Source organism: Manis pentadactyla, chromosome 3, assembly GCF_030020395.1.
Source record: "Manis pentadactyla isolate mManPen7 chromosome 3, mManPen7.hap1, whole genome shotgun sequence".
NCBI lineage: Eukaryota > Metazoa > Chordata > Mammalia > Pholidota > Manidae > Manis > Manis pentadactyla.
This window is the reverse complement of record NC_080021.1, coordinates 178,644,628-179,221,343: the sequence shown is the minus strand read 5'-3', so window position 1 is coordinate 179,221,343 and position 576,716 is coordinate 178,644,628. Positions and strand designations below refer to the sequence as shown.

General features: G+C 39.5%; 4 protein-coding genes and 1 long non-coding RNA gene across 13 annotated transcripts; 3 read left to right on the top strand and 2 right to left on the bottom strand.

The window, feature by feature from the left end:
* Window positions 1-174,990: 174,990 nt before the first annotated feature.
* LOC130683000 (uncharacterized) lies at window positions 174,991-292,213 on the bottom strand. Its single transcript, XR_008996540.1, has 3 exons — window positions 292,140-292,213; window positions 270,034-270,204; window positions 174,991-175,132 (listed from the first exon to the last, which is right to left on the bottom strand). It is a non-coding gene; the product is annotated as an uncharacterized LOC130683000 (long non-coding RNA).
* A 73-nt stretch (window positions 292,214-292,286) lies between these two features.
* Window positions 292,287-315,181, top strand: C9orf72 (C9orf72-SMCR8 complex subunit). Of its 4 annotated transcripts, none has more exons than XM_036898068.2 (11): window positions 292,287-292,378; window positions 297,099-297,586; window positions 298,706-298,765; window positions 302,045-302,140; window positions 302,855-302,919; window positions 305,338-305,410; window positions 306,830-306,946; window positions 309,199-309,434; window positions 312,077-312,134; window positions 313,226-313,335; window positions 313,508-315,181. In XM_036898068.2, the coding sequence occupies exons 2-11, from the start codon at window positions 297,143-297,145 to the stop codon at window positions 313,692-313,694; spliced, it is 1,446 nt and encodes a 481-aa protein (XP_036753963.1). In that variant the 5' UTR covers window positions 292,287-292,378; window positions 297,099-297,142; the 3' UTR covers window positions 313,695-315,181. The 4 variants fall into 4 exon arrangements, with proteins under 4 accessions (XP_036753963.1, XP_036753961.1, XP_036753964.1 ...); XM_036898066.2 differs by lacking the exon at window positions 292,287-292,378 and adding an exon at window positions 292,436-292,674; XM_036898069.2 differs by lacking the exon at window positions 292,287-292,378 and adding an exon at window positions 292,436-292,674 and having other exon boundaries at window positions 313,512-313,692.
* A 16,141-nt stretch (window positions 315,182-331,322) lies between these two features.
* On the top strand, window positions 331,323-520,740 carry MOB3B (MOB kinase activator 3B). Of its 6 annotated transcripts, XR_008996539.1 has the most exons (5): window positions 331,339-331,959; window positions 401,760-402,382; window positions 489,017-489,219; window positions 515,664-518,371; window positions 518,793-520,740. XR_008996539.1 is itself a non-coding variant. In XM_036898076.2 (4 exons), the coding sequence occupies exons 2-4, from the start codon at window positions 401,965-401,967 to the stop codon at window positions 506,093-506,095; spliced, it is 690 nt and encodes a 229-aa protein (XP_036753971.1). In that variant the 5' UTR covers window positions 331,332-331,959; window positions 401,760-401,964; the 3' UTR covers window positions 506,096-506,118. The 6 variants fall into 6 exon arrangements, 5 of the variants coding, with proteins under 5 accessions (XP_057354726.1, XP_036753971.1, XP_057354725.1 ...); XM_036898076.2 differs by lacking the exons at window positions 515,664-518,371; window positions 518,793-520,740 and adding an exon at window positions 506,027-506,118 and having other exon boundaries at window positions 331,332-331,959; XM_057498742.1 differs by lacking the exons at window positions 515,664-518,371; window positions 518,793-520,740 and adding an exon at window positions 492,946-494,048 and having other exon boundaries at window positions 331,332-331,959.
* Window positions 331,966-343,427, bottom strand: IFNK (interferon kappa). Its single transcript, XM_057498745.1, has one exon. The coding sequence runs from the start codon at window positions 337,292-337,294 to the stop codon at window positions 336,668-336,670; it is 627 nt and encodes a 208-aa protein (XP_057354728.1). The 5' UTR covers window positions 337,295-343,427; the 3' UTR covers window positions 331,966-336,667.
* A 9,811-nt stretch (window positions 520,741-530,551) lies between the features above and the next one.
* Window positions 530,552-551,710, top strand: EQTN (equatorin). The gene is made up of 6 exons (XM_057499404.1): window positions 530,552-530,706; window positions 535,229-535,356; window positions 544,638-544,724; window positions 545,807-545,884; window positions 550,838-550,988; window positions 551,452-551,710. The coding sequence occupies exons 1-6, from the start codon at window positions 530,552-530,554 to the stop codon at window positions 551,708-551,710; spliced, it is 858 nt and encodes a 285-aa protein (XP_057355387.1).
* Window positions 551,711-576,716: the final 25,006 nt, after the last annotated feature.

Sequence of the window (576,716 nt, the reverse complement as noted above, 5' to 3'; positions counted from 1 at the left end):
CTCTCCTTACCCACCCTCTCACAACTAAATATTTTTTTATTTTGATATTGTTAATGTACAATTACTTGAACATTATGGTTACCAGACTCCCCCTATTATCAAGCCCCCCCCCCACATATCCCATTACAGTCACTGTCCATCAGCATAGTAAGATGCTATAGAATCACTACTTGTCTTCTCTGTATATACTGCCTTCCCCATCACAACTAAATATTTTTATCTTTTACCATCTGATGGGTAAGAGGGGGAATGGTATCTCATTGCCGTTTTGATTTGCATTTCCTTAATTAAGAATGAAGTTGAGCATCATTAAATATTTATTATTGTTTGCATCTGTTTTTTTCTATAAATTGCGTTTTATGTGCTTTGCCTTATTTCTTTAAGTTTGCCATCTTTTAATTACTGATTTATATGAGCACTTAGTGGACTAAAGGAGTTAATCACTTGTCTTACATGCTGAAAATGTTTTCCTAAATTGTTATTCTCTTTTGACTTTGTTTTGGTCATTACACAATTTAAATTTTTTATGTAGGCAAATTTATCAATCTTTTCTGTTTCTAGAAATATAATGCTTATTTTTTAATAGCTCATCCAGGTAAGTGAACATAGAACGGTGTAGATTTAACTGGATATCTTCCCCAACCTTGATGAAAACCAGTCTTTAGTATCCCTTTAGACTGTTCATGGCTTCCAGAGGGTAGGAAGTAGGCCTCTCAGTCATTTACCTGCTTTTACAGAGCAGGTCAGATTTTATCTGTCCTACTAACAGTCTTGTGTATAAAATTTCATTTTTTTTTAAATGTGTGAATGCTGCTAAGTTAGTGGGGGGAAGAACCTGAAACTCATTTTCTCTGCTGTGATTTAGAAAACGAGACAATGACACCCCAGCCAAACCAGCAGAGAAGAGCTGCACGCTGGAGGCTGTTCTCCATGCACCTGCTCCTTGTCCCGACCCCGGTTCCCATTCCAGGCCCAGCTGATGCTGACTCCTCTGATGGAGGAGGGCACACTAGCCCCAGCTTGTGCTGATCACATTCATACACATACTATGTTTTACCATTTGTTTGATGACGTGGTAGAGACTGTGTGGAATAGGACTAGAATCGAGAAAGAGCCAAATGGTCACCTTTTAGCACCTGCCATTGGAGACTCTCCCTTTGCTGGCAAAAATGGCTGCAGACACTCATGGAAGCCAGACCCCTGGACTGCAAATCCCTCACGGCAGGAACATCCAATGGCTGAGGGCACAAGTCCTAACATCCTGAGGTGGCTGTGTCCCGGGTACCTCTAAGAAGAACTACATGTTTTATTCATTTGTTTGGTGCTTGCCAGTGAACACAACACTCACATACCCAGAATTTCACCATGGAAGAGCAGCAAAAGCCCTGGACATATAATGAGAAAATGTGGCTTCTGCTCTAACATGTAAGCGCCACTTGGAGATAGGCAATCGCTTCTTCAACAGGACACAGGAAACAATAATCACAAAAGAGAAAAATGATACATTGGATTTCATTCAATTTAGAAACTTCAAATTGAAAGAAAGTAATTTCCCCCTGCTTTCTTTAAAATATATATGACTGTTTCAAGGGAAAATTATAGCATAGTATCATAGGGGTAAAGTGGGCTTCCTATGTAATATAGCTGAGTCTTTGCTTTTTAGTCTGACAATCTCTTTTAATTGGAATATTTTGACTGTATTTATTTAGTATAAGAATATCATTGGGCTTAAGACAACTTATCTTGCTATTTGTTTTCTATTTAACCCTTCTGGTTTTAGGTTTCTTTTTTCCTATTTTACTGCCTTCTCTTGGTGTGAGTATTTCATATGAGCCTGTTTTTCTCCACTAATGGTTAACTGGCTTTATGTTTCAACAACTAAGCTATGTTTTACAATTATTTATGTCTTTGATATATTCAAATTGTATTATGTCATGTAAAATCTATGACCTCCACAAGAGTATAATTCTATCTATACTCTTATCTTTGAGCTATTGTATTTTACTTATACATATATCATAAACCTTATCACACATTGTTAGTATTTTTCTTTAACCATTCAGTTATTTTTAAAGGAGTTTTTAAAATAAGAAAAAATAATTTATGTTTGTGGACACAAAAATCTTCAATAAAATATTTGCAAATTAACTCTAGACATCTCTAGACATATATAAAAATGGTATTGTACCATTACCAAGGAGGATTGGCTCTAAAAATACTTGGTAGGCTTCTCATTCAGAAATCAGTCATATAATTCACCATATGAATAAAATAAGTGTGAAAATTCATACCTTCATCTCAAAAGATGTAGGGAAAACACTTGACAAAATTTAATATCCATTGATAACAGAACATCTCAACAACTAGAAATAAAAGAGAACTTTCTAAATCTCATAAAAGTCACCTCTGAAAAACCTGAAGATAAAATTTTACTTCAAGATGAAATATTTAAGGTTTTCTTCTGGAAACTTAGAAAAAGGCAAGGATGTCCACTCTTGATATGTTTATTCAACATTTTACTTGATGACCTGGTGGTATAATAAGGCAAGGAAAAGATAAAGACCATAAAAGAAGAGGTTAACTATCTCTCTTCACAGATTACATGATTGCTTAGGTGGAAAATTCTAAGGAAGCTACAACTACTAGAATTAATACCTAAACTCAGCAAGGTTGCAGAATATAAGGTAAATACTAAAGTCAAGTATATTTTTTCATATACTATTGGCATCAACTGGAAAATTAAAAGAACAATTTCATTTATATGGCATAAAAAAATACACCATGCATACCAAGAAATAATTTTAACAAAAGATCTGTAAAAATTCTGCAATAAATATTGCAAAACTTTGCTGAGAATGACAAAAGAAGACCTTAATAGAGATACACATTTATGGATTAGAATATTCGATGTTGCTTAAATGCCAGTTCTCCCCCAAATGATCTATAAAATCAGTGCAACCCTAATAATAATTCCACTAAGCTTTCTCTAGAAACTGACAAACCAACTTTTAAATTTCTGTGGAAATGGCAACGACCTAGAATAACAAAAGCAACCTTGAAAATAAGAATAAAGCTGGAAGACAAACACTGGCTGATGCTAACTTATGGTGAAGGTACAGGACAGTACAATATTGGTATAAGGATGACAAAATGGTCAACAAAACAAGCTAGAGTGTCTAACAGTAAACTCGCACTTACAGTCATTTGACTTTTTACAAAGGCACCAAAGAAATCCATAAGGAAATCAAAGTTTTTACTACAAATGATGTTAGAATAACTGGTTATTAATATGGAATAAATAAACTTTGACCACCCTACCTCACAACATACACAAAAATCTATTTGAGATGGATTAGACCTCAATGTGAATGCCAAAATTAGAAAGCTTCTATAAGGAAATAGAACCACCATTTTTCAAGAGGACACAGAAAACAGTAATTTTGTTTTAACACTAAAGACAATAAAGAAAAAATGATGATAAAAACAATAAAGGAAAAAATGATATATTAGACTTCACCAATTATAAGCTTGTGCTCATCAACATATACTATTAGGTAAATAAGCAGGCAAGGGACAGACTGAGAGAAAACAGGCACAAAAAATATATCTGACAAAGAATTACTATACATGAAGAATTTCTTTACCTCGAAAAATGAAAGATAAATGACACAATTCAAAAAATGGACAAAAGTTCCTAAAACAGATACTTTGGAAAAAATATATATAAAGTGGCCAATAAATACACATAAAGTACTCAATATAGTCATTCTTCATAGAAATGCAAAATGAAACCACGAGATACTACTATGTATTCACCAGATGGCTAAAATTAAAAAGACCAGTTAACTCTAATTGTTCAAGAGAAAGTGCAACAACTTTAACTCATAAAATATAGGTATTTACCAAAGAGACATGAACGCCTATGTCCGCAAAAGTCTTGTAGAAGAAATTTCATATATTTATTCATACTAGCCCAAAGCTGGAAACAACCCAAATGTTTATCAGCAGGAGACTGTATTCAAAAAAAAAGAAAGTGGTATATTCATATGCAATGAAATGTTACTCAGTGATAACAAAGAATAAATTTTTTAAATATTGTGCTGAATTAAAAGATCATTACACAAATGAGTACATTCTCTAGGCTTCCACTGATATGATATTCTAGAATTGGCAGAACTAAAATATGATGAACAAAACATCAGCATAAGGATTGTGGGGTCAAGAGGGGAGGGGCGGGAATTCCATGCCTGAGAAGTGGCATGAGGGAACTTTCTAGGGCAATGGACATGTTCTGTATCATGACTGGTATACACAGGTATATCTGTCAAAAATTACAGAAAAGTATACTTAGATTTCATTAAATGTAAATTATCTGAATAAAAACACTATAAACAAATATTGAACTATAGTTAATGATATGCATATTGACATATTGAGGGATAATATATACTAATATGTGTAACTTACTTTAGAACACATCAAAAATTGATAGATGAAGAGACAGATATGTGACATAGCAAGTGAAGTAAAATGTTGATGGCAGAATATGGGTGTTCACTGTACAGTTCTTTCAAATTGTTCCTGTGTTTGAAAAACTGGGGGAATAAAATGTTAGAAAAAACAACACATGTGAGGACACTATTCTGTTAACTCTGAAGTGCTAGATGAATAAATCACATTCTTACTGTCTCACCTAATTTTTGACACCTTCTGACTGAGGGTTTAGGTGGCTAACTGTTACAAAAAAAATCCTGATTAACCAAGTAATGGCATTGTACTATCACAGGTTTTAGAAGAAATTTTTGAAACAGGATGATGAAAGTAAATGCCAGAAAGATCATTCTTTCCTAAAAGAATAGCAGAACATCACCGTGGGATAAACACTTTAAGCCACATAAACCAGACACTTTCTACAATAATAGGTGGTCCTAACAATTGCAGTTTAAGTTCCAACTATGTGTCATTTTCTAAGGAACTTCGTTTACTTTGTTTTATGTAATACTCAAAATCACCTTGTCACGGGCCCTGTTTCACAAATGACACAGTTGAGTTTTGTGAAGTGCGTGTTTTGCCCAAGTCAGACAGCTGTCATAGGGTTTTAAGTCAGGGCAGTGTGTCTCCAAGATCCACATTGCCAACAGCTATGCTTCACTTACTCGGCACTTCCAGCACTGAAACATCTACGAAATACATAGTCACCACTTTTGCCAAGGTGCCCCTGTCAAAATTAAGTAAAATTTGTCCTTCCAAAGCCCTCGTTCTATATAGACTTCCTAAAAGAAAATTTGCAAAAATAAAAGAAGACAGAGAAGAGATGGAGACAGACAGACATGCTGCACACACACGCACACACACAGAAAGGGAGGGAAAGGTGTGATCCTAATGCTGGGAGAAAGCAGGTGTCTAACTATTAGCCAAAATGTTAAATTACTAGAGCAATTCAGCCTCCCAATTTGCCATGATGCCAGTTACCCAGAATTAACAAATACCTGCGCCTATCAGCAAACAGCTGAAGATAATTTTCAGCAACACTGTGCCCAAAGCAAAGAAAGGCATTGTAAAGATCTCATCAAACCTCTAGATTCTGAATGATCAACTGATTTCATTGTGAGCCACAGACTTTGCCTTCTGTGCTCACCAAAGTATCTTTCCGATCAACATTTTTCTGACAAAACGATGTGTCACAGTGAGCGAGCCTGCTTGTCAGGTCTTGCAAAATCAGTCTGTACAATCCCTGTCTCAGAGACTTGGGAAACAATTCCTTTCGTTTGTCCTGTTTGTGGGTTGATGTTGTGTGTTTTAGGGTCTGCCCTTCCCAACAGGGCCAAAATATGAAAGATAGTTCTTAGGATTTTATTTGCTGCCTGCCATCTCTGAAATGCGTGAAACTTCAGATACGGCTTATCTGCCAAGGCAACCAGTGAAAAAGAAGGGGCCCATCCTTTCTGTTCATCAGCTTCCCACCTCTTTAATTAGGAATATCAGTATCTTTTCAGAGAGTCTTAAGGTTTTAGAGAACCAGATTGAACTTCATAGAGAAATAAGAAATAAATTGTTCACAGTGTTCAGGCTGGCTGGATACCATTCATTAAAGGGCACCTTTGAATCCGTGTTTTAAGAGGCGGGGTAGCCTCAAAATTCCATCACTGCATATCGTAGAACACAAATACACACATACATACACACACACTATAACAATTCTTAATCCCTAACAAAGTAACTGGGGTCAGTGACGTGAATATTCCCTCGAATGCCACCCCTCCTACTGAGTGAGCTCTGAGAAAGCTGTGACTGCAGCCCGAAGGGCGCTTGTCTACGTAACTCCCCAGACTCTAAAACTGGTGGAACCATGCTTTTCTTCCTCACTCTTAATAGTTCAAATGAACCTACAACAATCTCAAGGCTACTGCACTTCTATTCCAAATGTCACATGGAAGTGTCAAGAACCTTCATTTGGGGAGTAAATTCTGTCTGTGATCTGAAAGTACACTTCTGTCTCCTAAACGTGGCCCTTGGTTCAACACACCAGCACCTGTGCAGAGCAGCAGGTCTGTATCAGCCCAGCCAGCGACGCACCTCTCAGTAACCAGAGGGACTTACCCTGTTAGCTGTTATCAGCCAAGTGCCAACTCTCAACGGTCACATCCACTTCAGAAGGCCGGATTTATACATTAGCTCAGAAAGAAAGAAACCATGGCTATAAAAACCAAATTCTATCAAACAGAAAACCCTCACTCTGTTTTAAAAACAGTGATTAGTAAACCAATCAATCTCTAAAAGAATTTAAATGGCACTTGAAATAAACAGCAGAAGCTTTATTCACAGATGTATAAGGGAAATTCTTATAATGAAAACCATTTCTTGCTTCCCACCAACCTTACATGTGGGATGGGAAGTAGAAGTTTTTAATTAAAATCAGAAGTTTTGTATGTCCATTTGTTTTTTTGTTGCTTGCTTTTTTATTTTGTATTCCTCTTTTATGCTTGGAGCATTCCTACTGAATTCACAGGTGGCTGACTCCTTTGGTAACATCTTGATGCCACCTCGAAGTCTATGATGTTATTAACTGCAAAGGCAAAAGGAGACGCCACAACTGCATTTGGCTGAGCAAACTGCATTTACAAGCAGTGTCAAAGATAAATTCACTTTTGTATTCGGAGGGCTCACCCCCCAGGTATTCTGACCTATTAGAAATGCAGCAACAAGGACCCTCGGCAATACTTATCTCTAAGTCAGGACCAACTTTTTCAAGTACCACAGACTGAATGCTTTTCCTCTTGAGTTGACCTGATGGCATACTGAAACTACTCAATCAATATTTATATAAAAATATGGCCAATGGGGAAACCAAAGATTTGTTTGAATTATGCCTCACATGCCTTAACCTAGAGAATAATATCTTCCGTTTTCCTAAATTGAGAGTTAGACCATTAAATGTAGTGGTCAGATTCTCATCAAAAAAAGTCATATGGAATTCCCTTGCTTTGGAATTTCTAAGGGAGAATTTCAAAAGTCTTTATATTAGAAAAAGAGTAAGCATTCTATTTTTAAAATTCATTTAGGTTGGAGAAAGCACTCCCTCTCAATTTATAACAGCTGCCATGGACTTGGCAAAATGAGTGTTCTATATATTCCATCTAAGAATTGTTTACAAGGAATCCTATCAAAGCTCAACCTTATTTATTTCTGACAAGACAAACATACAGAAATAAAGGACATCTTTTTTATTCCTTCTGAGTCTGCCAATCTATTGCCTTCTGTGCCAGGAGCATGAACAATTGGGTATTTCATTCTGTGTGTGACACAAGGAAGTTGACAGAGTTAGAGAGTGCAAAATGGACATATACCAAGATGGAAAATGGTCAGCTCCCCCCAGTGAGAGTGTGACAGTCCTCTTCTAATGAGGAAGGGTCTGAAATGCAAAGAGCTCTGGATTAGAAGGATTCACTTTTGGATTCAGACCCAGGGTTGTGAACCAGGAGCAAGTCACATTACTTTTTTGGGCCCTAGCTTCTTAGTATAAATAATAAAGCATGTAAATTAGGCCTATTTTGCTTGCAGGTGATAGAAACTCAATTCAAAATACTTGCAATGAAGAAACAATTGAATTTGTTATCTCACATAATTAAACTTCCAGGTAGCAGATCTCAGGAAAGGCTGAATCTAGGTGCTTAAGGGGCATCATAGGCACTGCCTCTTCACCTCTTCACCTCTACACTCCCTGTTCCTATCCACTGGCTCCAGTCTTGGAGAGGTCTCCCTCAAGGGGAGACAAAGGAGGCCTTGAAAACTTCAGGCGTATGTTCTATCCACTGGGTCAACAAGAGAAGAAAGCAAGAATATGTTTCCCAACAATATCAGCAAAAGCCCTGGGATGGTATTTATAAGCTTTAATTGACCTGACAAGCTCACACCAACTCCTAAACCGACATGACCGAGATGACACATACCCACTTTGGCTTGAGACTGAATCACATGCTCTACCAGACAGTTCGGAGAGTCCATGGTGCTGTCAGATACAAAAATGCACATATATTGGTACAAGGAAACAAGGGATAATAACATGAAGAGGAAGGATGAGACGATATCAAGGCTCCCCAACACTCTAATAATCTAAGAATCACTCATTGTAGAATCCTCCTAGTTTTGAATTACTCAAAAACAACAGAGAGGCAAAAAGTTGAACTTCATTACTTGTCCAAGTCAGTTTTAATCTCTTCAATAAGTACCATAAATTATTCTAAAGAAAATAATTAAACAAAATATTGCCCCCCTGATGAAGTGGTTGTGAGTTGCAGGACTGGAGGGGAAAAAAAGCAAAGATTTGGTAGAATTTGTCGGAAATTTTTCCCATAAATCCCTCCCTAGAGAAACATACAGTCACCAGTAAAGGTCACTTGTTTGCCTAAAGAGTAGTTCATTGGATTCATAACGGTAAGCAGTTAGAAATAAAATTGAAGATAATAGTATATAAAAATCATTCATTCTTAAATGGATTAAGTAAAATTTAGGAATATTCCAGGAATGATAGGCATATTCTTAGTAAGTGTGGAAAAATTCACTGGATTCTGACTAGAAGGCGTGTGAACCAAATTCTTTGATGGAAAGCATAATGAGAAGAGTTTACTGAGATAACAACCTCTGGGTCGTAGGAGACAATGGTAGAGACACTAATGTTGATACACAAAGAAAAAATGGCAGCCTCATAAAATGGATCTGATAACTGGGATTTTAAAGAATGGTATTTGTGAAGGTTAATTCTATGGGCCACCGAAGGGATGCCCACATAGCTGGCAAAACATTATTTCCAGAGCTTTGCAAGAGTGATTCTGGTAGAGATTAGCATTTGAGCCTGTAGACTAAGTAAAGAAGATCCACCCTCACCAGGTGGACATGCATCATCCAATCTACTGAAGACCCAAATGGAATAAAAGGTAGAGGAAGGCCAAGTTCTCATTCTTCTTGGGCTAGAACACCTATCTTCTCCTGCCTGTTGGCATCAGGTCTCCTGGTTTGGGGGCCCTGGGACTTTGCAACTTACACCAGCAGCCTGCCCCACCCCTTCTCAGGCCATTAGCCTTCTACCAAGAGTTACATCATCAGCTCCCCTGTTCATCAGACCTTTGGACTGAATTCTACCGGTGGCTTTCCTAGTTCTCCAGCTGGCAAAAGCTGAGGAAGCTCATGCTTGTCTCGGCCTCCAGAATCATGTAGCCAATTCGCATAATAGATATCCTCTTCTATATCTATCTTATTGCTTCTATGTCTCCAGAAAACTGACTGATACAGTGTTCACATTTCATTTTCAGTTCGTGGTTACATAAATAAAAAATGTCTTTGGAGACTTCAAACTATTAAAAACCATTCCATGAAACTATGTGTAGTCAGCATTAGCTTTTTCCCTCTTTTTACTAGACTTAGTCCCTTTTCCTCAATTTACTGTAATGATTCCTAACCCCTTGAACTATTCACTGTACCCTTAGCTTTTCTCTATCAAAGTCAAATTTTCTAAAATCATTAGCTCTGTGGAATGCACAGCTTTTTCTGCCCAACAGAGGCAACCACCCCAGCACCTTAGTGATGTCACCATTACATTGCCACAGACACATATGATGATTTTCCAGTGTTTTGGGAATATCTAAAGAAATAGCAGAGACAACTGCTAGATTTTACAGAGGCAAAGAAGATTGGATAGTCTTGAAATTCCTTTCAATGTTGTTCATGTTATGTTATGTATGTATTTAATCCAGTTTTTTGTTGTTACAATAGCTGCAACCAGTGGCTACAGCCAAGGTTCATTTATTACTGTGATAGTAACAGTAGATGAAAGATTTTCTGAGGAATGGGGGAATCTTCTGGAAATATTTCACCCATAAACTTTTCATTTATTACTTACATATCATCAAGGCCTATAAAATATGCAGTCAAGACTGTGGGATTTGGGAAAGAGCATTATATTAGAGAGCAACATGTGGTCTCATACGGCTAGCATGTGTACATATGTATACATTTGTGCAGTGATATATACTAAAATCCTAGAACAATAAAATTCATATAGTAGGTTGCTATGTGGTATGAGAAAACTTTGTGTACTTAAACTTGAAACAAGAGAAGTAGAGCCTGACAACACTTCATATTAGTGTGTGTGTGCATAAATATATATATATATGACCTTGTCTAATAAGAAAGTGTCTAGCAGTGTGAAATGTAACAATGCATGCATATTAGTTCAGAAAGGCTGGATTATGCCCCAGTAACAATCTTCATTAAAAAACAAACATTTATTTCTTACTCATACTGCATATTCATCATGAGGATGCAAGAGGGCCCTTTCAACACAGAGAGACTCAGTTTGATGGAGAGGTTACCACCTTGAGTGTTGCCAACCGAACAACTATCCTAAAGGGAAAAGAATGCTGTAGTCCGCACAGATAGTCAGAAACTCCTGCTGGAAGTGGCACGTGTCACTTCTGCTCAAACTTCATCAGATTTGGCCGCATCACCCATAGCAAAGTCATAAATAAGGTCCTATCAACCACAAGGAAGCCAAACAGTACCATTCTATCCTATGTCGGGAAGGTGGAAAGTTGGATATAGTCTGTGAGAAACATTGATGACTACTACAGAATTAAAATGCAATTGAATAAAACCAATGAAAACCTGGATCAAAATAGTGACTCTACTGTAGTTTACATAAAATAGGTCACTTGAATTCTAGTCAGAGGGAATTGGAAGTGAATAGACCATACAACTGTACATTCTAAAATATTTATTAACTGTTTAATATGCACTGTTCAGTTCATTCTGTGGGTAACTATTCCCTCCACATTATTTTTCTATCTTTATAAAATCTTAAAGAAAAAAAGATTCCTTTGGGTACTATTAAGGAAATGCATCTGAATTCCTGAACTAGCCTTATCCTTTTGCACAATAACATCTCCTACCTAATGATACTGAATAACATATATTCCTCAAATCTATAGGGAAGGATGAATAATGAATATAAAATGATGTGATAGCCCTTTCTACTTCCTGATTCCCTCCTTGAGTTGGGATATCTCATATCTCTGGATCTTAGAAAGGGATTTAGACTATTGGCTACCTTATTTCTCAGGACTTTGGACTCAGACTAAATTATACCACCAGATTTACTGGGTCTCCTGCCTGCAAGTGGCAGATCCTTAACACCTTCCTTTATGATTGAAGGTCATGTTGGTATATTCCCTGTCTGCAGAGCCGTTCTTAGCTGATGTCTTGTGAAATGTAAAGGAGTTAACTCTGAAATGCTTCTAAAAGAGCCTAGTAGGGACTCTGGACCAAGATGGTGACATAGAAGGTTCCTGAATTTCCCTCCTCCCATGAATGCATCAAATATACAACTACACATGGAGCGACTCCCTCTGAGAGAAATCCAGAAACCTGTTAAGTGACTTCTACACCCTGGGGACTGACACTGAGAAAATACCCCTATCAAAACTGGTAGAAAAGGCTCAGATGCACTCTCACAATAAACCCCACTCCCTGGCACAGTGCCATGTAGTTGAGATGGAATTCTCAACTCCCAGCTTCTCCCTGAGAAGCAAAGGGTTTGGGCCACACATCAAGTATCCCAGCTTTTAAGGCTGCCACCTGAGGGATGGGATTCCAAATCACCTGCCTCTGAAAACCAGTGGGGTTTACAGTCACAAGTCCCACATGACCTTAGCAAACACAGAAGCAGTTGTTAGCAGGTGCAAGGGCCCTTGCTACAGTTATTCCCAGGGCTCAGAATGGAGGGAACAGGCAAAAAATGCCCATCTCGCATTCTTTCCCAAGAAGGAGTTGACTTCATAGTTTAGAAGCTGTTGCCTGAGGGTCCAACTTCTAAATTAGCATGCTGACTGCATCCTCCCTGAACCTGTTCTTTGTTGAGTTTTAGGAATTCTCTATGTATTCGGGATGTTAATACCTTATTGGATATATAATTTGCAAATATTTTCCCCCATTTTGTCTGTTGCTTTCTTATTCTGTTAATTGAGTCTTTTGATGCACAAAAGTTCTTAAATTTTCATGAAGTTTGATTTGTCTACTTTTTTCTTTTATTGTCGGTGTCTTGGGTGTAATATCCAAGAAATCATTGCCAAATCAACTATTGTCAAGTTTTTGTCCTATGTTTTATTCTAAGCATTTTATAGTTTTAGCTCTTATGTGTAAATCTTTGATCTATTTTGAGTTAATTTTTGTATATGGTATTATGTAAAGGTCTGCATTCATTCTTTTGCATGTGGATGTCCAGTTTTCCTAGAACCATTTGTTAAAAAGACTATCTTTTAAGACCATATCATTTTCAAGCAGATAATTTTACTTCTTCCTTTCCAATTTGTATGCTTTATTTCTTTTTCTTGACTAATTGCTCTGGCTAGAACTTCCTATACTGTGTTGAATAGAATTGGGAAAAGTGGGCATCCTTGCTTTGTTCCTGATTTTAGAGGAAAATCTTTCAGTCTTTCACCATTGTATGATGTTTGCTGTTGGTTTTTCATATATGGTTGTATTATGTTGAGGTTGTTTCCTTCTATTCCTAGTTTGTTGAGTGTTATTATCATCAAAGGGTATTGAATCTTGCCAAATGCTTTTCTATATCAATTGAGATTATCATTTTTTTATTGAAATGTAGTTGACATACAATATTATATTAGTTTCTGTGTACCACATAGTGATTCAATATTTATACACATTGCAAAGTGATCACTATAAATCTGTCATCATACAAAGTCATTACATATTATTAACTATATTCCCTATGCCATTCATTGTATCCCCATGTCATATTTATTTTATAACTGGAAGTTTGTACCTTGAGCTGTGCAGGGGGGCCAAGAAGAGCAGAAACAGCATGAGAAGCAGAAGCAGTTTGACTTCTGTACCACATCTACATGCCAGACGGTCAAGCTTGAGAAATGTCACAGGCCGTGCAACTGATGCAGACCAGCTGCTGGCTCCCACTTTCAGCTGATCCTAATAATTTGAGGGTTTTTTTTCTTAGTACACCTAAGATAAGTATTTATCAAATTTGTTGATCTTTTTGAAGCACCTCTTTGGTTTCATTGATTTTCTCTATTGTTTTTCTATTCTAGACTTCATACTTCATTTATACCTGCTTAATTTTTGGTATTTCCTTCTTTCTTCTAGCTTTGGATTTACTTTGCTCTATTTCTACTTTATTAAGCTATAAAGTTAGGTTGTTGAATTTGAGGTCTTTCTTCTTCTTTAAGGTAAGGATTTATAGCTATAAATATCCCTCTTAGCACTGTTTTCACTACATCCCATAAGTTTTGGTATGTGATGTTCTGCTTTTATTTGCCTCAAGATAGTTCCTAATTTCTCTTGTGGTTTTCTTTGATCCATTGGCTTTTTACCAACATAGTGTTCAATTTCCACAATTTAAAATTTTTCCAATTTTCCTTTGTTATTGATTTTTAACTTTACCCTATTGTGGTCAGAGAAAATACTTTGTATTCTATCTATCCTTTAAAATCTACTGAGACTTCATTTGTGACCTAACATACTGTCTAACCCGGAGGATGCCCCATGCCCACTTGAGAAGCATGTGTATTTTGTTTTGGGGATGGCTAGAACACTCCATATAAGTTAGACAATTGTTTATTGTGTTTTTCAGGTCCTTTATTTCCTAACTTATCTTCTGTCTGGTTGGTCTACACATTATTGAGTATAGGGTATTGAAATCTCCCACTGTTATTCTAGAACTATTTCTCCTTTCAATTCTGCCAATTTTTCTTTCAAATGTTTTGATAGTCATTAGTAGGTACATAAATGTTTATAACTAGTAAATCTTCTTGCAGAATTCAAGCTTTTATTAAAACATAATATCCTTTTTGTCCCTTACAAATTTGTGATTTATAGGCTTCTGATATAAAGTCCATTTTGTGATAATAGTATAGTCATTCCTGCTCTCTTTTGGTTACTATTTGCATAAAATATCTTTTTCCACTTCTCACTTTCAACCTATTTGTCTCTGGATCTAAAGTGAGTCTCTCGTAGACAGCAAATAGTCAGACCATGTTATTGTATCCATTTTGTCAAACTTTTTCAGTTTATTTACATTTGAAAATAATTACTGATAAGGAGAGACTTCTGTCACTTTACAGGCATAACCTGGAGATACTGCAGGCTTGGTTAAAGACAGCCACAATAAAGCGAATATTGCAATAAATTAAGTCAAACGGATTTTTGGAGATTTCAAAACAAGTTTTGTTTACACTATACTGTAGTCAATTAATTATGCAATAGCATTATGTATAAAAAACAATGTACACATCTTAATTTAAAAGTGCTTCATTGTTAAAAATTGCAAACCATCAAGGTGGAGCCAAGATGGCGGCATGAGTAGAGCAGCGGAAATCTCCTCCCAAAACCACATATATCTATGAAAATATAACAAAGACAACTCTTCCTAGAATAAAGACCAGAGGACACAGGACAACATCCAAACCACATCCACACCTGTGAGAACCCAGTGCCTCATGAAGGGGGTAAGATAGAATCCCCAGCCCGGCGGGACCTGACCACCCCTCCCCCCAGCTCCCGGCGGGAGAAGAGCAGGCAGAGCGGGAGGGAGACGGAGCCCAGGACTGCCGAACACCCAGCCCCAGCCATCCGGGCCAGAGCGCAGACACAGTGCGTGCGCAGAGGGACCTGGATATTAGGGAAACAGGGCAGCAAGAATGGTGAGAGGGTACCGGAGGCCTGGCACTGGAGGACATAAGAAAAGAAAACGGCCATTTCTTTTTTTTGCTGTTTTGTTTTGGCGAGCACTTTTTGGAAGTCTTAAAGGGATAGGGACCCCAATACTAGGGAAACAGGGCAGCAAGACCGGAGAGCAGATGCCTGAGCCTGGTGCCGGAGAATAAAGAAAAACGAGTGGCCATTTTTTATTAATCTATTTATTATTTTAATTAAAAAAAAATTTTTTTTTTTTTTGGTCATTGTTTTGTTTTGGCAGGTGCTTTTTGGAAGTCTTAAAGGGACAGGGTGGGACACTTAATCCAGAGGTAGGGAATCCGGGGATCTCTGGGCACCCTAATCCCCTGGGCTGCAGGGAGCACGGAGGCCCTTACGGAGATAAATAGCCTCCCGGCTGCTCCCCCTCCAACGCGACTCCGCAACATTGGAGCAGCTGCCCGAGCCAGGCCACGACCACAGCAACCGCGGAAATAAACTCCATAGCAGCTGGGCAGGAAGCAGAAGCCCGGTCTGCACGGAGCTACCCAGCAAAAGCCACTAGAGGTCGCTGTTCTCCCAGGAGAGGAAGGCCACAAACCAACAAGAAGGGAAGTTCTTCCAGCCGTCACTCGTCCCAGTTCTGCAGACTATTCCTATCACCATGAAAAGGCAAAGCTACAGGCAGACAAAGATCACAGAGACAACACCTGAGAAGGAGACAGACCTAACCAGTCTTCCTGAAAAAGAATTCAAAATAAAAATCATAAACATGCTGACAGAGATGCAGAGAAATACGCAAGAGATATGGGATGAAGTCTGGAGGGAGATCACAGATGCCAGAAAGGAGGTTACAGAAATGAAACAAACTCTGGAAGGGTTTATAAGCAGAATGGATAGGATGCAAGAGGCCATTGATGGAATAGAAACCAGAGAACAGGAACGCATAGAAGCTGACATAGAGAGAGATAAAAGGATCTCCAGGAATGAAACAATATTAAGAGAACTGTGTGACCAATCCAAAAGGAACAATATCCGTATTATAGGGGTACCAGAAGAAGAAGAGAGAGGAAAAGGGATGGAAAGTATCTTGGAAGAAATAATTGCTGAAAACTTCCCCAAACTGGGGGAGGAAATAATCGAACAGACCACGGAAATACACAGAACTCCCAACAGAAAGGACCCAAGGAGGACAACACCAAGACACATAATAATTAAAATGGCAAAGATCAAGGACAAGGAAAGAGTTTTTAAGGCAGCTAGAGAGAAAAAGGTCACCTATAAAGGAAAACAGATCAGGCTAACATCAGACTTCTCGACAGAAACCCTACAGGCCAGAAGAGAATGGCATGATATATTTAATGCAATGAAACAAAAGGGCCTTGAACCAAGGATACTGTATCCAGCATGACTATCATTTAAATATGATGGTGGGATTAAACAATTCCCAGATAAACAAAAGCTGAGGGAATTTGCTTCACACAAACCACCTCTACAGGACATCTTACAGGGACTGCTCTAGATGGGAGCATTCCTAGAAAGAGCACAGCACAAAACACCCAACATATGAAGAATCGAGAAGGAGGAATAAGAAGGGAGAGAAGAAAAGAATCTCCAGACAGTGTATATAACAGCTCAATAAGTGAGCTAAGTTAGGCAGTAAGATACTAAAGAGGCTAAACTTGAACCTTTGGTAACCACGAATTTAAAGCCTGCAATGGCAATAAGTACATATCTTTCAATAGTCACCCTAAATGTAAATGGACTGAATGAACCAATCAAAAGACATAGAGTAATAGAATGGATAAAAAAGCAAGACCCATCTATATGCTGCTTACAAGAAACTCACCTCAAACCCAAAGACATGTACAGACTAAAAGTCAAGGGATGGAAAAACATATTTCAGGCAAACAACAGAGAGAAGAAAGCAGGGGTTGCAGTACTAATATCAGACAAAATAGACTTCAAAACAAAGAAAGTAGCAAGAGATAAAGAAGGACACTACATAATGATAAAGGGCTCAGTCCAACATGAGGATATAACCATTCTAAATATATATGCACCCAACACAGGAGCACCAGCATATGTGAAACAAATACTAACAGAACTAAAGGGGGAAATCGACTGCAACGCATTCATTCTAGGAGACTTCAACACACCACTCACCCCAAAGGATAGATCCACCGGGCAGAAAATAAATAAGGACACGGAAGCACTGAACAATGCAGTAGAGCAGATGGACCTAATAGACATCTATAGAACTCTACATCCAAAAGCAACAGGATATACATTCTTCTCAAGTGCACATGGAACATTCTCCAGAATAGACCACATACTAGGCCACAAAAAGAGCTTCAGCAAAATCCAAAATATTGAAATTCTTCCAACCAACTTTTCAAACCAAAAAGGTATAAAACTAGAAATAAATTCTACAAAGAAAACAAAAAGGCTCACAAACACATGGAGGCTTAAAAACATGCTCGTAAATAATCAATGGATCAACGAACAAATTAAAATAGAGATAGAGGAATATATAGAAACAAATGACAACAATAACACAAAGCCCCAACTTCTGTGGGATGCAGCAAAAGCAGTCTTAAGAGGAAAGTATATAGCGATCCAGGCACACTTGAAGAAGCAAGAACAATCCCAAATGAATAGTCTAACATCACAATTATCGAAATTGGAAAAACAAGAACAAATGAGGCCTAAAGTCAGCAGAAGGAGGGACATAATAAAGATCAGAGAAAAAATAAACAAAATTGAGAAGAATAAAACAATAGCAAAAATCAATGAAACCAAGAGCTTGTTCTTTAAGAAAATAAACAAAATAGATAAGCCTCTAGCCAAACTTATTAAGAGAAAAAGAGAATCAACACAAATAACAGAATCACAAATGAGAATGGAAAAATCATGACAGACTCCACAGAAATACAAAGAATTATTAAAGACTACTATGAAAATCTATATGCCAACAAGCTGGAAAACCTAGAAGAAATGAACAACTTCCTAGAAAAATACAACCTTCCAAGACTGACCAAGGAAGAAACACAAAAGTTAAACAAACCAATTACGAGCAAAGAAATTGAAGCGGTAATCAAAAAACTACCCAAGAACAAAACACCTGGGCCGGACGGATTTACCACAGAATTTTATCAGACACACAGAGAAGACATAATACCCATTCTCCTTAAAGTTTTCCAAAAATAGAAGAGGAGGGAATACTCCCAAAATCATACTATGAAGCTAACATCTCCCTAATACAAAAACCAGGCAAAGACCCCACCAAAAAAGAAAACTACAGACCAACATCCCTGATGAATGTAGATGCAAAAATATTTAATAAAATATTAGCAAACCGAATACAAAAGTATATCAAAAGGATCATACACCATGACCAAGTGGGATTCATCCCAGGGATGCATGGATGCTACAACATTCGAAAATCCATCAACATCATCCACCACATCAACAAAAAGAAAGACAAAAACCACATGATCATCTCCATAGATACTGAAAAAGCATTTGACAAAATTCAGCATCCATTCATGATAAAAACTCTCAGCAAAATGGGAATAGAGGGCAAGTACCTCAACATAATAAAGGCCATCTATGATAAACCCACAGCCAACATTATACTGAACAGCGAGAAGCTGAAAGCTTTTCCTCTGAGATCGGGAACTAGACAGGGATGCCCACTCTCCCCACTGCTATTTAACATAGTACTGGAGGTCCTAGCCACGGCAATCAGACAAAACAAGGAAATACAGGGAATCCAGATTGGTAAAGAAGAAGTTAAATTGTCACTATTTGCAGATGACATGATACTGTACATAAAAAACCCTAAAGACTCCACCCCAAAACTACTAGAACTGATATCGGAATACAGCAAAGTTGCAGGATACAAAATCAACACACAGAAATCTGTACCTTTCCTATATACTAACAACGAACCGATAGAAAGAGAAATCAGGAAAACAATTCCATTCACAATTGCATCAAAAAAAATAAAATACCTAGGAATAAATCTAACCAAAGAAGTGAATGACCTATACTCTGAAAACTACAAGTCACTCTTAAGAGAAATTAAAGGGGACACTAACAAATGGAAACTCATCCCATGCTCGTGACTAGGAAGAATTAATATTGTCAAAATGGCCATCCTGCCAAAAGCAATATACAGATTTGATGCAATCCCTATGAAACTACCAGCAACATTCTTCAATGAACTGGAACAAATAACTCAAAAATTCATATGGAAACACCAAAGACCCCGAATAGCCAAAGCAATCCTGAGAAAGAAGAATAAAGTACGGGGGATCTCACTCCCCAATTTCAAGCTCTACCATAAAGCCATAGTAATCAAGACAATTTGGTACTGGCACAAGAACAGAGCCACAGACCAGTGGAACAGACTAGAGACTCCAGACATTAACCCAGACATATATGGTCAATTAATATTTGATAAAGGAGCCATGGACATACAATGGCGAAATGACAGTCTCTTCAACAGATGGTGCTGGCAAAACTGGACAGCTACATGTAGGAGAATGAAACTGGACCATTGTCTGACCCCAAATACAAAAGTAAATTCAAAATGGATCAAAGACCTGAATGTAAGTCATGAAACCATTAAACTCTTGGAAGAAAACATAGGCAAAAACCTCTTAGACATAAACATGAGCGACCTCTTCTTGAACATATCTCCCCGGGCAAGGAAAACAACAGCAAAAATGAATAAGTGGGACTATATTAAGCTGAAAAGCTTCTGTACAGCAAAAGACACCACCAATAGAACAAAAAGGAACCCTACAGTATGGGAGAATATATTTGTAAATGACACATCCGATAAAGGCTTGACGTCCAATATATATAAAGAGCTCACATGCCTCAACAAACAAAAAACAAATAATCCAATTAAAAAATTGGCAGAGGAACTGAACAGACAGTTCTCCAAAACAGAAATACAGATGGCCAACAGACGCATGAAAAGATGCTCCACATCGCTAATTATCAGAGAAATGCAAATTAAAACTACAATGAGATATCACCTCACACCAGTAAGGATGGCTGCCATCCAAAAGACAAACAACGACAAATGTTGGCGAGGCTGTGGAGAAAGGTGAGCCCTCCTACACTGCTGGTGGGAATGTAAATTAGTTCAGCCATTGTGGAAAGCAGTATGGAGGTTCATCAAAATGCTCAAAACAGACATACCATTTGACCCAGCATTTCCACTACTAGGAATTTACCCTAAGAATGCAGCAATCAAGTTTGAGAAAGACCAATGCACCCCTATGTTTATCACAGCACTATTTACAAAAGCCAAGAATTGGAAACAACCTAAATGTCCATCGGTAGATGACTGGATAAAGCAGATGTGGTACATATACACAATGGAATACTACTCAGCCATAAGAAGAGGCCAAATCCTACCATTTGCAGCAACATGGATGGAGCTGGAGGGTATTATGTTCAGTGAAATAAGCCAAGCGGAGAAAGAAAAATACCAAATGATTTCACTCATCTGTGGAATATAAGAACAAAGGAAAAACTGAAGGAACAAAACAGCAGCGGAATCTCAGAACCCAAGAATGGACTAACAGGTACCAAAGGGAAAGGGACTGGGGAGGATGCGTGGGTAGGGAGGGATAAGGTGGGGGGAGAAGTAGGGGGGTATTATGATTAGCATGCATGGGGGGGTGGGAGAAAGGGGAGGGCTGTACAACACAGAGAAGACAAGTAGTGATTCTACAACATTTAGCTATGCTGATGGACAGTGACTGTAAAGGGGTTTATAGCGGTGACGTGGTATAGGGGAGAGCCTAGTAAACATAATATTCATCATGTAAGTGTAGATTAAAGATAACAAAAAAAAAAAAAGAAAGGAAGAAAAGAGGGATTACTCCATGATAGGGTAAAACTAACTGTAAATCAACGATTAATGCATGCTTTAAATATCCTTAACTTTGATCACTTAAAGGGTGTCAGATGATCAGCTATGGAGGTACACTTTTCTGATAATATTCTTTTCTCTTAAAAAAAAAAAAAGCAGTTCCTGTGTGGTGACCTCCAATGAGTTCTACACAATGGTATAAAGGGCAGATTAAAGTGTGGGCAAAGGGTCTGTTTGTATTTATACAGAGTATCAAAGCCTAATTTGGCTACCTAGAAAATGAACTAAGATACGATATGAAGAAGAACTTCCAACATCAGCACTCTCTGGAAGACTCATGCCAGAAGATGATCATCAAAAAACCTCAACAAAGATCCAGGCGATGCTGCAGTTGTAGCTGCATTCATCCCACCAGTTCCTGGACTTGCCATTGGAATGAAGAAGGAGATATCTAAGCTGGCCTGTGCATACAGTAAAACAACAAATTTGACTGGATCTATACTGTTGGAACTCAAGCAAGAATTAGGAGAAGTGCAAGTTGCAGCGCTCCAAAATCTTGTGACTATAGACTATCTACTGTTAAAAGAACATATCGGATGTGAACAATTCCAGGAATGGGCTGTTTAAATTTGTCTGATTTCTCTCAGACTGTTCAAGTACAGTTGGACAATATCCATCATATCATAGACAAATTTTCACAAATGTCTAGGATGCCTAACTGGTTTTCTTGGCCTCACTGGAGATGGCTGGTAATTATAGATCTGCTTTGTTTATGTAACTGTATTCCTATTATGTTAATGTGTGTGTGCAATTTAATTAGTAGTTTAAAACCTATACATGCTTAAATTACTCTACAAGAAGATATGTCAAAGAAATAATCAATCTCCCCATGTTTTCTTCTGTCTGCTATCTCTATAGCTTTTCTTCTTCCTTCCTAATTACAACCCTTAAATAGAATTCGTGCCTCATATCGAATTTACTGAGTATCATAATTCCTCCAAGTGGTAAAGATACCTCAAGACAAATGCTGGGCATAGAAGCCACAGGGCATAAATCTGCATAGAAGTAAAAAGCTAACCTTTTCAAACAATATTGCTTCTCTCTCACTTACCAACTTTACATCTCCCTGTATGGCCCCAGAAGATGACTGGTTAGCCAGAGACGGGTAAGATTCCTCAAGGGAGGAACAACCTAAGACAGGCACAGTCGCAGGGGGGCCATCAGGTGAGAAATTGGGGATCAACAGAGGTGAGGCTTAGAACCTCACCCCCCCTGTTCTGAGAGAAATCTTCTGCATCCGTGGATGTTTTATTGCCCTTGTCTAGTTTGGATTAACACATAGTCTACAGGCACACAGCTGATCATCTACATTTGCTCTCTTACAACACTTAACTATGTTTTCTACCTTTATCTTGTATCTACCTACCACTTCAGCATTTTATTAAAAATAATAATAATAATAGAGAAATGTGGTATCCACATATAAATCAAGTATAAAAATCAAATGCATATTCATATTTGAACTGATTGTTTATAGTTCATAATGCATGAGCAAAACCGAAAGTTTCTGTGATGACTGTCCTTGTACTGTTCACCATGTAACTTATTCACTATGTAAGAATTTGTTCTCCATATAAGAACTTGTTCATTATGCTTCAGAAGATTGGAGACTGATGAAAATAAGGCTTGGGGTGGATTAATGATTGTGCATTGAGTCCCCTATACAGAATTTTATTGTTGTTAATAACCATTTGATCAATAAATATAAGATATGCCCTCTCAAAACAAAAAAATTGCTAACCATCATCTGAACTTGGAGTCATAATCATTGATCATAGATCAGCACAGCAAATTTAGTAATGATTTAAAAGTTTGAAATATTGAAAGAATTACCAAAATATGACAGAGACACAAAGTATAGTATGCAAATACTACTGGAAAAATGGTGCTGACAGATTCCTTAATGCAGGGTTGCCACCAACCTTCAATTCATAAAAAAAAAACCACAGATCTGCAAAGTGTAACAATAAAAACACAATACATCTGCAAAGTGCAACACAAAAGGTAAAACACAATAAAACAAGGTATGCCTATCCTGTTTTCTATATGATTTACAGCTTTTGTCCCTCATTTCCTGCATCACAGTCTTCTTTCATGTTCAGTTGATTTTTTTATTTTGCAGTGAAAATTTTTCCTCTCATTTCCTTTTGTGTTTATTCTATAGCTATTTTCTTTGTGGTTATCATGAGGATTATATTTAATATCCTAAAGTTAGAACACCCTCATTTGAAATTATAGCAGTTTAACTTTAATAACATACAGAAACCCTTATCCTACATGGCTCTGTCCTTACCCTCCTTCAGTTATTCATATCAGAAAATTACACCTCTACAGTGCCTAAAAACATAGATTAATAATTGATTTTTATGCATGAATCCCTAAAATATGTAGAAAACAAAGTGTGGAGTCATAAGCCAAAGGCATAATATTATCTTTTAGACTAATTTTTTAAACTTACTAGTCTCTTAAATCATGTAGAAAACAGCATTACAAACCATAGTTACAATAATACTAGCATTTATAAGTAAATGCTTGTGTATTTACCTCCATTGAGCACTGTCATTTCTTCATAGGGCTTTGAGTTATCATATAGTCTTTTCATTTCAACCTGAAGGCCTTCTTTAGTATTTCCTGCAGAACAGGTCTAGTGGGAACAAACTCCACCACCATCTCTTTATGTGAGGATGTCTTAATTTTCCCCTCACTTTTGAAGGGCAATTTTGCCAAATCCAGTACTCTTGCTTGACGGATTTTTCTTTCAACACTTTAAACAGATTAGCCTACTGCTTTCTGGCTTCCCAAGATTCTGATGAGAAATCTGATTTACTTACTGAGATATCTTGCATATGAGACTCACTGCTCTCAAGATTCTCTCTTTATCTTAGGTCTTCAACAGATTGATTATAATGAGCCTCAGTGTGGGTCTCTTGCAGTTCATCCAACTTGGAAGTCATTTAGCTTCTTGGATGTTGATATTCGTGTCTTCACCATTGTGAATTTTACACACAGTTTTAGAGGCCACTTAAAAATATTTTTATGTAAATATGTATCCCTGTAAGAAAATGTTGGGTTGCTTTTGTATGTGATATTGAAAATTAATAAGGTATCTTCATACATAGTATGATTTTCTGCAATCTATTACTTTTACCTTATTATTTTTTGAAATCTATCTGCATTGATGGTTTTCTGTCCTTGTAATTTCCGTACACTATTTCCTCATATGAATTTAACACATATCATTCTTCATTCCATTTTAGCATTTAGGTTATTGTTATCTTCCTGTTAAAAACATTGCTTTATTTAAAACAGTGAGTCTATGATCCCTTGTGTATATGTATGAGGGTTTCATTTGAGTTTATTCCTATAAGTAGAATTGCTGAGTCACAATATATGAACATTTCCAAGTTTATGTTATATCCAATCTTGAATCACAACCAAAAATACAAATTTTTTAAATTAGAACATGTACGACAATGTTTTTGGAAAGGCTTAATTAAACAAGGTGTGAAAAACCACATATACTAAAGGAAAAAAAGACTTCTAAATTTAACTATATTAAAGCTAAAACCTTTTGCCCTAAGAAAAGGACCATAATCAAAATTAAAAGGCAAGCAACAAACTGAGAGATATCTATAACATGTTTAAAAGATAAAGGATTATAATCAAAAATAAAGTAATACTTAAAAACAAATTTTTTTAAAACATCAGGTTATGCAAGCCAAAACACAGAAAAAAAACCAGAATTTACAATAAGCAGATAAAAAGATTTTCAGCCTCACTAGTAATAGAGGACATTCCAATTAAAATAACGAATGTCATTTTTTTCACCCATCAAGTAGACATTAACCAAAAAACTCTCTTAATTTCAATTTCTGAAGAAAATATAGAGAAACAGGAATTTTCACAACCAACTGTAGAAGTATAAACTGACACAACCCTTTTGAAAGGATGTATTTGGATGTATTTATATTTTAAAATGTACATATTATAAAACCACAATATTTTAAACAATGCATTTCTAGTTTAAGAATAGGCACACAGATTAATGAAAATTAATTAAAGGCCAGACATGCATGTTTGTTTCTAAAAATATATATTAATATAAAAGTGACATTCTGAGTAAGTGAGGAAAAGATGAGCAGATTTATCCTGGTCAATGTGAAGTATTTTTAACAAGATGTACCCCTGCTATCCTCCCAAGTACTTCTGGGCAAGAGAAGTTACTAGCAATAATCCTTCACTGCAGGGCTGACCCTGCTCAAGTAGCACAGCGCAGTATTGTGGTAGTTCTACGGCGAGGAGAGGAGTAGCTTTGGCACCACAACTTCGCTCTGACATATGTGACACAAGATGGCTGAAGAAGAGGCAAGCCCGGTGCTGACCATCCCAGAGGAAGGATTCTCACAGCAGAAGGGGAGCACTGTCAACTTCACTGGGCTACTCCTGCCGATGAAAGGTTCTACTATGAAAGCAACCATTTATACAAGAATGGAAAATCACATTAGGCTTTAATCCATGTAGGATCAAGACACACTGTGGACATGGGGCTATTCAGTCAATGTTCCTCGCTACAGTTACTGATTTTTCTTACATTTAAATGGATGAACTGGAGCAGACTCACAGACACTGAGGAGGTACTGGTGGTTACCATGGGGCAGAGGTTGCGGCGAGTGGGAGGGATGGGTGAGGGGGATAAAAGGGCACAAAAATTTTCACTCGTAATATAAATTGGTCATGAGGATAGTAATACAGCATGGAGAATATAGTCAATGATTCTGCAACGTCTTCCTAGGTTGAGAGTAACCCCACTAGTGGGGATGAGGACTTAATAAGACGGGTAACTGTTGAACCACTGTGTTGTATACTTGAAATCAATATGATTGCATACCAACAATACTTCAATAAAAAATAAATACAAATAAATAAATGGATGAGCTGTCTCGTACTTTTTGTCCTGTGTACCTTTGAGGCATGGAGTTAGTGTGGGTTTATTAGACTTTGTTAAAAGATTTTTCTCAGATGGCAATTTGAATCAGGAAAAGTATGGCAACTCTACAAAAAGATCCTAGCCATTCAGCGTACTAGCGCTCCCATGCATAGGTCATACCTCAACTTGGCTGCTAAAGCAAATGGATTCAAAGAGCTGAGTTGCAGTTCCCTTAAGAATATGTCTAATTTATAACTAAATTAAGGCCTAATATTTCTTCTAGTAGCAGCTTAAAACTGAAAGCTCTTTTCTTTCTCTATTATAATGAGTAAAATAATAAACTTTGCTAGGCTTACATCTTCCACTCACTGTGAATGTGAAATGCTTCCTTAGGACATTTTTCTTACCTATCATTACATCTCCCAGTCTAGGTACAGTTCTCGTCCTCTACTCAATAGACATACCCTGCACGTCCCTAGTCATTGCAATTTTAACACCATACCATAATTGTCCACTTAGTGCACCCTCTCACTAGATCATAAATCCCTTGAATGGTCTTTGTTCAGAGTATGACTCTAGCCTCTGGACTTAGGAGAGTGCCTGTCATAGTGTTTAACCATTAGATATTTACTGAATGCCAACTAGCTAATACAATCAGCACTTATACACATTCTGTAGTCTTGCATATGGTTGTCTGTGCTGTTATTCATCTAAAGGACAGAGACCTATGCTGATAAGGGTACATGGTAAAAGGACTAAGCAGTGGACTATGCTCATTTTCTCTTGGTTTCTGTCTGTTTGGTGCCTAGAGCAGGGGGCAGTGTATGAGGATCAGTGGAAGGCAGGAGGAGAGAAAGGGAAGCAATAGGAGGGATTAGAAGGTAACTTCTGTACCGATTCTGTCAAATATTGAACTGTCTACACAAATTTGAGGTTCAAGTCATTGAATATGTGCTAATGACCCTTTGCATGAACCTCTCTTCTGGGAAGCTATTTGTCTGTCCCTAGCAGAGGCTTTTTCTCTTAAGTCATTTTTCAATGTCTGCAGTGGTCATACTAGCAATCTGTCAGCCCTCACAACCTTTACTAAGCACACGGAATAAAAAGCTGTGGAAATTTATATAGCCAACCATGGAAACTTAACTCACTGCAGTTACAACCCAGTTTGACCCTACACCATCTTATATCAATATTCTTTCAAAAATGAAATTATATATATATATATTTCAGTGTGGTTTATTTTCCCCCATGGGTGTTTAATACTTCCAAAGAACTATAAATATATATATATATATATTTTTTTTTAGAATTTCAAAGAAGTTCAGTTTATTTTCACCAACACGCAGTTCAATATGCAAGGATATTGCAAGGATCATGTACATATTCTGTAGAGTTATTTGCAACTACAGTATGTAGAAGAGCAGTATAAAGTTTCAGTAACACTTAGGGAATTCTAGGTCCTAAGCACACTTACAGTCTCAAATGCAAGCCCAAAAACTAGGTATTGACAATAGCAACAAAAGGTTTAGTATACCTATGAATTATGTAAGTGAAAAATAAGCAGGATCCATTTGTAGAAAACTATTAAATAACTTAGAATTACAAGATATAATATTTTCAGATAAAAAAGACTGAATATTATAAATAGTGGAACATACCAACCTAAGGCTCAGGAAAAGGAAGAATGTGACTGGCTTCTTACATTTGCCTAATGAAGGCAAAAGAAGCTCTTTTGGTAATAACCCAGCCCACCAGGAATGGATACTTGACCTTGGGTGATGCCAAACTTGCATATGTATTCATTTACCTGGGCCATTTTGTATATTGACATTATTGAAAGTGATAGGAAGAATCTGTCAAGTGCATCCTTCCCTTTGGCCTAATCACATTTCTGTTGCAGTCTGTCGTAAGGAAAAATAATAAAATGGAAAAAAGTGACTAACTGTATGAAGCTATTTATCTCAGAATGAAAAATTGAAAATAATTATCCAGAATTAGAATAATGGTTATGTAATTTTGGCATGAACATTTGAGGAAATAGTCTGTAGGCATTATGAGTTGAAATAACATAATACAGCAACAAAAAGAGAATAATATATAGTTACAACTCTTCAGAGAAGAAATAAATTTGAGCTAATAAAGGAGGTAAAAGTCTTAAAAGAATTCAAGATCATCTTATGAACTCCAGGCACAAGTCATCTTTCTGCAATCTGTGTGCTAACTACAAAATAAAATCTATACACGGAAAATTTCTGAGAAGACATAAATATCCAAAAAATACCAAATGTAATGATGATAATCTTATAGTAGAATTGTTCTTTCTACTTTTCTATATTTGATAATGTTAAGCTTTATTAAATATTAATGGTAAAAATCACTAATACATAACGTCTTTTAATCAACTGCTAGTGTTTTATGAAGTTCCATTTAAGCAACATAAAGGAACCCATTATACCCAAGTAGTATGTGATGTAATTCACCATCAGTAAATATATTCCTGTTGAAATCTAATGTAATTCAGAACTGATAAGTGTCTCCTCTATGAAACCAGTACTAAGAATTTGTAAGCGTTTACTTAGGGCTCAAATTGGACTTAATTCTTTTTTTTCTTTTTAAGATAATTATTATTATTTTTTTTTATTGAAGGGTAGGTGACACACAGTATTACATTACATTAGTTTCAGGTGTACAACATAGTGATTCAACATTTATATACATGACAATTCTAGGTACCAGCTATCACCATACCAAGCTGTTACAATATCTTGACTATATTCATTACATCCCGGTTACTTATTATTTTACCATTGGAAGTGTGTACATTTTTTTTTTTTGTGAGGGCATCTCTCATATTATTGATCAAATGGTTATTAACAACAATAAAATTCTGTATAGGGGAGTCAATGCTCAATGCACAATCATTAATCCACCCCAAGCCTAATTTTCGTCAGTCTCCAATCTTCTGAGGCATAACAAACAAGTTCTTACATGGAGAACAAATTCTTACATAGTGAATAAGTTACATGGTGAACAGTACAAGGGCAGTCATCACAGAAACTTTTGGTTTTGCTCATGCATTATGAACTATAAACAGTCAGTTCAAATATGAATACACATTTGATTTTTATACTTGATTTATATGTGGATACCACATTTCTCTCTTTATTATTTTTAATAAGATGCTGAAGTGGTAGGTAGATACAAGATAAAGGTAGAAAACATACTTTAGTGTTGTAAGAGAGCAAATGTAGATGATCAGGTGTGTGCCTGTAGACTATGTGTTAATCCAAGCTACACAAAGGGCAATAAAACATCCACGGATGCAGAAGATTTCTCTCAGAATGGGGGGGTGAGGTTCTAAGCCTCACCTCTGTTGATCCCCAATTTCTCACCTGATGACCCCCCTGCGACTGTGCCTGTCTTAGGTTGTTCCTCCCTTGAGGAATCTTACCCGTCTCTGGCTAACCAGTCATCTTCCGGGGCCATACAGGGAAATGTAAAGTTGGTAAGTGAGAGAGAAGCCTTATTGTTTGAAATGGTTAGCTTTTTATTTCTTTGCATATTTATGCCCTGTAGCTTCTATGCCCAGCATTTGTCTTGAGGTATCTTTACCACTTGGAAGAATTATGATACTCGGTAAATTTGATATGAGGCACGAATTCTATTTAAGGGTTGTAATTAGGAAGGAAGAAGAAAAGCTATAGAAGTAGCAGGCGGCAGAAAACATGGGAAGATTGATTATTTCTTTGACATATCTTCTTGTAGAGTAACTTCAGCATGTATAGGTTTTAAGCTACTACTTAAATTGCGCACACACATTAACATAATAGGAGTATAGTTACATAACCAAAGCATACCTGTAATTACCAGCCATCTCCAGTGAAACCAAGAAAACCAGTTAGGCACCTTAGGCATTTGTGAAAACTTATCTATGATATGGTGGATATTGTCCAACTGAACTTGAACAGTCTGAGAGAAATGAGACAAAACAACCCATTCCTGGGGAATGTTCACATCCCTTATGTTCTTTTAACAGTAAATAGTCTGTAGTTCTAAGATTTTGGAGAGCTACAATTTGCACTTCTCCTAATTCTTGGTTGAGTTCCAACAGTATAGATCCAGTCAAATTTGTTGTTTTACTGTATGCACAGGCCAGCTTAGATATCTCCTTCCTCATTCCCATGTCAAGTCCAGGAACTTGTGGTATGAGTGCATCTACAGCTGTAGCAGTGTGTGGATCTTTGTTGGGGTTTTTTGATGATCATCTTCTGGCATGAGTCTTCCCAAGAGTGCTGATGTTGGAAGTTCTTTTTCATATCGTATCTTAGTTCATTTTCGGGGTAGCCCAATTAGGCTTTGATCCTCTGTATAAACACAAACAGACCCTTTGCCTAGACTTTTATATGCCCTTTATACTCTTGTGTAGAACTCATTGGAGGTCACCACACAGGAACTGCCCTTTTTTTTTTTTTGGTATCACTAATCTACACTTACATGATGAATATTATGTTTACTAGGCTCTCCCCTATACCAGGTCCCCCCTATAAACCCCTTTACAGTCACTGTCCATCAGCATAGCAAAATGTTGTAGAATCCCTACTTGCCTTCTCTGTGTTGTACAGCCCTCCCTTTTCTCCTAACCTCCCATGTATGCTAATCTTAATACCCCCCTATTTCTCCCCCCCCTCTTATCCCTCCCTACCCACCCATCCTCCCCAGTCCCTTTCCCTTTGGTACCTGTTAGTCCATTCTGGAGTTCTGTGATTCTGCTGCTGTTTTGTTCCTTCAGTTTTTCCTTTGTTCTTATATTCCACAGATAAGTGAAATCATTTGGTATTTCACTTTCTCTTCTTGGCTTGTTTCACTGAGCATAATACCCTCCAGCTCCATCCATGTTGCTGCAAATGGTTGGATTTGCCCTTTTCTTATGGCTGAGTAGTATTCCATTGTGTATATGTACCACATCTGCTTTATCCATTCATCTGTCGATGGACATTTAGGTTGCTTCCAATTCTTGGCTACTGTAAATAGTGCTGCAATAAACATAGGGGTGCACTGATCTTTCTCATACTTGATTGCTGCATTCTTAGGGTAAATTCCTAGGAGTGCAATTCCTGGGTCAAACGGTAGGTCTGTTTTGAGCATTTTGATGTACTTCCATACAGCTTTCCACAATGGTTGAACTAACTTACATTCCCACCAGCAGTGTAGGAGGGTTCCCCTTTCTCCACAGCCTCGCCAACATTTGTTGTTGTTTGTCTTTTGGATGGCAGCCATCCTTACTGGTGTGAGGTGATACCTCATTGTAGTTTTAATTTGCATTTCTCTGATAATTAGCGATGTGGAGCATCTTTTCATGCGTCTGTTGGCCATCTGTATTTCTTTTTTGGAGAACTGTCTGTTCAGTTCCTCTGCCCATTTTTTAATTGGGTTATTTGTTTTTTGTTTGTTGAGGCATGTGAGCTCTTTATATTTTCTGGACTTCAAGCCTTTATCTGATGTGTCATTTTCAAATATATTCTCCCATACTGTAGGGTTCCTTTTTGTTCTACTGGTGGTGTCTTTTCCTGTACAGAAGCTTTTCAGCTTAATATAGTCCCACTTGTTCATTTTTGCTGTTGTTTTCCTCGCCCGGGGAGATATGTTCAAGAAGAGGTCACTCATGTTTATGTCTAAGAGGTTTTTGCCTATGTTTTCTTCCAAGAGTTTAATGGTTTCGTGACTTACATTCAGGTCTTTGATCCATTTTGAGTTTACTTTTGTATATGGGGTTAGACAATGGTCCAGTTTCATTCTCCTACATGTAGCTGTCCAGTTTTGCCAGCACCATCTGTTGAAGAGACTGTCATTTCGCCATTGTATGTCCATGGCTCCTTTATCAAATATTAATTGACCATATATGTCTGGGTTAATGTCTGGATTCTCTAGTCTGTTCCATTGGTCTGTGGCTCTGCTCCTGTGCCAGTACCAAATTGTCTTGATTATTATGGCTTTATAGTAGAGCTTGAAGTTGGGGAGTGAGATCCCCCCTACTTTATTCTTCTTTCTCAGGATTGCTTTGGCTATTCGGGGTCTTTGGTGGTTCCATATGAATTTTTGAATTATTTGTTCCAGTTCATTGAAGAATGCTGCTGGTAGTTTCATAGGGATTGCATCAAATCTGTATATTGCTTTGGGCAGGATGGCCATTTTGACGATATTAATTCTTCCTAGCCATGAGCATGGGATGAGTTTCCATCTGTTAGTGTCCCCTTTAATTTCTCTTAAGAGGGACTTGTAGTTTTCAGAGTATAAGTCTTTCACTTCCTTGGTTAGGTTTATTCCTAGGTATTTTATTTTTTTTGATGCAATTGTGAATGGAGTTGTTTTCCTGATTTCTCTTTCTGTTGGTTCATTGTTAGTGTATAGGAAAGCAACAGATTTCTGTGTGTTGATTTTGTTTCCTGCAACTTTGCTGTATTCTGATATCAGTTCTAGGAGTTTTGGGGGGGAGTCTTTAGGGTTTTTTATGTACAGTATCATGTCATCTGCAAATAGTGACAGTTTAACTTCTTCTTTACCAATCTGGATTCCCTGTATTTCTTTGTTTTGTCTGACTGCTGTGGCTAGGACCTCCAGTACTATGTTAAATAACAGTGGGGAGAGTGGGCATCCCTGTCTAGTTCCCGATCTCAGAGGAAATGCTTTCAGCTTCTCGCTGTTCAATATAATGTTGCCTGTGGGTTTATCATAGATGGCCTTTATTATGTTGAGGTACTTGCCCTCTATTCCCATTTTGTTGAGAGTTTTTATCATGAATGGATGTTGAACTTTGTCAAATGCTTTTTCAGCATCTATGGAGATGATCATGTGGTTTTTGTCTTTCTTTTTGTTGATGTGGTGGATGATGTTGATGGACTTTCGAATGTTGTACCATCCTTGCATCCCTGGGATGAATCCCACTTGGTCATGGTGTATGATCCTTTTGATGTATTTTTGAATTCGGTTTGCTAATATTTTGTTGAGTATTTTTGCATCTACATTCATCAGGGATATTGGTCTGTAGTTTTCTTTTTTGGTGGGGTCTTTGCCTGGTTTTGGTATTAGGGTGATGTTAGCTTCATAGAATGAGTTTGGGAGTATCCCCTCCTCCTCTAGTTTTTGGAAAACTCTAAGGAGAATGGGTATTATGTCTTCCCTGTATGTCTGATAAAATTCCGAGGTAAATCCATCTGGCCCGGGGGTTTTGTTCTTTGGTAGTTTTTTGATTACCGCTTCAATTTTGTTGCTGGTAATTGGTCTGTTTAGATTTTCTGATTCTGTCTGGGTCAATCGTGGAAGGTTGTATTTTTCTAGGAAGTTGTCCATTTCTCCTAGGTTTCCCAGCTTCTTAGCATATAGGTTTTCATAGTATTCTCTAATAATTCTTTGTATTTCTGTGGGGTCCATCGTGATTTTTCCTTTCTCGTTTCTGATACTGTTGATTTGTGTTGACTCTCTTTTCTTCTTAATAAGTCTGGCTAGAGGCTTATCTATTTTGTTTATTTTCTCAAAGAACCAGCTCTTGGTTTCATTAATTTTTGCTATTGTTTTTTTCTTCTCAATTTTATTTATTGCTTCTCTGATCTTTATTATGTCCATCCTTCTGCTGACCTTAGGCCTCATTTGTTCTTCTTTTTCCAATTTCGATAATTGTGACATTAGACCATTCTTTGGGATTGTTCTTCCTTTTTTAATTATGCTTGGATTGCTATATACTTTCCTCTTAAGACTGCTTTTTCTGCGTCCCACAGAAGTTGGGGCTTAGTGTTGTTGTTGTCATTTGTTTCCATATATTGCTGGATTTCCATTTTGATTTCGTCATTGATCCATTGATTATTTAGGAGCGTGTTGTTAAGTCTCCATGTGTCTGTGAGCCTCTTTGCTTTATTTGTACAGTTTATTTCAAGTTTTATGCCTTTGTGGTCTGAAAAGTTGGTTGGTAGGATTTCAATCTTTTGGAATTTTCTGAGGCTCTTTTTGTGGCCTAGTATGTGGTCTATTCTGGAGAATGTTCCATGTGCACTTGAGAAGAAAGTATATCCTGTTGCTTTTGGATGTAGAGTTCTATAGATGTCTATTAGGTCCATCTGCTCTACTGTGTTGTTCAGTGGTTCTGTGTCCTTACTTATTTTCTGCCCGGTGGATCTATCCTTTGGGGTGAGTGGTGTGTTGAAGTCTCCTAGAATGAATGCGTTGCAGTCGATTTCCCCCTTTAGTTCTATTAGTATTTGTTTCTCATATGCTGGTGCTCCTGTGTTGGGTGCATATATATTTAGAATGGTTATATCCTCTTGTTGGACTGAGCCCTTTATCATTATGTAGTGTCCTTCTTTATCTCTTGCTACTTTCTTTGTTTTGAAGTCTATTTTGTCTGATATTAGTACTGCAACCCCTGCTTTCTTCTCTCTGTTGTTTGCTTGAAATATGTTTTTCCATCCCTTGACTATTAGTCTGTACATATCTTTGTGTTTGAGGTGAGTTTCTTGTAAGCAGCATATAGATGGGCCTTGCTTTTTTATCCATTCTATTAATCTGTGTCTTTTGATTGGTGCATTCAGCCCATTAACATTTAGGGTGACTATTGAAAGATATGTATTTATTGCCATTGCAGTCTTTAAATTTGTGGTTACCAAAGGTTCAAGGTTAGCCTCTTTAGTATCTTACTGCCTAACTTAGCTCACTTATTGAGCTGTTATATACACTGTCTGGAGATTCTTTTCTTCTCTCCCTTCTTATTCCTCCTCCTCGATTCTTCATATGTTGGGTGTTTTGTGCTGTGCTCTTTCTAGGAGTGCTCCCATCTAGAGCAGTCCCTGTAAGATGTTCTGTAGAGGTGGTTTGTGGGAAGCAAATTCCCTCAGCTTTTGTTTGTCTGGGAATTGTTTAATCCCACAGTCATATTTGAATGATAGCCGTGCTGGATACAGTTTCCTTGGTTCAAGACCCTTCTGTTTCATTCCATTAAGTGTATCATGCCATTCTCTTCTGTCCTGTAAGGTTTCTGTCGAGAAGTCTGATGATAGCCTGATGGGTTTTCCTTGATAGGTGACCTTTTTCTCTCTAGCTGCCTTTAAAACTCTTTCCTTGTCCTTGATCTTTGCCATTTTAATTATTATGTGTCTTGGTGTTGTCCTCCTTGGGTCCTTTCTGTTGGGAGTTCTGTGTATTTCCGTGGTCTGTTCGATTATTTCCTCCCCCAGTTTGGGGAAGTTTTCAGCTATTATTTCTTCTAAGATACTCTCCATCTCTTTTCCTCTCTCTTCTTCTTCTTCTGGAACCCCTATAATATGGATATTGTTCCTTTTGGATTGGTCACACAGTTCTCTTAACATTGTTTCATTCCTGGAGATCCTTTTATCTCTCTCTATGTCAGCTTCTATGCATTCCTGTTCTCTGGTTTCAATTCCGACAATGGCCTCTTTCATCCTATCCATTCTGCTTATAAACCCTTCCAGAGTTTGTTTCATTTCTGTAATCTCCTTTCTGGCATCTGTGATCTCCCTCCGGACTTCATCCCATTTCTCTTGCGTATTTCTCTGCATCTCTGTCAGCATGTTAATGATTCTTATTTTGAATTCTTTGTCAGGAAGACAGGTTAGGTCTGTCTCCTTCTCTGGTGTTGTCTCTGTGATCTTTGTCTGCCTGTAGCTTTGCCTTTTCATGGTGATAGGAATAGTTTGCGGAGCTGGGACGAGTGACGGCTGGAAGAACTTCCCTTCTTGTTGGTTTGTGGCCTTCCTCTCCTGGGAGAACAGCAACCTCTAGTGGCTTGTGCTGGGCCACTGCGCGCAGACAGGGCTTCTCCTTCCTGCCCGGCTGCTATGGAGTTAATCTCCGCTGTTGCTGTGGGCGTGGCCTGGCTCGGGCAGCTACTCCAAAGTGGTGGAGTCACGTTGGAGGGGGAGCAGCTGGGAGGCTATTTATCTCCGTAAGGGGCCTCCCTGCTCCCTGCAGCCCAGGGGTTAGAGTGCCCAGAGTTCCCCGGATTCCCTACCTCTGGATTAAGTGTCCCACCCTGCCCCTTTAAGACTTCCAAAAAGCACCCCCCGAAACAAAACAATGACCACAAAAAAAAACACATTTAAATTTAAGAAAAAAAAAAAATTTTTTTTTAATAAAAAAAAAAAAGTGGCCACTCGTTTTTCTTTATTCTCCAGCGCCAGCCTCAGGCATCTGCTCACCGGTCTTGCTGCCCTGTTTCCCTAGTATTGGGGGCCCTATCCCTTTAAGACTTCCAAAAAGTGCTCGCCAGAACAAAACAGCAAAGAAAAAAAAATTTTTTTAATGGTCGCGCGCTTTTCTTATGTCCTCCGGCACCCGGCCTCCAGTGCCCGCTCACTGTTCTTGCTGCCCTGTTTCCCTAGCATCCAGGGCCCCCTGGGCACGTACTGTGTCTGCGCTCTGGCCCGGATGGCTGGGGCTGGGTGCTCGGCAGCCCTGTGCTCCGTCTCCCTCCCGCTCTGCCTATTCTTCTCCTGCCGGGATTGGTGGGAGGGGCGCTCGGCTCCCGCCGGGCCGGGGCTTGTATCTTACCCCCTTCGCGAGGTGCTGGGTTATCTCAGGTGCGGATGTGGTCTGGATGTTGTCCTGTGTCCTCTGGTCTTTATTCTAGGAAGGGTTGTCTTTGTTATATTTTCATAGATATATGTGGTTTTGGGAGGAGATTTCCGCTGCTCTACTCACGCCGCCATCTTCCACCCCTCCTTCTACAAATATTTTTTAAAGTTGTTTTGGCTCTCAATATTTTTTTATATGCCAATAAATGAAATAATTCCATATATGAAACCAAAACATGCAATGCATTTTAATAATGTTTATGATAACTAGTTAGTAAACCATGTTACTGCTTATAATGAAATTCATTGCTAATTCAATAACTAATTATATAGATAATGGTCCCTACTTCTACTTGTCTTTTAACCATTTTAGAGCTTCCAATTTTCTTTACTTAGTGCTTGGAATAATTTTAAAATGTTATGGCACAAAATAAATGCATTCACTACAATAGTTGTAATTACATATAGTATCTATATAACAGAGTTTACAAATCCCTATTACCTATATATTCTCATTTATTATAATACTCTTAACAAAACTGTGAAGTATTACTCTCAATGTAGAGATAATAAAGCTGAGATTAAAACTGTTCAAGATATCCTGGGGTGTTACAGCTAATAAGTGGTAAATGTGGGCTTAAACAAAACCTTCTAATTCCTAATCAGTGTTCATACATTCTCTAGGGAAACCATGGTGTTTCTATGGTGTTTGAGGTTTCCCTCTCTCTTAAAGATTTACCAGTGTTTGGGTTGAATTGTATCCCCCCCAAAATATGTTAAAGTTCTATTTCCCAAACCTGTGAATATGACCTTATTTGGAAATTGGATCTTTACAAAGGAGATGATCAAGTTAAGATGAGGCCATCCAGGTGGTCCCTAATCTAATGTGACTGGTGTCGTAAGGAAAAGGGGAAATTCAGACACAGAGAGAGAAACATGCACAGAAGGAAGAAAATGTGAAGACACAAGGAGAATGCTGCCTACAAGTCAATGGATTCCTGAGGCCACAGACACTCGGAGAGAGTCATGGGACAGAACTTTACTGACCAGCCTGTTAATGCCTGGATTTTGGAGTTTTAGCCTCCAGAACTGTGAGAAAACAAATTTCTGTTTTTAAAGCCACCTAGTTTTTGTACTTTGTTAAGGCAGCCCTAGGACTGAATACAATCTATGACAAGCATTGATCAGTTTGTACTCTATATGTAACCATAAATTGAGAGCTATAGGAGATTTAAAAAAATGTATATGATGCTATACTGCTTCCCACTTAAGGAATTCAGGACATAATTAAGAAAGCTCTTTTATTTGAACTTCATTGTTACTGAAGCCAATCTTAAGCAAGACAAAGAGTTCATTAGGAAATTGATTACCATCAATAGAATTAAGTGCTATAGGCCTGGCATGAAAAAGAAGTCTGAATATTAACTTAGCCCATCCATCAGGGTAATTTTGTCTTTAATGAACTCACATATGGCCTCAAAACTCTTATCATTCCAGAAGTCCCCTCCCAACATAGAGGTATTGGCACCAAATATGACACTCATTTGCCTTTCCATGTCTAGGCTCTGTATCTCTTATTTACGCTTGCGTGCATGTGCATAGGGAGGATGACTTTGCACACCTATCTACAGCCATCCCTTAAACCTCCACACTATGTAGCCATGTTGGTCCCACCTCTATGCCCAAGTTTCCGGATCAGTTTTTGCTCCTATATTCGGTCCCTGCTGAACATAAATGTTTTCTCTTAACCTAACCCCATGTTTCTGGACTCCAGACACCCGACCGAGTTTTTGCCAATCTTTTTCCCAAAGAGATTGGATGTTACTACTGGATGAAATTCTAACTCAAAATGATATATACCAAAAATCTTGATAGTGTTGCCTGTTTTCTATTTAGTCATTGTTCTTGAAAATCTCAATGCTATTCCCAACTCACCCTTAGGTAAGGTAGAATACCTACATCAAGACCAAGTTCACCATGCACTAGCTACCACTTATTCAGAGGTTCTTATCATTATTATGATAGATGCATAATTCATGGAAAACTCACAATAATCATATAAGATAGGTATGCCATTATTCAAATTTTATAGAAGAAGAAACTTAAGCTCAAAACTTATTTTACTGAACTTCTTTTTGGTAAAGTGGGAAAGTATGGTCTCTTACCCATATCTAATTTTACTGTTTCATTGTCCCAATCCTGTAACAGTCAACAGGATGTGGAACAAATGGATGATTTAAATTTTGGTATTAGTGTTGAGAAAAATGAATGACTCTAATGACTGGGGTTTTTTTTTAAGTATAAGTCAAAGAGTTTCCAACTCTTTGCATTCAACTAGACTGACTAAGGAACTTAACAGTTGGCAGCTGCTCATAAAAAGTATTTTTGATGATCAATCATATGATTTTTGTCATCCATCTCAAAAGGATTTTAAAATGAGTGACACTCCTTCCATTCCCATCCACTTACAAGTAAATAATATTTCTCATAAATGAAATAGGGATAGAGTCGATGTTGATCCTTATCTCATTTAGCAACAATATGAATATGTGAACTAATTGGAAACAAAAAAGGTTCCACCCAGCCCACTAAAAGACGCATCTCCAAAAAAAGAAAATAATATGCTGGTATAGATGCTGATCCAGAGATCAGAGAGCTAGACGAGCTGACATTTACTCCCAGGATCACTTTGGGTGACTCAAATGCCAGGCTTGGAAATCAACTTCAAGTTATAAACTGAGAATACTGCATCTTTCAGGCAGTTCCAGAGAAAATAGGCATCTTCACCAGCAGGAGAAGCATTTGATCAAATTTTATAGGAGACAACCTGCGAGATAAATCTGGTTTTTCCCATCTACTTAAGTTCTAAGCAGGTCAACAGTGTCATTATTTCTCCTCCACTAAAGTTTAGTAGGCCTGGAATAATAACTACTTGATGACCCCACTTAGAAGATTTCATCATCCAATTTAAAACTGTCTACTCAGATATACCAGTTCAGTGATAAACCATAACTTTCTACTCTGGCAACCCTATTGAGAATGGAAATTGGGACAAATAATTTAATCTCTGAGTTGAACATCTAAATAATGGGCCAAATTACAGGTTGCTATGAAAATTAAATTACATAGGATATGGTATGTAAAGTACCCACTATTTAACTTGTTGGAGATTGAAAGTATAAGCAATTAAGTATAAATAAAGACTTAATTTTAACAGCAAATCTAGCAGGATCTTGGGTTGCTCCCTCTCACCATAATTCTTCTATCTCTGGAGTGGACAGTAATGGCACAAAAATATTCTGCATTGACTGCTAAAGGCTTGGAGAAAAGGAAGGCTTGAAACTTTCACTTTTGAGTTAAGCATTAGAGATGTCCCTAAAATACCCTAGTATATGAGGACATGAAAGCAGTGTTTGTTATTCTGTTCTTTCACTAACAAACATTTATTAAACACCTGATATATTCCAGGAACTAGGACTATAAAGCTAAAGAGAAAATTAACCTTTACTTCCTCTTGCACAAGTATGAAAATTAGTCACAACATGATGTGAAACATGCTTAAATGAATGTATAAGTAATGGCAAAAGGTGTAACTAAAGGAAATAGTAGGCTCACAAAGGAGGTGATATTAGAGGTAATAATTATAAGATGTCCTGGATTTTGTCAAAGGTCCGAAAAAGAGACTTTGGCTGTTATATTCACTACTGAACTGGCTCCTTGCTGGCACTCCATCATTTGTTGTCAACAGATCATTTACTGATTTTTTTTGTCAATGAATTAATGAATGAGTGTATGAAAAAGGAAAATTCTGTATGCTTATGTCTTAAAATATATGTTGACTGACTTCAGATAAGCTGCAGAAGCATTTGAGTTTCTTTTGTACAGAGCTACCTACGATTGTTTAAATTTTAGCATGAAGGCAAAGGGTAAAGAGCATACCCTCTGGATTCATACAGAACAAATTCCAATTTCACTGAGAAATTCTTACACTATATTTTGCATATTTAGCAAAGTTTTGCATACTGAGTTCCAGTATTCACTTCTCCGACTTAGATACCCATAACACTGTTAAACATTTCACCTGACATGAATTCTAACCCCTTCACTATAGTTCAAGATATGCACCAATTTTTTAAATGTCTGCAGTGAAACTGGGTGCCCAACAATCAAATGTATTGTTACAAATATAGTTGACAGTAGCTTGATTTACACATTATTTTTTTCTACTACAAGGTATCCCATTGGGAAGAAGCAAAGATGTCAACACAGCCTATCTGGGCAAGATCATTGCTTGCCATGGTTTGCCAAGTGTTGTTCCCTTTCTTCCACTCTGATTTTCTGTTGCTAGAGAGAAACCCCAGCCATATTTGGTAAGGAAATACATTTTTAGAATTGGGATAACCTATTCATTGCTAACATGTTAACTTTAAAAGCCAAGATATTCCTCAGACTTCAATCAAGGAGATCAGCAACCCTCTTACCAAAGCTTGCACCCAGATAAAGCTCAGATGAAAGAAAACACTAAATTCAACTTTAAGGTACTCAACACTCAACCTGGGAGTGAATTTTTCTTTTTCATTTTGACAGTCAGATTGACACAGAATATCAAAACATTTGAAATGAATTAGGAGAAACCTGCTCAGAAAATATATTTGAATATCAAGTGATGCTCCTGCAAAATACCTGATGACTAGTTTCACATACTTCCTCATAAACAAGATAGAGAAGGGCTCTATTTTTCCCCCATGGGGACAATATTCAGATTTGAACAACTATAGCCTCAAAAAGAGATTGCCTCACCATTAGCCAGTACTAAGTACAGTGCTTCAGATATGGTTAATTTTCAAAAGCACACCACTCCTCCACATATTTGAGACTCTTTTTTAACGGAAGTATAATTGAAATACAATATTATTTTAGTTTCAGGTGCACAACACAGTGACTCAACATTTATATACACTATGAAATGATCACCGTAATGTCTTCTTACCACCTGTCACCAAAGGTAATTCAATATTATTGACTATATTCCTCATGCTGTATAATACTTCTCCATGAATTATTTATTTTATAACTGGGAGTTGGTACCTCTTGATCTCTTTCACCCATTTAATCCTTACCCCATCAGTCTGTTCTCTGCATCTATCAGTTCAGTTTTGTTTTGTTTTTATACATTTGTTTTTTGGATAACACATATAAGTGAAATCATATGGTATTTGTCTTTCTCTGTGCTACGTGACTTTCACTTAGCATAACATCCTCAAGGTCCAGCCATGTTATTGCAAATGGCACGATTTTGTTGTTTTTTATGGTTGAGTAGTATTCTATTATATACATGTACCATCTCTTTATCCATTCATCTACCAAAGAACACTTAAGTTTATTCCATATCTTAGCTATTGTAAATAATGCCACAATGAACACATAGCTGCCTTTTTTTTTCGAGTTAGTGTTTCTTCAGATAAACACCCAGAAGTGGAATTTCTAGGTCATATGGTACTTCAATTTTTAATTTCTTGAAGAAACTCCATACTGTTTCCACAGTGGCTGCCCCAGCTTCCATTCCCACTATTTGGGACTCAGTTGTATGTATACTGTTTCCAAGGCCAAGATAAACTGGCAATTTTAGTATGTTATTGTTATTAACAAAAATATACTTTAATATTGAAAGACATCAATTTTCAAATTTAGCACTGTATTTAAATGTTTCATATGTATTTACGATAGCTCATAAGTAACTGCCAAATATTTCTTAAGTTAGAACTTGGGAGTTAAGACGAAGATAACAGAGAACACTGTGTGACACATTTAAGTAAGGAAAACACTACTGTATGTTTTCTGGGAAGAGACTGGCCGGCAGTGTTGGAAAATGAATGTAAGACTCAGGTAAAGAGATTCACACGGTAGTACTACGAAGAGGCACCCACAGCCTCGATGACACAGTCAAGCCTCAAGTGCTTACATGGAAAAGAAGTAAAAATGAATGCAAAGAGCAGAATTAATGAAAGGAAAAACAAAGAATTTAGAATGATCAAAAAAACCAACAGTTGATTATTTGAGGAAAAGAAACTACTAAAATATGCAAATTTATTAAGGATATGAATATCAATTACCCACTAATTAATCTACAGACTCAACTCAACTCAATTCCAACCAAAATCCTGACACAGACTTTCATGGAAGTTGACAAGCCTACCATGAAATTTATATCGAACAGAAGAGGGTCAAAATTGCCAGGAGACTCAAAGAAGAGTATGGTTTGAACTTGCCCCACTATGAAATGAGAACAGGAGGAGAGGAGAGCACAGAGGGGAATAAATCACGTGTGCTTATGTGCACATCTGTTCTGTGCATTGTAAAATGTATTTCACACTGAGTTGTGATAAAAAAAAAACTGAAAAACTTCACACAATATATTCCTGAATATGTGAAGAAATATGTTCAAGAATGTCTATAGCAGCACCACTGGAATAACAACAAAAAAGTTGTCAGCAAGCAAAATGCTCACCAATAAGAAAATGGACTCAATGTATTTATAAAGTGAAATACTTTTCAGCAGCAGAACAAAACATTTATAGCTACATATATCAACATGAACGAATCTTAAAACACATGAAATGAGAAAAACAAGAATATTCACATGGCAATTGCCTTTATATACAGATTTAGAAACCGACAAAGGTTAAATAATTTATCATTTGTAGATGCAACTTTTATAGTAAACTATAAACTTTAATAGTAAAACTATAAAGAAAGGTTGCTAAACTATGGGAGGGAAGGAAAGGGAGTAAAATGAAGATATTAAAGGGAAGGTTACATAAAGGGCTTCAGAAACATTAGTAATCTATTCTTAAACTGGGTGGCATGTATAGGCAGGGTTGATATTCAAAATATGCAATAATCCGAACAGTCTGACTACCAACAAACCTAAAAAGACAACTTCTACAGTAATAAGTATCGGAGTCCAGACAGTGCCTTCTCCCCAGTCACTAGAATCCCGGAGAGATTCAGGTCCAAATAGCTGGGGCAGGGGGGTTAGGGCACTTGGAGGTTCAGATCAGCAGCTACCTACCTACCAGTCAGAATGGATACATTTTCAGCAATCAGTGCAGCTGCCACACTAGTACCTACCTGATAAATAGTTCTAGACATGAATGTTCTTTTATTCCTTATAACATATAGTACATATTTATATATGTATTTTTATATGTATATACCCAACAGCACTTTCTAATAGTAATGTAATGCAAGCCATAAATGTGAAACATGTAATTTTGAATTTTCTGTTAGCCTCATTTTAAAAAATGAAACAGTTGAAACTGATTTTAATAACATTTTGTTTACTCAGTATATCCAAAATATCATTGCAATAGGTAATCAATATGTGAAAATTATTAATGGAGTAATTTATATATTTTTGTACTAAAGCTTCAAAATCCTGTAGGTATTAAAAACAAAAAGCCAATCTCAAACTGAACTAGGCACATTTCAGGGGCTTAAGTGGATAGTGGATAAGGTATTTAATACTACAAATATAGAATATTTCATAAATTTAAATAGAAAAGGAATTTCCATACATGTCAATATGGGAAGATCATTCACTTATTATTTAATGCAAAAAAGGAAAATGTAAAAGAGTACATACAGATGGTATGATCCAATGTGTACAACAATATGGGAAACACATATTTTTCTCAAAAACTATTAAAAATATAATTGCACTATTTCTCAAAAAGAAGTACTAAGATTGTGGACCCACTGTTATTTTTTTCTGTATCTTTATACCTCTTTGAACTTTAAATTTTTTTTTTTGTAGATAATTCTTTTTTATTGAAGGGTAGTTGACACACAGTATTACATTAGTTTCAGGTGTACAACACAGTGATTTAACATTTATATACATGATAATTCTACCTACCAGCTATCACCATACAAAGTTGTTACAATATTTTGACTATATTCCTTATGCTATACATTACATCCCGGTTACTTATTTATTTTACAATTGGAAGTGTGTACTTTTATTTTTGAGAGGGCATCTCTCATATTTATTGATCAAATGGTTAACAACAATTAAATTCTGTACAGGGGAGTCAATGTTCAATGCACAATCATTAATCCACCCCAAGCCTTATTTTCGTCAGTCTCCAATCTTCTGAAGCATAACGAACAAGTTCTTATATGGAGAACAAATTCTTACATAGTGAATAAGTTACATGGTGAACAGTACAAGGGCAGTCATCACAGAAACTTTCGGTTTTGCTCATGCATTATGAACTATAAACAATCAGTTCAAATATGAATATGCATTTGATTTTTATACTTGATTTATATGTGGATACCACATTTCTCTCTTGATTATTATTATTTTTAATAAAATGCTGAAGTGGTAGGTAGATACAAGATAAAGGTAGAAAACATAGTTTAGTGTTGTAAGAGAGCAAATGTAGATGATCAGGTGTGTGCCTGTAGACTATGTGTTAATACAAGCTAGACAAGGGCAATAAAACATCCACAGATGCAGAGGATTTCTCTCAGAACGGGGGGGTGAGGTTCTAAGTCTCACCACTGTTGATCCCCAATTTCTCACCTGATGGCCCCCCTGCGACTGTGCCTGTCTTAGGTTGTTCCTCCCTTGAGGAATCTTACCTGTCTCTGGCTAACCAGTCATCTTCCGGGGCCATACAGGGAAATATAAAGTTGGTAAGTGAGAGAGAAGCCTTATTGTTTGAAAAGGTTAGCTTTTTACTTCTTTGCATATTTATGCCCTGTGGCTTCTATGCCCAGCATTTGTCTTGAGGCATCTTTACCACTTGGAAGAATTATGATACTCGGTAAATTTGATATGAGGCACGAATTCTATTTAAGGGTTGTAATTAGGAAGGAAGAAGAAAAGCTATGGAAGTAGCAGGCGGAATAAAACTTGGGAAGATTGATTATTTCTTTGACATATCTTCTTGTAGAGTAACTTCAGCAAGTATAGGTTTTAAACTACTACTTAAATTGCGCACACACATTAACATAATAGGAGTATAGTTACATAACCAAAGCATACCTGTAATTACCAGCCATCTCCAGTGAAACCAAGAAAACCAGTTAGGCACCTTAGGCATTTGTGAAAACTTAATTTGATATGGTGGATATTGTCCAACTGAATTTGAACAGTCTGAGAGAAGTCAGACAAATTAAAACAACCCATTCCTGGGGGCTGTTCACATCCCATATGTTCTTTTAACAGTAGTCTGTAGTTGTAAGATTTTGGAGCGCTACAATTTGCACTTCTCCTAATTCTTGGTTGAGTTCCAACAGTATAGATCCAGTCAAATTTGTTCTTTTACTGTATGCACAGGCCAGCTTAGATATCTCCTTCTTCATTCCCATGGCAAGTCCAGGAACCGGTGGGATGAGTGCATCTACACCTGTAGCAGCGCGTGGATCTTTGTTGGGGTTTTTTGATGATCATCTACTGGTATGAGTCTTCCAGAGAGTGCTGATCTTAGAAGTTCTTTTTCATATCGTATCTTAGTTCATTTTTGGGGTAGCCAAATTAGGCTTTGATCGTCTGTATAAACACAAACAGACCCTTTGCCTACACTTTTATATGCCCTTTATACCATTGTGTAGAACTCATTGGAGGTCACCACACAGGAACTGCCTTTTTTTTTTTTTTGCTATCACTAATCTACACTTACATGATGAATATTATGTTTACTAGGCTCTCCCCTATACCAGGTCCCCCCTATAAACCCCTTTACAGTCACTGTCCATCAGCATAGCATAATGTTGTAGAATCACTACTTGTCTTCTCTGTGTTGTACAGCCCTCCCCTTTCTCCCACCCCCCCAATGCTTGATAATCTTAATACCCCCCTTCTTCTCCCCACCCCCTATGCCTCCCTACCCACCCATCCTCCCCAGTCCCTTTCCCTTTGGTACCTGTTAGTCCATTCTGGAGTTCTGTGATTCTGCTGCTGTTCTGTGCCTTCAGTTTTTCCATTGTTCTTATACTCCACAGATGAGTGAAATCATTTGGTATTTCTCTTTCTCTGCTTGGCTTGTTTCACTGAACATAATACCCTCCAGCTCCATCCATGTTGCTGCAAATGGTAGGATTTGCCCTTTTCTTATGACTGAGTAGTATTCCATTGTGTATATGTACCACATCTGCTTTATCCATTCATCTATCGATGGACATTTAGGTTGCTTAAAATTCTTGGCTATTGTAAATAGTGCTGCGATAAACGTAGGGGTGCACTGTCTTTCTCAAACTTGATTGCTGCATTCTTAGGGTGAATTCCTAGGAGTGCAATTCCTGGGTCAAATAGTAAGTCTGTTTTGAGCATTTTGATGTACCTCCATACTGCTTTCCACAATGGTTGAACTAATTAACATTCCCACCAGCAGTGTAGGAGGGTTCCCCTTTCCCCACAGCCTCGCCAACATTTGTTGTTGTTTGTCTTTTGGATGGCAGCCATCCTTACTGGTGTGAGGTGATACCTCATTGTAGTTTTAATTTGCATTTCTCTGATAATTAGCGATGTGGAGCATCTTTTCATGCGTCTGTTGGCCATCTGTATTTCTTTTTTGGAGAACTGTCTGTTCAGTTCCTCTGCCCATTTTTTAATTGGGTTATTTGTTTTTTGTTTGTTGAGGCATGTGAGCTCTTTATATATTCTGGACGTCAAGCCTTTATCGGATGTGTCATTTTCAAATATATTCTCCCATACTGTAGGGTTCCTTTTTGTTCTATTGATGGTGTCTTTTGCTGTTCAGAAGCTTTTCAGCTTAATATAGTCCCACTTGTTCAATTTTGCTGTTGATTTCCTTCCCGGGGAGATATGTTCAAGAAGAGGTCACTCATGTTTATGTCTAAGAGGTTTTTGCCTATGGTTTTCTCCACGAGTTTAATGGTTTCATGACTTACATTCAGGTCTTTGATCCATTTTGAGTTTACTTTTGTATATGGGGTTAGACAGTGGTCCAGTTTCATTCTCCTACATGTAGCTGTCCAGTTTTGCCAGCACCATCTGTTGAAGAGACTGTCATTTCACCATTGTATGTCCATGGCTCCTTTATCAAATATTAATTGACCATATATGTCTGGGTTAATATCTGGATTCTCTAGTCTGTTCCATTGGTCTGCAGCTCTGTTCTTGTGCCAGTACCAAATTGTCTTGATTACTATAGCTTTATAGTAGAGCTCGAAGTTGGGGAGTGAGATCCCCCCTACTTTATTCTTCTTTCTCAGGATTCCTTTGGCTATTCGGGGTCTTTGGTGTTTCCATATGAATTTTTGAATTATTTGTTCCAGTTCATTGAAGAATGCTGCTGGTAGTTTCATAGGGATTGCATCAAATCTGTATATTGCTTTGGGCAGGATGGCCATTTTGACGATATTAATTCTTCCTAGCCATGAGCATGGGATGAGTTTCCATCTGTTAGTGTCCCCTTTAATTTCTCTTAAGAGGGACTTGTAGTTTTCAGAGTATAAGTCTTTCACTTCCTTGGTTAGGTTTATTCCTAGGTATTTTATTTTTTTTGATGCAATTGTGAATGGAGTTGTTTTCCTGATTTCTCTTTCTGTTGGTTCATTGGTAGTGTATAGGAAAGCTACAGATTTCTGTGTGTTGATTTTGTATCCTGCAACTTTGCTGTATTCTGATATCAGTTCTAGTAGTTTTGGGGTGGAGTCTTTAGGATTTTTTATGTACAGTATCATGTCATCTGCAAATAGTGACAGTTTAACTTCTTCTTTACCAATCTGGATTCCTTGTATTTCTTTGTTTATTCTCATTGCCATGGCTAGGACCTCCAGTGCTATGTTAAATAACAGTGGGGAGAGTGGGCATCCCTGTCTAGTTTCCGATCTCAGAGGAAAAGCTTTCAGCTTCTCGCTGTTCAGTATAATGTTGGCTGTGGGTTTATGATATATGGCCTTCATTATGTTGAGGTACTTGCCCTCTATTCCCATTTTGCTGAGAGTTTTTATCATGAATGGATGTTGAACTTTGTCAAATGCTTTTTCAGCATCTATGGAGATGATCATGTGGTTTTTGTTGCTCTTTTTGTTGATCTGGTGGATGATGTTGATGGACTTTCAAATGTTGTACCATCCTTGAATCCCTGGGATGAATCCCAGTTGGTCATGGTGCACGATCCTTTTGATGTACTATTGAATTCGGTTTGCTAATATTTTGTTGAATATTTTTGCATCTACGTTCATCAGGGATATTGGTCTGTAGTTTTCTTTTTTGGTGGGGTCTTTGCCTGGTTTTGGTATTAGGGTGATGTTAGCTTCATAGAATGAGTTTGGGAGTATTCCCTCCTATTCTATTTTTTGGAAAACTGTAAGGAGAATGGGTATTATGTCTTCCCTGTATGTCTGATAAAATTCCGAGGTGAATCCATCTGGCCCGGGGGTTTTGCTCTTTGGTAGTTTTTCGATTACCGCTTCAATTTCGTTGCTGGTAATTGGTCTGTTTAGATTTTCTGTTTCTTTCTGGGTCAATCGTGGAAGGTTTTATTTTTCTAGGAAGTTGTCCATTTCTCCTAGGTTTCCCAGCTTGTTAGCATATAGGTTTTCATAGTATTCTCTAATAATTCTTTGTATTTCTGTGGGGTCCGTCGTGATTTTTCCTTTCTCGTTTCTGATACTGTTGATTTGTGTTGACTCTCTCTTCCTCTTAATAAGTCTGGCTAGATTCTTTTCTATTTTGTTTATTTTCTCGAAGAACCAGCTCTTGGTTTCATTGATTTTTGCTATTGTTTTATTCTTCTCAATTTTATTTATTTCTTCTCTGATCTTTATTATGTCCCTCCTTCTGCTGACCTTAGGCCTCATTTGTTCTTCTTTTTCCAATTTCGATAATTCTGACATTAGACCATTTATTTGGGATTATTCTTCCTTTTTTAAATATGCCTGGATTGCTATATACTTTCCTCTTAAGACTGCTTTTGCTCTGTCCCACAGTAGTTGGGGCTTAGTGTTGTTGTTGTCATTTGTTTCCATACATTGCTGGATCTCCATTTTGATTTGGTCATTGATCCATTGATTATTTAGGAGCGTGTTGTTAAGCCTCCATGTGTTTGTGAGACTTTTTGCTTTCTTTGTACAGTTTATTTCTAGTTTTATGCCATTGTGGTCTGAAAAGTTGGTTGGTAGGATTTCAATCTTTTGTAATTTACTGAGGCTCTCTTTGTGGCCTAGTATGTGGTCTATTCTGGAGAATGTTCCATGTGCACTTGAGAAGAATGTGTATCCTGTTGCTTTTGGGTGTAGAGTTCTATAGATGTCTATTAGGTCCATCTGTTCTATTGTGCTATTCAGTGCCTCTGTGTCCTTACTTATTTTCTGTCTGGTGGATCTGTCCTTTGGAGTGAGTGGTGTGTTGAAGTCTCCTAAAATGAATGCATTGCATTCTATTTCCTCCTTTAGTTCTGTTAGTATTTGTTTCAGGTATGTTGGTGCTCCTGTATTAGATGCATACAGATTTATAATGGTTATATCCTCTTGTTGGACTGAGCCCTTTATCATTATGTAATGTCCTTCTTTGTCTTTTGTTACTTTCTTTATTTTGAAGTCTGTTTTGTCTGATACTAGTATTGCAACACCTGCTTTCTTCTCTCTGTTGTTTGCATGAAATATCTTTTTCCATCCCTTGACTTTAAGTCTGTGCATGTCTTTGGGTTTGAGGTGAGTTTCTTGTAAGCAGCGTATGGATGGATCTTGCTTTTTTATCCATTCTATTACTCTGTGTCTTTTGATTGGTGCATTCAGTCCATTTACATTTAGGGTGATTATTGAAAGGTATGAATTTATTGCCATTGCAGGCTTTAAGTTTGTGGTTACCAAAGGTTCAGGGTTAGCTTCTTTATTATCTTACTGTCTAACTTAACTCACTTGTTGAGCTATTATAAACACGGTCTGATAATTCTTTATTTCTCTCCCTTCTTATTCCTCCTGCTCCCTTCTTCATATGTTGGCTGTTTTGTTCTGTGCTCTTTTTAGGAGTGCTCCCATCTAGAGCAGTCCCTGTAGTATGCCCTGTAGAGGTGGTTTGTGGGAGGCAAATTCCCTCAACTTTTGCTTGTCTGGGAACTGTTTAATCCCTCCTTCATATTTAAATGATATTCATGCTGGATACAGTAGTCTTGGTTCGAGGTCCTTCTGTTTCATTGCATTAAGTATATCATGCCATTCTCTTCTGGCCTGTAGGGTTTCTGTTAAGAAGTCTGATGATAGCCTGATCGGTTTTCCTTTGTAGTTAACCTTTTTTTTTCTCTCTGGCTGCCTTTAATACTTTGCCCTTGTCTTTGATCTTTGCCATTTTAATTATTATGTGTCTTGGTGTTGCCCTCCTTGGATCCCTTGTCATGGGAGTTTTGTGTACCTCTGTGGTCTGAGAGGCCATTTCTTCCCCTAGTTTGGGGAAGTTTTTGGCAATTATTTCTTCAAAGACACTTTCTATCCCTTTTTCTCTCTCTTCCTCTTCTGGTACCTCTATAATGCAGATATTGTTCCATTTCGTTGGTCACTCAGCTCTCTTAAAATTCTTTCATTCCTGGAGATCCTTTTATCTCTCTCTGCATCAGCTTCTCTGCTTTCCTGTTCTCTGTTTTCTAGTCCATTAATGGTCTCTTGCATCTCATCCATTCTGTTTTGAAGTCCTTCCAGAGCTTGTTTTATTTCTGTATTCTCCTTCCTTAGTTCTTGCATATTTCTCTGCAAGTCCATCAGCATGGTTATGACTTTTGTTTTGAATTCTTTTTCAGCAAGACTGGCTAAATCTATCTCCCCAGGTTCCTTCTTAGGGGAAGATGTAGCAGATGCCGAAGCTGTCTGGGTTAGTCTTGTCTGGATCATATTTTTTTGCCTTTTCATGTTGACAGGTGGTATTGACTGTCAGCTGGGAGGGCCAAAATTTTCACTTGCTACTGGCCTTTCTTTACTGGGACAACTGCAACCCCTAGTGGCTTGTGTTGGGTAATTGTGTGTAGACTGGGTCTTTGTGTCTTGCCCAGCCGGAATGGAGGAATTTCCTTTTCTGTGGGCGTGGTCTGCCTTAGGCTGCTTCTCTGCTTTTGCAGCGCCCGGAGGGGTAATGGACAGGGGGGCTGTTTGGCTGTTTGCCTCCGTGAGGGGTCTCAGAGCTGTTGCCCAGGGAGTTAGTGTGCCCAGTTTTCCTTGTAATTTCCAGCCACTGGGCTGTGACCTGTGTTGTTTTCATCCAGCTGTTACGTCCCTGTCCCTTTAAGTCTTTCAAAAAGCACTCACTTTTCTTTGTCACAAGGGCATCAGCTTCAGAACCCGCTCAGAGGTCTTGCTGCCCTGTTTCCCTAGTTTCCAGCCCTCCACGCATGCACTGTGTCTGTGCTCTGGTGCGGGTGGCTGGGGCTGGGTGTTTAGCAGTCCTGGGCTCCCTCTCCCTCCTGCTGGGAGCTGGGGGGAAGCATGCTCGGGTCCCGCCAGGCCGGGGGTTGTATCTTACCCCTTTCACCAGGCGCTGGGCTCTCGCACTTGTGGATGTGGTCTGGATGTTGTCCTGTGTCTTCTGGTCTCTCTTTTAGGATTAGTTGTATTTGTTGTATTTTCAAAAATATATATGCTTTTGGGAGGATATTCCCGCTGTCCTACTCACGCCGCCATGTTGGCTCCGCCTTGAACTTTAAATTTTTAAAGCATGTATATACATCATTTTTAAGACTAGAAACAGATAGTTAATAAATGAGGTATGCAATGTGAGAAAAATATCAGGAAGTGGAAATAGTTAATCTAAGGGGAGTCTCATTCACAGTTCGTACCAAAGACGTCCGAACTATTGATTTTCTAATTATGTAATAATTCGCCCTTCTCTGTCTGTTATTGACAGCCTAGGTACGTCACAGTGATCACTTGCCCTGTGAAAACTCTACTTTTCTCCATATTGCAACTCCTGATCTAATTGAAGATGGATGTAAGATTAGGAAATTAAGTAAAGCAAGAAGGACAGACATCTAACACTTTAATGGACTGTGGCTTTAAAGACTTTCATCCAAATGCATTGGTACATGAGATGACCTAGATCTATACTCATCTGACCACTGATTTAGTGATCATATAATAGAAGTAAATATATATCTGACTTAATTTGTTCTGACACCCTTGTATTTGTGATCACCACTTCCTTTTAAGTGGATCTAAAACAACTTACATGAAGAGTCTTATTAAAGTTTCTCCCAGGGGTCCCATTACTAGATCATATTCCAGAATATTCTTTATTTCTTTTTTGGAAAATAAGGAAAATCAGGACTACATGGTCCCAACATCACTTCTTGTTGTCCATATATATATATACATATATACCTTTAGGATCAATGTTGTTCAGAAATCTTTCCTAAAGGTTCTATCAGTGGTCTTAGATTATTTCATATTGGTCAGGAAAGTTGTACCTTTTTGGGATGGTCCTGATCTACCCTACATTTTAAATAATGTTACTTATCAACTTCTTCTGTAGTGTATTTTAATGGGAAAAAAAAAGAATTAGGATTTGAGTGATGGGGACTTCATTTCATCTTATGTTGATATGACACCATCACCATCAAACAGTAAGCCTCTTACTTACTCTTCCTTCTCTCTCCAAAACAAAATGGAAACTCATTCTCCCCTTAGTCCTATTCTTCAAAGTTCTTCAGCTAAACCTGACCAATAGCTTCCCATCCACATGGAGTCAAGGTGTGAGCAGTACTGCACTTGGCCTTGAGAGGGCAGCAGAGGCCTGAGGCCAGGTGGTCATGTGGTCTACTGTGGCTGTGGCCAAGGAAAAGTGAGCCAGAACCTCCTGATATCACTGACCACAGGTCCCAGGAGAACTGGGAATGCATCGACAATGGCCTGAGCAGAAGGGCATCAGTGGTTCCATTAACTCATTCAACATTTGATAAATAAACTGAAAATTAAGTTTCACCATTTCAATCTGGTATCGCCTTTCATTATTTTCTGCTGTATTCCAGGGTCTTTTAAATACATAATGTAGACCATCATCATCAATAACCGGCCCAATAGTTTTTGATTCAGCATGTCTGCAGTCAGGTCCAGGAATGTGTATTTGCTCAAATACCATAGCTGACTCTCATATACATTAAAGTTTGAGAACCATGTCTAATCCCTTAATGAACTCCATACAGTTCAGTTACTTAATCCTATCTTTTATGTTGTATTATTGTTGTTCTTCATAGTTGCTAACATTGTTAACTTCTGTCTCCCGTTAATTTTTTTTTTCTTTATGGCTCTCAGAATCTTATTCTCTCTCATTTCCAAACCTACTTATTCAGCTACAAGTTATTGTAGAGGCAATAGAGTGTAATAGAAGAAATACATAATATGCTTTAGAATCATACAACACCTCAAGCCCTGATTTTTCTCAATAATATGAAGATAATACAGAACATAATTGACATGAAGACTAATGAGATGACATGTTAATCACTTAGAATAGTGACAGGATAAATGCAGACTCAATAAATGTTAACTTCACACCTTCTTTTATTCTTTACATTAACCAGAGGCATAATCCACATCCCTCCCTCATGCCCATATCCAGTAGTTATATTTTGACAAACAAGGACACAGACCATCTTGCTTAGTGTAATATTACAGGTAGCGGAGGGAAGAACACTAGTCCTACCTGAGAGGAGATATTGTTCTGAATGGAAAGGATAGGAAAAGAAAGAAATGATCAGTGCATAGCTCCTGCTGCAAAATATGGAGTGCCAGTAAAAGGAAAGGATTCAAGGAAGCTGTAGATTTTGATAATATTTAAGATCTGCATTATGTCAAATGATGAAATATTTTAACTTAAAAGGCTATTCTACATAAAATCTGGGCCCAAAGTGAATAATGTCTATACAAAATGTTTCTAAAAATTACTATGGTTTATTACCTTACATGCAAAAATGACAAGACAAAATCAAGATCAACTTATTTTTGACAGATATTATTAAAACAACTGACAAACCATCAATATCTAACATTGGAGCCAACCACTAAGGCAGGCAACTGCAGGTTTATATCAGTACCATACATGAAAAATAAACACTGTACAAATAAATAATACATATAGAAAAAGCAGACCACAAATCAGAAGAATAATTATCTGTTGTTTTGTGTAGTTTAGCAGAACACTTCAAATAAAACTGAAGAGGAATTACTAATTTAGCTCAAGTGCTTAAAGCTATAGGTAACTGTACCAAATCTATCAATAATTCCCTTCACTCTGGAGATCTCAAATTGCAATGACCAGAAGAGTGAATAAAAGCCCCAAAAAACTACAGAAGCAATTTTATCAATTTTATTTCAAAGTTGGAATTACTTTTCCTGATAACTGTTTTAGATAGGAAGGTGATTCAATTTCCTCCACAGCAGCCTAACACAATGCAGTGAGGTAACATCTCCTCTTTAAGCCTCAGTTTCCTCAACTATAAAGTGATTATGAAAACTCAAACCTCACTGTACAAGTAGGAAGCATATCAGATAGTAACTAGCCAATTATGAATCTATGTTGGTCCTCCTCCTGCCCTTTCTTTACATCACATAATGACTCACCTAACATAATGCCCAAGTATAGATCTCCATGTTAAGATTATAAATAGTATATGGCAGAAATGATTCATTTGGTTTTCCTACTTCTTGACCCACTATTGGGAAGAGAATATAGGTAAGCATTAGTAGCTTTGCTACGAATTCATAAAGATATTTCTAATAAATCCCTGCTTGTTTTTTCATCAGAGATATTCAACACTTACTGAATATCTCTGGCTGGTTAATTCATCAGACTAGATTAAGGCACAGGGAATTCAAAATCATATGCTTTATTAGGTATAAAAAGGGTTCCGAGAATGTGGAGAAAGGGAGCTCTTATGTACTGTTGGAGAAAATGTAGATTGGTACACCCATAATGGAACAGTATGGAAGTTCCTCAAAAAAGTACAAATAGAACTACTATATGACTCAGCAATCTCACTTCTGGGTATACATGCAAAAAAAAATGAGATCAGCGTCTTCAAGACATATACTGCCATGCAGTATAACCAAGTATAACCAAGGTGTGGAAACAACCCAATGCCCATTGACAGAAGAATGGATAAAGAAAATGTGGTACATATAAACAATGGAATATTAGCCTTAAAACAGAAAGGGATCCTGACATTTGCAATCACATGAGTGGATCAAGGTCAAATGCTATTATTTTCTCACTTATATGTGAAATCTAAAATAGTCACACTCACACAAGCAGAGCATAGAGTGGTAATTACCAGGGGCTGCAGGGAGAGATAAATGAGGAGGCACTGGTTAAAGGGTATAAAGTTTCAGTTATGCAAGATAAATAAGTTTGAGGGATTTATAGAGCATAGTGCCTATAGCTAATAGTACTATATAACATATTTAAAATTTACTAAAATTTACTAATACAGTATATACCAGGTTAAGTGCTCCTACCACACAAAAAAAGTAACAAAAATAAAGGGGCAGAAGGAAACTTTGGAAGGTAATGGATATATTTATGGCCTTAATGGTGGTGATGGTTTTGTGGGTATATAGTTATACCCAAACTAATTAATTTACACCTGTTGAATACATAAAGCTTGGAAAAGGGAATCTTCATGCACTGTTGGTGGGACTGTAAAATGGTGCAGCCACTATGGAAGGCAGTATGGAGGTTTCTCAAAAAACAAAGATAGAAATACCATATGACCTAGCAATTACACTTCTGGGAATTTATCCAAAGAAAACAAAATCACTAATTCAAAGAGACACATGCACTTCTATGTTTATCACAGCATTATTTACAATAGCCAAAGTATGGACACAACCTAAATGTCCATCAACAGGTGAATGGATAAAGAAGATTGGTATATATATATATATATATACCTACATATACATATACACAATGGGATATTACTAAGCCATAAAAAATAATGAAATCTTGCCATCTGTGACAACATGGATGAACTTAGAGGGTATCATGTTAAGTGAAATAAACCAGAGAAAGACAAAAACCATATAATTTCACTTATATGTGGAATCTAAAGAACAAAACAAACAAAACAGAAATAGATGCATAGAAACAGAAAATAGACTGGTGGTTGCCATGGGGGTGTGTGGAGGAGGGAATAGTTGAAATAGGTGAAGGAGGAAAAAAAATTAGTGAGATTGATATCTTGATCTGGGTGATGGTTACATGAGTATATATACATGCCAAAATTCATCAAATTATACACTATGATTTGTGCATTTTTTTGAATTTATCACAATTTAAAAAATACTTAGATTGTATATGTAACTCGTATGTCAAAGTAATTTAAAATATTTTGAAATAAAAATAAAAAATGACTCCACCCACAACTGCTCCCTCCTCTGAAATCTTACACTCTAGTTTCCTACTTTAAATCTGTATGCCTTCACTTCTCTCATTATATCATTCCTATTACATCTATTGTTTGTCCTTATTACAAGTTCCAGTCTATTTTTCCACACTATGAGTCCCATAGTGAGTTTCCTGACATATTTAGCCAAGATCTCACTATCATTTGAACTCACCAACACCCACAACTTCATTACTGTCTGGCTTTCTAGCATGCCAAACTTTTATCAAACTGATTTTCTAGCTTCCCTTACCTTCATCCAAATGGCTCAGCACTGCTGGAGAAAAATGTACAACCATGTGGAATAATGTCAGCATAAATTTGTTCCCCATCCTCAGATGGGCCCTATGTGAAGCAATCCTTCCCTCTTCCCCTTAATATCTTTTTCAAACAGCCCCTAGTAAATGAATTCACTTATCAGCAGATGAATTCTTAGCAGAATTCCAAATTCATAGAGAAAAGAGAAGCCATCAGGACTTTCTGATAGTTTTTATTCTTCTTATATAAGCAGGTGGGAGAGAAGGAGGATCGGGTTAATTGAACACTTTTACTATTCCATTTTATCTACTCTATTGGCTTATTAGTTATACAATTTTATTTTTTTATATTAAGATACATCTTTAGAATCTATAATATGCATTTTGAATTCACTAAAGCATGAATGACTTCATTAATATATTTCATATACAATGCAAGAACCTTAAAATAGCATATTTCATAATCCTATCCCATGACCATCATTTGTGTTATCACATATTTATTTCTAAATGTTATAAACCATATAGTCCACTATTGTTGATTAGAATAATTATACATTAAAGAAACAAAAAATCAAAAAGAAAAAGTATTTTCTATTTATGCACATATTTACCATTTTAGCACTTTTCACCTCTGGTAGATATAACTTTTCATTGGGTATTATTTCATTTAATGAAAAGAACTTCCTTGAATGTTTCTTGTAAGACAGGTCTGCTGGCAATAAATTGTCTCAGATTCTGTTTGTCTAAAAATGTCTTTTCACCTTCCTTTATATATTTTTGCTGTATATGGGATTCTAGTTTGACATTTTTCATTTCTTTCAGGCCTTTAGAGAAGCCATTCCATTGTTTCTGGCATGCATTGTTTCTAATGAGAAGTCAACAATATTTCTAGCCTTTGCTGCCCTGTGTAAAAGTGCTTCCCTGTCCCCTCTGGCTACTTTTAATATTTTCTCTTTATCGCTGGATTTCAGCAATTTTATGTGCCCTGATTTTGTGTGTGTGTGTGTGTGTGTGTGTGTGTGTATCTTGCTTTAATTCTTTCAGCTTCACAGAGCTCTATGTATATGCGTTTAATCAAGAAGGAAAATTATTATCTCTTTTAATATTTTTCCTAACACTCTTTTTTGGAACACCAATTGTATGCATGTTAGTTTGTTTAACATCATCCCACAGGTTCTAAGACTATATATATTGTTTTTCAGCTTTTTGTTCATGAATGCTTTGATTTGAACATTTCCATTGTTCTTTAAGTTCACTGATCTTTCTTTTCTCTAATACCCTTACCTCCCATTAAACTAACACAGTGAATTTTTCATTTCAGGTATTATATTTTCCAGCTTTAGAAATTTACCTTGGTTATTTTTTATACCTTCTATTTCTCTTAGCAATATATTCATGTTTTCCTTTAAATAACTGGACATTTTAATAATACAATTGACCCTTGAACAATGCAGGGGCTGAGGGGAACTGATCCCCAGAACAGTCAAAAATCTATGTATAATTTTTTATTCCTAGAAATTACTAACAGCCTTCTGTTGACCAGAAGCCATACAAATAATACTCAATTAACACATATTTTTACAATAAAGTAAGCTAGAGAAAAGAAAATGTTTTTTGAATTGTCTGAAATCTCCAAAATATTTTCCAGTGTACTTATTGGGAAAAAAATGCCTATAAGTGGACCAGCACAGTGTGAACACATGATGTTCAAGGGTCAACTGTCCTGTTTTACAGTCCTTATCTGATAATTCCATCACTCTTGCCATTTCTGGATCTGTTTCTATCAATGTACTCTCTCTTGGTTATAGGTCACGTCTTCCTGCTTCTTTGCATATCTGGTAATTTTGCATTATATGCTAGGAATTGTGTATTTTATGTTGTAGACTGTCTGGAATTTTGTTGTCTTCCTTTAAAGAGGGTTAAGTTTTTCTTTGGAAGACAGACTTCAGCTTGATATTTTTGAGCCTTATTTTGATATTTTAAAGGCATATCTAGAATAGCATTGCAGAAATAGTTTATCCCTACTACATACAGTTTATCTGGTGTCTCTACTGAAAGACTGAGGTTGTACAAAGTCTCTCCACTCTGGCTGGTCAAATTCAAATGTCTTCCAACCCTTTGGAAGCTCTGAGAATTATTCACCACACATATACGTTGTAGTGGTTCTTTCTCTGGTGGTTGTTCTTTATACTAAATAGATATAAAACAAAATTTCTTTGCAATCCTATCAGTCCAAATCTGGTCTGGGCCTGAAAGGTGATCCAAAGAAGAACAGATTTCAGTACCATCCTGATTAAGTTGCCTAAGTTTATTATATGTTATAGCAGCAGTACCAACTATAGGCTAAGAGACCTAAAATAACTTCACACTGGGTCTGGCCAGATCAGAACTTTTGATTTGGTAAGACTTACTAATCAGGCTTATGAAGTTCTCACTCTTCATGGGCCTCAAAGAGAAGGTATTGTGCAACCTAGGAGATTCATCTTTTTTTTAAACCCTCAGTAGAGGTTAAATACAGTCTAGGAAGAATATTTTTTCCTAGAGGGCTGGCTAACAATCTTCCTGGGAGCCAAGACTCATCCATTTGCAGGAGACAGAATGATAAGAGGCTGCCCCCTGGGCTACTTTTTATACTTGCCCATGATCCTCTTCTCTCCCTGGACCTTAAGAAAACTTAAAAGTTCTTAAGACACTTGAGACCATACTGACCAAACACATATTTCGAAATAATCTGCTCATTTTTTTTACTAATGTCTGAATGCTAGGATAATAATTACATTTCTCTTTCCCAGCAGAGAGGCATAACTTGAGAAGGATAGAAAAGACAAAGTTAGTCTGAAAAAGAAATTAGTGATTTTTTTGGTTAATGCGATAAAACAAAAAAAGGAGGATTATCAACTTCTTTGTTTAATTTAGATATAGAAAAGGTTTCACCTTGAAGGTAAAATCTCCCCTGAACTTTTTACCTCCTATGTGCTATGCTAGGAAGGCTTCTAAGGGATTGCCAACCTACAAGCACTGCTTTTCTTAGTTTTTCCTTGTTGCCTCAAAATATATCTGGCTGGCAGGGAACAGAAGAAGCCAGAGATGAGCCCAGTGACCCAGCTAAGGGCCTTACTGCTGCCTGGTATTGATGGATACAGATGTCAGCTCTCATTATGACAGGTCAGGGAGTCAAGGGAGGGTAGGCATGAACTTTCACCATTCTTGTAAAACTAGAAAAATATGTTTTATAAGTTTATGATAGAGGGCAAAGTCCATATGGAAAATAATAGTGGATCTTACAGCACAAAACTTTATTCCCAAATGTTTATTCTTCTATAAGCAGGGAATCTTAACATTTTGGGGGTATGGATCCATTTAAGAATCTCATGAAAACTTGTGCCCCTTTCAGAAAAATACACATTCAAATGCATAAATATATAACCTTGGATTCTTCTCCCTCCCCCAACACACACACACACACACACACACACACACACACACACACACAATATCAAGGAACCTATGAGCTCTACATAACAATGCCCTTAAAAGTTTTGACAATTAATGACCTTCACAACCATGAGGCAGAATGTGACACTGATTCCCCTTCAATATTCTGGCCCAAGAAAGAACAGTGATTCTCTGAATAGCTGAGTCAGAGATGAAAAAGATGAAAAGTGAATATGAAAACAAAAATAAATACAGTAAGTTATAAGAAAATAAGCTGATTAACCAGGCATAGCTGCCTTTCAGGGAACTGGCTCGGCCCTGCAAAGCCAAAACTAAACAAAGGGAAACTCAAAGAATAAAGATAATCAGAAATATAAGTTCTTTTTAGGGACAAAAATGAAGAGTCCCTCCTACTTCTGATAACTTCTCAGGCTCTGGACATATGATTCCTGACAGACTTTCACATAACCTCATGACCAAAACTGAGGTGGTCATTAAAATATGGGCAAAAATTTCATTCTTTCTGTATCAGCAGTTGGAAAGCCAGGCCATGAACCTGGAGAAGAGGTGAATACAGGCTAGCAGATAAGGATGTCAAAGAACGTAACTGCAGTGCGGAGTTGACTTCATCTTGAGATGTCTTAGAAGGCAAAACCTGCCATGAGACTTCTAGCATTTACAGACTTCTTTGATGCGGGCAGGGGGAGTCTCAGGAATCTTTGGCTAGATTGGGGAAAGCTATCTTATTTACATTCAATGGGTAACTATCTTCTCTTGGCTCCTTTTCTGTAACAGAAGCTTGAAGGGCAGCAGAGAGCATAGGAAAAGGAGGTAGCTTCTCTTGGAGACAGGGAAATAGCTGTGGTCTGAATGAACACAATAATTAATGGGTATTGACAACTAAGATACCTAAAAGTGAGGGCAGGGTTTCTGGAAAGGGAACTTAAGAATCTCTTGTTTGACCTGATCCTTTTGCACATACTCTCAGTAGTAACAGAGCCTAGGAGGCCCTGAGACACCACGTTCCTTATGGCAGAGGTAAGCATACTGAAGAGCTTTGGTTTGGGGGCGCCTTTGTGAAACACCATATCCATGAAGACATATGAGTTTATTAGTCTCCCGAAGATTACAAATGGACGGTGAAAGAGACTGAAAGGCTGAGGGGCCTATGAACCTGTAAACAAGAGAATATTAAGATATGATGGTGAAGTCTAAAGCCATTTTGTATGGGAATTAACATCCTCTTGTATCACTATTTTTTGGACACAGGAAAGAGTACTAAAGAACCAAGTGGATGCATGAGCAGGTATGCATATATTGAAGCAATCTGAATGGGGCCACCTAAGGGATCACTGGATGTACAGGGAAACATATGGTTCATAGTTACTTGAGGTGCTAATTCATTTAATGAGAACCAGTGCTACAAAAAAACAATTAAAATGCAAGAGGTGTTCAAACAGTTGAGAGATGAGAGTTCTCCAGCCTGTTGGCACTCTGTGAAGAAAAGCCCAGGGCTGACGAAAGCACCAGGGAGCCTTAGAGATGATCTAGTTAAATTTGCATTTTACAGATGAAGAAGCTGAATGAAGCCAGAGGAGATGGAGTGATTGCCCATCACATACATGGTTGGTTCATGACAGATCTGGAATTTAAGCCCTTAGGATACCTCTTCTAGTCGAACAGTTTTTGTAAGATGCTTATTTTCATCTGTGCCACAAATTCATCTAACAACTGTAAAGGTAAAAACTTGAAAAGCAGAAACAATATAATATCATAGATGACATTTATCTGGCCTAAGAACTAATAAAACCAATTAGTGTTAATACATGTGATTGGACAAACCATATCTGCCATATGCAAGTTAGCTAGTACATTCACATGTGACTTGTGCTGCAAAATGGACATTTTTAAAGGTGTCCCAGTAAGAGACTTAAACATAGTAAATATTACCAACATATATAGAATTTTAAATATTATTAGGATATTGATTTATGATAAGGAAATTCCTAATACAGGATACTTTACCACACTAATTTCCTCTTTGGGATTTATCCATTATAAGGAGAAAAAGACAAATTCAAGAACAATTCAAATTTCTCCTCACATGAAGATGAATTTTGGCTTCTCATGGTTCTCAGAATACAGTTTCCAAATACTTCATAAAATATCATGAACAAACACAAGAGCACAGACTTCTTAAACTTTATTCAAAAACAGTGGTATTAAAAATCACACCATAAGCAGGAGAAAATTTTTTGAATCTTTATGGAAATTTTGAAAATTAGCATTAATTTTCCTCTATTAGGGTATAATTTGGCTAGGAAGGAGGTATGCAACTTCTTGCTTTTAAGTTCACCAAGGGGTGTGACTTAATAGAAACAAACCATTCCAGGAGAGGAATCAGAAAGCCTTATGAGGAGAGTAGATCGGATCATCCCAGAGAACTATTTGCAGCCATACTACCACCACTACCACAGATACACACAGACTCCAAGGTATTCAAATTTGACTAAGAGGCAATAAGGATAATAATAAAGGCTATTAGGACTCGGGGAGTTTCTAAGATCTAATATCCAGAATATAAAGAACTATTACCATACAGAAAACAGCAGCAGGAGCTTGGTGCAGAAGGAGAAGGAAACAAATGCCTTCAGCACACTCTGTCCTTGGCTCTTGGTATAGTGATTTACATGGAAAAGTAAATGGCATGTGAATGTAATTACGGACATAGCAGTAAAGGGAAAATCAATGGTATTAGATGCTCATTTGCAGGAAAAGAAACTGGGAAGCTTTTATTTTGCTGTACCTCCCACCATTTCCCCTGTACCTCTTATCTGACTACTGAGATCAGGACAGAGAGGCATAGAGGTCAAAAAGGAGGGACATCTTGGTCTCCATGTCCATGTGCGCACTGAGGATCTATGTCAGTGCTGAATGAAAAAGGGAGAGATTATCAGAGAGCTCACTCTCCTACTCAGTTATCCGTCTACTTTCTGCTGTTATATCTGCATTGAAAACTGCTTTTCTGAGGGCCACTGATGACTGTCAGATTGTCAAATTTGATAGGTTCTTTTCAAGAGGACCCTCCGAGCCTTTTTGACACCATGTGGTGTTGATCTCTTCTGACACTCTCTGGACTTGGATGACACTAACGTGATTCCCCACATTTGACTAATCCTCTTAGTTCTTATTTCCTGTCTTGTTGTACTCCCTCCCCTGCAATCACATTAGCTGTCCTCTCAAATTCATCCCCAGCTCTCTCCATATAATTATACCTTATATTAGTCTAGAAGTTTATGAAATGTATGTATCCACCCCTTTAATGCTCTCAACAACATATGGATCTTTGTTTTACAGAGGGGAAACCAAGATACCCAGCCAGGTTAATCACCTGCCCAGATGACTTTCTCAAAGATAGAAGGTGGCAGTCTGTAAACTTACCTTGGCACTTAAGGCTAGTGTTGTTTTCACAACATCATAAATGTCTCCAACCCCCAGATATATACCCCCATGTCCTATCTTCTTCACCATCTCCTAAATAATACCCACTCATCAGGAAACTTCACATGAATGCCCCCATGAATTGCCATATTCCTCAAATGCTTCCTCCTTTGAGGAATTTTTTGAATTGAGATATAACTGACATATAACATTATAGTTTTAGATGTACAACACAATGATTTGATATTTGTATACATTGCAAAGTGATCACCACATATACTTACAAATTTTTTCTTATGATGAGAACATTTAAGATCTACTCTCTTGGTAACTTTCAAATACACAGCACAGTATTATTAACTCTAATCACCATGCTCCACATTACAACCCTAGCACTTACTATTTTGTAACTGCAAGTTTGTACATTTTGACCACCTTCACCCATTTTTGCCCACCCCCACTTCTGGTAAATACCAATCTGTTCTCTGTATCTATTAGTGTAGGTTTCTGTGGGTTTTTTTTTTTAATTCTATATAAAAGTAGGATCATACAGTATTTGTCTCTGACTTACTTCACTTAGCATAATGCTCTCAAGGTCCTTCCATATTGCCACAAATGGCAAGATTTCCTCACTTTTTATGGCTAAATAATATTTCATGTGTGTATGTATGCATATGTATGTACATATATATACATATATTGGAGATATATATCTCCCCCAAATTTTCTTCATCCATCAATTGGATTTTTTATGATGTTTTTTATGATGTATTTCCTGATGGTACTTGAAAACTTGGAGTTATCTTTAATATCTCTATTTGCTACCAATCAGTGGCTACATTCTGGAAATTCCATCTCTCAGTGTCTCCTGTCTCCCACCCAACCCTTTAAACTCACAAAGCTTCTGCTTCTGTTCTAGTTCTTAGATTCACATCCCTAGAGGTCTACACTATTGTGCTATTCCCTGATCATGTATGAGTACAGTATTAACACCTCCACCACCAGCTCCCCACTCCCTAATTCACTTCATGCTCCGCTTCTCAGTTACTCTTCCTGTTGTGCCCTGCTCACATGCTTTTAGTGTCTCTGCACTGCCTTCAGAATAAAGTCCGGATTTCAAAATTCCATATCATTAGACCCCAGTCTACATGCAGAATAGTACAAGAAAAGGAATCAATCATTGCAAGTCCAATTTCCTCATTCCAGATCTTTGTGTTTTCTTAAAAGACCTTTAAATTCCCCTGCCATTGAATGTTTTCTTAGAGAAGAAGAGGTCTGGCACTGGAAGTGGTCACAGTCTGTGACAAATTAGAGAGGAAGTGATTTGGACAGTAAAGAAATATGTTCTGGCTATCAATTACACAAAGAGATGAAAGCAGATTCCTGAATTTTTTTGTGGAGTGGAGGTATAAAATTAGACTGTAGGGTATAAGGTAAGGAAAAGAACTACACAAGCAGGAGAAAGGATGTTGAAAATTACTGAAGGTCAAAGAGCTGCCTCAGATTTCATTTTGTTGAAGTACAATTGGCATGAAAAACTCCATTAGTTTCAATTATACATCACAGTAATTTGATATTTTTATACATTACAAAATGACCCCCATAATTTTAAGTCTAGTTGCCATCTGTCACCATACAAGGTTGTAATAATATTATTGATTATATCCTCTGTGCTGTACATTATATCCCATGACATATTTATTTTGTAACTGAAAGTGAGTACTTCTTAATCTCCTTATATATTTTGCCCACCTCCAACTCTTCCCCTCTCTGGTAACTAACAGGTTGTTTCCTATATCTATGAATTGGTATCTGTTTTGTTTGTTCATTTGTTTTGTGTTTTTTAGAGTTTGCCTTTCTCTGTCCGACTTATTGCACTTTGCATAATGCCCTCTAGGGTCCATCTATGTCGCCTCACATAATCATTGACCCTAGGGGGAGAAGATGAAGACTCCTATGAAAGGTCACAATATGGGCTTTTCTAACATCATTTCTTTGCCCTTTATCTCATATGTCTCCTGCTGCTGCCTTAACATGCCAGGGATGGCTGGGCCAGCCTGCTCGCTTTCTGTCCTTGTAGCTTTTGCATGGCTTGAATCATCTACCCAAAATTCCTTTCATTTGTTTGATTCCTGGCCTGATTACTAGAAAACTCATTAAGACTTTGGTCAAAAAGACTACATATTTGAAACAAAGCAGCTGCCCCCAAATGTGCCTCCCTTGAAACTACAGCTGAGGGTGATGGGTAAGAAGTACCCCCATTCTCTAATAAGAGGTGCTAGATACCCTATAAGATTTGCCTATAAGGAAAAGTGAAACCAATTGTGGGACCTTAGTCCAACATGCACATCCAAGAAGCCTAGAGAATAGCTGAGGAAAACAATCAGGGCAGAGATACTTGAAGCAATTTAATTATTGACTTAGGAGGATGAGTCTAAAGCATTTCCCATCGCCTGTTCTCTTCTGCCTTGAGGAAAGTCAAAGGAGCATCAAAAACAATCCTGTGTCTAGGGGATGGATGAGGGATAGGAGTCCTTGCCGGGGGGCACCCTGCTTTCTCACAGCCCCAGGCTGGAGGCTTTCTGAGTAGAGCATACACACTCATTAGCCAGCTCTCAGAGGTGAGAGAGAATAAATACCTTTGAGCAAGGCACCATTCCCAGGAATGGTGGGCAAGATAGGGGCGCAAGTATTTCCTGTGACCCAGGTGACAGAGAAAGTCACCAAGCTTGAAATCTTAACAACTTAATAGTCAAGAGGCAGTCCACCTGAACAGGTGAGCCCTTCAGAAGGCATGATGCTCGGCTTCCTGGGGTCTGAAGTGTAGTTTGAAGGGGTCTTCTTTTACATATATAAAATTAGGCCCAAAAGTAAAAGCTTATTTAGAATAAGAAAATAACAATAAAATACAAATTCATAAAAGCTGACAAATGCCAGAAACACCAATCCAGGAAGTAATATTTTTATTAATTGATTTGCCTGACTCTGGAAATAGTTTTTTTCCCTAAAATTCTTGGCTGCATATTTTGATGCCTGCTCCACATGACAATAGTAGAGGAAAGAAATTAAAAGATCATTTAGTCTTTCCTTAGGTATGGCTGAAGAATTTTTGTTTTTAAGTTGTTAATAGAATGTGTCTTTCTGCTTTATATCTTATGTTGGCATACCATGTAAATTTTTTGAATTGTCTAATTTGCGAAACTGTGACTAATCTTTCATATCCGTAATATTTGGAAGAAAAGTTCACACACTAGCTTTGAACCTTTTATGTTTCAAATCTTGTTTCTTCTCTACCACCCACAGGCTTCTGAGGCCACTTCAAGTTGATCAAACCTCTGTCCCTGTCCCTTCCTAGCACAGTGATAGGAATGTCTTAGAAGCCATTTCACACTGGATGGCTAGAAAAATATCGTCACTTTTGAACCACATCAATATACCCTGTTAAATCCTAACTAAATGAATCCCCAAATCAACGTCCCCTTAGTCACCTGTCCCTCAAATTCCCACAAACACTCCAAGCTTACTAGGCATAAGGGGAAGTATTTCAGAGGGAAAATAAGAACAGCAAGAGACTTTAGTCTTCATTTATTATATTAAAATAGCTTACTCTTAAAATTTTACAAAAACATCTGGTTATGTGAACACATTGCCAGGGGCCTTCTTGGGGTCTTGGCAGGAGCCTCTGCAAATGAGGGGCCCTGAATTTGAAGTATCATTAGCTTTGGGGTAAATCCTCCTCTGTGTGGGGGTTATGTAAGTGATGTAGGAACTGAGGAGGTGTCAGCTGGAGAGTACATAACAATCAGAAAATTGTCCATTTCTAAGGCACAGAGGCCTCCAAAGAATCTACCAAGTTACACCATGAAAGGACATTTGAGTGTCTGCTGCTGTGATAAAGGCCTTCACAGTCAGATGGAAAGGCACCGGTGCCCCTGTCACCTCCCCCCACCGCCCTTCCCAACCTTGAAGCAGCCAGAAGAGCACAGCAAGTAGGAGAGAGAGCAAGCGATGGGAAAAAACCTAAACCAACAGGGAGAGCTGGGAGAGGGCAAGGCACATAAGACTCTGGGAGCCAAGCAGCAGCAGCAGCTGCTGGCCAGTGCGGCTCCGAGGCCACACTCAGCCTGGCCCGCTTCTGCACCTAAGTCAGGTTTCAGCTGTGGTGAAGGGCAGATGGCCTTAGTTGAATAGGAAATTGGAATTTTGACTCATAGCTCATTGGACTCTCTAATGAGGTTCTTATCATTTATAACTAGAAGTGACAACAAGCTATGGAATCTTCCCAGTCTAGGGAGAGAAACAGAGCAGAGTTAGAGGATAAGTGGTGGAATTAAGCTATTTCCTGATTGTACCCTACTGAGCACTTCCTGTTCAATCAACTGCCTATATTTAAAGAAAGAAGCAAGGGCTCTGGGTGCATACAGGATTAAGGCCAAACTCCTAGTTGGCACGCAAGAGCTTCCTTCTTGTCCTCGCCATCAGCTCTTGCCCAGCCGCCACGGTGATTCCGCTCAGCAGGCCCTTCAGACACTTTTCCTGGGCCCCCGCACTCCCTCTGCCTCCGAGATCCTCCCCCTTCTCGCCCATCAGGGTCAAATGAAACACCACCTCAGGGAAACTGCTGCACAGCCTCTGTGAGTACTGCCATCCTCTGAGATTCCCTGCACTCTTCTGGGCTCCTTGTTAGGGCACTTAACACATAGAAGTCTCTTTTATTTGCTTCTAGTTCTGACTCCTCCCTGCCCCAAGCTTAACATCCTTCCAGGTAGGAAGTGTGATTTATTCAACCTTGTACTACAGGGTTTTCAACACAGATCCTGGAACGTAGGATTTGTTTCAATAAATGGTAGTGACATGAATGCATGCCTCCCCTTTCTCCCCATGTGGAACAACTGCTCAGGGCAGCCGCTGCCCTGCGTGAAAAGGCTCCCTTCCCTTGGCGAAATGCACTCACCAGTTTATCGCTAAGGCTTAAGGATGCTTGACGCATCCATCCCCAAAGACGTCATAATTGAAGGTGAAATCTGAAATTAACTCTCCTATTTGTGATTATTACACTAAGTCAGTTATTTCAGATTAGAAATTTTCCCAGTTAGGTACAGATCACAAGCAATCCTCTCAGGCAAAATGCTAGATACTTAACCACCTTTAAAAAAGAGTTCGGGTGATTTCATGAGGGAAAAACACTCTTAGATTCAAAGAGTTCTGACTCCCAACATGTAATAACTAGGTTATTGACTAAATACAACTTTCCCCAGGTAAATCTCTCTGAATGTGTTCTTCCTCTCCTTCCTCCTGGAAGGCAGCCAACTCCTCTGAGGTACTAGCTCCTCGTTTTACCTAAGTAATAACCCAATTTACTTTTAATCAAAGTATCACAATAGGACAAATTGAGAAAGCATACTCCAAGATTTGACTGACACGGAGATGTAGGTTGTTAAAGATAACTCTGATTGCTGTACTATTCCCACTGATTTCAATCCCTTGATATCTCCTATCTCCCTTGAATCCTAAAAATTTTAGCTCATTCTGAGTGTCAGAAGTCAAGTTTCTGAATGAATACAGCCATAAGCTAGATAACTTATTATTCCTTGTGTAAATTTGTCTTAAGAACAGGGAAATGTTCGTGGGAAACAGGTTTTAACAGTGTGACAGACCAGAATAGCATTATAGGGTCTCCTTTTTAGAGTTTGAGAGTTGTTACTGGAAGGTCACTACATTCCAGAATCTTGATTTTGACATGTGTCAGTTGTCAGGATTCTAAAACAGAAGCTACATGACAATGAAATCTGGTAAGCCTTCACCTAATGTCTTTAATGGGTATAATGGAAAAAATGTTTTCCTTGGGTGGGGTTTATATACATTTTATCCCTTCCTTAATAAATGAAATTATATTTGAGTGAGAGACTCAGTCAGTGGGCTACTCTCTACCACTGTCCGGGGGACCTAGGAGTGGGCAGCCAGCCATTCCATCTAATGCACCAGAGAAATGCTGGGTAAGAAGTGAGGGAAGGAGGGAACAATGCTTTAAGTGAGCATTGCTTGAGATCAAAGAGCAACTCTCAGTACTCCCGTCGACTTTAAGTGACTGGTGAGGAGAGTTGGTAGAGGTCAGGTATGCCAGCAGGCGTGAATATGATTTGTTTGTGGCACATAAGGCAACTCCCTGTTCCCTTTCTAAAATTTAAATAATAAATTAATGAAGAGAAATGGCAGAATTTTGTTGCATTGAAAGTGCACCGCTGAAAAGATGACCCCTCCCATGTGCGCACTGTCCAAATGACCACAACTGCTAATACCATTGCTTTCAACACAGTTTATATCAGCAAATAAAGAAAACAGAGGGATTCTTTTTTAAAAGCAAACAATAATTTATATAAAAAGTAGAAATTCAAGAACAGTACAAATAAGAATTCATTGTGTCAACAAAAAGAATTTATTCTTCTTTAGTTTCTAGTTAATTAGGAGACTTGAAAGTGTGGTTTGTTGGAATTAAATCGTTCTATCAAAAAATACATTTTTACTTTGAAGCGATAGGAAACTATGCCCATGATTGATTGTGATTAAAGTTATATTTTAAAGAAACATGAAATACTCCTCCTTTCCTTCACCTTTCCCCAAGTACAAAATTGTCCTCTCTCCTAATCTTTCACATCTCTTAGTTTGGGGCTTAATATTGTATAGCACAGGAAAGATATGATTTTCCAGAACACTCAGACAAGGCAGTTGAAGATCATATTTTGGAAAATGAGAGGCCAGGCACACTAAAGTCTGTCTTTGAGTCACTGTCTCAGGAGTAGGGTATTTATTAGGAACACTGAAATGGATCCTTAGAGAGGTAGTGCCTTGAGAGGCAGGAAATGAGAGGGCACAGGAAACATGAAATGTGTACCTTCAAGCCAATACGTTAGCAAATCTCTGACCACAAAGGTTCAGCTGCTGCCAAGCTGGAGAGAGCAATGTGGGAAGGAAGGGCAGCCTTGATTACTGATTGACAAAAGTTTCCAGGGCAGAGTAGAATTATTAAAGGCATTTCAAGTGGGATTTGATTGCAAATCCTCATGAAGTGCCAGCATAAATGATTCACATTGCCTGACGGCCAGAGTGGTTGCAGAGCTGACCAATAATCTGTTGTCTCAAAGGTTTTAACATTTTTGAATTCAAATCAGCACCACCTAGTGAGTCTGAAGTCCTCCATCTGATGAGTCCTGTAATTAAGGACCCACATCATCTTAGAGCAGCCACTTCAAGGTCTACCTGCATCTCCTGCAAGATTTACTTTTTCACTTGAGGTGAAAAATCTAATTACATGAACAACAAATAGTGTTATTTTTTTCCCCTCTCGGTAAAAGTCCTGTGTTAAGTATCACCAATTATTTTGCTAATCGTAACTCTATGTATGGCACTGCTAATCCCTTAACAGCCTCACCTATTGGGTCAAGAAGCTCAGTCTTCCTTAGTTGCTAATGAATTTCCTTTCTTGAATTCATCAAGTATGACCTCAGCAGCACGTCAAGCAACTACTTTAGCATTAAAATTATCACCAGGACAGACTACACTCTGTGCCAAGTAAAAATAAGAAAGCTTTCCATTAAACAGAATTGATTCAAAACCAGTAGATTCACTCATCTTAAAATTAAAAGTCTCTCCATCTGAGAGTTGCTTTCAATGAGTACCAAGTTTCAGTGATGCAAGATGATTAAATTCTAGAGATCTGCTGTACAACATTGTGCCTACAGTTAATAATACTGGGTTGTACATTTAAAATTTTGTTAAGAGGGGAGATCTCAAGTTAAGTGTTCACATCACCCACACAAAAAAGTTAGCAAATATTTATTGAGAACCTACTATGTACCCAGTGCCACCATAAGTAATGTGAGAAAACTTAATCTCACAAACCTTATTGTCCCAAAACCCAAAACAGGCATAACAGTACTTCAGGCACATGGTTGTTTTAAGATCAGAAAAGACACAGATAATTATAACCACTACATTGTATTTAATATGTTTAGTGCTGTCTCTAGGAAGCATCCTACACATATTAGCATAACATTCCATTCATGGTAGTTACTCAGTAACATTCATTTATTTCTTTCTCTTGCTGCATGTTCTCTGAACAAATCACTCACAAGACACTGGCACTGTTTGTCTCAATTTTTCAGAAAAGCTTATGCTGTTCTGCTTCTTTGAGACAAAAATCCAAATCACTATTAGCAGGGAAGTGAAAGCCCATCAGGAAGATAAAAATATGTTATAGTGCATGTATACCAGAGGAGTTGGATGACTTCAAAATAATATTTCTAACTTCTTCTTTTGCAGTCTATTTATGAAAATAAGCAGGAGATAGCAGCTTCCATAATGAAACTTGAAATCCATCAAATAAAAAAAAAGGAGAAATGAGAAATATATCTAACCTATCATGAAGTTCATTTCCCTCCCATTTCTCATTTTTATCGAGGATATCCTCAGGGTTAATATTTCCCAGCTGGCAATCCCTCTCTTCACACAATCAGTTTATATTGGAGATTTTCCCTTCAAGTTCTTCTTGTTTCCCTATATTTTTCTACATGTCACACCCTGTCAAAAAACTACTGAGAAATCCTCAGTTGGAGCATGGCTTGGCTGACTACAGACCACAGGACAAATTCAGCCTTTGCCTGATTTGTACAGTCCATTAGCTAAGAAATTTTTTTGCATCTTCAAATGGTTAAAACTACATCAAAGAATAGTAATACTTCATAGCACAGAACACTAGATGAAAACCAAATTTCAATATCCATAAACAACACAGGTGAATCCACCAAGATGGTGACATAGGTCATTCCTGACCTTGCTCCCCATTACAAGAACTAACAACTATTCTTGAACAAGATACCACTGAGAAAATTCTAGAACATGGGGGTGAAACTGTGTCACAGAGACCGGAAGAGACTGCATTAGAAGGGCAAGAGGAGCAGCTACCTGCTGACCCTACTGCCCCTCCCCCAGGCTGGTGCGGCACCACACCAAGGTCTCCACTGAGCCTAGTTACTTCAGTTGGAAAAGAGAAACTAGGGTAGACATCCAGGTCTTCTGTCACTGTGGTTCTTGGGAGCCCCCACTCTGGTCTCATACCCTGGGGATCTCAGAGGAATCTGTGGGTCTTGACTACTGGGAATCTGATTATGATGGAGAAAGGGGGAAGGGCTTGTAACAGCCAGCAAATGGATCTAGGAAAACCAAGTTCCTACCTGCAACACCCAAGTAGTAGTCCCAGCCTCCAGCTTTCCTCAACTGCAGAGCCAAGATAGTGGCACTGCCTGACCAAGAAGCTCAGTGTGGTGCAGGTCTGCCTGATTTGGGTCCTCAAATAAAGAACCTCGCCAGCCACAGAGCTTAGTGTGCCCCCACCCAGACAGGGGAGCTGAGTCATAGCCTGGTCCTCTGCCAAATGTAGCTCCTGGCCACTCCTGACCAGAAAGCCTGGCCAGATGCCTGGTTTCTGCTTAGCCCAGGAATGTTTGAGCAAAGAGTATAACAGGAAGAGCTGATTGTCAAAACAATAAAGCCAGACACACCATTAAGCGAGGGAATGGGGGAACAGGTCAATTTGAGTTAAGAACACAAACAAGTCTTCTCAGGTTTAGAGAGTTCCCCTTGTTCCACCCAAGCAAGGGATCTAATTCATAGCCCCTCCCATTGCTGAATGTAGCTCCCAGCACCTCCCAACCAAAAAGCCTGACTAGAAGCACCTAGGGGTATGCTTGGAGCTTATCCTCCCACTCCACCCAGACTCAAAGACAATAAAATACTTTGAAATAAAATAACCACAGAGATGAAAGATTTTTACACTCAAAACTACAAGAGATTGAAGAAAAATATTGTAGAAGACATGAATAAATGGAAAGGCACCCCATGTTCCTGGATTGGAAGAATTAGCTTTGTTAAAATGCCTACACCTTCCAAGGCCATCTATAGTCTATCAAGAATCCAATAGCATTTTTTAATATAAGTAGGAAAAACAATTCTAAAATTCATATGGAATCACAAAAGACCCCAAACAAAATAATCCTGAAATAGAACAAAGCTGGAGGCATCACACTTGCTGATTTCAAGATATATTATAAAGCTATAGTAATAAGAACAGTATGGTACCAGCATAAAAACAAATACATAGACAAATGGAATAGAATCAAGAGTTCAGAAATAAACCATGCATGTAAGGTCAACTAATATTTGATAAGGTAGCCAAGAATACGCAATGGAGAAAAGACTGTCTCAATAAATGGTGCTGGGAAAATTTGATATTCACATGTACAAAAATGACACTAGATCCCTACCTTATACTACTTAGAAACAATGAACCCAAGATGGATTCAAACTTTAAAATTAGACTAGAAACCATAAAACTCCTAGCATAAAACATAGGAAAAATATTCTTGACATGGTTCTTGGCAATGATTTTTTGGATATGACACCTAACACATAAGCATCAAATTGAAAATAAGTGGGATTATATCAAACCATAAAATTCTGCATGGCAAAAACAAATGACCAACAAAATAAGACACCCTATGGAATGGGAAAAAAACATTTGCAAACCATTTATCTGATAAAGGGTTAATATCTAAAATATGTAGAGAAATCATACAACTCAATAGCATAAAAACAAATAATCAGATTAAGAACTGGGCAAAGTACCTGTATAGACATTTTTCCAAAGATGATATACAAATGGCCAATAGGTACATGAAAAGTGTTCAACATCACTGATCATCAAAGAAATACAAACCAAAACCAGAATGAAATATCTCATCTCATGCCTATTAGACTCATCATCATCAAACAGACAAATAATAAATTCTGGCAAGGAAGTGGAGAAAAGGGAACTCTTGTGCACTGTTTGTGGGACTGTAAATTGATAGAGTCATTATGGAAAACAGTATGGAGGTACCTCAAAAAGTTAAAAATAGAACTACCATATAATCCAGCAATTCCATAGAAAACATTCAAAGGGAAGTAAAACACCATGTCAAAGAGATATCAGCACCTCCATGTTCATGCAGCATTATTTACAATAGCCAAGACATGGAAACAGCCTAAGTGCCTACACACAGTGTACACACACACACACATATATATATAATGGATTATTATTCAGTCATAAAAATGAAGGAAGTCCTGGCTTTGGTGACAACGTGAATGGAGTTTGAGAGCAACACTAAATGAAACAGTTCAAAGAAAGACAAATACTTTATAACCTCACTTATATGTGGAATTTTAAAAAATAGAAAAAGAGATCAGATTTGTGGTTACCAGAGTGGGGGGTGCTGGGGAGAGAGTTCAATAAAGAGGTCAAAGATAGAAACTTAGTTATAAGATAAATAAGTACTGTGGATGGAACACAACATGACAGCTATAGCTACCACTGCTGTAGGGTATTTTGAAAGCTGTTAAGAGAGTAGATTCTAAGAATTCTTATTACTAGTAAAAAACATTTTTTTCCTTTTTTTTGAGATGATGGATATTAATGAACTGATTGTGTCAATTGTTTCACAACATGTAAGTCAACTGCTGTATATACTGTATACCTTAAACTCATTGAAATATAATTGGCATACAGCACTATATAAGACTGGGAAGAAAAAAAATAAAATTGTACTGCAATACAATACAAGCATAAAATATGGAACCAAGTGTAAAATATCTAGGAGTTCATACTGATAAAAAAATCTGTGAAGTTTTACTAGAAAACATCCATGCTTACTCATTTTCATATCATCTATGGCTGATTTTACCTATGACGGCAGAGTTGAGTAGTTGCAACAGAAATCATATGACCTATAAAGCTTAAAATATTTGCTATTTGGACCTAGATAACAAGTTTGCCCACCCCTAAGTTGGAAGATAGCTAAAATATACTTTTATATGACAGAGACTAAGCGTGTGTAGATCGGGTTGTCAAACAAAGCCAAAGCTTTAAAAGCAAACACTGAAGAAGATGTGAGGAACGCAGTCCTTTGGTACAGCTAATTGACAGAAATATACCAAAGAGGACGGTTTTCCCTTAAGCTGTAGATAGGAGTTGTTGAGGAAGACAATTTCCATTATTTGGGGGGTTTCTAAGGAATACTGCTATTTCAAGGAATATGATGAATCTGTTTCTGAATTATGGTTTCTGGTGACTACTCCTTGGCAATTAAGTCAGGTCTGCATAATTTTCCCATGATTTCTCAGTCCCCTTTAAGTTCACCTCAGATTCCAGGTGAGCAGAGTTGACCATAAACCTGACTTTACTCTTTTTTTATTCTGTGTCATCAACTGAATATCCACCTGGGATATTAGCAGCATAGTAACATATAAACAACTATGTATCATATAATAGTGGAAGTCAAAAAGTAAAAGGGCAATCAAAAATTCATTAGAAAACTTGGAATTTGTAGGTCATTTTCTCCTTGCCTGGACCTAACCAAGGGAATAAGTCCTATGGATAATGATAGTTAACTTCAAATAATCAAGTGGTCTTTTCTCTAAGTTAATGATAGTTTCATCTTTTCCTAAAGTATTTACCCAGGCACAGCAAGGTGTTTCAGTCATTGTGCACAGTTTGCTGTGATTGGCCAGTAAATAGTCAAGAGAAAATCTATTAGCCAGGACGGTTTTTGCTGGTCAGTTGGGCCTCTAAAGCTTGAGCTGCTTCACTTGCTATCTGGGCTTTAGTCAGCCTTAAATTGTGGATTAAACATTCTACTAGCTTGGAGACAATGACACAGGGTAGAAATCCTCATAAATTGGAGACAATATTTCAGATGCATCCTGGTAAATTATTGTCAGACTCTAAATAAATCAACACTAATTAGGGAGAGTTACCTCTGAATGCAAGGGAAGGTGAGATGGTCATGTTTTGATGTGATAAGGACAGGAAAGCCATCTGCGCACATACACACACACACCTGAGAGTTACATTTTGAAGATGCACAAATGTGCTGCTTATGATAAACAGGTGCTATCCATTACTCTCTGGCCTTAATGGGTTTGACTGGTAAAGTACTAGCAAATTGGTGAAATTAAACAGATCTTGTACTGATTTCTGTGTAGCTTTATGAGGAATAATTAGACCATAGTCTGCATCACTAATTTCATGTCCATTTTTATCCCTTTCCTCAGAATTTCTTTGGGCCTAGTACTAACAATAGCAGATAATTGTGATGATATGTCTACACTGACTATAAAAGGGAACGTGGCTTTACATATGGCCATAAGAAACTTACTAAAGAAGTCTGAAGACAGATGTCAAACCCAGGGGTTGAAAAGATTACTGTCAACAATTGAAATTTTTGGAAATAGTGTAATTAGGGACTTTGAAGAATTTAAGTGAAATAACTCAGTAGAAAAGAGGGCAAAAATGACTAGCAGTTACCAAAGGGAAGGGGTTTGGAAAGGTGGGTGGGGAGGGAGAGAGAAGGGGATTAAGGGGCATTATAATTAGCAAACATAATGTAGGTGAGTCACAGGCAAGGCAGTACAGCACAGAGAAGACAAGTAGTGACTCTAGCATCTTAACTACACTGATGGACAGTAACTGCAATGGAGTATAGACAGGGGACTTGATAATATGGGTGAATGTTGTAACCACAACATTGCTCATGTGAGACCTTCCTAAGATTGTGTATCAATGATACCTTAATAAAGAGATAAATAAACAAAGGGGCAAAATATATGATAAATGGCCCCAAGTTTATATGGACAAAAATATTCATTTTTTACTCAAAATCAAGAAGTCAATTCTTCAATTAAGTCTTAATGCTAAAACTCTTAGTGTTTCATTTTTTTATAGGCTGGATATCACTTACTATAACCTAACAATATCCATTAATTTAACTCACAGCTAAGTTTCTCTCTCCCTGATTTATAGCTTCAATAAGGGTTTAGAGCTTTCTTAAAAAGCCAGGACATTTAAAGCACAGGAGTTAAATTCCTTCATTATTGAGAAATTCTTGAGTTCTCATTTCTTGGACATATAGAAGTATTAAATATACCCTATAAGCCAATCCAAATAGGAACTCCTTTAAACTTAAGAACCTTTATAATGTAGTTAATTAATCTCCTCCAAAATACATAAATGTATTTCAACCTATTTGTTCAGAACACCATGTGTAATCAGAGAGTAAAAGAATCTTATCACTATCTTGGTCAAGGTAGGGAAATTTGGAGGTAGGTATTCTCTGTCGTATAGAGCCATTTTCTTTGTGCTGATTCTTGGGTAGGTAACTCAGTCTAGGAACAGAATGTCCTAACTCCATTGTAAGAAGTTTATGGCTAGAGGCCATTTCTCCCTTTTTCAGAGAAGCTGTTTTCACTAACATCTGTACAGTTGGATTGTGGGTTATGATAAGGGCTTAACTCTAAGTTTTGTTTATACTTTGTTCTAGCTCCTCAAAGTTTTCCTCACATCTTGATCTAGCTCATTTGTGAATTTCTACAAAAGTGTCCCAATACTTTCAGGAGAGAAGAGAAAAAGTCATGTACTTCAGATTTTTCAGGTCCTAATGAGAGGACATGAGACCCAGCATAAGCCAGAAGGAATGATTCTCATCTGATCTGCATTTTCTTTCTGGTACACATTCATACATATTTATACACATATTGTAAAAAAAAAAAAAAACAAGTAAAGCTCCTTCAGAATCCAGACCACTCTGCTCTCCAAACCAAATAAAAACTAGTTTGGTTCTTTCTCTCCATCTTTGTATGTACTTCTAAATGTGATAGATCTGTCTGAATAAGATATCCCTAAAGTGTACACAGATGACAGATTATTATGACTTATTTCCATAAAGTCCTGAGAGAGACAGAAAGAAAAAGAGACAGAGACAGAAAGACCTGGTCACAGACACAAAAATGTTCTATGAATATGAAGAGACTGTTGAAAAGGCTCTTCTGAGGGTGAAACAAAGCTTGTTTTTCATTTATGGACATACAGAGAAAACTGATAGCTTCAGTTTTACATTTATATCCAAAGCAATATGTCCTTAACTTTATTTTGCCTTTTGAGTATTTCACAGACTTTCCTATACCCAAACAGTGTTATCACAGCTGGGACACCATATCTAGATTTCCAGAGTTCACACATACAGGACAGACAACACAAAGAACTGTATGGCGATGGACAGGAAAATGGTCAGTGGTGCGGAAAGTGACACAAGTGTCTTCTTGACCCTGCGACTGAAACCACTAGCCAAAGGTCTGAATAAATGCAGCCAATTAGTGGCAAGGAGATGAATGTCTCAAGACATCAGGAGATGGCAGAATCATCACAACAGACATACAAGAATCCTAGCGTAAAGAGACAGCCAGGTTTCCTGACTCTTAATACTTGAAGATACCAGAGTCCCTGTTGCTGGACCAGTCAACTACAGAGACAAGATAATCAGAGCAAACAACACTGTCCTGTATTACTGCCAGTAGTAGAGGGAAACGAGTGGCCATTCAAAAATCATAACCAGGACAGAACTTGACTGAGCTGAGAATCAGATTCAGTTCATGGACATTAAAGGTTATCTGATGAATGGAGGGATTCCTCAAGATAAGGAAGATAAAATATAGGAGGATCAGTGGTAATCCATGAAACTAGCACCACACAGAGTTAAATCCAATGGATAGTGATAGACTGATAATATCATTGTACTACAATTGTTAAATATATTTATTTATTTCAGTGTTACCTTGAGGCTCTAGAAAATGCTGTATGACTAGAACATGTACCAATTACTTTAAATGTTGGGGAAAAAATTGCTGATTATTTTACCATATACTAGGAAAGCTCAAGAAACTCCAGTTAAAAAAAAAAATACTAGAATTAACAAGAGAATTTAGTAAGTTGGCTAAATAAAATGTAAATGTAATAAAATATAAAACAAATATTAAATGTAGCTTCTCTTTATATTAAACCAACAGAAATGAAAAACAATTCCATTTTTTAACAACAGTGTTGGTAACAAAAATTAAAAGGCTTCACACATACATACTCCACCACAAACACAAAAAATTCCAGTTACACTAAACATGTTTGTTTTGAGTTGATAGATTGTGAGTTATGCTTAATTTCTTCCTTACATATGTGTGCTAAATTTTTCTGTAATCAGCATGTAGAATTTAAATAGCATTCTCCAAAATGAGCTGCAGTTACCTGATAGGAGGAAGGACAATGGCAGAGAGGCAGTGATGACTGTGGTGCTTTAAGATGGAACAAGGTGATACATCAGGGGAAGGAGAGACAGTATTACAACTTATTTGTGATTTCTTGTCCTTTCATAAGAGAATAGGTATCATTCACTGCAAACCAACCATCCTGAAAGTTCCACCAGAGGGAAAGAGTGACAGTCTCATTCACTTGTCACTTCTGGTGTACTGGTGTTTTTACACTTTATGTCTGCCTCATTAAATGCCTGGATTTGTAGCTTATCTCAAATGGTAGAAGTGATGCCATACTTTGTAATGAGATGCTGAGTAATCATAACTTTTATACCACACATATATTCACTGTTAATTACCTAGAAATTTTTTATAAATGAAAGTCCTCAAAGATGAATTCTACATTTTTAATTTTCTAAAATACAACATAAAAAGATATATCCTAAATGGATTGATCTTCTCTGTAGTGAAAAGTGGAGGTCAGTGGTTTATCACCTAGCAGCTAATGAAAACAAACACAAACATAGTCTTTACTTTCAAATTAAATGTGACATTTCAACATTGAATGGGAAAGTAACTGCTTTTAGAAGGAAATTTGTAAAACAGATAACATCTTCTGATTTGCTTGTGGGAACATCACTTGTAGAGCTGACATCAAATAAGGTGGGAATTTATGAGCCAAATTTCAACAAAAACCCTTGTTTAATTAGTTCATAGAAGAAAATGTCCTAGAATCTGGTAGAGTACTTCCGAGCATCTGCCTGGCACAAAGGCGGCTTTTAATAATTGTCTGTTAAATAAATGAATATGCAGGCACAGAGAGTCTGATTCTGTATTTCCTGTAATGTCTCCCGGCACTTTATCCGTTTTAAGTACTCCACAAACTGTTAGAGTCAGGCAGGCAAAGATTGTCAGAGCTGAATGGATTACTGGACATTTTTTTCCAGAGAAATTAAATGACTTTCCCAAGAACATAACTCTTTCATCTGATTCTCACAGACATGAATAGTTCAGATGTTAATTTCAAAATAAATAATCTTCTATTCTCTGTTCCTCTGTAGACAATTTGATGTTCTGAAAGAGCTCAGAGATTAACAACAGATGCTTGTACTAGGTTTCAGCTCCCCCTATCAATTATCAGCTCTGCAACTTTGGACAGGTCACTTACCTCCTGAGACTCAGTTTCCCCAACTAAGGAATGGTGAAACTGATATATACACACATACACATACAGTAATAGACACTACAAATAATGACATCAATTTTGGTTGGCGCTGTTATTCCTCAGTTGTCCACTTCTTCCAGATGTTCCCCAGAAACTGGCAGCCCAAGTTAGTAAAGTACTAATTGGGTTCCCTACAGGGGAATCTAGACTCGCCTGAAGCACTTCAGCTTCTTTTTCTTTGTTCCATTTATCTTTCAGCTGTGAGTGTATTTTCTTCTCTAAATATTAGTTTGGCAATTTTACTGTGGAAACACCCCCCAGCTATGTCTGTGTATATAACCCAGGCTCTCTCAAAGGAGAGACAGTGCCTTTCCTCAACTAGAGAAAATATGCTTTGAGAGCAGCTCTAAACTATCATTGTATCACCTCCTGTCTTGTTTGTTCTATGGCAAATTCTAAGGTGTCTCATTTTTATTTTTGTTCAATTCTTCATCTCCCACCCAGAAACAGCTCACCAACACCTCCTGGTTCATAAAAATTGCTTTCTGATTCTGAAAAAGCATTTGCTCTCTGGTACATTCCTCAGCGCTTCACGTCTTTCTGAACAGATAGTTCTCTTTGTTCCTTTTCAACTTTGAAGAAAAACTTCAAATAAACTCAGCAAGCTGTAAATCCTGTCATTTGCAAATGCTTCTGTTCCAGGTAAACAGAAAAGACATTTGAGCACCTATAATATGCTGAGCACTCTACCTGGAGTTGAGAGATGAAGGGAGCGCAGTCACCCTCTGGAGTTCACAGGCGAGACCAACATGAAAATAATCACATGACTGTGCAAAGAATGCCACAGTATAGAGATGGATCTAAATTTTAGCCAGCCTTATTTTATCCAATTATTTCTACCCTGCCTTGTTTCAGGAAATATTTACGGTTTTTCACATTGATGTAACTTGTGTATTTACTGAACACTGGAATATCCCTTGAATCTTTTTGGCATGTTCTGTCTGTGCACAGAGTGATCACTGAGCCAGAGCTAGACAAACTGCAATGGAATGTGGTCATTCCGCAGCCCATTGGAACAATCCAGAAGAAAGCACCCATGGCTAATGAGAGAACCTGGCAACATGGTGCCCTGACCAAAGCTGTGTAGACTGAGGAAGACAACACCATCTGGGCAAGGAGCTGATATCTCTATTGTTGCCTAACAAATTACCATAAATTTAGCAGCTTAAAATAGCCATTATTATCACATAGTTGTTTAACAGGTCTGCTCTGGCTCAGCTGGCTTTACTCTGGGTCTCTCACACTTCAAGATGTTAGGCTGGTTGGGTTTTCATTTGGATGCTCTGGGGAAGAATCCACTTCCAAGCTTATTGAGGATGTTGACAGAATTCACTTCCTTGACCCTGTATAACTGAGGTCCTGTTTTGACTGAGGGCACTCTCAGCTCTGAGGCTGCTCTCAAGTCCTTGAAAATTAGCTTCTTCCATATTCAAAGCCAGCAATAGACCATCACCCTTACATGGAATCCATCTCATGCTTCCAGTCTCGGACTCCAGGAAAAGCCCAGTCCCTTCAGGGGTTCCCATGATTAGGCCAAGTCAACAAAGGATAAGCTCCCTTTCTTGAAGCCAGCTGTGCCATATAACACAACCTAATCACGGGAGTGTGAGCTCATCCTATTCAGTCATGCCCACACTCACAGGGAAGGGATTACCCAGGACATGTACACCAGAGGGAAGCAGCCTAGCAACGTAGCAGCCACAGCCCAGGTCCCCTTTTGGATTTTAGAGAGCCAGGAGTCTTCAGGAGTTTAGGAAAGGAAAGGTAAGTATCATGGACAGAGGGCCAAGAGGGTCATAGACTCAGAGACAGAAAGACAAACAAGACAGCAGCATAGGAAGTGACTGTGCACTAAGTCTCCTCAGGCCAGAGATTTTGCTTTTCTGAGCGATTATGTAGGAGTTGTCGCCTGCTGATAGACTGGAGTTCTCTTTGCAAAGGAAGAAAGACTTTGGGATCCCCATCCCAATGATCCACCAAGTGTCTTAACAGGATGTGGTGTGTGATTTAAAGTTGGAAATGTATTCCTAGCCTTTGTATCTAGCCAGAACTGTACAAATTTTAGTCAGGTGAAATAATTTGGAAAAAAGCACAAGCAATTTTTTTTTTTGGATTGAAAGCTTTATTGAAAAACAAGCATGAACACTGTGCATGACTTCTTAGAAATTAGCAGTAACAGTCTTCAAAAAAGGATGTGAAAACTGCTTCAACAGACTTTTACAATCAGATATGTAAAAAGCCTGTGGTTAGCTTTTGTGGCAAATTTCATCTTCTGTTTACATAACGACAGGGAATGACTTTATGGCTTTTTCCCCTTCATTTTAATTGTTTTTATGCTGTATTTATTCTGGTACTTTAGTTCTACAATTTGCACCCCAGAGCAACTTCTGCAGTTTGTTTGTTTGGTTTTTTGTTTTGGTTTTTTTTATTGAAGGGTAGTTGACACACAGTATTACATTAGTTTCAGGTGTACAACACAGTGATTCAACATTTATATACATGATAATTCTAGGTACCAGCTATCACCATACCAAGTTGTTACAATATTTTGACTATATTCCTTATGCTATACATTACATCCCAGTTACTTATTTATTTTACAATTGGAAGTGTGTTTATATATATATACATATATATATATATATATTTTGTTTTTGTGAGGGCATCTCTCATATTTATTGATCAAATGGTTGTTAACAACAATAAAATTCTGTATAGGGGGGGTCAATACTCAATGCACAATCATTAATCCACCCCAAGCCTAATTTTCGTCAGTCTCCAATCTTCTGATGCATAACGAACAAGTTCTTACATGGAGTACAAATTCTTACATAGTGAATAAGTTACATGGTGAACATTACAAGGGCAGTCATCACAGCTTTCGATTTTGTTCATGCATTATGAACTATAAACAGTCAGTTCAAATATGAACATTCATTTGATTTTTAAACTTGATTTATATGTGGATACCACATTTCTCTATTATTATTATTTTTAATAAAATGCTGAAGTGGTAGGTAGATACGAGATAAAGGTAGAAAACAGAGTTTAGTGTTGTAAGAGAGCAAATGTAGATGATCAGGTGTGTGCCTGTAGACTATGTGTTAATCCGAGCTAGACAAGGGCAATAAAACATCCATGTATGCATAACATTTCTCTCAGAACATGAGGGGGGAGGTTCTAAAGCCTCACCTCTGCTGATCCCCATTTTCTCACCTGATGGCCCCCTGCAACTGTGCCTGTCTTAGGTGGTTCCTCCCTTGAGGAATCTTACCCGTCTCTGGCTAACCAGTCATCTTCCGGGGCCATACAGGGAAATGTTAAGTTGGTAAGTGAGAGAGAAGCCTTATTGTTTGAAAAGGTTAGCTTTTTACGTCTTTGCAGATTTATGCCCTGTGGCTTCTCTGCCCAGCATTTGTCTTGAGGTGTCTTTACCACTTGGAAGAATTGTGATACTTGGTAAATTCGACATGTGGCACGAGTTCTATTTAAAGGTTGTGTTTAGGTAGGAAGAAGAAAAGCTATAGAAGTAGCAGGCAGAAGAAAACATGGGAAGATTGATTATTTCTTTGACATATATTCTTGTAGAGTAACTTCAGCATGGATAGGTTTTAAACTACTAATTAAATTGTGCGCACACATTAACATAATAGGAGTATAGTTACATAACCAAAGCATACCTGTAATTACCAGCCATCTCCAGTGAAACCAAGAAAACCAGTTAGGCACTTAGGCATTTGTGAAAACTTATCTATGATATGGTGGATATTGTCCAACTGAACTTGAACAGTCTGAGAGAATTCAGATAAACTAGAACACCCCATTCCTGGGGACTGTTCACATCCCATATGTTCTTTTAACAGTAAATAGTCTGTGGTTGTAAGATTTTGGAGTGCTACAATTTGCACTTCTCCTAATTCTTGGTTGAGTTCCAACAGTATAGATCCAGTCAAATTTGTTGTTTTACTGTATGCACAGGCCAGCTTAGATATCTCCTTCATCATTCCCATGGCAAGTCCAGGAACTGGTGGGATGAGTGCATCTACACCTGTGGCAGTGCGTGGATCTTTGTTGGGGTTTTTTTGATGATCATCTTCTGGCATGAGTCTTCCCGAGAGTGCTGATGTTGGAAGTTCTTTTTCATATCGTATCTTAGTTCATTTTCGGGGTAGCCAAATTAGGCTTTGATCTTCTGTATAAACACAAACAGACCCTTTGCCTACACTTTTATAAGCCCTTTATATCATTGTGTAGAACTCATTGGAGGTCACCACATAGGAACTGCCTTTTTTTTTTTTATCATTAATCTACACTTACATGATGAATACTTTGTTTACTAGGCTCTCCCCTATACCAGGTCCCCCCTATATACTCTTTTACAGTCACTGTCCATCAGCATAGCAAAATGTTGTAGAATCACTACTTGTCTTCTCTGTGTTGTACAGCCCTCCCCTTTCTCCCACCCCCCTATGGATGCTAATCTTAACACCCCTCTTTTTCTCCCCCCACTTATCCCTCCCTACCCACCCATCCTCCCCAGTCCCTTTCCCTTTGGTACCTGTTAGTCCATTCTTGAGTTCTGTGATTCTGCTGCTGTTTTGTTCCTTCAGTTTTTCCTTTGTTCTTATACTCCACAGATGAGTGAAATCATTTGTTATTTCTCTTTCTCTGCTTGGCTTGTTTCACTGAACATAATACCCTCCAGCTCCATCCATGTTGCTGCAAATGGTAGGATTTGCCCTTTTCTTATGGCTGAGTAGTATTCCATTGTGTATATGTACCACATCTTCTTTATCCATTCATCTATAGATGGACATTTAGGTTGCTTCCAATTCTTGGCTATTGTAAATAGTGCTGCGATAAACATAGGGGTGCATTGGTCTTTCTCATACTTGATGGCTGCATTCTTAGGGTAAATTCCTAGGAGTGCAATTCCTGGGTCAAATGGTATGTCTGTTTTGAGCATTTTGATGTACCTCCATACTGCTTTCCACAATGGTTGAACTAATTTACATTCCCACCAGCAGTGTAGGAGGGTTCCCCTTTCTCCACAGCCTCGCCAACATTTGTTGTTCTCTGTCTTTTGGATGGCAGCCATCCTTACTGGTGTGAGGTGATACCTCATTGTAGTTTTAATTTGCATTTCTCTGATAATTAGCGATGTGGAGCATCTTTTCATGTGTCTGTTGGCTATCTGTATTTCTTTTTTGGAGAACTGTCTGTTCAGTTCCTCTGCCCATTTTTTAATTGGGTTATTTGTTTTTTGTTTGTTGAGGCGTGTGAGTTCTTTATATATTCTGGACGTCAAGCCTTTATAGGATGTGTCATTTTCAAATATATTCTCCGATACTGTAGGGTTCCTTTTTGTTCTATTGATGGTGTCTTTTGCTGTACAGAAGCTTTTCAGCTTAATATAGTCCCACTTATTCAATTTTGCTGTTGTTTTCCTTGACCAGGGAGATATGTTCAAGAAGAGGTCACTCATGTTTATGTCTAAGAGGTTTTTGCCTATGTTTTCTTCCAAGAGTTTAATGGTTTCGTGACTTACATTCAGGTCTTTGATCCATTTTGAGTTTACTTTTGTATATGGGGTTAGACAATGGTCCAGTTTCATTCTCCTACATGTGGCTGTCCAGTTTTGCCAGCACCATCTGTTGAAGAGACTGTCATTTCGCCATTGTATGTCCATGGCTCCTTTATCAAATATTAATTGACCATATATGTCTGGGTTAATGTCTGGATTCTCTAGTCTGTTCCATTGGTCTGTGGCTCTGCTCTTGTGCCAGTACCAAATTGTCTTGATTACTATGGCTTTATAATAGAGCTTGAAGTTGGGGAGTGAGATCCCCACTACTTTATTCTTCTTTCTCAGGATTGCTTTGGCTATTCGGGGTCTTTGGTGGTTCCATATGAATTTTTGAATTATTTGTTCCAGTTCATTGAATAATGTTGCTGGTAGTTTCATAGAGATTGCATCAAATCTGTATATTGCTTTGGTCAGGATGGCCATTTTGACGATATTAATTCTTCCTAGCCATGAGCATGGGATGCGTTTCCATCTGTTAGTGTCCCCTTTAATTTCTCTTAAGAGTGACTTGTAGTTTTCAGAGTATAAGTCTTTCACTTCTTTGGTTAGGTTTATTCCTAGGTATTTTATTTTTTTTGATGCAATTGTGAATGGAGTTGTTTTCCTGATTTCTCTTTCTGTTGGTTCATTGTTGGTATATAGGAAAGCCACAGATTTCTGTGTGTTGATTTTGTATCCTGCAACTTTGCTGTATTCTGACATCAGTTCTAGTAGTTCTGGGGTGGAGTCTTTAGGGTTTTTTATGTACAGTATCATGTCATCTGCAAATAGTGACAGTTTAACTTCTTCTTTGCCAATCTGGATTCCTTGTATTTTTTTGTTTTGTCTGATTGCCGTGGCTAGGACCTCCAGTACTGTGTTAAATAACAGTGGGGAGAGTTGGCATCCCTGTCTAGTTCCCGATCTCAGCGGAAATGCTTTCAGCTTCTCGCTGTTCAATATAATGTTGGCTGTGGGTTTTTCATAGATGGCCTTTATTATGTTGAGGTACTTGCCCTCTATTCCCATTTTGCTGAGAGTTTTTATCATGAATGGATGTTGAACTTTGTCAAATGCTTTTTCAGCATCTATGGAGATGATCATGTGGTTTTTGTCTTTCTTTTTGTTGATGTGGTGGATGATGTTGATGGACTACAAGCAATTTTTAAGGTGCACTTTTTCTTAACCTCTTGCTAGGAGAGGAAAGTAAGCAAAGGCTGTCTTATACAATAAACCCTTACACTGAACATCAAATAGATTATAGTATCCAAGGTTTGACTGCGTGTGAGGCCCCATGCTAAGCATTTTTCAGGCATCATTTTAATTCCAGAAAAAGTTTAATGAAACAAGCAATATATCCTAGAGAAGGACATACACACAAAACACACATACTCCATACTCAGAATTAGAGAGACCCAGCAAGAGACCCTGTCAATGTCCTTCATACTGTGTGTGGCCTGGATTTCTGAGGAACAAAAACCTTAAAAGCATCTGCAAACCTGTTGCCGAGATGAGTAAGCAGACTTACTCTGCTCAGCTCCAGAGGAAGGAATTTGCTGTCAAAACCTGAACAACCAGCTCTCCAAAGATTCCCTAATTACTAATCTTTGCAGATTGCCTTGCTGTAAACATTCTGCCTATGGATGATTTCAAGCTCCAACCTGGTGTCGCCAAATGCAGACTTACAAAGAGGGACTACTTCAGGAAATAAAATGTAGATTCAGTTTTGTATTGATGTACTACAGAATTCTGCAGTAAGCAAAGCTGTGCCATGGGACAGACTGGCTCAACAACTAGGGGTTCCCAGTAGTCTGGGTAAGCGAAGCAGACCTGATGCTGTCAGAGAGAACTGTAAGATGAAGCTTTGTATTGGATGGTTACAAAAAGAGGGTGTGAAAATGGAAGGGTTACGGACATCTGGTAATTTCCTGTTCCTTCTACAGTATCCAGCAAGATCTCTCTAATTTGCAGGTAAGACACTTCCCATCAGCTGCTGAGGGATGGAGTCCGCAGGCCTCCTGTAGCTCATGAACTTAGTGACGCCGCAGGGATGTCTCTGCTCTTTTCCACCTCTGAAGCCTCCAGTCACTCTCACCTTTTCCTGTTTCAACATTTTAGGCTGGAAATTTTCAGACTGAACTTTGTAAAAATCACATTCTTGGCAATTTTTTTTTTTCTTGCCACTGTCTCACAAGGATTAGAACTATAAATAATAGAAAACCTTAATTACAAATTTCTTTTTTAAAGCAGTGTTTAGAGATGTAGTGTTTAAATCTCCATAAAATTACACCTTTGAAATTGCTTAATTGTATTTTCCCTGCCAATTTAAATTGCTCATAAAAGGAAGACTTTAAAAATACAGAGTTTCTAATTCTTTCCCTGAATCATCACGTAGCATTGCTTTTGCTCCATAAGATAACAGTGCTTGCACAAATACTGCAAACATCAGCAAATTAAGGTTAGGCCCACAGTGGTGTGGGAGGGAGAGGGAGGAGACACTTCAATCTCCCGGTTTGGTTTAATTTATGTCTAATGGATTAAAAAAAAAACCACTCACTTAAAAGTTTGCTTCTTACTCAAAACCCTGCAGTTAAGGCATGTAACAGTAGTTATAAAAAGCTTTGTTAAAGTTCCTTACAAAGATGTTGCTCTCAGGGAATAGGGATCTGGCTTTCTTTTTAATTGCAATTATTATCATATTAGGCTCAATTATTTGCATAATAAAAATAATCGATTGCATTTATAGAATTCCTTTCCCCTAGGAGCTCACATTCTCATGGTACCTCATCCACAAAAAATGCCCTATCACCTGTACAGATTTGTGAGTCAACAGTCTAGATGATTTGTAACATTATAGAAATGTCCATTGAAAACTTTCCCTTTGGATATTTGGCCCAATCTCCCTGAAGGCCAGCTTCAAAGATTCACCAAGTGCTATTTGCTTTGGTACAGAAGCCACCTTCCCAGGTTCTGTGAGCTACCATAACCAGTCAAGCAGCTGTATCACATGCAACTTTATACAACTGCTAGGGTAAGAAAGCAATGGAAGGACTAACTGAGAAGTGCCAGGTGCTTTAAAAATGAGAATTTGTGAATACATGAATGCTAAAAGCATTCAGAATTCAGCTTTGTGTTCCTCTGTACAGGGTGTAAGCCAGCAATTAGTCTGACTGGTTTTAGTATGTTACATATAGGGAGAAAGCATATTTGGTGGTTCTCAGCCCTGGCTGCATTTGAGATAAGCTAAAAAAACAAAAGCAAAACTCAGTGAGCTTTTACAAACCGCCTACAACCAGAGATTCCGAATCGTTGGATCCAGACTGATAAACACGCACCAGCATTTTTTTACAAGCTCCCCAGGTGCCCAATGCATAGTTCAATTTGGGGTATGATTCGTATAATGAAACAACACTGGACTGTTCTTGATTAACCCTAGCTATGTGATCTTGAGAAAGGCATTAATCTCTATGGGCCACAAAATCTTACGCTGGAACAAAAGATATTTGGATTAGAAAGAATTTCTTTTTACCTCTAAACTCCTATGGTTCAGAACAATAAAAACGACTAGTTCTAACCATGAATTACAATTCTCAACAAACTTACAATCAGCATTTACAACAGGGAAATAGTACAGAGTAAAATATATTGCTAGATTTTACTCTCAGAAAACACATAAACTATGTGGAGACCAAAACATGCAAAAATGAAATCGCAATTCAATCTAGGATGTGCTATGTATGTACAAAGGATCATTTTAAAGCTGACAATTCTTTAGAACTGGGTTACTAGTGAAAAGAAAAAATGCACAAGATCAGTTAAACAGGCAAGGAAGACTTTATGAAAAGACTACTGCAATAGGGGAAAGAGATCAAACTCTTATCTGCTGAAACAAAAGGCAGGGAATTTTTAAGAACGGGGTTGAGTCCCTGGAAAAGTACTGGAGGACTTTGCCAAAGAGGGTTGGCCAATGTGATTAGGCCATCTGTGTTTGCTAACTGTCACCCACAGAATTTAGGCCCCCACCTTCCCAAAGAGACTGGGAGAGATAAGGGCACTATCACCCTCTATGATTATATTTCAAAGGGGTGGTCCTTGAGTAGACACCTTTGGGTTGTGGAACATTTCCATCTCAAAGAGACAGAGAAAGAATTTATCATTATAAATTTTTTAGAGTAAATATGCTAAAACAAGGGAGATCAGGGGCCTACAGTCATTAAGAAATGTGAAGTTTAGTGAAGCTGAGGGGAACTTGAGATCTTGTTCACTAGACTACTGCTTCAATTCTTTCTTGTCTTGAAATTCCTACAGTTAGATGAATTTTCTCATCTTCTGGCTATTTGGGCTGACAAATGATCATAGTTCATCAATTCTAAGTCACGTTTTTTCACAGTTTACCTTTTCCAAGTTTGGGGTGTGTCTTAGAATCAATGGTTGGCCAGTGGCAGTAGTGACATATGAGATGGCATACCCTGACAGTCTCATTCACTGTGTTTATTGTTGAAACAGAGTCACTTTGTTAAAATGAGCTACTGCATGTAAATGTGACGCTATTCGTGAAGTAAATACTTAGGTGAAAATAACAATTGAAACACTATATTCTCTTGTAAGGCAACACACAAGTTCTTTAGACGAAGCTACAACCAAGATGTAGATGAAGATATGTTATTTTTGTTATTGGTACATGTGCAAAAGACATGTGCCTCTCAAATGCCAAACAATAAAATAAAGGCAGGAAAAATAACCAATGCCACCAGAAGAAAATAAGATACATGTCAAAGCCAAAAGAAGCTAGTGACCAGCTGCTAATATCTCTGTTAGTGATATAACATAATGTGGTTCATCTTAGAATCAACAGTCTTAGATTTAACAAAGTAAAGTGAATTGCCTTGCTGTGACTGAGCCTAAATAAGCCACCTGTGCAGTCCACTATGTTTGTCCCCAAAAAGCAAGATTATCAAACCTGTATACACTCTGATCGAAAGATATCTTAAGCAACTGAAGGTGCAATTTAAAGCAACAGAAGAAAAGCAAACCATTTTGTTTATTTCCAAATGTTATCAATCCCACCTTTACCTAGCACCCTTTTTTTGCTATTTTAAACAGAATCTGATCTCTGTCTCTCAAGATGTCAGACATGGAAAAGCCGTCCACTGCACTTGTATGCTGCCTTGATGCCAGCTCAGCTATCAGTGTGAGACAGCCTTCTGTGTATTCTTCAAGACTCAAGACTCAGAAACGCCTGTGCCATCTCTTCATGGAAAATAACTACTTCACGTGGGTTTATAGTGAGTAAAATTCATTGATTCATCAAAGCCACAAGCAGATAATGGCTTTAGTTTCCTTAAACCTAATCCCAAAGGAGGGTGGTAAAAAGCAAGTCGGATTTTCTTTGAAAAACACCCTGATTGAAGTTCAAGTGAAACAATCCTTAAAGTGCCTGAAGTGAGGGACCCTAGGGGAATCATTAGCAACCTGTCAGTGGCTGCCTCAAACAGGAAATGGTTGGAGGTTGCCTTTTTCAAAAAGGGCTGAAAATCCCCAGAAGGCCTGAGGAGGACCTTTGCTTCACGGCCTCTGGGGAATTCTCTGGTGTGGAAGGTGTGGCAGAGAAGAGTGGTCAAGTTTAACTATACTCCTAACAGCTCTCCCCAGGGGGACTGCTGGTCACAGAACTCAGCAGGGACATCTTCTTGTCCTAATACTTGCCTGGAACTGAATCTATTTTGAGTGGGAGCCTCAGGGACTTACTGGGGAAAGATGGTCTTCTGTGTCCTATTAATCTTACAACTCTAAGATGCTTGTTCTTGTCACATCCAAGTTTGAAAACAAGGCAAAAATCATAGTGCAATGGCAAAAGCACTCTATTTGGACACCAATCATTTGGATTCAGGTCTTGGCTCTGTCACTAACCAGCTGTCTGAACTTGGACAACTTGTTTAACATCTCCAGGATTCAGTTTCACAAACTAAAAATTGGAAAAGCTGTTGTGAGAACCAAATGTGAAAAAATGGAAAAAATATTTTGAAAATGGCAAAATAATCTACCAATATTAAACACTATAGAACTGTGATGATAATTGACATCATCTTTACCCTTGAATGAGCTGCAATACCAGATAGAAGAAGGTTAAATATATGTGCAGTGGAAAGAATGCTCTTTACAATACGAATGACATCCCTTATTTTATAGTTAGTAAAATAGTCACACCTTCTTACACTGGATTTCTTTAGAATATCTTCTAAGAAATTTTAGAATATGCTACAGGACTTGGTCAAAGATTTATAGCTGTGAAAGGGTAAATGGACAACAATGAATAGCTACTTCACAGAACAGAGATAGATGTAGAGATGACTATTAACAATATTGTGCTCCTACTGAAATTATTTTAAAATAACACTTACATTGCTTGCTCACCCATCTTCATTATTGAACAGTTTGAGGGGCACTTAAACTATAAATATCAGTTGTCAAAATTCTTAATGTAACCTGGTCCTTTAAGTGTGTGTTACCTTTCTTCTTGAGACACTACTTGTACTTTAAGTACTGACAAACTTCCAGGCTTGATAAGATGACCCTTGAATATTCTTTGGGACCCTGAGACCCAGGCAATATCTGCGTCCTTTCTCTAGTCTATTCCTGGCCCCTAATAGAGCAAAAAGAGGGGTCCACAGCATTTACTAATTTTCTCCGAAAAAGAATCACAGTACCTTTAGCAGAAGTACTAAGCCCTGAAGACTGAGTACTATAGGGAAGCATTGGTGATCAAATAATACATGGTGTCTATTAAAAACTTTTGTAATCTGCAAAGTGCTGGAATAACAGTGGCCAACATTTATTACTGTTTATTGTGTGTTGGACACTGTGTTAAGGGGCTTTACATGCATTGCTTCATTCAAACCTCATAAGGGATTTTCGTAATAGTATGAAAATGGTCTAATGCCCTAGTATTATTACCCCAATTTTACAAAAAGGACTGGTAAGGAACAAAGAATTTCAGTGTCTTGCCCACAGAAACAGACTAGTTTGCTCAGGTGATCAACTCTCCGAGTACAAGGTCTCAAACCATATGCTCCAAGCACTACTCGGTGTCCCTGCTGTTGACTCGGTGTCTCTGCTGTCACAATCACTGTCTCCCTTGGTTGGACAATTCTTAATCATCCTTCAGATCTCAGCTTAAATCTGCCTTCCTCTTGGGGCTTTCCCCAATCCACCTGACAAAATCAAATCCCTGTTTTACCTACACACTCACAGTACTCTACTTTTTTATGGTATTTACAACTGCTTTTAAACAATTTTTGGGTAACTGTTTAAATTTCTGTCTCCTCCTACATCTTTCTCCCAGACTGTAAGGTGGGTGCTGCATTGGAATTAAGACCAAAAACAGAGACATTCAAAAGGCCCTTGATGCTTCAAAAGTTCCCTTGTCTCCCAACAAGGCATGAAAACAAGAGGCCCCCAAAAGGACCACAACACAGCCACTGTCCCCCTGCACACAGAATCGAGACCTTCTTGCAGGGGGCCTGGGAAGCCTCACTCACCTGATCTTGACTTTCTTTTTTTTCCTGAAACACAAAATAATCTGATCATACAATCTCTGAGGATCCTGCCAGACTTAACTCTCTCTCTGTAAATCTATATGCCTGAAAACCTCTTTGCTATGTGAAGTGGAAAAAATGGGAAAATTTCTCTCAGCTCTGGCAAAATTAATCTCAAATAATTAAAATTAGTGGGAAAACTCACAGATCTGAAGAAAATGTTGTTTGCCATAAATCCACAGGTATAAAAGTCTTCCAGGCCATGCACATGCAGCCAAGCCACCAATGTTGAGCAGTGGAAAGTCAAATAAAATTGAAGAAAAGCCTGAAAAACAAGCATGATGTGGTTTATGCTGCAGTAAAATATATTATTTCTTATCTAAATTTAAATAAGTGCCCTCCAAGAAATGCTCCAGTTTAATAAACATTAAGCTAGGAAGAGAACTAGAACCGCAGCAAAATTGGAAATATTTAGCCAACATGAAACCACAATGAAGAAAAAATTTAAACTCAGTATTTTAAACAAATCTGTAGCCACATTCATGTAAGTTGCTTCTACCCTTAGTAAAGGCAACCAAGAATCATGGAAGGAAATAGTTACCAAAGTTAAAATATTTTATCTAATGTATATAACAAATTTCTTATTCTGAATGTGAAGAGAGGAAGGAATACAGTTTTTATTAATAGAAAATGAGATGTTTGCCTATACTACTAAATACATGTGGAACAACTGTTTGAATAATATTGCTTTACAGAGATGCCAAATCATTAGGCTACTCATGATGCCCTCATGCAGAAGCTTAATCCTACATGTGTATATCATTGTATACCAGCAGCAAAGTCATTTTTTTAAATTACTTTGTAACATTTAGAGTTTTTGAAGGATAGCACCAACAAGACTGCCAATCGGCTATTACTTAGAGGTATTCTGGCTTGACTGGAAACAGGAATTGTTAAACCTTGGAAGTTAATCTACTGAAGCATAGTTTGGGGTCAGATAAGCATCTCAGTGTTCAAAGTTTCGAAGTCCACCTATTTATCATAGCCTCATTTTTTATTCATGGTGGAGTGCTTTCTGAGGGCTTTAAAATTCCCTCTGGTGGAGAGCAATCAGTAACTTTGAAAACAAAACTCCTTTCTACATAAAATTACAAATGATCCTCTCCAAGAGAGGCTCAAACCATTCAACAAAGCTACTTCACATGCCAGTCCCTGAACTCAGCTGTGGGAATGATGACCTCGTGGAGAACCATATTTATTGGAGACAAGAATGCTTAGCATTTCTAGAAATTTCAACTATTTTGACACTCCTTAATTCAAGTACTGAATGAGACAAGAGAATGGGTGGACAAATGGACTGAAAGGTAGGAATTAAGAGGGGGGAGAAGGAGAAAAGAACAAATAAAATACAAGAGGAAGTAAGGAAATAAAGAGAAAGAGGGAAGGAAAAAAAAGGGAGGGAAGAAGGAAGTGAGGAAGACAGGCAGGCAGACACTTGGAGAGAGAAAAACAGATCAAAATCTATTTGGTAAAAATGTGCTGAGAGAAAAAAAGGAGACAACATATTCACAATGTCATCTGTTCTCTTGAAAAACCACATAGAATTATTGCTTGTGAGTTGGACTTGTAAGTCCAAAAATTGGTATCTGAATTTGGACTGATTTGGGTCCTTAAAATCCAGAGTCAGGTTTTCAGAGGATCAGAATATCCCATTATTTCTAAAATGTAATGGTCTCAAATGTGTTTATTCTAGCTGATTTTCCATCTCACATGTCAGGACTCACTTTGGATGACATGCTCCCTCCCTTCAAGTGTACACTTGGGAATGGTATGGCACTGTGTTTACAAGCACAGGTTCGGGAGTCAAACAGAACGGGGTTCAAACGTTGTTCCTGCCCTGATTTACTTTCCTGTGCTTTAGTTTCCATTATGATGATAAAAAAAGAAAACTTGATCTGAGAATTTCATTAAATTAAATGACATAATACATTTAAAATTCTCAGCACCATTCCTGGCACATAATCAAAGCTCAGTAAATGGTACCTTCTGCCAAAAAATAACTGACAGACAACTAGTTATCTATTAGCATGTCCTTTACTTATATGCAGAGGAAACCAGTACATTAGTATTTATTATTAATAGATTTCATCTGGCAAAAGCAAAATAGCATAGTTTGAAACAGTGTATTTTGGTGAATTGATAATTAGCTAGAGGAAAGGCTAATCAAGATGTTCTCCTGTTAGGCAGATGGATGAGCATCAAAGAAAACAATGTCAGTTTTTTACGAATTCTCCAGGAGAACCTGACTGGTTAGCTGCAGATTGGAGGCTGGGATGCCTGAATGCATGATGTCCATTGGTGTCCTTTGTTAGCACCTTCATATGCCTTATGCCAGGTCTGTACCACCTCCCTGACCAAAATATCTTTCTCTACTTCGAAATCCAAATGATATCCTCTGTTAAACTAGCTTACGGTGCTCTGTACTTTCCTGGGTGGTACCCAACTCATTGCATAATTATAAAGTAACTCCTTGGTCGATTAGTGGCTATTCCCCCTAGTGTGACCACCACATCCAGAAGAGCAAGGGTCTTTCCGGCTATGCCTCACTGCACGCTTGGCATGTGGCGCAGCATGGGACACAGGACACACACATGGTGCCAAGAGAATGAGGGAGAGCAGGCAGGTGGGCGCAGCATGGTACAAAGCAGGTGAAATAAAGCTCTGAGGTCATTCAGAGACAGGAACTATCAGCTGGACTTGGGCATGGGAATTAGAGAACGCTTCCAGGGAGAAATGCCATTTCTATGAGCCTTTGAGTCTGGGTAGAATTTAAACATTCCCACTGAGAGGGAAAGCATGGGACATGGTATAAGACATATCTCCATTTCTCTAGACCATATCTCTGAGGGTCACTATACGTGTTGAGGCTAGAAAAGTGTGCTAGTCATGTCAGACCACACCATTTGACAGCGGAGAACCCATGGAGGATCTGGACTGGTTATGAGATGTGCTCAGATCTGTGCTCTAGGAATATGAGTTTGGTAAGGCATAAACACTGGATGTGAGAGGGGAGAAATCTGAAGCAGGGAGGCAATTTAATATGGGCTAAGTTACTGTTATTTCTGTAACAGTAGAGTAGTTTTATTTATACTGGCAAATAGCATTCTAAACATTCTGAGTTTACTTGATTTAGACAAATGATGATGATACTCAATTCTTCAAGGAATTTTTCCTGAAACAAAAATCACCAAGATGAGTAATTGTAATATATTAAAGACTATTCAAGCCTTTTCTATAAATGCATTTATCTATGTCTGGTTGGCATGCAAATTAGAGCTTATACTCAAAATCCAAGGAATTCTATCATGGAATTCACAGAGTAGATAAACCCCAAAAGAGCCAAGGAGGTCATAAGATGTAACCCTCTTCATTTAAATTAGAAAAGCAGGTGAATAAAAAAGCTTTATGATTTCCAAGTTTATGTGATATGTAAATAAAATAAATAGTGGCACATCTTGAGGCAATTTCATCCCTGCTGCAGTGATAGAACCTCCTCTGACTACAAAATGTACAGCGCTTAGTGTGGCTACATGGTACAATTCAGCCAAAAGAAAGACTTTTTTATACTCCTAAAATAGCATTCACTCTGTGACTCAATGTTCCAGGTAGGTATTATGGAATTAATACATTATCTGTCATGTAAGATAGGTGTATTATGGTTCTCCAGATAAACAGAGCCTATATATACACATGTATGTGTATGTATATATACATATATATGTATATATGTGTGTGTATGTATTTATATAGGGAGAGAGAGAGACCATAGTATATGTATATATAAGGAGTTGATCATGTCATAATGGAAGCTGAGAAGTCCCAGGATGTCCCCTGTGTATGCAGGACACCCAGGGAAGTTCAAAGGACTGAGAGCTGGAGAGTCCATGGTATAGTTCCAGCCTGAGTCTGAAGCCCTGAGAGCCAGAAGCATCAATAGTATGAGCCCTAGTCCAAGGGTGTTCTGCTCAAGTACATGCACAGCATTCAACCTTCCTCCACCTTTCTGTTTTATCTGGGCCCCTGACAGGTTGAATGATGCCCACCCACACTGGGGAGAGCCACCTGCTTTACTCGGCTTGCCAATTCAAACGTAATCTCTTCTGGAAACACCCTGTTATCCATACCCAGAAATAAAGTTTAGCCAGATATCTGGGCATCCCATGGTCCTCTCAAGTTGCCACATAAAATAAGCCATCACACTAGGTAATTTTTTCCATTTTTTAGGTAATTTAATAGATCTTAGAGAGGTTACACAGCCCATAATTGGCAGCCGAGGACTCCAACTTTGTTTCTCTAACATCTTCTCTACTAGTCAAGAGGCTCTTTCCTGTGACTGGTAAGTAGCTTGTTACTATTTTAAAAATTCTCTCCCAATCAGCTCCCATGAATTCTATGTAAATACAAATACACACACATCTGTCCCCACCTCCCTGTCCCTGTCCCTACATCCACCCCAGAACTCCAGGTTCTGAGCCCATCACCACCACCTTCCACAGCTCCACTAGCTTCTTCTGAAGGGCATTTTCTGCCTCCACGGAGTCATAGGCATCCTCAGCTCACTCATCCTGCTCATCCCTGATGCCCTGTGTAACTCCCACACCATCACTTCCACTACCATATGCAGCTGGCTCCTCTCTCATAGCTGACTGCTTTGCTGTCACTGGGGCATATATGACAATAGAGCATTGTCACCTTAACCTTCCACCAAGGCTTCAGTAAGGGTGGGCAGCAATAATGGTAATGGTGGGGGCAGCCGAGGGGCCAGTGGGGGCCAGGACACAGCACCCACCCACTAAGAGGCAGTCAAGGTGGTGGTTTCAGAGGAAAGGGTGGCTGAGACCAGGTCCTGCACTAGTGCTGAGAACACTCCTCTCATGGGACTGACATTCTAAGGGACAAGAAACAAGATATATAAGGAAAATACATAGTGGCACACCCTGAAGCAATATTCAGTCCTGATGCAGTGACAGACCTCCTCCAACTGCAAGAGGTAGAGTGCTTGGGGTGACTACATGGTACAATTAATTAAGCCAAAATAAAGATTTTAGACCAATAAAATGCTGAGGAAATACATTGTCAGAAGACCTGCACCACAAGAAATGTTAAGTTCTTCTGGTAGCAGGAATCTGACACCAAGCCAAAGCATGGATCTGCACAAAGAAACTGTTATAAATGGATTTTTTTCTCCAAGGTAACAATTCATTTGGGTTGAGTTTGTTGGTAGAATTCTGGATAGGAAGATATTTCTCCTTTCAGTACTTTGGAGATGCTATTCCATTGCCTTGCACGTGCATTTTCCCTCTCACATACATACAGACACACACAGTTATACATGCCACTGTTCACCACCATCCAGGTAGGAGTTGCCCTAGTAACATTTTTTTGTTTTATGGCTGATGGTATAAGTGTACTCATAGCAAAAATAGTTTCATTTTAACAAAGAGGCAAAAATGTTCTAAGTTGCTTTTGATTTAGTCATTAACAGAAAGTGCTTGTGAACAAAATAGCTGCCTTTTTATTGGTTGTATTTTAAGTGTCTACAATCTGTATGTATTAGTCCACGTATTCCACAAGAAGGTAAGTGCTGTAATCATTCGCTCTGCTTTCAATTGAGGAAACTGAGTCTTAGGTCAGTTTTTATTAGATCCATGACTGACCTGCTGAAGGTCGTATGTTGGAGTTAAGCCTGGATCCCTTCAGCTTCAAAGGCTGAGGTGATAGCCATTCAAATGCCCATGTGATTTGTTGACATTTCTAGTCCTGGCAGTTTGTTAGTGCAAATAAAGGCTTCTAAAATAGCTGAAAGGCTGGCAGCTGCACTGTATTTGACAAAGCTGGGTGGAATGGAAAGTAAAAACAGGAGTTTCTAGTTTCTGTGACTCCACCAAATGTAGGCCATATTAAGAAAATTGGATTAGATAAACTCCTTATGGAAAAAAAAATGCCTTCTATCAAACATTTCAAAAAATTGGTGCGACTAATATCTGTAGGTCACACATATTTCACTTAATAAAGTCAACTCTTGAAAAACATTGTCTTGAAAGACAATCCTTTAGTTATTTTTTTATTGATTTACCTTAACCAGTGATTTTTAGACCCTATCACTCTATGTAACTTGATTTTTGTCATAAGAGAAAAATAAGATTAAAGATGAAATTTGTCATATGTCTAGAGTCCCCCAACATGTTCACAATATGTTCACATAGAAAATGGCAAAGTGAGCCATGACCTTGTTAGGATAGGTCAACTGCTGTAAAAATGAAATATACATGAAATTATGAATTATAAATGAAAATATACAATTAATCAAACACAACAGGAGTGTTTTTCTTGACCAAGTAAGTTTTCTGGGCTGTTAAACAGGCTGGTAGAGCAGTCCCACTCTGTATAGACATTTAGGGACATCAGGGAGGCTGACAGATGCTCTATTTCCTATACATACCTTCTAGAATATCCTTGGCAGCCACCTCCATTCCAGACAGAACTGAAAAGACAAGAGCCCAGACCACATGGAGATCTCCGAGCCAGTCCTTCAAGCAGCACACATACACTTTCACTCACATTTCTTTGGCTAAAACCCAATCACATGGCCACACCTAACTGCAAGAGGGCTTTGGAAATAAAGTCAAGCTCAGTGAGAACTGTGTGCTACAGAAGAGGACTGCAGCTAGCTAGGGGACAATCAGCCATCTCTGCTCAGCCCACAACCAAACTTTGTAGTCTAGAGGGTGGCAAAGTATAAAGGTGACAGAATAATCATGACAGCTATAACTTACTGAACACTTAGATGCCAGACACTGCATTCAGCTCTTTACTATATTCCCTCAAAATTAGTTTTTAATTAGACAATGCAGCAAAGGGAAGGTGGGGAGGAGGTAGCAGTAGTCAGGGTTCTTGAATAGCCAGGGAAGCCTGCAGATGTACGTGTAGCAGGGCTCTTCTCAGTCTGAAAAGCTGAGGTTGTCAAAGAACTTTCACATGTATTATCTGATTTGAGTCTCACAGTGGCACAGTGAAATAGATAAGACAAGTCTTATGGCCACTTTGAGGAAAGGGAAACTGAAACACAAAAGGTCAGGGGCTTTACCTGAGGGCCCCAGTCAATGGGGACTAGAAGGACCCCTGACCTGTGAGCTGTAATCTAGTAATGTTTCCCTTGTGGCTACCACTCCCTTGGTACTTCAGTTGGATTTCAGTTGTCCAAAGGGCAATTAAATTGAGACCTTTCCAAAGAAAGGTATTTCTTGATTTTTGGTCAGTAATGGTATGTGTTTTGTTTGACTGCTCCTGAAATTTTTTAGCATTAGAGCTGAGAGAACACGTTCCTGCCACCCTCTATTGTGACAGCTGAATGAGAGGACATACCTTTGAACTGGAGGTAGTGGAGGAGCCAAGATAATTTAAACCAGGGTAGTAAGTTACTCTGCCAAAGACCTAGAAAACCTCGAGCAGAATTTTGGAAAGGATTTGTCATTCTATTGGCTGGTGGACTAGACCATGCTGTTCAATTAAGTGCCCTCTAAGACAGGGAAGCAGTGCAGAGGCTACTGGGAGGGCGACCTGGATCCTTCAGGCCCAAAGCAGAGGTCTGTTTGCCAGTGCTGTTGGTCATTCAGTGGCCTTCAAGACCCCTCTGGCCTTCTGGAATTAGAACTAGTGATTCATTCTACTCAGTTTTATCAGGAATGAGTAATGTTCTACAATAAATGCTTAATAGGCCACCCCTGGCCTGAGCTCCAAGTCACTTGAAAATCCTAGAAGTAACACCCTCCATAAAGTGCTACAATAAATCAGAATCTTCCTTTGTAGGATCATATGGACCTTGAAAAACTTCTCAGTGAACATGAGAACTTACAAATAGCATAGTAGCATCTCAAGCCCAGATCAAAGGATAATATTTTCCTGATGCTATTATAATTTAGGTTTTTTTTTATATTGAATCATTCTTTTCAGTAAACAGTGCTGTGGCAATTGGATATCCATAGACAAAAGAAGAAAAAAAGCACCTATCTCAACCTAGTCCTTACACCTTTACAAGAATTAGCTTAAAAAGGATCATAGACTTAACTATACAAAATTATAAAACCAAAAAAAGAAAAGAGGCAGGTTGGGGGGTGGTGGGGGAGGGAGAGGGGATCTCTGAGGTCTGGGACTATGGAAAGAGTCCCTAGCATTGACACTAAAATAATGACCCATAAGAGGAGAACCTGATCAACTGAACCTCATCAAAATTTATAACTTTCCTTTTTGTTCTGTGAAAGCCCATATGAAAAGCAGGAAATGACAAGTTATAGGCTGGGAGAAAATATCTGTAAAACACATATGTGACAAAGGGCTTGTATCAGGAATATATAAATAACTTTCAAAACTCAACAGTGAAAAGAAATCCAATTAGAAACTGCAAAAGACATGAAGAGATATTTTGCTGAAGGAGATATGCAGATGGCAATATATAAGCACATGAAAATCTATTCAACACTAGTCATTATGTAAATGCAAAGTAAAACCACAGTGAGGGATAGCACTGCACGCTGATCAGAAAGGCCACACTAAAAATGACAGCACCAGTGCCCACTGGGGTGCAGTGGGAATGTGAAATGACACTGTCGTTCTAGACAAATGTGTAGCAGTTTCTTAAAAACTGAACATACAACTACTGTATGAGCCAACAAAAGCACTCCTGAGCATTTCTCCCAGAGAAATGAAAACACAGTCACACAAAAATACCTGCACATGAATGTTCATAGCAGCTTTATCTGTAATTAGCCAAAAACAATCAACCCAGGTATCTTTCTGGAGATGAAAGGTTCAGTTGTGGTACGTACATACCATGTAATACTACTCTCAGCAATAAAAAAGAATGAACTACTGATAGGCACATAAACTCAGATGCATCTCCAGCAAATTAGCAAAAGAAAGCTATTCCAAAAGGTTACATTCTAAATGATCCCATGTGTATGACGTTTTTAATGCGACAAAATTTAGGAATGGAAGACAGATTAGTAGTTGCCAAAGGTTTGGGACTGGGAAGGTAGGGAATGGGGACATGAAGTCAGTGTGGCAATAAAAGAACAACAGGAGAGATACTTACAGTGTTAGAATTGTTCAGTATCTTGACTATGGTGGTTGATACACTGACCTACACAAGGGATAAAATTGTATGAATTTTAATACAGAGATACACACACACAGATGACTACAAGCAAAATAGTGAAGTCTAAACATCAGTGGATTGTATCAATGTCAGTATCTTGGTTGTGATGTTATAACTTTACAGAATGTTACCATGGGGGAATACCAGGAAAAGTGTACAGAGGAACTGTATGTATTGTTTCTTACAGCTGCATGTAAATCTATAATTGTCTCAAACAAAGACTTAGATTGAGAAATGTTTTTTTGTGATCAACTTCCAATTTAGTTTCTCTCACTTCTCTCATAACCCTCTAATTTAAAATAATCTATCAGGAAGTCAGAGGTGGAGTTTTGATATTTCTAAATGAGGGTCCTCTCTTATATTCACATTTCCTCCCAGGTTCTTTATCATGTGCTGTAATGCTTAAGTCAATTAGCAATTTAAATATTTCCAGATGAACCCAAGCACTCAATAATCTCAGCATCAAAGTTACCACTTAAAGTCAAACGTGTCCTCCCCACTGCCTAGCATCCATATATACCAAAAAATAAACTCTAGGTTTACATACACCATCCACGTGGCAAAGAGGTGATCATTTATAGTCCAGTCACAAAGTGGCCTATTAAAAAATCCTTGAAGCCTAAACTACAGAATGACAGCAGATGGCCCTATCTCAAAATGAAGACTTAAAGATGTTAAGCAGAACAGTTTTTAAAAAAAAAGAACATAAATCCTCACAAAAAGAAAGCCAATCTTCTCCCCCTTCAGCTAGGTAAGTGCATTGCTCACTTTGATTTCATTTAAGCCTAGCAGCTGGTCAATTGTAAGACAGGTGAGAACTGGGTACAGTGCCATAGAGGGACACTACAATAAAGGCTATGGGAGGCAAACCATGTATTGCTCAACCCTACGCTCCCAACAAAAGACAATAACTACTCATAGAACTCACAGGACCCAAAACCCTGAGTTTATATACAGAATTTATAAAGACTGCTTGGTAGTTCATTAGAATCTTACTTGAACTTCTTTGGCAGTGTGGGGCTGGGGACGGTAGAGGTTTTAGAGTGTTTGCAGTTGAATCCTCAGTAGCCCAATCTTATCTTCACCAGCTGAGCCCTGAGTGCCGCCAGCTGTGCGTGACCTGCCTTGTTGTGGTATCTTGAGGGTCTCATCCACTGTCCTTGGCTGGCAATAAATAAAGGACTAAGGACTCTGGGTTCTAAGTAAAAGTTCAAAACCCCCTCCTCCCTAAGTTAAGGGAGCTAGTAGGGTATCACATGGGTCAGGACTGACAAAAACACTATTCGTCTGAAATTATAAGGTGTATGGAAGTCAGAGAGTATGCTCAGCAAAGAGCTTAAGATAGAAAACAGTTCATAAGCCAGAGGGGAGTCCAGGTGGTCAAAAACCACAGAGCCCCAAAAACAGAGAGTGAGCACCAAATAAAATAGTCAGAGATCAAAGTATTGGGAAGATGAACAAGAGCAGGCATGGTTGAAATCAAAAGGGGCCTTGAGCACTTACTAGGCAGGAGACCTTTTGCTGAGCCATCTTTGTGCCTGTAAATGCACTGTGGGTGAGAAGGCCAGCTATTAATACAGAACCACGGATAAGCAGGCAGATGGGGAACACATGGGAATGATTAAAACCTACACAGAACACCTGTTTTTCTCACTGTACTGAGGACACCTGTGTACTCAGCTCAGCTAGGCACTGTACCAGACTCAACAGTTTGCAACGTAATCATTTAAAAACTCCAACCATGGTCTCCCCCAGAGTTCCACCGGGAGTTACTGAAAACAGCTAAGTCACAAGGGGACAGAAAGATTAATAAGGTTTCAACATTTACTCTCTAAATTAAGTTGTCTCTTGTAAAGAACCAGTTATCTTATCAAACCTACCACCAGGTCTGAGGTGGAGAGCAAATTCCCAGGAAGTCCTATAAAAAGGAGAGTATGCTGTGACCCTACTATACTGCAAGAGCAGGTAAACACAGAAAGGAATGGGATTTGATTGGAGAAGCTTTTCCAATTAGAATAAGAAGGCTATCAGTAAGTGGGCTGTAGGTGAAATGTTTAGTGATTGTCAATAGCCAGTCTGGCAGAAGAGGTGGGCTGAAGGGCATTCATGTCAGGAAGCATTTCTTCAAGGCAGATTTGGGTAACTAAGGCACTGGGAGAAGGCAGCATTAGAAGGCTCTCACATTTCTCTGATTGGCTCTTGGGACAAGCAAATATCTTCACAGCAACAATGGCTGGTGAAGTATTTCTATTCCCTGCAGATATAGATTTAATCAATTGCACACTAGATATTCCCCAAAGACAAGGAGTCTCATCAGAGAGAAATTCAAAACAATGATATAATTCCACCGGGCACCTACACACACACAAAAGTACTAGTAGCCTTATTGTTCCTTTCGGGCAGGTTTGATTCTCCAAGGATATCACCCTATTCAATGAGGGAATCCATGACTATTACCAAGGGAGCTGAGGCTGGGTATCAGCACAGTCACTGTGAATCAAGCCCAGAGCACTGCATGAGAAAAAGGTAAAGAAGTCAAGGGTCACCAATGCAAGAGTGTAACAGCAGTAGGAGGTTTTCAGGAGACACCTGGCTAATATTAAGTGTTGCTGCTCAGATTTAAAGCCATGTTATTATCTAAAGAAAAGAAACAGATACATTATAAATGAGCTGTTTCAATAAAGGCACTTCTCTTTCTTGAAGGAGCTGCCCAAGAACAGGAGAAAATAGGCAGTTGTTCCATTTCCTCTTTCTTAACATCTTCACATTTAAATTTCTCTGCCTGACTGCCTAGGTCTTGTATTATCCTACTTTGATTTACTCATACTTCTTTATATTCACTCACAACTATCCTTTCTATGCTGCCTGTTCTAGCCAAGTATGTATGAGTAAGGAAAACAAACAGAAATATTGTCTGGTAGTTCTTCCACATAAAAATGGTTTCTTAAATTAAAAAGACCATTGTCTCATGCAGGAAGATTAAGAGGGACCCTGGAAGATAAACAGAGCTGGCTGCTGAATCCTAAAGAGCTGGGCCAATCACTGATATCAGAATACATCTGTCTTCTTTGATCTGCCATCAAAAGGTCAAGGGCAGGCCATTACCTAACATGGAACATAGATTATTAAATTCCATAAGGTAAATACTGCTGTAAACTACTAAAACTGTTGGGTATTTACCAAACATATTCCATGGGTTTTAAATAAGATCAGTGATAAAAGGATACATGCTTGAATAAATTTTGGAAATCTTAGATCAAACCAAAGTAAGCATATTTCTCTTTGTAAGACTGCTCACAGTCACTAATTTGTGAATGTGACTGTAGTTCTCCAAGGAATGGGGGAGGCAGCTATAGTATAGTACTATGCCACATGTCCCATTCATATTCGATCACAAAACCTTTTTTTTTTAACTGAACATCTTTAAGGAAGATTTCCACTTTGGGAAGCACTATAAGGAGAACTGATAAAAATTAAGTCTGTGATAATGGTGCTTATTAAAGATACCACATGATTATTGAAAAATCAAACTGATAGAACCTTAAAATCATAGTTAAGTAGGCTGACCCCCACCTGGTGAGGGGCTATCCTGAAGATAAATTAGACTGTAAGAAAAGAATCAGGCTAAGGAGGAAGGCAAAGCCCATGGAATTTTTCTGGAAAGCCAAAAATGGCAACTATAAGGTCAGAACAGGGTGATATGGAGGCAAGAAGAATTCAGGAATTCAGGTATGGATGGTGTGTACTGGGGGGCTCTGGGTTTGTATACAAAATGATAAACCCTGATTCCATAAATAACGTGCTACCAGGGCTTCTTACCATGCTAGCTTTATTCACAGTGTAGTGGAAAGAACATGAAGCTAGGAATCATGAGAACTAGATTTTCAGTTATCCCAGTGGTCTGGTAGAGCCAGCCTGCACTAGCTGACTATAACTCCAGGGGGGGATGTCCTGGGGCAAAATACCTTTGAAACTGAAATCAGTCAAAGGGAGAAACAAAGTGGAACGCGTTTATTGCTTACAAACAGTTGTCCACTTCTGCTAACCTGTGTCTCTCATGACCCGGCTGCAAAAAGGGTCTCCATCCAACCACTCTGGTCCAGATATGCCCTCGTTTCCCCTTGTAATTACAAGGGGGAAAGGTTGGGTGGGGTCTCTTCTTCTGCAGTGAGGTAGCAAGTGACATGAAGAGCAAAAGTGGATGAGTGCTTGTATGCAATTAATGGCTTCTCCCACTTTATTTCTCCCTTTGACTGATTTCAGTTTCAAAGGTATTTGCCCCAGGATTTCCTGCCCAGAGTTACACATGATAAAGTTTTCTTGGTAGTACTTGTTTGTTGAGAAAAAAACTATAAAAACATATTGCTATTGTGAATGGGAAAACTTTTAAACACATATCTTATTAGTCACAATAGCATCTATAGGTTTGATAAACATTATACATGAGGGAAACAATATTTATTTGGCAATAAAAAGGCAGCATTTAGAATAACTAAAACCATTACATATCCCCCCACCCTTGAAGTCATGGCCACAATTTGGGAACCAGTGTGTTCCCTAGACATTCCCAAGAATGGCCAAACAACAGGATCACTGGAGATGTTGTTAAAATTCTGCATCCCAGGTTCTGTCCCCAGACAATAAAAATTCTGAGGACGGGCCTAGAAATCTATGTGCATAGCTAACTTCCCTAGTGATTTTTATGTAAGTGCCCAACAGTAGTTTGCCATATTCATCCTACTGGAAGGAGCTTGATGATATTTTATTTCCTTCTAATACAAACATTCTATAATTCTGAAAGCCTCTTCAGTCCATCTAGAGTAGACTGCAGTTGAAACATTTTTGTTTTGGAGACTCCAGGAAAAAAAATCAAAATATACCAGAGCAACATATCAAGGGACCAACAGGGTGAAAAATCTGCAAACTATGCCCCAGGAGAAATGGTTTAAGAGCCTGGAAAAATTCTGCTTAAAAAAAAGTTTGAAAACAGCTGATCAAGAAAACTCCTTAATTGAAGCTTATTTGTTTATTTCAATTCTTGCTGCAGCTTTGGGAACTAGTCCTTCGTAATCTTAGAAATAGTTGTTAGAAAAGTCTTTCTTATAACTACAGTGACCTTACAATTTATCATCCCAACTGGTACACTTAGACAGTGGAAGGAGGTGCCATTAGTAATTCCCCTGGGACATCAGGCAGCCAGGCACACACCTGAGCTACCTCAAGCCAATGGCGGGATAACCTCCCTCCTGGTTCTTCAACCATTTCTTACCCAGAATCTTAATATTGAAAAGAATGTGAGCCCAGGCTCCACCTACTGGCTTCCCCTTGCCCCTTGGAATGGTGCTCTGGTCCCTCCAATAGGCTCCTGGGAACCGACAGTTTGAAAACGAAGCTAAGTGGGCATCACATCCTTTCCAGTACTGAGTTTTAGAATTTCTGGATGACTCCACATTTTGAATGCAGGAGAAAGATGGCAAAAAAATAATATTCAGTAGGCATATAATCCAGTTTTTTTACCTTAAGAAATGATAAATTCGTATATACAAAACTGTTATACTGCTGAGTATGACAAAATAACAATACAATGAATATCCATGCAACTACTAGCAAGTTAGAGAATGTTAGCATTGTATTCTAAGGTCTCCCTCTTTCCTTTCCCATCCCCCTTCTCACTCCCAAACTCCAGCCACAAAGGTAACTGCTATGTGGAATCTGTGTGTACAGCTCCCTTCATAATTGGGTTTGGGATATTTTTAGCAAGAGCCGGGAAACCCTGGGTGAAGCAGGGTATGGAGACCCCACTACACGGTGAGGGACAGCTCTCCATCCCGCACAGCTCACAGCTGGCTGACAAGTCCTTGAGGCTGTTTTCTAGAACTGTTTTCATTAATGGGTAAAGACCCTGGGCTGGGCTGTTTCCCAAGCTGATTTCATGTGGCTAATGCAGAAATGCCAGTTCCGTACAGCTGTGCAGAAGGCGGGGCGTTCTGACTAAGGAAACAAACAAATCTGGCACAGAAAACCTTCCCAAACCAGTGATCGTCACCATGTTTTATGCCCAGAAATTGACTGCGGCAGCTTTTAAGAGAAAAACTGGGCTCGTTTACATCAGAAAGCTAAAAGCAGGAGTCAACAAGAACAAAATTGGAGAGAGGAAACTAAGCTTGGTCCAGCACCTTCAGTCAGAAAGTATTTTTTAAGATCCCCGGTTTTGTGTTCCACAGTCGTTGCCCACATGTTGCTTAAACTTCATCTGAGGGGAAGACAAAGACAAGGAATCATCATAGTATCAACAAGGCAGTATGCTACTCAGTATCTCTATACCCAAGGGCTAAATTGTGTACCACAGGCCACTGGAGAACAGCATAGTGACATGTAACCAGGGAGTAACTGTGAGATAGAGAGAATAAATACAAAAGAAATTTGATAAGGGACAGACCAGTTTGTCTGGCCTCAGAGAAATCTTCACAGAGGCAGCAACATTAGTGCTGAGCCATAAGGACATAGAGAGGAAAACATTTTTATACTAATAGTGAAAGCAACAGCCATTCATTATGCACCAGGCACTGAGGTGGGCACTGTATGTGCGTTATTTCATTTATTCCTCCCAACAGTCCTTCAAAGTGAAGTTCATTTTATAGATGAAGAAACTGAGACTTAAAGAGATTAAGTAAATTGTCCAAGGCCACACAACTAAGTAGCAGCAGTCAGGATCCAAACCCAGGATGTCTGACTAAACAGCCAACAGGACGCTTCATGGTCTAGAGGAACAGCATTAACAGAAAGCCCATACAGAGAAGGAGACACTCTGAAGGCCAAGGAGTCGGCAAGGATTAGTCACATCGAAGGGGCAGTGGGGTGAGCATGTTTGGTCAAGTCATTCTGTTGCTAAAATTCCATAAATACCTGCACAACCCCCTGGGACTTGCTCAGAGTTGCTCAAGATTGCTTGTTAAAATTAATTGGCAGTGCAAAGAAAGGCCCCAGCACGAGCAGCTATGATATATTGGGATTCTTTGCCTGTTCTATCTTCCAATTTGACTAATATTTTCAAGTTTCACAGGGCATGAACAGATTTATATGGAGAAAAATATCTTAAATCCATCAATACAAGTTAGGAAAATAAGAGATAACACAAGAATGAATGTGTGTGAGAGTTGTGAAGTCATCTTTAATTCATTCAACAAATGCTTCCTGATTGGTCTCTTTGTATTAGTCTCTGTGCCTCAGAGGGGATGTGGGCCCCTCTTAAGAAGCAAAGCAAAAGGAAACAGGCTTCCACTATGCTTTATAACCAAATAGAATTCAACTGAATATGTGCACCGTGCACTGAACAATGAGCATCTATCAAGCCTCTCCTATGTGCTGGATACTCTAAGAGATGATAGATAAACATTCCTGTCCTCAAGGACCTCCGATGGGAGATAAACACGTGAACAAATAATTGCAACACAAGGCACTGAGTACCACCTAGAAGAGGTTTATAAACTAAAACAAATGCACCAAAGGAGGATATAAAACTCTGCCCTGATCTGTGTCTGTTCAGTTCATTCAGGACAAGTTTAGTAGTTTTCTGTCTTGGTTGACAAACAAGTTCATCTTCCTGGACTCCAAGGACCAGATCCACTGATCTCTTGAAAAACCTTGCAGCTCTAGGATTCTGATTCTGCACTCCCATAGCAACTGAGAAATCAGGGCACACAGTCAAGAAGAGGAAAATAATATGAGAGAAACAGAACACCGAGTACAGTACTCAGATTTGCTAGCAGCAGACCCGGCAATGTCCTTTTTTGTTGTTGTTGACATGCCACCAAAATAGAAAATATTCATTTATTCATAAGCAGGTTAAAGTCCCAATTGCACAGCATTAAGGAAATCACTTCCACCTAATTGCTAAATTCCAGTATTTTGGGGGTGGTCTACTGAAAGTCACATTTCATTAACCAGAAAGTATGAATTTAGTAGTTATGTCCTGTCATTTTGTTAAAAAATTAAAAAAGTCTAAAGAAATCAGAAATTTAATGGAAAGGTAAAGAACATATCCAAACCAAAGCTCAGTGATCACATAGAGGGAGGATTATAACAGCAAAGTGTTTTTTTTCTCACTATAATTACTAAAAGAAGGATCTATGTCAGGATATGGTTTACTAGTCTGCATGAAGTTATGCCAGTCACTCTTTCTGGGAGTCAGTTTTCTCATCTGTAAAAAAAGGGGGTCCACAAAAATTTCCATCTATATCCTGTGATATCATGAAAACCTAGTACCTTAGAATCATAGTAAAAGGAGGGTAAATATTTCCGCCTTAAATCATGCCTGCAGTGGACTGGTGCTTATGAACTTTCTGGAGAATGCAGAAGGATTCTGCTGTCCAGTCCAAACTCAGGGAGAAAGCCAAGAACTTGAACGCTGTCTGGTTGGGCATACAGAAGACAGGGCACACAAGAGCCATTTCTGTTCTAGTTGAATCCTCACATTTTTTTTAAACTAGAAAACCTGAACCCAGAGAGGATTAGTAATATCTAATGGTTACAGAGCAAATTACTAGATAACACAAATTTTAAGTTGAATTTTTATTACTATCACTTGTACTGTTTTTTAATTGACAATTACTGTATCATCTTTCATTTTGCTTTCAAAGAAGTTAAAATGGCTTATAAATGTGCGTATAGTACAGCAATATCAATGAATACTAAGACACCACAAAAGGAAATCTATACTTCATTTCATCATACTCAGTGCTAACAATTTATCCAGAGCATAATTCCGATTGCTCTGTTCTACAATTCCCTACACATACTAGAGTAGGTACTTGTTTAGGGAATATCTGACCAGCACGCAAGTCATCTCCCCTTATCTAAGAACTTCTAGGTCTTCCCCCAAAAGCTATGTGACTTCACTCTCCTTGCAGTGGCTCAGGAAACTGACCTATTACAGGGCAAGAAGATTGTCTTTGCTGCCTTTTGAATAAAGAATTGGAAGTGGCCATAGTTGGTTGTGTGACTGGAGAAGCAGAAAAAGCAAGTCTGCAGAGAAAGGGAACGAAGCAGAAATACAATTCCCTGAGCTCCGGTTGCTTCCTACCCCTGATCCCAATTCCTTCCTGAGGCCTGGCCACGTGGCTGCCTTTGAGTTCCCCAAAAGATCCCTGGACCCTTTCAGTAATTTCCCCCTTCTCTTAAGCTAGTTAACTCTAATAAACTCTAGTTAATTAATCCACATCCCTATCTATGTCTTTGCTTTAGCCTCTACCCTGTCTTCAAGTGCCTGATCAAGTTATCTTCCAGAAAGCTCTTTCTGATTGCCCCCAATCAGAAGTAATGTCTTCATCCTATGAATTCCTTCAGGACTGTATCTATATCTTTCTCATGACATTTCTGCCTGAGAGCACACTTCCATGATAATACATCCTGTTTTTTATCATAATTTCTAAACTTCTTGTAAAGAAGGATCCATACCTTATTCATTACTATAATCTCCATATATCAAGCACAGTAGAAGTGAGCAGTTATCAGCTTTTGTTAAAAGAATGGATGAATGAATTAACAGCTTTTATTCATTCTCTACTGCTGTGCAAATCCTAAACCTCTCTCCTTCCGGCTGGTGTTACAGAAGTGGTGATTTGATCAGCCAGTTTATCCAGTCAATGTGAGCAATGTAGACAGACAAATAGGATAATTGTGGCCCAGAAATCTACTCCAGGGCCAGAATGATGCTGTCTGGTTGTCAATATTGATCACGCTTAATTAGAAAATGGCCAGATCTGCTTTCTAGGGCTGTGTGAACATGATCTAAAAGCAAAGGGATGATAAGCTGTTCCAAGCATCTGCAGCCTTTATGTAATAAATGTGCTTCATCTGAGAAAATTTTGTGCCTGTTTCTGAGTAGGATCAGAGCCTTTTACAATGTCATCTTTTTCCCCATATAAACTTTCTTCAGTGGTTAGGATGAGCTGACTATTAATGTATAACTCCTAGAGTTATTAAGATAATGTTTAATATTTATTTAGTACTTATTTTAATTCACACCATATGAATGAGTACTTACAGGATAGATTTAGAGTAGAGTTAGAAACAAGGATTAAGGCTTAAGAAATAATCACTCCAGGAACAGAATGAAGTCATCTGAGGTACACTGTGACTTTGTGAAGTGGGTTATTAACCTGTCAGGTATCTATGTCCCTTCCAAACACCTCTTTGGTCTTTCATGACCCTACCAGAGTCCTTTCAAAATGAAAGCATAACTATAATCACTATGTTTTATGCCATACACTCAGCTTCTCAAATAGCAGGTTACTCTTATGGTGTGACTTGCTTTTGATCTGTCTATATATATGTTGCCCTACCATCAGAACTGGAAAGGACCTATCACTCTGCAGTAATAGTTAACAGAAGATTAGAGCAGCAAAAATTCAAGTGTTCCTTTGCCAGTACCCATGATCTGAAATGGTCATTCAGCAGTAATCAGTTTTCTCATCCTCTTGTTCAGGCTTAAACATGTTGCATTTGCACACAGTTACTGGTAAATAAACCTCAAGTGTGGATCACTCAGTTGTTATTAACCAAGGATTAAGACTTTTAATATCTATGGCATTTTCTTATCTGTGGTTACTGACTAAGAGTATTCTTAAATTGTGAGTCTGCAAGAATTCATCCATGTTTTGAAAAGGCATTTTGGAAAGGCATCATTCACTATCTCTAACACAAACATTTGTCACATCTTCAGTGATTTGAAAGTCTCCTTTTGCCTGAAAGGAACAACTCTCATAAGACTGGTGCTAAAGGTTTGAAAGGAGAACTCTTCCTTACCCTGATAAATTCCTTTTAGGATAGAAAGTGGAAAATTTAGGAAAACCACAAAGAACATTTTTTTAAATCACCATTCTACTGTTCTGAATGAACCAAAGTTAAATTTTTGTTTTACACTGTTTAAGTTATTTCACTATGCATAGATATACATGTGAGTGTGTTTTAAATCTCAAGTTGAGATTTAAAATTAAAATAGTACCATACCATTTACACTCTTTTGTAAAAAAAAAAAAAAAAAAAGAGCATACTGTTATGCTCTTTTGACACAACAATATAATATAAATATTTATCTGATCCAGAAGCTGGAAAATTTTTCTGTAAAGGGTTTGGGAGTAAATATTTTAGGCTTTGTGGACTACACAGTCTTTCTCACAACTATTCAATTCTGCTGTTAATTCAACTCTGCAAGAAAGCAACCATTGACAATATGTAAATAAATGGGCATGACTGTGTTCCAATAAACTTTATTTATAAAAACAGGTAGCAGATATATTGTGGTCATGGATTAAAAAACTATACAGTAAAAATCCTAATTCTCCTTAAACTGATACACAGTTTAACATAATGCCTATCATATTCCCAGCAAAATCTTCCTCTGCAAATATAGACAAGATGATTTAAAATGTATATGAAAAAACAAAGGAACTAAAAGAACTAAAACAATTTTCAGAGAAGACTACAGTAGGCGAGATCACGCTGTCCAAGTTTAAGACACATTTTATAGCTACAGAAATCCAGACTGTGTGGTAATGCAAACCATACCCACCTGACAAAGAACTTGTATAATTAGATATTACTACAGACCTATCAGAACAGCTGAAATAAAAAATAATGACAATACCAAATGCCAGCTAGGGTCCAGAGAAAATGAATTTCTTACCCATTGTTCAACATATTGTAAAATGGTACAGCCTCTCAGCGATTACTTAAAAAGCCAAACACACATTTCCCATCTGACCCAGCAATGACATTAGCAAGCATTTACCACAAAGAAATGAAAACCAAAGCAGGAACTTCAATTGAAGGAAGTGGAAAAGAAAACTAACATCTGTTAAATACCTACTGTGTGCCACACTTATACGTATTATATTCACTCCTGAAAACCATTTCTCAAAATACATGCTATTTGCTTTTGGGTTTTTTTTTTTGAAGTTGAGAAGACTTAAGTTCAGGGAAGTTAAATAAACTGCTGAAATCAAGAGAAAGCATTGGCAGAGCTGGGACTTGAACTCCCAGTCCATCTGGCTTGAGAGTTGGTCTCCTTCTACCAGACCAAGCAGTCCCATTATGTCCCACATAGCCCCAGGATTCTGGTGTATTATCTTGGGGGCCTCCAAGAACAGAGAACAGGACCGAGGCTCTAGCCCTGCCTTTATTCTGAGGGTGTCCAGAACATACCCACTGGGATTTGTTTTATAATTCCTACTATTTGATGTAAGGAAAAAAGCTCCCACAGATTTAGAAATGTTTGTATAGTACTTGTTAAAAAACAAATGACAGCCTAATCTAGAGTATCACCTTTTGTATTCATAGACACTTATTTTCATAGACATGTCAAGTGATAGCATCAGATTAAATAGCCACTCTCACCAATCACACACCCTCAGTAACAACAGTCTAAGAAACAACAGAGCCATGAGAGATGCTCAACAAATGTTATTCTGTGCCATTCCTCCTAGCTTTATCTAACCTCAGCTGCATCAAAGATGACTGCAGCATAGTATATTGGAATCCCATGACACTCACAGTTTGTAAAAATTCTATAGCTCCTAAAGATGTAAAATTTAAAATTTCATGGTAAATGTACTCAGAGCTACATCAAATCCTGCAACCACCTTTTGCTATTTTTTTTAATTCTCCTCCATCTACATCTTCCCCTTCTTTTCTTTGAGCCAGTAAATCATAATGTGTGAAAATAAAGGTCCACACTGAGAAAGAAATGTACTACAAGCCGCCTGTGTGAGCAAATGGAGGATAACCTCATGTATTCCTGGCCAATGTTTCTTGAAGTAGAAAACTTGGCAACTTTGCAGTCAGAGGAGGGATAATAACATCTGAAGTTAGCTACAGGGCTTAGAAGTGTCTAGCATCAGAAAGGTCAATGTGTGTTCAACAGGTGAGACAGAAGCCAGAAGGAACAGCAGCAGAAAAAATAGATAAGGAGAAAAATGCATCACACAAACAGTCTCTGACTTGGGAGAGGCCTCCAGGTGTTTGCTGGGCTCGGAATCAGTAACACTGAGGCTGAGTATTTCTGACCCTTTTAGATTGTATCATTCATCAAAGAAGCCTCACTGGAAATGGAGAGCCGGACTGAGTGATTTTCCTGCTGACTGCAAGGTACTTACAATTTGCCTTGGGATGGCAGAGGGACAGAGATGAGAGCCTCCCATTTCCTGTATGGGACAGCTTCACAAAGGTGGGAAATTGCCAGTAGTCACCGTTTTGATCCATGCAACCTCTGCAGAGGCAGGGGACCACTGAAGGGACATCCCAAGATTCTTAACAGAGGTTTCTCCCACCCCTCAGATACTTACTGCCAAGGCAAGTGCTTCTACAGGGGCATGACATGGGACCTCAGATAGGGAACTAGGTCAAATAAGATCATGTGTGTATACATCCTCACCATGGCAAGTGATGCATAACAGGTATCCTCTAAAAGCTGATACTTTCTCTGAATGCATTCATTTTTGCATACAGTACATTTGATGCCAAAGGAAGTGTTATAGAGAACAACAGTAGTCAATGGGCCAACTACTGGAGTTCAAAAGAGGGATGAAAATGGAAATGGGCCACTGGTACCTGTACATTTAGGGGTCAGAACAGCCTCTTCAGAGGGAAGAGCATCACCTTACATGTCCTGAACCTTATTTATATTTTGATCACTGCTTGGCCAGTGACCTGACTTATGGACCACATTTATTCTATACATTTCGTGATAAAATAAGTACCAAAAACTTAAGTCACTGGGTCCTGTGTTAGCAAAAGGAAAATTCGTGTATGACTTATTTCCCTGGTAAGTGCCTATGTGCCTTCCCACATATCCCAAGCCTGAAATCCAAGCTCCATTGCTTCAGTGTCTACAATTCTCCGTCAACATAAATGCTTGTGGTTCAGGTCATGGCCTCTTCACTTCTCTTTTGCTTGCAAAGAAGAAAAAACATACACTTTAGATTTCAGTTATGAGCTACCCAGTTTGACCCTGCTGGATTTTATGGCTAAAATGATCCTTCTCTATGTTTCACATTTCCCCTATTAGAAAGAGCAAGTGAGATTCAATCTGTAGGAACATGTGATGAAAAAAAAAAAGGAATGAAAACTGAAACTGCCTTAAACACCAGATGCCAAAAGAACAAACCTGGTTAATAATCTAACTTGTAAATATATTGTGTGCTTTCTAGCAAAGAAAGTAGCAGAAGGAAAACAGGCAAAATAAATGTGTCATAATGTCCACCTACTAAAACAAAAATCCATTCTAACAGAGCTAAGGTGGGAAGAATAGAAGAAAGAAAAATACAAGTAATACTATTAGAATTCCTACTATGTGCAGGCACACCTTGCTATGTATTTTAAAGAATACTTCATTTTCTCTCACCTCCTCAGGAAAACATTTGCAGTTCGGATAGAATTTAAGTCTGTCTCAGTTTGAACATTGGGCCCTCTTAGTTGCCCACAATGAAAGCTGTTTTATCATTCCTTTGAAAAATAAAGACAGAAATTCTGTTAAAGATGTAATGTCAGGAGCCCCTAAGACTTCCCCATGTTTGGAGATTCACTAGTAGGATTCATGGGGCTCAAATATGGTTCTACTCACAGTCAAGATTTACTACAAAGTAGTAAAGATAAACTGGATCATAGGGGGAAATGGGCAGGGAGAGTCTGGGGGCATCCATATACATGTTTTCTTATGCTTCCTCTCATGAGGGGTCTTACAGAGCACACTCTTCTCCCAGCAACAAAAATGTAGTAAGTGTGCAGTGTTTCTGCCCAAGGAAGACTATTAGAGAATCAGCACCCAAAGCTTTTATTGGGAACTGGTCATGTAGGAACCTTCTGCCTTATACATACCAAAATTCCAGACTCCTGAAGGATCACAAGTATTTAGCATAAACCATATTTTCACATTCTAGGCACAGTGAACCAACTTTATCTGTTGCATGACGACCACTGGGAATGCCCCAACAGCCAAGCTCCCAGCTGCTAGCCGAAGACCACCTTGCAGGCAGACATCTCTAAGGATAACAGTCTCAGGCATGCTCTGTTAACTCTTTTCTACACTAAAGGAATAGTACATTAATGCTTTCATGTGTATTTCTAGCCACTATCACCATGGTCTCCCAAACACATAGCAGCGATAGATAAAATATGAAAAGGCAAAGTACAAAAGAAATAGCTGGGCTTGAAAAATAATCAGTGTGGACTAGAAACAGATAAAGTACCAAAGAAAGCTGGACTTGGAAAATAATCTATGTAGACTAGAAGCAGAACCACAGTGTAGAGCTATAACTAGAACTAAATAAAAAACAGAACGCAACTAGAATAAACCCTGAAGAATGTAACCGTATTTGACTAGACTGGAGCATAGAGACAGAAATTTATTTATAGAACATCAGATCTATACTGGAAATATGTCCATTTGCAGGCAGCCTTACAAATGGAAAACTTGGTCCAACTCCAGTTGAAAATACTGGTTAGAGCTATTTGTTCAGATTGAAACTAAGCAGAATTAAAGTAAAACGTTTAAACTTAACCAAATGAACTAGATCTGGTTGGTTTCAGAATAATTTAAGTCTGGTCTCCAAATGGGGCCAATGTCCCACAAACAGCTTTAAGCACAGCCTTAGCCAGTAAACTTTATGTGATAATGGAACGGTTCTGTCCAGTGTAGTGGCCACTAGCCCCACGTGATAACTGAGTACCTGAAATGTGGCTGGTACAACCAAGGAAATGAATTTTCAATTTTATTTCATTTGAGTTAATTTAAATAGTTATATGTGACTAGTGACTTCTGTATTGGAAAAACATTCACTCATGGGATCGTTGCCTTGTTTTTTTCTTGTCATAGGAGCTTCTTTCAAAATGTCTTAACAGATAGGTTGATTTTGAGAGGCTACATGTGCATAAGTCTCTGTCATTGGACAGTGTCAGCTGCACCATTTACATATGTCATCCCTACTTATCAGAAAGAGATTCCAATTCTACTTTCAATCATCCTAACTTAACTCATTTATCATCTCTTCACATTTGTAACTTGACTCATTGGACATCTATAGGCAAACCTCACTCATATAAGCAGAGAGGCCAAGTAAAACTTCTTGTATATACAATTTCTTGAAATCACACTGAATAAGTTAATTTTTCTTAAAAAAAATTAAGAAGAAGATTGAGTTAGTAATGATGAATGATGATGCCCAGCAGAACATAGATTATGTATGAATATTAGGTGAAGTTACAGTTTTACTTATTAGTTTTGCTTTTAAAAAACAAGATGGACTATTTTCCATTTTTCACTTAAGAATTTAAATTGTTGTAAAACTCAAGATTCATCAGGACATCATCTGAATTCTAAAAATAAAGTGATAGTGATATGCTGAAACATTAGGCTAGGCTATGATGAGTAAGCTTCAGGGAGTGACACTCATTTGCTCACTAATTTGATAACATGTTCTGCATGTCTCAGGTGTACAGGCACTGTGCTGAGCACAATGGATGGTACAGAAATAAGCCCCTGACCTCCAATAATTCTGACCTGGCACCTGGAGTTAATAGGCCTTTAAAGAGCAGTTTCAACACAGCGTAGTCCTGACTGAATTTTCCAAATAGTTCACTTTTACATAAAATTTTGCTCACGACTATATTCAGAAGGATTGTGATCAGAAAATTTTCAGTGATAGAATGCCATAATGAGGCTGCAATAATACCCAGATTGTTCTAACTGCTGAACCACTCTGTGTTCTATACTTGAAACCAATATCAGATTGTATATCAACTATACTTCAATAAAATATATAGTTTAAAGTATAAAACTATACTTCGATAAAAAAAAACATTCATCCTTCCATCTTAAAAATAGGTATGGACTAAATGCAATATAGAATCCTGGATTGGAAACAAAATATTGGTGGAAAAACTGACAGTCTGAATAAAGTCTGAAGTTCAGTTAACAGTAATTAATGACTCAGTTTTCAAAAATATGCCATAGTGATGTTAATATTAAAGAAAACTGAATGAAGAGTGTATAGGAATTATCTGCACTATCGTCTCAGCTTGGGATATACAACAAAAACACCATAGACTGGGTGGCTTATACAACAGAAACGTAGTCCTCACAGTTCTAGAGGCTGGCAAGTCCAAGTTGAAGGTGCCAACAGACTCGGTGTCTCATGGGAACCCGCTTCCTGGATCGTAGAACCAGGTGCACCCTCACGTGGCGGATGGGCCAAGGCAACTCTGCAGAGTCTCTTTTATAGGGGCACTAATCTCATTCACTTAATCATTCCCCAAAAGACCCAACTCTAAATACTATCACATTGAGGATTAAGTGTCAACATTTTAATTTGGTGGTGTCACAAATATTCAGTCTCTATCAATTATCTTTGCAACTTTTCGGTAAATCTAGAGTTATCCAAAAATTAAATGTACATTAAAAATAGATATGGGATAATAAGTAGGGATATCTAAAACCTCTTAGAGCTCTGTGTTGCCTGGCAATCAACTAGCTGGGGCTGGGCGCTGACTTTCCTCTGGAAGGAGGGGAGGATATGACCTCAACTATACCCAAGTTCTCCAACAAACAACTGGCACTAAAGCCCAGACTATTTGGCAGTCTACCTTAATCTATGGCTCCAGTATCAAGGCAACTCATACTTGCTCCATAAAAATGTTTTGCAAGGGAAGGTGGGGCTCCTCTTACATCCTGTCCCCACACTGTGACCAGAGTGCCCAAGCACACCATTTTGAGAGGATAGGGGGCTCATGCATCTTCTGATCCTTCTTTCTGTGCATTCCAGTCTATACTGTGTGCACACAAGCCCATTTCATAAATGATGCTATGGCAATGCTATCATATTTATTTCCGAATTTTCCTTTTTTGAGCATTTCAATAACAGAAAAAGGAAGGTTTGAATAGCTTACCTTTTGAAAGTTGTGGAAGAGGAGGTTGCGGGGGGAAAGGGATATGGAATAGAACATAGACTTGCAAATGGCAAAGCTAAATCTGAAAGTATCAAACAGTCAGTGTTTCAACTCCAAAACTAGTCTTTAAATTGTCATTCTAATTTGAAAGTATGCAGGGTTTTTGCAAACAAGTATTTTGAATACAAATATTTAGATTTGCTTATTTAAAAAGCAGCATTAACTTATATGAATAAAAAAATTTAACTAGTTCCTCACTAATTTTAAATGCCCAGATGTATTTTTTGTAAGCATATATTATAATTATGAAGAGAAAATGTCTATTAATTTGCATGCATGAATTTTGAGATTAGGGTGAAGTCACTTTAAGTATAGAAAAATTCAAATTTTGGAAAATGTCTGTAGAAAGCTTCTGCTTTCTACAGACATTAATCTGTACACTTAATGAGGAATATAACTTGTCTTCACAATTTCAAAGGCAGCTGGAGGTTTTTACACATTGGTATAGACAAGCCTATGCAAGACCTTCTCACATTGTGAACAGGTTTTTAAATAATGTGTGAAAATTCTGAGGTTGTAATATACTTAGTACTCTTACATGACCAAATAAGAGAAGAAAAATCAATTCCCACCCAAAGAATGAAAAAGTGGTCCTGCAGGGGCAATATAACAATTGAACGAACAATTTCAAATTTGGGCAATAGACTTTTTGGAAGAATAGATTTATATTCTTTGTGAATACACTGGGTTCAGAGTTTCTTCAAATAGTTTTACAGGCAAAAATCAGTAAATTTCTCTGGAGCAGAGGAGAGAATAGAGGAAAAGGCAGTTCGGGGCAAAGCTCTCCCTGAATCTTTTATATTCCCTTGTCCAAAGGATTTCCACAGCCCCTGTGACCATGATTTTTCTCAATCTTCCCCAAATCAGGAAGTCTTCCCAATTTTCTTGAAGACCCCTTAATAATTAAGCATTTACAGTGTGCCACAGATACTTTTAAAAAGGAAGGAGAAGTTCTCTTCCAGCATGGTAGGAAAACTAAACTGCAACCTATATTATCTTCTGATTATAAGTAAAACTACTTAGCAAAATACAGAAAGCAGCTCCCTGAGGACTCTGAAAATAAACAAAAGGCAGTGGATTGCTAGGAAAGTCAAAGGACAGAAAAGAAAACCACATGGTGATTGAACAGGAATTCAGGTGGCTAAAGCTTCAATAGAAATACCTTATTTCTGGCCAGTAGAAGGGAATAAAGTAGCTGAGAGTTTGGAGAATGTGGGGGGAATTTGAGAGAGGAGATAGCTAAAGCAGGGGATACTCTTACTCTGAAGATGAGTGTCAGGCACACCCCTGAGCTGGCAACTGTGAGAGAGACCCAAGCAGTACAGCAAAGGCTTTGAGAAAGGAGCTGAAGTTCCAGCCACATTTCAAAGCACAGATCATCTGAAAGGTACATGTGCAAGACAGACCCAAAGTAGCAGAGTAAAGAACCAAGCCAGGAAGCATCTCCCACAGAAAGTGAAAGAAAAGTTATGTTTTGAAAATAAGCAGTTTGATGATCTGCTAAAACAACCACCACCACAAAAGCAATCAGCACATTCTAGAACAAGGAACATCGTCAGGGATAAAGAGATGCATTACACAGGCTAAAAGGGTTCCATTCTCCAAGAAGATTTAACAACCCTAGACACCTGTACCTATTAGGAGAACTTCAAAATACATGGAGCAAAAACTGACAGAAGAGAAACAGAAAAAACCCACAGCTTTATTTGGAGATTCCAGCATTCCTTTCCAGGTAATCAACACACCAAGTTGACAGAATATTAGTGAGGATATAGAAGCCTTAAGATTATCAACTAATTTGATGTAATTAACATTTATAGAACACTCCCAACAAGCAGAATATACATTATTTTCAAGTCCACATGAAACATTCATCAAAATACACTACATTCTGTTCACAAAACATACCTCAACATATTTAAAAGAATTGAAATCTCACAAATAGGTTCTCTGATTATAATAGAATTAAATTAGAAATCAATAACAGAAAGACATCTGGAACATCCCCAGTGTTTGAAAATTAAACAACCCATTTCCAAATTGCCCACGGGTCAAAAATAAAGTTATAAGGAAAATTAGAAAATATTTTTAACAGAAAGTAAAATACAACAAATTTATGGAATGCAGCTAAAGCAGTGCTTCAAGGAAAATCATAATATTAAATACTTCTGTTAAAAAAGAATAAAAATCTCAAATAAATTATCTAAGATTTCTTCTCAAAAATTAGAAAATGATGACAAATTAAACCCAGAAGAAGACAGCAGGAAATAATAGTAGAGTAGAAATCAATAAAATTTGAAGGGAAAACTATAGTAATCAATAAAAATAAAAGCCAGCTTTCTAAAAAAATCCATAAAATTGATAAACCCATAGCCAGAAATAAAGATACAAACTATTGATATTAGGAATAAAAGAGAAGACATCACAAAGACCCCTACAGATGTTAAAAGGATAAAAAAATATTACAATAATTTTATGTACATAAATGTAACAATTTAGATAAAATGGGAAAATTCCTTGAAAGACACAAACCACTAAAGTTCACTCAAGAAAAAAATAGCTAAGCTGAATAGCCTTGTATTAAAGAAACTGAATTCATACATGAAAACCATGCAATACAAAAAGCTCCAAGTCAAACAGGTTCAAACATTTAAAGAAGAAATATCATTAATTCCACATAAACTCTTCCAGACAATAAGAGAACACTTTCCAATTAGTATATGAAACCAGCACTACACTGAGAAGCATAGTTACAAGAAAACTATAGACAAATATCCCTTATGAAAATAGATGTAAAATATTCAATAAAATATTAGCAAAATAAATCTAGCAATATATAAAAAGGACAACATACTATAACCACAGGTGATTTATCTCAGGAATGCAAAGTTGGTTTAACTTGAAAATCAATTAAAATAATTCATCATATCAATAGACTAAAGAACTACATGAATTCATCATAACCAAGCCAGCTCAGTTTAAAAACAGTAAAAGCAACAATTGCAGTATTAACTTACTGTTAAAGATCTCCGCTATGCAATATTGGAAGGACCAAATACATTGTCAAATACACAATGAATTATTTATTTAAATCTCATTGGCTAGCAAACCGAATTCAAAAATACATCAAAAAAGATCATCCGTCATGATCAAGTAGGATTTATTCCAGGGATAGAAGGATGGTACAACATTTGAAAATCCATCAATATCATTCACCACATCAACAAAAAGAAGGACAAAAACCATATGATCATTTCCATAGATGCTGAAGAAGCATTTGACAAAATTCAATGTCCATTCATGATAAAAACTCTCAACAAAATGGGTATAGAGGGTAAGTACCTCAACATACTAAAGGCATATATGACAAACCCACAGCCAACATTATACTTAACAGCGAGAAGCTGAAAGTGTTTCCTTTAAGATTGGGAATAAGACAAGGATGCCCACTCTCCCCACTGTTATTCAACATAGTACTGGAGGTCCTAGCCACAGCAATCAGAAAACACAAAGAAATATAAGGCATCCAGATTGGGAAGAAAGAAGTTAAACTGTCCCTGTTTGCAGATGACATGATATTGTACATAAAAAACCCCAAGAATCCACTCCAAAACTACTAGATCTAGATCTAATATCTGCATTCAGCAAAAAGTTGCAGGATACAAAATTAATACACAGAAATCTGGGGCATTCCTATACACTAACAATGAACTAGCGGAGAGAAAAATCAGGAAAAGAATTCCATTCACAGTTTCATCAAAAAGAATAAAGTACCTAGGAATAAACCTAACTAAGGAAGTGAAAGACCTATACCCCGAAAACTATAAGACACTCTTAAGAGAAATTAAAGGAGACACCAATAAATGGAAACACATCCCATGCTCAAGGATAGGAAGAATTAATATTGTCAAAATGGCCATCCTGTCTAAAGCAATCTACAGATTCAATGCAATTCCTATCAAAATACCAATAGCACTCTTCAACAAACTAGAGAAAATCATTCTAAAATTCATATAGAACCATGAAAGACCCCGAATAGCCAAAGCAATCCTGAGAAGAAAGAATAAAACTGGGAGGATTATGCTCCCCAACTTCAAGCTCTACTACAAAGCCACAGTAATCAAGACAATTTGGTACTGGCACAAGAACAGACCCATAGACCAATGGAACAGACTAGAGAGCCCTGATATAAACCCAACCATATATGGTCAATTAATACACGATAAAGGAGCCATGGACATACAATGGGGAAATGACAGCCTCTTCAACAGCTGGTGTTGGCAAAACTGGACAGGTACATGCAAGAGAATGAAACTGGATTATTGTTTAACCCCATACATAAGAGTAAACTCGAAGTGGATCAAAGACCTGAATGTAAGTCATAAAACCATAAAACTCTTAAAAAACAACATAGGCAAACATCTCCTGAATATAAGCATGAGCAACTTCTTCCTGAACGCATCTCCTCAGGCAAGGGAAACAAAAGCAAAAATGAACTCATGGGACTACATCACACTAAAAAGTTTCTGTACGGCAAAGGACACCATCAACAGAACAAAAAGGCATCTTACAGTATGGGAGAATATATTTGTAAATGACATATCCAACAAGGGGTTAACATCCAAAATATATAAAGAACTTACCTCAACACCCAAAAAGCAAATAACCAGATTAACAAAAGGGCAGAGGATATGAAGAGACAATTCTCCAAAGAAGAAATTCAGATGGCCAACAGACACATGAAAAGATGCTCCACATCACTAATCATCAGGGAAATGCAAATTAAAACCATAATGAGATATCACCTAACACCGGTAAGGATGGCCAGCATTAAAAAGACTAAGAACAACAAATGCTGGAGAGGATGCGGAGAAAGGGGAACCCTCCTACACTGCTGGTGGGAATGTAAGCTAGTTCAACCATTGTGGAAAGCAATATGGAGGTTCCTCAAAAAACTAAAAATAGAAATACCATTTGACCCAGGAATCCCACTGCTTGGAATTTACCCAAAGAATACAACTTCTCAGATTCAAAAAGACATATACACCCCTATGTTTATCACAGCACTTTGCACAATAGCCAAGATATGGAAGAACCTAAGTGTCCATCAGTAGATGAATGGATAAAGAAGATGTGGTACATATATACACAATGGAATATCATTCAGCCAAAAGAAAGAAACAGATCCTACAATTTGTAACAACATGGATGGAGCTGGAGGATATTATGCTCAGTGAAATAAGCCAGGTGGAGAAAGACAAGTGCCAAATGATTTCCCTCATTTGTGGAGTATAACAACGAAGCAAAACTGAAGGAACAAAATAGCAGCAGACTCAGAGACTCCAAGAAGAAACTAGTGGTTACCAAAGGGGAGGGGTGTGGGAGGGCTGGTGGGGAGGGAGGGAGAAGGGGATTGAGGGGTGTTATGTTTAGTATACATGGTGTGGGGGATCACGTGGAGAACAGGGTAGCACAGAGAAGGCAAATAATGGATCTGTGGCATCTTGCTGCACTGATGGACAGTGACTGCATTGGGGTGTGGATGGGGACTTGACAATATGGGTAAATGTAGTAACCACATTGTTTTTTCATGTGAAACCTTCATAAGAGTGTATATCAATAATACCTTAATAAAAAATAAAAATAAAGGTAATAAATAAATAAATAAATCTCATTGGCTTTTGGGCCAATTTTGAATTTTGGAACACTTTATTGATCAAAAATGATTTACTTATTGATAAATAAATGATCAAAGAATGCATTTTAGTGGCTTCATATACAAATTATCTTGGTACTAGGCAGTTTTACCTTATTTCTGGTCCCTCTTCCCCCCATATTGCCCTTTTTCATTCCCTGTCCTGAAACACAACATAAGAAGTAATGGTGCATTTGCATTATTATGATGACTTCCTGAAATGGACTGATCAGCACTTTCAGAAGCACCATTTTGCATGTGTATTTGAACTTCATCTTAACAATTCTAGTGTCTCTCCAACCTCTATGTAGATGCGAAAGTTTGACTATTCAAGCTTCTCCTATGAAGAAAAAGAAAAAAGAAAATGCTTGAGATTGTCTAGTTATGTTGAGATGCATTGTCATGTCATTATACTAACTCTTGGCCCTGTGCATCCTGGCTGCATTGATCTCTTCTGCCGCTCATCACTACATTTGAGAGCTGGCACAGTCTGATGTCAGAGACAGTTCTCTCACACTGTGCAGCCCAGGGCGTTTGGACAGGTACCACAACCATCCAAACTGTGCCAAGAATATAGGATGTAGATCACTGTCCTTTATTCATAAGTGTTATATTTTTCTCAACTCATTTTCTTCATACACTACAATATTCTGCATTTTAAAATAAGGGGATGTTTGGCAATCTTATTTTCAAAACAGGCTGTCTTAAATCAGACTTTTAAATAAATTTTTGATTTATGGCATCATATTCTTATGACTTCGATCAACAAATATTCCAAAATTCTTGGAAAAAATGAATATACTTATCTGAATGACGTTTATAACCATATTACATATAAACCATTCATCAGTTTACAGGGTCAGTAAGCTTTCTAGGAAAGCACAACATATGTACACCGGCACCTTAAATTTCTAGAAAAAGAATTTATTTAAAAAATTTACTCTATGAGGTTTGAGATTATGTGAGATAATCTTTGTCAAATCTAATCATCTCTCCCAACATACACATACCCTTCCCCTGTCCCTGCTCATGGAAACTTTTACTTATGCTCTGAGTTGTCTTTAAGGGAACATTTTCCTGACATCATCCCTCCTTTACTGAGTCTTGCTATACATCCCTGGAACTTGTCTAATGTATGTATTCCCATTTGACGTTAAATTCTATGAGGGCAGCAAATATGTCTGTTTTATTTACTCTTATTTTCACTAACTAGGTACAGTGCCTAGTACATAGAAGGGAATCAATAAATACACTTGGATGGATAAAAACCTAAGTGTGGTATTGTCACCAAGGAAAAACATCTGCCATAATTATATTAATAAGGAAGTAAACATATCCAATGAGATGGAGATACTGTTCACCTCCCTTAAGGGAATAGAAAATTTTTTCCATAAGAATAAGTATTTTTTTGGAAAAATACTTTCAACCTAAATTGTTAAAAAATAAGTATGGAATATTATGTATCCATTACATCCATGATACATTTTTAACTCAAAATAAATAAACTACACAACATCATGTGTAATCTGATTTTATTTTTGTTTAAAAAATATACGTGCACACACACAATGGGATTTTAGAGAGAGTGTTTCATTTTCTACTTTACATTTCTTATATTGTCAAATTTTAAACAAAAAAATTTTAAGTCGGAAAATAAAAAACTAAAAGTCTTGGCCAGTTCTTCAGTTAAATGCTAGCATGGCAGGAATTTCAGCATCATAGATAGTGAATAGATCAATAGAAAAAAATATCAAATTTTGCTGTAAGACATACATTTGGCTTTTTTAAGTTTTTTATTTCAAGGTAACATATACAGAAAAGGGTAACATATATGTTTGTATATATATATATATATATATATATATATATATACAGAAAACATATATAGAGAAAAGTATACAAATCATAGTTCTTCAGCTTAAATTTTGAGAGAGAAATTGGACTGGAACTTCCCTTCCTTGCTCTGTTCTTTAACTATTCGAACATTCTTTGCTCCATTATCTCTATCTTCTGGGACTTCCACTTCATGCATGTAAGATTTGCTCACTAAGTCAACATTCTCATAGTTTTTTTTCCTGTATTTTCCACTTTATTCCTCTGCCTCAGTTTGTTTTCTATTGATCTATCTTCAGTAATCCTGTCTTCTCTTGTGTCCAGGCTTGTCTTTAAACCATCTATTATTGACTTTTTTATTTGTTATACTTTTCTATTCTAAAATTTCTATTTAATTCTTTTTCTGTATATTCCAATACTTTGGTGAGATCCTCCATGTCCTTATCTATTTTGTCCATACTTCCCTCTATCTGGGGGGCATATTAGTTATAGTTACTTTAAAGTCCTTGCTCTAATTCCAATATATGAATTACCTGTGGAAGTCTTTTTTTTCAATCTTATATTTCAGACTATAGTCCTATATCTTAGCATGCTTAGTAATATTTTGTTGAATGTCAAGTATTATCTATAAAAAATAAATATATATGATCTATATATATTGTCTTCCTCCAGAAAATGTTTACCTTTTCTCTGAGACCAAACTGAATCAGACCTGGCAGCAATTCTAGGAAGGCTCCAATTAGCTCTAGTTCACCTCTGCTGCTAGGGCATAAGCCTCCAGGGGTTTCATACTTGACACTGGGGCATCCACCAGGGGCCTTCCACCTGGTAGGCCCTGAATCCACATGAGCACCTTGAGGCTGCTGAAATACCTTGCTATGTCTTTCAAAGGCCTTCTGCTTGACTTTATAGCGTCCTATCCCTTGTAGCTTCAGAATTCAACAAATATCATAGAGAGGAGATGAACTGTTATCAGACTCTGTTTTCCACACCTCCCTTCTCACTGGGATGTTGGCCCCCAAAGTCACCAAGTATGTCTATTCTCATAATACCTTCCAAGCCTTTGGTGGTTACTTTATTCTTCAACACACCCCCTCTACTAAGGAAAACCGTAGATTCTCAGCCTCTTGCCCTGTACCAACATCAGCAAACGCCCCCAGGACACCTCTCTCCAGTTCCTCTTTCTCCATAAGCATAGGCCCTTTAGACCTGGTTACTTTAACAGCTCTCTTAAGTCTTTATACATATTTTTAAAAATTCAGCTGTATTCACTAACCTCAGTGATGAGGAAGATCTGCAACAAGCTTCCCCACCATAACTATAAACAGAAATCTCTTGTGGATTTCTTTTTACCCTATCTTTAATTTGTTACAAAGAAAAAATACGTGACTTTTTAAATTGAAACAATAATGTACAATCTCATGAAAATAAGATATAAAAGAGATTTCTATCAATAAATGTCCTGTTATTCATATGCATTTTTTATTACTAATTTTTATCAAGTGTGTTCAAGTGTAAATATTCTTAATTTTCTACCTTTTGTAATAATTCTAGGATTGTCTTTTATATTTGCTTTTTCTTAGCTCCCTTAGCCCTCTCTAATTTTGTGACACTTTATTCATTGATTTCATTATTCAATAATTTAGTTAGAATTCTGAATGGTCTTCACAGAAATTGCATCAATGTCCTTTTTTCATTTTAAAAGTAAAAGAATAATTGATTATTTAAGCAATAAAATAATGAATTAACTACCACATGTACCATTATGAGTTCATAAAAAATAATTAGGTATTTCTTCAGATACTTATTACATTAAAAGGTACTTATTTTAAAGCACATGGTATTATTCTGTTTACATGGTTTATGCTATGCAATAAACATAAATGTAGTTGATTTAAATACTTCAGTAGCAATTTAACATAGAAATTGAGCTTGAATAGGACTTTATAAATAATAGTGGTACTTCCTCTTTGGCATTGCCTTTCAGAGGAAAAAACTAAACAGCTTTTGCTTATAATCATTTGCAAACTAATAATAGCTTAAACTTTAAGAGTTGACATATACTGGTGGTTAATAATTAACCCTAAACTCATGCAAAATTCTTCAAAATATAATTAAATTGATATGCTGAAAAGACTATTAGTTCTCAATTTACATAGAAGCTAATTATTTTTATCACCTATTTAGTGTGCATGAATTGAAAGAGATATATCTGGAAAATTCACGAAGTAAATAAAGTAATAGATCTTGGCCTCATATGACTATAGGCATACCTTGTTTTATTGTGCATTGCTTTATTGCACTTTGCAAATATTGCGTTTTTTGCAAATTGAAGGTTTGTGGCAACCCTGCTTTGAAGAAATCTATCAGTGGCATTTCTCCAACAGCATTTGCTCATTTTGTGTCTCTGTGTCACATTTTGGTAATTCTTGCAATATTTCAAACTTTTCCACTATTGTTATATTTGTTAGGGCAATCTATGTTCGATGATTTTTTATGGTCCTATTGTAATTGTTTTGAGGTACCCCAAGCCATGCCCACATTAAACAGCACTAAACGATAAGTATTGTGAGTGTTCTGACTATAACACTGAGTAACTTCAACGTTCAAGTCTTATTATTTAAGAAAAACATTTAATAAGGCTATAGCTGCCACAGATAATAATTTCACTAATGGAGCCAGGCAAAATCAATTGAATCCTTCTGGAAAGTATTCACTATTTTAGGTATAATTAAGAATAATAATTATTCATAGGAGGAGGTTGAAATAACATTACCAGGAGTTTGGAAGAAGCTGATTCCAAATCTTATGGATGATTTTGAAGGGTTCAAGACCTCAGTGGAGGAAGTAACTGCAGATGTGGTGGAAATCGCAAGAGAACTAGAATTAGAAGAGGAACCCGAAGCTGTGACTGAATTGCTGCAGTCTTATGATAAAACTTTAATGGATGAAGAATTACTTCTTATGGATGAGCAAAGATAGTAGTTTCTTGAGATAGAATCTACTCCTGGTGAAGACGCTGTGAAGATTACTGAAAGAACAACAAAGGGTCTAGAGTATTACATAAACTTTGTTGATAAAGGAATGGCAAGCTTGAGAGGACTGACTAAATTTTTGAAAGAAGTTCTATTGTGGGGCAAATGCTTTCAGACAACATCTCATGTTACAGGGAAACTTTTAGTAAAAGGAAGAGTCAATAGATGCAGTAAAATTCATTGCTGTCCTATTTTAAGAAACTGCTGCAGCCACACGAACCTCCAGCAATCACCACCCTGATTAGTCAGTAACCATCAACATGGAGGCAAGACCCTCCCCACCAGCAAAAAGATTACAACTTGCTGAAAGCTCAGATGATGGTGAGCATATTTTAGCAATAAAGTATTTTTTAATTAAGGTATGCACATTGTTTTTTAGACATAAATGCTATTACACACTTAATAGACTACAGTGTATAAACATAACTTTTATATGCCCTAGGAAACCAAAAGATTCATTTGAGTTGTTTTATTGTGATATTCATTTTATTACAGTGGTCTGGAACCAAACCCACAATATCTCTAAGGTATGCCTACACTCATCTACAGAACTGGGAAAACCAGTACAAACTGACTTTTACCAATTTACCCCTTAAAGAACTTTCCAGCCCCTAAGACCATCCCTATCCACCCAACCACAACAGACACTTTTTTTTGGAGCAGTACCAAGTAAAACTTTTTATGTAGCTGGCCAAAAGCATGACAGACTTGAATGAAAGACCTGAAACCATAAACTCCTAAGTAGTAAGCTCCTCAACATCAGTCTTGGCAATGAATTTTTGGATCTGATTCTAAAAGTAAAGGAACAAAAGAAAAAATAAGCAAGTGGGACCACATTAAACTAAAAAGCTTCTGCACGACAAAGGAACCCATCAACAAAAATGAAAAGGCAACCTGCTATATGGGATAAAATATTTGCAAATCATATATTGGATAAGAGGGTTAATATCCAAATATATAAAGAACTCAATTCAGCAACAAAAAAAAAATCCAATTTAAAAATGGGCAGAGAACCTGAATAGACATTTGCCAAGGAAGAAATATAGATGGTCAATAGGCACATGAAAAGAAGTCCAACATCCCTAATCATCAGCGAAATACAAATCAAAACCACAATGAGATATTACCTCACACCTGTTAGAATGGCTGTTATCAAAATACACTAACAAGCACTAGAAAGGATTTGATGAAAAGGGAAGCCTCAAACACTGCTGGGGGGAATGTGAATTGGTGTAGCTACTATAGAAACAGAATGGAGGTTCCTCCAAAAATTTAAAATAGAACTACCATGTGATCCAGCTATTCCACTTCTGACTATTTATCCAAAGGTAATTCTAAATGATACATGCACCCCTATGTTCACTGCAGCATTATTTACAATAGACAAGATATGGAAACAACCTGTGTCCACTGATGAATGAATAGGTAAAGATGATGTGGTGTGTGTGTGTATAAAATGTATATACATATAAATATGTACATATATAATATGTATAAATATATAATATGTATATTATATGAGCATGTAAGATACAGACGTATAAATTTATACATATATACACATATATATAATAACATACAACTCAGCCATAAAAAGAAGGAAATCTTACTATTTTTGTAAAAACATGGATGGACTGTGAGGGTATTATGCCAAGTGAAATAAGTCAGACAAAGACAAATACCATTTCATTTATATGTGGAATCTAAAAAAAAAAAAGCAAATTAACAACAAAACAAAATTAATAAATACAGATTGGTGGTTATCAGAGGGGGAGAGTGTTGGAGGGTGGGCAAAATGAGTGAATAGGGTCAACTATATGGTGATGGATGGTAACCAGACTTACTGTGGTGATCACTTTGTAGTGTATACAAATGTTGAATGTAGTACACCTGAAACTAATGAATGTTATATACCAATTTTACTTCAAAAAAATAAAACAAAATTATCCTCTCATCCAGGTCTCCAAGTATATTTGCATATTGTCTTGCAAGGTGCCATTTAAAAAAAAAGAAAACCTTCTAACAATATAAAGTAAGCGTAATCTTTCTCCCACAGGCAGTCTTTTAAATATTTGAAGATCTCCGTACTGTTGAAGCTGCGCTTTCTCCACTCTAAATAGTCCACATTTGATAGAGTTTTTAGTTTTTCCCCAAATCAATATTTATTGTTACTGGAGTAGAAAGTACTTTGTTAAGAGCAAAGGTGTATTAAAACAATTTTCTCAATATACCTCCTTAATAAGGAGATTGAGGAAGCTTTGTAGGGGAAAATAAGTCTAGTAATTATTCATTCACTCCACATATTCAACAAGACAGGACAGCACCCATTATGTTCAAAACTTTGCAAGGTATTGAGAATTCAGAGATAAGATTTTAAAAAGCATTTTTTGAATGAATAAATGAATGAATCAATGGATGGAAGAGATATAGCATATGCCCTCAAAAACTCAGTCTAGTGAATGTCAGCTCAGTCTTTCTTAATATCTTTTACACTTAAAATATTCTGAAATATTCTGAATTATCACACAATGGTCTATAAGATTTTACATTTAAATGATCAGATATATTTTTGTCTTATGACTTGAAAATATTTCCATTGCACAGATAAGAAAAAGAAGTCCTCAAATTGATTTATCACTTGGTAACCAGCTTACTGAGTAGTGTACAACACCAATATATCCTCAAAAAAGATTTAAATGTTACTTATTACACGTTATTTGACATATAGCACTCAGCATCTCCCAGGCATTGCATCTCCTGTGAACAGTAGCTGTGAATTTGTTTTCTGTGCTTGGCTCCAAAGAGTTCCAGACTAGGGTTTTCCACAGATCAACTAGTGAACATTCTAAGTTTTTCTTTTCATAAGTTATAAAGTGCTGTATATAAGTTCAGAGAATGATGATAACAATTTTTTTAAGGAATATTTCATCTTCCTACTTGCAGTCCTGCTATCCTGATGGATTCAGTGTTGACAATTTGCTCTCTTTATAGCTAGTATCCTAGTTAACACTTGAAATTAGTATGGATTGTTTTGTTTTGAAAAAAATATGTACATTATTGGTATTTTACCTTAGGGTTACTGGGAATTTTGAAAGTGAAATTTTGTCAACTATCATGTTGGGTTAAATAACTCCTTGAGAAGCAGTGTGCCAAATAGTTAATATAGATAATTTAATTTGTTTGCTTCTGAGTTTTGCCATTGAGCTTTCTGGGGAAAGTTCTCCCTAAAAACACACTTTATTGGCTCTAATTAAGAATGCATCCAGTAGTGTTCTCTCAGGCTTGGGATGCCTGCTGGCTTAATTTTTAAGCTTCTCCATTCTCAGTAAAAGTGCTGAATTGAATTTAAAAGTCTATTCCTACAGAATTACCCCTTAGTGTGCACACCACTCACACTTCTGCAGAAAAGATTAAAATACTATTTACTACACATAGCAGACATTGTTTTAAAAAATGAATGGAAAACGAGTCTATAGTTTAGCAATAATTTTGAAATCACAGGTTGTTTCAGACGTAAAGTTTTTTTTTTTTTGGTTTACTTTTACCCCAAACCAAGACGGAAGTTTATTAAAGCCACAGAATATAAGAAAATGGCTGTTAAAAGACAGAAAAAAAAATACATATCCTTTACTTTCAAAGGCAGGAAAAGTTACATAGATTTTTCTTTATATCCAAGATGTATGACTAGCTTTGGGATTTTCTCATTATGTAAACCTGGTCACATTACCTTTGATAGATATCATGGGTACTTTTCTTTATCCAGTCATGTAAGTAACTCCATTAACAAAGCGATGGCAGCCTTTGGTGCCCTTGGTGAATGGTCCTAAATGGACTGATTTTGTTCTTGTTTGTAGGAAATTATTCAGTATCATGCAACTGATTATATTCTTCCAACACATATTGTGCCTTACTATGTGCCAGGCACCAGTTTAAACTATGGGGATATGAGGAGCTAATAATCTAATGGAAGAAAACTGATGCGTAAAAGAATTTACAAAATAGGAAGTCAGATGCCATGGAGAGGTGAAAGCCATATACAGTGAGATCCAGCAACTAACTCTGCTTGAGAGAGCTGTGCTAGGCTTGGAGGAGGAGGTGTTCCTTCTGGAGGTGGATCAGGGATCAGACAGGTAAAGGGTCAGGAGGGTTTGGCCACAGGAAGACGTCGTGGCGTCAGGGATGGCATGTGCACTGGTGCAGACATGTGAAAAGAAAAAGGTGAGACCACTGTAAACTCCTATCAAATTTAATACTTTTCTCTTTCAACTAGACTGAAATATTTATTTGGAATGATTATGGTGATCCCTACAGGAATGGCAAATTCCCCCACAGTAGTAACAGAAGTGATGGCGAAGAGGTAGATAGTGCTAAATCTTCAGTGAACAAAAAGAGTGGCCTAGAGGTTGAGAGGTGACAGTATCAAGGAAGGTAAGGGATATATTCTGATGGCATCTGTAAAGGATATGCTTTCTGGGGAAAGAGAGGGGAAATACACTGGAAGAAGAAATGAGGAGCAAGCAGTGAGTACACACCACCTCCTCCATACTCAGTATATACTCAGAAACTGAGGAGGCAGCAGTGTCGTTGAGATGAGCCAGGTTCAGTCACAACAACAGAGAGAAGAGGACATTCTTAGAAGAGTTGAAGACATGGGCAATTTAGCTCATGACACTCTGAGAGTCAAAAAAAAGCTAGTGGAAGGGTTAAGGGTTTGGGTGGATAGAGAGTGGTATAAGATAAGAGTTTCTTTTAAAATATTCAGAACACCATATGGATGTTACATTGGATGTCCTGGGAGTCTTGAACTTTTGATAGTGCCTGAGGCAAACAGGAATATAAGGTATAATAGGATTAGGTCTGACCATCTCTCCAGGGAAGGTAGAAAGTTGGTTCTAGAGATAGTATCCTTTTAGGATTAGTACCTCACAGTTCGTAACAGAGTGGTGGGTGGTGTGACCGTCTGGCAGCAGGAGGATACACTGTCAGATCTGCCTGCTGCAGAGAACCTTATGGTTAGCTGGGAACCTCCAGCTGTCTGACCTTAGTGAGCCATCGCAGTGTTCACACCCAGGCCTCCTTCTTCCTAGGTGACTCCCAGTCAGACCAAGCAAAGGAGAACTACTAGAGACAGGCCATTCCTGCCAAAAGCAGGGTGCCTCTTTGCCCTGAGCCTCCCTTGTGGCCTGGCCAAGACTTTCTTAGGGCTGCCGTATGGTCTGAAGCTCTTCCTACCCAATCCTCCTTCCCTCCCCCTTTTTTCACAAACACCAAACCTGCTTCTGGTCTGAAGCTTTCCTAGCCTATGTCTGTCCCCTTTCTTTTTATCTTTCACAAGCATTTACCATAACTCTTTTATACTCTGTCTTGGCATCTGCTTCCAGGAGGAGGTGAACTGACACGTTGTGGGTGTTGGGAGAGGACTATGGAGCTGAAGTCAAATGTGCTGGATTTTACTAGTAACTCGTAGAGTCCAAGCTCCTTTGAATCTTGTAGACATGTTATGATCAGGGATGTTCTGGTTTACCAAGAATAATGGAAATCTATGGACTTTCCTTAAAACCTGCTGTAGATGCTATTTCAACAGGATAATGCAAAAGGTTTTCTATCAATATTTATGTTATATATCCTTGTATGCCAAGTTAGGAATGCTACAAAATAGCAAACAAGAAAGTCAGGAAAAATGTAGAGGGCTTACTCTGTCTCAAGCTTTGGGCTGGAGGCTTTCTCACTCATTCAGAATACTTTCACTGAATACCAAGGTTCATGGGGGTACTGTCTTGAGTCAAAAGTTAGGCCAATCCTTGTTTCCTTGTTTTTAAAAGATCATTTACATCCTGCCTTACTTATAGCAGCACTGTGTCTGTCTTAAAGCAAACATGTTCACAAGTTGCCGTGCAATATAAATTCTCCTTGCTGTCTTGCTGACGGGCTGCTTCCTGCTTCTCCCAGCTGCATCCCAATTTTCCTCCTTGAATGGAGCTAACAAAGGGTCTCTTTCTTCCATTGCGTGTTGTGAATGTTTCAAAACTAACAACATACCTCTAGGATACTGGAACACATGAAAATCGGTGCCTTCACAAAAGGAGTTTCTTGTGTTGTCCAACTCAGGGGTTCATGCCTAACAGGTATTTCTGCTGTTTTCCCAGTAGACAGCCCAGCCTGAATGAAGGCAAGATAATGTCAGCCCCCAACTCGGGAGAAAGAGCTGTGGGCTTCAGGTTCCTTTCAACTCTTCTATTACTTATTTGACTGGTTTTTGCCCTTTTCTGCGTGGCAGCTGTTTAAAATCTCCAACCTCTACATCCTTTTATTCTTCCCCCTTAGTGAAAGGCTTAATTAGGAGCAAAATGTGTCTGTGCATCATAAACACATTTTAGAAGTTAACAGGAGTCCCCGGCCCCTGCTAAATGCTAACCAAATGTGTTAAAATCAGCAATTTGATATTGCCCGTGGAGACAGCTGGAGAATGGGCAAAGCGGGTGTCTCACAGCTGGAGAACCCAACAGGAAATCACACTATTGGAGACTGGCAACTAAGCAAACAACAAAATGGGAAAACAGAGAGAGAGAGAGAATGAGAATGAATGTTTGGGAAACCAGCCTGGCCAGGTCACAGAACTGGTAAGGGGATACAGCACTAGGCAGCTAAAATTTAAAATGATTAGCTGAGAACTGTCGAGTTATACAATTCCACTTACTGAAATTAAATATAAAATCAATGCAGTGCTTACTATTTTAACTCCTGTGCATGTGTGCTGCAGCATTATCAAAAGTTTCATAAACTCACTTCTAAATACTTAACAGTCATTTACTACAAGCTTTAGCCTTAAAGTTACAAGATGGAAAGGTTTTAATGCCCTTCCAACTAGAGGTACCACTCTTGGGAAAGAACACAAGAAAATGACATATAAATGAAAGTAAAGTATTCAGAGCAGTATTAACTCTAATAACAAAAGATTTTCAAACAATAAAAATTGTTTTAGAAATTATATAATACCAACAAAAGGAAATATTGTGAAGAATATTTGCATTCAGGAATTTCCATGTGTTACATGACATTAAATGAATCTTTTCCTGTCATCTTAATTCAATAGGTGGTAATACTTACTGAAGTATTACAAGAAAATGCTGATTTCATCCATGCCAGGAATAAAAGAACTAGCCCCAATGATTAGTAATCCTATCACCTGTCTAATAGCCTCAATTAGGGAAAATTAGGGACTCCAAAAGGTGATAAAAGATAATTGGTAAGAGATTGTTCTTAGGTGAAATGTGCAGTTTTTTTCCTTCTCTCTTTGGGGAGGGCAGAGAGTGTCCTCCTCACAAGTTGATTGAAAGTAGGTCCAAAACAGTTCCCAGAGAGTGGTATCCCTGTGTGAAAGAGGCATGCATCATTCACCTTGCCTAGATGTTTGCTGAGCTGCAAACACCATAGTTCTAAACCAGTGCAGCCCCATAGTGAATAAGGATAAATGAAACCTCAGGAGAGTTTGATGTGTTGATTGAAATTTCACATATACAATCATAAACACTGGATCTGTCTCTCACCAGAAGAATTCTGAAGATAGGAGTCTGGCTGGAACAGCATGTGACGACAAGGCAAAAACATATTGCCCAACAAGGATGCATGAATTTCTTGAGAACCAAGAGGCTGTATGGGAAGATAGATAAGCCATCTTGAAGGTACCCTGGGCAGCATTATGAGACGTCAGGGTTCCCACCAGCAGCAGAGACAGGGGGAGTAGATATAGGAGATAGAAAAGGGCATTGCCTTTCCTCAGGGCATATGGTGGTCCAGTGCAGCCTCCAATGAATTCATCAGACACAAAGCCAGCATTTATATCCCCATGAAGGAAAATACAATAGTTACAAGATATATGCAAGCAGTCTAAAGGCTAAAGCAAAAGACCTTTGTCTTTTTTCTCTAGTCTTCTTTCTCCTTCCTCTTAAACCTCCAAGATTAAGAAGGATTCACAAGAAAAATGAAAAAACAAGGTATAGTAAGGAAGAATATCATTCCATGTGCTCCATTACAAGGCCCCAAGCCACCACTCAAACCTGCTGCTCGAGAGAGGGAAGAAGACTGAATTGGATGTGAGATTGAATTTGTAGTTTGGACTGGCCTGAACCAACTGTAAAAAATAACATATTTTTAAATATATATATTTTTATACATACATATATTATATTATATATTTATTTATTTATATAGTCCTAATTACCCTAAATGCCACTATTTTCTAACTGAAAGTGCTGGAAAGCCATGGGGTATACACCACACATACTTAGAGGGGGAGCAAGTGAGCACTGTTGTTGCCTCTTTAAGGTCATGATTAAGAAAGTAAAAGGTTGTTCATGTGTGAATTCTCATTAAGTTCCTCTCATTTATTATACCACTAACATATAGTATTGTGTGTTTTAACAATTTTCAAAAAACATGACACTTAGGCTGTGCACTCTGTCCTTTTGTAAGTTCACATCTTTTTAGCCATCAGAAGATCCACTGTTTGATCCTAAAGCAAGATTTAACTTTAAAATATCAAGACTATAGAAAACCAAGGAGCATTTGGAATATGACAGGTGAAATATCCTACAGTGATGCTTCCCAGGATGCGTTGCACAGAACACTGTAAGATGCTCCATTACAAAAAAGAGGGATATGCAATCATACAAGTTTGAGAAACTTGTATTTATCTTTATCTTAGAAATTCATAACTCATATCAGTACATTTAAAACTTTGAGAAATAGTTCAATTTTTTAAAATTGCCAGTCTTTAACCCAGCACATTTGATATGCCTCTAAATAATCGTAATTTTCTGACAAGACCCACTGAGCGTATTTGTAGTAGCGGCTCATATGGACTAAGAGCCCAAGTCCTACCTAGATCATTATGTGATACTTCAGCCATGTTGGATCTCAGTGTCTTCCATATAAAATTAAAGAATTTTACATTAAATTTTACAAAAATTAAAGACAAAGTGCCTTGTCTCCGATTCTGTCTGGGCACACAAGGCAGTGGGAAACATACATTTTTTTCTTGCCTCTTCCCCTTTTGGATAGCAACTGAAGGTCACAGGGAAGTGAGAAGGGAAGAAAACAGGCTCATGAAATCAAGAGAACAGAAACTGGAAGGAATGGAAGATGGACTGAAATTTCAAGAGAGGTGCAGGGTGAGTGGTACTGTTTCCTGAAGGCCAAGATGGTGCCCCAAAAGGTAAACATACAAGTGAAACGATGACCTCAAAGTGGAGGATCCTGGCCCAGGCTGACTACTTGCAACGCTTCATTCAGCAAAAATGTTCTGGCTTAAAAAGTTGACCCAATGGTTGGAACATGGAAGATGAGTAGAAGCAAAGATGCATACTTATTTCAGGCAAGATGGGGATATTGTTTAAGTCTGGATACAGGGTTGGGAAGGAAAAAGGATCTTAGAACTTTCCGGAAAAAAATATATTGTTATTTTTCTCTCTGGGGAAGGTAATCACTGACCTTGGTGGCAGGCAGTATGTAAAGAGTCTAAAATAGAAGCAAGGAAGGAGACAGAAAGTGCTCCAGCATGAGTTGAAAAACTGCCTTGCCAAGCTCCATAGAGCATCAGTATATCAAATGAGCATTCAAGGTCCAAGTCTGTCAATTCCAGTCCATTTAGAAGGAATTGGTTGTTAAAAATGCATCTATGCCACATGTAAATGAGGGAAACCTATCAGCCTCTCTTCAGAATTTACAGATGGAAAGCAGATGAGTTTTTCTTAGTGAAAATGACAAATAGCAGCGTTTGTCATTTGAGATATGCTATTATCTACATCTGACTAAAGGAAAGTAATTTGCATCAATTCATTTACTACATTTATAGTGTGCTCTAATTTGCCCCAAACCACAAGAACTTCTAGCCTGTGATATTACAAATGGGCTGCAGACCAAAAGGAGAGAGGAGGGCTTCGTATAAGGTCTTCAAAGTGACTGTGTTCTTTTCTTTTCTCCCTTAGTGACCTGGGACACAGCATGTCATAGATGAGAGGGAGTTGTGGTCATTAATCTACTTGAGGGAGTGGGGATTTTAACAACAATACAGGTGGCTTTTACTAAGCACTTAACATATGCCAAAGACTGTCCTTAGGATATGGTATCCATTACTTCATTTCATCCTCAAAACAACTGTATGTGAAGGTAGGCACTTTTATTATACCTAATTTACAGATGGGTAAACTAAGCAAAGAGAGGAGTAAGAAAGTAAGAGAAGAAGAACTGAGAGAGGGAAACTAAAGAGGCTAACATTGAATTGTAGACTATTAAATCTAGAAAGTACCGTGGAGATTATTTAGACCAGTGTTTGTCAGCCAAGGGTGATTTTGCACAGCATCCCCCACCCCGCCCAACCCACCACACATACACACACAATTCCCAGGACATTTGGCAAAGACTGAAGACGTGTTTCTCTGTAACAATTAGGCAAGGGGGAGAAGCTTTTGACACCCAGTAGGTACAAGCCAAGCATGCTGCTAACATCCTAACAATACACAGAAGAAACCCTATGACAGAATTATCCAGCCCTAAGAATCAATAATGCTGGGGTTGAGAAACCCCAATTTAAGTGAATTCTTTAATTTTACATAGAAAGACACTGAGATCCAATGACGCTAACGTATCAGATAGTGATCTACATAAAGCTTGGGCTCTTAGTCCATTTGAGCTGCTATAACAAAATACCAAAAACAACAGAAAGTTTATGGCTTATAAACAACAGAAAGTTATTTCTCACGGTTTTGGAGGCTAGGAAGTCCAAGATCAAGGTGCCTGCACATTCAATGTCTGGTGGGAGCCGCCTTCCAGGTTCACATATGGCCATCACTTCACTGTCCCTCAAGCAGTAAAGGGGCAAGAAAACTTTCCCATGTCTCCTTTATAAGGGCACTAATCCCATTTATGAAGGCTCTGCCTTCCCGAGCTCCTCACCTCCCAAAGGCCGCACCTCCCTAATCCCTTCCCATGGGGATCAGCTTTCTACACTTGAATTTAGTGGGGGACACCATCAGTCTGTAGCAGCTCTGGAATCAGACTTGCTGGGTTCATATCCATATGACTTTGGCAAGTCCCTTAGCTTCTTCAAGTTTCCTTTTCCACATCTGTAAAGTGTAAATAGTGACCACTTCATTAGATTGTGAATTAAAAACTGGAAACTGGGTAGCACCACGGCTGGCACACTGTCAAACCTCAGTCCATGGGTAGCTTGTTCACTAGTTAGTACTAACTTCCCAGACCCACCACACAGCTAGAGGCCTTGGGAGAGCGCCACCAACAAGAACGACTCTGAGGCTCCCACACCTTATTTTCCTCCAACAAGAAACAAAACAGAAGGATACCCAGCCCGCTGAGCTGAATGACACCCAAGCAAAGCATGAGATCCAAGCAAGATCGGTAGCTGTCAAGAGAAATGGTGGGACAAGAAAGGTTACAGATGATGACTGAAAGAAAACAGGAGCCACAACATCCCCCAGGAAGTATAACATGACCCAGAAAAAACCAGCAGTTGAATCGGGTTGGGGCTTAGTTCAGAGCAGGGCAGGAGCACAGCCTGCCAGGTGCATTGCCCGTTTCGCTCGGGCTTGGCAGAGCCCTTAAGCAGAATGGAGGCAGACTTTGTGTGTTCAGAGAGACAAAACTGGAGACACCATATAAATACAGATGCTCCCGATGGATCAAAGTGCTATTTACTATGCTTCCTGGAGAGAAAAAATGACTGAGGCTCCCCCCACCATGGTGGGTGTGCTAAAGCAAATATCTGAGCAACTAATTGTTGAACAGAGCACACTTTTGCTTTGATCACAGGATGAGGCTGGAAACTGCATTTTTCTAGTTACACTGCATCTTACCTACTCCCTTATTAATGCCAAACCACATTTCTTTTCTATTAGAGTAGAGGCCATTTTTTATCTAGGCAGCTTCTCCAGAAGTTTTTTTTTTTTCCTTCGTCCTAACCAGTGTTCAGTTTGAGAAGACACTTTCTGATATAAACTCAGAAAATAATGTCAGGCCTCTGCAACTTATAACTCTATGCTTTCCCCTGAAGCAATGCTGAGCACAGCAATGTGAACTAAGAGCAAACTCCTTCCCAGTAGTGTTAGGGATGTTATAAGTTATTCAGGGGAGTAACCCAGAAAACAAGAATAAAAATCTCTATAAAAACAAAATCAAACCTCGGTAAATATGCAGTGGCCCTTTTAGTTAAGTCTCAGGGCCATTATGGACACAATGAACAGATAGAAAGTGTGTATTCCTTTCTTTTGGATTATCCACAGTAATTTAGAAGGCTGTTTTATGCAGGAGGCAAGACAGGTGCTGCAGTAAGAAAGTGATAGTCTAGCATTTGCAGTAATTGAGTTTTTAGAAGAAAGCTAAGCCACAAGGTAAGAGCACAAACATTCACCAGTTGAGATTTCTGTCCCTACATGAATAAGAGATGAAAGATCAGCAAGGAATTCCATCAAGATGTTGTCCCTGAAGCACGCCAGCTGTGGTATCTTCAGTTTTGATTTACAGGTAGGGATGTGAATAAGAAGAATCAAGCAAGTAACCCTGACTTTAAGTATTTACAAGTGACTCCAGCTCCATGGGCTGGACACTATGTTAGCACTTTAAATACATCATCATATTCAATCCTCATAACAGGTAAGTAGTACTATTATCCTCATTTTAAAGAAAAGGAAACTGAGACATGAAGAGGTTAAGCAACATGCTCCAAGTTACACCACCAGCAAGAAATTACAGAAGTCTTCAGGGCTGTTCACAAATATTTCCATTCTCCTTGGAGGTGCGCGGTAGAATTGCACTTTGGTAGAATATGTAGGAGCCACAGTTCCACCTGCCATGTTCTCTTAGTCCTGGCCTGGTTACCACGGAGGTAGGTGTTGGGGTGGAGCCTCCCTCAGCCTATGTTTCTGGGTGACTGACTATGAGGATTTTTGGCCTCCTGCCCACCTGAGTGGAACATTTAGCATGAGCAAAAACCACACCTGTGCTGGGTTAAGCCCCTGCAGATCTGAGGGTTGTCTGTTAAGGGAGCATACACTGGCCTGTTGGGCTGATAGAGTAACCCTGCTGTATTTGAACCAAGGCAGTGTATCTCCAGAGTCCATGCTCTAAACCACTCTGTCATACTGCCTCCCAAGTATGAGGTATTGCCTCTGCCCTTAAAGAACTTATAATTTGTTTGGGAAAATGAGCAATCACTGTGGAAGGAGCCAAATAAAAATGCTAAGGAACACTTGATGGATTTAAGAAATGAATAGCACCGAGGAAGTGAAATGGCAAGTTCAGAGAATGGGAAGATCAAGAGTAGCCAGGTGTTTTGGTCCAATCCCATTGGGTTGGAAGGATGAGAAACCCATTCTAATTAGCTCGTGGCAAAATAGGAACTTGGTGTTAACTTATAAGTCTCTTAGAATCTGGAGTAGGGAAATAAGAACTGAGCCTCCTGCAGCTAAGAATAGACCTGAAAATTCAGCAATTTCAGTTTTCTCAGAGATGGCATATACACTCTTATCTCTGTTTCTCTTAGCTATTCTTCTGTTTCCCAACTATAGTCCTCTGCCTGGCCCAACATGACTGTCGATCTCACATCTACCATTGGAAAAGCTGTGTCACTTTGGTTTTTCAAGAGACAGAATCTGCTTGGCTCAACGGGTTCCCCTTTGCCCAGGTATAAATCTCTGGTTCAGTGAACTGGCAGGGAGAGGCTCCCACAGTTCATGGGACTGACTAAGACAATCCCTTCAGCAGAAATATCAAGAGAGACAAGTCCAAAGAAAAAGGTGTGTGTTTAACAAAAGGTGAGGATTTGATTTAGAAAGCAAAGTGTGGCCATGGCACTGCAGGAGGAAACATCAGCTTGTGTAAATGCCAAGTGCCCTGCTCATTTGTTGGAGATGAGGAGACAGACAATGGCTAGAGAAAGAAGGCTCGCATTCCTGGGTGGGAGGTGCAAAGGGAGATGAGTCACCAACAGGTATTCATCAGTGATCTTCACCTTTACCCAAAGTTCATTTTACAAGTCTGGTCTTCTCAGTTCAGCAGCTGCCCTTCTGATCATTTTCAAAACTCTGTGCTGTGATCTCCAAGGCCAAGAATGTATGTCCCTTCTCTGGACTATGCCATTTTTTTCATCTGAACATTTCTCAATCTCTTTCAATTACCTCTTATGTTTTATAAAAATTAATAAACAATTCTTCTACCCTCTATGAGACAAAGCCACCTTGAGAGAAGAGATTGTGTTTTATAGCTATGTCAGCTCCCTTCCCATAACAAAGAACAGAGTAACTAAAAATAAATAAACCTTGCTTTAGGAAGAACAAAGAGCCACCCTGACTTATGCAGCAACATCACAAAGACTTCTTCGGAAAGCAGATAAGCTCTAACATTTTAGGAAGAAGAGAAGTCCATCTTAGGAAGAAGAGAAGTGACCCCACTGTGTGCCCACCGACTAGCCTGGTGGTGTTACAGGGCTCCCTCCATGCCCCTCGAATTAACAAGCCACTTTTTAAAATAACATATTAAGTTTTAAAATATATCTGAATCAACTTCACACACAATAATATTACCTATTATTAGATTATTAGATCCTATGTGAATATACTGGCTGCAAGTCCATAGACTTTACTAAACCAGAGCCTTTCAAGCCATGATCTGAGTCTCTCAGCCCTACCTGATCTTAGGCAAGTTACTTTACTTCCTGGAATAAAAACTGGATATGATAATATTTACCTCTTATTTTGGAGTGAACAATAGGTAGCAAACACATGTAAAGTTCTTAGCACAGTGCACTTAGTGGATGTTAAGAACTATTAGGTATCTTCCTCGTCTCCTCTTTCCTTTGATAATAATTGCCTTTTGCTAAGCTGAGTGAAGTCAGATAACTGTGCCATATTCCTCTTCGGACAAATGAATCAGCTGCAACTTAGACTGCTGAATAGAACCCCCAGTGCTAAATTGTACAGCCACTCAGGCCCTGTGGCCTTTGACCTCGTCAAAGTGCTACATCTCCTCTGGTCAGAACTGTGCCTCCTCCTCATTCTGGAATGACGGAAGGTCAGAGCAGGCCCCACACGACTGCGAGTGACAGACTCTCCAAGGCATTGCAATTCGGCTCATTCCCTGCTATGACAATGATGGTAACAAGAACTGAAAATGGCACAACACAAATCCATTCTTGAGACCAAAACTGTAATAAAAATGGGAAGTTTTACAGGAGCTGTTATCCCCAGAACAGGCTTCTCATTGTAATTGTGTGGATTTTCATTTTTTTTTTATTTCTTGTATTTTATACTTGTGTATTCAGATCTCAGTATTGGCCGTCAGTGAAAACCATTTGGATGGTCAGGAAAACAATGATATTCATCTGCTAACCAGGTTGCAAGATTTGAGTAGATAAATTTGAAGCGACAAATGCTGACAACAGGTTCTTTTGCAGAATTAATTCTCCTATGTTACACTTTTGACATATTAAGTAATAAAAACACTCAAACCAAGATTCTTGTGAATAAAATTTGTATCACCTGAGACAACCATTCTGTTAAAGCAGGAGTTCTTAAATAGGAGCAATTCTGTACATACCCCTACCCCCACTGGGACATTTGGCAATATCTGGAGATATTTTTCATTGCCACTATTGTGAGGGGGTTGCCACAGGCACCAAGTGGGTAGAGACCAGGAATGCTGGTCACATTACACAGGCCAGGATCCCACAACAAAAAATTACCCCACCCAAAAATGTCAAGAGTGAAGTGGTTGAATTTGCAACAGCATGGATGGAGCTAGAGGGTATTATGCTCAGTGAAATAAGCCAGGTGGAGAAAGACAAGTACCAAATGATTTCACTCATATGTGGAGTATAAGAACAAAGGAAAACTGAAGGAACAAAATGGCAGCAGAATCACAGAACCCAAGAATGGACTAACAGTTACCAAAGGGAAAGGGACTGGGGAAGATGGGTGGGAAGGGTGGGAAAAAAGAAAGGGGGCATCATGATTATAGTGTGGGGGGGCACAGGGAGGGCTGTGCAATGCAGAGAAGACAAGTAGTGATTTTACAGCATCTTACTATGTTGATGGACAGTGACTGTGAAGGGGGATGTGGGGGGGACTTGGTGAAGGGGGGAGCCTAGTAAACATAATGCCCTTCATGTAATTGTAGATTAATGATACCAAAATAAAAAAAATTAAAAAAGAGTGAAGTGGTTGAGAAATTTGTTTTAAAAGAACTCTAACTGCTTACTTTACCTAAGTCCAACACCTTAACATTTAATAATTAAATGTTTTTCCATTTCATTTCCTTGAGACTTATTAGAGGAAAAGAAAAAAGGTAAAATGAAAACTTGTAAAATAGGAACTGAAAAATTAAAGCAGAAGTCAGTATGAACCATGTAAGTCAACATTACACAGGCCAACATTTTCATTAGCACACTCCTAATTCCTAACATTTACCTTCTACTTTAAATAGTACATTCAATTTAAATTATCTCATTTGATCTTCACAAAAGGCATGTGGGGTAGATATAATTATCTACCATTTAAAATGCACAGAGTAAGACTCAAAGAGGTCAAGTACCTGTCCAATGAAACATGGGTAATAAGAACCACCTAGGACAATGAAAAAAGTAAATGTTTGGGATCAGGAATGCTGAGCTTCCTACAGTCTACCATTTGTCAGTCACGTGTCATGTTTGGCACGCACGCATCATGCTAAAGTTTGACTTCCCCAGCTATGTAATGAGAGTGGTAACAGCTAGCTCAGAGTATCACCATAAGGACTGAATGAGGCCATGGATTTCAAATGAAGTACCTCACCAGGTATGAAACAGACCCAGGGGTGGTAGAGTGCCTGGGCCTGAGCCAGATACCTTACCTCCATCCCATGAAGGCCCACCATGTGCTTTCACACCACGGGCATTTGAGGTCATTGATTTCAGTAGCAAATATGTATAGCATGCCTGAGGAAAAAGAAAAAGAAAGAAAGAAGAAACACCTTAAAATCACTCAGAACTCCTTTACTTTCAACTGTATTGTTCAAAAAATTGCCAGGAGATTTCTTTCTCAGCCAGGACAAGGTAAGCAGAAACTTTCCATTTTCCATGACTGAATGGTGTGCATTTTCGTGTGCACTGGGGGGGTAGGACAAGGAGAATGACAGCATCGCAAAACAGTCTAAGGCAAAAAGGGACTTAATCATCTTCACTGAAATGAAGAGAACATGCTCTTATTTGTTCAGAGGAATCTCAGACCAAGAAAACGTGTTTTTGTCAAGCATCCAGCAAATCTTTTGGGGCCTGAATCAAAAAGAAGTGAAAATTAAAAAGAAAAATTGACCCAGTAACTCCACTTCTGGAAATTAACCTGAAGGAAAAAAAAATTACATACATATTAACATCTAATACACAAATAGTAGTATTTAGCCATTCTATAAATTATGGACTCTCTCATAAATATGAAAAATTGAAACCAAACAAAATATCCAACAGGAGGAGAATGGTTAAAGAATCATTAAAAGTTTCCTCAAAGAGTAGTTGAAACAGCATAATCAACGCCTGCTATAGCAGCAGTTAGGAACGAAGGAGAAGCAAAATTGCAGATCAAAATAAACTGGATTTTGTTCTTTCAAAACCTAAATAAACTGGTAGGAAATAATCTAAAATATTACAGTAGTAGGATTATGAATACTTTCTCATCATTTATTTTCTATTTTCCAGATTTATGAAAGGAGTACATATTCATGTTATAATAAAAACAGGACTAAGTGAAGTTCATCTGAAAAGTGATTATAAGATCAATTTTTTAAAAAGGAGTTATGTTGGAAATGTACATACAATTGTATGTGGGCAATTTGCTACTGTAAATAAAATAGTTCAGTAAGGCAGGGGGAAGAATAATTTGATTGCTACACCATTGCAAAGCCCTGAAGACCAAATTTCTCTCAGCCCATCAATTTCACATTGATTCCATCTTGACATGTAACATGCCCCTCAGTTCTACAAAAAAAGAAACCATGAAATGTCAGTAGAGACTTCCAGAGGACACATAAACATGTGTTGATGGAAGATTAATTTCTCATCTTCGATACCCAACCTTCTATGTGACATAGGTCAGATGACTTTAATGATTATTCAAGAACCCTGCTTTCAGCTGGCTCTGGGTTTCCAGAGAATCTGAGTTATCCTGAAGTAAAGGCATAGAAGATGCACTGGCTTGACCACTTATTTCATTATGGTGCATTAAAGATGTATGTGATGGTCTGGAATGCCACTGAAAGCTACTTTATATATGAAGCTTGGTGCTATCTGATTCTAAATAGAGAAAACACTTTCTGGATGGCAATTTCTACCTGTTGGCTTGAATTATGTCCCATGAAATATTTCCTTTTTGCCCCTTATCCTTTCCTTTACACACAATTACCCAGCAAAACTTTCAATCACACAAGACCTCTGGGAGAGGTGGATTAAAGAGATTACTTAATCAAATGGTTCTCAGGGCTCCATCTAAACAGCTCTGAGCTGAAGGTTCAGTTTAAAAAGGAGTATAGATTCATAGCAACAGAAGCCTGAGGACTTCTATGACAAGAACAGACATAGCCACCTTTTGATTAACTCAATGAAAACAATTAATTGGTCCAAACACCCAACCCCTGCTGTGGTTGTGCTCTGGGCAGTCACAACAATCTCACTTTCTGACAACTACTCACCTCCCCCAGAAAGGTCATTTCTATTACATGTGAACTTACCCTCACTCAGTTCTGCACAGTTTTTTCAACCAAATATGGACATCGGACCAAAGTCAATAAGATACTCTATCATATGAACTTAGAATCGGAATTGAAAGGCAGTCAGTCAGTTGCTGCCAGTGGCTTTCGAACTGAATGATGTGAATATGGTCATCTTCAGCCCTGTGAATAAAAAAACTAGAAAAAGCTGAACCGAAGTAAATAAGGAGAGAAGAGAGATGTGTTGGAGTTTAAGAAGGCCCAATATGAAGATCCCTCTCCCTGCCCACATTCTGAACCAAACGGGAGACTCAGGATCCTTACTGAGATCAAAATACCCACTCATGTGTGATGCTGCTTGGAGATCACAGTTTTAGGTGTGGCAAAGCTGGCTTCCTAGTTCACAACCTCCGATTAGGCAGACCCACCCTTCTAGTCACAGCCAGTGCAGACCACCACAGCTGTTCCCTGCAGGCATCTTCCAGGCACTTCAAAACATACAGGATGAAGACACAGAGTAGACTGCATGTTCCCTGCAGACAGATAGGTCCCAAAATGAAGGAAAAGGCTGAGTTGAATATGTCCAGTTTATTCTTCCACATTTGTCAATGAGGAAAGTTACCCCCACCCCCCACCCCCACCAGGAGGAGTGAGCGAGGGATGTAAAGTAGCCAGGAATCCTATTCTAGCCAAGGTCTGTCCACATGGAAATGTGTGGTAGTTGGGATGACAGTATGGACTAGATTCCAGCTGGGCTGCCCTTGGATTCCGTGAGATATCCTAGTATACTTCTCATAAATTTTCCTTTGACTTACATTAACTCGAGTTGGTTTCTACTGATTACAATCAAAATCATCTACAGATAACTATGATTAGCATTCCATGTGGACTCCCAAGGCAATACCAGTGCTAGACCAGCAGCAGAGTTAGTCCTATTCTCTCCACCTTTTGTTTGCATGTTAAAGGTGAGAAGGTAAGGCCTGCAGAGATAATATATAGACAACTCCAACACCACCCGCTTTGGGCTTTAACGCAGCACCATCATTTGAGAGACAGAAATAATGTTGAGTCTCTGAAAAACTCTCTCACTTACAGCCCATTGGACAGGAAGAACAGCAGAAAAGAACTAATGAGGTGGAAGCCCAGCACACAAGGTCCTCAAGTATCAACAGACTGTGACATAGGGCACATCAGAGTTCCAGTGCGGCTGTGCAGGGGATGCTGTGGTATGTGCCCCCTTTGCCCCTCCTTAGCTGCTGGTAGTGTTGACAACTGACAGCTTGCGGCTGAGTCCCTTTTCTGTGCTCTCCTCTAATTGAAAGAAAGCTGCTTCCTGCCAAGTATGCCTCGGCTTCAAGAGATAAGTGGGGCAGCCAAAGCCGATGGCTGCTGGTGAAGGGGTACAGAGACCTGGCCCCCTTGCCTCCATCCCAGGTGTTTCTGAGGAGCCATCCTAGCAGAGCTCCTCAAGAGATACACTGAGGTCCCTTTTGTGACTGCATCACAAGTCAGCCTCTCCTTTTGCCTGATCTTCCTTCCCTCACTCCCTTCCACATTTATCCCACGATCACTCCTCAGTCTCCTGAGTGTGAATCTCTGCCTCAGAGTCTGTTTCCTGGGGAACTGGACTTGTAACAGCCCAGGTGTCAGAAATAAACAACATCTAGGGCAGCACCAGCCTACAGAACTTTCTGCAGGAATGGAAATGCTTCATAGCTGTGCTATTCAATATGGTAGCCACTAGCCACATGTGACTATTGAGCATTTGAAGTGTATCTAGTGCTAATGAGAAAACAGGTTTTTAATTTGATTTAATTAAATTTAAATATCCACATCTAGCTAGTGGTCATCATACTGAACAATGCAGATCCAAAATATCAGGATAAAAACTAGAAATTCAGTGGCAGGCCATGGTTATACCAAAAGCCTGGGGAAAAGAAGTCAGACATTTTGGAGAAGGGTAACTAGGTATTGGGCACAAAAATGGACAAAGATCCAGGTTTTGAGGACAGAGAATAATAAGCATAATAATAATAACTATGGACTACCTATGCTAGGTAATATTATCCCTGTTATTCAGGCAAGGAAAACGTGGCTCAAAGCTACTGCAAGGGCATATGTCTAGTAAGAAAGCAAGTCAGAATCTGAAGATGACTCTAAAATTTATGTTCTTTTTAAAGTGCTCAAAATGGGATATGTGAGCAAGGGCAGCAAGCACTGAGCACTAGTGAGCCCTAATATCTGCACATCTCCTTAAGCTTTAAGCCTTTTTGTTTATGGTTCTTATTGTGCATAATTATGTAAGAGGAACTGCAGGACGTCCACCATCAGTTGAATCTTTACCATGTGCTAGGTGCCTGAAGCTGCTGACACTGAGATGAATAAGAAACTAAGATACGATGGTTAAGTCATGGCTAGGATTGTGTCCACCTTGCTGACTGTCCCCACTGCAGAGCCCTGAGGCACAGTTACTGTCCAGAGATACTGTAGGCAGGTGCAAACATGCAAACGCAGTTCTAATGCAGTTCTAAATGCCTATACTCTCTCTTATCCTGGAAATCTGGCTTCCCTTGGCACAAAAGTAACCACTGAGAAGGGAGAAGACAAGTGTTCACAGGAGCAACTCCAAGGGTCACCTTTCACGTCACACTCTATGGGAATGGCACTGACACTGCCAAGTGGCCCTGCATGAACCTTTCTCCGTGCATGATTTTCCTATGACCCCTTCTGGTTTGTCAATGGCCATAGATTACCTGAAAGCACACAGATCTACAGACATCCTTCACAAGCATCATGATTTCAACAGCTGGGCATACCCACTGAGATGTGCCCAAATGGCTGCACTGTCATATTGCAAAGCTTTATTATATGTTCTTCAATATAACTTATAATTGTCCTTCCAAGTTGTTGGCAAACATCATTGAAATGGACAACCTAACTTCTGCAATCCCTGACTTTGTGCATGTATCACTAGACTAACATTATGGAGGTTATAGAGGCTTCTTTTCCCCCTTGGCACACAGTCTATAAATCATGCTATTTATATGTATTTTCCCCTAATTGTCCAGAGGAAACTGTCCTTGTCACTGGGAAATAAGGATGAGTGGTCATACAGTGACAGAACACGGGCAATCACAGATAGTCAAGGAAACGAAAACTAGCAACAAGATGAATGTACTGGAAGCAAGCGTAACAAAAAGAGGTGGCAGTGGGTATGGACCATTGCTTCAGCCACGCAGCCAGTGCCTCTGTGCATAAATGCTCAGCAGACTTCAGAGGAGAGCTGGAAGTAAGTTTATACCTGAGGCAAAATAGACTGTCAAGTTAACTGGAGGCCAGCAGAAGAAAAGGTGAGAGGAAAGGAGAAGTGATTGGCAGGGGCTACTTGGCATTTGTGCATCACAGCCCAGCCTGTCTAGTTCTCCTGCAGGTCTCTTGACCATGGGCCAGTGTGGAAGGTCTTTCTGGTTTACCTCTTCCCTGTGCCTCCCATATCCTAGACTAAATGAAACAATTGTGTATAAAATAACTCTGCTAAAAATACGGAAGGGACAAAACAGCAGCAGACTCACAGACTCCAAGAAGGGACTAGCAGTTACCAAGGGGGTGGTGGGGGAGGGCGGGTGGGGAGGGAGGGAGAAGGGGATTGAGGGGTATTATGATTGGCACACATGGTGTGGGGGTTCACGGGGAAGACAGTGTAGCACAGAGAAGACAAGTAGTGACTCTGTGGCATCTTACTACACTGATGGAAGTGACTGCAATGTGGCATGGGGGGGACTTGATAATATGGGTGAGTGTAATAACCACAACGTTGCTCATGTGAAACCTTTATAAGATTGTATATCAAAAAAGAAAAAAAATATTGTATATCAATGATACCTTAATTTTTAAAAAATCTCCGCTAAGTCTCAGGGCTCAAGGATACATGTAAGACTCAACAGCAGTGGTTTTCATCCTCTTGTCATCAGGTCACCCACCAGAGAGGTGAAAAGAGTTCCCCATACTGCCCCCAAAATTTTAGCTGCTAAAATTTAACTTGTTTTGAAGCTTGAGTGACTTTGATGTTTTCTTAACACAGGCAGGTGCCTTATTAAAGCACTATGGAGTATACCAGCTATGTTTTCCCTGGGGTGAGTTGGATGAGATCCAAGCTACAATACCAGACACACAGGCAAAATTATACAAGCAGGGAAGTAAACCTCATTATCTTCCCAAGACACAATTTTACCTGCTTTAGTTAATTGTTGTGTTTGTGAAGGGAGGGGAGTTGCTTCATCAAAGACATGTTTTCAAGAGACATGTGGTGGTCTGGAGTCTATGGGCAACTGTCCACATCAGAGGCTTACAGTCTAACTGAAGTTCCAAGCATAACAACCAGTGGGGTATAATAGTACTTCCTCCAGCATGGGCGAATGCAATGGAGCAAATTCTGAGTCAATTTTTAGAAAATCTTTGTTCCCACCAAACAGATCATAGAAATTGATTCATTTGAGAACTATAAATTGTCCTATGGGAATTAGGATCATTTGACTATAAGCTTGTTTAAAACCAAGGAACTGCAGTCAGGGTAGGGCAGAGAAATGCTTTGAAGTCATTGACATGCTCCCAGGACTTTAAGCAGTATAGTATTTATATGAAGAGTTGAATCCCTTCCGAAACAGATGATTTCATGCAACAATCCCCAGTTGCCTTATTCACTTATACATTCATTAATTCTTTCAACAGTATTTCTTTTCCATGTTCCAGGCACTATGTTAGGCCCTAGGAATATGGCAGTAAATGTGACTAGTGCGGTTCCTCTCCTTTTATAGCTTAACCAGTCAAACACAGTAAATTTTTTTAACGAAAGAGTATGTCCAGGGAGCAATACACACAGATGGATAAGAGGCCCAACATATTTTCCAGAATGTGGCAGCCTTCCCAACATGGTGTATCACCAAGACATCTTGGGTTATGCTGTGGTAACTCACAACCCAAAGTCTCAGGGACAAAAGTTTGCTTCTTGCTAACCCTAGATGTCCACTGCAGTTTATCACAGACCTCTGCTAATCATGGTTATGCAGAGATCTGGGCTCACAGAACAGCCATCAACTCTAAGGGTGCCAATTGCTTAGCCAAAGGGACAAACAGCTCTGAGGGTCTTGCACTAATAGCTGAATGCCCCACCTGTGTGTGGCATGCATTGTTCTGTTCACTTCTCAGTGGCCAGGATTAATCATGTGCACTTCCAACAGGAAGTGCAGTCATGCCTGGTAATGACTTGCATAGCAAGTATTGACTCCGCTAGGCCTTGAAAGCAGGTGCTGATTAGCTCCATGAAGTGGGAATGGATAGGTCAGGGGGCCTGGGGAAAATAATTCCAGACATATGCCAAGGCAGTAATGTGTGAAAAGCATCTAATTTTTTTCATGGAAGGCATCTCTTTTCTGTAGATATAATTAATTGCATGTCTGCCTCCAGACTAGAGTCTAAGTTCCCAAATCCATACTTCCTAGCACAGTGCCTGACACAAAGTAGGTGCTCAGTACATATTTAGAAATAAGGAAGAACAAGATTGCCCTCTGGATAGATATAATAGACCAGACCAGGATTATGTGAACTTCCTTGCAGAACCATAACCTCCTCTAGGCCAAAACAGAACTTGCTGGAACATTTTCCTGCTCTGCCTCAGTCTCATTTCCACTCAGGAAGAACTGACCCCTTTTCCCTTTTTCCCCAACTATAAACCATATAGGAAACTACAGGAGCTACCAACACCTTTTTACCTGCATGTGTTTGTTTCTTTCATCCTACTAGAGGTAGATGGGGGTACTGTATCTTAGTTGTCTGTGTACCTGTGTGTAGACCAGGGTTTGACATGTGTTAGGCGTTCAATAAATATCCATTGAATAATTGAATGAATCTGAATTGAAAAATATCAATAGAAGGGTGATTAGATAGCAATGGAAATATGGGGAAATTAGGTAAGTTAGATTCTAAGGAAGGTCAACAGACTGAAACGAACACCCTGTTTCAGTGGCAGGTATGTCTCCCAAGGCGAGATGGATGCTGCAAGTCATCACAGCCTGATTTGAACTGGATTTAAATCATTCTAGTAATTTCCTCTACTGTAATGCCATGCTTGCACATGACATTTGAGAGAGAATATGCTATCACCTTATATGTACATTCTGGTCTTTCCAACACAGTTTTCTTTCCTCTTCCAGTTTGCCTGCCAGAAGCCAGTTCAGTGATAACCGCAATAGCATGCACCTTGCATTTGTATCACATTTGAACTTCATAAAATGACTTCACATCTCTTATTTCACCATCCAGCAAAACAACTTTTGTGGTGTCCACCCTAAATAATTTGTTGGCACTGTCAATCAGAGGAAGAGAAAAAATACTGTGCTGTTCTTCACCTCTCTTTGAGGTTTGATTTTTGCAGAGTAGCTGAGATGCCATTCCGTCTCCTCTCTCCCAGCTCTATTGGCCTTAGTAACTGCCTCAAACAGCAGGGCTCCAGGCAAATATTCAGGTTTATGACCACAGAAATCTGAATGGAATGTCAATTTTCATGCTTTTGAGGTGAACCAGGCTACTCTAGTTCTTAGGAATTACATGTCCTGCCAGGAGACCTACCCCCAATGGCGGCAAAGCAGCTGCTTCTGTATAGTATTTATATGAACCACAGTTGCTCAAGGACAGGCTTGTGAGCTGCAATTTTTCAAACCATTAATGCATTGCTTACACCAAGGAGCACAGCTGGCAATCCTGGGATTGCATTAGAGGCTTTGGTGAGATGCCTGGGGCTCTCAAGGAGGAAGGGAAAGGTGATCACTGGGATTCTACCGGCTAACCACCACTACTAATGTGTTTACCAGAGCTATGCTTCTGATGGTAATGGGGACCGTGACACAAATGCAGGGATTTTTGCATTGCTGCTCTTGAGACCATTAGGTCAGCATCAGCTTTCTATGCCTTTTTGGTAACAACAGCTTCCTGTGCATGGGCCTCAAGTATCCATGACTCACTATACTTGCAAGTTTCTGGAAATGCTAGTCATTGGTAAACAATATACCCTAAATCTCTATCATGAGCCCTATGACCTTGTTAATGGTTAACAGTGTTTCCTTTCCAGTTATACTGCCTGGATTCAAGTCTCTGTTCCTCTACTTCCTAATTGTAAGAGTTCAAAGAAGTTACCCTTTTAAAGCCTCAAATTTCTTATCTTTAAAGGAGGGATAATAAGAGTAACTACTTATGCTGAAGATTACATGTGAAAATTAATGTACAGTGCCAGACACAGTAAATTATAACCATTTTTTGTCTCCTTTTAAATAGGACCCATGCTAGGGGTAGAGATTACAGGTAAAGAGATTTCAGGGAGGTGTCTCTTACCAGGTGCCAAGCACTGGCCTTGACAGGGAGAAAATGGATGCCTTCAATAACTATTTATTGAGCACCTACTATGTATGATCATGAGGCTCCAGGTAGATGAGCTCTGTCACTGGCTGTGCTTACATGCAGGGTAGGCAAGCACTTAGTAAGAGCAGAAGCCAGCAGAGTGCAGCTGCCACTCCAGGGAAGCTAATGCATCCGAGTGGGGGTAGGGAGAGTTTTCCTCAGATTTCAAGACAATTGTCAAGTTGCACCCACTTAAATCAACCAAAGTTGTGTGGGGACCACTTCATTCTGATAGGTATCTATAATTAATAAAGAAGGATAAAAGAAAAGGGGGGAAACAGCAGGAAAACTACATAATTGCCTATTCCAAATTGCTTGAAAGTCCTACCTGAAGAAATGTACATCATAATTAAGGCCTCTGGTTTCCTTTTAAGAAAACACTAGGGCAGTTCAATTGCTTTACTCCCTGGCACTCTTAGTTTTTTCTGGTTGTTGCCATTATTATGTTACTGAAAAGTGTTAAGCATTTGTATAAGCTCTTCAGTATCACAATATGAAAGGGGAAATCTCCTCAGCTCCTTGAGCTTTCTTTTCCATTCATAGCAACACCTGAAAGGAGAGGTGAGTACAGAAAAGGGGTGGGTAAGCAGGGGCGTCATGTAAATGTACAAGTCACAGTCAGACGTTGAGCAATGCTTCAGGCAGGCCAAACCCTTTCCATCTGACAAGTTCCCAGTGCCCCCCACTTGAGGACAGAGAGAACCTGGGGAATGAGCAGCTGCTAGGCTGAGGAGGTGGCAAGGCAAGCCGACAGCCGAAGCAGAGCATGCGGTTAGTGGGTGAGAACATAACAGGGGAAGAAAACTGGCAAAGAAAGGATAAACTGAAAAAGGCCCACAAGATACATTCTGAGAAGGCAGTGCACCCCACTGAGCATGATGCAACATGCTCCCAGATGTGTCCTTTGTGTTCCTGGGCTGCAGCAGTGAATCCCAAAATTACATATGCATGTGAATCACCTGGAAATCTTGTTAAAATGCGGAGCCTGATTCAGAAGGTCTAGGGTAGAGCCTGAGATTCTGCATTTCTAACAAGCTCTTAAGTGACACTGACACTCGTGGTCTACAGACCACACTTAAGAAGCAGCATACTTGATAAAGGTTAGGAAACTACAGCTTGTAGGCCAAATATGACCAGTTGCCTGCTTTAGTAAATGAAGTATGATTAAAATACAGCCATATCCGATCATGTACATATTGTCTCTAGCTACTTTTGCACTCCAATGGCAGAGCTGAGCTGTTCCAACAGAAACCTTATGGTGCCTAATGCCAGCAAAATACTTACTATCTTGTGCTTTACAGGTAAACATTCTGACCTTAAGGATACTTAGTATTGAAACTTAAGAAAAAAAGATGAAATGGTGTTGTGTTCGGCTGGAGGAACTTGTATTATGAATTTCAACAAATAATAGGAAAGTTCTTGCTTTAACAACAAAAAAATGATAATTGTTGTGGAGACTTGGAGGAGATTCATTGTCTGCAAATGAATTCAAGGAGAAAACATTCCAGAATTCCATGGTTCTAGAGGAGAGATCTGGTGCCTTAGAAATATTCCATAAAGTAGAAAAGAACTAGTAAAATCTATTGTGTTGTCCAAAGTTGATCATAAATTAGGTTTAGAAACACAAAAGTTTATGAAGCCATCTCAGATCAGTTGAAAATAACATGCTTCATAACCTCTTAGCATAAAGTTCTTTTCTTTAATGGGGAACCGATAGCAACAACAATTCAAACTTAATTTTGCATAACACACCATCTTTTCAAAATTACTTTTCACATGTAATACATCATCTGATCTTCACATTGATCCTCCAGGATGGATAAACTGATTCAAATTGATGCCAAGAAGCAGAGATATAAAGTCATCTCTTAATGAGCTCACAATCAGTCATAGAATTAAACATCCACAAGGTAATAAATGCTAAGGGAGGGTAGAGGGAACACGGGTATGACTCAGAGAAGGGCACTGGCTGCAGCGAGCTGCCATTTCAGAGCTTACCTTAAAAGTCTTTAAATTGTGGGAAGGGTTGTAAAGAAAGAACCAAAATTTGGAGGCAGGAGGGGAACGTCAATGGTTTTGACATTTTACAGACAATGCTCTTACAAGGTAGAAATTCTCCTTATATTGGAAATAAGAAAATTGAGACTTAGAATTTATACAGACTCATTACTGAAGGTAGAATTCATACTGAAATCTTCTAACTCCAAACATTGGTTCTTTCTACTACTAGGTTGGTTTTTCAAGGATGATTTCCCCCCACCAAGAGTGATGATGTAACATGGGATAATAACAATAGTTGTGGGGACAATGATGGCTAACATCTTTAGAGTGTGTTTTCTATGTGCCACGCCCTGTCTTTCAAAAGACTAGCACCAAGAGATGGATGCTACATATTAGATTTCAGCTGAAATTAATTAAAATCTTTCAAATCTTTGGAGCAGTCCAGAAAAAAAAAAAGGACTATATCATAAATAATGAGCTCTCTCTTTCTTAAAGGAAATGGTTTCTAGCCGAGATTACTTTGTGTCAGCTGAGAAGCCACAACAGATGACCTCTAGAATCCCCTCCAACTCTGTATCTTCTCTAAAAAGGCCAATGAATTTTCCCAAGGCTGTACAGTTACTCAGTAGCTCAGCCAAAGCTAGAACCTACATCTCCCAGTTCTCTTTCTTCTACTTCCTTCACCAGCAGGACTATTATTATCAGATATAACTGATGGGATGATTAATGAAGGACCTAGCATGGTATTCCTAGAAGTGGAATGGAGTTCAGTATAAACAGCAATATGTAAATAGTCATAATTCTCAGTGGAACCCTGTGTGGGACTTACTGAACCTAATTTGAGCAATTGGGAGATTTACTCATTGTCTCAGTCATAAAGATACCATTTTTCAATTACTTTTTTGCATCAGTTAGAATTGTCCTTGAGTCTTATTTCAGGTACTACCCAAATAAGGTACATTATACTTGGACCATATTTGACTGTTACTTTTTTTTCTAATTCAGATACCATTAAACATGGCTTCCTATGTTAGAGTAACTTAGCTTTGGAATATGTATGAGGAAGCTGAGAGTAGGAAATAAGACACAGTGAAATCCCAGGAAATGATGTGGTCTTTCATTTGACAGCATATCATAATATTTTACACCATGGATTCAGTCACAAGCTTCCTTTATGAAATGACCTATCAACTCCAGTGTAATTCAAAAAGTATTTGCTGTAGATCTCAACTCTGAGGCTAGTTCCCCACCAGACTTGTGAGCAAAAGAAAAGTATTCTATAACAAGCCTGGAACTATGATTCAAGGGGTTTTTCACTCATGGTGATTTGCAAGCGTGCAACCAACTGCTAGAGATTAAAAATGCAGTACCTTCTAAAACAGAGGGGTAAACGAAATAGAATAGACAATAAGTACTGCAGAAAGGGATTCAGTACCAAGTGGGAATTTTGCTGACATTAATTTTCATGTTTCAGCCACATTACAACCTGACTAGAGTACCCTTGATTTATTCTCTCTTGACAGCAATCCATAGTCATCAGCTATCATGCCACATAATCGGCATACAGAAACCATGTCCCATTGGAGTGAGATTAGCTGGTCTACTACAGCTGTGTTATGATTCCAATCCTCATTCCCTGTAAATGCGTCTATAATGCAAAATCTAATGATTTTTTTTCTTTAACCTGCATAATCTCCAGAGGTGGTGCATCTGATTCAGTCTGTAAAGTAAGGTAAACAGTGTGGTTTGGAGGTCAGCACAGCAGGTTAGAAAGCAATAGAAACAGCTGTGCAGCCAAAGAAAGTGCTTAAGATTCTTTTGAAACTGTCTTTAGTTTTCAGTGCCAGAAAAAAATAAATCAAAGGTACTAGTCCTCACCCTTATGCTAAATATAGATTTTCATGAATTATCAAACACAGCTCTCTAAGAGCTGGTTTATCTTAAGGTTCATACCAGATGAGAAATTAATGTTTAATTAATTTTAGTCAAGTTAAAAGGTGGCAGATATGCTCCCTTTCTTTTTGTTTAATTAGAATCTAATTACAAGAGGTCATTCATTAATTCATTCTTTCACTTAGTAAATATTTGTTTAACTATCCAAAGCTTTCATTTTTTAACTAAAGCAAAGCTTAGAAAGTTCCATGTTGCATTTATTTTCTTAATTTTAGACATTTACCTAACTGCCCAGTTATGGCACCCTTACCTTGAATAATTGAGGAAATTTACATAAAAAATATTTGCCACCTACAGCCACTTCCTAATAGCAAAAATGCCAAATTGATGCCTTTGGAATTTTAAATGACTGACAAAATGAAGTAGTATTATAGATTAATTTCAGTACTCTTTAGTCTGGAAAACTCTCACCATCTAGTAAATGGGCTTTGTCCCTTAAATGGTAATTTAACCTTCATTGTGTCATACTGTCATTTTTTCTTACTCAAGATCAGTGGCTCTCAGCCTTGACTGTACACTGAAATCACCAGGAGAACTGTAAAAGCTACTGATAACTAATATTCACTCCTGGAGAGACTGATTTACTTGGTCTGGAAGTCATGCCCAGATTTGATTTAAGAACCCTAGGTGTTTTTCACATGTACAACCAGGATTGAGAACCACCACTCTAAATCATGAGGACACAGACATCTGATTATGTCCCTGCTTTGCGAATAATCTTCTGATAATTCAACAGTCCCCACAACTGCTGGGTAAAGTCCAGAGTGCCCAGGCGGTTGACAGAGCCCTCAGAGATCTGGCCCCTGCATTTGTCTCATGCCCTCTTCCCAGCTCCTGCCCAGTGCACTTTCCAAGCTGCAGGTCTTCAACCTGGCCACTCAATCCTGACACTAGTCTTTAGACAAGCTGTTACCTTTACTGAAACACTTTTCCCTCACCTCTGCATTTGGCCAGTTGCTACCGATCTTTAGTTTGAGTTGAAGTGTCACTTTCTTAAGCAGAACATTTTGACCTGACACAATGACTCTCATCCCAAAATATGTTTCCCTGCTGTACCTAATACCTTACATGTTCATTACGGAGAAACTATAGGGGCATTGAGGATGAGAATCTTGCTGTGTCTCCAGTAGCTAGAACAGTGTCTGGTACAAAATAGGAGCTCAGTAAATATTATTGAATCCATCAGAGTCCAGTCAGGAACAAGAAACCACACCAGGAATTTGAACAGGAAAAAATTTATATTAAAAAATACTTAACTAGTGGAAACTGAATAACTATTAATTGAGTTAAAGAGGATTCATAACAAATGTTAGGAGTAGTTATATCCCTAGGTAAAGTACCCGAGGAAGGAAGTGAAGCTTTGGAAAAACACCAACTCAGCCCCAAGACTGAGATTTAGACCTCATTGGAATGGCTACATGCTGAATAGCAGGAAATTTCTCTGGGTATTGTGGGCCAGGGCTGACCTGCAGAAGGTCATGTCTTGGGGTATTGGTGAAGTTCACTGGGGGACCATGGGGTGAAGCTGGCCCATCGGAAGCTGCCCACTGGGGTGCCAATGGATTGTAGTTGGTCTGCAGAAAAACTTCTACTGAAGTGCTGGAGAATCTCACTGGAAACTAAAGGCCCCTGGAACACTCACTCACCTACCACCAGCAGCTGAGCAGCCAAAGGCAGAGAAAAGCCCACAGGAAAAGCCACTTTGCTATGCCTGCAGTTTCTCTCTAGCCCCCTCTATTGAAAACCTAACATTGAACCAGTTCTCAAAGGTGAAGTGTTTATTACAGCGCCCAGCTGCAAATTACAAAGCAGAATAAAGAGTAGCAGATTTGGGGCTAAAAAACAATCATTTGATAACTAGCACTGTAATAGGTAGGTAAGTAGGTAGGTAGATAGATAGGAAGAAATATAAAGATGTAAATAAATAGTACTAATACAAAGAAAATACAAATCCCTTCATAAGTATATAAGAACCAATAGCATATTCAAATGAAAAGATAAAGCTTGAATTCATTTTCTCCTATTACATTTCTTATTATTTCTCTTCTTTTCTCATCACAGTTCAAAGCCTTTATCATATTGATGACTGCCATTTCATCTATCCCTATTAAAGTTCTACCTCTCTCTCCATGGATCCAAGAACCATGCAACTTGGATGAAGGCAAATTTTGGATTAGAAATTTGGTGCTTTTATTTATCTGCATGACGGACATCAACTCCATTTTTCAGGAGAATCTGGTAACAATGTTGCAAGCAGTGAGAAAGTATAAACCAGAGAAAATAATCAGGATATTGCTTCTCATACTTTCATATCATAAAGAATGTTTGAGCGCCAAATGAAACCTTTGATGCAAAAATCAGAGCACAGAATTGCAAGATTCTTTTGATTCAGGATCAGTGCTTATAACTTCTGCACAAGATAGAAGCTCTGGCAAAAAATCATTAGTCTTCTGCTATATTTAACTTCTGGTTTATTTAAGAAGCAAATAGCGAAAATAAAATGCACAGAGCAGGAAGATGATGTTTAGCTGGTGTCAGGGACTGAATACATAACCATTCATTCTAGCCTAACCTATCATACAATCGAGTACTTGACTCAAATCAAGTGAATTTCTAAAAACAATTAAACTTGCTTAAAAAACATTCCTGCATTTCTGGGAGTACAATTTCCTATGTGTTCTATAATGTATATAGGTATTGTTTATACTAAGATAAACAGCTTTTAGATTTTTGCCTTAAAAGTTTCAGAGTCCAATCTTAGAGACAGTACAAATACTTTGATAAATTGAATAAGGACAGTGTAATTGTCTACCTCTTTTATAGCTCCCACATTTTCCAAGAGTGAAAGATGATGCCTGGGTTGTCAAGCTGTGTTTAATTTATCCAATCACCATATTTAGTTGAGCAAATATATGTACAAATTGCTAAATGAGAAGCTGTGGAGACACAAAAATAAATCAGACTGATTTCTACCTTAAATAACTCACAGTCTCCTACACATAAATAACTAAGAACTTAAGTAGAGAAGGGCCCCCAGGGAGGTAGAAAGGCTACAGGTGTTCACTGTGACTTGCAAAGTGCATAGATAGGCAGTAGGTAGTAGCCACTCTGAATAGGACAATTCCATGTCCTCACCTATGTTTTCGGAAATGTTTATCCTCCTCCAGTGACACTCAAACTCAGGAATATTTTCTATTACCTACCTTTCAATCATAAGATTACATTTACTGGACAATGATTAGGTTCCCAATATGATACCTGATTCTAGGAATATATACATTCAATAAAAATATGAGATAAAATATGATTTTAAAAACAGTGTTTCTAATCTCAAGGTACTTAACACTTATACTCTAGTGAAAGAAGCATCCAAATAATCAGAAACAAAAATTTGGTTTAAGTAAATACCTAGGAGTACAATAGCTGAATCATAAGACAAATGTATGTTTAACTTTTTTAAAAACTTCCAAACTGTTTTTTAATAGCTGTGTAGTGACACCTTGTTTTTATTTTAATTTCTTCCCTAATGACCAGTGATACTGAGTATCATTTTATGTGCTTATTTGTTATCTCTGAATCTTGTGATGCATCTGTTCAAACCTTTGTCCCATTTCTTTATTGGGTTGTTTTCCTATTACTGAGCTTTAAAGGTTCTTTGTATATTCTGGGTAAAAGTCCTTTTTCAGATATATGCTTTGTAATTATTTTCTTCTCATCTATGCCTGTCTTTTCATTCTTTTAATTTATACATGAATATTCAGAGCAGCTTTATTTGGAAAAACCAAAAGCCAGAAACAATACAAATGCCCATTAACAAGTGAATGGATAAACAAATTTTGGCATATCCATGGAATGGAATACTACTCAGCCATAAAAAGTAATTAACTATTAATATACACAACAGCAATAATGAATCTCAAACTAATTATGCTAAGTGAAAGAAGCCAAATTTTAAAATAGATAAAGCAAATGATTCTATTTATATGAAACTCTCAAAAACTCAAACTACAGTTGACCCTTGACCAATGTGGCATAAGGGGCCAAGTCCCTGCATAGTTGAAAATCTGCATATACCTTTTGAGTCCCCCAGAACTTAAGTACTAATAGCCTACTGATTGATTATAAGCTTTACTGATAACATAAACAGTAGATTAACATGTAGTTTGTGTTTATATGTATTATATACTATAGTTTGACAATAAAGTAAGCTAGGGGAAAGAAAATGATTTTCCAAATTGTCTCCAGTCCCCCCCAATTTTTCCAATATATTTATTGAAAAAAATCTGCATATAAGTGGATATGCACAATTCAAACCTATGTTGTTCAAGGGTCATCTATAGTCTATAGTGACAGAAAGCAAATCAGTGGTTGCTTGAGGTGGCCAGGAAAGGGTGATAGGCAGGGAGGGACAGTCAGGAGGCATTATTAAGGGGCATATGGAAACTTACAGAGAGCATGGATGTAATGATTATTATAACTGTGGTGAAGATTTTGCAGGTTATTCATATGTCAAAACTTACCAAATTGTGCAAGTTAAATATGCATGTCAATTATAACTCAATAACTATTAAAAATGCAATTTTGGAATTATGACAAAATAGATAATTACAGGTTGCTATAGAAGAACAGAAAAAGGTCATATGACCTTAACTCATGGGTCAATAAAGGCCTCCTAAAAGAATGTCACCCAAGCTGACATGAAGCTGAGCTTGGAAGAAAAGAGCAGGATAGGAAGGACGTGCATGCCGGCCCCCTGACATCTAGAGCACCAACAGACCTTATCATCACTTGGAGCATTCTCTCCCCTGGAGCTCACATGTCATCTCCACCATATACTCTGAGTAGGGACTACTAATCTAATAGTATTGGTATGAGACATAAAATGGATTTGCCATCCCTGGAATAGGATCTGATAAAGAAGTTCAAGGACTTTAGAATATTCTGTTCAATTCTGATTCACCTTTGTCCCATTACAAAACCTGAGCTGGTTGGCTACAGAGTCACAACTGTTTCCAGGAGCTTCTCTTCACAGGCAACATGTTATTAAATGGGATTTCCTAGAGGAGCCTCAGGCAGGAATCCTCACAAAAGTCATTGATGGATGGTGTCCTCAAGGGATAGGGAGCAGAGAAGCAGGGTAAAGTAGGGAAAGCAGCTGAGCAAAGGCAGACCTCAGCTGGGCCTTGTTTCTGTTTCACCCCATGGGACCTAGAACAAAACTGCACAGTAAAGTCCCTCTCACCTTTGCATCCTGGGTTAATCAGCCATTGGCTGAGGGCTGTGGGCTGGGTGGGTGTGTTGGGAGGGACATGGGTCTAGAAGGGCAGAAGTAAGATCTGTGAGCTGTTAGTAGCCAACACTCAGGGCGGCTGGAAAGGCGGATGTAGAATGGACTTTTACTATAGTTACTCACTCTTTTTCCATTTCTTCTCATTTTTTGATCATTATGCTTTAGAACAGAGGTCCTGAATATAAATCCCTACAGTAAGAGGCATGTAAATGAATGAGATGTCTGTAGGTACAGAGAAATATTTAGCTAAGAAAACTACACATACATATATGAGTACAATAATATAAAAGATGTAAGTGACCTTGGCATCAGAGAAATAGTAGGGAGAGGTACAGACTCAAGAGCAACCTCAGTTCTGGCCTGTGTTTTCAAGCAGGAATATGAATCCAAAATTGGTAAGTCTTCCAATTGTTTAAGAAAAGCCAATAATCTTAATTTTAATATAGAAGCTCCCCAATTTCTGACTGATGGTCTCAATTAAAATAACAGTAACTTAGAAAACATTGTTCACAGGTCCAAGTTGGCCCACGGGTAACCAAAATGCAATGTCTACTTTACGAAAATAATAAAAACATAGTTACACTCCACACAATCTTTTCCATATTTTTGGAGTCCAAAATTAGTACATAGGCAGGAATAAACAGGTATCCCTATTCCATTGTATTACAGAAATCTAAAAATCAAATGTAATACGGAGACATATTAGAGAAAGACAAGACGCAGAGCAAACCAGAAACAATGCACTGCCCAAATAAGGGAAATTCACAGAGCCATGCAATCTAACTTGTTGATGGGATATGAGACCTCTTTGGAAATCTGATTAAAGCCATAGACTCTGTTCTTGGAAACATGTATATAATATGTGGAAGTGCATACATGCAAGTTTACTTGCAATCCCTGAGGGTCCATGGACCCTTGGAGCCCATGGATAGACCCCATCTCAAGAGTTCTTGACATGAGGCAGCAGGAGAGAAGACAAGACAGAGGAAGATACATCACACAGTCAACACAGAGGAAAGGAACAGCAGATTTTTCCTCTTTCCATCACAAAAAAAGGTATGAACAACTGATTTCAAAAATCTCCCAGGAAGTAAGCCCCTTTTGAAGGTATGTCCCAAATGGTGTTGACGCTGAGGAATGAGGACATGAAGGCCCCGTGGATGATGCCTCAAGTGAGGCCTGAGGAGGATGACTCCAAAGAGGCCCAGCCTTCTCACCTCACAGGTCAAGAAAGGATATCCAGGCTGGGATTTTAGTAGTGTTCCACTTCCTTATTGCTTATTTTACTTCCAAAAATTAAAAAAGCCAATTCAAATAAACTCTTTGTTAAGAGAGATTGTTACCAGAGAGAAGGGAGTCCAGTCCAGTCCCAGCCATGTCTGTGATGTGACAGTGGTCATGCCTATAGCACAAGATGTCACTAAGCCTGATTCCAAAATTTAGAGCCAGTGTGCACCTCCCCTGGAGGCAGAGCTTCGAAACACCACCTGATGAAAACTCTGCCACTCACAGGTCATGACTTGATTTTTCTGCACCTCAATTTTCAGCTCTGTAAAATAGAGCTACAATAGCCAAAGAACAACAACTACTTATTGAATGCAAGACATAGAGAGCCCTGGAAAAAAATGGGTTGTCTTCCCTCCATGCCAAGGAATGTGCCCAGGCTTGGCTGAATCTGCTGGGAGAGTACTGCCTGTACTCTACAAGCAGGTGCTGCAGGTGTGCTGGAAGAAGTATCCACTTGGGTCAGGTAACCTCACACCACTCCCCTGCCTTTAAACAGTGGGAGGTAAAGCCCTTCTTTTTTATTTTTAGAGAAACAGAATCTTCATCACTATTTGGTATGTCCTCGTTGAGCCGCAAACATATAGATTTCCTTGGACTCTAATTGCGAAAGCAATTTTAAACTCTGTCAACATTGGCCTTATTAACCCAGATGGTGTTAATTTTGCATGGTTCTCTACTTAGCCTGCATTAAACAGGAGTTGATTCCTTATTCCCAATCTTACCACCATCTGTGCCGAAAATATACTTTCTGCTAGTGACAACCTGTGTGCTATGTAGATGAGCTGGTGAGGATGAATTGAAATCCCTCAGGAGATGGAATAATATAGTTTAAAGAAGCCCATGTCCCACACGTCTGCCTGTATCCAGAGGGCCAGAGCCATTAAGGAACACGCAATTCACACTGTTTCAATATTGCTGTGCTTCGAGATTGCTTCCCAGTAAATACAACTCCTGACAGTTACCTGTAATTGATTACCCTGCCTTGTCCAGCAGCTTCTATTGTTTTTCTTTATAATGAAACTGAAAACTCGATTCTCAGCAGCCTCCCTGGGCCTCGTAGAAAATTAAAGTTTTTCTCCTATAAAATACTTTTTCCCCCAAAGTACAAGGGTTTGAATCAAGCCCAATTTGGTAACTGACTGGGAGGCCTTTGGCTACATGCATTCTGACTGCCAATGAGGGAATGAAGATAAACTAACATTTCTTGAGCACTTACTATGTACAAGTCCCTGTTTCAGAAGCTTTATATCTATGCCATCTTGGCCATTTTTATTCTTATAACCTCAGAGAAAGGTGTTGCAATCAACATCTTGCAGCAAAATGAAAACTCAGAGAAGTTACGTATAATTGACCTAGTTAGAAAGACACAAGTTTATGGGTAGGCTAAACCTTGGCCCTGCTTCTTAGTAGCTATGTGACCTAAAGCTGAGAGTCCATTTCCTCATGCCTAAAATGGAAAAATGGAATATGCATTGTAGTAGGATTAGATAGCTAATGAATGCAGAAGCAGTTAGCACATTGCTGGGCACATAAAAGTAGTTCCTTTCTAAAGCTCATGGGCTGGCAGGGTGGGGTAGGGGGCATGGGGTGATACAGAGGGTGAATGAGCGCACAGTACATGAGAATTTGAAACCATTATGCAGAAAATTCTCATTTGGGACTGGCTGAAAACATAAGATCTGGGCAGGTAGGGCCATTCTTCATTTTCCATCTCCACTTTTGAGTATAATTTCCTCTCCTAGCCCTTTTTCAATATTCTTATGCTTCCCCTTTCCATCTTCTCTTCTGTGTTCTTCCACTTCCCATCTTTTCCCCACCAAGTGCTTCCTCCTTCCAGATTGCCAACCTAATCCCCCCAGACAGGGACTGTGTCCCCAAAGTATCTTTGTGACAAAGCAAAGTACAGACCTGAAGGACCTTCCGGTATCATGACACCCGTGAGAGGCAGCTGGGCTTGTGGAAGGCTGAACCACAGTTACTTTTGTAGATTTATTGTCCAAACCCGTGGTAGCATTTTTGTTTCTCTGAATCCATTCCATTGCATGTGTATAATAGTCCATTTAAAAATGGACCCTACTGATTTGAGATATCTACATGATCCCGCCTAGTCCATTCAAAGACCAGGAGGACAGGAGCAGTGCTGATACCCTGAGAGCAACCCATAATCACACATGTGACTTCTTCTGGTTCTGCTCAATTACTGCAATCACCTTGTTTCTCTGAGTATCGACATGCAATTCTCCATGCCTGTTTTCCTTTCTTGGTTGTTGTCTACTTATTGGCTGGAAAATCAATGTATGCACTCTACTCTTACACCTCATGAATCTGAGAAAATTGAGGAAACTAACACATCTGTGGCACAATTCCCTTAAATGCTGAAAGGTCTTGTTACTATCAAAGCACATTGTTTACCAGGCCTTGTTTTCCATTCCTTCTCAAATGTAACAGTAAGAATGGTGGGAAGTACATGTGGAGCACTTGCTGGGTGTTAGACACGGTGCTAAGCTGTTTTCACAACAACCTTGCAAGGCTGATATTATCCTTATTCTATAGAAGAGGACACTGAGATCAAGCAGCCTTTTCAAAAACAAATTAAAATTGAAAGGGAATGAAACATCTTCTAAGAAGCAGATACATGAGGTATTACAGTGGAAAACCCATGGGCCTCAGACCAAATAATCCTGAGTTTAAGTCCCAGGCACTCACCAACTGAGCACCCAAGGAAAGTTGCTTCACCTCCTGAAGCCCCAGTTTTCTCAGCTCAGAAATGGGAATAATAAATCTTCTTGTACAGGGATTGCTGGAGGAGTCATCGTGGTCGTAGGCAGATATAGAGTCTGGGCCACAAAACCCCTCCCCAAGTGTTTGTTACCTTCCCTCCCTTATGATTGCCAGGAGCACATATAGAGAAAATGAGATGTTATACATGTTATCAGACATTTTGGCCATGTTACCATATAACCCAGCCAGCTGGCCTTCCAGAGTAATTAATGCTTCTGGCTGTGTGCTAACCAGTTTTGAAAATATGCATTTATTACACAGACATCATTCAGGGCCATCATAGTCACAAGGAAATCTATCTCGGTTCACAGACCACTAGCCCAAGTAACTATTAAAAGCTAATAAGAGTGTGTTTTGTCAATTCTGTTGCATGCATGAGCACTAAGTCTTTGCACTCAAATCTTGTAACACTTTTTTCTAACTCATTACATATTTCTGCAGTGGATTTTTAACTTACTTCTGTTGTGTTTCTGAAGGGAGTTAATTCCACAAACCCATTTCCCATGCAGTGATTTGGGTTGTCTATGGGAGCCTAGCCACGCGAGACACATCCTGCATTGAAGTGATACCCGGGCTGCATCTAGATGTCCCAGGCAAATTCACACCCTTGAAAATAATGGCTTAAAACAGGAAAATGCTGACACCATCTTAACTCAAACAGCACAAATGCAGGGCTGTAATTTTCTATGCTACTTAATCTCCTGATACAAAAACCTCTGTTGCTCAAGGGAGTTCTTCATCCAGTCCAGAAGAAGAAAATATTCTCTCAAGGATGCAATAAGTTAACAAACCAAATTAGCATGTAGTAAGGTTTTGCAGCTCTTATCATCCATATTAACCTTAGGCTCTCCAAGGCTAACATCTTTAGTTGTGCTGTTTTTTGCTTGCTGTCTCCAGACCACTAACCTTGTTTCTCTATAGGGGAATTGAACGCTCTGTTCTTTGCAAATCTCCCTCAGATTTCTGCTCTTTTTGGTGGAGCAAAGCCTTCGGTTTCCAAGGTCAAATGAGCTAAACCCCTTCTGAGACGAGCTTATTTCTGACTGATACAATAAGGGGCTGCTCTTTTTAGCAGACCCTTGCACGGGCATCATTAAAACACTTCTCCGCCATTTGAAAGGCAACTTTCTCCCCAGGTACGTTCAAGCACCTCAGAAGACGCCATGGAGCAGCAGCGCCACCTGATGGCCCTCCCTGTAGAATTTTCACAGCACAGCTGTCCTTCGGTCTTTGCTTTTGCGTTAGAAAATGAAGTCTGCTCAATTTGGGACTTGTTCACCCACATGCAGGTTGAAAGCTGGAATATCTTTAATCTCCTTTCTTTTTAACCCCCTGCCTAATGAGATGCTTTATCTTTAGGGCCTAAATTTTGAGATGAAGGGGGAAATGGGAAAGCCAAAATTGAAACATACAAAATATTTTTTGTCAATTCCCAATGGCATCTTTTCCAGGCCCCTGGGTGCTCCTGTTCAACCTGATAGTGTTATGGTGGCTGATCAGGGGCCTGTGTGCATAGCTGACACCATGGAATGTGGTCAGCTTCTGTCTTCTTATCAGAGTGGGAAAACAATGGTCTAGTAAGTGATTTTTACCTGATGTAGAAAAGTCTGTTACCCCCTTAAGTTGCAGGAAAGCTGCCTAATAAATCTAACATCACAACAAAAGTGACTCAAAATAGGAATTGCATGTGACATTATGGACAGCATAGTGATCAAATGGACCAGTTGGCTGGTACTGCCAAGGAGGCCAAGGTCATGAGTCTTAACCTGAAGAGCAAGAGGAGAAAAACTCTGTTCCATAGGGACATTTTGGGATGCAAGCTGCCTTCAAGTACCTATGCTGTCCCATTTAATTCTACCAACTAATCAATAAAGTAGGCATCATTACCTCCATTTACAGACAAGGACACTGGGGTTCCAGAGATGGAGCCCTTGCCCAAGGTAGCAAGCCAATAAGTGATATCTTGGAATCCAGAGCCACATCTGTCTGGATTCAAACCTTGTGCTCTCAACACCACACGTATGCCTTTTGGCCTGGCTTATCTTGAAAGTGGTTCCCCTGGTCAGAGACGGGCCACAGGAGGAGCAGTGGGGCATTTTTCAAACCCATGTTGAATTACACAGAAACAGTTCCATGGGTCTGCTCCCAGGAGATAAACAGCATCACCTTCATTAATGACAGAAAAAATCAATAAATATCAGCTTCAGCAAAGGAAGTTACAATGTGCCTTTCTCACAATAAAAATTATGATGTGTTCCAAAACCCTCAGTGAGGACATTGTGCCATACCACCTCTCACTCAGTGAACCACATTATATGATTCTCATTTTCAGAAAAATAAAAAATTGTTCTACATCTCTCAAGGATTTGAGGGGAATTATCGCTCTTGGAAGCTGTAAGTCAAGTATTTCTTGCAGACAATAATGTAAACCCATTTGGAAATCAGATTGTCCCTACCACTTCATTGAAACAACTCTTTCAGGATCACCAAGGATCTCCACATGTCAAATCAGTTCTGTCCCCAAAAACTCAGAGAGAAGAAACAATACTCGAAGATCACAATGGCCCTAGGCCTCCCCTCCCCTGCCTACTGGGGCAGTGAGCAATTTGTGACAGCAGGTTGGTCCTTGAATACCTCACTGTACCCTCTCTGTTACATTTTAGATTTGTTCACAGCTTTACATATTAGAAAAAAATGCATGTACAGTAGTCCCCTCTTATCCACAATGCATATGTTCCAAGTCCCCCAGTGGAGGCCTAATACCACACATAGTACTGAACCCTATGTATACTATGATTTTTTTTTCTATACATACATAGGTATAGATACCTATGATAGAGTTTAACTTATAAATTAGGGAAGGTAAAAGATTAACAACAAAAACTAATAATAAATTAGAACAACTATAATAATCTACTGTAATGTAATACACTGTATGTGAATGTGGTCTCGATCTCCCTTTCAAAATATCTTCTGGTACTGTACTCACCCTTCTTCTTGTGATGATGTGAGATGATCAAATGTGCACACGATGAGACAAACTCAGGTGAGTGATGCAGGCATTTTGGTGTAGCACGAAGCTACTACGGGCAGAAGGAGGATCACCTGCTTCCAGATCACAGTTGACTGTGAGTTAGCTAAAAGCATGGAAAGAGAAGCCATGAATAAGCTAAAAGCATGGAAAGAGAAGCCATGAATAAGCAGGGACTACTGTATAAATTTTAAAATTGCATGCAGTAAAGGATGAAGATGAAAGTAAAATTCACCCATAATATCACCACTCCGAGATGACCATTGTTAATATTTTGATGTATTTTCTGTGTGTGTGTGTGTGTGTGTGTGTAAATGAAAGATAATATTTTCTCTTTTTCTGTTTTGGATTTTCCATATATATATATATATGGAAAATATATACATACTCATACATATATACATATTCATACATTTTCATACATACATACATATTCATATGATACATGTCACTATTGTACATATTAACATGGAGAAAATGTTTTAGTCTTAATGGCTACCACAATTCATGTCAAGAAAATGGGACACTTGGAAATAAAACTGTTATGTGCTTGGATAGGAAGTAAGCCCATTCCTCTCCCTACTCAAACCAAAAACTAAGGGTTAGCTGGCACTCAGGCTTACAAGAGGAAGGAAAACTAAAACAGAAGGAAAAATCCAGAGGTTCTGAAGGCAGTTCAGGAGGTAAGCAATGGCAGGAGAAGATGGACAGGGAAAAGATCGGGGACTCAATGTGAGGGCACAAAGCTACACCGTACACCAAGACCACAAAACTTTCCCTCAAAGTCTAGTAAACTCATTGGCACTTTCATGAGTTTGGGCATTAATTAGATAAAGAACTGAGGATTCCACATAGAATTGGATGTCGGTATCATGCAAAGAAACCAGAACCTGAAGGACTGAAGTCAAGAAAACAAATACAACTTGAGGTTTAGAAGTTCAGAGGAGGCCTTAAGACTTCCTCAATCTGTGGCACTAGGAAACTCACAGCAATTTTGTTCAGACCTCAAAAGACAGAGAAACCTAACTAACATCTGAGTTACACATGGCTGAAGTTATTTAATTTTTGCAGGTTTTATGTGCTCTCATCCCCCAGGGTGCAGTGGGTGATGGCTACTTCACCACCTGCCTCCACAAGCCTTCCCAGGAGATTCTAAAAACCATCCACCTTGCTCCTCTGTCCTGCATAGAGATCTGACAGCCCTGGCCTAGAATAGGGGCTGCAGTGGGTCTGGGAGAAATGATGGCTGGGCTTGCGCAAAGCAGTGAGGTGTGGGAGAGGGAGACTTCTTTGCTGAAGTCCTCTGAAAGCTGATGTACCTTCAGCTGGAGTTGCTGACAGGGAAATCTTTCCCAAATGTGGACATACTTATTATGTTACATATAGTAAATAGACGAGTGTCCTATGTGTAGAACTGGGAATCCTTCTATCAGAATCTCAGGAGAGACTCTTTTCCCAAGAGCTTAATAATACCCAGTCTCCTTCCATCTCTCCATAGGTGTCAGACAAGTCATTAACAAGTACAGCTGACATTAAGGGTCTAAGGCCTCTTGTAATAATTCAGATGGCAGAGATTAACAGCTTGACTTATGATGCGCTATAGAAAAAAAAAAGGAGGCGTATATAAAAGATGTTATGAAGGAAAACAGAACTTTGTGAATGACCATTTGTAGAATTATCGAAGAATGAGGAATTAAATATGGCTTCATTTTTCCCAGCCTGGGAGTTGAGTGTAAGTAACAGAAGTAGTAGAGGAAGAGGAGTGATGGTTTGGATAGATGGAGTAATAAGTTTCTTTTATTATTGTTGAAGTTCCCAGTTAGAACATGTCAGACCAGTGCAAATGGCCAGCAGCCAGATGGAGGTGTGGGATTGGAGCTGAAAAGAACAATCAGGTCCAGACCTTAGGTTTGGAAAGCTTCTCCATGGGTCAACTGAAGTCAATAGTGTGGATAAGTCCTCCAGGGGAGGAAGTGCTAAGTCAATATACTCAGCAACTCATTCAGCTTGCTTGAGAATGAATTACTTTTCTCCTTTTCGAAAAGCATTTTTAGCAAAAGGTCTGGAGGGGCTTAAGAGAGTTTCATTCCACTTTACATGAAGGCAGTCCAACTTCAATTCATGGATCTCTAAAGCACTTGATTTAGGGATGCAGACACTCTGATCAAAATTGCAGGAGCACCAAAGAAGAAATCTTTCCATTTAAAACCCTGGGCATGCTTTGAATCTTCTGCAAAACAAAAACAAAAATAACAACAAAGTGCCCTCCAGCAGAAGCTAAAAACATTTCTTGGTGCCCTTGCTTCGGACCCTAACCTAAAGAAAGTATTTAGAATACTGGAGGAAACTTGTTTTTTAAGCAAATGAACCTTTCCAGAACCCCAGACTCATCTCTCTTTGACCAACAAAAAAGGAGATTAGGTAAAACACACAGCAAAGATGGAAAAGTCAAACATATTGGAGTGAAGCTGTGGAACTTACTGAGTGTCATGAGGCCTCTAAAAAGTAAATTCAGATTGATGGTTTGCTTTTGGAGTTATGGGGGGAAAATAACATGTATCTAAAAGCAATAGCATGGACAACACTGTCTAATGGGACCATTGATTCAATAATCATGCATATCAGTGTTCTCAATGAATCTAATGAATGAATACATATTTACAAATGCCCTTTTGAACTTTCTTTTTCCTTACAAAAATGGCTGGGTGCCCCTAAATCATTTTACCATTCTAGTCCTCTGAATACGGGCCTCCTGAATCAGAATCCTTGGGATGCTTATTAAAAATAGCTACAGTACAAAGTTATGGGAACAGTGTAACTCACTAGGCTCTGTTTCCTAGATGACTATATGTAATCTTAGATCTAGAAAGATTTTGTAATCCTCCAGTTTTTCAGGGTAACCCTATTATGGGATGAACCCTATCCTTGAAGTTCAATAAATATTCTGTCTGTCAAGTGTGTGTGTGTGTATATATATATATATATATATATATATATATATACACATACAAACAGGAAATAAAGATACTACATTTAGGAAGTTTCCTAAAAGACAGTGCTAGTGGTGATAATAGTGGTATGAATATGTGTGTGTTTTCTTTGTTATTTTTTAATCCAGTACCTTTACCATTTTATTTTTATTAAAATTACTGGAAAAGAGCAAAGGAGGATAATTTGAAGTAAGGGACACGGAAAGAACAAAGATGGATAAACAGTTTAATTAAATATCCATCAGAATTAGACATTATCAAACCTGTATAGAAAAAAAAAACAGTGCAATGGAGTCCTCTTATCCTGGTCCCCACATATATACACTAGGTAGGTCTACAGAGGAATACCTGTTTCTATTCATTTTCAAATTTACAAAGCTCAAGGACCTTTTTTTAAATTTTATTTAAACCAAGACTTTTTCCAAATAAGGTGCTGTTTATAAAACTATTACCCTCCTACATCTATGTTCCTAGTATCAGCAAGCCATACAGGCTATTTTCCACAGCCATCATTGTATTCTGTAATAAAGCACCCTTCCCCTTAGTAGAGATGCTTTCAAACTAAAGTTTTCAAAGAATCTAGACATTTTTTTACCTTTATCTTCCTTCCTCCTCTTGACTGAAGCTCATTTTAAGCTTAAAGAACAGTAACTGTTATCCCAGTTCTCCTTCAAGGATTCTGGAAATTATTTTTAAAAACAGTGCTTGATTCTTAGAGTAATAATCCATGATGTCTCAGGACGCTCGTGGATACAGAGCACCTGAGAACCAAGAAAGCCCAGTGACCATGCAGCAAACAGCCAACTGTGTCAGTATTAGAAACTCTGGGGTTTTCCATCAAAAGACTGCTGGAAAGACTGCATTCAGGATACTTTAGAAAATGATGCTGTGTACAGCAGTAACCAGATCTAGAAGTTTGAGTCTCTTAACCCATTGGCAATAATATGGACCCAACTATCACAGAGGCTTCATAATCTCTCTCATGCTTTCTTCTGAAATTGACCCTGTGAACTCAAAATAATTTATCAGATCTCTAAGAGTTACTCATGTTGACTTTTTGTATGTATATTTAATTCTGTAACAAAAATTTAGTACCTAATGATGTATCAGGCTCTGTGTTATGCTTTAGGCATTTAAATAAAATAAACATGAATGATGTATCCTCAAGTAACTCACAGGTTAGTAGAGAAACTAGAAATCTTTGTGTCATCCTCCAGTGCTCAGCTCAGGATTATCTCTCAGGAGTCTTCCTTGATCTATACCCTGTGGTAAGCAGAATTCTAAGCTGGCCTCCAAGATCCCTGCACAGTAGATTATATACATTGCATAAGTGCCTCCTCTTGAAAGTGGGTAGAACACATTCATGGACCATAAATGTTATAGCATATCACTCCTGTGATTAGGTTATATTAGTTGTTGAAGGTGAAGGGATTTTGCAGGTGTAATTAAGGTCCCAAATCAGTTGGCTATGAATTAATCAAAAGAAAGGTTATCTTGGGTTGGCCTGACATAATCAGATGCAACCCCTTAAAAATTAGGGCTAGGACATTTCTGGAGGGAGGTATTCTTTTGCTGGTCTTGAAGAAGTAAGCTACATGTTGTGGAAAGGCCACTAGGCAAGGAACTGTGAGTGGCCTCTAGAAGCTGAGAGCAGCTCTGGGCTGACTACCAGCAAGAAAACAGACCTTAGTCCTACAACCACAAGAAACTAAATTTTGCTAACAAGTACATGAACTTGAAAGAGGACCCTGAGCTCCAGAAAGCAGCACAGCCCATCCAGCATCTTGATTACAGCCTTGGGAGACACTGAGCAGAGGATCTAGCTAAACCATGCTGAGACTTCTGACTCGCAAAAACTGTGAAATAATAAATGTGTGTTGTCTGTTGTCTTAAGCCACTAAGTTTTTGGTAACTTGTTACACAAAAATTAAAAAATTAAAAAACTAAAGCAATGTCTAATTCTGGTCTAAAAGTATGCCCTGGACAAGACTGAAGATGAAGGAAGGTCATGGTGCAGAAGGCAGTGCATGCAGTGGAGAATATGCTCACTAGCTCTCAGGAGACCTGAATTCTGGTCCTGGCTCTGCACTGATTCAGTGTATGAAATGGGACAAATCATTTTATGCCTCTGGGTTCCCCCCCATGTATTCATACATAAAATGAAGGAGTTGAACTACATAAAGTCTGGGACCCCTCCAATCTCCAATATCCTTTGAGTCTATGATTCTATGTTCTCCCCATCATGGGCCACCCGCCTTCCATCGACAACAAGCTACCAAATGGTAGCTTGCCCTTAGCTGCCCTGAGAAGGAGACACTCCTGAAGGATGAGCTTTGGGAAGAGTAGAGAGAACTCTTCTAATGTGTGGTGGCATTAAAAGCAACAACAGAGATACCTCCAAATCTTCAGAATTTAGAAAGACTCATCATAAAACTGCATGAGTCATGAAGACCTCAAAAGAGTCTCTCTCTCCTACATATCCATAGGTCTGCGTGTACCTCTTTTGAAATCAGGAGAAACTGGTCACAACCTTCTTGCAATTGTTACCTTTATGTCTTAAATTATGTAATAGCTACCATTTACTGAGCACCTGATGTTAAAGCACTATCTCAGGTACTTTCCTATATTACCAGTCAGGGAGGCTTGATACCCTATTGAAGGTCACACAGTTAGTAAGTGAGGGTGAGAATTCTAAGCCAGGTGCACCTCAGGCTAAAGCTTGGCTTTTCCCTCTGCATGATACTTGTGCTAGTGTCATGGCACTTACATGCTCTTATCCACTCAATAAACATTACATGACTTCTCATTCACATATCACACAATAGAGTGACCAATCATCTTGGTTTGCCAAGGACTGAGAGGATGCTGACCTTTGAGTGTTAAAACTGAGAAAAATCTTAGGCAAACTGGGATGAATCAGTCACTCTAGCACCTGTGCTCAGGGCTGTGGGTGTGGAACTGGAGCTCAGGGAACATCAGAGATATAAAGTAAAACCTAAATCCAAAGCCTTCTCTGAGAGTCAAACACTTTATTTCTTTTCTTGGGCACCATCTCATGGGAGGGGCCCTAAGTAACCATCTGTCCATGCAGTCTCTTAAAAGAACCATGCCTGAGACTCTACATTACAGATCCATCTGTCTGCTGGTAAGTCTCCCAAAACCTGGGTACTAGGTTTCTCAGTCATCTGCAGGCCTGCAGTCATTCAAACTAATATTCTACCTTAAATACAAGAAGGTGTGAAGCTTAACTATTCTCCCTTTAGCCACTGTTGCTCTTTGATCCACCTAATACCTAAATCCCCTGAGAACAATTTAAGACTTTTCAATGAGTTGTTACTGTTCTGTTATCGGTCTCTAATCCCATGCCCATTAAATCTCTTATCGACTTAATAGCAATATATCTACTCTGACATAGGGATCTTATACCTCTCTTGGGACTTCATTACTCTATATATGCTGGGGACAAAAATAGGCAATAAGACTATCAGCTGAGGAAACACTAAATTTGTATACTCCGAATTGTATACTTAATTTAAACTGTATACTCTTCATCATGTGAAACAGGATCCTGGTTCTCTCTGCTTCTAATTGGAATTGAACATAGGGGTCCAGGGTTAAGATGGGCTGGACTCTAGGGCCTTCATCCATGGTGAACTATAAGGCCAGCACCTCCCAGTGATCGGGCACATTTCCAGTTTCAGGCACAGCCTCTCCAGGCAGCTGAATCTCTTGACTCCTTTTTACCAGGAGGATGAGCTAAATGTTGACCAGAGCCAAAACCAGGATGTCCCTTTTGGCCTAGAAACATGAACATTCAAGTGAACTGTATGCTAACTTGCCATGTGACTCCAGCTGGAGGCTGAGGGTCCATTCTGGAGTGGTTTACACTGAGGTTTAGACTGTGCAAATAAAATGAGATGCCTCAGCCACAGAGAAGTGCTGCCATGCACTCTGGGTGACGGACGCCTTCTGCCCCAGCTCACCTATGTCAAGAATACCACTTACTGGCTTTAGCATCTCTAACAAATAGCACCCCTTTTCCTCATCCAAACATTGAATAAGTTGAAAAGTAAGACAAAGAAATGGCAGATTGAGGTTCAAAATACTATTTTTGTTATCAATAAAGGTTAAATTACTTAGTGAGAGAGCCACAGATGCCAGAAAGTGAAATACAGGATTAGGCAGATTTGCACACCCCTTCCAAAAGAGAATTCATATTCTCTGCACCCAGGCTTTGTGGGGGTGATGTGGGAGAGATGGGAGTTAGGGAAGTAAGGAGAGGTGGGCTGCTTTCATCCTGCTTGTTCTTCCCAAACTTACCGATCAGGTAGTTCACTCCCTTCCCACATGTCCATGAATAAAGGGGCTGAAGAGTGGGCAGGAGTTAGACTGACTTCCCTCCACCTGCAGAAAATATCACATCGGGCAACTAAGTTCCAGGTAAGAGGTGCTCTTCTCCAATGAGGCTGGAGCACTAAACAGGATTTTTTATGTGTACCAGAAAGAAAGTTAAAAAGTCAAGCTGAACTGGATGGTAAAAAGTGTTAAGTGCTCAAGAATGAAAAAGGAACAAAGGGCAAGGACTCAGGGCAGGCCTCTCAGAAACTGGGAGCAGCTACAGGCAGAATGAGAGGGATGAGAATAATGTGCATAGCAAAAAAGCAAGAGATGGTGTTGCTGATGAAAGGAAGAAGCCAACCCAACGAACAAGTGCAGCATGTAGAGTCCGGCCTCAGATGAGAGGTGGAGGCCGCCACCAGTCTGAGCAGCTAAGGACATCAGGCAGGAAGCAACAGAAAGCCTTAGGGGTTCCTAAACTGGAAGTCATAGGCTTAAACTGGTTTGAATGCATTTGAAAACCAAAATTCCAACTACTTAAAATGTTTGATTAAATACATAATCATATTTTTTATCCTGTGTAGAGTTTTCATATCTATGCAAATCAAAACTGTGACTCCATGTGTAAAAGGCAAAAAAACTGCTAGGAAAAACACTTGTTACAAAACATTTCTATTTTCCAAGGAAAATTTCAGACAGGGCAAAGCTTTGCAACTTGCTTTAGTGGGCAGCACAAAGCCACCAGTGGTACTTGTTGGGTGCTCCTTGAGGAATATCCGTCTGGCAGATTTTCAGAGTGGCTCTGACAGCAACAGGCAGGAGCAGAGAGAGCTGTCTGCTGAGACAATCAAAGATGCTCTCTGACTATAAGGCTCCTGAGAATCCCTCAGGAGATCCTTAAAGTTTGGCCAGAATCTCACAGGAACAGCTAACGGGCAAAATTTTAGAGAAAATCGTGAGGCATCAAGTATTTTTAAAATTCTACCTTCTTTAGTCAGTGTTATAGGACCTTTCACAAATTGGAGTAACTCCACCCTCTTCCTCTAGCTGAAGCAATACTGTGAGAGGCATTAGCCCTTGGAAGTCTTGAGTGCTCCTGTCACCCTGCAGCTATTCCCTCCTCCAAAGCCTCTCCCTTCAGGGATGTAGAATATTCCCACCTTTTCTCCATTTCTGCCTTAGACCTCCTTAACCTCAGAGAGGTCTGACTTCACTCTAGCTTAGATGATGCTCGAGTCATTTTCATTTGATACTTTGAACTCTTGATAGATGATGACGGAGGCTTTTTCCCCATGAAAGAATTGGAGCCCCTGGGAAGCTGGAGAGAGGAACGTGTCTGTAAAGAGCTTTCCAGAACCTCAGAGATTCCCCCAAGGACAATAAGGTCCTGACCCCACCTCCAGCCTCTATCACTCCCTGTTATGCACATGGCTTTGCAGGCACCTGTTCCTTCCATATCAATGAGGTTTTGTCACCCAGAAGCTGCTGCTTCTTTCTTCTGCCCTAGGACAGGAATGCCTGCCTCCAATATGGAAACTGCATCCCACCAGAGGTGTAAGACATTCCTGGACCTTTTGCTTTTATCTTCTCCTCACAGTCTGCATGAATGTCTGAGGATACGTCTGCCCTGCAGGGCTGTGCTGAGCGATAGGGCCTCAGCTTTGTCTGTTACAAGTGAGATCACAGAGGTGGGGAGAGGATGAGGAGGATGTGCTCTTCATACCTACTTCAGGGCCAGTTTCATTCATTTAGTCAATCAACAAATCTAGTACAGCTCTTAGCTAGATGGGGTATAAAACACAATACCCAGCTTTAAGACCTTTAGATACCAGAATTTCAATATTAGGAGGCACCTTGGACACCCTCAGCCCAAATTCCAAACTATAACAGAAATCATCCAACAGGAGTTGGAATAGAAGAAGCCCATTTCCCCCATGAACAGTGCCACCTCTTAGAAATTATTTTTCTACAGTGAACCAAAATATGTCCATGTGTCAGTCTATTTCTAATGTCCAGAGACAAACCTCTATGCTTCATGGAATCCTTCAAATGTTTACACAATTCCTTCTTGACTGTTCTCACAGGGAGCGTCAACACTTGATGGTTAATTCACTCATTCCTTGCTAAGAACTATTTCTGGGCTTTCCCATCCCAGCTGCAATATTGGGCACATGCTCTGGTGTCTAGGGTCCCCTGAGAAATGTGGTGGCCCAGTCTGTAGACAATGCTTCAGAAGCAGGGTACCCCTCCCAGGGCATGGGGGAGCTTATTCTATCACTGAGCTGCTTCTCCCCCTGTGGCCAGGAAAGAAGGGGATATAAATGACTAAGAGAGGCAGGGCTGTACAGTGGATCAGTTAACAAGGACTCTGGACTCAGACTGACCAGGGTTCCAATAAAGACTTTGTCAGTTACCAGCTGTGTGACCTTGAACAACTTACAGAACCTCTCTAGACCCAATTGATTATGTGTGAAATGGGGATAACAATGCCTTCCTTATCAGGTTATTGTGAAAATTATGAGATATTACATGTAAAAAGCATCATACAAATTAAGAGAATGATTTCAGGGAGCTATTATTGTTGTTAATACTATACAAGTGTCCAAAGGCCAATTTGAACTGGAAAAAAAAAGTCTAGATTAATCTTAATGGTTTGCTATTGGTCTTTTCCTTCCATCAGAGTCCCAGCCATCTGGATTTTAAAGCTGTTCTCTCTGTTCCCCTGCTGGTGAGAAAGGAAAATAAGCACCATTCGCTTGGCTTGTTAGATTTATATCCTTGGGAGAGCTCAGTGCCTGCCAGGAATGGGCCTGCTTCTCTGCCAGTTAGAGACTTTGTCTACCCCAGGATTCCAGCTGTGCTTACAGGAGAACTGGAGTCAGACATGATGCAGAGAATAGGATGAAACCTCAATGTGTCACCTCCTGCTGTTCCATATTCATAGCCCTGTGGTCCCCACATGTCCTCTTATATTCATAGATGAGGTCACATCATAGCCTATCCCATTGGTAATAATGGAATTCCCACTTACCCTAGTCTGCAAGCCTCTGCTAAACACACAAATGTCAGAGGTAATGCCAGAAATTGTTTCCTGGAATTGGTGGCAGCCACTAAAACAGTGGGAAACATCACAGCTAGATTTCCCCCTTGTCCTGAAGAGACCTATTCCATGAGACTTAAGGCCTTACTGAATTTGGGGCAATATACAAAAGGGCTAATAAACATAAAGAACTCCTGCAGGACTATCTATCCATCCATCCATCCATCCACCCAGTCACCCTAGCAGGAAATTGCTAGCCTGCATGTCAGTCCCAGGGAAGAGGTGAGTGACAGAAGAGAGGTCCTGGGTTGTCTTCACAAGGCCTCATCACTGTTTTCCTCTGGGTCTCCTTCTCTCAAATCTGAACATTGTGGAGTTGAAGTGACTGATTCTGTGTCCCTGACAGGCAGCCCTAACTTGTAAACCAGACTCTGATTCTGTGCCAATATATGTTTATTTACCTTTCATTTCCCCACGGCTCCCACCCCAACCTACCACCAATAAATCTCAGCTGTGACCCAGTCTTTGATCTTGCCTGGTTTGTTATGGGGAGGAGCATTCGTGCCACCCACTGGCCTGAGACCCTACAGGAGGCGTCGGAGCCCCAGAAGGACCCAGAAGGAGTGGAAGGACCCCAGAGGGCCAAGACTCCGGTTTTGTCTAGAAGTGACAGCCCTGGCGCCTGGTTGCTGCTGCTTTCCTTCCTTGTTCTCAAACTTGTCTGCACCTTTAGTTTGAGGAAGACGGATGACATTTGTCCCTTGAAAACTTTTTGGTTTCTTATGAATAAATTATTTTGGAGGAAACTTTCATCCCAGAGGGAGAGTGATCCCTGTTTCCTTCCTTTGCCTTGGACCAAACCCCAAGCCTCCCTCCCCACTCCCTGCCTCCCTCTCCATGCTCCCTTCCTCTGCCTCAGGTCAGGCCTCTGCATTTCGCACCTGGTTTTCTTGTCAAGGCTCCTAACAGCATTCTCAGCCTCTGCCCTAGACACAGTGACCCACTGCCCATGCCGTTCGCTGGGCTGGTGCCAGAGTGGTCCGCGTGGACTCCCAGATAAAGTCTGAATGCTTTCTTGAGGTACATGAGGCCCTGTGTGCAAAGCACAAGGAGCTGCTCTCATTTCTTGTATGCATGCTGCTTTCTCTCTCCTGCTGTCAGATTCAGCTTCCCAGAGCTTGCCACTCCACCGTGCCAACAGCCAGTCCTGGACTAACTAAAAACTCAGTCCTGATCTAACTAAAAAGCTTTGCTGTGAGCCTCCTCTCTCACTCCTCCGGACTTCCTGGGGCACACACCAAGTCTATGGCTTACCTTTTCACAGTGTGATCCAACAGCCTAGCAGGATATGGAAATCTAGCCATACATGGTCCATGCTCCCTGGCTTCACATTTCCCACAGAAGGTCTACTGTTCCACTCCCTGGCACTCACTCTGGCCTCCTGCCTACCGTTGATCTCGGTGCCATCTGTGATTTTTCTCTATCAGATGACAAGGCTTCTTAGGGCAAGGCTAAGAATAAAAAAGGAAGAAGAAAGAGGAGGGGAGAGGAGAAAAGAGGAAAGGAGAGTAAAGAAGGAGAGGAAAGGAGAGAGGTTTTCCTTAAAGGAGACAAAGGAGACCAGGTCCTGTTTCTGAAACAGTTCCCACTTGGAAGACCAGTATACACCACCCAGGATCCTGAAGGAATTCCAGGCCCTAGGAGATCAGATGAAGGAGAGCCTCAGGATTGTAAACCAGACAGCCTGGCCACAGTCTTGCTCTCCCATGAGATAGCGATGCTTGCTGATTATTTCCAGTTCCATTTTCCCTAAACCTGAGCAATCAGTATTCCAGTCTCTGATGCTCTGGGCAGGGGCCTTGACTCCAAGGCACCTTCACCCCACTCAGCACTCTCAATTCCTCTCCCACCCTTTCTCCTAAGGTCACTCAGCTGCCTCTAATACCTCTAGGGTGCTTCCTCCTGGGAAAATACACATCTCCACCATCTCATTCTGTCCAAAATCCTAGTCAAATTATATCCCAGTACATTAGACTTCTGCCAGTGTCCCCTAAGCCACATTTTTGAATCAGAAAACACAAGAGATGCCAGTCCCTGCTGTGACTATCAGGCTGGCACCAAAGCCTGGCAGAGGGAGGCAGCTGGTGGGCTAGGAGTTGGGGGTGGGCTTGCCTGAGGCCCAATACAGCAAGAGAAATCTTTTTTATTTTCCCTTTTTTTTCTTACTAAACTTCAGTTTCTGTTTTAAAATGAAGGTATTCAACTAGATGATGTCTATTTACCCTACCTGTCTGTTCTCCAAATGGGCACACACATAAAGGGGCAGGGACCAATCTAAGTGAATGTGCACTCAGATGTGTGCATGCTGTGTACTGGTAAATACCTCCTACACAGGGGACACGGCAGGAGCAGCTCGCAGATGGCAGGCCCTGGGCGCTCTGTAGGTTCTGTGTTGCCCCAGGCATATTTTATGCCCTCAGGAAAACAGTTCTCACCACCCTGGTCCCCCATGCTTCTCTTCACCACCTGTCTGATGCCTGAGTTCTTACCAAATCCCTCTTCCCAAACATGCATCAACACAGCCATACCCACTTATACCTACTTGAGTTATCAGTGTTAACCTCTGGGAAACCTTCTGTCACCTCTTCTCCTTCCAGATGCTTCTACTTTAACAACACTTTCTGGTTGGACTGGGAACCAGCCTTTCTTAGCGAGTTCCTTAAGGCCTAGTCTTGTCCTGGAGCTGTATTCTTTTGGCTCAGAGATATATCTGACTGTGACCTTCAACTGGGATAACCAAATTTCCAAAAACTTTGTAAGAATCGTCACTTATATCTACCAGTGATAGCCTTCCATCTCGGCGCATCCTCAAAGTCAAATACTCCAACCTTATTCACGAGACTGTCCCCAGATAGAGCGGCCACCCAGCAGACCCTGGTATTCTCATGGGCATCTCCAGGAACAAGAACACTTCTTCCCTCTAGAAAGCTGCTCCTTGACCCACATTCAGTGTCTTTTTGCTGCAATTGCATTTAAACACAAATATTTTCTTGGCCTTCCAAGAGATTTTGTTTTTAACTCTCTAGAATTCCTAGAATTCCCGCAATAACTGATCCCAGCCTCTTTCCAAAGAGAAGAGCACAGAGTTACTGAACAGAGTAAACAAAATCTCAATTCGATTGTCCTGATAAGGGAATAAAAATCACTAAAAGCCATTATTCACATACTCAGTCCCCACTTTCTCCTTAGCATTGTCAACAACAACAAAAAAATTCTCTAGTTGCACAGACACTAGAGAACATTAAAAAGATAAAAAAGAAAATCACTTACATTCCCATCACACTCACAAAGTTTCTGTTTTCATTTTTTTAATCCTTGCCTATACATGAAAATAAATGCTACACTCTTGGATGTGCTTTGATACAATATTTGTAGGTTTTCTCTCATTTTATGTTACACATATTTTTCCACTATTGCTACAAAGTCTTCAATTATAATTCCTAATGGTTACAGAACAGTCCATTGATTTGATGAGCTTAACTTATTTCATGCTTTCCTAATACTGGACTTATAGGCAATTTTCAGATTTTCTTCAAAATAGATAATATTGCAATGAATATTATGGTGCATAAAACTCTGTTCCTTTATCAGATTATTTGTTTAAAAACAATTCCCAGGAGTGAAATCCTTGTATCAAAGAATAAATCTTTTATAGCTCTTAAAATATTTTGTCCTATCCCTTTCCAATCAGCAATATTTTTGTCCTCTAACATTGCAATTTATAAGCACAGAGCTGGGGTAATGTCTATGTGTGAACTCTTAAAGCAAATGAAACAAATATTTCTTTCTCCAAAGTTGTAACCAAAGATTCAAACCCAAGCTCTACACTAAGGCATTTTCAAATAATTTCCTCGGTTTCTTTGCTACCCTTACTAATGCCAGATAATGCCCTTCTCATGTTACATCTCATACAGACTTACTCTAGTCATTTCTACACACTGCCTCCATGCCCCAACTTCAGGAAGGTCGGCACTCCATTTGCCTGCCATGGGCTGGATTGCTCTGACCGGCACTCTGACGGGAGTCTTTTCTAGGTCTGAGACTCTTTTGGGCTGACTTGTCGCGCTGCCGGTGTTTGCTTTCCTAGCATCAGCAGATTCCTTTCTCCGCGGTCCACACCAAGCTTCTTTTTCCGGAAGAATGTGATGCTGCAACAACTCCATCACCTTCTCAGGCCCCTGCTGCCCTAAAATGGAACTGCTCTCTACTAGCTGCTCCAGCTTCAAGTCCTAGAGCTTCCCCATCACCATTATTTCAGTTTTAACACCTAGAAGAAAATGAGCCCTTGCCATAGGAAACAGAGGAGGAGACTGGATGTATTATTCAAACCCTCACTGAAAGCGTAAAGCAAGGAAGGTCTGAGAGGAACAATAACAACACGACTGGTATCCTCCCAAGCCCCAAGCCAGGAAAAAGAAATGGGTTGTCTTCCTTTAGCAAAACTGGTATGTATAAATATTGTTTATGCTTAATAAATTTAGGTTCACATGCAGCTAAGGAAACCATTAACAAGTGAGGCCACAAGTCCCCAAAACCAGACAGCCCTGGAGAACTGGTTGAAAATACCTAAATTGAGATTCTCCACAAATATCCTACCATCATATCCAAACTGAAGGTAGACACTCACAAAATCAAAAGCTTGCTCTGGTGTGGAAGAGGTTTGTCAGCTCCAGCCACAAGTCAGTGCTTAGGCAGTACTCAGGATGAAGCAAAAGTCAAAGTATACTTCTAGGTGACTCTGTGTCATGCTCAGCACAGCGCTTAACCTTCAAACCGCTGGATTACAGCTACCCAGACTGATTTAAAAAAGAAAAAGAAAGAAACCCCAATGTTTATCTGTAAGTTTTTCTTTCCAACTCAAGCATGTTAAAAATAATCTCTTGTCTTCTTCAGTAGGATTTGACTAGAATTTGGATTAAACACCCAGAAATGCATGTGCTGAGATTTGGGAGCAGGGTAAGAAGAAACAAATGCAGACTTACTAAAGAAAGCAATTCCCATTCAGGCATTTCCTTCTATCCTCTAGCATTTAGCTCACCATTGCTAGTCACTGGACAAAGATACAAGGTCAAGGTCAAATCTCTGCTCTCTCTTAGCATGAGGTTCAGCTCCCCTGATGTTACAGAGAGACACTGATCCTTTTAATTGAAAACCTATAGAATTTCCACTTAAAGTCTAGTCTAAAAACTTGCAGCACAAATTTGAGGAGTTTCAGAAATTTAGAAGTCAGTTTTACTAGAAAAGTAAGTGAGGAGCTAAAGGCAGAAGAAATGGGAGAGAAGGGAAGCAGCATTACTCCCTACTATATGTATCAAGCATTCTCACCTTTATTATCTCACTAAAAGGAAGGTGTTATTTTCATCAGTAGCAAATAAGGAAACCAAAACAGAGAGGATGAGTTGTTAAAAGCATGCAGGAATAGGCGGCCACATTTGAACATGGGGTTGGTACTCCCCCCCATCGCACACAGCTGGTTCATAGACCAGAGGTACAGTGAAGTCAACTTGTCAGGTAACCACAGAAATTCTAGAACATGAACTCCAAAGAAGAATGAAAGCGTCATAAGAGTAGGGGCCACACACACATGCTCAATAAATGTTAGCTATTATTATTAATATATTGATTTAGTAAATAAATAAATTTCCTGACTCCTAATTAACTTCACCCTATTGTAATAATAACTACTGTTTATTTCATGTCTACTCCGTGTCAGGTACAATGGTAGGTGCTTTAAATGGTTATCTCATTTAAGTTCCATAACATTTCTCTGAGGTAGAATTTATTATCCCCATTTTACAAATGAGGAAACAGAAGCTCAGAAAGAGGAAAAACTTGACCAAAGATTAAAAAAAAATAATAACATGACGGAACTAGATTTCACACCCAGACTTCTGCCCTCAAGGTCTAGGCTCTTATTTATTCCACTGACCTGCCCACCTCCCCAACCCCTCATGGAACTGATCCAAACATCAGAACAGATGATTTGGTTTATGAGAGAGAGAGAGAAGAATGGGTGAGTGTTTTCATAAAGTGGTCCTCACAATGAAGTTGCTCTCTAAAGGATCTTAGAGATGGAGAGAGAACAGAGATTGACTTTTGAGACAGACAGACTGACTAGCCCAGCTTGGGGTTCAGGCATGTTAGTATTGATTACAGAGCAAACCTGAGTTTCTTTGGGATCCTGGGGCACACTTCAAAGGCAATGTGAGCTTGGAAAGTTTGCAGCCCATGCAGTCAGAGATGGACAGGAACTTGCCAAATTTGAAGGTAGGAAGCAGGATGATTTCAAAAGCATGAGACTCTCATGGAAGTGTAAAAGATGACCCCTTAGTCTCAAAAAAAATGAAGTCTGAGTCGCATTGGCCAGACAGTTTCAGAACTGATGGCCTTAAAGCATAAGAATGACAAGTACCCAGAAAGGCAGCCTGGAAATGAGAAATACTTCCATTCAGGGAAGACAGTGAGAGAGAAAGACTGGTGGACAGGTATTCTGTGTTCTCAGAGAGGAAACATCTATACCTGTCCCATAGTCTGGATGTCAAATATAAACACCTGCCTCCCCCAACCAAAACCTGAGCCAACAGAACAGGAAGAACATTCTGAAAGGGACAGGGTGCAGATTAAATGTGCAGTCCTACTAGAGCACCACTACAGGGCTCGCTGGCATCACTGCAGAAAGAGCAGCCCCAGGCAGCCCAGCCAGGGCAGGGAGGCTGGGCTGAGGGAGAGATGTGACAGCAGTGTCACTGTCATCTGGCAAGAACAGGGAACTGGAAAAGCAGTATTAGAGAAAGGACAGAGAGCAATGTCACAGAAGTGCCTGTGCCAGGAGGTGTCCTTGGGGAAGGGGGACAGGCCAAAATACAAAGGGGAAAATGTTACAGCTTAATGCCAGCTTCCCTCCAGCCCCAAAGTCACATCATCCCACCAAAGAAGGCTGTAGATGCATGAAGTTTAGTTCAGTAGTTCCATACTTCAATAGCAAGCTGAGGCATTTGACTAAAATATATAGATGTATATGCTAAAAAATGTAGCATGCCATGACATTTAAATTTATTAGCTGAAAAACACTGTGTTGTACCATCTGCTACTCTGTACTGAACTTCCTGTAACTAAAGATGCACAACCCCTAGAGAATAAGCATTAGGTAAAATAGATTCATTTTTATATAATTGAACATAATTGTGCATGTAATGTTTTAACGTAATATTACTCAACAGCTGTGCAAATAATGGAGGGTTATTCACCATAGACCATATGCTGGCAATGAGATATGAAGGCAGCACTTACCGACCAGTGAACCTACAGCCTCACTGGAATGCCATGATGGCTTGCTTTAGAAAAGAGTTCAGGTTACAAGCAGAACGGAATCAGAGCACCACAGAATTCAAAAGCAAAGGGGCAACATTATCCCCTGCCTTCCTCTGCAGAGAGAGAGGGCACTGCCCTCTGCTCTTCCCAAGATTAGCTTTCTCTGCAGATTAGTCTTTCTTCCTTACCACAACTTTTATGATGCTTTCAATATTCTTCTTTTACAACATATTGACTAGCCACAAGTGAACACATCTTCTCTTGCTTCACATTCTATCTTAAAAATAACATGGGAAGTGAGCTCTAGAACCAGAATTTCATATCCCTAAACAACTCATTTGGCTTCTCATTAAACTTTTCCAAGTACCTCCATGTAAATCATAAATTGTCCCCATTATATGGGTAGATTTTATTATTCCAATGTTAGAGATGAGAAAACTGAGTTTTAGTGTTACAGTCAGTCAACAAGTGTTTACTGAGTACCCAGTATGGGCCTGATTCACATAAGTCATTTGCCCACAGTGGTACAAACACATAATGGCAAAGCTAAAGAATTGGACATAACACTTTGCCCTTTGCATTAATTCCACACTGCTAGAAGGCTTTGGACAAGCTTGCTTATATGTCTATGATTCACTTATGAAAGAGGAACAAAAAAAAGTCAACTAATTGGAATGTATCTACGCATATCCCTTTGATCAGATATAAAAAATTTTAACAACTGACTAAACTCAGTCCATAAATATCACGTCAATATATTCCATTTCATTGATTGTATTACATTCCAATCAATGTAGCTTTTGAGTCTATTAATTCTATTCCACCCTGACTTTTAAAGCTTATAAGCATTTTTTTCAAACCCTCTTTGCCATAGTGGTCATACCTGCAGGCTAACTATTGTAAATTGCCTCAACATACACAGTATAATGCATTTCACATTGTTCTGCCTATAATATTAAAGCTTGGTCTCTTGGAAAATATAAGGGAATTTAACTATACATAAATATTAATAGGTGCAATAAAATAAGAACAGCATAAAAGTATTTCAGTACTAAAAGTTAATATGTTGAAGCCTAAGGAGAATCTCTTACTCTTTTTCTTTCTGTAAATGACTTTAAACTCACACAGGATGATGAAATTATAAAATGAAAATAACAAAATATAAAAAAATATATTTATCACAATATATTAAGAAGAGTTAGTGGCTCAGAAAGCTCCCAAATTACAAAGAAAAGTATAATATTCTAGAATGAAACAAGTGATCACAACTGCTCAAATACCATTCTCCACCACACTATAAGTGACTTTTTTACTAACACTGAGACAAATATTATAATCTCAAGCTATTTTAAGGTTGAGAGAAGGTTAGGAGAAAGAGTTACTGAAGCCAATAAATATCAAAGTTGGAGCTGACATTTGGTCTCAAATCCCCGGTGTTTGTAAGAACTTCAGCACAGGTGGTAAGTACAATCACCGTATGTTCAAACCAGAGACATCTGCAGAATCAGAATCAAGAGACTGTCAACTTAAATGCATGTTCTTTTTGGTAGGAAAAGTAGTTATTTTAAGTTATAATTAGGATAATTTAGCTTAATCCCAATTCACTTGAAAAACTGGAGATTAACCCAATCTGTCAAGTGCAGCTCTCATCACTGAGTCTCTTTTCTAAACACATTCCACATGAATCTGTGAAATTTGGATGAGAGATTATGGTTAAAAATATAACTTTATTTAAATGAGAGATTTACAATCCCTTAATCTCTCAGATCTTCATGATTCTTTTCATGAATTCAGGAAGTGGAAGTTGGGCTGTAGCTCTATAGCAATTCAACAATGATCTGAAATCCATGAAAATCCAGATAGAATATAACCGTTCCAAGGCAGAGTTCATATCCACTTGGAAATGGATGAATTGGCTTTAAAAGTAAAATCTTAGCCCCCCTGCCTGATCAGTTTCAGGAGACACTGCTCTAGAAGCAAGCAGCAAAGCCTGTCAAATCAACTTTCAGAAACACCCAAAACCTGACCACCTGTCTCTACCACTACTGAACTAACCCAAATTACCAAAAGGAGCAGACGCAATAGTGTCCTAGCTATTCTCCTTGTTTCCATTATCATTTCCTGCAACTCATTCTTTATTGAGTGCCAGAACGATCCTGGTTATAACATACTTCTGGAGATGGCTGCCCAACCATGACCCTCCTTGTCTCACTGTATTCCCCCCAGTCACAGTTGATTGGACACTTGGTCCAAGTTGAGTCAATAAAATTCTATAGCCTTGGAATCTGGATTAAAGATTCATAGCCCCAAGTCATTCTCTGTTGGTCACTTGATAAAAGATCTATACATATGGTGACTATGGAAGCATCCATCTTCCACCATATGCACCAAAGAGAAAAAAAAAAGTCAACCTTTAGAAAGAAGATGCAACTCAAAGAGAAATAAAGACAAAAGTCCATGTTAAAAAAGAGAAGGTGAGATTGAGAGGGAGGCAGGCAGACAGACAGACAGACAGACAGACAGCAAGAGAATTAACTAGCACCTTGGTTCCTGGTCACTTGCACCTGCTGATTCCAGGCAGTGGTTCTATACTCTATATCCTTAAAATAAATTCCTTTACTTACCAAACAGTGACTTCAAGCTTATCACTAGAGATGCAGAGACAAGATCCTTCCTTAGACTTCACTAGCTTCCACAATTGAGAAAAATCTAATCCCTAAAATAAATTATTTATTCCACACCACTTACAGTTACTCTGCTTCCCTGATAAAACACCAAATGATACATAAAAGATCTACAATTAGACAACCTGTTTCCTTCACTTACTGGCTGTGTGGCCTAAGTGAAGTCACTTCTCTAATCTTCAGTTTTGTTGTCTGTAAACTGGGGATAATAATTCCCTCCTTATAGGCCTCTTTAGAGTATTGGAGGAGTTATATGTAACATGCTTAGCTTGTAACACTGTAAGTGCCTTCATCATCACTATTTAAATATTATATTTAATTATAATATCTGTATTATAAATCTAGTATCTGTTACAAGTTGAACTTACTAATGAAAAGGTTTTAGTGCTAAAAAATATGTACTTCTGGAGGACATACTCATACTAGAAAATAGAACTTAGGTGCTATTGTTTTTACTTTATGCTAACCTAGAGTCAACTATATGTTGGCAAAAGGTGAAACAACATTCCAGTATAGTATCTTTTTAACATTTGAAAAGTCCTCTTTCTGGAGAGTTAATATCCTAATGGTAACTATGCTCTGCTGTGATTTACAGCCTGGTGTTTTTTTTCATTAATTTTTCTCTTATCCGGACAGCACTGAGGCATCTGAACCAAAGGAGGCCAATGCAATAACAAAAAGCGCTGATATGTCACTTTTGAATGTAAAGCAACAGCAGTGAGCACAGTGTCTAGTGGGTTCAGCCAAAGGGCAATGTTCGATGCAGGAAATGTGCTAATGGGTGCTCAAAACTTTGGTGTCGGCGTCAGATGGACCAGTGGTCTTAGATATCGCCTCTGAGGGATCTTGTGTTGCTCCAACCAGCTAGGCAGCGGTTGGCAGTCCCTTTTTGAAGAGTGTTACCTTGGGAATAGCTGCAACTCCACTGAAAATGTCCTCTATTTTTAAACTTATGAGTTTCACTTTCCTAACCTGACAAAATGTCCTGCGCTAGAAGACACATGGATGCAATAAGATTACACAGGGACCATCAGAGAGACAAGACTGTCTGCTCTTATTAGAGTTGATGGCTAGGCAAGACATATGTTACTCATCTATAAAAGCTATGAGGACAAGAAAGTTTTAAATTGGGTGAAGGTGACTTACGGCAAAATTTGAGATGCCAGTTGCTCCAGAAATGAAATTAAGCCAACATTCCCTCCAAAGGCCTCTCTGGAAAAGAAGGAGGGCAGGTACTCAAACCACAGAGACACACACACAGCATCCTACCTGAGGACCATGCAGGGAACAGAATCCAATGTGAAGAGAAGGGTCAGAAACACAGAGTAAGGAGGGTGAGCAAAACACGAAGCCTGCATTCCCCAAAGGGGCATGGGGGTCACCCTGCCCACGGCAAAGCCACCCAGCCACCTGGGACAGAATCTCGATGAAGTTGCACAATGTGCTGCTGCTGCAAAGACAAAATTGAATAAATCAGGAATTATTTACTTAATATTTTCTAAGGTCCTACTATGAGTTGAGCTCCAAGTTCAGCCTTCTTCAGACCAATGATTACGACTCCCCCCCTAAAAGAAGTGTGTACCAGAGGGATCCAAAATAAGAGTCAAAATTTTGCTCAAAGATGGAACTTTGAATCTGTTCTGGCAAAAATAAGTTGAGGATTCTAGAGCTTTGTGCCATGGAACATAAAAAGGCTAATTGAAGAGTGGAGCCAAGATGGCGGCGTGAGTAGAGCAGCGGAAATCTCCTCCCAAAACCACATATATCTATGAAAATATAACAAAGACAACCCTTCCTAGAATAAAGACCAGAGGACACAGGACAATATCCAGACCACATCCACACCTGCAAGAACCCAGCGCCTTGTGAAGGGGGTAAGATACAAGCCCCGGACCCGCGGGACACGAGCGCCCCTCCCCCCAGCTCCTGGTGGGAGAAGAGTAGGCAGAGCGGGAGGGAGACGGAGCCCAGGACTGCTGAACACCCAGCCCCAGCCATCCGGACCATAGTGCAGACACAGTGTGTGCGCAGGGCCCAGGATACTAGGGAAACAGGGCAGCAAGAATGATGAGCGGGTACCGGAGGCCTGGCGCCAGAGTATATAAGAAAAGCGAGGGGCCATTTTGTTGTTGCTGTTGTTGTTGTTTTGTTGAGATGAGTGCTTCTTGGAAGTCTTAAACGGACAGGGAACCCAATACTAGGGAAACAGGACAGCAAGACCGGTGAGCGGGTATTGGAGGCTGGCGCCGGAGAACAAAAGAAAAACGAGCAGCCATTTTTTATTTATTTATTTTTATTTAAAAAAATGTGTGTGTGTGTGTGTGGTCGTTGTTTTGTTTTGGCAGGTGCTTTTTGGAAGTCTTAAAGGGGCAGAGCAGGACACTTAATCCAGAGGTAGGGAATCTGGGGATCTCTGGGCACCCTACCCTGGGCTGCAGGGAGCACGGAGGCCCCTTACGGAGATAAATAGCCTCCCTGCCGCTCCCCCTCCAATGCGACTCCACCACTTTGGAGCAGCTGCCCCAGCCAGGCCATGCCCACAGCAACAGCGGAGATTAACTCCATAGCAGCCGGGCAGGAAGCAGAAGCCCTGTCTGTGCCAGCTACCCAGGACAAGTCACTAGAGGTCGCTGTTCTCCCAGGAGAGGAGGGCCACAAACCAACAAGAAGGGAAGTTCTTCCAGCCGCCACTTGTTCCAGCTCTGCAAACTATTCCTCTCACCATGAAAAGACAAAATTACACGCAAAACCAAGATAACAGAGACTCCAGAGAAGGAGACAGACCTAACCAGTATTCCTGAAAAAGAATTCAAAATAAAAATCATAAACATGCTGACAGAAATGCAGAGAAATACGCAAGAGATATGGGATGAAGTCCAGAGGGAGATCTCAGATGCCAGAAAGGAGATTACAGAAATGAAACAAACTCTGGAAGGGTTTATAAGCAGAATGGATAGGATGCAAGAGGCCACTGATGGAATAGAAACCAGAGAACAGGAACGCATAGAAGCTGATGCACAGAGAGATAAAAGGATCTACAGGAATGAAACAATATTAAGAGAACTGTGTGACCAATCCAAAAGGAACAATATCCGTATTATAGGGGTACCAGAAGAAGAAGAGAGAGGAAAAGGGATGGAAAGTATCTTGGAAGAAATAATTGCTGAAAACTTCCCCAAACTTGGGGAGGAAATCATCGAACAGATCACAGAAATGCACAGAACCCCCAACAGAAAGGATCCAAGGAGGACAACACCAAGACACATAATAATTAAAATGGCAAAGATCAAGGACAAGGAAAGAGTTTTAAAGGCAGCTAGAGAGAAAAAGGTCACCTATAAAGGAAAACCCTTCAGGCTAACATCAGACTTCTCAACAGAAACCCTACAGGCCAGAAGAGAATGGCATGATATATTTAATGCAATGAAACAGAAGGGCCTTGAACCAAGGATACTGTATCCAGCAAGATTATCATTTAAATATGATGGTGGTATTAAACAAATCCCAGAAAAGCAAAAGCTGAGGGAATGTGCTTCCCACAAACCACCTCTACGGGACATCTTACAGGGACTGCTCTAGATGGGAGCACTCCTAGAAAGAGCACAGAACAAAACACTCAACATATGAAGAATGGAGTAGGAGGAATAAGAAGGGAGAGAAGAAAAGAATCTCCAGACAGTGTGTATAACAGCTCAATAAGCGAGCTAAGTTAGGCAGTAAGATACTAAAGAGGCTAACCTTGAACCTTTGGTAACCACGAATTTAAAGCCAGCAATGGCAACAAGTACATATCTTTCAATAGTCACCCTAAATGTTAATGGACTGAATGCACCAATCAAAAGACACAGAGTAATAGAATGGATTAAAAAGCAAGACCCATCTATATGCTGCTTACAAGAAACTCACCTCAAACCCAAAGACATGTACAGACTAAAAGTCAAGGGATGGAAAAACATATTTCAGGCAAACAACAGCGAGAAGAAAGCAGGGGTTGCAGTACTAATATCAGACAAAATAGACTTCAAAATAAAGAAAGTAACAAGAGATAAAGAAGGACACTACATAATGATAAAGGGCTTAGTCCAACAAGGGGATATAACCATTCTAAATATATATGCACCCAATACAGGAGCATCAGCATATGTGAAACAAATACTAACAGAACTAAAGGGGGAAATAGACTGCAATGCATTCATTCTAGGAGACTTCAACACACCACTCACCCCAAAGGATAGATACACCGGGCAGAAAATAAGTAAGGACATGGAAGCACTGAACAACAGAGTAGAGCAGATGGACCTAATAGACATCTATAGAACTCTACATCCAAAAGCAACAGGACATACATTCTTCTCAAGTGCACATGGAACATTCTCCAGAATAGACCACATAAAGGCCACAAAAAGAGCCTCAGCAAAATCCAAAATACTGAAATTCTTCCAACCAATTTTTCAGACCAAAAAGGTATAAAACTAGAAATAAATTCTACAAAGAAAACAAAATGCCTCACAAACACATGGAGGCTTAACAACATGCTCGTAAATAATCAATGGATCAACGAACAAATTAAAATAGAGATAGAGGAATATATAGAAACAAATGACAACAATAACACAAAGCCCCAACTTCTGTGGGACACAGCGAAAGCAGTCTTAAGAGGAAAGTATACAGCGATCTAGGCACACTTGAAGAAGCAAGAACAATCCCAAATGAATAGTCTAACATCACAATTATCGAAATTGGAAAAAGAAGAACAAATGAGGCCTAAGGTCAGCAGAAGGAGGGACATAATAAAGATCAGAGAAGAAATAAACAAAATTGAAAAGAATAAAACAATAGCAAAAATCAATGAAACCAAGAGCTGGTTCTTTGAGAAAATAAACAAAATAGATTAGCCTCTAGCCAAACTTATTAAGAGAAAAATAGAATCAACACAAATCAACAGAATCACAAATGAGAATGGAAAAATCATGACAGACTCCACAGAAATACAAAGAATTATTAAAGACTACTATGAAAATCTATATGCCAACAAGCTGGAAAACCTAGAAGAAATGGACAACTTCCTAGAAAAATACAACCTTCCAAGACTGACCAAGGAAGAAACACAAAAGTTAAACAAACCAATTACGAGCAAAGAAATTGAAACGGTAATCAAAAAACTACCCAAGAACAAAACACCCGGGCCAGACAGATTTACCTCGGAATTTTATCAGACACACAGAGAAGACATACAACCCATTCTCCTTAAAGTTTTCCAAAAAATAGAAGAGGAAGGAATACCCCTAAACTCATTCTATGAAGCCATAATCACCCTAATACAAAAACCAGGTAAAGACCCCAACAAAATAGAAAATTACAGACCAATATCACTGATGAATGTAGATGTAAAAATACTTAATAAAATATTAGCAAACTGAATACAAAAGTATATCAAAAGGATCATACAACATGACCAAGTGGGATTCATCCCAGGGATGCAAGGATGGTACAACATTCGAAAATCCATCAACATCATCAACCACATCAACAAAAAGAAAGACAAAAACCAAATGAATGTCTCCATAGATGCTGAAAAAGCATTTGACAAAATTCAACATCCATTCATGATAAAAACTCTCAGCAAAATGGGAATAGAGGGCAAGTACCTCAACATAATAAAGGCCATACATCATAAACCCACAGCCAACATTATACTGAACAGCGAGAAGCTGAAAGCTTTTCCTCTGAGATCAGGAACTAGACAGGGATGCCCACTCTCCCCACTGCTACTTAACATAGTACTGGAGGTCCTAGCCACAGCAATCAGACAAAACAAAGAAATACAAGGAATCCAGATTGGTAAAGAAGAAGTTAAACTGTCACTATTTGCAGATGACATGATATTGTACATAAAAAACCCTAAAGACTCCACCCCAAAACTACTAGAACTGATATCGGAATACAGCAAAGTTGCAGGATACAAAATCAACACACAGAAATCTGTAGCTTTCCTATACACTAACAATCAACCAATAGAAAGAGAAATCAGGAAAACAATTCCATTCACAATTGCATCAAAAAGAATAAAATACCTAGGAATAAATCTAACCAAAGAAGTGAATGACCTATATTCTGAAAACTACAAGTCACTCTTAAGAGAAATTAAAGGGGACACTAGCAAATGGAAACTCATCCCATGCTCCTGGCTAGGAAGAATTAATATCGTCAAAATGGCCATCCTGCCCAAAGCAATATACAGATTCGATGCAATCCCTATCAAATTACCAACAGATTCTTCAATGAACTGGAACAAATAGTCCAAAAATTCATATGGAACCACCAAAGACCCCGAATAGCCAAAGCAATCCTGAGAATGAAGAATAAAGTGGGCAGAATCTCGCTCCCCAACTTCAAGCTCTACTACAAAGCCGCAGTAATCAAGACAATTTGGTACTGGCACAAGAACAGAGCCACAGACCAGTGGAACAGACTAGAGACTCCAGACATTAACCCAAATATATATAGTCAATTAATATTTGATAAAGGAGCCATGGACATACAATGGGGAAATGACAGTCTCTTCAACAGATGGTGCTGGCAAAACTGGACAGCTACATGTAGGAGAATGAAACTGGACCATTGTCTAACCCCATATACAAAAGTAAACTCAAAATGGATCAAAGACCTGAATGTAAGTCATGAAACCATTAAACTCGTGGGAAAAAACATAGGCAAAAACCTCTTAGACATAAACATGAGCGACCTCTTCTTGAACATATCTCCCCGGGCAAGGAAAACAACAGCAAAAATGAACAAGTGGGACTATATTAAGCTGAAAAGCTTCTGTACAGCAAAAGACACCATCAATAGAACAAAAAGGAACCCTACAGTATGGGAGAATATATTTGTAAATGACAGATCCGATAAAGGCTTGACGTCCAAAATATATAAAGAGCTCACATGCCTCAACAAACAAAAATCAAATAATCCAATTAAAAAATGGGCAGAGGAACCGAACAGACAGTTCTCCAAAAAAGAAATACAGATGGCCAACAGACACATGAAAAGATGCTCCACATCACTAATTATCAGAGAAATGCAAATTAAAACTACAATGAGGTATCACCTCACACCAGTAAGGATGGCTGCCATCCAAAAGACAAACAACAACAAATGTTGGCGAGGCTGTGGAGAAAGGGGAACCCTCCTACAATGCTGGTGGGAATGTAAACTAGTCTAACCATTGTGGAAAGCAGTATGGAGGTTCATCAAAATGCTCAAAACAGACTTACCATTTGACCCAGGAATTGCACTCCTAGGAATTTACCCTAAGAACGCAGCAATCAAATTTGAGAAAGACCAATGCACCCCTATGTTTATCGCAGCACTATTTACAATAGCCAAGAATTGGAAACAACCTAAATGTCCATCAGTAGATGACTGGATAAAGCAGATGTGGTACATATACACAATGGAATACTACTCAGCCATAAGAAGAGGGCAAATCCTACCATTTGCAGCAACATGGATGGAGCTGGCGGGTATTATGCTCAGTGAAATAAGCCAAGCGGAGAAAGAGAAATAACAAATAATTTCACTCATCTGTGGAGTATAAGAACAAAGGAAAAACTGAAGGAATGAAACAGCAGCGGAATTGCAGAACCCAACAATGGACTAACAGGTACCAAAGGGAAAGGGACTGGGGAGGATGGGTGGGTAGGGACGGATAAGGGGGGGAGGAATAAGTGGGGTATTAAGATCAGCATGCATGGGCGGGTGGGAGAAAGGGGAGGGCTGTACAACACAGAGAAGACAAGTAGTGATTCTACAACATTTAGCTATGCTGATAGACAGTGACTCTAAAGGGGTTTATAGCGGGGACCTGGTATAGGGGAGAGCCTAGTAAACATAATATTCGTCATGTAAGTGTAGATTAAAAATAACAACAAAAAAAAAAAAGAAAGAAAGGGGGGATTACTCCATGATAGGATAAAACTAACTGTAAATCAATGATTAATGCATGCTTTAAATATCTTTAACTTTGATCACTTAAAGGGTGTCAGATGATCGGCTATGGAGGTACACTTTTCTGATAATATTCCTTTCTCTTAAAAAAAAAAAAAAGCAATTCCTGTGTGGTGACCTCCAATGAGTTCTACACAATGGTATAAAGGGCAGATCAAAGTGTGGGCAAAGGGTCTGTTTGTGTTTATACAGAGGATCAAAGCCTAATTTGGCTACCCAGAAAATGAACTAAGATGTGATATGAAGAAGAACTTCCAACATCAGCACTCTCTGGAAGAGTCATACCAGAAGATGATCATCAAAAAACCTCAACAAAGATCCAGGCGATGCTGCAGTTGTAGCTGCATTCATCCCACCGGTTCCTGGACTTGCCATTGGGATGAAGAAGGAGATATCTAAGATGGCCTGTGCATACAGTAAAACAACAAATTTGACTGGATCTACCCTGTTGGAACTCAACCAAGAATTAGGAGAAGTGCAAGTTCTAGCGCTCCAAAATCTTACAACTACAGACTATCTACTGTTAAAAGAACATGTGGGATGTGAACAGTTCCCAGGAATGGGCTGTTTTAATTTGTCTGATTTCTCTCAGACTGTTCAAGTACAGTTGGACAATATCCATCATATCATAGACAAATTTTCACAAATGCCAAGGGTGCCTAACTGGTTTTCTTGGCCTCACTGGAGATGGCTGGTAATTATAGACCTGCTTTGGTTATGTAACTGTATTCCTATTATGTTAATGTGTGTGTGCGATTTAATTAGTAGTTTAAAACCTATACATGCTGAAGTTACTCTACAAGAAGATATGTCAAAGAAATAATCAATCTTCCCATGTTTTCTTCCATCTGCTACCTCTATAGTTTTTCTTCTTCCTTCCTAATTACAATCCTTAAATAGAATTCATGCTTCATACTGAATTTACTGAGTATCATGATTCCTCCAAGTGCTAAAGATACCTCAAGACAAATGCTGGGCATAGAAGCCACAGGGCATAAATCTGCATAGAAGTAAAAAGCTAACCTTTTCAAACAATATGGCTTCTCTCTCACTTACCAACTTTACATCTCCCTGTATGGCCCCGGAAGATGACTGGTTAGCCAGAGACGGGTAAGATTCCTCAAGGGAGGAACAACCTAAGACAGGCACAGTCGCACGGGGGCCATCAGGTGAGAAATTGGGGATCAACAGAGGTGAGGCTTAGAACCTCTCCCCCCCCCCTGTTTTGAGAGAAATCTTCTGCATCCGTGGATGTTTTATTGCCCTTGTCTAGCTTGGATTAACACATAGTCTACAGGCACACACCTGATCATCTACATTTGCTCTCTTACAATACTAAACTAAGTTATCTACCTTCATCTTACATCTACCTACCACTTAAGCATTTTATTAAAAATAATAATAATAATAATAATAAAGGGAGAAATGTGGGATCCACATATAAATCAAGTATGAAAATCAAACGAATATTCATATTTGACCCGATTGTTTATAGTTCATAATGCGTGATCAAAACCGAAAGTTTCTGTGATGACTGCCCTTGCACTGTTCACCATGTAAGAACTTATTCACTATGTAAGAATTTGTTCACCATGTAAGAACTTGCTCGTTATACTTTAGAAGATTGGAGACTGTTGAGAGTTAGGCTTGGGGTTGATTAGTGATTATGCATTGAGTCCCCTATACAGAATTTTATTGTTGTTAACAACCATTTGATCAATAAATATAAGATATGCCCTCTCAAAAAAAAGAAGAAAAGAAAAATTTCTCTGTCAAAAAAAAAAAAAAGGCTAATTGAGATCTGAAGACACAAAGGGAAAGTTTTATAAATATACCATTTCTATAAGAACTCAGTCTGGCCCTCATCATCATTTTTTTTTCAAATAATCTATATTACAGATCTACTATGTGTTGATTCAATCTATATGAGTTGAACTTACTAATGAGAAGTTTTAACTGCTGGTATGTTCTTCTGGAGAACATAGTAGAAAACACAATTTAGGTACTACTGTGTTTGCTTTATTCTAATACAGTCAGCCATATCCTGGCAAGAGGTGGTAAAACATTCCAACATCTTTTTAACACTTTTAATGTGTACTGGCTGCCTTTAAAGTAGACTTTGGTCACTGAGGATCTCTGATGCTAGTGGAGACTTTAGCTGGAGAAGCTGGTTCCTAGCTACTTTCTCTCCAGTGCATATCAGCCATTCTCAGCACTCATTGAGCTTTCTCTGTACCTCACCAATGTGGTGCCCCTTTGAGCAGTCAGTTCTGTGTTTATTGCCTCCAAAGAGACAGGTATCTAGGGCTGAACTGTGTGATCTTGAACCAGCTAAGTCTTGAACTGTTTCAGAACACTGAGAAAACACTTTGGTACTATAAGCACACATAAAATGGCAACAGCAGTGCAACATGATGGAGCTAAAGAATTTCTCCATAATCTACGACAAAATGGATGATGCCAAGTACACAGATCTTTTCCCATATCTTTGTTGTAACCTTAAAGGGGACCTATTTCCCTATAAAGCTCCTCTCCTAAAATGTATACTCTGTTTAAAAAAAATTAAGTTTATGTTTAGTTCAGATATCATCATTGATGAAATGTTTTTAAAAAATAATTGTCTCTCCATCCTAAAGCAATTGCTATTAATGGTTTTACGTATTTCTCTTTATGATGTTGAAGAAATAATCATAGAGAAATAATCAAAGCTCCAACATTAAAAATTTCCTTTAGCCCTGTATCTCAGTGAGGTGACAAATGTCATTTACATTCAAGCAGAACATTCCAAAGTTGGTTAACATACTTTGTAGGGACACAGAGATAATAGTCTCCATGAAGCTTATCATAGTTACTTTCAGATAGAACTAATATTTTCCTCCTGAGTGTTTGAACTAAATTTTGTTTTTAGCCTACATTCACTTTATTCCACTTAGTTCTACCACTATTTATGTATAGATGTTTTCTCGGTAGATAATAAAGACCTTGAGTGCAATCGTTCATTCATCCACAGACATATGGGGCACCAACTATATTGACTTTATGTGTAAGAGATTATTTCTAGTCACAGTAAGCAATCAATCAATTTTCAAATAAATTGTCAATAAATGAATGTTCACTTGGTACCTACTATACATCAGGCCTTAGGTTACATACTAAATCATATGTTATTCTTTCTCAGGAAAATATAGAATTGGCTCTTGCCAAATGCAAAATAATAGATTTGAGCTTTAAAATCCAGTGCATAAAATTTATGTAGGAAGAAAACACCTCCTTCAATGCTTTCTCTAACTTGGTATCTGTGTCTAATAGAGCCAATAAATTAAGCCCTGTTGCTAAGGTAAAATATCTTGGGCAAAATTCAGACTGGGGAGGCACTATTAAACAGCAAGCTGTAAAATAACTGTAAACCTGTTTTTGAACTACCTTGAAAGTAATTTCAGGATAGTAGAGAAGGAACTGATTACCAGGAACAATAGCTGCCAGGATCTTTTACACCAGTTCCTTATAAATGGGAGTCACCTTAGCAATCTTCACCAGCCTCCCACTGAGAAGAAAAGTAACTCTTACTTAAAGATTTATAACATCTACTTAAAGGTGACCTGGGATGGAATTTGCTACTTTTTTAACTTCCACCTTCTCTAGGTCCATAATCACTGTGGCACAGTGTTCTACCGACTAATCTTTAAAATGCCTTATAAGCTGTATCAATAAATGGTCTTTCAGTTCTCAAGGCCAGTTCTAGTCAAAAATCCCATTGTCTCCTGCCCTTGACTAACAAAAAGCTTTAGGGGATTTCTAAAACACACCTTCAGGCCCTCAGGATTTAATAAACCATTTCAGTGTTAAGATGAAGGTGTTTCAGGTGCATATAAGCCAAAGCAGCAGGCCTCATGGCTAATAAATAGCTGTGATGTTCCTCGGCGTAACAGCAGGACGGCATTCTACTATGGAGGGGACTTCTCTGTACAGGTAGGCGTTCTGGCCAACGTGATTATCAGTGGCTCCTTCTCAGTCTCCGTAACTACAGGAAGGGAGGCAGGCAAAGTCCTCTGGTGTCATCATAGCCACCATTTCCAAGACCTCTCCAGGTAGAAAAAAAACACCCACCCGACCTTCAGATGATTTACAGCCAACAGCCCCTTACAGCTAATTATTGTTTCCTCAGAATGCAACGTGATATACTATTCAATTAGACACCCTACTGATCGGGTTTTCCTTTTCCTTATCAAAATACTGATTTATTGAAAATCAAAAATACCCATTTTGGAAATCATCTAAGATACACTATGGTCATGCTGTGCTACAGAGCAAAACACTATACTTCATCACCCATTCAAACTTCTGCATGAAAGTAGGCCACAGGACAGTTTTTGGAGGGAGTCCTGATCATAGGTGCTCTGAAGCCCACCATCTAAACCTATGGGATGGGAGTGGCCATTCAGGGTGCATACCTCAGATTCCTGTCTGGGGAACACTGGGGGTTTGAGTTTGTTTGTTTTCCCTATCGGACATCAGTTCCATCTGCTTCCTCAGTGATTATCCAAGCACATGGATTTACCCTACATAGTAATCACTATACCCAAGGTGGTCGGCACCACTTGAACTCTGCTTTTCCATTCTTCCCAAAAGCCCAGCCATCCAAATTCACATTTGTGAAAGATCCGAAAGCACATTCATGTATCTATTGTTCCAGATATCCTAGAATTTTTCCTAAAGTCAACAGTTCTCTATCTTACTAAAATTTCAGAGTTTTATCCTAGATAAATAAATAGAAGATGGGAAAGGAAGATTGAGTGGACCCTGTCACTATTAATTATGGACATCTGGTGACTTTAACCTCCAGGGATCACTCCAGGCCACTCTGGCATTATACAAACCCCAACTGACAGGAATGGCCCTAGAGAGTTGTTCTTATTAAACAACAAAAACACATACTTCAAAATGCTTTCCCACACTGCAACTAGACTTTATGGTAGCAAAATTTGGTATGTTTATCTAAATTCTCTGAGTCTCATATTCTACTTCTGTAAAATGGATAAAATAAAACTTTCCAACAGGAGCCAAGATGGCGGCATGAGTAGGACAGTGGGAATCTCCTCCCAAAAACATATATATTTTTGAAAATACAACAAATACAACTATCCCTAAAAGAGAGACCAGAAGACACAGGACAACAGCCAGACTACATTCACACCTGTGAGAACCCAGCGCCTGGTTAAACGGGTAAAATACAAGCCGCAGCCCGGTGGGACCCGAGCGCCCCTCACCCCAGCTCCCGGAGGGAGGAGAGGGGTCAGAGCGGGTGGGAGAGGGAGCCCAGGGCTTCTAAACACCCAGCCCCAGCCATCCACACCAGAGCACAGACACAGTGCATGCGTGGGGTGCTGGAAACTAGGGAAGCAGGACAGTAAGACCTGTGAGCAGATCCCTGCAGCCAGCACCCCTGGGACAAAGAAAAGCAAGTGCTTTTGGAAAGTCTTAAAGGGACAGGGATCTCACAGCTGGACGAAAGCATCCCGGGTCACAGTCCAGCAGCTGGAAATTCCAGGGAACTCCAAGCACACTAACCCCCTGGGCAACAGCTCTGAGACCCCTCACAGAGGTAAACAGCCAAACAGTCCCCCATCCATTACCCCTCCGGGGCCCCACCATAGCAGAGTAGCAGCCTGAGGCTGGCCACGCCCACAGCAAGGGAGCTTCCTCCATCCCGGCCGGGCAAGATACAGAGACCCAGTCTACACACAATTGCCCAACACAAGCCACTAGGGGTCGCAGTTGTCCCAGTAAAGAAAGGCCAGGAGCAAGTGGAAAGAGTCTTGGCTCTCCCAGCTGACAGACGAGTCAATAGCTCACCATTGCACCTATCAACATGAAAAGGCAAAAAAATTTGACCCAGACAAGACTAACCCAGACAGCTTCAACATCTTCTACATCTTCCCCTGAGAAGGAACCTGGGGAGATAGATTTAACCAATCTTCCTGAAAAAGAATTCTAAACAAAAGTCATAACCATGCTGATGGACTTGCAGAGAAATATGCAAGAACTAAGGAGGGAGAATACAGAAATAAAACAATCTCTGGAAGGACTTCAAAGCACAATGGATGAGATGCAAGAGACCATTAATGGACTAGAAAACAGAGAACAGGAACGCAGAGAAGCTGATGCAGAGAGAGATAAAAGGATCTCCAGGAGTGAAAGAATTTTAAGAGAACTGTGTGACCAATCAAAACAGAACAATATCCACATTATAGGGGTACCAGAAGAAGAAGAGAGAGAGAAAAAGGGATAGAAAGTGTCTTTGAAGAAATAATTGCTGAAAACTTCCCCAAACTAGGGGAGGAAATGGCCTCTCAGACCACAGAGGTACACAGAATTCCCATGACAAGGGATCCAAGGAGGGCAACACCAAGACACATAATAATTAAAATGGCAAAGATCAAAGACAAGGACAAAGTATTAAAGGCAGCCAGAGAGAAAAATAAAACTTTCCTCACTGCCTTCTGATGAGAATTAGAATAATGAACAAGTATACTTCTTACCTCTGTACTATATCTAAGCCTGCCCTAATCATTAATCTTTAATTATCTGTTTTCAAAACATTATTTTTCTTACCACAATTTTTAGCTATATATTAATTTGTTTGTATATTTGTTTATTATCTACTATCCCCATTAGATTTTGAGCTCTGTAAGGGCAGGCACTATGTCCATTTAGTTAACCACTATAGACTGAGTGCTTATAATGTCTTCAGTAATAGTTAAATGATGGATCAAATAACTGGATACATGAATAAATGACTGAGTTAGGGTATTAATATTTAATAGAAACATTAAGTAATGATAGCTGCTCTTTTTTTGTTATTATTATTACAAAATCATGGCCATTTGGCATACCATCTTGTGAACTTTTTGTAGTGGTTTTGTTACTTCCTAAAATATCAGGCAGATCATTTGGAACATGATGATCAAATTCACATGTATTAATAGCCATTCACTTCAGAATTCTTCAGACTGTTTTGGACTATTGTATTCATTTGCATTAATATCCCTTATATATAAAAAATGACATGTTTACAAGACTGAGTTAAGTGATAAAATCAGGTAAAAATTATATAAGATAGCTCACTGGTTTCATATATATGAACATATATATGGTTTTATATATATATATATACACACACACACACACACATGATAAATATATATATATATGTTGGCTAGTTATTTACATACTGTGTAAATATACTATTATTTTTAATATCTCATGTCTACAAAAAAATATTTACAGTGCTTATGTCCATAAAAATCTTTGGATTTTTTTTCCTACTGCATTTATCTTCACTACCTTTTCTTCTGTAACTATCAAGGATTACTTAGGTATTTAAATTTCTAGAATTCTAAATAAAAGGCACTAATTTAATTTTAAAATTGTTCTAATACATTTTAGCATGCACTTAAAATTCATTAAATACTCCTTTATTGGTGCATTTGTCTTTCTTTTAATTTATTTGGAAAATAAGATTAACACAACCATGGAACTTTGGGGTAATTTACTATATTTCCTCCACCCTGTTCTCAGTATACTTCTTAAAAAATACAAGCATTTCCACTTAAAAACAACATTTCATTTTGATAAAGATCCTGAATACATGTGAAAAGAATCTGATTCACTTGGCTCTCAGGAGTAAAGGACTTATTCTGTGATTGTTTCATGTAGCACTTCAAGTCAGTGGTAATCAACTGGGCTGGGGAAGACCAGTGGATTTTTGCCAAATCACCCAGGGCAAAGTTCATACCACAGGTGTTTCTAAAATCCCTCTCCAACCTTACCATTCCTGTCAACAGTACTGGTATTCAAATGTAGAAGTGGTTCGTGAAGGTGCTCAGCACACTGACTAGACAAAACCATTTACCAGTAGTAGTGTTGGCAAATCACCTTTACCTGAAGGTTTAGCATGTGTCAGAGACATGGATTGGCTCATTTCATTCTCATAAAAATCCCTGTTTGGTAGATACAATCATTATCTCCATTTACAGATAAGGAAAACTGAGGCCCAGGAAAAGAAATGAGCTGCCCAGTGTCACACAGTTAGTTAGGGGTGCAGTCAGGCTCAGAATGCAAGGGGACGACTCCATCACAGGTACTCTTCCTGGCTACTCTCCACTGCCTCCCCACTCATGAAACCAGCTTCAATGAAAATACAAACTATCTTTAAAAGATCACCATAGTTTCTATATACCACTGGAGATTTTTCTCTTGTTTGGAAATAAGTGCATTATATACAGTCAACATTGTTATTTTGACTGGATAACGTCATGAAATCTTAATGTGCATATGACTATTTCTCCCTGGATTTTTCTCTTTTGCTTTCAAACTGGTAACTGTTCTACATCCTCACTTCAGTGAAGATAAAAGGTGTGAGTTTTTCAAAGACTAAACCTTTAGGGGAGTTGACGCATAAAATACCAGATGCCCAAGTAGATTTAAATTTCAGATAAACAACAAATCATTTTTTAATGTAAGTATATCCCGTGCAAAATCTGGAACATATTTATATTTTTAAAAATGGTTTGTTGTTTATCTGAAATTCAAATTTACCTGGGCATTCTCTATTTTCTTTGGAAAATTTGGACCCTATCTTTGGGAAAACTTGGACAGGTTATGAATGAAGTAAGATGAAAAGAAATTTACATAATTGGGAGAATATCCTTAAAAAATGCAAGGATGAGAGTATCTAGGCAGACGACACTGTGAACTGCCTGACAAAAGACTCCAGTGCCCAAGGGTAGTGAGGGAAGAGCAGAAGGCTGTCAGTGCTTTTTGTAGTGGTTTTGTTACTTCCTAAACAAGGGCTGTGGGGCCAGATGGCCCTTGGCTGTTCCACATCTTCTTTTGATATTAGAGCCATGCTACAACACAAAGTGGGGAAACTAAGGTACAACCAAGGAGCACAATTCAGAAGGCTGGGCCAAAATGAAAGGACTGTGGACAAAACTATTACATAGGAGATATGTGGAGACCCAATGGTTTTTACTGAACAAAATTAACACTAAACTTCAACTTAAAAGGACTGGAATAGTTTAAGAAAATTCTTCTTCAGACAAGACCATCCCAGAAGCTGAAGCAGAACTACATTTGCAGGTATGACTTTTATCAGACCAAATTCTGAGCAATTAATTCTAAATGCTAAATAAGGGCCTTTTGCCCTGCCCTGCACCACAAACCGTGAACATTAGACAGGAAACACATAACCCCTGCCTTTTAGGCACTTACAGCCTGGTGGCTGAAAGCAACAGGTAAAGAAGCAATTTCAACACTAGAGTTTTCCATACACAATGAAGGTCGTCAGAGGGCAGGATTAACTGTCTAGGAAGTGACAGGGAAAACTACACAACGGAAGACAGAGATCTTTAAAGAACAAGCTGGTATTTGCCAAGAGGGCAATGTTGAGAAGAATGGTTCCTCTGAGGTATGTTTGATATTTCTGGAAAGTATAATGGACAGAAGAAGAAAGGAAGAAAAGGAGGCTAAAGCCAGATCATAAGAGACCTATGACACACAAGTGCTTCCCAAACTTTATTGTAGGCACTAATGATCTAGGGATCTTGTTAAAACATAGGTTCTGGTTCAACAGGTATGAAGCGGAGCCTCTGAGACTCTATGCTTCTAACAAGCTGCCAGATGAGGCAAACACTGCTGGTCTAAGTGAGCATCACACTGGGAATAGCAAGGCTGTCTGCCACGCTTTGCATCTTGAACATTTTCCTTAAGACAATGGGGAGCCATCTTATGGCTCCACTAGCCTGAAAATGACTAGAAAAAAACTAGAAAAAAAACTAGAAGCAGGCACAAGATTATTCCTAAAGTCCAGGAAAGCAATGTCTAAACTAAAGACACCGAAGATAAGGAGAAGAGAATAAATTTAGTATTATTGAAAAGGTAAAACTGACATGAGTTGGTATTCATTGCAGGCACAAATGAGGCATACAGGACATGACAGCTAAGCTAATTTTTTTCAGAATTAAATGATATGACTTGAGGTGTGTAACATTAATTTAGTATTTAGGATGTCTTACCATGATTAATTTTAACACCCTTTTAACCCCCAGATATGGTGGTTATATATATATATATATGAGAAGTTCTAGATGTATTTTGGGAATTCAGTTATATTACTTTAAGGTCATTCTTGATATATATCCAGTCTCTCCAGATAGTGTCTGTCTGTGTGTGTGTGTGTGTGTGTGTGTGTGTGTGTGTGTGTGTGTAATGAGAAGTTCTCTAGATACAGTGTGTCTGTGTGTGTGTGTGTAGTTACATTACTTTAAGGTCATTCCTGATATATACCCAGTCTCTCCAGATAGCGTGTAAAACCTCTCAGGCAGGAATTGGCTTCATTATGTCCTCCAGCACTGACCATAAGCCTGGCACATGAGGCTTCCTCTAATTGCAGCTCGATTGATATGCAGACATCCCATTCCTGATCAAATGCTTGGCTTCACAAATATGAAAGCTTGAGAAAATTCCAAAGCATCAGCCCCTACAGTTTCCTCATTTATTTTCCCTCTTCTCATTTTTAAAACCTGAAACAATAAGAGATTTCAATGCCAATGCTGAAACTAAGAGCTCATTCATTTCTCAAGTTCCGGAATAACATCCTGAGGTACAGATCTCAGTGGTCCTTCCTAATGACTGATTAGAGTTCTTTTCTCTACCTCCTACTGATGATTATTTGTTTTGATATCACAGATTGCTTAGCATTTTGACTTAGCACCTGTGCTAATTGTTTTCTCCTGTTAGAATCCGATTTTCAATGTGTTGAAATGTTAACTTAAGCTAGTGATTCCAGCCTTGTTACACATTAGAATCATCTACAATTTTTTTTTTAATGCCTAGGCTCCACCCCCAGGGATTCTAATTTAAGTGGACTGAAGTAGATCCCAGGTATCAGCAGGACTTAATAGCTTCCCAGTAATTCTAATGTACAGCTGAGACTGAGAACCACTGACTTACGCAAACCTAAATGGGGATTTTGTTTCCCGAATTCAGCATCTAGAGCTGTATCTCCACAGCACAATCCATCTAAGAAAAAGTATATGAAAACTTTGATAATATTCATCTGAGTCTATCTAAAGCAATTTCACCTATCAAGAGCACCAATAAAAAATTACAAAAGAGTCCAAACCACAAAACAGGGCAGTATGGAGACTATATAGAAGTGTGCTAAAGCATAAAGAGCCAAGACTTAATGATTTTACAAAAACCCACAAATACTTATCAAATACTTTATAACTGATGTAATTTCTATCTCAAGCCCTTCATGCTTCCTGATAGAAAACTGAATCTGGTCACTTCTAAGTAAACTCAACCACTTCAGTTTTTTCTTAGTTATTTCAGTATTATACTTGATCAAATTATAGATTTACCCCTTTCTCTCTTCTCTCTGGGGTTGATTCTAACTTAAGTGTTTACAGAAGACGTAGTATCCAGAATTAACAACTGGTGTATACAACCATAACATCTGGTTCTTAGTGTTGCCACCCTTCAAATGGGCTTCCCTCCTCTGGTCTCAGACTGAATTGCCCACGCCACTACTTATGGCTGTGTACCCATGGCATGACCTTGAGACCTGTTTAGATATCTAGATTTCTCTCTCTGCTAAAACATGTGCACTTATTTGGGACACAAGGAAGGTTCAGTAGCTAACCCCCATCATCCCAGGATAACAGCACAATTAAGATCTGTCATTAAGCCCCCTACACCGCTGTCATCCACACAGACTTCTCATGCTAAATGCATGAGAATTTTTTACTTTTCCTCCCTTTCAGCCATCCAAATGGGAAACAGACCACTTATCCTACTCAGGATAGGATATTCTATAGTAATAAATGACACCCAGAAGATCAACAAAATTTCACTCCTTACCCATATAAAATCCACTATAAGTCCATAATACTCTCCAGGATAACTACCTTTCTTATGTCGGCTCAGCTTTCCAGACTAGGAAGAGAAGAAGCAGGCTGGAAAGTCTAGTACCAACAACTAGATGCTTCAACACAGAAATGATCCATGGTACTTCCATTAACAATGGATTGGTCAAAGCAAATCACAGGGTCATGCCGATTTTCAAGGGAGAGGGGAAGTACAATGCTCCCATAGGCCCAGATGAATGGTGGGGCTCAAATATTAGTATACTATAGCAATGTCTTCTACAGCACTGGTTTCCTCCACCCTTACACTCATCTGGGGGCCTTACAGTCCCTTTGTCCATTCCTTGGCTCATCATTTGAGACTTGGTCCAAAATGGGGACTCAGCCCTAAAACCAGTGTCCTTGTATCTTTGTTAGCTTCCAACTTTCTTCCTTCTCTTCAGGGAGGAGCATATTTACCTAGTGAAAGAGGGGGCACAGGAAGGAGAGATCACAGAAAAATATGGAAAGATGATTTGAAACTTTTAACTTTAAAAGTCTGGAATTTGACATCTGTCTATCTGTCCTCTTGGCAACTTCCACTGTCCTATGTACTCCCTGGCTGCTTAGGCGGATTGTCAGCCTTACATGTTTTCTGACATAATGAAATGGGACAGGGTGATGGGATTAAAAGTCAGTAGAGGTAGGTGAGTAGCAATTAATAATTCACATGTTGTCTTTCTGCCAACAGCCATGGATTGCTCTCCCCTTTGGTAGACCACCTGAGTGGGTCTGTGCAGACTGGACAGAGAAATCAAATATTATCAAATAACTTATCAACACACAGATCAGAGAATGCATCTGGAAAAATGTGCCCTTAAGTGCTATGATAATTTGTGAAGAGGCTAACATTTTGCAGGCACTTGCTGAAAATAAAGGAGGAAAAAAATGGGAGTAAAAATACCTTCAATTTCAGACCAAGAAGCTCTAAACTAAACTTTAAAAGTGATGCATTCTGAATAGTGTAACACTTGTATGAGGCTCTGTCTCAGCAAATCACACTGCCTCAGTCATTTCTCCTTAACTATCAAAAGTGATTCAAGAAACCCACCAAAGGAGGCTTTTTATGCTGAAGAATCTGTGCATTTAAAAATACATTTAACAGTATTTTATTCATTACTTCTCCAGACTTCTATTATTTATGAAACTTCAGTTTTGCCTACCATGGTAGTTTTCAGGATCATAAACCTTGAGATTACTGTTCCTAAAGGGTTTAAAGTCAGATGGTTTAGAACATCTACCTTATCCATTTTCTATTGCTACAATTAAATGTGTAATAAACAACCAAAAACTTCAGAGCCATACAACAAATAAAAGTTTGTGCTCACACTCTTGGAGGCCAGCTAGGTATCAGCTAGGTCGCTCTGCTGATCTTAGCAGGGGTTGCTTGTGTATCTGGGGTCAGCTAGTTGTTGTATGATGTAGGGGTGGGTGACTGGAACATTCCACTCTAGTTCACTAGCCTCTCATCCTTCTCCTGGAACCAACAGTCTAACCCAAGCATGTTCACATGGCATTAACAAAGGCCCAAGAATGAGACAGCAAACCCAGTCACAAACCCAGCTTCCAAGGCTCTGCTCCCGGCACATCTGCTAATATCCATAGGCCAAAGCAAGCCACAGACTAAACCTGGAGTCAGGGCAAGGAATGGATGCGAGGAGAGGTGAAGAACCCAAGCCAAGTCATGCCACTTACATCTAGGAAGCTGTCCACCAGCAGTGGACAGGGCTGAGTACTGACTGGCCTGGGCACTAGCAAAATGCTGAAGGAAACTTAAAGGGACCAGCTCCCAAGTACTCAAGAAAGAGACTCAGAAAGGGAAATGAGATGTGAAACTGAGACTTATGAGCAGAAACAGGAATCAAAGACCCTTAATTACAGAAATTAAAAGAAGTATTAAGAATAACTGAGAATGACCAGAGTATATAATTCTTAGCTCTACTTTGCCTGAACACACAGTACCTTCTAATTTATAGCATTCTGTGTGATTTATGGTGTTTCACACAGTTCATCTCAGTCATTCCACATCGTCCCTATGCAGTGCCAAGGTGCTCTGCTACCCCATTTTAAACATGGGGATGTTGATATGTGATGCCCAAGGTAACAAAACTAGTAAGTGATCCAGCGGAAACGCAAATCCAAGTCTAGTTCTTTTTTTCACTATACAAGGAAAACTTTTGAAAAACGGATTTTGAAAGAGTAACATTTAAAACATCTTCCCTATAATTCTTCAGCATAAAGGCCAAAGTGCTAAGTGTCATCCAACTTGGAAAAGGATAAGCAAATTGGTGGTTGCTATGGAGCTATTTTAGCACTTCCTTGCTTGTAAAGTTGGGGTTGACACTGAAGGCTATTAAAAGTTAAAGGGAATCATGAGCCAACACTCACATATTTTCTAAGTAATGACAAAAACATGACATGATTCCAATGAATCTGAGGGAAAAAATGGTCCAGAATGCTATTAGAGGTCAGGGGTGGATTCAATAGGGGAATCAGAATCAATCAACAGATGGAGCTTTTGATGGGAAAAGATCACTTTGAAAAATGGGGTAAAACAATAGTTCTAAATCATGAATGTAGCATCAGATAACATTTGTTACTAAGGAGGAATATCAGAGATGGTGAAACGTAGATAGGACACTGCTTAAAAGACTAAGATTTGTGCAAAGATGGAGATTATTACCAATCATAAAGAAGAAATCAGTCTAAAGCTTAGAGAAAAATTTGAAGTCATTGATAATTTTTCTCCCAAAATTGAAAATACTCATTCTTGAAGGGATCTTTTACTAGATGCAGTACATATGTCAAGTTTGTTGGAAAATAAACAGGAAGAATTCAATCTGTCCCACACTTACTATCATTTTTCTTTAAAATGACCTGAAAACTTAGAAAAAAGAAAAAATGGGACTGATCTCATTTCTGTAATCTGATACCAGACAGGAGCATGATTACTCAGAAACTATTGGGGGGTTACCAGGGAGATGGTATGTGCTTCGAAAGTGTTACAAGAAGAAAACAACTTCGATTAACTAGAAGGCCTTTGATGGAAGGGCTCATGGAACACTAATGCGCCAAAGAACGTGGAGAGAGTAAATGTCATGCTGAGACAAAGCCTCATGTAAAAATCATGAAGAGTGCCCTCTCAGAAATCTAAAAACAGGGACACAGCTAGGCTGCAACTAGTTGAGAACAACAGATTGTCTAGATATTAATACTCTTTCACTCCCAAAGAGCAATCTGAGGACAAAAATAAATGCAAAGGAAACGCAGGCTTTATAAACCATTTTCATAGCCATTACCCTCCCTGGGGCCAGCCCTCCTTTTCAACAATGATTTAGATAAAGATCAAGAGAGAATGCACATCAGATTATTTAAGGAAAAAAGCAAATATGTTAACAGAGTGTGAAAATGTAAAGAAATAGCCTTAAACAGATGGAACTACTAAGAGAAAATTCAGCCGGAAGTGTACTAGGTGCTGAAGTACTTCCTAGAGCCAGGAAACCAGTTACAAAAGTCAAGGAGAGATATTTAAGAGTGGTAAACAACAAAACGAATTTGGACTTTGCATGGACTACAAGCTCAATGTCAGTCTACATTTAACACAATGATTCTAAACATTTCGGGGATCAAGGATTCCTCTGAAAGCATGAAAAAAAATTGAGTTCTTTCACCTTAGAAACAAGTACATATTGCTCTGAGTTTCAAGCAGCTCACCAAGGGACCCTGGGGCATCAGTGTATGGTTGGTGGTTTAGAACATGGGACTGAACATGGGATTCATGTTCAGTCAGTCCAGGATTCAATCATGTCTCCACCACTCAACTTCTTATTTTGTCTTTCAAAAAGTAACTTTCTCCACTCTGAGTTTTGTCATCTATAAAGGGGGAAGAATAACAGCAATACCTAACCCTCCTTCTCTAGTGGTACTGAAAAAGATTCATAAGATAAAAGGCACCAGGAGCTTTTAGGTATATTTGTTATATTTTTATTATACTTAAAATATATTAACAGATTTTGTTATATGTGTATTTTATATGCATTGTATTACCAAAGTCAGATGCTACCTTATGCAATTTTAATTACCTTTTAAGTTTAATTATACAGGGCAGAAGTGGGGATTGTCTGCCAAGGGCTCCTTGCCACTTGGCATAGTTACTAGAGTCTTGAGTTCTGATCTGGGCATCTCATTTCAAAAGGGACAACTGGAACACAAGCAAGGAGGCCAGGCAGGATGGTGAGAGAATGTGCAATGTAGGCATAAGAAGACATATGTAACAACTAAGGAAATTTAGCCTGGAGAACAGAAGTTTTAACAGAACTCAAATACTTAAAAGGTTGTATCATGGTACAAGAAAGAGAATTTTTCTAAATAACCCTGATGTCAAAATTTGGCTGAAATGAGAATGAAATTTCAGCTGACTATAAAGAAGAATGTCTTTAGCTAAAAAGCTGATATTTCTTTATTCTGAGGGGTCAACAGATTCATTTGTTCAGCAAATGTTTATTGAGCATCTGTTGTATGCTAGAGACCATGCAAAGTCCTGAGAATACAATGATGAGTAAGACAGAGACCTTGTTCCTTTAACAGACTCCTAGTTTGGGTTTGGTGGGAGAAGAAGATAAAATAGGTAATTGCAATGTAAACAGGGGCAATGGTGTTACCCAGAGAACAAGTCTGTGCACCTTTCTAGCCTGAAGAAAGTGGCCTGACAGAGATGGCACTAGAGTTGAGACATAATAGATGATGAGCAACTAGCCAAATGGCCAGGTATATAAGCAGAAGGTACAGGCATGAGAAAGAAAATAGGGTGTCCAAGGAGTCCTGGGCTCAAAGAACAAGACAAAGAAGAGAGAGAGAGAAGAACTTAGATGTGATCCAATGGACAGAATCAACAAAGGGTTTTAAGCGGGGAGGTGACCTGTCAGGTCTATGCTATAGATATGGCATATCATTACAATACCATTTGAGATAAGAGCTTTGGCACAGATCCCATACTCATGATGGTTCTGTATCTCTCCATAAGAGATCATTAACTGAGTTCAGTTAAGCCCTTCATGATAGTGGAACATTTCTTCAATGGATTATTCAGTTTTGATAAAACAGTAATGTTTCAAATAGGATACTTCTTTTGGGTTAAGACTGAAAATCTAAAGAAAAACAAAGAGACTTGGACTAAGAAGCCAAGCGATGCAAGTGCCTGCATTAGGTATGTAAAGGTGTAAAGAGATTGGGAGATGGAACTGATCCTTCTCAAGAGCATTTCCAAAGCTCAAAACTGTATGCAGTTTGGCCTTGAAAACATTGCAGAATTCTGTGGTTTTAAGAACATTTTATCCAATTCTTCATGGTAGAAACTGAACTCCAGGAAGGGAAAGAGGCTTTCTCACGTCCCCATAGAACTAGCTGATGAGAGTTAAGAACAAGGCTCAAAACCCTGAAAAGCACATTCTTTCAACCTTGATTGACTGAGTAACCTTGCTCTCCCATATCACTCAAAGGTTCATTAAATTCACTAAACTTTTTAATTAAGCCCACAAAAAAAGGGCTCTAAGACACAAACTATAGAATTTAAATGTTGCCATGGGTCACAGGTATCTATGGCACAAGAAGGTCTCCTATTTAAACTCTTGAGGGTGGCAGAAAGAGCACGTGCTGATTCAAAGCTGAGGTCTACACTTGCCAATACAGTGATATTGTGAAAGTCACTTCTGAAGCTTGGTTTTCTCATCTGTAAAATGAAGAAACAATTCTTATCTTAAGAAGTTTTAGATACATAAAGTGACTTCACAGTGTTTGGGGTTCAACAAATGATAGATAGGTCCTTTCTCTTTATGTTCCCTTTCCTGTCCCAGAATTTATCCACCATCTTCTTCAGCCTACCAGAGACAGTGTAATAATATGGTCAGAATTTGGCCACTGGTCCAACCAAGTAAGTGATGACCCTTCGCCCCCTGTGAACCGGGACACATTCTTTAATCTCTCTGAGGTTATTTATACACCTAATAGGCAGACAATTATTCCTACCTCACAGGGCTATTGTGAGGATTAAATAAACTAAATACAAGGTGTTCAGAGCAAAGCCTGACATAGTAAACATTCAGGCAATTGCTATGGTTATGATGATCTTACATGCAGAGAACCAGGTCACATTGCAATTTCCTTTGTCTCCTTATTCTCTTTTTTTTTTATTTTGGAATCATTAATCTACAATTACATGAAGAACATTATGTTTACTAGGTTCTCCCCTTCACCAAGTCCCCCTAAATACCCCTTCACAGTCACTGTCCATCAACGTAGTAAGATGCTGTAAAATCACTCCTTGTCTTCTCTGTGTTGTAGAGCCCGCCCCATACCCCCTCCACATTATACATGATAATTGTAATGACTCCTTTCTTTTTCCCGCCCTTATACCTCCCTTCCCACCCATCCTCCCCAGTCCCTTTCCCTTTGGTAACTGTTAGTCCACTCGTGGGTTCTGTGATTCTGCTGCTGTTTTGTTCCTTCAGTTTTTCTTTGCTCTTATACTCTACATATGAGTGAAATCATTTGGTACTTGTCTTTCTCCGCCTGGCTTATTTCACTGAGCATAATATCCTCTAGCTCCATCCATGTTGTTGCAAATGGTAGGATTTGTTTTCTTCTTATGGCTGAATAATATTCCATTGTGTATATGTACCACTTCTTCTTTATCCATTCATCTACAGATGGACATTTAGGTTGCTTCCATTTTTTGGCTATTGTAAATAGTGCTGCGATAAACAGAGGGGTGCATCTGTCTTTTTCAAACTGGAGTGCTGCATTCTTAGGGTAAATTCCTAGAAGTGGAATTCCTGGGTCAAATGGCATTTCTATTTTAAGCATTTTGAGGAACCTCCATACTGCTTTCCACAATGGTTGAACTAATTTACATTCCCACCAACAGTGTAGGAGGGTTCCCCTTTCTCCACAACCTCGCCAACATTTGTTGTTGTTTGTCTTTTGGATGGTAGCCATCCTTACTGGTGTGAGGTGATATCTCATTGTGGTTTTAATTTTCATTTCTCTGATGACAAGCGATGTGGAGCATCTTTTCATGTGTCTGTTCGCCATCTGAATTTCTTCTTTAGAGAACTGTCTATTCAGCTCCTCTGCCCATTTTTTAATTGGATTATTCACTTTTTGTTTGTTGAGGTGTGTGAGCTCTTTATATATTTTGGGTGTCAAGCCTTTGTCAGATCTGTCATTTATGAATATATTCTCCCATACTGTAGGATACCTTTTTGTTCTATTGATGGTGTCCTTTGCTGTACAGAAGCTTTTCAGCTTGATATAGTCCCACCTGTTCATTTTTGCTTTTGTTTACCTTGCCCGGGGAGATATGTTCATGAAGAAGTCGCTCATGTTTATGTCCAAGAGATTTTTGTCTATGTTTTTTTCTAAGAGTTTTATGGTTTCATGGCTTACATTCAGGTCTTTGATCCATTTCGAATTTACTTTTGTGTATAGGGTTAGACAGTGATCCAGTTTCATTCTCTTACATGTAGCTGTCCAGTTTTGCCAGCACCATCTGTTGAAGAGACTGTCATTTCCCCATTGTATGTCCATGGCTCCTTTATCAAATATTAATTGACCATATATGTTTGGGTTAATGTTTGGAGTCTCCATTCTGTCCCACTGGTCTGTGGCTCTGTTCTTGTGCCAGTACCAAATTGTCTTGATTACTGCGGCTTTGTAGTAGAGCTTGAAGTTGGGGAGTGAGATCCCCCCTACTTTATTCTTCCTTCTCAGGATTGCTTTGGCTATTCGGGGTCTTTGGTGGTTCCATACGAATTTTTGAACTATTTGTTCCAGTTCATTGAAGAATGCTGTTGGTAATTTGATAGGGATTGCATCGAATCTGTATATTGCTTTGGGCAGGATGGCCATTTTGATTATATTAATTCTTCCTAGCCAGGAGCATGGGAAGAGTTTCCATTTGTTAGTGTCCTCTTTAATTTCTCTTAAGATTGTCTTGTAGTTTTTAGGGTATAGGTCTTTCACTTCCTTGGTTAGGTTTATTCCTAGGTATTTTATTCTTTTTGATGCAATTGTGAATGGAATAGTTTTCCTGATTTCTCTTTCTATTAGTTCATTGTTAATGTATAGGAAAGCCACAGATTTCTGTGTGTTAATTTGGTATCCTGCAACTTTGCTGAATTCTGATATTAATTCTAGTAGTTTTGGAGTGGAGTCTTTAGGGTTTTTTATTTACAATATCATGTCATCTGCAAATACTGATGGTTTGATTTCTTCTTTACCAATCTGGATTCCTTGTGTTTCTTTGTTTTGTCTAATTGCCATGGCTACGACCTCCAGTACTATGTTGAATAACAGTGGGGAGATTGGGCATCCCTGTCTTGTTCCCGATCTCCGAGGAACAGCTTTCAGCCTCTCGCTGTTCAGTATGATGTTGGCTGTGGGTTTATGATGTATGGCCTTTATTATGTTGAGGTACTTGCCCTCTATTCCCATTTTGTTGAGAGTTTTTATCATGAATGGATGTTGAATTTTGTCGAACGCTTTTTCAGCATCTATGGAGATAATCATGTAGTTTTTGTCCTTCTTTTTGTTGATGGATGATGTTGATGGATTTTTGAATGTTGTACCATCCTTGCATCCCTGGAATGAATCCCGCTTGGTCATGGTGTATGATCCTTTTGATGTATTTTTTAATTCAGTTTGCTAAGATTTTGTTGAGTATTTTTGCATCTACATTCATTCATCAGGGATATTGGTCTGTAGTTTTCTTTTTTGGTGGGGTCTTTGCCTGGTTTTGGTATTAGGGTGATGTTAGCTTCATAGAATGAGTTTTGGAGTATTCCCTCCTCTTCTATTTTTTGGAAAACTTTAAAGAGAATGGGTATTATGTCTTCTCTGTATGTCTGATAAAATTCCAAGGTAAATCCATCTGGCCCGGGGGTTTTGTTCTTTGGTAGTTTTTTGATTACCACTTCAATTTTGTTGCTGGTAACTGGTCTGTTTATATTTTCTGTTTCTTTCTGGGTCAGTCTTGGAAGGTTGTATTTTTGGAAGGTTGTATTTTTCTAGGAAGTTGTCTTGGAAGTCTTGGAAGGTTGTATTTTTCTAGGAAGTTGTCCATTTCTCCTAGGTTTTCCAGCTTGTTAGCATATAGATTTTCATAGTAATCTCTAATAATTCTTTGTATTTCTGTGGGGTCCGTCATGATGTTTCCTTTCTCGTTTCTGATTCTGTTGATGTGTGTTGACTCTCTTTTTATCTTAATAAGTCTGGCTAGAGGCTTATCTATTTCGTTTATTTTCTTGAAGAACCAGATCTTGGTTTCATTGATTTTTTTCTATTGTTTTATTCTTCTCAATTTTATTTATTTCTTCTCTGACCTTTATTATGTCCCTCCTTCTGCTGACCTTAGGCCTCATTTGTTCTTCTTTTTCCAATTTCAATAATTGTGACATTAGACTATTCATTTGGGATTGTTCTTCCTTCTTTAAATATGCCTGGATTGCTATATACTTTCCTCTTAAGACTGCTTTTGCTGTGTCCCACAGAAGTTGGGGCTTTGTGTTGTTGTTCTCATTTGTTTCCATATATTGCTGGATCTCCATTTTAATTTGGTTGTTGATCCATTGATTATTTAGGAGCATGTTGTTAAGCCTCCATGTACCCTTTTTGCTTTCTTTGTACAATTTCTTTCTAGTTTTATACCTTTGTGGTCTGAAAAGTTGGTTGGTAGGATTTCAATCTTTTGGAATTTACTGAGGCTCTTTTTGTGGTCTAGTATGTGGTCTATTCTGGAGAATGTTCCATGTGCACTTGAGAAGAATGTGTATTCTGTTGCTTTTGGATGTAGAGTTCTATAGATGTCTATTAGGTCCATCTGTTCTAGTGTGTTGTTCAGTGTCTCTGTGTCCTTACTTATTTTCTGTCTGGTGGATCTGTCCTTTGGAGTGAGTGGTGTGTTAAAGTCTCCCAAAATGAATGCATTGCATTCTATTTCCTCCATCAATTCTGTTAGTATTTTTTTCACATATGTTGGTGCTCCTGTATTGGGTGCATATATGTTTATAATGGTTATATACTCTTGTTGGACTGAGGCCTTTATCATTATGTAATGTCCTTCTTTATCTCTTACTTTCTTTGTTTTGAAGTCTATTTTGTCTGATAGTAGTATTGCAACACCTGCTTTTTTCTGCCTGTTGTTTGCATGAAATATCTTTTTCCATCCCTTGACTTTTAATCTGTGCATGTCTTTGGGTTTCAGGTGAGTCTCTTGTAAGCAGCATATAGAAGGATCTTGCTTTTTTATCCTTTCTATTACTCTGTGTCTTTTGATTGGTGCATTCAGTCCATTTACATTAAGGGTGATTATTGAAAGAGATGCACTTATTGCCATTGCAGGCTTCAGATTCGTGGTTACCAAAGGTTCAAGGTTAGCTTCTTTACTACCTTACTGTCTAACTTAACTTGCTTATTGAGCTATTATAAACACAGTCTGATGATTCTTTATTTCTCTCCCTTCTTATTCCTCCTCCTCCATTCTTCATATGTTGTGTGTTTTGCTCTGTGCTCTTTTTAGGAGTGCTCCCATGTAGAGCAGTCCCTCTAGAATACCCTGTAGAGGTGGTTTGTAGGAGGCAAATTCCCTCAACTTTTGCTTGTCTGGGAATTGCTTAATCCCTCCTTCATATTTAAATGATAATCGTGCTGGATACAGTATCCTTGGATCAAGGCCCTTCTGTTTCATTACATTAAATATATCATGCCATTCTCTTCTGGCCTGTAAGGTTTCTGTTGAGAAGTCTGATGATAGCCTGATGGGTTTTCCTTTGTAGGTGACCTTTTTTCTCTCTCTGGCTGCCTTTAATACTCTGTCCTTGTCCTTGATCTTTGCCATTTTAATTATTATGTGTCTTGGTGTTGTCCTCTTTGGGTCCCTTCTGTTGGGAGTTCTGTGTGCTTCCGTAGCCTGAGCAACTATTTCCTCTCTCAGTTTGGGTAAGTTCTCAGCAATTATTTCTTCAAAGACACTTTCTATCCCTTTTTCTCTCTCTTCTTCTTCTGGTACCCCTATACTGCGGACATCGTTCCTTTTGGATTGTCACACAGTTCTCTTAATATTGTTTCATTCCTGGAGATCCTTTTATCTCTCTCTGCATAAGCTTCTATGCGTTCCTGTTCTCTGGTTTCTATTCCATCAGTGGCCTCTTGCTTCTTATCCATTCTGCTTATAAATCCTTCCATAGATTGTTTCATTTCTGTAATATCCCTCCGAATGTCATCCCTTAGCTCTTGACTATTTCTCTGCAGCTCTGTCAGCATGTTTATGATTTTTATTTTGAATTCTTTTTCAGGGAGACTGGCTAGGTCTGTCTCTGCAGATCCTCTCTCAGGGGTTGTCTGAACTATTTTGGACTGGTCTAAATTTTTCTGCCTTTCCATGGTGATAGCAGTGGCTGTAGGCAGGTTGCGGGTGTGTCAGTCAGGAGAAGAAAGTCCTTTCCTGCTTGCTGGATGCCCTGCCCTTCTCCATTGCCTGTGTCGGTTACCCGCACTCCTGGAGCAGCCACCGGGTTAATCCCCTAAGCTGCTGTGGGCGGGGTCTCTGTTAGAGCAGCACGGAGCCCTGCAGGGAGTGGCAGCCATGCCAGGTGTGCTCCTCCATGATAGCAGCACCCCTGCTGGGCAGCTGTGTGCCATCAGTGGCCTTTTGTCTGGCCCCGGCAGCTGTGTGTCAGGCTGGGATTCCGGTCAGCTGCTGGGAGCACGGCTGCTCCCTCTGGCACTGCTGCAGGTGTGTGTGGGCCTCTCCCATGCCCCTCTGGTGCTGCCACTGCTGGCTTGCGCGGGCCGCTCCCAGGCCGCTCGGTCACCGCCTCTGTGGGCTCGTATGGACCTCTCCCAGGCTCCTCTAGTGCCACTGCTGCCAGCACGTGAGGGCCGCTCCCACGCTGCTTGGTCACTGCCACGGCAGGCTCACACGAGCCACTCCCGGTCCCCTCTGGTGCCGCCACCCCCAGCATGCGCTGCCACTCTCCAACTACTGGGCCAGTGTGTCGGGGTCCACGCCCATTGGGGGAATGACTGGCAGACTGCTTAGTGCCATGAGGGGCTTCAGAGCTGTGCCGTCACCTAGGGGGTTAGGGAACCTAAAGTTCCCCGGGATTATCAGCTGCTGGCTAAGTGTGCTGGGACGACTTCATCCAGGTGTGGGGTCCCTGTCTCTTTAAGGCTTGCAAAAAGCACTCGCTTTTCTTTTGTCTCAGGGGTGCCAGTTACGGGAACCTGCCCGCAGGTTTTGCTTTTCTGTTTCTCTAATATCCAGCACCCCGTGTACCTTGTGTCTGTGCTCCGGGTGTGGATTTCTAGAGCTGGTTGTTTAGCAGTCCTGGGCTTTCACTCCCTCCCTGTTCTGACTCCTTTCTTCCTGCCAGGTTCTGGGGTAGTGGGGTGTTCGGTTCCCACCTGGCTGTGACTTGTATCTTACCCCCTTTGTGTGATGTTAAGTTCTTGCAGATGTAGATGTATCCTAGCTGTTGTACTGTATCCACTGGTGTCTCTTTTAGGAATAGTTGTATTTATTGTATTTTCATAAATATATATGTTTTTGGGAGGAGATTTCCACTGAACTACTCATGCCGCCATCTTTCCGTGATCCTTCCATATCCTCTTTTGGTAATAATCTCTTTTTTCATGCACCTTTTCAAGAAAATAGTTGCACAAATTTCTCTTCAGACACGGAAGAAACTGAAAAACTTCCTCTCAAAATTAGTTCAGGTAATGTGATCAATGGATCCAACGACTGCCAGAAATGGAGTAGTAGAAATTTAGTATCATCAATTCTAAGCATTGGACACCGACTCATTGATTTGTTCCCTGTCTTTTGATTAGAAATCATATCTCCTTATCCCTCATTGTACAGGCCAGATGGACATCGAAGCACTTTCTGTGGACTGAGTGGTTTTATGTGCCCCAGTGAAGATAGTTGGGTGAGGGTTAGAATTGCCCTTTTTTTTGAATCATCCTCAATCCCAAGCACAATATGAGTACTCAAAATACCTACTGAATGAACCAATCAGCAAAACTCCATTAAGTGCCTTGGCACTTACAGGATTAACTCGAGGGGCCACCTCACATTGCACCTGACAGCACAGGACTAAAGCATATGGCAGATATAGTAAGTGACTGGACTCCAGGGTGAGAGTATCTGAATACTGGCTCTATCATCTTTGAGGCTTTATGCATGTGATTTAATGTCTCTAGATCTCAATTTCCTCCTCCATAAAATGAGGAGCATAACAGGTGAACCTGACTAGTAGGGTTCTTATGAGATTGAGATTAACTGCTTGTCAAGAGTTAAGCACCAAACAACTTTGTAATAGACGTGATGATGGTGATGATGATTACTATTTCAATATAAAAAATGACTTAGTGCTATACAATGTTATACTGTTTAAAATACAAAACTAAGAACTCATAAAAGGCAAGATAAATGTGCCACTATGTAGAGTATGCATCTTAACCACTAAGTAGGTGTTTCTTAGAGAAAATAGGTTCTGAGCCTGACCTTACAGAAAGGAAATGTTTAGGTATGCAAAGGGCACTTTCCGTGAGCAAAACAAACAGAAGGATATGATCCCTGAATATGCAAAAGGCACAGGAGTGAATAAATAAACAGCCAGAATTTAAAAGTGAACAGAGTGTAGAAAAAGGACACATTTCAAAGTCTGGTGTGAAAGTAATAATAGGTAATTACAAAAAAGACAAGCTACCTGGTGACAATAACTGGCTAATCAAAAACTGTGGCATGGTAAGTGACCATAGGCTTTAGCAGCAGACCTAGGTATGCATTCTCAGGCAAATTACCTAATAGGTAAGCCTCTCTAGTCCCATCTTTGCTATGGGTGCACTTCCACCTACCTTGCAAAATTCTGAAAATTAAATGAGCTATTAAAATTAAAACATTCATCTCAGTGTCTGACCCATTGTCAGCTAGTATGATTATCTAGTGTTAATTCTAAGAAAAACACTAAAAGGCATTATATAAATTCACAACAAACACCAGGTGAATCAGGAAAAGCTTACCATCATTTGGTATCCTAACAACTCATTACTGCTTTCTGAAGAAATTTCAATACCTACAATAAATGCCACATATTATCATTACCATGGGTTAGATGGAGATACATTATCTTATTTAATCCTCACATAACCCAGAGACAAAGATCATTTTATTTGCCTCATTTTACAGACTGAAAAAAAAAAGAGGTGTCAAGATTAGTCTCCTGTCCAAATTCACAGACAGTTAAGTGACAGGACCAGGATTTGAACCAAGGCAATCTGACTCCAAAGACTGTTGCTTTGTGTACCCCTGTAGATGGCCAGCAGATGACTCTGAGACCTCAGACATGTTCCTCCTGTCCCTGAGCTGCTGTGACAGTGTGGGCCCACTACGAGGATTCATGAAAGAAAAACAACCCTACAGGGAAAGGCAGAAATGATTGGGTATGTGACTGGATAGAAACTGAGCTCCTGCAATTTTCATTTCAATCTCGCTTTGTAATTGAATTCTCATTTTAATTCACAGCAAACAAACCCTTACACTTGAGGGTGCTGTGGATATGACCTTGCTACAGAGATAAATGTTGTACCTGTTGTTCTAAAATGGAAGGAAGACCGAATGCCTCCAAAAAACAGAATCCTCAAGGAATCAGTCTGATTGTGCCAAGGGACATAAATTACACAACGCAGACTAGCACTATCAATTACAATCCTGAGTTTAAGAAGAGCTGGCCCTCATAGGCACTACTTAGAAACTATTCGCTCTTTCTTTGAGTAAAAAGAATTGAAAATCAAATTTGAGAAAGTTACAGATAATCAAATCAGAATTAAGTGAATCGTGAACACAATGTTTAAAATATCAAACTACTGGTTCTCAATTTTGTTTTCTTCTCAACTTTTTCCACGCGTTCTTCTCAGGTCTCCATAACCAATCTAATTCTCTTATCACTTACATCTTAAAGGGAGGAAAAGAAAAGAAGCAAATGAGAAGGAGATAAAAGCAGAAGGGGAGAGCAGGAGGTCAAGGAGGAAGAAAGGGAAGAAGAGTCAGAGAGTAGATGTCTAAGATTTGAAGTCTTCATGAGGTCAAAAAAACAGATGCAGCTATTATAACCAAGAAATCTTGAAATAGAAAGTTATTGGGTTTTCAGCAGAGGAGCATCCCTGTGTACTGTCAAGGACCGAGAGAATGAGCAGGCTCCAGTGGGCTGAAATGGAAGTAATTAGAAACAAAGGAGTCAAAGACATGCAGAGATAAAATTACCCATACTGTTAGTAGCTAAACATTCACCCCAAAACCTGTTGGACCTCCCCAGGCACACAGGGCATCTTGCCCTCTGGGCTCCCAAGGTCTCTGCAATGGCATCATGTCAGGGGAAGGCAGCCCCAGCATAGTACCGATTACAGTGAAGTATTTATTTAGATGCTGGACTGAGCAGCTTTGGAGCAGATGCTGTATTCTACTCACGTGAGCACATAGGTGGTGTCTAATGAACATCTGCTGGAAGGGAAGAAAGAAAAGTAGGAGAAAGGGAGGGGAAGGAAGAAAGAATGACAAGCAAATTGACACTCAGGAAATAATTCCTCATCTCAATCTGCATGAGTTGGGTGAATTTTGGTCTCCTATCAGCTATTTTGTCCTTTCAAATCTACTGTATACTTAACCCTGACAATTAGGAAAGACAAAACAAGGCAAAGGGATTCCTATTGTATCGTTTCACTAGCAAATTTGAAAACCAGCAGCAGCATATAGGTGAATAACCAAAACTCAAGAGCAGACATTATGAGCTTAATAAACGATTATCTCTAAGAAATTGTTCTGAATGCACTATTAAAAACGGTTTTATGCCTTTTATGTCCCCATCTGTCCCATACTAACATACCTTCAATTCTTAACATTTTGCCTTTGAAATCTTCACCAAACGATTTGATTACCAAAAAAAGGGAAAATGCAGTAGTAACAAAACCTTATATTTTAGCCATGCTCTTTTTTTTATCTCTGGTGTCCTCTGATCATGCCAACAAGGTTCTGCGATTGGTAGAGCAAGTGGTAGCATCTCCAGCCCATAGATACGGACACTGAGGAAGGGAAAATAACAGCACACAGCAGACTCACGTTCGAACAAAAATGAATACCTAGGACTCTGAGTCTGAGCGTAGCTCTCACCCTGCAGCAATGCTTAGAGAAGCATCATTCTAGAATGTTCATTGGGTATGTATTTTGAAGAAGAGAAAGGAGTAAAATATTTCCCACTTTTTTATATATCAGACATGTTCTTACATTTAATTTCTTTATAAGACAGATTCTCACTGTTCTCACTCAGCTGTGGTTTTCAAATTTATTTAGCAGCAGAAGCTTTTCATCAAAATTTCATGCCAAAGCCCTCTATACAAAACAGATCAAAGTAAGTCTGCACTGGCTGGAGCAGAGCTGAGAGATCTGCAAGAGGTTTGGTGATGGAGGCTATTGACCTAAATCTCAACACCAAACACAGGGAAAACATCAGGATGCCAATGAATGCAGAGGGAAGACCGTGTCACAGAGCATGTCTGACTTTTAGTGGAGTGAGAAGAGCAAAGGCTTCGCAGTCCAACCAATTCCAATTTCAAGTCTACCACTTGCTCACTGCATGCACTGAGGGAATAATCAATCTTTCTGAACCTGTTTCTTCACCTATTGAAGAGTCTTCATAACAGGTGAGTCTGTTGTGAGGATTAACCCAATCTCCATAAGTGAATCACAGGTCAAATGCTCAGCACACAGTAGGTACTCAGGCAGTTTTCCTTCTAAGAGGCACTTGTCAAGCCCACATGCTTTTCTGTTAAAACAGGCATGTTCTTGTTTCCTCCGAAGGTATAAATTCCATGTTTTTTTAAGTCCAGATATTGCCTTTAACACTTGAGGACTTGCACTGCTCCCTCAAACATTTTCTATTGAGTTAGCACAGTATTTATACTTTAAAAGTGTCTTGAAAATAAACTTGATTCCAAATATGATTTATAATGACCCGAGCAACAGCTCATTTACCCAAGAAAGCTCCATCAATTATTGACAGATGTACCCTCGGAGGAGAAACAGCATTAAAGCTGGGAGACTGAGGGAAAAGCATGCTTCAAACCCTTAAGCCAATTATTCAAGGTGATTTTGAGCATTAAATCCTTAGATATGCTTAATTTACTGTCCTTGCCTGTAAGCACAGAAAGAGTGTAAGGAAGGGGGAAAAAAGCTGCTAAGCCATTCAGGACTGCTTTTAAAAACATAGGGAAAGAATAGCATAGAGGGGGAAATAGAGAGGAGGCAGGCAGTTCGTGGGGGTTGGATGTGAGTGGGCTTATAAACCGAGCACCCACAGCCCTCATACACCTTGTCCTCTTGTTGCAGAGCCAGCTACTCCCCACCTGTCTTTGTTCAGTACAGAAATAATTGCATTTACCTGCCACTGACCTAATAATTACAGCAGTGTCTGATTTTATTCTCAGCATGTTTATTGTGGTCGAATTTTCTTGGTTTTCAGTGCAAAGGTCTTACTAAGGATGCTAGCATTATTTGCTTTCACATCAAGCTAGTGACAAGGCTATGTAAGGCCCCATAAAAAGCCAAGAGGCCACAGTGAATCCAGCCCAAGGGGGCTTGTAATCTGCATTCGACATGCTGTTATTAGAAAACCTTGGCAAGACTACGAGGTTTACATGTGAGGGAAGAAAAAGAATGCATGAGGGCAATAAATTTGAGAATACTAATATATTTCTCCATAGTTTTCTCAAAAGGAAAAAAAATGAGTCTTTTTCCTAAAAGCCAAATTATAAGGCAAAGATGACCAATTATACCTACTTATCCTTAATTTGCATGTACTGAGGAATGCGTGAGAACATGCACTCTTATGTACACTGCATGTATGGTGTGGATGAGTGTGGGTAGATGGAAGTAAAGAAAGCTAGGAGCATGGGGAAGAGATCTAACCTATATAAAAATTTTTGCATGATGAATTGAACATTTCTATATTAAGAAAATAAATCCTCCTGCCATAAGAGACCTGATATATTACTACCCTGACTTAATGCAATTTCACGTTTAAAGTTATAGAACATGTTAAAATTACCTCCTTACACCTTGTGACCTGGAAGAATAATTATAGGCTAGATTCTCTCATCATTTTTACACTTTTTTTATTAAGAATTAAGAGAGCCACTATATTGAGTTATTAAAAGCCTGAACTCTTACAGCATGTAGTTTTATCCCATTATTAAACTGTATATAACGTAATATAGTAAGCCTTGACTTTTATAGCTTTAACTTCTAAATTTCAGATTCAGAATAGGCAGTTGAGTGCCAACTGAGGTTCAGATAATGTACAAGTGCTTTCAAAGGCACTGCTTCATTTAATCAACACCAAGCTCCTAGTCAGGTCTTCTGATCCCAATCTAGTGTGCATCCCACTGAATCACAACCTTCTATCACTGCCCTGTCACCAAGCCTTTGGGAATTTTAGACAGGAGATGGAAGTAGAGGAGCAGTGGCAGACTCATTGGCAATGTAGAATGGTGCATCATTGGCTTTCCATTAGAGGCATGTCTTTATTCTGTTGGGACTATTTCTCTAAATGGAAAACTGAACCAAGAATACAAGATGCTTAATCAACTCACACAAATGTTGTCAAGGATCTTAAATATTTTGCATTCTCTTTGAGATTTCCTCTATATTCAAGGTATGAATATACCTCCAAGCAAAACAGACCATCACTGAGTGTGTATCTTTGGATAAGAGATGAATTTTTGAAGATTAGTTATTTTAACAATGCTACAATTGCTTTAAATCTTGTGTTAGAGGAGAGAAGTAGTCTGGGACCAGAGGAGTCCCCTTTAGAATTGCCATCATTCTTGGAACACATTCTTAACATCTTCAAAGTTTCATTCTTCAAAGGATGGAGATTTTTTTATCCTTTAGAAGTATATATGAAATAGCCAGAGGTTATTCAGAGTAAGCACAATAAATAAAGTGAGGGATCAAAATGTATATCATTTAGTATTAACATATAAGATGTGACTATAAAGTAAAGTAACTTATTATCTTGAGTAACTAGTAAGCTGTTTTTTAATACAATTGTAAAAGAGAATAGCAAAATATTTTAGTTAACTGCACATACACATTCACAAGTTTCCTTCCTCAAAATGTTTAGATGTTTAAAACAAAGAACAAATTTCAAGAACACATTTCTTCCTTTAAGTAGGTGAGGAAACTGATTTGGAAAATGAGCCCCTGGCCTGAACTGCATATGTGCCTGTGTGTATGTGCACATGTATGTACCCACACACATGCATGCACACAGGTGCATGCCACCCACAAGTGGAAAATGCTCTCACTCTCACATCATTCTTTAAGAGCTGTTACCTACTTAGTCTGTTCATCTGGGCACCTGAGTCTTGAGTAGATTTTTATCTTCACATTCTGGGAAGGATGTTATTATTCCTGACTTTTAAAAAAGCTCTAAAGGAAATATGTGTCAACTTCTCCTTTTTAATTAGAATTATATACTTTCCAAAATAGTAAAGCATGAACATAGACAATGCACATTGCATTAAATACAATGTTTCTGATCTTACTATTACTTACTAAATAAAAAGAATATTTTGAAGTCTTTAGGAAATGGAATGAAGGTGAAATGCCTTGTATATAGGAATACTTTTCACATAAGTTTTCCTCCTTTGAAGAAAAAAGAAGCCAAAAATCATAATAATAATTATGACCATTCAGATAGGGAGGATGATTTAGCACAAGACAGATTATGAATTTTAAAAAATTGTGAACAAATACTGCACTCTGGCAGTAATTTTTTTCTCACAGATATATAGGCTAGCAGTTCTGAAACCATTTTATCTTTTACTAGAGTTGAACAAAATAAGTAAATATATTGTACATAATAAGGACCAAGATTTCTAGGGCTTAGGAAAGAAGTTACAAATAAGAAACAAAGAAAGAACACTGACACCCTGTAACCAGGAGCACACCTTCTGCCTAGATCTCTGCTCCTCAAAGCCATTCTCCAATGAAAGGAACCAGAGGGTTTCTTTGGAGAAGTGGTTGATTCCAAGGCTGAGGCAGGGAAAATACAAGATCTTATCATTCGAAGTAAAGAAATGCTTAAGAAAGGATGAGGGGATTTGGAAAGGATGTGGAGAGAGCCAACCAGAAAGAGCTCACAATGGCCAAAAGTGAGACACTGTGAGCAATAAACTAAACAATGGTAGCACTGAATCTTAACCTGCAGAATAAAGTAAGTTAATACTGATATAAGTCTACACTGATATAAATAAATAACTGAATATAAAAGTGAATGGAGGTGAAGAGACAGCTCATTCTTCAGATGAATTCCAATTAATAAATATAGGGGGTGGGGGGGATGAAGGAATTGCAAATCACTCTTAAAACACCAAAAATAGCTGCAGATGACATCCACAGATGATTGCTAAAACTGAGTAGATGACAGTTTGAGAACAAAACAAGTCACCTGCATAGTCTCAAAGTATCTCTCCCCAAGGTATTAATTGATTACAAAAGGAAAATAATAGAAACACCTGGCAGCCACTACCTTAGCCAAGTAATCAATTCACACCACCAGTAATAAAGCATACTGTACCCTCTGCTATTTTGCACTGAAAAGAGTTCATCACTCTGTTATTGTTTTTAATAATATAGTCATCGGAAAACATCAGATAAAACCAAACTGAAGGAAAGTCTTCAAAATTAACAACTGACCAGTACTTTTCAAAGGTATCATGTAAAACAGAAAAACTGATGCAGATTGAAGGAGACTAAAGAGACATGACAAGTAAATGTGATGAGGAAACTGCAATAGGATCCTTGAACAGAAAAGGGAGATTAGTGTAAAAACTGGTAAAATCAAAATAAAGTCTGTATTTTAGTTAACAGTGGTGTGCCCATGTTGATTTCTTATATTTGGTCATTATACTATGATTATGTAAGACATTAACCTTAGCGGAAGCTGGGTGAAAAACACATGAGGAGTATCTGTACTATTTTTGCAGCTTTTCTGAAGTCTAAAGTTAAAACTGATCAACACAATCTATTCAGAAGAATATTATGATTTACTAAACTTTATTTCCATGTCATATAAAATAGTCAACTAATTATCATTAGAGTCCACTGGGTCTTAGGGAAAATAATCTAAAGAGACATCATTTTCCTGCTTCTGATATATCACTCAGAGGGAGAAGGACTAGGGAAGGGAGGTTTTGATCTGAGAAGTAGGAGAACTCTAATAAGTCTGAGTCCAGGTCATAGTGTTTGACACATAGGTGACAGCTTACCTTATTCCTCCTACTCTTCCTACCTGGGAGAAAAATTTGGACCCGTGAACCTGATCCATGTTTATAAGAAATGATGGGCTGTTGATGATAAAAATAGCACTTAATGAAGAACTTACTACATGCTAGGCACTGTTCCAAACTCTTACACGTCTTGATTCATCTCCCACAACAGCCTTACTAAGTTTTTTTATCCCCATTCTACAGATAAGAAATGGGTGCAGAGAGGGTAATGAGACACAGAAAAGATATGTTGCTGGGAAAACTATGGAGAAAATCATGTTCATCTCTCCCCTTCTGATCATCTACTTACCAGTCCTGCACTGGCGTGTTACCTGTGTAACTCAGATATATCCAGTTTTAATTAATTGCCCAAACTGAAGAATCTTTTCACATTGAAAACAGAGCAAGCAGAGGAAAGAGCCATGTATGGGAAGACATTGCCTGGATCCCAGAGACCAAACCACCTGCCTCCCCCACCGGAAGTGCTAGTGTCACCTTCTTTATGACCAGTATTCTACGAAGCAGACATATGTGAAGAAATAAAACTCCTAGTTGGCATGGAGGAGCCCTCTCTTGCTGGACTGGTCATCCAGACTGAGGTTCCACACTTGGAAAATGAGTAATTACTGGTTGTCAAACTGTATATGCATTTCCTGGGAGAATGGAAGTTGGCACCTATTTTCCCAGGTTCCTCTCTGCCTGTTCCGGTTACGATAATAACTATGTTTCACATTTGTACAGTGCTTTCAGCTTATAAACTTCACCCACATATTGTACCTCATCAACAAATATTTATTTAGAGCCTGCGAATGTCAGGCCCTACCAATAAGTGAATCAGACCACTGTGATCTTTTCCCACCCACCTAGAGTTGACATAACAATGGGAAATAAAAGAAAAACAAATAAGCATATACGTAAGTACAAATTTATAAAGAAAAAGGATACCAAAAAATAAAAAATTAACCAGGTAAAATCTAGTTAGACCCACTTTAGATACTTTAGATAAAGGGGACTAGTCAAGGCTTCTCTAAGGAGCTGATGTTCAATGAGAAGCAAGCAGCCCTGCAAAGTCTAGGAAAACGCCTCCCACTCAGGGGAACCAGAAAGTACAAAGGTGGTGCGTGCAAGGGTGGAGGAGGGGTAAGAAAATAGCTTAGTACATTCTAGAAACTATCAGAAGGCAAACTCCTCAGGGAAATTGGGAAGGAGGGGGATGGAGGCCCGAAGCAGATGGCATCTAGGGCTGGTGCTATCAGGCTATGTATGAAGGGTTTTATTCAAATGCAATGGCAAAAGTTGACAATGCTAGTGTCATTTTACAGGTGAGTAAAATTGAGCTCAGGGAGAATTGCATGTCTTATCTGAGTTCTTACACCTGACAAGTATATGGCTCCATCCCAGGTCTTTCTATTAGTTCCTCCTTTCCACAAATATGTGCTAAGTGCTTGCTAGATGCCAAGAACATTACTATTTACTAGATAAGATACAGTCTTAATCCCAGATTCGTCTGAAAGTGGGAAAAGGCCATGTGAACAAATGCAATAAAATATAACAGGCACATGTCTAGAAGTCTCCACAAAATACAGAGGAGCCTTGAAGGAGGGCAAAGTCAGTTCTATATAGGTAGGGCAGGGAGAGTCAGAGAGATAGCACTGAGTTCAGTCTAGAAGATGAATGTTTATAAGGAAAATGGGGGTGGGGAAGGATACTGTAAGTCCGGGGAAAGGAAATCCCGGGGCAAAGTATCCCTAAAAACCAAAATCAGTCAAAGGGAGAAATAAAGTTTAAAACCCATTTATTGCTCACAAACTGCAGTCCCAGGCCATATTCTCTGCTCAAGCAGCAACCACAGGCCCTCCCCCTCACCTCTCAGATAAAGATAAGCCCTCTGTTGCCCAGGTAATACCTATTGATATGGAGATGAACTTCTCCACCCCTGAGGAAAGATGCCAATGAACTAAAGCCATACTTCTTTCCACCTCTGAACGCCTATTGATATGCAGATATACTAAAGCCAGGCGAGATATTCTGGAAATGTTTCAATTTTACCCACAATACTCAGAGCAGACTGAACAAAGAAACAGAGAATAAACGGTCTAGTACATGCTGTAAAGAGCATGCTATTCCTGGCAAGGGGTGAGTGGGGGGTGGGCTTGAGGGTAGGGTTAAAAAAATAGAAATGGCCACAGGCCAGATCACAAACCCCTGGCATGGCAAAGTAAGAAGTGTGGACTTCATTCTCTAAGCAAAGGAAGCCAGTAAGTTTTCAAGTAGCAGAGAAATCTGATCAAGTTCATTTGAGACAGATCACAGCAACCTAATTGTAGAGGTGAATTGTAGTGGTGACAAGAGAGCAATGTTGGAAGCACTGAGGTTAAGTAGAAGACTTACAAGGTCAAGGAAAGAAGAGATGGAGGCCTGAAGTAAGACTACGGCTGTGGGGTTGGAGAGATGGCAGGAGACCGAACAGAGGGCAAGGAGGAAGAAGGTGCAGACCTGATGACCCTGAGTGTTGGGGTGAGTGAGATAGGGAGGAGAATTTAGGTTGAATCCTGAGTTTTTGTGATTTTTGACGCCAAGTTCAACACTTTTGAGATATAAAATTATTTTGCCTTTCTTAAATGAATGTCTCATTTGTTGCAAACAGTTTAACATGTCTTCCCAGCCAGCTAACAAAAACGTACCTGAGATTATTCTTACATTATTTTTAAAGAGAAAATAATATGCTTTTTTTCTTATAAACTGTTGTTTAGAAGCTGATGGAAACTCTTCTCTTTTTTTAACCTAAAATGATCAACATAATGTCCTATACAGAGATAAAGAGCAAACTTCCACATTGCCTCTGGCAGTACTGATATTTAAATAGATAAAGAGGGTAGGTTTTAACAAATGGAATTTTCTTGCAATTTAAGCTTCTATCAAAGGAAAAATATTACTACTCTGTTTAAGGAGACAGTTCTGTCTCTGGATCCTCAGAAAATGAGAAATAATTCCCTTTCTATTCAGACCTGTCTTGACATGCCACACTACCATCGCCAGCACAGCATACTGAAGTTCAATTTCTACACTCAGATGCTCAAGAAATAAACTTCAGATTCAAGTCTGAGATCTGACTTGAAAGATAAGATAGTAACATGCCATAGATGGTGATGAAAAATGAAACATTTTATTTAAAATACAAATGAAAATCATATTTGAGGACTTTTCAACATAATTTGGCAGTAAGAGACACATGTCAGTGCCATTTTATACATTGCTTGTTCCAGAAGTTTATATAGGACAGCTTCCACACACACACTATTCTCATCTCAGTTTCCTTTCCCATGTCCCTTCTCTCTTGCTCAGTTTATTTTGTTATTCTTATTCTTTCTGAGAGGTATAGAAAACCTTTGGCCAAGCTGTGGAGGAGAAACGATCTGAGATTCCTATTAGCTTAATGTTTTACATAGAATGTGCTATATGTGGAGAACTATCAAAGAAAAGGAGTTAAGACCTCAAATTGTCCTGGTGAAAGTACCACTGTGCCAAGTACTCTAAAGATACAAGATGTATGTCATTTTTACCATGGTAAAGGTAAGAAAACTGAAGGCTAGAGAGCTAAGTAACTCACCATCACACAGCCAGAAGTGAGAGAACTGCAATTCAAACTCAGGCCTATTTCCCAGACCTGAGGAAATGTGAGCCATACCTAATTCCAGTGAACCTCCCAACACCAACTGTTTTTGGGGAAAATTTTACAAATGCCCTCTAAATATTTTTTTCTCCCACCAGCACAAATGTGGAAAATCATTTTGATTTAAATGCATGTATCCTTAATTGGCTGTCCTGCTTATTTATTTCAGAATGCAAAGGCACATTCACTTATTAAACCTCTGGGTGTTTTCACAAATTGGCAAAGAAAACAGAAATAATGGATAACATGCTTCCTGCAATAGCAAGCAATTAAATGGAAAGGGCTCTCATAGCCATAGTTGACTCAACTATAAATTCATATTCTCCCCATCTGACTTCTGAAGCAAATTTCTGAGTAAACAAATGAGTTAATTTGTTTTCTGAGTTAAAGTGGACCGATGAGAGGCAATTCTCTATTGAGTAAGTAATGTTGGAGTTTTGTTAATGACAACTTTGAAGTAGCCGAACATTATGGCCTCAATATGAAAATTTCAGTTTTTTATATCTGAATTGCAGACTACTAAAAATCAATTGCTTACAGGGAAGAGGCTGCCAGCAGAATGTATGAAGGTGGAAAGGACACAGCATATTATAAGGTAGATTGGATATAATTGTCATTTTCCAAAGATACAGGTTACTTGAATCAGATGAGTGATTTCCCCAGCCATGCTTCCTCTATTTGTAGAATGATTTTGTGTATATCATAGACATTACAGGTTATTAAAACATGTTTTAGGAATCTTGCATGTATCCTAGAAGTTACAGAAAGCTAATCGATGTTATAATGAATTACAGATGGTATGGGACAAAGACTAGGCTAGGAGAATTGAACTTAAATGGTGAGGGATATAAGACCAAGGAAGTAGACAGAGACTGACCAGTGGAAATACCACAGCTAATCTGGGACTCTGTCAGGGATGGACACTGTATTGTTTCCTATTGATCTATAACAATTATCACAAACTTAGTGACTTAAAACAATGCAAATGTTTTATCTCACAGTTTCTAAAGGTCAAAAGTCTAGGTGGGCTGAGCTAGCTCCTCTCTTTAGGGTCTCACAATACCAAAATTGAAGTGTTGGGTAGGACTGCATTCCTTACCCAAGATTCTTGGGAAGAATCTGCTCCCAAGCTCATTTAGGTTGTTGCCTGAATACAATTCCTTACAGTTGTAGGACTGAGTCCCTATTTCTTTGCTGCTGTAATGTGAGCCATTCCTAATTCCAGTGAACCTCCCAACATTATTTTGGGGAAAAATTTTACAGATGCTCTCTAGACCGGCAGTGGGGGTCAGGGGGGTGGGCAAAAGTTAACTATTCCCAAGAGCTGCCCACATTCTTTCTCATGCTTTCCATGTGGCCACCAAGGGCAATAGCAGTAGAGTTCATATCATACTTTAAATTTGTCTGTCTTTTTCTTCAGCTATTTCTCTCTGACTCCAGCAAGTTCTCCAGAAAGTTCTCTACTTTTTAGGGCACACTTGAGCCCAGTTGGATAATCAAAGATAATCTCCCTATCTTAAGGTCCTAACCTTAACTACATCTGCAAAGTCCCTTTTGCCATTTAACATAACATTAACTATATAGCATGCCATCAGAGGGTAAAGTTTAGGGGGACAAAATTCCACCTACTACTAGCACCATTGTTTCCTGGGGGACCTGGCTCACAAATGCTCTGTAAAAGAATGTGGCTGTCAAAACCACCAGGCTACCTTCTGAATTTGTGAGTGGGAGGAGAATCTATGCAGAAGTGCCTCTTTATCCAGAAAGTAATCAAATCAACTTGGTTTACACCAAACTGTTTTGAGCTCTGAATTACAGAGGACTTAAAAGCAGTATACAAGTTAACAGAAAACACATCTGCCTTATTTTTAAGGCAATGTCATCAGAAAACATACATGGTAGGCTTAATAATAAAAATAGCTATGATTTTCTTACTTTGTGCGGTTATTACATAGCCTTTAGTATGGGGACAGCAAATTCTTTGATAGAATAGGATATAGTTGTTCCTTCTGGACAATGAAGAAACATATGTCATGCCATCAGTACAACAATGAAACATTCAGTACCAACACAATAATCCCAGGCAATAATTGCCTATGACCATGAAAGCTTTCCATAAATGACTATATAAATAAACTGAACTAACATGTGCAAAATATGGAATGAAGTTGTGCATGGCATGGTTCACTGCTGCCACAAAATTGTTAGGCAGTGCAATCACCAACTGTTGTCACAAATCTCAAATGTGCTTTGACATCACAGTCTGCAAATTATAGTCCATCAGCAGACACAGCTCACTGGTTTCTGCTCATTCATTTTCTTATGCAATAAAATCATTTCCCAGCAAGAATACAATTGCATGAGAGTCACTTCACAGGGAGAACCATCCAGCACAGTAGTTAAACTCCAGGGGTTATACAAATACAAATAAAGTCAGAATTTTAAAAATTCTTGGAGTTGATATTTAAAGAAACAGGGTATTTAACACCTCTGGACAATCAAAATAGTAAGCTGATAAGAAGTTCTTTATTCCTAAAAGTATTTAACATTGATCCTAATGACAATGATGTGTATTTTAGACCTAGATCAATCCTAATGACAATGATTCAAGCCATTAAAAAATGTACTTATCCCCCTTTGGAAATAAAGTATATCTGGAAATTCAAAGAATATTGAACTAAAGCCAGTTGTAACTAAAAGAGCTCAGGTGGTATGGCCTAGGCTTCATTCTGAATTCACCACTTAATTTCGGCATAGATGCCACCACCTTCAATGTAATTTCCCACTTTCTTTGTAATTGAACCATCAGTGAATAGAAAATGGAAGCCATAATAACCCATTCTGTATCTTTCCATGCTTTCTCTTCTGTTCCCTCTGATACAAATGCTTTTGGAGACTAATATTCACTAAACTTTGGAACAAATTTTGAATGCCTGTATTAATATCCTTCAGAACATTTCCCTGTACTACATTATTCCTTTAAAAAGAAATAATTGATTGGATGATGTAGGAAGAGATCAAATATTAATGCAGTTTTTACTCATTAAAATTGGGAAAAATTAGGGTTTTTGTGATTTTTAGCATGTCGCACTACAGATATAACTATAGGAGAGCAAATTCACTTATCAACCTAGATTTGAATAGTGGAAAAAGCATGGTATTTTTGTATCAAAAACAAGAATTTTAATAATTTTGAATTAAGCCACTTTACTATTGAGTAAAAAATGAATTCAGTAAAAATACAATCAACTTTTATATAATATCTACAAAATGGAAGCTAATGGAAAGCTGTGTGACCTTTAACATATTTTAACAGCCTACAATAAAATCTTATTTTCATTCTCTGTTCTACATATTATTTCATGCATTATCAGCCCCAGAAAATTTTCAATGGCAGTAATTTCATTGAAATTGTCTTAACATAACCTATATTCAAATTCATTGAACGTCATGTATCACTTGTACAGCCTTTTTCTTGACATTATTTTCAAAATATTGCTTGCATCCAATCCTTCTATTCTGCACATACTCAAATTCACACTACGGCTGTTATAGAAATAGCTAATTTACATATAGATTAAAAATTACCTTGAAGCCCATTTACACCCTGATGAGTTAAAGACAAAGTAACTCAAAGCTGATAGCTGCCTTCTATTAAATCCAAGTATTATGACAAATTAGACTAGTCAAAATACAAGTTTCAGGTTCATGGTTTGGATCCTAAAATGTCAGATAAGCTGGTGGCAGCTCTGAAGACATAGCCAAATTCAGATATTTTCTTCAATACTATTGCAGAGAGTGAAACCCTATCACTTAAACTAACTCATCTCTTTGCTTTTCTTTACGTTTCATCCAACATGCATTAATAGTAGTTGTTTCAGGTAAAATCAGTAAACAAGCCATTGTCAATCTAGCCAATTTTAATTAGACTCCAGGAAAGAAACGTTCTTTTAAAATGATCTAGAAGTTTGAAATTTGAGTAACTGCCTGGTTTGATAGCCTTGGTTTACTGGCCTGCCTGCCTATCCATCTCCTGGACTTCAGAAAAGCATTAGATGACTGCTGCCTAATAGAACAGACTTTTCTACCACTTCCAGTATGTAGAAGTCCATTCATAGTGGACAGATTACTCACTTTGCCTACCATACCCAACTTTCCTTTAAGCTCCCCCACTCATGGTCCCATTTAAAGGGGAAGCGCAAGGTGGCCAGGTGAGAACTCCATGACTCTGTCCCCATCCTGGCCACAGTATTGAATGAAAAATGAACACCTTTTCCTATAAATGTCTATATGCTGGCCTACGTGTTGCCATTTGAATTCTCTCTCACTTGAGACTTTAAACTATCCATATAGATTGTTGTCAGGAAAAGCTGAAAGACCATGCTGAGTTGAGACCAGAGCTGGTGACAAAGAAAGCCAGATTCATAAGGAGCAGAGCCTACAGATCAGCAGGTTCAACCATCCAGTAGAGAAAAGAATAAAGGACACTTGCAGGGGAGGACAGAGTTGAAGGAAGGCATTATAAAGATACACAGTGAAGGAGAAATAAAGACAGAGTTAAGATTCAGAGAATGGCAGAAACAGAGATTGAGAACTGAGTTCCCATTGATTTTTCATCTCCTGGCCCAGTTCCCATGTGGTTGCGCCATATTTCCTGCCCTCAGTTTGATGACATAAATTTATCTTCTCCGTGTACCTCTTTTTTTACTTGAACTGATTTGAGTAACTGTCTGTTCCTTTTAAGCAAACAAATTCTGATTAGACAACCGTATTAAAGGAGGCTTTCAAGATATAGGAGATTTAAGAGAAAGAAAGAAAAAAATGTGTTTTGTAGAAAAAGAAAATTTCTGGGCATCCTGATATAGGAGGAAGAATCTCTAACCTAACACCTAATAAAATGTGCTATTTAAAAAATAAGCATATACCCCATGTCTGCTTTCTTTTTATGAGAAAGTAGTGTACACCTCAAAAGTTTTCACCTCTGAGTGATTCTGAAGAAACTAAGGTAAGGTGATATGTTTATACCTTAAAAGATAGAATAGTCTTGAAGGTGGATGATTTTGAAGTTTGCGCTGTGCTCAGCTTTTAGACTTTTGGTGTATATTCAAGAAACATAAGCCTGCCTCTGTTTTCAAGCTGCTCCTTTTGCCTAGCCATGTCCTCCCACCTGACTCATAAGCCAATGATCCTGACACTCAAATGTTCCTCTGTCTCCAGTTCTTGTCTTTCTAAACTTTACCACAGAGAGTATTTACTTTTTCCCCCCATATAAACTAAAACAAACTTCCAGTTTCCAGAAATGCAGGCAACCCTACAAAAGAATTTGCAGTTGATATGGACCACTGCTGAGTCTAACAAGTTCAGCATCAACTAAGATAAAAGGAAAATTAGACAATGGCTCTTTTCTTCCAGAAAAACTTTGAACAAATTGTTGTATTATAAATGACGGGGTATTTGATGCTAAAATAGACCAAATCTCAAAATAAGCAAAATAAATAAAAACAACCAAGACATTTTAAAGAAAAACCTTTACTCAACAATTACACTTTCATGTATTTATCCAAAAAAAATAAAAACATGCCCATATAAAGAACAGAGACTTGTACAAGAGTGTTCATGGAAGCTTATTCATAGCAGCCAGAAACCAGAAACAACCCAAAGCCCATGAGTAACAGAATACAAAAGTAAACTATGGCCCACTCCACAGCGGGCAATGCTCAGCAAAGAAAAGGAACGAAGTTCTGATTCATGCAACAACAAACGAATATCAATAATATTATGTTGGAAATAAGTATATACTATATCATTCAACTTATATGAAATTCTAGAGGAAACAAAACTAATCTATAGTATCAGAAAGCAGACCAGAAGCTGCCTAAGGCCAGCGATGGGGCAGGTGGGGAAAGCTGACTACAAAGAGGCCTAGGGTAGCTTCTTGGGATAATGGGCAGGTCTTGATTGAGATAGTGGTCACACAGTTGTGAATACCAAAGTTCATTGAAATAAACACTTTTTAAATACCTATATTTTATTGCATATTAATTATACTGCAATAATGTTGATTTTCAAACAAAACCTTTATCATAAAGCTGGGCCCTCCCCAAACCTTATTATTATAGAAACAAAACTGACCTTAAGTGAAAACTTTATTTACATTTTTTTCTTCACATTAATTAACACAGATTCCTTATGCAGCTACCTAAATTCACTGTCATCATTTAATGGACTCTAGTAAATTATTAAATAGTTGTACTAGGAATATACATTAGTATGCATTTTAAATACATGGTAAACATATTACTATGTATTAATGTATTACTGTATTTGTCTCTATAAAATAAAAAGTTGATCATTCTTAGTTCTCAAACAAAAAGGATAAAAGTTTGAGAGACTTTGAAGAGTAGGAAAAAAAGGCATAACCCACTAGTTATTTTTCTTCTCTAATTTAAACTATTAAGCATTTTGTATGTATATGTATATATATATATATACTCTACAATACATTTTATTATTTATGACTTACCTTCTCTGCATGCTAAGTGCAGTTATCCCCACTTTGAAAGCCAATGAGTCATTTTCAAAAAGCAAATAGAGAATATCCTTGGGTCCATGTCAGCCCATTCTCTCTGCCAAACATAAATCACTAATGTACATAATAGTGGAAGCAATTCACATTTCATCATCACTTTCCTGGCCCCCAGGAAACCTCCAAACCATAATTACTCAATGACAATAATAAATTAGTGTGCTTATCATCTGAGGAAAACAGGTATCTATGGATGCTTAACCCAACCCATCCATGCCACCTAATACATTAATGAATCCTCTAAGACAAAAATGATCCAAGGTGGCTTCTAGTGAAAGAGGCTCTAGGAAAAAAGATGTATACGAAATAAGCAGCATTCTTTCAAAGACAAAAGCTTTGGGATTTCTTGTCTATTTTGATGCAAATTTTTTGCCCTTCTCAGATCTCTTATAGCAACAAGGATTTTTTTCTTCCATGTGTATACATATGTTTTATATTTTATGACTATATTATTTGTCATTACCTCAGGCAATCTATTGTGTCAATTGCTCTGTGATGTTAATAAAATACTTCAGGTACATACTATAGCTATTGCATTTTTGTCTTTTGAATAATTCAATTATTGAATTGGTGGTTGTTGTAAAGAACTCCTATGTGCCATCTGTGTCCAGGACACTACTGGTTTTTGATTGGTTGAATTCACCTGTGTGCCAGGGGTTGGAGTATCAGTCAATGATGCACCTTCTCAAGGGTCCAGGTGTGATAAAGGCTTTTGTAGTGAAACAACATTGTATCCAGTACCTGACAGTTTTTAATTGTCCTAAGTGAACATCTAACAATTTACAGTTGAATGACTAATATTCCTCCAATACAATGACTTCCCCTAAAATAGATAAAAAATACTTACCTGTGTTCATAAAACATGAGACCCAATTATCTCCTGCCTTAGTAGGCCTAGATAGTGTAATTAGAAGAACTTAACCTTCCCCTCAAGCAGTCCCCTTATTTCTGAGTCTCCAGAGAAGTCCTTCAAATGTCCTCCAAATAAGAACAGTCCTCACACAGAGCCCAGACTCTCCTTTACCTGGTCCAGTCCCCATTACCCATATCACCTTTCCAGAGTCAACTAGGAAAACCTCTTCACTGACATTAGCCATCCCGAGAACAGGATGTTGCTCTGGATTCTCCCAGAGTTTCCACTGAAAGGTGGCTAGATGCAAGGAGGATTCTCTTCCTCATCGGGGACACACTTTGCCACTGAGTTCTGTGGCCTTTATTGTGCTGAAAATCTCACAAAGTGATTTCCTGACATTTCCTCCTTCTTTCATGATGTTTTGAAACCAGTTCAAAGAACCTGGTCCTGGAAAGGTACCATAGGTCCCCACAGCCCTCCTAACCCCTTCACCCGCCACCAAGGGTAATGCCCACATTGTGGCAGGGATGACGGCATCAGCACTATCAACAAGCCCTGTTATACCAACACTCACAGAAATGGGCAGAATCGGGAGTGAGACCCAGTCTGTTTTTTTGCAATGTGTGGTCCCTTCAACACCTGCAAAGAATGCTTGGGAGCTTGTTGATAGTATGTATTCTTCCTCTGGATTCCACTCCTCAAACACTAGATCAATCTGTGAACAGATCTGATTCTTTAACAAGATTATGGAATGATTTTATACAGACCTAGCCCCAAGAACCATTACTAGGTAGTCTGAGACAACACTGGTACAATTTAAATTTGCTGAGATAGGCAAAATGTGGGTATTCTCAAGTACCCTGGAGATTCTTCCTTAGCAAAGAAAATGCTGCCGTGTCAGTACTATGGATGTTTAGCTGAAATGGGGGTCATCCAAAGGATGCAGATCCTAAAACAATGAAAACCATAGGAACTAGATATTCGCAATCTTCACATGGGTATTTGCTATCAAAGAAGTGAAAATTTCCATGGGTGGAAATTTTTGAAATGATGATGAAGGAACTAGGTATTTAACTTTTGCTTTTAAGGGAAAAATATAGAAATGTCAGGATAAGATATATTTTGAATCCTAATTTTAAATCACTCTACTGATATAAAGATAGGTTGGTTTGTTTAAGAAGACAAAGAACATGTTACATTTAATTAGCTTTGCTCTTAGAATTATCAAATTTGGTGTGTTAAATTTAAGAGTACAATTTGTATAAAGAATAATTATCAACTTACTCACTGAATTTACCTTTCGGTTATTTAGGGATACCAGTATCTTATCTCCACCTCTTTCAGTTAATGAATAATAGGCAAATATCCGAGGAACAAGAGAAAGGGAACTAGTATTCACTGAGTAGTTACCACACACCAGTCCTTGTATTAAGCAGCATATAGACTTTGTCTCAGAAGAAAGTATGAAAAGTATTTTTTAATACACAAGAAAAGTTATATTTTCAGAACCAAGTTTCCAGAACCCCATGGTTCAAGAGCTACCAAAATCATTCATATTCTAAAGAGCAAATGAGAGGACAAAAACAATTTATTGAATCCAACATTTATCAATAGTAGCTTAATCTAATTCAGTGGTTCTCAAACCTGATAAAGCTTCATAAAACACCACTGCAGGCCCCCCAACCCCTGGAGATGCTGATTGGGAATGTCTGAAGTGAGGATAGAGAATTTGGATTTCTAGTTTCCAGGTGATGATGGCACCAATTTGAAAACTATGGGTCTAAAGTTCATTTTCTCAACTGTGGCTGATCCTGTAACCTCCTTCCAATGTAGCAGGAGGTATATCATGGGCATAATACTAGATACATCATGAGACTAATACCCAAATGTCTGTCAGGTTCTGCAATTGTTTGTGTCTGTTTTTGAGAAGAAGGGGAAAGGATTACAATTTCAAAAGCATATTTTGTACAAGCTAGAAATATTACAGAAAAGCAAAAAAGTGATCTTGTAAGAACTGAACATAACTTTCCAAAACCAAGTCTCAAATTCACACCTGGCTTCGTAACCCAATCAAATGCAGATCTTGCTACCCTTATATTCCAGCCTTTGAAATTTGGCTACAAAAGATTAGCAGTATCACAATATGGCTGACAACATTTTCCTTGTTTTTTTATTTTATTTATTTATTTATGCGTTTATTTTACTTTCTTTTGCACTTTTCAACAAAAGAAGCACCTTGATTCTCAAACATATTTTCCCCCTGGGCTTCTTTGTAAAAAATTATCTTATTCAGCTACAGTGTCTCTTGAAAAAATTGGCTTTACGCCTCATGGAGGGGTTCAGTAGGATCATCACCATCAGGTTATCATAGCCCTCACACTCTGGATACTCAGAGATCCCCAATTACTAATTTTTCTCAAAAAGCCTCATTTTTCCTAGTAAAAAGTGTATCACCATTTCACAAAGAATTTCAATATAACCTTCATGTTGGTTTATTGCTTCTGGCATACTTTCCTTCTGGAAAGCAGTTGCTATAAGGAAAAGACTCATTATCTTTTGTAATTTTTGTTCTCTTCTCTAGAATCTATTTTCTAGAGTGATTATCATCATGATATCAAGAAGCAAATCTGAGCCACAGAATGCACAATTCAAAGTCATGGGATAGTTGTCTATCATGATTTCGCTCATTGCATTCATTTTATTTATACCATTAATCAACATACAAATACAGCAGACCCTTGGTATTCAACAGATGTTATAATAAAATTGGTGGTTGTTTTCGCACAGGAAAAAGACCTGTGACATTGTGCTACAGAATTGCCAATAATTAACAGGAATAAGAGCTTGATTAAAAGGCAAACAAACACCTGGTTTGAGGTGTCAGAGCCCCAGCAAAGCTAGGAAAAGCGGCACAGTGGAGTGGTGACACCACACTGCTGAAGCATGGGGATGTTGCTGAGTGTGTCCACGGTTGCAGGGAAGAAAAGCATGTTGTGGGATAACGGCAGCCTAGGTAGAGATGTTGGAGCCTGTGTTGGATGAAAGGGCACCCTTGTGGGATCCGGCGGCAGAACTGGAAGACTGGCCCCATGTAGGGCAACTGATCAAATAGTATATTAGGCTAATGGAAGCCAGGCTTCTCAGTAGTGGAGAAGGAAGTTACAAATATGGAAAGGAAAAAATAATAATAATATTAAACTTTGTGTTATTTGATTGAAATTAGAACTATGTCTGTGAATTCATGATTTTTAATATAGATAGATATGGAAATACAGATGTAAATGAGAGGACAGACAGACAAATATTCTCTAGTTCTGTTCACTGAGAGGGCCTCAGAGCAGCAATACACCAATATCAATGGAAACTATTAGTCTGCAGTTCTTAGCTTTTAAATACCTTTTTCTGCTGATCTAGGGCTCCTTGGAGTAATAGGATATTTCAGCACTGGGGTAAGGCAAATTCATGAGGCTAGAGTACCTTATTGCTCCAGAAAGTAAGTCAGTGCTCAAAGAATAATAGAGAAATATCAAAAGAACACAGAGCCATTTTAAAGGACTTCCAATGGATAAATCTGGGATAATTAGAGATCAAAATAAATAACTATAGTAATGGATTATAACCCACTGAATTAAGTAGGAAACCACAAGCCCATACTGAATAAATTGATTGATTAAAAGTGTAATGAGGAATAGGATATTTATATAGTTTTAAAGTACCTCTTCACAAAACACCTATTAATTACAAAAGGGAAAAGAGCAACTTTACAGAGCAGAACCCCTAGTAAATATTTAATTCAAATGATCAAAGTGAACATAAATGATGGGGCAAATTGAAATCATGAGTCATCAAATATAATGAAATGAGGACAACTCAGAATCAAATCTGTAATTATTTGGAAAAAGATTATTAATTTATTATAATCTTGAGGAAATATCAGACAAATTGAGGAAGATCCTATAATAAACTTCAAATGCAACAAGATCATAGTGTCAGAAAGACCCTAAGGTGAGCAACTGATAATCCCTGTCCTTGGTGATTATGCCCTTGAGTTTAGGCAGGACCAACATGATACAACAAAGATGATGGGATGTCACTCCCACGATTACATTACAACGTGCATAAGGCTTCATCTTGCTAACAGAGGTGCTAGAGTGATAGCCTCACTGTCCCTGAAGAAGTAAGCTGCCGTATAGTAAGTGGTCACGGTGGAGAAACCCACATGGTAAGGAACTCCAGCAGCTAAGGATGGTCTCCAGCAATAGGCGGAAAGTCTCGGCCCTGCAGCAGCAAGGAAATGAATTCTGCCAACAATCTGAGGGAGCTAAGAAGAAAGCGTCTGATGAAATCACATGGATTGCCCTTCATGGTGAGACCCTGAAGCAGAGAACCCAGCAAAGCCATATCTGGACTCCTGAACCCTGGAAACTAAGATGATAAATATATGTTGCTTCAATCTATTGAATTTGTGGTAATTTTTTATGCAGCATAGAAAACTAAGACAGTCACTGCAGTCAATGAAAGACTGAGAGACTCTACAGACTAATGGAGACAAAAGAAATATGACAACCACATGCAATGAATGATTCTGAACAGGATCCTTTGGATATTATTGGAACAATTGGAAGATCCTGAATGTGGTCTGAGGATTAGATGGTAGGAGTATAACAATGTTATTTCCCTGATTTTGATTAATGTTTTATACTTATGTAGGAGACTATCTTCATTAGTAGAAATACCACATAAATAGTAAATAAATATTTTGAGTAGTAAATAAATACTTTGAAAAGTAAAGTACTTTGAAAAGATTTAAAGAATCTATTAAAGAATGGATATAAAGGGTAGATTAAAATAAATTTATTATTCAAGTACTTTGAATAGTAAATATATATTTTGAATACTTTGCATTAGTAAATGCTTTGAATAGTGAAGCATTCAAGCAATGGGGCACCAGGGTGGCAACCTACAAATGGTTCAGAAAAAAGTTACTTGTATTACATTCACAGCTATTTTGTAAATTTAAGATTATTACAGATATTTGAAAAACAAATTTAAAAACCTATTCCTACCTAGTTTTCTCCATCTCAACAAATGACATCCCTCTTTTTCCAATTGCTCAGGTCGCAAAACCGAGAGATCATCTTTGCTTCTTCTATTTCCTGACACTACTCACATAATCAACATATAACCCAAGCATTTATCACCACCTGCACTTTTATCACCTTAGTTTAAGCCAACATCTTCTTTTGCCTATTCTATTTCAGTAGAATCCTAACTGCTCTCCTATTCACTCTTGCAACTCTCCCTCTCTCCAGTCAATTCTCTACATAGTAGCAAGAGTTATATTTTAAAATTTAATTCAAATCCTATCATGCCCCTGCTCAAAATCTCCAAAAGCTGTGCCCACAGCACTTGTGTCTGTGAACTACTGGTTCCTTCATGATCAGGCTCCTGCTTATTTCTCTGACTCACCTCCTACCACTCTCCCTGATCACTCCTTCAGTCCTTACAGCTTTCTTGCTGCTTCTAGAACTCAATCTTTGACATTTTCTGTTCCCTCTGTCTGGGTTTTCCCCCAGCCAGCAGCATGTCTTATTCCTTCCCCTCAATCTGGTTTTTATCAAATGCCATCTCCTCAGAGCACTCTTCTCTTATGATCATATTAAAAATACCATCCCATCCTAATGTGCATCTATCCCTTGTCCTGCTTCGTTTTCCTTCATGGTATTTATCACTCTCTGATATTAAATATTCACTTGTTTGTTTACTTGTTTGTTATTTGTCTCCTTTATGAGGGCAAGGTCTATAATCTCTGAATCTATGTGCAGCACCAGAATTCCATCTGATGAATAAATGAACACAGCAATATCAATATCCAGATGCTCAGTAGTCAGCTAGCTAGGTTTTCTCAATAGCTACATGCTTTTGCCCATAAGCCTCACAGTATTTTGGCTGAGGTTCCTATGTTGGAAAAATAGATTACTACTTGTGCAATAACTCTAAGGTCACACGATGTAGGAAGAACCATAACCCTCAAATTATAAGAGTCCATTACACTTCACCTTTGTCTATCCTAGGGAATGCCACCCACTCAACACTGACGCATTTGCAGGTCTGTCTCTCCTGTTTTATGTGTTCATCAACACTCATTTGCTGAGTAGGAAGTCCTGAACAAGAAGATCTATGAAACAGGAAGAGAAAATCACAAGGTTAAGTTAATAAATTAAGGAGGTGTAGAACTTGACTATGAATCAAACATAATAGAAAGAAAAAACAAGGAGAAAAAAATAGGACTAAATAATTATTTGCATTCTCCTGAATACCAGAGTAAGAGTAGCCAAGAACACATATGGAATCTAATAAATAGAGTTAAAAATCTTTGTCAAAACTCTACTGCACATATTCTATTCCTGTTTATCCTGGCAATGGTACCCCACTTTATGGAAATGACATAACAAAGGAGAAAAAAAATCCATGATGGTACCCCACTTTATGGAAATGACATAACAAAGGAGAAAAAAAATCCATGCAAGTGAAGTAAACAGTAATTAGAGGAAGGCCACTCTAGGTCTGGTTAACTTCGCACATTCACAAAAGGGGGGGGCTTCCTGGATAGAAATGTAGGCGGAATTTGAGCTGTGAAGAATGATGCCATCAAAAGAAAGGTTATTAAAGTAATAAAAGGATTACTTTGAGCCTGAGGATTTGAGAGAACTTCTGGGCACTGCTCACCCATCGCTCTTCCTTCAGCTTTGTTTAAGTTAGTGGTAGGTAATAAATCATGTAGTTGAAGTTCCATGTTACCCTATCTAGTCTACTTCTCATCATCTCTGCTCAGAAGGGAACTCCAGGTTAGAGTTGCCAGGTAAAAGGCTGCCCAATTAAATCTGAACTTCAGGTAAGCAACATTTTGTTCAATACAAGTATGTTCCATATAATATTTGGGACATATTTATACCGAAAAGTATTTGTTGTTACCTGAACTTCAAATCTAATGAGAACCTTGTGTTGGCATTTGCTAAATCTGACAACCCAACTCCTCATCAGTAGCTAGAACTAAGAAAGTGCCCTGGGTAGAGGTTCAGGGCAATTAGAAGTCCCGCTACTTGAAAAGCTCTCCCCACCATCCCCACCATGGCAGAGGGCTGAACCCTCCCAGGAAAAGGTGTTACACTAAAGTTAATGTGTCTTTTTGTATTCACAGTTGCACATCTATCTCTAATTCTGTAAGGAGCTATTTATCCATTCTTCCCTTTACTGAATCTTCTCTTATTCCGACTTATTCCAATTCTAAAAGCATTCTGCTCAGAAAAGATATCCTGGGGCAATGACATGCTTGTCTTACTCTTTTATAAATTTCCTGCTGGCATACATTTTTATTATTGACAATCATGTTGCAGAAGAATTTTTCTTGCACATGCTACCCAATTGTTCCCTGAATCCTAGCTGACCCTTTATCTATAAATAAAGCAAGCCACTGAGGGTTGGTTGGGGGTTTTTTTTGCCCTTAATACTAATGTAATCAGAGAAATAATTTTTTTTTAACTAGAATGAAAATTCCAGTATTAGGTACTCTATAAAGAGAAAAATAGTTGGTAGTAGTAAGCCTGACACATGGTAACATTTGTGTCCCAGAAGATAGGCAGAGCATGGTAATGGGCAACTGGGAGCAATACTTCTTCAGCTGTCAAAGCAGGCAAGAAGGCAGTCAACCTTTTGGAGATCTTTCATTCTTCTAATAAACATTAAGTTTTGAGGATAGGGAGTTATAGGAACTGAGGCCTGTGAATTAGGCTAGAATCTAGATATCACACCTGAAATATGCTGCTGAAATCTCAACAGCATCAGTTCAAAGGTAATTTCACACAGAGCCTTGGTGTTAATCTACATCACTATTTCTAAACCCTGGCATTTTTGACACTTGGGGCAGTGTAAGTCTTAGTTGTGGAGGACTGTCCTATGCACTATAGGATCTTTAGCAGCAGTCCTGGCCTCCATTCACTAGGTGCCAGTTGCACCCTCCCAGTTGTGACAATCAAGTATGTCTCCAGACACCACCAGATGTTCCCTGGGGGGCAAAAAATACCCCTAGTTGAGAGCCACTGGTCTAGAATAAAACTGGCATTTAACCCAGCTGGAACTATAGAAGAACCTGGGGTCTTTTAAAAACACTGATTCCCTGGCCCACACCCAAGGAGTCTCATTTAACTGATCTGGGGTGGAACTTAGGCACTGATATTTTGTTAGTTCCTGTTTTTCATATGCAGCTAGGGCTAAGAACCATTGTACTAGACTTAAAATAATAGAATTCAGTCTTCAAAAGGATCATTCCCTGAAACCAGAAACCAGGGCAGTGCCCAGGAATGAGCCCACACATGTGGGTCAGATGGCCTCAGCTGTTGAAGAGCCAGTGCTGCCAAGCTTGGTTAAGCCTGGGCTTGGCAGATCCTATCTACTTACTCTAACTTAACATGTTTCAACAGCATTTTTTTTTTTAACAATCTCAGAATTTTAGGCTATGGTTGTGATGGCTGCAATAAGCTTACAAAACAGGAAAGGGAACAGAAAAAAAAGAATTGAGATATTGCAGAATTCTGATTTTTTTTTTTTACTTTTTTTTGTTGTTAAAAAAAGAGGAAGTTTTCATTCACCGGTTCCTTTCTCATTTTTTAAAAGCCTCCAATTGTGTTTATCTCATGAGATTGCCATCTGTTGCTTGAGAGTATTAGTAGTTATTAGGAGAACCTCTTCAAATATTTACAGATAGTAAAATACCTGCCTTTCCTAAATCCTACATAAAGCTGGCAGTAAAGAGTTAATGGTCAGCCTGCTGCCCTGTTCTGGAGTTCCAAGGCAATCAAGCCCTTGCTTCCACAGGGCTTTTCTGAGGGAGACAACCTAGAGGTAGTCTAGAGAAAGAGTTTACTTTGCTTACTGAGACTGATCCCCTAGAAATATTCTTTCAGACATAAAACAACTCTCCTAGGGTGCAAAAGGGACATGTGACCAGAGCATGCAAATTCACTGTAGTGGCACCCAGAGGGTCTTTAAACTTAGCAATGCTTGCTATTGGCTGCACATCAACCACATTGCTATCTATCCTACCGTATTTGAACAATACTCCCATTTTATTTTTATAATGTTACTAAGTCCTGTTGAAATAAATGCTAGATAATAAAGCATGACTGTAATGAGTGCTTGGCAATATGCTCACTGGTCTTCAAGGAGCGGGATTAGTGCTTATGCCTTGTGATCATTTACACTAAAACTTACAGGTGGACTCTTGCCCATGCACAATGCTTTCCTTTCTCTTCTGCTATAGAAACCTTTAGCATTCATTTTCATTCCACTGCTGGCGAAGAATTCTAGAATAAAAACTCAGATCTCAAAGATACTGGGACTCCCTTGCTTCTCAACTCAAAAGTAAGTGCAACAAGCAGACTCACAGATTCCAAGAAGGGACTAGTGTTTACCGAAGGGGAGGGGTGGCGGACGGTGGGTGGGGAGGGAGGGAGAAGGGGTTTGTGGGGTGTCATGATTAGTACACATGGTGTGTAGGTGGTCATGGGGAAGACAGTGTAGCACACAGAAGACAAGTAGGGACTCTGTGGCATCTTACTACACTGATGGACAGTAACTTCAGTGGGGTCTGGGGGGGACTCGATAATAAGGGTGAATGTAGCAACCACATAGTTTTTCTTGTGAAACCCTCATAACAGTCTATATCAATGATACCTTAATAAAAAAGAAAGAAAGACAGAAAGTAAGTGCAACAGAATAAAGAGTAATCTGGTGAGGTATGAGCCAGCTGGGAAGGAGTGAAGGTAGCTTAAGGCACAGGAAGAAGTCTTGGGGGAAGCTAGGGTAGCAGAGATGCAGCAGGCCACAGCAGATACCCAACATGCAGCCGTGGGAAGGAATGTGGGCAGGAGATAGAAATTTGAGAACATGAAAAATGGGTGTATTGTGAAAGTCAGGAGGGAAAGAAAATTTGATCCTAAGAATTTGGAGCCAACAGGGCAAAGCCCAAGGAATGCAATCCTGGAGACTATCAGCAAAGTGAGCCATACTTACTAGTAGGAGGGAATGGGTTTTCTTAGATGCTTCCTCTCACTCTTTCTGGATTCTGGCACCACTGGTACCAATGTAATTAAAGGGAGACTGTAATAAAACTCAACCCTGAAAAAACACTCTCTCTCTCTTAGCAGAATAAACTAGAGATTAGTCTTCTTGGCCTGAAAGATCTTAACAGTGTGTTAGATATTTCAGTACTGCCCAGGAGCCCAGGGAAGAGGCAGCACACCTCTCTTGTGGCCTGTGCTTTAGAGAGCCTGGCATATCCTAGACCTACACAAATAAATTAATCAAAGAACACACAGTGCCTCTGTCACTTGGGATCCAACGCTTAGCACCAGCACGGCATGACCCACAACCAAGACCATCTGCTTTTATGATTCACATCATTCAGGCCCCAGAGAAACGCTTCTCCATGTATCTTGCCCTTGAATTCAAAACAGCAGGCAAATGTACCTGAACTCTGTTAAAGTTTGTGGGTTGTACCACTGTTGAAATCAGAGACAAACACGGACTTAGGTGGGGAGTGTTAGAAATGGCAGAAGCATTTAGGTAAGAGAAAAGACAAATTAATTAACTTGTCAAATCCTTCCTCTCAGATAATATGAATGCAATAGATGCTTGCATAATTAAATATAGTTTCCCAGGAGTGCTATGCATCTATTTTCTTGCTTCTTTTCGTGTTCCAATTTATAGTTCTGGAAGTACTTGTGAATTAGATCAGTTTTTGAAAATTAAACACGGTTACTTAAGAACATTTTGTAATATTGAACATTTCATAGTAGCCTTAAATTTGTACTTATATAAGCTTAGATGTAATGTGACTGAAGTATTGGCAATGAGGTAGACATTAAATATGAGAAATGTAAAAACTCTTATACCCATGAAAATACTTGATTTTTCATTAAGTTTATAAAAATTAAACTAAAATAATTTATATATTTAAATAATTTAATTTAAAATTTTTACATTTATAGTAATTCATACATTTTTAGTTATGTTGGATAAATTTGACATTATCAAATATTTAGTGAACTTGTGACTAGAGAGGTTTCTTGAAATGATACATAAGTAATAATTTTATTTTAAAATTTTTACACTTAAATTTTACATGAAAATTTGCCTAAATTTGGTACACTTTATATGTAATTGTGTTCAATGGTTTGATCCTTTAGTATTAGTTTTCTATTGCTACTGTAACAAATTCCCATAATTCAGTGGCTTTAAACAGCCCATATTTATTACCTTACCATTCTGTAGGCCAGAAATGTCCAACATGGCTAAATTCAAGGACTGCGTTCCTTTTTGGAGTCTCTAGGAGATAATCTATTCCTTGCCTTTTCTAGCTTCTAGATGCTGCCCAGATTCCTTGGCTCAGGGCATCCTCCCTCTAACTTCAAAGTGCACAATAGCAGGTTGATACTGACCCTTATTTTCTGGGCTCATCTCTCTCTCTAACTGCAGCTGGGAAAGGTTCTGCACTTTAAGAACTCATATGATTAGACTGTACCTACCTGAATAATGCGGGATAATCTCCCCACCAGAAGGCCTGTAACCTTAATCACATATGCAAAGTTCCTTCTGCTGTGTAAAGGTCATAGGTTTAGACAAGGAGATCTTCAGGGGTTTATTATTCTGACCTAATCATTAAGAATGAGTACATTACAAGTCAAGATTATAAGAGCAACAGAACATATGAACATAAAGCTCAGGAAATTTTTTAAAAGGCAAAAAGAAAAAGGAACTGAAAATCTTTAGACAGCTTGCTTAAATTTTTAAAAACTGAAAATAATGGGAGTGAACAGACATTTTTGAGCATGGCACATTTAAAACTTGTGAACAGGGCATTACAAATTCCTTATATAATAGAAACTTAATTTCGGATCAAACACATAAAAAGATAATTATCCCTATCAAATCTATGATATGAAAAGGTCAGACAACATTCCAACAACTTCACATTCTGAACTAAATGAAGACAAATATCAGTCCAACAGTGAGACCGTATGAGAGTCTCCACTTGCACTCTTGCTGTGAATTTGAAAATATTAGGGATAGGTTAGCTTCACCCTGAGTCCAGACCATAGAGATAGCTTCCCCTTCCTCTCCTCCACCCACAGGTCCTGGGCCCCACTGTCTCCAGCATCAGAACTGGACTCAAAGGAAGACAAGACCTAGAGATGGATGCACTGAGTTGAAAAAAGGAGCTGAGGGTGAGGGAAAAAAGAGAGAGAATGCAAGAGAGAGCATTTCTCAGGGATGACTCTGCTCTTGGAAGGGTGGTCACAGGATAGGTGGAGCCCTAGACTCAGGAACAAGCTGAAGAGACCAGAAAAGCCACACCCAATCAAAGTGACTGTGGACTCTGTGTTCATTAAGAAACATTGTTCACCAGAGTTCCTCTAGAACATTCTCCCTGATTCCATGTAGGTGCTTAACTAGTGAATGGTAATGCCATTTTGTTTTAGACTGCACCACCCCTGTTGCAAAACAAAGGAAGAAATTATAGATTTATATTGTAAATTTCCTACCTTATTAAACATGGGGAAGTGGAAAGCTAAGCAAAGAGAAGACCTGAGACTCTTACCTAATGACCTATCCACAGGATGTTTGCTAAATTCCTTGTCAAGGAGTGAATGACAAAGCTAGCTCACACTTTGTACAGTACATATCTGGTTAATTATACCTTAAAATATTAGGAGTTTATGAATTTGGTTAATTATTTACTTGTAGTAAAAAATGAGCCATTCTCAGGCAAATTAACTTATCACAAATTCCAAATAAGAATCATAAAAGGACATTTATTATAGAAAAATAATTATATCTGGATGGACTCCAATCACCAGTTCTCGACTCAATTAATGTCCAAAGGAGGATAGTTCATCTTCTTTCAGTCAGCATTTTAAAAAGCAGCTGAAATGTCTGTTCAAATCTTTAGATCAATTTCTATTGGGTTGTTTTCTGTTTACTGAGTTATAAAATCTATGCATTCTGGATACACAGCCTTTATCAGATATACAAATATTTTCTCTCAGTCTGTGATTTATCTTTTCATCTTCTTGATAGGGTCTTTCAAAGAGCAGTATGTAATTCTTGTGAAGTCCAATTTATAAATGTTTTTCCTTCATGGTTTTGTCTTGGGGGCAGGGGGTTGTCCTAAAAATCTTTGCTTAACTCAGGCTAAGCAAGCTAATCAAAAAGATAAATTCCTTTATTTTCTTCTAGAAGTTTTACAGTTTTAGGTTTTGATTTTAGGTCTCTGGTCTATTTCAGATGGCAAAGGCACATAAAAAAATATTTACCACCATGAATCACTAGGGATATGCATATTAAAACCACAAGGTAATACTACTATGTACATACTAGAACGGCTATAATTAAGAAGAAGAACACACAAAAAAAGCCATGACCATAGCAAGCGCTGATGAGGATGAAGAGCGAGTGAAATTCTCATACAGTGCTGGTGGGAATGAAAAATGGCACAACCACTTTGGAAAACCCTTTGGAAGCAGATGTACTGACATGGAATTTGGAGTTGGAAAACTCTTAGGGAAAAAAATGTATTTCACCTCTTCTCCCGTATCTCCACCTGGAGGCATTTCAGATGAAGAAAATGTGGCTAAAGGAGGAGCTTGTCTGTATCTTCTGGCAGGTTCCCACAGCAATTATTATCTTGATGATAGCTTAATCATGACGCATTATCAGCTGTTTAGTTTGGGCAATTTTCTCTATTGCTTTTCTTATTACACAATTATTATATGTAGATTTTCTCAAACAAGTCATGAGAGCCCACCTTCATCCTTACCCTATCCAATTCCTAGCTCTTCATGAGAATAATTCACCAGTTTAGTTTGATTATTGCTCTTCTAGCTTTTCTTAAAATGTTTTTACCTATATGAATGTATGTATATACACAGGTAGAGAGACATGTGATTTTTAACATAAATGGAATTACACTATATTGTTCTATGACTTACTTTTTCAACCAAACTATACCTCTTAAAGAAATACATATATATACAAAGTATATAGATATATATACATATATATATACACATTGTATATATAAGTAAAACAATGCATGAGGAAGAACTTGTCTGTTACCTCTAAGACACCTTCCTCTCTCTCTATTTATATATACAGGTATACCTCATTTTATTGCACTTGATTTCATTACACTTCACAGATATTGCACATTTTTAAAAAGTAAAGGTTTGTGGCAACTTTGTATTGAGCAGTCTAGCAGCATTACACTGGTAAACTTTACCAACAGCATTTGCTGACTTCATGGCTCTATGTCACATTTTGGTAATTCCTACAATATTTCAAACTTTTTCACTGTTACATTTGTTATGATGATCTGTGATCAGTGATTATAGCTTGCTGAAAGCTCAAGATGGTTAGCATTTTTTAGCAAAAGAATATTTTTTAATTAAGGTATATACTTTTTTTTAGACATAATGCTATTGTATACTTCATAGACTATACTATTGCATAAACATAACTTTTACATGGATTGAGAAAAAAAATTCATTTGACTACTTTTATTGTGATACTCGCTTTATTGCAGTGGTCTGGAACCAAGTCTGCAATATCTCTGAGGTATGCCTGTATACATATAACTTATTTTCTTTATAAGAGTTGCAGAGTATTCCAAAATATGTATAGGCCATAATTAATTTACTCACTCCCCTACTGGTAGGCATTTTTTCTTTTTTTTTAACTAAAAAAACTATAATTCAATTAACATGCATACATCTTTGTGCAATGTATATTTTGTTAGTATGGGTTTGCAGAAGTCAAAATGTTTTAATATTTTTATTTTGATAGGTATAGTTACAATCTAATAACCTCCCAAGAGGCTGTAACATTTTATACTCACATCAGCAGTGTAAGAGCATATCTGTTTTACTGCTTCCTCACCCTCACTGGTTATGGTCAATACTTTTAATTAATGCCAATCTGAGGGATGAAAGATAATACCAGATTGTTATTTTAATTTGCATTTTCCCAATTACTATTACTAGTGAGGTTGAACATTCATTCTTTTGTTTTATGGATCATTGGTTTTTCTTCTGGGAATTCCCTGCTCATATCCTCTGGTTTTCTGCTCTTGGGCTGTTATCTTTTTCTTTTTTATTTATATGAACTCTTTATTTATTCAGGGCACTAATCATTTGTCTTATATATATGTGGCAAATATTTTCTCCCACCGATGCTTGTCTTTTTATCTTTGTTTTTGGTATCTTTCATCCTATATTTTAACTTTTATCTTTATATTACTTTACTTGTTAATTATATACAAATTAATCATAGCTACATTACTTTAATATCCTTAAAGCCAAGATCTTCATACACATACACTTGCATTCCCAATAGCTTCCTGAGAAACACATTAAAAAATAATACTCTGAAATTCCATTTAGTTCTTCTTAGGTGATAATCATTGGAGAATTTCAACAAAATCATTTTAAAGAAATTCTTTCAGTTGATGTTTCTTAGGTGGGAGTATGGATTGACTGGCATATTCAGTAGTGAACTTGGTGCGTAGGCACTGGATAGATGTAGAGCTGCAGATATTCAAAGTGGCTCCAGTTAGATATATAAATAGTTCCCCAAAAACATCAAGGCATACAACTGAAGGCAAACCAGGGGGAAACAACAGCCTTGGGCATTCAAGACAAGACGACAAAGTACCAAAAGAGCTAAGCTCCGATCTGGGAGCAGGCAGTAGTGATAAGCAAAGACAAGCAGGTGAACTGGCATCCACCACCAGGGAGCTGTGTACCCCAGGGAAGGATTGGAGGCTACAGTCACTAGGATGGCAAAAGCCGGAACTGCATTCTAAAGCAGTGCTTCTCAAACACTGATGTGTACATGAGTCACCCAGCAATCTTGCCAAAATGTAGATTTTGATTCAAGGAGTCTGAGGTATGGCTTATGATTCTACAACTCCCAATAAGATCTCAGATGATGCTCACACTACTAACCCCCGAACCATACTTTGAATAGCAGGATCCTAGAAGGCTTGTAGCTCTAGGCACAGAGAAGCCCTACTTTCCAATCAGGGGCAAAATGGGGTAAGAATTTGAAGAGCTACAATGCAGAAGTTAGAGTATGAGGCAGCCTCTTATGTCCCTCCTGGCAGCATTCAGGATGGCTTCCTAAAATAGGGATAGCACTGATCCTGTGCTTGAGGGGCCAGAAGGTTAGGCTGTGCAAAGGGTAGCACCACAGAGGCTGGGAGATGATCAGTGACATCTGCCGCTTTTGAATTTGCACATAAAGAGCAATAAACTGCTACACATACCTGTATTCTCAACATCTTGAAATCCTTTCACATATTGCTACTTCCATTAATGGGACCCTTCACTACTATTTCTACTTTTCCCTCCAGCTCTCCACACTTTGGCTTTTCACATCTCCATCAGAAAATGGCCAGAGGGAATAAAATGCACTAGAATAAAAACATGCTCATTTGTCTACTTGATGCCAAGATTAGAACAGGGAAGAAACTGAACGTATTTTTTTTTGGTATCATTACTGTACAATTACATGAGCAACATTATGGTTACTAGACTCCCCCCATTATCAAGTCCCCACCACATACCCCATTACAGTCACTGTCCATCAGCATAGTAAGATGCTATAGGATCACTACTTATCTTCTCTGTGTTATACTGCCTTCCCCATGCCACCCCCTACATTATGTCTGCTAATCATAATGTCCCTTTTCCCCCCTAATCCCTCCCTTCCCACCCATCCTCCCCAGTCCCTTTCCCTTTGGTAACTGTTAGTCCATTCTTGGATCTGTGAGTCTGCTGCTGTTTTGCTCCTTCAGTTTTTGCTTTGTTCTTATACTCCACAGATAAGTGAGATCATTTGGTACTTGTCTTTCTCTGCCTGGCTTATTTCACTGAGCATAATACCCTCTAGCTCCATCCATGTTGTTGCAAATGGTAGGATTTGTTTTCTTCTTATGGCTGAATAATATTCCATTGTGTATATGTACAACATCTTCTTTATCTATTCATCTACTGATGGACACTTAGGTTGCTTCCATTTCTTGGCTATTTTAAATCGTGCTGTGATAAACATAGGGGTGCATTTGTGTTTTTCAAACGGGGCTCCTGCATTCTTAGGGTAAATTCCTAGGAGTGGAATTCCTGGGTCAAATGGTAAGTCTATTTTGAGCATTTTGAGGAACCTCCATACTGCTTTCCACAATGGTTGAACTAATTTACATTCCCACCAACAGTGTAGGAGGGCTCCCCTTTCTCCACATCCTCACCAACATTTGTTGTTGTTTGTCTTTTGGATGGTGGCCATCCTAACTGGCGTGAAGTGATATCTCACTATGGTTTTAATTTGCATTTCTCTGATGATTAGTGATGTGGAGCATCTTTTCATGTGCCTGTTGGCCATCTGAATTTCTTCTTTGGAGAACTGTCTGTTCAGCTCCTCTGCCCATTTTTTAATTGGATTATTTGCTTTTTGTTTGTTGAGGTACGTGAGCTCTTTATATATTTTGGATGTCAACACCTTATCAGATATGTCCTTTATGAATATGTTCTCCCATACTGTAGGATGCCTTTTTGTCCTATTGATGGTGTTCTTTACTGTACAGAAGCTTTTTAGTTTGGTATAGTCCCACTTGTTCATTTTTGCTTTTGTTTCCCTTGCCTGTGGAGATATGTTCATGAAGAAGTTGTTCATGTTTATATTCAAGAGAGTTTTGCCTATGTTTTCTTCTAAGAGTTTTATGGTTTCATGACTTACGTTCAGGTCTCTGATCCATTTCGAGTTTACTTTGGTGTATGGAGTTAGACACTAAGCCAGCTTGATTCTCTTACATGTAGCTGTCCAGTTTTGCCAACACCAGCTGTTGAAGAGGCTTTCATTTCCCCATTGTATATCCATGGCTCCTTTATTGTATATTAATTGATCATATATGCTTGAGTTAATATCTGGACTCACTATTGTGTTCCACTGGTCTATGAGTCTATTCTTGTGCCAGTACCAAATTGTCTTGACTACTGTGGCTTTGTAGTGGGGCTTGAAGTTGGGAAGCGAGATCCTCCCTGCTTTATTCTTCCTTTTCAGGATTGCTTTGGCTATTCAGGGTCTTCTGTGGTTCCATATGAATTTTAGAACTATTTGTTTCAGTTCGTTGAAGAATGCTGTTGGTATTTTGCATTGACTCTGTAGATTGCTTTAGGCAGGATAGCCATTTTGACAATATTAATTCTTCCTACCCAAGAGCATGGGAAGAATTTTCATTTATTAGTGTCCTCTTTAATTTCTAAAATGAACGTATTTTTATGGGAAAGATTTTCAAACTTTTTTTACTTGTGGCTCTTTAGGTAAACTAAAATACCTAAGACCCACCAACAATTTGGGCTCCCATGTTTCAATAAAGCAGTCAGGGCTTTAAAAATTAAGTTAAAAAAGTAAAAAGTCAAAATAATGAAGTTAGTACATGATACCAAACTTTTGTATCCTATAATAACACAAAAATAGATCATGATTAAGTAGCTTTTAGTGACGTACAGGGAAGATTAAAATCTAAGGAAACTTGCATTATTTTCTTATGAAAATGATCACTTCACAGACCATCTTGAGGAAGCCCTATGGCCCATAGGAACCCACAGATCACATGTGTTTAGGACCACTGGTCTGTAGTAGAAGCTTCTGAACTTTATTCTGAGAAGCCTTGAGGCTCCTTGAAGGTTCCTTGAAGCCTAGAAAAGTAGGATTTTCCCACTTTCAACCCTTCTTTTAATAAAACCAGTTCCTTTTTCATCAGGCTAATGTACAACTCTGGGTTTGAAGAACTGTTTCCAGAGATAATGCTATTGGAGAATCACTGATTCAGAGTTAAATTTTTGTGAATTATCTCTGGACTTGATTTATTCACACTATAGCAACACCCATAAATACAGGTAATACAGAGTTAAATATTTAAGTTTACAGAGGGAATATTCTCAAAGTCCTTTACAAAGTAAACTTGTACTGCAAATTACTTGGATCAAAAATGAAAAGCTGAGAGCAGTGTAACTGGGAAAAATAAGCACACACTAATGAAGTATTTTGAAAGGGAAGAACCTCAGGTATTTTGAGACATTAGGCATTTCAGTATGATGCTCTTAGCTTTGATCATTATTTTTAAATACAATTTCATTGCAGTGCACTTACAAAGAGTAGATGGATCCAAGAGTATGAGGTGGTTCTATAGTAAAAATGAGATGCTATAGATAATGGGACTTAATGAGACACTATAGGTAATGACAAGCCTTACTGTGCATGGGAGGAGGTCAACAATGCATGATAACATTCTAGAGCAATGAGAATTAGTGAATGTTTTCCAGACTTATATAATCAGCCACAATGTCAAAGAAAGGATAGTAAAATGATCAAAATACAGTAAACAGCAAAGGTGCAACTTGAAGGGTCCCTGCCTTTTTCTGCAGTGGAACAGCCTAAACAGTAACTTTTGGCAAAAACCTAGTGCTTATGAGGTTTCCTTAAGGTAACATTTTCCAATTAAAATTTATTTTGCCAAAGACCTACGTCTTTGCTAGCCCTCTGGGAGAACTGTTGATTCAGCCCTGCTCCAATGGCAACAATTAGTGAAATTCTCACTCTGAGAATCTGCTGAGCATTCCTGAGTTAATTTTATTTTGGCTCTACTTGGTGATTATTTGTTTCATGCCTATATGCCCATCGGAGCATAAGTTTGAAGAGAACTGGATCAATCTGTCTTCACCATTGTACACTCCTTACCAACACAGAGTCTGATACATGGTCATTGAATAAATATTTGTTGCAAGAATGGATGTACCTACCGGGCAACATCTGTAAGGCCAAGTGCAAGGTCCCTAACTCTCCAGCTGCACAGGAGCCTTCTCCTTTTAGTCCTCCATTACACATCCTTGGTTTCTGTCATTTGTGTCTCCTCCCCACCCTCAAGTTTGTTTGATGACAAGGACCATTTTGTATGTATGTGTATAAGCTTTAAAGTACCTAAGATAATACTTTGCACATAATAGAGCCTCAATAAATATGTATTACATAACAAATGAATGAGAGTAGCAGGTTTTCTGAGATGTTACAGCCATTCTGAAGATATTTAACACATTATTTAATACTAAAACTACAGTTAATTATGGAGTCCTGTGCAGGAAGAGTTGTAGTTTTATTTTTACAAAACTACAGATAAAAATAATAAGCATGCATGTGTGTTATCAGTCTGCACAATTTGTGTTATGAGTCTGTTTTTCTTCCCTACATGTAAAGTATAAGATCCCAGAAAGTAAACTGTCACCCCAGAGCCAGTGCCTAAGACAGGTATTTTTAATCCTTGAGGCTTCTCATAGCTAAGCAATGTTTTTTTTCAAATGCAATAACACTGATATGCAGACATATTTATTGTCCATTCACACAGACATTCCTCAATATGATTACGATATGCCTCCCTGGATGTCATTAAAAACCAGGGTATTATTTTTCTAGGATGGGTTTGCTGAAGTTCTGCATGAAAGCAGGTAATGTAAAATATGATTTCTCAAGCCCCCTTTGCTCTTACGATTCTGTGCTACACAACCTTGCCAGTCCACTTCCAAAGTCAAGGTGTGTTTCTTGCAAAACCAAGAAATCTTTTGAGGAGCTTGTTTTGTTCTTAACACATGTTCCCAGGAGCTTAATAAATATTATTTCTGCAACTTGTTTAGTGGCAAAATAATGAGTCCTTGGTGTATGCTTATTCTCTGCTTTGCTATTAGAGGAGATAGATTCAGACTATTTTAACCAAAACTCACTCAAGGGCAGAAAGCAGTCTTAAAAACTGTTAAAATTCAAATAAATTTGGTAACTCCATGTGCAACTTGTGTGTTCAAGAAAGGGCTATTATTTTAAAAGATAAATTGCACCTTGTTGGGGAATTTCAAATATCATCTGATTATATTTATAACTGAAATGTTCCCAAGTTTACAAAGAGATCTCATTGAAACCGCAATCTTGTATAGACAAGTGTCCATGGAGGAACAATTTTAAAACCATTTCTTTTTTTATTTCCTCATGGGATCCACAACCATGCTAGGACATTAAAGCTGATGAATGGATAGTACTTCAACTTTTCTTGCCTCACTTGCTTTTCATTTGTCAGTATTTCGAGCTTCACAGAAATGACAGCTTTCATGTTTTACCTCACTGTCCTCTGATGGCTTTCCTTGGTTCCTCCTTTTCTTAGTGAATCTTTGTTTTACTGGTGGGAAAACCCATCTCCTAGTATTTTAATTTTGCATTATATCATAGACTTTATTTAAAGCTGCTATAAAGTCATCAATCATCATTTTTAACAATTACATTATAATCTATCATTTGGGTGCATCATCAACTATTTAGCCATTTGTCTCTTACTGGAGATTGGGTCCTTTAAAAATTGTTACCATTTTGAATAATGGCTCAGTAAACAATTCCGCACATGCAACTTTTTTTCTGTTGAGTTATTTCCTAGGGGTACAGCCCTGAAGTGTAATGATTTAAAAAGGTAATTACTCAGAAGGGAAATTACTGAGCACATAATCCTAATAAGAGAAAACAATTTTAAGTGTCCGATCTTTTTAACCCAGTAAAAATTTTGTATTTATATTCAGCTTTAGAGACCATGTGGTAGTAACATCTTTACCTAACCTTCATAGATCCTATTTTTAAACTACCTAAGTGACTGTTTAAATCACTAATTTCACTGAGCTTTAAATTCATTTATATTAGACAAGACTGGATTATATATTCCAGCTCTTCAGATTGAGACACTAATCACCACACTAGAAAAGTAAATTCACACAAGGCCTATTATTATTATGTCTGGAAAGTCAATCTCCCATCAACTGTCCTCATGCATGTGTGACCAGAGACCTACTTCGATTAATTGATAGAACAATGGTAACATGCTGGATATGTCATTGAAAGATTAGGATCAACTAGTGCTAGAGGAGAATATTAATGGAAAAAACTTAACTGAAAATAATCAAATACCCAATTACCTGGTGTTTACTCAAATAAGGAATTGGTCAGCAGTCATGATTTGTAAAAGTGGAGATGGCCTTGGGAGGGATGAGCCTACTAGACTTGATGGATGGAAGCAAATGGGCTCCAGAAAGAATCCTTCAGTAGGAATGCAGCTAGGATTCATATTTTTGGTCTCACAGGAATAACTGAGGATAAAAATGAGGGATTATCAGTGTGAGTTAATATTACATAAGTCTGAGGATAATTAATATTAAAGAAGCCTTACAGAAAACTAGTATTTATACCCAATTCAAGGGCATCATACTACAAGGCAAACATTCTGGTTCTGGCCTCTCCGTTTTTTCCCATTTTTGGTTCTTGGGGTCTCAAGGTTCAAAGTTAGTCTTAAAATATGGGGCCCCTGGAAAACTAGAACTGTTGAAAATACTCAAATCCAAGTGAATATACTGGCAGTATTGTATATCCTGGAATATAACATAAAGACCAAGATTCCTACCATTCCCCAAACTTTCTTGAAGACCTTGTTATAGAAGGTGAAATGTAAGGGCAATGAGGAAGGATAGAACTTGGAGTAGACTGAGGGAAAACACGGTGTGGTATCAGTTAGAAAAACTTTGCATAAGTTACTTTTGTACAGATTTAAGATAAGATCTAGCTTGCTCCTGCCTTGCCATCAGGCACCACAAAGTTAATAAAATCTTCAAAGATTCTTCAAGCCAGACAGACCTCTGTCTTTTGTATGCTATTCTGGGATCCTAAGTTCTTCCACCTTTTATACTAGTATTTTATCATATACAATACTAGATTTTTAATATTTCAAGTACAATCTCCCAAAGAACTCCCAAAATTTGAGTTCAAGTGTAGGGATTTTTTCTTACATGGTTTAGTCAGATTTTAGAGAGTTAGATTCCCTGATTTCTTTATATTGCTCATTCTTTTGTATATTAAGAAATCTTTCTCTAAAGACAAGCACCAAATAATTTCCATCATGTGTGGAGTATAACAATGAAGCAAAACTGAAGGAACAAAACAGCAGCAGACTCACAGACTCCAAGAAGGGACTAGCGGTTACCAAAGTGGAGGGGTGGGGGACGGTGGATGGGGAGGTTAGAAGGGGATTGAGGGGCATGATTAGTACACATGGTGTGGTGGGGGGTCACAGGGAAGACAAGTAGTGACTCTGTAGCATCTTACTACACTGATGGACAGTGATTTCAATGGGGCATGGGGGGGACTTGATAATACGGGTGAATGTAGTAACCACAATGTTTTTCATGTGAAACCTTCATAAGAGTGTATATCAATGACACCTTTATAAAAATAAATAAATTTTTCTCTGTGAAAGACAGCATGAGGTAGATAAGAAGAGAACTTTACCTCAAAATAGTTAAAGATAGAATGGCCACAGCAGCATTTTGAGACCCTACAGGAAGCGGCCAATATATACCTATTACTTAAAGTACTGATGATATAAATTAGGGGGGAAAAGTCATTTGCCAACTCTTTAAGGAATAAAATAAGTGTTTCTCAAACTATCTATGAAAAAGGACCCATTGAAGACTAGTTCTTTTATAAAATGCAGTAAAAACGAATTACTAGGAAATGATACTTAAAAATCAAAGACATAAAATACAAGTCCTAATTTTTTATTATTGTCTTTAAGAGACTTAAAATTATATTTCAAGAAATAAAATCAAAGCGAACAACTAGAAAAAAACAATCATCACTGACTAGCCCAGTCTGCAGACTATACTTTGCCAAACACTGGTATAAATTATTAAGAAGTAAAATGTCCCATCTGTGGGTATTTCCATTTCTGCTGACAAAACACATAAGTGCAAGGAGAACAGCCTTTGTTTTAGAATGCCAGGCATTGCTAGCTCATGACACATGCACATTGATATGGGGTGTTTCCCCGGTTCCTTGGCAGCCAGCAGCACATGTCCAGGCCTGTGCTCAGGATCAGACAGTGGGCCAGGGCCTGGGAGCATATATAGGTCCCAGAGGAAAAAGACCAGCAGCAGCAGTCTGACAGAATTTTTACACCTCAGAGGAGCTTGGGGGAAACTCCCAAGCTCCTCATCTGATACAATCTGGGTCCTGATTTACACTTTTGCTCTCACTGAATTAGCTGTGGAATTAAGACCATGTTGCCAAAATTCTACTAACAGGTGAAGGTACCAAAGGTTTAAAATGTGGACTTTTTAAAAAATGTAAAATGAAGCCAAGGTAAGTGATCCTGTTCAGTAGCAGATATATTTGCTGTCATATGGGGAGAACATTAACAGGTGACTAAGACAGATATTACCAATAAGAAACAGAAACAAAACTTTAAAATTAAATAAACAGGTCAGTTAGGGAACAACTGACAGATTCTGAATAAAGATCGCAAAATGTGTTAAACATTAGACTGTATGTAATGTGATGAGATACTATTTGTAACTTTAATATGACAATTTTACGTGATGAGAAAAATCATGGGCTTTGACTTATTGTTTATTGGCACACTTCTAGAATCATAATTCCAGCATTCTGTCTTTGAAACCTTTGTCTTGAAGTAAATTAATAAGAGGGCTAGAAATAGCACACATTGAGACCTTGTTCATAGAACTGTGGGATAGTTAAGGCTTGTGTTCTCCTGCTCCTCTGAGCACAAGGGACAGAGTATGGAAGCTTCCGCATCTTGTCCTCTGCCTCAAGCCCTCCAATGGTCCCCATACTCTGGGGTTTCCTTCCCTTCTCTACAACCTCCCCCCACCTTGAGTTTGCAAGCTATTTCCTTCCCAGTGACTTGGTTTCAACATGTAAAATTGTGTCTTTGTCATTATGTAATCAAATTGGAGAGCCTCTGCTTCACCTTTGGGTCCTGTGACCAGGAGGCTTGAGAGTCTTTGGCCAGTCTCTTTAAGAAAGTAAAAAAAGAACAATGGGGCAATTATTCCATTGATTTCAGTTATAAATCCTATTTGCCTGAGTTGTCTGAATGATGAGTATTCTGTGAAAACATTGCTCTCTAGTGCAGAAGAACTGTAAATCATGCACATCTATTTCTTATAACCCCATCCAACATTCCCCCAAAGGTTCAAATCTAACAAAACAGAGATAATATGAATCACAGTATTAGTATGGGGGAAAGAGAAGAAATTTCAAACGTGAGGATGTTTTAGTGGGAATAAGTAAGCTTAGGTAAGTGTTGATATACTACTTAAATAGGGGTCATAGATAAGAATAATATTAACAGTTCAACAACAAGCAATTACTAACAGCTTACTATACACTGAAGAACGAAGTATGACGACAGAGAAAGTATAAAATGTGGCCTCTAACTCCAAGGAGCGGTTTGCAGTTTGGTCTAAGTGAAAAGCTATGAAATGAGATAATACATGTTTGAGAGCTAGTGAATGTGGTACAGACTCTACACATGTTCTTTCAATACAGTAGTCACCTGCCACACTGACCACTTGAAATGTAGCTAGTCCAAACTGGGGTGTGCTGTAAGTATAAAATAAACCAGATTTCTAAGACTTTAAAAAAAAAGAAAATATCTCATTAATAATCTTACATTGATTATATGTACAAGCAAAAATATTTTGGAAATACTAGATCAAATAAAAGATATTACTAAAATTCATTTCACCTATTTCTAGAAAACACAAACTTACCTACAGTTTGTATTTTATTTCTATTAGATAACACGGCTTTAAATACCGTACTTCAGAAGAATGGGAGCTTAATAGAGAATGGAGTAATCTGGGTCCCCTAGAAGAAAGAGCCAGTGGATAGGTCTTGCTGAACTTGGAGAGGCAGAGAGAGTAAAAGGAAAGTCAAATCCGGGAAATGGGCTGATGGAATGAAACTGCGGGGAGAAGATAAGAAAGGGAACCGAGGAAGAAGAAGATGAAGCCTGGAGGGAAATTACAGACAACAACCTGACAAGGATGGAGGAGGAGGAAAACAGAAGGGACACAAAAAGATTGAGTCTTTAAAGCCAGAGGGAGATTTTTGGGTTCCTCACAAGTAAGACAGTCCTTGAAAGGGTTTGGGTCAGAGAGAGTTTGAATGAAGCTGAGATTAAGGACGAAAACTCTAGTAATAAGTTATTGAAACCATTCATCATTTTAGAAGGTTCTCATAGTCATTAAATTCAGATTCCCAAATAATACCTCAAAACTATACAGCTCAGCCAACCAGTATGAAATGACTGTGTGTTCTCACACATCCAATTAACCTTGGTCTTTAGTCAAAGTTTGGTTTTTGTTTTGGGTTTGTTTGTTTGGTCATTTTCAAATGCTATCACACAGAAGTGCTGTGATTTGTAATAGGAATGGACTAAAGTACAGATCAAGTATGTAGAAGGCTTGAAAAGCTTTCCCACGGTGCTGACTGAATTAACTGCCCCCTTTTGTTATCTATAAAAGAAGATGTCTTTTCTTGAAAGTCCTTTGAAACAAAGTGCCTGTCAATAAACATTAATTCCTTTTAAATCATAACCAGTTTATCCCACCTTTATGTTGGTCCAGAATGTGACTGTCACAAATATCTGAGTGAACAAGATGGTGAAATACAGGTCATAAAATAAGTGATGATTTCTAAGCTCATCTTTGTCACATTGTAATGCTCCACAAAGCACCTTTCCCTGGGCTATGATTCATTTTAATTGATCCCATCAGTACCATATCCATATCCCGAGTGACTTCACAATACCCTCTATTTCAAGAAAAGCCAATCAGGTTATGAGTTTGTTAGTAATAAAAATTACTAAGGAGCAGTTTGTGGATGATAAGAGCAATACAAATTCTAAAGAGAAGTAATAAGAGAAATAATGAGCATCATTATCACTTCTTGGAAGTGAGCAATTCCAGGCTCCCTGAAGCAACACTTAACCTATTGTATTAAACAGTAATGGACAAATATTTGAAATGTTGATGTCAGCTTTTAGAATCTGTTGGCATCAAAACTTCACTTAAAAGTTAAGTTCTAAGTACTCCTTGTCAAGTTTCTTTCTATAGTATTCTTTTCCTACTAGGACAGAGCCTTAAAGCCCAGAAGAACAATTTTGTTCTTGTTTTATGATGTGTTTACTGGTCCATTCCAGAGTATGAGCTGGAAAAAACAGAAGTGTCGTAAATAGTCTTTTATGTCCCATGATCTTCTACTGTGTCACTATTGGTAGCACTTTCCATTGCTGAAACTATTTGCAGAGCTTAGTAAATGAGTACTCAGCAAGAGGCCAAGGAGACATCAAGGTGAACTAGAACACAGGCCTCACACATCCCTTCTTCACCAGTGTGTACCTGCTAAAGCTTTATGATACATCAGAGCAAGGAAAGTGACACAACAAGCCCGAACAACTGCCTGAGCCAGGCACTCTTCTCTCTTTAAACAAGGATTAGTTGGATGGGAAGGTGGGTTCTTGTTGGGTAGTGAGATTAAGTGACGGAATCAGAAGAGCCTGAGAGGGATTCATTGGAGAAGAATGTTTCAGGATGGAAAATAGATTAAATGAGTATAATTTACTTCAAGGGACCCAGGGGAGCTCTTCGGAGGAAGAAGTCCATGCTGATCTGGAGGTTCTTGCAAGCTAAAAGGATTTGGTGAAAAGGAGGCAGAAGTTAAGTGCTGTTAAATAACAGTACCAGCCTTCTTCCCTCCCACCTTGGGGGTGGACCGCCAGCATTACTCAATCACTGCATTTGTTATCACAACCCTTCTCGATAAAGGGATCAGGGAACCACTACCAATGAGTGGGTATTTGCACTTGAGGTGAACTCCATCTGCCCTACTTGCCTGACTTTGGCTTAAAAGTGAAATGGAACCACCCATTTTCCTTTGCAGCTTGATTTATCCAGTATCACTGGAAGGAAGGAAGGAAGGAAGGAAGGAAGGAAGGAAGGAAGGAAGGAAGGAAGGAAGGAAGGAAGGAAGGAAGGAAGGGAGGGAGGGAGGGAGGGAGGGAGGGAGGGAGGGAGGGAGGGAGGGAGGGAGGGAGGGAGGGAGGGAGGGAGGGAGGGGACAAAACTTCAGAGGAACAGAACAAGTTGACACACTAATACTAAGGACATAATTATAAAAATAGTTGTCAACCCAGGTAAGATTCCTCAAGGGAGGAACAACTTAAGACAGGCACAGTCGCAGGGGGGCCATCAGGTGAGAAATTGGGGATCAACAGAGGTGATGCTTAGAACCTCACCCCCCCTGTTTTGAGAGAAATCTTCTGCATCCGTGGATGTTTTATTGCCCTTGTCTAGCTTGGATTAACACATAGTCTACAGGCACACACCTGATCATCTACATTTGCTCTCTTACAACACTAAACTATGTTTTCTACCTTTATCTTTTATCTATCTACCACTTCAGCATTTTATTAAAAATAATAATAATAAAGAGAGAAATGTGGGATTCACATATAAATCACGTATAAAAATCAAACGAATAATCATATCTGACTTGATTGTTTATAGTTCATGATGCGTTATCAAAACCGAAAGTTTCTGTGATATGACTGCCCTTGCACTGTTCACCATGTAAGAACTTATTCACTATCTAAGACCTTGCTCACCATGTAAGAACTTGTTCGTTATGCTTCAGAAGATTGGAGACTGTTGAGAAATAGGCTTGGGGTTGATTAATGACTGTGCATTGAGTCCCCTATACAGAATTTTATTGTTGTTAACAACCATTTGATCAATAAATATGAGAGATGCCCTCTCAAAAAAAAAAAACAGTTGTCACCCTCTGAGTCTCTGCACTTAAAATGCACCCACCAGGTATTATAAATGTCATTTCTAATCCCCAGTATAATCCTTTGTTATTATCATCATGTCCATTTGTTATTGTTGTTGAGGAAAAGGGACTCAGAGAAGTTAACTAATTTTCCCTCCAGAGAACTTGTAAGTAGAAGAGCTGAGAGGAGATGAGAACTCTGGTTCTCTAATTCCAAATCCTAAATTCACTCTCCTAAGCCATTTGCCAAAGCGGGAAGTGGTTTTAAACATATACACTTATTTAATATGTATCTTTCATTTATAGGGAGTGATAGTGTTTTTCTATTTTTAGAAGTGATACAAAATCTTCCTTTAAAATAAATTACATTTCAAAAGGAAACACTGATTTAAAGAAAAATTTAAGGAAGTAATAGCTCAGACATTGACAAGGATATGGCAAATGACACTGCATTATATACATCCATTCACTAATAAATCTAAATGAAACAACTTTGAAATAAATGATTTTTACTGACCACTCCTTAACAGTCACACAAAAGAGTCAGTACTCGAACTTAGACATACAGGTGAAGAAATAGCTTACTTAGCCTTCAGCATGGTAGACTTCCTCTGCCACACTCTTGGGAAACTTTATGTTAATGAAGCACTCACAGGCCTTGGAGGTAGTTTTCTACTCTCACTAAATTCAGATTGCAGTTGGGAAATTAAGAGGTATCATACTGTCCTGCACTTCGTTCCCTAGAGGTCAGGATCTGGGCTCTTAATAGTGACAATCAGCTAACATATACAATTAAGCCATGCAAATGAACTATGAGAAAGCTGGGGAGAAACCCGGGAGCCAATTTCCTTTCCCAGACTCCTTATATAAACAATACTCAAAGACTGATTCAACAAGTAGGGTTCCTAAGGTGGCAAGAAGGATAGACAAAGGGACAAATGTTTGAGGGCAATGCAGTTTCTGTAGAATTCCAGAATGACATGATGCACAAATGTTCCCATTAGCTCTAAAGGGTAACTCGTCCCAAACTCCAGGGGCAGCTGAGGGACATCAATATAAACTTCTACAGTGACTTTTCTGACTTTTTAATATTCCACTTTTTTATTTGTAGAGGCAACTCTACCAACACCAAACTACTTCTGGCCAATATCATCTGCAGATATCATCAACAAATGGCACCTACATGATTCCTGAATTCTAAGATGCACTTCACCCCCCACATTTCAACATTTCTGAAATTGGGACTGAACCTTACACCTGACAGTACACTTGATGTGGTCTTTCTTTTTCCTTCTTCATTGCATCTCACACCTGATTTCCCCTTGGAATTGATTAAATATAGTGCTCACGTGTGTTAATGGGAACTAAGGTCAATCATAATTTTAGAGGTATGTCACCAAATATAAACCTCTCTTCATATTATTGTCTTTGAAGTAATTTCTTTTTTAAACTATTAGGTACTAAAACATTTTGTTAGGGAAAGTGCATTTGAACAAGAAAAAGACCAACCTGATTGAAAGAAAAAAACACAAAAGAATCAAAAGAATGCAACCATTTCCCAAAGGTTAGAGTCACCTTACTATGAAGAGAAAGACTAGAGCAAGGAGAACCAGCTCATTCACAAACTAAAGATTCTAGTGCTCATTTATCTTTATTTTTAATAATTTTTAATAATTCCACTTGTGTCATGATGTTACTCTTCATGCTGACTTCTCATGTAAATTACAAATAAGTTTTTATGATAATGATTTATCTATTCATCTTCCCAACAGAAAGTTAGCTACAAAGAAACAATTATTCTACCTCTGAGATGGGATATTATGAAAGGAATGGTTTCCAGCTGCTTTGATTAAAAAGGTTTAAAGAATATATGCAACAGAAAATTACAAAGCAGATGAAACTAAATCCTATTAGTCAAGACAGTGGCTACTTTTGGTGAGAGAGGAGCAGGCAGTGATAGAGAAGGGGTTCAAAAGACCCCCTGGGGAGGGGAGGCTGGAAATGCTTTTTTCTTGACCTGGATGCTGATTACACCACACAGTGATAATTCACTGAGTAGTGTGCCTATAAATTATGCATTCTCCTGTGTATATATATGTGCTGTATTCTTCAATTCAAAATGAAGCTAACAAAATAAATGGAAGAGATTCCTACAAAATTTGCTTTTGACAAAAAAAAGAGGATCTATTCTGCCTTCATGTAAACTGTACTAGTGGCTTTAATATTACATTGACTAGGGGTTAAATGTTGACCCTAAGAATATTAATCTTGATGTTCTCCCAAGTCATTACCTGTTCTCTGGCATTATCAGAACATAGCTTATCTTTATATAAATGACAATTTCTGGTCATTCTTAAAGAATACCACTAAGCATGAAAATAAGAAATATTGATCTTGTGTTGTATAATGGTGTTTCTATTGAAGTGAAATAGCTTCTATAAAATTGTAGACTAGCTGTCCGAACACACATAACTGGTCCTGGAATTGCACTGTTCAGAAGACGCCCACAAATGGGAATAACTTCCTCCAGGAGGCAGGCTCCATTAGGGTAAGGATGTTGGATTCCTCTGTCTCTAGGTGATCCAGGTACTCAGGACCAGGAGGGGCTCAATAAATTCTACCATCTTTATGCCCGCAAGGCAAAACAGGGAGGATTCAGTCAGTGGGTAGGGCTTTGGGCAGGGGTAATGAGAAAGGGATAGAGCAGAAAATGACTATGTCCCTGGGAACCAGTCAAAATGTGCACATTAAAAATGCTTGAAATTCTAGCACCACCAACATGTGCAGGGACACTTAAATATACTCATGTGCCAAATGTGCTTGCTTCACTACTGACCTTGGGTGATGCCTGCTAAATGCCAACAAAGGCATGCAGCCCCCAATATCTCTTCCCACTTCTAGAGTAGATTCATGTCAGAGGACAGGGTAGAGGCTAATAATCTCCAAAAAGACTTAATATTTCTCTTGAATAATGCCTCCCACACCCAACACCTTCTCATCCATGTCAAACCTCTGAAAGCTATGAATGTTACTCTATTTGGGAAAAAAAGTCTTCACAGATTAAGTAAATTAAGGATCTTGAGATGAGATTATCCTAGATTATGCAGGTGGACCCTAAATTCAATGTCCTTATAAAAGACAGGAGAAAGGTGATGTGAGATTGGAGTGGCAGAGGTTGGAGTGATGTGGCCACAAACCAGGCAAGCCAACAGCCATCAGAAGCTGGACGAGGCAAGGAAGGATCCTCCCCTAGAGCCTCCAGAAAGAGTACAGCACTGTCAACACCTTGATTTTGGGCTTCTGGCCCACAGAACCATGAGAGAATAAAGTTCTGTTATTTTAAGCCATACAGTTTGTGGTAATTTGTTACAGCATCCCTAGAAAAGTAATACAACTCTTCAAATCACCCTTACAGACAATGCTCCTCAAGAAGCAGGTAAGTCCCCTGATTGAAAAATATTCATCCTTTGGTAAAGTCTAGTCATTTGTTTTTTTTCCCTGGGTGTAAGGAGTAGTTTACACCCCCCAGAGGAACACAGGGAGACAGAGCGCTCCAGGGACAAGTCATTGCCCCAGCTGTCTCCATGCACAGGCCCCTCCAGCAGACAGGCTATGGGACACACTTGTCTTTTAATGACTGGCTTGTCTTGTTAGCATAATATATCTAGAGTTTATACATGTTGTAGCATGTGTCAGAATTTCTGTCCTTTTTAAGTCTAAATAATATTCCACTAAGCAGACACACTTGAACTTCTTTATCTTCTGACCTATTTCAGTGCATTAATGATCATATAGGTCTGATGGATCCAAACACCCTAGAGTAGATAGTAACTGATTTCTGGCTTGTGAAAGGAGCCTAATTCTTACTGGCAGTTACCACGTAACGTATCTGAACTCAATTTCACTGCAAATATAACTAAGTACCAGGAATTATGGTGCCACCTTTGCCTTTCCTGCATCTGCCTCATTCTTTCTCACTTAACTCAGGCAACTCCACCTCCAGGCTCCACCCCATTTCTTTGCCCACTCAGCTCACTCCAGGCCCGATCACACATAGAAACCTCTATATCTGTTGGGTACACGGAAGAGTTCTGCCCACTCTCCCTGCTTTACTGCGCCCATGTCTCTTCCACCCCTTCCTTAACATTGGCTGAGTCCCACTTATCTCCTTTACTCTAGTTCACAACACAGAATCTTTTCAGAAAGATATATAATCATCAGGCAAATGCAAACCAAAACCACACAAGATATCACCTCACACCCATCAGGACGACGGTTACTATTCAAAAAAATAAAACAGAAAACACCAAGTGTTGGCAAAGATATGGAGAAATTGGAACCTTTGTGCACTGCTGGTGGGAATGTACAATGATGCAGCTATGGTGGGAAATTATAGAGCAGTTCCTCAAAAAAAAATTGAGAATAGAATTATCATATGACCCAGTAATTCCACTTCTGGGTTCACTCAAGAGAACTGAAAGCAGGGTTTCAAAGAGATACTTATACACTATGTTCATAGCAGCATTATTCACAATAGCAAAAAGGTGGAAGCAACCCAAGTGTCCATTGATGGGTGAATGGATAAACAAAATGCAGTTTATACATGCAATGGAATATTATTTAGACTTAAAAAGGACAGAAATTCTGACACATGCTACAAAACGTATAAACTCTGGATATATTATGCTAACAAGACAAGCCAGTCATTAAAAGACAAATAATGTATGATTCTACCTATATGTGGTATCTAGAAGAATCAAGTTAATAGAAACAGAAAGTAGAACAGTGTTTGCCATGGGCTGGGAAAAGTGGGAAATGAGGAGTTGTGTTTTAATAGGTACAGAGTTTCAGTTCTGCAAGATAAAAATATCCTGGGCATTGGTTGCACAATAATGTGAATATACTTAACACTACTGAAGTAGACCCTTAAAAATGTCTAAGATGGTAAAATTTCTTATGTATATTTTACCACAAGCAAAAAATAAAGTTAGAAAAGATACAACGTATTTCAAACATACAGAAAAGCACCGAGAATAATCCAACTGCCTACTCAGATTTAAAGCTCTCCTCCCACCCTCTGCCTCCCTTTCCTCTTCCTCTCCCACAGTTGGAATCTTTCTGGGTCATGCATTATTTTTCTAATTTTATTCTCTTCTATCTACCCCCAAACAATATATAGTACTAACCTGCTAGAGCTCAAAAACATAATGTTGAGATGGGGTAAGCAAGTAGCAAAAGGATGCATCAATATGAATTTTAAAGGCACAGAATCCCACAGGAATTTCAAGCAGAAGTGTCTCCACACATAGAGACTAGACTGCAAAAGCATGCTGTTCTCAGTTTTAACTTTCTAAAATTTGCAAAATAACCTACCTGCTTCTGGATGAACAGTGCTTGTACCTCACTCAAAGTCCTATTTTTGTTCTCTTGGCAGCTTATTCAGGTTCCTCATTGGATGCCCCTCCCATTCACCTGGCTAAGACCTTAGCCCCCCTCCCAGTGACAGCATCACCTCCAGCCTGGTCAGCACACAGCTGATCACTGAGTTAATCCCGAGCCCCAGGTTCCTCCTGCCTGTGTGTTCACTGCCATTTGTGCCCCAATTCCTGGCCTGCTGTATGCCCTATCAGTGGGCCCCAGAGGCTTTGAGGAATAACAGATAATTTTGGAAATACGAACTTTTATTTTAGGATTATGCTAAAACATAGCTTTATGCATTATGGAAATATATGAACACTTCAACCATCAAAGAAAGAATCAAACACTGAAAGTAAAACACAAAACTGAGAATGAGTCCTTTTAACGTCAAGAAACACTACAGTCCCAACAAATACCATTCTTTGAACTTAAGTTCTGAAAACGACATTATATGTAATGTGAATATTACATGTAATTTCTTTTGCACTCCTTTCCTCTTTGAACATAATAAAGCAAGTTCTCTGATCAGTATTAACATTATTTTACTTCTCATATTCACCCTCAAGTTGGTCAATGTGTAACTTGACTCACCTACTCCTGGTGACGGAACAATTATTTCACTTTTGTAGTCTAGCTCTTCTTTTGTAATGAAAGCATAGCAGTGAAGAAATCTGACCTAAAAACTAAGCAGAAAGCCCAAAAATACATGACAAGCTTAAATGTACGTCCTCTTTACTCTTCTGCATAAAGAGATTAATTTTTGTAAAAGACTACAGTACACTCTGCATACAGGCCACTTGGGTCTCACAGTCTAACAACATGAATGCAGTAGCACTAGTGGGCAAAGGCAAGGGCTGACTGTGGCTGCATGTGCCTAACAAATGCATCATTTTCCTATCCAGTGCCCTCATTTCCCTTGCATCTATCTCAGACAATGTAAGTTCACTGTCTTCTGAAAATATAAAGACAAAATGTAACCTCATACCTGGATTCAAAACTCTGCCCCAACACTTTCTAGTAATGGGCCCTGAGCAAATCTCTTTGCTTCTCTGAGGCTGTTTCTCATGGGTGTGAAGAGGTTAATAAAACCTATCTGACATGGAACTGGATGGATTAGAAGTAACACACATGAAGCGCCTGGCACAGTGCCAGGCATATCACAGTAATGGCCAAGGTTTAAGAGAATTCTTTTTAAATGATGTCATGAAGATCAAATGAGGTTAAGTATAAACACAAAAAAATTTGTCGATTTGGTTGTTGGTTTTGTGTTTGTTCATTGGTTTATTTCTGTTTTTGCCAAATTGATCATGTCTCTCTGAATTAAGCAAATCAGTCTATAGGTTTGGATATTAATGTGGTCACAGCTATTTACAATCAACCCATATTTACAGTGTAGGGGTGAAAAATGTTTCTCCTCTTCCCATTTGGGTTCTTTGGCTGGTCTAATAATTAAACTGACATAAGACAGATTAACAGGAGAAAAACAAATTTAATTTTGTCAGTACAGGAGCCCCAAAGATAGAACATTCGAGGATAAGTCAGGCAAGTGAGGCTTGTATGCCCTCCCAAGCTGAGGAATGGAATAGGGGCCTGGAGCTTCATAGGCGAGGAAGGAAATTTGCAGGACAAGAAGAGCAGATGTTAGAAGTCAGCCCTGCCATGAAGATAGGTCTTCCAGATAAAGTTACCTTTGGTAATAGCTCTCTTGCTGTGCCAGGCCTCCAATCTAAATTCTTGTAGGTAGTTAAAGGAGAAGTCAGTCAGTTTTTCTTGAGTCTGCTGGTTCTTGATTGCCTTTAGCTCAAAATAACCCTCATGCCAAAGTGGCATATTTTGAGGTGGCAAACCTGCTCCCCTTCAGTAGAGTACTACTAGGTGATTTTGGGGGAATAAAAAAAGATGAAGCTGGATCCCCACTTCATACACTACACCAGAATAAACTCCAAATGAGTCAAAAAATTTAAATGACATGAAATAACTACAGGAAATACATAAAATTTTTGATAACCTTAGAGTAGGGAAGAACTTTTTTCAGATGTCATAAAACAAAAAAGGGCCAAATAATTTAACTATATAAAAATAATACTAGAAAAAAAAACTAGATGGCAAAATCAAAAGACAAAATACTGGGAAACTAATTTGCAGCTCATTCTAAGGCAAACAGCTAATCTCTATAATATGTAGTAAATTGCTAGAAATAAAACAAACACAGACCAACAAACCTATGGGGAAAAAAAGGGCAAAATATAGAATGGGGAAAAAGGAAAAACAAACTATCTTTAATACATGAAAAGATTGCAACTCTAGATACAATAAAGCCAATGCAACAACGTGTCACACTCTAAGCTACCTGTCAAATGTGCAATAGTCAAAAGTTTGATTAAATGTTTTGTTGGCAAATTTGAGGGGAAATCTGGACTCTTCATTCACTACTGGGAAGAATGTACATAATACAACACCTCCAGAAGGAAATCTGGGGATCTCTTTAAAAATTATAATTGCATTCATACTAGCAATTATATCATCCTGCTTCTGGTGATGTATCTTAAGGATATATAGCTCCACACTTAGAAAATAATGGATCTGGTTATTTATTACAGAATTGTTTGTAACAGTAACAACTTGGAAGCAACTCACATGTCCAACAAAAGGGAACTGGTTATAGAACGATGGTTCAGCCACAGAACGTAATATCCTGCAGCCCTTAAAAAGAATGAGAAAACCCTCTAAACAGTGACGTAATATTTTCTTGCATTTACAGAAACAGATACTAGAAAGACACAAAGACTGAGTAGAAGAAAGTGGTTTCCTACAAAGGTAGGAGGAAACAAGCAGATGAGGACTGGGGTGGGAGCTAGACTTCCCAGTGTATTCATTTTCATATCATTTTGATTTTTTACATGTGAATGTGTTATCTGTTCATAAAATTAAATTTATATTTATTGATTAGCTGCTATGTAGAAAGCCCTATACAGTTCAGTACTATAATAACGCCTTCCAACCAGCTGCAATGAGTATTTCCAGCCAGTTACAATGAGCATCTCCATAAATGTATGTTTCCACTTGTTTCTGCATTGGTTGATGGGGGTCAGGGGAGGAAGGGTTTTTAAGTTAGATTGGAGTAAAGGGTTTCATTTTTGACTTTGTACCTACTGCCTCCGAGGGCCTAGCAAGAATATGATCTTAGGGTAGACAGAACACATATGGACAAAAAGATAACTATCAATAGTGCAGGAGAATACTAAAAAAAATACAGATGGAAAAATGCTCTAGATCAGAAGAGAGAAGAATCCTGTGGCTAAACTAGGCCAGAAAGGCTGCCAGGGGAAGCAAAATCGGAGTTGGTTCATGGGTTTCATATAAATTAAACCTTTTTCACAAAAAGTTATTCTACAGGACTTTTCTGTAGAAAAGTTTTTTTCAGAACCGTCCTGATTATATTGATTTTTCTGAAGTAGAGATGAGAAGTGGGGGAGGTAGGAAGGGCTCAATTACCAAAAAGTGAGTAACACTGCAAAATTAGTTTTTCCTGGTCATCTTAGTCCTTCCCTAAACAAAAGTAGTAGACAGAAATAAGAGCTGGATTGAAACTCATAGTTTGAAAAGTCTCATTTCTTTATTCTACTCTTTTCCAATTAAAAAATTTACATCATCTCAGAAAGCTTTTCTCTTTGATAGCTTCTACAGACATTTTCTCTGCATGGGCTGGCCGGAATCAGGAGAGGAATTTAAGTTTATGTTTCAGTCCCACACTTGCAAGGAAGTTTCACTTTGTAAATGCTCTCTGGGCTATGGCAATTAAAAGAGGAAACACACCCTTGAAGAAGTAATTGGCACCACTCTCAGGACAGGCCCTAGCACAGTTAGCCTGCCCCTGAATGCGTCCTGCGGGGAACTCTCTACCACTGTCATCATGATTCGCCTCTGTCAGAAGTTCCTGTGGAACTTCTTTAACTGGCTGGAAATACTCATGTGGAAGTTCCTATGGAAAAATCTCATATCTTCAACCCCCTGGTTCTACTCATAGCCTCAGAACTTTGCAGACAACACAAATTCATCTCACGTGAGTTAAGCTAGTCACTCCAGAAGAATCACCCTGCCTTATATCGGTTTGGAGACAGAGTGTGGGGGGATGGGGTGGGGAAAGGTAGTGAATAGTGTTTTGATGTTTTGATGTTGTTCGTTCCTTCGGTTCTAAACAAACCTTTTTCACTTTTGCATTTAAAATAATTAGGTAAGGATATTTAGGTTAACTGCAAGATAGGATATTACAATATACTATGTTAAATGTACTACTTAATCATCTGACCAAATTCACTTGAAAAATAACATATTCAGGAGTGTATCTGAAAGACGTAAAATGACAAGAACTGTCTTCTAAGCATGCGCTCTGGAATGTTTCCATAACCCCCCATTATAGTAGGACTAAGGTGCTCAAAGAAATAACATATAGTATGATAAACAGGAGAGAAGCCTCCTTCACTTCCACCAGAGTTATCACCACACAGAAATGAGGTTTTTGAATGCTTTTCCTGGAGAATAACAATTATTTTGAGTAAGGTGCTGTCACCTATGTTAGTAATACCCAAAGCAAGTTTTATGGCTCTGTAAGGGAAGAATTAGCCTACTCATTTGGGAATTTAGTGGCGTTTGGAATGCAGAAAGTGATGATGAGGTTGGAAATGGATTGGTTTTGGGGCTTGTTCTGCTATATAAATGATTATGAACCTTTTCCAACATGAAGTAATACAAAATGAAAAAAAAAATCTGTCCCTAGAGTACAAAATTACCTCATAACCTAATTTGCATTTCTCCACTCCATGCATATTTTCTGCAATTTCTACTTAGAGGGTGAAAGCTGCTAAATGATAATTAATTTTAACAAGCACATGGCAGACTGAGCTGGACAATACACAAGCTGCCCTGCACCAAGTATGAATTTGAACTGGATTTTTTTATACTGTTTTTGGCACAATAACATTATTTAGGCATTTAAAATTATCTAGATAGCAACTTTGTTTTTTTTTTTATATGGATTTTTTTCTTTTAACTCTACTCAAATACACAAGCAGCTTGTAAAAACTGTTAAGAAATGTGGGAGATAATTGGATCATGTATAGCAAAACTAGAAGGGTATTAGGTATTTGCTATTCATCAAAGGGACCACTTGTTTTTCTTCTTGTTTTCCCCTGTGTTCAGAAAAGAAATGTGTACATCTCCTGACTTAAAATATATAGTTCATTAGTGGAAAAAGTGCTTTAGAAGTAGATCCTTATATCATTTCCCATGCAGTATTTTCATTCTTTTCTTAAAGCACTACTTGGTAAAAGCAAATGATAGTCTCAAGAAGTGATCACAATGTTCAGGCACTATTTCTCTTTTATATCCCTGCACATAGAATATGAGCAAGCAAATAATGAGTCATTTCTGAGTAGGAAAATATATTTTGAGAGAACTAATACTATGATTTGATAGTAATAACTTACCTCTCATCGACCCATCTAGTTTATTGTTCTACACTAAATTATTTGTGCATGTCTGCATACTTATAATTTATATGAAAAATTACAAAATCTTAATTATGACAAGAGACATTCTGTAATTTCCCAAGCAAGCTACTAAAAAGATGAATATCTCTCTATGTATGTTAAGATAAAAGATTTATGGCATGACAATCCATTGCTTCTCACATTTATGAGAGCAGACTTACTGCCTGTGACTCAGGGGCTCGCTCTCACAAGAAATACTAATTAACCTTTGTGATAACAACTCATCAAATTCCATTACTTCTATAAAGGCAAAACTCTCTTAACTTTCACAATCAAAATTTAAACACATTATTAATGCTATGGGTACAAATGCAGGCTAAAAATAATGAGTCTAAATGTCTTAGCCTTTTCCCTTGGCATTATATGAAATGTTTATTCTATCTGGAAATCTTGATGCTTAAGTGGCCTGTTGTTTCTGCCACCTACAAATTCAATAACATTCAAATTAAGCTTTTCCTTATTGATATCACTTAATCATATGCCATATTTGGAACTTGGTAAATTCTGCAAAGTCAAATCTATGCACTGATTAAAGGAATTTCCTTAATTTATTCCTGTTTCTGATAGGAACTTTCTTAAGTTAAATTACATTCAACATTTACTGAGAATCTAACATAAGCAAGGCACTAGGCATAGAGGTAAGCGGCAGACAAAGGTGAATTGGACAACGTCTCTGCTCTCAGGAAGCTTTCATTCCAGGGAGGAGATAAATGTCTCCTCACCTTAGGATGAAGCAGGAAGAGCTGTAAGTAGAGATACCATGCTCATAAATGGAAAGACAAAAAAATTGATCTATAAATTCAATGCAACTCCAATAAAAATCTCACAAGGGATATTTGTAGAAGCTTACTGGCCAGTCAGTCCTTACATTCACATGGAAGAGAAAGGGACAAGTTTGTCAAGATAACTTTGCAGAAAAAAGATAGATGTCAAAATCCCCCACATGTCAAAAAATTTAAAACTTAGTGACCTGAGATTGGCCCTAGTTGTGGTTTTATATTTCTTTTTAGACTAAAATGTGGAGAAGGGAGGTAGGAAAGATGGCACCGATGACAAGAGAAAGAAACTCCTCCACAGCTCTCCCGCCTTCCACCAAAATGACTCAGATCCTTGAACTGAGTGACTCTGACTCTCAAATAAAGACAAAAGCTATTTCCAAAAGAAGCACTTGTATGACAAGAGCCTGTCCCAAGGAAAACTCCGAGGAATCGGAGTAAAGTTTCAATCTGCCACCTGGCATTTGTTATTTAGCTGATATGTACTAAAAACAAAGCAGTCGGAAGGGGTAATTTATAAGCACAACATCCTGGGTCTCAAATAGCCTGTGACAAGGCTGAGAGGCAGAAATCACACATGAAATAACTGAAGAACCTGCTTACAAAGAAACATACTAGTCAATACAATAAAGTACAAATATAAATGCAAAAAATGCTGACAGTTGCAAGTAGCGAGGTAACCAGAGGCACATGTGCTCTGGTTCTGAGGTGGGTGTGGGAAGTGTATGGCTAGAGGGAGGCACTGCTGTTGAGAGCACTGCTGCTCCTCGGTCCCTGGTCCACTGTGGCTCAAGCACACAGTAGGACAGCACCCAAACCATCACTGGGCAATGCTGACTGCATCCCAACTGTGACAGATTATGACAAATTTATCGATACCAATTCAAAACCTGTCTTCCTCTATAAGAAATTAGCTAATGATCTTGAATAGGACTTAAGAAAATGGTAGGCTTATCTTTCTAGTTCTTGCCATCTTTCTTGTTGTGTGTTTTATGATGCTGTAGTGAGCTAGGAATTCCTTCCTTTTGGAGACTCTTTATTTTGGGCCTTCGATCATTCACAACAGTTGTCTGCTATGTACAGAGCACCAACATGGAAGAAACAGGTTAATACCTGGTCAAGGATGTGATTCCTCCCATTGAGAAGCATATTGGCTTATTGTTTATAAAACAGTGAGTCCAGGAGGACCTGAAAACAAGTATCTACTGGATCTTAATGATGTTCTCATGCAGGGTATTGCCTATATTGTGCATCAGCAGAACTATAGACTGCTAGCTCTAGAAATGAACCCACCAGAGCTTTATAAATAATTTGTATCACTTTGGCTCACAGAACTAACTTTATAGTTTCAGGAACAAAGATTTCAACTGGAAGTACCTCAGTTGGGTGCTGGCTCATTCCAACAGAAGGTAATGTACCATAGAGTACATATTGTTAAGTCTGCAATGATTAAAGCAACCGCACAAAATCTCATTTCTTAAAAGAAATTAAACTCTCTGTGGTTTACTCCTCATCCATGTCAGACATCAGATCATTCACATGCCAGTCAGTTACATCTAATTTGCTGTAATCTTGGTAAATGGGAGGCAATCAACAAGTCCTCAGCTACCGCTCCAAAGCAGCACATAATACATTTCTGCAATACATTGATGAAGAGAAGATGGGGAAAAGGCTTCCTGACAATAACTGACATTTATGATGTAGCAAAAATGTTCCTTGGGTTCTGATATATATATCAGATATATATATATATATGGAATTAGATATATGTACATAGTTTAAGAAGTTTATAAATCATTATTGGTATGCTATCCCTGTGTAGTTACTAAAACAGAGATTAGGGCCACCATTTCTTTAATGTGCAGTTCTTAGCTTGCTTGATCTCAAGTGAGCCTCACAACAACCCCATGAGAAATTATTCTGTTTGCCATTTGACAGCTGAGGAAAATGAGGCAGAGAAGTTAAGTACTGCCTAAAGTCTCATAACCAATCAAAGGAAGAGACAGTGTTTACACCAGCTCTGATTCCAGAGCCCACGTTCTTATCCAACTGCTTCGCTGCTTCCCTTCATAAAGAGCCTTTTTGTATGAGTGATCATTAATTATGTGTGGATAAATGAACAACTCAAAATTTTCTAACTTGGGTCTTAAGGATTTCATTCTGGTTGGATATAGAGGACGAAGGCTCTCACTTGAAGATATATTTCAATAGCAAAACCTATTTACATTTATATGGTACAGTTATCTCAGGTGGTTTATTTGGGCTGATTAACAGCTTGGAGAGGATGAGGGGTAAAGACCTTCAAATCCATCCTTTGGTGCTGCTAATAGGGATCATACCACTACACACTATCATTTTTTCTTCGGTTCCCAAAAGAAGGGATGCATACTATGATATTTGTCGTTCTATTTTGCACTCTGGCACATACAAGTACTATGGACCACGGTACTAAATCATAATTACTTTTCTCCCCCTGATATTTTTCTCTGATCCATGGAGAGACATACAAGCTACACTCCTGCTACATACTGCCTAAATAATTGTTCCATTATATGGGTATGTGAGGGGTGGGGCTGCATATCCACTAGCATCATGCATACAGAGCCACTTTCATTATATAGCTTATTTCTCATGATGATGCAGATTTTAGGCCTTGGTATTTGATTCTCTCTTAGGAAGCATAGTTGTTCTAGGGTTGATATTGCACAAAATCAGAAACCTGTTGGAGACGAGGGAAATTATTTCCTCTAGGCAAAATTTGGAGTAGGAAAAACTGTCTTGGCATGGCACTATATTCCTCTCCCAGGTCACTTATTCCGAGTTTCAATCTTAGTCCAAACTGGGGGTGTTAGTGTTTTCCTCATAGGTGTTATATGAGAAAGCTGCTGTCATCAATTCAGTACCAGTCTGGTGTCCTCAGGATTCAGAGGGCTCTGGAATTCCACAAAACTGGATGATAATTATCTACACATATCCTAGATATGTCTTAAGGAGTAGGCATAATTCTTTATGTAGACTGGGGAGCACAGTACCAAACACACAGTAGGAACTCAATAAATGATAGCTATTTGGTATTATGAGACTTACGCATAGAGCAGTGGTAAGGAGTGTATTTCTGCCCAGGGTATAGGTTTGAGGGAGTCACTTTGTGCACTTATTTCTCCTTATTTTTTCTTTGTAAATGACAAAGATATTCTATATGACTTTTAAAGATGAAAACTTTAAGTGCCACTCATCTATAGCGACTAACCTGAACACACATATGCGCAGAGCAAAAGTGATTTAACAAGAAGTTAAAAAAAAAAAAACTCACAGCACGAAAAAATGTTTAAGTACGTCTTCAAAGGTTAAAAAAACAACTCATCCACATTGTGCAACTAGCAAATATGAAGTTTAAAGGTTTGAAAATCATGCTTGAGAAAATGCTTACATGTAAAGAAAAACCTGTGGTGAAAGGAAATTACCTAACCGGTCCTGGGGTGAAGTTACAATGTATGTTTTAATTGCGCCATAAGGAAAAAATAAATCCATTCACTCATCAAATATTTGTTGAACGCCCACTACCCGCCAAGCACAAACAGGCCATTCACAACCGTCAACTGCGCTTGACTTTCTCGGGTCCTGCGGCCCTCCCCGCGAAGCAGTACCATCTACCTCCGTTAACGCCTTACGCCAACATTTGCACGCAGCGCGGCCCCGCCCCCTTCCACAGGTCTCGTACGTCCACGTCCTCGCAAATCGAAAACCCAAACATGACCTACGGTGTCTCACAAGGAAATGAGGACGCATCAAGTGGCGACTTTTCCGCCCACGTGAAAGATGGCGCTTGATGCATCAGCCATCCCTGTTGCCCGGTTCCTTCCCTTGGGGGCGGGATCTAGAGAGAGTAAGAGGTGTGTGTTTAGGTGTGTGTTTTTGTTTCGGCCGCCTTTTCTGCCCTCTCCTTGCTCTCACAGTATTCGCTGAGGGTGAATGAGGAAAGATTGGATAAAATCTAACCAGAAGTAAAATACAAGGCGGAAAACGACAGCGCTGTGAAGCCGGTTCAGGGTCCGGCCGGGCGCTAGGCACCGGGCCTGGGGGCGTGGCCAGAGGCGGAGCGGAGGCGGGGCTGCGGCTGCGGTGTCTGCGCCCGCGGCTGTCTAGATGCAGAAGGAGCCGAGGATGTGAGTGAGAAGCTGGCAGGCAGGTTGGTCTCTGGGGCCGGAGTACCGGGATAGCGCGGGGGCGGCGACGGACTGCGCGGGCGGCAGCTCGTCCTCTCTTTCCTCCCCTCTTCCCTGGCCGAAACTCGGCATCGGGTTTCTCTGCCCGGCGACCAGTGGAGGTGCCTGCCTCCGGGCCCGGGGCTTCCCGCTGCGGCGGCGCGCAGACGAGCGGATGGGACTCGAGTCTCTTCCCTGCTTTCCCGCCGGCAGTCCTCGAGGCTCTTTCCCGGCGTGAGACCCGGAGGTACCCGTCGCACCCGCCGCGCCGCGAGCTCCCGGGAATGGAGCCTCGGGCACCGAGAGGCCTGGCCCCGGGGGAAGGCCAGAGGGCGGGCGGGGCGCGGCGGCTCCGAACCAGGTCGGGGTCCGAGAGCAAGTAATGAGGAATGGGATGGCGGCGTGGACATAGTATATACGTACAGAATTTGAATAGAAGTTTCTAAGGATTGCTGGTGCCTTGCAAGTTAGGCAGCAGTTCTACCCTGGGTTGTCTTCCCTTTCTGTGGGACATGGCCTGCTTGCTTCACAGACTTAAAGGAAGTGACCATTGTGACTTGGGCATCACTTGTCTGATGATACCAGTTGCAGAAAGAAGTGCACTGATTACACTTCTGTATTCAGGAGACAAGAGATGCCCTTTCAGAAACTTAGAGTCTAGTAAAGTAACAGTCAGATTGTGGCTAATGAATAAATCCCTATTCAAACTATTCCCATACGTCACCTGTGAGTCCAAGCAAGGGGACATGGTACCTTTGGCATTACTTTTAACTTGGAAAATACTGTTAAATACCGTTTTTTCAGATTTCAGAAAACTTTTGACACAATGGGAACATCACAGAAGCAAGATTATGGTATATGGGAGATGAATAAAATGGAGTCAGCGTACTTGGAATATGATGGTGTTGCGTGACATAAATACTGCTGCCAGCACCGTGGCCAAGCTGTCGCTCTGGAAAAGCCCTGAATCAGTTGGAAATTGCCCCATAATGCTGCTCTTTATACATACGAAACAAAAATGAGAGAAATTATAGAATGCATTGCAAATTGTGCACTAAATAAACACTAACCTGCTCCAGGAAACAATTAACGTAGGGGCCAGAGTTTGGGTTATTTTTCCTTATAAAGCTGATAAAATAGTCTCTTCATTTGGCTCTGTTAGCAGTACAAAAGTGCTTTTAGAGAAAGAATTTAAAAAAACAACTCTGAAGACCCTATCTCTGAAGCATGCCCTTGGGCTCTGTGTTAAGTAGTTCTAGGAGTGGTAGGTCAGCCAGCCTGTTATCTGTGAAACTTGGATTTGTGAGAGATAGCCAGATATTGATAACAGGAACTTCATCTCTGAGTCTTTCCTGATGAGAATTTATGAAGTATGGCAAACAGTCTAGCATTAAAAGCAATTCACAGTCTAAAGTTGGCCTGTGCAGCCACTGTTAGAGAAGATGGGCTGGGTTAGGATTCTGCTTCTTTTAGGCCTAGGAGAAAAACAGAAAACATCACAATAAGTGTGTGTAGATTTCTGTGGTAGATTTCAGGGGTAGATTTTTGATTTATAACAGTAGTGGACCAACCAACTTTCTCAATGCCAGTGGAGGAATAGATGGGCTGACTGGTTTTTAGCCAAGGTTGAGGAAAAAGCAAAGCTTCAAACCTACCAGACTGCCAACAGTTTTAACAGGTAATATAATCTTTATGTCTGCATATGTTAGATTATTTTCAGGAAGGACATTTCATTTCAGGAGGTTCATCCTCATGAATCCTGTTACTTGTTTACAGGAGTGGCAAATCAAATGTCACCCAATTTGGATCCTGGCTTCCCTCAGAAAGACTCTTATGGCTAATGTTTGATAACTTTTTGGAGTAGCCAACACTGCATGTAGAAAGTTAAAAGATTATTGGTTTTGAACTTATTTTTTTCAACCACCTTTGTGTATATGGGTTTTCCTCACCAAAGATGATGACTGTGAGTGTTGGTAAAAATCATTTATACAGCTCTTCCAATTATACTTCCCTAGCATTTTATTTCTCATATTATTCCTTTTGGCAGCATTTTATGCTAGTAATTCAACATGATCCTTGTCCTTGTTTTATTTCTAATGATATCAGCAGTTAAGACTGAATGTAATTAAGGGTCTATAATCGTGTAATTTTCACAGTCAAGTCAAAACTCTTCATAATCCAGTCAGATTTTGCTCTAGGGTTCAATTCCGTTTTAGGAAATGTAATGATGAAATTTTTGAATTACAATATTGCCTTTGTGATTATTCACCTGTTTTATCCAAAAAGAAAGAACAAAGGAAAATGTTATAATTTTTTGACTATGTGTCTACTTTATTCATTTCCTTGGCCTCCCATTTGCTATTGTTAATGACGACAATAGCACATAATTACGGTGTCAATTCAGATTACATTCCTGTATTCTACTGTTTAAATTGTATCCAAAATGGTGAATAGTTTAAATAAGCCACACAGTTTACATCCAGTATAGTCACTTAAGACTATTAAATTCATAAAACACATTAAAAAGTAAATATTCTATAAATGAATTTTGAAGTAAAAAAATACATAAAAACTGCCATGGTGTTAAACCATTTCTGCACAACTGTAGAGTGTTTTGCCAAGCTCTGTATACCTATTCTTGACATTCATGATAAAAGTGCTCATCTAGGACTCTCTTGTCCCCCTCCTGGCTTGAGCTGGGAGTTCTGTCCTTTCACTATCTCTAAATAAAAGCCTGTACCTTGCTCTCCTAAAAAAAAATGTACTCATCTAATACTCTAAAATTAGAAGTCACTATTTCTCTTCAGTCTCTGAACTCTCCTGACAATATGTAGATAAAATTCTTTAAGTAAAATGGTTTACTTCAGCATGAATTTAGTTACATATCAAATGTTACCTCCCAAAGCAAAAATATACGCAGATTGGTGTATCATAGTGCACATATTAACTGCTGTCCTTTACCATTATGATGAGTAGATTACACAGAGACTTGCTTAAATGAAATGGTCATAATTTCTTTCTTTATTTTGAGTCTTTCAGTACAAGAATTCAATTTTAATATTAGGCAACAGTGATTCATTTTACACTAATACAACATAACATGTACACTTTTAGAGTGTTATATTTGAGAGGGCTAATATATACAAGAGACCTGGATTCTAGCCTGGCTCTGTGACTTTGGGTAGAATTCTTTGTCTATTTTCTGAGTAGATTGAAAGGTTTGAGCAGGATCCATGCAGTCACTTTGTTTTCTACATGTTCTATGTAACTGAAGCTTTTTTATTTTACCCATTTAATATAAAATTCTTTTAATGATAAAATGCTATACTGCTTTCTTGACTAACATATTAAATAATTTATTTTCATCTTGATATTTCAGGTCATTTTAAACACCAGTATTAAGCTTCAGTACCCTGATACCTACAGAGTTCATGGAGAGTAACAGGACTTTTTTCTCTTTTTTTGTTATGTTTTGTTGTGTTTTGCGATCTTTTTCCCCCCCTCTTTTAGCAGCTTTAATGTATTTCTACTTTCAGATGTTTTTTTTACTGTTTTCCTAGGCCATAATAAAGTACCACAACTGGATAATGTAAAACAACAAAAATTTATTTTCTTACAGTTCTGGAAGCTTAAAGTCTAAATTAGGTATTAGCAAGGGCGTGTTCCTCTGAAGGCTCCACAGAAGAGTCCTTATTTGCCTCTGCCTCCTAGGCCTGGTAGTTACCCGTAATCCCTGGCATTCCTTGGTTTATTCCTCTATCAGTCCAGATTCTGTCTGCCCATGCCCTGTTCCCTCTCTGTGTGTCTCCAAATTATTCTAAGGACACCAGTCTAATTAAATAAATTACTCTAAGGACTCACCCTAATCCAGTGTGACCACTTCTTAACTTGATTATGCCTGTTTCCAAATAAGTTCACATTCACAGTCACAGGGGATTAGGACTTGAACATATATTTTTGGGGGCTATAGCTCAACCCACAGCAAGCATCATGGTCTCTAGCTGAGCCTTTCCCCTCCCAATTTGCTCCTTTTTAGTTTAGGAACCAAATATCTAATTATAATTGCATGTAGACTGGCTACTTGGGAATGGTGAGGCTCTATTCTATGAGCTTTAGTTTATAATATTTCAGAGGCCCTTTTTTAAAATTGATTATTATTTTTGGATTTCTAAGTGTATGCCCAGAATATAAGTGACAAGTTACTATGTATCATAAAATTATCGTCACATCAGCAAAGATTTAATAGGCACCTGCCATGCTAGTTGAACGTGTCTATGCTAGTAGGAGACATGCTTCCAAATCTTTTGACTGGAAACGAGAAAACCATATATTCCTAAATCGTTTGAGTTTTTGATGATGACTTTAAAATTGCTGAACCTAATCACTGGTTTTGTATGTCATTGTTTAGATATCCCTGGAGCATTTGGATAATGTGATAGTTGGGATGCAGTGATGTCGAATCTCTGTCCTCCACCATCTCCAGTTGTTGCCAAGACAGAGATTGCTTTAAGTGGTGAATCACCTTTATTAGCAGCTACCTTTGCTTACTGGGACAATATTCTCGGTCCTAGAGTAAGACACATTTGGGCTCCAAAGACAGAGCAGGTACTTCTCAGTGATGGAGAAATAACTTTTCTTGCCAACCACACTCTAAATGGAGAAATCCTTCGAAATGCAGAGAGTGGGGCTATAGATGTAAAGTTTTTTGTCTTGTCTGAAAAAGGAGTAATTATTGTTTCATTAATCTTCGATGGAAACTGGAATGGGGATAGAAGCACATACGGACTATCAATTATACTTCCACAGACAGAACTCAGCTTCTACCTCCCACTTCACAGAGCGTGTGTTGATAGACTAACACACATTATCAGGAAAGGAAGAATATGGATGCACAAGGTGAGTGGTTTTTGAACTTACTGATCAGTCATGCTAACATAGCCATGGAAAGTTTATCTTCTGATACATTTATATCTAATTTTTAGAAATTGTACACAGTTAATTTCAAGCAGTAGCTATTAATTTGCATCTACCCTATAAGATATAGATAAATGTGGTCTGATGTCAGTCATCTTCATAATAACCCTGGAAGGTAGGAGATGATAGCTCCACATTACAAATTTAAAACCAAAACTTAGAGAAATTAAGAACATGTTAATAATAAGTTTTAAAGTTTAGGCTTGTCTTGGGAGCCCTTGACTCTAAAACCTCTTCTTCTTTTTTTCTTTGTATGGCTCTGTCTCACTGCTGTGTGTTCATACAGGCAGTTCAAAAGAATTGTTTTGCAAGCAGTTGGCTCTATAGCCTTTGGTCCCTTTAACTTCCTTGCCAAGTTCTGAAATGTATAAAATGAGGTTAGACCAAGGGTTTCCAGGAGATATTCTTTTTAATTTTGTAAATTGAGCTACAGGAAATTACTGTTATCCCCTAAATCCTGTAGTTTAATATATAGTGAAACTTATATTTCCTTACACTTTTGGAAGATCTGAAGAACAACTATAATCCTTTCTCCTTTGCAGTTTGATACTAACATGAAAGTCCATTAAAGCATTATTAGTTTTATAATGCTTTTACTTGATAGAGAAAACAGTATCTTTTAACACAATAGGTTTTTTCTAGTTTGCAGGCTTGCCTCCTTATTTCTCCCATGTCTATGAAAATCATTTAAAATTAGGAAACTCCTGATTCAACTTGCTCTTAATTTAATTTGAAAAGTGCACATCGCTGCTTTCCTTTGTGAAACTATGCAGATGTTAGATGGACTCTTTTCTGCTAAATTATCTGTTTTGAACTACAGGAAAAAATGAGTGTTTTTATTATATTTTGTATTGTCTGTGAGACAGTGGATTTGTTGGTTTAATTTCCTGCCTCTCCTACTTTTTTCTGCTGTAAAGTAGAAATATCTTTCCCATGAACTAATTGTATAAAAATATGACTGCCATTTAACTGTTTTTTGAGAAATAAACAGGTATCAAAATTCTGTACTTTTTAAATTTTCATGAATTTTCTCTTGCTCAGGAAAGGCAAGAAAATGTCCAGAAAATTGTCTTAGAAGGCACAGAGAGAATGGAAGATCAGGTAAGGTACAGATTGCAGAATGACCATGCACTGCCAACCCCATGGCCTATGTCTGTATAAGGCTGAGGGCTACTTTTATTAAGTCCTTAAAGCCATATTATTTTGATAGAGTGAGCCTGAAAATGAGCAGAGCCTTTATGGAGATACATGGAATAAACAGGATGAAAATTTTCCTATTTTAGACCTTTTAATCTTAAATTTTATATTAGATTTTCTTTAAGGTTTTGCTTCTCAAACATTTCCACAGAGGTAGTTGTAACAGGAGAGAAATGAGTATACCCCTGAGGTAGTTGGGGGTGCAGGCACAGCTTGAAACATGATACTTCTTTGAAGTCTCATGTTGTACTTTAAAACTCATGCAATTTACATTTTATTCTATGTATATCTATTTGTTTTAATATTACAGTTTGCCACTGACATTCCTCACCTTCTCAATAGGCTTCTGGTACTATTAAATCTCAAGGAAAACATGCCATGTTTGTCTTCCGTCTTAAGGCACAGGCACCAGAATTTAAGAAACATGATACCTGTGGCTTCCCTTGTGAAAAGTAACTGCAAACCATTTCAGCATAGGACAGAGAAGTTCTCCTGAAGGGGATCACCAGTGTAGAAGGGGTGCTTTACTTTTATTCCCACTGCCTCAAGCCATCTTCAGTGCTCTTTCTGCTAAAGTGCCAGCCGGAACGTGGCTGGGTTACCTTTAACCTGGTTCTCCTTAGCATTCCAACTGTCCTAAAATATTAACTTCTCTAACAATTTGTGAAAATACAGAGACATAAACAAGGAAAATACAAAGCTCTATAAAATGATCTCCTTTATAAAATTGTCATGTCTGTACTTTTGTAAGTAACTTTCCAAGCCAGAGGAGGTAATTCTGGGGAAAGGTCTAAGACTTACAAGAAAATACTTCCCTTTATTCAGAGAAGTCCAGCCTTTATTTGGTGTTCAATAAGAAGGTACCAAGAAATGAGGTGACTTCCACCAACCTTTAGATGTATCTGCTGATTATGTAGTTATGGCAAGATGAGGAAATTTAAGGCCCAACAAAATTCTAATTTTACTAGGATTTTTTTTTTTCCGGATCAGAAATCTGTGCTTATAAAGTTCACTACTCTTAACTTTTAAGTTTATTTCTCTTTTAAGGGCTCTTCTTAAAAATGTTATCCTACCTCTTTTGTATATTGAGACAAACTGGGGGCTTTTAAAGCGGAAAACATTCTCCTGCTGAGAAGTTCAAGTTAGAGAAGTCCAAGGAAGAAAGAAACTTGAGAAGTTTTCTTTAGAACCTCTTACATATTCAGCCTTGTAGGATTTTTTTTGTTAAGCTTCAGTGAGGATGCCCATTTGCTTATGATAAATGTCTGAGATACTGTATGTGGCACTATACATGCCTAAACTTAAGAGAAGGTATTTTGCTACAGTTATCCTTTCTGAAAAGGAGTTGCCTGCTGAGTTCTTGGAAATCTCACGTCATGTGCTGTCAGTGACTTTATTTTGAACAAATAAATACTATTTGGTTATGACACATTCATCTGAAACAACCTCAGTTAGTGTTGGTTTGAAATGCTTGTAACTGTCACCTGATAAAATCACTTTAGAAGGAAGCAAATTTAACACAGCTTCAGTCATTATGCTTGTTGAATTGCATGTGTTTGTTATAATTATAAAAAATCATTTTTTAAATTACTTTGAAAAGCAGAAATGAGTGGTTATGTTTAGAGGTTACTACAGAATGAAGTTTTTGAAATAATAAAACTTATATGATGCAAATGAGCTTATAGATTAGGATAAAATGTCCAGAGACAGCCTCATATTTAAATTCTCAAGCAATTTACATTAAAAGGGGCTCTGGAAAACTGAGTTAGATCATTCAAAAAATTACTCTAGGAATGGCTGAGGTTCTCATTTGAAGATGCATGTGAAAGTTTGACTAACATCATTTCATGAAATGTGGGAAGGAAAAGCTTTTGTTAGATTGATCTTAATATGTGATTTTAAAAAAATGTTTAGCTGAAAATTGGTGGACATAAGACAATTTCATCTACCTGTCTAAAAGTTTACATACCAGAATGTTCAGAAAACTTTGAGGGAGTGGTAGTGTTAGTGAATAAATGAGGGATCATTTATATTTGAGACAGTACATTTGTGGTATTCTTTATTAAGTTTTCAGTTTCATTCTAGAAACTACAAATTTTAAAATTACATTTGAAGTTCTTGAAAGAACTCTAAAGGAAACTTGTCTGTTTTATTGATTCTTAAAATATATGTGATGACTGATTTACATATGAGTAGATTATATCTTATTATGAATATAGAGATTGAGTATTGATTCATGCCTTACTACCGAATTACTTGCCGATAATTTCAAAGTCTTTTTTATGCTTAGCTCCCCTCATTCCTAAATATAAAATGCATGGATGACCTTTAGTTAACAAGAGTTTTTGTATCTCAAATAAATTTCAAAGGAGATCCTTTATAAATTTGGCATGGTGATTTAATTATTGCATGTAGCAGTGAAGGATAAACCAACGATTCCATTCTGACTAAAGAAAATTAATTCGCTGAAGAATGAAAATGAATTTTTAAAATAACATAAATCCTTCAGAAATATTTATTTTGGAGTAGTAGACTTGTTTGGGGCCATGTTTTAACAAGCTATCAAGCATTTCTATCAAAGGTGTTACTCTTTACTTCAGTTTTTAGTTTTTTATTGCCCAGCTTATCCTATACAGGTTTCCCTCCTGCTATCCAAAAGTAGAATATTCCTTTCATAAGCTGAAATAGTGCAAAGCAAAGAAGCAATTACCATTAGTTTACATTAAATTTACGTTTAATATAAATATATATATATATTTATATAGAGTATTTCCAGACCCAAAAAATAACCTCTCTTAGGCTTTTCTAATACGTTAGGACATGTCTTGCTAACAGATGCACAAAGCTAATCTAGATAAAGCATAGATGCTCACAGACACAAGGCAAGGCTGTGGTGGCTTGATGCTGAGATGTCGTCCAGTGTCTCTTGCGGAAGGAGCTCGGTGGGGCCACTCAGTGCTCAGGTCCACTCTGCCTCGGTAATGGCAACTGAGAGTGCTATTTTTGCTTTTCGCCACTTTTCATAAAAACAATAATCCCTTTTGGATTTCTTTCAGTTAGTGAAAACAGGAAATAATTAGGTCCTTCATAAAAACAAAGTGGTGTAATGTGAACTTTTGAAAAGTAGGGGATACCTCTATTGTGTGATTTTTTTTTTTCACCTCATTTTGCTTTTTTGGGCAGGGTCAGAGTATTATTCCAATGCTTACTGGAGAAGTAATTCCTGTAATGGAACTGCTTTCATCTATGAAATCACACAGTGTTCCTGAAGAAATAGATGTAAGTTCTTAATGTTATTAAATAGGAGTAATGGTACCCTTTATCAATTCCTTTGGGCTATATTACTATTATGTATATTAATAATGTTTTAACTTTAGTAATATGCATTCTTTGGTCATACATGCTGTTCATATGAAGTTATTAGCCACTTTAATAAATACAAATTCCTGAATTTTATGGCCAAATAGAGGCTTTTTGAGTCAGTGATAGTTATGATAAAATTAATTTTTTTTCACCACATTTATATTTCCGAAAAGTGGGAGAATTCCAGAACTTACAGAAGCAATCAGTATTTAATGTGGTATTATATAATAATGGATTATATAATCTGGCATTTAGTGGAAGTTTATTTCACTGTATCTGGTTTCCTTAATCATTTGTTGAGGACATTTTGAATCACACACTATTCATACATAGAGAAATGTTTAGGAAACTGTTCTTGTTGCTTTCTGACTTTATCATTAAGAGTTGTCTACTGATACTGACAACTCAGAAGAGGAAGTTGTTAGTAAAAAAAATTGTTGTTTAACCTGCCTGACCAGCTTTCACATTTGTTCTCCAAAAAATTCATGATACTGCACAGAGATTGTTTTATGAGGATGCTTGATGCTCAGAAATGAGGGCAGTGTGTTATTCTGAACCTAGACTTCAGAATGTTGTGTATTGAGTGTTATTTCAACACTATGTTACAGCTAGATTGTTGTTGCATTTCAGATAGCTGATACAGTTCTCAATGATGATGACATTGGTGACAGTTGTCATGAAGGCTTTCTTCTCAAGTAAGAATTCTGTTTCTTCTCACAAAAGCCAGATAAAACAAATGAATCTTACGCTCACCTATGACAAGATTTGGAGGAAGAAAATAAGAGAATACCTATCCTATTGTTCTAGAGGCAACATTGCATATTTGCGCTATTGCTTAGCTTTCTGTTATTTTTCATTTATTGCATGCCTGTGATATATTTGAATGTTACTCTTTTTAATGTTTAAAGAAGCTAAGTTTACGTAGTGCTCAGAAAAGAAATCTCGGTTCCTCATTTGGTTCTTGCTTTACTTCTCATTGAAGCTGAAACTAAGAACCTAGAAGGGCTCTTAGACCCAATTACAGGGTGGGTTTGGGTGCAGTAATCTCTACACTAATGAACAGTGTTCTGGACACCATCTGGGTGTGGGTGTCCTGCAATTTAACTCTATTTTGAAACCATCTACCCAGTAAAAGCATCAGATTCCACTGGATAAGGGCTTGGGCCCATAAAACTACCCTACTTCCCACCCCCCTCAGATACCATTCTTACTGACTGACTATAAATCAGAGGTTCTGGCAACCCCCTCTATGAGTTCCATTAATTTCCTAGAGCAGCTCACAGAACTCGGAAACATTTTAGTTACAGGATTACGAGTTTATTACGGAAGGATATGATAAAGGATACAGTTGAACATCCAGATGGAAGATATGCATAGCGCAAGATTTGGGGAAAGGAGGCGGAGCTTCCACGCTCATTCCTCTCAAAACACAACTCTCTCCCCAAATCTCTCATGTTTACCGACCCAGAAGCTATCCAGATCTTGTCATTTTAGGCTTTTAGGGAGACATCATTACATAGGCATGATATATCATTGGCCATTGGGACTGGTTCAGCCTCCAGCCCCTCTCCCCTCTGAGAAGATCTGGGGAATGGGGCTGAAAGTTCCAGCCCTCTAATCACATGGTTGTCTCCTTTGCCAACCAGCCCCCATCCTTCGGTGCTTTACCCGCTCCAAAAATATAAACCACCTTATTAACATAGCAAAAGATATGTTTATCACTCTCAACACTTAAGAAATTCCAGGATTTGGGGAGTTTTGAACCAGTAACTGTGAGTGAAGACCAAACATATGTGAGAAATATATTTTAATCATCTAAATGGCCAAATATATATTTCTTATAAATCACAGTATCACAGAACCCTTTAAGTTGCATTGTGGATAGATTTAAGTTATTTGGGCCTGGAAAAGAAAATTATTCATATTTGTGCTGATTTTCATCTTACAGTAGGTTTTAGTACTTAAAAGTGTAGGCTCTGAAACAAGACTTCCTGGGTTACTGCTGTGTAAACTTGGACAAGCTACCTGAACATTCTGTTTCCATTTCCAAATCTATAAAATGGGAATAATAATAGTATCTACTTAATAGGATTATTATAAATATTGAGTGAGATAAATCATATTAAGCACTTAGAAGTGTGTCTGGTACATACAAGCACATGATAATAGCTAATAGCTAACATGGTTTTTTCTTCTAAGCCAGTACTTATTGAGTGCCTGTGTGTTAATCCCTATCCTAAGTGCTCTCTCTACATATATACAGCTGCCCATTGGATAATGTGGAGTTTGTTTCATCTGACCCCCATGCAGTTGAAAATCCACATACAGCTTTTGATTCTGCAAAAAACTAATAGCCTGCATTGAACAGAAGCTTTACCAGTAACAAAAACAGTTGATTAACACCTATATTGTGTGTTATATGTATTAGATACTGTATTCTTAAAGTAAGCTAGAGAAAAGAAAAAAAAATTGTTTTTAATTGTTGCAAATCTCCCAAAATTTCCAATGTATTTATAGACAAAAATCCATATAAGTGGACCTGGGCAATTCAAACCCCTGTTGTTTAAAAGTCAACTATAATCTCATCTTCTATGTTCATGTTTCTTTACAATTGCAGATTATCATGAAGTGTTATTTTTTTCCAATAAGTAAAAAGATAAGGAATGTGCTTTTATGTCCACAGTCTTCTCCTTTAGGTTCATGATGAAATCTCAGAGGCCTGAGTACATTTTAACCTAGAAGCCTTACGTGACTTGAATCAGAAGCACTTTGTCCTGATCTGCTCAGTGTCAGATATTCATAACATTATTTTTAACCCCATTTGTCTTTAATAAGTCACTTAACCTCTCTCTACCTCAGTTTCTTCCACCACAAAATGGTGATATTTGCTAACTGGGTTCTTCTAAGGTTCAAGCAAAGGAATCTCTGTGAAACACATGTAGAAAATGTACTATAGAATTAAAAGATGACATTATAATTAGAGCTTCCATGCTCATCATGTAAAGCTATTTTCTGTCATTTGAAGCTCACTTGCCTTTATTAATTTATTTATATTTTAGTTTATGAATTTGTTTTACAGGCAGTGTTTCTCATCTTTTGTCTCCAATTTACAGTGCCATTAGCTCACACTTGCAAACCTGTGGCTGTTCTGTTGTAGTAGGTAGCAGTGCAGAGAAAGTAAATAAGGTAATGTATTTCATGATCCTGCTGAAAACCTGACTTTAATACTACTCTCATGGGTGTTTATTTAAAGGTTAGGTTACAGTCAGGGTGATCTAGTAGTGTAATCTGACCAAATTATTGTGACCCACTGGCAAAATAAGTTTAAACTGTGTGAATGGGAAGTCATATATCAGTTTCATTTTGATAATTCATAAATGCACTCTCAGTATTGTATAAATGGTTTTGAGGGTATTTTAAAGTCAGATATTTTAAAATATTTTCTTCTGTTTCCTGATGTTGTCTTTAATAAATATGAAGCTAGCTAATACTTTTAGGGCTAATTCCAAAGGAATGTTATCTGATCATTCATCTTGCTTTCCCCCTAAGTCTGTCCCTTTTAGGCACCTTTTACTTTTAAGTAGTTTATGGAGGTTATGTTTTTTTTATTCAGTAACATTTGTGACCAGTTCTTCAGTGCTACATAAGTTAATAAAGAATTAATGAGTGATTATGTCTAAGCCTTAAGCAATAAACGAAGAGATTTTGCTTTTTTTTCCACTGATCTTTAATTAGAAAGAGAAAAGTGCACATATCTATCAGACTCTGTTTTTTAGACATTTCTCTCATCCCACATCTCCTTCTGGCCTTAATAGTTTCCCTCTTATTTTTAATTTGGGAAAAAGTGCTATTCCTCTAGACTGAAAACCACTGCTTTAATATAAAAACTTTAATATAAAAACTCTTTAATATAAAAACTTTAATGTAAAAACTACAAGTTGTGAAATATAGTCTGGATTCCAACATAGTTACATGGCTTCTTTGTTTTCCTAATAGAGCTATAGATCAAAACCTGTTAGAATCACAGTTTTCTAACCCCTAACCAATGGCTTGCTAATTTTAAATAAAATTTGATAAAATTAATTCTCATTTTCTTGAAGAATTTGTATACTCTCTGATATTCATTATAATGGCATTTCACATGTAGAAGTTATTAAGCAGAAGCCATAATTCTGCCTAACTTAACTATTTCATTTTCTTGTCCAAAGTTATTCACTTGTTTGAAAAATACTTGCTGCTGGGTGGAGATATGATCAATAATTATATTAGGTCATTATTTCCTATGGAAATAAGGGTTCCTTGGTCAAATAAGCTTGAGAAAGACTATGTATTGTATCAGTCCAGCTGGAGAGTCACACCCTGTATTCAAATGTTAAAGGTTTTGAGATATCATACAGTAAATATACCAGCATTGCCCAAGCTTATTTGACCAGAAAATCCCTATCTTAGACAACAACTGTTATTTCCTATGGACTATTCCAGGTGACTAAGGAATACTTTCTCAGGTATTTTACTAATAATAACAATTGAGATTTCTATTCAAGTCTATTTCATATGCAAATCTTTTTACTTCATATTTTAATGCTAAAATCTTTTCTTTTACAGATAGTAAGAACATTATGCCTTTTTCTGACTCCTACAGAGAGAAAATGCTCCAGGTTATGCGAAGCAGAATCATCATTTAAATATGAGTCAGGGCTCTTTGTACAAGGCCTACTAAAGGTATAGTTTCCATTTATTATAAATGAAAGCAATTGTTAACAGCCATTTCTGAAACTTTTAAAATATACTGTGAATATTAACATTTAATAAATCTCATGTTTATATAAGGACCTGGCTTCCTTTACACAGGCCTGAGCATAGAGGATATGTCTTACAGATTCATAGTATCAGTGAAACATCACAGAATTCCTTTCCTTTTGTTTCTCTTTGGTTTCCCATAGCTGCCTGTCTTGTCTCCGAACTTTTTTTTAACATGTGCTTAAATCAGGTTGCACAACTAAAATGGGAACATTTCTTCTTCATTGAAAGGATTTGATTTTTGTGGTAATAATTTATGTTTATATACCATATTCATGTACTGAAAAAGAATGTAAGCTGCTTCCTAGCTTGGCAAAGTGTATATGATTTGAGCAATTCCTGTTATATGTATATATATTAGAAAAATTATTTTACATTCTTTTATTTGAGTCTGCTTTTCAGGGAGCAAAACAGATAAATATAAATTAGCAATTATTTTCAATAATTATGAGGAAGACACTCATTTTAACAAATATATTATTGATATTTTAATTACAGTAAAAGACATTAAGTACATTTCCTAATGGTTATGTGATTCACAGTGAATGCTTTCTTGAGTAGACACAGCAAATATTTTTTTTAATGTTTAAACTTACTACAAATAAAAATTATATTCCACTTTGGCATTTTTAATAATATGCATGCAATGAGCTAAGAATAATAGTAATATAAAAAGTACCTGAGAGAAACTCACTTCTGACTTGAGTTGTGCAAATCTGAAAATCACAACTTCTTTCTATCAAAGGCATAATAAGGTACTTAGTATTTTCATTTCCTCAGCACCCTGTCATTTAATTACGTAATTTTATCCCTAAAAGGGACCTATTCCAGATGCATAGAGGAAAACTTGAAACTATAATTTGACAAAAAAATTTGTTTAAAAGAGTTTTCCATGCAAGTATAAATCATATAATCTTCCAGAAAATACTTTGACATCAAATGTCAAGAGCCTTAAAAATGTTCAAAGACTTAACCTATTTCTGCTTCTGAAAATCCACCCTACAGCAGTGTAGGGGCCAAGGCAGGCCACCCTAAACTGTGCCACTTTGGTTTGTAGACAATTTTGAACTGAAGGCAGTTAAGACCTTGCAGGCTCAAGAGAAACTTTTACCCCTACCTTAGCTACCTAGAAAAATCTAAATTGTGTTATATCCCAAAATAAACATTAAATAAGGGCACCAGAGTTAAGTTTTGCCTTAATGACCCATGTGTATGGCAAGGCAAGCATCTGATTACCAAACATCTGCTCCTTATTGCCCTTTGCAGTCCCTCCTCCCCTTTGAAATCCCAGACCCCTATCCTTTTCCTTAGCTCAGGATGGCATATATTCCTCATTTTACCTTTCGGTCTTTGAACCTCTCATGTATGGGGTTCCCATATGTACAGAATCAAATTTTATTTCTTCCTGTTACTGTGTCTCACATCAATGTAATTTTTAGACCAGCAAGAACTTTGAAGGGTAGAGGAAAATTGTTCCTTCCCAACAGAAACAATTACATGCGAAGAAAGATTTGCTTATAAAGGTGATCATTGCAACATTTTTAGAGTGAAAAATTATAAATAGCCTCTGTTTTCTGTTGATAGCATATACCACATTGCCTCATACACAGTAGGTGTTGTTCCATGGCGACTGGCTACCTGACTATACCAAGAAAAAAGTACATTTTCTACTTGTATAAAAATATATATTCATTGAGATTTTAAAGAATGTGAGTAATCAAGAAAAAAATAAAAATAATTTGTCATCTCATAATCCAGTGAATAACCATTGTTAATATTTGGCACATATCTTTCTGATTTTCTTTTCTTTATGTATTTTTTTCCTATCTTTTCCTCCCTCTCCTCCTCCAAAAAAAATAGATTATACTTTGCATGTTTTAATCTTCTTTTTCACAATGTTATAAAAATCTTTCCATATCAACACATAAACTTCAGCAACTAAATAATAAACCGCTTTTATTTATTCACTTCTTTTCTTGGTTCCGATGTTTCACTTTTTAAACCATGCTGTAGTGACAGTGTGCCTGTCACTAAAACTGCACCAGTTATTATTAATTTCCTAGGGTACATTTCTAGACATGGACTTTCTAAATCAAAGACAGTTTTTTAAATTAAAAAGTAATTCTCATATTTTTTGGCATATAAGAGAGTAAGTGTTCTTTTCATTATGACAGGATTCAACTGGAAGCTTTGTGCTGCCCTTCCGGCAAGTAATGTATGCTCCCTATCCCACCACACACATAGATGTAGATGTAAATACTGTCAAGCAGATGCCTCCCTGTCATGAACATATTTATAACCAGCGTAGATACATGAGATCAGAGCTGACAGCATTCTGGAGAGCCACTTCCGAAGAAGACATGGCTCAGGACACGATCATCTACACAGACGAAAGCTTCACTCCTGATTTGTATGTAAAGCCCTGTCTTTTAATATTACTATTAAGCAGTAATATGAAATTGTATCTTTTATGAATAAAAACAAAACAAGTCTGTGTTTAATAAAAGGAAAGAAATCTTAATTAGGAGAATTATGTTTGAAGAAATAATTTGGTCAATCAAGCATTTTTTTCTTTAATGTCTATTTTTCTTAATATAATTGTGCTCCCATAAGATAGGTTAGATGAATCTTTAAAACTAAATATTTAAATTTTCACTTAACAAATATATATTGAGCCCCTAGACATGATTCTAGGGGCTGAGGTGTTAACAAACAGTGGCCAACCAGATAGCCCCAGCCCCAGCTCTGACATTACTTCTAGTCTAGTATGTGAGTCATTACAGTCTTATTAACTAAATCAAAGAAGTAATTCTTTTTTTCTTGATACATAAATATAAAATATAGCAAAACTGTCAAAATATATTAATAGAACATTCTTTTACTTTGCATTTTATATTGTGCCATTCATTTCGTACCATAAAGTCTGAAATGTTAAAAAAAAAAAAAAGACTAATGATAATAAAATGTTGGATGCAGATCCAAGGGGGGTGGGGGCAGATGATAAATCTGAATTATAAGCTGTAAGAAAACACTTAAATGATGATCTGAAATCAAGAAAAGAAATACAGTATACTATCACGGTTCTCTTTAATCAAGTTAAAGTTCCTAGCACATAGAATATGCTCAATAAATGTTAAACAAAATAATCCAGGTTTGAGTGTATAAAGCAGCAATAAAACTGGAGCAAGCAACCCTGTCCTGTGTTTCTAAGAAAAACTTTGAGCTGAAGCAACAGACACGTGGACTACCAATAGTCACACAGAAGGTGTGGACTTCAGAAACATCGGAAGGAAACACCATGTCCCAGGGATCCCCAGCCTCATGTGTCTCTAGGTGCAGAAAGATGGCTTCATTGGGACCATCCTATCCCAGTAGTCCTGTGTTCATTGGTTCCGTAGAAAGTTTTAGGGGAATTGGTTTAGAAAATGAGTTGGTCAGAATGAGAGTTCCAGGTCACTAAACTTTCAAATTTTGATAAGTTTGTTACACATGTAGAAGTTCTTAAAATCAATCTGTACTTTCTTTCCTAAAGTGTTTAGTGTCTTTGCTCTTTTTTGATTGGTTGCTTGAGAGCTTTTTTGGGGGAGTTTTGTGGACTTCAGAATGGGTTTATAACCTATATACTATTTTTTTAGAGGAGATACGTTTATACTTTTAACATTTCTTACCCATTTTAGCCAGTTGTTTCCCTTGCTGAATTGACACCCGTACTGATTTGACAAACTGTGACTTGGCAGCTGCTCTCATTTTGCTGACCATAACAAAATAATGTCATGAATTTTTTAAATTTGTTTCTAGGTCTAAGTAAATAATACAGTTTATTTAAAACTGTATTATTATTCATTTTTAAGGTATTTTTCATTTTAGCTTTTAAAAAAACTTCATTCAGTGCCAATACATGAAAAATCAGCCAGTGGAAATACTCCTTTTTAACACTTTGCTTCATCTAATTCACTAATGACCAAGACATTTAATCAGTGAAACATATATTCAGAATACTAGTCTTAAATAGCCTTATTCTCTCTTTAAAGCCGGAAGAGGGGTGCTGTCAGTGCCAATGTTGGTCACCAGTTGGACAGCCAATAATTGTGAAATGCTAATTCTTTTTCCCCTTCTGAGTTTCATTCTTCCGTAGTTCAGCACACCCATCTCCTAAAACTAGGAAACTCTAGGTACTTTCCCATGTGCTTTGTATGCACACCTCTTTGCCTGCCACTCCTGTCAGTTATATGGTGATCCCTTTTAGTCTCAATCTAAAAATCGCTCACCTTATCAAATGTAATATTACCCCTCTGACTTGAGTATAATAACCCAGCACCCCAGTAAAGTCTTCAGGGAAGTAGAAGACACCTGCTATGTTCTTGGTGACGTGTTAGAGACACAGTATCTCAAGTGTGCATTACATCTTCTTACCCGCCATTGCCAGGGTAGGTAACACTTCCCTAGGTAGCTGGTTCATGTTACTAGCCAGAGGATAGGCTTGCTGATGCGAAATCAGTGATCAAGATGTCACTGATAATCATCTGGATGTGTTCGTTAATCCCACTTGATACTTCTTACATTTTACCTTTTTTTTTCATGAATGCTTATTAGAAGTCTTTACTACATAGAGTTAACTTTTTATTTTGTTTTGGTTTTTGGTGGTAGTGGTGCATATTTATTTTTGTTGGTGATTTTTGTTTCTTTTTTTTAAGATGGCAGGAATTATTAATTATATTAACTAATTGCCCAAGGATTGCAACATTTTTTTATGATGTTAAGGTACTAAAATAGACTGATGAATACATATGAACCCTTCTTAAGACCGCTTATATCTTTTAGAGAAAAAATAATTACATAGTGACCTGATAAGCCCCAGTAATACACAAATATATCCATGAGTTAAAGTGAATATGTGGTCTATATAATTTTTCAAATATATACATCTAATTCTTACAAATATGTTTACATATAATATCCCATACCTAAGAATTTAATTTACTGGCTGGATTGATGTGTTATAGAAAGTAACATTTTGTAGCTGTTTCAACACTTGGACTCTTTTCTTTATAGGAATATTTTCCAAGATGTCTTACACAGAGACACTCTAGTAAAAGCCTTTCTTGACCAGGTAAATTTTAAACCTGAGATTGTCAGAGTTAATGATATGACATGTTTTCTCTTTTTAATATACCCTACAATGCCTGTACTGTATATATAACATCGTAAAATTAAGCCACTGTCTTTTTCTTTAGTATGTCTGGTCTTTCTAAAGTGTCTACATGATTTTTCTTTTGAATTGTTAATAGTAGTAGCCTGTATATTAACAGTTAAAGATGCAGCCTTCCTCAATTCAAACAATAAATACTTGAACTGTAAACATTAACCTGTAACCCAAAGTGCTTTCTTTTTTTGGGGTTGGGGGTGAGGGAGTAAATGTTTTTTATTTGCCTAATTAAGCCAAAAATATCTTCTAAGCTTTGTATACTTCTATTTAAATGATAGTATCTCTATTATTCTTTTGAAAAGATCTGCTTAATTATACACTTGAAGAAAATTAGATTATGCGAGATGTAATTTATTAATATAAGAGAGCTTTGTCATAATATCATTCTGGAGATCAGGCTAGGTAACAGTGTCATAGATGTGGCTGAAATAATGAGATCCTTAGGTTAACTAGAAATTTTGGAACTAGGTCTGTGTAGTCTGATATATTGCAGAGTTCAAGGATAATTCATAGTCATGTAATTCCATGCTTCTCAAGCTGAAATAAAATCATTCTGTTGCTACACATGTACCCACACACCCCAAGAGTTAGAGGCATATGACTATCTCAAAATCGTAGTCTTAAGTATGACTCAGCTTCTGGAACTTCAATTTTATTCGAAGATGTGGGCAGAAAAAGTTAAGTAGCACAACTGGAAGTAACTTATTACACCATGATTTTTAATAATAAAGTTAATTTGTATATGCCCTGAGGTAGAATAACATAATTTAAGTCCATTTCTAAAGATTAAATAGAAGACTTCAAAAAATATGTCAGATTGCTGCCAGACTCAGGACTTTGACCCTGCTCCTGTCTGTTAAGGGGCACAGGTGGAAATGATTGAGGAGAGCTTCTCTAATGTGTACTATCTGCTAGTCACTGCCAGCACTGTGACTGAAATATGCTTTATAAGTAAAATGTGAGCAATTATTTATTAAAATTAAATTTTCCTGTAGGTCTTTCATTTGAAACCTGGTTTATCTCTCAGAAGTACTTTCCTTGCACAGTTTCTTCTTGTCCTTCACAGAAAAGCCTTGACACTTATAAAATACATAGAAGATGATACGTAAGTAAAACTATATGGAAGAAAAACCTTTTTGTGCATTGCTTTTTATTTTGTTTTCTTTGGGTATTTTCTATATTATATATATATATATGTAATACTATGTGTGTGTATGTATGTGTATATATTCATTTATTTATTTGTTTATTTATTTTCTCTCTCCCTCTCTCTCTAGGCAGAAGGGGAAAAAGCCCTTTAAATCTCTTCGAAACCTGAAGGTAGACCTTGATTTAACAGCAGAGGGCGATCTTAACATAGTAATGGCTCTAGCTGAGAAAATAAAACCAGGCCTACACACGTTTGTCTTCGGAAGACCTTTCTATACTAGTGTACAAGAACGAGATGTTCTAATGACTTTTTAAATGTGTAACTTGTTAAGTGTATTTCATCACAATCATGATTGCTGCTAAATTAGCTCAATGGTGTGGGAAACATCACCTCCTCAGGTCATGCCCTAGAGTCCTACTCAGCAGTGGCAGTTAAAGTTAGGAACACTATACCTGTCACAAGAAGTCTGGAAGGAGATGTCACATGCATCATCACAATGGATGCATCTTTTCCTAGGTGGCTCTCTTGGGATACAGACTTAAATTTACTATTATAATAGATATTATTGCTGTCTTTTAAAAGTATAAGAATATAAGCTTGACCACAACTACTATTTCTTGAAACTTATGATTCATGGTTTACATGTATCAAAGTGAAGTCTGAGTTAGCTATCACTGATATAATACTAGTTTGCTTGCCATCTCTTGGTGTTACTGGGTATGTAGGATTAGTGGAATACTTTGCTATCATTTCAGTTCCACAAAAGGAAGTTAGTTTGAACGTAGGTTAAGCTTTAAAAAGAAAGTATTGATCAAGCTGATGTTTAATTGAATTTAATTATTATTAGGTACTACTTTTTGAGACAGTCCTTAGGATTCAGTCTATGTGAATGTCAAGCAGTTTGCATTATCCCAATTATGGTGAACCACAATCAGGATGTTTTTTGTTTGTTTGTTTGTTGAACTTCGTCAAAATACAGGGAGTTGTATTTTAAGTTTTAGTAGTTATTGCCAACTTTTAATTTTCATTATTTTTGAGCCAAATCGAAATGTGTACCTCTTGTGCCCTTTTTTTTTTTTCTTGGCAAATCTGATTACTTGAAAGAAGTTCAGATTTCACTTGCCAGTCATTTTTATCTTGTTTTCCTCTTGTATAGTCTTAACCCTAATTTGGCAATTGTGACTCCAAAATTATTAAATGCAATAGAGAATATACTAGTGAGCAAGATGTTTTTCCAAGAACAAAGAGTAGTATCTTGTCTTCTTCCTTCTTATATTTCTGTCCATGTTTCTGAAGTTGTTGCCATGCCTCCTTGTCTACATCATATGAGAAATAGCAAGAGAAACTTTACTGAAGTGCTATTTACTAGGTGCTATTTGGCAGAAGTAAATAGTCGGTCTTCTTTTGTTTCCTTATGTGTTTGGACCATTGTGCTAGCTATAAAATAACTGATTAGTGTAATTCTGTGCTAGAACAGTGTTGACGTAATAGTATGCACAAGCATAAAAATGTTTTTATTTAAAACTGGAAGTAACACAAAAGGGAAAAATTATTTATAAGAAAGAGATACAAGTGATAGAGCCCCTCTGCCCTCACCCACTAAATTTAGCCAAAACCATTATCTTCTGTGCTGAAAGGTCCTGGTAGCCTTTCATGTCACTGAGCAAAGTATAGGCATCTTGATTTTTAGACACACATTGAACTAGATGACTGATGCTCTATAGCTCACCTGTGAAAAAATTTATAGATACCACCTTGTACCAATGTTTATTCAGTGCTTTTTCCATGATGAATAAATAAGTGCTGAATAAATAAATAAATAAATAAATAATATTGTTGGTTTATTGTACTGTTATACAGAGTGCAAGTTGTACAGTGAAGTAAATTATTAAAGCATGTGTAAACAGTTGTTATATATCTTTTCTCCTAGATGGAGAATTTTGAATAAAATATCTTTGAAGTTTTGGCTCTTAGAGTTACTTATTCAGAAATGTGCTATGGTAGTGAAAGACTGGCTTCCTCTTCAGCTTGACAGTCATGTTTTATCTAGACTATTTTTTTTGGCTGATTCTCTCTTTTGAAAGAAAATATATTTAAAGATTCTCTGTGATGCTAGAATTCTTTTTTTTATCTTTTTAAGACTTTCTGCTTAACTCCTGGGATTTTGCATTTTGATCTTTTAATTTGTATATTAATACTTAAAATATAAGATAATGCTTGGGTGAGTATTTTTTAATTACTGTCATAATAATATTAACATAACCCTAAGCTGAAGTTATGCCTTCCAGGTATCCAGTACAAGTGTCCAAAATGAAAGTAGAAGACATCCAAACCTATAATCTGGAAAAGAAATAAGATTGTCATTTTTATTCCAGGAAAAAAAATTAATTCATAAATAGAACAAGTGAGTTGAAAGGTTTCTTTTAAAGAAGATAATTCCTTACATTATTAAGATTCTCAAAGAAGAAACCAAAGCTTCATATAATGTTAAACGGTAAAAATGAGATAGTTGCTTTTATGGTCTATTTCTGTAATGATGCAGGTTGAACATGGAGATAGTGAATGTTACTCTTATTTAACACTGTTTTGTTTTGATGTATAATTAAAAATTGATATTTCTTCTATGACCTGCCAAGGTATAAGTTTACCGAAGAGTTAACTACCCCCAGTTATACATAATTTCCCACTGGACTTTCTCCAACTGTCATCACAACCACATTGTGAGGCTGGTATTATTATTTTACTATACAAATGAAGAAATAAAGCTTAAACAAGTACAATATACAGCCCTTGGTCCAGTTAGGCTGGATTGCTCCCAGATAGTTGCAGGAGTTGCCATGCAGCGCAGCCCTTGGCACAGTTCCTCCGCACTGCAGGTACTTGATGCTGAGTTGAAGGGAGGATAAGGAAGCAAGTTTTCTAGGCCTAGCGCTCCGCAGTGCCCAAGTGTGCTCCCCTGCTGTTGCTGCTTGAAGGAATTAACCTCTGAAGTTCACTTGTAGATATGTGGAATGAGGCCATAATGATACCTCATGATTGCTGGGAGGTTTAATGCAACTGTATAAGGTGCTTAGCTCCATACCTGGCTAGTGTTTCATATGGGCTTTTTTATCAAATCTGACAATATCTGTTAAATGGGGTGTTATAGGACATTTACATTTGATGTAATTATTGGTATGGTTAGGTTAAATCTATCTTGCAATTTGTTTTCTGTTTGTTCCATGTTCTTTTTTCTTTTTCCGCTCTTGGATTATTTTTTATAATTTCATTTTGTTTCTTGTTGGCTTATTAGTTGTAACTGTTTTGTTATTTCAGTGATTGTTTTAGGATTAAAGTACACATCTTTACCTTACTATATATTCAAATGATAATACCCTTGACATAGAGTTTCAGAACCTTACAATAATGGTAAACTTCCATTCCTACCCTCTCACCTTCATGTGTAGCCTCCCACTGTACCTCTCCACATTATAGGATCCACACTTCATTATTATTTTTTTTCCTTAAACAGTCAGTGATATTTTAAAAGAGATCTAAATAAAAATACTATAAACACCCCAGTTAAATAGCCCAGATTGTCAGATTGGATAGAAAATAAGAAACAATGCCATCAACAAGAAACCCATCTTAAAGGACAAACAGATTGAAAGGATAAAAAACACCTATTAACTAATCAAAAGAAAACGGGTGGCTATATTAATATCAGACAAAGTAGATTTCAGAGGAGAGAATATTTCTAGGGACAAAGATTGTTTCATAATGCTAAACTGGTCAGTTCAGCAAAAGAACATAGCAATCCTAAGTGCATATTCACCTGATAACAGCTTCAAAAATACATGAAGCAAAAACTAAAAACTCAAAAGAAATAGACAAATGTACAATTATACTTGGAGATTTGAAGACCCCTCTCTCAATGTTTGATAGAACAAGAAGACACAAATTTTAGAGCTAGATTGCACACAGCCTCAATTTTAATGAAGGACTTTCTGGGGGAAAACCAAATCAGTAAAGCTACAGAAGACTCCAGGACTCTCAACCAACTTGTATGCAACTTTTATTGAACACAGCAGTACAGAATAACAGTAGATTACATATTCTTTTTGAGATCACATGAAATGCAACAATGTTCTGAACCGTAAAACAAGTCTCCATAAACTTAGAAGGATTCAAGTCATACAAAGTATGTTCTCTGACCATAATGGAATTAAATTAGAAACATTTAAAATAAAATTAGAAAGATGTTAAAATAACATCTACGGAAACCTCAAATATTTGGAAATTAAGTAGCACTTTTAAAAGATGAGATAATTTCTAAATCGTGTTTGAGGGATAAGAGGAAATGGATTGGAAGGGGATGTATGAGAATGCTGTGAAATGATTTTTATGAAGAGTGGAAGTCATCCATCCTGCCTTTGATGTCTGCACTAAACCCATTCTTCACATTGGTAACAGCATGATCCTTCTAAAATCAAATCTGATGATCACTTTCGTTTAATGGATATATGTCATTTTCAAAATTAAATCCCAAATGTTTGCCACAGTTTCTGTTCATCGCTCTAACCTCACTTCTCACAACCTAGCACATTCTTTTGGTGCATCTATTACATCTTTGCTTCTGTTTCCATCACTAAGGTAGAGAACAAGATTCCTGTCTTTTCCTTTTTCAAATTTTTATCTCAGTGCCTGTGATGGTGCCAGGTACAGGGCCTGCCTCCAAAAAAACATTAGTTGAATAAATATAATGAGTATATTAAACATTTTCTTTGTCCTCTCCAAAAAGAATCAGTCCCTGCAAATTAAGAAAATTGCTTGCTTTATGTAATCAGAAACTTTTTTTCTAGGAAGTCCTTCATTAAAATTGAGCCTATGCGTAATCTAGCTCTCAAATTTCCAAGACCCTAAGGCTCTGATTCTCAATCTTCAAAGTAGTAATACCCTATCATTTTCTGTTCCTACATTCATGCCTTAGTACCTCATCTCTTGCTGAAATGTTCTTTTTAAATTAATAGCTTGACAAATTGCTAAGCAGTTTTCATCAGACCAATTAGGACAATGTTAAGTATCTATCTGTGGAGCGTGGACATTTGAGAAATCTGATGCAGTATTTAGAAAGCCATTCCTGAGCTCACAGTTGGCTCAAACTGGTACCTTCTGGCATTTGCTTGTGGGTGGGGAATGTGGAATGCTTTGAAAGCTGAATGATTTGTCAAGTTTTAAAAGTCCCTTATGGCTAAAGGAAAACAACATTCATTGTTTAAAAACACCATTGTTTGTTTTTTCTGCTTTTCTGTTCTTTGGAGCCTGAATCTGCAAAAACATTCATACACAGTATTTTGCTTCATGTACCTCTGAGTTTCTGGAGACATGAGTGGCATGGAAACCTTTTTATTGTGGTTGTTTAGAATGTTCAGAACAAATTGAAAAAGTCCATTTTGGTGTTCATACTGAATTCTATGGAGAAAGACTGTATCTGTCATCATAGGCAGAGTAGAGTTGATAGGAATGGAGGTCCTGGAACCAGACGAACAAGGCTCAAATCCCTGTTTTTCCACTTCTTAGCTGTGTGTCCTTGGCCAAGGTATTTAACCTCTCTGTGCTGCCTCAATATCCTATCTATTCAATAGTAATAATAGAATCTGCATCATAGGGTCCTTTGAAGACTAAGTGGGTTAATAAATGCAGAATGCCTAAAAGGGTAACTGGCACAGAGTAAGTGAACAAAAAATTCACTTCCATTTTATTGGCTTGTTATCATTCTGTTGTCATTATTGTCACCATTAAGCAACTGAAAGTGCAGTTCCTGTATCTTATTACTAAACCATAACAATTATCCATCCCGAGGTGATAACACCTCAGTAGCAAAATAATCTTATTAACCTGAACTCTTCACCACCTCATTGCCCAGAGCAGAGAGCATTGCCTTAGGAGAAAGTCATCCTCGGCCTGGGAGAGAGTGCATGAGGTAGCACCCAGAGATCTCATCCTGTTTCTCAAATCCATCCACCCTCTCCCCACTGCCACTATTAGGACCTCATCATTTCTCATCCACTTTAACTCAACAGCGTCCTCCCTGCTGGGCTTTTCACCCACTCACCACCCTCCTCTTACCAACCCATTTTCTCCACAGAAGGCAGTGGTCTTTCTAATATAATTGCTTCTTTGATCTCACTTGCTTTAAAAAAAACAATATACGACCTGCAATCCAAACGCAGCAACAGGAGCCATTGGGATCTGACCCAGTAAACCTCCACACTCTTCTCCCTCACCATTCATCCCCTCATATGGAGTCCTGGTAACTATTTGTGGTTCTCAGCTCATGATGCTCTCATTACTGGCCAGTGCACATGCTGCTCCCACTGCCTGGAACTCTTTTCCCCCCACCCCCGTCACCTGGATGAACTTGACTCGCCAATCAAGATTCACCTAAGTCTGTGTAGTATCCTCCCAGGCCCCACCCTCTATTTCAGATTTAGAGCGGTCAGACTAAGTTCCATGAGGCAGGGACCATGTCTGTACCCACTTGTATCTAACTGCCTGGCTTATAAAATACATTAATTACCCTTTTTGCTTAGAGTTCTAGCATAGCACTTAGCTCATTACCGTGTATCCTTATGAGTTGGTTTGTCTCAGACTGTGAGCTCCACAAGGTCGGGCCCTTGTCTTATACATCATCTTACCCCCAGCTTCCAGCTTAGTGTCTTCTCTGAAACAGGAACCCATTAAGATCTGGGAGAATAGATAGTATCTACATGTCATTCCTCTCTGGTTTAAACTTTCCTCAACTTCTGAAGCAAGTTATGATTGGATGTTATCCCAGTGATACCACTGACATTTTAAGCTTACATGTATATACATTTTTTTGTGATGTGGGTCTGTAGCACCTATTGGATTTTCAAAGGGGTTTCTGATTCCCCCAAAAGGTAAGAATCTATGTCTTAAAGATTTATTTTTAAAAACAGTTGTGAAATGTTGGCAGGGTAGTTTGATGAATCAGCCCATTTGATCTGGATGAAGTAGAGAATTTGTACTTCTCTAACCTGACTGCCTTTGGTAGTCTGTCTGTTGCTAGACTGTGGTGGCTGCCCTTGGCTGCAGTGTTTCTCCTACATGAATATCCATTTGTGGTGTCCCCTTCCACACATACCTGTAAGAGCAGTTTGAAAGCCATTTGAATAGCTTTCTTGATTCTAGAAGCATCAAGGAGCTCAGCCTCTGGGGCCAGCACCACACAGTGTTTTAATGTAGCATTCGGGGTATGGAGGTTTTTCTGTTCCAAGCCAAGAACCTCTGATCCTCTTTGGCTAGACATTTTCTCTGGCTTCCATCAGTAGATGCGGCACTTTTTTTCTGGCCCTGACCCACACAAACAAGAGACTAGAGCTTCTCTAAGAGGCTAAGAAAAAACACATTTTAAAAATAACTTGAGCAAATGAATTCAGTGTGGCAAAAGCAATCCTACTACATAAAATAAACTTTAGAGTTTCACAATAGCAGGTTCTGAAAATGTAAACAACCCCAGGGTCTACATGAACTGAGCCACTTGCTGAACAGAAAGAGTCCCTGGTTCAAATTCTGTTGGAATAAGAACACCTTATAAAACTAGGAGTCAATGACCATCATGTGAGAAAAAGATGGCATGAGGGGTGCGGGGGAAGTGAAGAGGGGGGATTGCAACCCAAAGACAATGAGAAAGTCTCATGACTAGATATTCAAAATGCTGGCTTTCCAACCCAAAAGCTAGGATGATGGGGGGTGGGGGTGCTAAAGCCTGTATATGCCTCAGGCCTTTGCTCAAACCCCACCAGGCCCCTGCATTCCCTAGAGACAGCCAGAGTCGCCTCACTCCCATGAAGTCAGAGGCAACTCCTGCAGTTAACTATGAGTTCTGTTGACAAGATAATAGTTCCACCAAAACTGTAATAACACACTTGGCCAGAGAAGCCCACACTATTAGAACTTCATACTCAGCCCTAGGTTTTCAAGCATAGTAATATGATGTTCTTTCTAATGAGGCCCAGGCTGTTTTAATGGATTTATGCTTAGTTTGTCTGTGTACTAGAATAATACTTACTACAAACAATAAACACAGTGACCATCATTTTATATTTGTAAAGCTGTCCTTCAAAACAAAGTACTTGCTCATTCCTTAGTAGTAGTCAGATCCTTTCTATGGGGGAACACTCTGCTAGTATCTCAGAACAGACGGAACTTAGAGAAGTTTGGAGAAAGGGCACTGGAATCATTTTAAAGACCAACACATGCAATATATGGAAAAAGCTTAAAGAACTTACTATTATTTATCCCAGAAATGTGGGAAATACTGGAATAAACCTTAATATTTTATTTCAGGTATACAAAGGATCATGTTCAAATTAGAACACTTACTGTGTAACGACTGTCAGGTGTTTTATGAGCAATTTCTCATTTAGCCCGCACAGCAACCTTGTAAACTGAATATTCCTGTGGTACACGACACTGACAATTAGGTAAACTTATTGCCCAAATGTAATCAGCATTTTTCACAAATACTCTGCTTTTTTGCCCTCTCTTCTCACCTGGAGGTTGGACTGTATTATCCCTTTCAGCCAACTCAGTCATCACCGCATGACTCTTGTTAGCCAGTGAAATTTGAACAAGCTACATGCATCACTTTCAAACAGACATTTAGAGCCAATAGGAGCTGTGCCTCCTTTCCTCTCTGCCACAGTGCCTGTTAGCATTCTGGAAGTGTTCCCCAGTCTAAGGCCTGCAGAGCGAGCTGCAGGGGCAACGCTCCCTTTTCCATCCCCATCAACCCAGGATGAGTACGTTGCATGAGTAAGATGTTAACCTTGGCAGTTTGAAGCCCCTGGATTTGGGAACCTGTTTCTGTAGCAAAACCTGACTAATAAGACCAAGTCAGCGAATTGACTAGAACTTGACCTGTTTCTGTTGCCCACAACTTACTCTTAACTGACATGCTGTGCTACCTTCCAGATAGAGAATGATAGCTAAGGGTTTTCTGCCTAGTTGGAGGGGTAGGAAAAAAAAAGATCATTACCTCCAAGGGACAGGAATTGAGATTCCCAAGGGGCAAGGAAGGAAGTTGGGGAACTTCCATTGAAGATTTACTAAGAATAGGAAAATGGTTCATTTTTTGGTATATTTCCTTCCAGGCATGTTTAATGAACACTGTGCATATATTTTCTCATAGAGAGTTCTACTTAAGGGAAATTTTTCTAATCTAGTGCCTGGCTTGGAGTTGTTTTCTCTGCTTTAGGAACTCTCTCTGGTTTAGTGTGACTTTACAGGCCCCACTACAATCACCTTCTCCCCTACTACTTAGCACATTTGATGATCTTTATTTTCAGTCTACCAGCTATCTTGGTTTGGATTCCCACAAATCAGAGCCTGACACAAGGACTTGAGTGCAGTTAGTTTATTTGGAGGGGATTCCAGAAAGCAGGAGAGAGCAGGCTGAGTAGAATGAGGAGGAAAAGCCATTAGGAGGATGAACTGTCTGCTGGCCACTTCAGGCATGGATCTCTGTGACGCATAAGGAATGCCTCCTCTAACATCCACCTCAAGGATAAAAAGATGGAGTGTTCATTCACTGTCCCTTGGGGCTTTACCTAGCGGCCCTCCCTGCGGCACAGATGCTGTGCTTGCTCCCGGGCTGAGCAGGCTCCTGCAGCTATGGAAATGGTCTTGAGGCAGACAGTAAACGCTGCCTAGTGTGTCCTTGAGATCTGGGAAGGTAGCCACCATAAATGCACTGGAATCAGAGACGTGACCAGGGATGCCAAGGATGTCTGCTACACCACGTCCTACCCCTAAACACTAATCTCAGTTCTTACAGACCTGGTGGGTACAAAGTAACACAAATTCAGGACTGACAGCCAAAGCAGGCCTGTGTGAACCCTGGACAAGTGTTCCAGTGTTTAAAATGGGAGTAATCATACCTACCATGCAAGGTCACTGTGAGGATTAGATGAGCTAATATAGCACAGTTCCTGCCACACAACAGCAGCCAGTAAATGTGCATTCCTTGCTTTCCCTGCCAGTAAATGCTCTGGAGCCACACTAGCCATGTGGGCAAATGGTCTCAAGGGTCCTCCCAGCTCTCCGCTTGCCTTCCTGCTGGTTTCTGGGGCTGACTCTGCCCGAAACATGAGTAGTAATGAGCAGCAACTTGGAATGAAAACCTGGTTTAGCATCTGCTGAGATACACAGAATCACAGTAAAGCAAAAAGACAAGGAAAGTGAAAGTATAATTCAATTTTATAAAAAAAGAACTGTTCTGGGACATGAGGTAGAAATGATGACTTACCTAGATGTCATAAATCCCCTTTGGGACAAAATGATGAGAGAAGGAAGGGAAAGAAAGAAAGGAGAAAGGGAAAAGAGAGGGATGAAGACAGAGAAGAAGGAAAGAACAAATAAAAGAAAGGAAGGAAATTATCCACCCATCTCTATAATAAGACTTGGGAAAATGTTTGACTATAACTTTTCGACAAACCTTTCAGAGAGATGTTTTTCCTCAGAAAAACATCATCAGGCTTGCTCAACACCCACAGCAAGTCTCTTTCATTTTCCTGGACATAAAACACTATCACATTGGAGACAGGCTGGAGGCCATTTAGAAATTCAATAATTATTCAACCCAAAGGGCTTTCCAAATGTTGAAGCAGCTTCTTTAGAGGAAATTATTTTGAGCAGTATATCAAATCTAATTGGAATCTTGAGGAGATAGGGTGCTGAGCAGGTAAAACAGCTGGAGGCTAAAGTAGATCAGGATGAGTGATACCCTCACTTTTGTGTCTTGCTTAATTATGATGTGAAAAGGAAAATCTTATTTTTTTATGCCAAGAGGGCAGAGGGTGCTTTGGAGAGGCTCCCAATTCATCAACAGCCACCTTCAGTCTGACAGTAGGAAACTTTACTTCTTTCATTTCTGTCCACAGATAATCCAGGAGAACTGAGGAGGCACAAAAGACTTTTCTTGGGTTGCCATACAAGGCAGTTAGGAATTAATGAGAGATTCCCTTGCCATGGCAGTGGGCACCGATCACAAAAGCAGTAGTGCTGTTTTCCCCCTTCAATAGGAAGTCCATTTGGGATCCTCATAAGTTTCCTCTTTGGAAGAGGAAAGGAGGTGCGGTCACGTTGAGAGCATCCCTGACACCCCACCCTGTTCTCTATCATCCTGTCCCCCTTCTGCATGAATTACTTTGAGAACACAACTTCTCAGACCCATTGAGCCCACAGAGGTTGGATATTCCCTTTTGAGAAGGTGTCGAAGTCTCTTAGACCAATCCTGGGATCCAGGATATGGTGCCATCAGGTGACAGTACTTTTGACTCTGGTCCTCCTGGCCACTCACTCTCCTTGCATCACATCTAATACCTGCTATAAACAATACCACATGAGACAGCTCCTCTCCGTTATTCAGGTACCGAGGCAGAGTGCAAGCGGACTATCCCTGACTTGTGTCAGATCAAAGCAAAAACGTCATACTTACTTCTGAGAAGAGCCACTTGCTAAAGATTCAAATGATTAAAAAAAAAAAAAAAGGAAAAACACAGTCTGGTAGGGATATCTGAAGGGATATCAGGCCACTATGAAAAATATGAGCAGATCCTATGAGGAGGAGGGAAGATCAGTCTCATTTCAACAACATTAATTTTAAAAATAAGTTAGGAGAGAGCACTGACTCTGTGCCTACAGAGCTGGAGGCAGGTAATTGTCCATTATGATTCCAAACTACTCTATCTTGTTTAGCTGCACTGATACAACTTTGATCAGTGTCAGAGGCTCCTGGCAACCCTCAAACTCTGTGACCTTTCTATGTCACAGTTCCACTTCTTCAAAATGGGATTGATGTAATGTGGATTTCAGAGGAAATGACTATAGACATCTCGCGTCATTATTATAAATCATGAGAATTATAAGAGCAGAAAACATGCTTTAAGATAACATGGATTCTTCTTATGGCATGAAATCGCTTGAAAAGTTTTATATATATATGCAAGACATACATAAAAGATATGTATAAATTTCTTAAGATAGATATATCTACATATAGATATAGGTCGGTATATAAAGATATTTATATATGTCTTATAAATACATTTGTTTGTTGATTTACCTGTGTCTTGTGTTTGAAATGTCATTTCACTACTTAGTGGGGAGCCATGTGCATTCATTTCCAGGACCCCGAGATGCCCCATGAAGCACTGAGACAATCTCTCCAGCCTTATGACTGACTAGTCAGAGTTTTGAAAGCAAAATCAAAGTAGGTAAGGAAGAAGTGTGCCTTTCTGTTGAAGGTAGACACTTAGATGTGTGAGCTCTCATTGCTGGAGGTGAGAGGAAGGACTCTGAGAATGTCTGCTATTTGTCAATAAGCTGCCTGGAACAATTACAGTTAGTGCACAGTGACCCTGGGTATAGGAATACCCTCTCACAAATCTAATCTGAGCAGCCCTTGAACTGTGAGCACTGTGCTCCAGAGCAATGTTATTGTGGGTCTATGTTTGTCAATGACTATGCCAACATGCTTTCTCCACTTTTCCTCTATTGCAATCTGACTGTTATGAAGTTGCTATAGCCCTTTGCTCTTTTGGTGCCCTATTAGAAAGCCGTCAGAGGGGACTTGGCAACAGAATCTTTCTGGGAGGTTTCTCCTACACCACTGAAGATCAGCATGTATTTCCTCTTACAGGAAATGTGTAAAGGGTAAACTGAAAATGATGGAAAGTAATTTGCAATAACTTGGGCAATGAATGTGAAAGCTATTCATTATATATCAAACTACCCAGAAATATTCTTTTTTTTGTTTCCAGTTCCAGGAGATGACATCCCTAGGGACAGTGAGACTTCTGGATTTAGTGTGGAATGTAACACTTGCTGGGGGCTGGGGTGCCTTACCCTTATGAGGGAGGGGCCATGTGAGGGTGCTGTAAGAACTATGTGCTGGAAAGAAAAGAGGTGGTGTTCCTGGAGCACTTACCACGCGACAGACACTGTGTTAGCCCATTACATGCATCCCTTCACTGAATCCTTATGACTACCTGCATGATTTACCCCATTTTATAAAATGAGGTAACAAACTTAGATCAGACACAGATAATATGGGTCTTTCAGACTCTGAAGCCCATTTTCTTAATTGCCATGCTACCTTAAAATGCTCTTTCAGGCAATCCTGGCTTCTCTCTTTTCCCTACAAGAGCTTGAAAGTGAGATTCATATGAGTGTCCTCATCCAAATTCCTTAGACTTACTCCACAAGAACCCGGAGAGGATTATGTGAAACAGACTAAAAGCTGACAACTTCATCTTGGACAAACATTCCCTTATGGCCTTTTCTACTTATATATCAGGACGAACAGAGCACTAATGGTCATGAGACCCAGAATCAAAGTCCCAGTCTCACTAGCTGTGTAATCTTGGGCAAGTCTCTTAACCCTTCCAACCTTAGTTTGTCTGTGAGACAGAAACGATGAAAGCTATACTTGTCCAAAGGTCAGGAATGACCCAGTAGCTCCCATTATTCATTTCTACTCTTTTAGAACCTTTTGATTGGAAGATATATGAGTCTATGCTCTGGGCCCAGAATTATAGGTCCATGATTGTCCCTTTATTTGGCAAACAGAGTTAGCAGTCTCTGAAAACATTTTTCCAGCAAGAAGTTCACTTTTGTCTGCTATTTGTTGCCTTTTGAGTTACAGTTTCAGACATGACTTTGGCAGCTTCTTCAGGTAAATTTTCTCCATTGTTAACCATTAACAAAAATAATAAAACTTCCTTTGATATCTAGCTTAGCATTGGTATCCCAGCCCTTATTGTCTAATTGCACACCCAGTCCCTATAGCACCTAGATTAATCTTAGTTTCCAGGACACAGCTACCTTCCTGTACCTTTTCTGCTGTGTTTCTATCTGAAACAACCTTGCTATCTAACTCCACCAATATCCCCCATCTTCAAGTCCAGCTCAAATGCCACATCCTCCCTGAAGCTCCCCATAGTCAATTCTATCTAGAATTAACTTTTCCCATCTCTGTGCTCCGCAGAAATGTGTTTCCTCTTCTCTACTAGCAATCCTCCCCACATAGTCTTCTTTGTGTGACTGCTAGTTGTTTTTCTCTTGTCATTCTCATGAGATTATAAGCATCTTGAGGACAAGATCCAGGGTTGCCCATTGCCACATGATAATGGCAGGGGAGTGTGAGGGTTGCAGCTATGGGTTTAAGTCACACTGCCAAGCCTAAAACCTGCAGACGTGATGTAGTAGCTGCGTGGCACTGGGCAAGGCACTTCGACTTTCTGGTCTAGAATTTCTTCACCAGAACCTACTGCATAGGGATCTTGTGAGAATGAAATGAGATATTCTATGTAAAGTACTTAGCTAGTATCTGGCATATTGTAGGTGCTTAACAGGTGTTAAGAATTTGCAATACCTATAGTGAGGTCTCTTCATTAATTAATGCAATAAATATTTGAGTTATGTATTTGTCTGCTCAGGCTGTTCTAACAAAATACCATAGACTGGATGGTAATAATAATAATAGACATTTACTTCTCACAGTTTTGGAAGCTGGAAAGTCTCAGACCATGGTGCCAGTCAGTTTGGTTCCTGGTGAGAATCTTTGTGGCTCGTGGTTGGCCACCTTCCCACTGCATCCTCACATGACACAGAGAGAACAATTTCTCTCTTCAGTCCATAGAAAGTACCTATATGTGTATTGAGCTAGAACAGGGATAGAAAATAAACTAAATAGATAAAAATCTCAGTCTCATGGAACTTACATTCTAGTGGGAAGAGTAAGGCAGTAAGGTAGACAGAATAATGGCGCCCAAAGACATCCATATCCTCATCTCTATAACCTGTGAACGTGTTACATTACACGGCAAGGGGGAATTGGGCTGCAGATGGAATTAACATTGTTAATCAGCTAGCTTTCCCATAGAGAAATAATCCTGGATTATTCACATGGGCTCAATGTAATCAAAGAGGCCCTTATAAGTGGAAGAGGGAAACAGAAAAGCCAGAGGTAAATATGAGGACTCAGCCTGTTGCTACTGGTTTTGAAGATGGAGAATGGGAACCTCAAGCCGAGGTATGTGGGTGCCCTCCAGGGACTGGTAAACGTAAGCAAACTAATCCTCCCCTGTAGACTTCAAAAAGGAATGCAACCTTGCTGATGCCTTGATTTTAGCCCTGTGAGACCTGTGTTGGAGTTCTAACCCCCAGAACTCTAAAATAAGCCACTAAATTCGTGGTAATTTGTTACAGCAGTCATAGAAAACTAACACAGGCAGTAAAATAGAAAATAATACAGGCAGTATATATATATATTGTATATCAGGTGGCAATAAATTCTATGGAGAAAATTGAGCAAGGAATATAGATAGGGATTGTTGCGGGAGGCACTTGTAAGTTTAAACAGAGATGAAAGGGGAGGCCTCCGGTGATTTTTTAATGAAGAGCTGAAGGAGGTGAGGTAGTAGGCCATGCATTATGTGAGTAAAGAGTATTCCTGGCAGAAGGCACAGCAAGGATGAAGCCCCTGTGGTAGGCACTTGCCTGGCATTTCTAGGAATCAAAGAAAGCAGTGTGAATGGAGTGGAATGTGTGATAGTGAAGGGAGTAAGAGATGGGGTCAGAGATACAGGGGCATTTATGTGTATTGGTTTTATTCTGAGTAAGACAGGAAGACTGAAGAGGATTTTTTGCAGCAGACTGACAAAATACAACATCCATTTTAATGGAATTACACTGGCTGTTGCATTGAGAACAGAATACAAAGGGGCAAAGCGGAAGCAGGGGGACCAGTTAGGAGATGCTTGCAGTAATCCAGGCTACAGGTATTTGTGGCACGAACTGAGGTGGTAACTATGGAGGGGCTGGCAAGAAGTCTGTCTGCTTTTGGACATCTTTTGAAGGTAAAACCAACAAGTTATGCCGACAGATTAGCAGTGGAATAGAAAAAGGAGAAAAGTCAAAGATGAGTCCATGTTTTGGGGCCTTAAGCAACTGAAAGGTTGAGGTGTCCTATTCCCTTCAATGGGGAAGACAGCCAAGGGAGGAGTTTGAGGGAAAGCATGAGCTCAGTGTGAGTGAACTTTTGGTCCCTGAATCCTCCCCTTCCTTCGTCCTTTCCCTTCAGAGTGCTCTTGCATAGAAGCAGAGAAGCATACACACAGGGAGTAATAGCCAGTAGGAAACAGCACAGATCCTGGTGCAGCCGGTTTGCTATACAACAGCCATGCAGGGCTCTGATGCAGGCTGATTGGAGGATGCTACAGATGGATGTCTGTGTCCTCCTAAAATTCATTTGTTGAGTTCCAACCCCCAAGGTAATGGTATTGGGAGATGGGCCCTTTGGGAGGTAATTAGGTCCTAAGGGTGGAGCCCTTATAAATGGGATTAGTGTTTTGACAAAAGAGCCCTGAGAAAGTTTTCTTGCCCCCTCCTGCCAGGTGAGGATGCAGGGAGAACAGGTGTGTGAGAAAACAGGCCATCATCAAATACTGACTCTGCTGGTGCCTACATCTGGGACTTCTCAGCCTCCAGACTGTGAGAAACAAGTTTCTGGTGTTTATATAAGTACCCAGTCTATGGTATTTTGCTATAGTAGCCTGAGAACTCAAAGACACAGGAGGACCAAGGAAGGCTTGAATCTAACAGCTAGTCGGTCAGGGCAGATTCTAAAGGTTGAGCCAGCCTCCCCCAGCCACTAGGTCACAGGCAGAGAAGAAGGATCAGAGAGTGGGCAGGGCGCCATTCATCACACTGCCCCCACTCACTGGTGATGGTTGTCTAGGAAATACAGAAGTCTTCCTCCCAATCAGCAGATTTGCCCTTCCTCCCCAGGGAAGGAACCACGAAGAGGTGGAAGTAGGAGGAAAGTCCTCTTTTCCCTAAAGGGAAGGCTGCAACACAAGGGGAGAGGCAGAGACAGTTCCATTAATGTTTATTGATTGGAATATGCCCCCTTTGCCCTGCACAGGTCCTGCTCATCTGTGCCCTGGAGTGTGAGTGCTATTTCCAACAGCAGAAGTTGGATCTCAGTGTTCTGCTTTAGTTTCTGAGCTAAGAAACCTTATTTTTCCTCTCTTCTTGACAGGATAGAAAAGACCATGTAATCAGAATTCTTAGGCAGCAACAGCCTCTTCCCAATTAGGGACTAGTGAGTGACAGACAAGCACTAAACCATGGTAATTAATAAGAGACACACCCATCCTAATTGTTCTAGATGATGAAATGCTCTCTGATTGCCACAAGGCTACAGGGACAAAAGGAGCTTTAAAAGCAGTGACTGGGGTTTGAGGCAGTTTGAAAATAAGATTACATTACTCAGTGATGAACAGAACCATTGCTTAGTGGCTAGATTTTGTATCTGACCATTTTTTTCCCTCTCAGATGTGAGTTTTATATTCATAATCTCCAATATCTTTGCATTGCTCAAGTGACACACAATTGAATGGAATCCTTTAGTCCAGGAATCATATCATTAGACCATGACTATTAAGTATTTCCTGCAAAATCAGAAATGACTTGATATTGCAAAAGATGTGTGTAGTTTTTAAGTCCTCATGTAATAGTCGTGGAACCACTTTTTGGGGAGAGATGTTTTCTCCATATGTCCCTATTTCTACTTTATATATTTCCATACCTCTTGAAAATGTGTAGTAAAAATTGTAAAATGTAATCCTTAAGTCACTTGGTACTCCTCAGTCAATATTAAGATGCTATTATATGGGTAGTAAAAAGATACGGAAAATATTGTTTTCTTCAGGAAGCATATATTTAATGACTCCTACTATGAACTAAGAACAGTTTCTATGTTTACTTTGCCCCTTAAAACCACTCTGCAGGGTGGCTTTTGCTCTCCCCAATCTACGTAGGAGAATACTGAGGCTTTGAACTCATAGAACACGATCACACAAGTAGAAGTGGCAGGTTGTGGCTGGGCTCCAGGGGCCATGTTTATTCCATTATTCCAAGCTTGTTCTAGTAAATCCGCCAGAATCCCACAGTATTTTCCAATGATTAATGCTCCCCTTGTCAGGCAGTTGATGGCATTTTTCACCAAGTCAGGAAATCTGAATAAGGTAAGCGTTTTTCCCTCTCCAGGTGTCTTGAATGTGGCCACGGTGGACCCAGAACGCATCCTTTCCGATATCTTTCTTGCTGCTCCCTGGTGGGAGGGTCAATATTTTTTTGGAATGGCTGGGAGCCCCGTTAACTGCCAATTTTCCACCTCCTTCAGGAGGAAAGATGACCCTAAAGGCCTCCTGACTTCGCTCCCCCACCGAGCTGCTATTCTGCGAGCGGCCGCCAGAGGTCCCTCGTTCGGCGCCCCGAGCAGGAGCCGCGCTGGGCGCGTGTGGGGGCTGCTCGTGAGCCGCGGCTGCCGCCGGAGGCCCGCGCCCGCTCGTCGGCGCTCTCAGAGACCGCGCGCTCTGGTCCGGAGCCCCTCGTGGGGACCCGCAGGCGGCTCCTCTCCCGCTCCCAGATCACCCTCGTGCTCTCACGCCGCTGCCGCTGACCCGGCGCGGGGACCCGCAGGGCCCGGGCTAAGGGCGGAACGCTCCGGTGAGTGAGAACCCGCTCCAAGCGAGGGGAGGTGGCGCAGCCGGGCAGCTGCTCGCCCCGCGTCGCGCCCAGGGGGCCAAAGGTGCGGGGCGCACCTGGGGGGCCGGTGCACAAGGGGGGCGGGAGGTGGAGGACCCCGTTTCCCAGCCCGCCATCCGCGGGCTTCCGGGGCTGGAATCCGCCTCAGCCCCCTGCCCGCGTCTCGGCTGCGGGCCGGCCCCTCGCGCGCCCTTCCCAGTCAGGAACCAGAGGCAGCCCCGCCGCCCGCCCCGCGGCCTTGATTTTAAAAAGATAAATCAATAAAATCCATCTTCCTTCGGGTTACAAGTCTGTTCCCGAGCCCATCCCGAATCGCGATGACTGCAGGGTGCGTGTTGGGCTGTGGGCGGCGGGAAGACAAACTTTCGCGAAAGTGCGCCCGGGCAGGGGGACAGCGTTAGGGAGGCTTGATCTGGAAGGAGGAGGCTCGGCTTGGGGGCTGCGGAGGGAAACTCCGCTCCTCGGCCGGGGCGCCCCGGGGCTGTGGGTGCTTCGTGGAGGAGGAGGTGTGTGAAGGACATACAAAATCCAGCTGAACCGTTGGGCCAACAACTGTCAAACATCTGGCATCGCAGCCCCTCCCATGCCCTGCACTGAGGAAGGTGAAAGCCCTCCAACTATCCTTTGATTTCTGCTTTCTGCCTCTGGACCCCTCGGAAGAGTGAAGGGCCGATACCCGGAGCCTGGCGAGGAAGTACTAGAGACTCCGAACTCCTTGGGAGCCCCTTTCCCCCACCTTCCTGAACCCCCTGTCCTTCCCACCCCTACCCCCCGCCTCCCGGGAGGGACCACGCGACAGAGCCGATTGAGATCGTGGCGAATGGCCTTTTGTTTTTCCGCATTTCCCCTATTGTTTGCCTTTCCAACATCTGGCAGAACCTGGGGAGAGAAGGAAGCCTTTCTCGTCCACGTCGCTGTCCACCCCCCCTACCCCCCTACTCCAGTCACCGGGTCACCTCCTGCCTGGGATACTGACCCGGGTTAGAGCGGAGCCGGTCCCCGGCTAGGCCGCCCCTCCCGGGCCTTGTGGTTAGGGGGCGGAGGGAAAGTTGTTCCTTCCCCGCCTTCTCGGCTGCCGGTGGCCCAGGGCTCATTTCTCAGATCTTATCCCAGATGCACCACAAAGGTCCCAGATCCCACAGGGGGGAAGCTGTCGTGAGTGGAAGCGAGGTTCCACTCGATTGCAGGGTGCCTTTTGGTGAATTCCAGGGGATTCCGATCTCCGCCCAAGGCGTGTGGCTGGCCCGCTGCCAAGGCAGTGGGATGGGATCAGGGCACTTGTGGTAGGCAGAAAGCCCAGGTTCTGAGGTCTGCGAGTTTCCCAGGGCTGGAAGACAGGCCAGGCGCCTTCCTGAGAATGGAGCTGGAAATAACCTAGGAAGGCTCAAGACTTTGCCCAGAAATTGTGGTGAGGTGGTTCCCTCCAGAATAGATGTGGAGTTCTGACTTTGCATAGGGCTCCAAGTTTAAATCCCAGGTCCCCTCTCAACATTTAAGAGAAGCAGACCCAGGGGACTCAGTGCAGACGCTGCCAGGACAGTGTTAAAGCTTCCAAGTCGCTGAGCAGTGGTGGCTTGGCATTGGCCTGGGGTTCCCCTGTGGAGGCGCCTGTTAGATTACAGATGGTCCTGAGTACCTGCTTTCCCTCACTAGATTATTAATACATTATGCTATTCTTAGTGTGGATTATTAAAGAATTTGGGCAGAAGCAAAGTAGCCACTCTGAGAAGGCAGAGCCGCAGGTGGTATTGGGAGAGTCACTTTGCCCGCGAGGGGAGGCCTAGTCTGTGCACCTGTTGGAACCTATAATGCTCATAGCTTTATGAATACCTGAGTTGCCAGCTTTTTCTGTGGGAGGCCCACTCAGTCCCTCCTCCAAGGAGACTCAGTTACACTCTTTTTATCCCCCACCTGTTGATCCCTCCCCCAAGCCAGGAGAGGGAGGAAGCTTCCTCCTGAACAACTCTGACCTGTGTACCCACTCAGGCATTTAAGTGGAAATGCACACTTGGTTTTGCACAGTTCTAAAGTTTCCCTTTACTGGACTTAACTTTTGAGATTTTTTTTTTAATAAAGAAGAAAAACAAAGGAGACTGCTGAGTCAGGATTGTGGACACAGAGTTCTTTCTCCAGTGATTTCTGGATGTTACCAGTGGGACAAAAGAAAAAAAGAAATTTTAAGTACAGGAAGACACTTCACAAACATTTCATTATGAAAATGATCCCCAAGGAAGGATTCCTTTGAAATTTAGCCATAGCAGCAGCAGGAGAGAAGTGAGAAGGGCCTGGGGGTGCTCCAGAAGCACCCACGGCATCTTTAACAAAGAGAAAGGGAAAGAGTACTTATCCCAGTCTACCCCAGTAGGGAAAACGGGGAACTGTACTGGAAGATAAGCTTGCACAGTTTCTCTAACTTTAGAACTAAAAAAAAAATTCCCCCCAAAAAATCACTCTAGAAGAAATGGAGGATACAGAGAGATGAAAATGAAAACGAGCCTCCAGGGACAGTTTGATCCAATGATTTTCTTGGAATACATTTCTGGACACCAGATAGATAGGTCGAAGGAGTTAATGCATTTTTTAGGACATTTATGATTGCTGTATTGCCCTATCAGAAACTCGTGGCTGGTTACCCTCTCTCCCAACAATACACAAGAGGATTTTTTTTTTCTTATACTCTACCCCAAACTCACATTTTGTATTATCATTCTTTTTCATCTCTGCCAGACTGATGGGAGGGGAATATCTTGTCCTCTCTTGCATTTCTTTAATTACAAATGAGATTAAACATTTTTCATTTGTCTGTTAGTATTTTTTCCTTTCTGTGATGCCAGTTTGTGGCCTTACCTATTTTTCAATGGGAGTGTTCTTTTTCTGACTAGAGGTACTCTTAGTAAAAGCTGTTATGTCTTCTCACCCCCTTCCCCACCACCTGTATAATCAGACCGTCTTTATTGACTCAGAGTGCCAATTCTCTTCCTCTTATATAGCAAACGTTTGGCAAGACTGAAATCATAAATTATTGAAGTAACTGACATAATCCCAGTAGTTACTAGTTAATTCATTGGTTAATAATGCACTTCTTAAGGATACTTAAGATTCCCATATTGTCCTGTAGGAAACTTGTGCCTCACAAAGGCATTATTAGAGAAATTCATGGAAAAGACCAAGTGTATACTTTATACTTAGTAGCCTGCATACGCCAACTTCTTTACAGTTTATAGTACTTTTTTAAGAATTTTGAATAGGTCTGTTGGTGAGTTGTTTTTAGAAAATGGATTATACTAAATTTATTTGTGCTCCTTCCGCTGATAACCAGTACACCATGATCCACAAGTTGTTCTTGTTCTTTTAAACATTTTTTAAAACTTTTGTCTGAAGTTAGCCTCAGTTTTATCATAAGGTTTTCTGTTTGGCTATATCACATGAGCCCTGTACTTGGATAAATCCTGAATCTAAATGATTTAGCAGCATGATGTTAAAACAATAGCAGGAGAGGTCTTCAAGGGCTGAGCCAGGTATATGTCACACTCTTATGTGCATTTCTGTACCCCCATCTCTATATTCTTGCTTGAAGGTAGATGATTCTGAAATGGGGTGGAGAGAGAGAGGAAAAGAAAATTTATTTCACCTAGATGATGAATTAATTTGGATGGAGGACCACACAAGCAAATTTAAATAAATCATCTAGGTGAATCAGGTACAAAATAACTTTTTAAAAAGATAAAGTATATGAAAGTGTCATATGTTATTAGGTTGACTAGTTTGCTTAACAGAAAGAAAGTGATCTTCTAGTTGGGAAAATCCAATGTGAAATTCTTTTGTAGTATGATTATAGGCATTTCATTTCAGGCACACACATCCACCAAACAACAGTGTAAGTCAGATACTATACTTTTCTGCAGCATTTTCCATGCCTTTAGATATAGACATCAAATAATATGCACTAGGAATGAACATTGCTGTCTGCATTAGAATCATATGCTCTGAAAGTTTGAAAGAGCACTTAGTTAGTGGTCCTCTAATTCAATCATCCAGTAATACAAGAGTATGGTATGGAGCTTCATTCTCTTAAACTAATAAAATACCATCTAACAAACTTTGTATCATTTCAAACAAATCAAGCTGAGAAGCAAATGGGCCAGACATTTCAACCTTTATTTTTTTGAGGGTAGGATTTCCCAAAAAAGAAGGGTTTTAACTCTGTGGAAGTTTATATAAGCTTTTAACATGCCAGACATTCATAGAATAAACAACTTTGGCAGCAAAAGGGCTAAGTCGTTGAGGTGTTACATTCTACAATATCCTCTGATCCATGTCCTTTAGATATTGGCTTGGTGAAGTTCAAAGGTAATAGAGCAAAGCAAGTACAAAATAGCAAAAGGAAAGAGAAGGAGATAGTAGAAGATTGAGATGGAATCTTATTCCTTTAAAACTGTCTTCAGGACTTTACAAGACTCTTGGTCATCCAGGGGATGGCCGGCATCACCTCTCTTAGGCGACTGTGGCTGATGTCACAAGGCCAAACTTTAGGGACAGTAAACATTACATAAACCCGCACCAAGCCAAGCTAGGGCAGGCTTATAGGACAATAGAATAGTTCTTAAAAAGATGAAAGGGGAGAAGGAGATTTGGGAAAGACATGGAATTTTAATTCTAAAAATATACCTTATTTCCTCCTGAGTAGTTCTGTGAATTTCACAAAGTAGTAGAAACATCTTCTGATTTCCACTCCAACGATCTCCCAGGCACAGTGACTGTATTTCTTATCTTTCAGGAAATTGTTTATCCTGTGGAAGTATCTCCTCAGTTCTAGGTTGCTCAGCTGGGGAACCATAGCTCCTGAGTGTTTCATCTCCTCCTCTCCCATCCTGTGCATGTCTTCATTTTCCTTCTCCTCTTCTTCCAAGCATTGTTCCAGGTACTGCAACTGCTCATCAAGTCCGATTTGGATTTGTTTCACATGCTTCTCTTCCCAAGTGGATGTGAAGTTGTATTGACTGAAGATGTTGAAGGCTTGTATGTATATTTCATAGAAGACCTCCTTGATGTCCCTTTTCACAGGCTGGTTGTATGATAGGATCTCTTGGGGCAACTCAAAAGCTTTCTTTTCTCTTAGACATTCTGCAGGAAATGTATTGCTCATACTGCTCAGAAGTCTGAGATTTTGCCAGGTGACTCTACTCAGGTGAACATTCAGCAAGTTACAATCCAGAGAGAGGATGCCAGTGATGAACAGACCCACAAAGCATACAAACAACCAGTGCTTCCGAATCATATCACTTTTGGTGCTCATTTTTCTTCTGAGCTAAGAAATCTGCAAGACTCAAGATTGGCAATGACGTTTTAGGTCTTAAGTGTTCCTTCATGTGCCCTTTATACACCTGAGTATCTTCAGCAGGGAGGAGTTTTCTCATTCGTCATTCTTTAGTTCTCAGGGTGTCAGCCCCTTCCCTTTGCCTCTGAGGCTTTTTTTTGGGCTTTTGGTGACTATGCTGACTTTGAAATGACCATACATATTTTTTTCTTTTGATAAAAATGAGCAGAACATTATGATTGTGTTACCTTAGACACCTGGAAGATCCACCCTAGTGCTGTAAATCACCATTAAGACTGATGCAGAGTATTTCAGAAAGAACTTGGAAGTTGTGACTGTACGCTCGCTCACACACCTACTGGTATTACATAAGAGACAGCAATCTTCCAAGAAAATACTTTTTTTGTACCTGGCCTTACAGCCAAACATCTTCTCTCACTGAATTAATCATATATATTGACCAAATGACTATGATTATGTGATGCCAGGCCACAAGAACATAACAGTTTAAGTTTTTCCTATCTTGTTAAATTAAGCTTGTACATTTGGATATTTTCTCTTTCTATTTGATTTTTCTGGGAAATGTGTTGTTTTTCATATATACAGCAAGAGTATTATACACAGCAATAATAGTAGTATAACTCCATTCCGGTTCCTGGACCCAATTCCAGTATGTGCATGTATGTGTGTGAGGGGGGTCTTCCCACACATAACACCAAGCAATTCTTGAACACCAGCAGGGTGTTGGAGGACTCAACTCAATTCTGATGATAGCTGCCTGCAGACAGCACCAGATTCCCCAGGCTAAGGGCTCCATTCTACAAGACTGCCCCCCACCCCTACTCCAGATGATGGTCACAAGGCCCAAGCAGTTCCCTGTGTTTCTGACCAACCGGATATAGATTGGAGGTTCCCACCACCTCCCCTGTAGGTTCGATTAATTTGCTTGAGTGTCTCACAGAACTCAGGAAAACATACTTACCAGTTTAATAAAGGATATAAGTTAACAGCCAGATGAAGAGATACAGAGGACAAGGTCCCAAATAAAGGAGCTTCTATCCTTAGGGAGCTTGGGGCCTGGCGAGATGGCACATGGGAGCATTCTGGTTCCCCAAGCACAGAAGCTCTCTCCAACAGCAAAGCAGGGTCCAAGAGAGCAATAAACTCTTTTCAGGGTTTTTTGTGAGGGCTTCATTGCCTAGTCATGATTGACAAAATTATTGGCTATTGGCTGATTCAACCTCCAGCCCCTGCCCTTGGGTGGGGGTCCAAGTCTCATTAACATGACTAGACCCCCATTTCACCTTTAAGACTCTGCAGTGTTTTCAGGAACTGTGAAGACCAAATATACCTGGGAAACGTATATATTTGGTCATATGAATGACCAAGTATGTACTTCTTACAACTCATTATTATTTCAGTCCACACCCTGGTATTCAAACACAGACTCCTTACAGCAAAATGACCATATGTGTCACAGCACTTACATCTGGTACAGTATTTATACAACAGATAGAACAATAGTACCAATGCAAATAGGCCTAACATTTGGAAAAGCCAGTGTCAGGTGGGGACAGATTCAAAGAAACAACTCACTTGTCCTGTAAAATCATCACAAATGTTTTTATGTTGGTCCATTTGTAAACATTTCTCATGACCAGAGTTTCTCCCAGTGCGATGTAACTCCAGTTCACAGGCTATCATTCAATCTTGTCAGGTTCCAAAAGCGGAAGTGGTTTTGGCAAATAAATAGTGTCACCCTTCTCGGCATCTGGTCTGCTTTTGCTAAGAGAGATTATTCTCTTGCTCTGAGCCTCTATCGAGGCATTAATAAAATGTTGGATATCCTTTGTTGCATAACCCACTTATTCATCCCTTTACCCTCAGCCATAATTTCTCTTTCTCTTCCATTTGTCATTTATCTTTACCCAGACTTTTCTGTGGAGGGGACATCAGGCCCGGTTACTGTGCTGGTCCAGATTGCTGGAAGCAATACTAGTCTATCAAGTGGCTCCCCCGAAGTCCACTCCCACTCATGTAGGGGAGGGTCACACAGGTACAGAGCTAACGGGTTGTCCCAGCTACAAGGCAGCATGGCTGTGCCAGGTGGGGTGAAGTCACAATCCACTCCATCAGTCCCTTAGGAATTCTGACATAAAAGTTTAAGAATAAGGTTGCAGTTTCAGTTTCTTGTTTGGTAACCTTCGCTACTTATGGCACCCGCAGTTGCAGCCCTGGTCTGGAACCACTGCACCCAGTAGGAAAAAAAGAAAGTTGTGGTGATGTGGGGAAGAACTGTATAGTCGCACCAGCATCCTCCCCAAACTTCTCTTCCCCAGACCCCCTGGAAAAGTGGAGGAATCAATCCAGTGGGGGCCCTCCCTTAGCCCCCCTCATGTTAAGTGTGAGCACACACTCTTTAAGGTGTGTAAGACAGCCCCCATACCTTTATCTTCCCTTGTTTGAGACAGCAAATGTTTCAACTGCCCATTCCAATTTTCCATTAAACCATTGCTCTGAGGATGATATGCAACATGGTATGTCCATCTGATGTGATGTCTCCTGGCCCACTGTTGGACACCATGGGCAATAAAGTGTGTCCCTTGGTCTGAAAAGATGTAACTTGGTGGTCCAAATTGGTACAGTATCTTCTGTTCCGATCCTTTAATGGTATTTTGAACATTTGCATCTACCACCAGGTATGCAAAGCCCAGTCCAGAATAAGTGTCTATTCTAGTTAGGGCCCATTTATAGCCCTTAGGGGCTACTGGCATTGATCCAATGTAATCCACTTGCCAGCTATGTGAGGGGCCTTCCCTCCGGGGAATTTTCCCCATAACCAGCTGCAGTCTTTGTCTCTCTTGTTGACAGAACAGTTCCTGTTGGCATTCTGTGCCTCACAGGGTGCAACAGAAATATGTCTAGATTCAGCCTGTGTCTGCACTGCTGCAGCTCCCCCATGTCCACTCATGTCATGGACCCAGTGGCTGCCTCAAGGGAACACATCAACAGGTCCACTTGGTGGTTTCAGTCACCTTCTGCTGATCCTGGAAGGGTATTCTTCTGATGGACATCGACATGTCCTACTTTAATGCGCCCCTTAAATTCTCATAGTGATTTCCATAGGGCTGCACTCCACACAGGCATTCCTTTAATAGTCTAGTTTCCCATTGCCCACTAACCTGACCATACAGCCAGCCCATTGGCTACATCCCAGGAGTCCATAAAAATCCAAACATAGGGGCTTTAATCATGGTTCAGTTCTTCCACTACTGCCAGGAAAACAGCAGGCAGTGCAGCCCACTGAGCTGGTTTGTTCTTACCTTCCTTCACCAGAGTCTTGCCATCCTTTGGTCTTAAAACAGCAGCTTTCTGAACAGGATATTGTCCATCTCAGAACTGCCACCTGTAAACCAAGCAGCTCTTTGCTGTTCAGCTGAGAGCTGTTCACAGGTCACAGCGCACATGGCAGCCAGTTCTGGCAGCTCACCAGGTGGCTCCATCATTGGTCCTAGAGGAAAAGAGGCTACCTGTTCATGGATACAGTGTGGGCCTCCTTACCTTCTGCTGGCAGCCTTCTCCTGTATGAACCATTTCCATTTTATTACCGAACTCTTCCGGGCACTACCTTCCTTACTAGAGTGTTTCTCTGACATCACCCAAGACATTATGGGTAAAGCATTTCCAAGGTTAATCACTGAAGACCAGCTTCCTTTAGCCTGTTGTATTTTCTATGTGGTTGAGACCATGTCTGGAACTGCTGAGGCTATGGGCAGTGCACCTTTATTTAAGCCTCGATAGTCTGTTAGTCTGCATGAGCCATCTGCCTTTTTCACAGGCCACACAGGACTATCATACAGTGAATTTGTGGGTACCACCACTCCAGCTTCAAGCATGTCACTCATTAAAGTGGTGATCTCTTTTTGTCCACCAGGTATTCCATACTGCTTTAAGTTAACCACCTGTGTGGGCTTGGGAAGCTCTAGCATTTCTCATTTAGCATGCCCAGTTAAAACTGGCCTGAGGGCGGGCTTACATGCCTTTTGTTTTACAGTATTAGGCGGGGGAAGCAATCCCCAGTCAGACATAATCCATCACAATAATACATTCAGGTAAAGGAGATGCAACCACCACACACAAAATCTCATATCCCCAATTTTCATGTAAACTTTCACCTTAATCCAATCAACCATTATGTCTCCAGAGCCTCCCAACCTAATCTTAGCTCTGGACAGACCTCAACAGTTTTTGGAATCACAGTGCATTGAACTCACACATCGAGGAGTCTCAGAAAAGTTTCTTCCCCTCCCCCTGACCATTTTACCTATAAATGTGAAAAATGGCCTCAGTTCTGCAGCTGGAGTGTAGCCAGAAGACCCCGGCCTTTTTGTCAATGTTCAACTTGCTTCATCCACCTGACTACCACCCCAGGGGATTCCTGATTAGGTTTCTTATAATCTTGGCCTTCAAGCTTTTTAAATTCCTCCAAACTGGGTAAATAGAGCAGACTTGTTTGGGCCTCTGTAATGTTGGGGGAGCAACAGGGGGTCCCACTGGCCCACCCAATCTCTGGTAGGGCTGCAGTAACACCTTTGTTTCAACCCCATCAATATCCACTTTATTCATCCCATTTTCCCATAACCATCTGAAGACTTCCACTCTGTTGGGTGGAAACCCTTGATTCTCCCTTTTGTCTCTCCCATTTTCTTAATTACTTTAATGCTCTTGGTGTCAGTAAGACCCAAGCGGGGAAGCTAAGATAACAAATCTGATAGGGCTTCTCCAACTGTTGTCCGATTTTGTAGTAGTAGTTACATGGGGTGCCACATAACAGGGTCCCCTTAATCACAGCATTTACCATAGCCTGTGTAACAGGAATATTCAGTGGGTGCATATCTCGGTCATCATAAAGCCAATCCCATGGCTTGCATATGAAGCAAATCAGCTGTTTCATCTGGGGTGTTCCATTTGGCATTTATAGGAGTCAGGCAGTCCCCCTTCTCAGGATAAACAGAACTCATAGTGGCTTTTATCCAGTCCACCGGGCCCGACTGTTCCCCTGGGAATAACCTCCTGTGTATCTGGATCACAGTAGTGTGCTGTGGGTCCTGCATCAGCCCAAACACGCTCTCCAGCTCTGCAGCATTCAAATCCAAAGACAGAGCCCCAACTGGTTACTCTCACAAACCACTTCAGAAAGGTTCTTTGGGAAGCTGGTGATACAGATCCACAGAATGAACCCGTTCCTTCACGCTGTCCCCGAGTCTCAGTCATTTCCTGGTTCTCACCTCCCCCTACACTAACTATCTTCTTGGTGACCAGAGGTCTTAGAGGTACGTCCTGTTGCTCAGATGTGATTTTCCCCTTCTAGGCTTTGAGGTAATGGCCAAAGCTCAGATTGACCCAAAACCAAGCTTGTTCAGCATCAAGCCCTGGCCAAGTGCTTTCCTTTATTTTCAGTTTGGCTGTTGCAGATAACAAGAGCAGGGGAGTGGTACATATAGCCTGATTCTTACTGGTTTGCACTTCCTTTCATATCCAGTGAGCCAGCTCCTTAGGGGGTGGGTCCACTGCCATTTCTAAATTCCACTGGTAGCCTTTAATAACAGCAGTGCAGCCGCTGTTACAGACCTTGGGTGACCTGGTAGATATCCAGACATCAAAGTTACCTCACCCCCCCTTCATTCTTCCTCTTCAAAAACCACATATTTCAGTGAGTCAGTGGGTCACTGGTGGATCTAACAAATCCCACTCCTCTGACGCTAAATGCAGTATTTTTTTTCATATACAACAGCAAAAATGGTATTATACAGTAGTATAACTCCTTTTGGGTTCCCAGACCAGATTCCAATGTCTATACGCGTGTGGTAGCAATTCTCAAACACCAGCAGGGTGTTGGAGAACTCAACTAAATTCTGATGCTATCTGCCTGGAGACAGCACCAGTTCCCGGGTTAAGGGCTCCATCCTACGGGACTGCCCTCCACCCCCAACTCCAGGTGCCAGTCACAAGCCCCAGGCTGTTACCTGTGTTTCTGACCTCCCTGCTACAGATTGGAGGCTCCCACAACCTCCCCCTGAGATTTGATTAATTTGTTAGAGAGGCTCAAAAAACTCAATGGAGCACATATTTACCAGGTTAATAAAGGATACTGTAAAGGATACAAGTTTACAGCCAGATGAAGAGAGATATACAGGGCAAGGTCCCAACTAAAGGAGCTCCTATCCTTGTGGAGCTGGGGGCTTGGCTCGGTGGCACAGGGGAGCGTTCTGGTTCCCCAAGTATAGAAGCTCTCTCTGACAGAAAAGCAGGATCCGAAAGAGCAATACGCTTTTCTCAGGGGTTTTTGTGAGGGCTTCATTGCATAATTGTAATTGACTAAATTATTGGCTACTGGCTGATTCAGCCTCCAGCCCCTGCCCTTGGGTGGGGTCCAAAACTCTCTCATTAACATGACAGAGCACCCATTTCACCTTTAAGACTGCACTGTTTTCAGGAACTGTAAATGAAGACAGAATATACCTGGGAAATGTATATTTGGTCATATAAATGACCAAATATGTATTTCTTTTGAGTCATTATATCACACTGGGTCTCAAAAAAAATGAAAAAGATTTGGTCAATTGAGAGTGGCACTTACCAAATAGAAGTCCTAGCCGACTTGGGTTTCTGTTGCCATTAGAAAATGTTGATACTCTCCCTCTATCCTTTCCCTGGTTAAACCCAAAACAGGGCTTCCCATTCCTGCCTAGCATTTCAAACACCTCTGATATCTTTTATAGATGGCTTCCAGGGGGTTGTATACTGGAGAACAGTTTTCTACTTCATTGACGTCCCTCTTGTAGTATCATGCATTTTCTTTACTTTCAGATATGGTTTAAACAGCACATTAAAACTTGCTTGACAATCTTTCCTTCTGTGGAAGAAAAGTCTGGAGGTTCTGGATACTGTAAAGGGTTTTGTTTGCTCCTGTTTGTTTTTCACCAAAGAGGTATATGAGGAGATGATCACCCATTTTAACCAAGCTACTGGACCAATAGTACTCGTAGGGATGATGGCTACCCACCATTTGTGGTTTTCACTTTGTTTGACCAAAAAACCTTTGTGGTCAAGGCAAATGGACTCCTTTCTCCAGCAACATGAAATGGAATGTCTTTAAACAAGGCTAACTTAATTATTATCTCAAAAAATATATATTAATTTCCAATAAAATCATTTTAGAATGATAAGCAACTGTTGTTCCACAAATGTGGCAGACTTTGTTTGGAAATTTGGCTTAAAAAGTTCTTGTCTAAATCAGTTGACTGCATCAAAGGCTAATTGTGGACATAGAAGATTTCTTACAATCTTGGCTTTTGGGACTGGTTTCCTATGAAAAGAAAACTCAGTACATATATTATTTTGTATGCTCTCTGTCTTTATATTCTGATTTCACAGATTTTGTGGGGTAACTAAGTTAGAATATTAATTAGGAAAATGGGCCCTTTTATAAAGGATTATATGTTGATGCAACCTTCCTAGAAAGCAAAATATGATATGTGTTAAAAGCTTTAAAAAATATACATAATCTTTGTCTCAGCAGTTATCCCTCTAGGAATTTATCCCCAAGAAATTAAGATGGGTGTCTTTAAAGACTCCACTGTCAGTAAGTTTATCACAGCAAAAACTGAAAAATAATTTAAATGTTCAGCAGTAGGTACCTGGTTAAATAATTCATCAGTAGGAAACTTCTGTAAAAGCATTACAAATTGTGTTGTGGGATTATATTTGGTCACTTAGATTGACTTTGTAGCTTAAAAACAAGCTTTTGTGGTGGTATCTAGAATCTAATACCATATTTGCTAAATACTGACATATGCATATATGTGCAGAAAAAAATCAAGAGGTATATATGCTACAAATACTGAGTCATTGTCTCTAACTGAAAAGGCAGTGGGTGATTTTTATTTTTGTATTTTTATTTACCTTGATTTTTAAAGTTTTCTGTAGTCATGAAGTATTTATTTACTAAGGCAAAACTCTTTAAAATGAGACACATTAAAAATAATATTGTACATCTGTAATGGGATCAATAGAACTTTAATTACTTAAACATTTCTGTTCTAGGGTACTTCCAAAGGAAATGTGAATTAACCCTAAGACTCAGTTCCAATTCAGTTGATATGAATAACAGAGTGTGTGGGAGTTAGTATGCTATTCTTAAAAATTTCCATTAAAACAATAGGTTTATGTATATACATTTATTTATTACTACACACACACACGCGCGCACACACACAGACACACACACACACACAGAGTCTATAAAGACCTTTGCGGGCTGTATCTTCTTATATAAGTCATAACTTCTTTTACCTAAAACTTTCTGAGTTGTCCTAGTCAGAATTGCTTGTTCCTCTTTTGGACTTTTACAATGCTTTGTCCTCCTTAATTATGGCTTTTTAAAATGGGTAATTGTGTAAGTGTTGATCTCCCAATTTTTTATTCTCCCTCCTCCCTACCCACCCAGTTTGCTTATACTACTTTGCTCTTATTTGAGATAGTTCAACCTTACTAACCATGCAAAGAGATGGTCCAATTGAAGCACTATGCTAAGGGTCCTGCTTATAGGTGATGGAGGTGGCTGGAGATTTGGCTGCTGTCAACCATCTTGAAGTTCCCCATATTTTCTGCCATGTATAGCTTTGTCACTGTATCCCCCAACCCCAAATATCTTCCCTTTATAGTCATTCCATTCCATATCATATCCAAATTTATTCAAAAGTGTATTGTTAACATCTACCACATGCTAGGTCTGGAAGATGGAGGAATAAGGTAGAATCCATGATCTCAAGGAGCCCACAAGTGAAGAAAACAGACATGTTCTGAGTGTTTTAGGTAGCAGAAGTAATTCACAGGTCTTTCCTTATTGGACCTAATTCCTGTTGTGCAGTAAATGTTTATTGATTTTGATGTTGACAGTATTCATGACAAAGAAGGAAAGATCATTGACATGCATGTCTTCCTCTCTTCCACCGTTAGAGTTGTCTGATTTCACAAACAAAAATACAGGACTCCCATGCAATATCTGGGATGTTCCTACACTAAAAAATCCTTTATTGTTTATCTGAAATTCGAATTTAACTGGGTATTGCATATTTAATCTGGTAACCCTCTCCACCATGCCAACTCCCATTGACCTCTTACAGCAGTAAGTCAGACACAGAGCCCACTTCCCTAGACTTTTCCTCTGCTAGCTTGACTCCATGTGCAGAGGTGCATTCGGCTGCAGTGCTCCATGCTGACTTCATTTGTATACATGTCCCTAAAACCTGTGCACATTCCAAAGAGGCATCTGCCGCACTCAAACAAAATAGTACACACACACACACACACACACACACACACACACACATGCACACTCCTGCATAAGTACTCTGATCAGAAGCATTATTGGATGATCAATCTTTGATCATCCCTCTGTTCTGTGAAAGCCATGCCATCTGACTATGTCTCAAAATACAATCAGAAAATTGAAAAGAGTGACAATTTAAGGAAATGTTTTTGTTCCTCAATTGCCTGCTGCAACTGTCATTAACAGGCTATGTGTTGGCATAGCTAATGTTGTTTCCATGGATATTTGCTCTTATTTATATAGTACATGTTGAGATCATTTATATGCGGTCAGGCTTTCTTCAGAGAGAAAGCTGATTAGCAGAGGCTGCCCTATGGTCAACTGAACTGTGTGAAGTTCATGTGGATTATAAGGTTGACAGTAACGGACAGGACACAATTTGTTTGACAAAATTGAAACGAGACATTTCAGTCTAGACAAGATAGCTATGATTCACCTCAGCTTATTTGACATCTTCTGGTAAGATTTATTACTCTCCATGAAAAGGCAAGTTTTGAACTAGGGTGAGAATAACGTGTTGATCATCCATGTTACTCAGTATAGAAAGTAAGTCATTCCATTTGTGGAGTCAGAATTTGGTTGAGCCCTGTAGAGAGTTCAGAGATGGGAAGCCTTTGCATCCATGCCTGGCAGTGCTGCCCCGAGGGCATGCAGATAACAGTCACCACAAAGTCGTTTGCACTTATTTTAGCCCCGAACAGACCCTGAAGCTCCAATTTGGTGCTTCACTCATTTTCACTGCCTCCCATATTGGGATCAGTTTCTCCCATGGTCCTCCAGTCCTGTTCTGGGTCTTCTTCTCTTAATAATCTGATGTGGAAATTTATAATGACTGTACAAGTAATACATGTGTAAATCCATATTGTGAGAGTTCAAACATTGCAGATAAAGTGAAAACTTTGCTCTCCAGTTCAGCCGCATGTTATGCCACTCTCCTCCCCTGTGATAACTACAGTTATTAGTTTTGGTATATGCCCTTATTTGATAATCTGTCTCTCCACTTAACACTGAGTTCTGTGAGTGTAAATGCAACAACTTAGACTCCTGTGTAAGGCTTGTTTGCTGCTGTCTCTTGAATACCCAGCAGGACCCACAGAGATCCAGAGAGACCTGAATCACCTCCATGGGTGATATACAACATAGGAGTATGGGAACTTGTATATATAATTTTAAAGTTCCCAAAACAGGATTATAAAAATCATGATATGCTTTGAAGTTTAATCTTTTAAGCATATCTCTGTGATATATATCATTTGGATAATCTAAAAAATGTACATAACAAACACTGTTATGACTATGAGGCCCAGGATAAATGGCCCACTGAACTTGGATCAGACAGATCCAGGCACCTTTCATAGCACCTGGCATGTAGTAGGTGCTCAATAATTATTTGTTGGGTTATTTGGTGGGTTAGTTCTCTCAGGGCATGGATCTGGGGAGAATAGAGTCAGGAGAGAAGTCCAGAGAAAAGTAGATGGCAGCTTAAGTGTCCGTTTAGTGTCTCCTATCCCCACTGCTTTCTCTTCGGGATTTCTCAAGGCTGGGTTGATCATAAGCACTGTCATACTTCTACTCTAGTGGTATCACATACTTTTGTGTTGTTTGGTTAACTCATGGATCTTCTCCAGACAAGAAATGTGTCTTACTCAGTTTTCTATCTGGGGCATCTCTTACATAAAGACACTAAATATTTGTTGACTAAAAACTGCCGTGTGATTTCTCATGGTTCTCACGTTTGCTGTGTAAGCAAAACCGCTTCAAGTTTCCAAGACCATCCCTTCCCCTCTCTGCCCCCAGTATTGCCATGTCTGTGTGTTAGATGTTTCTGGTAGCTGTTGTGTTATAATGTCACCCTCAGGGAGGCTCCTTGGGCAAATTTACCCATGGCTCTCTTTTATTGCCCAGCTTCAGGTTATGCATGTAGCAATGTCCTACACAGGAATAATTTGAGCTCTTAGGAAAATGATCACTGATAAAAATAAATTTAATACGGTGGAATAAGGTAAATAAATATGCACCATCAGTAAAACCTTCCCTTAGTCTGGGCATTTTCAGAACAGCTTCCATCCATATCCTTGTTCCACTGCTGTTTCTCTTGGTCTGTTTGCATCCTAATGGGATTTTCACTTCTGAGATGGTAGTAAGCATTTCAGATAGAGAGATGTCACCTGCCTCTTCTGTACACACTGAGTCCAATGTGTGAATTTCTTTCCAGTCCACATCTGAGAGTGTCTGTAGTCTGACAAGTGGAGTGAATGATGGACAGAGGTGTCCTCTTGTCTTAGATAAATATTTTAAAAGGAGTTGCCATTGCAGAGATGAAGACAGTTTCTTCTTTTAATTACTATCAGGTGGCATGTGTTATAGGTTTCCTGACATTTATGAAAAACAAAGAAAGGCATTATTATAGAAAAATTTAAGTGGGCTTTTCTTAGACCGACTGAAGACTTACATACCCCAATTTTAGGATTTCCTCTGTGCCTGAGCAGTTTGCTGGGGTTTGGGGCTGATATCCAGGAATAATCTGTTGGTGCCAGGGGAGTGAGGAGGGACCTCTTTTTTTCCTGCCAACAGCCCTGCCCCTTGGTAGCCTGTGAAGTGCAGAGTCTAAATCATAGAGTGCAGGGTTGGAAAATACTTAGACTGTTGGGATCAGAGGGGGTGAAAAGACCTGCCCAAGGTCACAGTGCTGCTTGGGAGCAGAGTTGGGCTGAGACCAGGTCCTCTGACCTCAGTGCCATCAAAGTAAGTCTTCACCAGCTTTCACAAAACTCCCTTCCTCCTGCCTCTGCTGAGAGGAGCAGTGCTCCTGTAGCCAAAGGAAAGGGGGTTCTGGAGGCTGCCAGGCAGGGAGGCCCTAACTCAAGATGTTTCTGGTGCTTCACAGAGGCATCTCTGCTGTGGGGGAAGCTTTAGCAAAGGAGGAAACTCTGAGTTCAGTCTGCCACTCCTAAATTTCTACAAAGTTACTTAGAATTTTACAGGCAAACACTGGTTTCCTGGGTCCATTCAGGCCTATCGTGGCTTCCCTAGGGAAGTGGCTTAGGATGGGTATCCTGAGCGATTTCTCCCATGCCTGAAATTAATTTATGTATTCATTTACTTGTTTATTTCTTTTATTCTCCATGTAGCTTCAGTGCTTAGTGTATAGCATATGCTCAATAAATACTTATTGAACAAAGAGGTATGTATTTCACCATTTTACCTTGTGAGTATATTTTAGTTTAAGTTAAATTTTAGATCAGTTCAACAATCTCTGGGTAGAACTGAGTGACTGAACAAGTCACTTGAACTTCCTGTACCTCATCTTTAAATCGGGATAATAAATACCTACCCCAAAGGGTAGCTGTGAAGATATGAATTGCTAAGAATAGTGGCTGGGACATAGTAAGTGGTCAATAAATGATAGCTGTTATCATCATTGTTGTCATAATCATCTCCATAATCATCACCATCATCTTTTTGCCTACAGTGTTAGACAGAATGCTAAACTCCAGGAATACAAGGGCAGAAAAGACAGGTCCAGTCCTTGTCTTTTCAGAGGTTCCTGGAAACAATGATACCTCAGCTGAGTTTTGAAAGGCAAGAACTAGGAGTTTGAATTAGGAGACTGATAGAGGTATGGAAGGGAATTGTCTGTGGCATAAGATTGGCAGGTCTGGTGATTGATTTGGAATGGGAGGATGAGAAAAAGGAAACAGACCAGGGAGAAGCCAGTTTTCTGCCTGGGTATATTGTTTTGCGCCAACTAACAGGCAGCCCTTGGGAGGAAGAGTGGGCTTAGGGGAGCAGCTGGTGAGCTCTGTTATACATGAGCTGCTTTGAGTTACCTATGGGATAGCCAAGTGGAGATATCCATCTGGCAGTTGAATGAATGGGTCTAGATGAGGACAGGAGACTGATCCCGGTGGGAGAAAGAGAATTGAAAGTATTAGCAGATATTGTTGGTGATCAGTAAGACCACAAAAATTAGTGAGTCTGTCTAAAGAGAACATGTAGGGTGCAAAAAGAAGCATGAGCTGGTGTTAGAACTGTATGAGTCTCTTTTTAAAGAGTGGGCAGTTGAAGAAGAAACCAAAGAGGATAGTCACAGAGACATGAGGAAAATGAGGATGGAATATTTTAACTCTTTTTCTGTCTCTGCCTCTGCCCAGATGACTCCTCATAATCTTTCTCAACACAGCACTCTAAAGCAACCATTCCCAATTAAACAGTATTTGCCATTGTTAATCTGGACCTAATACCACTTTACAGATTTACTTGAAGCTCAGAGAGGGGAATTAATTCATTTAAGCCTAAGGTGAAAGTTTTGTGCTCTTCTGGCATATGCCCCCCTAAAATACATCTTGTTGCCAGATATGAATGTGAGTTCTTGGCAGATGCCAGCTGGATTGAAAGTTGGCTTGGTTATTTCACTTGTGCCATTTAGGGCACAGGAGGTGGGGGATGTATTCATTTCCTGAGATTGCCATAACAAATTTCCACAAACGGCATGGCCCAAAACAGATTTATTCTTTCATAGTTCTGGAGACCAGAAGTCCCAAATCAAAGTGTCATGTTCCCTTCAAACATTCTGGGGAATAATCTTTGCCTTTTCTAGCTTCTGGTGATTGTGGCAGTTCTTGGTGTTCCTTGCCTTGTAGACGCATCACTCTGATCTTTGCCTTCATAGTCACACAACATGCTCCTTATGTCTGTGTCCCTGTATACTGCAGGTATTGCCTTTAGGTATTTTTTAGTAACAATATGCCTAGTTATTATTAATAATAAAGGATACCATTTATTTAGCAATTACTAAGTTATAACTCTTTTTTGGCAGTTCATATAATTTATTATTTTTTTAATTTAACCACAGATTAAATAGCTCCCCTGAAAAATAGACATTCAGAAAAACCATCATTACTCACATACAGACACAAAGCAATCGTTTTCAATTTTGATTTTAGCCTCTTTTTTTTTACAAACTATAAGCAAGTGGTAAGTACCAACTCTTTATATAAATTAACTTTCACAGCCACTATACAATGTAGGTGTTATTATCCTTAATTTAAAGAGGAGGAAACAGAAACTTGGAAATATTAAGTGACTTCCTAAGGTCACATAGCTAGAAATCTACAGAATCAGGATTCAAACCCAGGTCTCTGAGGCTACATTGTATTTTTACAGGATCTAGGATGTAAAAGGTTTAGTGTAAAAGCTCCTGTGTGTACCTATGCATTAGTAGCCTATTTCATTCCCAGAAGGATTTGAAGTCGCTTATGAAATATATACAAGAGGAAAAAAAGTTGTTAAATCAGAGTTGAGGGAACATAAGTGCAACAAAAACAAGATGAAGGCAGAGGTACAGGTAGAACCTAAGACTGTGTGTCATGATGTCTAGTGTCATTTTATTGCTGGGTTTGCACATCTGTCCATGGGCTTTCTAGAAGCAAAGAGGAAATATGATCTGTTAAAGTAATCAGAGTATCCAAAAGATGAAATAAAACAGCAACAAAGCTAAATCTTCAGTAGAAGCAAAGCTTTTCTTGGTACTGAGTCCTGGGAGGAATCTTTCGGGAGGGCCTTACAGAAGAGAGCACTGTGGGGTTTCCTGGGCAAACATCCCAGCATCTTCCTTGCAGGAGTACCTCTGTTCCAAACTTTACATGAGTAAGAAATGCTTATATCATGTTTGAACTGCTCTACCACCACCACATGTGCTGCAGGCCTGCTTCATGTAACCTCTCTCCGTGGGGCAAATGGCACATTGCTAACATGAAGTTCCTTGGCAGGCATTCTGCAGGCGCTTGTTGAGTTTTCTCATGTTGAGCTTCAGAGTGGAATTCATCACTTAAGCTGGATCTGGATAGCATTTCTCATCATGGCTCAAAGTGGGGAAAAGTGTGGTCACACATGTTGGCATTCTTAGGGACATTCAGTGTGGAGAAACTGCCCTGACATTTCCACAGCCCCTGCCCAGATCCAATCCTGCATTTCCTATTATACATGCAGAGGAACTTTTGGGAAAACTACTTGTTCGGCACAACTCTCCTCCATTTAGTCAGAAATGGGAAAACAAGCTATTCTGTCAGAATGACCCAGTGCCATGAACAAAAGTGAAGTATGCACTGGATTTCCACAGTCAGAGATTTGACCTGCTGGGCTCCTAGGGAGTCTAAGGAAGAGTGCTGTGCTTTTTCTCTACATTGAGGTACCTTTTTTTTTTTCCTCCTGAGCTTCTTCATAAGTTAGATAGCTTAAAATTCAAAGCCAGGATAGTTTTGTGTCCACAAATATTACAGATAATGAAATAGTAAGACTGTTATGGGATTATCAGTTTTGCAAACTTGGGTATTTTCCCTTATGAGTGTGTGAATAGGGTCATCTGGGTGGTTCTAGAGCCAAAATCTCTTTATATTCATGGGAGAGATGCAATTAAGTGAGCAGAAATTGGGATTGTCCTATAATCATACCCTCTGGGACAGGATAGTAGCACTCATTGCCAAACATGATAATATGGTTTCTTGTGGATGTTCCATGGAAAAAAGAATTCTGAAATTATCTACTACCAATACAGTCCATCCATCCATCCATTTCTGAGTATATGATGCCTGAAACAAGGTAGTAAAAAAGAAAAAAGATTCATGTCCTCATAGAGTGTCTATATTTTCAGACAATAAAGAATAAAATTACAGGATATTATGAGTGCTATGAAAGACATAAACAGGGCAAGAGGGAAATTAGGAGAGGTGACGGCTCAGTTGAGATTTGAAAGATGAAGAAAAGTCAGCCATGTAAAGAGCCAGAAGAAGTATTTCAGGCAGAGAGTGACTGGAAGTTCTAACGCCCTGATGTAAGAGAACTTGGGATGTTGGAGCAAAAGGAAATTAATTGGAGTGAAGAGAATGGTACTAGGATAGGTTTGGATTGGACGGGGCATGGCAGGCCATGATGGAGTTGCAATTTTACCCTAAGACTAGTGAAGACACATGAAAGAATTTTAACCAAGAAAATGGTGTAATATGACATATGCTTTAAATAGATCCCTCTGGGGACACCTGGGAGAGTGACAGTTTGGAGAAAGGGCTAGGGTAGAAGCAAGGATCCCAGGTTGAGAGTGAATGTTGTGGTATGCCAGGTGAAGAGTTGCGGTAGCCTAGATGAAAGTAGGAGCAGCGGAGAGAGAGAGAGAACAAGACTGATTTGAGGGATATTTTTAGTAATTTATAGGATGTATTTGGGTCCAAGCTAACATCTGTGATCACCAAAGACAGTTTTCCAGAAGTCCCATTGATAGTCTATTTGATTTTAGGGTCTTTACTGAATTAACAAGATAGTTTTTGATAACCAGTAAGTAATCTCATTTGGTATTACATCTTTAACTGGATGGCCTTAAGGTAAGTTATATCCCTTATACTTTGGACAAGAAAATAAATAATTTACTTAATTGGACTTAGGTTGGAGTTGAGGCTTGAATTTCCCAAGGTTAGCCTGAGACTTAAATTTCTGAGCATATCCTCTGATGTATATCCTGTGTGTGCCCAAAGTAAATACATACTCCTGTACATTTTAGCATTTAAACCATGCATTGCTATCTTCAATCAAATCATGATGGAAGATACAAATTCTGAAGAAACTGATCCTAATTTGTTATTTACTAAATATAGATGAGAGCCTATAGCTCACAATTTCAATTCTCTCCAGTTTTTTTTTTTTTTTATTTCATGAATGTTTCACTTTGAGAAATGTCTGTTTGCACAAATACTCTGTCACAAGCTATACTCTTTTGAAACACTGGTGTTCAATAGACTGGATCAAGATGTTCTTGTCACTGAAGTCAAGCAATAGCAAACTTTTTTTGAATGAAATGAATGTTCTATATTTCAAGGTTTTCACCAACATTTTTCTTAAACTTATGGCACCTCTGATGGTTTACCTAGAATAGGACCTAGTCTACAATGGTGTCTTAGCTCTAGATTATTAGTTATTTTATGACCTAGTGTCTGATTTGGCTCACCATGATTAGATTCACTATTGTACAAGTATCTATCAGTATTTCACAATTTCACAAAAATCCTAGGACTTACAGATGCTGTAGATGCCAGCTCTTTAACAAACACATCCCAAAGAGTAAAGCAGTTCAAACATGATAAAAGCGTTTCTTACTCATGTAAAGTTTGGAACAGAGGTACTCGAGCTGCTATTGGCTTTCTTCCAAGCAGAGGTTAGAAAGATAGAAGGTGTCTATGTTGTGGCCATCTTCCATGTGGCTTCCAAGTTTGCAGGGCTCATCTTCCTCACACTGGGACAAAATGGCAAGAGCTGGAGGGGTATGCATGGGAACATTATATGGGCTAAGCTTGGAGGGGCACATCTCACTTCCAGTCACTTCCCATTCATGGATAGTTCCATAGTCACAGCTAAGTGCGAAGGAAATTTAGTTCAGCCATGTGCACAGAAAGAAGAGGGAATAGTTTGATGAACCACTCACCCATTTCTTCCATGCTCCTGATTCAATTAGAAAAACAGTCTAGCCATCAAAATATGTTGGCACTAGTATGAGTTAGCTTGGGAGTTGGGGTGGTATGATGGGACACATTGTACATACATACGATATTTTCTAAAATCCATTTGAAGTTGAAATTGTCAGCCCATAGACAGCTTTCTAGTGGGGTTATTTTCTTCTTTGAAGAGTAGAAGAAGAGGTACTGTTGAAATAAAAGACCGAGCTTTTTCAAGGCTATACAAATAAGGTAAATTGTTATTTTGGCATCTTTAAAAATAGCATTCTTTCCTTATATGAAATTTGTTTTGGTAGAAAGATACTGTCATTAGCTTTCTTTAAAAATCAGAACCCATGGAACTTATTTCCCATAGGGACTAACATGTAGAAGAAGATCCTTTAGTACCAGCCACAGCTAATACCATACTGGACATTAACCATGCATCAAGCATAGTGTCACTAAGTTTGCATATATTATTTCACCAAAAGAATCCTGCAAGGTCCACTTTTACAGTTTCGAGAAAGCAAGGCAGCAAAAGGTTATGTAACTTGGGAAAGTCCATCCGTAATTGAAGTCTGCCTGATTTTCTGTTAAACTGTTATTTCGGTGAAAATAAGTATCTTGAGTATACTGTATTTTTCTTTTATTTTTAAATAGAGAAGAAAATTTGTCCCCTGGTAACAGCACAATGTTAACCTCTCAAAGTCTTTCTTGACAAAGACTTTAAAAAACTTCTGACTTCTGACAAAATGAGTTGAACACACTTGGGGCCCTTTTGCTGCCTGTGGAGAGTGAGAGCCTTTCCTTGTCCCTGTGGCCGGTTCAGATGCTGGAGCTGTTTTGAGTCTCTGCGCCTTGACTGGACAGAGGGGACCAAGCAGATACGATTCCACTGTGTGACTGGAATTCCTTTCTGGCTTCTGTGCTAGATAGAGGAAAAGATGCTCCTGCTGCCATGAGAAGGGGTGAGAGCCGGGGTCTCCGGAGCTCTCTGCACAGCGGCAGGCCCTGAAGAGCAGCTCAGGGGCTGCACCAAATGGGCGTGGCTCCTAGTTTCCATCAACTTGGGGGATCCTGCTGCAGAGACGGGCTGTGGGTAGGACATTCGAAGAGGTTATAGAGCAATTTCAACACCGCATCTTCAGGTGAAGTACTAAAATCAGTAGCCCCACTGTGGGCTCCATGAAACACTATTCTGCAAGGAGCTCTAAAAAAGCAGCTTTTTCTGGTTAAAGAAATTTAGAAAAGTTTAGGTTTGATGTAGGCTCACAGTGTACATTAGCATATTAAAAGTTTCTAAAATCTTGCAACAAGATTTTAAACTTGTTAAACCTGTTTAACCCCATGATATAACAAATATATTGGGCTATGTACTTTAAAAAATAATCACGCTTATTAATATCCAGAGGAACATACTTTGTGAAACAATGATCTCAAGTAGAGTATACAAAGAAGGTAATGTTAGAAAATAATTGAATGTTCCAAATTCCAGTGGAACATTATGTCTATGGATGGTTACAAAAATACTCTTTTGTTAGGCAACATAAGTAGCAACAATGATTGCATCAACATCCTAGTAATTTCTTTGGTTTTTAAAGAAAAGAGAAGTATGAAAAACTCATATCTTTTATATTGTAAAATGCCTTTTGCTCCTCTTCTTTTTGTTTTCTTCCCCCCTCCTTTTTATATCACCACATAAACTTCTTGCTGTCATCAAATACATCACTTGAAATTGTAATGTCTGTTCTTTTCAGAAGATATGTTAAAATACCATTGAAGAGAAAAGAAAGGTTTTAAAGTACATATTGTCATTGAAAATTGTTTCATAACTTTATTGGGTGGGTAATTTTGTTTGATGTTTCTTTAGATTTGGGGAACTTGAAGTTCCTTCCTTCTGTCCTGCCTATTTGCTTTCCTTCCTGTAGCAAATACTTGTTGATACTCAGGCTTGGCATTAGAATTATAAAACTCAATACCTCTTAATGTGTGTGTGCACTTATATATTTTTTACTGGATGAATAAATATATCTGTTATGTGAATAATTAGCATTAAGAAAATTAAACACATTTGTAGTAGTCTTGACAATTTTGATTATGTGGCATGGTATACAGGGGAGATGCAGATAAGGAGCACATGTACCACCACTCTTATGATAAAGCCATGACAGACATCACTAACCGATCACAGCACTTATTCTTGCTAAGCCCAGACCTGACTTTTTTCCTGTAACAGAGTGGCAGCCACTACAACTACAGAGCAACTAGAACTGGAGCCATTTGCTTTCCTGGAATAGTGGAAGGATTCGAGTTTTAAGAACCCTTGGTTGTGTTCTAATGAGTTGTTTGACCTTGGGAAACAGTGTTGGTGGGCCCCATTTTTCAATTTCCTCATATATTTCGTCTCAGTGATTTACTATATTGTTTTAGCATCCACCTTAATATTGTTCCTCTGTCTACAAAGAACTGTCTTGGTGGCAAATTTAATTGAAACTCAGCACAGTTTTCAGCCTGCCTATCTGAGACTTCATTTAATTTCCTCTTTACATTTATTAGGAGTATCTAATGCCTTTTCTTTCACATTGTTTTCTGCACCTTTATGTTTTTCTTTTCTTTTTTTTTTTTTTAGTTTTAGAAAATGGGCTTCCATATGATTTCCTACACTTAGTGATGGATGCAGCTCTCCCTGTGAGCTTATTTTTCTAGATGTGCCTAACCCCTCTTTGCAGGACACCCACCACTTGCTTCAGTCTCCCCCTGATGGTGCCAGGCTACTTGGGCAGTCCCTACCCTTGGAGTCCTCTGCCCCTGGAGAAGCCCCTGGTGGCTTCATAGATGAAAATATTTTGAATCAGACTTGTGTTTTTTTAATGTGATATTTAAAAAAATTTCCAGTTCAGATCTGGTTATGATTTTTTCATAGTACATCAACATTTGGTACTGAGAGGGAGTTCAAGAGACTCAGTCAAAAGATGGTATGCTTTTGCCAAAAGGAGATTATTATGGTATCAGTGAAATAATTTCTTCAGGAACTGTTCACAGGAGGTGAATGTCCTGGGTTCATATCTCAGAGTCATGTTCCCCAAGCGTACTCCCGTGTTCTCCCCCAGTGGTGCAGGGCTCTTGATTGGAGCCACTTCACGGTTCTCGATTGGCACCATCTTCTTAACCTCCTAACAGGTAACTTCAAATTCTTAATAAAAAGGACTCTTAATAAAAATTCCAGAAAAAAACAAGAAACAAAACTCCTCAGAGTGCCAAATGCATCCACAAAGAAAAAAGTATCATTATTTATCATTACTACCTATGACTGCTTGAACAACTTAAGAGCTTCCTCTAGATGAATGATGTCTAAGAATCACTCCAGGAGTGAAAGAAGAAGATCATTTATAAATGCTCAATTGAGAAAGTAGGACATGACTTTGTAACTGGTCACTATTCAAAAGATATGTGTTGAGCGTTTGCTGTGTACCAGGAACTCTCCTAGATGTTGGAGCTGCAGCTCGGTCTCGTGGAGATTCTCTCAGCCTTGTCCTTGTCTGCAGATCTGATGGTACTGTGTCTAACAGTCCTCTGCTCCCATCATGGCTGCTAAAATAAGGATCAGGAACAAACTATTTAGCTTAATTGCCTGTACTGAATGCCATTGTGTAGCTGTTTCTTTAAAGAACCAAGAAATCACCTGGGACCTGGAAACCCTTAACTAAAAAGAGGTCATTTTGCCAGTCCTAGTTGCTATAGGAAGACTGATTCCAAACCAGTTTACACTTAGAGAACCTGTGGTATGACCAGCAAGCTAAGGGATGCAAAGTGGTGTAAGTGATGCCCAGTGAGGAGAAATGAAGTGCTGTGCAGAATATGACAAGGAACAAGAGTGCAATGAGGAGTAAGTGCTCCGTGAATTCAGACACACATGGGATCCCTCTGGAGGGAAAGACAGAAGAGGGATGGAAGGATGAGTAGGTGATACTCAGGGGTTTGGATCTCACCCTTGCCTCTTCCTAGCTGTGTGATCATGGGTGAATTTCTTACATGTGGAAGTTTCAGTTTCTTTATCTGCAAGGGAGGAACCATAACTTCTGCCCATGGACATGATGATAAAAATGTAAAGCGCCTTTAAGCACTTTAGCATCTGAAATATGGGAAATAGTAAATAATATCAGTAAACACAATAAAACAGTAAATTGTTCTTTGTGTTTGTCTGTAAGAAGCAATACTACATCATACGATTATGGTCAAGCTGAAATAAGATGATGTAGTTAAAAGGCCCAGCCAGGATAGTGCCTACCATGTGGTAGGCATGCTATAAATATTTACTGTTATTATGATGGAACATGTAGATAGATGAGAGAAGACAGCTCAGACACATGGAAGAGGCAAAGAGCCTGGTCTGGGCTTGGCATGTTACCCAGTCCTCCTGGACAAGGATCTGTTCAGCTGAGTAGTACCTGACAGGTAAATGATGGCTGTAACATGTGTGGAACATAAATGAATAGCCTCTTAATTAGGGATATTGAAGGAAAATTCCAAGATTCCAGAAGAAAATCAAATGCATGATCTCTGAGTTTCCTCCAAAACTTCCACTGATTCTATGTTTCCTCCAAAACTTCCACTGATTCCTAAGAAAGAGTATAGTGAACCAAACAATCCATGCAATAGAGCTCCAGCTCCCACCTGGAACACACCAATAATAAGTCAAGGAGTGTGCACTTTTCAGTTTTGACCATAGCAGCCCATTTACTGAAAAAAGAAAATGTTTTAGTTTTCATGTGGCAGTCTGCCCAAATATTTGATTTGACAAGAAAGAGAAGGAAGCAAAGCCCCTGAGTGTATTTGGTGACATGTTATTTCCTGGTAATTTTTTTCCCCTTTTGTGTTGAGAGTAAGTGTCAAAGAGAGAAAAGAGAAAAAGCCCCAGCTCTCCAGGAAATGAGTTTCTAGGCCAACCCGAGACCTCTGAAGAATCTGTCCCTTTGCATACTTGTTGCATATGAGTCAGTAGGCAGGTTCTGGGTTTACCTAAGTGCACCTGAGGGCTGGTGCGAGAGAAGAACCACTTCCTGGAGTCAGGAGGGCTTACGTGTTAGGCTCTCAAGAGGAGCTGGAGGTGTGGGGTCTCCCTAGGGAGCTGTTTCCATGGCACTGACCAGAGTCAGAGGACAAGTCAGTGTTTCATTCTCAAAGTGTTCCATGAAATGTTATGTGAAAAAAAATTGAGAAAACTCATGGTTAAACAAGTTAAAGACATTTCTTCAATGCAGGACTTCTCAAGACCTTTGATAAGCCAGGAGGATGTGTGAGTGTCCCAGGAGGGTGAATGTGAATGCAATATCTCCCAAACTTACTGGAAACTGGTACTTTCTGATGGACAGTGTAGCTAGGGACTGGAGACTTGAGCAGTCGTCTAAAGCAAAACCGATTCAGGATTAGGGACACCAGGCTAAATCGTTTCTTTGTTGCCCTCTCCCCCAGGTTCTAGAGACAGGTAAAGATGCTTTGCTTTTCCAGCAGCCAAGTGGGGGTCCCTATCCAGGAGAGCAGTCATTTGGGAAAACCTGATGGAGTATAGAAGGCAAAATAATGCTCTCCCACCAAAGATGTCCACATTCTAATGCCTAGAACCTGTAACTATGTTACCTTACATGTCAAAGGGATTTTACACATGTAGTTAGGTTAAAGATACTGAAATGGGCCATTATCCTGGATTATCGGGGGAGACTCAGTGTGATCACAGGGGGCTTTATAAAAGGGAGGCAGGTGGGTAAGGGTCTGAGGAAATGCAAGGACAGGAGCGGAGGCCAAAATGATGTGGGCAGGGAATGTGGGCAGCCCTGAGAAGCTGAAAAGGGCACAGATGGGGGCTCACCCCCAGAGCCTCCGGAAGGAACAGGGCCCTGCCACTCAGAGCAGACTTCCAACCTGCAAACTGCAAGATGTTTGTGTTGTTTAAGCCACTAAGTTTGTGCTTATGTAATTTGTTATAGCAGCCATAGGAAACAAACATGGGACTTGATAATTGAAATATCCTACCTTTCCTGTGCCTGAAGGTGGATGGATTAGCACGTGCCACTAACCTGAGAAGACTCTGTGCCCTTCAGGACATTGACACTCAAAAGGGAGGCCTGCCAGTAACCACCTACTGGCCAAGTGGATTCTGCTTTCTGGATGCCTCTCCTCCACCTCCCAGCCCAGAGTCCAAACATGATGTGTAGTGGCCAGTCACCAACAAGCTTTGAAAGAAGTGATGCATCTGGTCAGTGGTTGTGATGGGCACCTGTTATTTATATAGTAATTTGTGGACTGAAGAGCTACCTGCCAAGTTTGTACCTCATGCAATTACTAATATAACATACTGCGAAATCTGAACCAGGTTGTTGTGGTAGTGGTATTAAGCCATGGCCATTGAAATGCATGCGTATCCGAACCATGCAAAAATGAGACTGCATGTATTAAAATTATGGCACAATTCTTGCAGCAAAGCTGTTATACCTGGGCTGGTGGGCAGCCTGGCGATGCCCTCATGCATCCATTGAAAAGCAAAGTCTAAATGGAAGGGTTAGGAGTGTCAGTAATCTATGTATGTATTTAAAGCTGAGCAAAAGATTGTGGAGCACTATTTGTGTCTATTTTCTGATAATAAAAATTCTGCTCTCCAGAGACACTGAGAGTTGCATGTCAGAAGTTTATAGGGGACTGCTTATGGCAACAATGTCTGCAAGGAAACAAGAGCATGGGGGGTTCTGGAACAGGGATGGCCCTAAGGCAAGGGGGCTGGGCCTTTATGTCCTCTGTCAGCCAGTGGCTGGGCATGGGCTGTCCAAAGGGCAGCACAGAAACTCCCTGCAGAGACATTGCTGTCTTTGGCTAAATCTAATTCCTGGAGAGGCATTCAGCTGAGAGCTGGCAGCCTCCAACACAGCCAGCAACTGGGGAACAAATGCTCCAGTCCTAAGAGGACCTGGGCAGCACATTACAGGGTCCACTACATCAGTCATTCTATGATTCTGGTGCTACTGGGCCCCCAAACTTAAGAGGGGCCTGATCACTATTTCTGGCAAGGCTTAAGTCAGAATCTGGGTCAAAGTTGGCCGGAAGGAAAGTCAGAAGCACAGGAGGGCTGACAGGCTGCTGAGCCTGGGTCAGGACTGCTGGAGGGAGAAGGCAGAGCCATCTTGCCGGCCAGAGTGCCCCTTCCCAGATTCGAGAGCCAAGTAAAAACCTGTTCTGCCCGAATCTCCTCCACTTTCATTTTCACTGTGATAACTTGTTAGTTTGAGAGAAGTTAAAGGTCTTGTTACTTGGTCTTGTTTTGGCCTTTGGGGTATTTGGGCTCTGAATTGGAGCAGATGGAGAAAATGACAAAAACTTGAAACAAAAATTTGTTCATTCAGTTTAACATTTGTGGTCAATTTTTCCTCTACTAAAATAGAGGCTTCTTGAAAAGAATACATTTTTCTCAACTCCCTGCCCTCGCCCCACCCACCTTTTTCCTTTTGGTCTTTTGTAGACCCCACATGTACATCCGCTGCTCTCTCCTGTGTAGTCACCCCAAGCTCTTTATTCATGAAGAACTAGATGCCTGGAGTCTAGCTCCCACTTCCCTGAATTGGGAAACAATGGGGTCAGCACCTCTCATTCTCTGAAGCAACTGATCAGCTCACACTTACGATTTTGAGAACACCCCTCTCCTCACCCCATCCCAAAAAGAGTTAGCAGATCTCTGAGGAAGGTAGCTAAGAAATCAGCAGGGAGATGATCAGGATAATTGAGGACTTTGTCACAAAGAGCTGACAACATGTTGTAGAATTGCTGCTCTCCATGCTTAGGCTAAATGCTAGATAAAAAAAAGATTAGTGGACATTTCCTTGTAATATTCTTTTTTAGAAAGACTGAAGATGCTTCTGCCTTTAAGAATGTAGTTTTGACTTCCTGGTGGACCATGGGTTTGGAGGCCACCTGACACAGGTTTTTCATCTGGAGAACCAAGTCTGACCCATTAGGAGTGGCTGCAAGGAAAGGCCAAGTTAGGACAGATTCTGATGGCAGGAAGAGCCTCTGTGGCTGATGGCTGCCCTGGCTGTGCCTCTGGGGAGGAAGGGGACACCAGCTGTGTATCTGGCCATCTCTGGACTAGAGTTTCCACCAACAGTCCTCAGCTGGCTGAAGAGTGTTTTTGCTCTTTTAAAACGATATCCAATGCTTAACTTTAATCCAGGATGGGGTATACTATAGTTTTTTAGTTATTCAGAGATAACAAGCTGAATGTAGGATGCTAAGTTAAAGAGGTAATTGTCTAGTCCCTTGACTTTAGGGAAAAGGTGAAGCATTTGACTGGGGAAGAGATAGTGGAATTTGAATGTGTAAATATTATTTGGTTTTGATATTGTCTGAGAGACACAGATCAATGACTCCACCAAGATAGTTCTAGGCCATATGTGGCTGGACCTGCTGATGTAAAGGTTGTTTTAAGCTCAAGATGGAACAGTCTCTCATCTTGCTTGATCCTGCTAGTGGAAGCATTAAAGTAGAGTTTTCAGCACTATACTTAGCAAATTATGACTGGCGACTGGAGATCCACCAAATTTGTAGGGAGAAGGAGGGTGTGTGTTTGGGAAAAATGAAGAGAGCTGAACTGGTGGCAGAAGAGTGACGGACAAACAGGGTTTGAGCTCTGTCTTTGTTTTTTGTTAAAGGTGTGCTGAAAAGAGCATTGAGGACTATAGGTAACACTTGAACTGTAATTTAAAAATTTCCTTTTGCCCAAGAACATCTATTTTCATCAAGCAAAAAACAAAAAGCTGCCTTAAAATATTAATTCTCGTATGGAGGTTCCTCAAAAAGCTCAAAATAGACATACCATTTGACCCAGGAATTCCACTTCTAGGAATTTACCCTAAGAATACAGCAGCCCAGTTTGAAAAAGACAGATGCACCCCTATGTTTATCGCAGCACTATTTACAATAGCCAAGAAATGGAAGCAACCTAAGTGTCCATCAGTAGATGAATGGATAAAGAAGATGTGGTACATATACACAATGGAATATTATTCAGCCATAAGAAGAAAACAAATCCTACCATTTGCAACAACATGGATGGAGCTAGAGGGTATTATGTTCACTGAAATAAGCCAGGTGGGGAAAGACAAGTACCAAATTATTTCACTCATATGTGGAGTATAAGAATAAAGAAAAACTGAATGAACAAAACAGCAGCAGACTCACAGAACCCAAGAATGGACTAACAGTTACCAAAGGGAAAGGGGCTAGGGAGGATGGGTGGGAAGGGAGGGATAAGGGCGGGAGAAAAAGAAAGGGGTTATTACGATTAGCATGTATAATTAGCATGTGGGGGGGCATGGGGAGGGCTGTGCAACACAGTGAAGACAAGTAGTGATTCTACAGCATCTTACTACGCTGATGGACAGTGACTGTAATGGGGTGTGTAGGGGGGACTTGGTCAAGGGGGAAGCCTAGTAAACATAATGTTCTTCATCTAACTGTAGATTAATGATAACAAAAAATATATATATATATTAATTCTCTGACACTTTCCCTTGCTGGAAGTACATTACTTCACTCAATGTGGAGTCCTCATCTCATCAATAGTGTTTTTTTTTTTTATAATTCTGTTGCTTTAATTGGAGTTTTAAATGAGGATCTTTTCATTTGTACATAAGGGCACCTATTTGTGCTTTCTTTAATTTGGATTGAATAATAAAGCAGCTTTGCAAAGGAACTTTGCATTCACAAGTTACCTTATAAGATACCTTATAAAATACCGTATAGACACAAAGCTACAGTTTTGGTCCCACTACAGGGAATTTGAGACACAGAAAGAAAGAAACTGAAGAAGGTGAACCAGACTCAGAGTGAATTTGGCCCCTCAGTTCTGGGTTTCAGGTTTCAGGTGTACTCATTTTGATGGTGATTTTTCAGTCATTATTTGGAAGTTCTGAGTTGTTTTGAGGTCTGGTAAAGTATGTCACAGCATTTAAGAACAAGATGCAGTTAAGTTAGGTGTAAAAAACAGAAATCTAACTTGAGACTGTCTTTGTATAAAGCTAATTGAAAGGTTGATTTTAAATGAAAAATTCATGAACATTTAGTGATATCTATATATCATAAATCAGTTCAACATAAAACTTAATGGCAAAATTATAGTCCTATCCAATATAAGATGATTCTGGAAGTTGTAAACAATTATGTAGAAGAAATGTTGTCCATAAGTGTGGTCCTTCCTTATTAGAATACAATGTTTTCCTGTACTGACACATGCACACACACACAAAAAGCCATTCATGTCCTGCTTTAACCTGTCCCACAGAAGGTGAGCTAGTGGCATAGTGTGACTCATTTCCCTCACAAATGGGATGTTGCCATTCTAACGAGAAATGGCATGTGTGGGAAGCAAATTAGTAAATATTAAAGTTCCTGTCCTAGAAAACATACCTAAATTAAATTGGACAGCCCTGTGAATGATTGAGTTACTCATCTTAAAGTGTACTTTGGATTAGATGTGATTAATATTTCAGTTACTAAAGACAAATGAAGATGTCTTAACCTGACACATTTTCTTTCCATATGTTTTAAATGAAGACCTGAGTTTTTCTTGCTGGGACTATTAGAACAGTAATTTGCTTACACGGTTACTTGCTCTGTAAGCTGGAAGCGTTAATAGGCTTGCTTTCTTATCATCCTATAGAGCAGCTTCTTATTTGATTATTGAATCATAAAGAGGCCAAACTCTTAGGTTCCAGCCTCATCCACTGGCTTATATGTGATTTTTCTTTGTTCCTTAGTCTTTTCATACATAAAAGAAATAAACCATTGGCAGTAGCAGCTCTGAGGTGTAAAAATAAATGCATTTCTCTTCTAAGTCCTCGGGCAAAATCTTTAAATTGTAAAACCCTAGTACATTATTCATATTTTAATAAAAGGAGGAAAACAGGCCTAAAATGAACTTAGTAACTTGATTAGGGTAAATTGGTCAGGCATTTGAGACTTTAAATTCATTATTCTTTACTAGTCCATTCACTGGATGGTAATTTATACATATACAGAAACATTTAGTAGCATGCACTTTAAAGATTCTATGGTAGGATCTTGTTCTTTTGAATCAGAGTTTGCAAGTGGCAGTCCACAGGGATGTTTTGTTTCTTCATAGCATTGATTTTTGCTTTTCAATGTCAACTTGTAAAAACACACATTTTACAGAAAGATTTGGATTTCCAGTTACTCTTGAAAAACCGAAAGGTTCAGCAGCAACACTGGGTCTTTCTGCTCACATTAGCAACTGCTGCCAGCGATTGAGGAACTGCCCCCTGCAGGAGTGCCTGTGCTCCAGCACTATTTCTCTGTACCTGACAGCTAAAAACATGTTTAATGAGACCCTGATACTACAAATCAGTTTTCTCTGTTGGCCTACATGAGAATGTTCTGGCATTGATAGTTAATAATTTGAGTATTCAGGGGTATTTGTACTCAAAGAGATTAGGTACTTGAACAAAAACTTAGGGTATCACTGCCTTTACCTTTTCTTAGTAAGAAGCCATTTCTTGCTTTCTTGCAAGTTTTCCAAAGGTGAGTTTGCAAATGGTTCAGCAAAATGGTGCATCACCAGCCCTCCCCTCGCCAGCACACATATCTCACACTTACTCCACCAGCTCCTCTAATGAATGGCCCCTCACAGCTCATGAGATACTCAAAGCCACTTGAACAGTGCTCGTGCCCAGAGCGCCCTGTAGATTGGGGGGAGTAGCTTGGCAAAAGCTCTGATTGATATGAAAAGTAACATGTTCTTAAGCACTTTCCGAACTGCTGTTACTCCATGAAGCACAAGCTTTCCACACAGTGGCCTTTTATCCTCTGTGCTTTTGGAGTGTGTGAGAACAGTACGAAGGCTACAGGCACCAAAGCGTTCCTGTGGGCTGGGATTCAAGGCCAGGGGCAGGGGCGGACAGCAGGGGACTGATAGTCCAGGAGAGGGAGCTGGCAGCTGTCATCTGAATAGCATTTCCTGCTTCCATTATGCTGTCATCCAAAAGCTCCGTCCATTCATATCCATGGTTTCCATCTCTCTGCATACTGCCAAGGCCAGCCTTCTTTGCACATTTTATTTCCTCTCCTATCTCGGATTTTCATTTGGATTTACTAAGAATCATTGAACTGCTTCAGAAAAAGGGTCAGCTAATAGAAATTGGAGCTAGTTGGTAGGGAATCTACTGGGAGAAATTTATTTAAATATTAAATATAAGTTAATGCCAAATCCATATAGTAAGTTAACTTTATGTTCACTAATCTTTATCTATTTCTATTTTTATGCTAATCTAGTGTTTAATTAGTTTCACATATGTGAAGGCTGCATTCATGCTGATAAGAGAAAAAAATGAGAAAAATATTTTATATCCAAATCACTAAAGTGATACTTATTTGGTGTAGAAAATGTAGAACTACAAAAATTAAGGAAAATACTAAGAAATTTAAAACCACCCTGTCCTACCATCTAATTATTGTTGACTTTTGAGTTTATTTCTTTTCAAATATGTGTGTATACTTTTTAGGAATTTGAGATTATTTTAGACATGCTATTTCATTGTGTAATTGCTTATGTGTAATAGAAATTCATAAATATTTCTGTATCTTTAAATTTTGTACCAAAGCTTTCAAAATATCTCTATAGAATTACATTATATGCTACTCCATGACCAATCTGTTTTTTTGAAAGATATTTTTTTCCAAACTTGAGCAATAAAGACTTTTGTAAGTTTTCACATCCAAGTTTTCTGCACATCTGTGGTTTCTCCTTTGGAAAAATTCCCAGAAGCGACTTCTGCATCAGAGGGTATAGTTGGGCTTTATGGTGACTTCCAGAAAGATTGTAGGAACTGAACCTCCTAATGTCATTTATGAGAGCCCTAATAGGGAGCTTTTCTAAGAATGTCTTTTTTGGAAAGCTGATCTGAATATTCTTTAACTGCTTTTACCTTGGTTATTATTACTCCATGGAGAGAACTAACTAACTTTTTTGGCTTTTAAGAAGAGGAAAGTGGAGTGTTACCAACTATGAAAATGTTTGGAAAAAGTCTGAGCCATCTCAACCATCATCCTAATTAACGTTTGTTTTACGTCATGAATGGAAGTCTACCTCTTCTGTAAGAAGACATAAATGTCCGCTGGGGAACTCGTATTTGAGTTCTGAACTCCTGGGACCATGAAAATAAAATGCCTAGTAACCACAGCATAATGAGGCCATGGGGCGCTGAAAGTGTCAATTAAAGAATGGTGTTACAGTTCTCCAGGAGCCCGGGGAGAGCCTGTGCTGCAGGTTCTGGGAGAAAGGTTCAGTTCACAGTAGCTGAGATTCCTCTACTGACAAAGACTAGTTTGCTCAGCTACCTCGGGTGACTTGATTAAAACAGAGCTAAATTTCGGAACATGCCCTACAGTTTCCCCTTTGATAATGTAATTACCATATATCTTAGTCTTATTCTATTGAGAAGGTGAACCACAGCTAACCACACCCATATTTTTGAACATTTAGGCTGCAGAACTAAAATTTTAAACATATCTGGAGAGGTTTAGAAGTAGATGTTTTACTGCCAGTTTGCACAGTGTCCCAATTTGCAACAAAACAGCCATAGGAAGACAAGCCCTAAACTGACCAATTGAATTAGAACTGGCTCTGATCAAAAGAATCATGTCATGTAAATAGATCAAACTTGGACAAGTGCTTCCTAGCGTTGTCTACTGAAACCTAAATTTTCAAGGGGCCTTCAGAGCTTAAAGAGTTTTCTAATTCCTAGCAGTAAAACTGGATTTTGCTATGGGAGTTTGCTTGGCAAATGTAATTTCCAGTTGTCCATGCAGTAAGGCTAAAAAAGCCCACCTGACTGAATCATACAAACCAATGCTGATGAGAAGCCCCAGTTGCAAAACTTGCTATATTTTGTCATAAAAAGCAGTGAAGGTTTTTGATGATCCTTAATTACTTAGAAAATCTGTGAATTGGAGGAGCATAGAAGGATAAAACTCTTACATGCCTTAGAAGACAGTCTGTGCTATTGTAATAATATGTTGCCAGCATGATTGTTTTATAAGATAAATTGCTTCCTTGAGGTACTGGGAACTGTAGTTACCATTCCCTGAGGACTAGGGACTTCCCTTGAGTGGAGAAAGGAGTTCTGGATCTTTCTCCTTTATGTTGCAGTAAAGAAAGCCCTCCACAACTTACATTTCGTGAGTGAATGTCCAGGATTAATCTTTCCTGATAGTCCTTTTCTTGAATATCAAGCTCAAAAACGTACTTAATAGCAACAACAGTAATAATATGTGAAGTTGGCCCAGTAATTAAGATGTAATGAAATTTGAATTCATTTAGGCTTTTATACATTAACCAACAGCAATTTCCCTGAATTTCATTCATTCACCACATTCAGGGATCCATTCCTTCATTCACTTATTGAGTGTCTGAATTCACTTATTCCTTCATTCACATAACTGAGTTGAATGTCAGAATTGAATGCAGCAGACACTTGGGCTTGTAAGGGTGGGCTTCTTGCCCTCAAGCAGATCACAGCCATATGGTGCAGACAAGAGAATTCCAGCAGTGTGGTGAGTGCTGTGATGGAAGGGCGTTCGTGTGTGCAGGCCCAGGCGTGGAACAGGTAACCCTGCTTTCCAGTCCATCCTGCCTCCCTCAGCTTCATTCACTTATTTTAATTTGTAAATAAATGTATGTTTCATTTGTAAATGTTTTACCCTAGGGCCCTATTACTCTGATTGTGGCTCACAAACCAGAAGTGTCTTCATCCCCAGCAGTTTGTTAGAAATGCAGCATTGTAGACCCCGTCCAGACCTATCGAGTCATGGTTTGCATTTTAGCAAAAACTCCAGGATCCAAATTTTGTCACGTGATGAAAACTCACCATATGTGGATGGCAAGGGGCACTATTACAAATGAGTGAGCAGAGAGAACCTACTCCTGATCTATGTGTGTTGGAATTATTTAGTAATGATAACTCCCTTTCTTGTGTATCGGTTGCTTGCCATTGTGGCTTCTAAGTGACCTAAATATATGGTCTTTCTACAACCTGAAAGAAAGGAATACATTTTGCACATTAGAAAACAGAATCTCACAGAAGTTAAGAGATGTGACCAAGGCTACACCACAAGTAATAGCTGAGCCAGAATGTGCACCCAAGACTGCTTTGTTCCAAAGCCTTGCGCCTTCCTCTGAAGTACCTGTACAGACTGCCCCATACTGGAGACACATCCCTGAAAGCTTGCCTTACACTTAGTTTCTGTGCATCTTAATTTCAGGATAAGAATTTAATATATTGGACTCAAACAGCTCTAAAACTTGAGTTAATTATCTTCTGCTGTAGGTACAATTAATATTTGCTCTAAACTTGCGAGCATGATGCCTGGCAGCTGCTGGTATCCAAATGCAGTTTTGGTCAGTGGTGGGATCCCAGCGGTCTGCCTATGTACGGTGTTAGATGTTAGATGGACTACTTCACTGGAAGCTGCAGGAAGTCTCCCTTTGGCCGTCACTGGGCAGCATGTTCCTGGCAGACACCCTGTCAGCTACCTGGGCCTTAGCAGACCAGTGCTTTGCTGTGGGATATGTTTTATTAAGGGAATACTTATTGAATCAATTTTTTAAAGAGTTTTTCTTCTTTTTAACGCATGGAATCTGTTTTCTTTCCAAGTTTTTTTCTGTTCAATTTTTTCTATTCAGTTAAAGGAAAAGTGTGACATTTTGTGACCATTGTAACAAATGTGAAAACCATGAGTATAAATGAAGAAAAAGTTAATAATCTCTCCCCTAATTTTCCTTCTTCCCACTTTCTCCACAAACTGGCTTGTGTCATTTCAGACCTTTCTCCTTCCTCATGCAGATATGTGCGTATACAGGGTTATCAGTTTTACAAAAAATACTGCAGTTTGCTTTTAATACGTCATGGACTTCTCTTTCAAAACTCTTTTGAAAAGTTAATTTTTCTTCACTACAGGGATTCTTTTCTTTTTTTGAATTGAAGTATAGTTAATGTACAATCTTATATTAGTTTCAAGTATATAATGCAGTGGTTGGTATTTACCCAAGTTAAATCCTAACCCCAAGTAGTGCAGTTATCATCTGTCAACATAGAAAGATGTTACAGAATCATTGGCTATATTCTCTATGCTGTACTACTATCCCCATGACCAACTTATATTATGACTGAGAATTTTATTACAAGGATTCTTAATTTGAGTGAGGGGGAAATGAGAAGACTATTTTTAGTTTAGTTATCTCAGATTAGAGTTTAAGGAGATCTGTCCATAAAGGTGGTGATACTAGATAAGAGGTGCTAATAAACTATGAAAATACCTATCTTTATCTTTAAGGAGTTATCTTTCTAATCTAGGATATAGAAAAGGAAAAGAATAGTTGGTCCTGATGTATGCCTTTTTCTCTACTCTCCAAAACTAAGCAGTTTGATTGACATTTTTGGAAAGAAAATAAGCCTTATTTTGGCAAAATTATTGTGGAGCCTTAAATGTTCTAAAAGTATACTGCACTCATTTCTCCATGTCTATGTGCTGTGCCCTCTTGCACAACTTTAAAGCTCCCCATCATTTGAGAGGAAAACATTCTCTTCCTTAATAAACAACATAAATACACTTGTATCTTCTGTGTTTCTATGATTCTGGTTTATGTGGAATTGGTGTTAAATCCCTTAGCTGTTTTGTATTTTGACAGCAATGATAGTCTCAAATTAGCAGTTCTAAATAATATAGCCTGTTCCTTTTAGTTATGGATTACATACTAATTTTTTCCATACTATATAATAATTTTATTCTTGTGATGAAATAATATATTTACAAGAGGATTTTAAAGTGTAAAGTAGTAGGAACATTTTTTGAAATTATTATCACCATTATTATCATCTTCCTCTGCGCTGGTATACCTTCTTTTCTAAATTAAAAAAAATGGCTCTATGGTGCTCTATTTGGGGCATTGATAAGTAATCTGTTTGTTCTGGTTCTTTCACTGCTGTTATAATCCACATTCTTGATTAGTGATGCAGAAGACAGGCAAGTGGAACTCATACAAATGGAGCATCAAAAAAAAATTTTTTTTTTAAGTGGAGATAGCTGAAGGGACCAATGGGGCAAAATCAAGCAGAATAACAGTTACATTATAGAGGCCCTGGAAGGAGAAAAGAGAGAGAAAGGGGCAGAATTATTTGAAGAAATAATGTCTGAAAACTTCCCTACCCTGGGAAAGGAAACAGACATCCATATCCAGAAAGCCCAGAGAGTTCCAAATAAAATGAAACATCAGAAAGATCCATGCCAAGACCATTACAATTAAAACATCAAAAGTTAAAGACAGAGAATATTAAATCAGGAACAACTTGTTATGTGCAAGGGAACCCCCTTAAGACAATCAGCAGATATTTTTTCAACAGAATCTTTGCAGACAAGAGGGGTTAGCATCATATGTTCAAAGTGTTGAAAGGCAAAAACTTGTACCCAAGAATACTCTACCCAGCACAGTTATTCAGATTTGGAGGAGAGACAAAGAGTTTTCAAGACAAATGGTAAAAGAGTTCATCACCACTAAGCTGACCTTTCAAGAAATGTTAAAGGGAGTTCTTTAAATTGAAAAGAAAAGTCACTAATTAGTACCAAGAAGACATGAAAGTATAAATCCCATTGGTAAAGGTAAATATATAGTAAAGGTAGTGTGTTAATCACTTAGAAAGCTAAGATGAAGGCTAAAAGGCAAAAGTGGTAAAAAAAAGAAACTGTAACTACAATAATCAATTAAGGGATACATAAAATAAAAAGATGTAAAATGTGACATCAAAAACATAAACCATGGAAGGGGGAGTAAAAATGTAGAGTTTTAGAATGCATTCAAACAGAAGTTATCAACTTACACAGACTGTTTCACATATATATAGGCTTGTTATATGCAAGCCTCATGGTAACCACAAAGCAACAGCAGTGGATATAGAAAAGATATAGAAAATATAATATGAAAGTAATCTAAGCATAACACTAAAGAAAGTCACCAAACCACAAGGGAAGAGAGCAGGAGAAGAAAGGAACAGAGAGAAACTAAAAAACAGCTAGAAAACAATTAACAAAATGACACTAAGTACATACCTATCAGTCCACCTTCTTTCCTTGCTTCTATCTGACTTCCCCTTGAGCTTCCCATTCTGTCCACAGCATCTGATGTCATTTATTAAGAATGATTCTAATTTCACATGACTACATTTCAGTGGAAATAAAGGCATCAAGTTCAGTGAACAGAGCACTGGGAGGAGAGTCAAGAAACCTGGTCAGGTGGGCCTAACTCAGAATTCTGTAAACACTCACAGTAATACCCTTAATGTGTCATGATGATGATGATGATGATGATGATGATGATGGTGTGTGTATGTGTGTTTGTGTGTGTGTGTCTAAACCTCCCTCACTAAACCATGAGTATCTCAGGGCACGAACTGTGTCTCATTCATGTTTGTCTCCCCAGGGCCTAGAACTTCCCCTGATGCATAGTAGGTCTTCTTTCCCTGTTTGTTCCCTGAAAGCATGGGCCTCAGTTTCCATGTGCAGTAAGGGCATTAGACCAGGTGGTGTTAAAGCAATGCCATGGAATTCTGTGTTTGGATAGAGACCTTAAACAAAGAGACCCAGGTCTGTGGAGGCCCAGTCAAATGATTCTTTGTCCAGCACAGAGAGGAATTATACCAAAGGGATGAGAAGTTTGGCCACATTGCCATTTTACGATGGTGAGCAACAGAGACATGTTACCTCTTTTAAGCTTTAGTGATGCTGTTCGTCTGTTGTCCTTTTACAACCACCTTAAGAAATCAATAGAGTAATCACTGGGAGGTTATTATTTAAATAATTTGTAAAATGTTATTTTATTCTCTATACTAATCTCTATCAGTTTTGAATAATCCTTGCTTTAAGTGATCCTGTGATAGTTTTTAATCTGGCCTGCTAGATTTGATTAATTAACTAAAAAAAAATGACCATTTGAGCAATCAAAAACTGGTTGAAAGATTTTCACCAAGATTTTATGTTTGTCAGAAAATAATTGATTATTTGGCTCCTTGACATTGGATTAGAAGTGACTTAGGGAGATGATTAGTTCTGTTTCTAGATCCGTTCATTCATCCCCTATCCCTCTCATGAATAAATATTTACTGAAGGTTCTTAGGTGCCAGGCATTATGTCATGTTCTAAGCATACAGAAGACACAACAAAATACAGTCCCTGCTGGTACGGAGCTCTCTCTGCTAGGGAAAGATGTCCAGGCAGTTGGCTTCCATTGTGACAAAAGTAATGATGTGGGGAGTAAGAACGATGATACCTAACATGGATTGGGGGAGGGAGGGATCATTTCCCAGAAGTGGGTCTAATCTTAGCTCCGAAGGATGGGTAGGAAGGAGCCAAGGGCAGTGTGCTCAGGGAGGGCCGAAGGCGACAGAGGGTGCAGCATGTGAAGAGGCCCAGGAGTCAGAAAATGGTGCTTTGGGATACCGACAAAGTGTATTCCGACTGGGGTATTGGGTTCAAAGCAATGGATGTGGTGGCGTTGAGCTCAAGGCAGGATGAACAGGGTCCAGATCAGGAAGGGTCCCCGTAGGCTGCGGCGAGGTGCTTTAACTGTGTTATGAGGGCAGTGGGGAGCCTTTGAGGACTCCGAGCACAGGGATTTGACCAGATCTGTGCTTTAGGAAGATCACTCTGGGTGCTCTGTGTGGAGAATGGGTGAGGTCATTCCTAAATCATTTTTTAAACAGATGTGTGTCATTTCTGTCTTCTGTTCTCTAATACATTTCAATGAATGTGATTTTGTAACTGTATCAATATTGTCTTCAGGGCTTAAAGGGAGGAGTATGACTTGGGGAATCCCTTTTGTAATCCCCATTTCTCATGTTTAAATTATTTATATCATGAAATATTTCAAACAAATATATAGAAATAATATGGCACATACCTAATTATACACTACCTGGATTTAGCGGGGATAGTTTGCTGCAAAGCTTTCATCTCTTTTATTAAAGAAAGAAAACACATTACAGATACAGTTAAAGCTATACACCTTGAGCTTTAGATTCTTTTCACTCCTTTCATCTCCAGAGGATTAACTATCTTGTAGTTGGGAAGCACTGATCCCTTGCATTATAAAAAAAGTTGAATGAGTCTATAAACATCATAAAATGAAGTTTTATGGGGTTTTTTGAACTACATGACTGTTTTAGAGATAATCTGTGTTGATGGTGTGGAAAATCTAGTTTGTATATTCTTTTACAGGTAGACTTTCTTGTATGGTAACAGCCAGAATGCCTTACTGGATAATAAGGAAATGCATTCCTTCCTTATCTGGTGTGGTTTTCTTTTGAGTGGCCTATTCCCAGCTAGGGAAATTTGTGCTTTTACTTGCAGCTCTGGCACCTCGCAAGCCACCCTCCAGCCCCCACTCCACCCATATGTATACGGTTTGCATTTATCTGCTGGTTAAGGAAATCCATGCTTCACCATCTCCAACATAAGCCACATTCCAAGCCAGCAAGATAGTCTTTCTCTCTTTCCATAGGTGAAAGAAATGAGCTTACTATTTTTGGAACGTTTCAAGGCATGAATGGCTTGAGTTCAAGATGAGAGTTAACCCCCACCAAGCTTGTTTTTTACTTCAGCCTGTTTTGCTGCTTTTAAGAGTGAGAGCCGAGGATAAGCAGCTGCTGGGTGTAGGTCTCAGGTCCAGCAGAGGCCTTTGTGAGGCACCCGCTGCTTTCAAAACTGCGTGAGAGACAGGGAACCCTGCACACAAAGGCTTCTGTTGGATTTCTGTGCATAGCTGAGAAAGCTTAAATGAAAGGGAAGAAAACCTCAAATGGAAGAGAGGGACAGACCAAGAGAAGCATAAGGGGATTCTGTTGACAAAGGCTGTGCTAGGGCAAAATATAAGTGTGAATATGAAACAGCAGAGAAAAACTGAAAAGCCCAAAATGTCTGGAAAGAAAACCTAGTGACAATATCCAAATTTTCCATAACAAGGGCAGGAACCAAAATTATCATCTGAAGACCCCACTGGACCTTTTCATTTGAAACAGGGCCCAGAAGAAGTAGGACACAATTGTGAGCCCTGGCATGGGGTAGTTATAACTCTATCCCAGTCCTTCTCTCAGGCACAGGGAGCCTTGACATGTTCATTATCAACTCCTCTTCCCCATATGCCAGCCACAATGGCATGGTGTTCTGCTGGGTATGCAAAGGAGTATCCTGTGCGATTCAGTCCATGCCCTCAACAGGTGTATAGCAAACCCTCTGCGGATCTGGTGCCAATCTTGCATCTCTGTGTAAAAATTGTTCGCAGTGTACCATGGTATCTGCTGAGCTGAATGTTGAGCAGAGTTAGGTGGTATGATTAGAGTTCTGAATCATCCCACTCTTGCTGCTACTCCAGCAGCTGCCAGACTGTACAGCTAAATGCAGGAAGATTTTGTCTTTGTTCCACTTGATGTGCCCCCTCCTATGCCTCCTACGCCTCCCATGATATAATAGGAAACCAATTGGTAAAGGAGCTTTGGAAAATCATTTGCAGACTTCCGCCCCAGCGGCAATACAGAGCAGAATATGGGAGGGCAGATGTGAGGCTGAGAGACAGAGGACAAATAAGCCTCACTTGACTCAAGGGGAGCCTGTCTGCATATTTACAGACCTGGACAAAAAAATCTCTGTCCATTCAGAGACAAGCTGGCTCAATAGGTCATTTCTTTTAGAAATATGACTTCGGAAGTAAAGATGACCAGATAGCAGTGAAAGCTTAAAGGATGAATTTAGAGGCCATGAGCAAACCAAGTGATGAGAAGGCAGAAACTATGATACAAGGCACAGAACAGATGCATCGCATCATAGTGAGAAAGATATACATGGAAAACCTGTGGAAATAATTGAGTCATTTTAATGACAGACTAATAGCAAAAGTCTTCAAACTCCTTCTTCTAAGGGTCAAGTGATCAAGCAGTCCCTGAGTAGCAGCTTAGAGTGGGAAGCTGTAGATTGACCAGTAAGGAAAGAGTGAGCTCAAATGCATCTAGACAGTTTATGATTTGTGGTACAGCAGGTGGTATGAACTTCATGTGCACATCAGTTCTTCCTTTGGCCCAATTCTCATGGTGGTTATGTGGACATGGTCCCAGGAGAGTACTGTGCACATAGGGGTCTGTTTCACAGCTAAGCAACACTGAGCTTAGGAAACCCCCAATTTTATAGGGGGCTTGTCCATCCTCCCCTCCACAGACAGTGCCTTTATGTTTATTACCCTCTAATGTAATCAGTTTTCTGGGTTATATGCTCCCTATCTTTACTATTCTGATCAGGAAACAAATGTGCCCTCTTATCAGGGGCCGGACAGTATCTCTAGCTTCCTAGGCTATCTAATAAGGCAAATGTCCCAGAAAATATACTCTTCATCTAGAGCAGTCCCTGTAATATAGTCTTGTATTGTAGAAACATCATGGAGAATTGCCTCCCAACACCAAGGACCCTTAAGCTGCCTTTGATCTCATTTCAGTTTATACAAGACCAAGTCCTATTTTATCTCCTTTTAGATCCACATGAAACATGTTTTCCTTACATTCATAGAAGCACCACTGCATCCCATACACTATCCTGGGTGGGTTTCTGTTTCTTGTCTGTAGAAGGACAGGACTAGCATAAAGCTGTCGTAGTGAGGTTGTAGTCAGAATGTGGGGCCTTGCATGTCAGGTGGAAGTTACATTTCAAATATGAAACTCTAACACTGGGGTGCCACAGGGCTAGCATCAATTATGATTAATCCAGTTATGCTTCTGTTCATTTGGGATGTGACTGCCCCAGATACAGGGATTTCTATTCATTGCCTTCATGATGCTCAGTGGAGCATTGAATTTGAACCAGAGTCCTCAGCCCACTGTCCAACTAGTTCTCACCCCATTGCTTTTGCAGCACTTGCTCACACAGCTCAATCTGTAATTGTATATTGTGTGTTGTGTGTATGTGTGTGCTTAATGGCTTTTCCCCACCAGACTCTTAGCTCCATTGAGATAAAAATCATATCTGTTTTCTTCACCACAGCAAACCCAGCCTGATGTAGCAGGTGCTAAAGAAATATTGATTAGACAAGCAAAATGTAGGTTTTTTTGACCCTTTTATTGTAAAAAGACTTGACTATCAGCTCAGTGAGTTTATATTTACATGGTTAGCAACACATAGTAATATTGTAAGTGATATACAGAATTTCTATGACCCTTATTGTTATAAATATGTTACCAATGTGTGGATTGGATGTCAAAGAGACGTCCTGCTGACACCGTCCACCTGGCAATGGACAACGCTGGTTAGGAGCTTAGATGAACAGACTGTTCCAAAATAGTGGCAAGGCCAGGTTTCCAGGGTGGTTCATTATCGTCAGAATTAAAGGCTAGGAGTCAAGTCCATTTACTGAGGAGTAATGGTCAGTGTCATTGTATGTCTCAGAGTCCTGGGCTAGCCACTCCAAGGTGGGAGCCGGGACTTGGCTGCATTGAGGTAGTTTACCAGCTGGTACCCAGCTGGGCCTGATGCCTGCATATGAGTGCCTACAGAAGGGCCCATGGGTGCATGGGATCCTGAGTTCTGAGAGAAGGGGCGGGGAAAGATAGAGATAGGTGGGGGCAGAAGGGTTGTTTGTGTAAACTCCCAGCCCACAGGGCCGTTGTGGGGCTCAGGATGTGAGCAGACCTGGAATGCAGCAGGAACAACATCTGGAGTAAACAGAAGGCAATCCCCCTGGGACTACCACCTGGGAGTTTTCATGGTGACCCACTAAGGTGATGGGTTAGAGTGACTCCTAAGTTGGAAGCGAACAGCAAATATTTTTCAGTTTTTTTATGTTTTTTATTTAAAGTAGAAATAATGGACTTCAGTCTGTTCTCTGCTTCCCACCCATCAACTTTGCACAGGGAGAAATGTGCACTTCCTGTGGTTTCCTGCCCCACTGGGTTTTTGTTTTGTCTCGTTTTGTTTCAGTATTGGTCCATTGTAACTGGAAGCACAGAGACTGTCTTGCCTGCCCTGACCCAGCAGGCAGCAGACTGACACAGAGCCCCCGGGAGACCTTGTTGGCTCCAGGTCTTCTGTTCAGCACTTGACTGGCTCTTGCCCCTTCTCTCCTAGCTAAAGGGGATCTCTGAAGGGGAGCCCTTGCAAGAACTCCTCATCATTTCTATTTTCAACCCATCCTTAGGCCCAGTCTGGACAGGTCATGCTCTTTCAGAAGAGCATATGTTATGAAACTCAGATAGCATCTCTCACTTAGGGCACCCCTGCCCCTCAGATACTTAGGTAGAACTTGGTCTGAGCCCCAATCCCCATCACTGTGAGTTCAGTTTGCCCTTCACCCCTGTTCTAGCCCTCCTTTTGCTTCTGTGCCCCCATCACCCCTATTCTAACCCTCCTTTTTTCCCCCTACCCCTGCTCCTGAACGTGCGGCCTCCTTTCTTCCACTCAATCCGACCTGGACTCCAAGCCTTATCTTTTTCCATTTCTATAAGAAATCCAGTGAGAATCAGCATTTTCCTGGGTCTGTAGTTTTATTAATGATTTCCTGAGAGGTGGAGAACAAAGGAGGGGCCTTCTAGCCATGAACAGCCCTCTGCCATGTGCCCGTGCACTGTGTCGTGTCTAGCCAGCTCTCTCAGGCCCTTCCAGCTGTACCGGGAACCAGATCTCTGTGACTTTCTGAGGCCCTAGGTCCTCTGCTGCCCACACACATACCAGACATATCAGTGTGCACCCACACCCTATGTTAAGTGTAGTTTTTTGCTGCAAGAAATGAATAGCATTGTGATAATTTGTCTTTTGAAATTGACTATAAGTAACTCATTCAGTGTTGATTGGCTCTGATGTCTCAAGAGTTATGCAGTCATGTGTTCTTAAACAATGAGAAAATTTAACTCTACTAATGTTTTCATAAAGAATAAAATGTCTTTGATTATTAGATTTAATAATGAAAGAAATAAACATATATTTGTAGACATTTACTTAAACATTTGTTAATTTTTATTTTTTCTTTTTGGAAAACATATTCTGGAGATAATAAATCTCTTGTAAGCCTTCAAATATTTATGTGTACACCCCATAAAGAGATCAGACCATAGCGCTATAGCTACACTTCAGATCAGACAGCTTCTGTGGAAGGCCTGTCCATAAGCAAGACCCACCAGGAAAAAGTCTACTTCCCACCATAAGTCCAGTGTCCCAGTAGGAATCACCCCATCAGGCCAACCCATTTACCCCTCGTGCTTCTGTTAACTATGATGAACACAATTTTCTTTGTCTCATCACACATATTTTTGTAGACCCCAACTAACTTTAAAAATAGCCATGTGATGCTATTCCTCATTCATATAGGGATTTCATCAGGTACCTCAAACAACCTTCAAAGAGAGCGCTCCCCTTGGGAATGGATTTGGTTTGAATCGCAGACGGGAAGATGAAGGCATTCTGGTAGGGACATGAACCAGGCCGGAAGTGTGCAGGTAGCGCCTGTGATGGGCCGGCTCTGGGAGGCCCCGTACCACACCGAACTTGTGGGACTTTACCTCAGAGGGCCTTGGGGAAGAACTGACATCTCAGGAATTGGCTCAAATAACACACTCAGAGTAACGAGGTGAATATCATTGACTCTTTTCTGCTTTCTCCTCTCCATCCTTGCAGTCGTCTTTTAACATCACTATTTTTATTAGGAACTAGATAAGCCTAGGTATCCAGTAAGTCCCAGAGGGGACTTGGTGTAAGCAGAACTGATGAAACAAACATCCAGACATTATTACGAGTTTTGAGTGACCACTGGGCTCCATGAACTTTATGTTTGGATTATTCAGTGTTTTGATTATCCTTTAATGGTAGGCCTCTTCAGTCAAATGATAAGGTTGAACAGGATAGAAATTACAGGGTGTGGATCACAGAGGAGTTTTAGTGTAAGCCATCACTTCCATTCATGTTGCAAGGGTTTGCAAAGGTGTTTTTTTCTCTTGTTTTATGTTTTTGTTTTTGAATTTTATTTACCATGATTTTGATTGTTTGTTTCATTTTATTTCCTTTCTGTTCACCAGATTGAGAGCATTTTTTATTTTTGTTTCTGTTTTTAGTGTTTGCTTTTTAAAAAATTAGTAAGTACCCTATGTTTAAAAATCAGATTTCCCACAAGACTCTGAATTTCCATGTTTGTTTGAAAGCTGACATGAATGAAACTGGATTTATATTCCTACATGGCAACAATCTGTGAAAGCTGCCTTCTTTATAGATATACTCACCAGTTTGTTTACTCCTCTCTGAACCTGAGGAGACATCAGTTACCATTCCATTTGAGCTGCTGCCTTCCTGTACCTGCTGTTACTAGTTTATGTGACCTAACCTCCCCAGGAGGCATTTGAGTTTGTTCCCATCTTTTAGCTAGATCATTGGGTGGATTTACATTTGTCATCATTCCTGATATATTCTAACTCACATCAGCTGAAGTTTTTCATGTTTTCTATTTGTCCCAGAATCTCTGTTTCTTCTGTCCTTTCTTGTCTTCTTTTGGGTCGACTGTGTCGTTTCACTCCACTTTTTCTTTTTTACCACTCTGGAAGTTATATTGTCTGTTTTTATTATTTTAGTGGTTAATTTAGAAATTAGAGCATGTATCTTTACCTGACCAAATTCTAAAGTGATCAGTATTTACCTTCCTTAGAACAATACCCTTCCCTTTTATGCACTCCTCCCTGCCAACTCCTAATCTGGTCTTTTGGTATATTTTAAGGCTGGGTTCTTTTTTTAATCCTAAAAGGCATTTTCTTCTATTCTTTTGTAGATTTGTATTCTGCTTGTATTGATTTACCTCTAGATTTAACACTTTGTCCTCTTAATTCTTTCTTATATCCTAGAATCTTATATCTCCTTATAACCTTGCAGTCCCTTCTTCTATCTCCTTTTATATGTGTTACATCTGTGATCAGTTTCCTTTTGCCTGGACTACAGTGGTTAGATTTCATTTCATGCAAATACCCTGGTAGTGAATTCTTTCCAGTTTTATTTGTGTGTACATGTCTCATTCGAGTGTTTCTTTTTCCCTTTTCATCCTCTCTTCTGCTTTGGAAGTTATACATTCCATTTCTTCTCCCCCACTTTCACCTTCATTTCTCCTAAAATTATAATATACATGCTTAGCTTTAAATTTTTTTTCAATTATTAACAATTGCTAGTCTCCTACCAAACATTTTAAGCACCTCAAAATACCTTGAGATAATCAGCCTTCCATGTTATTGCTACCTAATATTTTAGTTCCAATTTGTTTGTAACTCTTACCCTCATTTTTTACAACATTTTTTAAACATTAGGGATGTTTATAAATTATCATGTTTTTTATCTTCTTTGCTCATTCTTGTTATTTTTTTTTTCTCAGTTTTACTTCATATTAAAATATGTTGTTCTTTAATATTTTCTTCAGGGTGGGCCTGTGAATTGGATATTCTTTTCTTTTTTGTATGAATATGTCTTTATCTCACCCCCATTTTTGAGCTGTAATTTGTTAGATATAGAATATTAGTTTGACAGTTATTTACTTTTACCACTTTGAATATGTTATTCTATTATCTTCTGGCAGCTATGTCATTGATGAAAAATCTGCTGCTAATCTGATGGCTGTTATTAGGTTGATAACCTATCTTTTTCTCTCTGGTTGCTTTTACAACTTTCTCTTTGACTCTGGTATTCTACAGTTTACCACAATGTGTGTGTGTGTGTGTGTGTGTGTGTGTGTGTGTGTGTGTGTGCGCGCGTGCACGCACGCCTGTCTTTTGAATCCTGCTTGGGACTTGTGATGTTTCAAATGAAGAATACAGGTGTTACTTTAATTCTGTTAAATCCTCAGGTATTATCATTTCAATATTGCTTCTCTCAGAATCTCCTTTTCCTTCCTCCTGAAACTCCAATTAAATGCATATTTTATTTTCTCAGTTTACTCTACCTGTCTTATAACCTCTCTTTCACATTTTCCTCTTTTTTTCTCTTTGCTACATTACAGTTAACTCCTCAGACCCTTCTTCTGTGAGACCAATTCTCTTTTCAGCTGTCTCTAATATGGAACTTAACATTGTGGTTTTCATTTTTAAAATTCTATTTAGTTCTTTTTTTCTTCAAATCTGGCTTTTCTTGTAGTGGCTAGTTTCTTCCTTATAGTTTTTATTCCTTCTTTTATTTAAGAAATACTTTAAACATAATTAGTTTATAGATCTGTCAGATAATTCTTTTACCATCATTTTTTGGGGTGCTAATTCTTCCACTTATATGTATATGTAGCCTCTCCACAGACTGGTTTGGTTTTTTGTCTGATTTTTTCTGCAGGAGGGAGTTTATTCTGAGGGAGTCTTATGAATCCTGAGTTATGAAAATATTTCTACAGAGCAATTTGAGTTTGCTTGTACAGATATTTGTCTGGTCCTAGGAACATTTTTAGGTTGATTTATCAGCTCAGGACTCTTGCATAATCTAAACAATATAAACACACTTGTACATGGCACAGACTTGGTGTGTTGTGTTTTTGTTGTTGTTGTTGTTACTTTTTTTTCACTCAGACTGGAGCAGAATACAGACTTAATTGCTTCAGTGGTAGTTTTCTAGTCCTGTTTTCATATAAAGGGAGGTTTTCAACAATTCTGACTTTATGACATTATCTCAGTTCCAGTCTCCTAATTTGCATGGGCTTGGTCACATCACCTGTCCTCTGGGTATTGAAAACCAAGCCCTAGGCCCTTAAGCAGCTGTATCCAGATTCAACCCACCTTTGAGCAACTGCACCATTTGCTCTCAAGCCTGCTGCTTGGGCTTTGGGTTATCTCTTCATTTCTGGCCCTTAGTAGGAAAACAGTTATGTGGTATAGGTCTGTGAAATAAATTCTCAAGAGGGCCACAGTCACACTGGGTTATCTTTTATATATGTTTGGAATTGAAGGAAAATCTGGGTGAGTTCACTATGACAATTTTTTACATAAATTTATTCACAAATATATTGACTACCTATCACATGCCTGGTTTTGTTATAGGTGTTGGGATACAGTAATAACAGTCTTTGTCCCTGTATAGTTTACATTCTCAAGGGGAAAACAAAGCAATAAATAAAAATATGCAGTAAAGTCAGATGGAGCTATGAAGTTAAAGCAGGATAAAGGTAGGGAGAGAGAGACAGTTGGGTGCAGTATGCTTTATTTAGGGTGGCAAGGAAAGTTTCTCTGATGAAATAACATTTGACCAGAGGCTTACCTGGAGTGGCAGGAATCATGCTGATATTTGGGATATCAGTCCAGGTTCTCCAAGAAGCATACACCAAGACAGGATTAATTACGCATGAAATTTATTAAGGGGCCCTCTGTAAACAAGACCAGTGTCCAGTAAAAAATAAAAATGTCTAGTATTTTTTTTCAAAACGAGCATATTGAGAATTTCAAGTTAGCTACAGCAGCCAAGTGCAGGCCCTTCTGAGTGCTTTGCTCTAGCTGCATGGAAAATGGGGAGGATGCTGGTGGGAGCCTGGGAGAGCCATCAGCTTGTGATGTGGGTCTGACCCGAGGTGAAGAAAGGAGAGGAAGGAAGGTTGAGTGGAAGCATCCTGGAGTGTTGTGCTGTTCTAAGAGAGTTTGGCATGTCTGTTAGAGAGTCCTTGAGCCAAAGACACCTGTCAGGTGAATATTTCATCTCCCAGGAACAGGTTTGCCTTGGTATTTGTGCTGAGTTCAGTCACTGAATAGGAGTAGCTTGTGGGGAGCATGGCTTTGACACAGATGCAGAGATAGATTTCAGAGCACAGCAGCTATGATTCCTGGTCAGTTACGCTCTGTGTAAGTTGGATGGCTGTGAGGAACATACTCATGAAAACCACACTGGGTAAAGAACTTTCCAGGAGGAGGGAACAATGATTGCAATGAGACTTGTTATGGGTTGAATGATATCTGCCCTGAAATTTATATGTAAAAGTCCTAAACCCCAGTGCCTCAGAATGTGGCAGTTTGTAAATAGGGTCATTGAAGTTTAATTAGTTAAGATGAGGTCATACTGGAGTACGATGGGCCCCAAATCCATTAATATTGGTGTCCTCATAAAAAAGGGAAGTTTGGAGACAGCCTTGCACATGGTGAGAACCCCATGCAAAGGTGAAGGCAGAGACCCAGCTGATGCATCTGCAAACCAAAGAACACTGAAGATTGCCAGCAAACCTCCAGAAGCTAGCAAAGAGGCGTGGAACACATCCTTCTGCATCTCTTTCAGAATGAGCACCACCCTGCCAACAGCTGGATTTTAGCCTTCTAGTTTCCCAAACCCTGATATGACAAATTTCTGTTATGTAAGCCATCCAGTTTGTGGTACTTTGTTAGGGCAGCCCTAAGAAACTACTACAGCTGAAATGACAGTGAACTTGAGGGGTTATAGAATCATCTAGAAGGCAGTGTGGCTAGAGCAGATAAGAGAGAGAGAACTGTGGAGGAAGGAGAAGTATCCAAGGGCCAGATCTGTAGATCATGGCTTTGTGAATCAACATATCAGCTTTGGTTTTTATTCTGACTATAATGGAAAATCTTTACTGGGTTTAGAGGGGGTAGTGGCATGATTTCATTTTTATTTTTTATGTACCATTCGAGGGGGTAGTGGCCTGATTTCGTTTTTATTTTTTATGTACCACTCTGGCAATTGTCTGGAAATAGATTGTAGGGAAGCACAAGCAGAAGCAGGGCAACAGGTCAGGACCACTGCAGCTGCCCAAGAAAGAGAGGGTCCTGGCTCGGACAAGAGGAGTGACTCTGGAGGCGGTGAGAAGTGTGGGACGTGGTGGCAATTTGAAGGTAAACTGTATAATTTACTGATGGACTGGATGAGCAGTTAGAGTGGAAGAGGAGGATCATGAATGATCTCTCTTCTCTCTCTTTTTTTATTCTTTTGTTTTTGTTTTTGCTTGTTTGCCTATAGCAACTAGATAACTACAGTTGTTATTTTCTGAGATAGGAACACTGGGTAAGGAGCTTGTTGGGAGATTACAGGAATGAAAATTTGCATATCTGACATGTTTTTGAAGTCCTCTGTTGTTTTGCAACCTGCTTTTCATTTTTGTAAACTTCTTTCCATTTCAGTATAGATATGTCAACCCCACTGTATTTTGAGGGCTGCCCAATATTTCTTGTATGGGTGTGCCACTCTTGATTGAACTAGCTCTCTCTAAATGGACTTTTTTTTTTCCTTTTTGTGTGTGTGATTATAAACAATGATGCTTCTAAGCTGTGTTATTTATTTCTTGCTGTATAACAAAATACCCCACAACTTAGTGGCTTAAAAGCAACATGTATTATCTCACAATTTCTTTGGGTCAAGAATCAGAGCCCACCTTAGCTGGGTTCTCCAGTTCAGGATGTCTCACAAGGCTGTAACCAAAGTACAGGCTGGGGCTGTAGTCACCACAAGGATCACCTGGTCACCACAACTTCTGAGCATACTCAGTGGTTGTTGGCAGGATTCAGCTCCTAGTGGACTCCTGGCCTTGAGAGTATTCATTCATTCATTGTCTGGAAGCCACCTTCAGTCCCTTGCTACATGAGCCTCTTGGAAGAAGAGCTTACAACATGGCAGCTGGCTTCATCAAAGTGACCAAGAGAGAATGAAGAATGTGCAAGCAAGACAAAAGTAACAGTCTTTTAAAACCTAATCTCAGAAGTATTTCCCATCCCTTTTGCTGTACTCTATTCTTTGGAAGAAAGCACTTAGGTCCAGCCCTCACTCAAGCAGGGAGGATTATTCAAGGGTCACAGATACCTGGAGGTGCATCTTTGGGTACCGTCTTAGAAGTCCATCTGCTGCTGGAGTCCTCTATATTTGTCTTTTGATAGACTGTTGAAAGTGGGTTTGCTGAGGGAAAGGGTATATATATTTAAAAATTTTCAAGTGTAACACTAAATTTCTTTTCAAAACTTCACTCCATATTTCAAAGTTCATTTTAGTGAGACTATTTCCTGAGAGGGAGAGGTTGTAGATCCTCAATAAGCCCTTGCCAAATTTGTCATGAATCTCTCTTCCCTTTTTGTCATCCTTTTTCCGGCCCCTCCAGAATTTCCCAGAGCAGGGAGTAGCCTTGAGTCTTGTAACAGTGGGGTGGGAAGGCTCTAACCAGCAGGCACACGCTGTCCCTGTCGTCACAGCAGCTAGTCTGGGGTAGGCTGACCTGGGTTGTGCTATTAAAACATGTCATTGCCTTCCCTTGTTTGCTGGCTGGGGTGAGATGTTTCCAGCCAGCCTCGGTGAAAGGGATGAAAAAAAATAGTGGGGAGAGGTAGGTTAGGTGGGTGAGGGCTTAGGGAAACTCCACTTGAATCATTTCTTTTAAATCCTCAGTTCTCAGGAGTTTCTGGTAGGCCAATGGACTAATGAGGTGTACATTTATTTCTTCATTAGTCAGAAAGCACCTTTACTTGAAAGGACCCTCTTAGGTTTATTAGAATATGGTTGGAGGAAATACAAATGATCAGAATTACTTTATCTCCTTCCCACACAATTAGTTGTGGCTTTATAATATTAAATACACCCTAAACCTAGACTATTATAAAAATAAAGCAGTCAGAGTTTCAAGTATCAATGACTGCTCTCAGGTCAGGTGCCCAGGGAGAAGCTCCGATCTCATCAGCAGCTTCCTCCTGAGTGCCAAGGTGCTTTCTTCCCCCTGCCTCTCACGCACAGGGTGGGGTGAGGCGCGGGGCTGGGGAGAGCTCATCAACTCCGATGATGTTGAGGAAACATTTTGATGGAGACAATCATTGATTTTCCCTGTTTGGGTCTAGTCCCTTGGGTGGAGAAGGGGCTGGAATTGCCCTGTGCTTCCCACCCTCAGGTCCCTGTGTTGCCCCAGAAACCACAGGGTACTCTGCTGTGGATCATTTTAGCCTCTGGCTCCCAGGACAGTGGTTCCATCTCAACTTGTGATGCCAGGTTGGAAAGCTTCTCTTACTGGACATCTTGAAGGTCAAGGCCCTGCCTCCTTCCTGTCTGGGCCCTCCTGCAAGCCTGGTGCCATGTGAGCAAGAATGTGGAGTAACTCCGTGTCCCAGCATGACCCCATCCTCCCCTCTCTCTCCCGATGCCTGTGCAGGTTGTGCTCGCATTTCAGCAGATTGCTCCACTAGATGAGAAAAATGTGCACGTTGTGCAGGACAGCAAGCCCAGTCGAGCAGATTGCGTTCCCTGCAGAAATGAGAACTTGAGTGTAGGGGCCTTTCCGAGCTGAAATAAATCAGGGCTTCTTGGGCAGACTGCCCTAGGCTGCCAGGTTTTGTCTTCTAGAAGCCATGCTGGGTTAGGGAAAATTAGGGAAAACCAACTGAAGACCAGCTTTTGGTGTAGTCACTCGCCATGTCTAGAGTCTGGACACAGCTATCTTGTGATATAAAATATAAATATTTGCAAATGGTTGTGTCTTGATCAGTTAGGTAAGGATCTGCATTTGAGGTGGTGCTAAAGTGGCTCTTAGATGTTTTTTCTTATCAGTGACAGCTTTGTCTTTGTGGAACGTTGTGTTTTTCAGTCTTCTACTTTGAATTTTTTAAGTGGCTAAAGTTGGTGGAAGAAATGTTTGTGGTTATGTTTATCAGTTTTTATAGATTACTACACCATCTTCTTCCAAAAGAAATTTGAGTCATCTGGCACTTACATAAAATCAAACATTGTCTAAGCTCAGGGAGCTGCTTGCACTTTGTTTGTTTGTTTGTTTTTTAAGAATAAAGTGCAGTTTAAAGAAAGAGCAGGATACAGTAGCAAACACCTGTTTTGGTCTCTTGCTGGGTGGGTACACAGGAATGGTGACCGTTTCTGGTTTTCCTCTTTCTTAGAACAAAGAGGACATCTCTAATGGAGGCTTTCCCAACAAGACATATGGATGAATGTAGAATCTTAAGTGAAAAAGAAGTCAGTGAATGTGGCTTCCTGGACTCTGTGCTTGGACCCAAAATAAAGCAAGTCCTCACCGCAGGGGTCTAGCTCCACCCAGGGTCTGGTGGGGCAGTTGTTTTTCACCACTTGGCTTGAGTAGCACACTTCTTCAGGCAAAAGTTCCCCATGCCTCTGGAGGCTTTTAAGGGCTTTTTTTTTTTCCTTTAGCTTTTATTGTTTTTAGGAAGAATGGTGTCACACTCCCTTGTCATTAAAGAATGATGTGCGGAAAATAAATAAAACTACCCAGAGAATAAAACAGGAAAAAAAAAACCACTCCCCTAAATGAATGAAAAAATTTACACCCAGCAAGTTTATGTGGGGTAACTGTTTCCATGCAAGTCGGTTTAGAAAACTATGAGAAATTATTCTTTTTGTTTTTTGTTTGTCTTCTGTTTTTAACATTTTTGGCGAGTCCATATTGTGGTTACATAAGAAAATCAGAATTCAGATACTTGGCATTAAAAAAGCATCCCTTGACTCAGGATGAGTTTTTCTGGCACTGCCATGAGAGAGCTTGAATTTCTGTCACAAAATAATGGGCATAAATGTCTAATCAACACAAGCTTTCTGGCCAGCTTCTCTTTTGGTCCCTGGAGAAGCTTCCTAGACCAAACTCCTGCCCTTGTGAAAGGTTCCTCTGCCTCGTGGCTGGAGGGAGGTTTGATCTGCTGAGGGAAAGCTCCTGGGGTTCCTGGCTACCAGGACGTGGGCAAGGTGGAGCTGCCTTTTTAACAGTTATGGCTGATTATTGAGTGCCTTCAGTGTGCCAGACCCACTACTAACCTCTTTTCACCTACTGTCTTATTCCATCACTGTCACAATCCTGCAAGGTGTAGTCCACTTAGAGTGTTTTTATAAGAGAGGGAAAGTAGAAAGCCTAGGAGTTCCCGATGCAGAAGCGAGGACACTCATACAACTAAGTTCAGGGAAGTGTTATGTTAATGATAAGAATTAAAAGCTAATGCTTATTACAACCCTACCCGGTGCCTGGTGCTGTGTCAAATGCTTTATTTGGATAACCTCATGACACTACAAGGTAGATCATTTTAATATCTCTATCTTACATTAGAGGAAGACCTAGAGGTATAACGGAAGCTCAGTAACCCACAGCTCTGAAAATGATAGACCCAGGCAGTCTGATCTCAGACTGTTACTGAACCAGCAGTCTGTACAATACAGGGACCAACAGACAGAGCATGCAGTGGGTGGTTAATTGAACCAGGCTTTCCATCTGTGGTTTAGCTGGTGGATCAGTCAGCAGAAGGGTCATACTCTCAATCCCTAGTGTGATTCAGGTTAATCCTCCTTCTCCCTAAGGACTATCTGTCATTCTTACTACCAGACATTTATCTCTTGAGATGACTACATTTCTATCCTGCCCATCCTCCTCAGTAAATGACTGTTACTCCAGGAACCCCTGGATATGCCAGGCCTGGTGTGTCAAATTCCCCAGCTCAGGGAGTTCTTAAACGTTGGAATGCATCAGAACCAATATACCCCGAAGGTGAGGGGTGAGACCCTAGGGTCTGTATTTTGAGCAAGCACCCAGGTGATCTTGGTCTTCCATCACTTCTGAGAGTCCCCAGGAGGTCCAGCAGGAGCTCAATGGTTTGTCCACAGACAGATGGTGCAGAGTGACTAGGCGTTGTATTTTTTTTCTTCAGCAGCTACCCACCTTGGATCAGAGTCCCCAGAACTAAGAGAAGAAGAGTGAAAGATGAAAGAGTGAATGGGAGGAATTGCTGGGGGAAGAGTGTAGAATTCAGCAAGAGCAGGTCAAACCCAGTAATATTTGTTGAAAAGCACAAGTTCAAAATGAGCACAATAAGAATGAGCAGAAACAAAGCCACAGTACAGAAGGGTCAGAAGGGAAGAGGTGGGCTGAGCCTTCATTCAAGTGTCAGCCTGTGTTTCAAGCCTGCTTTGATGGAGCCACAGGGGCTGCCAGGTGGGAGGGTGGGGTTGGCCCTGATCATAGACAGGCCAGAAGGTGGGGTGAGGCACAAGAATGGTGAATGATTCATGCTGCTTTGGTACAGAGGAAGGGTTAAAGATTCAGAGTTTTGGAGCAAAAGAGAGACAAGAGTCACTCCCTAATAGTGTAGTCAGGAGAGGCTGCTTGGTGGTGGTGGCAACTGGCCAGACCTTGAACACTGAAGGATGATGGCAGGCGGGTGGGCCAAGGAAAGGGCCAGAGCAGAGATCCAGTCACTGGCAGGTGCATTGGGCATTAGGGGTCTTGTGAGTCTGACTAATAGAGTCAACCCTGGAGGTCCTCAGGGGTTTCAGTGGCTGTTGGGAGGAAGCAGATGAAGAGTGAGGATCCTTCTCCCTCCTTCAACTACAAAAGAGAGAATTTTTATTTTTATGTAATTGGGTTCCTCCCTAAGACTTCATTTGGGAGAAAAAGGACTATGTTTCTAAAAAAAAAAAAGAAAGCTTGAAAAGTCACCAGGGGGATTACAGTTTGCACTGAAGCCCTGGAAGAGATGGCTAAGTGGGGGCATTCTGAACTGCTGCCCAGTGTCAGCTTTGCTTGACCACCGAAGAGATGTAGGGTGAGTGGAAGAGCACTGGTGCTGAGGCTGAGGCTCTGTTCTCAGCCTGTATGCCCTGCCTGCAGGCTCCACCTCGCTTGCTTGAGTGTCAGGTGTGACCGTTTCTGTTTTTGTATGTGGTACATTAAGAGGTTGAATTGAATTAAGTGGTTTTCAGGGGTCTTCCTTTTACAAAATCCTATCAGCAACGATGGTATTGTGCAGGATGATGGAGGGAGACAGGTTTGGGGCCATAACATCTGTTACATCTCAGTGTGAAGAGGTACAAAGGGGACAGAGTAGATGCAGCAGAGACAAGCTTGAGGATAGGCACCAGAGTCACGGCAGTAGACATTGCACTAAGGAGGTGATTCGGGAACATTTTCTTATAGTAGAAAAATCCCCCAAGCCAATTGACCTCCTTTCTTCTTCATTGAGGTATATTTTAAAAACTTACTTTTTAAACAAAGTACACAGGTAGATGTTTTTTGCAACACCACACACAGATCTTCACAAAGATATACAATTATTAAACATTCTGTTAAGGCTGGGAATGCTCCCAAAGGAGCTGACTTTTCAGTGAGTGCTGGAAAATGAAAACTTGTAGCTGTTTAGATTGGCCTGGAGAACTGCGTGTCCAGTGACTGCTGTCCATTTTTGCCTGAAGTCTTTGCATGAAGCATCTCTGTTTTCTGAAAAGGTCTCTTTTGTCAATCATATCTCACCATGATTCTGGGAGCATGGGCTTCTCACCTGGAGAAGAAACTATTAATGCAGTATTTGATTAACAATAACTTAGAAGCACAGTCTAACCAGAGCATAAGAGTTGCTATTTGTGCTGGGTCCCCGGTTAGGCACGTGTACTGCAGTGACGTCTAGTCTGTGATCCAGCCGTGACAGACCGATGAAGGGGCCAGACCTGTGAGCGCAGCAGTACAGTATAGTGTGAGGTTGCGGGGACACAAGGAAGAGGGGGGTGCAAGACGCAGACATCACAGGGCAGGGATGGTCAGCTGCCTCCTCCTTCCTCCTCTCCTCTTTCTCCACCTCTTTCCCTTCCTTTATATTGAAGTTAACCCAAGAGAAGTCTGAGGAAATGAGGCTGGCAAGGGAGAGGCCTTGCCTGGGTGAAGGTTTTTGGATTCCCCATGGAGAATACTGGCAATACCATGTTCCAGAGCAGCAGCTGCCTACAGCGTGGGGGCTGTGAAGCCTAGTGCTCACTGACGATTACAGAGTGTTTAGAAACACCTCACAATAAGGGGGTACTCTTTCTGAGTAGTCTTACATTAGGTGCCTGCAGCTGGGCAGTAACTGGGACAGATGCTCCCTGGGATTGGATTGTTTCTCTTGTCTGAGAAACTTGTGAGAAGACTATGCATCTCTGGTATGGACACAGACTTTCTGCAGATAAATTTTAAGTTATGTCTTAAACAGTGTTCCTTGAATTAGTGTCACAATGAGTCTCCAATGAAAAACAGCTACCTTTGTATAAGCAAACCAGTCTGCACAACCTGATGTTGGGGTCTCCAAGAGGGCCCCCAATAAACAAATAAAGCCATTCTTCTCTACATGGATACTGAAGAATTTGACTGAAACAACCATAACAGAAACAGATACAGTTTTATTGCTTATGGAAGCCAAACTGGAAGACATAGTTCACATCTGTTAGCAAAATAGGTCTGCTAAATCTATACCCCAGATTTACCCACCTTTTCCCATGTACCTCTGGAGAGAGCAAGCTTTCTCCATTCAGAAAGTTGGGGAAACAGCAAATGGCTCACTTGAAGGTAGGCAGCTTCTTGGAAGTAAGGTGGAGCCAGCTGAGCATGCCCAGTTGATTCTTCTCAAATTTGTCAATTAAATTAATTAGTCTCCCAATTAATTTTCCAGTTAATTAGTGTAGAGAGGATAGCATCATTAATTATTTGCCTCAATTTTATCTCAGTGTAATCGTCTTTCTCCATCTGTTTCACCCAGGCAAACTGAAGCACTCCCAGTAAATGGTTGTCTTTTCTCTCTTGAGAGCTACTGGGGATACAGTTTTAATCTTCTAGCAGAGCTCATAGCTGAATTACAACCTAATGTGTTATATTAAATGTAAAAATTTTAAATTTCAAATGAGAAACATTTATATTCCATTCTAAAAAGTGTTTGAGGGATTAATGGGAGGGCATGAGGGATATAATTTGCCCCTGATATGTCCAAATACATGGAATGATATTTTACTAGATTTTATTTTATGCAGAAGTGCTGGAATGCCCTCACAATATTAAGCTAAGTGGGTCATAAATGTTGGGGAATATTGATTCATTATCAAATCACTTAGATTAAATTATTCCATTTTGCACAAGAATTAAAAGTCCATCCAGATTAAGCAAAAGGAAGTGTCTGATTTCTTTCTTTCCTCCAATGCAAGGCTCCCATTGTCCTCCTCCCCCTCTGCCCAGACACACATTTGCATTGACAGAATCATTTTCTATTACTCATATCATGTCTTCATATTATGTCAAAAGTTGTAGTTCCTTTTGTTATCACTCACTGCGACAATAACAGTATGATGGTTTTCCACTTAGGAAGTGCTTTCACAGGCAATATCTCTTATAATTTTTCACAACAACCTTGACAGGTAATCATCTTTAAAGAAGACAATACTGAGGCTCATGAAGGGTGTCTTGTCCAAAGACATAGCCTGTTAAGTCATTGTGAGAAACTGATTGCAGATCTTCTGACTTTAGACTACAAAGGTTCAAGAGATCTATGTCTTTGGGAGGGTACATGACTAGGCTAGGTCTGTGTTTCTCCCATTCCCTTCCATAACCCCCTTAGATATGCCCTAAAGAGATCCTCTGGTCTTTTTTTGTGAACTACCCAACTGTCTAAAGAGGCAGTCTTATTTGGGTTAAGAGATTTGGAGTCAGCTTGGCTACTGACTGGATCTATGACCTGGGATAAAGTTTTAAGTTCACTGTGTCTCAAGTTTCCCTAAGTGGAAAATGGGGATGATAATAATAATGATGATGAAATTAAGTATATATTTTTTTAATATAAGTAATAATGATGAATATTAATACATTAATATTATAATAATGAAAATTAAAATAAGCAGCAAAATAAATAAATATTAGTTATTGTTGCTGTTATATTATTAGATTGAATATAGAATTTTAAGCATTCTGAGACTCTAGGTGGCAGATAAGTGTCTCAAGAATCTGACTCTCTATTAAAACTTGCGTTATGATGTGATTCCAGGGATGACGACAATGAGAGCAGCACCCACATGACTCAGGGCCTGCCATGTTCCAAACATTTGACATACACCCTCTTGAATTATCACAGCAACCTGCAGAGGCTATGCTCTTAGCTACTGGGCTATATTGTGCTAAATCTTGCTTGTGATTGGTGTCTATTTCATCCATCCTCCTGAGCTTAAATAGTACTCTTTTAAAACTTAGAACTGTATTTTCCTATATCTAGTCTTCTAGCCCATTTTGTGCCCTCTACTCTCCTTCAAAGAGCTCTTGCCGTAGTTCCAGATGCCATACATAAAAATTTTCCGGACCCTGGGACTCAAATTCACTTAGGATGGCTAAGAGTGAGGAAGTCTGTTGACAGTTACAGGAACCAATTTCCTTGAATTTGAACATGTTTCCTTTAAAGCAAGACTTTTCCAAGAAAGAATTGGCATACCCTGTGTGAAAGAGAAAGAAGGAAATGGTAATTGACAATGATCTTTATCCCAGTATCTGATGGAGATCCTGAGTGACATCATGCCAGCTGGTATACACCTGTACTTGAAAAAGTAAAAATAAGTTTTTATCTAGCCTTAATTTTAAATTTCAGCTATTGTATTATCTCTACCTATAGTTCCCTCCCTAGCCTCCAGTCCCCTGCCCTTACCTGCCTTAGGTATTCTGTTCTCTAACCCTATGTCTTTTTTTTTAACCACAGAAATATTTTCTAGCTAGTCCAAAGAGCTGGCAATAATAGTGCAGGTGGTTACTGATTGGAGAAAATGTTTTACCCTTTAAAAAGTAATAAAATAATTAGGTGTCTTTCATAAATATTAAATGGGTCAACTGAGCATTTATCTTATAATTTTGCCTTCACTATTTTTAAAACTGGCAGGATTGGATTAACCCTGTCCAAAGCTGGACCAATATTTGCCATCTTCCTCCCTACTGGGAATCCAGGCCACTCTCTACTGGTCTGTGGAAGGCCTTTATTTAAGGAGCATTATTCCCTTTAAGAAAATGTATGTTTTAAAGTCTGTCTTGTCTTCAGCAGAATGTGAGTATATGGTAAATTAAGCAACACCAAATAAATCCCACCCTTCGCTATCCTTCTACCCTTTCACTCTTTCTCATCACTGGATGTCCTCTTCTGAATGGTGATGTTTCTGAGTCTGTGAAACGGTGAATTGTTTTGGGGTCTTTGCTGTAAATGCCTGTTGCATCAGTTGATCTCTGCTGGTTCTGCTGCTGTAATGTACAGGATTGCTTGTGATGTTCGCATCTTTGGAATATTTGCTCATATTTTTAAATGCTAGGATGTTTGTACTGCTAACTAAATAAATAAGCAAATGAAGCTGAGAATGCAACTTGAATGGACATTGAAGAGCTAGAGAATAATGGGGAGTGATGGTCATGTGACACACCTCTGTAGGGCTGCACCTGATTGTACTGACTTCCTCCATGTTCAGAAATAACATGGGCTTCTTAAAGCTCTGAAATCATGCATGTCTTTGAGGATTAAAGTGAGGCAGCAATGTTTCTGCCATCTACAATGCAATGATATGGCAGTTCAACGTTGAGAAGGTATATATGTTGGACAAAAGAAAAAAAATAGTAAGTCTTCTTCTCAGGGAGGAGCCTCTCCAATTGTGGGGTTGTCTTGTGAGCAAAGATAGCACCTAATGAGTAGGCAGAAGTACGTACAGAAAGGTTGATGGAATCACATTTGTAGGCACATCCTTTATTGGAGCCTGGGAAGGCCAGAAATATATTCATTTTATTGATACATACATTCTCTCTCAAATATAAACCTAATCCCTAATTGTACCTTTATTCAGTATATGGGGTATGAGAGGAGGACTCCATGAACTATTCCACTATTCCATCTATAAAGAGAAAAATATAATGGGAAGGTAAGAAATCAGACTAGTCATTCTTCAATTCTGAAAAGCTGAAATTTTAGGTAACACAGGGGAAAAGAACAGCCCATTTGGGAGACTATAGGAGATGCAATTTAGCTTCACTTTTGTGGTTTCTGATGCCAAGACTTCTTCATTCACTCACATTTATCCATTCATTCAGCAAACATTCAGTGTCGCTGGCTCTGTGCCAGCTACCCTCCTGGCTCCTGGGACACCAGCAATGAAGATGGCAGAGCACGTCCCTCATGTGGGGTACTCCTGGGCTGTTTCCCCTTGGTCTTCCTGTAGGGAATTGCCCTGCCAGCTGGTCCCGCCAGGAGGACTCATCCACCCCACAGATGAGATACTGAACTTCTTTCCTCCAACTAGTATCAGCTTTGGTGTCTCTTCTCTCTGTTCAGTATTATGGTCTCTTTAGAGGTAGTCACCCAGAAAAGATGGATCTCTCAGGAGTGGATGGGAGAGTTGTTTCATTTCTTCCTTTTCCTTGGCAAAGACCACCATTTTTCAACTAATAAAGCAGAAGACATCAATAGGAAAAGAAAAACAAGAACTTCCCTTGCCAGTGTTGCTTAGCTACATTGTCAACATTCCCTTGCAGCCCAGCTGAATTCTCTCTGCATGTTTTTATAGTCATGTTTTATTGCTGTAATTGATGTATTAAGCAGAAAATATGGAGAGCACATGGAGCTCCTGTCAATTCTATGCTGTTTATTTGGTTTTCCATTTTTTCTTTCCGTAAAACATCACTCTTCATTGTCCTTTTCATTCCTGACTGGGATAATATGAAGGTATCCCATCACTCTCCATGGTGGTGCATTTAACTTTGTAGCCTAAAAAATCATGAAATAAACTTACCTCAAAATGAGACAGCAAATTGTGGACTTTTCAAAGGCAGAGTCCAAGTTTGAATTACCTCTGTGTCCTTGGTGCCTAGCCCTGAGGCTGGCACTTAAAGGCCTTTCATAAATGTTTATTGATTGAATGAGCATTTGGTTTCAAATGTTTATTGAGAACCAGCATTGTAGTGGATGCTGTTCATAACACAGAATTTGATCATAGTTTCTACCCAGGGGGCAAAACTTAATACTTGTTCTTTCCTTTCTGGAGACTGGACAAGGACAGAGAATGATAACTGTGTTCTTGCTAGTGCTATATTTTATTTAGCCAAAGAAGCTTTTCTACATGAGGCTGCTGGAGCTGTAGCAGGAGCCACATTCCACCTGTTACTTATGAAAAGGCATTCACTCAGGACCTCTTAGGGTCTGGGTACTGTGCTGTCCAAATCAGTCTAGACCAGAAGACCCAGTCATTGTCATCATCTGTTATGGCAGTTATGTTCAAACAGGGAGCCTCTCCTCATTCTTTCTCTCAAACACACACACACACACACACACACACACACACAACTAAAGACTATGTTTATGAAGCGAGCCATTGATGAAACAACAAATGGAAGTTTACTTTTACCCAGCCCATCAGGCTGCCCTGCAAGCCGGTGCTCCTCAAAGGATGTACTTCTCCTGAGATTTTATTACAGTGCAGACTTACATCTATTATGTCTGTGCTGAGGCCTGAGGGGGTGGTGTCCCAGACCTACTGGATCCAGACCTGAATTTAACAAGATCCCACATTAACATTTGAGAAGCACTGCTCTGACCATCTAATACGCCTACAGTATAAGTTATGGGCAGGGGTCCTAGAGGGACTCTAGGTTGGAAAGTACCTCCAGGTGGATTTCCTCTTCTCTTTCGTTTCAGAACTCTTGGGTACCTGCTCCAGCATAGCAGCTGGCACTCAAATAAAGACACAGACAGATGCTTCTTTGTTCAGACATTCAGTGGTATGATGAATTTGTTGTATACATCCTGGATTGCCATTGTCTCTAAATATGGGAGCCCACCAACCAACCTATCCCCTCTCTAGAGAACGTCTTAAAATGGTTGTATGAGGATTAAAATGTTAATGATACATATGAAGGATCTGGTGCATAGTAGAGATTTAGTAAATGGTAACCAAGAGTGGCACATTAAGCCAAGACTTCTTTGAGAAATAATCCTCCAAAAGGTGATTTTTCTATCAAGTAATCCTGATATTTTGGGGCAAAAAGAGAGAGTGATTTTAAAGCTGGTTAATGTTTTGAATAAACACCCATCCAGTTCAAGAGACTGATATCTTAAAGTTTATTATCTAAGTATCTCTGGAAGAAAAAGCCCCACACTTCAAACAGGGTTTTAATATTTATTAAACATTTGTGACTACCACCACCGCAGGGCTTTGTGATGAGGAGGATTTGCTCTGATTATTCTGTTTTATTCATACGCTCTCATCAGAGGTGCGAGAGGGTCTCCTGATGGCATCCAGAAGAGTCTGGCGCTGGTGTGGAGGAAAGTCCCCCATCGGGGTCTGTGCAAGCAGACTCTGTGGGCCGCAGGGCAACAGCAGAACTAGGGATTCCCAGGCCACGTAAGGCGACAGAGCAGACTCTCTAAGGACCATGGTAATGGGGGCGCAGTGGGGTGCAGCCTCATTGTTAGAGTGAGAGGGCAGCAAGTCTTACCTGTTGGAGACGTGACGGGGCACCTATTGCGTTGTTGGCACTTCGATATCCACAGTTCAGCATTTTCAATACAGAGGGAACATTGTCCGTTTTTAAAGAAAAAACACAAATCAGGTCCTCATGATCTTTTCTCCATCTTCCTAACCTCTGGCTCATTTTTTAGGGAAATGCCCTTTCAAGGCCCTCAGTTTTCTAAGCCTATTTCCAGGCAGACTAAGCCTTTGGGAAGTATTCTTTTGAAGAAGACATTGCTCCTTCCTTCCTCTAGAGTTTGCACAGGTTGTGTGGTGATAGGTGTCCTAGGGGTACTGTGCATCCCAGGAACAGGATTTCACTGTCTATGCAGTGTCACTTGACCTGCTTTTTGCACAGCTGTCTTTGTGGGGCGTGTGTATGCCCAGTGCCATGTGAGAAGGAAAAAACACCTCATCAGTGTGACATTCTAATGAAAACCTAGTAAGAAGAGAGTGGAGTTAAGAGGGAGGAAATGAGCAGCCAGAGGCTGTAGGGAGTGGTCATAGGATGCATTCCGCTGAATGAGCAGCGGTTCTGAGCAAAGGGCAGAGTCTGTGAGAGGGGACTGGGATATATCAGGTGTATTTTTTTTTTTCCCTGAATAACTTAATGTTGAATGTATCACCAAGCCACTGAGTGTGAAATAGCAAAACCCCTTCTAGGTAGGGAAAGAACAGACTGTGCTCCAAGGCCATTTTAACAGATCCCACGATGGGCTCTTCTGACTCTGGTCACAGCTCTTGGCTCATTTTGCTGGGGCTTGACCCATGAAGGGAGCAGGTGTTTCCTCTTTGTTTGTAGGCCACAGGACACTGTCTTCACCTCCAGCCAGTCTATACTTGTGGTCTTTGGAGAACCTGTGGATGGAAACTCTGGATAAGGGGCTTCATGAATCAGCAGGAAAGACTGTTTGAAGGGCATCACTTTTTGGAATACAAAAAAGTGGAATATTAAAAAGCAACGTGGAAAAAGCATTTGCTAGGAGTCAAGAAACTGGATTTCAGTACTAACCATGCCCCTACTAGCTATGAGACCTTGTTAGGCAAGTAATTTTATTTCTTGGAGACCCAGACATAATGATAATGATGCCTACTACAAATCTATATTTACTATAAACTTCACCAGAATTTTGTAGGAATCAAACAAAATGGAGAAGAGAACATTGAAGACTTCAAACTGCATATCCAATATGGTAGCTCTTAGCTGCATGTGGCTTTGAATTTAAATTAATTACAATGAAATACAATGACAAGTTCAATTCCTCAGTTACTCTATTTCAAGTGCTCAGTAGCCACATGTGGCTAGGGGATATCATATTGGACAACAAAGATACATAATATTTGCATTATCACAGGAAGTTTTATTGGTCAGCTCTGCCTCAAAGCACTATCTAGGATGTGACATTGAAGATATAAAGGCTGGCACAGTTAAGGATTCTTGGAAAGAAACAGAAGTAAAACAAGGGGTTTATGTGACTAATTCAGGAATAACATACAGATCCTAACGGCTGGAATCACAGCTAGGCTTCAAAAGCAACTAGAACCAATTCCTAGAAGATTATCAGGAACCTTCTAAGGGAGCCACTCTCTCCTTGTCCCTGTGTTTTTCTTTTGTCTTCTTTCCCTGTGGCCACTGTGCTCTTGTCTGTTTCTCTGTATGTCAGTGACTTCTTCCTTCCCCATCTTCTTCCTCCTCCTTTTCTCCTCCCTTTCATCTCTGAAGACCACCTTTCTCAGCTGCACTATACATGTTACAAATAGGGCTCAACCAGACCCAGTTCTCATCACTTCTCAGTGACAATGCTTAGTAAAGGCTGGGTCCTGATTCCAAACTCCCAGGGGAGGTATTCTTATTAATCAGCTTGGTGTATACCTGCTCTAATTATCTGTATCCAGGAGGTTGGGCTTAGTGGTACCCATGCTTACTTAATAAGGGCGTTGGGGGTGGGCCTGATGCTTGAAAAAGGGGTTAAGGACAAACACATATTCATCCTTAACACCTTGGAGAGGTCCGCTGAGCCTATGACCACACAGGGAAGAGTGGCCAGAGATTTGACCAAGGCCATGAAGAAAAAGTGGGATGCCTTTTCTTCTTTGGTTATTTGCATGGTTTGAATCACCAAGACAGATCCCAAGGAGTTTGCCTTAGCCTAACCTCCTTATACCTGGATGGAAGTGGGCATGGCAAGAAGCAAGGTGGAAATCAGGTCTAGGCCTTTGTCATTTCTTATGTGCAAACTGGGCACTAATAAGAACCTTTTCTCTTCAGCTTTCAGGAAGAAGAAACATGAGGTTTCCCTGGAAATTATTCAATAGGAAAATGGAAGGGGCCATTTAAAAGGGTTGAAAAGCTGCAGATTGCCAGACTGGGGCCACAGGGCTGGCAGTGGAAAACCCTGTTGGGTTGTGACCTCTCATTGACAAGTCCCAGGTGCCTTTTTACTTCCTGCAAAGGAAAGGAAGAAAAGGAGACCATGTCCATAGCCTTGAAGCAGGTGTTCAATAAGGACAAGACCTTCCGGCCCAAGAGGAAATTTGAACCCGGCACACAGAGGTTTGAGCTCCACAAACGGGCTCAGGCGTCCCTGAACTCGGGTGTGGATCTGAAGGCGGCTGTGCAGCTGCCCAGCGGGGAGGACCAGAACGACTGGGTGGCAGTGCACGTGGTAGACTTCTTCAATCGCATCAACCTCATCTACGGCACCATCTGTGAGTTCTGCACCGAGCAGACCTGCCCCGTGATGTCAGGGGGCCCCAAGTACGAGTATAGGTGGCAGGATGACCTCAAGTATAAGAAGCCAACTGCCCTTCCCGCTCCCCAGTACATGAACCTTCTTATGGATTGGATCGAGGTCCAGATCAACAACGAGGACATATTTCCAACGTGTGTGGGTAAGTCTACGACCAGCTTCTTGGTCATTTTGGCACATCCCACTGGAGCTTGGGAAGCTGGCAGAGGCTTCTTCCGGGACTGCGTTTGAATGCTGCATGACACCCATATCAATGTTTCCCTAAATTCCATCACCCAAATCCTGCAGTTTCTTTTTCCATCTAAGAATCTCATTGAAATTAAAACTATCTGTGGACTATTTAAAATTATTTTGTGTGTCCTCAGTGTATATATACCACATGCTGGGGAACATTGACTTAGTGAATGTTACCTTTGATCTTGTTGGCTTTCTTAGGACTAAACTCACCCAGTTATCCTGGCTAAGGTTTTTTTTTTTTTGGCTAATTCACTAGTTAAAGTTACATTAACTCTGGTGCATTTATTGGTATTCATCTCTTAGGTTAAGAAATCCCAGTGTGAGAATCCATGGATCTGTTTGAGGATCAAGAGAACATGGTGTTGGCATTCTGGGGAAATAAAGATACTGGCATTCTGTTCTTTGCTTTCCTGATCACAGGTCATTAATTCGATGCAGTATTGTTAACTTGGAACCCTTGCTACACCCACCAGAACACATGAAATGCAAATGCATTTATTTGCTTTGTGCTCTGAGCCATAAAATTCTTCAAGGGAAAGGACCAAACCTTTTCTCTCTCTCTATTTTTTTTATGCTGCTGGTAATTGGATTTTCCATGCAGTGACAGACTATATTTAAAATTCAGGTTTGTTCGGCCCTAGATTCAATAGGAATGAGCAATCTCCTACTTCCATTGTTCTATCTCCAGAGTCTAACATGGTGCCCTGGAACGTTTGTAGGCACTCAGAAAGTATTTGTGGAATGATTGAAAAAATACTTGTGCTATTGGAAAGTGCTATTATTAAAAAGCTCTGAGATGCTTGGGGTAGGAAAGAAGTATTTGAAACACATTGTTGAAATCATCTCTAGATGGGGTGTGTGTGTCCTCCTGTGGCATATGGAAAGTGTAGGTGGAATGTATGAGAATAATTAAGTTAATACCAGGGATGAGGGGGAAAGTGTATAAATTGATTAGGGCAGTGTATACATCTTGAAATATTCAGTGCAAAAACCAATTTACTCAGAATCCTTGTGTTGCCTTGACTTGTCCAGTTCCTTAATGCTCTTTCTCTCTGCTGTCCCTTGTTCGAGAGGGGGGGGGGTGGGTAGTAGTACAAACCCCCTTGGCTCACCAGCAGAAGAGGAAGAGAACAGTTTTCAAAACCTCCCCTGCTGTGTAATAGGCGCCTTGGAGAGGTGGGAGTTTCTTAGGTTCATGTCTGGCTTGCACTTCCATTAACTGCCAGAGGCTTCTTTTGTTTCTGGGAGGAATATTTCTTTCCCAAAAGGATTACAAGCAACTTCTATTGCTCTGTGTAGAACATGTGATTGCAGTAAAGATAAATAAAATCCTTTTTGTCCTTCTTCTGTTTCTGCTCCTTGATGCTTTGAACTTTGGACACTTCTGTTCTCTCTGGCAGTGATGGTTACCACATGGAGTTGGTGACCAAAAATAACATCACAGAGCCATGGTTTGTTACTTGAATGTGAGGAAGCTTCTGGCAGTCTGCTTGGAAAATAGGACACCGTAGGTGGTTTTAGACTTTGCTTGGAGGAAATCAGTGGATGCCGCCATATCCCCCAGAGTAATTGACTTTGCTGTCTTTTTTAGACATTTCCTTACCATTCAGTGGGCTTAGGAAACATACTCACCTGATCAGAATCCTCTATTTCAGCTCTTCCCAATGTATGCTCCATGGTACACTAGTATTCTGAGAGATCTTAATAGGTGTACTGTGATTTTTTTCACCCTTGGAAGAATAAGTTTGGAAAATGGTGAGTGAAGTTGATTTCTTTACTGCAGGATTTTTAATATGTTAATGTGCACTATAAATCTCTAAGAAAGAAATATTTTAGTGTGTGGTGTTTCCTAATTTGAACCTCCTTTTTAAATGAAACACCATTAACATCTTTTGGGAAATGTTCATCTATAGAAGTTAGAATTGTCAAACTTTTGTATGTATCAGAATTATTTGGGCCTTCTGTTCAAAACGCAAATTCCTTGGCCCTTTCCCTTAACAAGTAAATCATAATCTCATAGGTTAGAATCTGTACTTTCAATAAGTACCCACTACTTCTGTGTTTTCTTGTAACCACCAAGAGTGCTTTTCATTCCCCTGTTTCTTACCTCTCTGGTTTTTATCCATGTTGTGCTCTCCTTCGGGAATCATCCACCTTCTCTATCTAGTGAATTTTCATGCATCCTTTATACTATGTCCTCTGTGAAAGATTTCTCCTATTAGAATGTAAGCCCCTTAAAATTTTGGAATATGTCTTTTTCACTTGAATATCCAAGCTCAAAGTCCAATCTTGATGCCTTGCAAGTTGTTGGATGGATGGATGGATGGATAGATGGATGGATGAAAAAATAATCTTTTGAAGTCCCAATATGTATGTGGTGCTAGTGATCAGAGTAAAGTTAAACAAATGTCTCTGAATCACTTTCTCACCATTCTGGGTATTTCCTACATCTTGCCTCCACAGCTTATTTTTTTGTTTCACTTTTCCAAGGTGAAATGTTAGGGATCAATGAAACCACCACCATCTACCACCACCTTGAGTGTCTTGAAGAGTATCCTGCTCACCTCTGTTATTTGCCTTGGACAATATTGTAGCAATCTTTTGTAAGAACTTATCATTAGGAGCCACTTTCTCTATTAGAATTAATTTCCTCCTCTTCTTCCTCTCCTCTGATTCCAGCCTACTTTTCTTCTTCTTAATCTTTGTGCTGCCATGAGTCATTATCATGGAAATGATCAAGATGTCTGTCAGGATAAAGTAAAAGAATTCTCAGCAAACAGCAGACCCTGGGTAGATGAGAAATGGGGAGTTATGCTCAGCATTATGGCTCTGAGTCCTAGGCATATTTCTGTGTTCTTGTCTGGGAAGTGGGAGGGTTCAAACTTCACCTCCTCCCCACTGTGATCCAAGGAAATAGAACCGGAAAATGCTGACAGATGTGAAGGCTTCCCCCTTAGTTAGATATTAAAGGATATAAACAGCTGTTGATCTCTACCATTGAAAGATGGAGGAAAGAAAAGCTTTCATCTGTTCCTAGATTCTAGTTTAACTAGAATACCCATGCTATTTCAGAAATCAAGCTTTCTCAGTTGGGAGAATACCAAACAGATGTGGCTCCCTTGTGCACCATAGTCTCTTCCTTTCTCCCTTGATCCCCTCCAGCTTCCTTTGTTAAAAAGCCAACAGATGTTCCTGTTAAAGCTCCTAAGGCAACAGTAACTTCGGAAGCAAGGGCCACCTCCTCTTCGATTGTATCTCTTTAACCACTTTCAGAGGTAACGACAGTAAAATAGAAAGCCACAGTCTTCTTTTTTTTCGAATGCCTAATTACAAGAATTTTTATGTTCTAACTCCCAGCTTCCCTGTTTGTTATGTAATAGGATTTAATATATCAGATCTGACACTCAGAAAAAAATTAGTAGAAAGCTTAGAGTTCCTCCAACTCATGTTTTTAAAAAGCCTTTGAACAGGAGGAATAAGAACATTTTAAAAATAATTACATGATCTCATCTACCCCTATGGTTTGCGAATCATTGGATATCAGGGAAGGAAAGAATAGGGAAAGGAAGGGAGAGAAGTAGGGGAGGATATTCATATCTGTTTAGCTTACTAAGTGCCAGTCACTGTACTTGCCACTATTAATCTTTCTTAGTTGTTACCATAATTCAGTGAATTAGGTATTCCATTTTACCAGTGAGGAAGCTGACATTTAAACAAGCTAACAGGATTTTCCCAAGGTCGTACAGCTAATAAGTCATTTAGAAGTCAGGATTTGAGCTCAAGAGTGTCTGGCCAAAAATCTATGCCCTTGTTGCCCACTCCATCCATAGCATGCAACCTTATTTTGCAAAATTTCCTTCACATGGCTAAGGACTTCTTAATCAGTGGTTTTAGGAGGTTGTCTAAGATGGAAAAAATTTCTGAAAATCTGAATTTTGCTATAACTTTTAAAGAAATGGTTATTTTTTATTTTTGCTTGCTCCTGTTTAAAACATTTCTGAAATGCCAGAGGAGTGTGTACAGGCATGTAACTGCTCCCATGTTCTGATCCAAAATTGGGAAGAGGATAACTTAGCCTCATGAAATTGCTGTTACTATTTGCTACTGCCATTCATTCATTCATTTAATACATGTTTTGTGAAGCACTTGAAGGCCCTATTTTAGGCACCAAGAGAGAGCAAAGCAGACAGAGTTCATGCCCTTGAGCAGTTTCCATAATGTTCAGAATGTCTAGTTGTTCCATATTGCTTTGCACATTTTTCTCAAATGAGTAGTCTGTTCAGCAGTCAAGTGCACTGTGAAAATAGGTGCATTGCCTTGGCAACCTTCCTCATGAGACTACACTGACTCCTCTCTTAAAATACTGTGGCAGGAAACATGAGACTATAATAATGTCCATAGGGATGAGTTTTTGGATATGGGGTGTGTCTCGCTAATGGGTTTCCGTCCCAGGCAAGTTCGCTTTTGATCCAGTGAGAAGGAAAAATGACAATAGAAAGTTCTTGGGATCAACGGGTTTGGACCCAGCTTTATTCTTATGGTGGCAGGTCAAGTGCTAGAATCCCATCTGCCTCAGAGCAAGTCTGCAGGCAGCAAGCAGGTCTCTGCCTCCTGGCCTCTCTGCACCTCTGCAGCTGTCTCAGTCTCTGTCCTCAGCACTTACCCCTCTCCAGTCTCTGCTCTCCTGCAGCCATGCAGCCCAGAGCTCTAAGCAAGCTGTTTATATAGAGTCAGTAACAAGGTACTGCCCACATGTGGGCAGTGGGCAGGTCGACCAGGATTGGGTGAGAATCCTGGCTATAGGAACTTTCATTTTCTCTACAGGGTGTCAGGGAACTGAGTTAATAATTAGCCTTTAAATTTTAACTTTTTATTTTCTATTGTATGTCTCCCTCCTCATGTTTTTTTATTTTGATACAAATCTACATAACATTGGTAACACAGAATGTGTGTCAGCAAATGCTGTTTAGTTTACAGTGTGGTGGTACTAGCACTGGACTTGTAGGCAGAGGCTTGGATTTATTCAACTAGCTCTGCCATTACAGGTGCTATGTGACGTTGTTGGTAAACATACAGCCTCTGAGCTTACATCTCTGCTTTTGTAAATGAAAGATGATAATTCCATCTCAGGGAGCTCTTGCAAGGATTCAGGGGTGCCGTCCGAGTAAAAAACCAGAGCCATAATCACCTAGGAGAGGTGCTGAAAAACTAATGTGTGTTAGTTGTTTCTGTGTGTGACTATCAACCAAAACTCATGGAAACCCCTAGACAGTTTCTGAGCGGTATCCCCAGAAAAATAAAATGCACTGTAAGAGACTCAACAAGATTTTTAAAAATTAGCCATCTTCATTGCTGAATCACTCTTTGATGGAGGTCATAAATATTTCACTTTGGCATCTCTCAAAGACTTTAGGAAATTTCAGTTTTTGTTTAGGTGCTAGACCAAAGCCTGGTTAGGGGAGCACCTAACTCTTTGGAGAGAGCCCCTTGGATGGATGTCCTCACTTGGTTTTCAAAAGACTGAGTACTAAGTCTGCCCGTGTCCAGTGTCAAACCTCTGATCTCAGCAGAAGTAGGTGTGGGTTGCCTGGAGGGAGACAGCCTGCTGGTCACATTGGGAACAAGCTTCTCAACCAACACAGTGCTGGGTGAGGTTACCCAGATCTGATCACTCAGGGGCGAGAGGAGTGTTCTCGGACTACTCAGTGCCCGGAGTAGAGCTCCCGAGATAACCTTGTGAACTGTCGAGTTTTACCAAGGCTCTGGAAACATGACTTGCCACGACTGAGATCTAATAAACTGTCCAGCTCTCTAAGAATTTACTAGTTGGGAAGCCATAATAACCAAGCTGCCATTTTCTGAGCATGTACTGCCCTAAACACTTTAACTGCATTATGTTGTTTAATTTGTAAAAGCACCCCACTAAGGCACATAGTATGCTTTCCATTTTATGGATGAAAAGATGAAGTAACTTGCCTAGGGTCACACCGGCAGAGCTAGGATTCAGACCCACGGTGGCCCGCCTCCTCAGCCCATGCTCTCAACCTCAGCACCTCCTCTCTGTGATGCTCTTGCCCCAGAATCAGTGTCACTCCTGATTTACTAACGCCTGCTGCATCAAATGGTAAATCTCCTCTGGAGGAAGTTCTAAGACAGACCTCTGGGGACAGTGTTTTAACCACCTTCACTCAGTCACAGTGAGGGGATATAAAAACAGGTCCCTGCATCTGCTGCAAATGTATGGAGTTCTTACTGATGAGAACTCCAAGGTCCTGCTCCTTAACAAGTTGCCTGTATATTCTGATGCTACTCAAGTTTTTTCAGTTTTCTGAACACCTGAACTACAGAGACAGCTGAATCCATCCTTCCCCACCCCCACTGACTGTTAGAGATTCCATGGTCTATTGTGGGTGGTCACGCTTCCCTGCCTTGTTAACCCAATACTGCGGTGACTTGGTGGCTGAGTTAATGAGGACAGTGTTAAATAACCACCCTCACTCAGCAAATCCCAAGAGATATCTCTGAAACACGGTGAGGGCCTCCATATGCTGAGAAGCAGAGAGGAAGGAGAGTAAAACAGGGAGCCCAGGGGGCCTAGAGACTGCCCTGTGAGGTAAGGCAACTACCCCCCGCTGTCCCGGCCTGCACAGAGTTCTCCATTACCTGGGCTATGTAACTTTAATGGGCCCTGTCTCAGGTGACAGGTTGTTACATCTCAGCATCAGCTGGGAAGGAAATGCAATATAAGATACTCAGGGGAAAATGGAGATGAAAAGCACAGGCTGTGAGGGGGTGGGTGGGACAGCTAGGGCTTTTACTCGGTTGGTGGTTTTAGGCAGGGCATCCTGTCCAGTGAAAGCGGCATCACGGAGGTCAGCGCTGCATGGAGAGGCAGGCGAGCTCAGGGCCAAGCCATAAGGGATGTGGAAATGTATCTGGAAGTGCATGGGATGGAGAAAAATGACTTAGCTGGAACTCTTGCCCAGAGCAGAGCATGGAGCTGAAAGGAATAGTTGTATAAGCCATTTGAAATGAGGATGAGAGCCTCCCAAGCATACAAGAATTATCATTGCAGCCTCAGGTCAGCTGACTTCTAAAGAGAGACAAGTTTTTGCATATCTGAGCAGGGCTTTTCAGCAGGGCCCTGGTACCAGAGGCCTCTCTCGGCCCTCCTGACCAGTGCTCTGCCTCTCCTCTAGACAGAGAGGGTGTAGATACTTAAGTAATGTTATTTTGAGGTGAGGCCAAATTAGTGGCCTGCCCTAGATCCCCTGGATTTGAGAGTGATTCACAAGCTTTTCCTTTAAAATACCTTTGTAGGTCTAAGACATGTGTTGTCTGTAAGGCCTCTGCTGGTGGGACTTTTCTGGTCTCCATTGTTTAGAAACTCATGCTAAATTCATATTCTAAACAATAATCCTGTCAGTGTTTTCCTTCACATAATCATTTTTTCCCTGAAGTCTTCTTCTAGTAAAAATGGCTGCTCTGGGAAGAGGAGCCACTTTGGGAAGGGGCAAAGGGTAGTAGCAAAAGGGAACAGAAGCATTAGTCTCTGTCAGACCTGTGTTTGAATCCCAGTTACCAACTTTTTACTAGCAAATTTTCAGTCTCTCTATACCTGTTTTTTCTCATCTATAAAATGCATGTAGAAGTAACTGCTTCGTGGGGTTGAGAATATTAAACAGTGTGCTACATTTGAAGCAGCATAATGTTAGGGATACTTTAAATGTTAGTTCCTTCAGTATCACACAAGATAGTGTGATGAAATGGACTTGTCAGGTCAGTGGAGGTGAGAAAGGAAAGAAGCTAGGATGAAAATCCCTACTTATTACATCAGGCATTCATTTGTGAGGTGATCATCCATGTTCCCTTCATCTTTTGCTATAGTTTATAGAACCAGTGGAAGAAAAGCTAAACATGGATGGGATGAGATTAATTTTGCTTGGTCTTGACAGCCAGAAGCAAGAAAGGTCCCCAATGAAACTTCAGAAGATGTTTTATGTGCATAAAGTGTGTGGCCTGCGCAGAGCCACTTCCACCATCTTGTCTGTGCTCCGGCACGCAGCAGCCCGCAGAACACTGCCACTAAGTGGACCACTGGTGAACTAATTACTACCATGCAAGTGCGAAGCGACCAGCTGATGCCACATAATTCATGTTGCATAAGAGATGTATTCCTGAAAAACTGCTAGGCAGTTGAAATTTTTGTCACTTGGCTAATAACTTTCATTTCTCAGAGAGAGAGTTCAATATGGAAAGAAACCTTGGCAAAGAATCCTTTTATTATGTGAATACCTCCCTACTGATGTGTCCAATTGATCCTTAGTGCATGCCTTTGGTAGTTAGAATGTTTGTCTTTGTAGAGAGACAAACTGGAATTGTTAGTTTTCTCTCAGGAAAAGCAAAAATCATTCTTCAAGAGAAGCAATGGGTTGTCAGTGTTTCTGCATCCCAGGACCCCAGGGCTGGAGAGCAGCAGATGATTTGAGGGAGAAGCTCCGGCCAACAGTCTGTGCCCTGTGTCGTATCTTCTGGGAACATGCCCGCGATGGCAAGCTGGTGAGGGACCCTGCTGCCCAGTGGGCTCAGCATCTGGGCACCACCGAGCGCTCCTCGTGGAGGACTTCTTTCACATCACGGAGGTTGCCTGGCCCAGCTACAGAATGCTACCGTGGCCACCAGGAGCAGAGGGAAGAAAGCTGAAATGGGCAATATACCTGCTATGGCCCTCAGATACCTGACTGCTATTTCAACAACCCAAAGTGGGGAAGAACAAATCTACAGCTGAAGACATTTGTCTTCATGTGTCTTTGAAGAGAAATGTAAGCAAATATGTTAATGATATGTACCAAGGCCCCTAGAAAACCATCTGCAGGCAGTGACTGTCAAAACACAAGGGAGAGGTTTTGATGGCTTTATTTCTGTTTTCCAAAAATGGTACAGACAGAGGTAAGGGCTCAACATTACTCCAGCCTCAGGTCTGTTTCTTTTCCTTACCGGCTAAATGAACTTGGCAAGCTGTGGACCATTCTGAGCCTGCCTCCTCATCTACAAAATGGGGGGTAAAAGTAATAGTATCCACTTTCTAAGGCTTTGAGAATTAAGTGTCATAATGCATATAAAGGTCTTAATGAGTTCCTGGTAGAGAGCTAAGTGCTGAAAAAATTTGAGATTTTTTCCTTTTCACAGAGATTAAAAAAGGAAAACTGCTGATTTACTGCAGTTTGTAATGGTTGATTACATAAAATTCCCCCTGCAGTATTCTCTGCACATTTCTTCCAACTGAAATAAAAATTGAGAAAAGCTATTGATCATGTCATAATTACAGTAGTTATCTTGGAAAAAAGTAATATTCATGTCTATTATAATCTCAGGTAATAATCAAAATGTGAACACCAGCTGAAAGCAGTAGATTCCATTTTTTTCTTTTTTTTCTTTTTTTTTATTAAGGTATCATTAATATACAATCTTATGAAGATTTCACAGGAAAAACAATGTGATTACTACATTCACCCTCATTATTGAGTCCCCCCGCATACCCCATTGCAGTCACTGTCCATCAGTGTAGTAAGATGCCACAGAGTCCCTACTTGTCCTCTCTTTGCCACACTGTCCTCCCCACAAGCCCCCCCACACACAATGTGCACTAATCATGATACCCCTCGATCCTCTTTTCCCTCCCTCCCCACCCGCTCTCCCACACCCCTCCCCTTTGGTAACTGCTAGTCCCTTCTGTAGTCTGTGAGTCTGCTGCTATTTTGTTCCTTCAGTTTTGCTTAGTTGCTATACTCCACAAATGAGGGAAATCATTTGGTATTTGTCCGTTTCTGCCTGACTTATTTCACTGAGCATAATATCCTCTAGCTTCATCTATGTTGTTGCAAATGGTAGGATTTGTTTCTTTCTTATGGCTGAATAGTATTCCATTGTGTATATGTACCACATCTTCTTTATCCCTTCATCTACTGATGGACACTTAGGTTGCTTCCATATCTTGGCTATTGTAAATAGTTCTGCCTTAAACATAGGGGTGCGTATGTCCTTCTGAATCTGAGAACTTGTTTTCTTTGGGAAAATTCCTAGGAATGGAATTCCTGGGTCAAATGGTATTTCTATTTTTAGTTTTTTGAGGAACCTCCATATTGCTTTCCACAATGGTTGAACTAGTTTACATTCCCACCAGCAGTGTAGGAGGTTCCCCTTTCTCTTCATCCTCGCCAGCATTTGTTGTTCTAGGCTTTTCGATGTTGGCCATCCTAATTGGTATGAGGTGATATCTCATTGAGGTTTTAATTTGCATTTCTCTGATAATTAGCGATGTGGAGCATCTTTTCATGTGCCTGTTGGCCATCTGAATTTCTTCTTTGGAGAGTTATCTGTTCATATCTTCCATCTATTTTTTAATAGGGTTATTTGCCTTTTGGGTGTTGAGATGTGTGAGTTCTTTATATATTTTGGATGTTAATCCCTTGTTGATATGTCATTTACAAATATATTCTCCCATACTGTAGGATGCCTTTTTGTTCTGCTGATTGTGTCCTTTGCTGTACAGAAGCTTTTTAGCTTGATGTAGTCCCATTTGTCCATTTTTGCTTTTGTTTCCCTTGCCCAGGCAGATGCGTTCAGGATAAAGTTGCTCATGCTTATATTCAAGAGATTTTTGCCTATGTTTTCATCTAAGAGTTTTAAGTAGATTCTATTTTTTATGTAAGGCAGTAATTCCAAAGTTTAAAATAATGGTAATAATATGTTGATTAATATTTATTACCTACTCTGGACCAAGCCATGTGCTAAGTCCTTTATGTATACGTTTTTTCTAATTCTCACAGCAGCTCTTTTTGACCGTTGTTATGATCCCTATTTTCCCATAAGTAAGTTTTCTTCCCCCAGATCGAGGGGAGAGCTGAGAATTCAAACTGGGATGGTCAAGCCACCAGATAATAACAGGAGCTGCAAGCCACCACCACACTAGGACTGGACAAAGGGAGGAGAGGGGATTCCTAGTGCCTGGGAGCCAGGGCTTCTCAGAAGGAGCTGAGAGCACAGAGAACACCCCCAGGTCCAGGAACTGGAGCCATGAAGATACCTCGCTTATGGAATCAAAAGGAGAGAGGCTGCGGAGGAGGACCTAGGTGGCTGCTCGGCAATTCCAGGCTCCTGCCAGAGCTCCCTACTGCCTTTGGCAAAGGAGCCTGGGGAATGTATGTTGAGACAAAGGATAGGGTGTGCATCTGAAAGCAAATAGACAAATGACTGACATATAGAGAAAATAGATGGATAACAAATAAATATATATGCATTGCGATAAGTCCTGTGAAGACAGTTGGAAAACAAAACTGGGATGCTGTAAGATTTAAATGAGGTAGAGAATGTGGTTCTCAACGTTTTTGGTCTCAGAACTCTTTTATATTCTTAAAAATTATTGAAAAATCCCAAGATCTTTTATTTACATGGGTTCTATCTACTGACAGTTACCATATTAGAAATTAAAACTAGGAAAGTTTAAAAATATTTATTTATTTAATTATTCTTTGAAAAAAAAAGTAAGCCCATCACAGATTAACATAAGATTTTTAATGAAAATTTCCCAAAACAAAGGAGTGAGAAGAGTGGCATTGTTTTAGTTTTTGCAGATCTCTTTAATGTCTGGTTTAATAGAAGACAATTGGACTCTCTTACCTGCTTCTGCATTTCAGTCTATTGTAATATGTTTTTACAAGTTCAAGTCTGGGTTTCTTTGTGAACTTGGTGTACCCGTGAAAGGATCCCCAAGATTCCAAACAATACTTTGAGAATCGCTGGTATAGATAAAGCAATGGCAGGCCAGTTCTGTGCACCTACTAGGCACTTGACAATTCTGGCTGAATGAATACAAATTAAGACTGCATGGAAGGTTTCACAGTGTCCCTTGTGATACTGGTGACACTGGTGACATTGGGATGGTATAAGCCAGTTAGACAGCACCGTTCTTAGGGCCCCATTAATCAGTAGGAGATAGGTGTTGAGGTATCCACCCAGCAGTACTAATGGCTTTTCACTCCAGGAGTCTGGGTCTTGCAGTCTCCCAGTCACAGACTTTTGTAGAACCACAGAAAAAAAGCTGCTAGTCTCTGAAAAAAATAAACCCTCTGATTTCCTTTGTGCTGTGCTCACACTAAACCAATCAGCTAGTTCAGATTAGTTAATTGATGGTACTTAGGTGCACAAAGGAAGTGTTTTAAAATGTGTTGTGTCATAATTACTGCATCATACAATGGAGAGTGGTAGACCACCACTGGCTGTTCACCTTGTGAATTTTAGGCCACAGCTATTCAAGTTCAGGATAGCATTCTGTGTGAATTCAAGAGGTAATGAATTTCTTCTCACCATCAACTGATACATGTTCTTATAGAATGCCAACATTAGCCAGGATCTAAGTAATATTGTAAGATAGCTATTATGGGAAAGAAATGGAATGAATGATTTAGAAAGTATTTGCTCTTTTAGATCATCAGTGACCCTGCTCTTTCTAAAAGATAATTTCTATTAGATAATTTCTATTGGATAATTGAAATGAGCCCCATGACAAAGGACACTGTGATAGAAATGACGATCACTCAGCCTTAGGTGCACACAGCCACATTATTTCAACCTGTGAATGGGCAGGTCTGAGTTACCTTCTGTGGACAGACTAATTTTTGAATGGGGTTTATAAAACATCAAATGTCAAATGAAATGTGTTTTTATTAGTGGCATCAGAAGCAAATCTCATACCTGTCTTTCTGAGCAAATCATGTCACACCTACCTTTGATTTTATGCAGTTGATGTAATGATGTCTACCATTTATTGAGCGTCTACAATCAGTTAGGTGTTTACAGAGCTTACTTACTTTTCACAACCTTCCTAGAATGGTGATTTTTTGCATCTTTCAAATATGGAAACTGAGTCTCAGAGAGGCACAGGTCACATAGCTTGTAAAGGCCTATAGCAGGTCTTCCTGACTCTCGTGTTTTCTCACTATGCCAGGGACCTCTGTGGTATGGGCATTCAAGGCCTGAGCTTGCATGCCTTTGCACAAACACACATACATAAATTTATTCATGTATTCAAAGACTGAGTGAGAGAGGCAAAAGCAAAAGGATAATTTGAAAAAGCAAAAAGTTTGGCTTCTTTATCACACCAAAGTATGAGGTCTTTGGAGAAATCCTGCGTGGATGAAATAAGATATTTCAAGGCATAGCTTTGTTACTTTCTCATTGTGCCTTGAATACTTGGATTTTGACTCATGGTCTACTGAAACTAAGAAGATTGATGCCAGTGGGACAAGCGTCCCATTAATTAATAAGGTGAGACAGAGGTTCAATGACTTTCATGTGTGTGGTGAGAGTTGATTGTGTGTGTGTGTGTGTGTGAAGATAAAAATTTCACTGGTTAAGAAGAAAAGGCAGAAAAAAATAAAATAGTATGAGGGTATACCAACTTGCTACATTTAACACCCTGTGGGTTCATATTGAACTAATGAGCAGAACAATATAATTCAGTTTTCACCTTTTACCCAGTCATGTGCACAGTTCCTGTGACTGTCTACCTTCCCTTTCACGCCTTAGTCTCTTATCCCCATTTTATCTGCTGTAACACCAGGAGATCTAGAGAATAAGGTTGCTGTGAGGTCTTCTTTAGATTATATATGGGGCTTGGCATGTAGAAAATGTTCAATAAATAGCAGCTAACATGATTACTAATAATATTGCCAATACTGTATTCCTATTGGCCAATACTGATTCCATAGTAGAAACATTTGTTATATTTTTCTCCCATAAGAGATGCTGCACATACCACTACATGACTGAGGCTCCCTGAAATAAAGACTGGAGGCCTTAAGCCCCTTGACAGGCAGAGTCACAGGCAGGTTTCTGGATTTCTGTAGGGGTGGACTTTCAGCCATGGTTTCTCAGTCACTCCTCAGACAGTTGACACTTTGGGGCCCATGACATTCTTTTTAGTGCTAAAACATGTCGACTCTTACAGCAGCCACGGGGTCTGGCTGTCCTTGTCAGTCCATGAGGACTCACGGGCCCAGCTGGGCTCAATGTTGCTTCAGGTGCCCCAGGTGTGCGCTTCACCCCAGTGGCCCCCTGGCCTCCCTGCAGTGCCGTCAGCAGCAAGCCTTTGAAGAAGGTCCGGGGGCATTCTGTCGGCTCACAAGAAGTACCACCAAAGTGGGGCTCAAGTTTTTCAGTAAAATAGTGTAGCCTTTTCCAGGACAATTTGAAAAGGGCATGTTATCAAAGTGAACCTTTTCAATTACATAATAAATAGACACAAAGGAATAGGTTTCTTGAAAAAGCTAAGTTTCAGAACCAAGTTCAGGGTTATTAATTCAATGACTATTTATTAAGCACGTACAAATTCCAGTCACTATATTAGGCAATGAGATACAAAGACTGGACTGCCTGGTCCTTGTGCCTGCCCCTTGGGGTCTCCTCCACCTCCTGAGAACCCTCTGTTCCCACAGGTGGAGCATTTAACTCTGCCAATAAGCTCAGACCCACCAGAAGCTCTCACTTTCTTCCCAGTTTTTAATGGCAGGATGGATTCTCCTAGTGTTGTTTATTGTGCTAACTGCATACCCTGAATTCCAAGACTAGGAAGTGGAGTCTAGCCAAAGGCTAGTACCCGTCACTTAAGACTAGAGTCACTTAAGACTGGTGTCCCTCCTTGTCTTCCCAGTTGTACCATATTGGAGTCATACTTCTGGTGTCCAGACTGATGGCGGGGTCCCCACTATTTAATGCCAGCCCCTTCCATGCTGACCACTGGCCAGTCCCTAGCTCCCCCACCAGTCCCCCATCTTCTTGCCCCACCACTCTGCCATCTCCCAGGGCTCCATCATGGCCTGCTACTGAGTTTGTCCCAAGCTCCTGCCTCATCCTCAATGGTGTATCTGGGATCCTAAACCTCCTGCCACTGATGAGGACTGCCTATCGCCAGCTCAGCAGCAGAAACTTTAAAACTGGCCATAACATCAGACTGGGACCAACACTCCACAGGGAGCACGTGAGGGCTCCCAGACTCAGGCAAAAAGGGGGCACTGAGTCACGTTTCCTTGTAGCTGCTGGTTGTGTTATCAAAGTGAACCCTGAATTCCCCACTCAGGAAACTATTATTTATTCAAAGCCCTGAATTTCCTATTCAGGCTTTTTCTGAGGTTAATGCTCTGCTTTGTTGTGAAGCAGTTGTAAAGGCTGAGTGACTAAGATGCAGCCCCATTTTAAAAGAATTCTCAGGACTCTTTGCAGTTACTACTACTGCTGTTTGTGAATATAGCCTCTGAAACGTAAACTGGCTTGCAACACACTATCTTAGAGGTGTTGCAACTAAATAAGGAAAGGAAAAATACACCTAGCATGTGGCATGGGAGGCCCCATTTATGTGGGGCTTCTGTTCTTCCAAAGCTTCAGGATGTGTTTCTGTTTTCAGTAGGATTTAGCGAAGTCATTACCCCATGATTTAAGAAGAAGGCTCCAACTAAAAATACCTCAACAATTTTTTTTAAATGACACTATAAAAAACTGAAGTTTTTTTCCTTGGGGAATAAGCAGTTGTAGATATGAAACAGGCAGATGTGTCTCTATTGATGACTCTTACTTTTATCACATAGCTCACTTCTCGTAAATAATGAATTTGACAAATGTAAAATGCGTCATTGAATTTCAGAAAGAAAGGCTCTGGTGACAATGTATGTACTTTGTAGAAGCTGAGAGAAGATATTTATCAGAAATGACTCTGCTGGGTTTTTTAAAATGTCATCAAATGGATCATATTTACCAATAATCAATAAATAGGTAGATCTCAGGTAAATAAATAAACAAACCTGATAACAGAGCCACAGCCTCTTAACTGGCTACTGTCCAATAGAAGGGAAACTTATCTCATTGCTGTCAATGAGAACTTGAAACTCAGCAAAAAGGGTTAAAGTCAACAAATACCTTTATAATTATGGAATAGCCCCAAATGAAGTCAGATTTTTGAACATCAAAACATTGTATTTTTTCCTATGTGTTTAATGCCAAGAGGGGCACAACTCTTAAACCCATTCTTCACAGAGTAGATAGTCATTTTCTTAAACATAGGTCATGTTCATTCTTTGCTTAAAAACCCCAACATCTTCCCTGTGCAACTAGGAAACGTCCTACATCTTTCCGCTGGCCTGCTTCACCCTTCATGTAGGGCCTGGCTGCTTCTCCAACCTCCTCTTGCACCATTTCCCTCTGCCCACTGGACTCTAGCTACCCTGACCTTTCTTATGCTTCTCAAACAACCCCCACCCCAACAGTTCTTCCTCTTGCTCCCCATCTCCCAGCCTTTGAACTTCCTGTTCCTTTTGTCTGGAACCTTTCACCTAGGCTTGTGCATAGCTGGCTTCTTGATATTCAGGTCTCAGCTCCTTCCTCAGAAAGGACTTTTCTAATGATTTGATAAAATGTGACATAGATTTCTTCTGTTCATCTCTATCAGACCATTCTGTCCAATTTTCTTAGTAGTATTTTCATCCTAAAATTGTCTTGTTTTCTTATTCATTTATGTTAGTTAACAGAGATGAGAACCAGTAATTCCTTACTAAAAATAAAATAATAAAATGAAAATCATCATCATAAATCTGAAATACTACCTTTTTCTATGGTCATGATTGCCTGAAAGAAGTTATTTAATACAACCTGCCTTTACTTTCTATGGGGCCAGTACATAGTAACCTCCGGAGGTCAATCAGACAGTGGGCAAATATTTGCTGAATATTTCACATGTGCCAGGGAGTGTGCCTGTGTGCTAAATACTGGTACACGGTGGCAAACAAACGAGCACGGTCTTCTTCTCACAGAACTTAAAATCATATAGTGGAGTCAGACATTACAAAGGATGGAAGCTCCCTACTGACAGCATTCTCTCCCATTCAATGCCGCAACCCCAGTGCCTAAAGCAGTGTCTGGCCTGAGCAGGTGCTCTATGCAAGCTAATGAATAAACAAGTGAAATAAATCATTACAAGTGTGAAAAGTGTAGCAGAGGGAAATACAAATACTGTGTGCCAAAGATGCAAAACACAAACACATGCACAAGTGCTCCCTAACACATACACACAGCCTCTAGTAGTGGGGGTTCCGAAAGGATATTTAAGGTGAGACCAGAAGGGTGAATGAGATTCAGCAAGGTGGAAAAGGTAACATAAAGAGGCGGTCTGGGCAGAAGGGGAGAGCAGCCTGTGCACCGGCTCTGCAGTGAGTCAAGGGTGGCGTGTTTGAGGGACCAACAGGTCGAATGTGAGTGCTGCACGCTAAGGAAGGAGTGACACATGATGAGGAAATGGGGCCTTGGAGACCATGCAAGAGAACACGGAGGTCCTGAGAATAACTTGGGACTTTATTCTATAGTCATATAAATCCCTGGGGGCAGGTGAGTGATGTGGTAATACTTGAATGTTAAAAGGATTACCCTGGCCACAGATTTGGGAGGGGTGAGGACGGATGCATTGAAGCTACCTCGGAGCCCATTGCAGTGGTCCAGAGAAGAGATGGAGAGATCTTACCCTCAAGGGTGGAGAGAATTAGGTGGATTAGAGAGCTTCAGGAGGGAGAATCGGTTGGGGCCACATTGGGGGTATAGCAGGGACCAGGGGAGGAAACGCTCGAGCACCTAGGTAGAACCATTTGCTGAGAATGAGAACCTTGGAGGAGCAGTTTTGGGGGGTTTGGAGTTTGGATGATTTGATTTTGAGGTGCCTTTGAGATAACCAAGTAGGCTTATGGATCAGGCAAGTAGATATATAGGGACTCAGAAAAGAGGTGGACCCTATAAAAGGCATTGAAGCCATAGGTGTGGCTGAGCTCTCTCCAGGAGGGAGTGATCTTTTTACTTAAGTAAAAAGAGAAAAGGCCTGGGACAGAGCTCTGGGAGACATCACATTAAATGGTGGGGCAGAGTAGGCGTATGTTGGTAAAAGAGTTTGAGGAGAAGTCAGTTAGGAGGGAGCCATGTTCTGAGGCAGAGGGAAGAGAGCATCACAAAGTGGTAGGTGTTGAAGGGTTAGGCAAGGTGAACACAGGTAAGACCTGCACAGCAAAGCGGGAGGAGCAGGGAGCAGTCCGGGACGGAAAGCCGCGCTTAAGGCTCATTGCCTTCCCACAGATACTGATACACACCAGTGCCTCCCAAAGCCCACCCAGCTCCTCTGATTCCACTTCCAAAGCAGAGACCTTCAGTGCACAGAGGAGGACTGGGAACACGGGAAGTAACCACACCCTCCTGAGAGGGTGAATGAATGCTGGGGGTCTCAGCTTCCCAGTTCCATTGCCATTTCCTCCTGATGCTGGACTACGTCACTTGCTCTTCTCTCCTCCCACCAAACTGTCTGTGTTAGCTTATGCTCCCTCAAGTGCTTTTCTCTTTGTTCAACCAAAAGCACCTCGGATAAGCCAAGAACTCTTTGATTTGCAGGGAAAAGGCTGCTTGACCTCTATGGGCTCTGTTAGCTGTCTCCCTTGGCAGTGATTCAGTAGCTTAGCAAGTTTACTGCTATAGCCGGCAACTCCTAAACCATAAATTAAGAATCCCGTGCACCTTCATCATTCACAGAAAGGCTTCATTCTCATCTATAAATCACAGGAATTCTAAAGGCCTTGACAATCCATAGCACAGCCTCCCTTAGTTGTTCTGCTTCCAGGAATTTTTTCAGATTGAATTAGCTGGAAGGGTGGAGATGGGTCATTGCAGGCTCGCTTTTGGTGTCCTTGGTTGTATAAAGAAGTGTGAGAAATTCTTTTTTTAAGGCAGAAGGCATGAGACTGATTTACCTAGGAGACATTTTGTACCTTTGATTTCTGTGACTGTAAATGAGGTTTGCATCCCTGTTTCCACTGAGCATCTGGCAGCCATTCGACCTCTGTGTGGCTTCATTCATGGCTGCCTCTCAGTTGAGAATTATCTTGCTGCTCAGGATGGGTGAAGGTAAACAGCTGTGACTTAGGACAGACATGGTGGAAAACGAGTTCAGAGCTTTGAAAAGAGGGGAGATAGGGACTGGAGTTATTTCTGATTTAACATTTGAGAGATACCTGGTTGAAAATCAGCAAATCTGACTTAGAAAAAAAATGCCTGAAAGGAATACCTGACATATGATAATGGCAATAATCCTCTGATGGAGTTATTACTGTCTCTACTATAGGTAGGAAAAGAAATTCTTCTCAAAGGAGGAAAGAAATGTTATGGAATAATGAAAGAAAGAGCTCCTATCTGGTTGGGTGATCAAAATAGGTTTTATAGAAATGACTGGGAGTAAAACCTTGGATCCACTGCTCTTTTCTGTGACCATTGTAATAACAGGCTGTCTTTCTCCCTTATTTAATTTCTCTCTTAATTGTGCAAGTCCCTGGGTTATTTTTCTGAAAATGGTAGCTGATTGCCTGGTATCTTTTGTGAGGCACATTACCTAATGGATGTTGGACTGTTTCTAATGTTGCCTTTTCCAGGCTGGCGCTCATTCATTCCAGCCCTAAAAGGTTTATTTAGCTCAGCTCTGAACTTCTGCACTGTGATGCCCCAAAACTCAGCTTATCTGTTCCGTGTGTGATACATCAGCCTGGTGCTCTAGAGAGTTTGAGGGAATTTTTAGCATATTTATGGTCCCTTGGTACATGGAGCTGTGTTTATCCCTCATGTTAATGGGTTGTGTACAGCTTTTAATGGGAAAAGCATGACTTTACTGACCTTTTCTGAACAAATAAATTTACTTGAGGCTGGTTGGTGTCATTGAGAGAAGAATGTTCTTCCGCTTCTTCCTCTAGGGCTGCCTCAAAGAGCTTTGCATTTCTGAATGACTACATTCCCAGCTTCACACCTCCGCAGTCGACCTCGACTCCTCAACTTTAAAAACAGAGCAGAAAGGGCCCTGAAAGCCCACGGGTGCCGTGTGGCTGTCAGTTATCCGTGTCCCACTTTGGCCGGCGGGGGAGGTTTACATCCGTAGCCCTCGTGTCTCTCCGTAGCAGTTAGTCCCTGTTGCCACGTGAGCTCAAGCTCCCCTCCCAAGGGAAGTCCCATCTTTCTAGGACAGCTCCAGGCTCTTCATGAGGTTGGGTGCCCTCTGAATTCTGTGAAGATGGGGAAGAAACAGCCGAGAAGATGCATCTGTCACCTTCCCTGCCTCGGTTTTCTTTCTTAAATCTCCTCTCAAGTAGGTATTGAGTCCCTAGGCCTGTTTGGAAGGAGCTCAGGAGTTAGATTCAACAACAGATAAAACCACACATTTCTAGGTAAGTGAGGAAAACACTGTTGTTTGTTTAACCTCTGAGTCTTTTGTTGTGATTTTTGGGATTTGTTTGTTTCTTTAGTTGTAGGGCGATTGAGCATCTCTTCCTTTGAGAATGTGGAGAATGTCCTTTCAAGGGTGGAAAACCATTTTTAAAATGAAAACTTCTCTTAAAAAAATAAAGCTGAATTTTCCTCCAGTCATGGGAGTCAGTTTTTCTAGATATGCACAAAATCCCAATCCAGGTGGTGGAACCTGTTTAAGGAATGGCTAAATTAGCAGTGGCCAAATTCTTGGGGTTTAAGAGTCTCAGGTGAAATCTGATCCTTGACTAGGAAATCTTTTCTCTGGCAGGCAGGATGGGCAGTTTAACAAATGTGGAATGGAATCCCTGTGGTTAGTGTTCTGAAGGGCGGGGCCAGCAGGTTAACGCTGTGGTGGTAAGAACCAGGAACTGTGCTCACTTCCACAGAAAATACTAAAACACAACTACCACAGAAACCCTCACATAATGGGCAAAATAACTGGCCCAATGAGCTTTTGTGTTTCGTGATGACCTGTTTAGGAATTCCCCACCTCCTCTGAATCCCACCTGGATATACTTTACTTTTATCATGGCTTCAACCCTTCAGTTGTTTTAACTATTAAAAAACAATGGTGTGATGCTATTAATACAGACACACTATTTTATTGGTGTCAAACCTTTGTATATTTTTCAGGAAAACAAGGAAATAAAGGCATAGGACCTCAAAAAAAATGCGTAAGAGTGGGTCTGAGTTGGCTGAAGTGGTAGGCGAGAGGCTCAGTGTCCCACCCAGCTCCTCCGAGGTGGAGTACTTCCCTCACTCATGAAGTGAATCCCTAAAGCTTCCAAGATCCTGGTTTGAAAACCATTGCTGTATAGCATTTGTCACTTATAATTCCCCTTGGGGGCCTGCTTTCCTTCTTGTGGGGAGTCAGGAGTCAAAGACTAACAGAGGCTGCATAAGAAGGAAGAGCTGGGGACCTAGGTGCCAGCCCCTCATGGTCCCAGCAATTCCTCCGAGCTTTGCCATTTACCCTGAGAAGGTGTACCTGGTCAAAGATGTGGATGATAAAAGTGCCTGGTCAGGGAGTAGTGATGTCTCAGATCCAGAAAGGTCAGAATCATTTAAGGAACCGCTCTGGGAAGCTCCTACAAGGCAGTTGACACCCTCAGGCCCATCAGGGAACCCTGTTGAGGCAAAGGGGCTCCAGAGAGCTTTGTGGCGTTCACTTCTAAGCTGTAAGCACTGATCTTGCTGCTTCAGACTCTCTGACATCCTTTAATCCTTGACTGGCCCTTGTTCCTCCCTTGTACCTGGTTTCTCAGCAACCCTTAGGGACATCATTTGTGCTTTTACCTGGCCGTAATGCTTATTCTTTGAGTGATAACTTTGAAACTCATGGTTATGAAACTTCAGACTCGTGACGTTGAATGGTAACCTTGAAACTGGGTAGCCTTCCACCATTGCTGGGCTGGCACAAGCTTCCCATCCATACACCAGCCCCAGCATCCCTCTGTGTAGCCCTGATCCCAGATTCCTAACTCTCCAGTGCTCAGCCCAGCTTCCTCTTTCTGCCATTAACAGACTGCCACAGCAGACTAAGAAAATGGGTCAGGTTCTAGTCCCCAAAAGTATTTCATTTTCATTTTAATGGTTTTAAGATATATTTTTCTCTGTTTTTCATTCTTTGAGAAATTGCTCTGAGTGGTATTAGAATATTTTTAGGAGAGGTTTTCCCCCTTATTCTCCTTTCCTACAATTTCAGAGATCAGGTTTCAGCTGTCCTCCACTGTGAGACACTGTTGCTCATTCTGCATATACCATCTCCAAAGGGGGGGGGTAGTATTTCCAAAGATGGCACGTTTCACTGTGGGCCTGTGCAGTTTGTTGGTCTCTTTACTACTGTGTTTAATTGGGCTTCCCACGTAGTTCATTCTACAGCATTATTCTGAAGTTGTGAACACAACCAAGGCCTATTAGTTGAAGTGAGTGCAACAAGGGTGTTCCTAGGGTTGGTGAGAAGCCCTCAGGTGTTACTGTGGGCCTCTCGCTCTGTGCCCTGGCATCCACAGAGTGGACCTAGAGCCAGGATGTCTTCTTATGGGTGTCAACATACGGATTAGCCATTTTGAGTTCCTTAAGCTTCTGAAATGTAGATGAATCAAGAACATAAACTTGAGTGTGAATGGACCATCATGTTTATTTCTTTAATTTAGCTTATATCTGAGTACAGTTCCCTTTCCATCAGTCGGTGGGAAATCCAGCCTCAGACATTGTTGAGGCTTTCTATCCTTCCTCAGGATTTGGCAAAGCTCCCAGGACTTGATTCAGTGTCAAAGCCAGCCCAGCTGGTCCTTTATCTACACTGGTTACCAATGAGATGCTCATTGTCCCAGCCCACGTGGTCCCCTTGAGTGTGCTGCATTTGTGCCAATCTTGAGTCACAGGAGTTTCTGGCAGAGCTGGGAGTCCCGGTACCTGCCATCCAGCTATTTTAGATATACCCTGAAGTCATCACCTTTAATGAGATGCCATTTCCCCTGGCAATAAGTCACCAATAAATTATCTTGAAACACTTCCTTCAGTTCAGGTTTTGGGACTTTAGTGAAAGGATATATCAAAATTTTTACTCTATTTTACCTTTTGCTTCTGCCACCCCTTATTTCCATACACAGACCAAACCTCTCTATTTCTGGCCAACTCTTACTCCTCATCTGGAACTCAGCTGCAGTATCAGTGAGCAAGATAGAGGTGCCCATGTGGGCACCCCCTCTACCTGCTCATCCACTCCCCTGCTCCAAGTATGACTGGCATTGGGATCACATGGGAAATTCTTGAAAATGTAGAATCTCAGACCCTACCTAAGATTAGATGGCTGGAAGAGGACCCACATGCATGTCAAAGTGTAAGACTCACTCACCTGCTAGATCGTGAGGTCCTTGATCACAAGGATGTTGTTTTTTCACTACCACCTCCCTGTTCACAGTGCCTACTCCACGGTGTCCCTGCAATAAATAGATGCTGAATGCATTGATAGCCTGTAATACTGACCAAACATATGTAAGACCAAACGTCCAGTTTGCAGTGGCTGTTAGAGAAGGGATTGTACCTAAAGTATGAGCTGGGAGCTACTAAGCTGAGCCAAGCTGGACATGGAGGCCCCACTTGGTGGAGCCAGAAACAGTGGGCTGGACTCAGGCTAGGTAGCCAGGCCCACAGGAAGAATAACCAACTGAATAGGCCAGGTGGGGCCAGGTGTGTTTGATTGGAGAGCTGCTGGATGGCCTGACCCGGGAGGAAGGGGAGCAAAGATTGAACCAAAGAAGAGTGGAAGGGGCAACCTGTGTGAGTGTCCCTAGAGGCCGTGTGGGAAGTAAGTTTGTACTTAGGAGAGGTTTTCCCCCTTATTCTCCTTTCCTACAATTTCAGGGATCTCAGTAGACTGAGACTCCAGTGGCATTTACTTCCCACCCAATACTGAAACAGAGATTTCAATTAGATCAAAGATAAGGTAAAAAAATATAAACAGAATCTTTATTGTTCTGTGCATTCCTTTTATGCATTTGAACTTGAAGGTGGGGAGAGAAGGGCCAAAAAATGGATTAAGTCCATCTTTCAAGTGAGTTAGGAAATCTAAGATTTTAGCAGCAGCTTTTGCACACCTACTTATTGCAAAGTCATGACCAACTGGACTGACATTAATGCACCATTAGTGTAACTAGGGCAGCGAGGCAGCTGGCTATGAAAAGTTTGTGCTTGTCTGTGCAGACATTTCTCTTCAAACTAGTCACGATGAAGGAATGTTTGATGTCGGCCAAATGGCAATTATCTGGCAGGTGAAGTGGTTCGTTCTTACTGGCATTTCCTTTTCCCTGGGAGATAACCAAATAGTCCTTTGGGATGCCTGCACATTGGTGCCATATCAGTTACTGAAATTTCTCCTTTTTGTAGAGCACAAACTCTGTGGATTATATCAAGGAGGCTTAGCACTGGACCTAGGGTAAGGAAAAAAACTGGGGGCAGCCACAACTTAGGGCTGCATCAAGGGGCCCCAGCCCCCACTGCAGATGGCCTCAGAGGCTTCCTGCACTCCCTGCCCTGGAATGCCCAGATCTGCTTTTAAGGGAGCAGGTAGCACTCACTTTGCCTTCGCTTGTGGCAAACCTGGCTGCCCTCTGCTGAAGTTGGCACCTAGGATAATCCACTGCGTGCTTGCAAATTCGATCTTGCCTACACAAGCACAGGGTTCTGCAAGCAAAATCAATTGTCCTTGCCCATTCCACTCCCTTTCACCTCTCTGTGCTTGTTAATGAACTCAAAGAGCTTGATTCCAAAGCACTCCTGGGGGATGGGGAAATACTCTGATTGAAGCCAGGCCTTCCCGTATAGGCAGAAGGAGGCTGCAGAAAAGAAAATCATGCAAGCTGGGAAAATGAGCCCTGGGGAACCTGGAACAGCTCATTTTCCTCTTGAGTACTGAATTGGGAGTGGAGAGAGGGTCATGTATTATTGAGATCAGAATTCAGCTGAACCTGGACGTTTTTTTTGAAGCAGCAGCAGCTGCTGCCTAGACATGCACTAGAGCTCTGAAACAGGCTGCAACATTGACATTCTCCAGTCAGCTTCATAAATCCCCACAGGAGTGGAATTCTGTGCCCAAAGGAGAGATTTACTTTGCAACAGCCTGGTCATCTACCTGAACTTCTCTGTGCACAAGCTCTGCCAACATATGTGTTATCTCAACCAATAAGGGCTTGAAAACCTGTGTTCCTCCCCAGGACTCCTCCCTACCCCTCAACACACACACCTTCCAGTCCTGTTCATACCGAGGATGAAAACAAAACAACAGGAACAAAACAGATGGTCTTTTTCTTTCTAAGTGATGCTTGTAACTGAGGAAACTGAGTTGAGCACCACTCAGTGTAGATGACTTTATTTATACCAAGTTAAAAAAATTAAGAGTGTGAGCTCTGATACCAACACAGCCTAGGGTGGAATCCCAGTCCTGCCACTTGCTGGCAAGTTACTTAACCTTACTGTGTTTCTGTGTCCTCTTAAATAAAATGGGGATAATAATAGGACCAACCCCCTAAAATTTACTGAGAGGATGAAATAAGACCTTATATTTAAAGGCTTAGCACAGTCCTTTGTTATAGTAAGCAATGAGTAAATATTGGACTTTTAAAATTTTTCTTGAAGGAACAGATCATGCCCTTCCTTTGCTAGATGAATCAGTGCTGTGTTGTCTAATGGACGAGTCAGTTCCCAGTCAGTCTTCCTTATTTCTTCCAAGCCTTTTCTAGTCCCACAGTTTGAGCTCTCTGTGATTTGATTGATGAAAAGATGGTAAAATATATCCTTGAAATACATTAAGTTTGGAAATACCTTTGGCAGGGGATGCTAGGAAAAGAGAAATGAAGGGAGTGAGGGCTGGTGAAGGGCTGCAGGCTTTCTGAGGGACTCACCAAAGCCCTCCACCCACCTGGACCGTGTCCAGGTTTGTAAAGCCCACTGTATTGGACTTCAGGGTGTAAATATGGGTCTATAATCCATTATCAGCCAGTCTAAAGTCCAGAAAAGATCTGAAAACCACAAGTGTTTTCCTCTGGTGTGACACTATTTATATTCTTTCTTATTTAATTTCATATGAACATTCATTCTTATGGTTCACGGCAAAGATATTAAGTGTTTGAATCCAAGGTGCTGCCCCAGGTCCTGTTGGGGATGGTATGTAAAAGATAATACATGTACCATATTACCTTTCTGAATTCTAGAATCAAATCAGTCCCCAATGACTTTGAATAGTATTTTTCTGTTACAAAAACTAACTTGAAATAGTTTAGCAAACAAGCAATAAATTGAAGGTGGTGGGGGAGAAATTTATTTCAAGGATTATTAGGCATATGTCACAGAAACCTAAGGCAGAAATGCAGCTGCCTTGTTAAGGAGGTGGAAGCAGGCCTGGGTAATCTCAGACACCATCTCAGGAGTTCCGATTCTTACGGGTGTGAAATGGATGGCTATGATTGCTGCACGAGTTAGAACTCCGGTGGCCTAATCTACGGCAAGTGATAGGAACATGGTATGTCTGTGTCAATTGACAGTTTGGCTTTCCAGTCTGATATACTCCTTGCCTGGTGGCCAATACAAATTGTACTTTCCTATTAAGCCCATCATCAGAATTTGCCTTTCATAGAGTCCCTTTATGGTGGTCTTCTGAGACTCAGCTCCCCGGTTTCGAGCAGCCGTGCTGCTGACAGAGCACTCATGGGTCCTCATGCAGTTTGTGACTGGCCCCCAGGGGTTCCCTCCCTGGGTTTGGCAACAGCAGGAATCACTCTGAGTTGATCTTCCCCACAGTTGTGGGGTTTGAGTTGCATAAGAATATATAAGAAATGAAGTAAAATGGGAAAAGGATAGCAAAAGCAATTGATTTGAAATGAGATGACCTACCCTATCCCTCAGTCTCTTTGGACCTTTAGTTTGAGTTCCACCCACCTTAGCTCTGTTTCTCTGGTCAGGCCACCCTGGGGCTGGCTTTTTTCAGTCCTGACCACTGGGGATATTTCCAAGGAGCCTCTAGATCAACCTTTAAATCATTTTTCTTCGAAGTATATTGTCTTTAGTCTCAGTGTCTTTAAGAAGCCACAGAAACCTCTCTCAGTGTCCTTTTCCTGTTTTCCTTCTCGTATCTAACAGTGTCATACATAGGCATAGGAGATAGCAAGAGGGTAAGTCAATCTGAGTAATGATCAACCATCAGGAAGTTGGAACTTTGAGACATGTACACAGTGTGCATAGACATTCTCCCTGTGCTAGTGTAGTGATTAAAGGATGTAGACTGTGCAACCAACCTTCTAGATACGTGTCCTAGTTCTACTGCTCACTAGTTTTTAGCCTTTGGAAAGTTATTAACATCTCTGTGTCCACATTTCTTCACCTGAAAAGTGGGAATATTGGTACCTACTTTGTAAATTCCTGTGAGGGTTAAGTAAGTTAATATATGTAAAAGCACTTAGAAAGTACCTGGTATTTAACAAGTTCTGGATAAATATTCTAGCTAATTATAGAGATAAATCTGATACCTTCCTCTTATAAACAGAGCCTTAGTTAGAGTCTTATTCATTCATTAAACAAGTATTTATTGCATATATTTTGTGTCTACCATGTGAAGGCACTGTGTTTGGACATGAGAACAATTCACGTGTCTTGTAGTCTCATGGTGAAGACATATGTTAAGAAAGTTATTAAATGGTGAGTGCTGTGACCCAAGAATTATGCTTTCTAAAGAGATTGATGGAATCAGATAATAATAAATCCAATTTTATTGTCTTTTCTCTATAAATACCTCATATGTTCTCCAAGGATCAGGGTATAAGCAGAGGTACGAGTGTCTTAGAAAAACAGTCATATCAGTAGTTGCTTGCTTGGAACAAGGAGTGATTGAAATCTTGGATAAGTTTAAAAAAAAAAAAGTTACTGTCCTTACTATCTTATATGTGGTGCCAAGCATACCTACAAAACAGGCAAATCTGCTGTATTCACTTGCAGTAACAATAATAACCAGAAGGTTTGTAATGCTTAGTAGTTCATTCTTCACCCTTGATTGTCATAACTATGATGTAAAGTCACAGGGCAGGATTTACACCCAGTTTACACATGAGGAAACTGAAGCCCCAGATAGTAAACTGATTGACCTTAAGTCATAGGCAGGGTCAGTGCCCAACACAAATCAGCACCAGTAATGTTTGTTGGATTGAGTGGCACAGGGCACCCTGACTCCTCCTGTAATGTTCTTTCTGGTTCTCTGTGCAGAACACAAGCAAAACCTCAACTCTGGTATTTTTAGATTTCATGCTTATTTAGTATTATTAGAATGACTTTTACTTCTTCTTGACAGATAACAATTAAATACCACTTTTTTTCTTCCTGGCCCTATCAAAACCCAACAGCTATATATATATATATCTTTTTCCTATAGAAAACTAATGTTCAAGGCACAGCTTTTAAAGTTTAATAAGTACATTTCATAATTTTTAAAAATCACAGTACAATGTTTCCTGACAAATTGTTTCTGGAACTGCAATTTACAGGTATACATGCTTCAACCAGTCCTAGGATTATCTCTTCCAGGTACAATCTTTTCAAAGCTATTAATATTCATCAAAAGCTGATTTCACAAAGATTGTCATAAAAAAGCTTACAAACTATATCACTGCCCTGAAATTTTTGGCAAGATACAAACCTACATATTGCAAATGGGTGAAAACAGAAAGATAAAATCTGTCTTCAGCTGTCTTCATTAAATATGATGCATTGGCTATATTCACCAATATCAGTAACTTCTATAGGGTGCCTAGTTTTAACCTAGGTAGGAGAAAATCAGCAGAATTAGAAAAATAACACTAAGATAGGTGTTCAGCATATTTCATATTCACCAAATGTCTGTGTTATTAAAGTCTCCTCTGAAAGTAAGTAGTAAAATTGGTCTGAATGAAAAGGAGGGTGTCGATTTATTTTAATGCAGAGAAGGTTAATTGAATGAACTTAGGAAATCCTGGGAAGTGAAAGTGCAAGTGTAAATCGCTCAGCCAGTCACCATTTTGGAAAGCAGAATCAATCCTAGATTTGTAAGCTGAACTGAATATTGAGTCTTCACCATTTTCCCTTTGTAACTTGCTGTTCTGAGGAAAGGTAGCATTCATTCACCTATTCATGCACTTACTCACTCATTCACTCAGCAAAAATTGAGACCTATCTGGTTCAGGCACTGTTTTGAATTTACCAGGGGACACAGCAGAGAATAATAAAGCCTAAGTTCTCAATCTCATTGAACTTGTATCTGAGTCGAGTGGGGAGGCGGACTGTAATCAAATGTATAATATATCAGATGGTGATGAGTGCTATGAAGAAAAGCAACAAGAGCATGATGGAGAGCTGTTTTATACAGTGAGGGCAGAAAGGCCATTCTGAGAAGGGAACATGGAAAGAACACCAGAGTTGTCTGAGGGAGAGAACCCCTGGACTCTGGGGAAGCAGGCTCCCCGCAGGGGGAATAGCCAAGTCACTCCTGGGGGGACTGGGTTCCAAATGTTCAAGGTACAACATTGTGACTGGGGTGTGGAAATGGGGACCATTAAGGAAGTCAAATTATGTAAGGCCATTTTTGGATTTTATTCTAAGGGAGATGGGGAGCCATGAAGGGTTTTGACAGAGATGGGAAGTAATCTCCTTTGATTTTTAAAAGAGCCACTCCAGCTTCAGTGTAGAGAAACAATGTGGTTTGAGGGGACCAATGAGTGTGATGCAAAAAGTTTGCACAGATTTCTGCTACTCTCAACTAGCTCCTTGACTGAAAGCCTCAACTCCTCATCTGTAAAACAGAGGTGTGAATAGCTGTGTGCCCTGTGGGGGAAAGTGGGTGCAAGGATACCCCTCATGTATGGTAAAGACCTTATAGCACAGATAAGATCATGGTTGTCAAGCACTGGCTCAGTGAGGTGTGTCATTGACTTTCCTATTTTCTCATCCCAGAGGGTTCACATGAGATCATATATGCAAGGGTCTGCCTCGCAGGAGCTCACGGAACACTGGCTCCCTTCATCATCCCTCTACTATTCGAATCCAAAGTACTGACTTCTTTCTTTTCTGCTGTGGACACTGAGCAGGAGTTTAGAGCTTTAGAGGGTGTTTATATAATCCCAGGGAAGAGAACTAATGATCCCTGGAACTTGGGCAGGGAGGTACGAGCTGAGGAGCTGCAAGCAGATCATTCAAACCAAACTTTGTGATTTCATTTAAAGGAGAGTTTCCCTTCTCTCTCTGTGTCTGTCTCTGTGTCTCATCTCTCTGTGTATTTCTGTGCCTTTCTCCCTTTCTTATTCATTCTAGGCTTTTGTGTTTGAAAAGCAACACGTCCTGGTATTAATAATATAAACGATACCAAGTGTCTCAAGTCACAACAAAATTAAGTTTCCTTCACCTCTCAACCCACCCCAATTCCAACCTCTAGATATAACTAAAGATAACAACTCAGTGTGCATCATTCTTTAGTTTTCCCTTTCCTATTCAGACATAAACATGTTTACAGATTTATGGTGGTGTCTTTTGTTTTGTTTTACAAAACTAAAAAAGACTCCAGGGATTCTACAAGACCCTCCAAAGTTTATCTAAAATCCTTAAGAATGCACTTTCTAAGTAAGTATCTATTGCTTTATCAGATTGTCAAAGTAGGCTCGCACTTCCCCAACCCCAGATAAAACACTAGTCATTTTAAACTTCCTAAAACCCCTACTTTATCAGATTGTCACAGTAGGCTAGCACTCCCCCAACCCCAAATTAAACACTAGTCATTTTAAACTTCCTAAAACTCCCAAACATGAGGATTAGACCAGATGTTCTCTGAGGTCCCTCTACTGTTGCCATTTTACCAAATTTGCTCTTATTCAAATCCAAGAAAAGCTTTTTTCCCTGATATGTCACTTAGATTTATCTTAGTAACTGATCCTTAAGCATGCCTATAATAAAGTCTTGAGATCCTTCAAGATCATGAAGATAAATCAAAATGCTTAATAGAAATTCTTGACTTTTTCCCATGAGTGTAGTTTGTTCAGTTCTAAGTATTCAAAATTCAATAGTACTTGTATAGGCTGTATAATAGTTTTATTAACCAGAATGGTATATTAACCCAAAATACATTTTTATCAGAAAATAAGAGGATATAGACATATTGCAAATACAAATATGGACAAACTTTAAATACAGGTAACTCAGAGGTGACAGCCTAGGAAAGGCAAATCTAAGCCCATGTTCTATGACTTAGCTAAATACATAAGTGCATAAAACCCCACATTAAAATCTGTGTGAGTGATAGAATCCACTCATTCTGTAGTTTAGAACCAGACCTGATAGAGTTGTCTCTTTCTCAGCAAGGCAGCGCTTCAGTAAATCAGACACACATCCATCTGGCTGTCTCCAGATGATGCCATGGTTTCCAGATATAAATCCAGATTCATCTGAATCAGCCAGAACCTTTTCTATTTATAAGTGAATAATGAAGATCTTTCTCACACAGCTAGTGGTGGGTGCTCTGCTAGTATGTTGGCTCAATTACTGCAAAGTTTAGACTGATAAAAAATGTCAATGTCCATCTCATGTATTTTTTCATGGTCCCAATCAAAATTAGTCAGATAATTTTTTTTTCATCAGTTTTACGAAAGAACACTTTTGAAGAGACAAGTCATGGATGGAAAACCTCAGAGACCATAGAACCAAGTACTAATTTGAAACTATTTTAGTTTATAATTTGAAATAATTTTAGACTTAAAGATAAGTTGATAAAGTATAACATGGAGTTCCCATATACCACTCACCTGGCTTCTCCTAATGTTAACTATTATATAACCTTGGAGCAATTTTCAAATCCAGAAAATTGGTGCTGATTTAGTAATAATTTATTTCTGAAAGTAAATGGTAAAATTTCACTTTAACCTGTTTGAGCAACAATTGGTATTTTGTCTTTACAGATTGTGCACACACGTAAAACCTTCTTGTAGAAATTTCCTTCACTCCAAAGGCCTTTAAACCATAGTTGAGAGTATAGGTTAGCCAAGCTCTCTTGCAGGATTTCTTCCTCATTTTGGTTAAAAATTTTGAAGATCTGAACAGCAGTTCTTAAAAACAGCTGCTTGGAAGGCCTACATGCATTTGACTTATTGAAGGAAAAAACCTGTGACCAAGTCATCTCATGTTTATGTTGCTGATTTAAATAGTGAGGCAGTACTTTGAAAATTATACCATGTGTAACTGGTTCTTTATCACCAAATCCAGGGCCATAGGGAGTATAACCTCAGTAGCAGGAGCCAAGAAAAACTGCCTTTCATTCAAGACTCTGACATTTTAAGCTAATCCCCATAATAGCTTTGCTGAGGCAGGAGGTGGGTCTTGCCTCATGTGGGGAATCCTCAGGGTCATCCCAAAGCCCAGCCCTCGTGCATGGAGGCATGAAATTTGGAACAGATTCTCAGCAGCTGCAAACATCTGTAACAATCTGGTGTTAAGATGCATGAGCCCCGTGGGTTCACAGCTGCTTCCATCCACCAAGGCCTTGTGTCTTTAGACAGGTGTTTCTGCTCTGCACACTGGGAAACAAATGTGCAGTTTTGCTGCCAGTTGCCAGAGATAATGGTTATCACAGTCATGCTCCAAGGTCCTCTGAAGCCATTAACTGGTACCTGTAGAAGCTGACATCTGTTGACAAGAGTAGGCACACATTTGGTGCTTTGAAAAGCTAGTCCTTCCCTTGGGAAGCAGCGAGAGAGATCATATGCATTTCTCCTTCAGAACCCACTCCAGATTTATAGAGCTGGGCATGGTGCAGAGATGTCACGATATACTTTGCTCCTCCCAGGCTGAATGGAAGGTTGACTCTAGCCAGCACATATGTCAGTTTTTAAAATATGTCTCAGATTCTAGGATTTGCCTTCTATTCATTGAGACACCTCAAATAAACCAAAGCTCTTTAGAAGACTTTTAAAATAGCCTCAGCAAATGGCTAAGGCTTGGATTTATTAGCTTCCCTATCATCCCTCCCTGCCTTTCCTCCATGTGCCAAATTTGCTTCCCCTGCATGGTTCTCCAGCTCTCAGTTCTGCCAAGATCTCTACCCACTTGTTCAAGCAAGAAACCTAGAAAAATCCTTGATATTTCCCTCTCTCTCACTTTCAATCTATCCTCAGATCCTATTGCTTGTACCTTCTAATGCATACTGGACTTCTTCATTTCTCTTCATTGTCATTTCTGTAATTATCTCTTAACTGGAATATGATAGCACCCTCCAATATTAAGTCTCCCAACTTTATTCTTGCCCTCTCTTCAGTCCATTCTCTTCAGAATAGCCAGGAGTAAGCTTTTAAAGCAAATCAGCCATGTACACAACTGGCCCATTGGTGGGTAACTAGTATTGCAACCAAAATGTAACCTGATGCTTTGTCTCCTACTGTCCCTTTAAAAAACAAATTCAGTGTGGTGATCCTCCCCTTGTTCCTAGAGGAAATTCTTTCAGGCCGAGGCTTTTCTAGTCACTCTCAAGTAATAACAATCTCATATCACTTTAAATCACATAAAGTCCCCCAATTCAGTAAAGAATGGCTGCAATGCAAGATAATAACATTTCAAAAATAAGACCCCATCCCCTAATTCTGCCCCTCTCCACTGTGCTTAACACTTACAACTGGGCTGTCCACCTCAGGGGAGCAGAGCCATAAAATATGGCAGGATTCCCTTCTCCTGTTGCATGACCTCCTCCTCTCCCTACAGACTGCCATTCCGGACTCTGCTCAGGTTAGGTAGTTTTGGGCTCTTGTTGGTTGATTAAGGTAGCTTTGTGGTCTCTAGTCCTACACATGGCTAAAACTTTTCAAAGAGAGCCTTTCAAAGAAGAATCCATCACAATGGACAGCCAGCTTGGTCCACTTGGTCCAGCCAGCTGTGACCATGGAGGGGTGGTGTCTCAGTAGGTTGTGCTGCCGTGAGTTATGTTCAGCCATGGGGATGTGCATGGGTCATCAGAATTTAACTGAGAAATACACAGATGCAGGCTAATGACTTAGTGACTGGCTGTGATAAGCTAAGCTAACCCATCGCTGTTTTTAAAGCAGTTTGGCTGTGGCCCTTCATGCTGAGACAATGCTGTGTAAACCCAGAGCACTGATAGTTATCATTCTTCCTATGATAGAAATAAAAATGTCAGCTTCTTTTTTGATTTATGGCTGTAAATCTTGCTTTGGAGAAAGTGGAACTCAGTACTTTAATTTAGAAGAAAGGAAGGAAGGAAAGGGAAGAGAAGAAAAAGAAAAAAAATCCTAAAAACTACCCAAACAGAAAGAAAACTGACTCCTCATGCTGAGCATTTCCTTAGGGCAATGAAGTATAGAAAAAAAATAAGCATCAAGAATGAGTTGTTGTATGACCATTACGCTTTTGAATCTGGAAAGATGGGAGCTTGTTCATCAGGGAATCTGATTGCTACCTTATTAGTCAGGTAGGAGTTTTTAAGATGTTGCTCTAGGAAAGAATATCAGGTGAGGAATGGAACCTGGCCAAGTACCTGTCTTTGCTCCTGGAATTTCGAATTACCCCACCACCATTGCACTGGACATGGATGGGTGTGCTGTTCCTTCTTTTATTTAATTTTGTTAATTCATTTTATCTTTTCTTTCATTTTATTGTCATAGGGCAGATTTCAAGACAAAGCTGACTTTGTCCCCCCCGTAACCTTGGCTCCATACTATCTGAATTGTTCCATTTCACTTTGTTAGAATGCATAAAACACCACTGATAATAAATGATTTAGGGCTAACAAGCACCCCCTTTTTTTCTTAATAGACTTTACTTTTTTAGGGCAATCTTGAGTTCACAGAAAATTAAGGAGGTAATACAAAGAGTTCTCATATGCTGCCTCTCCCCACAGTTTCTCCTATTACTAACATCTTGTCTTATTGTGGTACATTTGTTACAATTGATGAACTAAAATTGATTCATTATTGGCTAAAGACCATAGTTTATGTTAGGGTTTACTCTTTGTGTTATGGTTTTGAGCTTTGACAAATGCATTATATCATGTATCTGCTATTACGGTAACATACAGAATAGTTTCAGTGCCCTAAAACTCCCTTGCAGTCCACCTATTCCTTTCTCCTCTTTATTTACTTATTTATTTATTAATGCCTCAAGTATGAGCAAGACCCCTTCTGTTGCTTCATTTAATACAACTGGCACTGCTTCAAATTTTCTCAGGACTCTGCCAAAGCCTGAGGAGATCAACAAGGAAATACACAACAATTTAAAAGTGTGAAAATAGGCACAGTGTATATACTCCAAGGGTGGCTGCCTTGCCCATTCAAGGCCTCACACTGGCTTCTGATCTCTACACAGTAATCAACAGACTGGTAAAAATCTGCAAGCACTCAGTTGAAAATTAGAGGGCACTGATTCACCACCTAGATGCTACTTCCTAGAAATGTTGAACCTTCTCTGGGACCAAGAGAGATCTGGATTCCTCCACTGTGATAGTGTCCTTCCTTCCAGCTCCAGGATTTTCTTTCCCAGGTTCAGATTTCAGACTGAGAGAGCAATGTGCCTTTTCCCTAGAAGAGATGCATCTACCAAGAAAGAAGGCATTGTCAGTTAGGGAGGAACCCACCAGCTAGATCTGAGGCCCTCTCCCTGATACATACCCTGAATAATAACTAATCAAACCCTGTTATAAGCATAATGTCAGTATAACATAAATTCCATGCCTGTAGGAACAACAGGATCATTCACCCACAGACTCACAGCAAAACCAAGTTTCCATCAGGCTTCTGCATTCTCATTCATAATATTGAACCACACATTCATATGATACAGTTTCAGATAGTTATGAAAAAATCATGTTTTCAAAGAGTGCTTATGTAGTATAATATTAAAGAAAAAAATGGGATACAAGCTTATAGGTAGTATGGTTCCAATTTATATATCTATTATATCTATTCTATGTTATATGTACTTATAATATCACATCTATTACATATAAATATGTTTATATTTATGTATGTGAGAGAGAAAATTAGATCACCAAGTACATTTAACAGTGGTTATCTCTTTCTGATGTGATTATGAGCAATTTTCCTTTCTTATGTTTCCACATCACCCAAATTTTCATCATTAATTTATAATCTGGAAAAATCCTAATAATTTAATTTTTAAAGAAAGCAATACTGGTCTGTTTTATTTCTCCAAGATGTGCCTGGCCTGAAGGTCAACCAGGCAGCCTTTTTGTTAGTAAACCTCACAGGAAGTAAACGAGATGCAAAGCCCTGGTCAGAGCCTTCCCTCTTGAACAGTCATCTTGCCTGTGCTTAATTCCAGAAAGATGTTCAAAATAGACATACATCACAAGAGCAACTCTGCTCTTAGGGGAAAAGAATTTCCAGAAACTCAAAGCAAAAATCCTCTTTTCTAAGCAATTTCCTAGCCAGGTGCATCTAAAAACTCTTTTGAACTGATTCAGATTTGCCAGTTTCCAATATCCCCTGGCCATGTTCACCAAACCATATTCATTACACTTCAGCCATACTGACTGTACATGTAAGGATAAATTGACTCCATTGGATGAAGGATGAGCTGAGTAAGGCTTTATGGAAAGTTGACATTCTTGCTTTAATATCTCAGGCTAGAAATGTTTGTTTACTTTGAAACTAATGACAGAATGAGTAAGCATGTGCTCCTGACCCCAAGGGCCCTCAGTGATTGGCTGCTGAATTCATGTTCTTGGGCTGATTTCCTTTATGATCAAAATATTTAAAAAAAAATCTATTTCTTTCATTGTGGTAAAATACACATAATGTAAAACTTGCTATTTTCACTATTTTTAAGTGTAAAATTCAGTGCATTCATTATGTTGTGCATTTATAATATTGTTCAACTATCAACACTATCCATTTCCAGAATATTACCCAAACATAAACTCTGTGCTATTAAATACTAATTCCCCATTCTTCCTTCTCCCCAGCCCATGGTAGTCTACTTCTGTGTCTATGAATTTGCCTATTCTATGTACTTTATATAAGTGGAATTACATCGTATTTGTTCCTTTGTGTCTGGCTTATTTCACTCAGCATAATGTTTTCAAGGTTATCCATGTCGTAGCTTGTACTCTTTTTTTAGGCTGAATAATATTTCATTTTATGTATACAACCACATTTTATTTATCCATTCATCTGTTGATGGACATTTGGGTTATTTCCACCTTTTGGCTCCTATAGATATTGCTGCTATGAACATTTGCGTGTAAGTATTTGTTCAAATCCCTGTTTTCATTTCTTTTGGGTATACACCTATAAGTGGAATTGCTGGGTCATGTGATAATTCTATGTTTAACTTTCTGAGCTAACATCCAAACTCTTCCACAGTGACTGTAGCATTTTACATTTCCACCAACAATGCGGAACAGATCCAGTTTCTCCATATTCTTACCAACACTTGTCATTTTCCATTTTTTTGGTAACAGTCCTCTCACAATAGTTGAAATCTCACTATCATTATGATCAAACATTTTGTGTGGTTGTGACCACCTCTGAACTAGTGTTGTGTAATTTAACCATTGTTTAACTCCACCTCTGGGATCAAACAGCTTTGCAATGATTAAACCCCAGTAAGAAATCAGCTCCAGAAGGGAAGGAATTTGAGGCTATTCTGTTCACTATGATGTATCCCCAATTGCTAGAATGACCCATAATAAGAGCTTGGTATTATATGTTGAGTAGGTGAGTCATAGCACCATCCCTTACTAGCTATGTGACCTAAGTTAATAAGCTAAGTCTCTGTTTCTTCAACTGTAATATGGGAAGAAAGATAGTGTCCTCCACCAGGGTTGTGTGAGGATTAAATTCAACAATGTCCATCGAATGCTTTCACGTTGCCTGGCACATAGTGGGCACTCTGTAAATGGTCGTTAGTATGCTTGTTACGACAAAGCACGGGCTTTCTTACATGGGCCAGGGCTGAAACGTGGTCTGCAGCATTGCAATAAGTTTTGAGAGGCAGGGTGCTATGGGTTCAGGGATCTGGACGGCTCTCTTGCTAAGCCAGAGCTCTGTAGCAGAAAGGAAGGGGAAGTGCTGCAAAATCCATTAAGCCCAGAGATCCCCAGAGCAAACGCACTCCCCAGCAATGATGCTGGGAGCCAGGGGGCCTGAGGCAGAGGGAGGAGAGCCAGGAGGCATGCTCTCAGTAGACCCAGCCAACAGTACCTTCAGCCAGAGCTGGCAGAGTGAGGCTGCAGGAGGGGACACTCGGTGAGCATTAATGACCCGTGATTGATGGTGGGTCTTGTAGCTACAGCTACCACATTCTTTCAAGATGCATAATAATGTGCTGGGGAAATGTAGCTTTATGTAACCAAATGTTAATGAAATGCTAATGTCCCAGGTCCAGGAAGATGTAGACTTAAAGAGGGGAGAGCTGGGGATTTCCCCCTTTGCTTAGGTGTTGATAGAAAATGTATCGCCCATCTGGGTGCAGAAATGTAGATTCTCGGAAGTTCAGGCAAGCTGATGACTACCTCCCAGTCTGTTCTGTTCTGTGTCCAGTGAATGCATGTTGGATAATTTCCAGAAGATTTTTCTAAGGAGGAGGATAATTTTTACTTTCACCCCACTGTGGTTTGTCTGTCTTAACAACTTGATGGAGCCTGCTGGGACATTTCAAAAGTGGTACTCCAGTGACTGACTCACCTATATTCTGATCTGTACAGCTTACATGTGGTAGAAGGTCAACATGCCCTGCTCTGTGCTTACCACATTCTTTCAGAGGCTCAGGCTCAGGCTTGCTGTGTAAACCCTGGCCAAGATCAGCCGGATGCCCTGGGGCACATGAGCTGCTGGGGTACCAGGCTCCAGGCTCGGTGTGCCACCTGGAGATGGAGAGGCCTGTGAGGACACAGGGACGGTGCTGACTAGCACAGGCAGAACCAGGGGTTGGGTCCCTGGAGCCAGTGCTATGATGGGTCATCAAAGAATGTGTAATTCAAGTTTCAGGAACAGGACCAAAAATGGGAGAAAAGACAGAAAGAAGCTGAGAGAAAGCAATATTGGGAACCAGGAGGCATTCCCAGGATCCCACCATCTTGCCAGAGATAGTCCCTGAGGCCTACACCACATTCTCATTGCCAAGACAGCTCCCACCCCCATCTGCCCATGCAGCTGGGCACTTCAGGTTACATGCTCTTCAGGAGAGAGTGACCAGCTTCCCGTGGAGCTGCAGCAGGAAGTCTGCTGAGGCGGGAGAGCTGGCCAGTGGGAGCACAGGATCTCCTTGCCCCACCACCTCCAGTGTTTCTCCAGGAAGAGGGAAAGGCAGGGCAGGACACTGGCTCGCCTGCCCACCAGGTGCTCAGAGCTCGCCACACCTCAAGGATTGGTGCTCCGGCCTGAAGCCATGCAGACCACTAGAATTCCATGGAGCTGTGGGTGTGAAAGATTCACTCCACACCTCTAAGTGAGTTGTTTCCTTTTCCTTTGATGGAGGACTCAAACCCTCTTTATAACTAAATAAAACCCATAATTATAATCCTGCAGTAACGCTTCTGTAAACAGTAGCTTGAGTTGAAAGGACCAGCTTCTGAGTTGTGAGAAATGGCAGCAATTCTGCCTCCTCTGGGAGTGGTTCCCTGATGTTCTGCTCTAAGCATTTTTCTAAACTCAGATGGTGAAATGCAGGGCACTTCAGTCTTCCCCCGATCTGCCAGATACCACAAAATGTGGGGCCAGGCAGTAAGTGGTGTTGGAGATCCCTAGAGGTAACATTGGTGTGTTTGTCTCTGTGGACCATAGCCATTTTGCCTTCTTCCCTACTCCCCATGTGTGCATATTTGTGGTTTCCTGAACCTTAAATAATTGAAAGTGGATGATTTTTCTTTCAATGTAACTGCATTCTACCTTTCATATTGGCCTTTCCTTTATTTGTTGTCCAAACCAGAAAGCACATCCTCCTCCTCCAAAAGTAACTTAATTCTAAAGTCCAGACATAAACTAGCCACTACTCGAAATTTTAAAGACATATGGCTGGCTGGGTGAAGTCTTCCTTTTTCAGTATAGCTTCCCCACCCCCAACCCCCCATCTTCTTGATCAATCCAGGCCCTCTCCTGCCTTCCTGGTGATCACCAGGGCCAGATACCGGATCCTTTTTTTTTCCCGTGATTATTCTCCTTTTTAACCTATTTTCTTTCAGGAAAGATTGAATGTTTCATGAGAGATACAGGGAATCAACTAATGCATTAAGTTGCATGAGCCACACACAGTGCCTGGGAGGGTCTTTTATCCAAACAGGCGTGGTGCAGTGGCAAGCTACTGGCTGTCACTGAACAGACCAAAGCCAGCAGGCTTCTGGGGGCTGCGTACAGCAATCCTCAGTGTTCTGGCTTGTCGGCTGCAGTTCAGCACCTTGACTTACTCATTTTCTGGGGTCCCACAGGGCCAAGTGAATGCTCATAGTGTCTGTGAGCACCAGTGAGCCTGCTGGAAATGAGGAGCTGGAGGAAAGCCACTCTTCTATGATAGCAACGACCAACACCGAGTATCATAGCAGCTTTTACTGATTTGATAGTCTCTTTGTACTTACTGTATACAGTCTTGAACTTCACTTACTTGCTCACTCATTTATTTCTTTAATAGGCATTTATTGTGTCCCCACTGTATGCCAGGCAATAGAAGAAAGGACAGTGTCATCCCAGATATAGGCAATCCAGGAGAGGCACCTTCATCATCATCGCCATTACCACCATAATCAGCATCCATCCATTCAAAAAAGGTGGTTGGAACACCTACTGTTTTCCAAGCACTGTGTCAAGCCTTGTGTGATAAGCAAAATAGAGTTCACGTTCTCATGGAGCTCATAGTCTAATGGTGGAAACAGGCAAATATTAGATTATAATAAACAGTGATCAGTCCTACTGATAGAGGAAGCATGTTAGTTTGACCTACCAAAATGTCAACTTCATATGACTCAACCTAATACTGTTTATTGACTGTTTCCTAAATGCCAGGTATAGGGAAATGTGCTTTATAAGTATCCTGATCAACATTCACAAGAACCCTGACAAGTAGATTTTATTATTTCCATTTTATAGATGAAGAAACTGACATAAACAGGCTAAATGACATTGTCATGGTCACAAATACTAAGTGGAAGAACTCAAATCGGTCGGACTCCAGCGTTTGTATTCTAGGACAGTACAGAAATATCTACACCTAGTGTGCCCAGCCACTGGAGGAGAGCAGAGGAGATTGGTAGAGCATAATGCCCACCCGTTACAGAAAATAATGGGTGAAATGAACTTTAGCTCCCAGAATTGTGGTCACTGTGTTTCAAAATCTGCTGTCAGACAGGAGACAGATTGCTAAATTCACCATGTTTTTAACTTTTGGCTTAGGTGTTTTTCTTTTGCTTTCCTTGCTTTGATGTTCCCTTAATGGCTTTAATTCCTTATTACTGTATTAAGAGGATTTAGCTTTTGGCATCTGGACATACTCTGTCCAGCGCTGTCAATTCTAGTGCAGCCAAGCAGGCTGGCAGAGCTGCCAGGAATGAGGGGTGAGGCACGAAGGTATAGCTCAAATTTCTTGCAGGGGAAGCAGGGAAAAATACCTTTGGAGGTGGCTGTAGCCTGTGACCCTTCCCAGACTGTCCATCCTTGCTCATAGCCCTAGGTGAGAGGGCATCTGTCCATGTGACCCCATCCCTCCTGACACAGGGGATGGCCCCAGGGTGGACACCTGACCTGACCAAGCCCACCAGTATGTTGGCCTATGCCATGTGACTTGTGTGCCATACAAAAAGGGAGCTGGGCTAACCAGAGCCCCTCAGTTTGGACCTTTGCACTAGTAAAAGAAGAACAGATGGTATATTAACCATTTTCAGAGTTTATCTGAGCAAAAAAAAATCTATTCAAATCAGGCAGCACCAAACTGGAAGTGGTGCCAGGGGAAAGGCTTTGATAGAGAAGAGGTAGAAGCAAAGCAAGGAAATTATTTGATTGGCTGTAGCTCTATCAGTTGCCTTATTTGCGAAAGTCTAGTTGGCTGTTTGCAATGGGCTGTCCCTCAGTTTTGATATTTTAACCTGGGGTATTTACAGGTTTAACTGTTAGTTGCCACAGTCTAGGCCTCTTTGTTTAATGACTTAAATGGTAGTAAAGCCCAAAGGGAAGGTGTTTGAGCTCTTGAGTTGAAAAGCCATGGGGATCAGGCTGAGGCTGCCCTGGGGGCTCATGTTCCTGTCAAGTGAAGAGAGAGTAAAGTCTCCCAGGAGACCAAAAAGAAGAGAAAGAAGGGTTCCAGGGACTAGAGTGAGGCGAGGAGTGAGACCACATGGCCTGGGGAAGCAGAAGACCTGCATTCCCTGGCCCTCATCCATGACTGTGCTTCATTGCCTGCTCTTGCTGCCATGTCCTAACACAATAAATCCCTCACTTCACTTAAATAGCTGGAATAGGTTTCTGTTCCTTGTAATGAACAGAATAAAACATAGGTTCTCAAAGCAGGTAAAGTAATTTGTGCCACAGCTGAAGGGAACCAAGGCCCCCACAAGGTCCTTCTAGGTCTCAGGCACTTATGCCTTCTCCACAGAAAGTTAAGCTACATATTTCCTATTATATTCTCTTTAACAAAACACTAAAAGAAGGGATAGGAAACATATAAGAAAAACTGCTGTTTAAGTAATCACTTTTCTACATTCTATGTAACACGAGACAAACCATCATTGCACTCAGGCCACTGGCCACCCCTTTCTCCCACCATTACATGGACCTTCTCTGACTCAGGCTCCATGCTTGATACTGGGTAGATGAAAATGAGCCACATAGAACCTGTTCTTGAGATGTTCACAGTGTAACGTGGGGAGAAGAGCAAACAAATAAACCACCGTAAGACATGGGGGCTGCTATCACAGAGATGCAAAAATCTTCCTCTGAGAAGGGAATAATAACTTATTTCTCCTGAGGATATGGGATAACGGTTCACCTAGGAGGTGATTTCTGAGTCAAGTCTTGAAAGGTGAGTAATTAACTACCTGGCAGTTCAGGAAGGAAGGAGGGAGGCAGGGATTCCAGGCAAAGGGAACAGAATGTGCAAAAGCAGGGAGTTGTAAAATGGCCTGTTGAGTTTGTGGAACTAGGAAAAAGTCAGTGTGGTTGGAAAAGTGGATGTTTTTGGTGAGTGGTAGGACTAAGGTTAGATTTGGGCCAGATTTTGAAGACCTGTATATACGATTAACAATGCAATTAATAATTATAATAAGTATTATTCATTACTTCCTATAGACAAAATAAGTCATTTACATCTATTGTTCTCATGTAGTTAAATGCTAAGGAAATATGTTGTGGATAACGTCCAAACAATGAAAAGGTTTTACAGCTATTTTTTCAGGATGAGGACTCTGGAGGCAATGTGAAGAAGAAACTAGTATGAGGAAAGATAAGAGCAGACGGGGCAGGCAGTGGGCAGCTGTGGTTGTCCAGGGGAGGAGTAGGTACCTGATCCAAAGCAGTGGCTCAGGATTGGAAGCAGCAGTTGGGCCTCAGACATGCTTCTCAGGAAAAATTATTTAATGTGCAGAGAAAGTGGAAAAGAACTTGAACCACATTTGAAGGATTTCCTTTTTAGAGGTGGCATCAATGGTGATGGCACTGAGAGAGATCATACAGGAACAGAAGTAGGTGGGAGGATGTGATTTCATTGAGGGACCTATTAAATGTGAGATCCTAATAAGAGATCAAGATGGAGAAGTTCTGTTGGCAGTCAGGCATGTGAGTCTGAGGCCTGGGAGGGATTATGATTGCATATACAGATTTGGGAGTTTTTATCACTCTGTCCTTCTGACTAGCAGAAGTGTTCAGAGACATGTACAATACAGTTCTCAAGATTTGGATTAATGTAAGAGTGTCCAAGCCACATCAGTTAAGTACAGTTGGTGTATAAAATACCCTAAAACAGCCATCCAATGACTAATCTTTCTCAGCCAAGTCCCTTGAATTCTAACTCCTCTTCAGTGCTTTCTGCTCCCTAGCAAGGCAACCAGGTGGGGGTGAGCTGGTGGGTGGGATGCTCACTAACCCCAAATCCTCAATGACCTGAACTGCATTTCCATCTGCCATTTGTGCTGCTTGGCCCCTTCCTTCGCTGTACCTCAGTGTGACATGCATATGTCTCTCTTTTTTTTGATTGCCTATTAGCAGTTTCAGACAAGTTATCCTTTCTCCCTGCAACTGTTTATTCCAAGCCTTTCTGGGAGTTGAGATTAAGCACCTGCCTCTTTTGCTGGAGACTATTTTGGGAGCTCCATAAATCTGCAACTTGAGTTTATGAAAGAAAGATGGGGAAAAATACAATTTTCACCCATAATTATAGTATATCTCCTGTGGGCTTGGCTTCCTCAGAATTTTTCAGAAGACTAAGAATAATTTGCTTAACGTCCACTTGACCCCTAAAAAATTGTCACTTGCCGCTAAAAAGTAGTCACACATCTGCAATTTGATGTGGTTCAGCCTATAAGCAGCAAGGGATTGGGGATGGTGAGGTCAAAGTAAAAGACATTTTATATCCCATTTGAGTGAGTTGCTACAACAGTCACAGATGTCTTTTTGTTCATTCAGATCATATATGACTTTAAAAACCAGCAAAGTAGTTAATTATATGTGATTATTTATTTGGAAAAAGTCTTGGCAGTATTACACAGTAAATATTTCTGACTCAAGGATTTCTGCCTCTTTGATGTGTGGTGCTTCCCCATCCATCCAGATCTGCAGGGGGTCAGACACATGCTGCTTGCTTGCCTTTAGTCTCCTGGGTCCCCAGCATGACTTCTGAATTAGACCTTGTGGGGGTCCTGGTTTGAGACTCCCCACAAAGAGGGGATGAAAAACCTAACATTTATTATGCACACCTACCAGACTATACTCTATATCTTGAACTTTATGCTAAATTCTTTATATACACTATTTTCTTCAATTCCAAGCAACCACCTTAAGAGGTAATAATTGTTATATTTGTTTTTATGAATAGGGAAACTGAGACTCTAAGAGATTAGATAACTTGCCCCAAATTACCTGGTTGTTGCTGGTTAGTTCTTGATCTGAGCTATGAAATCCTCCATGCAAAGTTTCCCTCCCCAAGGGTAGATGGCAATGATCTCTGCCCAAATTGAGGGGAAGTGAGAAGGGAATACATTTCAGGAGACAAGTGTCATATTCCTGTCTCACTGTGTGACACTGGATTCTGTTTCTCAACAATGAATTGAAGATAACACATGAGCTCTCCTCTGGGATGTTGTGTGATTAAAGGTAAAATTGCTTTAATTTCTACTTAGATAATCCAAAAGGGTAATCTTTTGAAAGGGAGCAGGTATGCTGCAAAACGTATCTTTGGATCATCTAGCAAAAGAGGGAGAGGTTAGTGAGTACTAGATGAATGGCCTAGAGAAGGAGTTCTCAACTGGGAGTGATTCTGCACCCCAGGGGACATTTAACAAAGTCTAGAAACATTTTTTTGGTTGTCACATCTGGGAGGATGCTCCTAGCATCTATCGGGTAGACACCACTAAACACCCTAAAGTGCACAGGACACCCTCTCACTGCAATTCTGCAGCCCCCAGAAATGATGGTGCTGAGGTTAGAAACTCTGGTCTAAATTATACTTGCTGGGAAAAAACTCCAGCTGCTTTAAAAGAGCAGGTTAATTTCATAAACTATCAAGTACTTTGGAAGCACTTATTTGCACATAAAAAATTACAAAATACCTGGTCATGAAAGCAGTTCTCAGGAGGGATCTTGTGGTGGTGGTGCTGGTGGTAGTAGTAGTAGTAGTAGTAGTAGTAGTAGTAGTAGTAGTATTTTAGCATTCTTCTGAGAGTTGTATGAACTTTTTAAAAGAGTATATTTTAATAAGGGAGGAGGTGTAGTTAAATTTCACAGACCTGTACTCATCAGAGCAAAGAGCAGAGGTAATTACTTAGAATTAGTGAAAACTTCAAAATATTGAGGCATGATTGACTCATTTCCTTGTGATGTATTGCTTTACATAACAATCAGTGGAGACCCTATTGATTTGCATTTATTTGGATATTGCTTCTAATTAATGTGTGCGTTAGTGCAAAATATGCTGTGGTTCAATGGAGGAAAAGCTTTAATTTAAATATTGTTAATATATCAATCTTGACCTTTTTGTGGGGAGGGGCACTTCTATAAGACTCATAGAATGTCTTATCCTAAGTCTGCCATATGGGTTTTATTACCATTTTGTGGAGAATATGAAATTGAAGAGGTCAGGGCTCATGTCTTGAATGGAGGAAAAAAATATTTTGGGAGCTAGAAAAAGTGTAAGAATATTACTCTCTCACTTGATGGTATTTTTTTTTAAATTAAGGTATCATTGATATACAATCTTACGAAGGTTTCACATGAGCAACATTGTGGTTACTACACTCACCCATATTATCAAGTCCCCCCACACACACTCCATTGCAGTATCTGTCCAACTTAGTGGTATTTTTACTTTAGTTAGAGAAGTGGAGTTAGGCAAATGGTATGAAGAGTGTATAATTGAATTCTGTGGAGATCCACAGGCGTATGTATATATGTATCCTTGAGAACCAGGGGAAATGAATGGCACAGGCATTCTGCACAGTTTGAGAACTATTTGTTACTGATATCTAAGGTTCTTCATTATGAATTTAGTTAATGCATAACTTAATTAAGTAACTACGTAAGTAACTTTATTAAGTGCACTTACTGGAGCTTGGAAATTCCAGCCACTGAATGAACAGGAGTGGGTACCAGCACAGTTTAACAGAGGAATGATAGGTGGGTCTCTTTGTGGCCATGGCTGTGTGTTGTACTGTGTTGAGAAGATTCTGAGACTGGCCTCAGTTGAAAAGAGTGCCTTGATGGATTGGTGACGTCTACTTTGGAAGTGTGGTGAGGAGGATGGTGACATGTAAGCCAATTATCTGACAGCTTTGGTTTATTTAACAGTTAAGTTTTAGTGCCCACATCCCTGAATTTGAAAGTTCTCTGAATTTGATCCTGTAAAAGAAAAGTCAGAAAGCAATACCTGCCCCACCCTTTGTCAGTTGCAATTGCCTTAGACAGACATTTAATTATGTGGTTAAAGTCAAGTGTGCAGATCTATTTCCATTCATTTTTTAAGGCTAATGCAATATACTAGATGGTATGACAGCCAACACCTCTGTCTTCAATATATCTGCAATAAAGCAGATTTTTATATCAGAGAACTTTAAAGATATGTATCATTACCATGTGCTTTTTGTTGTTCATTCTTGGGGATAACGGATAATGACATTTCTATAGTGTGATCAAACAAAAATTTCTGGAGAATTCTGCGTGTATTATGCAATGCATTGCTAAAGCTTGTACAACTCCCTGCCCATTTCCTTTATCCATCACAGGGAGTTTTAAGAGACTATGGTTTTTTGTTCCTTGGGGATAAAAGAAAATTAAATATTTTTATACATGAGTTTAAAATAACTATTTTATTGATTTATTGTTTTGGGTCAATTATCCAATGCTTATTTTTTGTGCAGAACCCTCAAATTTAAAACAGCTCACTGCACATAATAGTTCAATATGTGTTGGCTGGTGAAGGACTTGGAGTGATTCTGTTTGCAGAATCCCTACACCTCCCGGTAGGAGCAATAATATCAGGCATTTTTCCTGAGCACCTCTCTCCCTCTTTCTACATTCCTTTCTTCCCTACTTTCTTTTTATTTTGAACAATTCTTAGCTATCTTTACTATGAGACTGTCTTACAGATGTTACTGGCCTATGACAAAGGTTCTTCTACTACACAATGAAAATGTGCTTAGCTGATGGACAGTGACTGCAATGGGTTATGGAGGGGGACTCGATAATATGGGTGAATGTAGGAACCACATTGTTTTTCATGTGAAACCTTCATAAGAGTGTATATCAATAAAAAGAAAGAAAGAAAGAAAATGTGCTTGGATTGGGTAAAGATAGCATTTCTGTAAGGTGATAAGAGCACCTTACCAAGTATAGGAGACCATGTTCTCATCTGTGTTTTCTCTGGCACTTTGGCCTGGCACAAGGCACTGAAGTCTCTCCTTTTCCTGTACCATTAAATGAATAAGTTAAAGCAGATGCTAGCTACTTCTTTTACTGCATTACCATTTTAAGATTGTGATAGCTAAGTCTAGGGCATGTAGGATGCTAACATTAACATTTTGCTCAGCAAAAAATCAGGTTGCCTAGAGGTCAACTGAATTTCACAGAGCCCTGTGCTAAGAAGAAGGCTGAACTTACTAGAAGAGGGGTAATGTCATCCTTATTCACAGAATGGAATAAATTATACCATGTTCAGCGAGGAAGGATATTAAATTTGGCAGTCGACACTCAAGGAGACATATCGGACACCATGCATGAAGTAGAAAGGAAATATGACTAAAGAGTAATTAAAAACACGATGGGTATCAATTAGGGCCCTTTGGTTGCAAGCAGCAGACACTGACTCTGACTAATCTTGAGTGGGAAAAAGGATTTTTTGGGAAGTAGGTAGCCTTAAAGTCAAACAAGGATTCTGGGTATAAGTGATTGGGGTGGGTAGGGATGGAGTATGGGTGATAAGAGATTGACCAACTCAACAGAATCTCAGTAACTTGAGGAAAAATCCCAGTAAATGAGTTGTCTCAGGGAGGGAAGCGATGAAAATAAGAAGGAAGAAAAGACTGCTGACTATCAAAATAATACAAGAATGGTAAATATTTCCAGAACAAGTAAAAAAAGTAAGGGAATGAGCAGCCTTAACCTGCTGTCAATGGTGAATCTGTTGGAAGCAAGAGAAAATGTGGCTTACTATTTTGGAGAAAGAAAAAAAAAAGGGAGACTGTACCAGGAAAGGTAAGTGAAATAACTCTAACCAAATAAATTTATTCTTGAGCAGATTTAGAGCCCTTCCCCTACCCCTCACCTTGGGTGCCCAGGTACCCTGTGCTTGGGATCTGAAAAGGGAGACCTGACCCCCGTCCTCAACAATTTCTCAGTTCGGCTACACAGTATTGTGAATTCCTCATTCATTAAGTGGCACTAAGAGCCAAGCTTCTTGTCAAGAGCTTTAAAAGCGTACTCATATAATCCTCCAAGTGTTGTTTGAGGCTAGTCCTGTTGTTATCTCCATTGTGTAGATATTGCTCAGGGGAGTTGGGTGAATAGTAGGTTAGGAGGCAGGCAGGGCAGAGCAGGGACTCAGCCCCTCTTAATTTGACTGCAAGATCTAGGCTCTTGCTTCTGCTCTGTGTTAGCTGTTTTAGCAAATAGAAGAGAAACAAAACAGAGAAAGACAAAAGAAAGGAGCAACTTGGCCCTATGGTGTCTCTGATTAAGGACTAGATCAGATCACTGAGCACTGACATGTTTGAGGAACTGAATCACGTTTGCTTCCTTTTGAAGCCTGCAATAAATTACTAAGGACAGCCATGTACAATCTGTGCACTAGAGCAGGCCAACAACTGCTGCAGAGCAGGACTGCACTTGCCCCCCTCAGTTTGGGGCATACCAACTCAGCAAGTCTCTGCACGCCGAGTTTCTACAAGATGACATCCTGACTGACTCCACAGATGACATTTCCCCCTAAAGTTCAGATCTCAAGTCTAAAATTTTTATCCTAAGCCAGGATAAACATGTTAGTGTCTCTTCTGGACCTGGGCCTGTCTATCATCAGTGAATGGAAGTCTCAGTGATTATTGGTATTTCCAATCTGGTAGAACCACACTGGCTCTCGGTCACTTGTCTGGAGACATCCTAAGTGTCCAAGCATAGCTCTGTAAATATGAAACATGCAACTGTATTCCTCCCAGATTTTAAGGTGACGTGCTTATTTCCCATTTTTATGTTCTATTACTATTTATTAAAAGCTAAGCTTACTTTTGTGATAGAAAATTGTCATGTATTAAGAAAAATAACTGTTGTACCATGGTTAATCTAAAAGTAATTACTTCTCTGCCACCTACACCATTGTTTATAAAAGAGTCTGTTGTAAGTAAATGTGACTATTAGATGCCCCACATACCAATATAAATAACCAAGAAAAATTAAGGGTCCTCATATGAGATCAAGCCTAGGTCCCTCTTTCCTTCCTTGCCACCATCCCCACCTCCCTTTTGTGGCTATTGGACCTTTCCTTCGAGACATGCTCTGGGCAGAGTTTACTCAGTGGCTGGTGTAGTATAAAGTTGTCGGCCTTTATAGCCCATCTGGGGCCACTACTTTTGGTCTTTCTGTTTTCTGGAACTCTGGGCCTCTGCCTCTGTTTTCTTTTCCTTTAAAAATTCATTGAAGTCCGGAGTGTCGACAATGACCTTTGGAAATGTTTTTACAGCTTACAGAGACTTCCTGACATGTTTTATTAGCTCTTGGTGGTAGCTAATAAAGTGAGTCTTAGCAAAGCTGCATAACGTGACAGATTAGAGCCACTTCCAAAATAACCACTCACCAGAGTTGCCTTGGAGGAGACTTGACGAAAGGATATTTGGCTACTGCTTTCTGTCCAGTTCAGCAGGGTGTGAGGGATTGCTACTTGGAGAAAGGGAGATCATCTCTTTAGGAAACACAATGGCCAACTTATTCTGAGAGAGCCTCAAATATGAGAGTCCCCTGCTCCTGGGAAAACAAAGACATCTTCACTCTAGGGTTTCAGAAATGAGTTATTCCAAAAGCTTTTGTTTTGTATCTTTGAAAGGTAAAACATAAACTAGAGCTGGTCAACTGCCTTTTAAGAGGAAGGAAAGAAGAGAAAACAACCCTCCTTCAAAGTTTACAATTGTTAAGCAACATCTCTTTACTTTATTTTTTTCTTCTTGGAGAGGAGGTTCAGCAAAGTGGTATAAAGTTTAGAATCTGGATTTCCACAGACTGGAATTCTGCCTCTGCCATTGACCAGTGGGTGATCTTGGGCAAGTGACTACTTAAGACTTGATTTCCTCATATAGAAAGTTGGGATGATCATTGTTGGATTATCATGAATAAAACGTGGCTACACATGTGAAAGATTTAGCCTTGTATAGGCTCTATCGATGGAGCAATATATCCCTGTGCCTCCCTCCATGCAGATCCATCATTTTGCACAAGTTCTTGGGACATGATGAACAACAGGATGCCATTCACATGGAATACAGTGTCAGCGGTGCCCTGGAGTTGTGCCTCTTCACTCTTGCCAAACCTCCTCTCTGTCTTTCTCTTTCTTTCTCATCCTGCACTCTTCATAAATAACCACCTGGCCTATATTTACTTTGGGAAAATAATTTACTCATAAATAATACATAACAAAAAAAGCATAAAAGGACCTAGACAGCATTTTAAACAGGTGTGGCAGGGATTTACTTGTACCCTTTGCATTTTATGGCAAACTAGGCAGAGAATTGCTGTTTCAGATAATTGGTGACATCAGATGCCAACAATCTGTCTAATGTGAGATGCCATCAAAATCTGAAGCAAGGGAAAAGAAGGTAAAAAAAAAAATCTGGGAACATTTAGATAAGCAGCCCTTTTCCCTCCTTTTTATCTCAAACAAGTCTTTTTATCTTGCATCAAACAAGATTCTTAGTATATTGGAAGAGAAAACCAGGGAAGGAGGGCATCTTTTGAGTGAATTCTGTGTGATAGTCAATCATCCCACATTAGGTCATTAATGCCAGCAAAGGACAGAGTTTAGAACTGACTTTTGTCTTTACGAAACCCTGGTGTCCCACCACCTGAGGCTTCCCAGATGTTGATGCTGGAGCCAGAGCTGCCCGTGACAAAATGAGAGTGAGGAAAATGAGGAGAGCATATCAAAAGCTTCATGCGTGCTCCTCAAGTTTTTCCACGTGAAGGACTGTACGTCATTCTGAGATTGTAGCTGACCCTTGAACAACACAGGGATTGCAGGCCTGACCACCACGCAGTCAAAAATCCATGTATGACTTCTGACTCCCTAGAAACTTATATACTAATAGCCTACTGTTAACCAGAAGCCTTACCAATAACATAAACAGTTGACTAATGCATATTTTGTATATGTATCATATACTGTGTTCTTACAACAGGAAGCTAGAGAAAAAATGTTTTTGCAGATTGTCACAAGTCTCCAAAAACTTTTCCAGTATATTTACTGAAAATATTCCACTTGTAAGTGAATCTGTGCAGCTCAAAGTTATGTCGTTCATGCGTCAACTTCTTTTTGGTCTTAAAAATGCCATTTATTTTATGAAATGATAATGAGAGTTACCCTTGTTGGCAAAATAAAGGAGGCAGTTTGTCTTGATCCCCTTGTCTAATTTTTTAAATTTTGCTGAATTTTGAAACCCAGAAGTCTTATTTTCCTCTGTTACACTGTTTTTGCTTCCCTCAGAATACATGCAAATGTCTTAAATGTCCCTGTTTGCATTTCTGCCATACTCCTCATAGCCTATGGACCTAGTAGGTGACTATGGCCTATCTTTCTCATTAAACTGTAATGGTTTCAAGAATTACCTGCTCCCAGATAAGAAATGTTTTCTTATTGCTTTGTTCAGATTTTACCAAATAATGGTTACAACTGAGAATTCTCTGTGAAACACTAAAATTTCAGATTTCAGAGTCCTACACTCAGAGATTGATTCATTTGTTCTGGGCAGGACCCAAATTTGAGCTTTTAGGACCCCTCTGAGGGGATGCTTATGCTCTTCATCTAGGAATCATATTTTCAGAACTCTCTTCTAAAGGTATTGGATTTCATATGAAATGATCTCTTCTCTGTGTTAAGAATTCATTGTTCTTTCCATGGAGGCAGGGCATCATGTCAAGCTCAGTTTTGTGAATTACAAGATTTCTACATCCATTTCTAGTTAAAATATTGGATAAAAACCATCTGATTTGCTTTAAGCACTTCCTTCCAAAATCAATTTAAGTAAAGTTAATCTCAAAAAACCTCATTTCCTAAATTTGAAATCACTTCTACACTTAATTAAACATATGATACCTCCTCACTGAATCCAGGCCCCTCGGGAATGTCTCCAACCCGGCTGTGACATCAGTCAGTTGCCATGGAAGTGAAGGGTGTGCTATAAATTCTACCTCCATGCGGATTTCCCATTAGTGCAAATCAACTGAGAAACACTTTTTTTGGGGATCGCACTCAAAGTGGATATGCGGTGTAAACAGTTGCTTTTATTAAAATAGTTTAATAATTTATGGTTTCCAAACATTTTCTGGCAGCACAATTTTCACACAAACAGCAATGGTTTAGCTCGTTACCTAAAGGGCTTACTGGCCCTGGGATTACTGAATTGGATGAGCTAGGCCACAAGCACAACTTGAAAAGCCCTGCCCACCCTACCCGGGAGACCTTTTAAGCAGAGCCCCCCACAGCCTAGCATTCATTTTTTTAAAATTTTGGTATCGTTATTCTACATTTACGTGAGGAACATTATGTTTACTAGACTCCCCCCTTGACCAAGTCCCCCCCACATACCCCATTAGTCACAGTCCATCAGCATAGTAAGATGCTGTAAAATCACTACTTGTCTTCTCTGTGTTGCACAGCCCTCCCCGTGCACCCCCTCCACATTATGCATGCTAATCATAAGGCCCCCTTTCTTCTTCCCACACCTTCTCCCTCCCTTCCCACCCATCCTCCCCAGGCCCTTTCCCTTTGGTAACTGTTAGTCCCTTCTTGGGTTCTGTGATTCTGCTGCTGTTTTGTTCCTTCAGTTTTCCCTTGGTTCTTATATTCCACATATGAGTGAAATCACTTGGTACTTGTCTTTCTCCACCTGGCTTATTTCACTGAGCATAATACCCTCTAGCTCCATCCATGTTGTTGCAAATGGTAGGATTTGTTTTCTTCTTATGGCTGAATAATATTCCATTGTGTATATGTACCACATCTTCTTTATCCATTCATCTACTGATGGACACTTAGGTTGCTTCCATTTCTTGGCTATTATAAATAGTGCTGCGATAAACATAGGGGTGCATCTGTCTTTTTCAAACTGGGCTGCTGCATTCTTAGGGTAAATTCCTAGAAGTGGAATTCCTGGGTCAAATGGTATTTCTATTTTGAGCTTTTTGAGGAACCTCCATACTGCTTTCCACAATGGTTGAACTAATTTACGTTCCCACCAGCAGTGTAGGAAGGTTCCCCTTTCTCCACAACCTTGCCAACATTTGTTGTTGTTTGTCTTTTGGATGGTGGTGATCCTTACTGGTGTGAGGTGATATCTCATTGTGGTTTTAATTTGCATTTCTCTGATAACTACCGATGTGGAGCATCTTTTCATGTGTCTGTTGGTCATATGAATTTCTTCTTTGGAGAACTGTCTGTTCAGCTCCTCTGCCCATTTTTTAATTGGATTATTCACTTTTTGTTTGTTGAGGTGTGTGAGCTCTTTATATATTTTGGGTGTCAAGCCTTTGTCAGATCTGTCATTTATGAATATATTCTCCCATACTGTAGGATACCTTTTTGTTCTATTGATGGTGTCCTTTGCTGTACAGAAGCTTTTCAGCTTGATATAGTCCCACCTGTTCATTTTTGCTTTTGTTTACCTTGCCCGGGGAGATATGTTCATGAAGAAGTCGCTCATGTTTATGTCCAAGAGATTTTTGTCTATGTTTTTTTCTAAGAGTTTTATGGTTTCATGGCTTACATTCAGGTCTTTGATCCATTTCGAATTTACTTTTGTGTATAGGGTTAGACAGTGATCCAGTTTCATTCTCTTACATGTAGCTGTCCAGTTTTGCCAACACCAGCTGTTAAAGAGGCTGTCATTTCCACATTGTATGTCCATCGCTCCTTTATTAATTGACCGGATATGTTTGGGTTAATATCTGGACTCTTTATTCTGTTACACTGGTCTGTGGGTCTGTTCTTGTGTCAGCACCAAATTGTCTTGATTACTGTGGCTTTGTAGTAGAGCTTGAAGTTGGGAAGTGAGATGCCCCCTGCTTTATTCTTCCTTCTCAGGATTGCTTTGGCTATTCGGGGTCTTTTGTGGTTCCACATAAATTTTAGAACTATTTGTTCCAGTTCGTTGAAGAATGCTGTTGGTAATTTGATAGGGATTGCATTGAATCTGTATATTGCTTTGAGCAGGATGACTATTTTGATAATATTAATTCTTCCTAGCCAAGAGCATGGGATGAGTTTCCATTTGTTAGTGTCCTCTTTAATTTCTCTTAAGAGTGTCTTGCAGTTTTCGGGGTATAGGTCTTTCACTTCCTTGGTTAGGTTTATTCCTAGGTATTTTATTCTTTTTGATGCAATTGTGAATGGAATTGTTTTCCTGATTTCTCTTTCTATTAGTTCATTGTTAGTGTATAGGAAAGCAACAGATTTCTGTGTATTAATTTTGTATCCTGCAACTTTGCTATATTCTGATATTAGTTCTAGTAGTTTTGGAGTGGAATCTTTAGGCTTTTTTATGTACAATATCATGTCATCTGCAAATAGTGACAGTTGGAGTTCTTCTTTACCGATCTAGATTCCTTGTATTTCTTTGTTTTGACTAATTGCCATGGATGGCTAGGACCTCCAGTACTGTGTTGAATAACAATGAGGAGAGTGGGCATCCCTGTCTTGTTCCCGATCTTAGCAGAAAAGCTTTCAGCTTCTCGCTGTTCTGTAAGATGTTGGCTGTGGGTTTTTCATATATGGCCTTTATTATGTTGAGGTACTTGCCTTCTATACCCATTTTGCTGAGAGTTTTTATCATGAATGGATGTTGAATTTTGTCGAATGCTTTTTCAGCGTCTATGGAGATGATTGTGTGATTTTTCTCCTTCTTTTTGTGGATGATGTTGATGGATTTTCGAATGTTGTACCATCCTTGCATCCCTGAGACGAATCCCACTTGGTCATGGTGTATGATCCTCTTGATGTATTTTTGAATTCGCTTTGCTGATTTTTTGTTGAGTATTTTTGCATCTATGTTCATCAGGGATATATGTCTGTAATTTTCTTTTTTGGTGGGGTCTTTGCCTGGTTTTGGTATTAGGGTGATGTTGGCTTCATAGAATGAGTTTGGGAGCATTCCCTCCTCTTCTATTTTTTGGAAAACTTTAAGGAGAATGGGTATTATGTCTTCTCTGTATGTGTGATAAAACTCTTCAGTAAATCCATCTGGCCCGGAAATTTTGCTCTTGGGTAGTTTTTTGATTACCGCTTCGATTTCTTTGCTCATAATTGGTCTGTTTAGATTTTCTGTTTCTTCCTTGGTCAGTCTTGGAAGGTTGTATTTTTCTAGAAAGTTGTCCATTTCTTCTAGGTTTTCCAGCTTGTTAGCATATAGTTTTTTGTAGTGTTCTCTAATAATTCTTTGTATTTCTGTGGGGTCCGTGGAGATTTTTCCTTTCTCATTTCTGATTCTGTTGATGTGTGTAGATTCTCTTTTTCTCTTAATAAGTGCTAGGGGCTTATCTATTTTGTTTATTTTTTCAAAGAACCAGCTCTTGGTTTCATTGATTTTTTTTTCTATTGTTTTATTCTTCTCAATTTTATTTATTTCTTCTCTGATCTTTATTATGCCCCTCCTTCTGCTGACTTTAGGCCTCATTTGTTCTTCTTTTTCCAGTTTCGATAATTGTGATGTTAGACTATTCATTTGGGATTGTTCTTCCTTCTTTAAGTGTGTCTGGATCGCTATGTACTTTCCTCTTAAGACTGCTTTCACTGCGTCCCACAGAAGTTGGGGCTTTGTGTTGTTGTTGTCATTTGTTTCCATATATTCCTTAATCTCTATTTTAATTTGTTCATTGATCCATTGATTATTTAGGAGCATGTTGTTAAGCCTCCATGTGTTTGTGGGCCTTTTTGCTTTCTTTGTAAAATTTACTTCTAGTTTTATACCTTTGTGGTCTGAGAAGTTGGTTGGTAGAATTTCAATCTTTTTAAATTTACTGAGGCTCTTTTTGTGGCCTAGTATGTGGTCTATTTTGGAGAATATTCCATGTGTACTTGAGAAAAATGTGTATCCTATTGGTTTTGGGTGTAGACTTCTATAGGTGTCTATTAGGTCCATCTGTTCTAGTGTGTTGTTCAGTGCCTCCGTGTCCTTACTTATTTTCTGTCTGATGGATCTGTCCTTTGGAGTGAGTGGTGTGTTGAACTCTCCTAAAATAGATGCATTGCATTCTATTTCCTCCTTTAATTCTGTTAGTATTTGTTTCACATATGTTGGTGCTCCTGTATTGGGTGCATATATATTTATAATGGTTATATCCTCTTGTTGGATTGACCCCTTTATCATTGTGTAGTGTCCTTCTTTATCCCTTTTACTTTCTTTGTTTTGAAGTCTATTTTGTCTGATACTAGACACCTGCTTTTTTCTCCCTGTTGTTTGCATGAAATATCTTTTTCCATCTCTTGACTTTTAGTCTGTGCATGTTTTTGGGTTTGAGATGAGTCTCTTGTAAGCAGCGTATAGATGAGTCTTGCTTTTTTTATCCATTCTATTACTCTGTGTCTTTTGATTGGTGCATTCAGTCCATTTACATTTAGGGTGATTATTGAAAGACATGTACTTATTGCCATTGCAGGCTTTAGGTTCGTGGTTACCAAAGGTTCAGGGTTAGCTTCTTTACTATCTTACTGTCTAACTTAACTCACTTAATGAGCTATGATAAATACAGTCTGATGATTCTTTATTTCTTTCCCTTCTTATTCCTCCTCCTCCATTCTTTATATGTTAGGTGTTTTATTTTGTGTTCTTTTGTGTTTCCTTTGACTGCTTTTGTGGGTAGTTGATTTTATTTTTTGCCTTTAGATAGTATTTGATTGTTCTGCTTTCTTTGCTGTGATTTTATTTTTTCTGGTGACATCTATTTGGCCTTAGGAGTCCTTCCATCTAGAGCAGTCCCTCTAAATTACCATGTAGAAGTGGTTTGTGGGAGGCAAATTCCCTCAACTTTTGCTTGTCTGGGAAATGTTTAATCCCTCCTTCATATTTAAATGAAAATCGTGCTGGATACAATATTCTTGGTTCAAGGCCCTCCTGTTTCATTGCATTAAATATATCATGCCATTCTCCTCTGTCCTGTAAGGTTTCTGTTGAGAAGTCTGATGATAGCTGATGGGTTTTTCTTTGTAGGTGACCTTTTTTCTCCTTCTCGCTGCCTTTAATATTATATCCTTGTCCTTGATCTTTGCCATTTTAATTATTATGTGTCTTGGTGTTGTCCTCCTTGGGTCCTTTGTGTTGGGAGTTCTGTGTGCTTCTGTGGTCTGAGTGACTATTTCCTCCTCCAGTTTGGAGAAGTTTTCAGCAGTTATTTCTTCAAATACACTTTCTATCCTTTTTTCTCTCTCTTCTTCTGGTACCCCTATAATGCGAATATTGTTCCTTTTGGATTGGTCACACAGTTCTCTTAATATTCTTTCATTCCTGGAGATCCTTTTATCTGTCTCTGCGTCAGCTTCTCTGTGTTTCTGTTCTCTGATTTCTATTCCATTAATGGCCTCTTGCACCTCGTCCATTCTGCTTTAAGTCCTTCTGGAGATTGTTTTATTTCTGTATTCTACCTCCTTAGCTCTTGCATATTTCTCTGCAAGTCCATCAGCATGGTTATGACCTTTATTTTGAATTCTTTTTCAGGAAGACTGGTTAAATCTTTCTCCCTAGGTTCCCTCTCAGGGGAGGATGTCTGTGTGATTCTGGTCTGGATCAAATTCTTCTGCCTTTTCATGGTGATAGAGGTAGTCATGGGCTGTTGACACGTGTGTCAGCTGGGAGAACAAAGTCCCTTCCCGCTTGCTCCTCGCCTTCCTCTCCTGGGAGAATGGCGACCCCTAGCGACTTGTGATGGGCAGCTGTGCGCAGACGGGGTCTCTGATTCTTGCCCGCACCTGCTGTGGAGGAAGCTCTGGGAGGCTGCTGTTGGCGTGGCTGGTCTCAGGCTGCTGCTCTGCTGTGGTGGGGCCGCGCCGGAGGGGGAACTGGCGGGAGGCTATTTATCACGGTGAGGGGTCTCAGAGCTGTGTTGCTGCCCAGGGAATTAGGGCACCCGGAGTTCCTGGGATTCCCAGCTCCTGGACTAAGTGTCCTGGGATGCTTCTGTCCAGCTGTGAGGCTCCTGTCCCTTTAAGACTTTCAAAAAGCACTCGCTTTTCTTTTGTCCGAGGGGCATTGGCTGTGGGAACCAGCTTGCAGGTTTTACTGTTCCATTTCCCTAGTATCCAGCACCCCATGCACTGTGTGTCTGTGCTCCCAGTGCGGATGACTAGGGCTGGGTATTTAGCAATCCTGGGCTCCCTTTCCCTCCCCACTCCAACTCCTCTCCTCCTGCCGGGGTGCTTGGGTCGGGGGTGTGCTCGTTCCCGCTGGGCCACAGCTTTTATCTTACCTCCTTCGTGAGGCGCTGGGTTCTCGCAGATGCAGATGTAGCCTGGCTGTTGTCCTGAATCTTCTGGTCTCTCTTTTAAGAATAGTTGTATTTGTTGTATTTTCAAAAATATATATGTTTTTTGGAGGAGATTTCCACTGCCCTACCCATGCTGCCATCTTGGCTCCAACCCTCCCAGCCTTCATTTTTACAAATAAATTTTAGAGAGATCAGATATGCTGCCAATATTCAAACAGAAGATCATCACTGAAGAGCGGGCAGCAGCAGCATCTCTGAACTGAATACGCTCAGCTGTGGACTGAGCACATTGAACCACAGCTCCCCTGTCCCCAAGGCCTCTCTGAGAAAGAAGCAGGTATGAGCGAAGGTGTTACGGCTCTGCTGCACTGCCCTTGACTCACTGTTGCCAACAGCTTCTCCAGACTCCCTCTGACAGTGAACCCAGTTGAAGTGTCCACTATCCATCTGTCCCTGAAGATCTGTATCATAAATTATTTTCGCCATAATGAAAAGATTCAGCAATGAGTTCAGGTGCAGTGACTGGACCATGCTGGGTTTACATCCCCCGTTTGCTGCTCATTGTGGGAATGCGGGCAGAGGACATTATCCTGCAGTTCCGGGTTTTCATCTATATGAATTCACATTGGGTTCATAGGATGTTACATGAAGTAATGCTTGTGAAATGTTAGCTCAGTGTCTGGCACATAAGTAATACTAGCAATTAAATAATTAAAATATCACTTAGGAAATTGACAAACTGGTGTCTTGTACTTCCACTGCGAGTTAACAACTTTTTTTTTTTTAAGTGGATGCTTAGAGTGGAGTGCTATGAAAAATTCTAAGGCCATATCCAGGCATAGGGGGAAAGACTGTGGAGATCAAATCGCTATGCCTGCCTTATTCACATGGTCATGGTGACTTTCTATTCATCTGAAATGTTAATACAGGTCAGTGATTAGGGAGACACTATAATGATATTCTGGAGAGGACATCTGTTGCATTAAAATACTCCTGTTAATGTTCTGGTGTCTGGAACTTTAGGGCAGCCTGTAGGAAGAAGAATGGGAGAATCTGATAATAATCGTGATAAGGATAATAATAATAATAGCAGCATCTGCTAACATTTATGTAGAAATATACCATACTTGCAGATCCAAGTATTTCAAAAATAGCAACTCACTTAGTCCTCATAGCAGCACTGTAAGGCAGTATTATTATCATCCCCATTTTACAGATGAGAAAACTGAGGTTTAGAGACTTACCTAAGATCACAAAGATAGTTAAGTAACAGCTGGGCTCAGACCCAGGCAATCTGTGCTACCCCCCAGTCTATCTTCATAACTTTACTGTGTTTCCAAAGAAGGCAGGGATATCTGGTGGCAGAGATTATAGGGACAGGTAAGTATAAAACGACCCCCCTGCTAAAATGCATCACCTTTAATCCTTAATCATACTTTTAAATTTACAAAGCCTCTTCAGTAGAATATTCCCATAGTTGAAAGTATTTTAGAAATTGTGACTCCCACAGATGATAAATATTTTAAATAAACATTTATTTATTCAACTATTCCCTTATTTCATTGTGATTAAAGGAGGCACCTAACTTCAGTTTTCTTAGCAAACATACATGTAGGCCATAGATTTCATTAATCCACAGGGATTCATTTTCATAGGCTTGTAACTTCATTTTTTATATCCAGAAACAAATCTACCACATTTTGCTGCTATTTCCAAATTGCACAGAGAAGCCAATACAAGTATTTCCATTACTGCAGGCAGCTGTGAAATTATAGGTGTGCTGAATTTACATGATTTAGTAGGGATGAATACTCACACTCTTCCTAAAACTCCTCCAGGAGCAAGTAGATTGCAGAGGGATGTGTGCTTGTATGAGGGATATAACACGAGTCATGAGCTGATTCTTTGTTTGCTGCCTTGGCCCCTGGAAAGATAAGCTCATGATATTTTTCTTCAAAACATGCTCTGAAATACAATTTCTGTAGCTAATAGAATGTCAGTGTAACTCAGGCTGACTGGACCTTAAGGGCCATCAAGAATGTGATGACAACTGATACAGGGTTACACCTGATCCTGTTTGTGCAACATTTGTAGACTTTGAAATTCTTTTGGAAAGAGCTTCCATCTGGTGAATTTCTCTAAGGAGAGAAGTTTCTGCATTTATGCATTCTAGCATCTGAAAAAATAAATTGTTTATGGTGTTTCTGAGAAGATAGAAAATTGCCATCAACACAGCAAGTTCCTTCAATCTGCTCTAGATTTGATTTTGACTTCCATATCCAGACCATCAAATGGGTTATTGCTGTAATGGGACATTCTCTTGGGCTTTGTGCAGTTGTTCCTTTCAGATGTGCCAGATAATAATGATAGTAATACTAAAAATGGCTAAGATATATCAGAACTTACCTAATACACTTATTACTGTTCATGAATAGTTCAACCCCTGAACCCCATGAAATGGAACAATCAGTGGCCTCTGATTTACAGATGAGGAAATACAGGCTTAGGGAAGAGTTAGCAGGTCACAAGTGAGGCAGCAGTGGGGCCAAGATTGACTTTGCACACATTCTTGGACACTCAATGTCTTCTACATGCTGCCTTCCAACCTATGAACATCATATGCCTAAGGACAGACTGTCCATGGGCTTCTTGCTCACGTCTATGCAGCAGTCTAGGTGTCTAGAGTTTACAAGATGGAAAATCCCTCTAGACATGTCTGCAGGGAATGTGTCTGAGAACCTTCTTCACTCCTGTACCAGAGGCCCTGAGGCACAGTTCACCATAATGGTTGGCCCCAGAAGCATGCATACCTTACTGCGCTCCAGGGCTTATGCCAGCAGCTGTCCCAGCAGACTGTCAGAGGAGCAAGTAGGTGCTTGAGGCCATGCCAGGCCTGGCCTCACTCCAAAGCTCTCAGCGATTAGCTGTGTTTTCTCTGCCAGAACCCATTAGAACAATCAATATTGGCATCTGTCTTTGCATGCTTAATAAGACTCATGTTCCCAGGCCAGTTCTGCAGAAAGCACCATCAGCTATTCCCAAGGGATTTGTAAACATCAGGAAATTAAGCCTCCCAATAGCTTTCCCTGCAAAGAAACATAGAAAACAGGTGAAAGTGGAGCTGCGTAAGTTGGGGAGAAGGGGAATCAGAGAGAGGGCCAGTGAGCAGGACAGAGCCCCATGTTCTCAGCCTCCATTACCCCCAACCTTACGGTGGTCTGTTAGGCACCTTGACATGCCTTCAGAACACAGTTTCAAAACCGCTGGTCAGTCCTGTCCCACCTTCTTTGTCTTATTGTCACTGTCTCCCAGTGCCTAGCACAGGGCCTGATACTTGAAGTACTGAATACATTTTTTCTTGTGTTAACATGAATTGGGGAAAAAAAACTAGTCACTGTTCTTTTGTATGTTCTACTTTGCTTTAAAGAGGGTTATGTGAGTATAAGAATTCACGGGAGTGTGTTAAACTCCATAGAAGAAACTGAGTTAGAAAACACCTTTGGGGAAACACACTCTCTACTGACTTTCCTTTTGCTTCCTGTCCTCCTCTTGGGGTCCTACTTTCTGCCCTGTGGCAGGGCTGTGCACCAGTGATTAAATGGTTTTTGGCTTGATGCTAATTTCTAGGGCAAGATGCCTGTCTCCATTCCTCTGCATTGTCCAGATGCTCATCCGCTTCCCCTTGACAGCAACTACCTCACCAATCTTCATATCTCGTGAGGTACGACCTGAGTTGTTGGCAGGGGGCTGGCAGCTGGCGTCGGCTGGCTGAGGACCAAGCTCACCATCTGCCCCTCACTCCAGTTCCCCCTCCCAGGTACAGGCTGGTCCCTGTGGCCAGGAGGACTCATCTATTTCAGGTGCTCCTTTCTGGTGAGCAGCCCAGAGGGGCTGCTCTAGGAGGATTTGGCCGTCTAAAGCTCAGCTGGGCCCGGGAAATGCTGGAGGAAGGTGTTGATGCAGAGAGCATTGCTGTGCGTGTGTTTGATCCTCAAGACTCCAGTCGTGTTTCCTGTGGAATGATAAGCATTGCTGCGGAATAGTTGTTTTAATGAGGGTGATTTTACTTGCCAAGTGACCAGATTTTATTTTCATCAGTCCAGGGAGATGTGTGCCAGTTTATTGCTAAGATAAATGGACTGAAATTGTTTGAGCTATTGAGCTCGGAAATAACAGGATCTCCCTAGTTCCATTCTTGGAACTAACCCTAAATGCCATCTTTAGGCATCAGAGGTCAGTTGCTGGTCCATTTCTTAGCGCAGACAGGTGTGCACTCAAAGCAATCATGACAAATGATGGTAGCTTGTTTCTATGTTTATAGATTTTTTTGTAAAGTTAGTGAACTTAGTTCTACTCCCATTTCCACTCCTAACTGGCTCTGTGGTTTTAGCTAAGTCACTTAATTCTGCTAGCATTTAATTTTACCCCTAAATTTTAAAATTGAAAAGCAAAAGACACACTACCTGGGCTTTTAGCGTGCAGTGTTTTGGAAATGCCAGTGCTCTGATTTTGGTGGCAGAGACTTACCACCTGCTGGGTGAATGTTTTCTTTTCTTACCAGGGAAGTAGAAATGATTTTCCCTCACTTACAGGGAAGTCAAATTTAACCAGGCAATTTCCATATTCCTCAAGGTTTTTATTATGTAGAGAAGAGTTCTGGGGCCAAGTTGGTTTAAGAAACTCTGCTTTAAAAATAAGCAGATTTCTTTATTGGAGAATTTGTCAGAGGTTTTTGATGCTTGTGTATACCAAGAAATTTCCTGGAAAGGGCTAGAGTAAACATTTCATTTAACTCTGGTACCCTTTAAACTTTTAAAGGAACGTCTAGCCATATGAGAGCAAGTTTGGGGAAGGCTTAAGCATATGACAATATATAGTAATAAGTAAGGGTAATCACAACCAGTTATTAGATGCCTGATAGCTTTGGCTGCAGTGCAGTGTAAGTAACAAGTTGAGAATGTAGTCTGCTTGGACCAGAGCAAGAAGTGTATATATGAGCATGCTTCCCAGACACTCTTTAATGGTACTGGCTTGCTGAGGTACTCTAACTTGGTTTAAAAGGAAAATGTTCTGCTTCCAGAGACAGGTATCCTACTATACCCACATCCACATATAAACAACCTGCTTACCCTTGTAGATTTAACCCAGGAGCCATTCTGCCAACTCCTTTGACAGAGTATCTGGCTCTCTCTCAGGTAACCATCATGAATCAGTGTTATTTTTCTAACTGACTTGGAATCATCTGAGGCTGAGGCTGAATTCTCAAATCTCCACTTACAACCCATGTGACCCTAAATAAATTATTTGTGCCCCAGTTTCTCCAACTATAAAACTTGGACCCTGCCTACCTCATAAAGATCCAAATGAGATGGAGTGATTAAATGAGAAACCTTATGAATAGTAGCCAGGTCTTCTGCAGCACTTCCTGTGTACCAGGCTCTGTTGGGAGAGTGCCAGCGTATATGAATTTGTTCCATCCCCATGAAGTCCTGTGAAAGAGGTTCTCTTATTACCCCCAAGGCACAGAGAGGTTACATAACTTACCCAAGTGACCCTGTGCCCGGACGTGAGCTCAGGCTAGGTTCCAGATCCACACTCTTACTACTTCACCTTCCAGCCTTTCTTATAAAGAAACTGAATAGTGCCTGGTACACAGCAAATGTGTATTGATGAACATTTTTTTCTCTCCCTACATCTGTTCAACTGCTGTCCTTTATTATTGATCAGTTTATTCTCTCTTCCCCTGCTACCTTCTTGCTTAATAAAGTTTTACCTGTTTAATTGTTCATATGTTCAACACATAAAGACCACACGGCACCAAAACCTTGCAGTTCACGGTTATGTTATGGGGCTTTGAATAGGATTGGGGGGGGGGGCACTGGTAATTTCACATCCCTGGGGGAACTGCAGGAAGCACCCTATTTCTGCCAGTTCTACTCTGTAGTGATTAACATGAGTAGCCACTGAGTATCCCTTCATTTATCAAGGCCCACTGGAGAACCAGATCATCGCTACCAGTTTACATCCGTCAGGTTTTTACTATGTCTCAGGAAGGCACAGTTTGGGTAATTCCTGGTCTTGTCTTTTCTTAGCCCAGGTAGGAGCCAAGGAGCTATTTGTGTGAGTCAGCATGAAGGAACTCACAATGAGCCTTGATTTATTAGGTGGTTTTTCTCCTCCCTAAGCCAGGGAGTGGGCATGGGGGAGCTGAGGACAGCTGGCCTTGATCTTCTGAACAATGCACTTTCTTTCCAGCTTCTGAGTGCAAAGAATGAGTCGCGGCATGAGAATAACTAGGAACATTCGAATCTCCTTAGTGACTTATGGGGAGCCTGGAACTTTAGGCAGAGAAGCCCTCATAGAAAGAGAATTGATTTGATATCTGAAGCAGTGGGTATCCACACTGCTGGGTAACTTTGAGCCCCATAACTTTTTGGCTCCTTTTATTATTCATCACATTTTAAGTCAATCCAGGTGTTGACCTAGTGCAAAGTGGCAGCAATAATAACAAATAGTAACATTTACAGTGTCAAACCCTGTGCCAAGCTGTCAACACACACAGTGTCAACTTCACCCAATTAAAGCTTAGAAAGATGAAATAATGTGCTCAAAGTCACATAGCTAGGATGAGGAGGAGTCAGAATTATGAATCCAGGGCTTTCTGACCTCAAGGCTTCAAGGCTAGAAAATACCTATTCCTAACGGGTTATGCCGCTGCTCGCCAGTTTAACATTCCCTTCTCACAGACTTGGAAATTCTGCCTCAAGACCTGAAAGGAAACCATCCTTAATTCCATCACAAATCAGGCAGTGCCGTGAGGGGCCCAGCCTAGGGTGTGATGTCTGAAGTGGCCATTCCTTCCAGACTCCTGCTGTCTGCATCTGGCTTGGTTTGCATAGGCACTTGGCAGAATTCCTGGGACACTGAGGGACCCGTCTGATCCCAGGATGTGCTGCTTCTCATTCATTTGGCAGAGACAGACTTGTAGTCCTGAGGACTCCAGAGAAGAGGTGTTAACTCTTCAGCAGTTCTCAGATAGACATGGGTTGGGGAGGCAACACCAAGAGGAGACAGCATCTATTTCTCTGGGGAATAGAGACTCAGAACCATAGAACGTTAGGTCTAGAGAGGACCTTAGAAACATCTAGGCCAGGAGTTTTCAAACTTTAATTTAGTCAAGTGAAATCCTAGATAGAACTTGAGTATTGATATGGGTAGTTTGGATGGAAGAAGAGATCACTTGTACCTGCGGCCAGTTCAGCAGCACCTGTGCGCCTGCCGTGAAGCGTTTGAAACACACTGATCTCAGCCAAACCTCTTGTTTGTCAGCTAAGGTGTCTGAAGCTTAGAGAGGTTAATCAAGTTCCTGCAAAAGTCACCTGTACTGTTAGCCTGGTGAGAGGAAGTGAAGTAGCTTCCCCCAGATGACTTCTGGATCTAAAACGGTGGCATTACCTTTGCATGTGCAGGTTGAATTGAGCTTCCTTAGGGAGCAGGAAAAACCCCAGACATTGCCTCTGGCTAGTTGATCCCATTTAGTCTGTTACATCTCTCTCCTGTGAGTTTTAACCAGTCTCACAAGACATTAGCAACTTTGAGAAAAAGGGTCATTAAATAGCAAGATAGCTTAAGAACCCTAGCTGGAAGCAAGAATAAGGGTGACCTGAAATGGCAGGTGGCGGGTGGGGGACATTCAGCAGAAGATGGACCTCCTCTGCTCCTCTACCATTCTGCCCAGTGTCAACTTTAATGAGAGGGTTAATTAAATAGAGCATTTAATATGGAAAGTCCCCAGTGAGGTCAGAGTATAGAGAGTGTATCTCTGTTTCTGCACTTGGCCCTCCTAAGGCTTTGAGATTGGCCTATTAAGAGAAAATAAGATAGTACTTGGTGGAGAAGGCCTGTGAGCCAATGCTGACCTCCTGTTGGTGGGTGGCCTATAGGCCTCCTGGTGGCTGAGGATTTGGACACAGCTTGCAAGATACAGGGGTGACCCAGCGTTTTCTGGAAAGGCACTAGCAGGTTCTGTTGAATTAGCATATCAGGAGTTTCACTGGGGTTAATGTTTTAACCATTGTGTCCATATACTTAATGCCGTTTTGTTTGAACATTCCGCAACAGAATTAAATTATTTTTAGGAGCAAGTTTTGTTTTGATATTAAATGAAGGAATGGTAGGAGGAATTTACCTGGGTACCCTTTGTGCTATGTTGAAAAGGTCAAATTTTAAACACCAAATATAGTAAATATTTAGACCAAAGAAATGCCTAGATTTTTAATATTGAGAGCTTCGCAGCTCAGTTCTTGCAGTCATTTCAAAGTCTGTGTCTATTTTACTCTTGGTGCTTCCTGGACTATGTAGTTTGTTATGTGGGGATGAACTGCTGGTAGCTTTTATTCAGAACGTGGCTTGGACTGGATGGTTTTGGATCAGGTCAAATTTACGGCCTTCTTCGTGGTTAGGAGCACAGCTGTAGGGCCAGCCAGGTTGGGCTCACAGCCTGACTCCAATTCCTTGTGGTGTGACCCAGGGCAGGGGACTTAGCCTTCCTCTGCCTGACTCCTCACCTATGAAATGGGAATGACAGTACCGCCTGCCTGGAGGGGTGGTTGTGAAGACTTAGTGAGGTGACCCACCAGTCCTGGCCCAGAGTAAACACCACAGTTGGCTGGTAGCATCTCTGTTAACACCAGCAGTGATATCCCACAGCCCCTCTGTTACATCAGAGTCAGTTTAGTAACTGATCTCAGGGTTGAAGGAGACCCTAGCAGTTCCCAAAGCTTGCATTAGAAGCCCAAAGATGCTTTTAAAAATTACCTATTCCCAGGGAAAATCAAAAGGGAGGCTGGGAATCTGTCCTGTTAACAAACGCAGGTGATTATCATGTGCAGCAGTGTCGGAAACCACTTCCTCTTGCGTAGGTCCCCTCTCCCACAGCACTAGCAAGTGGCATCTGTTTGCATACCTCCTTGCTTGGGGAACTCACCACTACCCGAGGCAATGCATACCACTTTTGGACACTCCTGGCAATACAAGTTTGTCTCACCTCATTGACCTAAAGGAGGAAGAGACTGCCTCCAGCCATAAGGAGGCAAAATAGAGTAGTGGAAGGATAACAAAGAAAATCCCACAAAGAAATGGGCTTAAATTCCAGGGCTGGTTAGCTTTGTGGCCCTGGGCATGGCTTGCTATTTTCTTCCCCCTTTCATCTTCCAAATGACAGTCATTCAGTATTTGAACCCTGTTTTTCTAGTCTTCTCCTAAACTCCCTACATGATAAGACTTCAGTTTCCTTTATCACTTCTGTCTCATACTGAGGCTCTGCCCTTGCCCAGTCATATATACCCAAAGATGCATATGGTTCCCCAGGCGTGGTTCGGAAGCAGTGAATGAAGCAGGGCTGGCAAGGGCTGGAAGAATGGACCAGAAAGCCCAAGCGAGCCAGAGACTTGACAGGGGAATGGACTGGCATGCCAGATCCCCAGCCCTCACCCCCGAGGTCATTCAGCCAAGCTGACCTCTGCTCTGATGCTTCTGGAACTAAACCTTGGCTGTGTCCCTTTGGAGCTGGCACTGGGGGTGGACGTCATCATCCTGGCCACATCCTTGAGAGCAGTGAGCAGGGAACTGGATGGAGTCAGGGCCATCTCTCCCTCCTGTTCAGTTTGTCCAGATTTGAGATTGTCCAGATTTGAGACCAGCGCTTGCTGAAGGGCAGGTGAGCAGGAACATGGGCTGTACCCTTTTTGTCCATTCCTAGATGCTCAATCCATCCCGTTCCCTTGGTCCTGCCCCAGCTCAGATTCGGAGCATCCTGGCATCAACAATGCCTCATTCGTTCCAGCCACGCATATGGTCTTTTCAGTCTAGAAATAAGGACTCTTCTACCCATCATGTGGGTCAGAAGGAGAAATACATAGGTTCTGGGGTCTGATTTCTGAAGATCCTTATTACTAGGTACATGTCTAAAGAAAATTTGTTTCACCTCTCTGAGCTTCAGTTTCTTCATCTGTGAAATGGGGATACAGGTAGTACCTACCTCATAGGATTGTGGGAAGGATTAGGTGACATAGTGTGCACAAACCCTCAGTACATACTCAGTGATTGGTGTGTGTCAGCTTCTCAGAAGGAGGAGCTGCACCTGGGAATGATTGCTTTCTTGCCCCACCACTGCCCCTGGGAGAGCAGCCTGAGGGTTGCAGCCACCATCGCTTCACTTCTCCAGTCCTCTGAGCAGGCCTCCGGGGTTCAAATGGAAACATGGCCATCAGCACGTCTGCAGAGTTGGCCATTCCTATCCTGAAGCAAATCTATACAGCACATCAAGGGGAATTGAATCTTACAGAGGAAATGTGAATATCTTGGAGAACATTTCTTTCTTAAACTTCTATAGTTCATAGTTCAGGGTTGCTTTTCAGTCGCATGAAGTTTTAATTTAGCACAGAAAGCATAGTCTAGTCAGCCACATGAGCATCAGCTGGGCACTTATTAGACATGCAAAAACATGAGGCAACTGTGAGGCGCAGCCCAAAAATCTGTTTTAATGAGTCCTCCAGGTGCTTCTTGGGGCTCCTATTTGAGGACACTGGTCTAGTGCCAGCAGGGCCCTGCTGTCTTCTTCCCCTCCCCTTCCCCTGGAAGTTTTCAGATCCAGATGACCAAGCCCAGGTCTCTTAGCCTTATATTTCCAGCACTTTCACTTTGAAGACAGACAGCTTATGAGAGAATGATTTATTGTCTCATCCTAGAAGACTCATCTGTTCATGCCAACAACAGGAATAATCTAAAGCCAAGCCTGTATTAGAGAAGAGTCAGGGACCAAACATCTCTTTTGGATGGTCGGACTGCTACATCAGTTGGCTTGCTCCACCCCTGAAGCTTCCTTCCTGATCTCCTGAGCACTAGTAATGGTGTCTCTGGTGGGTAATGATAATAGCAAATATTTTTATTAAGCTCGACTTACGTTGGTAAATACCTTTTATTATTTTTTTCCATATAATCCTCACAATAACCCAATGAGGTAGATACTTTGAATATCATCTCCCTGTCCTACATGATAAAACTGAGCCTCAGAGAGGCTAATTCACTTGCCCAAGACCAGTTAGCTAGTTAGTACTGGCAGACAGGAGACTTGAACTCAAGTCTGTCTGACATCAGATTCTGTGAATCTTTAATAACCCTTCCCACTTTGTTAAGCAGGCTGTATCCCTGAACCAGGAATATGTACAAAGGAATATTCTATGCCAGTGGTCTTTAAACTTTAGCGTGGATCAGGATTATCTGGAGGTCTCTTAAAACACAGATTGCTAGGCCCTAAGCCCCAAAGATTCAGATTCAGTACCTCTAGGTTGGGTTCTGGGAATTTGCATTTCTAACAAGTTCCCAGATATTGCTGGTCCAGCAACCACACTTTAAGAATCACTACTCTAGACCAGTGTTTCTGAACCAGGGTTACATACTAGAATCATCTGGAGAATTTCAGATTCAATTGCTCTAGTGTGGGACATTACCATTCTTTTTTTCTTTTTTAAGTATGCTCCCCAGATAATTCTAATGTGCAACCACTGCTCTACCTAAAGGAAGACTACTAATTGCTGTTTACAGGTTTAGCTCTTTAGTCCTATGTCAGGACTTCTCCAACTGAGAAGTTCACACTGCCAGGGAACTCAATAGCAGACCAGCGAATACCAGAACTTGAGGATAGAGCCCATTAACTTTACTTCAAAACTTAGGGAAATGTTTCCCTGTATGGCCCCGGAAGATGACTGGTTAGCCAGAGACGGGTAAGATTCCTCAAGGGAGGAACAGCCTAAGACAGGCACAGTCGCAGGGGGGCCATCAGGAGAGAAATTGGGGACCAACAGAGGGGAGGCTTAGAACCTCACCCCCCCTGTTTTGAGAGAAATCTTCTGCATCCATGGATGTTTTGTTGCCCTGGTCTAGCTTGGATCAATACTTAGTCTATAGGCACAAACCTGATCATCTACATTTGCCCTCTTACAGCACTAAATTGTATTTTCTACCTTTATCTTGCATCTACCTACCACTTCAGCATTTTATTTAAAAATAATAATACTAATAATAATAATAAGGGAGAAATGTGGGATTCACATATAAATCAAGTATAAAAATCAAATGACTAATCATATCTGACTTGATTGTTTATAGTTCATGATGTGTGATAAAAACTGAAAGTTTCTGTGATATGACTGCCCTTGCACTGTTCAATATGTAAGAACTTATTCACTATGTAAGACCTTGTTCACCATGTAAGAACTTGTTTGTTATGCTTCAGAAGATTGGAGACTGTTGAGATATAGGCTTGGGGTTGATTAATGACTGTGCATTGAGTCCCCTATACAGAATTTTATTGTTGTTAACAACCATTTGATCAATAAATATGAGAGATGCCCTCTCAAAAAAAAAACTTAGGGAAATGTTAATACTCTTTATAAAACAAACAGATCTGCTGTGGAGTAAAGTCCAAAATGTGCATGAACTATTAGTGTAAACAATGGGATTCAAACCACTCTTAAGAATCTAAGGAAAATTGTCAGAGACTAACTGCCAAAGATGTACTCAAGGAGAGTCATCCAAACATTATTTTGTCCTGAAAATTGTTGAATATGGGTATATGACAGTTCATTATTCAAAGAATATTTAATACTCATGATATAATGTGAAGTGCAAAAAGGAGGATACAAACTCAATGCATAATATGATCTTAATCTTTTTTTTAAAGAACTATATAATATACATATATGCACAAAGGAAAGATACTAGAAGGTAACATACCAGAATCTTGCCAGTGGTTATTTCTTGGTGGGATTGTAGGTGATAATATTTCTACTTGGTACCATTTTCTAATTTTTTAACAATGTTACTTTTATGATCAGACCAAAAGAATTTAGTCACTTACTTTTATCAATATATGTCCCCAAATACCTGTCTGAAATACAAACCATAGGTTTATAAGTTTGAAATTTTTTCAGAGAACTAGAAAACATTTAAACATTGCTAATTACCATCCCGAAGAGTGTTAATGCCTTTGGGATCAGGAAATGTAGCAACCTAGGTACTACCTAGGAGAGGTAGTGCTGGGCAAGGTAGGCACCCTGGGGCTCATAGGGGCCTCTCAGGATGCATGGGGTGGGGTAGTGGTGGGACTTTCAGTCCATGTAACTCAAGGACCATTTATGAATGTTAACAAAGAAGAAACACTGGGATCAAACTTCTGTGCACAAAACAGCAAGCCCATTTGCCTTCATCACCCCCAGGAGCCTGTCTGTTGTGGTTCCCCCTGATTTGCTGTCAGAAAACAAACAAAGGGTATGGTCTGCATATTTGTGTCAAATGGAGAACTAGAAAGCAGATCGCCCCACTACAGTGCTCAGAGGGGATTGGAAGGAAGAAAGAATCATAAAGTATTATATACTCAGGGACAGTGTTACAAGGGTAATGATTTTTCAGTATAGCCAATAGATACTTTCTATGCAACCACACTTCACCTGGACTAACAAAACAAAGCCATCTGCTCCTACAACAGCTGGAATGATGGCCCAGCCTAGAGGAGTGGGCATTGTTCTGGCGTGGCCCCTTGGTGGAAAAAGCCTCTTCTCTATGAAGGGTAGAAGGCCTGTCCCAAGAAATGGCAACTAGCCAGAAGTGTCCACTATTTATTGCAATCAAATTTGCAGCTACATGCAACATTTTCTTTAAAGGTCCAGGTTGGTAAAATAAATGAATGAAATAACTGGGGCTACCAGGCAAATACAGCATCTCTCATTTCCGTGGAGCAGACACCACTCAGCTGTTGCCATGAGGGAATTTCAGTCTAGTTGTGCCAGGTCTTCTGAGTTTTTCCAAGAGAAGGTAGAATTCTTGATCTTTATATTATAGTTCCCAATTTCTAAATGTTGGCAGCATTTCAAAAATACTGTGTAGTCCAATGAAAATATGCTTGCTGGCTGACATTGGCCTGCAGCCAACAGTCTCTCACCTCTGGCTTAGGAGCTCAAATCCTGGAGAAGCAATTGCTTTAGTCACCTGTGTCTTTTCATTCCTCTTCCCACCCGATTGCTGCCAAATTCCAAAAGACAAATTTCTAAACTCTCAGACTGTTCATGTTTCATTAAAGACCTTAAAATTGGTTAATGGCCTCACAGTCATTTATTTCAATGGAGAATTTAAAAAACTATTAAAAGGTAATTTCTTAAAGGTGAAGTTAAATTTTAAAATAATTTTAAAGGAACTGCCTTGAGGGGCAAAGAGTGCATTATTTGACAAATGTATGTTTTGGAATAGGATGTATCGGGGTTGAAATTCCAGCTGCATCATCTGTCACTTGTATTACTTGATCAAATAACTCAACTTCCCTCTTTGCTTCCCATTTCCCCATCTGCAACGTGGAGGAAAGGACTGGTGGGCTTGTTGGTGGGTTTGTTTTAAAAAGTGGATGATATTAACATATGTTAATATCTGGTGCTCTTTGGTGCTCAGGAAGTGTTTCTCTTAGCAGCCAATGTAATTGAAACTTCTAATTGCAAATGTATAAAATAGCCTCATAAAGCCTTTACATATTTGATACCAGAGTTTTAAAAGTCCACTTTCTTCAGTTCTGTTGTAGTAGGTAGTGTTGCAATTGAGACAGGAGAAAAGCTTAAAATAGAGAGGGTGAAAGGATGAACCTCAGAGGTGTCCTTACCTGGGGGAGATCCCAGGGCCAACTTTCAGTGCTCAAGTTCACTTGTGTGACCTTAATGATTTATCTGTCCAGTTGAGCTCTTTTGCCTTTTGAATCTCTAGTATCGAGCACAACTCCAAATAAATAAATGTTTGTTGGTTAATTAAATTAGCTAGTGACCAAACAGTGCATGGTGGGAGTTTTATCTGCAGGGATACCTACTAGCAGGACGGCTCTATTCTTCAGACCCTGCTGAGTATCAGACTGCCAGCTTCCCAGGCATGGGACCTGAACAGCCATGTAGGACCTGCCTGCAGAAGAGCCCTACGCTTGGTTTAATACTCTGCTGTTGCCATTTTAAAATTCTTAATAATTTTTGAACGAGGGGCTCTGCAAATGATGTAGTCAGTCCTGATCAGAGAGTTTCATCAGTGAACTTAGAAATAATCAGTGCCTAAACCAAAGGGTACAAATTCCTGGCCCCAGACCCAATCAAATATCTTGGCCCACAGAGGGGTTATTTTTAATATAAATAAACATTTTATTTAGAATAGTTTCAGATTTACCCAAAAGTCCACAGATAATACAGAGAGTTCCCGTGTATTCCTCACCCAGTTTCCCATGTTGGTAACATCTTACATTTTTTATTTACATTTGTAATACCCTTGTCACCACCAAGGAACTAACATCAGTACATTACTATTAACTCAATTCTATACAGCATTCAGGTGTTATGAGTTTTTCCCTAATGCCCCTTTTCTGCTCCTGAATTCCAAGCAGGCCACAACATTAGTCATCATGTCTCCTTAGGCTCTCTGGGCTATGATGTTTTATCAAACTTCCCTTGTTTTTGATGACTGACAATTTTGAAGAGTATTTGTCAGATATTTTGTAGAATGTCTCTCAGTCTAAGTTTGCCTAATATTTTTACCATGATTAGCCTGGGGTTATGGGTTCTTAGGGGAAGATCACAGAAGTCAAGTGACCTTTTCATCCCATCATATTAGATGCGTATGCCGTGAACATGACTTATCATTGATGCTGTTAAAATGACCATCTAGAAAGGTAGTGCCCACCAGCCTCTGCATTGTAAAGTTGATCTTCCTAACTCCTTTTCCATATTGTAATATTTGGAAGCAAGTCACCTAGCATACCCCACAGTCAAGAGCAAGAGAGGAAGGAGCTCCACCTCTTTCAGGGAGAAGTATCTACATTAATTATGTGGAATTCTGCTCCATAGGGGATTTGTCTACTCCCTTTTTCTTTATTCAATCACTGTGGACTAGTGGATATGTACTTTATACTGTGGTTTTTAATCCAGTACTGTTCCCTTTATTCTGTCACTCAGAATTCAGCTTTGCTGTTCAGGAGCTCTGTCAGGTCGGCTCCACTGTCCCTGGGGCGTAACCCCATCACTGTGTTTTATTGAGGACTTCCCTTCCTCCAATACTGTAAGGTGTTCCAGGCCATCTTTTATTTTTCCTGCCCTAGCCATAGAATCAGCCATTTCTCCAAGGAGCCCATTATTAAAGAATGGTATTAGATACCAAGATCTGGGTGTTCAATGTGCCCATTGCTACCAGAGTGTTTTTTCATTTTTATTTTTTTTCTTTTAAAATTTTCTAATGTAAATTTTGGAAATTAAGCTGTCATCTTACAGAAAGTCAAATTTTTCAGGCTGAATTAACTATTTAATAATAAATAACATAATAAACAAAATGTTAAAAAATGTAAATGCTTTTGAAATAGTTATCAACGTTTAACCATGAACAGATTTCACATTAGAATCTAGACTTCTGGACTGTCTTGAAAGACCAGAAGGTCCAATCCTGGACCCAAAGTCCTATTCAACAGCAATCAGCTAAGGCTGAATAGTTCTTTATTAACTTTTCTGCGTAAAGCACTCTCCAGGTTGTCACAGTCTGCACCACTCCTATTGTTATTACACCCAGCCTATTTTACTTTGACGTTTGAAGGCATTTGAATGTGTGATTCCTGGTTCAGACTGTGTTCAAGTAGATTATTTACAAATACACAACTTAGTCTATAGTTAGCTGGACCAGATTTTAGATCTATATTTATGGTTTCATAACAACCTACCCCACCAACTACCTTCATTGGATTGTACATGTAAATGCCATGATTCACCATTTCTTACTCATTCCCTGCCTTAACCCCTCCAGCTCAGGTAGAAAGAGTGACCTGTGTCTACTTACAGTCTTCTTTTCAGGCTTGATGGTTGCATGCAGAGTCTGCCCTGAACTTCGGCAAGTTTCCCTTTCTTAGACATTTTCTGTCTGGAGAAGAGGCCCCAGTGGTTATACCCCTGCCTCAGATTAATATCTTCCACATTGTTGTCCCTTTTGGCTCTGCACCCCTCAGTCATTCTTTCTGGATGTACACACCCTTCCTGAAGAGGATTGATTACTTTTGCTGTCTTCTCTCTCTTCCCTGCCTGCCCCCATAATCTATCTCAGGATTATTTGTCCATCAAGGTTGTCAGCTAATTTAAAACGTTATTCACTCTGGAAAACTACCTGTCTGACACTTTTCTATTTAGATAAGAATAAGCACTTCAGTACAAATATACAGTACAATTTGAGGAGGTGCTTTTTCCCAGTATGAGTGAAAACCTGATAGAAAAATGCATTTCTCTCTGAGATCTACCAGGTATGAAGAGGTAGATGTGTATTTGTTCACTGCAGCCTCATAGGCTTGGACATGACAAGGCTAAACATAAGCATATAGCAATTCCTCGGGGGATCTTTTCACAGAGCAATAGTTTTCAGACTGTCACTCAAAGGCCACTGCTCGGGGAAGGGAAAAGTAACAGAAATTCAAGCAGGTGAAGCCCTTCACCACCACCACAGTACATGATCATTTGTTCACTTATTCACTCTACAAATACTTATTGAGAACTACCATGTTCTGGTATGCATTTGATTCCAGTTATACAACTGTAAACAAAAAGGTATGTTCCTAACATTACAAAATTTCCAGTCTAATGGGAGACAAAAAAATATAAATGGACAATTACAAAATAATGTGCCAAGTATCATCATGGGAGAAGTACAGGGTACTATGATATGCCCAGCTAGACTAGGATTGAGGTAGGCAAGGAGGACATTCTAGAGGAATTGGTAACTTAGTCTAGGCTCAGATAACAGATGGGAGTTAGCCAGACAAATTGAGAAGTTGAGGAAGAGAGTTTCTAGCTGCCAACTCTCCAACGTGTGGCAATACCCAGAAGTGAGCAAGTGAGAGGATCTTAGCTCTGTTTTTCCCAGTATGAGTGAAAACCTGATAGAAAAATGCATTTCTCTCTGAGATCTACCAGGTATGAAGAGATAGGTGTGTATTAGTGTTCAGGAGCTCTGTCAGGTCAGCTCCAGGTACCTCTGGAGGGCTGGAGTATTATATGCAAACTGGGAGGACCCAGCGGTAAGGATGGAGGGAGGTGCATGTAGGAAACCGTGGAAGGTCTTCCCTGCTGTGTTAAATAGCTCTGACTTACCTTGAAGATGTAGAAAGCCGCTGTAGAGTTTTATGCAGAAAGACAGACATCATAGTTAGATTTGCATTTTAGGAATATCCTCCACCTACCAGGTGGAGTTTGGAGAATTCCAACAGTAGAGGAAGGGAGCTTAGTTAAAGGGGAGCCACAGCAAACCAGGCAAGCAGAGATGGTGGCTTGAGCTAGGGAATTGCCGGTGGTGTTGGAGAGAAGTTGTTGGACTTGAAACTATTCAGAAAAGACTTGGTATCAATTACCCTTCACATAGTGGAAGAAAGATTCTTCTGGTGAATAAAGAAAAGTTTTATTTGTGAAGAGACTCACAATATATCATCTACTGTCAAATTCTGACTGGGGCTCATGATCCAAGTAACTGGTACTTCTGCCTAATTTTCCAGCACTGATGAAGTTCATTAACATCCTGTTCTCAGCTCACTTTGTCTCATGTGGCCCATCTGATTTTCAGCAAACCTGACAGGTCAGAATTAGCTAGAGTTCATGTTGACTGGCTGTTTTGTCAATCCATAGTGAATGAATACATTTCTCAGGTTTTCTTGAGTCCTTCCTAATCTGGTTGCATCTCCATGCATGACAGCAGAGTGTGAAGGCAGCCATCCTGAAGATGGGGATGGAGATGAGGACCAGACTCAAGGAGCAAAGAAGTGGCACTGGGGGACAGGAGAGAAGTGTGACAAGCAGGCACACCGTATTTACACTGGCTCCTCTGAGTGGCTGAAACAGCACTTCCTCTGCCCAGCAAGTGGCATGTCTGAAAGAATCAACAATCTGTTTGGAACATATAATCACATGCTAGTCTATTTTCCTTTCTTTTGGTCCAACCACTGCGATAATAGGTCAGAACAGGGGGGATAATAGATAATAGATAATAACAGGGGGGGTGCTGGGAAGGGCCGAGAGGGTTCAAGAATAGAGTAGTAGCCAGTTTATTTCTAACCATTTGCAGCTGTCAACTTGTTTGGGGCCCCCCTTTTTTTTTAGGCAAAGGAACAAAGTCTTGCTACATGGGATTGTTTTCCTTGGCATGATGAACAGACACTTTCTTGAGGAAGGCACCGAGATAACACAAAACATCTGCTCGGAGGAATCAGTCCTCTGCAGCTGAATGTCATCAGTAAGAGCATGAGGCTTCTTTAGATAAATATGTATAAATTTTGGCAGAAGCAGGAGAATGTGCATAAATGGGCAGGAGAGTAAACTAAGAGGAGGAGGATATGTATTTTTAAGAGACAGTTCTGTGTTACTAGGTTTTGTTTTGTTTTTTCTCCTTGTGATCCAATCATGTTTTGTTTTGCAAGTATTTTGGAAATGGTATGTTCTCAGTCATGCTGCCAAAGGAGGTCTGTTTTCTTTTCCCACGTGTGTGGGATGTTGTTTTTATTCATGAGCTATTGAGAATGAGTGAATTTTATGACTTGTAGAGGGATTTTCACATGTGCACTCCTATTATTGGACTCCAAAGACAAAAAGGTCGGTTCAAATGCTCTCAGACATGAGTAACAGTTTTAAGGAGAAGTGTGGATGTTGTTGTTGACATGCCACCAGGTGTCCCCAAATGATTGGCCAGGGCATTAAGTTTCATCCTCTGTCCTGTGAAACTGCTTGGACAGCTCATGGGATGTCCCGATACACGACATTCATGCCACATCCACTTTTCAGGAAAGAGTTTGCCCTTTGGAGAAAAGGCAGCGTTACCCATCCTGTTTCATTTGCCCTTCCCGTCCCCCTTGGCTTTACTGAGGAAGAGCCATATTTAGAATAGTAACAATGGCCTTTTACTGAATACCTCCTGAGTGCCTGCTCGTACTGTGTGTTGAGTTTAATCTTCATAGTTTCATGATGATCTAGGTTTTATTATTCCCATTGTTCAGATAAGAAAAGTGAGAGATTAGTAAACTTCAGGAACAAGCAGCATTGAAGTTCCCCAGCTGGAATGTGACCCCAAGTATGAGTGATGCCAGAGCCAGACGCTCTGTGTGATTACCTTCTGGGACCTCTCAGGAAAGTGTCAGGAGCAGACAGCAGATGCTAGGGAACCCGAGTCTGGGAATAAGGGAAGCCTCTGAGCTGAGCTCTTAAGAAATGCATTAAACCAGGTAAACAACAGGTGGAACATCTGCCAGCTGCTTGTGGAACCTGGGAAGTTTGGGGGCGGTTCCTTGGTGTCCCTGGAGACAGGCTTCAGCCCTTACTGCCCACGCCCCCACAGCAGGGTCAGCCCAGCGTGATCAGCAACCAGAGTCTCATCTCGAAGCATTGGCATTCTCTTCAGAAGAAAAGAGAAAATGGTAAGACAGGAATGAGCAGCAGCGGCCAGCACAGAAACCACCCCCCGCCCTTGGTCTTGCTTACTTTGAGACCTTCGCTCTGGCCTGTGGCCTGTCGCCCAGAGCACTTCTGCATTCTCTAAGGGGCTCTCTGCCTTTGCAGTCTCCAAAACAGGGTAAAAGATAAAACACAAGCCATTTAGACAACTTACTTTCTTTCAGAGGTGCCTGAAGAGGAAGGATGGAATGGGGCATCTGCTCAGTGGAAGGGAGGGGAAAAGAGGGGAAGAGGAAGGAAGAAAATGGATTGAAGCTCAGAAATTGTTGAAATTTTTATTAAATTTTTGGGTGAGAGAAAGGAGATTTGCTAAGTCAAAGATAAAAGGCAAATGCAGATGGGGCCTCAGAAAAATGATTATATTCTATGCTCGATTTAGCTTTCACACTGAATGTGGCTTGGAAATCAGAAAGTTGTGGTTAGACACATTCATCTGAAGGGTTCTTTGAGATGCTGGTTCTGAGCTGAGCACCGAGTCTTCACTGGCAGCACAGGCAGAGCTGTAGGGCTGCCTTGCCAGGCCTTCAAGAGAGACTCCCGGCCCGCAGGCTCACCTCAACCTCTGCGCTTACCCCAACGCTCGGGCTTAGGTGCTTGGCCCTGGTAAACTCTTGTGTTGCTTTGGTTCTAATTGTTGAGAAAATTACTGCTGGAACCACATATGAGTAATTGGTTTGGGACTCTGAACGCTGCCTAGGCATCTTGCCTCCACTCACTGTGGAATCTGAGCTCAGCCTGGTCCTGTTTTAGGTTCACTAACCTCATTTCAGTACTAACCGGTCTACAGAGACCAAGTCTCACCACGTGGCCCAATGACCTCCAGCTCCAGGGTTGCCCTTGTGTGTGTGTATGTGTCTGTCACCTATGTGTGGAGCACTCATCTGAACACATTTTCTCATTTTGCACCAACTTCTGAGAGTCTGAAATGTCACAGCTTGAATCTGTGAGTCACAGGATGGGGCTTACGGTGGGGTAGAGGAAGGCAATACCCGAGACTCAGTTCATGATTGCATATCATTTAGAGACCTTCCCAGGAAAGGTTGTTTTCTGTATCACCAGGACATACCTATCTGGGATTATTGTGGGATAGTTTGCTTGGGTTATTATAAGACTAGTCAAATTTTAACCCAAATAACCTTCAGACATGCAGTCTGTTTAAGTTAAGACTGAGGGTTAATATTGTCTGGCATTAACTTTCTAATTGAGTACAGTGACTGAAAATTAACTATCACCACCTGAAAAACTACATTGAAAGGCAAAGAAGGGAGGGTTCAATGATAAAAAAAAAAAAAAAAGATTTTCAGATTCTTTCTTCCCACCCCTAAGCTAGATCAGAATGTTATTATCACAGAGTTCTCCTTTCTCACCAAAAGCAGTGTGCAGCCTTCCATGCCAGGACTATATCAAGACTGGTAAAACACTATCATTTCTTTTGTAGGCTTTTTTCCTCCCCCAAAAAGGAGATGATGGATTCATCTTGACTAAATGAGATCACTGCTCTTCTATGAATCAATTTTGATTGATGAGTATTCACTACCTAGCCCTGTGCCAGATTCTTTTAAAGGTAGAATCAAAATATAAAATGGCACCTTTGTTCAGGGGACTTAAAGTAACAAGACTTAAGAATGAGACACTTGTAGAAATAATCCAAGGCAGCATATAACCCAGTGCTTAATTGAGTAGCTGCCACTCTGAGTTCTTTGCAAGTTCAGGATTGATGTATTAATACCCAAACTGCCCTCCTGAAAATAAATATGCAGGAAGAATTTAATCCCATGGTATGTTGTAAAGAACATTTTGTCCATGGGATACTAAAACTAACAGCTCACAAGAGAGTGCTTACTATCTGTAAGGCATTAAGCAAAGCCATATACATATAATCCTCACAACAACCTCATGAGCTATAGTTAACATCCCTGTTTCTTCAAGAAGGGGAAACCGAGGTTTAGGGGGACTATTTGCATGTAACTACATTATTAATGTGTAGTAGAGCAAGGCAGAAATGGCACCTGGGAGTCCAATTACAGACTCTGTGTTTTAAACTAATAGATATTATGGGGAAAAGTGGGTTCCAGAGTTAAATAGGACTTTTTGCTCCAGGAAACCTCAGATCCTTTACTATGTTTATGTATCTTGTAAATCTCTATGAAAGTAACATTTTTGCAGTTATATTTGATCTTGTGGCCGTCCTTTTTTAGCCAAGGATCTCCCAGGGTCAGTAATTTTTAAAACATTCCTTGGGAAATACTGAAGTGAAACGTCCATAATATCTTATGTACTCAAGAGAAGCAGAAGGGACAAAAGCAGGGGGTTGGATGTGGTCCTGAGCTGGCTCTGTGCTGCCATATGTCCTGACAGACTGCTTTGCCCTGACCCAGCCATTGCATAGCCTAGCAGGTGAGGCTGCCACTGTAACAAGTCCACATCCATTTGAGATGATTCATTAGCCTTTCATGCTTCCTACTGCTAGACTGTGTTCCTTTAAAAGAAGCAAACATTCTCCAAGCTCCTCCTATAAGCCAGGTACCGAGCTCAGTGCAAGTTATAAAATGGTGATCTCAGCAGTCACATTTTCTGCCACCATGGAGCCTGTAGAAACGGGATGCAGAAGAAACAGCCTGAGTTTTGGAGCCAAATCTCTACCGCCATTTAGCTGTGGAGCCTGGGGCAAATACTTTAACTGGAGCTAAGCCTCAGTTACTTAAAAAAAAAAAACTGCAATAGTACCACTGCTCAAGGTGTCACTGGGACTAAATGACATCACACATGTATACATCAGGTATCACCCAGGGTTCCCTTTTCTTTGGCTATTTAATGGAGATTGGATGTGTGTCTAAGCAGCACGATAAAGATAAAAACTCTCAGATCAACCAGTTTTCAGGAACTGACCCCTCTGGAGCCTGTCAGGGAAGGGAGTGGATCAGGGCTGAGTCTTGCTTCCATGCAGGACTTCCCAAGTCCACAAAGGAGGGGACATCCAGTTCTCTACATCCAGAGGGGTGATCTCTTCCACTTCCCACCTCCGAAGGTTTATTTAAAACACACACACACACACACACACACAAATTTGAACACCTGGAAGGCAGAAGAGAAAGGGGGTAAAGGGCTAAAATGGTACACAAACTATAGAAGTGGCCCCTAAACCATTGATAATATTGAATAAATTTTCCAAATGCCATGTAGCTTCCCTATTCTTACCCCCATATTCTGTGAGCTGGGATTTTATATCTGGCTTAGGAGAGAACCTGCTGGGGTTCCTGGGCTCCCTAAGACTCCTAGCCTAGGACTTCAGCTTCCTGAGTTGGTCTGGGGTGACTGCAGAACATGCTGAGCATGTCCTGACTCAAACGGTTTGCACCATTCACTTTTGAAGCATGCCAGAAGAGTCAGGTCCAACTCAGCAGCCAGAGCCAAGAGGTTCTGAGCCTCTGGTCTTACTCATCAGAGGAGTTCAGGTGAGAAAGAGCAAAAGCAGTACTTGGTCCCCAAGTTCCCACTAAGTGCCAGGCACAGTACAGATACTATCAAAAGAACACTGCAAAGTAAATGTTTTTATCTATTTTATAACAAAGAGTGATGAAGTAACTTGCCAATACAGCTAGTAAATTGTAGGTCTAGGATTTAAACTAGGTCTTCCACACTCTCAAACCAACTTCTCTCAGCTTCTCTAAAGGTAACTCCCAGCCACAACTCAAAAGGGAGAGGTAAGAGGCAAGAGGCAAGCCAGGTTTAAGGCCAAAGGCAAGGCCAGAGACCAGTTATGGAATGGAGGGCAGAACCAAGAGTCAGAGCGGAGTGGAGGCAAGGATGCGGGGACAGGGAATTTAAATTGGGGGCAATCTAGAGGGAACCAACAATAGCCCCGAACACATTCGGTATGCCCAAGACTTTGCCTTACCTGGAGCATGTGGGCTCGCTTAAAAGGTCAAGCAGATGAAGTAGCACAGATGGGGCTCCCCAAGTTCCCTAGCAGCTGGTGAACCTCCTCTGGAACTGGAATCAGAGGACGTGAAATGTAAGTGCACCTCAGGGGGCTCAGGCCACCCAGAAAGGAAGGGTCATGGAGCCGGAAGTGTGTGCAGAGACCCTGAACAGCATCTCAGAACTAAAGGATGATCCTGGGCTTTGGAGTTAGATAGCCCTGCATTCAAGCCATTCCTCTACATTTTGCTAGCTGGGTGACCTTGGGAAGCTCCTTAATCCACCCAAGTCTATTTCCTCATCTTTGAGATGGAAACAATAACAGTACCTATCTTCAAGTCTTGTTCTGAGACTCACTCAGCTAACCCATGTAAAGCACTTGGCACAGTCCCTGGGGTATAGTAAGTGCTCAGTAAATGTTGGCTTTTACTAAAGTTTTAGATCTATGGTCCTAAGGTCTGGGCTGAGAAAACATCTCTCTCCTGAAAGGCAGCAGAGTTATCAGCTGACCTCTTAGCACCTCAGATCTGTGGCTCCCAAGAGTGTGGACTTTCTTCATCTCTCTCCCCACCCCTTTTCTTTTTTTTAATTATATTTCGTGTTACCAAAGAGTAACCTGTAGATGCCTCAGTGTGCTCAGCAATGGAGTTGTCTCCATCCTTGGCAAAGAGAGAGTCACACTCCACATAAGCAGAGCCTTTGGAGTTAGAGTCAGGCTGACTTGGTCCAAATCCCAGCCCTGCTACTTTTTAGCTAAATAGCCTGGAGCAAGTTAATCCATGCTTTAGAGCCTCTGTGTTAGGAATAGCAAAACCTACTTCATAGATAGCTTGTGAAGGAACAGTATGTCAGGCCCTGGCGTTGGCGCTGTGTAGGTTACAGGACTCCACTTCTGATAGTAACATTTCTCTTAGAGGGAATTCCAGCATCTCTGGGTCTTGAGCTTTTTTGAAGACTCTGGACCATTTTCTAGCCTGGCAGCAGTGGTTTTTGCTGGCCTCCAATGCCATTAGTAGAGAAAAACACACACAAGCTCTGTGAGGGGCAGCCCTCCACCTCCTCCTCTGCTTTGCCTCATCCCCACTCCAAATCCCAGTGTCTGTTGCCCAGACAGTCAGCTGCCAAGCTGTGCCCAAGCCCCTCCCTGGGTTCATTTGATATGTTGCCACTTTGTTTTTGAAGAAAAGCCATTATCATTGCTGGGCCCTGGGGAGGCAGATCCTGCCTCTGCCAACTAGCAGCCAGTGTCCTAATTCACTTGTCCTGCTTTGGGGGTCCCAGGTGATCCTGTAACAGTGTCTCTGACCAGACAGCTGCCACTGGGTCCCTGCAGAGGTGGGGACTGCAAAACTACAGACTTCCTAGGAACCCAGGGGCACACCTGTTGAAAGCCTGGTGGTCATGTCTACCTTTTCTTGGTAAAGGTAGTTATTTTCCTTACAGCTAGATGCTCCAGACCTTACGATGTGGAGACAGGGGAGGTCATTGTCATTTCAGAAGCTCTTCCTCTGTTCTAGGCACCATAGGAGGATTTTACTCATGTTAACATTCTTCTCGTCATGCAAGGAAGCCCTTTATTACAACCCCTCTTTGACAGATGAGAAACCAAAGTTGCAGGGATACCACTTCTAATCCTCACAACCTTTGGGATTTTGACTGCATCCTACATATGGAAAAACTGAAGCTCAGAGAGGTGAAATAACTTGCCCGTGGTCATACAGCTGGCAAAGAAGCAGAGTGGGAGGGAATTCAGTCTGCTTACCTTATAGCATGTCACCACTGAAAAACAGTTAAATAACAAGAGTTTAAGCAGTGCTTGAGAGGGAAAAAGGAAGTGGGCTTGTGATGCTACTATTTGTCTCTTGGACCAAGCTGAGACTGTGATCATCAGGCAGGATATCTAGGTGCTTCCTCTGACCATTCACCCCGTCTGTGTTGTGAAAAACATAACTCCACAACTCTACCTTCATGGAGGAGATGAAGTGATAGTAAGTGTAATGGGAAGCTTCCATGCATGAAGTTTCTAGCGTATCCCAGGAAAAGTTTGCATCAGAATTTGCATACCTGTAGCCTGCAGGCTGAATTAACCTAGAAAGCTGTTTTGTTGTGATCCGTAGTAATTTTAAAACTTCAAGTTAATTGCTAATATTTTTTAAATATAGCAAATTGATGTCGGACTCCTGATTTCTCAATTGCCTTGAAAAATCAGAAGTTCTAACAGCCTTGAGCCTCCATCCTCATATTGCCACCATTGGTTGGAGCTGTGTGGCAGTTGCTCCCTTTGAAGATAAAGTGCTTTCCATTTGCTGCAGTCCCTACCGCTTCCCTATTACTCTGGGTCAGGGAGTGCCAGTCTCCCTGTAGCATCGCTTTCCTCCTATCAGTTTTCTTATATGAGAGGTAAACAGAAAATGAACTTTCTTGTGCTCTATAAAGGGGGAAAAATAAAAGAAAGGAGAGTGCATTTCTGTGTACAAATAAATATTTCTGCATGTTTACCTACACCAAAATTATATATACATGCTTATGTATAATATATATATACACACATATAATATATATTGTGATATATTTATTATATATTACTACAAAAGACACGAAGCCCTCTTCACTCACTTTCTTGGTCTCTTCCTGGACATTTCTGGCATTTGAATTTAACACCATTTTAGCCATGCTTTCAGGCAGTGTGTGACTCAGCTGGCCACCTAGAGCTGGGCACCTATAGGCTGGCCTAGAAGCTCGGTGCAGGGCTGTTCTCCATGGGGCTTGTGCTCTGGGACTTGCCAAAGCTTTTCCATCATGGTTTTGTTCCTTTTTTCCTGTCTCTAGGTGTTCCCTTCCCAAAGAACTTCCTTCAGATCTGCAAGAAGATCCTGTGCCGCCTTTTCCGAGTCTTTGTCCACGTCTACATCCACCACTTTGACAGGGTCATTGTGATGGGTGCGGAGGCCCACGTCAACACCTGCTACAAACACTTCTATTACTTCGTTACAGAGATGAATCTCATAGACCGCAAGGAGCTAGAGCCCTTGGTAAGTGTCACCATGCAGCAATGGCACCCAAGCCAGATCCAGGAGCTCAGCCACTTGTCACTGTTCACTGCCAAATGCATACAAAATGCTCACTAATGGCTAGCTGGAGGATTACCAGATTAGACAGGATTCGGAGGTCAGCTAAAGGTCAGGAGATTCCAAGATGTCCACTGCCACAAAGTAAGGGCTTCAGTTTCTCTCTGAGGAGGAGCAGATTGTGGTGGGATTGTAATGGTTTGGGCCAAAGGAAGTAGCTTTAATTCTCAGCTCCAAAATCAGTCCCCTATTTTCTTAATCATTTAAATGGGCATCTTTGCTCTCTCACGTCATCTCTTAGACTTATTCAAAGATGATGAGGAACATTTCTTCAGTCAGTAAATAAATATTTAGCACATACTGTGTATCAGCTCTTAGGCATACAAAGTCAAGTAAAATTGCCTCTGAGTAGCTTTTACTCCAGCAGTAGAGACTGAAGTATGTCCTAGATGAAAATACAGTATCACAGGGACTTTGTTTTTTCATACTGAATCTCTGTGATGCAGTTTTAATGGGATATATTAAGATCCAGAACATTTGATTAAAATACTTAACTGTTATTGTTCAGGTGAATGGGGACTCTTTTGATTTTCTTCATAAGCTCTTTTCACAGTTGGACTCAATCCATGCTTTATCAGTCTAGTCTCCCCAGAAACCCTGTCGTTTTTTGTAGCACAGAGCATCTTAACTTGGATGCGCTCTTCACGTCTGTCTCAAGTTGGCCCTATGAGTACTTTCTTACCCAGTATAATACATGCTTTTTTCTTAAAACAGTTAAAGTGGCAGTTTTGGCAAGTATAACTGACAGAACAACTAAATTTCATCCAAGTCCATTTGAATAAAGGCCAGGTTTGAGTGCAGAGGCCAGGTTATGGTTTTTTCCTACCCTTATCTTCCTTTCTCTTTATGTACATTGTTTTTAAATACAGGTTTTATACTCTTATTTATGTAAGGTTAGGCCAACAGATCAGGCAACAACTGCCATTGAAAAGATAGTTTATTATACTCACAGACCCCAAGAGAAGGGGGCACACACACCACCTCATGAGGGGCCACATGGGGGCCGCCAGGTTTGGTGAGAGTCAGAGGGAAGAGAGAAGACATGGCAAGAGCCTTTATTGTGGTTTCTCTGAGAAGGAACAGGCAAGACAAGGTAAAAAAAAAAAAAGCTTAAGATTGATTAATTTGAAAAATTTCAGCAGACCGTGGGGGCTTAAGGGCTGCCCTAGTTATCTGGTGCCTGGACCTGGGCTGATGAGGGCCAGGGAAAGTAGTGCTAAGTGTAAGAGGTGATAGAGGAGATGGTTGGGAGTGTGGGCTCTGGACTGGTTGGTGAGGAAGCAGCTCAAGGGTTAGTTGTTTACCATCTCTAGGAACTGGCTAGCCCTGGGAGGGGTGCCTTCCAGGGTCAGCAAGGCACCAGATGTTAAAGAATCAAAATACAAAAAGGATGTTAATACAGTACAGAACCTGAATCTGGCATAGAAGATATTGGGGAAATTTACATATCACCTTCAGAGTTTCTCAATTTGAAATCTATTTTTGCTCTATGAGATTACATGGGAAAAAATATTTTTCTTGGTATCACTTAGTAGTTCTTAAACACAGCAAAACTTTGTGGGCACAACTGAGATTATGTCATTGGCTAAAGGAGTGCTCATTGTCTTCATTTCACTCACAGCAGCTTTCTAGAAAGCTCTTGTGAGCAGGAACTAAGTGGTCTCTGAATTCAGTTGGACAGTGAAGAAAGTGGAAAGCTAAAATGCATCATGATTGAGTTTTGCTAGACTGTCCTGTATAAAGGACTGTTCTGTTGTGTGTAAACAACCACTACAAAAATAAAAAGTTGTAGAAACTGCTCAAGGGAATTAAAAGACTGGAAAGAGTTGATAAAACTAATTTCAGACAATGTTAAGGATGAAGGAAAGAGTGAAGAGGAACCACGAAAATGAAGAGGGTAGGGAAACCACTCTGGTTTCACAGAGAACATGGGTCTACTTCTTGGGAGTTTTCAGCCCTTTCCAGTTGACATGTTCAGGAGGGGAAATGCCTTCCCCAAGGGTCCACCAGAAGGAAGCAGTTGTCCTGAGCAACTCCTTGTTCTAGTTTTACTGAGCAAAAGGAGCAAAAATTTTAGATGGATAGAGCTCAAAGTCAGCTTCTCTTTATGTGCAAAAGCATAAAGGCCATTGTAAGACAAAGCTGAGTGTAAGCAAATAGAGAAAGCCTTTCTTTGCCATTAAAAAACTCATTTTCTATAGCCCCAGGGATCCTAACACCTGACATTGCCAGGAGCTGACTTGCAGTCTCAGAGTCGTGGGAAGGCCCCAGACAACCCAATATTCTGTATAAGAACCTCTAACAAGTGTTTTTAATGCTTCATTGTCTGAAGTTATGTATTCATTTTACACAAATGAAAACCTATAAAGTAACAGAAAAAGATAATTGAGAATGTTTCTAAGGACATTAATTATACAATGTCAGGCTCTGGATATTTAGCATAGTCCAGTGTCCACAAGAATGCTGTATCTATGGATTGTTATTACTGAAATGAGCACTTTCAGTAGTTGGTCATGTTAGAATACCTAACTGCTAAGTTGACTGTAACATTGCACATATTAAAGTCAGTCATAGCATATCAAATAAGCACATTTTTATTTGATTTCATATATCAAATACCATATATATATATACATATCCAAAGCAAGTTGCTCAGATGTTCTAAGTGCATAAGAAACATATGCTTTTGAGAATTTACAAATGCAATTAAAAAAATATAAAATAATGACTGTCACTCACTCATCTTTAGCCCATGAAGGATGATAAAGAAGTCAGGCATTTGGCTTCACATTCTAGTTGTACATTCTTTAGAATCTAGTGCAGCTAGGGGCCAGAAGGGCAGCATTTGTCCAGCCAGTTTCCCTTAGAACATCAGCATTCCCAGCATTCCCAACCCTCCAGTGGGACATTCCTGGTCTCATGCTTTGGGATTTCATGGTGTAGAACTCAGAGACCCCACCTCATGTTTCTCTGTGCCATTCTTCCACCAGGCACAGCCACACTGCTCTTCTCCCAGAGCCCACCTTCTTGCTGCTGTCTGATGTTGACTGTCCAGTACCCTGGCTATGTTGAGGGTTTAGCACCCCACAAGTGTAGGAAATTCAGTCTCAGACAGTATTTAAGATAAGGTTCAGATTCTCTCAGTTCAAACCCTAGACTCTTCTTTTACTAATTTACAATCTTGAGCAAGATAGTTGGCTTTTCAAAGTCTCATTTTCCTCATTTGTAGAATGGGTGTAGTAATAGAATTGTGGTAAAAATTAAATGGACTGGTCCCATGGTAAGTACTTAAGAACTGCCAGCTGTTAAATGAGAAAATGAAGGTAAAGCAGCTGACGTATAGTAACAGAGGTGCGCCAATTCTCTTTTCCCTAGCACCCGTGGCCTTCTGCCATTGGTGGCCCCCTCAGTAGCCTTATAGCAGGTACAGTTCACTGTCAGTGTCTCCACGGCATTGCCAACTCTTTGAGGCCTGGGATATACAGGACATAGGCTTGCCTTGCTCATGTTGCCAAGTACTTAATAAATGCTTAATATGTTTTTAATCGGTAAGAGTACCTTGAGGAGGTTGCACCCCCATTCAAAGGGCTCACACCAGTCATTCCTTCCTTGGTGTCACCCTCATCTCAGAACATGCCTGCATACCTCCGCTTGTCCACATTGGGAATGAAGCTTCTTCCTGTCTAATTAGCCAGAGATTTAAAGCAGAAGAAGGCCCAGAGCTGTGAAGGGATGCATCAGTCTGAGGTCTGACAGAGAAAGATGGGGCCCCCACCCCCCAGTCAGTTCTCTGTTGCAGACTCCCGCTAGATCACCCAGGGAATGCTGGATGTCCTCACTCTGTGTCCTGGCGTGGCAGGGGCAGTGACCAACCCTCCCACATTCAGCACTAAAAATCCCATGTCCTGGGAAAACTCCTGGTCCCTGGAAAATTGGGACAGTTGGTCACCCTATCAGGCCTCTGAGTGGGAGTACAATTTGGAACTCAGAAGCTGGGAAGAGGTCACCCAGGCGAGCCTGTGAGGAAAGCCAGCATGTCCATCCCCCGACAGGGCCAGCCCCGGGGCTCCCGGTGGGATCTGCTGGCCAGCGGCAGCCTGGGAACACAGGGAAACACATGCCATTTGGTCCCCACCAGGGAGGCAGAGGCTGGAGCATTGGCACAGACACAGATGTGACAAAGGATCCATTCCTCATGTAAATGCAACAGCTGAGGATGAGTTGAACTCAAGCAAGTTCTCCATTGGAAGAAGTGAGCCCAAATGAAGCTGGTAATTAGAAAATGAGCCAGACCCTGATTGAATAAACAGGCTGCTCTTGGCCCTTGGCAACATAGGATTCAGCTGACAGAACTGAGCTAATCAGAATTACCAGGAGCAAGTGCAAATAGCCAGCAATGTTTTGTTGGCCTGTCACTAAAATCAAAGGGAGAATCAGAGAGAGCTGTCAGCACTTCAGAAGCTGGTGAATAAAGAGCTGATTAGGGAGGAGGAGAGAAGTCTGCGAGGTGGGGAAGAAAACCCACAGGATGCTTGTTGAACTTAAGGCACCTGCTGACCCCTGGGCGACCTTGGCCCAGGGCCTTCACCTTCTCTCTCCAGGGTTCCACTTCCTATTTCTGGTTATGAAGATGATTATATCATTACCTACCTTGTAGAGGTGTTGCTATGAAGCCAAATGTTAGTGCAGGGCTGTCCTGTTACTTTATCGAGCACCCTTGGGCCATAGACATCTTTAAATAAGGAAGTGTTTCTCAAAAGGGTCTACATAGCAGCTGCATCAGAATTCCCTGGGGGTGGTACTTTAAGATGTGCATACCTGGGCCGCACCACAGACCCACCGAATCAGAATCACTGAGGTCCAAGCCTGGTATCAAGTGTTCTCAGTATACATCTATGACTTGAATGCACATTCGGGTCACCTGGGCATCTTACCTAGTTTCAGATTCTGATGCACCTGGGTGGGGCTTGGCCTTGGACATTTTGCTTCCAGGTAATGTCAATGCTGCTGTTCCCAGCCCCACTCTGAGGGGCAAGACTCTAGATGACAAGTCCTCTCAAATCTGAGAATTACTATTTTTAGCACATCATCTCTTCTCTTTCCCTGCGGTTGGAGTTTCCTCAGTGAGGTGGGAAAACAAAGCAAAGAAGAAAAAACCTAAGAATCACTATTGGCTAAGACTGTTGCTCTGAATGTCGAACCTGAGTAATGCTCAGTGAACAGACTTCTTTTCCTTGCTCAGATGAGTTTACAAAATGCTACATCATCTCCATCCTCAAAGATTCATGATGTACAATCGCAGATCAAAGGCCTTGAAGTCATCCAGTGAAGAAATTGGTTCGATTTTGTGTAGCCCACTGGATTTAACTGCATTTGGCTCCTGCAATCTTGTTTTCTTTTGTTATCACTCATTAATAGCTCATAGAGATCCTGATTCCTGGGACACGCTTTGGGCAGCACTGTTAATCCTTCTGATGTATCTCTCGATTTTGGGTTTTCCCTCTCTGCTTCTACCCAGGCCCCAGCCACCCACACCACCCCCTTCTGCATGGGAGGGAAGGAGAGAGGACTAACAGAGGAAGATGGCCAGGAATGGAAACCCTTCATATGGGAGGGTTTCACAGAAAAGAAGACCCAAGCCCTGTTCTTCCTCGCTGTTCAGTCCTCCCACATGATGATGTGGACCTTGACTGAGGGTTTCAGCCCCAGGAAAGTTCGCTATGGATTCAGTGAGAATGCAAAATGACAATGGAACTTTCTTGGGGTAAAAGGATTTATACCCAGCTTTATTCTCACTGTAGTAGGCCGAGCACTAGAAATCATGTCTGCATCCTGTAGCCTGCAGGTCCGTAATCCACATTATCTCTGCCTCTGTCCAGAGCACTAGGTGTAGCTCTTTATATAGTGATTCAGTCAGTAGTAGCTTATTGCTAGTGGGTGTGGAAGCAGTAGCCTAGCAGTAGGCCAATTACACCATCAAGTAGTTCAGGGTCAGGTGAGGATCCTGGCCATAGGAACTTCTATTTTCCCCACGGTATGTATGACATTCCACCCCTGTGTTATTATTACCATATGCATGGCACACAGGCCTTTTCAGGAAATAAACAATAGCTCCATTTCTGGAGCTCCAGATTTTTCATTAAGTGATTTACATATATTATTGCTTACATTCCTCACCTGTGTTACATTTACTTAAAACAGGTATGGTGAGCAGTTTCTCCACATCCAAACCATGTTCCTCCTGGTCCCTCATCACTCTCATTACTGCCATTGTGTCACACCAAATCTTCCCCTTCTCCCCCAGTTTGTAGGCAGAGCCTCTTGGCTAAGGGTCATGCACCAAATTATTTTAGGCTTTAGCATCAAAACCACTGCTTTTAATGGGTACTTGAGGACCAGATGGAAGAACAGCAGTTTGAAGACCAAAGATTTGGAAAGCCACACTTATCTAGGCCCAAGTGTGTACCTGCCTTGTGTTCCCCTAAGGGGTGGCCCAGTCACACTTGCACTTCCCTTGGAGATGCTTGGGTGAGTGCAGTAGCCACGACTGGCCTGTAATGGCAAGATCAGGTCAGGATTGTGAAAAGAGGCAGAACCTCTCCCATGAGCCAGAGTCGTACCCCTAAATAGCCAGCAATGAAGAGTCACTGGGGGCTTTTGAAAGGACTTTTTCTTTTGAAACATCATCTGTGCAGTGGCCCCTGGGCTGCTTCTTGTCAGGCAGGTTCCATGACTTCCAGCCAGACACAAGTGTGGAGGAAGAAAGCACTTCAGCCTGTGAGTCTGGCAGTTTGGCCTTTACAATGATGTGCCCACTATTATGTTACCACACTAATTATCTGATCAGTTTTCCCGTATGTGAAAGAGATCATTTCAAGAATCCCCCCAGCCTGATGTATTGAGATCATGATCTTTGACATGGTGTGTTACCAGTTTTGTCATCTTTGACCCAAGCTGACCGTCTCTTTTTGCTTAGAGAGCATTCATGAATTAAAGGTATACCATGCCAGCAGAGGAGTATACTGAGAGAGAGTAGTTGGAGTTTGCATTCATGGGACTTTGTCAGCTTAGATGGTATGTGAGTGAGTGAGTGAGTGAGAGAGAGAGAGAGAGAGAGAGAGTGAGAGAGACTGTGTGTGTGTGTGTGTGTGTGTGTGTGTGTGTCCATCGTGACATCAGCTGGTAGTGGTTGTTCAGGGCAACCCAAATGCCCACAGCTGAGAGGGAGAACTTTCCAGAGACCATTTTAGGAGGCTTGGCAAACATTCTATGAGTGTCAATTTGAAAAATAGCAAAGAAATGTGGAATTATTTTCAATGAACTGCATTATGCTGAGTTACTGGGAATATGGCAGAATCAGTCACAAGCCTTTGTCAGTCCTATTTTTTCATCCTTTGCTGATGTCCAAAGAGTTTTTGCTTCTGGTTTGTAGGATGGTAGGTGGTTGGGTTGTTTTGTGTTTTTAGTTGGGTCAAGCATGAAGTGTGGTCTAGTTTATTTCAGGGCCTAAAATAAAATATCAGAGTTGAAGACGATGCCCATGGGAAAATTGTCAGTACATAATATTAAGTAATTAAAAACAAGCTTCAGGCTGTACTGAAAAATCACTCTAATCGTATGTCTATCTATTATTAATATTTCTATTAGAATCATCTAATCATAGATGAGAAAGGAAATACAACACCAAGTGTTGAGTATGGGTCCCTCATAGGAATTATGGGCAATTTTCTTTCTATATACGCCCATTTAGGCTTTCCAACTTTTCTATCACTTTAATAATAACCAGAAGAATCAAACCGTATGTTTTAAATGGCCTTATCAACAAAGACCAAGGCTGCTCTTGATAAGCGGCCTGTGTGCCCAGGGCCAAGGGCTCTGAGTGTGCTCTTTCCTCTCTCTGGCCACGCCCTCTGCTCCCACCCTTCGCAGAGCTGAGGGGACAGAGATGTACAGAGGACCGGGCCCACCTGCAGGTGACAGATGTTCCACGGAGCAAGCCAGTGACTTTGTGACTGTCGTTGAAGGTAGACATGCACAATCTTGGACTAAACATGTAGGCTTACCCTGGATATGGGGTGGTCCCTCCTGGAATGGGGAGTTAAGCATCTTTGTAAACACTGAGGTGACGTTATCTTTATAATATGTATTGAGTTTTCATTTTGAAGCCCATTTTAATTGGGCAGATCTTAGTGATTCTAAAGCATGAGGTGTGTGGATTACCTACCCATTACATGCCCAGCCCTGCAGGGACAGGCTTTGTCTGCTCAGGCTTCGTCCAGGCACCTCACTGCAAAGGGGCACCATGGTCTTGACTGAAGGCTTGGTTGGAGGTTTTTCCATCCAAATTCCTCTACTTAGTTAGATCTGAAAAGATTTTTGGTTTTTTTTCTAACTTCAAGTTTTAAAAGAGAACAAAAGGGATTTGTTGAAAGAGATTAATCCATATCATGGAATGGTTTATATACAGTATATGTAAAGTTTTTAAGCATATCCATCTGCACAATAACTACAAATAATTTTTATCTGAAACTATAGCATGAGTCTAGAGTTGATTCCAATCCCTTCTTACTAAGATATTAGCAAAACCCCCAACCAGCAATAACAGATGAAGAACCCTAGTCTCAATCAGATTCCAGTTTTATCACTTTGTTTTTCTCAGACAGACCTGTTCTCTTCTGTTCCTTAGACCTCGTGCCCTATCCTGTTTCACACCACTGAATACTTCTGGATTGATCATTCATTTGTATGGGGGTTGATATTCTAATCACAATGAATTTTCAGTTGTGGTTCAAATTTTAAAGTACAGAGTCTTAAAAAACTATTAATATATTTCCATAATTCTTATGACTTCTTTTCCAATTTGCTATTGCATACTTGTGTCTGATGCTTACATGTCAGGTTATCTTCTAGTGCTGCAGGGAAGCTCACTACAGCAGCCCAGGAGTGCCTAGACTTACAAGTCACACACTGCGTCCTCTCTTTAGCTTTGCTGACTGGGAATAGTTCATAGATGGCTTCTGAATTTGACTGGAAAAGAGTGCTTTCTAGAACAGTCAGTAAACGTATTTCTTGCCAAACATGTGCTGACACTCAGGGTCCCTACTGTCAAGGAATTCATTAGAAGTTTTTCTCTTGCCTGTCATTGCTGCAGCATCACCCAAAGTGTTTTTCCAAAAGTCTTCTAGTTCTAAAGGATGTTAAAAACATTATGTAAAAAAGGGGGGTGCCACGGTCAAATAACTATGTGAAAGAGTGGTATTGCACTTTCTTTATAGCCCATCCTAATTCTCCAAACAAGGCATAGAATGTGCAGATTTAATCAGGGAATCCTTTCTCTACAGAACATTTTGTGGGTTTAAGGCTTTGAAATACACTTGGGAAATACTAACAACATGGCCTTTGCAATCTACCTTCTATATTATAAAGTCAGTCCGTTTCTGGCTGCTGAGTGTCTATTAATAATGTTTATTGAAAACCTACTATATCTTAGACACTGTTAAGTGCCAGAGTGACATTCAAAGTACATCTCCATTCTTTAAAAAGCTCACAACTTTAAAAAAACATACCCTCCAAACCATTACTTAGAGATGTGCTGTCCAATGCAGTAGCCACTGGCCAGTTGTGCTACTTAAATGTGAATTATTGATAAATAAATAAAAATAAATAGTTTCTTAATCTTACTAGCTGCATTTCAAGTGCTCAAACGCCACATGTGTCTTGGGGCTATTGTATTGCATAGAACAGATAGTGAATATCTCCATCATCGTGGAACGTTCTGTTGGGCTCCTCTGAATTAGAGGGTCTGTCCTCAAGAGTTACTTTCTATGATACACTATTAATACCCACTGCCAGTGGTTACCAGATGTGTTCAAAACTGTCACCATGCTGCCTCAGTGAGTCATTGGCGTTTAGCTCTATAAGCTCCTCTGTGCTAGGCCACTTCTCTCCCAGTATACAGGTGAAGAACAGATAATAGTTAAAACCGTCCGCCCAGTGTTCCTCCTTAGGTCTCATGTCAGAATCTCCATGTCAGGGAGCAGCTTGATACCTCAGCAACGCTGTTGGTCTCTGGGGCACCAAATTATATTTGCACTTTACTGTGCTTGCAGGGTTGGAAACTGCTAAGAGTGTCATCTCAGCAGGAATTAATTCATCTTCACAAGCATTTATATGAAAATGTGAATAGTCAGTATGGCTTGATGCCCATATATAAGCCTGCCGACGTTTGGCTATTATGTGTGGTCTGACTAGTTCAAATTTCCTGGCCAGATAAGAGTGGATTCTTTGGCTCCAAAAGATGTCAAATGAGTATTAATTTGGGATTTGAATGTGAGACAGTTTTACTTACTAAAATATAACAGTATCTGTTCTTTCACCATCCATCTGTCCCACCACGATAAAAGCATGAGGGTAAGATTATAGGCAGTCCCTATCCTATGGACTTGTGTGGACACTTATGTGGTCTTAAGAATACCTCTTTCCATGAAATAATTTTATGCATAAAGATCAGATATACAAGTCACCAGCGAAGCTATTTAAGCCATAACGTAGCACTGGAACATAGTACTAACAATATTAGTCCCACAATGATAGTACTAATAGATTCCTATTGTGTTGTGTGAATCTGAGTACAACTGGACCAATAAATAAAGCTAAATGCATACAGGCAGATCTGGATGAAGAAGGATAAATTCAGACAACTCCAAAGGGAACTTCCTAGAGTGCCTGGAATAAGCCATGTCCTCTCACCTCCAGGCCATAGGGTAGTGTCCATGTCTTCCTAAATCTTGCTTATCCTGAAAGCCTTGGCTTAACTGTCCCTTCCTCAGAGATGCCCTCCCTTCACTCTGCACCATGTTAAGTCCCTGCTGACTCCCCCCGGAGCTCCCTGATGGCACCAAGATGGAAAGCACAGTATCTTTGAGGACTAGTGTCAGAAGTGATAAACTACCCCTTCCACCATTTTCTATTTCCCAGGAGTAAGTCACTAAGTCCAGCCCACTAAGGGGTAGGGAACTAGTTCTGTCTCTTGAAAAGAAGAATGTCAAAGAATTTTTAAATATATTTTTAAACTACCCCCAGAGACCAAAACTTTTTAATGGGTGATGTTTGTCTTTGGCCCCTGCATTTCCCTTTCTTCTTTCACTTACTGCATCCTGTGCCTTAAGTCTGCCGCCTCCTCAGAGGGCTCTTCCTCCAGAAACCACCTGCCCCAGTGAGGACTCCTGTCACCTCAGTGTGGTCGCTTCCTCTTTGCCTTCCCAGCCAGCCTCCTTGAAGAAGGCAATCTAGCCACTGTCTCCACTTTGCCACTTCCCCTTCAATTCAGTCATCTGCCCTTGGTCATTTCAGAAACCTGCTGTTTCTCCTGAAGGGAGCCCTGTACACTTACTTTTAAAACAGAGAATAAACAATGAATAATGCTAATAATTCATGTTATGGATAAATCTTAAAAACGTGCAGAGCAAAAGAAACCAGACATGGAAAAGTACATACTGCTTGATCCCATTTGTATCAAATTCTAGAACAGTCTAAACTAATCCACAGTGTCAGAAAGCAGATCAGTGGTTGTCTGGGGCCCAGCGTGGGCATAAGGGGTTGACTGCAAAGGAGCAAGAAGGAATTTTTGGAAGTGATAGAAATGTTCCATATCTTAATTGTGGTCGTTACCCAGGAGCACATATCTATCAAAACTCATCAAACTGCACATTTAGATAGAATCATTTTATCAAAGACCAAATATATCTCAATAAGCATTATTTTTAAGTATCCCTGGAAAATGCATCCAAAATATTTTAAAAATAATTTCAGTATTCCTAAGAACAATGTTTTGATAGGTCTTTGCTGATAACTCTTGTCTTCCTACTGCCTGGTAGTTAATAGGACAAACTGAAAGGAAAAGTAGCAATGTATCCCTAAGGGCCAATTAAAACACCTGCATTTTTGGTTGGTTGTAATAAAAATAATTCATATCACAGAGACAGGTGGCTCTCCCTTCCCTCTGGCAGTCAGTCATGAATGGTTGTAAACCATTCTGCTGCATGTCACCTGCAGAGATTTCAGGAAGTATCTCAGTTCTCCATCCCCAACCCAGACCTATTACGTCAGAGTTCCCAAGGGGAGGGCTCAGGCCAAGCCAAGCTCTGCAGACGGTTCTCGTGTAGCACCTCAGTTGAGCCCCACTGAACCTGAGTGTGGTGCTTCTCAGCCTTCTCCTGCACGAGAGCATCTGGGCAGCTTGCAGAGGACACAGAAATGCATGGATTCTACTACTGGGAATTCAGACTCAGTAGTTCTGGGATGGGGGCTCATGAATCTGTATTTTTAATAACTTCCTGGTTAATTCTGATGTAAGGCAACACACTTTGAAACTGCTACCTCTATTCCCAAATTTCTGGACAGAATTGGAGTTCAACAGGATGCCTGGGCCAAAAAGTGGCCCCTTCATCTTGCTTTTTTAGATGGCTTGTAGCCCCACTACTTTTATTGGCTTAAGAGGAGGCTTACTTTCTCCTTCCCCCAAAATCAACCCTATACCCAATATCCTGTCTAGACTATAATGTTGTTTTTGCCACCCCCTGCTGGCAGCAATCATCACTATACTCTAGACGCCCCTCCCCCACAACAGGCCCCGCCCCCGCCCGCCCCGGCAGACCTCACCTCTTCAGCATGGCACCTCATCTGTGTTAGAGTCCCCAGCACACAAACCTTAGCACTACTAGTGCCCCGTGGTCCAGGCACGTGGCTAGGTGCTGGGGATAGAGTGACAGGTCAGTCTTGATCCTTGACATGAGCCTTTTTATCTGTTTTGGGATAGGAATGGCCTTAATTTTCCCACTGGTAGAATGAGAGGGCATAGACAAGATCAGTGGTCCTTAGCAACACGTTCTGTGACTATGCTGGGTGAAGCCAGAGCCCAGTTATGGACCCTCAGCTCCTCTTCAGCCAGAGCTGCCACATTTCTCTCATTAATGTCTTCTGTGTAAGACTGCATTAGAACAAATAGTTTCTGCCACTAATATAAGTTGTAAACCCACTGGCTTAGGGAAGGTTTTGATTCCCTTCTAGTTCTGGCACACTGTGGATCCAGAATGACATAGATTGTCACTTTCTGTGCTTTTATTCCATTTATTGCTAATAGTATAATTATTTCAAAACAGACATTTCTGATATAAATTTATGTCTATATCAAATTAAAGTATTTCAGCATAGAAGAACTTTAAATGCCCTGTAATAACTCTGTACTTTTAAAAGTTGTTATGTTTAGCTTCTGAAGGTCAAGTAATAGGGAAATTTTGTGAGTAAAACTATGGACCAGGTGCTATAGGAAATGTATTACCTTATTTAGTCTGCACACAATTCTATGAGATAAATACTGTTTTCATCTCCATGTTAGACTGGAGGAAATCAGACAAGGAGGTAAAGTAACTTCTCCAATGTCACACAGCCACGTGGAACCAGGAGCTGAGCACATGCAGCCTGACTCCCAAACCCAGAGATGGCCTCTGCTGAGGAAGCTCATTGGAGGTGGACTTTTGCTCAGGGTCACACTCACTCAGATGGGTTCTGAGGATTTGCAGCCACTGGATGATTTCAAAGGTTCTATCTCAACAGCATCTGGCTGTGAGGCTGTGGCTAAGTCGTGTCAGTTATCTGAGCCCATGGAACGTGCATCGTTGAATGACTCAACTGAGATGACAGTATGTCAAGAGCTGGTGCTAAGTGCTAGGACAGCTGAAAAGACATACCCCATGCCTCAATAAATTTAATGTCTGTAGATCAGAAGACTCAAACCCAAAGCTTACAGAGGCCAGGAAGACAGCAAACATAGTTAGCAAGTGGTAGTGAGAGTAGGAAGCAGCCATGCACATCCAGCTAATGGTTTTGGGGGGATCAGGACCAAGAGTTTCCAAATCAAAAGAAATTGGAACTCCAACACTGTAGATGAACTCTGTAAAATTTTAAATGGTAGCAACTGATTAGAGCAGTTTTAGTGTTTTATTTTATTTCATTTTTAAACGTGCAGGCTTAACACATGTTTTGCAGGAGCACAGTGTGCCTTGGAGCCACTGTTCGGCACTCCTGCCATGTACAGAGCCTGTGGTGGGTGGGGGAGCATCTGGCCCACAGCCTGGCATCATATCCAGAGGGCCTACATTTAGTCTTGCTTTTAGAATCTCCCCTTGACTTGAAAGCCCAGAACTTCCAAGGATATAAAGGGAAGCACTGGCAAGTGCATGTGGGGGTATGTGTTGAGGGTGCACAGGGTTTGGGTGACACAGACGACACAGTGGTCATTTGATTGAGTCAATGTTAGCGTCACACCATGCTGCTCGGTGCTCTGTCACCAAGGCTGGTCTGCAGGACTGTATTGCTGCAGGCACCAAGTGACACAGAGCACATCTGGGCCTTTGTCTGGCTTCACTTGAGCGACCAGTGTCATCGCCAGTTGGCACTCAAAGCGTTGACCCCGTCACTCCCAGGCCCACACTGTAAGCAGCTGTTGTTATTGTGTATGCTTGCTCCAAACAGTAGAGCCTTCAGAAGCCCTGCCACGCACCACCTCTCCTCCGGGCAGAAAGCACCAGGGTACTCACAGTCCACACTCACAGCATTGTATCTTGCTCATCTTTGACAAACATTGGCAAATGGACAGGAGTCAAATAGATGTGTGGCCACCTCCAGCATATGCTGGTTTTACTTTTATGGCCTAATGATTGAAGAGGAAGACTTGTCATTAAGGTTGGTGCTTGTGCTTATATCTGGATTCCATTTTTAATAGAAAGTGTCTATGGTGGTTTTCTGTATTTGGAACTCACCCTTTCCTTGATGGTAACAGCAGCCTTTGCACATATACTACAGAGAAATCTTAGTAGCTGCTCACAGGGTGTGTGTTTTTCCCTTTGGTTTAATGAGTGTAAAATGTTAGCATTGTAAGCAGTTCCCAGACACTTACTGTTTATTTGGGTCTCTGCTACTGGTGCAAGGGTGCTTGGCATTTCGCATTAATAGAAAGAGAGATTATTCTACATGGAAGAAATCTTGTCAACATTTTTGTTTCCAATATTAACAGCAATAACAGAGGGCATTTAATTCTTGAAAGTTCTTAAAAGCACACACACAGTATGTGTGCACACTTGCACGCACCATGCCCACAAGCACACACACAAACATGCTAATACTTTTTTTCTGATAAAGCATCAGAGCTTTCAAATCCCCCTCTCTAAGGATTTTTTTTTCCATTTTGTAATGGAATTGTATATACAAATCTTCTTCCTTGAAGCTTTTGAAACTGTTTTTTCTAAAATTGATACCTATGGGCTTTTGTTGTTCTGTTTTAAATTTTGGTAAAATAAACATAACATGAAATTTACCATCTTAACTATTATTCATGGATAGTTTGGTGGCATTACCTACACTCACTGTTGTGTAACCATCACTGCCCCCTGTCTCCTGAGCTCTACATCTTGACAGGTATGGTTTTTAGTTTATTTCATTTTCACATATGAGCCAGGTCTTCAGGATGTGCAGTTGAGGCCAGAAAGGGGAACAAAAAATAGGCAAAGGTAAAGGATACCTGCTTTTGTTTTCCTTCACGAGGCAGTGCTGCTACCAACTTTCAGTGCATTAGACAATGCCCCTCCCACATTGAGAGCAAAGCAGACTATGACTATAGCAGCTAATGATCTCTATTATCTGCCAGAAGTCTAAAACTGCAGCTTCATAAGCAAATATCAGAAGAACAAGGGAATAAGGTGAAAGTGGCTCTAGCCCGCTGAAGCACATTCCCTGTATGTAGAGTGCCTGGTGTTTTTGTGGTTCATTAATTGGGAAACTGAGAGTAAGGAAAGAAAAGGGCTTGCTTCCTCTCACACTCTGAAAGCCTAGAAACTTAGTGCTAAGGGTCTGCAGGCACGAACAGAGTTTTCTCCTTTCTTGTTGTACATGTGTCTTGTTACTGTTGTAGCAGCATTGACACCCAAGATAGGAAAATGCTGGACTATTTATGATCAGGTCCACTTTGGAAAGGCAGCTTGGGGACCCCTTTGTGATCACATGGGCTTTAAAACTTTAGAGTCGCTCTGGTCAGGGTATCTGCAGGGTACAGGGAGGGTTGGCAAACTTTTTCTGAAAAGGTCGAGATACTAAATGTTGTGGCTTATGGGCCATAAACAGTCACTGTCACAGCTACTCAACAACCCTGGGAAAGTAGCCATAAACAATGAGTGAACAAATGGGCTGGACTGTGTTCAAATACAACTTTATTTGTGGACATTGAAACTTGAATTTCATATAATATTCGCATGTCATGAAATATTATTCTTATTTTGTTTTTTTTTCAACTGTTTAAAAATGTGAAAACCACTGTTAACTTATGGGCCATACAAAACAGGTGTGCGCTGGATTTGACCCACGGGCTCTATTTCCAGGTCCCTAATGTAGAGTAAAAGCAGGATTCCAAGACTCATTGACAACATCTAAATGACAGATCTTGGTTCAAATTCTTTCTCTGCCAAGTATTAACTGTGTAACCTTGGGCAAGTCACCAGCCTCTCCAAGTTTCAGTTTCTCTGCCAGGGAAGCCTGATGGCCACCCCCTAGAGTGAGCATCAGTGACAAAGTAGGACACAACACGGTGATCAGCCCCTAAAGCTCCAAGAAGCTTTTTTAAAACAATGTTTTAGCTTTTTTTCTAACTTTCTCTCTACAGGAGCTTGAGAAGATGGTTCATTTGGTGATAGTCACACTCCTAGCAAACAATCTTATTTTATTAAAATGAAAATTCAGTTTTTTTCCTGTCTATTTACTCTATTAACATAATACTGTGTTTCTACTAAAGGAATGAGAAACTACAAACTTCCTAAATTACAGGCTCTCCAAGGAAGAAAAATCTCCATGTGTTCATCAGACACACAATAGAGGTCTTATTAAGTGATGGCAAGCTCTGTCCTGTGGTGAATTCAGCCAGGCTGACCGGCTTCTATGACATCTTTGTTTCCCTGGGGGAGATAAATTCTTCCTCTCGGGACCTATGCCCTGAAAGTTCAGGGCACACCCAAAATGACAAACCATATTTCTTCAGGGTTTCTTGAATGTCATAAGGAGTTGTACCCATCAAGCTTCTCAGAATAAATAGAAGTCTGTGCCCACAACCTGGCCTGGAGTGCAGCTTGCCCAGCCAGTGCCTTTCTTCCCCTTCCTGGTGAAAGGGCCAAGTGACAGAGCAAATGGGGGAATTCCTTACCCTGCCCTCCCCCATCCAGTCTTTAAATGGCTGAACAACAGGACAGGCGGGCGCTGGGCCATATTTCTGTTACCCCTCTAAGGGGTGGGTGCATTCAGCCACCCTTTGCTCATCCCCAAACAAGGATCCTAAGGAGCGTCTGCCAGAAACCAGCCGAGCTGTGCTGACAAATGCAAGGTGTTAGGAGGTCAGACCCCTCATAGCTTTGTGGACCTCAAGCCCAGCTGTGGAGCAAGTGGGCAGGCAGAGTCTGAAGGAGGAGGGAGGAGCAGCCGACAGCCAGAGAGGGCTGAGACTGTACCTGTTGGGTTATAGACAGGATCACTTCGAGCAGAAATCAGGTTGGAGCCCCACACTGGCCTAGTCAGAAGTTAGTAATGCACTCATGAGAAGGGGCAGGATGCAGAAGGGCTGCAGAGGAAGTCAGGATGTGAAAAAAGCATGGGGTTTGGTGAGATTTTGAGAAACGCAGTGATGATGGAACATTTTGACCCATACTCTTGCTTTCATGATGCATGGGAGGCAGCCTGCCATGCAACCATAGCCCATCTCCTGGGGTTAAATAGAGTTTCAAAAATGTGCAGCCTTGCCTTTGTAAGGACCAATGTAAATCAAGAAAATGAATATGTTTATATAAAGTGACTTATTTTTAATGTTTGCAGGATTTGGGAAAAGAAGAGTAGTTTGATTCTTGTATCATATGAATAAATATTCTCTGTGGGTGGCAGGTCTGTGTTTATCTGTGCATATATATGTATACATGTACTCGGGAGAGTGCATATGTGTGCACACATTCACATGCACACACCCCTCTACCGGGGAACGCCCCCTGTGTCAGTAATGCAGGCTGCTGTTTAGGAATAGAATTAATCAAATAAATATTATTCTTTCCTGTTTGGGAGGTCTGTCCTGCCATGTTTCTATTTTTATTTCTTTTGGCTTATTTGCCACCCACATTCCTGAAAGAAAGTGAACGGAACATTTTTAATTCCTGTGTGTTGGTTGGATCCTGTGTATACTTTTTTAAAAAAATTCTGTAGTCTGGTTGCCTGCCTACCTTTCAAGAATTCAGACTTTTGAGGGGCTAACAAGGAAAAAGCAGCACTGACAGTGGGCTCTAATGAGTGTTTCTACTGGCCATGTCCCTGCTCCCATGGCCACTGTCAGCTTTGTACGGCTATGGACTCAGATTTCTCCCAAACTACAAGCAGATACGAGCACAGGTCTATTCAGCACAATGCCTTGGGACAGAGTGGACTGGTGGGGAAGACCGCTTTTCAAGTTTTGGCCTTGGCTACGCTGATTACTAGTTATGTGACTCTGACCAAGGTGCTTACCCCCATTCCTCACACTCACCATACAGGACTGTATTAAGAACTGAATGACATCGTGCATGTCAGGCATTGAGCACAGCGCCCAGCATACAGCAGGAGCATCAGTGATGGCTGCTACTCCATTAGGAGCCCTGTGCACTCTTACTGATTAATGAAGGTTCTTCCGCCACTGCTCCGCCTTGCTCATCTGTCTTTGGGAAACTGACACTACTTCATGTATTCCTCAAGTTATTTAAATGAATAAAACCGTGTTTCAAAAATAATTTAAGGTGCCTGGTGTCAGTCTCGCACTAGAATGCTTTCTCCCAGTTCTCATTAAACATATAAGTATATTAAGAAAGAAGTTTTTAAAGTAAGTTTAGGCCCCCAGGCTTGATCCTTGCCCAAGGCACCTGCTCCTTACTCCCTTCTTTCTTCAATTTGCCAAGAAGCTACCAGCCCGGGAGACCTGCCCACAGGCCGTGGCTCAGAGCCCAGCCTCCAGGCTTCAAAGGCCCTGAGGGCAGGAACGTGTGCTCAGGGGAAGGCCAAGGCAGCCCCAAGGCAGGCCAACAGCTGTGGTCCTGAAAGCTGAGGTCCGGCTGGGGCTGCCCCCTGGTGTTTCCAGCTTCCCCGCAGAGAACGGCTGGAAAGGAGATGCTGAGGATGTTTTGTTTTTGCTTCTGTTTCTTTTCTTCTCTCTTGATCTGGGGATTTCCCTGCTGCAGGCAGCCTGCTGTTTTTCCTGGGTGTCCCCTTGAAGTGAGACCCTGCCCTTCCAAGCAGAACTGCACCCGGGTCAGAGGGAGAGCCAGCGGCCAGGCCGCATTACGAGCAGCCAGCTCTGGGGCCACTGGGATAGTCTCCCCCTTTCCTCCCCGCCGAGCCCTGTTCCCTCTCTCTGAGTCGCTCTGTCTCCCATCTAGGCAGCTGTAATCCTCACTGACATGTAAGCAGAGCATGAGAGGGTGAACAGGAGTGTTCAGGGCAGGCAAACATGGGGCTCTGCTTGAGGAAGAAACTAGCGTGTGAAGATAGACAGAAGCAAGGTGTGTGCAAGGCTGGAGAGGAGAGGGAGGCAGATCCTGAAACCCTTGGGGTAGCTTTAACTTGCTGGGACTTTATCTGGTAGGAGATGGAGATGAGTGGGAACAAGTTTGATGCTCTGGATTTTTGGCAGTGCTCTTGATGCCAGCAGGATTAGAGCGTGTGCACCTTGACCTCTGACCTTGGCACACAACGGAATCCCAGGGCAGGGTGGTATCACCGGGAACTCTGAATCCTTCAAACTGCCTGACTCAGAGACAACACCTGATTTTTTTGATTGGTAATATCAAATGGCTTAGCCTAATACCCTTTCCTCTTCTGAATCTACCGTCCTAAGGCCGCACCTGCCCATTCCTGGAGCCTTTGACGCCAGCATGCCATGCGGCTCACACCGCCATGATGCTAGAGGAAGCCTCACCCCGTCCCTGCCCGTCTGTCCTCAGAAATTGCCCGGCCCTGACCCACGTGGCTCTGCTGACTATCCCAGCATCCCTCGCCGAGAACAGCTTGCATTTCTTCTGGTTTTCACCCTCCTTGCTTCCTCCAGGAAAACCGCTGGTTCCAAAGGGACTTGCTTTTGCTACCAGTGGGTCAGATCTCGAGCTGAGGAAATATCCGCTTGACTTCCAGTGGAGAAACATGGCCTGAGGGAGATGCCTGCGGGCAGAAGCTGAAGATCCTGGCGGGGCAGCTGGGCTGGGGGTGGTCCTGGGGACACCCTGCATAGACACCACCAGCGCAGTTGTTTGTAGTTGGGGAGGGTAGTGGGAAAACCCATGAGAGAAATGGCATTTTCAAGATGGTTAACATTTTAAAATACACACTTTTAGGGAAAACAAAAATAGCCACTAACAGAAGGAACACATAGATGACATGGATACAACGTGGAGCTTTTTAAGTTTCTAAGAAATGGGATTTAGAGGATGAAAAGCATTACGGAAAGCCATTTTTCTGACCTGGCTGCTACCCGCAGGTGGCCTAAACTTGCTGCTGGGAATGAAATTCTTCCTGATTATAAGGCTTCAGTGTTACCCACACCCTCACCCTCCAGCCCAGCCAGAACTGTTGTCCCTGTGCTTCATGCTGCATTGCAAACCCATGTCTCCAGGTGTGTGTAAGAGTTGACGGGGGGACTGTCTGTGATGGCGGGGGAGCGCTGAGGTGGCACTGCCGGTTGTGGGCAACAAAGAGCTACAGCACGAGCACCAGCCCCTCGCAGCCTTTTCTGGTGGGTGCACCATTTTTCTTTCCTGTCTTTTTGGCAATCATGACCGTAACATTTCACCTTTTGTCTTGCCAATGGGTTTCAGCCCTGAGCAAGTTGGCTGTGGATTCAATGTGACCAAAGGAAATGACAGTAAAACGTTCTTGGGGTGAAAGGGTTCTACCCAACTTTATTTCCACAGTGGCAGGTCAATCACTAAAATCTTGATCACTCAGAGCAAGTCTGCATGTAGCAAGCTGGTCTCTGCCTCTGGGCCTCTCTGCCTGCACAGTCGTCCCACACAGCTGGCCTCTGGGCCTCTGTCCTCAGTACTGCCACCACTCCAGCCTCTGCTTTCCTGCAGCCTTGCAGAGGTGCCACCGTGTCTCCCAGAGCACTGGCAGAGCTCTTTATATAGAGTCAGTAGCAACGTATAGCCCACATGTGTGTAGTGAGCTAGCCAGCTAGGGCCAGTGAGAATCCTGGCCACAGGAGCTTTCATTTTATCCACACCTTTAAAATGTGTTGATGAAGCTCCATCATCCAGGCAAGTATATGTGTGCTTGTGTGTGCATGTGTGTGTGGGTGCTGTGTTAGCCGAGAGGCAGTTTACTGCCCGCTTGGAGCCAAATCTAACATCCTGTTGTGTACTTCAGACAACCTGTCTTCAGCCTGTGGGTTTTGATGGTAGCTCATGGGGGAGGTGTCCATTTACATCAAGGTCAGTTTCACAAAGTTTTCAGCAGTGTTCACATTTGCCAGACCACGTTGCTGTGCCTCTATGCCCACTCTCCTTTCATCTCTGTGCTCCCATTCTTTCTCAATCATTTATATCCAATATTTCTTCCTTCCATTTCTCCTTCTTGGTCCTCAGAATTAGCAGAATGCTGGTGAATTTAAAAAGGGAAATTGGTTTTAAAATGCTGTTGTAGCTCCTCTCGTCCTAATAATAACACGATAAAACACTAGAAAAATAAAAGCCTCACTCTTTTTCCTCCCTCCCTCCCTCCCTCCCCCTGCAGAGTAATGGAAGCAGTATGCTTTTTGTTTACTTGCTTTTGTTCTTGAAGCAACCAAATCTGGGTGCAAATCCTAATTCTTCCATTTGCTAGCTATGTGAACCTGGCACATTAGTTCAATTCTCTGAGCATCTGTTTCCTCATCTGTAAATGAGGAACAGCAATGCGTACTTCAGAGTTTTGATAAAGAAGTACACAAAATAAATGGAAGTGCCTCCACCAGAGTAGGTATACGCACTGCGTATTTCCTTCCAGCTCTCATTTTACTGGGTCTATAGACCTAATTAATTGTCCTTCTTCATTGGATTTTAGTCTAATTAACAATTTTTTTTAAGTACCTATATGTGCCAGGTCTTGTGCACCAGGATCCAAACAGAAACCAAACAGATTTCATTTCTTCAAGAGCAACCTCATGCTGGAACCAGGAAAATAATAAACTAGCACAGAATAATGTGGTAAGGGAAACCAGAAGAAGAGACCTAAGACTTCTTGGGGACAGGGTGGGGAGAGGGTGTCCTTGAGGAGAAGGGGGCCCTGAAGAGGTGACACTGAACAGTAGCCGTGAAGGATGCTGGAGTTGGGAAAAAGGTGCTCTGGGAAGAGAGGAACAAATGGAAGCAGGCCTATGGGAACTGCTGTGTGTCCTCCAGGACAGGAGAAGAGTGAGCAATGAAGGGGTATGAGGCTGAGTGGTTGAGAAGAGCTGAGATGGATGACGCTGGGGATGGGATTCAGTTTGAAAACTATGGGGAGCCATTAAAGGAGTTTAGGTTAAGGAGAGCCAGTAACATGAGGGATTTCACCTGAAGCACACCGAGCCAGCTCAAATCCTTGTTTACACAAATTGTCTCTCAAATCAACCTGAGGTGCAGAGGGTCCACAGGCTAGGAGACCTAATTCTGCCACTAATGATTTGTGCCTCATCAGGTAAGTCACTTACTCTCTCCCAATCTGAGTTTTTAATTTCTGAAATGAAGGTCTTGGACTAGGTAATTAATCCAAGTGTCCTTCCAGCTTCAGTAGTAGCCTCTGATTCTGCAATTATGTCTCTGTTTTTTAGAGCTCGTTTTATAATTCCTAATGTTAACTTACTACAATTGCTATGTGAGCATGATGATGGACATCATGCTAGTAGACATCAATTAAAAAAAAAATCAATCTCATGTAAAAATTAGATTACCAAAGTGTGTGATGGTATGGTATGGTAAGCTCAGTGTCAGCTGATCCCTTTGTAGTCTTGGCTAGGTTGGAAATTATTTGTGTGACCTGGAATAAGTCATTTGTTGCTGAACCACGTATTTTCTGCCCTCCATTACCAATTCTAAAAATAGCCAAACTGAGAGATAAGAGTAAGATTTGACTATTAGAATTCATGCGCTTTTGTTCTATGTACTAGAAAATCAAAATATCTTGCAATGACTAGAAAATATCGATTTTTCAATTTAAGAGTACCTAGATCAGAACAAAAGAGGTTATTTTATGCAAGGGGTAGGCTGATTTCATCCACCACCACCATTCCCCACAAAAACTAGCAAGTGTCATTTTAATTTATTTCTAAAACTAAGTATGATTTCAATTTGGAGCATATGGGAGCATATTCAGTCTACTTCTATTTTTGTTATTTTTTTAAGTTACTGAAGCTTATTTTCTTAGAAAAAAGTTACGTGTATGTTAAAAATACCTGAAAATCTAGAGAATAAGCAAAGGACAAATATCAGAAATAGAAAACATCTTTCATTCATCCAGAGATAATTGGGGTGAATTATCCTCCCAAATATGATATTTTGTTCGTATTTCTCATATTTTTGTTTTGTTTCTATTTTGTTCACGTTTTCCCCCAAAATAATTGTATCAAACCATATATACTCTTACATGAATTGACCAAAATATCCCTCATCCTACATTACCTTAAGGGTCCTACAGCAAATGTTAAGGGTCTTCTCAGATTCAGGCAAAAATGAAATGACTTCCAATGCTGGTAGGAAATGATGTGACATATGAGTGTGTGCAAAGCAGTAGATAAACCTAAGAAGAAAGCTGATTAACCCTCTCTGGGAGGTGATGGTTGGATCTTGAAAAATGTTGAAATTTGCCTGGCATCGAAGAGCAGAAAGCATTTACCAGACAGGAGAAACAGACTTAGAGAAACTCCTAGAACCCTTGATAGACCATGGCCTATGGCAGACCAGGGAGGTGCGCCTAGTTTTCCTGGCAGGTGTGGTGCGTGCGTGGGGGTTCAACAGGAAGTGAGCAGAGTGGGTGGGTCCCGGTTATGAACACCTTTGTTTGCCAGGCTGTGGAGTTTTGAATTTGTTCTGTTGCCAGTGGGGAACAAGGGACTTCACAGAATCAATTACTGCCTTACATTAAAGCAAGTGATATTGAGTGAGCATAACCAAAACCCAGCTTTGCTCTTTTGTGAAGGATGGATTTTCAAAAATCTGGGTGCTTAAAAATATCTTCAGATACAAACCAAATGCAGTCTTTATGAACATGTCCCAGAAAACTCTCATCACCTCTACAGAAGCCTTTCAAGAGCCTTTTGGGATCCTGGAGTGGTTTGCCTTACAACATTTTGCAGTCAGATGAATCCGGCAAGGGCATAGTCATCCTTAAAGAACAACCTGGGTAGAGGTTGTTTAGGCCACTCTCCACAATAGGAAGGAATGTGTTTGGCCTTGCTGGGTGCCTGTGGGGAGGGCTTTGATGAGGAGGAAAGCTGTGGAACCCAGGAATGGCTGTTTAGGGGGGTTAGGTTTTTTTCCGTAGACCGGTTGTTTCTTAACCAGCTCATTTGCACCATCCAGCGGGTAAACACTAGAATACTGCTTTGAAGGCATTTGAAGGGGGATTACAACTGAGCCGTCCTTCCTCAGATTTCTCATCTGCTATTTCAACCATTCCTCCTGTGTAAGAATGTTAGGAGACATCCCAGTAAACAGTTTTTCTTCTGTATTTTGAGGCTGCATGGTGAGGAAAGCACAGGTCTTGGTTTTTCACAGACTAACTCAATGATTTTGGAAAAGTCTGATATCCTCTTTCAAATTGTTCCCCTTTCTGTTTGTTTTTTTTTAACACTTCCATATTTCAAGTGTACATAATATCTTAGTGGCATAACTATTTTAGTATTTACCTATTGCACCTGTAATTCAAAGTGACATTGGTTTAGGTAAAGAAATAATATCTCTTTGGCATTTTAAAAATTCAGGAATGACTGCAACCATCTGTAACTAATATATGTCAATTAATATAGAAGTCAGTGTCATCTGAATGCACATTCATAAGAATGTCTCAAAGGCTCCAAACCACAATTGCATCATGTAGTGGAAAGAGCTGGCTTTTGCACTCAGACCCAAGTTTGAATCCCACCCCTGCCACTTTCTGTGTGACTTTGATAAGTTACTCTCTGCCTGAGTCGTTAGCTCATCAGTACAACGGGGATGGCAAGTATCACCACAGGGTTATTGTGAGGATTACCTGATGTAATATCTGTAGAACAATTTGGGGCACTGAAACTAAAATGACACTAAACCTGTCCTTCCAAATGCTTCATGGCACAAGGCTTGTTACCAGCCTGCTATCTAGGCCATTCGTGGAGATGAAAGTGGAACAGCTTCCCTGTGCCAGGCACTGGGCTGGGTGGGGGATACAAGGTGAAAGCACATGTGGTGATCCACCGAGTGTTCCTTTTTCCTGACACTCGTAGCTCACAGTGGAGTAGGGCCAACAGACATGCCCATCATCCATGCATACACAGGTGTACAAGCCATCTCTTCACATGCAAGACTCCATTTGTGCACAGGTGGAGTGAGCGACTGACTCCACAGCGGCTGGGGCAAGAGTGAAAGTCACCTTGTTTGAGTCAGGAAAATGATGGCAATTAGCCAGGTAAGGAGGGCACGATGTGGTAGGAGCAGTCTGCCGGCAAGGATGATGTAGATGGGTGAAAGTCCAAGTGGTTGCATATCAAACACACTGGTATTTTCTTCATTCCCACTAAGAAATGTCCTCCCTCCAACTTTTCTTGACTTATACCCACATAAGCTATTCTTCCTTCATTTTTAATTGAAGTTAAGGAGAAATTGTTCTCTACTCTAAGAAAAACAGCTGTTAAATCTAATTACCATATCAATCACTAAGTGATACTTGGCTCCTGCTGGGGAGACAACTGGGAGTGATGAGGACTAGGGCAAACTGGAGAGCATATTCTCGATCTGAAGAGCAGCCATTCTTCAACTCCAGCTGCCTAGTGGCACTATATCTTGCAATTTTTCAGAAAAAGTGAGAAAACTGGATTTTTGACAAGTTAGCCAAGTTTTTAAACATTGTTTTGATTTTTTAAAATCCAAAACCTGCAGACCAAATGGGCCACATGTGCATACTGAATTTTATTCATGGGCAGAGCTTGCAGTCTTTTGTTTAAAACCTCCAGAGGTTGCAAGGCTATTTTCAGAATTCTTCAACAAGTCATTGCTCTGCTTATCGTTACTCCTAACCATCCTTCTCCCTCTGCTTTCCAGAAAGAGATGACGAGCAGGATGTGTCACTAATGCCCCATCTTACCCTTTGGAAGGAAGAGGAAAACTGTTTCCTTCTGGAGTCCCCAGTGGGCAGGCAGGACACCTCCCTGGCTGAAACAGCGCACCTACTGCTGGGAGCAGGCAAAGTGGAGACAAGCCTCAACTCCCAAGAGACGTTCCCCCCTCACTCCGTGTGCTCTTAACCCTCTGAGTGCTGCTAGCTGGACCTGTGGACCTGGCCGACCACAGCGTGAGAGAAGGACCACGCCCTCAACCCTCTGGGCTCTGGAGGAGGCCTCTGCACTTACGAGCTCCTCGCAGTTCTGCCTGTGACCTGCCGCTTAAGCTTTACTGGAATTCAGGTTTAAAGACAGATACTTATTTGTACTTTTCTTGTCTTGTCAGCTGTCCAACTTTTCTGTAACGTGTTTTTAAGTACCCAGAGAATCTTGGAATTCTGGATGTGCAGCAAGCTCTTCTATAACCAGCCTTCTTCTCAGGTCTCTGACAGCTTGCGCCCTGGTCCTGTGGTGTAATGTGGACCAGTGCTGGGGAGCCCTGAGACCTGAGGCCTGCCCTACAGCGTGGACACAATTTCCCTAATCGACAGTTTTATCAGGGATCACTTCATGGCGTGGCTTGTCTCTGCCCGAGACAGGGTCTGCCCGCTTTGCAGGGAAGAGACTGGTAGCTAGCATACAGCTAGAGTTACCAGTTCACCCTGAACAGAATGTGTTTTTTATAACTACACCATTCCTTGTCTCTGCCATTCAAGATATTCCTTCCTGTTTCCCAGAAGAGGGAATAAAAGGGAGTTATAAATGACCAAGAATGAACAGCAGATGCCCTGAGCCAGAGTAGTGCAGTGTTTGTTCTTTATTAAAGGGTAGGGAGTAGTGGCTGTCTCTACATAATACTAAAATTTCAGTAATAAAACAAACCCAAAGTACGGTTGGTTATTTGGTGCAAGTGGCTCAAACGCCTGGCTCTTTGACTTCTGCCCTTCTGAACAGGCCTTCTGAGCTTCTAAATCCAATCGATGTTTCCTTCCTTTTCTTCCACACTCTCCTCTCCTATGCCACATCACATTATGGCACAAAATTTCTGCCTCTGTGATTGTCCCACAGTTGCCAAGGTAACAGTGGAGCTGGAACTTCCTTCTTCTATCTTCCCCAATTTTTTTCTGTTACAGTGGACAGAGTGACTCATTCTGTGCTACACCTTGCCTTTGAAACCTAAGTGAATTTTAGTTGGAAAAATGTTGCCTTCTCTGATTCATTCACAAAACTCTGTGGTCCTGAGAGCCTGTGACTAGGGGGTAATAACACTTCCAGTGATTACTTGAATTTGACAAAATAGCAGTTGGTGGAGGGAAGTAGACAAGAATGTATTTGTGCATTTTAATGTCATACCAATTAGAGAATCAACAACTCTGATTTCATTTCATTCTACATAATGTGTTAAAGCCATCTGTGGCTGTTGAAGAGCCTAGACAGCATGTTATCTTTCTTTGTACAAACTAAGAAAGGGCTGACTGTCCGGGCGCAGTGGTATTCTGCATTAACTAACCCAGCAAACCAACCTTTGCTTCACAGCTCCAAGTTGTCTCATAGAATCCAAATGCTGCTACCTCTCTCCATGTTGTTGTGCTGTAGTCAACAACAACGTACCCCACTTTTTTTTCTGTTACTTTGAGGGGACAAGGACAAGATAGACAAAGCATCTATCTTGTAGATGTATATCTTCTCAGCATCACTTATAGCTGAAAGAATATTGACTGTCCTAAGGATCCAGACAACAGAGAAATAAGAGCCCCTATTCCCACCCTACGCAATCTGCAGTAACTACCATATTGGGCAGAGAAATTATGGCATGGAATCTGTGCCCTAGGAGGAACTCTGAAGCTCTGCACCATGGAAAACCACAGGACTTTTGCATTAGACAGTTGACTGTGTTACTGCATTTCAGTAATGCCTAATCAAGTAGGATGCTGGACTCTGAAGACATTTGTTAGTAATTCTTTTTAAGGTTATTGTCTATTAACTGTTTGTGCCTATGAAATCTCCACTCAATGTAAAAATCAAAGTATTTTTAAAACTTCTTGGAACAATTTCCTCCTGGTTATACTACTAATCATACTAATCAACTCTTCTAAGATAAATTCTGGCAAACTTACCCTATTTCAAACTTGTCCTATCCTATCTGTTATTTTTTAATTACAGAGTGTTCCTATTCCCACAGAACTTCGGCAAATTCTGAAGAAAACTATTACAGTTTTTGTCTCTTTGGCTTGACTACATTCTAAGTACATCTCTTTACAGAAGGGAATCTAAGCTCCTGGGAACCTTTTAGGCATCTCTAGCTCTCTGGATCTGAGACCAACACCCTGCAACTTCCTCCTAATCTGGCTGGCTTGCACTCATTTTCTTTTTTTAGTTGAGTAATACATATAACCACTTTTTTTTTTTAAGGAACTTCACAAAGGGAAGATTGCATTGAACATATGTATGCCCTTCATTTATGTTTATCAGTTGTCAATATTTCTTTAATTAACATTTTCCATATTTTCTTTCTCTCTGTAAATATACATTCTCATTGTTCAACCATTTTGAAATATGATACAGATATCATAAAACTTTGAAATACTTTATCAGTTGCCCCAAAAATGTTTATGGCTTGTTTTTTTCAAATCCAATACCCAATTAAGAGTCACACATTGCATTTAGTTGTCATTCTCTTTAGTTAGTGGATTACAGTTCTCCTTGTATGTGTGTGTATATGTGTCTTTCTTGACACTGACATTACTAAAGAGTTGAGGCTAGTTTCTTGTAGAATGTCCCACAATCTGGAGGGTTTTCCCGACTGTTTCCTCTTCATTGGGTTCAGGTCAAACATTTTTTAGTAAGTGATATTTCTTTCCTATTGCCTCACATTAGGAGACACATACGTCTAGTTGTCTCTTTTCATGGTGTTGGCTTGATCATTGGGTTCAGGTGTTATATACCTGATCCATTGATTAGAAAGGTCCATAATTCATTATGAAGTTTTGATACTTAGTTTGCTGACATTTTGTAGACTGTCAGGCTGCATATGTGCATTCCTTCCTTAATATTCTCAAAGAAGTACAAGATTACAACCAGTGCTGTTAGATGATCTGTCATCACCAAGGATTCATATATTCCCATTTAACAAAGGGAAAGGGGAGTAAGAAGATTCCCTGAGGAAAATACATGCATATTGCTGGCTAATGAAAATTTGTATAGTCCCTGTGAGTCAGAGTGGAAACATATATAACTTTTTGGGGTTTTTTTGCCCCCAATCTCAGTGACCTCCCATTCAGGTCCCTGGTTTATTTTAGAGACTATGTATCCTCATTGAAGGTGATTGCCCAATGGTGCAAAAAATCTTTTTTTCTTTTAGGGGGAGGAAATTTTAGATATTACAGTGGGTTGTGGTCTTTCAAAGACACTAATTACATAAATGCATATAAGTATGTGGCATTAAAATTTCATAAGGAAGGTAAGGAATCAAATGTCTTTAAAGTCTCCTTAGGAAGATGATAATGAAAAAAATAGGTTAAGAAATACTCATCTAGAGTCAGTTTATGTTTCTTAGGTTGTTAATTTTCTCTTTCTGTGGTATTTTCTAATTTCTGAGGGCCAGGATGAGTAGAAGCAACTTTGAGTGATTTCTTAAACCTTTCCTCTAACCTCCCAGGCCATAACAGTAACATTCCAGGTGAAAACCCAATTCTCCTCTCAAAAATCTTAAGGCACAGAAATTCTGCAGCATCCTTTGGTATAACCCCCACAATACTCCACAACATCTGAAACCCTTGCGTTCAACTTGAGTCAACTATTATCTGTGTTTCAGCACACCTTTTCTAGTGTCCCACATAAAGAAAGATCCAAAGACTATATAGGATTATTAAAAATAATAATAAATGAGAGCTTTCCCTGTATATCCATTAAATATTTGAAAATTGTTGCCAAATGGCCTTCAGGCCTATCCTCAGCATTCTCCCAGGGGAAGTTTCATTGCTCCGTTGCTAACATTTCCATACCTCAGCTCGGCCTTCCCAAAGCTTTTCCTGTCACTGTGCAACCTGGATGTAACCAACAGTGAACATGTAAGAAATTATCTCATGATTTTTCCGAACTATTTTGTGGCTTTGCTTTGTCCTGACTTGCTTTTTACACGTTTATAAGTTTTCTTTTCTACTATATTTGCCCACACTAAATCCTTATCTATTTATATTCAACCATTCTGGTTTGTCTTCCCCAGTTTCCTTCCTTCCCACCTTTTAACATTCCTCATAAATGTACACTGTTTTGTTTAATCACTTCTTTAATTGGCAAAGCATTAAGGGACTTGGATAAAGTTCCACTCATCTTTTTGCAGTGATTTATGCCAATCCATCATTCTCGTCATTGATAGAAATACATCACTTCCTATGGTGTCTGACCTTTCATCACTTCCACACCCATGGGTATCACACTGTGAGAAAAAGAAATATCGTAGGGAAGAAATATTATGGCCACATCTTCAAGAAATGTGTACAAAGGCAGAATCACTAAATGGAGCCAGATGTGCCCCTTGGATAATACTGTTGTTATTTGTGCTTTGATCATTTTGGTCCTTGATAAAATAGGTGATTGTCTGCTAGAATTAGCCAAACAATGTGTTTTGGAAATACTGTGCTTATTTTCTTGCGTTAAAGAAATGTATCAACAAAAACACTTTTGTAACAGGCTGATTCCCTCTGGGCAGATTAATTCTGGCTAAGTTTTCAATGAATAAGAATTTTTGTAACTTTTAGAGGAAGAGTCCATTTCTAATCTGACAAGCTGTTTTACTAGCTTTTAGTGTTCTAATTTCAAAGTTTTCTACTATCTTTTCTAATTGCATCAGAAAGAAGTTTTATATTTTTAGTTCCATTTGTCATTAAATTAAGGGTTTGGCTGTAAGAAGAACTAACACAAATCAATTAGAAAAGCAAGATAAAACTAAAGGATATTTATGAATCAGTTCATTGTGAGCTTAGGAATTCAAATGTCACAAATAAAAATCACATAATCATCAACTGTTTTGTCCTTTCTTTGTGCTCAATTTATTTCTTCAACAAACACATTCTTCATCTTACGATGGTCCTGTAATATGTAAACAAAAATCGTTAATTCTACAAAAAATAATTCAAATTTATTTTAGAACACACATGCATATATTTATATTTTAGCAGAAGTTCCTTTATCCTATTACAGATTTTCCCAGGAGAGTATCATGCATATAGTTTAGTTCTTCAACAGATTAATGTTGTACATTCTTTTTCTTGCAGTAGGATTCAATATTAAATTTGGTAAGAATCTTGCATATCAATTTAATAAGTCTAGATTATAGAAAAAGCTCATCAACCAGAGTAAATACACCTGAGTTTTAATCTCAGGTTTGCTGCTACCTTACTGTGTGACTGTGGGCAGCAAATTTCATTGTTCTTGTGCCTCAGATTTCTGACTGCAGCTAGACTTGTAGATTTGTTCTTATGTAAGTTATAATTATTTTTGGAAAATGACAAAGTAAGAATATTAACATATTTGGAAAAACAAATATATACATGCTATATATTCACATATTACTAGTACATTTACAGTCACTGTATAATAATTGTGACTCCAATAACAGCCACTGTTGCTAAGAGCAACAATACAGTACTATATCTGACAAAAGCTATTTGTGATAAGGCGATTCCTAGACATAGGACATTGAGGAATGAGACTCATGGAACCCACAAATATAAAGGGTCCCTCTGCTTCTCAGTTCCATTGTCTGAAGTGTACACCAAAATGTGACAAAGAGGCAAACTGTGGGCTGAATTTGGCTTACAGGCATGTTTTGTTGGACTGACAGTTTTGTTTATTTAACTAGTTTTTTTTACTTCAAAAAAGTTTTAACATTTACATATTGGGAAATATGACACAAGAATTAGAACTTCTGGCTTCTCTTAGAAAACCAGGTCTAGCAGTAGCAGGCTTTTGTATCCATGCGGTAGGAACTGTCTGAGAAGTGAATGACCCATTTAGATGGGGTATGTGCTCTGCAATACACCACTGTCCTCACCAATCCCTTTTGCCTCCAAGATGTGGCTGATTATCAGTTACCATTGTCCCCTTACACTGGATGCTTCACTCATTTACTTTTTTTCATTTTTAAATTTTTTATGTTGAGGTACATATAATAAACTACACAAATCAAATGTATAGCCTGGTGAATTTTGACGTGTATACATTCATCTAACCATCACCCAGATCAAGATGATAAATATTCTCACTAATTTTTTCCTTTCACCTATTTGACATATCCCCTCCACTGCCTTCCTCTAGGTAACTACCAATCTGTTCTCTACATTTATGAGTCTATTTCAGTTTTGTTTGTTCATTTGTATTTTTTGATTCCACATGTAAGTGAAATCATATGGTGTTTGTTTTTCTGTGTCTAACTTATTTCATTTAGCATAATGCCCTATAGGTCCATCCATGTTTTTGCAAATTCAAGATTTCATTCCTCTTTTATGGCTGAGTAGTAGTCCATTGTATATACATATCACATCTATTTATCCACTTATCTACTAATGGACATTTAGGTTATTTCCAATTTGGGCCATTATAAATAATGCTGTGATAAACATAGAATTGCATATATCTTTTTGGATTAGTGCTTTTGTTTTCTTCAGGTAAATCCCCAGAGTAGAATTGCTGGGTCATATGGTATTGCTGTTTTTAGTTTTTTAAGGAACCTTCATACTGTTTTCCATGGTGACTGCACCAGTTTGCTATCCCACCAGCAGTGTACAAGGGTTCCCTTTTCTCCACATCTTTGCAACACTTGTTATTTCTGATCTTGTTGATATTAGCCATTATGACTAGTGTGAGGTGATATTTCACTGTGGTTTTGATATACATTTCCCTAATGACTAGTGCTATTGAGCATCTTCTCATGTGTCTGTTGGCCATCTGTATGTCTTCTTTGAAAAAAATACCTATTCAGGTCCCTGCTCATTTTTTAATCAGATTTTTTTTTGGATGTTAAGTTATGTGAGTTCTTTGTGTTTGGGAGATCAGCCCCTTATTGGATGTATCATTTGCAAATATATTCTCCCACACAGTATATTGCCTTTTCATTTTGTTGATGGTTTCCTTTGCTGTGCAGAAACTTCATAGTTCAAAAAAACCTATTTATTTTTGCTTTTGTTCCCCTTACCTAGGGAGACATGTCCAGAAAAAAGTTACTAATGCTGTTTACATTTTCTTCTAGGAGTTTTATGGTTTCAGGTCTTCAATATATATGGTCTTTAATCCATTTTGAGTTTTTTGTGTGTGTATGATGTGAGACATTGATCCAATTCCATTATTTTGCATGTATCTGTCCAGTTGTCTCAACACCATTTATTGAAGAGGCTGTCTGTCCTCCACTGTGTACTCTTGCTTCCTTTATCATAGATTAATTGGCCATATAGGCATGGGTTTATTTCTGGGTTCTCTAGTCTGGTCCATTGATCTATGTATCAATTATGTGCCAGTACTATATTGTTTTGATTACTGTAGCTTTGGAGTATAGTTTGAAATCAGGGCATACAATACCCCTAGCTTGGTTTTTCTTTCTCAAGATTGCTTGGTCTATTTGGATTTTTTTTGTTTGGTTGGTTTTTTGTGGTTCCATACAAATTTTAGGATTTTTGTTCTAGTTCATTAAAGAATTCAATTGGTATTTTGATAGTGATTGCATTAAATCTACAGACTGCTTTAGACAGTATGGCCATCTTAACAATATTAATTCTTCCTATACATGAGAATGAGATAGATTTCCATTTATTTGTGTCTTCATTAATTTCTCTCATGAATGTCTTATAAGAGACATTCTTTTTCAGAGTACAGGTCTTTCACCTCCTTGGTTAGGTTGATTCCTAGGTATTTTATTCTTTTTGATGCATTATAAATAGAATTCTTTTCCTGATCTCTCATTCTGCTAATTCGTTGTTAATATGCATATTTCTGTGTATTAATTTTGTATCCTGCAACTGCTGAATTCAGTTATTAGTTCCAATATTTTGTTGGTGGACTCTTTAGGGTTTCTATATATAGTATCATGTCATCTGCAAATAATTTTATCTCTTCCTTAACAATTTGGATACCTTTTATCTCTGTGTTGTCTGATTGCTATGGCTAGGACCTCTAGCACTATGCTGAATAAAAGAGGTGAGAGTGAACATCCTTGTTTGTTTCTGATCTTAGAGGAAAAGCTTTTAGCTTTTCACCATTGAGTGTGATGTTAGCTATGGGTTTGTCATATATGGCCTTTATTCTGTTGAAGCACTTGCCCTCTATACCTATTTTGTTGAGAGTTTTTATCATGAATGGATGTTGAATTTTGTCAAATGCCTTTTCAGCACCTATTGAGATGATTGTGTAGTTTTTATCCTTCTTTTGTTAATATGGTATAAGATATTGATTGATTTTGAATATTGTACCATCCTTGCATCCCTGGAATAAATCCCACTTGGTCATGATGGATGATCTTCTTGATGTATTTTTGAATTTGGTTTGCTAATATTTTGTTAAGGATTTTTGCATCTAGTTCATCAGGGATATTGGTCTATAATTTTCTTTTTTTGTGGTATCCTTGTCTGATTTTGGTAACAGGGTGATGCTGCCCTGATAGATTGAATTTGGAAGCTTTCCTTCCTTTTCAATTATTTTGGAATAGCTTGAGAAGAATAGTTATCAACTCTTCTTTAAATGTTTCATAGAATTCTCCTGTGAAGCCATCTGGTCCTGAATTTTTGCTTGTTGGGTGTTTTTAGATTACTGCTTCAATTTCATCACTAGTAATTGGCCTGTTCAGATTCTATCTCTTTGCAATTCAGTCTTGAAAGATAGCATGTTTCTAGCAATGTATCCATTTCTTCTGTGTTGTCTGATTTGTTGGCATATAATTTTCATAGTAATCTCATTATTATTTGGATTTATATGGTGTCAGTTGTAACTTCTCTTTCATTTCTGATTTTATTTATCTGAGTCCTCTCTTTTTCTTGATGAGTCTAGCTAAAGGTTTATTAATTTTGTTTATTTTTTCAAAGAACAAGCTCTTATTTCATTGATTATATTGTTGGGGTTTTTTGTCCCTATTTCATTTATTTCTTCTCTTATTATCATTATTTCCTTCCTTCTACTAACTTTAGGCTTTGTTCTTTTTCTAGTTACTTTAGGTTTAGGGTTACATTGTTAATTTGAGATTTTTCTTGTTTCTTGAGGTAGGCCTTTAATGCTATAAAATTCCCTCTTGGAACTGCTTTTGCTGCATCCCAAAGATTTTTCATTGTTGTGTTTCTATTTTCATTATTCTCCAAGGTTTTTTTATTTCTTCTTTAATTTTTTATTGACCCATTGGTTGTTTAGTAGCATGCTGTTTAGCCCCACATGTTTGTGTTTTTTACAGTTTTTTCCTGTAATTGAGTTCCAGTTCCATACTATTGTGATCAGAAAAAAAAAATGCTTATTATGATTTCAGGTTTTCTAAATTTATTAGACTTGATTTGTGGCCTATCATGTGATTTATCATGGAGAATGTTCTGTGTGCACTTGAAAAGAATGAGTATTCTGCTGTTTGGGGATGTGCTGGTCTATATTTATCTATTAGGTCCATTTAGTCTAATGTGTCATTTGAAGCCACTGTTTTCTTTTTGATTTTCTGTTTGGATGATCTGTCCATTGATGTAAGTAGGGTCATTTACATTAGTTGTCACTCTCCTAAAGGCATTTCAGATTTTGGTCCCTGCTACCCCATGTCTAAGAGAGGCCACGGAGGAAACCACTATTTTAATTTTCAAATTTATCCCTATACACATTGAATATCTGCTATATTATTCTTTCTAAAAACCTACATTGTATTAATGGTAATAAATGGAAAATCGTCCTAAAAGACAACAAATCCAAACCAGATGCCTTCAGTCCCTTCACCTAGCAGTGACAAAAATTGATATTCCCATGAGAAGTTTACCTCCTGTAGAAGTTAAGCTCATCATTAATCTATACAGTTTTTCAATTATCTTAAACCTGAACCTGCTTCCAAGCAAACTTCATTGCTATATTGACCAAAATGATAAAAAATGCCATTGAAAAGCAATGGTAGTATCATTTATAACAATTGTATATTTTATCTGATTTTTGTCTTTTCCACTGTGAAGTAGATTTTAGGAGCACACATTATTTCAATGGAAACTTCTCATTGTTTTAATGCAGCATTCACCATCTAACTGAGTTTTCATGAAGACAAAAAACAAGCAAAAATTTCCAGTATTTAATAAACTAAAAACTATATGAGGAAATCCAATTTTATCTAATTAAACTATGATTGAATTTATAACTATATTACTGTACACCAAATTAAGTTGATTATCTGCTTCAGAGGAAATCATATCATGCAACTGAGACATAACCTCACGTATTATCAAATCAGCAAAGGATAAGAGTTTAAGCATTTTCGAGAAACACAGAGAACATAGAGGGAAAAAGGTAGCAATAGAATCTTATGTTTATTAACTCAGAAACAATATTATGGATAACCATTCTCGACTGTGGATATATGTACCTATTGGTATTGCTAAAAATTACAAGCTGACATCCACAAGAGGCAGCAGCACTTAAAAATCCATAAATCATGACTTTTTTTGTTGTTCATGACTTGTTTTTTTTTTTATCTTGAGGGCTGATTATTTCACTTCAGACTTATCTTAATCAGAAGTATAATCACATGAAGGTGCAACAGAGACATTTAGCCTAGAGACATGTGGTTAAGACAAAACTTTGGTAAAGATGCTGAGGTCCTCAGCCCAGATGAAGGTCAGTGGGAGAAGTTAACATTGTCTGGAAATGAGGAACTGGGCTGCCCACCCCTGTCCTTTCTATGGATGAGGAGATAGTCCCTTCTCTGCTCAAAACCCTGTAATCCTCCCCTTTACACTCAGATTAAAAGCCTCAGCTCCCCATTTTTCCTTCCATTCCAGCCCCCCTGGCTTCCTTGCTGGCCTCACACATGCTGGGCAACTTCACATTTACGGCCTCTGCAACAGCTGCTCCCCCACCACGGGGATCTTTTCCCAGAAAGCCTCATGGCTAACTCTTCCCTCTTTGGGTCTTTGCTCAAATGTCTCCAGCTCACTGAGGCCTCTGCAGATCAATGTACCCACCAGGACTCAACAGTGCCCCTCTTTCTGCTCAAATTTTCTTCTTCCCACATTATTTATATTAAATTATTTGTTTATTGGTTAGATTTATTGCCCCTAGGTTAGGTTTATGTCTTCTGCCACAAGAATATGAATTCCATGACATCAAGGATCTCTGTTTTTGTTTGTTGATGTACCCCTGGCACCTAGAAGAGTGTCTGGCACATAGTAGATACTCAATAAACCCTTGATGAATGAATGCATGAATTCTCATGACTGATAGGTGCCTGATTAGGGTCTGATAGAGATTCATGAGAAGCAATATCTAATGTTGATAATATTAATTTTATAATACTAATGCTAAAAGTATACATTTATCATTTATTGAGTGCATACTGTAGACTAATTATACTCTAAGCATTTTACATGGATACTTTCATTTAATGCTAGTGACAACCCCATGAGATTGGTTTTCTATGGCCATCCCCATTTTATAGTCAATGTTACCTAAGTAATATACCTAAAGTCACAAGCAAGAAAGTAATGGAACCAAGATTTAATGCCACACAGGTGTGCTCCAGAGCTCACATTCTTAACCATAGGAATCACCTTTACCCACTAGGCACTGTGCTGTTCTTGACATTGGCTTTCTTTCTATGGACACTGGCTCATCCAGTGTAGCAATTAAGCCTTCAGGTTCTTTCCTGGTCATTTCTTAATATGATTACGTTAGTGTTTCTATGCCCAGTTCATCTGCGATCATACAGTATTTCTATTCACATGATGTGCATTCTCAAATACAAAGTGGTCCCCAAATCAGAGATTAGGTAGGACAACCAACCTAACAGGGGGACCCAAGAAGGTCAGAATGACTAGTCCGTGGAGTGGTGAGTGGTGTGATGGTAAGCCCAGAGGCCAATATGGGGTCCCTGAGTGGGCAGGAGACAAACAGTCCAGGAGTCTGGGAGGAACCACCCAGGGTAGGAGCAGGGTGTTCCTATGATCAATTGGAAGGTACACAAGAAATGTCTATAACTTGCTCCCTGCTGTGAAATGAAAACAAAAAAAAGCATGCATTTCACTCATCCCAATGGGAAAATAAGCAAACTTTTAAGAAGTAATGAGTAAAAACACCCAAACAGAAGGTCATAACTTTGACAAAAAGAAGTTTGGAAAACCATCACAGTTACTTTTTGCCTATTTTCCTTTTCAACCACAGAAATTAGCTGACATTAATTCTTCAGTGGTAATATCAAATACGTGGCTATATGAACACTAAAAATTTAGAAACAAATAGGAATCACATTACATTTGAAAAGCGATATCCATTCCATCCACCTGACTGGTGCAGCTTCCTTTGAGGTCACCAGGAGTTAAACAAAGCATAAATGTTCTCCAGTTCCTGTTCCACTGGGAGATCTTTATATGTCAGGATGTAATGATGGCCTATATTTTGAGACTGGATGAAACAAAAATGCTGTGGTGAAATGAATAATTTGTACCTTCCCATTCCTAGGACTCCATGGATATTGCCCACAAAATGATTCAATTAGAAAACATAGAAGGAGACAGCATTTGTCAAGAGAAGAACAGGTAGGGGTACTGGGGGTTTTTAATAGCAAATTATTAGATTCAGTGACTACTGAAGCATGGAAGTTAAAGAAAGTACATTCAAAAGGTGAGCTCCATTTCACACTTGCAATCTTGGCCTGAGCTTCCTGAGGTTGTGCAGGTAACATAAGTTGTGCCTTTGGTGGTAAGTACTGGCAGGGCATTATCTGGACATTGAATTCAACAAAAACCTGTGAGCTTATGCTTTTGAAATAAAAGAAAAAATTGCGAGTCCCTAGGATCCATAAGCCATTTATTGTCATCATCTGTTTGCATTCAGAAGAAGTATTTTGCTGCCCTTGGGCTCATGACATTTAACTGGAATTTGCATTATCTCTTCTAAGTGATTGCACAGAGATTCCTGTGTGACTTGGACAGAGAAACTTAAAGGAGGATACTCAAGCCCCTCAGCCATTGCCCAGAGGAAGGGAAAATAAATGAGGTGATATTTACATGAGCATCTTCTGCTGCTCATGGATTCCTGAGTTACTGTGTTGGAAAGGACTAGAAGCAGAGCAGATGGGTGTACTGAATGCTTTCAGGAAAATACGAAAGCATTTTCCAGCTGGAAATGAATTTATTGAGAATCTACTTTGTGCTAAGCCCTGTTATGACTCCCACTCATCCAACAGCAAAGGCAATGGTGTGTTTTTATCCTATGTGTATGTATAACAGTAACAATAATATACCCAGCAGTAATAGTAGTATAACTCCATTCAGGTTTCCAGACCCAATTCCAGTGTGTGTAAATATGTGGGAAGGGGTCTTCCCACACTTACACCAAGCAATTCTTGAACAACAGCAGGGTGTTGGAGAACTCAACTCAGTTGTGATGCTATCTGCCCAGAGGCAGTACCACATTTCCAGGTTAAGGGCTATATCCTATAGGATTGCCCTGCATGACTTACTCCAGACACTGGTTGCAAGCCCCAGGCAGTTATAACCTGTGCTTCTGACCTACCCGGCTACAGATTGGAGGTTCTCACAACCTCCTGGGAGTGGCTCACAGAAAAACAATTATGTTTACCAGTTTAATAAAGGATACCATAAAGGATACAAGTTAACAGCCAGATGAAGAAAGACACAGGGCAAGGGCCCAAATAAAGGAGCTTCTATCTTCATGGAGCATGCTGCCTGGCTCAGCAGCACGTGGAGGCGTTGTGCATCCCCAAGCCTGGAAGCTCGCTCTGACAGAGCAGCAGGACCCAACTGCGCAGAGCAGACACAGCAGAGCAGAGGGGGAGAGCAAAGAGCTCTTCAGGGGTTTTGTGAGGGCTTCATTGCATAGTCATGATGGACTGAATTATTGGCCATTGGCTGATTCAACCTCACCTTGGGTGAGGGTCCAGAGTCTCTCATTAACATGACAATACACCTGTTTCATCTTTAAGACTGCAGTGTTTTCAGGAACTGTGGATGAAGACCAAATATAACTGGGAAATATGTATTTTTTACAACTCATTATATCACACCCGTGCTCAGTACTTGACATATATTCACCATCTCATTCTCACAACTGTTGGTTGAGGGAAGCACTGGTGACGGGCGTTCTGTAATCTGCTGCAGACGGGGAGGCTGTGCCTTTGCATGCTGGGAGCACTGATGAGCTCCAGCGGGGCAGTGTCACTCTCACATGTGCAGGGCATCATGCCAAGCATTTTACTTGGATTGTCTGAATCAGTCCTCACCACTACCCTGTGAAGTAGATTTCATTGTTACCTCATTCTACAGGTGAGGAAATTGAGGATTAGGAGTAAGACTCTTGTTCAAGGTCAGATGGTTAGTGCTGGAGTTGGCATTTGAACCCCCGTAGTCTGTCGCCAGAGCTCCTGTTCTTGACCACTGTTAAACCCCTCCAACACACACACTTTACTTATTATAAAGCTGTTCCTCTTTTTAGATTGTTCACTTGATACCCTGGTGACAAAGCTTCTTATACCATAAGGATCATAAAATAAATTGCTCCCTAAGAGCCCTGAGGAACCCGGGAAGCAGAGATGAGAAGTTACACAGGTGAAATGAAGGTTTCCTTCACAGTGTGGGAAGGGGAGTCAGGCGAAAAATGCCACTGAATGTCAAGATAGTCAAATTGACATGTCGAAGGGGAGGAAACGTGCGCTTATTGCTCCTGCTGCAGACGTTGCTCACCAGGGCCCTGCCCAGAGAAGAAGGAGGACAACAGGGGCTCAGACTCAACCACATGATGACTGCCATCGGGTACAGGAAGCACCTGCCTTTTTGATTCAGGTGGGTCACACGTTCCAAACATCTCACAAAAGTTTCTGTCCCAACCAGACTTAGTCTTCCATACTGAAAAGAGTAAAGTAAATATTTTCTTCTCAGATTTGGCAATAGGAATTTGCAAGACTGGAAAACACATAGGTAAGTCCAATCCGATTCAGTTGATATTTGCATCCATACTGTGCTGAGCACTCTTAATAGGCTCTTATTCAATATAGTAACCTCCTTGTAAACGCCGTAGTTACAATGGATTTCACGGCGCGGCAGTACAAAAACCTCAGGTGCCTTGCTTTGAGCTAGGTGCAGTCATCTGTCTTTGCTTTTTCTCATCCCTAGGTTTGGAAGCCATTTGAGAAGAATAATTTTGCCCATTTATGTACAAATCTTCAGCATCCAGTCTTGTACCAGCTGTCTGGTTAAGATGTGATTTGCATTAGGGCCACATGGGGGAGCAGTGGACACAAAGATGTCTAGAGTTCAGGTACAGCCGATCCCTGAATACAGAATGAAGGAAGCAGCTGTTGCCAATGGAGAGCTTGTCAGAACACACAGGTCCGCCTAGCGGCAGAAGAAAAAAAGCTCTTATTCAGAAAAAGTGGAAAATAAATTGTATTGTTTTCTTCACCATTCTTAGAAGGACTGTCCTGAAGGGCAGACTCCTTATTTTAATGAGATTATGGGAAGACAAAATAGCAAGTAAGCTCCATTAATTTAGGGGAAAGATTTGTCCAAACTCTTCTTAGAAAATTAGCCTCAATGCCAAAGAGGCTCCTCTTCCTCTGTTTCCACAGCCTCTGCTCTTTCTTAGGCCTGCCTTCCTCAAGCCCAGGGCTCGACAAAACCTGCATGGCTCTCCCTGACCCCAGGGTCCTCTCCCACCATCCACCTTGCACAAGCTACAATCAGACCGTTCTTTCTAAATCCCAGGCCTGGTCATGGCCTTTCCTCTCCCCACGCCCCTCTGCCACTTCACTGGCTGCCCACCCCCACCATGTGAACTAAACTCCTCTCATCAGGAAAGCCCCATGTCAGACTTTTCCCAGGTTAGAAAGAATGGCCAACAGTCCTTCCACTCATCCTCAGAGCTTTGGATTTTATGGACTAGGAAACAGAGTGAGCAGGTAAGAGCCATCTACAGGTGTCCATTTCTAGTTTCTCTTTCTTCCATTGGTGGGACTGGGAGAGCACCACCCTACCAGGTCTGTAGCATGCCCCCCGCAGTAAGATTTCACTAAGATGACCTTTTGCCAGCATGCCCAACTTAGTCCCCAAATCACTTAGGCATGCAATATATTCCCTCTCTCTGTCCCCTGAGAGGACCTGACAATGGTGACACTCCAATTCAATGAGCACATGTAGTGTCCAGATCTTGGCATATGAATACTATTTTCTACTAAAAGGAATCAGGAATTCTGGGAGAAATGGTTGGTTCCAGGGCTGGGGCAGGGAAAGCCCAAGACGAGCATGGAACAATGAGTAGCAAGAGCCTGGAAAGTGTTCATATGTTTCAAGGCAGAAATTCCATTTTTAAGAAACTATCTAAATGAAATAACCATACATGCTGAAAAATATTTAGTCATAAATATGTTCATTACTTCAGTGTTATAAGGAAAATTGGGGAAAAAAAACCCTAAATAATAGATAATAGGATAAGTGCTTCCCCCCCAAACAGAGTTATGAATACTCACTAAATTAGAGAGAAGCTTGTAATCCAGACATAGTCAAAAAACATGAAACTATTCAGGAAATAAAATCATAGATTATAAAGTATATCTAATGACATTCTTGGAATGAGCAATGGATTCTTAGGGCATCCCTTAAAGACTTAAAATACACAGAAAATAAATATACACCTTCTTTTTAAAGCAAAGTTTCTAATGTATTGAGCAAATACAATATTTACATTTATGGAATGGTTCACTACAGCCTAAAATGATGAGGACATGCAGGGAGGACACATTCAATTTCAGTTTGCATAATCTCGTCCCAAGAACCGAAGGGTTTATTTCGTATTAGTGTGCCAGGACTGCTGTAACAAAGCGCCACAGACTTGAGTGGCTTAAGCAGCAGAAATCTGTTGACTCACAGTTCTGGAGTCTAGAAGTCCAAGACCAAGATGTCAGCAGGGCTGGGTCCTTCTGAGGACTGTGAGGGCCTCTCCCTCTCGCTTAGCTTTTGGTGTTCTGCTGACAATATTTGGTGTTCTTTAATTTCTGCAGCATCATCCCCATCTGCCTGCCGCTTCACACGGCATGCTCCCCGTGTGTGTGTCAGTGTCCAACTCTCCCTTATTTATAAGAGTTACCAATCACAGTATGGGGCCACACTACATCAGTATGACTTCTTTTTAACGAATTACGTCTGCAATGACCCCATCTCTAGACACAGTGACAGTCTGAGTTACAGGGATTAGGATTCAACACATGAATTTGGTAGGGACACAATTCAACCCGTAACACCTAGTGATATGTTCCAGAAAGGGTCCTGATCATGGGACAAAGGAAAATTAGAATCAATTTTTAAACAAGCATAGTTTCGTGAAATTTAATATTTTCAAAAAAAATTTCCCATATATATGCTATCAATTCAACCACCTGTAGAAAGGGTTTGTCATATCAGAAAATAAGCAGGATATGTGATAAAGCAACAAAGAAAATTTTTTATCTGTGTCATCAGAAAACACTTGGTTGACTTTTGACACTAAGTGCTTTCTGAACTAAATGAAGTGCTTTTTTTTCACTCATTTTTTCAAGTGCCCTTTGTGGGCCACACGTTGTGCCAGACGTTGGGCCTACCGTAGTAAACATGTGCCTCCAGTTGGTTCTTGCTTGCTCTGAATCATTAGGTACAGCTGGTAACTCCACTGGACGCCCTCTCTCCCTGGGAACTTCTGTCTTCTGCCAAGTTTCATCCGGGCTGAGCTACCTCCCCCAAAGCTATGCAGCGGTTTGCAGCAACCTGAGGCCTGCTTGCTTCAGGTTTCTCTTCTTTTATTATGTTGCACCCTGCCAGAGAGATACAAAGTAAGGGGCTCCGAGGCTGGCCAAGTGCTCTCTACTCACATTTCCTGCCCACCGGCTAGCACTCACATAAGACTAGGCTGGAGGGCCTAAAAGAAAATCAGTGCTGCACACAGGACCACCTTCCTTCTGTTGACCGAGGCCTTGATCCTGACCATCTTTTCCTTTAGAATAAGTTCCCCTGCTCTCCCTCATCCTCTCGCGTAATCGCACTCCTGGTGCGACCACCCTCTAAAATTCATCAGGCATGCCCAGTAGAGACCACAGGTTGGATTTAATTTGTGAACCTTCATTTCACTGAAAAAAACCTTCATATCTTTTTAAAATTCACGCTTTCTTTCCTGATGCTTGTGTCATTTGAATTAGGAATGCTATCTAATGCTGAGAGGCTATCCATCAACAATAATTAAAATTGAGAGAGGGAAAGTTAGGTGATCCTTTAATACCATGAAAAACAATATTGGCGATATCATCCATTTGATTCGCTACTGTTATTGCTTATTACATGAGTTACACGAGAAACATAAGGATAATATTATCTCTAAGTCCTATTCTGACCAGCTAAATTTTAGATAATTTTCTCAATCAGTATATGAGGTAAAAGATAGGCTTCACTGATGAAAATGTTTTAAGCCAAACAAGTATTTTATATTTCTTGAAGAATATAGGTCTTAATCTTAAAAAAATGAGTTACAAAAAACTTTTGCTAAAGAATTGTAGTGAAGATGGCCCATGAAGCAGAACTTGCAGAGCATTTGGATTGAATCTTGGTATCTCTCATTAGTTTTTAACAGATACTTTTTAATTGCACTTATCCAAAAAAACATACAATATTGGAATGCTTTGAAAACCGCAAAGGTCTGTTCTCATTTCACAATCACAAGTATTAGTGGTTCTTTACAATCCAGGGAACAATAATTCACATTGTTTCATGAAAACATATTTCCTAATTTTCAAAGAAAATATTATAATGTTTTATTTTTTTTGAACTAAAAGCCATCATAACACCTACGATAAAATAGGGATCAGACTGAGTCACAAAGCTTTAAGAAGCTCCTCCTGGCGTTCTGAGCTCCATTCGGCAATGATGTCACAATGTCCTGGTCAGTCATAGGGCCTGCAGGGCGACAGGAAAGAGACTCCGAGGAGACACAGCAGATTACTGGATAAATCACATCATGTTCCCAATGAATTTGATATTGTTTGTTTTTGTATCTGGGGTTTTTTCCTCAGACATTGGCGATATGAATTCTGATGAAGGTGAGTAAGCATTTAAAGCTTTCACAGAAATAGCAGATAAGAAAGGTGACCCGTTATCCTAGAAAACTGGTATGTGGCAATTTTCTATAGAATGATATAAAGTTTACTGATAGAAATATGGTATAATGTAGATTTTAAATCTCTGCCTCAAATCCTTTGGGAAGAAATGCAGTTAGAAAAAGAAAGTAGTACAAGAAATCAATGTAATTCTGATCTAGGTTGTGTCATGCTTTTCCAGAGACCTACAGCCCTCTAACTCCACCAGAAGATAAACCGGATGAGAACAGTATGGATATCATTCCTGCTAATGAGAAAAATGCCGATCATTTTAAAGATATAAAACAATGTAGGTCTTTAAGGTTAATAGCAATACACACACAAAGGCTGATCGTACTGGGTTGATCTATTTTAACTCCTGAAACCCTTATCCATCATTGTATTTCCTACTTCTTAAATTCTAATTTGTCTTATAGATGTTTCAGTGTGTAAAATGAAATTTTTATTTCCTCCTACAACTTTTTTCTTGAGATGTTACGATGTTTAACAGGGTTCTCTCAGTAACTGTCTGTCATTACCATAGGGTTCATCATGACATTATGGTTCTGTATTCACATTAGTAACAATTGACCTAATTCTATGGTGCATAAGCCAAAATTTATCTGGGGGTACGTATCAGTTTCCCAGGGCTGCTGAAACCAAGTACCACAAGCTACGTGGTTCAAAGCAACAGAAATTTATCCTCTCATAGTTCTGTGGCCAGTAATCCAAAATCAGCGTTTGGCCATACCCTGCTCTCTCCTTGTCCCTGGCAGCTCCAGGAGCCCCAGGTGCTCCTGGGCTTGTGGTAGCAGGACTCCAGTCTCTGCCTCTGCCTTCATGTGCCATTCTTCCTTTGTCCAACTGTCCCTCTTCTTGCAGGATACTGTTCATAGCAGATTAGAAGCGAATCCTATCCATCTAAACTAATTGCATCTTCAGTGACCCTGTTTCCAAATTAGGTTGCCTTCTGAGGGGTACTGGGGGGGTTAGAGCTTCAACATATCTTTTTGGGGGAGCATCAAATTCAGCCCATAAAAAGATGACTTTGAGATATTCAGAAAGTCTATTAAACTTCATTCACCATTCCTAATGGGCTTTCTTTTTATGTCCTTATAAGATCTACCATTCTAAGCAGTGAAAAGGTCTTAAGATACTCTTGTTACAAAAACAAATAAATAGAAAAGATTAAATCTAATCATCCTGGGATCTTTAACAAAGAAAAAACAGAAATATAATCAAGATATACATGAAAATTAATTATAATACATAAGTTGTATTTCTGTTTTTTTCTTTGATGAATCAATATCCCTCTTTTGTGGTCGAAAAGACCTCCGATGCCCAGAGAGGACAAGTGCCTCGTTTCATAGCCCCCATGGAGCAGAGTCAAGGGGGCATCTAATCTGTTTACCTCCAGACTGCTGCTACTGTGAGCAAAATGGTACAATCGTTTCTTTTGCAGGATGTACCTCTGTTTTGAATTAATCAGAGGGTAAATAAATCAAGACCCTGATGATTACTTTGATGAAAGAAAAATATTTCTTACACACACATGCATACACACAGATACAACATAAATGGAATCATACTAAATAATGGTATTACAACTTTTTTTTCTCATTTATCTACTCTGGAACTCTTTTCACATCTGCCTCATTTTTAATAGCTACATAGTATTTCATAAAATGGTGTTCCATAACTTATCCACTTCCTTCTTATAGACACACATTACATGCGGGTTTCTCTTGCGCATTCTTCTCGCTACACATGGGTGTATTTCTCCTTGAATAGACACCAAGTACTGAAATTGATGAATACAGGGTATATCTTTTACAATATTGACAGATACCACCAAAGTGCCCTCCAAAAAGTACCTACCAATTTTCACCCCCCAAGAATGCTCCACAGTTTCATCTACAATAAATGTTGTTGATCGTATTTTGTGAATATGTGTGAAATTTTCATTGCTATTTTAATGTGCACTCTTATTGTGAAGTTGAGTATTTTTCTTGGTATTTATTGGACATTTTTATTTCTACTTCTGTGATTTCCCTATTCATATCCTTGGTCCATTTTTTATTAGATTATATTTTTGTTTATTTGTAGGGACTCTATATTTAGTATATAGGTGTTTTCTCTATGTTAAAAGTATCAAGTATTTTCTGTCAGTCTGTTAAAACTTCTTTAGGTATCTTAATCACAGTGAAAATTTTAAATTTTATAAAATCAGTTTTTGATGCATTCCTTTATAATTTCCTCATTTTGTATCTTACTTAGAAAGGCCTTATCTACTCTAATATATTAAATTATTTTTCTAATTTTTTTGAAATAATTCCATATTTTTGTTTTTAACTCCAAGGTCTTAAATTATTTTTGTACATGATATAAAATAGGCATACAACAATATTTCCAAGGAGAACCACCAAATATCTAAACTAATTCCTGACTGATAAGAAATTGACATTTAATATCATCTAAATTCTAAATTGAAAATGGGTCAATTCCTACCTTTTTATTATTTATTTGATGTCTTTTCCTGAAAAAATACCACACTGTTTTAATTTTTATAACTTTATAACTCATAATAAGAATGTCTGGCTGTGATTTCCTTTTCTTTATCTTCATAGATCTAGCTCAGAAATTCCTCAAAATTTTCTGATGCATTAATGGCACTGTGTGTGTGTGTGTGTGAGTGTCTGAGTGTGTGTGCACTAAGGAGAATGAATATATATGTAGGTATTAAACACATATACACATTCATGTGTGTATAAAATTTTCTGTTATTCATAAGGTTTTGGAAAGAGAAGATGTATTCATATGTTCAGTCTGCCATCTTGATCCAATTTAGACTCTGGTTAGGTGTATATGTGCCTTAGATTTGAATTACAACCAATCCCACCATTCTTAATGTGCATATGTAAAGTATATGTATATGGGACTCCTTGATGATTGCTGAAGTATATGCTTTTTTTTATTAAGGCTTATAAACATTTCACATTAAAAAACAATGTGGTTACTACATTCACCCATATTATCAAGTTCTCCCCATATCCCATTACAGTCACAGTCCATCTATGTAGTAAGATGCTATAGAGTCACTACTTGTCTTCTCTGTGCTACACTGTCTTCACTGTGACCCCCTGACCCCATGTGTACGTAATACCCCTCAATCCCCTTCTCTCTCCCTCTCCACCTACCCTTCCATAACCCTCCCCTTTGGTAACTGCTAGTCCCTTCATGGATTCTGTGAGTCTGCTGCTGTTTTGTTCCTTCAGTTTTGCTTCATTGATATACTCCACAAATGAGGGAAATCATTTGGCACTTGTCTTTCTCCACCTGGCTTATTTCACTGAGCATAATATCCTCCACCATCATCCATGTCATTGCAAATGGTACGATATATTTGTTTCTTATGGCTGAATAGTAGTCCATTGTGTGTATGTACCACCTCTTCTTTATCCATTCCTCTACTGATGGACACTTAGGTTGCTTTCTTATCTTGGCTATTGTAAACAGTGTTGTGATAAACATAGGGGTGCATATGTCTTTTTGAATCTGAGAACTTGTATTCTTTGGGTAAAATCCTAGGAGTGGAATTCCTGGGTCAAATGATATTTCTATTTTTAGTTTTTGGAGGAACCTCCATACCGCTTTCCACAATGGTTGAACCAGCTTACATTCCAACCACCAGTGTAGGAATTCGCCAGCATTTGTTGTTCTTAGTCTTTTAGATGCTGGTCATCCTAAGTGGTGTGAGGTGATATCTCATTGTGGTTTTAATTTGCATTTCCTTGATAATTAGTGATATGGAGTATATTTTCATGTGTCTGTTGGCCATCTGAATTTCTTCTTTGGAGAACTGTCTCTTCATATTCCCCACCCATTTTTTAATCGGGTTATTTGCTTTTTGAGTGTTGGGAGTATGAGTTCTTTATATATTTTGGATGTTAACTCCTTATCAGATATGTCATTTAAAAATATATTTTCCCATACTGTAGGATGACTTTTTGTTCTGTTGATGGTGTCTTTTGTCTACAGGAGCTTTTTAGTTTGATGTAGTCCCATTTGTTCATTTTTGCTTTTGTTTCTCTTGCTCGAGGAGATGCATTCAGGAAGAAGTTACTCATGTTTATATTAAGGAGATTTTTGTCTATGTTGTCTTCTAAGAGTTGTATAGTTTCATGACTTACATTCAGACCTTTGATCCATTTTGAGTTTACTTTCGTGTATAGAGTTAAACAGTAATCGAGTTTCATTCTCTTGCATGTAGCTGTCCAGTTTTGCCAACATAAGTTGTTGAAGAGGCTGTCATTTCCCCATTGTGTGTCCACAGCTCCTTTATCACATATTAATTGACCATATATGATTGGGTTTATATCTGTTCCATTGGTCTATGGGTCTGTTCTTGTGCCAGTACCAAATTGTCTTGATTACTGTGGCTTTACGGTAGAGCTTGAAGTTGGGGAGCATTATCCTTCCAGCTTTATTCTTCCTTCTCAGGATTGCTTTGGCTATTTGGAGTCTTTTGTGGTTCCATATGAATTTTAGAAAGATTTTCCCTAGTTCATTGAAGAATGCTGTTGGTATTTTGATAGGAATGGCATTGAATCTGTAAATTGCTTTAGGCAGGATGGCCATTTTGACAATACTAATCCTTCCTATCCATGAGCATGGGATGTGTTTCCATTTATTGGTATCTTCTTTAATCTCTCTCATCAGTGTCTTGTAGTTTTCAGTGTATAATAGGTCTTTCACTTCCTTGGTTAGGTTTATTCCTAGCTTTTTTATTCTTTTTGATGCAATTGTGAATGGAATTGTTTTCCTGGTTTCACTTTCTGCTAGTTCATCATTAGTGTATAGGAATGCAACAGATTTCTGTGTATTAATTTTGTATCCTGCAACTTTGCTGATTTCAGATATTAGTTCTAGTAGTTTTGGAGTGGATTCTTTAGGGTTTTTTATGTACAATATCATGTCATCTGCAAACAGGCCACATGGGCTTTTTCCTTAGCTATCTGGATGCCTTTTATTTCTTTGTTTTGTCTGATTGCTGTGGCTAGGACCTCCAGAACTATTTTGAATAAAAGTGGGGAGAGTGGGCATCCTTGCCTTGTTCCTGATTTTAGGGGAAAAACTTTCAGCTTCTAGTTGTTAAGTATGATGTTGGCTGTGGGTTTGTCATATATGGCCTTTATTATGTTGAGGTACTTGCCCTCTATACCCATTTTGTTGAGAGTTTTTGTCGTGAATGGATGTTGAATTTTGTGAATGCTTTTTCTGCTTCGATGGAGGTGATTATGTGGTTTTTGTCCTTCTTTTTGATGATGTAGTGGATGATGATGATGGATTTTCAAATGTTGTACCATCCTTGCATCACTGAGATGAATCCCACTTGATCATGGTGTATGAACCTCTTGATGTATTTTTTAATTCAGTTTGCTAATATTTTGTTAAGTATTTTTGCATCTATGTTCATCAGGGATATTGGTCTGTACTTTTCTTTTTTTGTGGTGCCTTTGCCTAGTTTTGGTATTGGAATGATGCTGGCTTCATAGAGTGAGTTTGGAAATATTCCCTCCTCTTCTATTTTTTGGAAAACTTTAAGGAGAATGGGTATTATGTCTTCTCTAAATGTCTGATAAAATTCAGCAGTGAAACCATCTGGTTTGGGAATTTTGTTCTTGGGTCATTTTTTAATTACCAGTTCAATTTTGTTGCTGTTAATTGGTAGGTTTAGATTTTCTGTTTCTTCCTGGGTCAGCCTTGGAAGGTTGTATTTTTCTAGAAAGTTGACCATTTCTTCTAGGTTATTCAGTTTGTTAGCATGTAATTTTTCATAGTATTTTCCAATAGTTCTTTGTATTTCTGTGGTGTCTGTAGTGATTTTTCCTTTCTCAATTCTGATTCTGTTTATGTGTGTAGACTCTTTTTTTTTCTTGATAAGTCTGGCTAGGGGTTTATATATTTTGTTTATTTTCTCAAAGAACCAGCTTTTGCTTTCATTGATTCTTTCTATTGTTTTATTCTTCTGAATTTTATTTATTTCTGCTGTAATCTTTATTATATCACTCCTTCTACTGACTTTGGGCCTTATTTGTTCTTCCTTTTCTAGTTTTTTTAAATTGTGAGTTTAGACTGTTCTTCTTTCCTGAGGTAGGCCTGTATTACAATATACTTTCCTCTTAGCACGGCCTTTGCTGCATTCCACAGATTTTGCGGTGTTGAATTATTGTTGTCATTTGTCTCCATATATTGCTTGATCTCTGTTTTTATTTGTTCATTAATCCATTGGTTATTTAGGAGCATGTTGTGAAGCCTCCATGTGTTTGTGGGATTTTTCATTTTCTTTGCATGATTTATTTCTAATTTCATACCTTTGTGGTCTGAGTACCTGGTTGGTACAATTTCAATCTTTTTTAATTTGCTGAGGCTCTTTTTGAAAATGTTCGAAGTGCACTTGAGAAGAATGTGTATTCTGCTGCTTTTGAGGGTAGAGTTTGTAGATGTTTGTTAGGTCCATGTGTTCTAATGTGTTGTTCAGTGCCTCTGTGTCCTTATTTATTTTCTGTCTGGTTGATCTGTCCTTTGGAGTGAGTGGAGTGTTGAAGTCTCCTTGAATGAATGCATTGCATTCTCTTTCCCCTTTTAATTTTGTTACTATTTGTTTCACATATGTAGGTGCTCCTGTATTGGGTACATAGATATTTATAAAAGTTATACTTCTTGTTGGATTGACCCATTTATCATTATGTAATGTCCTTCTTTGTCTCTTGTGACTTTTTTTGTTTTGAAGTCTATTTTGTCTGCTACAAGTACTGCAACTCCTGCTTTTTTCTCCCTATTAGTTGCATGAAATATCTTTTTCCATCCCTTCACTTTTGGTCTGTGTATGTCTTTGGGTTTGAAGTGAGTCTCTTGTAGGCAGCATATAGATGGGTCTTGTTTTTTATCCATTCAGTGACTCTATGTCTTCTGATTGGTGCATTCAGTCCATTTATATTTAGAGTGATTATCACTAGGTATGTACTTATTGCCATTGCAGGCTTTAGATTTGTGGTTACCAAAGGGTCAAGGGTAACTTCCTTGCTATATAACAGTCGAACTTAACTCACTTAGTATGCTATTACAAACACGATCTAAAGGTTTTTTATTTTTTCTCCTCCTTTTTCTTCCTCCTCCATTCTTTATATATTAGGTATCATATTCTGTACTCATTGTACATCCCTTGACTGACTTTGGGGGTAGTTGATTTAATTTTGAATTTGCTTAGTAATTAACTGTTCTACTTTCTTTACTATGATTTTATTACCCCTAGTGACAGTTGTTTAGCCTTAGGAACACTTCCTTTTATGGAAGTTCCTCCAAAATACACTGTACCCATGGTTTGTGGGAGGTAAATTCACTCAGATTTTGCTTATCTGGAAATGTTTAATACCTTCTTCAAATTTAAATGATAATCTTGCCTGATAAAGTATTTCTTGGTCTGAGGCCCTTCTGCTTCATTGCATTCAATATATCATGTCATGTATAAACCTTACTCCCTTCTGGCCTGTAAGGTTTCTGCTGAGAAGTCTGATCAAAGCCTGATGGGTTTTCCTTTGTATGTGATCTTTTTTCTCTCTCTGACTACTTTTAATATTCTGTCCTTATCCTTGATCTTTGCCATTTTAATTATTGTATGTCTTGATGTTGTCCTCCTTGGGTCTCTTGTGTTCAGAGATCTGTGTACCACCATGGTCTGAGAGACTATCTCCTTCCCCAGATTGGGGAAGTTTTCAGCAATTACTTCCTCAAAGACACTTTCTATCTCTTTCTCTCTCTCTCCTTCTTCTGGTATCCCTATAATATGAATATTGTTCCTTTTGGATTGGTCACACAGTCGTCTCAATATTCTTTCATTCTTAGAGATCCTTTTTTTCTCTGTGCCTCAGCTTCTTTGTATTCCTCTTCTCTGATTTCTATTTCATTTATTGTCTCCTCCATCATACCTAATCTGCTTTTAAAATCCTACATTGTATTCCTCAATGATTGGATTTCCAACTGGAAATCATTCCTGAGTTCTTGAATATTTTTCTGTACCTCCATGAGCATGTTTATAATTTTTATTTTGCAATGTCTTTCTGGAAAATTGATGAGATTGGTTTCATTTGACTCTGTTTCTGGTGTTTGTAGGATTTTGGTTTGAACCACTTTCCTTTGATGTTTCATACTTTTATGTGGTGCCCTCTAGTACCCAGAAGCTCTACTCTCTGGACCTGCTCAGTCCCTGGAGTGATGTCAAGGGACACAGGGGAGCCGTACTGGTGCCTGGGGGGAGGAAAGAGCTGTTTCCTGCTTCCTGGATGCTATTCCTTTCTCTACTGCCAGAACCAGTGTGCTGAACACACAGGTATAAGCTGCTATGCTTTGTGTTCATAGTTGCTGTAGGTGGGGCTTCCCTCTGGCTGGCCTGATATCAGGGCAGGGGCTGCCAGTTTGTGAGCCAGGGGTGTGCTGGCCAGGAGGAAGGCACAGAAGGCTGCATATCATGATGGAGGACCTTGGAGCTGTGTATACAGCCAGGGGGATGGAGCACCTGAAGCTCCTGAAAATTCCCAACCTGCCTGGCAGAGTGCGCCCGGACAATTTTGTCTACCTGCTCTTTCCCCTGAGCAGTAAGCTCTATGCAGTCCTTGCCCCTTTAGCAGCCCTCTCACTGTTAGAGAGTCTCTCAGACTTCCCACGTTTCTTTTGTCCCAGAGCAGCCAGTTATGGATCCCTGTTTTCCACAAGCAGCTAGAATCTCAGTCTCTCCAGGTATTCTGCCTGTCTTAGCTTTCCAAGCCCACTAATCACCAGAGCACCATGCAATTTAGTTTTGTGCTCCCAGAGCAGATCTCCAGGGCTAGGTGTTCAGCAGTCCCAGGCCTCCACTCTCTCTCCGCTCCATTTCTCTTCCTCCTGCCTGTGAGCTGGGGTGGGGGAAGGGTTTGGGTCCTGCTGGGTCATGGCTTTGGTACATTACCCTTTTTGGTGAGGTCTGTTCTTTTTTCCAGGTATATGAAGTCTGGCACAGCCTTCTGTCCTGTTGCTCTTTCAGGATTAGTTGTATTAATTATATTTTCATATTATATGTGGTTTTAGGAGGAGGCCTCTGTCTCACTTCTCATGTTGCCATCTTTAATCCTTTCTGCCTGAAGTATATGCTTTTTAAGCATAACTGTGCCATAGTCTAACAGAAGGTTCAAGGGCAAATGAATGCTTCTTGCTTGACTTTTTGAAAGTCAATATAAACAGTGATAATATCACACATTTACAAATCTACTTTGATACCTGTTATGTACTAATATATGATTCTCCATAATTTCATCAATAATTTCTTCTCAGAAAGTCATTTAGCATAAGGATATCAGTTTGGATATTTTATTCCCCATAAATTTATTTGAGGTTCCCTGCTGCCTTATTTTGCAGATGAAGAATCTCTCAAACACTTTGTTACTCTTTTCTTGGAATTTGTACGTATGTCTTAAGAGAAAACTCAGATGAGGAAAAATGTAGAAAAATAAAAATGACTTAGCTGGCTGCTGAAAACTTTTGATCCTATGTTTTCAGATATGTTCATGACACAGAATCCGAATGGCACCCAGTCTGAAATCTCTGTGAAAGCAACAACAGATTCGAATTTTGCTCTAAGAAACTGTAAGTACTGAAAGGCGCCATCACAAATATGAAAGCAAGATTTCAAAACAACACTAGACATTATTGGGTGGGAAAATGATTTTAGTGGAGCTAATGTCAGGGAGTCTTAGCTCCTAAATAAGGAGACTCTGTGTCCATTGCACTAATACATTCAGAAGGCAAGGAGGTTGTTAGATTTCTTAACCACCTATTTTTGGTGTGCATGTTTTTCTTGAAGCCACATTTTTATTCCTGCTTTATACCTTCAGCTTCAAGTGTTCTTTATTCCTTTCTGCATCTGTCTACCATCTAGCCACAATTTAATAGTTAAAACTCTTGCCAACATGTGACTTTGGAGGCCATTCAAAGTCTCTAAAGTAAATATACCACATCTTTCACCTTGAAATGTCAATAACTTATATCTGTAAGAAACACATAAGCATAACACAGAAGACAAAGAAACAAGAATGAAATAGGGAAGAGAATGTTTCTGACTATGGCAATTTCAATACTTGGAAAAGCCAGATTCTGTAATGCCTAATTATTAATAAAACTACTTGCCAATAATGGAATACTTCGAGCAATTTCAATCCTTGAGACATAAATGAGATGGAGACATCTCAAGGGCATATATTAATTGGACAAATCACTCATGGGAATTTTGCTTGTACACAGCAAACAACATCTTGAGTTGTTTGGGATAAGATACAGAGAGCCAGCTCTTAAACAGACCAGGTTCCTCAACTTCTCTTAGGAGAGGGATTATTGAGGACCACAGGACCCATGGAAGATATTCCAAAACTCTAATATCTATTCCCACAATTCATGTCCCCAAAGGGTTGTTAAAGACAATTGGATTAGTATAAGAAATTTCTGCCATTTTAAATGGGGCTCTGACACAGGGAGATAGGCTGACGTAGTAGGGACATTCTAGAGGAGCAAGCCCCTCAAGATTGAAATCTACAGAATGATGTTTGATTAGCAATTATTTAGTCCCTAAAACTATGAAGGCAATCAGAGTTGTTAACATATTTTACAATATGCCTAATCACGAATTGAGTCAATATTTTTATATGCTGATAATCTATTATCTAATTTCCTAGATGAACTCATCACTGAAACAACTACATTACCTACTGGAAAAGCCCTCAATGAAGACAATACTGAAAAAAGAAATCGAAGTATTAAAGTTACTAGACTGTAGTCATACCTGGAGTGTATTATATGACTTAAAAATTTAAGTTTTGCTACTCTGAGTATTTCATAAAGTAATAACATGCTTAAAGAATTTGTATTGCTACAATTTAAAGTCACACTAAAATCTTTTAAATGGTGAAAATCTAAGAGTCATTTTTCAGATTTACCTGACAACGGACAGAAGTGATCTCTTAAAATACAATTTTATTTTAATAAAACATATTACATTTATATTTATATTAAGCATATAAATATACTTAATACATTTTAATGTAATTATAATATAAAAAATTTCGACCTGCTCGAGGAATAAACTCATCCTTCCTAGCATCATTTATCAGTGTTTTGTAAGGTTATTTGTAGGGGGGTTTGGGAATAAGAGGTTGCAAAAACAAAATCATCATTTTACTTCCCTGCCAAGAATATTGTTCCTTATAAAATATTTGTGAAAACATAGCAACCCAGGATGGCTCTCCTCTAAGGTCTTGAATAGGTGATCTAATTGAAGACAATGGACCTGTCATTACATGAAACCGTATTTTCTCCAGTTCATGAAGTCCATGTATGTTCCTAATATGATTACTCTGAAAAAGTTTGCATCTTTAACACGACAAATAATTTTTTAAAACCTTATCCACTTCTTTAATGTATTTATAAAAATATTTAGTCATCCTGATATCCCCCTTCTTAAATATCTTGAGTAATTTACTGCTAGGTTTGGGGTCATATTCTAACTTCTTAACCAGGCATTCAAGTCTGAAATAATCTGGCCACTCAGGAACTGTCCAAGTCTCATCTCTGGTCACATTCCTCATCCACATTCTTCACACCAGACTACCTGAAGCTCTCAGACTACCAAACCTGCTTATGAATCTGAGTTTTCTCACAGCTGAATGACCTCTCCCTAACCTTATTTGCCTGGCAAACAATTTCTAGGCCTTCAAGCCTATACTGGACCATCAATTCTTTTTCAAAGGGTTTCTGGCCTTTGCAAGTTTAATCAGGCGCCTCTGTGCATATCACCTGTGTGTTTCTATTAAAGCCTTCATTATCCTGCATCATAATTAACAGTGATTCATGTCTGCCTCCAAAATAAAGAGTGTGTTCCTTGAGCATAAGGCCTGGGTCTTGCTCATCTCTGTAACTTTAGCTCCAACCACAGGGTCTGGCACATGCTAGGAGCTCAAGGTATAACTGTTAAATGACTAAATAAACAAATATATGAATGAAAGGTCTATCACAAATTTACTAAAACCACATTACCTCATTTTGTTATCCTCTTCTATTTTGTTTTTTAAACAGAGGCAACCCAGGGTCCAAATGTGCCTGAATTTTGGACAATATTAGCTGAAGGTAAACTCATAGGAGTTAGGTACCTGGGAAAATATTTTAATTTTCTAAAGTCTTGTGTAAGAAGGCCAGATATGTGTAAACAGTTCTCATGTTAGGGATTAATAAGTCACCATTTTGCAGCCATATCATCACATGTAGTAACAAATGCAAAACAAACACAGGAAGTTGATCATGTTATAAATTTTGATTCTCCCCCCAAAATTTTATTGAATAAATGTTGCAATTTAGTCATTCAATTTATTTATGATTAAAAATTTTAAATAAGGCTCTTGCCCAGTATAGTCCCCTTTTATGTGTGTAACAGTATGCACATAGGCACATGGAGATGCATGAATGCATAGCACATGTCAAAATATATGCATGCACAAAGATAATGTATGTATCACAAATATGTAAGCATGCACATATAAATGTAATGTGCATATCACATGTGTATGCTTAGATAAACATCTCTATCATACCTCGATGCACACATGTATACATGTAAGTCATGTAGCACATACATATATGTATGTTATAATTGTGAAATATATACCATATTAAGTTGATCATTATTTGCAGATTCTGTATTTGTGAATTTATGTCTAAAATTTGTTTGTAACCCCTCAAATCAATACTTGCAGCACTTTTGCAGTCATTTGTGGACATGCACAGAGCAGCAAAGAGGTTTAATTGCCTGATGCTCACATTCTTAACTGAGCTAGAATAAGGCAGCACTCTGCCTTCTTTTTTCAGCTCCAATAAATGTCATTTTGAGGACAGCAAAATTGGTGATTTTGCTACTTAAAATGGCCCCAAGTGTAGTATTAAAATGCTAGTTAGTGCTCCTAAGCACAAGAAAGCTGTGATGTACCTTATGGACAAAATGTATGTGTTAGATAAGTTTTGTTTAGGTGTGAATTATAGTACAGTTGATGAATTCAAGTTAATGATTAGCAATATATACTAAAGTGTCTTTAAACAGAAACATGTATAAAACAACATTATGTATTGTTTGCTGAAATGTTATAACCAGAGGCTCATAGGAACCTAACCTTCCATTTCCCCTATGAATAATAAGTCAGTGTTCACTAATTCAGTGTTCACATGACTTTATAGAACATAACTACTGTGAATAATGAGAATAAACTGTGTATATTATACACAACACACACACACAGACAATAATTTTAGTAAGTGAATTTTTTTTACCCTAACACCTATTTATTGTTTTAACAGCTTTAAATGAGGCAGGAGCTGTGGATGGAGGAAAAGATCAATTATTTCGCTCAATTCCAAGTAAGAACAATACTTCAATTAAATGGACATATAGATACTAGCAGACATTCTAGTATCTGCATGGTGATACTGTTTTCTCTAGTAAGGTGTAGTGTATGTGAGGAGGTAGCATGATGGCTAACATATCAGAGGGGACATTTACTGTTTTAGGAAAGTCATGTTTCCTAAGCATTGTTCTACAGTTAACCTTATTGCAGAGACTAGTTCCATCTTCCTGTTCTGTAACTTCTATTGATCTTTTCACTTTCTGCAGTTCTACCTTTCCCAGAATGTCATATAGTTGGAAACATACAGTTTGTAGCCTTTTCAGAGTGGCTTCTTTCACTTAGCAATATGCATTTAAGGTTCCTCCATGTCTTTTCAGGGCTTGGTAGTTCATTTCTTCACTGAATAAATATTCCATTATATAGATTGACCAGTTTATTTGCTCCCCTATTGAAGGGTACCTTGATTGCTTCCAATTTTCGGCAGTAATGAATAAAGCTGCTATAATGTGTAGGTTTTTCTGTGGATATAAGTTTTCAACTCATTTGGGTTGAAATGGATCATGATTGCAGACTATGATTAGCTTTTTAAGAATCCACCAAACTGTCCTCCAAAGTGCCTATGCCATTTTGCATTCCACCAGCAATGAAATGAGTTAAGTCCTACTGCTGAATGCAATAGTTTTCATTAATGGATTAGTTATATTTGTATGAGTAACAACTGGATTAAATGGAAAATTTCATGACAAGGCAATATATTAATTTCTCCCAAACCTCTATCCTACAAATGAACTATTGAAAAAGAAATAACATCCAGTAATGCATCTAAAGCCTGTCACCTCTACTCTGCTAGGGATTTGTTGACAAGTACAGCTACTTGCCTTGCAGTGCTTCAAGAGAATAGAGCAATTATTCTCTGTTCAGAAAAGTTATATGTAGGAATGACAAATGCTGGGTCACTGTAGAAATATTTTGTCTTTTCAAGTAATTCCAGTGAGCATGATTGATTTTCTATCACATATTGAGCATATACTACATGCCTAGTACTTTACCTACATTATGTGAGTCCTCATGGTAACTCCATGAAGTCAGTTATTATCTCCATTTTACAGATAAGGGAACTGAGACTTAGAAAACCTGTCCAAATTTTTAATGAGCTCTTCCATAATTTCCAGTGGTTAGGAACTCCAAACCCTTCTAATTTTGCCCAGTGCATTGATAAAATGTACTTACAAAACATGCTTCTTTTCAAAAATTCTTTTAAGAAGTAGCAAAGTAATTCAGGAGCACATTGCATTTTACACAAATCCTAAAATAACCTGCCTCAAAGTCGAGATATCAGTTATTGACAACTATGCACATTTCACTTGACTTGGTCTAAGATTGCACTTCGACAGTTACAATTTTTAAATATCAGAGAATATAGAAATGTGGCCTTGTTATTGCTTATTACCAAAACATTATCTAGAAAATAATGAAAACCCTTGGAATTTTTGGGTGGGAAGAAGTTGGGGGAAAGGGAAGAAATACTAACATGGTCATTAAAGTCACCGTCAAATGTCTATTGAGTCAGACACATATTTGGAAAAACATAAAATTTGGTAGTAAAGATACTTTCATTAATAGATTTAGTTAAAAAGACTTGACATTTTTAGATCTGGACATGAGTTTTATTATATAACTTATTTTAGAAAATTAAATAAGTTTCTATTTCTTTTTTTAACATCAAGGACACTAGGTTTGATTTCAATAATAAAATGGCAAATTCAGTTCTTAAGCCTCGTGGAAGAGGCATCTTTTTAGCTTAAAAGAAAGACACACCATCCTTCAGCTTAAAATAAAGAAGTCAGTGCATGTCCAACAGTAGGACTGCATCTTTCTCTCCTGAAGAACTAATCTTTTGCACATTAAGTTTATCATATTTTTAATAGTAATCCCATTAGAGTATTGAACTGGTTTTTATTAGTCAGGGAGGAGGTCTGCTCCATACACATTTAACATTCAATAACCTGGGTTTGAAACCAGATTTTGCCGCTTATTAGCTATGTGCCTTGGGCAAATTCATTAAGTTCTGTGATCCTGTAAAATGGAGCTAAGGACAGATTCCCCAGGATTGCCACGCAGGTCAGATGGGAAAAGCTTAGAGTATTTGGCCACTGGGAGTAGCCCATAGCCACTTCGGCATGGCGCGAGGGTACTGGGGAGTGAGCAGTGAAAGCTCTGGGTAATGAAGGCTTCTCTTCAGTTACTTTGCAGTCTTCTCCAGGAAAGCATGCTGAGCACAGTTACTCTTTCCCATTGCATTTTTTTCTTTCCTCTTAGGCTCTGATTTGAGTGATACAAGTGACAGCCTGTCACCACTAGAGGCCCTCAAGTTAAAATTAATGCTGGGTGTCTCTTTGATGACCCTTTTCCTTTTCGTTCTCCTCTTGGCAATCTGTAGTGCCATGCTGTACAAACTGAAGACAATAAGGTAAATCTACAGACCTCAGAAGTCTTTAAAATGCGTGATGTGGAGCTCTCACCCTCCTCTTTTTTAGTAGATTGGTAGGAAAATATGACACCCGAATTTATTTATAAGGTATTCAGTTTGGTTCCATTTCCTCTCTTCCGAAAGGCTTTCTCTCAGGGACTATCTTACTTGAACTTTTCTGCAATATTAAAATAGTCATCTAGAGATAGAAATAACCCTATTAAATTGGAAAGGATGTAGAGAATCTAGGTATGCAGCCTTTTTTTAATAGCCTTGGAACAGAAAGGCTTTGAACTCTAGGCAGCACATCTGCTTAGGGCTAACATTTTTCATTCATTTATATAGTGTTATACCAAGTAACCAATACATTGGACAGAATGCATATATTTTAATTTTCATGATGCTTTTCTAAGTTGAATTGCAAATGCACATAATTTAAAATAATTCTTGTTTTCTTTTTCAGTTCTAAAAAATGTGAGAGTCAATACTCCATCAACCCAGAGCTGGCAACTCTGTCTTACTTTCATCCATTAGAAGGCGTATCAGACACATCTTTTTCTCATAGTGCCGAGAGCTGCACACTTTGGAGCACTTCTTCAGAAATGAGAATATATGACACAAGTTCAAAATCTAGAATGACTGACATGATGATCTGCACAGCCTCAAATGATACAGGCCTGAAATATGACTCAGACTTACCTGAGAGAGGAAGCTCCCACTAATGAATAGACAAGTTTCATTTTTTTCATAAAACATTTTCTTTGGGACTCATATTAAGACCATGATTTGGAAACTCTGCTGAGACATTTAAATTTTCTGGTGTCTTAAAAGGAGGGCATGTTCAACAAAACCTTTAAAACTTTAGTGGAAAAAACTACAAGGAAATAATTTCAGGTGTGGAAAACTCAAGTAAAATAATTCTGGGGAATGACCTATGAAAAGTATTTCCTCTAGGCTAGTTCATTTTTCATTGAGGACATTTAGAAATTTCCCTTTCCTTAGGGACATTTTGAGGACTTTAATCACCACAACCAAAGCCAAGAGAACACAACTGTTCATGCCCCACTGGCAAAACAACTGTGCCATTATCAGGTGATGAAACTAAGTTAGTACTTGAGATGTCCTCGAGATGTCTAGCTTTCTTGAATTGTTAAAGTCATCAGGGTTGCTCTCATAGAACAAACAAGATTAAGAAAAAATACTTTTTTCCCCATTTCTATAGTTTTCATAACCATTTGACATAACTCAGGTTCCAGACAAAGGGAAAGGAGAGAGGGGTACTAGCATTTAACTTCCTAGAGGGCAATTCATGGACACTGAGTCCTTTAGAGCTGAAGGTCCCTTCCTTCTCCACACAAGCATTCAACCCATTATGCTCTATTGGAAGTCAAGCAAAGCCTACTAGACTGATCCAAGTTGCTACTGATTAATGAGGCTGTTCATACCAGGAGGGTTGCGGTCTACAAAGACTCCCAATGGAATAGGAATATTACATTCTGTACTACGATCAGTTCTTTTGCGGATATGTGTGGGGAGGGGAAGACCTTAAGACAGGTTTCATTGCCCTCCTAAATTCTCACCCTAGGCACTTTGGTACATTATACCCCATTGAATTATACTAACCTCTGAAAGGCAGGTTTATTTTACAGGTAAAGGAATGAAAACTCAGGTTAAGTCGGATACCTTGCCTAAGGTCACCTGCTAGAGAGGGGCAAAGCTAAGACTGCTTCCAAGCTAAGGTGCTCTATGCTCCATGAAGGTTAATAGTCAAAGTTGTAAGGAAAGCCAAATGACGTTATTTAGGAACAAGGTAGGCCCAGCTTTCACAGGCAAGAAGTTCCTTAACGCAAGGGTTTCTTTCAGCTCTTAGGAAATTTTCTGTACCTCTAGCTTAGGTCTCTATGAACCTCCTTACCCACGAGGATGGATGCACACATTACAGTCACCTCCACTTCTACCAAGTCACTCAGAGTCAACTCACTTCCCATTTTCTCCCCACTCCAGCTCCAGCCTCACCACTGGTTGGGAAAGCTATGAAGCTCCTCCTGTAAATAGCTATGGACCATGTAAGACAGTACCCTTAGGGGAAAAAAGGTATCATAGCAGGTGCCCCCTTTGCCAGATCTTGCTAATAGTGGGCATAATTTCTGAGCCAGTTGGGGGTGGCTTTGAGCAGTAGCCCATGCTACCCTCTGCGAGTTACTTTTGCAATTTTCCATGGCCTTTTGACAGCCCTGGAGGCCGATGCCAGTGTTTGTACTGCCAGTTCAGGCACCGGGAAAAGTGGTGGAAACTGAGTGAGGCAGGTGGTTGCAGCTGCTTGGAGGTGCTCCAGGTGCAGTGGAGGCACGCTGAAACCATGCGTGAGAAAGGGTTTGTGGGAAGAATGCTGGGTGGGCTCAGGGAGGGGTTAATTACCAAACATTCCCACCTTTTTTCTCCACCCACCTCTTGGGAAGTGCCAAGAATTTTGATTGAAAATAGGTGGAAGAATCACGTTTGAATTATACAATTTGTCTCCAGTACTCAAGCAGGAAAATTAATCCATACAGCATTACTATGGCTAAAGTGACTAAACGAGGTGATGTTAAATACATTTTTAAAAACTGGCTTCTCGTCCTCAGTTGGCATAGCTTACAGATAAGTAGATACCATTATAAAGTGCCGTCACAGCCTGGGGTGGGGGAGATGAAGAATATCAGGTGGTCTTTATTGGTCTCCACCTTCTTCTCCCCCCTGCCCTAGTCTAAAAGTGAGGAGAGGGTCATACAGCCCAGGCTGGTGTGTGTATGTTTGGGGGGTGGGGGTGCCTTCTCATCTGTCCCATGCCGACCCTCCACACCATCACTAAACCTGCATTTCCTGAACAGATTCTCTGGACTTCTCATTTGTTTCCCTGAAAGGACAATAACACCACCTCCTTTTTAACCCTCCAGATAACCCATTCTGAAACACCCTGGTATTTCCTTTCTTTGAAGCCCATAATCGCCCTTCCCCAGCCTGCCAACACACACTTTAATCTGTTTACTTCTACCTCAACTACTTAAAGTCGATTCCCTTAGAGTGGCTGTTACGAGCAAGAGAAAAACAAGCACTTGGTTTAGAACGAGGAGCGAAATTGTTCCAGAGTCTCCAAGAGTGAATCTCCCCAGCATCCACACCCAGGATCAGGAGTCTTCACTCTTCGTGGCTCCCGCGAAATGTACTCTCTGAGATTTGCTACGGGGGTCCCGTTTGGGGTGCTCTCTTCGGCCTCTTGGGTGGCCACACAGTTCCGGGAGCCTGGGGAGGGGCACGGCCGTAACGCTGGGCACAAGGGCCGACCGGGCCTGGCCGTCCCAAGAACCACGTGGGTGGTCGGGAGCGCTCGGGCGGGGGCGGGGCCGGGGCCGACGCCTCGGTGGGGTGGGCGGGGCGTGCGGGCGCGGGGCGGGCGCCGTCGCCGCGTGAGGACAGCCGCGCGCTCCAGGGCGCTGGAACCTCGAGGCCGTCGCAGGTGTGTCGTGTAAGATGCGTGTTCTTGTGGGTCTTCTCTCTCCCTGCCTCCCGTGCCCGGCGAGGAATTATTACAGGGGTTTTCTGTGCTCTGGTGGGAGGTGGGAGGTGGGAGGTGGGAGGGTGGGACCCTGGTTTGGGTGAGGAGTGTTTGCAAATCAAAAGGAGCTCTTCCAGTCACTTCTAGCCTGAGCAAACTGTAAGTGTGCCTTCAGAATTCGCCCTCTCCAAATCTAGCTTCTGATGGGAGAAGAAACAGATTTTTTAAATCTTGAGACATGGAGGGGCAGTATAATCATTTTTATTTTCAGTAGCCTTCAAAGCATGGCTTAAACAGCCCTTCCTGAATCATGGCAAGTAAATAAAACCCAGCTTATGCCCAGACGCAGTTATGCAGTTATGTTTGGTTATCCAGAGTTTACTCCTCTTTCCAAGTTTATTTAAAAAAAAACTAGAGCCAGGCGTTTATGTTTGGATCCTAGGAAAACTCTCATTCTTCTGCCTGCTCTTTGCCTTCTCCTCGTCCATCAAAATGTGATACAACCTTGTTACACACGTTGTTTCTTGGATTTCAATAAAATAGAGTTTCTTAATAGAAAAACGAATGGTAAATGGAAAAGCTATTGAGCCAGGAGAAATCTCACTGTATAAAGAGGAAGCATTTGTGTATTAGCAAAACATAGGTTATCTAAAATAAATTCAGAGTTTTAGAAAGCATGATTTGAACTAGATCTGATACCTCTTGTTTGGGGAAGGGAGAGATGTGGAAATTATCTCATAATTGATATAGAACAGTATATCTTGGAAACAGGGAAGAGCTTTTCCTTAGGAAAAAGGAAGGAACTGCTAGGTGTTGTAAACAGTCATTATATAAGCCTTATTTCTTCTTGCTATCCTGGTTTTCCTCTGGAGTGTGGATTCAGCTGCTTTGGAGTTAACATTTTGCTGATTTTTAAAAATATTTTTTATGGTTGTTGGTAGGGAGGAGGGAATGTTTTGTTTTGTGTTTGAGGCATTCAGTAAGACCTCAAGGACATTAGTGAGAATGTTGAGACCAGCTTAATTAAGGAAAGACTAGTGCTTTAAATAACTTTTTCTTATGACAGAGGAGATGTGTTGGTGGATGAGACTATGTACAGTTCTGTGTAAGTGGCATTCAGCTATTTGAACTGTTCCCAAAATTGTCTGTTGCTGATTAGTTAATAAGATACTGTATATACAAATTGTGTCACATTTGTCATGGTTTAATAATGATGTATAAACCTGGCTTGTCCCACTGATTTATAGTCATTCCAGTAAAATGGCACAAGTATACTTTAGTTGATCATGAGAATGAGCTAAACATTTAAAAGATTTAAACAGTCATTGACTTCTCATTCTCCTTCCAAGAACTGACCAGTAAACAAACTCCGATGTTTAAGGCCAGGTTTGAAAGAGTTCATGTCCTTTTACCATGAAACTACTTGTCTGGAATATTTTGGAGTGTCCATTTCACCTTAAGAAGAGGTTTTTAAAGATAAAATTCACCTTTTATTGACAATACTAGGTGCAACTAGGAAGAATTGGAAAGAATCAACAAAGAAATTGAATAAGTCGAGACCAAGGTTGAAGAACAGCAGAAGGGGCTTTCCAAGTCTACATTAGCACCTGAAGAACTACCCCCAAAGCCCTATGGCATCCTTGAATGATGCAAATGTGAGACAAGATTTTCCTGAAAATAGCCTGCTCCCAAAGGGAAAGTGGAATGAGCCATCACAGAACAAAGAGAGTCAGCCTACAAAGTATGTAATGGAGCACAGATGTCCAGCAGCTAGTTTTGAACATGATCCCTCGCTCAGTCATCCCACAGGGCTGCTTGGGGCAGCCAAAGCAAGGCAGGATGAAACTGAGACACAGCACTTCTGCTGCTTGAAAAAATCTGCCGGCGAAAATTGCCACAACTCTGAGAACCAAAGACCTTATGTTTCACCAATTAGAATTCAAATAAATCTTCAAGACTCTGATGAAGATGACCTTGTAATAGATGTACCTCCAATCATGCCTACATCTAAGAAATCTAAACCATGTAGGGGCTTCAAATATCAGAATATGAATGAAAGAATACACAGCGTGTCTCCAGAGAGGAGCAATCTTCAAATTAGTGGCCCAGAAGAGAAAAAAATAGTTAAAACCCAACTAACTACACAAATAGATGAAGAAAATAACAAATTAGAACAACCAAAATTGTTTATGAAAACCTCACTAGATAATAAAAGTAACTTATATAGCATTAAAAACCACATTTCTAAGATGGGAAAAATGATTGAGAAAAACTGTGTCTGTATTTCAGAAGAAAATACATCTTGTGTAATGCTCAGTGACAAAGAAATACAGAAGGAAACTCATCATGAAAGTTATCCAGAGAGTGAAATACATGTAAAACCAATATATGATACTGAAAAAGAAGAAACGGAAAGTCTGTATTCAAGACCATCCCAAATCTCTTATTCAGATAAGCATGCAAAATACAAAGTGTTGAGAGTACAAGACAGTAGTCCAGATTTCAGTACTTTCGAAGACAGCAGATTAGCTAAATTTGATTTTGATAAGGAGTGTCCTGAAGATGGCACTCCCTATGATTCTGATGACACTATGAAGGAATGTCTTCAAATTTTAGATGAGTTCACAGAAACTGAAGCTCATAAGGGAGAGACTGCCAAGCAGGTGGGTCATGATTTTTTTTACCTTTTCCTAAATTTAAGGGATTTTTTCTTTAATACATATTCTCTATATTCTTAACTCTATAGAATATAGCATATTATGTGCATATAACACACACTGATACTCATGATCAATAATATATTGGAATGTCAAGGCCAAAACCATAATTCACCAGCCATAGTGTCTTGCAGACTTACGTAAGAGGCCATGGTCTTCCATTTAGCCATTTGTAATTAATTTCCTAATTTGGAGGAATCTTCTGTTGGAATCTATGCATCTGAAATTATCTAAATGAAATTACTTCTTAGTAAGTTGCCCAGTATTCTGTAGCACGGATTCCTGTGCCTCTTCAGGAAACATGTTAAATTCACCTTTACTATGCTGAAATTGGATAATTCTTATCTTTTTCCCACTAGGCTTCAAGAAAGCAAATGGAATTAGATATGTTGTGTTCTCAGAATACTTCTGGACCAAAAAAGAGAATTGCACATTCTGCCAAATTTAATGTGAGTTATTTAGTTCCTCTCTTTTGTTGCACATTACTTTTTTTTGAGTGTCATTGATATACAATCTTATGAAGGTTACACATGAGCAACATTGTGGTTTCAACATTCACCCATATTATCAAGTCCCCACACACACCCCATTGTAGTCACTGTCCATCAGCGTAGTAAAATGCTATAGAGTCATTACTTGTCTTCTCCATGCTATAATGCTTACCTATGACTTACCTATATTGGTGTGCTAATTATAATACCCCTTAATGCCTTCTTCCTCCCTCCCTGCCCAACCTCCCCAACCCCTTCCCTTTGGTAACCACTACTCCTTTCTTGGAGTCTGTTAGTCTGCTGCTATTTTGTTCCTTCAGTTTTGCTTTGTTGTTATACTCCACAGATGAGTGAAATTATTTGGTACTTGTCTTTCTCCACCTGGCTTATTTCACTGAGTATAATACCCTCTAGCTCCATCCATGTTGTTGCAAGTGCAGTTCTTTTTATGGCTGAATAATATTCTCTTGTGTATATGTATCACATCTTCTTTATCCATTCATCTACTGATAGACACTTAGGATGCATATCTTGGTTATTGTAAATAGTGCAGAGATAAACATAGGGGTGCATGTTTCTTTTTGAATCAGGAATCCAGTTTTCTTCAGTTAAATTCCTAGGAATGGAATTCCTGGATCAATAGTATTTCTATTTTTACTTTTTTGAGGAAGCTCCGTACTGCTAACCACAATGGTTAAACTAATTTACATTCCCACCAACAGGGTAGGAGGGTTCCCCTTTCTCTGCATCCTCGCCAGTATTTGTTGTTTCTTGTCTTTTGGATATTGGCCATGCTAACTGGTGTGAGGTGATATCTCATTGTCATTTTAATTTGCATTTCCCTAATAATTAGTGATGTGGAGCATCTTTTCATGTGTCTGTTGGCCATCTGAATTTCTTCTTTGGAGAAGTGTCTGTTCATATCCTCATTTTTTAATCGGGCTATTTGCTTTTTGGCTGTGGATTTGTCATATATGGCCTTTATTATGTTGTGGTGCTTGCCCTCTATACCCATTTTGTTGAGAGTTGTTGTTGTGAATGGATATTGAATTTTGTCAAATGCTTTTTCATCACCTATGAAGTTGGTCATGTGATTTTTGTCCTTTTTGATGTGGTGGATGATGTTGATGGATTTTCAAATACTGTACCATTCTTGCATCCCTGGAATAAATCTTATTTGATCATGATGGATGATCTATTTGATGTGTTTTTGAATTCAGGTTGCTAATATTTTGTTGAGGATGTTTGCATCTATGTTCATCAGGAATATTGGTCTGTAATTTTCTTTTTTTTGTGGTGTCTTTGTCTGGTTTTGGTGTTAGAGTGATGCTGGCTTCATAGAATGAGTTTGGAAGTAGTCCCTCCTCTTTTACTTTTTAGAAAACTTTAAGGAGGATGGGTATTAAGTCTTCTCTAAATGTCTGATAAAATTCAGTGGTGAAACAATCTGGTGCAGGCGTTTTGTTCTTAGGTGTTTTTTTTTTACCAGTTCAATTTCATTGCTGGTAATTGGTCTGTTCAGATTTTCTTTTTCTTCCTGGGTCAGTCTTGGAAGCCAGTAGTATTCTAGAAAGTTGTCTGTTTCTTTTAGGTTATCTGATTTGTTAGCATATAATTTTTCATCATATTCTCTAATAATTCTTTGTATTTCTGTGGTGTCCATAGTGATTTTTCCTTTCTCATTTCTGATTCTGTTTATGTGTGTATACTCTTCTTTGTCTTGTTAAGTCTGGCTAGGGGTTTATCTATTTTGTTTATTTTCTCAAAGAACCACCTCCTTGTTACATTAATTCTTTCTATTGTTTTATTCTCAATTTTATTTATCCCTGCTCTGATCTTTATTATGTCCTTCCTTCTACTGACTTGGGCTTCATTTATTCTTCTTTTTCTAGTTTCATTACTTGTGAGTTTAAACTGTTCATTTGTGATTGTTCTTCTTTCTGGAGGTAAGCCTGTATTGCAATATACTTTTCTCTTAAACTGCCTTTGCTGTGTCCCACGGTTTTGGGGTATTGACTTGTTTTCATTGGTCTCGGTATATTGCTTGACCTCTGTGTTTATTTGGTCATTGATCCATTGGTTATTTAGGAGCATTTTGTTAAGCCTCCATGTGTTTGTGGGCTTTTTGTTTTCTTTGCATAATTTATTTCCAGTTTCATACCTTTGTTGTCTGAGAAGCTGGTTGGCACAATTTCAATCCCACTGAATTTACTGTGGTGCTTTTTGTGGCGTAGTATGTGATCTATTCTAGAAAATGTTCCATATGCACTTGAGAAGAACGTATATCCTGCTCCTTTGGGGTGGACTATTCTGTAGATGTCTGTTGGTCTATATGTTCTAATGCATTCAGTGCCTGTGTCTCCTTACTTATTTTCTATTGGTTGACCTGTCCTTTGGAGTGAGTGGTGTGTTGAAGTCTCCTAGAATGAATGCATTGCATTCTATTTCCCCCTTTAATTCTATTAGTATTTATTTCACATATTTGGTGCTCCTTTATTGGGTGCATAGATATTTATAATGGTTATTTCCTCTTGTTGGACTGACCCTTTTATCATTATGTAATGTCCTTCTTTGTCTCTTATTACTTTCTTTGTTTTGAAGTCTATTTTGTCTAATACAAGTACTGCAACTCCTGCTTTTTTTCTCCCTATTACTTGCAGGAAACATCTTTTTTCCATCCCTTTGCTTTCAGTCTGTGTATGTCTTTGGCTTTGAAGTGAGTCTCTTTTAGGCAGCATAGAGATGGATCTTGTGTTTCTTATCCATTCTGTAACTCTATGTCTTTTGATTGGTTCATTCAGTCCATTTACATTTGGGGTGATTATCAATTGATATGTACTTAGGCTTTATGTTTGTGGTTACCAAAGGTTTAAGGGCAGCTTCCTTAGTATCTATCAGTCTAACTTAACTCGCCTATTACTTTATTTCAAACACAATCTAGAGGTTCTTTTTTTTCCCCTTCTTCTTTCTCCTCCTTTCTTTATGTATTAGGTGTCATATTCTATATTCTTTGTATAACCTTGACTGACTTTGTGGGTAGTTAATATAATTTTGCATTTACTTAATTATTAGTTGGTCTACTTTCTTTACTGTGGTTTTATTTCCCCTGGTGACAGCTATTCAGCCTTAGGAATACTTCCATCTATAACAGTCCCTTTAAAATACACTGTAGAGGCGGTTTGTGGGAGGTAAATTCTCTCAGCTTTTGCTTCTCTGAAAATGTTTAATCTGTCCTTCAAATTTAAATGATAATTTTGCTGGATAGGGTATTCTTGGTTCAAGGCCCTTCTGGCCTGTAAGGTTTCTGCTCAGAAGTCTAATGAAAGCCTGATCATCTTTCCTTTATATATGATCTTATTTCTCTCTCTGGCTGCTTTTAATATTCTGTCCTTGTCCTTGATCTCTGCCATTTTAATTACTATATGACTGGATGTGTCTTCCTAGGGTCCCTTGTGTTAGGAGATCTGTGCACTTCCTGACCTGAGAGACTATTTCTTTCCCCAGATTGGGGAAGTTTTCAGCAGTTATTTCCTCTAAGAGACTTTCTATCCCTTTTTCTCTCTCGTCTTCTTCTTCTGGTACTGCTATAATGTGAATACTGTCCCTTTTAACTGGTCACACAGTTCTCTTATTATTCTTTCATTCCTAGAGATCGTTTTTTCTCTCTGTTCCTCAGCTTCTCTAGTTTCCTGTTCTCTAATATAAGAATTATATTGATCAATATTTATTTCTATTTTATTTACCGTCTCCTCTTCCTCATCTAATCTACTTTACATCCCCCTCTGTTGTATGTTTTGTTTCAGATACTATATTTTTAAAAATTTCTGTCTCTTTTTGAAGTCCTCCCTGAGATCTTGACCAGTTTTCTGTATCTCCGTGAACATGTTTATGATTTTCATTTTAAATCTTTCAAGAAGATTGGTGATTTCAGTTTCACTTAGCCCTCTTTCTGGCATCTGAATTTTTGTTTGTACAAAATTTTTACCATTTAATTTTTCTAGTGATTCCTATGGAATAATAACTTTGTGTAGGTAGCGACCTCTAGTACTAGAATCTCTACTAGTAGATCATTCTCTATTTGCAGCATCTCCTAGTAGAGCATTCTCTATCTGCAGTATCTGGAGCAATGGTGGGAGTCACAGGCATGCCGCTCCAGTGCCTACAGGAAGGAAAGAGCTCTGTTTTGCTTCCCGGCTGCAGTGCCTGCCTCTGGTGCCAAGTCCAGTGCACTTAGTGTGCAGGGAGGAGCCTCTACATTGTGCCCCCATAGGTGCCATAGGCTGGGCCAGCCTTCTACTGGCCTGGCGTGGTGGCAAGGGCAGCAGATGATCAGGACCAGTGCCTGCCATGAGGAGGGAGCAGCAGGCTGCATATTGCAGTGGGGGCTTTGGGGCTGTGTTGCCAGCCAGGCAAATGGAGCATCTGAAGCTCCTGAAAGTTCCCAACCTGCTGAGCTAAGTGTGCCAGGATGATTTTGTCCACCGCCCTTTCTCCTGAGCAGCCAGCTCTGTGTAATATTTGCCCCTTTAGCACCCCACTTGCTGTTGGGAAGTCTTTGTCCCGGAGCAGCCAGTTGTGGGTACCTGTGCTCCTCAAGCAGCTGGAATCTCAGTCTCTCCGAGTATTCCACCTGTCTTTGCTTTCAACCTCTCTAATCTCTGGAGCACCATGTAATGTGGGTTCATGCTCCAAGCAGATCTCCAGGGCTTGGTGTTTAGCAATCCTAGGCTTCTACTCCCTCCCTGCTCCATTTCTCTTCCTCCCTCCTGTGAGCTGGGGTCGGGGGAGGGCTTGGGTGCCCCTGCATTGCAGCTTTGCTATGTTACTCTTTTCTGTGACGTCTTCTCTTTTCCCCAGATGTTATCAGTCTGCTCTGTAGTCTTTGGATCACTCATTCAGGATTAGTTGTATTTGCTGTATTTTTGTATTGTATGTGATTTAGGGAGGAGTTTTCTGCCTCACTTCTCACACCGCCATCTTTTTCCACAAACATCCTGTGGCACATTACTTTTTAAAGTGTGTACCTTTTCATTTGGTTCTTTAAATATATTCTAGTACTTACTGTTTTGTTATCCACCAGGGGGTACAAGTGGGCAGTCAGTAAATTGTTTCCTACTTGTAAGCATTTTCCACATCCTTCATTTTTTCCCTATTATGTAACATTTTCATTAAAAGCAGGTATATTTTTTTATTGCATAATATTTTAACCAAATTATATGGTCTATCCTAATTATTTGCAGGTTCTGTATTTGCAAGTTCACCTATTCACTAAAATTAATTCGTAACTCTAAAATCAAAACTTGTGCTTTTGTGATTCTTCATAGACGTGTAGAGTCACAAAAAATTTGAATTGCCTGATGTGCTCATTCTCAGCTAAGGTCGAACAAGGCAGCACTGCCCTCTTATTTCAGCTCTCATACTGTTGACAGATACCTTTTCTTGGTCTGTTTGGTGCCATGATTTTGGCATTTTTGTGGGGGTTTTTTTTGGTGACTTCACTGTTTAAAAGGCCCGTAAATATAATGCTGTCTAGTATTCCTAAGAGCAAGAAGGCTGTGATGTTCCATATAGAGACAATATGTGTGTTTGATAAGCTTACTTCAGGCATGAATTACAATGCTGTTAACCACAAGTTCAGTGTTATGAATCAGCCATATCTAATAAAGTGTCTTTAAACAGAAACACACATAAAATAAGGCTTTGCTACTGATTGGTTGATTAAAAGGTTACTACCAGAGACTCACCTGAACCTAACTTTGTATTTGCCCTGGGAGCAATGATTCAGTTTCACTGATTCATTGTTTTTGGGACTCTGGAGAACATAACTGCCATGAATAGGAGACCTGACTACAGTTTTTCAAAGTAATTTGAACTTCTTGTAATTTATTTGATAAATGATGAAGTTCTTTTATGTCATGTAAAGAAGGTAAAGAAGCATTGCAGTGAATAGTATTCCTTTAACACTTGTGTGTTTAAAATGTAGTACTTAGCACAAATGTAATTTCTCTGGTCTAGTCTGTGTGCTGTTTGTTCTTGGTGCATGCTGACAGCAGAAACTTCTTCATGGCACACAAAAAAGAGTTTATGCTTCCAAGTCACCTTTAAGAACCTAAATTCTGGTTCTCAAAAAATAACTGGATGTCTTTGGGTAAGTTATTTCATTTCTCTGAGCTTCATTTTCTTTATCTGTGACATGGAGATACTGAATGTCTATCCCAGGTCAAACAGATAGGTATTTACTACACTAGTTTCTTTCCCCTTCTTATGAAGAAAAATGTTGGGAGGCTAACATTATTTCCCTTTAGTTGCAAATGCTGTCATGTTTCTAGTTTTCATCTTACTGTGCTATGTAACTTCCCTCCAAATTCTTATATTTAAGGAATTGTTGGTTTCATCAGTGTTTTTTTCCTTAAATTCTCCTAAGTGGAAGTAACTAGACAAAAGAAGATAAACTTATGATTTTACAAGTATATTGCCATGTTGACTTCAAGAAGAGTTGTAACAATTTACAGTCCCACAGAATGTTTCAGGTTTCCCTTCCCACCAGCCCTTACCAAAAATGGGCACTATAATTCTTTAAAAACCTGTAAATCTGGGTGAAATTTTATTTCCTTGTTTCATAGTACATTTGTGTTACTAGTCCAGCTGAACATTCTTTCATATGTTCCCTTCTCTCCTTGTCAGGGATGTTGCTCTGGAAAAGTCTGATGCTAGCCTATTTCTCCCTTTATGCATCACCTGAGGCTTTTACCCAGTTACCTAAAAAATTCTTTAACTTAAGTCTGGTAACTTTGGAAGGATATGTCTTACTGTTATTTTTGTCTGCATACAAAGTGTCTTCTTCATATGAGACTTAATTTTTTCTCTTACTCCAAGAAAATTTTCTTGTCTGCTTACATAGTTCAATTATTTTGATTTATTTCTGGGCATAGTTCAATGATGTGTTTATTGGATCACATGGGATATTATTAATGTCAATATTCTGAAAGCCTCTTTACAAAAGGAAATGAAATTATCAATATTATTCTTAAATCCATTTTCCTGTGTTCTGTGTTGATGCCCTGTAGGTTCCAGCCAGGAGAGAGATCACTGATCCAATCAGGGTCTCAGGCCCACCACTAATGAGTCACCCAGGAATCCTCCAGGCCCAGCAGCAGGCCATGCAGATAACGGCTGCTGTTAGAAGTGGGCAGGCTTTCATCGCTGCCACTTTAGGACAGAGGAAAAATACATTTGCATGTCAAGCCCCACAGACCCAAAGGAAAGCCTCAGGAGGTATGAGAAAATGACTTGTTTAAGAAATGGGGTCTTACCTTATTTTACAAAATATTTCCTGTAAAGTCTGACCAGTTACATTTGTATCAGTCACATGGAGCTTTATATGAAATAACAGGATTAGCATGTATTTAAAGCAGTTATATTGTTTATTTCTAAATACTAAGAAAGAGGTGGTTATATTTTGCAAGCATTTTCGCATGGAGCAAATTACTTTATAAACTGTCTTAATTTGTCCTTCTAGATTATACTGGGGTGGATTATTGGGATTTGTATGTATGTGTGTTTGCACTTTTTCTTCAAGATAAAAAATATTTTGAACCTGTAAAGGAAGTGTTGTGGAATTTGAATTGATGATTAAAATAAACTCTAATCATCTGAGGCTAATGTCATTAAAATTTACCTTTTTTTTCTCTTGTCCAATGAAACTTCTTAGAAAATCCACTCACATCAAGCAACCTTCATCTGGATGTTCTTCTTTCAAAGGAAATCCCAACTGCAAAGCCAAGCATTTCACACATTCCGGTGAGAAGTGTTGCTGCTTTTCCTGTAAAGGTATTATAAACTGTCTGAAGGCCAGGATTTCATTTGCTATAACCATTATATTCTGTCTCTGTGTGAGCCCCTAGGAGAGTGGTTATATTCTTTCTGTAGATCCCTAGTTGGGATAAATGCCAAACCCATTAGGGAGAAATCTCAATGTTTTTTGGTTATTATTTATAGATACAGTTATTTTATGATGGGATTTGTGTCTGTATGTCATTTTCAGCTATTTTGTTTATCTCATCCTTGGAAATATTAGGCACTTTTTTAGACCTAAAACACCTGTGGCTAAGCCTCAACTTTTTTTTTAATCTATTTTGTTTTTTATTTTGGTATCATTAATGTACAATTACATGAAGCTTCAACTTTTCTCAGAGGAAAATTTCACATTGCAATATGCCTTTCAAACTCCATCCAGCAAGGGGTGTATATGTGTGTGTGAGAGAGAGAGACAAAGAGACAGACCTTCAGTAAAGCAAACCATCAGTGATGATAGTACAACCTTACCTCTTTACAAATTTTTCTCCTACTTGTGGCAATGAGTTTTTTTTCTGTGTTCTACATATTCTTTATCAGAAAACTACCTGTCAGTTATAAGGCTTTTTTCCTTTCGTAAAATTTTTTTATACTACAAGAGAACATTTTTGAGAAGTGTAACAAAAAGTGAGGTGGATTAACTCATTCTAGGATTCTCATTGTTTTTATAAGTCTTCAAAAGGAAAGCTAAACCTGTTTATGCCTGGGATCATTTTAATATTGAATATGCACAGATCCTTCATAAATTTTAATTGAGCATTTTTCTTAGTGAAATGGTAACTGAAAGAGACATATATTTGTTTTAAGAATGGTAAACTACAAACTTCCCATATACTGATGAGAGGACCAAATCCCAGCTCTAAGGTTCTGGATGTGGAAACAGTGACTGAATGACTAATCAAATCAGCTGTAATGGTGTACATGCCGGTGGCAGTGCTGACTCAGTGGCCTCACTTCTCCCTTCTGGGAGTGTAGATAATTTTATATCTTGTATTTACATTCAGTGAAGTTAAATCTTGAAATTGCGATTTTTTTTTATTGAAGTATTGTTGATTTACAATCTTCTGTCCATTTCAAGTATACAACACAGTGGTTCACCAGTTACCCACATTATTAAATCCTCACTCCCACTAGTGCAGTTACCATCTGTCAACATAGGAAGATGTTACAGAATCATTGGCTATATTCTCCGTGCTGCACTACTGTCCTTGTGACCAACTTATGAGAATTTTTGTGCCCCTTTATCCCCTTCCTCCTCCCCCATGGTAACCCCCTTGAAATTATTTTTAAGTTTAATTTTGATTTAGAACTTACCTAAGATAGTATTATTTCTTTCATACACATAGTAGGAATGTTAAATGCATGTTCTTCTTTTCTGTAATCAACAAATCTGTATTTAACAAGGTGCCAAAATCTCAGGCGTCTCATCGGAAGAAGGCTTCAGTAACATCAGAACCCTCCTCCCAAGTACCGGATGAAGTAAGACACCACTATACCAACCTCTTTGTTGAGAAGTATTTAATAATTTATAAATCAGAGGGTGAGGCTCTTAACAAGGTCAGTAGTGAATAATGTAATTTATTGCACACACACACATGTTTTGAAACTATTATTTTGAATTTTAAAAAACTCAGCACAATAAGCATTCAACTTTATTCATTTACTGCCCATTGTTTATTGAATCCAGAATTGGGACCAGTTCTTGGAAGATTTTTCTGGTCTTAATTTGTAAAAAGGACCCTGGTTATTTCTAGTGACAAAAACTGTCTTAGTCCCATGATTTTCTTATCAAGCTCAGTAGTATGTTAATCTGAATAGTGTCTCCCCCCATCTTTATATGGAGTACATAATGTCTAGTGATCTACAGTCCCTCCCCACTCCCTGTTACTTACGGGCCATGACTGGTCTCTTGGAAGCACCTGTTTTTGCAATTTCTACTCAAAACCTTTTTTCCAAATTGAAACCTTTGCAACCAGTGACAATAGCGATAGCTCCCATCTTTGTGCATGTGTTCAGGAATGCATATGGACTGTGTAAGTAATAAGGAGTGGTGGGGACCATAGCTTGCTAGACAGAATAAGTCCATTCAAAGTGGGGTAGATACCACTTAGCTCCATCTGATTATTGAAATTTGGAAATTCACATCCAATATTTATAGATTAATAATATTTCTAGAATTTTATGTTAAAATGTCTATTTTAAACACTGTTAGACACAAGTCTTGAGTTCATGTGTTTAGGCTAGATTTGGGCTTAGTGCTGCCAGTCCTCTGACTGAGGCTAGATCAGATTGCTCTGGAGGTTATGAAAAGGACCATGGATGGGTGCAACAAAAGGCAGATTTGGGGTCAGTATGTGGCAGACCTTTATAACTGATACACTGTCCATAAAATAGCTGCTTCATAAATCAGTGAGCTGCCAATTGTTAGAAATGTTTTGGATATAAGTGAAGTTGTTATAATAGGAGATTCTTGCATTGAGTGAGGAAGGACTGATTTAAGGATTCTCTTTATTAAAAACTTTATTGAGATATAATTGACATATCTTATAATTCACCCATTTAATGTGTACAATTCAATGACTTTTAGTATATTCACAGTTTTGCAACCACTAAAATCAGTTTTAAAATAGTTCTATCACCCTCTACCCTTTAACTGCAACCCTGTATATCCCCCAGTCCTAGAAAGCCACTTATTTACCATCTGTCTCTCTAGATTTTCCTATTCTGGATGTTTCATAAAAAAGAATCATAATACTTGGTTCTTTTGTGACCAGCTTAATGTTTCCACTTAGCATAATTTTTTGAAGGTCATATGTGTTATAACATGCATGAGTTCTTCTTATTACTGAATAGATTCTGTATTATGGATATATACATTATATTTATACATTCATCAACTGATGGACATTGGTTATTTCCATTTATTGGCTGCTATTAATAATGAACATCTATATGAATGAAGATTTATTTAAAATTTTGTGTGATAATGGTTAACATTTCTCTTGAGCATATATCTAGGAGTAAAATTATTGGTCATATGCTAATTATATTTTTAGCTTTTTGAGGAATTACAAAACTGTTTTCCAAAGTGACTGCACCGTTTTATATTCCCACCAGCAGTGTATAAGGGTTCTGATTTCTCCACATCTTCACCAATACTTGTTACTTTCTGTCGGTTGTATAGCCATCTCGGTGGATGTGAAGTGGTATCTCATTGTGGTTTGATTTGCAGTTCCCTAACAACTAATGATGAACATACTTTCATGTACTTATTGTCCATTCACATATTTTCTTGGAGAAATATCTGTTCAAATCCTTTGCCCATATTTTGAGTTGTCTTTTGATCACTGAATTTTAAGAGTTCTTAATTACTCTGTATACAAGTCCTTTAGCAGATAGAACATTTGCAAATATTTTTCTTTTTTCTGTGGTTATCTTCTCACTTTCTTGGTGGTATGTTTGCAGCCCCCAAAGCTGCTTATTTTGATGTATTCCAGTTTATTTGTTCTTCTTTTGTTGCTTGTGGTATCCTTTCTAAGAAACCAAGGTCACAAAAATTTATTCCTATGGGTTTTTTTATCAGAGTTTTGCAGTTTTAGTTACGACATTTAGGTGTATGATTCACTTTTAGTTAATTTTTATATAAGGTATGAGGTATTCAAAATAATTCTTTTGAATGTGAATATGCAATTGTCAAACCACCATTTGTTGAAAGACTCTTCTTTCCCCATTTAATTGTCTTGTCACCTTTGTCAAAAATCAGTTGGTCATAAATATAAATGTAAATGGCCATCAATTATGGACTTTGATTTTGTTCCATTGATCTTTATTTCTATCCTATGCCAGTACTACTACACAATCTTAATTATTGTAGTTTTGTAATAAGCATTGAACTTGGTTCAGTAAGTACCCAAATTGGTTCTTTTACAGTTTTGGTCCTTGGCATTTCCACATAACTTTCAGGATTAGCTTATATTATCTGCAAAAATATGCAGTGAGGATTTTGATAGAGATTGTTTTGAATCTGTAGATCAATTTGTTGAGTATTGCATTCAACAATATTAAGTCTTATGAACTTAAGTCTTCTGAATATGGGATGTCTTTTCATTTATTTAGGTCTCTTAATTCCTTTCAGCAGTGTTTTGTAGTTTTCAGAGTACTAGTCTTGAACTTACTTTGTCAAATTTATTCCTATTCCTAGGTATTTTAATCTTTTTAACACTATTGCATATGGAATTATTCTGTAACTTTATTTTCAGATTGCTCTGCTACTGTGTAAAGATGCAGTTGGTTTTTTATGTTGTATCTTGCAACCTTGCTGTCCTTAAAGTTTTTTAGTGAATTCCTTGGGATTTTCTTTATATAAGATCATATCATCTGCAAATAGAGGTAGTTTTACTTCTTCCTTTCCAATCTGGATACCTTGTACTTTATTTTCTTCCCTAATTTCCCTAGCACAAACTTGCAGTACAATATTGAATATGAGCTGCTAAGAGGGGGCATCCTGGTCTTGTTCTTTTCCTTAGGGGGGAAACTTTCAGTCTTTCTCCACTAAGTACATGGTAACTGTGGGTTCTGTGGATTTTGTTTTTTTACATATCCCTTGTCAGGTTAAGAAAGTGTCTTTCTAGTCCTTTAAGAGTTTTATTATGTTGGATTTTACTAGTTTTTTTTTTTCTTCAAGTCTTGAGATATGTAGTTTTGTTTTTTTATTCTACTAAAGTGGTATATTACATTGGTTTTTTTTTTTAACGATGTTAACTAAAGCTTGAGTCCCTGGGATAAACCTTTTGGTTATGGTGTATAACCCTTTTTTATACAATGTTGGATTCTGTTTCCTGGAATTTTATTGAGAGTTTTTGTGCCTATATTCATCAGGCCTGCAGATACTGATCTGTAGTTTTCTTTTTTAAAAAAATATTACTAATATTTTTATTACGATAAAATGCACGATATAAAATTTACCATTTTAACCACTTTCAGATGCATAATTTAGTAGTGTTAAGTACATTTACAATGTTGTTTAGCTATCACCACTAACCATTTCCTGAGCTTGCCTCATCTCAAACAGAAACTCTGTTAAAGAACTCCTGTTTCCTCTCCCTCCCCACCCCCAGGAACGTAAACTATTCTGTTTTCTGTCTCTATGAATCTGTGTATCTGGAGACCTCACGTAAGTGGACTCATGCAGTAGTGTTTGTCCTTTAGTTTCTGGCTTCTTTCACTTACAGTATTCTCAGAGTTCATGTAGCACATACCAGAATTTTATTCCTTTAGAAAGCTGAATATTTCATTGTATGTATATGCCACATTTTCTTTACCATGTATCCATTGATGGACACTGTAGTTTTCTTTGCTTGTGATAACTTCATCTCATTTTGGGTCTCAGGATGTGTTAAAACCCTCTTAAGTCTATGAGGACATTGTATTGGCCTCACTGAATGAGATAGAAAGTGGACCCTCTTATTTTTTGGAAGATCTTGTGAATGACTGGTATTCTTAAATGTTTGAAAGAATTCATTGGTGAGGTCTGGGTCTTTGTGGAAATTTTTAATTACAATTCATGTCTCATTATAAGTCCTTCTTGAATCAGTTTGGAAAGTTCTTTCTAAGAATTTTCCCATTTAATTTAAATTTTCTGATATGTTGGCATATAGTTCATAGTATGCCTGTATAATTCTTTTATTTCTGGAAGTTCAGTAGTGATACCCTTTTCATAATTGATATGAATAGTTTGAGCCTTCTTTTTTCTTAGTATAGCTAAAGTTTTGTCAGTTTTGTTGATCTTTTAAAGAAACAGCGTTTGGGTTTGTTGATTCTATTTAAAAAATTCTTTATTTCATTTTTGTCCACTCTTGTCTTTATTCTTTCTTTCCTTCTGTTTTCTCTGGGTTTAGTTTATTACAAAGCTAGTTTCTTAAGATAGAAGGCAAAGTTACCTGAGATCTTTTAAATAAAGCCATTTGCAGTTATTTTCCTCATTTCTCTAGCTGTATCACATAAATTTTGGTATGTTATATTTCCATTTATATTCATCTCAAAGAATTTTTAAATCTCCCTTGTGATTTCTTCTCTGTACCAGTGGTTATTCAGGAGTATATAATTTAATTTCCACATATTTGAATTTCTCCAGTTTTCTATTGTTGATTTCTAATATAATACCATTGTGGTCAGAGAACATACTTGGTATGATTTCAAACCTTTCAAATTTAAATTTATTAAGGATTGTTTTATTGCTTAATATAAGATCTATCCTGGAAAATATGGCATATGTACTTAAGAAGAATGTGTATTCTGTTCTTGTTATATACAGTCTTCTATTAGATATGGTGCTTCATAATGTTATCAAAGTCTTCTATTTTCTTCACCATCTTCTGACTTGTTTTTGTATCCATTATTGAAGGAGAGTATTGAGGTCTCCAACTCATGTTGTTGAGTTGTTAATTCTTAGTTCTGTCAGGTTTTGCTTTTTGTATTGGGTGCTCTGTTATTAGATGCCTATCTGTTTGTAATTGTATGCCTTCCTGATGGATTGACCCTCATATTATAAAATGTCTTTGTAGTAATAAATTTTGTTTTAAATCTATTTTGCTGATATTACTATAGCCATTCCAACTGTCTTTTGGTTACTACTTACGAAGTATATCTTTTTCTTTTTCTTTTCCTTTTCCTTTCATCCTATTTGGTCTTTGAATCTAAAGTATGAATCCTGGAGACAGCATACAGTTAAATCATATTTTCTCCCCATTCTTCCAGTCTCTGCCTTTTGATTGCAGTATTTATGTTTAATGTATTTAACTTACATTTAATGTAATGACTAATGACTAATAAGATGGGATTTACATATCCATTTTGCTATTTTGTCTTGTGTCCTATTTCTTATGTAATTGCTGCTTTGTTTTGTGTTTAATAGATATTTTCTAGTGTACCATTTAAATTGCATTTCATTTATTTGTGTTTTTTTAGTTATTAATACTTGCCCTGCAGATTAAAATTACCATCTTAATTATTGACAATCTATTCAGATCAAAACTATCTTAATTTCAATAGTATACAAAAATTTTATACAGTGAATGAAATTTACTGATTATTTCTTCTGATAGCTCATGTCTGTGTTGAGCACCTATAGTGAGTTAATGTCAGTTTTTGCACTTTTTAACTCAAGAACTTCTAAACATTTTCTATCTTTACAGTTTCCCTTTATTCATGTTCTGTGTTTAGTGAGACATAATTTTCTTATTTTCCTTCAATTCTTTAGAGAGAGTTTCCTTAATTTTTTGAACATATTTACAAAGTGTGTGTCTACTAAGCCCAGAATCTAGGCTTTTTAGGAGACATTTTCTCTTGGCTGCTATTTTTGCCCCTGTATGTAGTATACTTCCCTGATTCTCTACATGTCTCATGATTTTTTGTTGTTATTGAAAACTGTACAGTTAAATGATATAATTTTCTTGTTTTGTTGCTGGGCTTTTGTTCTATTCCTTGCTGTTATTTCTCTAGTGACTTTTCTGGACTAGTTCTGTAGATTCTGTATTCCTTCCAGTGTATGGCCACTAAATTCTCTGGTAGTGTTTGTTTTTTAAGTTCTTGCTTTCACTTTTATTTTAAAGCTGGCTTCATAGGGGTCACACTGTGTCAGTGTAATGTAGAGGTCACTGATTGGTTAGAAAATCTTCTTAGATCACCTTAGATCAAAGGGAACTATGTGAGAAGGCATGCCTTCAAATACCTTGCCACTTACAGATAGCCTTTGCTTTTGCTTCCTGTTGTTCAGAGCTTCAAGCCACTAGTGTGTGAATATAAACTTCTCTTTTCCTAGGTCTTTCCTGGGGCAGCTTTTAAACCCCAGGAATATGTCAGAGCTTTGTGAAGTTCCTTATGGCATCTAGTTTTCCATGATTTCCTTTTACATTCCTGTAAGGTTCTTGTTTGCCCAAGCCATATTGCTGCCCAATTGCTGTTGTTCTGATAGCACTGTAGGAACAGGGTTTTAACTCATGAGCTGAGCTCTGAGTTAAAATCAAATATCCACAACACCTTGGGAATATAGGGAGTTTCCAGGGAACTGCTTTTCATACAAAATATTGATTTTGCTCGGGGGATGATGCTTTTCATGTAACTCTAAAAGAGGTCTGCTCTCTCTTTTGGTTACCAGGCTACCAACTTTTTACAGCTGTGGTGCCATTAAGCTGGGGAGGGAAGGGGAATTCAAGCTAAAATAGTACAGACTCCACTGTCTTACTGAGATTCAGCAGTTTCTCTTAGACAATTTTCAGTTTGTTCTGTGGCTTTGGTTAATTTTCATAGTTTTGAAATGGTTGGTTTTAGTTGTTTTTCTAGTATTTTTATTGTTTTTTTGTGGGACAGTGAGTTCATGAAGGTTCTTGTCCTACCATTCTGGAAGTCTGTGTCTCGTAGAATTCTGTGCAGGTTAAATAATAATGCAAAGCAGAGACAAACAAAAAAGGAGCCTCTTACAGAGAAATGTTACCCTTTTCTTTCCAGCTTTGTCTTTTTCATCATCTCTGCAGCCCCCAAGCCCAAGGGGCTTTCTCTTTGTGATGGTTTAGTGTAGTGAGAAGAGTCTTGGCTTTGGCATTTGGGAACACCTAGATTCAATTGCTAGCTCTGCAACAATAAGCAAGATTTTTACTTTTCTTGAGCCTAAGTTTCCTTATATATATTGGTAGTGATGGCACACACCTTCATAAAATTGCAAAGAAGATTAAGTGAGAAAACATTTAACAAGCTTATAACAAACCTGCACATACAAGGTACACGATAAATTATTAATATACTATTTATTATTTTCTCTTGTTTCTTTCATAGTTCATCCATTTGTTCTTTTGCTGACCTAGTTTAATGAATCCTGGTATAAAAATACTAATTAATGGTCTTAGGAAAGTAAGGTACAGAAGAAAGATAATGAGAAGAGGACTGTGTCTTCCCTTTGATATATGCTCTTAAGTCACTCTGAGCCTTAGTTTGCTCACTTTTTAAATCAGAGTAATGCTGTGTGCCTCTGATACATCAGGGCCTTGCCCTGAGAATGACGTGGGTTCATGTACGCAGTGCCTTCTGTATAGGCTGTGTGCTATGCATGGGGTACAAATACACAGAGGTCTTTAGTTTGTGAAGATAAGTACCTGGTTCTTGGGTTTGAATCATGGGATTAACTTTATTTTTTTCCTCCTCAGAAAACAAAACCAAAAAATGTAAAATAAGCCGCTTTTTGTGACACCATTTTTTCCCATCCCTTGAGTTAAATATTTGCTGTATTTATCCATTACGCATTTATTGTTCATAAATTTTGGATTTAATATTTTTATTCATTTTGTGATCTAGGCTAAACTAAAAGAAAAGGCCATTTATGAACGCTGTGGCAGTAGAAATATGTATGTGAACTTGGCAATAAATACTCTTAGGAAACTGACAGATCAAGGTAATTTATTTTCGATTAACTGAGAAGGTAAAAACTTGTAATTAACACCTGACAGAATGTGTTTTCTTCATTAGCAGGTTCATTTTTAGATATTTGATGAAATGTATTTTTAAAATACTCTTTTGAGTAGAATGTGAAGATGTCATTTTTGGTTGAAAATAAAAAATTAGACTTGAAATTAGACATAAATACAACCTCACTGAGAGAGGTTATCACTGAGATATTTATATTTGGTTTCTGGTTTAAAGGTAAATCCATGTGGAATGGTATTTCTCAATCTTTTTTTTTTTTTTATTGTTGTTCCCCTAAGAAATCTTTCTAGACTTTTTAGAAAAATTTTTTCTCTCTCTCCAATGTAGTAAAATTAAGTACTGAGGGATAATATTTGGCCAGGTCAGGTTAAGATTTATAGCTTCTTACCATTGTAATATCTACAATTTTTTTCATTCCTCAAGAGCCAGTTTTGCTCCCTTGGGGGCAGTACCACCCCCATCACGACTACATGACAGGAACCAAATAATACAGAAAAAATGTTAAAAAGAAAACAGCCAGACAACTGTCTTCCAAATCTCTCATACAGACCCTTCTATATACGACTATAGATATGTATATAATTTTAATACAGTCATTTTATATAGTTTGTCTTTTTTCACTGAAAAGGTATCTGAAGTCTTTAGTCAGTTAATCTAGAATCTATGTTAACCTCTAGATGTATATTAATACTAATGACTATGTGACATTCTATTGAATGAAACCTATACTATTGACATTTGCTCATATGAAATGTATAATATAGATGAACCAAATGCATTTGAGTGTTAATATTGCTTACATATTTTTCTGCCGTAAAGTCTGTGATAAATGTGTGAACTCTAACATTTCCTCAGCATAAATTCACACGGAGTAGCTAGAAAGAGTTGCATGATTAAAATTGATAAGTATTGCTAACTGCCTCCAGAACGGGTTTGTCCATTTATATTACCCACCGATAAGGTAGGAATCTATGTGTTTTTCTTCACACCTCGCTAAACTTTATCAGTATCCTCTTTCAGAATGTGAAGGTGTAGACCAAAAATGAAGTTCTTGTAGTCATTTAAAAAATTCTTATAACCTTGAAGACCTTTTCTTTTTTCTTTTTATCTCTTTTTAAATTCCCTGTTAGCATCCTCCTTTTCATCTGGGACAACCTTTTGCATATCCTCCTAACGTGCTGCAAATATTTTCCTCAATTTGCCACATGTGCTTCAAACTTATTTATGAAGTTTTTTTATAATATAGAAGTTATTTTCAAAGTGTAATCAATCTCTTTCTCAATTCTGGGCTTTGTGTCATGTTTAGAAAGGTTATTCTAGTCTCAAGAATATAAATACTGTTCATCTGACTTCTTTATGGCATTTTTTATGTACAGCACTGTAAGTAGACCTAAACACATCTATTAAAATACACAAGATCTCTTGGGTTAGTATTTTCATGGTATTCTAACTTTCCCTTTCTTTTCATGTTAATAGAACACATAGAAATAGAACATGGAGATCTGAGTACATATTTTAAATATTCCCAATGAAAATATAAGCGGTTTGCAAACTGTTAGAGTTGTAGTAAATTATGATGTAAAACTCACTGACTCAAATTTAGATGTACTCTAGCCCATATGCAAAATACATTCACTTGGCAAATATGAAGTCTTTA

Excerpts from the sequence above, each read along its gene's own strand:
- C9orf72 (XM_036898068.2), top strand. The coding sequence starts at position 297,143 with ATGTCGAATCTCTGTCCTCCACCATCTCCAGTTGTTGCCAAGACAGAG. Across the intron at positions 305,411-306,829 it reads GTGCAGAGAAAGTAAATAAG|ATAGTAAGAACATTATGCCT; the intron begins GTAATGTATTTC and ends TTTCTTTTACAG. Across the intron at positions 309,435-312,076 it reads GAAAGCTTCACTCCTGATTT|GAATATTTTCCAAGATGTCT; the intron begins GTATGTAAAGCC and ends TTTTCTTTATAG.
- IFNK (XM_057498745.1), bottom strand. The coding sequence starts at position 337,294 with ATGAGCACCAAAAGTGATATGATTCGGAAGCACTGGTTGTTTGTATGC.
- MOB3B (XM_057498744.1), top strand. The coding sequence starts at position 401,965 with ATGTCCATAGCCTTGAAGCAGGTGTTCAATAAGGACAAGACCTTCCGG. Across the intron at positions 402,383-489,016 it reads CATATTTCCAACGTGTGTGG|GTGTTCCCTTCCCAAAGAAC; the intron begins GTAAGTCTACGA and ends TCCTGTCTCTAG. Across the intron at positions 489,220-506,026 it reads GCAAGGAGCTAGAGCCCTTG|GAGCTTGAGAAGATGGTTCA; the intron begins GTAAGTGTCACC and ends TTCTCTCTACAG.
- EQTN (XM_057499404.1), top strand. The coding sequence starts at position 530,552 with ATGCCACTGAATGTCAAGATAGTCAAATTGACATGTCGAAGGGGAGGA. Across the intron at positions 530,707-535,228 it reads CACATGATGACTGCCATCGG|GTTGTGTCATGCTTTTCCAG; the intron begins GTACAGGAAGCA and ends ATTCTGATCTAG. Across the intron at positions 550,989-551,451 it reads TACAAACTGAAGACAATAAG|TTCTAAAAAATGTGAGAGTC; the intron begins GTAAATCTACAG and ends TTTCTTTTTCAG.